A 449,343-nucleotide genomic window follows, 5' to 3' on the forward strand; every position below is an offset into this window, starting at 1 on the left:
GTCTGTTAATTGTGAGAGTCAATCATCGCATTACTCATCTATCACACTAGAAAGGAAAAAAACTTGTCCAAACATGAATTTACAGGTAAACATCTGATGTCTAAGTGAATTTTGCAGAGAAACTGGCTAGTTTCAGCACATTAAGGCACTGAATAACCATTTAAATGTGGCTTCTGGCTCAGCAGATAAATAGGGAAAAGAAGGAGAAAAAATGAAGGGAAGAAAAAGCTGCTGCCACCTCAAAGTACTCTGGGTTTAAATATCTCCTTGTGCATCCCCACATAGGCATTTTGATCCCTGACAAATAAAAGAACTCATACCCCTGGGAAAGAATGTAAGGAATTGTTTTCCAGGAAAACTCTTTTAGGGATGATTTGCATGCTGGAGAGAGCAAGTAATCTCAGTTGTGCAATTCCTAAGGTATTGCAAAAATGTCTTGAGAGGTACCTGTGCACTAATGACTCCCAGGACTACAAAGCAGAGTGAAAGAAATGAGGGATAAGCCTAAGAATGTTCCCCTGGGAAATTCATTGGCCTGTGATGAACAAGAGGCCTTCAACCCTTTGAAAATGCCTCTGTCATATTGGAGAAGTGAAAAATGCTCCCTGCACAGCAGTTCTCATGTGACAGCTAACAAAAAAATGGCTCACATTGCACCCACATTGTTACAGAGCACTGGTTTAATTGTTGCTGAATAGAATTTCCTTCTGGCCTGGAATTAACAATTACTTAACTAAGAGGATCCCTGGGGATCCCCCACTGTTGATACTGTTTTATATCCCTCTTCCTGCCTCCCATGTCCAAGGGAGAAAGAAGGAATAGGTTGCTGCCCTTCAGCTGCCCTGACATGGGATTTGGTCCTGCCAAGCTGTTGCAGGATGTCTTAGGGTGCAGCAGGCACCAACACAACCAGCCCTTCCTAATCTAATTCCCCTGCCAGAAGCAGCAAAATCAAGGATCTAAAATGACTGTTTCCAAACATTCAAAAAAAAAATCAAATGGTAATTAAAAAATTCATGAAGCAAGCTTTAAAAATTTGCTTGAAAAAGACTCAGTGGGATAGTTTCATTTTCTGCCTACAATTTGTCTACAGCTCCAGGGGCCAGAGACTTGGAAAGTGATGGATAAGCTGCCTATGCAGTCATGGATGGTAAGGAGGCAGAACTATTACAAATATGCCAAATCTTTCTGAATACCAAATGATTTACCAATTATTTACAGACAGCCCTCAGTTTTGTAGAGCTTTTGGTGAAAAATGGGGAGAAGTGTCTCTGGAGAGCCTTTCTCCATGGTGCTGTGTTCCTAGGGAACTCTGATAATTCATCCTTTTCTTCTCCATGGTGGTATCTGAACAGCTTCTTGTTGAGCCTGAAGCACATGAGTAATATCTGTCAACACTGATTACAGCTTTACTGCTGCTGAGACACTGTAATGTCAATTCTTCTTACATTTAGCTTCTCAATAGCCCCACTCTGAATTCAGATGTTTGCTGTAATTTAATAAAATACTCTAACAAATATATTTGTGTCAAACAGAAGTGTCCTCAGTGGTAAGTAATAAAACACTTAATCCAGCTGCAGAAGCATGAAGTGTAATATTTCCTGTAATCATTTCCTTTTCTGTCAAGCAAGATGACCTTAAAATCTCTCAGAATGTGTTGAGCTCCAGTGTTGAAGCAGTTCTGATTTGGTCTTCATCATCTAATGAGTATATTTTTTTTCCTTCTCTGGTCTCCAATCTGAAAGGAGGAGATATAAAAGAATAAGTACTGTGCCTACCACAGCACTGAGTGATCTCAGCCACAACTTGCTCAGTTTGTTTTAAGCAATTCAACACTTTCCTTTGTTTTTGATTTTTTTTTTAATGCACACAAATTTGAAAAGATAACTTTTAAAAATTGCTTTCATTTGAAGAGAATATATTCTGCTTTGATTTTTAATTCAGTTAAGAAACAAATATAATCTTACGGAATTCAAGCAAGAACCTCTTCCCTCCTCTTTCACTGCTTTTCTTCCTGATTATTTTTCTTTTATGACAAATTATTGCAGTCCCTGCCTGGACTCCAGATTAAGTGGAGGAACACCTAATGTTTCACCCTACAGCTCATAGGAAGGACTGGAAGGGTTTTGGGTGGCTCCCCCTGAACTTGGGATTGGTTGCAAGTTGGAGATTTTTTCCTTTTTTGATATTTCCTTCCTGGGGCTTTTAAGCAAGACAAAATTTTCAATTATGAGCTGTAAATAGCAAACATACGAGGGTGCACCACGGAAAGGTGTGAACATCCACTGCTGCAGCCTGGTATTGTTAAAGACTGCTACCAAGGGAAGGGGCTGTACCTCATCTTTTATTTCTCTCATCTTTTATTTCTTTGTCTGGTGCATAGAAACTTTCTTCCTTGCTGTGCTGTGGCAGATCCTCTCCCAGATCCTCATTTATTTACATGACCATTTAAAATACATATATTTAAAAGCAAAAAATGAGCGTAAGGAGAAAAAAGAAACCGGAAAAACCCCGAGGGATGCACTGAAGCTAAACTTCAAAGCCATTCCTTCCCTGCTGCCTCCTGTGACTCCACATCTCTCAGTTATGGAACACCAGTGCTCCATTTAACTTGCTGCCACCAGCACAGCAGGACCTCTCATCTTTATTTGGGATGAAAGAGGAATCTGCCTCTCAAGGGAGCGCAATGGAGAGCAGGTAAAGGAGACCCAGCCTGGCCATGGCTGGAGATCACAAAACCAGCTGAAGACACGTCTCTGTGTTCTTCTAAGTTCTTCTAAGCCTTCTGATGTTTACATTCTTGTAACAAACTTTCTCACGCGCTTTTCTGTAAATAATTATTGTTTTGCATTCTTTTCTGGAGGAGGCGAAATTTGATGGACTGTTGGTTTGTCCAGTGTCATTGGAGAGGTGGCACTGTGATTCTCCAATCCACTGTCACTGGAAAATCTATAAATGTTGGAGTCAGAAATTAAACTGCCCTTCTTTTACCTTGAAGGTTCCAGTGTCTGCATTGTTTTATTTCATGTCCTATAGCGACAAAGACAAGCTTGCCACACACCTTGGAGAACCAGCCCTTAAGCCATGACCTCTGGTTATGGTGAGCAAAAGGGTTTCCCCCAGAATGATTTGTTACTCTCTGTTGTTCTTTGTACCTCATTGGTCCTTCCCCTTTGTCCCACCCCTGTGCCCTCATCCTCATCCTCGCGCTCTGCCCCGCCCCTCACTATCCCTTATAAACTTATTGTAAATGCAGGTCCACCAATGAGGAGAGGGAATGATGCATCTGACTCCATCAGAGGGTTAGTTTATTACTTTATGATACTATATTATATTAAAGAATACTATACTAAATGATACTAAAGAATGCAGAAAAGATACTTACTGATAGTAAGGAAAACTCTCTCCAGAGTCTCCAGAGTCCTGATACAGCTTGGCCCTGATTGGCCAATGAGTCAAAACAGCTCACACCAGTGAATCCAATGAAACAATCACCTGTGGGTGAACAATCTCCAAACACATTCCATATGAGCACAACACAGGAGAAGCAAATGAGATAAGAATTGTTTTCCTTTCTCTGAGACCTCTCTGCCTTTCAGCTTCCCAGAAGAAAAACCCTGAGTGAAGGAATCATGTTCAGGGAGCGTGAATGCCACCTAAACCCCCGGTTTCCCTGCCTGTTTGGCTCTTCATCCCTGGACCCCCTTGGAAGAAGAGGCTCAATAAAGAGGGATCCTTTCCTTGGATCTCCACATGAAGACCCCGTCTCTTCTTCTGTGTCACGCGGATCCTAAAGGAGCTGAGATCACCTGGGGAGAGCGCAAGCGTGCCTGTGCCCCCAGGATGTCTTTCTAAGGGTGTGCCTGTGCCCCAAGGATGTCTTTCTAAGGGTGTGCCTGTGCCCCGAGGACTCTTCATAAGGACGTGCCTGTGCCCCCAGGAGTTTTCCTAAGGACATTGCTGTGCCCCTAGGATTCTTCCTAAGGACATTGCTGTGCCCCCAGGACTCTTATTCCTAAGGACACTTTTTCAGGAATGTTGTGGTGCTCTGACCAGCATCCTGCCACCACAGCCTTGGGACTGTGCCACAGGCTGCTGGCCCAGGCCAGGCTCAGCCCTTGGCTCTGCTCAGACACTGCTGCCCTTCCCCAGCACAGCTACCCCGTGCCCCCACCCAGATGGGACACACCAGGTGGCACTGGTGGCCTGGGAGGGCAGCCTTGGACACAGGGAGGGATCAGCTGTTTCTCAGCAGGCTCCTTCTGCTGCCACTGACAGGGTGGAGCTGTCAAGGTGTAGTGAAGCAGATCAGAGGATTTCAGACAAGCTGGAAAGATTAAAAAAAAAAAAAATCTACAGTGAGAAATCAACCTCTCTGACCTCTCTGCTGTTTTTTATGGCTATAGAACGTTGAGTTTTATTCAGCAAGAGTTGGTGGAGGTTGCAGGAGATGGCAAAGCCCTTAAGTTCTACAAAAGCTGTATGTTCTGTGGTTTTGATCTCTTTCATTTTGCCAAAGGTGGTTCCTAAGGGTCAGAATTTGTTTAGCGTCCACACTCAGACAAGTAAGATCAAGGGAACTGTTTGAGACTGGCTAAAAGAACAGGATGTGACCTGGGCATCTGGGGACATTTCTCAGATAAACATCATAGCCTTGGGAAGCAGAAATCTAATTCTGAAACTGATGTTTGCATTTCTGGAGTAACAGGGACTTCTGGATAACAGGTCTAATTGCAAAAGCAGAATCTGAGGTGCCTGAAAATTTGGGCCAAAAATCAAGAGGCTGTTGTGCCCAAACAAGCTTAAGCTGTGTCACTGTGCTTCCTGTAGACAACCAATCTACAAGATAAAGGACAGAGTGCCTTTTCTTCCCCTGACTTTGCCTACTGCCAGTTTTACAGCACCAAATAATTTCAGCATCTCATTCCAATTCCCAGTGATTTTGTCCTGGGTTAAGATTTAGCAAGAGGCACAGACAGGTTTTTGAGTCATATAGAGGACTAATAGCCAGCAATTAGACCATTCTCTGGAGTGTGAAAGAGCCAGGTGCTGGTCCCTCCTCTCCTTTGCCTGAAATTTGCATTGAACTCAGGCTCCTGCCCCACCAGGGACCTGCATTCCTCCTGGGCATTCAGAGATGTCTAAGCTGTGTCTGTCTTCACTGGCATTTATCCACTTTCTGTGGTAATTGAGATGATGGAAGAAGAGGAAATAAATGAGAAAGCTTGGGAGGGGCAAAACCCATAAAGCATTAAACAAATACTGTATTTGTTTTAAAAGGTGTAAAAAATTTAAAGGCTCAAAAAATTATGCCCTCATTTATGACCTCTGAGAATTCAGAGCTAAATTTTAAAATGGCATAGCCTGTCTTGTTGCCAATTCTTCAAAAACAATTATGCAGATCATCACTTTGTAATGAATGGGTTGGCAGCATGAAACCAGCTAGAGATTTAAGGCTGAGCTTATTATTCAGGCCACTGTCCTCTGACAGATACAGAGATCCAGGTTAAAAGCTGATTTTATGGCTTGCTCCATGGGTTCCTGGTGGCTAGGAAAGGTGTCACTGTCATATTTTCTGAAAAAACCCTTTGCCAGGATTCTTCTCTTGAGAAGCTGAGAAGCTTCAGGGAAAAATGAAAACAATACTTATCTGATTGCTTCTCCTGTGTTTTGCTGCTTTGGAATGTGGTATGGACTTTGCTTACCAACTGGTCATTGTTTGATTGGTTTCATGTGAATTGTTTTAATTTAATGACCAATCATGGTCCAGGTGTGTTGAGGTTCTGGAGAGTCATGAGTTTTTCATTAGTATCTTGTTAAGCTTTCTGTCTGTATCCTTTCTCTATTCTTTAGTATAGTTTATTATAGCATAATATAACATAACATAATATAATATAATAATTAATATAATATAATAATTGATATAATATCCTTCTAAGAACATGGACTCAGATTCATCTTTCCTCCCCACGACGGGGGACCCTGAAAACACCACAGCAGGGTGGTCAGCAAGAGCAGCAGCATATTTAACTTGATGTAGCTTTAAAGATTTTATCTTAACTATATGTTGTGTGTCAAAGGAAGACTTCAGGTGTGGTATTCAGTTTTCTTTTCTTCTTTTCATCTGCTCCTGTGAGATTTGGAGAGGTGTCAGTCCCCTGCAGGCAGGCCACTTTGACTTAAATTAGAGTAATTCCTCAATAGTCAGCAGAGTCTGGTGTAATTTCAGTCACAGCATCCGAGAGGGATTTGATCCATGCAGACTCTGTGGATCTGTTCATTACTGTGCCCTGATTGAGCAGACACATCAGTGCATCTCTGTTCTCACTCACAGACTCCTTGGAGTTCATTCTTCAGCAGCATTAATTACTCCAGTGCTTGATTCTGGGAAGCCCCTTTCCCATGTGCTCCAAATGGTGCTTCCTCTCCCCAGGGCCCTGGAATGGCTGGAAAACCATCCCAGCCCTGCTCAGAGCACAGCCTGGGCAGGGAGCTGTGCTCCTCTGCTGCACAGACAGGGAGACAGCCACATCAGGCCCCTCAGACACCTGCAATACATCATATGAAAATGAAATACACATTTAATTGGTGTTGAGGCTTGTGAAATCATTTGTCTTCTCTGAATCTGACCACATTTTATTATTTTTTTTAAACAGCAAGGCTGATGTATAACTACCCCCAGATGTCTGCTGCTGACAGCTACTCAGATAAACCTATTTGGTTGTGCAAAGATCAGTATTGTATGAAATACAACAGTACTTGATCACTGCGGTATTTTTTTCAGGTGAAAAACTGGTGAAGGATAAAGAGCATGTGCCTCATGTTCCTGCATGCACAGGCATGCACAGCCACCTACCCCATGTGTCCATTTTGGGAATAGCCTGGCTGGAAAATTCATGCAGATTATATATGTGTATATATATATATATATATGTATAAAAAATTATATATATATATATATATATATATATATATATATATATATATATATATATATATATATATATATATATAAAAATTTTAAATATATATAATATAAATTATATATTATATAATATATTTTATATATATATACACACAAAAAGCAATCTTTTATGTCTAATTGGTAACTCCACTGTGTATGGTTAAGAGAGGACAGCTTTAGCTGCAGTATCTGCAATCTGTAGTAATATAGATTCTCTGGAAAATCAGTATCCTTCCAATTGGAAGGCTGCTCCATTTCTGCAAACAGGTATGAAATGCAGAGTCTCCAGGATGGTCCTGGAGCAGCTGCTCTCTGGCTGCTCACATCTATCCTGAATCACAAAATATCAGGTACTTTCAACAGAATTCTGAACACTGGATCAAAAAGTACAAGGAGAGAGCAAGAGGAAAGAAGGGTTTTATCAGCTTTCTGCACCTGTATTTATAACAGGAATTTTTGCATACACTGATGTTCAAGTAACCCTTTTTGAATCTTGTTTTGCAGTTGCCAATAAAAACTAAAAATATTTCATTTTTTTCCACTTCACCTTTACAACAAAAATGGGGGGTAAAGTTGTCTTAAGCAATGTGAGATTCAAAGTATTTACAAAATTAATAGCTTTTGCCTCTTTTTCTTTGTGGGACAAAGTTATCTTCAAATCCACCTCATGGAAAAAATTCTCTGTGTTTTCCAGCTCGTGCAGACTGGTGACTGTGCTGGTGACAACAGGGTGAACGCTGGCACAGAGTCACTGCCCCAGCCTGACAGCCTAACTTCTCAGCCCTGCATTCCCCTTGGAAATGAGCTGCTGTTTGTGCTGGAAATAAAAGCCATGAGGTTTTGTCCTGCTCAACAACGAGATGATGAGCAGGACAAAATGAATGAGATGAATTCGTTATTTGGCAGAATTTAAAACTTAGCCCTCACTTTTTTCATCAAGTCCTGAGCTGTTGAGTTTGACATTTTCCCATCGGGAGACAGGCTGTCCAGGCTGGATAAAAGCAGAATTCCCTGGCTCTGGTCTGCTGCCTGCAGCCTCATGGCCCCAGTGTCAAGAGATGGGGCCAGGGTTTGAGAAAAGGTGCCAGGTCAAACGAGGAGGGTAAGGAGCCATCCCCTGCAGACACTGCTCTCCCTGAACAGATGCTGCCTCCTTTAAACCAGCCTCTGACCATTGGTGCAGGAGCAGTGGGCTTTGCTGTAGCTAAGACCAAGCCTTTGTAAATGCTCCACTGGAAGTAAACTTCATAGCTGGAAGTGGAAGAAGGGAAAAAAAAACCATTGCCTTATCTTTGTAGGACCCAGGCTGATCTGGAGATAAGAGGAAAGACCTGCGCTTCCTTGAGCCCAGAGGTATTTCATCTCTCTCTGGCAGAAACAGTCCTCCCTCTTGTGTCAAAGTAGCTGTAGGATTTTCCAGTGGGATGCTGTGATGCTGCACAAACCCACCCCTGTGCATCCCCCTGGTGCCAGTTACCGCAGGGCCACCCCTGTGATCGGCCATTCAGACACTCACACTGAGCAAGGAGACTCACCGGGCCAGGAGGAAGAGGAAAAAGGCCCTAATTGACAGGAGTAGAAAAAACCCAATTACAGAGATGAAAGAGGCAGCCCAGGCATATGTTTCTCGGCTTTGGATCATCAGACCTGCCAGTTCTCATTATTTTCCAGCAAGGCTCAGTCTCTCCCAGGAAGGGGCTGTGGCAGTGCTGGGCCCTTTGTGCCCGCCTGCCTCACCTGAGGCCCGGTGAGCAAAGCACCTGGCAAAAGCAGCACCATTCCTGTGGGGGAAAAAATAATGGAATGGAGGTGGATGGAAGAAAGGAGGAGAAAACAGGGAGATAAGGGAGGGGAGAAGGAAAAGCCCATCCCTGGAGAACAAACTAATCAAAAGCACGGCATTAAATAAAACAAAGCAGCTGCCATTAATAATTGAGGACGCGCGCTGCGTGCGCCGAGGGTCTCTCATCTGTCTGAAGAATGGAGGGAGCAAAAGGGAGCAGAGCAGGTATGAAAGGCATCATTTCCCCGTGCCTCTAATGAGCACTGCTGCTTGCTTTTTCCCCCCACACACCTCCTCCCCTCATTATGCTCCCTTCTTCCCTCACCTATTTGTCATCTGCAAATGTCTTGCTCTTAAGAGGACACCGGTGTGGTGTGGGGGCTGAAGGAGGCAGCAGAGCTGCTTTGTCCTTGGTGATTGTCAGCACTCCTCCCCTGATGAGGGCATTTCTCTAAAGGAGAGGGAGGGGTCAGTGTGTGGCATCTTTGTGACCCCAGACAGTGTCCAAATGTCTGACACACACAGAAACTTATTCCCTTGAGGTGGAGAGACACAAGGGTGGATGTGTGAATATCTGGCTCTCACACACTGCATATCAAATAAAGATTTGGAACATTAATTTGGGCACTTCAAACTAGAAGAGGGCAGGGTTGGTGGTACAACCCAATTTGATCTTTCCCACGTGTGCAGATGTAATTATTTCTTATGTGATTGGCTATCATTTCCATGCAGAGTGAGGAGTGAGGCTCATGGTACTCTGCCTTGCTGGCTGCAGCCATGGGTGATTGCAAAGGTAGCAAATGGGGTTTAATCCAGTGGCTAAAGGGGCCAAATACAGCTCTTCAGAGCTGTATCCCATGTGTCCCTAGTGTGAGGGGTTCAATGATAGGTGGTGGCACACATGTCCCTCTTCCCAGGATGCCCCCTGAGGAAACTGTGGCTCTGTTTAGTCTGTTATAAACATCCCCATCTGCAGGGACAAAAGAGATCTGAAAGAAGGCCTGCTTCCACTCATGTTCCTGTTTGGGTTTGCAGAGTCTGCTGCCCCAAGCCTCCTGCCTGGCCAAAAGAGCGGAATAGGAAACTCCTGACATCTGCCAGCCGTGAGGACTCATCCTGGCCATGGGCTGAGCCCACCTCTCCCTCCACAAGGGAGGCCAGGGCCACCCAGATGGCCACAGCTGCAGGAGCACAGGCCTTGGGGAAGAACAAAACTGGGCTTCTGACTCTTCCCAGTGCTGCTGTGCTGCAGGGCAGAGACAGGGCTGTGCCCTGGTGTCTCTCCAGCTTCCTTTCCAAAGCCATTTCTCCAGGGAGTCACCACTGCCTTTCCCAGCCAGCAAAGGAGCAGCCACACACCAGGAGCAGCTTCCAGACAGGGGGGACATGGGAGACACAGACACCCTGTGAGACACACTCACACTGCTCTGGGCAACATAAAGGAGATATTGTGCAATGGCTTGTTGGAAGGCAGAAGCTTTGGGAATGTTTCTACAAGCAGTTTAAGAAACCCCTTAAACCTCCAGCCACACGGATCCAGTAGCCCTTTTTGGAGAATGAAATTGAGTTATTCCTATTTTAGTTTACATCAATAGAATCAAAACTGGACATATGCATTGCTTCCAAAGGACACAGGGGCATTTTCAGTATTTTAAAGTGTACCAAAGCAGCATGGAGAGACCCCAGCAAGGGTCAGAGCTTTGCTTTGGTGAGTTAAAACTCTTCTTCCAAAAACATGTAGTCTAAAGCTTCAACTTCATTACCCATTTCTTCTCAAGCCTTGGTGAGATTTGGAAGTGAATCCCCCAGCAGCAGCCCCCATGCAGGATTTGCAGTGGTTTTCATATTGGATTTGGTGTGCAAAGTTTGGGTTCCTTTGGGAGGACACACAAGCTCTGCCACCACCACTGATTCTGTCTAGAAACAGAAAGGACCCTGTGATTTGCACAAGCTCACCTTCAGTGAGCCCCAAATTCCTGGTTTACAGCCCTTCTGAAGGGTATATGGATGGAAGAGAGCCAAAGGAAGATTTCAGTTTAAAGGAATTCCAATAGCAAATTGCTGAACTACCTGCAGGGGTGTGTAACCTATCACTGGTTACAGCAGGGATATCAGCAGAGAAATTCTGTTAAAAATCAGTTCTACATTAAAAAGGACTCAAGGGAGTCCAGAGAACTATTCCTTGGACTGAAATAGCTATTTGCTGTACCAGTGCAAATATCTTTGTTTGCTAGTGTACCTGATGAGTGTGTTTGACTTCCACACCAGGAAAATAATTTAAAGTTATAATATAAAATAATCAGTGGACACAAATATAGCTGTATCCAAGGGATAGGCATGACTTTTGTAGAGAGAAATCATTCCCCACAGGTGTGTCAGAGCTCTTTAGGTGTGCTCAGGGTACAGAATAACTGAGTGTTCTTAGCTGGAAGGGAGGAGTCTGTGGGGCCAGAGGGGTGAGCAAAGCTGTAGTGTCCCAGTGGAAAGAAGAAGGTGCCTGAGGCACAGCTGTTTTCTCTTTGGGTGGCAAGCATTGCACCAAAAGAGACCTGCAGGTTCCAGGCTTTTGAAAGCCAGCTGAAGGACACATGAAAAACCACTGCACTAAGAGTGAGCAGCAGCAAAATGCACTGGAGGGACTGAGCTGCTTTTCACACAGCATAGATCTAAATTGCCAGATTCCTTGCTACAGGATGATCTTGAAAATTTTCAGGGGCTCAAAGAGACAGTAGACAAGTTGATGGAAGAAAAATTCCTTAAAAAGCTTATAGCACAAAAACACTGAGTCAGAGTCAGGAAGCCTTTAAGTTTCATCTTTCTGGGTCTGGGAAAGTACTCAGGGGTGATTTATAACCCTCTCCATGTCCTACCCTTGTCCTCTTCCATGGAAAACTCATGGACTCTCCTTTGGCCTTGGCTCCTGCATCCACCTCATGCTTTTATTGCACAGTGCTCAGGGGTCAACTTCAAAGTGAATAAGAAGAATATCTTAAATGAGCAATGCAAAGAAATATTCTCAAAACACTGCTGAAAGTCTGGCAGTTGCACAAGTTGTTAAGGAATCCAAAGTTAAACTGGGTTTGAAAGTAAGCTGGTCAAATCCATGGCAAACACACCCATCCTGGGCTGTTAGACAAGATGCCCCAGAGGCATTGAGAGATTGGAAGTGGCTGTGCTGCTGGTGGTGTGGAGGTAAGGAACTCAGTTTCCTATCTCCTCTCTTAATATCCAGCATTATCTGTTGTAAAAATATACATTTTTGCATTTCACATTAAAGAATGTTATCTTTGCCCTCATTGCTGCAGGGGCCCATGGAGGCTTTTATCAGCTCCAAGGTTTTATGACTCAGAGGAAGGGCTCCAGCCCAAATATGAGGTGGGGAAATGATGCACTGGCACAGGTACAGCTCTCTGGGGATGACTGATTCCCTGAACAAGCTAAGCCTGGTGTTAATGGAAGCCTGAGCCTTCAGTTTAAGCTGAACTGCTGAGCTAAGTCATCTCTCCAGCTGACACAGGTCCAGCCTCCTCCATCCAGCTTGCCTTTGAAACACTCAGTGCACAGCCTTCTTCCTTCACAAAGGAAATTTTGTTCAAACTGAGCCTGAAACACCTTCAACAATTTTTCTCTGGGCAAGCCAAAGACATTTTTTCAAGCTGCACAAAAATCTGTAATCACTTGACAGCAAGATCTAAACCAGACCTTGTAGCAGAGGAAGCCTATCTTAAAAGTGCCTTGGATTTATGAAGATGCTACTGCATTATAAAGCCAGCATATTCAGCATTTCTATAAAGAGATTTTACCCAGGCAATCACATTTAACTCCAGCTTCCATCCCTGCTGCTCCCTAATCTGTGAGGGTGTGTTGATAATATACAGGTTTTTCAGTAGGAAATTCACTAAATTCTAAGTCATTTTATTTCCATGGAAAGCACAGAGCAAATTTGCTTAAAAACCTTTATTCCCCATAAAAACTGATAGGGGAAAAGTCCATGGTTTTTCTGGAGTTCATCTCTGTAGAAAGTGGTTATATGGAAATAAAACTGGATGCAAACAAGATTTTGTTGTGTTCATATTTGCAGCACTGCAAACCTCATTAATAAAGCAAAATAATACATTTTGCTAATTAAAAGAAGCATTATATGAGCTACTGGCACTGAGAGGAAATTAATTACATGTTTAAGTGCTATATTTGATATTTAAAAGGCTTGGTAGGGAAGGTAGAGGGTTCTCTTTTCTTATGAGTGACATTTCTCAAAAGGATGCTGGGATTCCTATGAGAGTAAAATACCTTCAGTTTATATGGCAAGTGTCAGAAGTGTATGTCTCATTCCTGATATATTTTTCATTCCACAATATATTCATAATACGTCAGACATGCTAAGTTGCTGAAAAAACGTGTTGATGGAAGAAATATGAGTTGAATTCCTGTAGATCCCCTCCAGAATACCAATGAGTAGACTGATCCATCAGAAATCTACACAAAGACCTGATGCATTAAAAAAACCCCTGTTGCTGCAAGTTGTATGATTAACATTGCTGTCAGATGCTTGTTCTCTCTCTCTCTCCCCTTTTAAAATCATAGTTTAAAACATAGATTTTCACAGTCATCTGCCCTCAAAAGTCAATGCAGTAATTTTATGCAGTAATTTTATGCACTCCAGAAGCATTTTCACTCAGAGGAGCTCAAAGCACTTTACAAATAATACCCAGGCCCTGCTGGAATGGACAGAGTGGCTCTGAGGTGGGTGGGGACAGCTTCCAACTGCATCCACAGACACCCAGCAGTTCCACGCAGAGCTGGGCTCCTGTTTCCTCCTGCCTTCCCTGGGCACTGGGAGCAAACTCTCACATCACCAAAGAGGACCAGACGTGGTGCAGTTGTCACCTCTGGCTCAGCAGTGACATTCTGTTGCAGTAAGGTAGAAAAATTATAAAGAAAAGCTTTATAAAATCAGTCCTGCTCTGGCTGTCCTGTCCTTTCTTCTAAGTCAAGCTAGCCCTTTGCAAGTTGCCATGTGAAAGCAATCCTATTGTGAGCAGTTAGTTAACATAACAATCTATTCCTAGGTTAAAAAAAAAAAAAAACCCCAAAAAAACCAACTTGCAACTGTATAAATGTTTTTTACACTGTTAGATAGAAAAATGAAAACAATCTCTCACCAACAACTTTCCTGCACATACACACCAGGGTTTGAGTGACCAACCAATACAGAGTAACAACTTGTTACTAACCAATAAAAGTAATTGGCATGAAAACTACTAAACAATTGAGTCACACACAAGGTCTGTAAAACTGTATAAAAAGGAGTTATGTGAATAAAGAATGGCCTTTTCCACCATGAAGGAAGTGGAGTCCTGTGTGATTTATTCCCCTAACATTCTGCAGCAGGTGAAGGTAATTCACAAAAGAAGAAAGTGACCAGGATTTCCCCATCCCTAGTTCACTTTTCTACATGCATATAGAGAAATCTTGAAGTGCTTTTGTAGTGCTTGTCATCAAAAAAGCCTTTTTTTTTTGCCTTTTCATGTATTAAGAAAGTACTTTGATTTTGGAGAGTGACTCAGCGTTTACTAAAAAAGCAGGGATATAATGTCATTCCATCAAAGGCTTTTCCTGAGTAATTTTCCCCTGAGGAGTAAAAAGATAATTAATGGAATCACACATTAAAACAAGGCAGAAATCCTGAGCCTGGTGGCAATATTTGTGCTCAGTATATTGGTAGTTTAAAAAAAACCCTTAAAGTCTTCTCTCCTCTTAGGCATTTAATTTACCCATTCTTTTATGCCAATTTTCCAGTATTTGAAAGACTTTTTAATAAAATGCAAGTTTTAAGAGGGTAATTTCTAGCTAGAAAAGACAAGACTTTATTCTAAACTCTTTAACTGTGGTTGGAAAAGGGGTCCTTGGCCTCCTTTTAATTAATTCTCCTGGGAATGTCTATGGACTTCCCCAGTTTCAGCACTGATCAAGAACATCCAATGGGCCATTGTTTCTGTGCAGTCTCCAACTCAGCACAAGTCATGGCAAATCCCAGTTTTTTTTAAGTCCTTTAGATTTCCAGACCAAGAATCTGAACTCTCATGCTGTGACATCTATGCCCTTACAGAAACATCAAAGAGGCCCAAGAGTTATGAGGATTAAAAAAACCAAAATCATAAATCTGAAGACAAGGAGTTTAAACTGCATCTCCTTGATTTGGCTTCTGTGCATAAACTCACTGCACTGAGCTTCCTCCTTTGATTTGGGGAACTGTGGAAACTCATTTTTCTTTAAGTGATCAGAAGTTCTCACTCAGTGCAGCATTTTAAACCTCACTGGAAGAATAACGCGAATTCCTGTAACTCCAAAATTTTAACTCAAAGCAAACTGTTGGTACAAAAAGCAGAGATTCTTATCAGCAGGTCTGGCCAATTTTATCTCACACCTCATTTTGGAGCAAACAGATTGTTGTCCAGGTGAAGCTGTGATGTTGGGATTGATGCCAGCCCTCACGAGCTGTGCCTGGGTGGATGCTCAGGGTCAGTCCAAATTTAGGATGACACTTGTGCCAGGGGGAATTCTCCCTCTGGTGAGCTGGCAATGAGGAGCTTCCCAAAGAGCTCTGCTTTAAGATAGGGTCTGAACTGTTGCTGATACAGATCTTGTACACAGACACTGAGAGGACATGCCATCCATCCATGGAATGAGGAATAAAATAGAGAAATGAGGGATTAAAGCAGAGTACAACAGACAATAGGAGAGGTTCTTATGCTGTGTATGTTTGACTACTTCTGTCTCACCTGTTATGAGGTCATTAACTCTTCAGTTTGGGATTGTATCTGTTGGCAACACAACAAATAGGTCCCATTTTTTTACACCAAAGCCTTAAGCTGCTGCAACTTCTGGAGATACTGCAATATAACCAAGAGTATTAAAGGAAAGATTAATGTAAGGGAATTTGAACAGTAATGGAAGTAAGAAAACGCCATGCAGAGTTTCAAAGGTGATGTCTGAAAGGAGTTAAGGAAATGAATCATTCTTACTGTTGTTATTATTCATTTATATTGAGCCATAAGTGCACGTGTCAAATCTGTGGAGCGGAAGTCAGAAGAATCAATGTTTTCTTATTGCATTTATGTTTTTTTGTCAAAGCTTCATAAATTGCTGCCATTTTTGGAATCAGGTTTTGAACTTCATGCCAAATCCAGCTGTTGTTCTATTCCTAATAGAAAGCATTGCTGCCATTTATTGTTAGGCATAAAATTGAGAAACTAACCATAAAAGGATGCTCAGTACTGTAACTCTGACAAATCCATCTCAATGAAGGCTGTTATCTAGGGATATATAAATATTGAATGGGGAGATGCTTGTTTCCTTTCAGCACATCCTCCTGGATAATCCATTTGGCATCACAATATCAAAAGCTTTATTTTATATATTAAAGAGATTTGTTTCTCTGGTCCCTCCTCATTCTGCCTGTGGTTTGCTTCCCCATTAAACTGGTTGAATTTCAGTGGCAGGTGCCACGGGTAGGAGAGAGGGTTATTAAAATACACCAGGCTGAGCAGGTTTCTCCCAACCTGCCACTTGTTTTTAAGAGCTGCCACTGTTTAAAGCTGATTTTCTAATTACTGCTGGGCTCCTGGTACAAGGAGACAGGACAATTCACCATGGAGGGGCAGCAGTAACTACAGTGAGTGGGACTTGTGTAAAAGGAGAATGAATGTCAGGATGCAGGGAAATTATTAACTCACACACTTGGAACACCAGCAGACCATGCACATCCGAGCAGCCATCTGCATTTGAACACTCCCCTGTATGGAAAAGCTGTATTTAGATTAAATATGTCAGACTTCCTCAGGGGATGAAGAGATTATGTGAAGAGGGGATGGGGGGACTACTGTGCTATAAATAGCAGGCTCCTTGAGTATGTCAAGGGACAAGTGACTGGTTTATCTTCCAGACAGGCACAGGAGAGAGCTGCACAGTCCTGCTACTGATACACAGTCATCCTGTGTGAGCCTCTGGCTTCTCCACTCTTCCTTCCTTCACCTAAGTTGGTTGCCAAATACAGGGGTAATAAAGGAAGAGAGTGAAAAATTTCAAACATTTGAATGAGATTATGGGTCACCATTTTCCATCAGAGCAAACTCTGCTTTCAGCTTGTGAGTCACGGGGTTCCTCTGCCCTGTGCTCCATCCACTTGATGGCTTTGGGTGCTGATACTTTCCTGCTGAATTCTGGAATCCCTTTCAGCCTTACAGTCTGCTGTGCCAATAGGAAAGTATCATTTTGAAGGTCAGAAATATTGCCTTTATTTATGCGTATAAAACTAATCCAGGAACGTGTTTTCCCCATTAAGTCCAAAATACAGGAGTTTGGGGTGGCATTATGGTGTTCAGCACTGGCCCTTGCACAGACACACCACTGGGAATCCACAGCAGAAACACACATGAGGGAGAGAATGAAAATGAGTAAATCAGAAATTGGCCACTTCATGTTTCATAATTCTTGCAAAAGCTGAAGACTTCAGAGGCCTTCTGTGAGTGTCATTCCAGATGACCCAATTAACTCCTGTAGATGGGCAAAAGTAAAAGGGCAGGCCTACAGAAGAGTGATCTGTGAGTCTTATTTCTGAGTCTTCAGCTGATGATTTCTGTGAACAACATATTCCATTTCCCTCTTCTGTGACTTCTCCAGCAATTTGTGCAGCCCAGTTTGCAAACTGTTTTGGCTGAGCTCTTTGAGATAGCTTAGTTTTCTCCTGCAGGGAAGTGCAGCACAAAGAAAGCAGCACCCCTGACTGTATGGAGCCTTTGGAAATTATTATACCTTTGGGATATTAGCAATTAACTGCACAGGCTATAAGTTTTAAGGAGATACCATTTTGCAAATGTTTAAACAGATGTACCAAGAATATTTTTATATTTTTACTGTCTGACCATCTGTAAAGCCAGGTGTCCAAATGACGTGCTTTAAGAAGATTAAAATAGACACATCTATAGCTAATACAGTCAGAAGCTGATGAAATAACTTAAATTACCTCTCAAGCACACAATTGCATGGCAGCTCTGGTGTGATGTCTGGGCTGGGTAGAGGAACCTTGCATTTCTGCACCAAGGAAAGCATTTATTGCTAAACTGGAGAGGGCCAAACAGAGGGACACTGGGATGGTTAGGATAATAGAGAGGCAAATATTGTATTTATGAAGTTCCCCCAATGCAGGGAAGAATGATTTGCAGAACTCCATGATATCAGAAGGCTAATTAATTACTTTATTGTACTATAACTATTTTACACTGTATTACACTAACAAGAACTGTACCAAACTGAAGAAACTCGTGTCTGTCTGCTGACCAGAGAGTGGACACAGCTTGGACCTGATAGGCTAATTAACATAAACAATGTCATCCAGAATCCAATCAAGCAATCACCTTGGGTAAACAATCTTCCAACGCATTCCACATGTTCAAAAACACAGGAGCAGCAAATGAGAGGAGAACTGTTTTGATCATTCTTTTCTATGATTCTCTCTGTTCAGAGGGCATGTGAACACCACATTTCCCCCTGTTTATTATAGTAAAAAGAAAAGGAGCTGTGTTTGCAATTCTTCTGCTGGGCCCTTGCAGAAGAGAGAACAAACACATCTTGAGAGGTTTATCTGTTGCCAATCAAAACCTCCATCAAGTGCTGACATAGAGTGATCAAGGAGATTCTTTAATTGTAGAATATCAACTTCTATCATATCACTAAAACAAGGCTTACAATATCAGAGACACTAACAACCATGCAAGAATGCTCATTGTTTCAAGTCCAAACAGCTGAGTTTCAGGAGAAGGTCCATTGGCTGGAGATGTTCCTCTTTGACATCTCTGAGGATTCTTCTTGGTCCTGAATCAGAGAACTGCCAAATCCTGAAACAGAGAACTTGCTAAAGAAAGTCACTAATAACTATTAAAAATCCATCAAATGTGCCATCATATATTATCAAGCATTATTGAGAAAATCTCTGGAATGCCCTGGCCACAGTCTTTAATTCAACCACTTGGGCCAAGGCCGGCTCGTGGCTTTCCAGTACTTTGAGCTGGCAGTGAAAAACTGCTGCCTTTTCCACCTTTTTATTTTAATTTATTTTTTTCAGAAAGGCCAACAGCAGGCAAAGGGAACTTGTAAGAGCTGAAATGAGGGATGTTGGAGTCCAGGCAGCTCTTCAAATGCAGTTTATTCCATCCAAGAGTTACAGCAGTCCAGGGTTGTGGGTGACAGAGCCTGTGCCTACAGCTGTCAGCTCCAGACCCTTTGGTTTTGGTTACAGTGCATTATATACTTTACTTTGCTGAGCATCTTAATACAGCAGAACCAATCTATACCTTAACTTTTATCTATAGCCTATCATAACTACTATAATTACCATATTCATGTTACTATTCTCCAATCACTAAAAGTTAGTACATTACAGTTTAAGCTAGAAGTTGTTTTTCAGTTTTCTTGCAGTGGAAATTCTGAGACCTTTTTTCTACTTGCACCATTTGCTGAGTTGTTTGCCTGTGCTCTCTTTCTGCTTGGTAAAAACATCTTCTTGTTTGAGGTGGGTTCATCCTTTGCTCTAAGCCATAAAAACCCCTTCTAACTAACACACCCTTTGCCTCCTCCTTGGTTATCCAGTAAGACTGGCTCAGCAATTCTTTTCTTCTATATCAAAACTTGCTTCCATCTCTATTCCTTTATCAGATTCTACATCCAAAAATCTTTCTGCTAAGCACACATATCTGTGAGACTTTCTTGTCAAACTTTCATCCTTCCCAACAGGAACTGGTCTTGGTTAACTTGGAAGAGGAAAGCAAGGGTGTGACAGCAGCTTTGTGACACTTGGATGGGCTGGTATGGAGAAGGCAAGGCCAGACCCTCCTCAGAGGTGCAGTGATCACAGGGTGGGTGGGGGAAAGTTCTTGGAGACTCCCAAAGCTCACTCCATGTGATGCTGGTTTCTCACATACAGATAGTTCTGGCTGCCAGAATAACTAAGTACCTTAAAATGCCTATTATGCCTCACAGCTCCTGGCGGCATGTGGCAGAGTTATTATTTCATTAGAAAAATGAGGAACTTGTGTCAACCTTTTCTCATAAAAGGGAAATTAGTTTCAACCCCCTTTAGCCTTTAGATAGGAGTCTGATTGATTTGCAACTGCAACAGTGGCTCCATGCAAGCCTTCCCTACACAGAATCACTCCTTCAACCAGAACAGAGAGGAGAAGCCCCTTTGGGGCAGAGAGAAGTACCTGAGCTATTTTTTCATCCTTTTGATGTTGGAAAATAAATTTAAAGTGGGAAATGATGGAGTTATTAATGGACTTGCCTCATTAACTGCTACCAATTATCAGAAGGCAGCTGTGGCTACTGGTTCTGTCCTGTGGCATTGGGGAGTGAATTCCAATTTATTTTATTGAGGAGTTTTTACAGGAGCGTCCAAATTTATACCAAATTCTGCACAGTCTTTGAAGAATTACTGCAATATTTAAAAAATAGTATTGGTATTAGTTTTGGGGGGATTATCCATCCTCCAGAGCTCCTATGTGCTCAACCTGGTGACCTAATTTATGAGTGAGGTGTTCGGACCAGTAGGGTTTGGTTGGGTCTTTTCTACTTGCCAGAAGCAACAAGAGATGATTTCTTCCAGGCAAATATTTTGAGAATTTCCTATTTAAATTTGGCAGACCTGAATCTCTGTAGCCCTAGATCTACCATGGTGTAATTAACTCTCGTTTTGCTCTCTTTTTCCCTCTTCATGATGGGAACCACCCATTTCCCTGTGAAAGTACCAAGGAAATTGTAATTGTATGAGACTGAGAAAATGGGTAGTCAATCTATGTGGGTGTCTTAGTAAAGCATTTTAGCCCATGTCATGTGAAAATATTAATGGATTTTCCTTTTTTTTCTTTTTTTTTTTTTTCCCTGATGGCATTAACAAAATCCCCACTGGAATCTCTCACTAGCAGGAGATGTAGACAGCACTGGTGTGGGTCACTCCTTGTATGTAACTCTAAGTCATATAGAGATGACCTTTTAAGGTATTTATTTATATTTGTATGAATCAGGAAGATTAATATATATTTGTATGAATTCTCAGGAAGTTCTGAGATGAGAAGAGCAAGGACAGACAGTGACTCAAATGAGTGGAGAGCCCAAATATTGTCATTCCACGGCAAGATCCTCACACCTTGCTGTCCCATCAGTCCAACCAGCACCCATAGAAACTGCACAGGCTACAGGATACTCTGTGATTTGTGCCCTATTTGTGCTCAGGATCAGGCAGGACAGGGCTTTGAGCAACCTGGTCTAGTGGAAGGTGTCCCTGCCCATGGCAGGGGTTTGGAACTACATGATTTTTAAGTTCTCTTCCAACTCAAACCATTCTGTGATTCTCTTTATGGCCCATCATTGTGAGGACAGTGCTTGGTAACCTGGTGTGAGAGCTCACCTCAGTCTCATGCATGCATTATGTGTATTTTCTTTTCATTCTCGTTATTTCAGCCTACACTTGCTGATAATAATGAGAATAGTAATTCCACCAGGGAAATTTACTGATCTGAGAGAAACACAACTAAATTAGGATGTAATTTTAGAAGACATCTAATAGAAAAAAAATAATGCAGAACGAAAATGACTGATAGAAAAATAACATTTTAATTTATGCTAGTGCCATTAAAATCCTAGCCAGCCTAATTTCCATCTCTCCTTGCATACCCTCAGTATGCCAGTGTGTGTATTTCTGTGATAATTATGTCCATGGGGTGACCCAGGGATAATAGATTCAAGTCACTTCAGAGCAAAACAGCTGAGCTCTTGGAAGTTACAGGAAGGTTTTGCAATGGGCAGGCCATCCATTTGGCCAAAATAATGAAGCTGCTGGGTGGTCCTAGACCTCTGCCCAGAGGAAGGTGGTTCATGAGCTCTCACAGAGTTTGGGGTCTGGGGAGTGGCCAGCAGTAAAATTCAGTCACCCGGTGGAGTGGTGGTGTTTGTGTTCAGCTGATGTTGCTCTCAAGAGCATTGAGAATTTCCCTTTCTTTGGAAAACTTGGAAAATTTAGCTTCTGTTGTCCAGCAATTTAGATAAATCTGGAGTGAATCCATCACCTGGGGCTGTTTTCCCTTTCTGCTGTGCCCTTGCCACTCTCCTCCGAGCCATGGGTGGCTGAGGGTGATTCAGCAGCTGCAGAGGAAGGAAGGAAGGACAGCCAGCTGGGCAGACACACATCATTCCTTCTCATCAGTTATCAGGTGGAATCCAGCTGCAAGGTTTCGCTACAGGAAGTAGTTTGGCTTTTGCTGGAGTAATTTCATGGGAGATTCCTGACTTCCTATGCATGATGTTGTCCAGGGAGGTAAGTTATTCTATGAGAATTGAGGCAATTTCCCAGTGTATGGGAAAGGGTCACTCTGGCCTCCATTGACATTTGAGATTTACACATTCCCTGGTGGTTCAGAGAGCTCAGCATGGTGAGACTTGTTTTACTCTCAGGCAAAATCCAGCTCTCAATTAACAGCTGTGCTGTGGAATTGGAGGAGACATATAGGATAAGTGCCTGGGGTAGGGATTTGGCCAAGTGACTTAATGACCCCATTGAAACTAGCCTATTCTTTTTCCTGAACAGTGGAACAGTTTGGCAGGGAGTCTTTGAATCCCAGAGTGAGCCTGGCTGTCAGCAGAGAGCCCTTTAGCTGGGGTAGCGTTTGTACATCACAACCCATTGGTGGTGCTGCCCACACAGCACCCCCAGAAACTGCATCCCTGCTGCCCCTTGCAGCTCCAGGATGCTTTACTGTCACACACAAGCAAAAGGACAAGCACAGAGTCAGCCTGAGTGCTCAGGCTCACCCAAACCTCCCAACAGTACCAAACATAACAAGGTAAAATCTAATCCCAAACCAGATTTTGAAGGATTCATCTCCAAGCCCAGACTTGTGGAGGTTCTGTCTGCTTTGGGATAAAACTTAACTCCCCCAATCTGCTGCTCCTCCCTGAAATTGTGTTGTAGCAGCCTGAATTGACATCTGCACAGCAATCCATAGATACTCTCAGAAAAGGAAGTGCAGTTCTGCTCTGCAGATATAGGGCATGACTCATCCACTAATTAGAAAGGACACCGAGAGTGTGTGAAATTTTATTGTGCTGCAGAGTTCCATTTGTGGGTCAGGCATGATCAGCAGACCATGAGACTGAACAGCTTGGGAACATGTAACAATTAATAATGAGATACAGCTGCATTCATTTGTAATTTGTAATCTGCTATTATCTAGCAGGGGCAGAAGTTTGTAAATATATGGTAGGAATTTTGTAAAAAAGGCATTTTCAGCAATGTGAACTTTCAGCTGCTGGCAGTATTTTGGTTATGAATGGTTATTATTTGGTTTTAAGGGCTGAACTCTTTCTGCAGGGAAGTATCATCCTGGAGATGTGAATCCTGTTCTTAATCCTAAAGGCCTTGTTCTATTTCTCCATCTTCTCTCGTAGGTGATTCCTATGAAATGAACATGAAACATCTTGGGCAAAAGATGTTTCATGTCTGTGCAGGAAGGGTACCAGGTGAAAGGCAAGGGAAGATCAGGGGTGCCAGGGTCTGTTTGAGCCAAGAGCTCAAGCCAAGAGCTGGAAATACAGTTCAGTTTTTATATTTCATGACTGAAAGTTAATATTTGAATACCGAAATTCCTTCCCCTTCTCTTCTTTCTTCTCTTGTCCTTGCCCTTTCCTCTTTATCTTCCTCTTCCTCATTCCCTTCCTGTATTTGTTTCATTGAGTCCAATTCATATTGGTAGAAGTTGCATGCAAATGAAGAGAAAAATAAATGGTGTTTCTTATTAACATTCCTGGCAAAGCTCTTCCACTTACCAGAGCAGGCAAGCTTAACCCCGAGCCCAGGATTTAATACATGGCAAAATGAGGATAACTTGGCTAATCCAAGCTCTGCCCCTTTTCACATATGCACTCTCACTATCTTTGAAAAAACCTGCTCTCAGTGTGCAGTGTAGCAGTTTTGAATTTCTTCACACCTTCTTCATTCATTGTATGAAATTCAGCATATTTATGCCTCAATTAAAAATTAAATCCACAATTCCCTTGCATTGGAAATAGGGAACTTTTCCATATAACCTTTGTGGAGTTTCTCAGAATGGTGCTTGAGCATCTCACAAATAGTGCTTCCTCTACCCAAAAACAATCCTCTGAGTTTGACAAATATAATTTCTACTACACTAGGAGGGGACTGGGATGAAGAAGGGATAAAAAAGACTTGCTGAAAGTCAAAAGTTTTGGATGAGAATCAAACCTGCTTTGCCTTCCTCTTGCATCTGGCTTTAGTCATTGGACATTGCACAGCAGAGCTCAGATCATCATCCCACAGCCTGATCCTGCTGCCCTAGGAATCCTAGGAGAGTCAAGAGACAGACATCAGAGACAAACATTTTTCTTGTATGATTCCAGAGGTTTTGGTTTCCCTTCATCAACAGTATATGGACACTCAACATAACAGCCTAACTGGTACTGAAAATCCAGGTGCAATGTAGATGCCTGCATTAGATAACATGGATTCCACCCTTTGCTGACAAGACTGAAAACTTCTGTTCTAGGTCATTATTTTTACCCCATGTTCCATGTTTGACTATGAGGAAAGTGGATCAGAATAATTGCACTTGGTTAATGACATTTACTGAATGCCATTGAGACCTGCTCCCTGCTGAGACAGTTCCAGGAGGAAATTAACCTTCCACTAGGCCTGGATTGCCCCCTGGATGCATTTCTCTTTCTGGTGCCTACAAAGTGAACAAAGTGGCTGATGTAGTGAGGCTCTCATCTCAGATAAGAAGAAAAACTCTAAAAACTACCAGGATGGAAGTAATGTACACAATGCCTACACATCAGGGGTTCAAACACCTTGCCAGCTTCCCACATTGCAATCCCACTGTGGCCAGAATGCTTTTGCTCCGTGAAACCCCTGTCAGACAGAAAGATTGCTTATGAGCTCTTTGTAAAAAGGGTCTGTGTAAGAGCCGAAATGAGGGATGTGGGACTCCAGGGGCTCTTCAAAATGCAGTTTATTCCATTCAAGAGTTACAGCAGTCCAGGGTTGTGGGTGACAGAGCTGTGCCTACAGCTGTCAGCTCCAGACCCTCTGGTTTTGGTTACAGTGCATTGTACCCTTTTCTTTGCTGAGCATCTTAATACAGCAGAACCAATCTATACCTTAAATTTTATCTATAGCCTATCATAACTACTATAATTACCATATTCATGTTACTGTTCTCCAATCACTCAAAGTTAGTACATTACAGTTTAAGCTAGAAGTTGTTTTTCACTTTTCTTGCAGTGAAAAATTCTGAGACCTTTTTTCTACTTGCACCATTTGCTGAGTTGTTTGCCTGTGCTCTCTTTCTGCTTGGTAAAAGCATCTTCTTGTTTGAGGTGGGTTCATCCTTTGCTCTAAGTCATAAGAACCCTTTCTAACTAACACACCCTTTGCCTCCTCCTTGGTTATCCAGTAAGACTGGCTCAGCAATTCTTTTCTTCTATATCAAAACTTGCTTCCATCTCTATTCCTTTATCAGATTCTACATCCAAAAATCTTTCTGCTAAGCACACATATCTGTGAGACTTTCTTGTCAAACTTTCATCATTCCCAACAGATCTGTCCACTATCCCAGAGGTTATGTGTGGGAATCACCTTTCATTACCCAGTGCATGGTTAATCAATGTACAGAGCAGCCTGCTGAGGAAATCAGGTTTGGTCACACCTTTGTACAGTGCCAAGGAAACTGTGTCTCTCCTTGGCCAGTTGGTGGAGTTGGCATCAATTTTCCAGCATTTCCTTGCTCCCATTTTAGCTGCAGTGACTTTGGTGGTGGTGGTGGTGGTGTAACAGTCTGAAACCTGGACAAAGTGAAGGGAAACAAAGGGCTGTGATTCCAAAGGGTGTCCACAAGCCAATTAATTAGGCATGTTAGAAAAGTTGTACTAAGGAAATAGGTCAGTTGCTTCCCTCATTTATGCCTTTGTAGGCTCTTGACTCCAATGGACCAGAATTGATTTTTCAGCAGCAAAGTCTCAGGACTGCTGTCTATCTGACATGCTGCTCCCACTATCGATGTGAAGTCTGCCTTTGCAATGGTTTACCTCCCTTGAAATGATTTCAAAAAGAATGTGTGAAGTCAATAAAGAACAGGCCATTTTTTCACTGCACATTTCCTGTTCTAGTACCAAAAAGGGAAAAAAAAATTATTCTGCAGACAATAGGAAACTCTATGGCCATTGAAAAGATAAAGTCTTTCCTTAAAGCAGGTAATATTGTTTTTTTTCAGGGTAATGAGACCTCTCTGTGAGCACTAATAAAAGCTGCAATATGTGAACCTAACTCTCTTTGTACATGTAAGAAAAACCATGTACATCTTAAAAGGTTATGTGGACATAAAAAAAATGTAGTATAGAAGCCACATGAAAGTCAAGAGAACCTCCTGAGAAATGTAACATGAAGTAGCAAACAGAGGGCAACATTTCATGATAGAATATATAGATCATACTGAGCACATAATGAAACACATAGATTTTATGGTGAAATTGCATTCTTTACTGATACATGTGTTATGTGGATGGGGTATTAAAGAAAATAGATGCACTTTTCCAGCAATCAAACCCAACACTCCACAGCACACACAGTAGAAAAACATGACATCAGTGAACTAAAACTGCAGGGTTGTGGAGCTGGGAGCAAAACCAATTTCAGCTCATAAGGGTGGATGCAGGGAAACTGCAGCCCCCCAAACCCACTCCCCTGCCTCTGCCTCAGGGTAGAAGCCTATCACATTTTTGTTGCAAAAGACAGAGCTGGGAAACCTGGGGGAAAATTACAGGTGGAAGCAGAGAGAATGGCTTGAGCTGGGATAATCAGAGGCGTGGGCAAGGCTTGGTAATTACAGCTCCTGCTCTGGATTCACTTTCCAGGAGCTGATCCCCGCTGCTGGGTTAACATATGTGCATTAGCATTGTTTAACATTAACATTAATATGTTTGTGCTTTTGTGTAAGAACCCCTGGTGAACTCAGGCCAGGATGTGGGCTTGATGTAGGACTTCTTTTCCAGCAGAAGGTGCGAGGCCAGGGCTCTCTTTTCAGGGTAATTTAGTCTGTCACATGATGCTGAAAAAGTGGGTCAATTAGTGCCTGCTGAGAAGTGTGCTGCCATTGAAACTGTGACAAACACCCACAGCCCTTCCATTTACTAATGTTTGCAGTGTTCCCACCTTTTCTCTTTTCTTGACAGGAAATGCAGTGCAGTTCCAGCTTTTGCTTGAGGGATAAGTCACATCCTCTAAAGTAAAGAGCAATCAAAGATTCAGTCTGGGAACTAAGCTGGGTTTTGCTGATTTGTGGGTGGAGTGGGAGCTTCAGACAAAGTTTATTAGAGAAGCCCTCCTGTTTTCTAAATGCCTCATGGAAATATCTCTGGGTGTGCCTGGATCCAATCTGAGTCCCAGATTTTGCCAGCGTTTTAAATCTAATGATTAAATCTAAGATTAAATTATCTTAATATTATCTTAATTAAATGTAAGATTAAAAAGGTGTGATCAAAGTTTTGTACAACTTTGTCCCTCAGGATTAAGGATGCCAAACCAGATAGATTTACAGAAAAATGATTTTTTATGATAAATTATTAGATAAAAATATCTTAGGTAGGATTATTTGCTACACAGTATAGAAACTAAAAACTACTAACGTTGTATAGTGTATGCATGAAAGCAATTATTTTAAAGCAAAAAAACCCCCAATTATTAAGTAGAGATTGATGTTACCCATATTAACAACTGTGGGCAAATCTTTTTTACTCAGCTTCAAGCAGTGACCTTGAGGTTTTGTCTCACAATCAGGTTGATGACTCACACTGGTTTTAACATAATTCAACACCAAGAGCAGCATGATTCCCCCTCAGTTCACCACTGGCAGCCTTGCAAAATAGGGCATTTTTCAAGTTTTTTTAACCCATTCCAGGCAGAGCATCCTGTCTCATCTGTATCTTTGCCAATAGAAACTGGAATTCATGTCCTCAACAACACCTTTCTTGAAACATCTATGGAAAAATGGAATAAAACCTCTCTTGCAGGTAGTTGGAGAGTTAGCAACAAAGGAGTCTGAGGCAGAAGGGAGTCTTCACTGGTCCAGTATTAGCCACTGTCCTAAGTCATCCTGCAGCAGCAAATGTGCTCTCTTGGAGCCCTGAATGGAGGTTTTGGCAGCTGGAACCTGGAAATATTTTTGTTCCTTAATGCCAGAAAATGTTGGTGTCTCTTCCTATGGAAGGATCTTAAAAAATACAGAAAATAGCCACAGACACAACAGTAGCTGGATATGATGTCAGTGAAAGATTTCCAGCTATTGGTGACCTGCAGGGAATAGGGAGCAAATTTTCAAGAGAGACTTGCTCAAGAGTCCAGTCCACTCTTTCTCTCTGTGGAATCTCTTTGTACAGCAGCCACCCAGAGTGCTTTTAAAAAAGATCTTTATCCTCTCATTGTGCCTCCTGTGACTGTGTGTCTGCTCCTGATGAGAAGCTGGACCTCACATTGCAGATGGCTTTTATATGGCTCTGGAGTGGTACTGAAGAAAATAAGAGAAATAAATACTGCATGGGTCTGGTCATGGAAAGATTTTATTTCTCCTCCCACATATCTCCACTAAAATCTTTGAAGGTCAAAGTCCTCTGCTTAGTTAAACTGTGGAAGGGAATTTGGTTCTTCATCTGAAGTCCTTCCTAAGGTCAGCATAATGACCCCTCTTGGCAGAGGGCCGTGGGCAGGGGGAGGGATGAGGCAGCCCTCCACTTTCTGGAGGGCAGTGATGAGAAGTGGAATTCGGTCTGTCCATAAGTCAGGCAATAAACCCCCATTAGTGAAATGATGACAACCTATTAGGGCTATTCAGATGTGTCCCTTTGGAGCCATAGAGAGCTGTTTAGAAAAGATTAAAGCTTGCTACAAAGGCTGTAAATGAGAATTATCGGCACATGATGACTCCAGCCCAACTCCCCTGTCTGCAGCACTTCATGAAGCTACAAGCAACACTGGGAACAGGTTCCCTGCTCCAAGAAAGGCAAATCCTGATGGTTTGTGTTTCCTATCTCTGACAAGTGCCTGGTCACCCAAGGGCAGGACAGGCTGTGGGACAAGCACACATCTGCAGGCATGACACTTGTCAGGGCTGTGAAGGCAGATAAAAGGGATCACAATTCCTGCCTCATGGCAGCAGGGAGATTGTAAAGAGCAGTAACTGTGTCCTTTATCACTACTGGCTTTGCTGATCCCATCTCCACTGCTGTAAGCATCAGCAAGAGAAGCACCAAGCACTGGTACAGCCACGGGCTGGTATTGATTTGGTCTGTATGTGCTGATTCTGTACATATTGTGTGATACCAGCCAAAAACTGCAAGCTACTAGACCAAAAGATTGGAAGAAGATTTTTTTTGGCCTAAATTACCTATCAAAAAAGTCCAGAATTCTATGCAGAGTTGAGATTTTTTCTGCTCAGTGGTTTTTCCAAAGTGTCTTCCTTCATTTGATGCACCAAAACTCATAGTAGTTTCTGGAGAGCTGGAGCCAGCAGAGTAGCAGCACTACATCCTCAGCAAGGCACTTGATTGTATTTACTGCTTCCATCCAACCATGCAACTCCATTTCTCACTGTGAGTCAAATATCATTCTGGCTAGGGCTGGAAAATTCATAATGCACTTGACTTCAGGGAGAGTTTCTTCCATTGGAAAACAAACTATTTCTACTTGATTAAGTTTTGTGGGTTTTTCCCTGACATGGCTAGAGATAGATTACTGGAGGAATCTACCAAAGTGTGAAAACAGCAAGGAAATTTATGATAATATCTGTAATATTTTTGATAAAAGAACCATGGCCAAAGTAAAGGAAAAGTCTCACTAACTTTATGCCCCCAGCAGACTTCGGTGTCTATAAATCTGCTTGTGAATAAAAACACTGATCTGTGTGAGACTTGGTAGGAGTGGGATACTGTTATGATTTATAAATCATGACCAGAATGAATATGAATTGATGAACTTAGGGTGCTCCATAGATATTTTGAAGCAGAGCTCAGATGGACAGCTGGACCTGGAGCCCTTCTAACTGTGCTTATTCCAACTCCAATTAATATGCCATGTTGAACAAAAAGGATCCTTCCTGTAAGTCACTTCCCAGCTGCCTCTCTCAACATTTTGATTATGACACTGAAATTTCATAAAGGTCACCACTGATTTTTATTATTTATTGAAATTTTGGATAACTGCCTCCCATCTAACTCAGACAAGGACAAACAGCTCGAGGCTGTCAGGTGATGATGTGCAGACATACCTATCATATTGCAAAAGCAAGCCATGTCTGCATTAATTTCCTTTTCCAGCATGATCAATAGCTATGAGGTTTATTGACTTCCCACAGCACCCAGCCTGACAATAAAGTATATATCACCCTACAGACCTGTCATCACATCTATCCTTATCTTTGTCATCAGACAACCCTTGTCTGAATCACCCCAGCAATAGGACTGGAAATAAAAGTGACAGGGTTCTAAGGTAAGAAACAATAACATTCTTTTTTAATTTCAGCTGAAAACAAGTCTTTGTACCAAGAAAAAAAAAAAGGGTTAAATAAAGTGTTGTGTAAGGGACTCATTTCCCTTCACCTGCACTTGAACTCCTGAAATTTTATCTTCTGGCTAGGTCCAGGAAATCATACTCAATATCAGCTCCACTGCAGCCTTGCTGCAGTTCATCAGCTGTGATCTGAATGAAAGCAATCCAGGGTCTCTGTTTGAAAAAGCAAAGGATCAGAGAGTGCTAACAAAAACTCAGCTTAGCAATTAGCACATCTGTCAGAAAAAGGGAAGTTCTGGGATGGTTGTCAGTGCTCAGCACCTTTTCTATGTTTCACATGAGACAAAACCCAGGAATGGCCCTGACTTGTCAGCCCCAGGCTGATGTCCTGCTGCTTGCTGAGTGTGGCTTGCTCCTGTGGCATTCACATTCTCTGAAAAAAATCCCTTTGCCCAGGATTTTTCTCCTGGGAAGCTGAGAAGCCTCAGAGAAAAGGAAAACAATTCTTATCTCATTTGCTTCTCCTGTGTTGTGCTCACATGTGGGATGTGTTTGGAGATTGTTTACCCACAGGTGATTGTTTGGTTGGATTCTGCTGTGAGTTGTTTTGACTCATTGGCCAATGAGGGCCAAGCTGTGTTGAGATTCTGGAAAGAGTCAGGAGTTTTCATTATTATCATTTTAACATTCAGTAAGTATCCTTTCTGTATTCTTTAGTATCATTTAGTATAGTATTCTTTAATATAATATAGTATTATAAAGTAATAAATCAGCCTTCTGAGGACATGGAGTCAGATGCATCATTCCTGCCTTTGTTGGGGCATTTCCCAGTAACTGCAACAAGCTCCTGGCTGCCCTTGAGTGCAGCTCTCTGCCCCAGAGACTGGCATCCTTTGCTGACTCTGCAGCAGGTGGAGCTCACATTGCTCTGACCCTGTCTTTGGGGCCGTTTCCTGGGTTTTCTCTGGCACACACAATTACTGGAAGCCTCCTACAGCCCAGGCTGGCCAAGGAGTGAAAGACAGGGGGATGGACATCACATGATGTGTTTCAAAAAGCAAAAATGGGGATGTGCTCAGTTCTTGTGAGAAATAGAGACCTGCTAGGCTCAAGAACCTGTACCAATCTGGATTCAAAGATGGAGCTTTCTGCTGGCAGGCCTGGAAGAACTTCTGTGCTCACTCTTTGCATTGTCCACCCACAGGGAGTTTTTTCTCCAATCCCTTCCTCTTTTTGAAACAGAATCCCAACCTACCAGACACATTGCAGAGAGAACTGCAGTGCCCCATACCTGCATCTGCAGTGCAGCCTCTGCAATGTCTGACAACTGAATTAGAAGCTGAAATGGCTCCAAAATAACACTCTCTTAACAAACACATTAGTTATATCTATTTGTTGCATGAATTTCTAGAGGATCACGACAGCAAAGGGCCATTTCTGAGACAATATAAATGAGAAGTAGGTCTGCATTTGGTTTCTAGAGGCCCACTGTGAGATAAGGCCAAGACAAGCATGCTGAAGGACAGCCAGACTCCAGTGAAGCTTTGGTAGAGCTCAGTTTTGTAGAGCATTGAGTCACCTGGCCTCTGTCCAGCCAAGCACTTCAGTGCATGTTTAATGTTAAGCTTGCAAGTAATTCTGCTGACTGCAATGGGCGTTTGGAAAAAGTATTCTCCTTTGATAAAGGTCCCTTTATTGCCTCCCTTCAGGTGTTTCCAGACCACATTTCCGTGGGTTTGCCAAATACTCAGTAGTTTTTATGAAGGATGTGTTTAAAGGTGACCACTGAATGCACCTTCTAAAATGCTCCCAATTCCTTTGCCACGCTCAAGGGACTAAGATACTGCCACGTGCAATAAAGCTTTTTCCTCTAATCACAGTCCCTAAAATATTCTTGTTTTCCTACTGTTTCCAAGGCAAGGTCTAAGTTCAGTGGATGTGCACAGAACATTATGAAATCCACAGGTGGCCCCTTTTCCATCAGATTTTCCATTCCACTCCATCAAATAAATTCTCTCTGTATGGGAGAAACTAAACAAGGAAACTGAATTTTATCATGGGTAATTTCAGAAAGACTTCTCTCTTCTCATTAGCAAAGTGCATGACAGAGATGCATCTTCTGGTGCAGACTGTAGTGGAGTTTAATCAGTCTCAGCTGAACCACATCAATGTTTATCCCAGCACAGAAAATCCAGAGTTAATTTAGTGGCTGCATATGTAAATGCATGCTTATAAAGATCATGTTTCTTGAGGGGCTCCTGTGCCCATTTTTTCATGTTTCCTTTATATCACTGGAGCAGAGATATGTGTTAAACTGATATAAAGAGGACAGTAGAAAAATCACCACTGATTTATAAGTATTGTGTTGGTGTTTTTTATTTTACAGATAAATTTTTTTGTGATATTTCATGGATCTTCCTCATCCACATTTCTCCCAGAACTGATAAGTCTTATAAACTTTGATTAAGTATTTCCATGTGAAGGTTAAACTTGGCAGTGTAGCTAAGGAGCTATACTTCATCTTAGTGTAGGAATAAGGTTGTCCTTCTGTCTGGTTCTATTCCAGAAATTTGCCACACCACGTTAAAAATGTAAACTTTAAAAAAGGTTTTATTTGATTAGTGCTGCAAAAATTTGTCTTCACAGAAGCTATGATTCCCCAAGAGTGTGCACACACCTGCATAAGCCCTGCCACTCCTGAACTGCTGGGATGCCTCTTTCCAAATCCCTCCATTCAGTGTTAGTTATTTCAGGGGAAAACAACCAAACAGAAGAATATGGGTGTGAATGGGTAATTCCTCCCATTGATTTCTGCAAATAATTACTGATTCAAATTGCCATGGAGAAGTGTATTTTCAGTTCCTCACCTCCTGCTTAGAAGAAAGGAAACCTAACTGCATTCAATTATTGTATAGCAGTTCTACATGTGACAAAGACTTGACTCTATTTTTGAGGCAGGAATAATTACATTAGCAATATTGTTACCATGGTGTCACCACTGCTTTGGAAATTTATTACACTGTAGTAAATAAAATTCAGGCTTCACAATAGCTTCTACAGACTAGTTTAATAAAAATTCCACCTCATTATGAATATATGTATAAAACATCTGTAACTCTCATGGCTTAGAGGGAAGTGTCATGTGATGTTAATATATGAGCAGCAGAAGTAGGTATGATTGAAAAAAGAGTAGGGAAAAACCAGTGATTTTCCATGGTCCAAATCTTCTGCTCTTCCTTTTGGGACTGAGACATGTTTATTCTTTCCCACTCATCTCCCTTCATCTGCTATGGATGTCCTTTCCTCAGCATCAGGAGACTTTCTCTGTGTCATTTTGTCACCCTTAACTGCAAGTCTCAGCCCTTGTCTCAAATCCTCAGCCCTGCCAGGAGCTCAGGCTGCAGGAGGTGAGGGATTGTAATGACCCAGGTGTGACCTCATTGATGAGGAAGGCTCCAGCCTTTTTCTGCAGAAAAGATTCCTGCAGTGGTTTCTTTGTGATGGAGAGTTGCACAACAGTTAATATTTCAGCAATTTATTCCCCATTAGAGCATTTGTTTCATATCAGTAAAGTACCACCTGTTACAAATTGCTTCATGCTTTTGAAATAATTTAGCTGGTTTTTTCTGCCCTTCAGTAAGCAAGGAAACTGTTGTGACAGAAAGGTTTTCTTTCTTACAAATATGCAAGCATAAATCAATGCCAAGGTGCAGCCACTGCAGGATTATTGCTGAAATGGGACCCTGCAGGCCATCTAGGTAATGGTATTGTGTTAAGCAACAAAGAAGAGCAATGCTTTAAAAAAAACACCAAACCAAAACCAGGCAATAAAACCTCATGAGAATGATGGTTTTAAGCATCATTCTTTTACAGCAGATCTGTAAGGAGATTCACTTTTTTACAGCAGATCTAAAAGAGATTCACTGCAATGCTGTGAGCTGCCAGGTGTGTTTGTTACGAATGAGTGATTCAGGGTCGCTCAAAGAATCACCACCAAAGGCATTGGCAAGATGTTTTTCATATAAATTTATCAAAGGGTGACTTCACAAAGTTTGATGGCAAGGTTCACAGTGTCAGTTATTATACAGATAGAACATACAAAGGAAAATTGAGTTGGAATCAATTTTGAGTGATTTATACGCAGACCAGAGGTACAAAAGGGTGAGTTAGACCTTCCTGTGGAGCCCTGAGGTTCACAGTGCCCCTCCTTCTTTCCAAAACTCCTGATGGAGCTTAGGTTCAATACCAGTCTCAGACTTGGACAATGGTTTATGTCCATTAAGGAATTAACTACACAGATTTTATCAGTCCTGATTTGGCATGCTACCAGCAGCTTTCTGAGAGTGTGTTGTGAATGAGAGGTGTCTTCACCTTGGGAAAGGAAGGATCTCTCAGGCTCAGGTAAAAAATATCAAACCTTGAGAGACATCCCAGCTCAAGAGTCACCAGTGTGCAGTCCAACTGAAACTGAGATAGAGCTTGAGCTGGACTTATCCAAAGATGTGTTGTTGAGAAAGGGTCTCTCTGCCTCAAGGAACAACTTTGGGGGCTGTCCCAGCTCAAGGGGAGATCACCAGCACACAGCCACATTGCCAGGAATGGAAATCTCAAAGAAGGCTCTCGCAGGCTCTCATATTTATAGGATAAAATGGTTGAATCAAAGTCATATTGCACACTCTGGGAAGGGTGTGAGACTCCTTGCACCCACAACCTGCTTTGTTCCCTGACAAATGAGTCTTGGAAAGATCACTGCTGTTCATGTGTCAAATGCATGCCCAGTGTTCCCAGCTCACGTGCAACCATGCTCACTGGGTCACTTTTCCCTTTTGTGGGTTTCCTGGAGGAGTTTTTGACCTGAATATTACTCCTGGAATCATGGAATCTTAGAACTTGCTGAGCTGGAAAGGATCCATTAGGATCATTGAGTCCAACTTCTGGCCCTGTGCCTGACACCCCAAAAATCACAACACATGCCTGAAAGAGCTGAGTCCTTTACCTCCTGTGGAGGCTGTCAAACTTGTGCTGCTTTGGTTACAGGGATCCAGTGCCTCCATCACAGGGTTAGCACTGTGAACAGATTTCTAAAGAAATGGGAATAGTTATATTTATCTAAATTATTTTGGTAGTGGAAGCGATTCATTTAGATGCAAAGTTAATTAGCATCCTTGGTACAAAGATTTCCTGAGAAAGAGTCAAGGGGGAAGAATTTCCCCCGTGTTTTTCTCATTTGATGCCTTAAGAGAAGCTTTAAAAAATGGAGGTCAGAGTTTTTGTGTACAGCATTTCTTTTACTCTTTTTGCATCTTTGTGGATGCATTTTCCACTCTGTAGCTTATAAACCTGTACTCTCGTAACTGGGAAAATAATTCAGAGAAAGTTAGGTCAGAGTAAGTTAATACTTCTAATAAGTAAGCAAACTTAAACAAAACAAGACCGAACTCCTCAATTCCCAAATGCCAAAGATCTTTAATTAATGTGAGCCTTGCTGGCGTGCTGATAACTCCTAATGAATATGAATGTCTCTGAGTAATCCAGGGAAGGATTGCTGAGAATTTTGTTTGCACCTGAGGCATTGTTGGAGGAGCCCGGCACGGCACCAGTGAGCTGAGATAAAACACACAGGGGCTGCTTGATTTTGATTATTTTGATTTCTCCCCTTCAGCCACAGAAGGTGAGGGTCCCTCTCAGGGAGTTCTTGCTCAGCCATGTCCCACCAGACACTCAAGCTGCCACTGGGTCCCTCTGGCTCAGCCCATGGGATGGAGCCTGTAGGACCAGACACCAGGGAGGCTCTGCCAGGAGTGGGAACCAGTTTAGGGAACATAAAGTGATGGTGCAGCTGTGAGAGGGGCAGTGCAGTGTCCCTGTTGGTTTCTGGAGTGAGAGGACTCTGTTTTCAGAAGGCTTTGGCAAAATGAGTGGAACCACTCACTGCTCTGTCTTAAACATTCACTGCCCTGGTAGTAGGACTTGGGGAATGACAAGAAAACAAGCCTCAAGCAGGGCTTGCTTAGTTTGGCATTTAAGCATGGATCAGAACCTTGTTTTTATTGCTTTTCCTCTTTCCACGTTCTATCATGTTTTCTTTTTTACAAGAAGTCTCAGGAGGACACTTCCAAACCCAGACTCTGGACCCTGATAACAATTAAAAAAAAATCCTCTCCTTCAATAGCTCCAAATAAATGTCTTTATTTCTTCTAGAAATATCTTCACTATCTTCTAGACGATATCTTCAATATCTTCTAGGGTATCTTCACACACCTGACATTATGTACAGGGTCTGACCCAAAAACCACTCATATATGTCTCTCTCCTACTTTCAGTGAGCATTTGGTCAAAGGAAACACCCCAATATCTCCCTGCAACCTCAGTGTAATGGGGGCTTTAATTGGGATTGCTTTCATTAAGATAATTCCTTTTATATTCCTCATTGAGCTGAAAGACTGTCCAATCAATAACAATTTTATTCTACAAATCTCCACCACTTAATAGAGAACACATTTTCAGTAAAAATTTTCAATATCCTCTCCCAGAGGGTAGATTTTCAATAGAATTTGTATAATCAGTTTGTAGCCTTTTAGCAATTGTGACTTTTTCTCAAAGGGCATGCAAGATTTGAAGCTATTATGGGAAGGTTTTAAACCAGCAGCAATTGCAAGAATGACTTGTTGGGGTTTATTTTCTTCTCCTCCTGGAACAGATGGGCACAGCACAGAGCCAACATTTAGCTGGGGCTGCTTGGATCCACTCTCACACCTGCCTGCAGGGGTGTGCTCTGCAAACCCTCAGTGCCCAGGCGATTCAGCACATCTCTATCCTGCCCTGGAAGGTATGGAAACACCTCTGTCAGCTGTCACAGCTGCCAGCCCCACTGTGCAAGCTGGTCCTTGCACGCTCCCAGCTCCGCCCTGCCTCTCAGCTTTTGGCAAACTTGAGCCTTCACCACAGCACATCTCCTCTTACCTCCCACTTTTCAGCTCATATCAAAGGCACCGAGCACTTCACATGTTCTTCACCCAGCATTTCCCTTCTGAGGTGTCTTCTCACTTAAAATCATAACTTATGTGGGGGATTCCTGTGGCCTAAGTTGAGATGTCTGCAAAAATGATGACTAACCCTGAGCAGGCTGGCTCGACTGTCAGCACTTTTTTCTGTTGCAGTCTTCCTTCCTACCACTGCTTGGCAACCTGGAAAAATCTGGAGTGAGTCAGCTTGTAGGACATATTTATTGGCTGGCTAATTAATTTTATTCAGAAAGACTGGGTGAATTCTTCTTTTTGAATTCCTCTAACTTCCCATTGACTCTCAAGGGGACCAACTCATATTTTTTTTAATTGAGAGGCCCAGAACCCACCCCAAAGTCCCAACAATGGGCTGGGTACATGCTCCAGCACCAGGAGAGAATAGAGGTGTGTATCTGTGTATGAAATTGCAGGGGGATGCTGCTGCAAGAGAAAGAGACACCCCCGATAGTGGAAGAAGGTGGCACAACTCAAGACTATCAAACCCAAAGTTTCTAAAGAAATTTCCTTCTCTCTCGAAGGAATCATTCCACTAACAAGGAAAAATGGTCTTTAATGTTATTCCTTCTCCTATGCTACCCTACCACATAAGTCTTATCAGGTCAGTGTTTTGCCTTGCTTGTCAGATGGCAGCAGAGCGGAAGGAGAGTTTTGCCAACAGACAGTGGGCTGCAAGGCAGAATGAGGGGGCTGAGGTTGAGCAGGGACAGCCTTGTCCAGAGTTTGCCCACCATCAGGAGCCCCTGGCAGTTTTTTTCGCTCAAACATTGTTACAATGGAAAATAAACAGTTGTGTTTGTCCAGGCTGATAGCAGGCATTTGCCCACAGCAAATGCATCTATATGCAAAAGGCCCTCTTGGTGGATGTGGCCAGAGAAAGTCTGGATAATGAGATGCTTATTGCTTCACTGTCAATTCTCCACCAGGCAGCAGTTTAAATCTTTGCCCCCCATTTGTGTGCTGTATTTGGTCCATAATGTACTTATTTTCAAGTGTCATTTTTAATTTAATGCATGAGAGAACTTATTACCCCTGGCAGAGTTAAACAGTTAAACCAGGTTCTGTCAATTCCTCCCGATCTGTTGACAAGTGGAATAATATTGCACTGTGATGAGTTTTTATGAAGACTTGGGGACAAGCTGAAGCCCTGGGACTCATGCAGGGATTTCTGCTCTGCATGCAGCAGGCAAAAGAGGCATCTTTTGGGTGTTTTTCTTGTAACCTCCCATGGCAGAAAGCAGCAACTTGAACTTAGACAGGTTTGGGTCCCTGAGCACCCCAAAGTTTGAGTTTGCCTAATTATTGAGTTTGCAATGCTTGGAAGATGTTCCCAGGTGCAAAACTTAACACCATCCTTATTGACAGAATTCAGCATCCCTGAAGGTGCAGGTATGGATCTAGGCATGATCTGTGGACAATGCCAATAAAAGACACTTCCATGGGGAGTGCTACAACTTTTATTTTCCTCATCTGTATCTTTCATGAGCTGAATGAGACTCTGTGAAATAATTTTTTGCTTTTGCTGGGAGGCAGACAGTGAGTTGGAGGCAGCTCCAGTTTTGCTGAGAGCTGTGACACACAATGTCCTGCCTGGTGGAGACTCCTTGCTGACTTTTATTTTGTTCCTCCTACTAAGAAATGAAAGGTCCCTATGACTGAAGTAGCTGGTAGCTCATTATTGTGTACAAGGAAATGTAACACTTAATGCTGCTGTGAAGAATCCTTAACCAGGAAATTATTAAGTAGGAAAACCACATCCCTCAAAAAGACCCCAATGCTTTGGATCACCCTGAAGAAAAACTGTCATGAAATGCTTTTACACAGACCTACACTCATGGAACAAGATGATATTTTATTTATTGCTAAGGATATTTGGAAAAAGCATCACAGCTTGTGTTTGGGTGGGGAAAAATAATGAGTACCAGTTCTTATGTCAGATTTTTCACCAGTAGATCTTATAAGAAATCTGTATCACTGGCTCCATTTCACAGGAGGAGAAATTGAGGCACAGAGCAGGAAATCAACCTGCTCCTCTCTCACACAGAGACCAGAAATGGAGCTCAGGTCTTCTGAAACCTAATGAGCTCAGCCTGACAGCTGAGAATCCTTATCTCCACACATACTCCAATTTAATGTTTTCATTGATTTTTTTTTGGTTGTTGTTGTTTGTTTGAAATGAGGAAATGTTTATTTCCCAAGAGTGAAGATTTTTGGCTTCCCACATAGCAATTGTGATGGCAGATGATGCTGCCATGCTGCTGCCTGAGAGCACAGCAAACTCTCAGGGTGATTTTTCTATCTTCTGGTTTGCCTCATCCTTGGCACATTCACTGGCCTTGCCACTACAGTTATTTGCAATGTTTTTTCCTGTAATGGAGATGTGGAGAAGGGAGAAATGACCAAGTCCCTCAGACACAGCCTGGGCAAAATCAGCCCTTCAATTGTCTCTTACCTTGGTGCAATGCTCATGGCAAAGGTTTTGTTCTCCTTCCTGGGAAGGTGACCCTTCCTGGTGGGTGTTTCTGCATGGGGAGGAGATGGAGCCCTGCCAGCCCTTCCCTCTGGAATGCAGGATGGAGCTGTAGCACTGTGTGCTCACTGACATCCTGCCTGGCAGCCTGTTCATACTGAGTCATCTCACAAAACCTCTGCCCTGGGACGAGCAGCACCAGGACCTGCTGTGGAGGCACCCAGGGAACAGGGGAACAATTCTCCACAGGCACCACCAGGCTGGGTATTTCTGCAGGCTTTGGTGGCCTCACCCTGCTCAGCAGTGAACCCAGAGCTATAAAGAACAAAGTGACATGGATAATGGCCTTGCATTCCCAAGAATAGCTCTGCAACAGGCAGCCTGCCAGCTTTGTGAAGAAGAATTCCCACATCAGGTGAGACTCTTGTTGGGTTCCTATTATTGAGGTGCAATATTTTTAGTAGGAGACTGATTTGAAAAGGGGAATTACTTTGAACTTTCCTGGTTTAGTTCTACCAATTTTAAATACAGTAGATTTCAAAGGTCTCTGTAATAAAAACTGTGGCACTGCAAGAGTCACTGCATAGTGAAAGCATAATTGATGATGGTTGAAGCTGTCAGATTTGCTGGAAGCACTGATCAGCCAGTCAAGGAAGGCAAGATAAATCTCACCAGACCATCATATTTCATTGGATGTGACTGGAGTGAGCAAGTTTGCAGCAGCACAGCCACTCTGGGCTGACACAGGGGCCCTGGGTTGCATTGCAGTGCTGCAGGGACTGATGGAGGCTCTTGCACCACTGCAGGCTGAGGCTGTGGGCATGCAGGGCACAGAGCAGTATTTATTGCTCCCCAGGAGGGTTTGCTGCCTGCTGTTTGTGCTCTTCTTGCAGCTGCAGGTGATCATCCTCCTCCAGGGTGAGGTCACAGCCTGCCACAGACACATTTTACGAAAAATCCTTCGTTAGGATTTTTTCTCCTGAGAAGCTGAAGCCTCAGAGGAAAAGAAAAACAATGATTGTCTGCAGCTGTGGAATGCAACAGGTGCATCTTTGGTTGGTCCATGTTGGTTGTTTCTAATTAATGGCCAATCACAGTCCAGCTGTCTGGACTGTCTGAGATTCACAAGCTTTTGTTATAATTCCATTCCTCTCCTTGCTGGCCTTCTGATAGAAGAAATATATATATTTCTTATAAGGACATAAGAATTATATAAGAAATATAAGGATAGAAGAAATCCTTTCTTCTATTATTTTAGTATAGTTTTAATATATCATTTTCTTTTAATATAATATATATCATAAAATAACAAATCAGTTTTCTGAAACATGGAGTCAACATTGTCATCTCTTCCCTCATCCTGGGACCCCTGTGAGCACCATTACATCAGCCCAGTGTTAATGCTGGAGACACAGCTTCTGTCAAACCCCACAGCCATTTGCTTGCCTTGCCAGGCTGAGTCAGAACCCTCCTCATTTCCACTGCCCATGCTTTGATGCAGGGATTATTGACCACTCCCACAGTCCTAAAAGAATATTTGTAGTCAGGCACCTTTGTCACTGCATTTAAGTGTTGACACTATGTTTGTTATTGTGCAGATGAATACAAAAATAAGGTTTGGAACATGGATACACTTCATACAGAGAGGAGGGAGGGGAAATTTTCCCTCCCAGAGCCCAGGACTGTCAAGGATGTGACATCTGCACTAGCAAGGCTGTGCTGGCATCTTCAAACAAGTGGAGCAATTTTTGTTGTTATTAAAGACACATCAGTCTTTTCCTTCTGAAGGCATTAGAAATAAATATTGTTGAACAGGAAGGAGTAAATCTGGCCAGATGCTCCTGAAGGCTTTAAAAATGAAATTATCTATAAAATCTAGTGTCATCTACCAGGAGCAGGATCTCTGAAGGATGAAGCTCTGACTGGAGCCCTGACAAATGGTTTATGCAGTTGGGATTCTGTAAGAGAGAGAGACAGAGAGACCAGGCAGAATTAACTTCCTTATGACCAGACTGTTCAAGTATGTTCTTTCATTTCTTAAATCTGTCTTTCTTGAGAATTGATAATTATAATTGGGTTTGTTGGTTTGTTTTAATTTTTTTGGTGTTTAAATAAATATATTTCTTTTCACTTTACCTGAATAAAAGTTAAAGGAGATTTCTGGTTGCAGGTGAAGTGACAAGACCTCCCTTGTACACAGCCCCTCTGTGGTCAGGAAGAAGAAGAAGTTTCTTCTGATAAACCAGCGTTGTCCAGAAGAGCTGGGGAAGGAGACTGGACCCAGAGTGTCCCCATGATGTCTCCTACAACAGGCTTCCCAAAATCCTGTGCAGATTTGTATTTTTACAGTCCTGCTGGGTAGCAGGACTTTGCAGGACTTCTAAGATGCTGCTCAAAGACTTCTAAGATGTTACTCAAAGACATTACTTCTGAGGATCCTGTTGGAAGTGTGTCTTGCTAAAGGTGTGACCCCAGGTCCCATCCCAGTTCAGACTGACGAGGAGCAGCACCAGGCACACACCTGGCTCTGAGATGTGTCACAACCCTGTGTTGCAGGTCACCAAACTCTGAGTCTGCGTCAGCTTTGCTGAATCCTCTACGTGCAGAGAAATGGGGAAATAATAAATAGCAATAAACAGCAGTCCCAGGTATCTTCCTGCTTTCCCCAGATCTCTGTGGGAGGTGCAGTGTTTTGGGGTGCCCTGAGCAGCAATCAGGCAGTTGAGCCTTTGCTGTCCCTCTGCAGGAGTTTCAAGCTTTGCAGGAGGGAAGGAAGGAAGGAAGGCAGTCCCTCCATGTCCTCTTCAGGAACTGCTTTTTTCTCCTTCTCTACTACATTTGCACATAACTGATGCTGCTGAGTGTCCTTGTGGAGCAAATAAGAGATTCAGCCCATAGATACCACACACTTGATTCACAAGGATGATTTATGGGATCAGGAATTAATTAGATTGCAATGATAGGGTGTAAGTGCTGTGTCACTCTTAATGATTGGGTGATTAAAGCCAGTTAAAAATACAGCTACTGTGATAAAACACAGTGGAGCTGAAGATGGTGGCTTCCCACAGCTATCAAGGACAGAGAACTTGATTTTGCAGAAGAGAATGTTTAGCCCCAAGTTAGAACACTGTGGAGATGACCCAGGGTAGGAGGCAAATCCTGGACAACATGCTCATCCCAGCTGGGGGTGTGGGGCTCTTGCCACATCATGGAGATGGGTGCAAATGGAAACAGCTGTGCCTTAGGCTCCTTTGGTGCAGGAGGTTGGTACAAGGTGTATTTACTCACAGAGGCCTTTGCACCAGCCTGAACTGTGCATTTCTCATGGCTCAGGGGTTGCAGGGCTGGTGCCTACAGCCAGACATTATGGAAGAGATCTGAACACCTGTGCTGAGGGTATCTACCTGCTTTTCACCCTTCATGTGCCCTAAAGCAATAAAGTATGAATGTTAGTAGTGTCTTTACCAAAATACTGATTCTGTATGGCTGTTTTGGTTGTGTGTCACTGTCATGTTTTCTGGAAAAATCCCTTCACCAGGATTTCTTCTCCTGGGAAGCTGAGAAGCCTCGGAGAGAAATGAAAACAATAATTATCTGTTTGCTTCTCCTGTGTTTGCTGCTTTGGGATGTGGTTTGGGCATTGTTTACCAACTGGTCATTGTTTGATTGGTTTCATGTGAATTGTTTTTACCTAATGACCAATCACCATCAACTGTGTTGGACTCTGAGGTGTCAGTCATGAGTTTTCATTATCATTCTTGTTAAACCTTCTGTCTATATACTTTCTCTTTCTTTAGTATAGATATAATATAATATATCAAATCAACCTTCTGAGAACATGGAGTCAGATTCTCATCTCTCACCTCATCCTGGGGAGCCCAACAAACTCAGCAGTTGTGGGATGAAGCTGCTGCACATTTCTGGTCCTTTTTCATCCCACATCCATAAGCACATGTGCTCCATCCACAATTTCAGATCTGTTCTTTACACATTTCCATTTCTGTTTGCTGGATGAGGAGCCCTGCCCTGGGTAAAGGCAGATTTGGCCTGTGCTGTTGTGTAAATGTCAGCCTGGCAGAGAGGAGCCAGAATGGCGTCAGGGACACGTAAGAAACAAGAGAAACTGGAGAAATGTGAACCTGTTGTTTTTGAAGCCTGTTGAGTAGGAGTCTGATCCTCCAGCTCCAATATTAGTTAATGGGATCTGAATGCCTGACTCCCACACGCAGCTCTGAAAATTTACTCCATCTGCTCCATTGCTTGTTATCTTGCCTTTTTTCTTTCTTCTTTTTTTTTTCTATAGCAGAAAAGACAGAGCCCTCTCTTTGCCTGAGATAAGATTTGAGAACTGTAACAGTTTGAGTAGAAATGTTCATCTTACCAAAGCCAGTTTTAATACCAATTTGGAATCTGGTTTCTTCTCTGGAGGCACTATATCTACCTTTAAAAATAGATCTGTGGGGCAAATTAATGCCCAAGTTCACAGATGTAAGATAGCAGTAATAGCCAGATTAAAACCTTATACTGTACTGATTTTATCACCCAACTAAAAAATGGATAGTGATCATCTACAGGGTCAAAGGGTTACATTTTATTGATCTCCTAGAGTTCATTTTATTTTTATTTGTGTTGCTGTTATTACTTCTCTGGCACACACAAACACCTAGATTGTTCTAACTCTTTCAGACCATGCTGGAGTCAACTGAGCTCAGAGTGACTTACTGGGGAAACTGATTTCAAAGGGAGCTTCTTGATAAAACAACAGTCAAAATCTATTTCGTCTTTTGGCTAAAATCTCTTTTCACCCTTTGTTCTTTCAATGGCTTTTTTCACTCTTTTGAGAAAGTGTTGTCAAATTCTCTTTTATTTATTTCTATCTGATTTTTCTTTGTCTTCTCCTTTTTGATTTTTCTGCTTTCTTTTGTCCTTGTGAGTTTTTTTGTTGGTCTTATTAAATGGCTCTAATAGCAATGGCAATTACGTGACCATCCCCCCCCATTTGACTTCTAGCATTTTACAGTCTCTGATAAAACAAAACAGAAAATTTTACCCAAGCTATTGATTTCCACAGAGTATATTTGAAAAGCTGTAGAAATTATATTCCTCTCTTTACAACTCAATAAGGGAAACTCAGGCATTCTTGTGCTAAAGAAAAACATGACATATTAAGCTAAGCTGAAGCCCTAAACTAAACTTTGTATTAATTAGGAAAGCAATAAAGACATTCTGGCTCATTATTTGTGAAAAGGCACACAGCACTTACCCTGATGCAGCAATCACTCAGCCATTGGTAATATTGAGGCTACAAATTGCTTCCTAGATGTACTCCCAGAACATGAAACAACTACATCACATCATTGTTTAACAAACATCACTGCCTAATCTGAGCTATACAGGCTTTTATTTATGCCATTTGCAGTAAACATAGCATTAAATATGATGTCTGGATAAAAACTTTCCTAAGAACACTTGAGTCATAAAGAAAGCTGGGAGCTCTAAATTGATTGTAAGTTAATCTGACATTTTAAAGGAAATTGTCATTATCTAATTCACCAGAAGCTGTTCTGAATGACTGTAAGAAAGCTGTTTTCATTTTGCTTAGATCCAGCACTGTAAAAGGTCACATACTTCTAAGCAGACCTCCTCAAATTACTCAAAACACTTGGAATGACTTGCATTAGCAGAATTGGTATATTTAAATGTATTTTAATGAAGACAGTCATGTTCTTTGTCTCTGAAGAAAGGGAGGAAGGAAAGGCAAACTGTGATGCTGAAGTTCATTCACCTGTTTCTGTATGTGTCAAAGCTCACAAGGCTTAGCATATAATTGGCTGTTTTGATTAAATTTAGAAGTAGAAAGAGCATTTAGGTCAACATTAGACAAAAGTAATATTTTCATATTTATAAATTTGTTTTTTCAAATAAAATGAAGCAATATCTTTTTTCCCCAAATAAAACACATGCATTTTGATTTACTCCATCAGGGTAGAGTGGGAATTCCCTTGTACTTTGCTTGAAACAATGTCCCTTTTTGGTCCAATTTGTTTGCTGATGCAAAGCAGAAAGCTTCCTGACTCTCTTCATTGACTTTATCTGTCCCTTGTTAAGCTCTGGTGCCCAAGGTCTTTGGACAGAGCTGCACCTGGGCTTGTCAAGGTGTGTCCCAGGTGAGACTGATCCACAGGAAGGTCCTTTGAAGATTCCAAATGAAGGAATAAGAGGGGTGGAGAGAGCTACTTGGGGTGGTTTCTGGGGAAGAAAGAAGAGTCATTATGAGAGATATCAGGGGAGTGGCAATCAATCATCTCATTGGCCTTGGAGAACAGCTTTGTTTTGGTATATGTTCCCAATATTATGTTTGTATGGAAAATCTAATACCCTGAAGGCAGTAGCAGAGTGGGTTACAGAGTGTGAGCATTTCCCTGGCTGTTGGACAGTTTAGCTGAGTTATCTGTTCCTGACACAGGAACACCTATTTGCAGGACAATACCCTTTTACCTGACCCAGAGATGGGGCATCTGAGACACATTTTAAAACTTTTATTCCATTTTCAGTCCCTTGAGAAGGGTGAGAAAATGTAGATGTTATAATTCATGCCATTACAATCAGAAGCCAACTATTTCCAAAATTACAATGCACTATAAGCATTTCTTGGCATAACTTTTTGCTACACCATGCTGTAGATCCCTTAAAGCCAATCACCTAAAGCTACCCTTCTTGGGTACTACTACAAAGCATCTTTTATAGCTCTATTTCTCCAAAGTATCCAGTCTTATTTGCAAGGCCATCCTCTGAAACTTGTTTCTAGCTCCATTTCTCTCTCAACAATATCTGTCTTCTTCTGTGGCATTTCTAAGTCAGCATTTCTTATCTCAATAAGAAGATATTCAGATAAGAATATCTCAATATTTTTATATTGAGATGCATACAGATGCACACTGTGTGGGCCTTCTCTCAGGCCCTGAGAACTCTCTACACATCCATTTCCTACACCTGCCCAGGAGAGAGGAGATATAGGCTTTGTGGATGAATTTCAGCTGCTTCATTTCTGGTTTCTGGATGCTGGATTTGGCTCTTCCTTCCAAGGACATCCAGTTTGTCATGGGCAGTCAATCCCGCTAGCCAAGCAAAGTGAAGTTAAGCCAACTGAACTTGTTGTGTGGGTTTTGGTTGTTTGTTTTTTTGGGTTTCAAACAGGTTATGAAAATATGTCTGTCACACTTAGATGGGACTCCCATGACATCTTGTCTCTTTGGTGGCTCCTGCATGGAGCCATGAGGAGCTCAAAGAGGGGAAGACCAATATGGGAATAAATCATACAGGACTCCATTTTCTTTAGGGTGGAAAAAGGCCATTCTTTATTCACATAACTCTTTTTTATACAGTTTTACAGACCTTGTGTGTGACTCAATTGGTTAGCAGTTTCTTGCCAATTACTTTTATTGGTTACTAACAAGTTGTTATTCTGTACTGACTGGTCACTCAAACCCTTGGTGCGTACATGCAGGGACAGTTGTTTGTAGAGATAGTTTTCATTTCTCCATCTAATGGTGCAAAAACAGTTTATGCGTGTGTAAGTTGTTTTTCACCCAGGAATACCTTGTTAGGTTAACGAATTGCTCACAACAGGATTGCCTTCACATTGAAACTTGCAAAATGCTAGCTTTGACAAGGCCAGCCACTGATTCCAGGAGAGCAGGCTTGGTTTTATGAAGCCTTTCTTTATGATTTTTCTACCTTATTTCAAGAGACCAAATGTAGCCATCCATGACTTGTGCCCCATCTGCTCAGATTAAAAGGCAGGACTGGCCAAGAGTGGCTCTGTCACCAAACCCAAGCAGGGTAATCAGGATGCCTCTGCCTTGAGGGGCTGGAGACATACTCTGGTCAGGGGGGGTTTGGTGGAATGGGATGTTCACCATGGCTCTGGATTTAGCCTGGATGGTCTCATGCATCCTGAGGACCAGGAGGGGAGTGGGGCCCTCAGGGATATGTTGAACACAAGAGCAGTGGTGTTGATCTCCACTGAAAAGGTGAGCAGGAGCACTTCTGACCTTGGAGTCCAGTTGGGAGTTCTGAGCCAGATATCCTTGGAGAGGCTGTGTTGAAGTACTATTCCTTAGGATCCCAAGGAAATGCAATAACTATTCCTGTTCTCTTCTAAAAAATTCCTGTATTAGTCATGCAAATGGAGCATCATTCCCTGGTGGCACAGCCCCAAGCTAACACTATTTTTTTTAAGCTTTGACTCTGTGTTTTGTTAACAACCACTCTAAAGGCACTGCTCTTCCACACTCCTACCTGTGCCACTCCACATTCTGCTGAGGATACTGGGGACATGAGAGCTGTCAAGTTATGATAATGGTGCAGAATTCATGGTCTGAATATTCCATCTCAGCATGGCCTTTGCATATCTGAGCACTCAGACGTTGTGGCCCTGGGACTGTGCAATGTCAGCATTGCCCTCAGCTCAAGGATGCACTTCACCCAGTGGCAGCATCTTGAGGAAATGAACAGGCATTTGCTTTATCCAAGGGAAGGCACTCAAAGCAAAATGCACATCTCTGAGCTACCAGCTATCTGTGTGTACCTAGAAGAGATGGAATTTATTTTCTCAGTGAGAATCTGATGTAAATCCTCAGTAGGCAAATGTATTGAGCTCAGCAGACTCTAATTTAGACACCCAGTGTAGCTGAAAATGCAGAGTAAAATATTATTTCACATGTATTTGCTTTGGAAGGAATGAAGTGTGTTTTTTCAGCTGCCTGTGTAAGTGAAATTGCATATTTAAACTGCTGGTGCAAGGCAGCCAGGATTTAAACATCTGTGTCTGAAGGGGGAGTGGGGAAGGGAGAAAGGGCATTAACACCACATTTAAATCTGGAAAATTAAGGAAACAAAAATGCAACAGAATGACACTATGAAACGTAAGGGTTATATTTGTGTGTGTGGAGCCAAGTGTGCCATCAGCATCTCTCAAGTTTTTGCTTTAGGTGTGTGCAGGGGAGTTCTCCCAACTCCACCCTATTGTTGGTGTTAAATGTTTTATCGAAACTCAGTGGGAGGTACCACCCAGAACACACTCCAATAATGTACAAGAAGATATCTTCTAAAGAAAACCCTCTGCAGTACCTCGCAGACAAAATATTTGGTTTGAGCAGCTTCTCTGGAACGATGAAGACTGGAGATATGATGACGATGATGAAGACTTGCTGTTCTGCAGGTCTTGAAATCCAGAAGGGTCCCCTGGAATTCCACCTGTGAGGCCATGCACACATGCTCTGCAGGGCAGAGGGAGGTGTCTGTGGGTGGCTTAGCAGTCAGCTGGGCTAACACAGAGTCATGAGTTTGAACTCAGTCCCTTGGCCCACTGTGGACAGCAGTCTGTGGTGTCCCACACTGTTTGGGGGTGTTCAGCCTCCTGATGCTTGAATGAGGCAATTGTCTTTTGTGTATTCCTCATCTGTACCTTCCTCCACTTTCTGGGCTCCTAAAAGAGCCTGGCCTGAGCCCAGCAGGGCCTTTTAGATTTCAGACTCCTTTTATCACATCAGGTTGGTTGGATGCCAAAATCTCTGAGAGGGAGATGGAGCTTTCCATCTCCTCACTGCTCAGGGCTGTGGAGAGTGCTGGCCCTTCATCTGGAAATCTCAGGGTCTTGGGAAAGAGCTCAAACACATCTTCTTGTCCCTTGTGCTTGTGTGATTTGAGCTGTGGAGCCCTCTGGGGTCATCATCACAGTGCTATGCTCACTCCTGGTAGCTGTCACCTCTGTGGCTGTGCCTGAGGTAGGGACAGTAATTAATAGTGAGAGAGAGTGAGGAACAGAGGCTTCATAAAGGGCTTCAATGGCAAAGCCCAACACAGAGGTGGGGAAAAGCCAATGTTTCTCTGAATAAGCTGAGGAGGGTTGGGAAGCCACCTCCCCAGCTGCAAACTGAGACAAGTAACAGCTTCTCCAATGGTTTAAAGTTGGTCTTCTAAAAAAGAGACTAATTTCTTCAGGTCTAGTACCACACTCACAAGCAACAGATGAGAAGTGGTGAGGAATAGTTTTGTACACAGACCTATGTCACTGCCTTCACACCCACAGATCTGAAGGGGTGGTCACTCTATGGACCCACCTGTTAATTGCCGTGGTCTAGAACAACAATTAAACACATTTGCTCTTCCTTTCCCCATAATATAAAAGCTACTGTGCATAATGTTCTCTATGGTGACCCCTGATTTCTAGGTGTAGAGCATCCCAGACAGAGCCTTATCTGTCTACATCATTAGCCAGAGACAACAGACATCCAAAAATCTCTGGCTGATGTGGCAACTTCTCAATATCCCATCAATTTTGGTTACTGGGGGGAGAAAAAGTAGGAAAATAGAATAAAACCCCCATCTGTGGAAAACTGGACATGTAATGTCCCTATATGGGCCTGGAGACCCAGGTCCTGGGTGCCCAGAGGTATTTTAAAGAGAATCTGATTAAATCAGGTGGAGAATAAAATTGTCTTTCAAAATTGAGTTAGATGGGCAACCATAAAAGACTGGACTTAGGATTCATAAAACCAATATTCATTATGAAGTTGCTTTACTGTGAAATCACTGTTGGCTCTTTAATACTGTTAAACATAAAATACAGTAACTGTTCTGCAAACTAATTGCCAAGAAAGAAGAGGCAATCCATCTTGGCATTTGTTTATATGCAATGAAGTTTTATAATCTAATTTGCAGATTACCAGCCATGATATTTAAGGCAATTAATGGGCTGAGCTGAATTGCTCACTCCCTTATGTGAGGTTTTCACAGAACATATTTCTGGACTAAGGAAGGCTACTTAAAATTCTGCACTCACTTCTGTTTATTAATGGCCGTGCTCCTCTGGAACTGTAGATGTTACCTTGTGAACACAGTTCTGGTTTTATTACTGCTCCTATAAATTAGTAACTTGTAACAGTAATTCAGAAATGAATAAAACTAATTTTCCTTTTTATTTCAAAATTTACTTCAGTTAAATATGTCATTGTTACCCTGAGTACATTATGAAACAGCAGCTGAATGATAAACCCTTAACACTCCGATAACTCCCTCTGGCAAACACCAATATCCTGACTCCTGTAAATATTCTACATGCAAAAAACCTCTGAGTGTAATTTTACATCTTACTGCTCTGAGTGTGATTTTTTTTTCCATCTTAAACCACTGTTTCTTCCATCTCATTGTGGATTGTCAGCTCCTCAGTGTGTGAGCAATGCATCTTACTTAGGTCATGCCACGGCAGTCACTGCTGAATAGCTGTGGTAGTTTGGGAGGTTACAGTGCAGGGCTGGAAGCCAGGTGAACAGGTTGGGAAAGTATTTATCACTTTCCTGTCCCCTGAGTCCACACTTTGCTCAGAAGTGAAGGGTCATCCCAGGTCTAGGAAGGTGTGTGCATGTTGTCTAACACCACAGGGTCAGAGATGTCTCTGATGGAAATCCAAGATGCAGCTGTGGTACAAACAAATATTTTTGACAGACCAAAAGTAGATGTTGTATTTTTAGCCTGTGCTATTTTTCTTCCTCAGCCCAAGGGGGATGACAAACCTCTCTGCATATCCCATCCTTGTCACTCTTGGTATGATTTTCTTGTTTTTCTAAGGGAACCTTCCCCATAATCATTTCTGTCTCCTTCTGGGTTTGTCTCAAGTGGTGGCTGAAGGAAATAGTGAACAAATGGCAGCACCCTGAGTAGTCAGCAGCCTCCAGGACCTGGGCCTGTGGTTTGCATGTACCCTCAAAGGCACAGGTATCTCTGCAGTGGTGCTTCTTGATCTCACAGCATGTACCACCAGCAATGCTGGCAATTGAGGGCAGCTCCCAGTGCTGGTGCTCAAGCTGAGATTTGCTGACAATGTTAAAATGGTCATTTAAGATTCTGCAGTAGCCAGTGGAGAGCACCCAGACTCTCCAGAGAACAGTCATCCCATTTGAAGATTAATGGGGTGTGTAACCTACCCTCTGGAGCTGCATGTGTTAGTCCATTGACTGATGAGGAAGCTCTAATGGGTTATCTTTGGCTGGATGTCTTTACTCATAAATTGTTTTTACTAGGTTAGGTGACTCCTGGTCTGAGCACAGAAGCTAAGAATAGACAGCTCTCAGTGACACTTGCATTCAGGTACATATTATTTGATTTTACTTGTCTGACTGTCTGCCCTAAAGCACTATTCAGCAGAAGTCACTTTACTTAACATCCAGCCAAACACCAGAATGAAGCCCACCCTGTGCAGAAGCTGTTCTGAGGCTGAGAGGCAGAGGCTCAGGGAGGAGAACAAAAAGGATTCACAGGAGGATATAGGTGGGCCTGAAGAAATGGACATGCAGCTCCTTGTTGCACCACAGACTGGCCCTGAGGATGGAGGCAACACTTACAGTGCTGGCCTGAAAGGACCCACAGGGCTTGAGCTCAAAGCCTTCAAACCTTTCCAAGCATTGAAAACTGGTCCACTTGATGTGCTGAGGTTTTTACTAAAGTCTCAAAAGGTCAACTACACCTTTCAGACCCAAGGACAGTGCATGGGGAAAAGATTGGAATTCCCAGACCCTCCATAATCCCTAACCACTTACTTATAGTCCTGTACAGAAGTACTTATCCATGTTCGTATCATGATTTTGTTCATTGGACTTGGGCAGCCATAAAGATGGCTGCAATACATTAGCCTGAAAACATATTTAAGAGCTGATTGAATGCATAATGAGGTGCACTGATTAAAAAAATAATTTGAATGCTCATGTCTTTCCTAGAGAAAGAGGAAATTGCATGATCTGTAGAAATATGAGGCAGAATGTAGCAAAGGTGTCAGATCTCATCTGAAACAATGTAGAGGCTGCTGGTCAGTGCTGTTCAGGGAAGATAAATCCTAGCTGATGTGGGTAGCAAAGGGTTTCTAATGGAAAGAGACAGTCTTTTTCTTTGGCAGGCTGCTGGAAAATTCACAGAGGGCAAAACAAAAGCTCAGAAGAAATTTGCTTATCTCAAATGCATCTGGAGGTAAGTGATTAGGAGCTAGAGCTACTTCATTGAAATATATTCTCTGCACAAAAATTAACCACTAGTTATCAATAAATGTAGATTGGAAGTTAAAAGTGCACAGTAAAACAAAATCTGAAAAGTTTTTTAACACAGCTACACAGAGCTTGACTATAGAACTAGCCTCAATGAAAGATAACTCCAGATACCCAAGGCTCTTTTAAATGAATACTATAACAAAAAGAAAAAAACTGAATTGGTTGAAAAGTGCTGCTTAATTTCACTAAATTCACCTGCACAGGTGCACATTAAGTCAAGCAGCACAAGTAAAGCCCAACAGATCATGCAGCAGCACTGAGGAATGCATTTCCAGAAAACAAATACAACTGCAGCAGGGATGCACATTTGCAGACTCCACATCCTCCATCGGGACTCTGTGTTCAGCTGGACTCATGATATCTGAGTCTGCTGAGGCCATAATCTTGTAAATGTCAAATTAATATTAAACAATCATAATATGAAGCCCAGACCCTTCAAATTGAGTAAGATGGTTATTGAATGTTAATTACTATGCCTCTATTAAGTCATACTTCGAGTTACGACATGTTTATTTTTCTAGTTATTAACCTTCAGGGTTTTTTAAATTAGGATTGTCCCAGTGCACCATTAGTGTTAAGTTCTTGCATGCTAAATTAAATAGAATATAAGCTGGAAGAACATAGGAGGTCAGCTTTCTGAAAACTTTAGTGTTAGGTTTTTCTTTAATCTACATCTTTTCTTGCCAGAGGTTTAAATGCCACAGGCTGTTTCATGAAGTAGAGGGAGTTTGGAGTTTCTCTGGGAACTGCACGTCTCTCCTGGTTTGCTTGGTGTGGGGTGAGATAACTGGGTGGGTGTGGGAACCCAGAACATCCCTCTGGCTGTCCAGGATGGCCAGGACCCCTGCCAGGGGGCTCAGAAGCCCTGGCACAGAGCCCAAAACACCTGTGGGTTTGATTATGACCCGTGGAGCAAAGTACCAACCTTAGATGAAGATCAGCAAGCCACGACAGTTTAGGTAGAATAATAGTGAAGTTATCACGGGGTGGAAAAGTCGATTTTGGGGATTTTGTTATGGAGGTTCAGGAGGCAAGATGGAGGGAACTGGGTGTGTCCAGCCTTTCTTCTTCTTCATGGCCTCCATCTTCTGCTGTGATGTTGGCACTTTTAGATTGGTTTAGAGCAGAAGCTCACTGTCTAACATAGGTGATAGGGGTTGGAAAGTAATTGTAAACATTGTACACGTAGTTTTTAGTATAAAGACATAACACTGCCCTGGGGGCAGGCAGAGTGCCTGGAACTGTCCTGCTGGACAGACCTCGGCAGGGCAGGAGAAAAAATTTTATAAATAAGGAACAATAAACAGCCTTGAGACTGAGAAATGAAGAGCTCTGACTCATTCTTCAAGCACCCGGGCTGGGAAAAGAGACTTTTAACAATCTCAGGGTTGCAGTGACCCGAAAGACCCCGAGAGGTGGGGATGTACTGGGGAATGGGAGATGACACATCTGGTTGAACCTTCCCTGTTTAGGGCAGAAGCAGCTCATGCCCAAGGCTGCCCGGTCCCTGCTGAGCTCAGAACACAAGTGTGGAACTGATGGATGGGAGATGCAGGAGGTGCTGCTGGGTGTCAGCTCCCACTGGCCAGGGCTCTGCAGGAAATTCCAGGAGTTCGGCTGCCAAATATCAGGTGCAAGCTACCAGGATTCCTGAAATCTTGCACAGGGGAACATGGAAGACAGGAGTCTTTCTCATGTTGAGAGGCAGAAGAAAGTAGGCCAACCTCATCTCAAAACTGAGAGAGCAGTAGCTGTGTGACAGATGCTCCTGTGCAAGGGCAGCTGGTCAGCTCAGAGTCCACTCACTGCTGCTGGTGGGAACCCACCCCACTTCCCACTCATATTTCTCATGTGTGAACATGGTCTGCTGATGTAAACCAGAATCCTTACTACTGGCTCACCTTTCTGGGCACTCCAGTTCCCATACTTACCTACAAAAGCTTTTTCTGGCCTTTTGAGGTTTCTTGAAAGTGGGCATTTTCTTGAAAGGCTGGACATTGCCTTGTGGTTGGCATAGAGGTGACAAGAAGCCTCAATTCTCTTCCCAGCCCAGGCAGCTTCTGCAAAGGGACTCTGGTCTGGTATTGTTTTGCCAGGTATCACCCTCACACTTGTACTGCAATTTTTTGCAAGAATTTTTGTACTCCAGTGATAGTCACCATCATGAGGAAGTGTCTTCAGAGGGTCCAAGAAATATCTCTGCCTCTGTGGTGGTATATCAGGAAAGTTTTGTGCAATCTTACTCTTGTCCATACAATAGATGATATTTCCAGGACTCTCCTTATTCCAAAGCAGTGTCTGTCAAAGCTAATTAGTGCTCAGACATAAGTCATCTGGAGAGTGAGACTGCTCAGCAATGAGCAGCCTGTGGGTTGCTTGCACAGCTCTACAGACAAATGATTCAGAGTTCAATCAGGGAAGCTTTCAGCACTTGGATGGAGCCAGAGCCTCTGGTTTGTATCACTCATGAGCAGCACTTTTTTTTTCTTAGTGAACAGTTGCCAAAAAAAGCAAGGCAAGGGAAGTGTGCCAATCAGCAAATTAGAGATGAGTTTGAAATCAATCCATCTCCTAGCCAGTGTCATATTCCAGGTGTCCACCTAACCTGGATAGACTTCTAACAATATTTTATGTAATACCTCCTCATTGAGGGAGAAAAGAAAGTATTTTCTCAAACACTTGATAGGGGAACCTTCATTAAGTTCACCCAAAAGAGTGGCAGTGGAGGAGGAGGCTGACCAGAGACCATCTCCCTCAGGTATCTGTGTGTGGTGGCTTCATCTGGCATTCTCTTGGCTCCAGGAATGACATTTCTCTTCCTATTTGGTATTTATTTGGCAGCCTGGAGAGTCATCCTTATCACTGCATTTATAGTTATCAAAAGCTTCTAAGAGAGTTTTCAGAAGAAACAGTCCCAGCCCTGCTGAGATCTGTTTGTGGGGCATGACAAGTGGCTTTTAGAGCAATTGGGTTGATGGAAGGGAGCATAGGAAGGTGAGGAGAAAAGCAAATTCAGTAAGTTCTTTCAGAATATTTTTTAAAGCTGAGTGAATTATTCACAATGAATAATTTACTTGTTAGCATCCGGCTTTTATCTTCTTTGGGGATATGCTACAAGCCGAATGTAGGTCCTCACGTTTGTCTGTTTGAATTATATGAGTATTTTTTTGTGCAATTTTCTACAGCTTGGTTGAGCATCTTAGACTTCCAGCTTTGTTACCTTCTTGTAGAACGTTGTATGAAGTGGTTCCTCCTTTGTGGATTGAAGAAGAAGCATTTCTGCCATGGCCATTCATCATGCAAATTTGATTTCTGTGACTAACACATACTTGACAATAATCATTGAAGTTCCAGTAAATAGTTTAGATGCATGAGGAACACATGAATGGGTACAGGAAATTAAATAGACTCAGACAGCTTTTCCTATTCTTACACCATATACTCTTTTCACACCACTGAAAGCTCATAGTTCTTTAAATTTAATATTAAACATTGAGAAGCATGGCATGAACTTTGATATATCTCAAGATCCAGTGCTTGTTGGGCTCTCCATTAATTTCTTGGATTTGTAATTGTCTTGTAAATGGGTGTGATTCTGCTCATGCCATTGCTTATGGTAGTATCCTCAACCCTAATGTATATTTTCATGTCAAAACAGTGGCAGGACTTGCTTCATTAACTCCCTATAAATTGAGGTAATGGCTTTTACTCCTCTTGATAGAATAATTTTTTCTTTATACGCCTTTGCTGAAACAAGTGGCCTCCTGGCACTTGTCATATAACTAGACAACATTTCACTCAAACACACATCTATGATGCAAGAAGGCAAATCAAAATTCATGACAGGATTATGTTCTCTCACAAATGTCACAGCTGACTGGAGGGACAACTTTGACTTTGAGTGGTTAAACATATATGGTAGCAGTGCTTGGGAAATTTACTTTCACTGAAAAACAGAGCTCCTATTTGCTCATTGAAGAAAAAAACCCCAGGAAATAATAAGAAATATAAGCTCTGTACCAGATGGAATCAAGTCTTGCAATTAACTCTGAATTCTGTCTTGCTTTAATTCATACCTTTAGTAACACCTTCTTCTCAGTCTCCTGTTGAGGACAGCAGGAGCCCAGCAGTGTCTGGATATCCATGAACAGGCAGCACAATGTGCTTCTAGCAGAGGGTTTTCCTACCACATTGCATTACCAGAACCTCAAATTATGTGCCCAGCAACCACTAGCTCTAACAAAGGCGATCCATTTTACCATGATATTGCATCTCTATTCTTATTTATCCCTGTCAAAGTTCTACCAGTGGTAGCACTGGAATTGGAGGATGTGTCTATATATGAACCAGTCTGCAAGTGCTTTGTGTCTTCTTACTGGTATCAATTTTCCTATTATTGGGAAAATTAATTAAAATATTTAATATAAATATTAAAATATATTTATATAATTATATATATATATAATATAAAATACATTAAATTAATCCACAGTTTGCCATAATATTTTTTCTTTGAGTGATTGTAAGCAGTTACTTTGTTTACCAATTGTAGGAGCCATTTATCTTAAAATACAGAAGGAGAAAAAGAAGACATCTAATCAATTCTTTTGCTAAGGTCTCAGAACCATGGAGCAGAGAAACTGTGAGTTTGGAAAAGACCTCCGAGATCATCAAGTCCAACCAGTGACCAAACACCACCTTGTCAACCAGCCCATGGCACTGAGTGCCACATCCAGGTTTCCTTAAACACTTCCAGGGATGGCGACTCCACCTGCTCCCTGGGGAGCCTCTTCCCAGGTCTAATCACCCTTTCTGTGAAGAAATTCTTCCTAGTGTTCAATATAAACTCTCCTGGTGCACCTTGAGGCCATGTCCTCTTACCCTGTTTCTGGTTTGCCAGGAGCAGAGCCCGACCTGCATCTGGCTACCTCCTCCTGTCAGGGATTTGTAGAGAGCGATAAGGTCTCTACCCGTGAGCCTCCTTTTCTGCAGGATAAACAAACCCAGCTCCCTCAGCTGCTCCTCACGGGACTCATGCTCCAAACCCTTCCCCAGCTCCACTGCCCTTCCCTGAACCCCCTCCAGCACCTCAGAGTCCCCCCTGAACAGAGGGACCCAGAACTGAGCACAGCACTCGAGGTGTGGCCTCAATGTCACAGCTTTAGGCCTTGAAACAAAACCACAAGTCTGTAGTTTTACCTGTCTATCCAACAAGTTCCTTTGAAAAATTTTTCTTCTTGTCTCCTGACAACCTGCAGTGAATAACGATCAATGGTTTTCCTCTTGTGCTACGAAATTTATTCTGGTAAATAGTAGAAAATTGCTAAGCTGTAGGTAAGTTTGCAAATATACCTTGAAGCCATAGATCATATACTTGTACACAGATGGCTCCTTACAGATGATCATTACTCTGAGACTTGCAGAGCTCAGGAAAAACCTAGAATTTTCTCAAGGACACCACAAATCATAACTAGCTCCTGGTGTTTGACAAGTTTTACCCTGCTCAACTGTGGAGTGAATTCAGGAGCTAGAGATGGAAGAGCCATCCACACTTCCAGATTCTTCATTTCAGTTGAGTCCAAAAATGTAGGAATAGGCTGTTTACTTAAAATCTCCTGGCAAAGGAGAAACCTCGAACTCCAGAGCTACTGAACACGTCATTTCCTCAGTCCCCTCCTTACAGAACTTCAGACTGGGTTAGTGTAGGGGGAAAAGGAAATAGCCTTGGGATATTTGTCATGGTGCTGTTGAAACAGATTTAGTTACATATTTTATAATCTGATGCTTTGAGACATATTTTAAAATTTACCTTTATCTTTTATTATGCATATTTTCCCCTTTCAAGAGACTTTTAAGTAGCCTGTTTCTCCACTCCTTGCAACAGACTTGTCTTCATCCCTGAAGACAAATCTCTTAGGAGGGCAGGAGCAGATCACATTGTGTGACAGCTCAGAGTTTCAGATGGTTGTGAGGAAAGGGTGACCCTCTGCAGACAGCCACAATGGGCCCCATGATTAAAAACCACCTTGAAACTGTCTCAGCTCTTTGGTGGGTTGAAGCAAATGGCTGTAGGACAGAGCTCCCTGATGCTGGGGTACCTTTGAGGATTCAAGGAAGCTGGGCTCCTGTTTTCTCTCAGTGGAGATACACACAGGGAGTGGTGACAAGCATAGCTGCTGGCACCTGTGTGATCACAGCAGCTGCATTCACTGCAGGGAAAAAGGTCAGGCCTCAGAAAGAAATCAGTAAATGCCACCTCCAGCTGTAGGACAAGCAACTTTCCTTGAGTGTTGTTGATGTCTGTGACCCAAAACCAAGGAGAGATCATCCCAGAAAATGCTGCCTTCTGTGTCCATGAGTGAGTTCACCTCTTGAGAGGTGACCCCTTTGTGCATGAGTGGCTTCCCCCTCCCACACCTCTTGGTGGAAAACATGCTGGCAGAGGGATCAGCATGTTTTCCCACCCTTGCCATCACCACCCAGGCTTGGTGACACAGATTGTGGGGAGGGGAGTGGATTTCACTCATCTGTGGATTTAAATGAAACAAACCAAGTTTCCCTATCTTAAAATACAGAGGGAGAAAAAGTCACATGCCCCATAGGAAAGGGGTGGTATGGCTGTGTCCCAGATGTCCTGCATGATGTTCCTAGCAATGTCTGCAATCCCCCAGGTCACTGTGTTCCCTTTGTTAAAGCACAGTGAAAGGTGATCAAGAGAGTTTGGGCAAACAAGAACTCCAGAGCTGTACATGCCAGAGCTGACCTGCCAGATGTAACTTCCAGAACACAAGGAAGGATTTCTGCTGCCTTCATGGAGACAGTAATTTGATTCTCTTTTCTATCCTGGTGCCAATTTCTATAAATTTGCAGGAATGACATGTGTCAGAGAATTCAACTCTGGCTGAATTTGTCTGAAACTTTTAATTGGGTTCCAAAATCATGGTGGGGGGAGGGAGGGGAGTGTGCACGTGGGAGTTGGAAGATGAACAGACATTGTCATTAGCTGGAGCCTAACATTTTAGGAAAGGAAGCCAAAATTCTGCTCTTTCAGAGGGGTGATATGAATGTTGACACACTGAAATCCAGGACGCTTCTGAGCCCCACAAAACAGGGCTCTGCCAGGTCTGTCAGGGCACACCTGCTTTAGAGGACCAGCCTTCCTACCAGGGATGCTCTGTTTATTTCTAAAGGCTTTCAAAAGCCACCTTCCATTTACACCTAGCATTTAAACAAGGGGCTTATTTTCAGGGCTAATTTGTCTCTGCACCTTAAGCGGGCACATTTTGATGATTAGCCGTGGGAGCTTGGCGGGGTTTGCAGCGCGTCTCTCCTTGGGAAGGGAAAGGATGGGAAGGGAAGGAAGGGAAGGAAGGGAAGGCATGAGAAGGGGGGGCTGCCTGGCTGCCGTTTCCATGCGGTACAGGCAGCGTGATCAGAGCGCTAACACAACAGCCTGTGTAATTACATGTTTCTGCAAAGTGTGTTAGCTCCATGGGGAGCTGAGTCCATTTGGAGGGGAGGAGGAGGAGGAGGAAGAGACTTTCTTTGAGGGTGGTGGTGGGGGGGATAAGGTGAAAAGGGTCAGTGTGTAACCCAGCTCTGGCTCGAATAGGATAAAGGTAATTGTTACTCTCAAGTGAGCACCGGGTGGCTCTGGCTGCTCTCATTGCTCATGTCTGTGCTGTGCAGGCGTCTGCTCTCCCGAGCAGGCGAGAAGAGAGGAGAGCGTTGACCCTGTTGGGAGCGGTACGTGGCGGTGTCTGACGTGCTTTCTGCGCTAGCATCACCAGGGCAGGCAGGAAGATGCAGAGTCAGGGGCACGGCACTTCTGTGCTAGCCAGGATTTATTTAGGTGGAGTAAGGACCAATTAAGAACAATTAATTGCAGTCTGCGAGCTGGGGCAGGGGGAGGATGGCTTGGACCTAACCTGTCATGTAGGTGTTTGATACATGTCCTGTGCTGCTGCTGCTGATTTCTGTGGTGGCGTGCGCCTGAGCTTTAAATATCCTGCAGTTCCTGATATCTTGTTTCTCCAGCCGGCTCTGTGTTTCATTTATTCTCTTCTCTCTAGTGTAAAATTTGGCCTAGCTTAAGCTTCTTTCCCTGGCTGTGAAGGTTATTTCTTTCCCTCCTCTCCTCCCCACCCCCTCATCCCTCCTCTCCTCCTCTTGCAAATGCTCTCCGACCCTGATTTGGGGTTTCTCTCCCTGCAGTGAGCTGTGGGCTCTGTGGATGCTCTGCTGTGACGGAGGGCCGAGGGCTGACCAAGTCGTGGGGAGGATTTGTATGTAGGAAGAGAGGAGATGGCTGTGCAGCGTGCTCCCGAATCTGCTCTGAGCTTGCTGATGGTAAGTGCTTGCTGAAATCCATTTGGAAAAGGGGGGGTGGGCAAGGGGAGCTGCACCACACGGGTTCAGGGCTCCAAATCCACGGGAGGATTTTTTGTGAGCCGGTGCTTGGCTTTTACAGGTCCCAGGGAACTTTGCAAAAGGCTCATCTGGGGCTTGCATGGAGACATTCTTCCCACAATGGGTTTTAGCACATCTGGACCAATGCTCAAGGCAGGATTTTGAAGTCACCTTTCCGGCACTTGTGTTCGGGGTTTATCCTGAGCAGCAGATTTCATTTTGCTCATTAAATCTGTGTCTTGAATTCTCACGTCCTCCTGCTTTTGCCCTTGCTTAACTGTGAGACAACTTAAATGATGAGAGGGAGAGCTTGATTTCTCTGTTGGTTGGGAGGCATGTTGTCAGCCGTGACCAGACTGAGCTGTGGTATCACCTGGGGAATGCTCCTCTAATGCAGTGAATCGCCATTCCCCTTCTGCAGAGTGTGTCAGATCTCCTACTGACTGCAGAGCACAGGGTAATGACTGGTGTTTATCTGAGCTATTTGCTACAACATGTTGAGCCACTGACCTACTTCTGAAAGTTCTGCATATTTATAATATTATAAAGAAGATTATTTAGAACACGTGGCTGACTCTAGAAACGTGCCAGTGTCCTGCTGCAATTAAAATAAGCCCTTTTGGTGGGGTATTAGAGAGTTGCTTAGCTTTACTGATTTTATTTTTTTTTTCCCCTCTCTGGTACTTCTGTTGCCATTTTCTGTGCAGCAGCATCAGAGATGATTTTAATGTAAGATCTCTGCTGGATGTTTTTCTATCTAAATGTCACTGTAACATTTCTGCTGGAGAGTTGTTGTAAGTAGCATGTGTGTGTGCACATGTGCGTAAGAATGCATAGATACATAGGCATTATATACATATTTATATAATTATTGTCATTACTACTGATCTCTCTTCTGATTGCATTAGGAAATGGTCTCTAGCACTCAGAGGCATGATGAGTTTAGTAAAGGGAATGCTGCAGGATAAGAGCCCTGCAGTGCCTAAGGTTGTTAACAAAGGTCAAGTTGAGAAAAGCAAATTTTATGTCCATTACTCGAAATGCTAAACATGCTATTAAACCTCTGCATGGTTTGTTTTATATTTGTCAGTGACTGACTTGCTGTGCAAGCTCATTTTATCTCCTCTTGCTTACCTCCGGCCTTCCTGGCTTTTTAAACGACCTCTTTCTAATTTCTCTTTCAAAAATGAATTGATGAGTGTCCATAACCCCTGTCTCACTGGGCTCTATATGCTTTTAGTTTCAGTACCCTTTGAATTCTGGAGTTAAACCTCTCTTTCCTCAATCTCTGTACTCCTTGAACAGACCTTGTCAAACTTCAGTGCAGTGCCAAGCTGTCAGCAAATTTTCCCTTCTAAAATGTGGCTTTCTGTGGTACACGGCCCTGGCCCGTTGTTATTTTTAGGGCATTTCTACAGCTCTGGCCTGTAACCAGGACTCCTTGTGTCTCTTCACCTTGGGTACAGACCCACGTGGATGGGCTGGGTTGGGTGGGGGGTCCACAGCCAGAGGGGTTCCTGCTTGGACCTGTGGATGGCTGGGGGGTGGAGATCTATTTCTGGGCTGAGAATGGATTCATGCCACAGTGGGCTCTGCTCTGGTACTAGAGGTTGGTTAGGGGTGTGGAAAAGGTGATTTGTTATGGAAAATGCTCCACTTTGCAAACTACTTCTTTTGCCTTGGGTTTTTCTTGGGTTATGAATCAGCTTAGTTACTTAATTATAGAAACCTCATCCTTTCCCCTCTGCTCTGCCTTGGCTTTGATTGCATGCCTGAGCAGGCTACCCTTGAATCAATAATAAATTCTTGCATAATTCATCCCACAATTAGCAGCTATAATGGCATCTCTTCTAAAACTGCCACCCTCCAGAGATTCAAAGATTAGATGACTTTGGGAAGTCCACAGAAGTAGATTTTAATACTTCAGAGAGAATTCTCCAGTGAGAGAGTATTCTTTTAGCAGTGAGAAGCATTTCAGTACTGCATTTCCCCTGCAATAGGATGCAGAATGTGCATCCAACCATCCACTTTTCATGAGACATAATCAGCAGCAGCATTTGCCAGTGCTGCATCATAGTCTGAAAATATCTCCTTCTCCATGGGGTACCTCAGAGCACTTTGTGCTTCAAATAAAAAACCAAGGTGTAGAGCCATTAATTGCCTTTCCTGGCATTTGATGCACTGAGTGATCCAAATCAGGCATTTTCTCATCCCAAAATTGTTTCTGGTCGATGAAGAAAGATGGACATCTCTGGGCTCTGGGGCTTCTTTCCTACAGAAGGACCATTCACAGGACATGGATATCTAGCACCAGTGTGCCCCAGCAGAGAGCTGCTCAGGGGACCAGGTGGCACTTCAGGGTGCCAGCTGTGCTGAGAGCTCATGACTTACCTGTGTTCAGTAAATGCTGCCCAGGACATGGTGTTGGAACGGCCCACAGCAGCTCCCAGTTGGACATTTCTTGTGCATCCATTATCTCATTACACTTGCAGTCTTAGGTGGACAGATCACACTTCTCTTTAGTGGAAAAAAATATTGGCTATAGAATTAATTAATCTGAATTGATTTTTAAAAAAAATTATATTGCTCTCTAGCCAGTTCAATACTCTGGTGTGTTTTTTTCCCCTTGTTTGTAGTGATTTTTTTTTTTTTCCCTCCCAGACCAGGGAAAAGGCTTAATAATGGAGATTTTCATTCTTAAACATATATTTTCTTAAAATAAAGGTATTGTTTTCATACAAAAACTGCAGTCTGCAAATATAACTGCAACTTGTCCACTCTGGTAAATGCCTACAAATGCCTCTGGAATGTGCCTGCTCTGCAGGACTTCTGCCTCTGCCTTGCTCGAGAAATCACAGGAGATGAGGGATGTTGCCTGGTACACCATGAAGGAAGTTGGGCAGAACTGTGCCCAAAGTGACTCTGCCTGTAGCATTATCAAATCATTAACACAGAGCTTCCTCAGCTTCTGTGAGTCAAGAAAGGGGAGCATCTAAGCATGAAATAGCAAATTCCATGTCTTGTTAGGACTGATAACACCTGCTGTGTTAGGATCATTAATACTGATGGGAGTGATACCAATAAGTTTTTATGTCTGTCTTATTAGTATATTGTAAAATTTTAAAGCTGCAGGCATGTTGACTGCACATATTTTAGCAGCACAATAAGTTACGATACCTGGTGTCTCCTGAGACAGCATTACTGCATCTCCTGAAAATACATCTCAGGGACTTGACTTCCAAACTGCTCTAGGTCATGACACTAACACTAATTAATCTGTGTTAAGTGACAACAGAGGTTCCAATGAGCAACATCTGTAGCTCAATGTTTACCAATTAATCTAATCCTAAAATGGTAGGGAAGAGAAGCGTGGTTCTCTGTTTGCAGTAAAGCTCCAGCTTCTATCTTCATCTAGCTGCTCTCACCCTCTCCATCAAGATGAAGTTTTTTCCCTATTTATAATCCAGCTTTACTCTTTCTCATCTGTATATACAAATACTCTCCTTGAAGACATAATATAACTTGAGAAAATTAATACACTTGTAAATTAATGGTAACTGCTTGTGTTTGTAGGAGCATCATTATTTTCAGGAGTCTGTGTGATGCTTTCATGTGGTGAATTTCATTACTTTGGGTCTGAGTTGCATCCAAACTGAGGCTGGAATAGAGGCGCATGTGAGATTTCCTAAGTGACCTTCATTACATGGGCCTTGCTTTTCTCTACAGTTCAAGGAGAAAAAGGCCAGCAGGGAATTTGGAGCATTAACTCAGTCTGTGGTGTTCACAATGCCCAGGGTGAAGAGGGAGAAATTGGGTGGCCAGTGCAGTATCGAGGGTGCTGACCTTGGTGTTTCCTTGTTCTGCTGGAAGGCAGACACCTGCCCCAGGAAAAAACTGCTCTGTGAAAACTGCTAAATGCATCAGAAATAATTGGCATCTGAGTCATTGTCCACTGAAAATCCCAGATTTCTGATGTGATTCCAACCCTTCTTTTTAAGAGGGCTCTCTTTAATCATCCTTCTATCCCTCAAGGAAAGCTACACTGGAGTCCTCAAAACAATGTGAATCTCCTTGATCTGATAATTTTTCTGGAGTGTAGCAATGAACTCTTCAGAATTGCTCTTAAAGGACGCTCCAAGATTTAACTGTATCCTTACTAAACCCTGTGAGGGCCATGCCCTGCTCAGTTGGACTTGACAACATTCCAGATATTCCATAAATTATTTCATATGTTTAACTGCTATGTTTTATGTCTGAAGTCTGCCCTTGAGAAGAAAAATTTGGTAACTAAAATAATAGAGAGCTTCCAAGCCCCATTTAGACCTAGGATTGCCCCCCCCCCCTCCAATAAAGCTGTGCTCTGTCCCCCTCAAACCTCCAGACAGATTGCAGCAGCACAGCTCAGCTTGGAGGATCATATTAAAACCTTTGGGAGCAGCAAGGTTACAGTGGAAGGATGAGGTCATTTTCTGCCTCTCTCATCTCAGGATTAAATTATTTCTGTGTTGACAGCGTGCAAAAGCCCTCGACATTCAAACCTCCTCGCTGCAACCTCCTCTCCAGACCGCACTGCCCAATGCTTGGCACGCTCATTCCACCAAAACAAAACCCACTCATTGCTTTCTGTGGCGTGGTGAGGAGGTTAATGCAGCTCCAGCTGATGCTGAGGCAGGGTGACAGGGTGACATGTCACAGTGTGTGACTGGCACACACTGCTCTGGGAGTGAGCAGCACTGCTCGGAATGGATAGCGCCTTCCCCCAGGATCCCGCTGCGCCGCTGACATCTGGCCCTCTTCAGCTTCATGCCCAAAATGAGGTCTGTGGGGACACTTGCACAGCGAGGGGAGGTGATTATGCAGCCCTCCCCATGCTGCTTTCACAGATATTTCCACCGTGCAGGTGTGTGGGCTCCACCCGCAGCCTTGCCAGAAGGTCCGGGCAGGAGATGATAATGTGCCACGGCACCCGGAGGTCCCTGGGGACGATCCATGCTGGCAGGAATCTCCCTTCCTCCCTGGCTCTGTCCTTGCTCCAGCCAGGCAATTTGTAATTTGTAATTTGCTAATGGGCTCCACGAGCAGCAGTAGCTGAGCTGTGCTGGTTGCTCTTTTAGAGGATGGGATGAGAGAAGCAAATTCCTGCTTGGTGCTGTGTGGCTCTTTGCTACCGTGGACTGGGAATTTAGCCATTTCTTGTTGATAATTTCCCCTGTAGCACTGAATTATTTCTGAACTTTACTATTTGCCTTTGTAAACTTGCAGTAAGTCTTCAAACACAGTGATTTAATTCAGCTAAATGAGATTAAACACTCCCTGGGATTACTCTTGGCTTCCCCGTGGTGGATGTCATCTTTTAGCCATCTGAGCTGCACGGTTGTAAAATTGTTATCCTTCCATTCTGCTCTAGTGCATGCCACCAATTTTCTTTTCCCTGTCCCTCTGCTCGAGCACACCATTGAAGAAGCCGACCATAATGTTTGCTCATCTGAACTCTAATATTTATAACTATGCCTTAAAAAAAGAGTAAGAGGGATTACTGGTTTATCTTTTTTTTTTTCCTTATGTATATGGCTTTTTCTTTGTGTTCTAGCTGAATTCTGAATGACTGATAAAATTATCTCATCAGAGATGTGGCCATTGATTTCATTTTTTTTCCAATGCTATAGAGCATTGCTATTTGTAGAAGAGAATTAGTGGGCACTTGAGTAAATGATCATTATGATTAATTGGAGCATTTCTACAATTAGAATAAAAGTAACATAACAATGAGTTGAAAAGATCTCTAAATAAGTCAACTCCTTTTGACAATATATAAAAGAATCATACCACTTTGGATTTTCATAAATAAAATGCATTGGAAAACTTGACTGATATCCCTAAACTAAAATAAAATGTTAAAAATCCTATAATTGCCCTAATAAAGATGCAAGGTTATGAATAGCTATTAATACATGAGAAGGACTTGTGACTTTGGACAATTGCAATTTTTCCCATTCTTCGCCTTCTGGTTACCAATGTCATACTTCTGTAATTACTGTACTCATAATTTCTCAGCACGGCAATGGTGCAGCCTGCTGACAGGCTATTGTGGTTAGCACATCAGGGCTCAGAGATGTACAGAAGTCCCATGTGGATCCTTCCTCAGTACATCCCATGGAAATGCAGATTTTGTGATGTGACACCTAAAGCTGCTGTGTTCAGGTGGCCGGTCCTGCCAACCCCAGTGACGGCTGTCTTGTGTCGTGTGTCTTGCTGAAAACAAAAGCCACCACAGTTTGGTGAGCCAAAATCTGGTTTGGAGGGGTCAGTCAGAGAGACTGGATAGAGGTTTGGGCTTTCACCAGCCAGAACACTGTTCCCAGTTCTCTGAATCCACCACAAAGGCTGCCAGGGAATGTGTGTTTCCACCATTGCCATCTCTGGCAAACCTTGGGTAAACACCTCCCTGTGCTCCTCCAGACAGACACATACATTTTGCCCCCATGTGTCTTGATTCTTTCTGCTTTTAGCTATCAGCAAGCACAGAAACTTGCAGAAGTGCATTTGAAATCAGCCATTTCACAAAGAGGTTTTAATGGCACTGAGGATCAAACTAAGCTGAACCCATCATCCATTTCAAGAGATATGAATTTTCTTGTTTAAATGAGTTCTTGTGCTGGGCTGAAACTGCAGCTCTCAAAGCATGTGATCAAGGCTCCTGCTTGCTTTTTTGAAGGGTCTTATCATATGAAGGAGTCCTGCTCAGAGCCCTGTTAGCTTGCACTTGTCCAGCAGCAGTGCCTGAGACCAAGTCTTGATGGAAATCATTGAGATACCAGTGTTCCTTCAGGTGCCTCCTGGCACAAAGACACCCAGAGAGTGTCTGTATTTCATGGAAACAAAAGCCACAGTGAATGCCAGAAACATATTAAGAGGAATAGATCTACAGGCACAATATAATCAGCTTTTTGCATCCTTCATGGGACTGAAGCTGGTAATTCCCAAATTAAAGCCAACAACTCTTAGAGCTAGCTCTAGTGCCCAACCTTAGCTTTTCAGGTCCCCAAAAACTTAGTGATAGTGCTGAAATACAAAAACTGACCAGTACCAATGGCACTTGAGCCCACAGTGCTTGGTTTTCAGGGCATTTTGCAAAAGCCTTGCTGAAACAATAAAATGTAATGAATGAACATAAACTGGGAGAGCACAAACCTGGGTGCAAAAATAACCTACCCCAATATCTTTGTAAATCTGTAGGAGGGATATTGGGGCACCACAGAACTTGCTTGAAAGCAGGATAGCCCTTCCTCTTCCTGTCCTTACTCCAGCACACACTCTTGGCAGTGAAGGGATGTTCTCTGCAGTGTGCCCCCCACTGTTCTCCCTCCTCTCAATCCACTTACAACCACCAGAGAGACAAAAATTATTTTTAGGGAGGCTTTTCCAGTGCAGAAGCAGAATTCAGGCAGATCCTTGCTCCACAGCATTTTTCTGTCTGTGGGCAGGCTGTGATAATCCTGGTATTGCGAGACACTCGTCTTTGGCTCCGCGTAATTTGAGCGAAGTTAATGGAGGAGTGTTGTAGAGCATATGTTTGGCTTAATATAGGTTCAAGGGGTTTTTTAGTCTAATATACAAAAATAAGATCCAGGACACCTTCACAGTAAATAAGATTGACAAGTTTTTCATTTTTCAATAATATGAGGCTAATTGAGCCATAGTGGCCAGAGCACATTGTATTTCCTGGTAATTAATTGCTGGCTGCAATAGTTGACTGCATAAAACGATGCCTCGGGCCATTAACCCCAGGTCGTTAGTACTCGAGGAAATGTCTAGTGAAGGTCATTATTACTGCTGCTATAGAAGCTATTGTAATAGAAAAGACTTGGCATGAGCTTTTCAAGAACCCATTTTCCCTGTTCTGGTCTCATTTCAGAGATCTGGGTGCAAAGGCTGTTCCCAATTAGTCTGCATTTACATTCATTTTCAGGGGATTGGAGTTTGTCCACTTTTGTAAAAACAGAAATCGTCTAATTGGAGTGTTTGTGAGGTTGCTCCTTTAGCTTTATGTGTCTTAAAATGTTGACCTTCCCAAAAGATTCACATGGGTTTGTGCTGTCAGTCCCAGGGGGATGGAAAACCAATCTCTTGTGTTAGCTTCTTCAGCAGCAAGGCACAGATTCTGGGTGGCTGGCTGTGGGGCAAATGGGGCAGTTGTTGCACCATGTGGAACCACGGGTGTTTGTGTCCTGAAATCTCTGCTTTGGATTGGGTTTACAAGGTTTTGGTGATGGACCAAAAGTCTTCTCATGTGAAACAGCCTTTCTTTGTCTTTTCTTTCTTTTTCTTATCTTATCATCTCTGGAAGGGTTTCCAAATCCCAGATAAAGTAGGGGCTATAAGGAAATTTGTGTTTGTGCCATCCCTCAAGCTGTTCTGTAGGTCAGAGTCCTCAAAGCAGCAGAATGATATTGTCACTGAAAACTGAAGTTAAAAAACCACAGTTGTGAGGGTTAATTTATTTCCTCCCCTGGTGTAGTTGACAATTCCTTTCTGTTGTTGCTGTTGCTCAAGACAAAGTGCTAACAGAACAAAAAAATAATGAGAAGCATTTTTTAGTACTTTGGTTTAACAAGATATTAGTAACAATAGCAATTATTTACTACCTCAAAAGCAGTTAAACATTTTTATGTTGAATGCCTTTTTCTCTAATCATGTGTTTAAAATGGAGTGAGTATTTTGCTGGAACCGAAGTCCTTGAATCAATATTATGAGGCTGCTGGCTCAAATGACATTGTGAGGAAGCACTTCAGCTCTAAATAGACAAAATTACAGACTGCAGAAGATACAGTGATGGCACAAGAAAAAGGATGGGGGGGGTTGTAATCTGCTGATGCTCCTAGCAGTGTTTCGCTTTTTACTTCCCCACTTTGAAATTTTGATTTGGAGTTAATTATATGAAGAGACCAATTTTGCCCTCTTGATCAATACAGAAACTTCTTTTGTCACCATCCTTTATATAAGCAAAGGTTTACTTGTTCAGAGTCCCCTGCTGATGGAATGCCTCTCTTCAACTCTCTTCCTCTGGATCTAATATCATCACTGTCTTGGAAGAAATAATAAACTAACCATGCTGCTTACATTGGTTCCAACACAAATGTTTTTGTATTGTGGGAATGTTTTAGCTATTCTTCCATCAAAGCTGTGCTACTAGACTTCTTTGGTCAGGCAGGGCTTAGGTCAGTTTAGGGAGTTTCTGATTTTTGGATGTACTACTTAAATCTGAAGATCTAAATAAAAAATCATCCATGTGAAGTTCCTGTAAAAGCTTTGATGCACCTGTAGAAATTAAACCTTAGCTGCAAAGCCCAGAGGTGCCTGGTTTCTTGGACAGGGATCCTGTTTTGAATGTTCCTGTTTGGTTCGTCCCTGTTTAGGGATTACCCCTTCCAAATACAGGTTTTAAGATTAACTTCTAAAACTTCTTCCAAGAAAATGCATATGTGCTCACATTGCAAATACAATGTGTCTGCTGTGGTTAACCATGAATATATTGGGGGAGAGAGGAGGAAATGAGTGCTATCCACTTGCATGATGAAATGTAAACTGATTGCAGAGTTACTGAATATTTTAAGACTGTATGACCACGTAGACAAATTGAAAAACCCAGAAGTTTTGTACATGATGGGAGTAAGGAACAAGTTCTATTTGAAATCTGACTATAATAAAGCAGGGGAGGCTTAATTGCCAAAGCATCTGCAAATTGAATAATATAGTAATCTCTTATGAGATTCAGTTTTAATTTTTAATAATCTTTAATTAAGTAAGCATTCACAACACATTTGGTATTTGGTCATTAGCGCAACAGTCTCTGGGTAGTCAGTGTCATTCTTTCGTATGCAGGCTGGTGTCAATTGATTTTCCATGGTCAGTAGCTGTAGTTGAATCTGTTTAAGTTCCATAAAACTTCCCTCATTGCACAAAACCATTCGTGTCTGAGGGAGAAGGATTTGAGCTTTCTTCTCTTAGGATCATGCTGGGAATAGAGTGTAAATCCATATTATTCTACTTATCTCCATGACATTTCCAATTTCTACAGATGCAATCAAAAAGAATTTGTCTCATTGATCTTCAAACTCCTTGACAATTTCACACTCTGAGCTGAGTGGTGTGAGCTGTTCAGTCGCCCCATTGCTTTTCATCAATAAAAGTTTGTACCTAGATCAAGACAGCACATTTGCTGCATAGGAGCTATGCATCTTGAAGATTGTTAGTGGTTTACTGCTGGAATATTTATCTTCAAAATGAAATGAGTTCTTAGATGAGTCATTGCACACATACCCTGTCTTGATATTTTTAGGTGCTAAAGCCACTATTTCAATGAGGTTGGGTTGGGGAAAATTGTCCATAATGTTTCGGATGTACAATTAAAGTGCCATCTGCCTCTGTGATGCAGCAGATGTATAATTGATATTCACTGCTGATTTGCCTCTTGATTTTCTGCAGACATTGAATGCAGTAATTGTTTATACAGTATGATCCTGAATACCCATGTGAGAATTTTCCTCCTCACGTGTTCCTGACAGAAATATCACTACCATCCTCAATACTCATGAGATGGATTCATTAAAAGATAATTTGCAGATAGCTACGCTAAAATCTTACAGAAATCTAGTGAGTAAGTAAAAAACAAGTTTTCAAAAGGAGTGAATTATTCCCATAGGATCATGTTTTAATATAGGAGAGCTTGTTGGGAAAATGTAAAATGCTGATGCAAAATCTGGTTACCTTTGTACACTGATTCCAATGCAAGTTGTAGCTAGAAATAAAAAAAAAAAGTAGGGAGAGTTGTTTTATTTCTCCCTCCTTCTTCAGGGGAAAAATTTTATGTAGAGTAAAACCAAAAGGTCAACTGTAACATCAAAAGAACTATTTTCTCTAGGGCAAAGACTACTTAATAAAAAACAGAGATAGAAACCACAGCAGTGAATTCTGAGCAGACAGGAAAACAGAGATATGCTGCTTTTTCTTTCTTTTTTTTTTTTTTTCTTTTATAGGCACTGTTTTTCCAGTTCAAAATTCAATCACTAAAATCTTGATCAATCAGCAGGTGTTAATTTTACCCTATGGCTGGTTTCTAAGGTTCTCCTGAGGATACTCTAGACCTGAATCTGTTCACACTGAAATAAAAGCAAAATGTGACCAGTCACCTCAGTGGCTGGAGGTTAGTGGCTCTATTTTATATTGCTGCCCTTCTTTTTGACAACAGAGCCTTTTAAGCACATTAGTTAAACTCACTATGAAGTGGCAATGATTGCCCAGGGCTTTGCATTCAGCTCCAAAAGAAACTAAAATTGGTGATATAGAACCTGAATCTGGCTTTGCTGCCAGTGACATTTTGAGTGATCTTTTCTTAAGCCTGTGCCTGTCTCCCAGGAAGAATCAGCTCTCTGGGCACCCAAAGAAACCAAGGCCCATTTTGGTGCAACCTGTTCCCTTTTTGTGAGGCATTGGCTGTTGGCTGATTGCTCAGTGTAACCCAAAAGGATCGCTTGTGTTTTCCCAAGGCTGAACATTTGCTCTCATATTTCAGTGTCTCCAGTGGTAGCTGTGCAGGTAAAGGACATCATGCTGATGGTTACAGTCACTCCTGGGGCAGCCTGAGCAAAGGACCCAACGAGGGGCTGAGGGTGCAGCAGGGGGAAAGCACAGGGGAGGCAGAGGATGGTTTGGGGAGGGCAGGTGGAGTCAAAACGAAGCAAATGAGGTGCAATGCACTGCAGATCAGTCTGGTTCTGTGCCACAGACACATTTTATGAAAAATCCTTTCCTTAGGATTTTTCCTCCTGAGAAGCTGAGAGGCCTTAGGAATAAAATGTAAACAATGGTTATCTGCTGCTGTGGAATGCAACAGGTGCATCTGGGATTGGGCTCATGTGGTTGTTTCTAATTAATGACCAATCACAGTCAGCTGGCTTGGACTCTCTGGCCAAGAGAGACAGCTGCCTTTGTTATTCATTCTTTCTTTTTCTATTCTTAGCTAGCCTTCTGATGAAATCCTTTCTTCTATTCTTTTAGTATAGTTCTAATATAATATAATAGATATCATAAAATAATAAATCAAGCCTTATGAAACATGGAGTCAGATTCTCATCTCTTCCCTCATCCTCAGACCCCTGTGAACACCGTCACACTTCTGTTCAAGTTTTCTTTCACATCTCTGTTGCTGTCTGCAGGAATCCCCCAAGTTAAAGAGAACCTAAGAGACAATGGGGAGAATCTGACTATGTTAATGCTGTTGAACATTTGAAGGAGGGAGAGGAACTTCTTTATCCCACAAGTCCTTTAGCCACAGCCTTGATGGGTGCTCTGGGAGAAACACAAACAGAAAACCAGCTACAGCACCAATGTATGGGTAATTTTACCCATGTTTCTTCTTGCTGAGGTCTAACTGCGCTCTTCATCATGGAGAGATGACAAGATGTGAAGGCAAGACATTTCAGAATGTTGCTCTTGTGTTCTTGAGGAATTTATTTTATTTTAAAATTTTATTTCCAGTATCTTTCTCTCATTCATGTAACAAGCTTTTGGCTATTTTTATTGCATAAAGATTCATCTTCAGGTTTGGTTTATAGCTACTGAGAAGGTCACTCCTGGAGGGGAGGTTGCAGACTCACAGATGTAGGGGTTGGGTTAAGCACACAAGAAATTAGGGGACATTGTAGTAAAGAAGGTAATGCAGAGTGGACTGGGCTGTGATTAAACAGAGCTGAAACTTGCAGAGATACAGAGGCAGCATGAAACTGGGATCCCAAATCTTGTAAAAAGTAGGTTGAGCACATCCCTGTGCTAGCTCAGCAATACCACTGTCTTGCTGCTACCCTCTTGGATGAAGTGTGGCTTATTTTCTTAATTGCACTGTACTACATATAAATAAATCAGCCATAGAGAAATTGGTTCTGCAAATTAGTCACTGGCTGGATGAAGTGCTCAGGTCCTGCTAACACAAACTGTCAACAAAATGAGTATTCTATCACTGTTTAATTCACATGCTTCAAAATGAAATTCCAAAGAAAAATATGAGCTTTTATTAAGATCAAAAGATCAAAATTAACCTTCACTGGTTACTTACCAGGTTTGCCATCCCTAAAAATTACTTGAATATACTTGAAAGAACTTGAATATACTTGAAAGAACTGCTTTCTTTTCAGTAGCATGAAAGACTAAGAGACTTTAGCAGTGGAGGAGAGAGCTGCAGTACCCATTTGGCAGTGGGAATTCAGGGGGGGTGCTGGCTGCAGCTCCTGCAGCACATTTGTGTTTGTATAGGACAGGTGGCAGGAAAAGTGGAGAACTCATCCTTGGAGCAGGGGTGTAGAGCACAGGACTCCTGTCACCCAGTTGGGTGCTTCCCAAACCAGGTGAAGGTTTAGGGAAAAGCAGAAAGATTTGCCTTTTGCATCCTTCCTTTCCTTGGGGTCCTGGCAGGAGAGGGGGATGTGCTCTGGGACACCTCAATATAGGGCCCTTCTGGGAGCTCACATCCCTACAGGCTTAGGAGAGCCAATGATGGTGATTTCTGTCTTTGGGGGCAAAATCTCACACAAAGAAGTGTGTGGGGAGATGTCTGGCAGGTTAATGGCACCCTACCAGCATCTCCAAAGAGCAGCTGCCCATCAGCAGCTCTGGGGACACCTCATTCCCTTGAAGACATCACATGCAAGTGACAGCACACATTCATCAGAAGCCTTTAAAGTTTTTTTGGCCCTCTACAGCACTGCTGAGTCTATTTTGTGTGCTAACCAACTGCAGCTTGTGATTCCCATTGGACCTGCAAAAATATGTGGGCCACCCTAGGGGGAATAGTGCCTGGTTCCGCCAGGCAGTGGGCTGGAAGGACCTCCTTGTGGGAAGAAATAAATTTTCTCTCCTCCAAACCTCTTCTTCTACAGTTCAACTCAATTCTGCTCCTGTCAGTCTAAACAAGAAGGCAGCTTCCCCTCAGAGAAGTGTTCAAAGCTTCACATAAAGTGTCTTAATTTTTGTCCTGTGGAGCTGCAGCGTGCACAGAGGCACCACACCGCGAGGAACCACAGCGAGGGCTCCCCGAGCACAGCATCTGCTGGGGGAGTCTGCAGTGATTAGAAAAAGGGCTGTCTTATTGCCAGAATCAAATTATCTGAAGGTGTCCTGCTGGTAAGCATCAAGTACAAGCTGTACTGAGATCTAAATTGGTGAGTACAAGAGAGGTACTATTAGATCTTTAAATCCCTCTTTGGGTTTTGTTGGGTTTTGTCAATATTCTCATCTAAACCTAATGCAACATGTCTCAAGGCACAGGCCGCAGCTGAAACAAATTTTATTTTCACTTCTACACATTAATATTCTGGTCCCAAGTTTTGGGGAAGGTTTCCCATCAGGGTTTTCCCTCAGGAGTTTGAAGGGCTTTGGTGAGAAGTAGAAATCGATGGCTCACTTGTCCTAGCTGGTTCCTGTCTTTCTTAAAAATAATCTCTTCTGGTTGTGGGGGAGAAAATCCTTCACAGGACAGTAGTCAAGATAACTGTAGCTGAAAATTAAGCTTGCAGGGAATTGGAATGGGATTCTGTGGGATGATCTTTGCCACTCAAGGGATCAGGCCAGTTAGGTGTTACCTTCATCCCAGCTGAGGTGAGGTCTCTGGCTGTGTGGATGCTCCCTTTCTGCTCTCAATGCTCTTCTTTGACAGTCTGTGTGAATTGATTTTCCTTTGCTTTGCAGCAGATGAAATTTAACTCCTGGGTGTCAGCTGAAGGACAGTAACCTCAGCTGCTTCAAATCCAACAGTGAAGGTGGTCCTATCATTCCCCATTGCACTATCTATGCAGCTATCAGAAAAACCCAGAAATGTCATATTTTGAAGGTATACCTAATTTTTTTTGGAAGAGGATGAGGCATCACTGACAGTGGTAGGTGAATTTACTTCTCCTGCCAGGAATCCACTGCTTTCACCCTTCTACATCCCAATAATCAGCTGGGATAATCTAAACCTTATTCCCTCACCCACAATTATGTACTTCTCTATTGCCCCCCTGCTGCTGTGTTTGCACACCTGTGGCACCTGGGCTCTTGTTAGAGGCAGGAACTTTATTCTGACAGAACTTTGCAAACCTAGTAAAACATTATCATTTCCTTTTCATCCTTGATTCCAAATCTTTTAGATCACTGTAAATTGGACATTTGTCTCCCTTGGCTGGTAAGGATAGATGCCCCATTGCAGGTTTTCCTCTGGGGAAATTTATGGGAAGATTTAAATATGAAATGAATGGTCCCCTTTAAAGTTGCATATGTTAAAGGAATGTGACTTATGAATCCTGTTAGCAGTAATGGCTGCATAAGGATATCAAACACTTAGTCAAATCAAGATTTTGCTGTGATGCATATCGCACTAGAAGGGTTGCTATAAATTTTTGAACTGTGCCAAACATTTTTATGTACCTTGGGTAGGCAGGCTGAGTTTGATGCTTATGGAAGTTGATCCTGTTTTGCTTTTGTTGCTGACTACTGGAGGAACATGTGCATGTGTTTGTGTAGCTGAACAGAGTTAAAACTCATCTTGTTTGCAGACTCAACAACAGAGAATGCTGCTGCCTGCAGTAAAGACAGGAGATAATATTAAACTGAAAATAAACCATCAACCTTGTGCTGGGAAGAGATCAGTGTTATTTTCATAATTTCTAGTGGCCAGCATAGATGACATCTTCTGGATAGAGCAGATTCAGTGAAGAGTAGTGACATACTTGAAAATTGCCTGTATGAAATATGTACATAAAACTTTGCTTCACGCAGTGAATATTTGAACAATTAAAAATCTGTTCACTGTTGCTTCCTGGCCTTGGGCTAAGCTGAGGGGCTGGCTTGAGGATGGTGGTGGTTGTAGGCTGCCAGCTGAACAATACCTGTGAGATCATGCTGGAACAGATGGGAAGACCAGCAAGCCTAGAGGTCTGCCATGGTTTAACCCCAGCCAACAACTCAACCCCACACAGCCACTCTCTCACTTCCTCCCAGTGGGACTGGGGGGAGAACTGGAAGGGTAAAAGTGAGAAAACCCATTCATTAAGAACAATTTACTGACTGAAATGAATCAAATCAAGTCATAAATTTTGGAGTCTACATGAGGTCTGGAGAGGAACTTCTTACAAGGACATGTAGTCATAGAATAAGACACAATTTTGCTTTAATATTTTGCCTGTGCAGATTCCTGTGACTCATGCTTATTTTGTGGGCTAATTGTCTTTGAAGAAAAGTCTTTGTTTTAATGTCATAATAATTTCTTGACTGCAGCAGAGATTTTAGGGCTTCTGCAAATTGTGGGAGCACCAGAATGCCCCAAGGGCTCAGCCTGTCCCTCAGCACCTTTCTGAGCTGGGGCACAAATCTGCAGGTTTGTTTGGTTGTTGACTCAAAATTCCTCTCTTAATGATGAGACCATTTCACAATGCACCAGTGATATGGATACACTTGTGGCTAGATCTGAAGGAGGTTTTAAAACAAATTCTCCAACACAACATTAAAAAAACACAGAGGGGATGCAGGGGGCTGTGATTACACCTTTTTGGTCGTTTTTTCTAGTAGGGCTAAAGAATTTAGTTTCTTTCAGCTTGCCCACTTGAATCCTGCTGAATCAGGAGAGAAAATGACTGAATGCATGAGAGGAGTGCAGTAATCATTTGGGGTCAGTGAGCTATAGATTGCAATATCTGGCAGAGTTATTGCCTGCCTGTGAGCCACAGCCATGTCCCCGCTGCACCTGCCGGGAGAGCAGGGAGAGGCTGCTCTGCTCTTCTCTGCCTTGGCCTTCTCCTCTGTGCTCTCTGGGTCACCAGCCCTTCCCACCTGCTGAAGCCTTTCACTGCTGCATTAATGGTTATTTTTAATCAAAGAGATCAGAGTTATTTTTCCCCGGGGTCAGTTTAGTTTGTATCAGGCTGCTCACTGAGATGATGAAAATAACCATCCAGATCATGAAGTTTAGAATAGGAAACTTGACTAGCCAAGGTAACCAGATTTATTTGATCTGATGCTTGATTTTTTTTGCCTCTGTCTCTGCAATCTTTGAGGTGTTTTAGTTTAGCTTCCCCAAGGCAATATACCAATGATTCAATGACAGCTCCCCAATCTCACTCCTTGTTTTTTAAGCTTCTGGATACTAGACTTGAATTTCGAGGACCTGTTTTCAAGTACTGGCATGTATTTTCTGTATGCCCCTGGGCAGTCTCGTTCACTTCTCAGAATATTCATAGTTTTGTAAAAGGGCTCAATGTCCTTTTTGCAGGACCACTTTGCCATCTCCAGTGTCCCAGATGTTTTGGCAGACCATTTATTCAAAAATGAGAAAGAGGAGAAATAAAGGTAACTGACCCATGCACAAAGATGAACATAAAGCCAAAAAAAAAAGGGAGATCTTGCTGGGCTGGATTCAAACTCTGCCTCCTTACCAAGGAAGACTTGTGTGAGCAGAGGTTCATTCCACAATGAGGGAGCGCCAGGCTGCCACTCACCATGGGAGATGGGACTCCTGTCTCCTTAAAACCATTAATTAGTTGGAATTGAGGCTCTCACTGTTGCTACCATGACTCAGTCTATAACAGCAGTGGGAACTTTCAAAGTCAACTTTATGACCATACACTGCCAGCCTGCTTATTAATGATATGCAAATTATAGAAGTTCAAACATTTGCATTTAATGCTCATAGCTGTTTCTTTGATTGCTAATGATGTTGATTCACGAAGAAAAGGCTTTCTAAAATAAAGAGACTATTTCATGTACCACACCAAAAGCAAATGAAAGGATGTTGCATACTGCATTTTTTGGTCACATTAAGCCCTGTCCAAACACCTCAGGACTCATAAATTAGGTGGAAATGAAATGTGATTTACCAGCTAATGAGATAGGCTTTAATTTTTAAACAGAATTATAATTTAGAGTAAACAATAAACATGCACATTTAGTCATGAACTCCTGTCCTGAATTTTACTGCATGGTTGCCACAGATTTTTATTATTTATTCATGTTACAAGATCAACCCAGCCATTGCCCACCTCTAAAAACTCATTCCTGGAGCAAATTTTCCACCTCCTGGAGCAAGTTTTCCACTATAAATTTATGGTGTGAATTACCTTTGCTACCCATCCTTGCAACCAGACACCCTATGAGCATGAAAGACAAGATGCCAAGCCCCTGACATAGGAAAAGGTCCTCAAAAGTTGTTACAAGGGGGAAAAAAACAAAAGGGATTTTTTTTCCTCTTCAATTGCTTTTTCAGACAATGGAACATCACTTGACTCTATGTAGGGAAGTTGCTCACAGGGCTGAATTAATCTGGTCTGGTCATCTGCTTTCCAACGAAAGCCATAAAAGGAAAATTTCTATGTCTGGGGTGCTGAACTGTTTTGGAGAAAGTAACTGAAACTGGACAGATTGTGGCTTTAAGTATCCACTTCCCATTCATTCACCATAAAGGGAATGTAGGGATCTGGGTTAAATCCAAAAGAGATGGGTCCAACCTTGGCAATGTCGAGGTTCAGTTCCTGATCTCTTCCTGGCAGGTTTTTGTAGAGGTATGGTCCTACAGAAACACAAACTGCACTTGCAGCACTGTCTCATTTCTAGCATTTCTTCCTGGAGTACCAGGCTCAGCATCAGTACAGCAATGCAGTTTGGCTTTATGGATAATTCAGGCAATTGAGTGTCTGATTGGTAACTCCATTATTTATTGGTCATAAAAATGTCATCTATCCAAAATGTGTCCTCAGACTTCATCATGTCTCTGGTTTACAAGGAACCTGGCCAGTCTGGTGTGTGGGTACTTGCATACAAAGATGATGGCTCAATGAATAATTAGAAAGAGAAGAAATTTCATTGAAATAAAAATGTGCATTTTAAAAAGTAGAGAAAAAGCTCAACAAGACTGATCAGCAGATCTTGATGATTCAGCTAGGTCCAGCCTATTTGAATTTTATTTAATCAGACAAACAGAGGAAAAGTTTATCCCCAGATAGTCTTCTTTAGAACCTCTACAAACAATATTCTACAGCTGATTTAAAAAGATGACACTTGGGACTTTAAGTACTGATGCTATTACTTGAGAAATGCAACTACATCAGTTTTGTGCTATGTACAAAACAGAATTCTGCTTGGAAATTTAGAGATGTTTTGCACTTCATAATGTTGCCTTTGTCTCCTATGACACTTTCAATCTCCTTGTAACGCTATATTTTGCTGTGAAAAGGCTAAAAAACTGCAACAATAAATATTAATAAATGGAAACTGGATTGTGAAAGTTGTCATGGCAGACAGCCAAGTTACAAAAGATTGTCTGCTTTGACTTTTACACAATGATACTGAGAAAGGTACTGTATAAACTATTTTCTGGCTAAAATTAAATAGTAATCAGAGTGTCTGCAGATAGAAAACACCATCAGGATTGACACGAATCTTGGGGGCTTTTTTTTTCTAATCTATCCTGGCAAATATGAATCAGAAATAATGCCAGCAGTGCAAACAAGGAATGCAGAATAACATTTCTTTGGTGATTTTAAGCAGGGTTTTTATACAGAAACTCTCAAAGGAGTTAGAATTCATAGGCAACCTCAGTAAGATGCATGTTCTAGTGACAGCCAGCAAGATGCACCACTTTGCCATAGGAAAGGTGCTGTTTTTCTTTAGTAGAGGAAAAAGTTTACTGTGTTTTGGAGGAATTGACATGCTGAGATATGAAGGACTTCAGCCTTCTGTTCCTCTTGAAGCATCCTTGGAAGAAGGGCCTGATTAGGATTTGTAGGTGGATGTGCCCCTGACTCTGTATGTGCATGGTCAAAGTCACAGGTGTCTTGGGCTCTGTGCCAGGGTCTCTGAGCCTCCTGGCAGGGGTTCAGCCAGAGGGATGTCCTGAATTCCAACAGTGACCCAGGACCAGAAGGGCACCTCTGCATCTCTGGAGGAGCAGCTGTAAAGTTCTAAAGGGCAGCTCAAATGGATCTACATCCTTGTGTGTGGGCACGTGGGCTAGATTCAGAGATTTATTTTCTGGTCAAAGGGAACTGAGGAACCTCAGACTTGCTCTTAACCATAAACCCACAATCTTTGAGGGCATCTTACAAGGTTTGAGTTAGCTGGCTCTAATTTGCAGTTGCCGGGGCACTGGTGGTTCTGTAGGTGCATTTCTGTGCCAGCCTTGCCTTGCAGTCTGGGCTGAGGCTTAAGTCTGCCTTCTTGGGGCCAGGGCAAGACACCAGAACCATTTTGACAGACCAATATTGATGCACATCTCTAAATCCTTGTAATAACTCAGGACAAGATTGTATCCTGTGCAACCACATAGGGAGGGGTCTGCTACAGGTTAGACTTAGGGAATAAAGACAACTTTTCCAGTGTTTTCTCATTCTACTCCGTGTAGGAGTGAGTGGGGTGGGAAATTATGGAATGAGGGGAAAAAGGAAGCAATTTACACCTAAGAGAAAAGGCAGTGAACGAAGTGATGTTTCTAAGGCTTAGTCCCCCACTAGAGCAGGGCAGCTGAATGCTAACCTGTCTCTGGGGAGAATGGATGGAGCTTGTATCCAAAGACACAACCCAGCCTTGGTGAACATGTAGGGGGATAGACTATAAGAAAATAAAGATAGTGTAGAAAGTAATCTTACCCCTAAGGAGTTGCAGCTGGGCCAATTATCAAAGATTAGGAACAGGCCACAGCTGTAACCAATGAGAAGAAGAGGGCTATAAAAAGTGGGTTGGCTAGTTGAAAAGGGAATTGGAGTCAGTTGGCTGCTTTGTGATGAAGAAAGAGGTAGTGCTCTGAGGAGCTGCCCATGAGAAACACCAAGAAGGTGTGAAACCTTTGTGATAAGGAGATAAGAGTATGGAACCCCTGCAATAAGATGACAACATGAACGTGTACAAGTTACCCTCACTGCTCTCTCCTGGCAATATTGACACTTTCAGATGTGTGTGTGTTTATTCACTTTGAAAGCAGAGACTATTAGTAACAAGAAAATGTAGCAGGAAAATATATAGCATGCCACATGCTTTAAAAATTGTGCTTGGCTGATCTAACTTCATTGTAGTTTTTAAACCATTTTTCCCTGCCACCTCTGCCAATGCTATAAGTAGGACAGAGCTGCACCTCCAAGACACAGAATTTGTGTTGCGTTGGTGTGAGCCTCTAATAGGATTCCAGGACAAAGCACTTTAATCCATTGCTAAGTGACAAGGTAGTAATATGGTTTGAGGACAGGACACAGCTAACATGCTACTTCTGCTCTTCAAAGACTTAGTTTTATAATCCTCTGCAAAAGTCTTTGTTCAGGTTTCTGGAAGTATTTTGTAACTGCCCACACCTACCTTGAGATACAGTCTCAAGCCAATGTAGCTGCTGCAGAATTCAGTCTATAATTAGTTATGCTTTCAGTCCCTGAATTACCATATTGTGCTGTGTTGTGTTGGAGCTGAAATTATTAGCTTTTATATTTCAGTAGGGTAATGGCTAATGCAATTTAAAGGACCAATAAAGTTGTCACCAGCAGATCTGTGGCTTTATCACCATCACTTGATAAAACCCCTGAGTGTGCATATGACATCTGGTCAGGTATAGTGTGTCAGCCTCCTGTCTGAGTCAGGGATAATGGATACTTCCAGCCTCATTTCAACCCCACAAGTTTGAGTGCTTGTGTGGGAATATATTGCTGTGCTGTCTGGTGCTCATGGTGTGGTGTTTGTGAGCTGGTGGATTTTCCTGGTGTTTAAGCCATTTGTGCTTACGTTACTGAGGTCTGCTGTGGTTGAGGACATCACATTTTCCTCACCTTGATAGTATACTGGGCTACTCTAGCTGGAAAAGTCTAATTCTTTTCTTTACAAAGTATTAAAGAAATCTTTAGCTGTTTGGAACACTTGGTTGTGAATTGTCTTAAATACTGCAGTGCTGATAGAATATAAATGTAAGCCTAGGATCCCTTTATAATGGAAATAGAGCGATTCAAATACAGATACTCATCAGTGCAGCCAAGGTTTGACTGGATGAGTTGCACCCTAAACTCTGTTGACCAGACTTCAAAGGCCATGATGGGAATCTCAGACAATTTGCTTAGATGCTCAGCCCTGTGCTGTGGATTGTAATCCTAGGTGACAGAGATCCTGCCATTGATAGGATTACCAGTCTGGAAGCTCCTTCTCCACCATTAACTCATTAAAATGGGACATTATTACTGCACTGCTTTATGTTGTGTTCTGTTGAAAGAGGTTCTGCATATTTCTGTTATTCCATAATAGCACCCATATGACCTGTCTGGATGCCAAAGCCTCAGCCTAAAGAAGGCTGAATTCTGCCCCAAAGCATATTCAGACCTGAGGTCTAACAGTGCTGCTGAGTGTGATTCTGAGTGGGGTGCTCAGCATCTTTACTGCAGCCCAGTGAGACTCACACAAGTGTCTCAAGCTGGGAAATGGAGATCTGGAGAATCCACTTAGCTGAGGTGTTGCCTTCACTTTCTGCTCAGTATGAGCAGCAGGGAAGGTGTGTGTGGTAAATGGGCAGAAAACTTGATATAGTATGAAAAAGCATGTTCTAGGGCAAGCTGGAATTGCACTTGTTTTATTACTCTGCCTCCAATACAATGGGAATTGGGGATATCCTGCACTGAGTAAAACACAGCTTTGTCTTGTCCCTTCTCAGGGACCCTGGCAGAGCCACAGGGTGGGTGACGATGAACATCACTCTTCATGCTCACAGCTGTGTCTTTGCAGGGCCAGATCATGGACCGCCAACTTGCTGCTTTTATGCAGCATAAATAATAAACTAAAAAGGCTGATGCTTTCACAAATGATTTAGAAACTTTATTCCCTTGTAGCTCAAAGAAAAACAGGCTGTTAAATCACTGCATAACTCATGGAAATATTGTCCCTTTGACATTAGCTGGCTGTATTAAGTAAATATCCTGGAGGTGTTAACCTTGCAGTCAATGGCACTTTGGCTTCTAAATGCCTTTGTGAGTCCATTGATACCAGCTTTGCAGGAAGAGTTAATGTCTTCCACTATAGCAAATGATATCTGAGGAAAGGAGAAGAGGCTTTGGGGCATAGAAGCCATTCTTCAGGTCATCTGTATTGTGATTCCAGACCTTAGTTTCAAAGTGATGTACGATCCCTTCAAAATGTCATTCAGGGAAAAGATTTATGATGTCTGACTTCCCTCTCCCCCTCCCTTTTTAGTGCTGGTGTAAATCAGAAGTGGTTCAGTGGAACTAGAGTGTGTCAAACTGTCCAAGAGACATGGGCAGTGCAGTATATTCTGGTACTGGCATGGAGAGAGACAGTAACTCTTACTTCCTTAGTACATCTTGGAAGGTGTTGGACAACCCTTAGCTCCCTGTCCTTTGCTTTTCTCTAGTGATCTCAAAATAGAGAAGAGCCTGTAACTCAGGGAGAAAAAATGGGAAAAGTGCCCTTTGGCTGGAAGATGGAAGATGAAGAATTTCTTTTAAAATACTGTATGCTGCTAAGTAAAGCCATGGCTATTTTTACCAAATACTGGCTTTTTAGAAGCTTAATTATCTTCATTCTGCTCACAGAAATCAAAATGATACTTGTTGGCAGGATGGACCTAAAATAAAATCTAGCTGCTGTACTGACAGCTGTGAAAGATTTAGATGAACCAACTTTTTTTTCCTTTTTTACTTTTTTTGCTTTTCCCTCGAAGCAATTATAGATATGTTCTGTGACCTGCCCTTATCTTTCTCTGGCTTGTCTGTGTACTGCAAGGCTTGTCACAGGCTGCGTGGGTCTCTCTAGCTATGCATGCACAGGTGCAGGGGGAAATGCAAGCTCTGGGTCCTATCTCATTGCCGGGGAACAGTGATGAAGAAATGCCTGAGCTAAACTCGAATTTTGGGTCTTTGCAATGAGCTGCTTGTGTGACCTTGGGCAAGCAGTTTGTGTGGGGTGAGATTCCTCTCTTCCAGCACCAGGCTCTCTGCAGTTAAAACTTCAGTTTGGTGGAGGGCTCTGCCTATGGGAGGGGGAGAGTGAGGGAGGGAAACTGATTCACTGTTTTAGACATTTGTCTAAAAATGGGACAAACTTCCCAATGGGGACATCTGATTCTCTCCAGCTCCACAGTGAGCCCAGCTGGCTACCTTGGACTGGCACCTTTGACACTTTTACTGAAGCTCAGGCTGACACCAAACATCTGGAATTTGTGGGACTGTGAGTGTGTCTGAGCTCTGTGTTAATCCCTGTCCGAGCAAGATTCAATCTCTGAAGTCTCCACAGTTGTCACCAAGATGTCTCTCTGTGTTTGGTGTTACATGACATGGAGTTGCAATGTCAAGGGATTTTGCACATCCTTGTATTTCTGAGGGTTGTTGGAGATGAGCTTTGAAGGTGTGAAGGATTCCTCCCTCTTCCTCCCTGTACTCCTGAAGACCATTCAAAGCACTTTGTGGCCATGGCCAGCCCTTGTCTCCAAGAATTTTTGAGCTGAGCCACTCTCTTTAAAAGTGCCATGAAAGGAACTTTTTCCAGCAACAGGGATGGGATGTTAGGGGATGACTCATGGCACCCATCACCCAACAGTGTCATGAGCCAAATAAATCAAGATGAGTAACACCAAACAGTCAGTCTGTGGTACAAAGATTATTTTGAAATAAACACAGTGAAAATCTGCTTTGAGGAGCTTGGAGGGTGGGTAAGAAGCGGGTAGAACAGCTTCTTACCACAATCATGTGATCCTGGTGGGATAATTCTGCTGTGAGTGCGTGTTCTGCATGGAAGTGGGTGCATCTTGGTTTAAAGAATATATTGAGGAAAGACTCAGACAGTTGGGGCTGTTCAGCCTACAAAAGAGAAATCTCTGGGGAGAACTTAGAGCATCTAAAGGGGGTCTACAGGAAAACTGGGCTGTTTACAAAGGTATGCAGTGATAGGACAAGGCAGAATGGCTTTAAGCTGAAAGAAAACAGGTTTAGATTGGATATTAGAAGAATTTCTTTACTGTGGTGAAACACTGGAAGAAGTTTCCCAGAGCAGTTGCAGATGTCCCATCCCTGAAAGTCTGAGGCCAAGTGGGATGGGATTTTAAACAAGCTGGTGTAGTGGAAGAGGGCTTGGAGGTGGATGGTCTTTAACGTCCCTTCCAACCCAAACCATTCCATGTTTCTGTGAGTTTGGGTGAGGAAGTGAATCATCAGTTTACAACTTTTGATTTCAGGTCAAGAGAGTTTTCCCCAGAAGGAGAACTCAAAGACTACTTTCCTTAGACACATTTCATTTCAGATTCTCTTCTATTTGATTTAAAGCCATTTCATTCCAAAGGGGAAATGCTTTTCCGGTCTCTTCTTATGAACTAAAGCTGAAAGATTTCTTCTGTCGATGACTTGACAGTTTTCTGAAGCATCTACCTTAGCTTTGATCTCCTTCTCTCCTCTCCTTATTAATTTTTAACACTTGTTAAAAGATTTGTTCTATTTGAGATTTGTGAGAAGGTGTCTTAATTTATAGACAGCTTGAGTATATCATTGCTGCAATTTCAAAGTGTAATTTTTCCCCCTTCAAGGATTTAATTCATGTCCTCAGCTACCATATTGCAGCATAAGTACTTTCCATCTTATGCAACTCTTGATATGCACCTGACAAGACTTCTGACCTTGTTTCTGCTGGAACTAAGTGCTGATTTCTCACCAAGAAAGAGAGGTCTCTGTCAACTACAGCAAAAAAAAATCTTAGATTTTAGTAGAGGAGGAAAAAAACCCAACAATTTTGATTGCAGGATTGCGGACAATACCAAATTTATCAATATTCATCTAGAAAAATTAGTCCTTTTTATTCAGAAAATAGTTGAAAATACAGCTTCCTTGTTTGCAAACAGCAAAGTCTCCTGGCAACCTCTCAAATGCTGTGCTTTCATTTAATAAGTGTTTATCCTCTACCTGTTTTCCAAGCCTGAAAGTGAATAAGCTTGCCTGGGATACTAGTAATAAACATGAAAAATATATAAATACACAGTCCAGACTTGGCTGTGACCTATGGGAGAGATGAACAGTATTAGTAGGAGCATTTCTTGGGAGAGTTCTGATTCTGTTATTTCTTTATGAATGTAAAGTGACCATATTCTGATCTCCTCTCTCTACAATTAAATGAAGAGATTAAATTTGGGTTTTTTTAGTATTTCATCTGAAAAATTCTGGAAATCACAGGACAACCTGCAGAATTTTGACCATCTTAACTGCAATAAATGCAGGACAGGGATGAGGGCATACTGGGGTACGGTTTCAGACTGTTGTTTGAAGGGTGAGGTGCTGCAGTTTTAGTGCTAAATCAATCTTTTTTTTTTACTGGAGAAAGTGTTTTCTGATCTGTGCAATGGACAAAATGTCTCTAAGGTTCATCAGCTCGATGAAGGGCCGTGCTGCTCCTGCAATACTTGTTCTAAAGCAGCAAGGATGAAATATGCAGGCCGTGGTCAAAGAGACAGGGCATCAGATCCCATGAGAGGAGGATTAGGGTCCCTCTGAGAGGGTCTGAACTGGCTCCATGCCGCTGATACTCTCCTGAAACCAAGTGGCCCCTCTTAGAGATGAATTTGGCATTTGCCAACAACCTTTGATATGAGGTGCATTCCCTGGGCAGTGGGTGCAGGTTAAAGCAGCAGGAGCAGGTTTTGTTGCCCTGCCTCATGCTGCCTAATAAATGGCAGGTCATGCAAGTCCCTTAAAGATGCTATTCAGTTGTAAAATTCACTTCACCTCTTCCCCTGCTTCCTTCTGCCCTCCCTGCTATGTCCTTTTCTCTCTTTTTCAAAATTTTTTATTTCCCCTGGCGTGTGATATTTGATATCAAAGAGTTTTTGTTGAAATGCAGCTCTCATTCATATCCTCAGCTTTTGCTTTTTTCCTCCCCCAGACTCAGAACATGGAATGCTCAAGCCCTGTGTTGGGGACAAGGCACTTGCTGGTTTTTTTTTGTTACTAGAGCATCACAAATGCACAATTCACCCATTTGGGGCTCTGCTTACTTTAGTCCACGCCCAGAGACAAACCTGTCTGGCAGCCTATTAACCCTCTCCATCTACTGCAAGGCTCTGATGGGTGCTGAATGGATGAAAAGAAGGAATTTTAAATACCCCAGTGTAGTGCATTATTTGACACATGGGAACATTCTGTTCTCAGGGGGTGTCTACCAGCATCTGTTCATAAAAGGTGGCATTGAGATCTGGTTGAGTAATCTCTCCTGATCTGGAGAGATAAAAAATTCTTGCAGAAAATGTGAGAGATGCTCATGCAAAAATTGATGCACTGTGCTTGCCATGGCTTCCAGGAGTCCACAACAACCACCCCTCTGTTGTACCCAGCAGACAGCGGCATAGGAGAGCCTGCATCTAGACTGAGAAACCTTTCACATGTTGCATTGACTTCCCTCCTTCCTTCATTGGGCAGTTTGTGGGATCCTCTTTGATGGCACAGGAGCTTTTTGCATGTGCATCTCTTAGTTTGAACCCCAAGTACAATCCTCTCCAATCTACCTTTAGCTGCAAAATAGCTTATTTCATCTCTCTTCTGCTCAGAGCTTTGTGTGTCTCTGCTTTTGCTTTCTTCTCTTGTAAGTCCTTCTGTTTTCTCTGTTATTTTGTTCTAAACAATAAATTTCTGTTGCTTCACAGGGTGGGGGAAACAACACAATAACTACTTCTCCCACATGATGGTCCCTCCAAAAATGCTTGTTGTTAGTCTGGTCTCAGCACAGACACAGAAGCTAAATGCTGTGCTAATTTGAGTGTAAAATTACACAAGATCTTTACAATAAAAGATATTAGGACTGAAGTAGACAAATTTCATAAAACTGTTTTCCTAGAAAGAAAATTTTCATGTATCCTTTAATTAATCCATTTTTAATGGATTCATTCCCAAAATCTTCACATTTAAGAGAATAAAACTTTTTATTCTTCTCATACCAAGCACAAAAATGCTCCAAGGAAATCACAATGATTATGCATTATTGCAGCGAACACATCTATACTTATTGACATTTGCTAATTAAATTTGTTCAAACAGGCATGTTGTACCCTGAAGAAGGTGCAGAATAAATGTGGGCTTTAGAGGGAGGAAGTGTTGGGAGGGAATAATAGTCAGGAAAATGATAATTATTTGTTTCTTGTGATCTATTTAAAAGGCAACAACAACAACAAAATTTGCAAAACGCTTTGAAATGCAAAATGTCCCCATATCAATGGGCCTAAGATCCACCCTGAACAAGCAGGAGAATCCCAGCTTTGTTTATCATGAAAAGTTGAAACCATGCGATGCCTGGATTTCAGCCTGGGTGCAGCTGTAAGATCTGTGTTGACAAAAAGCAAACTGAATGACTTTATACCATCTTCCACAACAAGCACCAGGAGGAAAGGTCTTGTTTCCTATGATGTTATTATTGATCAGCAATTTCACATCAAACAGTTCATAGGAAAGCTGTAAGAACCAAACCTTGCTGTTTGTTCCATGTTCAAGGAAGGGGCAGTTTTGATTGCATTTGTTCTTTTCCCTCTGTTCTCTTTCACTCTTTTCACTCATGCTGCACCAGAGCTGTTGTGTTTTGCAGTGCTTGGAGAAGTCTCAGCCTTTCTATTCTGCCCAGCCTCAGTTGTCTCCACCTGAACAAGCCTCTCTGGCTGCCCTTTACAAACAGACACAGAGCTTTGGAGCATGAGTCAGCCATTTTATGTGCTTTTTTTAGGGCAAAATGAATTTGAAGTTGCACTTCTAGTTAAAAGGGAAGATAAATAGCAGCCATTTCCATGTGTGAGTGGCCTGATGGATAGCATGCAAGTTGTCTTTGTCTCCCTACCATCTAGGACGTGTCCAATATCGTTCAATATGTAATTTCTCTTGAGCTAGGAGCTCCCAGTCAGTGCTTTTTCAAGTCTCTTGTTACCTCCTGTCAATATGGAGAGTCAATAGAATTTATGTCCCAGAGCAATATTTCCTGTGTGAAAAAATCTGTATCTGACGTAGCCTATGAGGACTGCTCTCTGTAAACCAGGACAAAAGACATGCCAGTTTTAGCAATAATATATTGTTGGAACACTCCCTACATCTCCAGTGTTGCCACATTTTACTGGCCTAATCTGGATATTTCGGGCTCATGGATTGAAGCAGAGGGGCAGGCACTGATCCCTTCTCCATGGTGATCTGGAATAGCAGGGAGTTGTGTCATAGGAGTTTTAGGCTGGATTTTAGGAAAAGTTTCTTCACCCACAGGCTGGTGGGGCACTGGAAGAGGCTCCCCAGGGAGGTGGTCACAGCACTGAGCCTGACAAAGTTTGAGAAGTGTTTGAACAACACTCTCAGGTGCAGGGTGTGATTTTTGGGATTGTCCCACCTTAAACATCCTGTTGTATGATGAGCTAAGGTGACAAGGCCAGCTTTGGCTGCCTATTGAGGGCTGTGCTGATGCTGTGGTTCCCTTTCTAGAGCATCTTTCTGGGTCTTGCTTGGGCAGTTCTACCCCTCTGAGATGTGGGGCCCAAAGTCAGGAGATCTGATTCCTTCTGAGCTTCCTATGGAAGCTGTGGGTGAAACTCTCCATGCATGTCAAATGCACCACAGAACAAACCTGAAAGCTTGCTCAAATCAAGCTTTGCAGTCTGCATGTGCCTTTGCTGTAGCAAAAGCCTGCATGAAATACACTTTTCATTGACTTAAAATGAATAGCTTTTGAGAATCCTTTTGAAAATGTGTTTAATACAACTATTTCCTAGAAAAAGCAGGATTTCACCCTGTGGCAGGGGTTGATTTATGTCACACAGCCCCGTGCTACCTGTAACTTTCCTTATTGTTTTAACTCCTCCACAATGTGCCTTCAGCTGGTCCTGCTGAGTGTGCCCTGCATAGCAAATCAGGCTGTGCAGAGCTTTACATTCCACAGGGACAGAGGCTGGAGACATTCCAATGCATGAAAGAATACAGAGTCAAACCTTTCTCTCCACATATTAGATACTCTCCATTTATTCACTGGAGCCCAGCGTGCAGCAGGTAGTACGGGGAGAACTCCAGCAATTTTCATTGCCAGATTTTTTGATGAAGATTAATGAACAGGGAAGTGAGCAGGAGAGCTCAGCAATCTGTTAAATCAGGGTGTTCAGGCCTGTTTGGAACAAGCAAATAGGTCTGGGGAGAAAGTGATACAGATGAGAGGTGTTAAGATACATTCACTGATTTCAGAGATTTGCAAACAAAATTCCTGCTGTGTGATCTGTCATTCATTTTGATTATGGATTACAACCAGCAGTGGAAGACATCTTTGGATGGTACTGTGAGGAAGTGTTTTCTTGTACTGACAGAGTGAAATGTAGATCCTGTAGGCAGAACAATGCTGTTTCATTTTAAACATGGACTAAGAAGTGGAGAGAAAGCTTTTGGAAAGTTAAGGTTCTGTTTGGTTTTCTTGTATCTTGGGGGTTTTTTGCTTTTTTTCTTGTTTTTTATTTTTTTTTATTTTTTTTGCAAGCATCTTTAATTTTAAAAGATTGAAACATGAGCTCCCTTACATGAAATATCAAAATAGTTTCTTCTTGCTGCAAACCAAACTACTTACTGTAGCATTTGAAAGAGCAGCGCCCAACATCTTTCGAGAGTACTAAAAATTGGAATTAAAATGACATATTTTGTGTCTCTGACACTAACTATTTCTTGCTTAGCTGTTTGTAAAATAATAGTTAGCAGCAGCAATTTATAGCTGTGTATGCTGGAATAATGCCATGCCTGCTTAAATATGAAGTCCCTGGGGTTTTGCAGATCAGTGATTACCAATGCAAGAGGCAGTGCTGGAGCTGAGCACACAAGCCTTCATCCTCCTCTTCATCTCACTGATGTCCATTCCTGATGGAAACCTGTGGTGACAACACCCATATATAAACCTCAGGTCCTCATTTTCAGGTACTGGGGCAGGGCATTCCCAGTAACTCAATATTCTTCATGCCTGATGGACTTCTCAGCAGGCAGAGTAGAATCACCCACAGGAGTGGTGTGGGCAGCAAGAATCCTGTTAGAGTCATGGAACCGTGGAATGTCCTGGCTTGGAAAAGGCCCACAAGGATCACCAAGCCCAGCTCCTGGCCCTGGAGTCAAAGGCCAGGCATGGGCAGTGAAGGCCATTCCTTAGTTGGGCCACGTAGGAAGGAAGGGGTTCCTTCACCCCAGGTGTTGGCAGGGAAGGGGTAGGACAGGTTCTTTTAAAGGCCATTCCATAGCAGGGTGAATCAGACCCCCACCAGGTGCATGTGCAAGGCAATTTCTTCCTTTCATTAGATAGTGATCTTGTTTTGTGTAGAAACAGGTTTTGAATTCTGAATTATTTAAGGGATTGGTTTGGAGGGGGAAGGTTCATGAGCTGGTACTTGGGAATGTGATGGTTTCTTGTCCACATCATCCTGTGAGCAATTTCAAAGGACATGTGACAGCATTTGTATTCTCTCAGTAGTGAATAGAGACCCCTTCATTGTGGATTTATCAGACTGGTTTTGTCCTCTATCTTTCAGATGAGCCCACGGTATTAGGGCTGCTGTGGGCCAGTGTTTGGTCATGTGCTGCTTTTCAATGGTGTGGTAAAGATATAACTGTTTTATTCTTCCCTTTTTCTGCACAATGAGCAAAGTTATTTTGAGAGCTACCTGATATTTTTTTACCGTTCAGTGTTTTTAAAGTTCATAGTAGAAATTGCAGACAAATTCAGGCACACATGGCTTATCACTGTTATTGATACTTGTTTTCAAAAAATACCTCTTGAAATAAAATCAGTTATGTGGTCAAAGAGATATTAATTTCATGAGCTGGATGATGGAATTCTTCCTTTATGGCACTTTAGTTCAATGGTGCAAATATATTGACTAATATATTTGTGTGTGTGTAGATGCTTATTTCAAAGTGAGGAATTTTTACTGCCAACTGTACCAAAGCAATATGTTAGGGCTGTAAAACAGGGAATTATTCGCATGTAATTAATTTTTCATTGCTGTACATGCATATATGTGCTTTATTGCCTCTTCACTAGGCAGAACAAAAAATATACACAGTTTTACCTATGGGCAATTCAACACAGTAATGAGACTCTTCAGGTATGAAAATTCATCTCTCTTCTTTCTCACTCCCTGTCACACAAATGGGAACTGACTTCTGCTGAGGTGTCAGCCCAAAATTGGTTCTTCACAAGGAAGAGAAGGAAACCCAGGGTATTTCTATGAAATTAGTTTTGTATTGTTACATATGCTGAATGATAAGGCTTTGGCAGACAAAAATCAAAGCACCCCTTTACACCTGCTTGAACACTGAGCTCCTCAACTCTCAAGGCCCTCCTTATGTTTGTTAATATATATGCTATATACATGAGGTATATATAAATATGATCATTTTTTATGTCTCTGAGTTCAGATCACATGATGTATTTATGGGTTTTTACCTGTAACAATTAATGAAAGGACAGAACTGTGGATATCTGAGTCACTTGCTGAAGAGAAGTGCTGTTGACCCATTTTATAAGAGAAGTATTGAAATAAGGTCACAGCAGGCTTGCATGACCTATGGGAGTCCCTGTAGGTTGGACTGTCTTTGTTGGCTGCTTTGAACTCATACTTTATTGATTTGAATGCCATCTTCAGATTTAACTTAATCTTCAAAAGACAATTTAACTTCTTCAATAATATTTTTGTGTTGAGAGCAATGTTTAATTTCACAGAGGAATCATTTTCCAGAGGAAGATGGCAAATGTTAACCTTTAAAATCATAATGATTTATTCCACTAATTTGTTGCAGACTTCTGCTTATCATCCTGAGCTGATGGAGCTGCTCTATTCATAGGTCATTGCTGCTACTGGATTCACTGATGTTCCTAGACACATCTCCTTGGAAATTGGGCTCAAAGATAAGGTTGGCAGAGCTGTATTATAGAATTGCCCATGAATGGGCATTCCTGCCTTTCTCTGATGTGTCTGGCACCCAGCACACTGAACACAATGGGTTTGGGGTATGATCGATGGCTGATCTTAACAATTCCCAGTTTCCTTTGTTATTCTCTACTTTTGCTGAAGTAAAGAAAACAGCACTCTATCTACCCAAAAAAAGAAGATAACAAGGTTTTCAGGTATATCCTCCCAAAGAAATTATATAAATTTCTCTATGTCTGTAGCACTAGCTTATGGGAAACCTTTGAAACATTTAACATTGCTGTAGCATCTGTCTCCCCCTGAAATTCTCTGTGCCTTGCTGCAGACCTCAGATGCAGCCTTGCCTGTTCCCCAGGTGAATGGGGCTGATTCCAAACCCTGATCATATTTCCATTTGCACTTGTAAGGGTTGGCAGTTCATCTATCAATCACCCCCTGCCACCTTGTCTCTCTTCAGAAGTCAAGCTTTTGATACCTTTTTCCAAGTAAGCCCATGGGACCTCTAAAAACCCTTCTATGAATATGCCCAAAGGATACTTGGGATTTTTTTATTGTGCTTCACCGCCAAAATAATTAAAAAAAAAACCTATCTAACAGATTATTATATATACACTTTAGACAGATTACTGACTCTGATCTCCCATTCCCCATTTCCATATGACCTTTTCAAGAAAAATCAGGATGTCAGGAACTCTAATGATAATAGCTTGAGACCTTCCAGAAAGTGGGCTATTAGGTAAAATAGTTAGTGCAATAACTTCTATCTGGTCAGTGATAAGGGTTTAAATGGTCTGTTCTCTCCTCATCATATTCCTCCCATTTGAATGTCCTGCATAAATAGAACAAGTTCAAGAGGGGAAAAAAAAAAAAGAGGCAGAAATTCAGGCTCCTTTAACTAGGAATGAAGTCTGCATAGTAAATTGGAGCAGCAGGGGGAAGAGAATTCCAATTTGATTTGCAAATTGACTCTCTTCCACTCCCATTTGCAGAAATAAGGCCCATATGCCCAGTAAGCAATTGCTGCTCAAGGTAAAGCTCTGCACCACAGAGGGTTTCTTGGCAGCAAATGAAAGGAACATTGCCACTCTGTTACGTATGCCAGCTCCAATAAATCTGTGGATTAGTTTCCTGGCTGCCACAATTGAGCCAACTGAAAACCATATGGTTCTCCTTTCTTAAACATTGCCATTCAAAAGGAGCACGGCTGCCTCCCTTCCAGAGCCTTTTTTGTTCTGAGGAGAGCTCCACAACAATAAGGAACCACAAATATGGGAGAAGTCTGTGACTTTATTTATCCCTCTTGCCTAGTCCAGCTGATGGCATGAGATCACAATTGCATTTTATTGGCCTTCTTGCAATTTCCTTCTATTTACAGTCTGCCCTCTGGTTCCCTTTATGAGTTGGAGTGTGGCACAGCATGTTCGTCTGGCTTATTTATTTGCAAGGAAGAGTCCCTGAGATGTATTCTGAATCATTCTTTCTTGTATAATCCTAGAGAGCCTTATGAAACAGTTTAGTAGTTCTTGGGATGAAAATGAGATTTTTGTTCAGGGAATGTGTTATTTATTTTATTTTTCCCAAGTCTCAATGATATGCTCTTTCTTGTTAAGCACTAACCTCCTTCTGTAAAGGTGCTGGAGCCTGGCCCAGTTGTTGTTCTCTTACAGATAGATTTGACTTTCACTAAGATGGGACAAACACCTTGTGTGAGTGAGAGATACAGGACAAAGTCAAAGGAAAAGACTGAGTCAAAATGGGGGGTGCTTCTGTTCATCTGGAAAGCAAGGAATACCTTCCTTCTTGAAATCAATCTTTAAAGTCTCTTCTAAACAGAAGGGTCCCATTGCCAGGTGTAAATGTAGGCAGCCAGCAGTTGGTGTGGCTGCTACATCAGCAGGGATTTTGGTCAGGAGTTGTGAGACTCCCACCAAGATGGAAGATAGAGACTGGGCCACCTAGATGGAAGATAGATTCCCTCTTGAATTAGCATAGTTTGAAAACTTCATCTTCATGCTTGTAGAATTGACAAGGCAAGATTTTTTTTTTAATTTAAAGTCTGTATTTGGTCCTAATTATGCAGTTTAAGTTTTTTTTTATAGTGCTTTAGCTACTTTTGGTTGGCTGCTTTTTCCTCTCTTTCTCTCTCACTCTCTTTTTTTTTGGATAAGAGAAGCTTAACCTAAATCTTGATACCAATATAATCTCCAGACCAAATATATCTATACAGGAAAGTTACTTACTCTCCTTTTCAAATTCCTGCTTTTGAAATAAAGCCTCTTAACAGCACCATAAGTGTCTCCACATTGGTGGGCTTGTGCACTTCTGCTGAAATCAATACTATTAAAGTAGTTCAATGTTTTTATGGAGACAAAGGTACTCTTCAGAGGGGCAGCAACAATTTAATTCAACTTGCTGTGTTATCACCAGGTAATCACTGTGCAAACCATTTTTTGTTTTGCCTGGGTAGGATTTCTGCTCTCACCTCTCATTTTGTTGTTGTTGATTCCACTCTTCAAACAGATTTAGATGCATCAATTTACACAACTCTTTCACTCCTTAATATAGTAGGGAAATAAGTGTAGATTTCTAATTCTTTTCCCTCTCTCACCTGTGGTTTTCATTATGAGCTAAGTAATGCCTTAACTCCTTCCAAGCAGTGAAATGGAGTCAGAGGAGTCTTAGAAGGTAAAATGGAAAAAGACACCCCAGCTTTAATTCTCCTGGAAGGCAATTTTACTTATTTAGAGCCTAAACCCAATACCCAAATCCCCCTTCTGCTATACAGCAGGTTTCTATTTTTCCAAAGCCCTCAGTCTAAAATACATTTTCCCCAGCAAGAATAAGCTTTTTCCTTCTGTTATCTGAAACCATCTGATGAACTTCAGACCTAGACTCACCAGAAGATTGCTTTTGGCAGTGTGGTTGTTTGCAGTTCTGTGGTTTGCCACTTAGACTTGCAATTCTGGACAGAGCTACAAGATCAGCAATGCTTTATCTGAGGATCCTGCTGGAAAAGGGATGATCTTGTGCTGAGGATGCAGGAATGGGGCTTGTATCCTGTTTCTGCCACTGGATGCCTGTATGGTCTTTGTCTGATTTACATCAGTTGTTTCTTTTTTCTCAGCATTTGTTAGTATTAATTGACCTTTCTCCACTTATTTTTCAAGCCTGTTGCAGAAACAGTTGCTCTCTCCTCTGCATGGATCCTGGACACAAATCCCAGCTGTAGCTTCTATGTGCTGCAAAATACACATTACACATTTGCCTTGACCATTTTCCCCAAAATGCCTTGGTCAACTACAACTAAAGCTCTCAGCAAATCCTTAAACATCAAGTACTGAAACTGAAAGCCAAAATTGCCTTCTGTGTCTTTGACACCCCCCCAATGGAAAAACCAAACCAAACAAGGGGAGCTTTGTTTAGTGAAATAGCTTACCAGCAGAAAAAGATGAGCATGTGAAAGGTGGGAGACAATACAGAGAAAGTGAATGAGCAGTCAAATTGCTCTGGAAAAACACTGGAAGTCTGGCCTTACTCAGTGCTTTCCCCAGCTCTGTGGTCCCAGTGGGGTCTCAGCCTCCCACCAGGAGCAGACCTGGAGCAGAAGTTGGAATCATTTGAGCCCTGGACTAGGTTTTGCAGACTGTTCAATTTGAGGTGTCCTTGTTTCATCTCCAGGTGCAGGAGGAGTAGGGAGGGGGGTAATGGGAGAAGCTCTCAGCTGATGTTCAATGCAAAGTGCTCCTATGAAATGGAGCACATCCCTCTGCAAACCTGCCTCTTGCAGAGGTCTCTCCTGCACCTTTAATACATCCTGTGACTTGGTTCATTCTCACAGAAGGTACCAATCCTTCCCAGTTGTGCACATAAGAGCTGTTATCACTTCCCCAAGGACAGCCTATTTCTTTGGGGCAAATACATGGGACCAAATCTATCCCTGGCGCAATTCCATTGAAGTCACTGGGGTTTTACACCTGAGACAGATGTGAAGCTATTGCATAAAGGCAGATTTTCTCCCTTTCATTTACTTCTCTATGCATTTGAAATAAGCTCTTTGCTTGTGACTAATTTATGTTTAAACTCTGGGGTTTATCTTTTTTAAGCATGGTGTCCTTTTACATTATTGTTCCTACTGGAAACACTCAAATGATTAAGCAGCAAAAGGAAAAACATGGGCCAGCATCAGCTGCCACTCTCTCCCACTGAAGCACCACAAGGCACTGCACAGTTTGGATTGCTTTTCATCCCTCAGCTCTCCAAGGAGGAAACTTTCATCAAAAATGGGCAGGCTGTTGTATTTTAAAGGGGAACAGCATCCTGCAAAGCTGTCCTCCAAACTCTAACCACAGATTTGCCTCAGCATCATTGAAATGCCCTCAGCTGATCTCAGTGTGTTTCTCTTACTGTAGGGGATTTTGCAGGGAAGGCAAACAGTTGTGGAGACAGAGATACAGTTTCAAAGCCACCTTTAGGCCTCCTGTTATCTATAAACTTGCAAAATGTGAGTCTTTCATCCCCTTTTCCTTCCATCTGAACTCACATAGATATTGGCTTTCAGAGGAATATTTCCCTTCAACAGACAGAAACTAACATTGAAGAGGAGTGAAGACTGGGGTGTATGCATGAATATAAAGAAAAGATTTTGGATACAAGTGCATGGCTCTGCAAGGATGTGATCTCCTTGATCAGCATTCAAAGTTCAAATTCAGCACCCTTCTCCAACCTGGAAGAATCCCACAGTCCTCTCACCAGTCCTTCCCTTTCAGGAGCCTGTTCATTTGGAAGGAGTTTTCTGTGGTCCATTTTTACAATTTAGGCAGAGCTATTTCAGGAGGTGAAACAAAATCCCAGCATTCAAGTAAGCTCCAGAAGTGGAAGAGATGTAGTATCTTTGTCTGGGAGTGCCCCAAATGTGCTATTTGACTCAATGCCTTCTTTTGAAGAAGCATCTCCCAAAAAGTGCTAGAGCAAAACTGCTGAAGCCAGGTGTCTGTACAACCTTCTGGAAACTGCTCTGGATTCAGCAGCATTACAGTAAGCCCTGGGCTGATAATTAACATATATTTTCTGTGTGTTATAAGGTTCTTGAAAGTCTTCCAGATGTCCCTTAAGTACTGTTTTGTGTCCTAGGAATCTCATACCACAGGACCACGAGTTGTCTGCTGCTTGGCAGTTGTCAGGAAAGAAAAACAACAACGAAGAGGATTTTTTTTCCTTGAAAAATCAACAAGTATTGCTATGGACAGCATGACAGGAATGAATTCTTGGGGATATGTGAGCCAGGATGAAGGCCTATGAAATACATTCAGGGGTTTAGTATGAGGGTGATATTCTTTTGCAGAAATGTGGGCTAGAAAAGAGCAGAAACTTGGACAACCAGGTGGGGTGAGAGTTGGAAGGCTTGGAAAATATGCTAAGAAGGAAGACAGATTTCTACAAAAGCTCAGTATTCTGAACAAAGCTGTCAACTTGGTAGGTTTTTGTTACCAGTGCTTAGGAAGGCTCATTTGGATGCTGAGCAGGGACAACATCTGACCTTGTGTAGTCTCTACAGTATATGTGCTTGCATGTGTGCTATTTGTCTCAACACCTTGTATTACCAGAGGAGAGAAACAGATGTTTGGAGGACCTGACTCATCTCCTCCCAATTTAGCTAAAATAGGACAGCGTGGTTCATGACCTCAGCACTCCCATTTCCATTAGGAGAACAGGGAGCTCAGGCAGCCAGTTTGGATGAGGAGTCCCAGCTGGGAACATCCTTTTCCAACCTTGTGCTACAAAATTGTCTTCTCTTCAATGAAATTTGTGGAGGAAATTGAGCTGTAAGTACCCTGGGTGATGCCATAGGCCACAGGGGCTGGTTTAAATGTGTGCAATGCACATTTGAAGTAATTACATTTGTGTTTACACATGACTCTGGGAAATAGCTTTGTCTCATCCTTCAAATGCCCCTCTCTATAAGAAGCTGTATCTTCGCTGACAAAGAGAAGATTTAGTGGGTGTTTAGTGTAACTGATTATCTGCTGATTCAATCAATTCTGTGAACCTGGAGCCAAAGAGAACATTATGTGGCTTTATGCTGGTGTGGCAGCTGCTCTGCTGCTCGACCCTGTGACATGTTTGCTGTCTGGTGTAAATATTTGCATCTGTCAGAGCAACCTGCCCTGTCCCCTACTGCCAAATTGTTCTGCTACAGAGACTGAAATCTTCCTTATTAGTTTGCATTAGAGCAAGCACAACCTGATCAGAATTCAGGTGGAATAAATTGGGTGGAAAAAAGGAATCTTTGAAAAAAATAAATGCAGCGATATTCCAGCAATACAGCCAGAAAGGTTTCTAAGGTGGAGCCTATTCAAAGCCTGCTCTTGCCTTTAGTAGCCTTTCTATTCTGTCTTTACACAGTTGCCTTTTGTACTGAAGCTGTTTTCCCAGATGTAAAAGCAGAGAAAATGAGGCTGGCAGTGATCCTGTGTGGAGTAAATTGCAAAGGCAGGTATTGACAAGGAAAATGATGAGCAGCTCAGCATTGGAAAGGCCTTGGCAAGTGCAATTCCTTCTTTGTGGCTGGAACTTCCCTCCACGCAGAGCAGCACAACCACACAGGGGATCCAGCCAGCTGCCTCAGTGACAGTGACCTTTCCCAAGCAGTGACTGTCACTTTACAGAGACTCTAACACAGCAATTCTCAGTGTGCTCCACTTCAGCTGCCTGGAGAGGGGGGGAGAAATATTCATATATGCACTATTGTATCCACCTGCTTTGTGCTCAGCATCCCCCACCAAACAAGAGAAACAAATGCACTTCCTACAGAGACTTGTTCATGTCTGGGTTTGGAAAGACCACAGCTTGGCTGCTCCTTCCAGCTCAGCCTGGGGGGTAGAGTTTAAGGATGAGCCTGGCCTCATCCTCCCTGCTTTTCCTCATCATTCTCCCTGCCTCACTCATCTTCCCTGCTGTCTGAAGAGCAGTGGAGATCCCAGATCTGTCCCAGGTGTCCTTCCCAGCATTCTGGGGTTCCCTGATTCTGCACAGCTCCTGGCAGCAGAGAGGTGGCATGGGCTGTGGCAGGAGGTGGCAGAGCAGCCCTCACATCACCTGGCTGCAGGAGGGACACCTCAGGTACCCAGGTGCACTGGGGGCTTAAGAAGCTTTGTCCTTGCTTTTCCTGATGAGAAGAAACAGCCTCCAGGTCTGAAAGCTCTCATTCCACTGGGAAAAAAGCCCTGGCAGTTCACCAAAGTGCTTTGGAGGCAGTGGCTGTGCCTGGTGGAGGTGGGGTGCTCAGACTCAGCGTGCCTTGGTGACCTGGCAGTGCCAGCTGAGCTGGGACTTGTGTTGTGGGCTGACACAGGACAGCTGGCAGCTCTGGCAGCTCACTGCTGGAAAGTGGCTTATCTGTCTCCTGCTTCCTCCACTCTGCCTGCCTGTCTGTCTGTCTGTCCCAGGCTGTAAATCCTTTAACACAAAAAAGGAGCCTTCCTGGTGCTGTAGCAGCATGGCAGCTGCTCCATGCCAGCTGCTCCTAAATACTGTGATAACACAGATAAATAATTGACGTGTGAGGTCACTCTGATATAAACAGGGTCCAAAATCAACATCCAGCTTAGCCCTGTGTCTTAATTGACTCCACTTCTCAATTACCCTGAGGAGACTGAGATAAAAAGACAAGCCCACAATCCAGCTGTTATAATACAGCTGTTTTACTGCAGGGATGTAATGCAGGAGTTGTCATAGGTTGTGAAGAACAGGTCATTCTGTGCTTAGAGCTGTTTTTAATGCTAACAACTGACAAGCAGAGGTAAAGACTGAAGGAAGTCAAATAGCAGCACAGCCTGAAAACAGGGACATGAGAAAGCATGAAAATAGGAACCTACCTTGACACTTTTTTTGAGTTTCTAAGCACTTGAAGGGATGAAATGGGAAAGTCTAGATTAAAAAACCACATTTTGGACTACAGTAATTTGAAAGGCCCTTGAAATACTTCTTTGTTTCTTTTGGGGTTTTGTTTTAGGGGATTTTGCTTTAAAAGCAAATGGGGCCAAATTATTGCTAAAAAATTATTGCTAGAAATTTTCATGGGGCCAAATTATTGCTAAAAAAAAGTTTCCCTAAGGATGATTAATGATTTCAATAGACTTTGAGCTCTTTGAGTAAACAGATGTGATGTTCTTGAAGGCTTTAAAAGCAAGAGAAGAATAAGAGAGAAAAGGGATCAGTGTGGGATGGGGCAAAAGTGTGAGACCCCTCTCACTGGAGCTGGGGCTGGGTACAGGGCTGAGCACAGACTACAGCCCCAGGCTAGGGAGGCACAATGTTCAAAGAACCAGAATCAACATAAATTCTGATATTTAAATATTTTTACAACTTCCATATCAGGGCAATGCAGCTTTTGCAGCTAAACCCATTGTAGTGAGGAAATAAATGGTGAGTTACAAGCTGTCCAGAGAGGAAGGAGTATGTGGCATTTACTTGGCTGTAATAAACTATCTGCCTAATTACTTTACATCCTAGGACATCCTCAGTGTTTTACAAGAGAAGCACAAAGAAATGAAGGTACAAAGCATGCTCCTACAGCTTATGTTTTCTTGCTGATAAACACCCAGTCATCTCTTTGAGTTGATTTATGCAGCCGTGAATATTTGTATGAAGTATCTATTGAAGTTTCCCTTTAATTTAAGACATGATAAATACAGCTTTGTTTGGAAAGTTAAAAGAATGCAATACAGGATTTGGTAAATGGAGCTATAAAAACTACAAAAAGTATGGGGAAAATCCTGTTTTCAGTGAAAAGACTCATAGGTCATGGGAAATTACTCCAGCATAGACCCATACACATTAGCATCCAGATCCTGTCTTCACTCTGAACATTGGACATTGAAGTGTCAAATCCTCCAGAAAAATCAAATGCTGTTTAAAGGCCATAGATATTGGATAAGCCACTTCATCCTTGGGCAAATGGCTCCAGCAGCTAATAATTCTTGTTAAAAATATTCATCTTGATTTGTGTTGCATGCCTCAGCTTTCAGCCACTGGATATTGTTACAGCAATTTCTGCTAAATCAAAAAACCCTTTAGTAAAATCATTTATGTTAAGTGAATTCTTCAAGATGATCAAAGAGATAAATCATGTTCTGCTGATGATTAAAAGGCTACAAAGAAAAAAATAGCATGAACATTTTTGATGTTCAGTTTAGCTGAAGTTTTCTGGCAACTGGACTTTACACAGGGCTGTGTTCTCCAAGAAGTTCCTATCAGATTTATTTTCATGACATTATATACTCTGAGCCTCAGCAACAGGCTCCTCTAAAAAGCCTGTGTTTCAGATGAAGTAAATTCAGGATTAATTTCAGCCCTGCCATGCAACTCCACTCATTCAGCAGAGATTGCTTATCACCTGAAATGGCTTTCACATGATTTGGCAAAGGACTCCTGTTTTCTCTGGTACATAACAAAATGGTTAAGCCACCAATATTTGCTAATGGCTAAAACAGTCTTGGAGAGAAGCAGCAGTTCCCTCCTCCTTGTAAAGGAAAGTACCTGTGGCACCTCCATCCTGCAGAGCAGTGATGGCAAATACTGACCATGCAAAGCAAATGTCATTCCCATCACAAGCCATCAGAGTCACAGTCCAAAGCCAGGAGATAAACCAACAGGATGTAAAAATGTCATACTGCAGTTCATTCTTTGGTTTATTTAATTTTTTTTCTTTTATGAGGTTAGCAGCCAGAATGAAATTGCTTTTTATAGCTGCAATTAATCACGTTTATTACTGTAATAGCTGGAGACCAACACGATCCCACAACCCAGCAGAGGATTCCTGTGACTGACGTTATGGATACAGGGAAGACACATTTGCTAAAGGTCATCTGCATTTCATGGCAGAATTTACAGCCTCAGCCAGGGAGACAGATGTGTGTGTGTTTGTTGGGAGCTCCTGGGATGGCAGGAGCTGCCTGGATTCCCATCCAGGCTGTGACCAACAGGATGAGACCCTTCAGCACAGCCCTGCTGCCTGGCCGTGCTGTTTCTGTGTGTCACAGAAAACAGGTTTTGCTTCTTTCCTTGGGGATGAAAGCTCCCAGTTTGGTGACCAGAACCCAAATTGGCAGCTGCCACCATCTTCAGGCTTCAGTGTCAGCTGTGCAAATGGATTTACTCAAAATATGGTGGCCAATAAAGGAGATCTGTATCTGCTTGCTCCTGTACCTGTTTGTTTATTTGGCTTGTGATTTTTATCTGCTTTAGTGCACCTTACCTACCCCATGGGTAAGAGGTAAAATCAGTTATTTTTCCTTTTCCTATAAGCCCAGGTGTTGCTGGTTGAAGGTTATGGCTGCTCTGCTGTGAAAGGTGTAATGCAGGTCAAGTTCAAAGCTTGACTGGCTGGTGCTGACCGGTTTTGTACTGTTAATAATGAGACTGTGGGATCTCCTGGGAGACATAAATCCCTCCCAGTTATAGACCTGATGGATATTTATGCAACTGGCCTTGCTGATATCATCTTCCATCTGTCCCTGGTTTAAAGTTTTCTCAGGTAATTCTGTAAGAGTAAATTATCCTGTTTGGGACTCAAATCTGACACTTCTGCACTCCCAGGGAAATCCACATGCCCTCAATACATCACTATTGATCATGGTTGGTGCCCAAAATCAGAAAGATGACAGAAGATATCTGCACACTGAGCACTTGCTCATACATGTATCAAGCCTGAGAGGATGCTGAGCTGACAGTGAACCTGCTCTGCAGTGTCCGTAATCCAAATATCCTGGAGCAGTCTGATGGACCTCAGTTCTTGTTTTATTTTACTTTACAAACTGCTTATTCAACTGTAGTTGCAAGTGGAGGAAAAAAACCCAACCAACAAGAAAAAAAAAGGTGGGTTTTATTTTTGATATTACAGTGTTCAGTGTCAGCTTCATCCTCACTGCAGTTTTTGTTGCTGCTGTGAGGACTTGATCAGCCTGTCATGTTCTGCTCTCACAGGATAAGGGCTCCTCCACTCTGCACCTTGGTAGTGAGACCTCAGGGGATAAGGGGAGTTGGGTTTCTGTGTTAGACTCCACTTGTGTTTTGTATTAATCTTTCCACGTGTTTCACAGTTAAAGAAACCCCTCATGTTTTGTGTTTTTGAGAAATCCAGACCCCTCACTTGGTGCTGCAGGGATGTGACTGCTGAGGACCTAATCTGGGATCCCTTTGGAGCAGCCCTTGTTACTGTGGCTGTCTCACCAAGCCAAGGAGCTTTGGGCTCAGTGAATATTGTGGAACATCCACACCATCAAATTCCTTCTCCAGTCTGCTGCTGCCATCTGTCCCAGCCACCAAATGTGAGCACAGGCACAGGGCAGCAAGTCCTCTGCACCAGGAGCCAGATTCACTGGTTCTTGCCCTGCTCTTGACTCTTTATCACACATCAGCAATCACAGTATTAAATACAGCTTCCCACAGCAAATCCTGGGAGATTTCTCTAAGAGATTTTCCTATTGCCTCAAGAAACTCCCCTGCTCTTTGACTTTTAATAAAGCAATTAGGAAAAAGGGAAAAAAATGGAATGAATATTATTAAGCAGCACAGTCACTCACTTGGAAGTTAGGAAATTCTTTGAGCTTCTTTGTGCAATTGAAGCAGCCAGCCTGCATGGTTGTGTCCTTCTGTCACACAGCCCTGGGGGGTTTGCCTCTATGCTGGGTCTGTGTGGCAAGGTTTTGGTAGCAGGGGGGACAGGGGTGGCTTCTGTGAAAAGCTTCTGGAAGCTTTCCCTGTGTCCAACAGAGCCAAAGTCAGCCAGCTCAAAGATGAACCCAACTTTGGCCAAAGTTCAGCCCATCAGCAACAGAAACAGTTCCTCTGGCATATCATGGTTAAGAAGGGAGAAAAGTAACTGCAGCTGGACTGGGGAGTGAGAATATCTGAAAGGAACAGCCCTGCAGACCCCCAGGTCAGAGCAGGAGGGGCAGGAGCTGTTTCAGGTGCCAGGGCAGAGATCCACCCACAGCCCTGGAGGAGCCACAGAGAGCAGGGCTGTGCCCAAAGCCAGCAGTCACCCACGGGGAGCCCATGCCAGGTAAATGTTATATTTATAAGCATTATATATATATATTATATATATTATATATGTATGTATATTGTATATATATATACATATATACATGTGTATACATATATATACGTACATATATATGTGTACATATGTGTGTGTATATATATACACATATATACATATATACGTATACATATACATATATATGTAACATATAGATGTTGTATATAATATATATAATATACATACATATACATATGTTATATATATAAGCATTCACAGTTTAACTGAGTGGGCAGTTCTCCATGGGAGAGCAAAGCTCTGCATGGGATTATGGTGCACAGATGATCCTTGATGACTCTCAAGTAGGTGACACATGGGCTGAGGTTTGTACAGCTCTGCAAGGGCTGAAAAATGCCTTCAGTCCACCTCCCCCACTGCCTAACCATCTTACTATAATGAACAACTCCAGCTTTTGACTGAATTTAGGAGGAGAAAGGAATAATCATCCAGAATGAAAATTTCAGCCTGAATTATAAATCCCAAGAAAATCATTAGCAAGGTGGAAAGGTTTTCCAGCTGAGAGGGAAACAACACTCTTAATAATGTATGTATCTAACCCTTAATAATGTATATTTCTATGGTGGTCCTAAGTAAAAACTATTCCTGACCTGCTAGTATCCCTTTATATCAAATGTTTGCTGCTGCTTCTTCATTCACCAAACAAAGCAGCAGCTTTGCATGTATTGTGTTTTGCAGATTAGCACAAATATAAGCAGTTTGAAAGTGATGCACTTTCTACTTCTGGGCTTTTCACACCAACAGCCACATGGCCCCACATCCAGAGGGAATCCCTTTGTGTCAGATATACTTTTTTTCCTGAGTACATTCAGTCTTCCTCTCTGTGTATTGCTCCATTTTTACATCTTTCCAGCACTGTGTTTATAAATAAATAAATAAATAAAATTGTGTAATTCCTTCACTATTCATTTTCATCTTTTTTTTTTATCCTCTTCTGGGTCATAAATTTTTTTTAGCATTGCCCTGATGATTTAGGACCTGTTAGTTTTTCCTCCTTCCAAACAGATTTGGCATCATAAAGCATGATTGCTTTAGAGCCTTTTTAAAATAAAATAAAATAAAATAAAATAAAATAAACTCCCCTAAAATAAAAACCAAATATCTCAATACTGCATTAGAAATGAGCAGAAAAAGAAGCACTAGGACTCACACACAAATACCATGCCTGAATGAAGTTCTCATTTGCAGATAGGAAGATGCTTTAATGCATCTTTGATCAGAGGCATAGAGTAAATAGGGCCAGCACCTTTGTAAAAGAGAAAAAAAAATCCATTTAAAAATAATTAGTCTCTAGTCCTGCCACTATGTTTTACACATTGGTAATCCAAGTGAGCGTGGAGAGCACTCGCTGCTGGAACCAGCACTGAATAATCAGATCAGTCTTCATAATGCAAATACCAGGGCAGACAGTAGAAGTGAGTGCTAGATTGATATGTTTGGAAGCTGTGTGATGCACTCCTGGTAGTCTGGAAGGCTTGGCTGTAATATGAAGGAAGCAAGATCAAAAGCATGACTACTGAGCATGATTCAGTGTTAGCAGAGCATGTCTCTGTCAGGCTGCACTATGCTCTGCTAACTCTCTGCTTATTTCTCTGTGAACCTGCATTGATTTTCTTGCAGATTGCATTAGTTCCAGTCACAAAAGAAATTGTAGCTGTTCTACAGCTAATGCAAACCTACAACTAGGATTTTCCTGAAGGCTGCTTCTTCGTGTCCAATGCAAGAATTCAAATACATCTGTGAGCGTGCATGGCCTTGCAAAATGAACATTCACATTAAAAAGATGTCAGAGGTGCTATCAGTTAGCACTGAGGGCATTTGTAAATCTAATATTTGCTCTATTAATTACTGTCTTCTCAAACATATGATACATCAGAGAAACCATCCTTAAAGTTTAATTCAATCTGTAGGTGTGCCTAATTGCCAAGAGCAATTAAAAGTAAATAAAATTGAAAGACCCTGAGGGTCCTGTTGACATCCAGAGAAAAGGTTTTGTGACCTGGATGCTGGGATGAAGCAGCCTCATCCAACTGAGACAGGGCACCACATTGCAAAGTTGGTTAAATGCCTCTTTCTGTGCTGAGCTCCTTTGCCATTTATTATCCTTTGCCATTTATTTATGTCACTGTGTTGATAAGAGATTTTTTTTTCATGAACTGTAGTCTTTCTTAGACCTACATTTGTTTTCCTTTTTCACTCTTCTCTCCCTTCTTGATTTTTTTTTCCTTTTTTCTACTGCATTTTTTCCACAGGACTTGAATTGCCTTGCAATTAAGGCTGAACAAATCTGTGATCACCCTATAAATAACCAGGTGTCAGATCTCTCTGAGGTGAAGACCATGCTTTTCCCTGCTCCTTTCACTTTCTCATGGTCTTCAGGAGAAAAAGGGTTAATTCACTGCTTCTGCTATTCCCATCACCTCAAAATTTGATGGTTTTTAGTGTCCTGCTGAAACAACATCTTTTTTCTTGGATAATTCCTCACCCTCCTTTGCACAGGGTCCTGCCTTACTGTATGGGGCTGAGCTCAGCCCAAGGGCCTGTGAGAGCATTATATGGAAAACCTTTCTAGGGGAGATCGGCCCAGGGATGGGATGTGCAGGGACATCCCAAAAGACTTGGGATTTTTAAGTGAAGCAAAGGACTGTAAGAAAAAAAGGACTTGCCTGTTGCAGACATCTTTTTGTGAAAATCTTTTCTTAGGATTTTCACTCTTCTGAGAAGCTGAGGCCTCAGAGACAAAATGTAAACAATGGTTATCTGCTGCTGTGGAATGCATCAGGTGTGTCTGTGATCGGGCCATTTTGAATGTTTACAATTAATGGCCAACCACAGACCAGATAGCTTGGACTCTGTCTGAGCCAGCTGCCTTTGGTATCATTCTTTGCTATTCTATTCTTAGCCAGCCTGCTGAGAGACGAAACCTTTCCTTCTATTTCTTTTTAGTATAGTTATAATGTAATATATATATCATAAAATAATAAATAAAGCCTTCTGAGCACGGAGTCAACATTCTCGTCTCTTGCTTCATCCAAGAACCCCTGTGAACACTGTCACACTTGCCCATTTTCCAGATGACTGTGTCTGATGTGAAATTGCTTGTATAATGTCACAGTACACCTGAGATGATCCTTCTTCTTCTTCTTCTTCTTCTTCTTCTTCTTCTTCTTCTTCTTCTTCTTCTTCTTCTTCTTCTCCTTCTCCTTCTCCTTCTCCTTCTCCTTCCTTTTCCTCTTAGCAGTAAAGGGGGAGAGTTTTATCTAAATTTTGACACCTGAATGTCAGAATGTCCCTTCAAATCCAACTCATCCCAAGGGTGAGTGGTGGCTCTCATTTGTTTCACTGGCTATGAGTAAGGGTCAAGGAACTGGCTCAGGGTTAGTCCATAGTGTCTGTGTTACAAGGCTCTAAAACTAGTTGAGAAATTTTCTTGCCAAAAAGTCTGAAAGCTGTGAAGAGGGGATTTTAGGCCCCTTGCTGTATCCTAAGGATCTGATCAGGACTGAAGGCTGAGAGATACAGAAGGATATTTAGTCAAACAAGGCTGAGCAAGTGATGCTTATTCCAAGCAGAGCAGAATAATTCCTTGTCTGGCAAATATAAGCTTGAAATTCCTGACCAGTTCTCATGGGAGGGAGCAACAAGACAATGATTCAACTGTAGGATAAACAAGGAAATTCAAATCTAAGTCTGACATAAGATCCATAAATCAACCAGTGGTGCCTAAGTATTATGGCAAATAATATTTCAATTGTTGTGCTGATCTGACAGCTGTGCAACTGCTTGCAATGAAGAGAATGTTGCCCACAGCTTTGACAGTCCTGGCTCTTTTGGTTTGAATCTAAATATTGTTCCAACAGGGAGTTTGGTTGAAACTTGCCAAATTTGCAAGTTTGAAAGAGAAAGGGAAGAAATTATTCCTGGAAGACAAATAAAACACAAGGAAAATGGAACAGCACCTAATGAAGTAATTTAAATGCAAATGAGGGAAAAGGTATATATGTGAAAATTGCTGGGAATTTTTTAAAAGAATAAAAGTTTTTCATTCATCAAAACATTATGATGTCATTTCAGGATAAGCCCTTCTGATGCCAAATTTCAGACCAGAGAGGGCTTTGTATATGTGGTTTTTAGATTTGCTTTAAGGCTGAGATGTCAACTGCCTCAGAACAGGAGGTTTAACGTGAGTTGGCTGACAGCCTTAAGGGGAGCAGTGGGAATAGAACTCAGTAATTGATTTGAGATGAAATATTCATATAATCCCCAGGGAAGAGGCAGCCCAATGCCCTTCTCAGCCCGTATCACAGATGTCATCATTAAAGCTGGCGGTGCTCAAAACACACTTTGGCTTGATTGGCATAAAACCCCCATCACTTTTTTGGTTAGACTTTACCCATTTTGGGTTTTTTCCTCCTTTAATCCAGAAGACCCTTCAGCATTCTGGCACCATCTGGAGAGTCCTGATTCAGAAGGACCGTCTGTGTTCCCACTGAAAATAAAAATGGCATCCTGAAAAAACAGATGAATTGTAGCAACTCCTCTTGTGGGGGATGCTCAGCAATTAGATGGCATTAGGCTACAGTCAGAATAAAATATTAAAGGAGCATTAAGATCATGGCTGCAACCTTATAGGCAGACACATGGCACATGGCTCTGGAAGTGCATCCCTGACACATCTCAACAGGGGACTAGTAAAGGGATTTCTTTGTAGCACATTTCAGAGATTCCCTAGCCTCATTTAAAGGCTCTGATGTGAATTTTAAGCAGGCTGGAGAGAGGACAAGGCTGTTGTGATCCTGGAGAACAAGCTAACAGCCTTGTAGTGCGAAAGGAGAAGAGACGCGCGTCATGTCCAGAACGGCCACTAGGATTTTGCTAAATTGATAATTTCTAATAATTGCTGAGCCTCACTCTGTGAAGTGAGTGTCTCTCAGTAGGATGGATTTGTGGGAGGGGGAAGGGAGGCTCAGTTTTCTCTGAGGTATAGCTGGAGCCTCCATCGTAAGCCGGTGAAAGCTTGGTTGCCGCTGAATTCCACGAAAAGATGCTGGATGCTGGCGTTGCCCCTAACAACGGTTGCTAAGAGACTTCTGCTGGCATACAGAGGGATGGAAATGGCCACAGATTATGGCCCTATTTATCATAGTTGTATGAATAGTCTTGTTAAGGGAATGCATGACATATAAATTTAGCGTGCACATGATAGAAATGTAACGCACACGTCACAAGATGAGACTGTTCTAGCAGGATATTTGCCGCTTTATAAATAGTTGTCTCAGTCCCCACTTCCCTCTTACCGCTTTTGTGGTTTCTCATTAAAACTTCCATGAGAGTCTATGAATTATAAAGCAGTGACTAACTGCTTAACAAATTGGCTATTTATATAAGAGTCTAGCAGGAGTGGGGAGATGAAAAATCCTGACAGCGTCGATGTAACATCATCATAATCATCGTCATTATTATTATTATTATTATTATTATTATTATTATTATTATTATTATTAGGTAGCAGAGAGTGACGTGGGCAGTTGGCCCAATTCTGCTTCCAATCACTGCAGCTTGGGAGTGGAGCAAGTCCCTCAGCATCACCATCTAATCCAGAAGATCCAGGCCCTGCCAGCCTGGATCTTAACTGGCCACAAAATGAATGGCTCCTTTTCATCATTAGATCACTTTATTAGTAAATTACTGTCGCTCTTCTGATATAATTCACTTCCTGGGGTGAAAAGGATTTATGCCAATACTTGTTTTGTGTTTAATGGATTCATTATGCTTTTCATCATAAAATTCATCAATGTTAATTGAACGGATTAGCTAAATGTAATTAGAAGAGGGATATGTAAGGGGGAGGGAGCGTGTCTCTATGTCTCTGCTTTCTCCTACATCTCTTTGCTTTAACTACTGCCCTGTTTCTCTTACCCTTTCCAATTTGGCTGATCAATATAATCTCTTCATTCATGTCAGGGCTTGTATAGTGTATTAGATTGCAAGTTAATTCAGGTCCAAAAGAAACATTGATTTTCTAGGGCCAGTGGTTTTGGTGGCAGTGGTAGTGTGGGTCTTTTCCCCAAATGTTTTACTTTGTAGCTGAGTTTTTGGTTAGAAAATGATACCAGTTTGTCAGAAATGACCATGTAACCTGATTATTCCCTTCTTAGTGGTGCAAAATCATTTCCAGCCCTTGGTGGGGAACTGTTCAGGGACAGGGTGCCAGGTACAGTTGCTGAGTGGTCTGGTTTTGGCTGGCTATAAGTAAATGAAGCAGTGATTAGGTTTCTGTAGCCACTTTTCCTGCAGATAAGATAATTGAAGCTGCAGTGTCTGCCTGGGGGAGAAATGTCATACCTGCCTCACCATTTTCTTCATGTCAAGGATGCATTTATGTCACATCTTTATAGGCCAATAAACACCTACAAGGGAATTTCAGCTGTGGGATGTTAAAGTAATGGAGCTTCCATCCTCACAGAACATTAATGCTTCTAAATAGGCTAAACCTGGTTGTTTCAAACCTCAATTACATTTACTAGAAGATAGGAAGGTAGATCTCAGATCAATCCTTGCAAGGCAGAGAATACAGACAAGAAGACCCTTGGGCTAGGCTCAGTAATGAAATAAAGTGCTTGAAATGGAAGTGTTGCCAGTGCCAGAGCAGCAAGACCTCCTTTGCATTTGGAATGTTAAGATACCTCTGAACTGAAAGTCTTTAAAGCTCAACTGTGCAGAGGTTTCATGATCACCTGTGGGCTGAGCTTTGGAGGGAGCCCTGTCAGGCCAATGTGTGTCAGAGCAGGAGAGGCTGAGCCAGAATCCAAGATCCAGGGTCCAGCATCCAGCATCCAGGATCCAGCACCCAGCATCCAGGATCCGGGATTCAACATCCAGCATCCATGTCCTCGGCAGACCCAGCACCCCCGCGTCGGGTGAGGCTGCCTGGGGCACGAGGCTGTTTGAGGCTGTCTGCACTGGATCCCTCCTTGTCTGCTGGGCTGGCTGGGGAGCTGGCATGTTTCACAGGCAGTGGCAGAGCTGTCACTGCTGTGGGAGGCCATGGAGTGTGTCTGCACAGAAAGTTTCTCACCACACTGGTGGGGGAGAGTTTGGTCTAAAGAGAATGGGACCACCTTGGATTTCTCTGATGCACACATCACACTGCAGCAGAAAGGTCATGTCCTGGCTCTGGTGGCTTTAGCTTGATAATGTGCCCTGTTTTTCTCCCATCCCTTCAAATGGATGTGCAGGGATGGCTGGAGAATGTGAGGTGGAGTTTGTCTGCAAGGAAGTGTTAACCTGCACCTGTATTTGATTTCAAATACACATTTATAGCATCCATCTTCCACCTTTACAATAGTTATGTTCTTTTCCATAGGAAGTATGAGCATGATATTTTGTGTGAGAACACCTCTGCTGTGGTCAATCAGGCATGTTTTTATTATCAGAGCTGAGCAATATCTCATGCGAAAAAACAAAAGTTCTGGTGTTGAAATCTTCCTTTTAACAACCAGCCAGTTCTGATGAGAAGCTCTGTTTGCAGCCATCCATGCTGCCTGGCCTCTGAAAACACCCCAAGGTGGTTTTGGGGAGACTTTCCCTCATGGGAACTGAAGCAGATATGCATTTGCAATACAGGTGAGAGCAGGAGATGGTTGTGGCACAGGGAAGGGCACAGTAAGGTGATAGAATGACTTGGTTTTGCTGGGGAGCCCCCAGATGTGCTGTGATTCCTGCATGTGCAGCATGGTGTGTGTTTGGAACAAGGGCTGGATTTGTCCCAAGTCCTCCAGGGCCAAGATGTGGCAGCTGCCTCCCCAGCAGGCCAGGAGGGATCAAACTGCTCCAGTGGGGAGGAAAACACTGAATAATCATTTGAGTAAGAAGTTAAGTGGAAGGGTTAAACATTTTCCCAAGCCGCCTTTCCCAGCTTGCTGTAATCTGGTTCCATCCTGAAAGTGAGCTGCTTATTCCTCACCAAGTGATAAATCCTAGAACCTCACAGCACCAAATGTTATTATCCTTCAAACTTACTTGTTTTCCCAGGGCACCTCACGGGGTCTGCAGGCATGTATGTGCCTATGAACCCCCTCAGCCAGCATTCTCTCCAGCCTTGCTCAGCCTCTCTGTTTCTGGGCATGCAGGCTGGGAAGGGAGGATGCTGTTGGCCATGGGAGGGCAGGGCCCGCAGAGGGAGCTGTGGCAGCGCTTTCTCCAGAGGGATGCTCGGCTCCCTGAGCCAGGAGCACCCCAGGTCCTCCTGCTGATGTCCCTGCAGGAGCTGTATGTGTCCTGCACCTGCAGCTCTGCCTTCCCAGGGCAGCAATCCCTCTGCAGTGCCCAGACTTGATGTTGTTGCTGTGAAGGTGGGACAGCCTGCCTGGAGAAGCCACAGGGACTGTCCCTTCTCAAAGGCAGGAGGAAGATTTGCCCTGGAGTGCCACCTCATCTGCAGGGCTTTCTGGGGCTCTGTTGCTCACCTGTGAAATGGGTGACATTGTAAGACCTTCAGAGGGAATCAAATTAAAACTTCTGCCTTGGAGAAGGTCTTGCAGGGTCTCCCAGCAGTGATGGGCACTTGTGTCCCTGTGTGGGGACACTGTGGGGTGACCCACAGTGGATTATGACCAACACATGCACACAAGTGTGCAGCAGTGAGGGAGCTCCCTGACCAGGCTCGGCCAAGTGGCTCCACCCCCAGGTATTTGTTTCATCAAATGTAAATTCAGGAGTAGGCTGTTTGCCTTCTTTGAAAAGGGAAGTGAGTTTCTTTCTTTGTCCTCTGTGCAAGAGGACATTATTTGCCTTTCAGAGCTGTTTATGGGAATGTTTAATTTATTATTTTGTTGCTGGTGTTCAGCAATGGACGTTTTTCAGCCTGTCTTGTAAGATCTGTTGTCAGTGTTCACTGGACCAGATCGAAGAGAGAAACTGATGTCTTTTATTGCTTGATCTATACATGGTTTGCTACTTGGGAGAATAAAATATTCTATGCTTATTGAGAATACGCATTATTGAGAATTGTATCAATGCTTGGTTTATGTTCATTGACATTGCATTTAGACTGGCTATTTGACTGCCATGTTGCATTTGATCAAGTTTAACTTTGTTTCTAGGTCACAGCAATCTCTTGCCCCGATAAAAGGTAAAGGGGGAATTCCTATTTTAAATGCAAAATAATTACAATTTAATTTTTTTTTGGAGATATGCACATTGATGCATACAAGCCTTGATATCTGCCCAGTCCACTGGGGAGTCATTTTGACTTTGAAGTGCAGAATTGTGTTCATATTTAATAACCATTTCTTTTTAAAGTGAGGCTTAATGGAGGTTTGTTGGTAATTATTCTGCCTCATTGATAAAGATCCCAAACACACAAGAGTTTCAAATTATTTCACAGCTGATTTATATGCACAAAGCATAATTAGAATCATGTAATTTCCTTGCTAGTTTGGTTCTCATTTGAATATAGAAAGATGTCACTAAGAAAAACTTTTATACTTTCTTGTTTGACTGACACCGAAAAATCAAATATGAATTGCAACCAAAAAACCCATGTATAAGGTGCTGCACACTATTACTGAGTACTATTGAAATACTGCTTTGAAGGCAGAATTATAAATTGCCTCACGGGTGCTTTTAATGTTCTCCCTACTATATATTATCAGGGCCCTTCACAAATGTCAGTTTTATAAACACATCTGTGAGGAGACAAGATGCTTTTACCACCATTTTACAGATGAGGAGCTGCAGTACAAGAGATTTTAAGGTCAAAAATGTCCACTCAATTTAGCTGCATTATTGGAAACACCTAGAACTTTATTTTTCAAAGCATTACAGAACACAGTATATAGTTGAAATGCTACCAAGACAGACTTCAGTATTCAGTATTATTTCAGACCTAATTCCAGGATTTTCTCTTGATTTTATCCTGGAGAAAGGTGAGAGCTGCAGATTAAGTGAAGTGCCTGGTGCCAAGCAATGGAAAGGCCAGAGCCCAGGTCTCTCCCAGGGTGTCCAACAATACCTGACCAAGAAAACTTAACTTCAGTGAGAATGTGTGTCATGGTCAGAAAAATTATGTTTAGAGAAAATTGGGGGGTTAGTGGGGAAAAAGACAATGCAGAGAAATTTCCACATTTGGAAGGGAGCTGAGGGAATATGTAAGTGGCTGAAATAGCCATTGGTGACATTTTCAGATTAATAGCTTCTGCACTGGGAGCTGATTTTCTTTTGCTTGGCAATTTTTCAGCATTACCAGCAAAGTTAAAGTCCAAGCTTATACTGAAATAGTGACTGCTGTGTTCAGGGGAAGGAAGGAGTGTTTGAATTACCAGACAGCAGAACTTCCCAGGGACTTGTCTTTCCATCCCAGTTTTGAGCCTGTGTGAGACAGGAGCCTTGTTCAGCTCTCTGTTTAACTATCTGCACTTGTGTTAAGCCTAAGCCACTTCTTTTTCTTCCTGTACCTTTCTGCCATGTTTTTTGCACACTTCCCAGACTCAGCAAGTCTGTGGGCATCACCCTGCTGGGTTACTCAGCCACAATACATTGCCAGCAATTGGCCGTCCTGCATCCCAAATGATGCAACAATCCTTCAGGGAGAACAAAAAGAAAATACATGATGGTATAATGAAAGGCTGTTTCATAATATAGAAGTACCAGGTGTGGGATTGAGCCTGCCTAATTTAGGGTCCCAATTTGTATCTATAATTTAAGTGCCTAGCAACTCAGTCCTGGGAGGTGGGGCTGAGAATCCCTGTGCTGACAAAGAGAGGAAGGTGCCTTTGGATGTCTCCAGAGGGGGGTGCAGGATGCCGCAATTGGGGGCCTGTGGTGCTGGAGCCAGCTCAGCCTCCCACCCCTGCATTTGATGTTTGATTTTTCTCTGGGTGGTTTGCTCTTTGGGCTTGGGCTCTGCTTTGGACATGGATACAGCACTCCTGAGCATACAGAGTTCCAGAGCTGGGCTGAGAATGCCTGGAGAAGAGAAGGTGTCAAGGAGACCTTGGAGCACCTTCCAGGACCTGAAGGGGATCTACAAGGGAGATAAGAGGGGCTTTTGGCAAGGGCATGAAGTGACAGGACAAGGGGGGATGGTTTTAAATTGAAAGAGGATAGGATGGCTTTAATCTGAAAGAGGGCAGGTTTAGATTAGATACTAGCAAGAAATTCATTACTGTGGGAGTGTTGAGGCCCTGGCACAGGGTGCCCAGAGAAGCTGTGGATGCCCCATCCCTGGAAGTGCTCCTGCCAGCTTGGACAGAGCTTTGAGCAACCTGGGAGAGTGGAGGGTGCCCCTGGCAGGGGGGTTGGAACCAAATGATTTTTAAAGGTGCCTTCTAACCCATTTCTATTCTGAGTCTGTTCCCTATTCTGTGATTCTCTGATGCACTGCTAGAAGGCACTCTGCAATCCCACGTGGATTATGCTGTCCCCACAGATGTACATCTTCTGTTTCCCAACTCTGGGGGCAGGGAGTCAGCCAACCTGCTACAGCTGCTCAGCCTGGGAGGGGGTGTCCAAGCAGTTTACAAAAGACGTCATTAAAAGCCACAAGAAAGGAGGGGTTTGTGATAAGAAAACTGACAGCATCTAAATTAAATAGCATATGCAAGGTGCTGTGCATTTGTTTACAAAACATGTTCTTACTCAGAGAGAAGGAAAGATCTTGATACATCTCTCTCTGTGTTTCTTGTCCTGATGTGCACAGGTCAGACTGTGTACAAAGAGTCCTCAGAAATGATCCCCCCTCTGTTTTTCCTAACTCAGTGACATTGGCCTCCTCTTACAGGTGGATGGAATTAATTTTTCAATCTCTCTCCATTGTGGACCTGTTCTGCCTATAGAGAGTCTGTTGAATTGTTGTGGATTCTGTTACACAGCCTGTTTGACACTCAGGTCAGATCTGAACCACAAAGTGAAATTGAATTCTTCCTCCTGAATTTTCCCTTTCTTATTTTTGTACAGGTCTCAATTGTGTTCAAGTTGTGCTTTTACCAAGTGCCACACAGAGTCCAACACCATGTATGTTAACTGCACTTCAACTCACACACAGATGAAGCAGTGTATGAGAAAAGACTCATTTAAATTCTGTGTTATAATGGAGTGACAGATCCATACAGTCAAAATCATGAGTAATTTTCCTTCCCTGATGGTATTGGCTTAAAAACCATATTAACAGAAAGGTTGTGTTTTGTTGATTTGGGTTTTTTTTTAATTTATATTTTTCATCTGCATTTTGGAAGTCCACATTTGAAAGTTTATTCCTCAAGAACAAGGGTTGGAAACTTTAATTCCATGCTGTCTGGTTTTCAAAAAGATGAGGCACAAAGCTGAAGGGCACGGATTATATGTTTAAAACACAGGAAATTCCACTCTGCTGTATATTTCACCAAAGAAAATATCTGATATAAGTTGTATATAGTCTGTTTATCCTATGCTGTTCCCTAATAGACTGCATGGAGCTGTCTCAGCTGTGTCAGAGGCAGGAGAGCTCTCAGCTCCATAATGAACTTTGGTCTATCACACATTTTTACCTCAAGCCTTACTTACCAGCCCATTCTTCTTCAGTTACTGAAATCAGCATTTTCTATCATGTTCATCACTCAAGAGCACTTCAACCAGACCTGATTTTCTTATGTGACCTCTGAAAACTTAGGAAGGTCCTTGACAACTTCAAATGCTGTACAAAAAAAAAAAAAAAAAAAACACCAAAAAAAAAAAAAAAAGAAAGAAAAAAAAAGAAAATAAAGAGGACAATTGTTCACTACTTCCATCACTTCCATGATAAGTGAGTTAAAAAAAGAGCAGAGAAGATGCAATAACAAATGGTTTAGCATTTTCCAGCACATGACTTAAAGGTCCCTCTCTTGCTAAGCTCATGAGCTTCTCTCATATCTCTCATGTGCCACTTAGGCTGCGTTAGTACAGAGGCTTTACTGATATTATTGCACCTGTGTTTTGACTTGACTTTCTTCCCTGTACAAGGGGAAAATTGGCTTGTAGTCAGACCATTTCCTAATGTCCCCCCATCATCCAATAGATGAGTTTTATGGTAGAGTCCCAGTGTTTGAAGCCTTTGGCCAGGATTCCTTAGGAAGCAGTGTGACCCAACAGCAGCAGGTCTGGGAAGTGAAACAGTTGGTGCCAATTTGCACCAATTTCCAGGCATTTACTCCAGGCAAGCTTCAACCACATCCCATAAACTGTCTGGTCCTTCACTGTTTGGAGCACATTGGCTGTGTTCCTGCAATGCTTCTGCATCATATTTCATTTGGGGTTTACCTGGAAGGAACTTAGCTCATGTGCTTCAAGACCACTTTGTGAGGTGAACCACACATCAACTGAGACAAACCAGAAGATTCAGTCCAAAAGAGCATTCCCCATGTGAAATAACACATGGCTTTACACACACTCCTTGGTCTGGGCAGAGAGGATTATCTCCATGCTTGTGCTGTCTGGCAGAGCTGCAAGGGTTGTGCTTGTGGTCCTCAGGTTGGTTGGGGAGGCTGCAGTCTCCTCCTCTGGATCTGTCGTGAGTTGGGCCTCATGAGGTGAGTTCATGGCCTCACAGGTGAGAGTTGATAGAGCAGAGCATCACTAACCAACAGTCCCACAAATCTCACTGAGAATAAAGTCACTCAGAGACTTAGAAAAAGCCCCAGTATGGGCTAGAAATGAACAGGGAGTCAAAACAAATGTAGGAGAAACAACCTTGGTCAGCTGTCCCAATTGATAAAGTCTAGGAACTTCACCCTCTGCTCTGGCTGTGACATTGGCCAATAGTCAGCCAAGGGGTGTAAGACATGAACTCATAAAGACCAGGGTCACTCTGGGTGACCTGGTTTGTTGGAAACACCTTCAGGCTGCTGTGAAGTTTCAGCTCATGTGGTACTGGATGAACATCTCTCTACATCCACTCCACTTGCTGATCTTAGCACTACCATACAGCTTTCAATAACCATTGTGGTCCTTCAAGTGGTGTGATTTCAAAAGGCTTCTTGGGCTTTTTGCATTCCTGAGTAAAATTTACTGGCTGGTGGAAGGAGGTGTGCTGTAATCTGGTTTGCAAATATGGTTTTTTCCCTGATCATACTGTAAATGAATGGACTTTTGTCAGGGTTTTATAGGAGTATGAGTCTTGAAGTTATGGACATTAAAGATTGTTAAGGACAGGGTTTGCAAGATGAACTCTACAAGATGCAGCACTGGGACAAACTAAGAGTCATATGACATGAACATTCTGAGTTTGGGAGTGATATTCTGGATCAGAGCTATGCACTGATTTTCCTGAAATAAAAGGAGAAGGCTGATTATTGCATGGCTGCTTTCCTATGTCCAAGGTGGATGCATTCTCACAGATGTAATCTGATCAATTTTAAGATGCCTTTTATGATGTTAGACCCTACCCCACAATCTCAGTTGCCTTAAGAGATCTTGTGGATGCCTCTGGATCATCTTGTTATGAACTCAGCCAGGTTTAATAACCTTTTGCCCCACAGCAATCCTGAGTGAGCCCAGAGTTATTTTTAATCACACGTGGTGCCTCTGACTGCAAGTGATCCATGCAGCCCCAAAGATCAGCAGGCATCAGTCATCCACAAACCACTCACACACCATATGAAACATGTAGCTCATGACCTCCTGCTCCCTGAAGAACAGTCAATATTAAAAGCAATCCCACAATATTCAATGGCTCAGGCAGAGGTCAGATCAGACTGGCCCTCGTTAATGCACTGTGTCAGTGTTTCTTTAGTGACCTCATCAGTCCTCTAAGAATCATCTTTCTTTAAAAGATGCCATGTCTGCCTCTTTATGAAGAAAACTGGATGAGATTTGATCTCACATGGTCCCACACCAAAGAGAGAGGCAGAATCATGGAAGAGGCAGTTTGACCCCTTTAACTCAGGGGGATTTTAACTCTGAAACTTAATGACACTTATATTTCTACCAGTCCTTTAAAAGAGAAATACAGCCATTCTGGGGCTGTGGGTTTCCAAGAGGTGTGTGAGGGAAGCACCAGTAAATGTACATGTTCAAAAATGCTAAAAATGTGTCTGCAAGTGTTTGAGATGAGATTCAGGAGCAGATGGTCCTTGAGAATGAGGGATTGGCAACTGCGTCACCAAGTCCTTGAGTTCAGGGTGTTGTAGCAAGAGTAAGTGATTTTCACTCAGCTCATATTATTCATCAGAGAGTGTGTATGTGTGTGCTTTTAAATAAAACATGATTATGTTTCTTTGGGTTAGTTTTTGCATACTGTAAAAGCTGAGTATCTTTCATCAGTTGGTTTGGCTTTCAGACTTTGGCATTTTAACCAAACAAAATAAATGTTCTCCAACTTTCTTAAATGTACATGCAAAAATGCTGAAAAAGTTAAGTTTGCCATAAATGCCATCTTTCTACAGAGAGCCAAGCTACCATTTTAATTGTGCTGTCATGTATTTCAAGCTGTCTATTCCACATGTACATTATAAGGGAAGATCATTGTAGATAGGAAATGAGTTGGGTGGGGGTTAGGTCTGTTTGTTTGCCATGTTCTATTTGTTTGGGGCTTATATTTTTGCTTATTTTCATTGTTTTCTTTGCAAAAGCAAGGCATTTATGTCTATAAAAGTGAGCCTTACACTCTCTGGGGCTTTTCAAAAAAAAAAAAAAACCCAAATGCTGTAAGATTTGCAGTACAATAATGGAAGCTGGCAGTTCCCAAATAGTTTGAAATTTGTTTAGTTTAGTCTCATTCTTCTGTAACTTGCACTCATCTACCACCCTCCCTGAGAATCAGGCATTTTCTGTGTTTTTTCCTAGTTTTCCTGTGACACTTTTGCTCTCCACTTGACAAATGCAATCAAAACATAGAGCAGAGCAGATCTAGTAAATTAAGGTACTAAAGATGAGAGTTGATTCCAGAAAACAGCCAGGATTCTGTGTGGTTTTCAGACAAAACCCACTGAAGGTCATGCATGCCTTTTCAGCCAGTATTGCCAGATTGTCAGAGACAAGCTGTGGTTGTGGGAGAGGAAGCAAATTGTCTCACTCACATTTCTGTCACTGTATGATTTGGATTTCCCCCCCAAGAAGCTGTCTGGAGTTTTTAATTACTGCTGATTACCTATTCACAAGAGAGGTTCTTCACATCTTCCTTCCCTCTCCTACAATACATCAATTGTGAAGAAATAATTGCACAAAACAGCTGCTTCCTGTTTCCTCCAGCCTGGCTGCTCCTGGGGAGCTGCACGGTGCAGCCCCCTCTGATCACATCACTCCAGTGGATCTGAGCCCAGTTCTGCCCCTCCCCTCCCTAGAGACCAGGACATTTTGCAATTCCTCATGTTCAAATCAACCTGTGCTCTGCCAGTGGTCAGCAATTTGCTCTTGCAAATCTCCCAAGGATACTCTGAGAGGTCCATGAGCCTGGGGTGGGATCAGCAGGGACCCAGTGCTTGGTTACTGACTTCTCCTTCAGATCCTGAAGGGGTGGTATTGCTCCTCTGATGGCTTGGAGGCAAAATTTAGAGTAGAGGGGACCCCAGGGAGATCCCAAGTTTTGTTTCATGTTGTTGGAAGTGACTCTGAGTTTTTTGCTCATACTACCCAAAGACTTCAATTGTAGTATCTCTATACAGAAGTAAGACAACAGCCTTGAGCAAGCTTTGAAGACCTCAGAAGGGAAAAATCCCCATGTGGGCAGCTTTAAGGGAAAGGCAGCTCGAGGAACCAGTAATGAGATGCTGTTTCAATTTGGGATAGAAACTGCTGGGTAAATAGAGCACTGTAAGCCACAGAGAGATCCAGTGTTGGACCCATCATGTCATGTATTTAATCAGGCTTGCTCATGGAAAATGGCTTGATGATTTGGAGGAATGTTTTGTATACTGCAAATGTTAAATGACCCTTGATAAATAAGGAAAACCTATTAACAGGCTGCTCTGAAAGCAATCAGCCTTAATTACCTCAAAATACAGGGTTTGCCAGACTATAAAAACCTGTTATTTATTTTAAAAGTTTTGAAAACATCTGTAAGCTAAATATATTTCAATGTGTATTTGTGTATTAACATGCCCATGTATATGGTGATTATTCAAGGAGAATGGACTTCTGCTACTCATTTCTGCTGTTTCCTACCCTTTTTTGGCTCTGGTTGCATTTTCTGACTGCAGCAGTTCAATGCTTGGTGTCAGCAAAATGCAGAATTTTTCTCTGCATTTTTGAGCTTTTGAAGGAAGATTTGTTCTCACCCTCTCAAAACAAAATCCTCACCCACAACCTGCTGGAGAACCCTTTGATGTCTGCTTACTCAGTATAAATTATACAGGATTCTAGATCTCTACCCTCCCCTGTTTGCCAGTCCAGGCACTAATTCTCCCATCTAATAAAACTTTGCAAGAGGTTAGAGTTGAATGCCATTTCTAATCATTGATCAGCCAATAATTAATCACATATATTATGTTAACACACTCAAGCTTTTATCTCACAGTGAGCATCCTTTTTTTTTCTTTCTTAGAAAGGGGAGAAAATTTAACAGACTTTTTGCTGTTGTTATCAAGGGTGAAGAGTGGAATTACTTCAGTCTTTTCAAAAGCCAACCCAAATGCTGCATTTTCCAGCTGCAGGGTTTGTGTACACAAAATGAAGATGCTTGTCTGATGGCTCATGCTGAGTGTAGCATTGCATGCAGTCATTAATGATCAAAATCTCTCTAATTCAGGTGTTAAATTTTAAGCAACTGGGCTGGTTAATATCAAATAACACAAGGCAGGAATGGCTGCATTTTGTTGACAAGAGACTGGCTGCTGTGCAGACCTAGTGCTGCCAGAGCACCCTCATTAAACACAGCTCAGCTGTGCTGCATCTCCCTCCAAAATCCAGTGGTGCCATTTCCAGCCTTATGTGCCATTTACCCAGGATTCAAAACACTGGAAATCTCACAGGAATATCTAAATGCACTGTCAGGCTTCATCTTTTTTCCTCTTTGTTGCTGTTGTCGCTCTTTTTGTGGATGACAAACCTTTTGTTCCCTCTTAAGGGTGCACAAGGCAAGAAAGAAACAGCCCCTGGTGCCATTTCCACCCTGTTTCTGATGGCAAACACTTTGCCTGCACTTGCAGAGCCCTTGTGTCACTTGCATGTGTTTGGTTAGCACTGTCAGTCCCAAGGAGCAGGTCAGGAAGGGCACTGAGAGCTTGACTGGCGGCTGCTCCGGGTCAGTGGAGGCCACACGACTGCTGCCCCTCTTATTTACCCACCCTCCTGAGCTCCTGTCTAACTGGATTAAGTGATCCAATCCATCATGTTTGTGATAATCTCACTGAAGCAATTGATTGGAAAGAGTAGATTCATGTAGTCCTGTGAGCCCTCTTCACTCTGCTCACGATACGGCCACTTGCTCCACGGCTGTGGCCAAGCCCTTTTTGAGACAGGGGGTGTTAAGGTTTGTTCCCTACTCTCTTCCCACTCTCTGGAGAGATTGCCAGGCTGACAGTGATCACTGCTCTTCCCACACCTACCACTGCTGGTCACCAAGGTGCTGAGGTTGTTAAATGTATGTATTTTATAAACAAGACACTATATACTAAAGACAAGGCTAATCATGCCTTAATCCTGACCTTGAATACCATTGTGTTACCTCAAAGTAATGAATTCCTGTATTTTTATCCATTTTCCCCAAAATGCCTTTAACACTATTTGTTTACCTGCAAATAGAGAATTTCTTTACAAAACCCATGGATGACAACATAGATGCAGAGCTGGTAAGAACAGGTGGAAAGAAATAAAAGACCATGACCCTGCACTTAGATTATCCCTAGTGGCTTCTCTTCTGCTTCATTATCCACTCTTGGTGCTCTGTGTCATCTTGTGGTTGCTTTTATTGGAAAGAACCTCGGACTAGTGCACCCCATTTGATTATATATCATATATAATATATTTGATTATACACTCTGACTCCATCACCAAGATTTATTTAGGTTTGATTCTCCTTCACCTCACTCAGGGCACTCTTGTCCTTCCCTTCATCCAGATACCACCTATTTTAGTTCTGCTCATGTCCCTGAGCATTGGCCCAAGCAGTTCAGCCCTGCCAATAAGGGCAGGAGGTGATCTTCCTGACCTAATTCAGGACACTTTAAAATTAGACATCTAATTCTGGGGTACTCACTCTCCCGTCTCCCTGTAGTTGATGAAAAGTAGTAGGTGTCTCCAACAGGTGGTTCATGTCATCCCAAAATTGGCATCTAAAATCAGATAAGTGGCCTCTGGACACCTGTGGCTAGAAGAAAACATAGTGTGAGGTGACTAACTTAAAATTAGACATCTGATTCTGACATGTCTGAGTTTGGATGAGAAAAACCCTTCCATTAATGATTATTTTAAGTCAGGTAAGCCTAGCTCACACCTTCAGGCTGGACTTGGGAGAGCTGCATCTTTGATGTTTGAAGTCTTTTCTGAGCATGTTAGGATTTGGGGTTTTTCAGAGCCAGGTGATGACAGTCCCTTTCTTTTGGATGCAGTTAGGGCAAGAGAAAGTTTGTGGATTTTCCCCACTGTCCCACTACAGTTGTGGGGCAGAGGCAAGGATCTGGAAGGTTGACAGGGTCCCATACAAAGGTAGCTCCTTCCCCCAATGAACTTTGGGGCCCCTGCGTGCTGTGAGGGGCTCCTTTCTGCCCCACTGCATCTGTAGATCCACATGGCTCACTGCCACTCTGTGCTGGCAGCAAAATCAACTCCACCAGCAAAAACAGTTTGCTGGGTGTCCCTGGGCCACCATCAGAGGCTGTGGATTTCCTACCAAGTCAGCAGAAATGACAACTCAGGTGAGGCAGCAGCTGTGCCTGGCTGCTGAGCCTGAGCTCCCGTGGCTGCAGGGAATGAGTCCCCGACAGCGAAAGCGCATCGCTGCCACTGATGGTGATTCCCTGTGTGGGGCAGAGCAGGTGGCCTGCTGTCAGGCAGAAGGACAAGAGGCTGGAATCCAAAAAAATGGCATTTTTTATCCTTTAGCTGCTCCCATAGTGCAGGATTTTCTGAGATCCCCTGGGTGGTTATCCTGGTTTAGGGCAAATTTGGGAGATAATCTCTAAAAGGGGGCCCCTCCAGAAAGCAAACCCACACGGTCCCTCCCCACAACCAGATTGGGAAGGATTCCTCGGAGAGAAGTGGAAAGAACCTGTTTATTTAACAGGCACAGCACCCCCAGCACACAAAATGAGCAATACCAGATGACACCACTCTTTCACTGCTCTGAAAAAGATGGCAAATTCAGAAAGTCTCTCTTGGGGGTGGTCACCCTGTTATCAGTCCCTCTGGCGCTGGGGCAGCTGCTTCCCAGAGTAGGCCCCGCTAGGCCACAAGGGGCAAACTCTCGGTGTTTGCCAGGCCCCAGCCCAGAGCAGGTTCGAGTAGGTCCAAAACAGGAAAGGAAAAACAGTCCAGGAAGAAATTTGGACTGTTTAGCTAAGCTAGCTAATGAGCAGAAGCAAAAAGCAAAAGCAAAGCAGGAGCAAGAGCAAGAGCAAAGCAGAAAGCCAAGCAAAAAGCAAAAGCAGCACCATGTACTGCCCTGTGTGTCCCACCAGCTGTGGGGGAGCAGCTGATAAGAAACCAAAATAAAACTTTCCCTCTTCAGAGCCAGTCTTGAAGGCACTGAACGTAATATCCAGCATAAACAGAACACACAAATGGGGATACAAGCATCATAACCTCACCCTAGGACAGTGGGTCAGGATTGGGGAATACAGAGATGCTTGGCGCCCCTGATGCTCCATCCACAGCTGAGGCTTGGCGCTGTCCCAGGGAAGCAGCAGCAGTGTCCAGGCAGGCAGCAGCACAGGAGGGAGAGGTCTCTGCTGCCTTTCCCACCTTCTCACCTCCTGTACAGCAAGCCCTGCACAGCATGCATGTAAATACATTTTAATCAATTGCAAGAGGTGAAAATGTTATGATTGAGGCCTGGTAGGCTTGCACAAAAGAAAGCCTGCCAGGATTTAAAAATGCAATGGATTTTAATGAATTTCTTGTCCCACTATTTAACTTTCATGTGTTGGTAGCAGCCAGGAGAAACTGTTAAAGGTGCAGTTAATGGCAATTGTCAAATCGTAACTCAAATGGGAAAAGCAGAGAGAGTCAATAAAAATAAATATGAAGGATGGCCCCCCAGGTGGGATGGAAAAGCCATTGCTTTAGTTGGTCTGAAAATAACCTATTTTTCACCCAATATACAAGGGTGTTTCATTCTGTAGAAAAACACAGGTAAAGTAGTAGTGAGGTGACTTGGCCTAAGACTGCTCACTGTGCTGTGCACCACAGGAACTGCCTAAACCCAAACTGCTGCAAACAAACAGCAAAGGAGGCTGTCCTGGCTGCTGCTCTGACTGCTGCTACCCACTGTCCCCTGCCTGAAACATGCCTCACACAGGAGCAGCTTTTCTCCACAAACCTCTGTGACTATGGATTAGTCCTCTATGACTTCTCCCAGAAATTTACATTTCCCAATAGTATTTACCTTCTTCCTGGTCAGGTGCTCTGGTGACACCACTGGAGTTTTCTCTAATTAGAGCTTCCATTAGAGTTTTGCTTGGTGCAAAACTTCACATGCACCCCAGGCTTTGCCTCTACCATCTCTGCCCCTATCCCCAGGAAAGATGCTGGTTCATCACTCCCTGGGTACCAGGGTGAACTCCCCAGGTTGTTTCAACTCCTCAGTGCAGACAGATTTGACCTCTGGCCTTTAAAGGTCAAAGGCTGCAGCATGATGCCATTGTGCTCTCTAACTTCCACTTCATTTGATCTGTTTATATGGCCACTATTTTCCACATCATTGACAAGGCACTGGGTGGGTGATTTGTCACAGGGCTGACAGTTATAGACTGTAATGTGTATAAATAGCCCCTGTTTTTTAAGGTAATCAATGGAAAAATGAGTCTCAAAGCCTGAAAGGTTACAAATAAATGTGTATGTTCCTGCTTTTTGCAGGGACAAGGGGTGGGGGTCTTCACTGGAAACAACCACAAAAAACATTTATTTTGTGGGCTGCCCATGAGCCAAGACCTCATCTTATACAGGGGATCAGCAGCTCTGCTTGTGACACAAGGGCTGCCTTTCTGTGCCAGACTTCATTTTACCATCACAGACAACCCTGCTGTGCAGTTGTGATGCTCTCACAGAACAGGGTCAGTAACACCTGTATGAGGCACCCCACAACTGTGGGGCAGAGGCAGAAAGCCCAAGGTCCACCATGAATTCTTATAGGGAGGAATAAGGACCTGGATCATCCAGCAGTGAGTAAATTTTCTTCCTAAGCTAAAAGTTGCAGGTGTGCCCTTGTGTTTATCAGCCATGGAAGGACTTAACAACTCTAAAATTGTTAAATTCTTTTTATCTATTTACTTTTGAATCACTTACAGAGTATCTTTTCGCAGTAGGTTTCAGTTTAATGACATAGCATAAGAAAAGTGTGGTGTGAGGTTCATTTGAAATGATCAGTGATATTGCTGCATGCCCAGTAGTCCCTATTTTATGAGAAACAAACCAGTACTATTTTTCTATTCCACTTTGTTGCACTTTGTTCGTGATTTTAAAAACCTTTTGCTTCTCTTCAGCACTCTTCCAAGCCCAAAAGTTCTCTATTTTATTTCCTCCATTTTGTGGAAGTTCTGCTAAACCTTTGATCATCTCTACCTCTTGTCTGTCTCTCTTCTCTATTTTTTCAAGACAAAGTCATCAGAACAACATAGAGTCTTCAAAATAAGGGTGCACAGAGTTTTCTACAGTGGAATAATAAATTCTGTATTTTATTCTCAACCCCTTCCCTTACTTTTTCTAACATTCATTTTGTCTTTCTCACCACCACTTAGTATGACCCAAAGCTTTCAGAAAATTCTCCAGTGTCTCCAGCATCTCTCTCATGACTGCCATCAGCACTGTAAAAGCAGCACTGCACACACATTGGTAGGTTTATTTTCTCCTCCACAAGTCTCTGTGCACTAATGGGCACTGAATACCATCTGCCCTTTTACTGCTGTATAATCCAGTGCCCTGAGATCCTCCCACGGCCCCTCTTGCTCTGGAATTGGCTTTCCTGAATGATTTGTGTCACCTGCCAAGTTGTGACACTTGAGTGCCCATCCTTTCTGGGGTTGGGTAGGGGGAGCTTAAGGGATACCAGAGATGCAAGAAAAGACACTGCTGTTGCTGTGAACTTGGCCTCCACGCTTCTCCAGCTCTCTGCATAGGAGGTAGAGATTCCACAGGGGTCAGTGGAGGATTTCTTAATCCGTGGAGCAAACGAAAGAAAAAACTACACTGACGGTGCGTGGCTGAAACAGGAGCTGCTCCATATTGCATGAACATCACAGGCTTTTTATGGCCTCATTAAAGTCAATGGGAGCTTGCCATCTGCTTCAGCAGGGGCAGCAGCAAGGTATAGAAACACTGCACACTGTTTGGATGATGGTTTTGCCTGAGAACTGGCTGATCCTTGCTGCGACCTGAGCTAGGTGTGAGGAATCACTTAGAATTGTGGAACCAAAGGATTGGAAGGGACTTTAAAGATCACCTTGGGCCAACACCCCTGCCATGAGCAGGGACACCTTCTACTACACCAGGTTGCTCAAAGCCCCACTCAAACTGGCCTTGAACACTTCAGGGATGGGGCATCCACAACTTCTCTGGTCTGTCCGTTTCAATGTCTCAGCCTCACCATAAAGAATTTTTTTCCTAATATCCAATCTAAACCTACCCTTTTTCAGTTTAAAGTCATTAATCCTTTTCCTATCACCACATGCCCTTGTCCAAAGTCCCTCTCCAGCAATCTTGTAGTCCCTTTTGGTACTGGAAGGTGCTCTTAAGGTATCCCAGGAGCCTTCTCTTCTCCGTGCTGAACACCACCCTCGCTCAGCCTGTCTTCACAGGGAAGGTGCTTCAGCCCTCTGATCATCTTTGTGGCCTTCTGTTTTTCAGGAGGCAAAGCAGAAACTGAGAGTAACACAGAGATTTCAAAGATCATGACTGTCTCTCACCTGGTCATGTGTGTCTGAGTGCAGGGAAGGAGAAACAGATGAAGGAATTCTTGGCAATCTGTCCTGTGTGACATCCCATGTCAGCAGGTCTCTGTGTCTGCCTGACTTTCTCTATTCTTCAATCTTGCAACTTCACAGCAAGCTGGGAGTCTGCCAGGAAGGTTGTGAGCTAAGTAGGTGACAGTGAGACACAATTGCAGAAGCTGTAATAAGCAGTATTGATTTTGAATAAACACGTGAGAAATATTGACTTGAAGGAGCTCTCTCTTACCAAGTGGAAGGACTGACTGAATCCAAAGGATACAAAAGTGTCAATCCCACTCTGAAGCTGGGGAAGGCAGATTTTAGTCATAGATATGAAATCAAGGTCTGTTTCCAGTATCCTTTTTCTCAGTCCTGTTGGCAAATAAAAATTACAGGCTTTGCAATTGAATGAAAAATTTAAAAAAAGTTTTAGATGGATTTGTAGAGGAAGGACAAGAATGAACAGAGCAATGTAAGCAAGTGGTGAACAAATCATGGTTCAGAAGAGGTGGCCATCTGAATGATACTGAAATGTTAAAGGGAATAATAAAGTTTAGATCAGGAAAAAAGAGCTCACAATGAGGCCATAATGGTTATAAGTGATTAAAAATAAACCCAAACCCAAACTCAAAACCGAACACCTGTTTCAGATCCACACCCTCAGGTCCCCTCAGGATAAATGGAGATATGCCATGGACTCAGTGGCTTTTGAATCAGGCTCACAATTTAGGAGTTGGGAGCACTGAAATCAGTCAAGTGAGACACAATGGAAAATTATCATGTTGCCATTACTGCTTGAACTAAGGCAAAAGTGCCCTAACACTTCCCATTTCTTGATGAGCAGATTCCAGTTCTTTGGGGTAAGGATCCAACTCTTACCTCTGAGACTTGCTTGGGGTACCTCTCTGTCCAGGGAGGCAGCCATAGAAAAGTTTCTGCCCTGGGTACTGCTGCAAAATTACTTTGGACTGTTCATGCAAGGTTCAAGATCACCCTGGACACGTGGACCTCAACCGTGGACCCCACAACCCTGATATCCCATGGATATATATGGATTATACTATCTGCAGTAATGCCACAGATGCCTGGGACAGAAGTAAAGAGCTCGAGCTCCTTTGCATAAAATCACATAGAAAGGAAAAGTAGGGCATCTGGGAGGAAAAACCCCATTTCTTACAACTCCCTGGTTGTTTTTTCTGTATGGCAGCAAGAAGGCTGCTGTATGCAACAGGGGTCTGCTGAAATGAGGGCATCCCTTCTGCACATGCATATTCAAAGGCTAAAGAGAAAGCTTTGAAATATTTTCAGAAAAGGGGTCAATTATGTAGATTTTACATGGCTTGTTATTAAGGCCAAAACTCACATGGTTTTCACAAGGGCTGGAGGATACCAAGGCAAAGATGTAAGGGCTGGAGTCCAGATTTGCCTGGAAGAAGGGAGGGAGAATGAAAACATTGTTAATTATATCCTCTCAAGAAAGGGCTTGTGGTGCTAGGAATTCATCCCAAGAGGGTAATTTCAAGGCTACAAGTTTTAATGTATATCACTGCTGGTCTAAGCAGGAGCAGGGAGGAACTCCAGCTCTGGCACCTTTGGTAGCTTTTTGCAGGGGACTCGAGTTGTAAGTTAAACAATCTATTTTGGGGAATATGATATCCTTCCCTCAGCCTGGCTGAAGTCTTCAGCACCAATACAATAATGACTTGAAAGAAAACTAGTCAACAATGATTCCTGTGGACTTTACAAATGCTTTGATGAATTTTATTACAAAGGCTCTCAAGGAAACCAGAGCATTTGGTGAAAGGTAAAGTATTGTGCCATTGATTAAAAAACAGAACTAAAAACCAGAGGAGGAATGACTAGTTAGTTATTACAATGCCAAACACATAACAGAAGGCTATCACAGGGTACATATTAACCATCTTTTCATGCGTAAATAAAAGGTTTCATTTAGAGGAATTAATACTATTGTATTTCTTTTATATCCAGTGAAAACTCCAGAAGTATTGCTTTCTCAATTAATATCGTATATATTCAAAAGTTATTAAAAGGTTACTGAAAATATGGTGCCTTGAAGGAAAGAAAGAGCTGGGTTTTATGATGTCCTGACCAGTGTTTGATGTATTTCTTGAGCCCGGGAAGGAGAGCTGGGTCTTGGTGTTGGAAAAACATTTTTGTGTTCAGTTTACACAGTGCAAAAAAGGAGAATGGAGAACAGGTGGGAAGAATCAACACTTTCTACCTGGAACAAAACCTCACAGTAGGTACAATGTTATATTTGGATAGCAATGAAAATTTAAAATCCCAACAGAGCAGCTTGCTGTTCCACACCTGATCAAAATTGATCACATAATACCATTTTTCAATGACAAGATTTCAGCTAAAGATTTAAAGATTATGAATAAGTATCACTTCCCATGAGAAAATACCCAGTTTTGTCAAAAAGCTAAAACATTTGGGCCCAGATAGTAATTTTCAGAGGAAATAGTGGAATCCTATGATGTACACAGCTTACATCAGAGGGAAAAACACTTTCTGATCAGCTTTGTAGGCCCTACTATTCCTGACTTCTTAGCATGAATCAGCTCTGAGTAAGGAAATTATAGGATAGTGGTATAACACTTTTCTTCTAGAGATGTCAAAACATTTCCCAAAGGCACTGATGTCTCCTCACCACAGGAAGACTGAGGAGAAGGAGAAGGAGAACTGAAGGAGGTTTTTAAAGCCAGTGTGAGGAATGAGACCTGCACATCCCAGTTCCCCATGCAGGTGCCCTTTCCAGTAAATTGTGGGGTTGCTATTATCAAATGAAAACCTCCAAGCTGATTTTTCAGAGTTGGCAAAAAGAGGCAATGAATAGTCACAATTGGAAAGCTAACCCTGACTTTTTCTAAAGAGGAAAAGTACAGGACTGCCCATTTACCTCCAAACTGAATCAAAGACTGCAGAACTCTGCGTGAGCTTTGTTATTTTCCTTTATCAGCAAGGCATTGTTTTGTTGCATGAAATCTGTGTGTTCAATAGATTTGATTTTCCAAGCAGCTGGGTTATCTTGCACTGTGAAGACTCTGTCTTAATCTCAATTGCTGTGCTTTTCTCAGTGCCGTTCCCAGCTGCTCAGAAATGAGCCCAGTGCTTTCATCTGTCTTTTCTTGCTCTTATTAGGTGTGACAGTCTCAACAATACCTATATGTAGGAAAATATGAAGGTTTTAATTTTTTTTTTAATGTGATTGTCAAAAATTATGGGCAAAAGGTGTTGCTTTTAAATAATAAAATTCTGCCACACTAATGATGTATTTCTTTAGAGGCATGGGCTTTTTTTGCTCTAATACATAATTGCAGCCAATCCTTATCTATCTACAGGAGACAAGGGAACAGAAAAGAGGTGAAATATGCAGAGTTGGGCCATAGGTGCTTTCCAAGCGAAGTTGATACACAATTAGGATTAATGTATGTATCTGATCATTTGGCTTCTAGCAAACATCTGTTGAGACACTAGACTGTGGATCAGCCACTTTTTTTCCTGTCCTCATAAGCCATTTTTGTGTAAAGAAACCCTCCTCATGACGTGAGGCAGCCATGATTTTAGAGAACACCTCTTGGCATGACTGAAGTACCAACATAACAGGAGAGGAAGGGGAGAGCAAAATCCTTGGTAAGATGGAATGTTTCAGTGAAAGATTCTTTGCTCTGAAACCAAACAGTGTTCAATGCCATAAGCAAGTACTTAGAAAACTAAGCTGGAAATTAAACTGATGGATGGAAATTGAATGTCAGCCTTGCGGCTATCCTGGAGGCAGAGCTACTGCAGTGGGAGGCAAAGATCCCCCTGAAAGGTTTCAATATGTGGTGTGTTGTCATTTCTGCTGGAGTTTGCACCTTTCAGTTCAAGGCACTGTTTCATAACCCAACCTCTGTACAGGCAGTACCAAGGGTTTTGCTGTCCAGAAAGAGCCAAGCAAGCTAAATCTTCAGATTTGATAAAGTGGTGGCCATGCTTGGCCAGACTTGGCCCAGACATTTTTCTCCTTGAAGCCCTGAGGAAGAGAGCAAAGGAAAGAAGGTTTGCCAGGAAGGAGGAAACAATGTGTTCAGGATGGAGGATTAGATTTGCAAAGGTGTCCACGTTTGCATTTCCTACCAATAGTTACAGCATGCAAAGCAAGTTCCCTTTTGGAGATTTTTCTGGGCTGCAGTGTTGCCAATGGCTCAACAGAACAGGCTGCCCTTAAAGCAGAGTGAAAAATCGCCACACACCCAGCTCAGCCAGCCCAGCTGCAGGAGTGCTGCCCTGAGGCCCAGAAGGTCTTTGTCCCACTGCCCTAAATCCAGCAGATCCCAGACAGAGCCCTAAGAAATGTAGAAAAAAAGAGGATGTTCTCTTCTCTGGACCACAGTCACACTTTGTCTGTCATTGTAACAAAATGTGTGAGACAAGGAAATAGTGACAGAAAGTACTTTTGCTCTAGAAATGTCACCATCAGGTCTTAAGTTAATGTCACTTGGATTAGAGGGGGCTGTTTACATCAGCTGGAAATGTGGCCAACAAACTAAGACAGACAAGTAGGTAGGAAGCCAGTCTGCATGCTATTCAGTTTGAAATATTCTCCTATTTTCCCACTGCAGCTGTATTTATGAAATATGTGCTCAGCACACAGCCACTGTGAGGTTTTTCAGTGTCAAGCCAATGCAATATCTGGCCCCTGTATTTTAGATGTAGTGATACTGAAACTTTACATACCTGAGGCTATAATAAAGACTGTTAAACATTTTTCTTTTCCATGTGAAACTCAAGAAAGCAGTTGATCTACACAATAGCCTATTCTGCATTCTTAAAGGTTTATTGGTAAAGGTTTGATCTACAGCCCAACCCTCCTGGGTTGGGCAGCCCAGGGCAAAAGAGGCCTTTGTGTAATGTACTTCACTGAAGTTTTTTAACAAAATAGATTACCAGCAAAGGGGTTATTTTGCTAGCCCAAGTGTGCCTAAGGACTTTGCCCGCATAAGAAAAGCTGACTTAAAAAAACAAAACACAACCAAGCAAAGAACAAAATACAATAAGTTACTTCTCACCAATGATCTGGAAAATGACACTGCAAGCAGAAGCAGGAGTCCTGTGTTAGACTTTCTCTAGAAGCAGATCAAAGTCTCCCCCTTCTCCTGGGTGTTTGCTCTTTCTGCTGTAACTTACTGCTCTTCACAGGGCAGATAATATAAACTTCATTAATTCACTTCTACTTTTTTTACCTTGCATGTTTTTTACTTTTACCTGGGGTTCTGTTTCTAATCCAACATCTCCCAGATGAATGGGCACACAAATTTTGGGAACTGGGGAATGTATTTGGGTTTGGACAGGATGAGGAAGGACAGGAGCCCCTCCACTTGCTACTGCTAGGTAAATTATCCCCTGATATCCTAAACTGCATGCCTGACACTGGTCCTTAGAGGCTGCAGTATGAGCTTTCCTTAGGTGAAACAGTTTTACCTCCCACATGGTTATCACCAGTGGGTAATAAATCCAGTGATGTTTCTAAGTGACCTTTTAAAGTGAAGACCACTTAATTATCTATAGGACACTGATTCAGAGAAAAAAAAATATATATTCTATACATTATTTCAAAGCACAAGATGTTAAGGATGTTTTTAAATTGCATTAAAATTAGAAAAGCATCCTTTAATAGATTTTCAAATCTATGTGAGACCCTGCAGGAATTAAAAAGTGCCTTGAAGTGAAACTATGGCAACTCAGTAGGGGTCAGCTCTGGCAGCCAAACACCCTAAAGACCAACAGGTTTAGGTCTATGTCTATGACACAGCCAAGGAGAGGCTGCTGCTCCCTTGGCCATGCAGCATTTGCGAGGCAAGGGCCAAGCAGTGGCCAAGGGCTGCCCAGGTAAGGGTGTTGAGCCCAGGTGGCCTCACTCCCCCCTTTCCCCTTTTCCTGTGCCTGGTACTGGTGGGGATGCCCCATTAACACATTAAGCAGGACTATAAGGAGCAGCTTGCTGGTGATTTTTAGTCAGGGGAAAAAGAAAGGATCTAAAAATGTATTTGTGCCTGGCAGGGTTGTTCTGCAAAACGAATCCTTTACATTTCTTTGCATCTTCCATCTGTGATTTCACAGTTAATTGACTTATCCATGCAATGTTCCTCTGAGGTATAGATTATTTTCACTTTCATAGAGATAAACCCAAGTGCATTGGGGTTTGAGATGGAACTTGCCCTAAACCCTCAAGGGATTACAAGACAGAGAATAGAGTAGACCTGGCTCCCTCCTTTGCACCCCCAGGGCAGTTCCTTTTACCCATGGAGACACACAGCAGTGCTCCACAAGCAACAAACCACCGCACTGCACCCAGTGCCCCTCACCATTGCCCAAAAACTTCAGCAGGGATTTGTGGGTGTGCCCAGAGCATGGAGTGTGGAGCTGCTCTTGTCCCACTCATGTGAGCCCTGAGGTACAAATCAGGCCACTGCTCCTGGACAGATGCCACAGCCCCCATCATGAGGCTGGGTTTATTTTTAGCTGTCCCAGCTCAATATCCACACAGCGGCCGCGGCCGCATCGATCGCGCTGATGCTTTGGAGATCAATGTTTGTAACAGCCCTGGCTACAGCTCTTGGGGGGATCAGAGCTCCATCCTCCACTCCCAGGGCTGAGCTTCATCCCTCTGGAAGCTGTGGGTGGCTTTCACCTGTTACATGCTTTGCATAACTCCTGTAAGGATTCACAAGCATCAGCTGCCTTTGGATCAATAGCACACAAGCCCCCCCATGCCAGGGATTCTTTCCTTGGCTAAATTGACTTCTCCCCCAGAACTTTAACTGTGTTTTTGCACAATGATGATGCCTTTTAGATTGGTTTTTAATAAGCAAAATAAGATAAAGAGGGGAGGAGAGCTAAGAAGTGGTCATATCATCACGAATGCAGGTGTGGAAACACTTCACAGGAAATTTGGAGGAAATTTGGGTGCCTAGCAGTCATTACATCCAGGTGATGCCGAGACTTCATTGTAATGTTAATTAGCTGTTTAATTTCTTAAACTTTGCAAAGTTAATGACCTTTGCAAATGTCCCAAAAAAAGAAAAAGGTTTTAAGCAGAATTCAGGTTTTTGACACATATTGTGGAACACCTACCATTATTTTTAAAAGTTCAGCTCCATCATCACAGTGATTGCTTTTCTTATTGCATGCAGGATATTTCAGATGGGCAATCAGAGTGTCAGGATAATGAGCAGAAACCTTAATGAGATGCTGTCATCCTTATTTCTGCCAGGATAGTGGCACAGGAAACACACAAAAAATTACATTTTTTCTTAGGCAGTAAGGGCACATGTCACCTTTTCCTAGCACTGGTCAAGGGAACTGAGCCTTAGAAGTGCCAGTTCATGCCACTTACTATGACAAAATAATGATGGACCAGCTAAGCTGGAGCCAGTCACACTGCAGATATTTGAAGTTGTCTGGGATGAATCCCACCTCTGACATGTCCTGATGAGTTTCCCTGTTGTTTCCAGATAAAGAAAGACTGGGTTCCCTGAATTTTAACAGCATCTAATAGTGCCATGAAATTCAGCATTGGATATTAATTCAAATGAGGCTTTTATGCAAGTGGGGATTGTTGTTTAAATCAGGCTGAAAACAGGCTGATGATATATATTCATTATATTTAGAAGCTCTCCTGTGCCTTGCTGCTGTGCTGACATCTTAATTTTATGTCTTTATTGACATCCTGGGAGATGCATAAATGTCCCATTAACCCCTGCCCCAAGGAACTGAATCTGGGAATTTTGTGAAAGGCTTTGAGAGGACCAAGAGTTTGAATTACCTGAATGATTCTAAACAAACCTCTGAATTTTTTAGCTCTTGTTTTATTTCCAGTGTCAGGGAAGCCTTGGTCAGAAACAATCCCAGCTGGGACATGCAGTGACCAATAGCTGGGTGGCCAAAGGCATCACCAGGGGGCCTTGGAGCACAAAGAGGACAGTGACCCAAGGAGGGGCTGAAGCAGCCATGGGCACAGCTAGAAATATCCACTACAGCATAAGGAACATGCTACCAACATCACCTTTATTTGGGGCAGTGGTGGGAGCCCCAGATGAGATGAAAGGGAAGGGATATCTGGCTCCTACCCCAGGAGGTAAATCTAAGGGATAGTGATGGCTCTGAGTTTCAAGCAGTTCTCTGGTTCCAAGGAATGGGGTTCATTAGGGATGGACAAACAAATATAAAAATACCAAAAATGAAAAAATGGAGGATTATCACAAAGAAAAATGGTTTCACATGTTTCCCTTGGTCCTGTGCTCTGGCATCTGACTATGTCCTGTGAAGCACTCTATCAAATAAGGGGAAGTGCAAGATCTACTTCAGACTCTGTCATCCAGGGGATCCTCCTGCCTGCAGGGTGTTTTCCATGCAGAAATACCTTCTGAGACTGCAAAATTCTGCCCCAGCCTTCACCCTCAGAGGCATCAAAACTGCACACACACTTTGGAGAAGACATGGTCTTTGGGGGCTCTTTTCATTTGGGGTTCTGATTTGCATCAAAACTAACCCAACCTTTAAAGATTAAAAAAAATTTTAAAATCTCTGTGCTAAATAATATTTTATAGGACTTCTTTTAGGCAACCCCAAATTATTATTATTTATTATAATTATTATTTTTTTTCTTTCTCAACCCCTTTCTTACCCTTGCTCCATCTTCAATTTTTGCCAAGCCTTCCTGTTCATTCCCTCCTTTTCTCCTCTTCCCCAGGCCAAAATACCACAGTCCAGGATTTGCAGACTTGTAACAATATTACACTTCAGAAAAATGGCTGTTTTTCTCTTAATGCCTTGCCTGTCTGCCCTGTGAGAGATGGTCTTCTCTTCCAGCACACACACAGAGATGTGTCTAGAGAGCACCAAGTGCATTTATGAGCTTTTGCAGAGTATCTGGGAGTCACTTTGCATCAGAGCTTGTGTTCTTACAGACATGAGGTGGCTCTAATCAAGTTTCTAACTGAGAGCATAATAGCTGTGCTTTAGCTGTAGCTGTAGCTTTGGGAAACGGTGTTTAATTTGACAGAGATATTGACAGGGATGGGATTGGAGCCCTTCACATTGGAAAAACAGCTTCTCTTACCCTGTTCTGTTGATTTCTTCCTTCAAACCAAACACAAACACTCAGTGTTTGTTGCTTTCTGCGTGTGCCCTGTTTGAATGGTTACTGAAGTGGATGAATAAATCATCTGACTGTTGAAACTGCATACACAGACCTAATGCTCCACTGAAAGCCTTTGTGTGTGTTTGGACTGTTAACGTCCAGAACAGCAAATACACCAAGCAGCAAAAGGAAAATATAGCTCAGTTGCTATTTAGGGAAGGGACCCCCTTCATATTTCTAGCACATGTTTTGTCAGAAGACTGAGGAGGATGCTCAGCCTCATGGTTGTACCTGCTGGGAGCCAGGACTGCCAGAGGCCATTTTCTCTGCTGGGGCAGAGATTTTGCATAGTAATTCTCAATTTGAGTCTGTGACCCCCATCTCTACAGCTCCCATTTTTCATCTGTAGATCTTCAAATCCTCTATAAATCCTCCCAGTGAGACAGGATGAAGGCAAGAAAAAAGAAGGCAGAGAGAGCCTTGCCCAAGCCACCGAGCCTGAGCCTGATCCTGGGAATCTGCTGGTTCAAACCCAGCAGTCCCCATCTCTGCTGAGGTGGTTCATTTATGTGAGAGAGGCAGCTTTACCTTCCCAAACTGCCTCACTGGCTTAGCAGGAATCATGATAACAATGGCTGAGATCACTGATGTGTCATAGAGATAATAAATGCCTTCCAGTTATTGGAGGAGGATGGACAGACCCTGATGGTCCTGCCAAGCAGGGCAGGATGCTGAACTGGCTTTGCTGTAACCCAGTCTTCTCACACTTGTACAATGACCTATGGTCCACAGATATGACTTTTTAAGTCTGCCATCAGATTTGGAAGGCAGCTAAGTCAGCCTTATTAATACCTTGAGATTTTAATATTCATCATGCTGCTTTTGCTTTTGTGGAAAAAAGCCTAACTGTTCTGGAAAAAAGCAGGTCACTAGAGCCTTAAAGACAAATTCCAATAAAACAGCTCGAGTTTCTGGCCCTTGCTGGAATTGGTGCCATGTAAGGGTAAGTGGCAAATCATTTTGAAAGCACTTACTCATGCAAATGCTGCATCATGGAACAGCTTGCAAAGAGCAGGGGTGTGTTCCCTCTTAACCTCCTCAGAGGCAAGTCCCTCTCCCTGAGAACACACAGAGCACATCTCAAAGGGCTGCACTGGCAATATTGGAGGGGAAAAACTTTCTCCATTTTGGAAATACGCCCTACAACCAGCAACAAATAAACTCAGCTCCAGTTTCTCAGTGCTGCCAAAGCAACACACCCAGTACAGCACTGCTCCTCCCTTTGCATCACTGACAAAGCTGCCAGCTGAATTCTGCCTCCATCCTTGGTGCCTTGGCCTGGTACCAAGCAGGAAGCACACAGATAAGCTCTTGGGATCCCAACAGCTTTTAGAGGGCTGCTAAGCTCAAAAAAGAGCCCAGTGCCTTGCTACTGGCTACTAAAAAGAGCACATTTCACTCTTTAAATCCTTGCAACTATTCTGGCCTTTCTGAGAACAAAGCTTTATATGTGCCAGGAGATTGCTTCAGAAAGAGATCTGATATATCACATTTTTTAACCTTGTTTATAACTTAATCTGTAGCTAAAGAGGAGACTGAAGAGGAAGTGCCATCCCAGAGAGGATGCACTCAGCCATCAGCATTGGCTGGCTGCATGGCCTTAAACTGGCCTTAAACGTGGCCTTAAAATGGCCTTAAACTGCAATATCTACCCACAGGCTGTGCCAGGCTGCATCCTCCTGGCACCTCTGGAGATGGGAGTCCCCAGGCTGGCAGTGCTGGGAGCTGCACCCACATGGGTGGGCACCTCTTCCCCCTGCCACCCCAGCCAGTGCTGTTCTCACTTCCCTTTGCCATCCTCAAAAAATAAATTAGCTTGTTCCTCACCAGGAGGTTCCAAATCTGCCTGCACAGCCTGGGCAGTAGCAGGTGGGATTCACCACCATGTCCAGCACATTTGCTTTTTAAAAAATGTGTCATAAAATAAAGCATAAAAAAGTTACATAAAATAAAGCACATTAAATTATTGACAGTTTGGGCTTTTTGGCAGTTAGACCCTTTTTTTTCACTCCTGACCATTTAGGAGAAAAGGACAGAAAAAAGGAATTTCAGGACATTTTCAGGTGTGTATTTTTCCTGAATGAATGAATGAAAGTTAGATTGACTGATTAATTAATTTATTTTCTGCAGCACAGGGAATTAATTGTTGAAAGCAGGTATTTTTAATGAGGGGGGAAAAAAGAAAGCCCTAACAGGAACAGGCTCTTGCAGAGCATGAGCAAATCTTTCCCTTTTTTAGGTAACACATGAAAAGTTTGCTTTCATGAAAAGCAAAGGAAACCTGGAGAAGCAGTGATGAGAGAAGCACAGTAGCAATAATATTCAAACCATTTGGAAGCAAATGTTGTGCTTATGAGAGTATGCAACAAAAATAAAAAAAAAAAAAAACCAAGCATGAAAGGCACTCCGGGTGTTAAATATTCATTAGTATTCCCCGCACCGCCTGTTCTAAATATAAGATCCGTTTCAGCACAGCCCTGGTGTGTGACTGGGATGTTTTCCCCTCCCTCCTAGGATGCTGCAGCCACTCAGCTGGCGGGGCGTTGCCATGGCAACACGGCGATGCCACCTTTTGTTGGATGAATGAAGTGACCGGTGCCGAGGTCGGCCGGGGGCACACGGGCAGGGCAGGCAGCGCTGCCATTGTCCCCGTCACAGGCAGGGCTGGGGACAGGAGGCAGGAGGAGATGGCATCATCTCTTTGCATCAATGGAGACAGGGTCCAAATCCAAATTCTCTCCCATTTTTCAGGGCTGGTACAGGCAGCACAATTTGGATCTGGGCTGGCTGCCCCACCCCGAAGGTTAAGAGTGTTCAGCTTGCAGAATTTTATCCCAGCCTGGATGCACCCACAAAGGGTGAACAAGAAGAAAACTGAGAGCTCAAATACATACTACAGAGTTCAGCTCTTTCAAGGACCCTCAGCCAGTGGTCTGACAGTGAACATAAGGATTTTTGGGGCCATTTTTCCTAGGGCAAGATTAAGCTCTGGATACAGGCATCTAACATTAGCCATTTACATCTACCTGGCTAAATATGAAGAGAATCTCTTCTCTCTTTCTGGTCCATGGAGGTTGGCCACGGTAGTCAGCAGAGCTTAGAAAGAGATGGAGCTCCAAGGCTGGAGCCAGGTGGGACATACCAGGTTCCACATCTGCCTTGGTCTGCTGTCTAGAGTCCAGCAGACATTTAAATTATGACAATATAGGAGGGGATTGCAAGGTGTCTCACTCCCATGACTAGTTAAGGGTGATTATATTCCCATATATTCCAGGATCTGATGGTTTGAATCCATGACAGGATGAACCTCTGCAGCACCTGTGCAAACCAGACAAGTTGGTCTCTTCTTCCAGAGTTTGAGAGCCTGAGATACTCTGGGTGTAGCTGCCCAGGATCTGAGTCAAATGCTGCTCCCCTCTCCAGAAATAGAATGAGGATACAAGTGTTCACATGCTCCTTTTGCCTGTGCAGTGCCTTTGATGTGAAATGGCAGGAGCAGAGGCTGCAGAACGAGTCTGCAGTAATTTGAGCGTTGCTGTGAGTGGCAGCCCAGCAGAGGAACGAGGTGTCAGACCATGGCACACGCTGCTGGGGCACTGCTCCCCCAGCTACAGCAACCAAAGCTCTCATTTTGAAGTGAAGATAAACTTCCTTGGCTCCCACAATTTCAGTTGAACTTCCTTGGCTCGCTCCTACAATTTTAGTTGTAAAATTGCTGCTCTGAACATGAAGGAGGGGTTGCAAGCAGTCTGGAGCACACCAAGTGTTCATCCTGCTCCTGTAGCACAAGGAGGGCAGGCTGGTGGCTGCACAGGCTAAAGCAGAGCAGGATGCTGGTACAGCAGGATCCTTGGCAGGATCTGCCAAGGTGCTGGTACAGCTCTAGTCACACCTGGTGCCTGGAGTTTGAGAGGAGGATGATGTGATGCACAATACCCATCCACCCAGTGATGCTCCAGATCTTACAGGGGATTGCCAGGCTCTCCAAGGAGCCAAGACAAAACTACACTCAGGCAGAACCCCTGGGGTCCCCTGGCCCCACTGGTGAAGGTGGATGTGAACAGACCTTGCTGTCACACACACCACTTCAGCTGTGGCTCATGGCAATGCCATGCAGGAGCTGGTAACTAATAACCAGGGACCCAGAGCATCCTTGGGATGCAGCTGGGGGATCACAGCTTGCACTCCCTGGATGAGGAGACACTGCTGGCCCACAGCCATTGGTGCTGCTCAAACAGCACCATACTCTTTCACTCTTTCCCATTCCTGCTCATCCTGCTGAGCTGGGCTCTGCTCTGACTCATGCAGTATCAGCACAATTCCCAATCCATTCAGATCAGAGAGGCTTTGAGTGCTGCTGAACCAGAAAGGCCCCAGCTTGCTTTTCTGGTCCCAGACTGAATTATTCTTTTGGACTTTAGGAGAAATGCCTTTTTTTTTTTTTTTTTTGCCTGTAAACAGAGATAACATAGGGAAGCTCGTGAGCTCATGAGGCACTGTGGTGTAGCTGAGTTCACAGCAGAGCTGAGCTTTAAGAGAACTGGGTGTTCATACACTGCCATGGGTGCATCATCCATATTATCCTATTGCATTTAACCTGGACCACCTGACCTGACATCTCCAAAACACCCAAAAGCTCCTCTCCCTTTTTGTTCCTCTTGAAGCTATGGGCAGTCAAATTCCCCTGACAATTTGGACAAGATGATGCTTCACAGATGCACAGACTTGTAAACCTTTCATCAGAGCCTGGCACGATGCTGTACAGCAGAAATATCACAACAGCCTTGTCTTATTGGAGCCTGGAATTCCTGCTGCCATTTATTCAAAGTCTTATTAAAGTCTTGGAAATACCAATAGCAAAACACATTTATATACAGCCAGCAAGAAATGGATGAGCCTGCCAGCATTCTACAGTCTCTTTAGCTCTGGAAAACTTATCTCTGCCTTCAGTATGATATGATCAGATTCATTCAGGTTTGATAAGAACCTGACTTTGGCTGAGAACACTTAATTCTGCTTGAAATTAATATTAATCACTGTAGGGGGCACCTCCCTCCCCTGTTTTTACCCCATAAAGAATAATAAGAAAAACGGTCTTAAACTGCTATATCTACATGGTCAAAAGGACTGGAAGAGATAGAGAAGAAAAGGGATGTGTGGGGTTGAACACCCTCATATGTGTCACTGTCTGAGAGCACTTCTGCTGGGGCTTGAAGGGCAGGAGTTTTGTCTGTCTCTGGGTTCATGCCAGGCTTTGCTCCCTGGGATACCATGAACCAACCATGAGCATTTTCCATTGCACCTTCTCCTTCTCAGTGTAGCCTCCAGGAGCCTGAGCTGAGCATGAAGGATACATGGGGTCAGAGATGGTCCCTGGTGTGAGCAGCCAATCTCTTTGAGAAAGAACTGGTTTTGGTTTTGCAGGAGCCTCAGTGGCTGGCTTGGACCAGAAAGCAGAGTTTTAGTCGGTGGAGTTAATTGAGGTGAATCCCCATCATCATCCAGAGAACATGTGGTATTTTCAGGAGTTAACCAGACCCAGGTCAGTTCATGAATCAGACAGCAACAGTCCCTGAGCATGTAGCTTGCAGCACATAGCAAGAGTTGGTGTTAAAGGGCATTAGAAATTTCCACCTGTAATGTGCTCCAGCCAGCCTGACAGTGATTTTTCTAACACTGAAAATCAAGTTCTGGTGGTGTAACAGGGTTTTTAATTTTGCTTTTGGACAGCAATTGGGTACTGGTATGTGGAAGGTTACCCCCTGGGATGAGGAAGGGAATCCTTTTTGTATTTGTGTTAGGAAGTGGGGTGGCCCCGGGGGGAGCTGACCTTCAGAGCAGTGATAGGCAGCTGTGCTCATTTGATGGCATTTCAAGAGGGTTTTACTTTGCACTGGTCTGGTCTGGTCCTGTGGACTCAACACTGGTGTGTTTCTAGGTGTGAACCTCATATTTCAGTTGTATTTTTCTGAAAGAGCTTCACTCCTAGCATCACCTCACGATGGAAAACAAAATGCATAAAGCAGGGGCAATCAGGGAATTCTCCACAAAGACACCCTCTGATCTGAATTAAAATGCTAATTGAAATGCGTTCAGGGAGTATCTTTTGCTGACCAACTTTGCAGGAGTATATTCCTTTTGTTTAGTGCGCTTTTCTTCCTTTCTCTCCCTGAATTCCCGGCTGACAATTGACAGGAACTCCCTTTCAGCGTGGGTTTGGTCATTCTGGCAGCAAACGCGCCCAGCAGAAAATGCTCCAACTGTTGGCGTTTCCCGAGCAGGGAAAACCTCCTGCAAGGCTGAGGCTTGCCATGAGGATTACACCCTTTTAAGTCAGTACCGGGGAATCCACGATCTGCCACGGTGACGAAGTTTTTCCTCGGTGCTTCCGTGGCTCGCAGGTAGAGCGGAGCAGCATCAGCGGCACAATAGGCAGGGCAGGGTCCCGCACCTCGCATCCCTGCGGGAAGGGTCCCGCACCTTCCATCCCTGCGGGAAGGGGCTGGGATCGCCCGTCCTGGGCTGGATGCATTACGTAAGGCAGGGATCGTTTGTCAGGCGCGATGGTACAAACATAGCTGCGGGCAGATTATGCACAGAGAGCCAGAGAGGAGGAGGGACAGGGAGGAAGGTGTCTCCGGGAGCGGGGCTCCCTCCCCGCGGCTGAGGATCACGGCTTGGCAGCGGGCTGAGCTGCCCTGGACGGTGTCCCTGACATGCTCTGCTTCGTGTGGGCTGCTTGAGACGGGCACGAGAGACTAAGTTGGAGGACCAGGATTGGCATGAGGATCGGAGCAACATGGAAGGGCTTCTGTCTCCGATGAGAACGAAGGTAGGGGAAAGATGTTCGTGTCTTTTGAAGCTCAATTTACCCGGCGAGGGGAAGGGGAGTTGCGGGGCGAGCTCTGTGAATAGGGGGCTTGCCGGGCTTTTGTCTCTTTTCTTTCCTGCCTCTTTTTTTTTTTCTTTCTTATTTTTCAAAACTATGCTGGTGAATGTAACTCGGCAGAGCAGCGACAGCAGTTGCCTCCAAGAGGGGAGTAACGCATCACTCTTCCTCGACAGAGATGACCTTTGTAAATGAGTTTGCCTTTTGGAGTAGACAGCCATATTTTTGTTTGAATTTCCAGTTGGAGGCTCTCATTGTGTCTGTGTGTCTGTGCGGGCTCCCCGGGGGACGCGGACCTTCCCTGCGGCACAGGGATGGATGGATGGATGGATGGGGACACCGGGATACCCCAGCCAGGTGTTGGCAGCAGCAAGGGGGGCACGGGCCAGCAAAGTGGGTGATTTTGTGCCCAAACACCCTGCCAGGATGCCAGACCTCTTGTTGTGGACCCAGAGCAGAAAGCTGTAACAGAGAGTGAGCGTGCAGAGCTAAGGGATTGCTGCACTTGTCTGCTGCCTTCTCACACTCTCAACTCTCTTTAAAGGTTTGACAGGAACCCTCAGTATTAGAGAAACTTGAATTCCAGCAGGGAAAAGACAGAGGAAAAACAGCGATGGTTTAGTTGGTAAAATTTCTCCCCATGCCATTATTCTTTGTGGTCCTTGGGGATAGACTGAATCCTGATTGCATTTTATTTAGTCACTGCCTCCATCCCATGTGGTAACTGCCTTGGGTAAATCCTTCTGATTTCAGCCCATCACCACATCCAATCCAACTCTGTTGTATTGTATCTCAAGACTGGAAGAATTGGAATTCAGTGGCAATTCTTGCTGGCAACAGGGTGTCTTTGTATGTCTTAGATGCAAACAGTTTTGAAGGGGCAGTCAGACAAGAGTTGCTTTCTGTAAATGCCAGACTTGAAAAAATTCTGAGAAATTGTCTGGTCCAGCCCCTGTGCTGAAGCAGATCAGCTAGTCTGGTTTCCTCAATTACATCCCTGCCATTCACTATCCTAAATTAAAGGCTCTTCAATGATTTAAAGTCTTTTCAATATTAAAACCAAGAAAAGTGATTTAAATAAAAATAATTTGCCAGCAAATGTCTGCACTGCAATTCTCCAGGGAAGTAATTTTTTTCCACTTTAATTCAGGTTTTTTGTCTTGAGCAGTAAGTTGATAATTTAAAAAAGAACCTGCCAACTTCATATAGCTCTCCATTACCAAGAACAATGCTATGGGCAGTTTTTAGAATGAAAGATTTATAAGGGATTATAGACCCAGCCATTCATATCTCTCATTACTGAGGAATACATACATTAATGTTAGGCTTTGCAAGGCATTTCCCAGTACTATTTTTTAAAAATCAGATAATAGAGGAAACCTCTAGCAGCTGTCCAACATTTCCATCTCATTTCCATTATTAGAAAACATAACTTTCATCGGTTTAGCTGATGTTTCCATTCTGCTGCTCTAACCAGGCTTGAAAGGACTGCTGAAGGCAGTCTTTCCCAGGACTGGTGAGCTCAGGCTGATGTGTGGATTACAGTCAGACCTGTGTAGTATCAGCACCTGCAGCATGTGGGAAGCTATAAAAATGACAGAGTAAGGGAAGTGGTCCAGGACTGGGTATTCTGTTTGTTCATCTGATCTGCTTCGTAGCTGGAGTGTAAATCCCACTAACACCATCCATAAAGTGTAATCTAAATTGCCACTGTCAATTTATTGATCCTATAGAAGAGCATGCTTGGGAGTATAGACATGATCCTTTGGATCACAATCTGCCTTAATATTAGAGAAAGAGAGAGATTCTGACCTCCTTTGTGTGTGGGAAAATCTTCTCAAGGCAAAGAAATGTGATTTTAAATCAGCTATTGCAATGGTGTAGGATCAGTGGGATTCTCTGGAAGATCCGGACCCTGACGTTGGTGTTACGTTGCTGTTAATCCAGAGTAGCTCCATGGCAGCTGATGGAGATTTCAAACAGACTCTGAAATAAAGGTCAGGATTTGGCCCTTACATCTTTACCTTTCAGAGAAACAACAATGCATGGGTCACTTGAATAGATTTGAAAACTTCTCTCATTTCCAAGATGTTTCATGACTGGCAGTGGCTCCCTGCTCCCTGCCAGATAATCAAGTGTAAAATCTATTAAATCTCCAAACACAACGTTAATATGTGATTACTACACAAAAAAAACTTGACAACAGTGAGGCTGCCAACGTGCTGAGACCCCTGCCTGTTCCACTCCCTGATGCTGCCTCATTTTCCTCCTCTATTCGCCCGTCTGTCTGATCCCATCTGTTGTCACTTGTTTTACACCAAGGCTGAAACTGTTGGGGACTAGTTAGAAGGTTTTTTGTCCTTTGGTTTGTAGAGTGACATGAAGGACAGTGGGCTTCTGGTCATTTCTGGCAGAGCTGCCTGGAAAGAGCCTGGAGCATCTGGGAGCTCCAAGAGTTGAACCTGTGTGAAAACATCTCCCTGCCACAGTGAAATGCAAATACAGACTCCATTTTATCCTTAGAGTCCCAAGGAGCTCTATCTAGCCTGCTCAAATCTAGACAGAAAACCAAAACCAAAGAATTTTCTTTGTTTCCATGGGTAAGTAGGGGCAGGAGCTGACTCTGCAGGCACTTCTCACAGTCTGTCACCAGCAGATGAGGGCAGCCTACATCTGCCTCTGATAGCCAAATGCAAAGGTCCCTGGAATTAAAACGAGCTCTAAATCCCTGCAGGTGGGCTTGGGTGAATCTCATGGTGGCATTTGAAAATGAGATTGCTGTCAGCTCTTTGGTCCCTGTTGTTCACAGAGGTTGTCATCCACTGACAGAGGGACAGGTGGGCACATCTTGGCTAAAGAAGTCCAGTTGATTGTGCAGGAGGGCTGGAGCTGAGGCACTGGACAGAGGCATGGACACCACGTCCTCACTTCTCCAACCAGCTCCATGGCAGCGCTTGCCAGCAGAGGGCTGGGAATGTACAACCAGGAGCCTATTTCATAGAGAACTTGTTTCTTATTTCTTATATCACAAGGTAACAACCCATTTGGTTGCTGGGCTGTGCTGGGTGATCATACAGTGGGTACTTTAGAAGCTCTTTAAAATATTTAGTAAATTGGGTATTGAACACTAAGCACATTACACTGTGTAATGGACTCCACTGCAGCAAGCCGTGGGTGGCTAAAACATTTCTGCTTTTGTATAATCAGGGTGCACAGATGCAGGAATTGTAGGATACCTGGTAAAATGGGCTGGCATATCAAAATTGAAGCAGATTAGTAGAATGCACTGAACAGCAAAGTTATTGCATTTTTTGTGTTGATGATTAAATTTCACTTGATTAGAAGTAATGGCTGGGTTGTAAATATTTGGTAGGTTAATAGAGGTACTTATAAATTATTACCAGAACCAGTTAAATTCTGTAGCCTAGGATGTCTGAGCCCCCGTTTTCAGAGCAAGTGAATGTACACAATAGCAATGTCCCCATGCCACCTTAAGAGACTGTGAAGTTGATTGAGTACCACAAAGTGAAAAGAATGAAGAAATGCATAAATATTGCAGTCCTTTTGTTAGCCTCCATTTTAATTTGTTTTATAATCCTCAACACATGCACAATTTGCCTTAACCCTCAGTGCATCGCCTTCAGCAAATTACCATGGCATAAGAATTTCAGTAATTTTAGTTTCTCTGCTGCTGACACTTGCCAGTGCATGCTACTGAATTTGCAATGAGCACCTGGCTCGAACCACGCAGAACTGGCTACTGCTCTATTTTCCTTTCAGAAGCCTGTGTTTGGTGCTTTTTTGTTTATCAAAGCACTGCTTCTCTTTCAGAGAGGCTGAAAGAACTTTTTCAATGAACTTTTCGTCTGTTCAGAAACACACGCGGAGGGTAAATGGAGATTAATTACTGTCAAATTTACTAAGCTTTGCATCCAAAGATAATGAATTTTGAGTGTTCCTGTGTACAGCAAATTCAGCAAGGGAACTCAGTAAATAAAGTGTGTAGTATTTAGATAGTGCTCTTTAAGCATTAATGGGGCTGTTCTCGTTTATTGAATCTTATTAACTTTATCTGTTTATTGTAGATTTTGAGGATTAGCAAACTCCCATGGTGTTACTGTTGGTGTGTTAAGCCTGTTGGCTCTGCTTTCAAAGCCACTTAGTTTTTGACCACTGGATCTCTCACAAAGAATGGTTGAGTTGTCCTTGTGCCTTACTTTGAGAAGTTCACAGTGGCTCAAAGCAGAGAAACTTTGGAAAGTACACTATACCCTGAGAATCCTAAATAGCAAAGGCTGTGACAGCTGGCCTTTGAGATTGTTGGGGAGGAAGTCAGGAGGGGAAATTAACCCTGGGAAAGTGAAGTCTGGAGTCTGGGTTACACCTGTAGTTTTTCACCCTTCCTGAATGGCACTGAAAAGAAGTTTATATAAGCAGTTTCTTTGTGCAGCTGCATGAAGCAAAACATTTGAACAGATTCAAAACTTTAATCTCACAAGTTATCCTGCACAATTTCAGGTTAGAATCCTGCACTGTCTGGACAGCTATGAATATTAAAATCACTTTAGAGCACTCTTGTAAAAGCCAAGAGGCAGAATAATTCCTTTGTGTATGTTGTGAAACCAGTCCTGGTGTTTTTAAGAATACCAAAACACAAAAGTTGCCCCCATCCCTCCAAAAGCCTTCATGTTACTCCTATGGAGTCCAAGATCCCTGCTTTGATACAACTGTGGTTTTCACTCTCATTTTGAGTATCCCACCATGATAGACACACACTGGTGCTAATGACACAGAGTGAGGTTTCCAAAGCCATTTATTTCTGGTTTTATTTATTTATTTTGGGGCTTCTGATCTCCCCAGTGGAGTGACCTCACATGGGCAGTGACACAAACACAAACACAATATTTCAGGTTCCCACAGACCCAGGGAGCTCTTAGATGAACTGGGGAGGGCTGGTGCTCCCCCAGCAGCCCTTCCACAGGGCCCCTGCTCAGGCAGCTGAAGGGGTACCTCCTTCCCTGCCTTATTATCAGTTTGACACAGAGGTTAATGAGGCCATATGTAATTCCCTGAGCTTGTAGATAGTTAAAAAGAAAGGCAATTCAACAAATAATGAAGCCCTATGTCGGCTGCTGTTAATCATAATTTAATAAATACCTGGGAGAGAGGATGTAGGGGCATAACTCAGAGCAGAGTTTGGCTTTGGAACAAGTGTACCATAACATTATGCCTCTGGAAAAGCAGAGCAGTTTCTGTCCTGTAACATTTCCTAAACCCATTCAGATTTAAAGGCAATATATCACTGAACATAAAACTGAAAGGTTATTTTTCCTCCCAGGCTGTGCTTTGCAGCACAGCAGTGAGCTCCATGCCTGACTGGGCCCTGCACTGGTGCCCAGTCACACCAGGGGTGGGTTATTCACTGGCCAGGGAGGGGAAACTCTGTGTACCCTGGGCTGGACACTGCACTGCTAATTGGAATTGCATTGCAGAACATCAAAATCCAGCACAGGGACTTGGATGCTTAGTGCTGGATCATGAGAACACAATCCCTGTCCCCAGATGCTCCCTACTAAAGGTTAGGAGGGAATAGGAGCCTTTTGCCTCAGTTTTTAAGGAGGAAGGACTGCAGTTCAGACTCTGGAATTTCATGCAGGATCCAAAGCCTGGGGGTGCTGCCCATTCTCAGCATCCTCAGGCGCACAAGTGAGTCCAGGCTACACTGACCTAGGATCTGCCCTTGGCTGCACACCAGTCTGAGTGGGTTCAGCTCTTGCTGAGTTCTCCCATGACTACCAGACAGCCCCTGAGATGAACCAGGATAATCACAATACTGGCATTGCTCTGTCTTTCACACAGTTTGATCCCCTCTCTGCCACCACCAGCTCAGCATCAGGAGCACATCACTGGGAGGTGCACCTAGGCTTGGCACACTCTTGTGTTGGAGCCTGGAATGATCACAGCATGCCCTGGTGACCAAAGCTGTCCCATGGTCTATCAAATACCACTGGATCATCTCAGGAGATGGAAATAGGAACTGCTCCCACGTGCCCTGCTCACCTCCCAGTGCCCAGACACCATGTCCCAGCTGAAGCCAACCTGCACCCTGGCCTCAATTGTCCATGTCTTGCTCAGCCTGTGCACAACCAGGCTGTAGCAGAGGTCCCCAGGAAGGTCTGACATTCCCTAAACCTTCATGTGGCTGAGGTTGCCTGAAAGTGCCAAAATATCTTCTCTTGGCTTCCATGGGACCTCACAGAAAAGCACTGGGGGGCTATGCAAAGACCACAGAGGTGCCTAAATGAAATTAATAATAGCAATAATATCAACAACAACAACAACAACAACAACAACATAATAATAATAATAATAATAATAATAATAATTTTTAAAATGCAGTATGGCAAGTCACAGACTGGAGGGAAGAAAGCTGATGATAGTGGCACTAAGAGCATAAAGCTTGCTAGCTCAGTGTGTGGGTCATAGGCATTTTTAGGAAGTGCAGAGAAAATACACTGGTGAACACTCATTTTCCCAGTCATTTCATTATTTTACTTAATGGCAGCTATTGTCGAGGCAATTTGCCACCCTTTTCAAAAGCAGAGCTCAGACAGAGACACCCACTCTTTAGCTGTGAATCACAGGTTGCATTCCCTGGGGAAGGTCACAAAGTCTTAACTGCTGCGAATATGGGAAAGCTGAAAAAATGAGAAAGATATTAGTGAGATGATTATGAAGCAAAAAATGATGGTTGCCCCAAAATGCCAGCCTGGTAGTTATCTGTGGAGGATAACAGCTCTCCTGCATGTTTGCCTGGTGTATTAGGTCATTCTGAAGGCAGTGATGGTAGGGAGTGCATGTGTTTAGTGTTTGGGACTCTATGGAAGGAAATGAAGCACTTGCATGATGCACAATTCATGTAAAAAATGTCTGATATGTAACCAGTGCATGCCAGCATAGCTCTTAGCACCCCAGCACAGACTTCAGTAATGGTCAGCTATTTCTTATAGTATTTTATTGGATTTAAATAAATGGAAAATATGTGTGCAGCTGGGCATGTGGGCTTTCCTCCTGAGAGCACACACCCAATGTACCTTAGCTTTCCCTGCCTGCCTCCTTTATCTACATTGCAGTATAAACCCCACCAAATCTGTGAGACCAAAACTCTGACCCTGTTTGGAATTCAACCAGCAAGACAAAAATCCCCAGCCCTTCAGGTTGCTCCAGTTCAGAGGAGAGCAGAGGACAGATGCAGGTGTCTTTTTGATGTGATTTATAAGCATATTACAATATCAATAAACAGACAAAGTCCTGTTTCCCTGACCACAGCAGATATTAACAAATGAGAGAGCAGTTTCCCTCTTCAGGGTGGCTTCTTTTATGCAACATTCATCCACACCTGTTTTTCCTTGGTGTCTTAGTCCTTGGCTTGATTATCCTATGAGGATACAGTCACAGGGTATCACAACACATGGCAGACCAGCTGAGTGTCTCAATCCCTTCTTCTCTTCAAGCTCCAAGTCCCCATCTTGGTGATTTGTTTGGGGTTTTCTAGGGAAAGCCCCTGTTCATTTTGTGCAGGAGCTCAGCTGTTGTGGCAGTGCTGTGCAGCACCCAACATCTCCTCATGTTCAGAACAGGAAAATCTCCCCAAATGCAGCTGTCCTGAGGCAGAACCATTGACTTGGGTCCCACACAACAGGCTGAACAGCTATTTAAGGCTGATTTAGTGGTAAATGCAGTATAAATATCAGCAGTAAAAATGCACCACTCCTTTTTTTTTTTTTCTTTTTTTTTTTTTCCCTACAAAATCTTGTTCATGGTTCTCTCATCAAAAAACACCAGTGGAAAGTGGTGGCTCTCAGGACATGACATGGGGTCCCCTGGGCCACAGCACTGATGAGGCACAGCCCAAAGCAGCAGCCAAACCCATCCAGTCCCTCTGAAAACAGGCAGATACCATCACTCCTCTGCTCTGGGTGGCACAAACACTTGCAAAGCTTGGCTATGCTGAAGGAACATTAAAGGTAGAAGACATCTCCTGGGTAGACAGCACTCAAACCACTTGGGCTTTGAAGGCAGGAGGTCAAAAACAATATATCAAGTGAGTTATCAGCCAGTCCTGTCTTCCCTTCCTCCCCTCCCTCTGGCTCAGAGCTGCAGGAGCTCAGGTCCTTTGATGTAAACCTGTCAGACACTTTGGTCTCTTCTCTGCCCTGACCTATTCTTGCACACACACATTTGTGTGAGATTTTAATTATAGGCATGAGCACATTGGTAAGAAAACCCTTCCTTAATTACATGCTCAATTAATTCTAGTAGCTTAGGAGTTGAAATACAAAGTTAGGTGAAATTATTACTGCTTCATCTAAAGTTGAATCTCTCCATGGCCAGGTTCCCAATAATACTGTGGAAGTAATTTTTCTTTAGAAAAATGGATTTCATTTAGAAGAGATTAAATTGTTGTGGATAGAGGGAGTTAGAGTATTATCTGGTACCACTGATATTCTTTTCCAGAAAGACTAATTACTTATAAGACTAATCTTTTCAGCAAATATTCCATGATCAGGCCAAAGAATTCTATGGCACAAATAAGGCAATATTTAGCCTCATTAGGGCTGGCAAAACCCCTCCCCTAATGTATTGTGGTCTTTAGAGAAAGATCAAGTGAGATGGGAGATTAAATGTGTCTTCATAACATCAGATACCCATCCATGGCACCAGGGCCTCAGTGCTCACACCCTCACTGGAATTTGGGTGTCACTTTCTGCTGCTGCTGATGGCACCCTGGTAGAGATGGCTGAGAAACACCTAGGCTGGGACCTGCTCATCTGAGCTTTAAGCCAGGATCTGCTCTTGTCTCTGTAAAACTGGAGACTCCCAATGTGTGGGACAGGAAGCCTGTGCTGCATCCCTGGGATCCCAGCTGACACCCACAGCAGCGCAGAAAACAAGGCTCAAGTGCAGGGGAAACACAATCTGAGCTGGAATAAGCAGTCTAGGAGGAGGGGAGCATGTGGACAGAGGATTAGGGCTGGAAAAAGGAGTTTGAGAAGAGGCAACCAGTACTAAAGAGATAAGTTCTGGAGGCAGGGGTAGAGGGGCAGAGATGAGGCAGAGCACTTGTGCCCATGGCATGGAAACCCCCTTCAGCCCAAACCCCTGTCCCAGCTGGATGTTCATGGTGAAATGACACCTGTAAAGCTGCTTTTTAAAGAGGGAACACCGTCAAGATGAAAAGTTGGGAAATACTGGAGCAAGGGACATCCCTGCAGCCCTATCCCATCTAAAAATGCAGTCCCACAAATGTTTTTTTCATGGGTTTCTTCTTGTCTCCTGCATAAGATGGACAGTGCTTAGATAATGAGCAGCTATTCCTTATTTTCCTCATTTCCTACCAAATAACCTAGGTCTTATTTACTCAATACTGTCCTGAAAACAGAATTTTTCTCTTTTTTTGTGTGTTATTTTTCTGAAACATTAATTACAACAGTATCAAAGTTCATCAAAACCTGTAATCATGCTCTGGTTTGTCTCTGTTTAACTGATGTAGAATTGAGCCACGAAGGAATCATTTAAGGTCTCTTTCAGTTTTGGGCCATTTCTGACTTCTCTGTATCCTCAACATCATACATCACTTTCTGTGTTCATACCCTCACCATTTGCTTCTGGTAGAGCCCAGGCTTTCTTCATGTGCTAGGAGTGTCTCTCAGAAACCCAAAAATAAAGCTTAGACGTCAAGGATCATTAGTAAAAGTTTGGGATATATGAGTCAATCACCACGTATCTTCACCCAAAGACTTCTCCAGCTTCTGCAGCACTCCCCTGCTTCATTCCTTGTGCACCTTCTGTCTGCCACAAATGCCAAGGAGCCCTTTACAGAGCAGACACCTCCCCTGATTCATCCTTAAGGCAGCTCTACCCCACACAAGGAAGAAGGAAAATATGGGTGCAGAGGTTAGGGTGAAGGGAGCATCTGATCATGCAATTAAAAATTGCATCATGAAACATCCACTCATGCCTGGTCTTTTCTAAATTTTCACCCTGATATCCACTCAATGAGGTGTATAATATCAGCAAGCACATGACTGCTGTCACCTGGCTATTTTCTTGCTTAAGCTAATGTTATTCATTCCCTCTAAGAATTCCACATAAATTGACTGCAGTTAATCATTTCTCCTTGCACCTTTTTGGAGTAAGCCAGGCTGACAAAACAGACATTGGTGGGAGTAGGTGTGAGCAGGGCTGAACTGACTGTATGGAAATGCTGGGCAGCTTTGAATGCACAAACCCAAACACAGCACTGAGGAAAACCATGTGCTGAGGGTGGGGAGGGAATTTGTGTCCTCCCATTTGCATCTCTCTGTATGCCATCTTTGCCTGGAATAAATGTCTTTGTCCACATGAAAGCTGGATCTGATTACTTTCCCCCATTTGATAGGGCAGTAAAGAAAGCTTTGTGAAATGGGTGTGACTTTTATGATGTTTTGCAACTCATTTTTAGAAATATGTGTCTGCATATGCCAGTAGTTACCCTATTTTAAATCACTCTTGTGCATTTACTAATGGTCTTTGCATTCTTGTTGAGTGCAAATTTTCTAGTTAGTAAGCACCACATTATTATGAATGTAGACTGTCAGGTAGATTGAGAAGAAAAAAATTAACAAAAAAGTAATTTTTTGGCATTTATTTAAACTCCAACCAGCTCTTTACAAGTTCTAAGTACTTTTCTTCTATTTTTGGCTTAGAGCACAGTTTTGTCATGTGTGTCTGGGTTTGAGGATTTTTTGAACATCATTTTAAATGGTGGTAACAGTGTCCTGGTGCCTCAGCAAGGGCAAGGGGAAACATCAGCCGCATATTTCAAACCTCTCCCACAGACATAACAAACCTCTTTTGCCAAGTGAGCTGGCTTTTCTCCTGGACAGACCAGGAAGAAAAGGGAAGGGTGGCAGAGCAAGCAGGTGAATGGGACTACAACAGTGTAGGGTCAAAATCTTTCCTGGCAAAACTCCTGAAACTCAGTAGAGATAAATTCTAGTTTCTCATGCATTCAGCCCAGTCCCAGGCTTATTGGTGGGAATGACTCACATTAATATGGGAACATCACAGATGTACAGAAAGATGGTAAAATAATTTAGGAGGCTATCAAAGACTGGAAAACAACACATACCAATGGAGAAACATCCCCCCAAAAAACTCAAGAGAAGATAACATTTTTCAATCTGGGCAGAAAAGAGAAGGGGCTTCTTTTTCTTTTCTTTTCCTTTTTTTTTTTTTTTTCCCTGTGGAAAGTATTCACACCATTAAATCAGCTTAAGTCATTAATCTTCCCTGGGAGATATCACCCACAGAACAAACAGGGAGATGAAATAAAGCTATCTTGACTATTACGTATGTTGTAAAAGAATTAATGTCAAAAAATGAAACCCAAAGGGAATGAAATGCAGGGCATGGAGTCAGTGATGCAAACTTGTGTTATACCACCACCCTTGAGGGAGCTGTTCCTTGAAGGAGCTGTGCCAGTTTGTATTCAGCCAAGAGTGTGGCCACTCCTTTGTCTCTATGATGCTCCAGAAAGTGTAAAATAAGGACCAAGAACAAGGAATTATTTAAAACTCTAATTTCCAGCAAATAACTGATAAATTCAACAAACAAAAACAATTTGAATATCAGGACCGAGGAGAGATTCATGCCTATTCACAAAATGAAAAACACAGAAATATTTCCAAACCCTAAAAAAGCACTTAAAGACTCTCAGAAGCAAAAAATTATTGCTGAGCATTTACATTAATTTGACAGAATTTATCTACTCCTCTGCTCCATAAAACCTAAGTGCAATACTTAACCTGCAACCCCCAGTGAGGTCTGGTGTGTGTTTTACTTCCAGATGTGCTCTGGAATTCTGAATGAAGGATACAGTGGGGTCTGTGGGCTGAAGGGAAATCATTATTGCACAGTAATCAATGCTGTGCATCTTGTGTGGCTTCTCAGCTTCTCTGGCATCCTACCACAGCTGTTAGAAGCTGGGATTGGGGTTTTTTTTAATTTGAATAAGGTCATAGTTTGTTTGTGGGGTTTTGATTTGAATCGATTTTCTTCCTTTTATGGTGATGACAGCACTCCTGAATTAGCCAGCAGTACTGAAGCCTCAGTGTACACATTTTAGCACTGGGGGATAAATGCACTAATGGTGGGAGAGAATGTAATTCTCCCAAAATCAGTGCAGCTGAAAGTGGAGCATTTTAAATTAATTTATTCTATATATTTTGTGGCTTTTTAAATGCATGAGTGAGGCAGGGAGGAGTGACACCAAGTGCTTTCCTCCCTATAATATGTTGACAAAGAGGATAGACACAGTCCTGTCCATGCCAGACTTGAAAAAGCAAAGATTTTTACCATTCCTAGGTAGTCCTAGAGATGGACCATGTGGACGCAGCTTGGGATGGATCATGGAGCCAAGATCCTTTTGCCAGACAGTAATGGGACTCACTGAGTCTCTAGGAGCAGCACAGGGTGGAAATTTGGCTTAAAATTTTCCTGTCAAAGCTTTTCCAGTTTGTAATCTTGCTTCCAAGATGTCTTGGTCAAAGCATGAGCATTTCTCTCAGTCTAAGTCAAGGCTGCAGCAGGAGCTCAGAACACTCAGCTGATGGATTCCCCAGGGCCAGGGGCTCTGGGATAGCCCAAAGAAACTCACCCACAGGGGCCCTGCACCCCACAAGTTCTCTGGTGGAAAGGAGATGGATCTTGCCATCTTTGTCATGGCAAGATCTTGGCTCTGGTCCTTTGGAACTTTTAGGTCCTTTGGTTTGATACCAAGGTTCTGAAGAACTCTGGCGTCCTTGCTGTTCAGTGTTTCAGTTCTTCCTCAGGAGGGATGAAGATTTTGATACCTTTTTTTGTTTTCAGGGCTTCACAAGGATCTAGCTGATGGGCCTTGTCCTGGGAGTAGGGGTTACAAACACTTACAAGCATTTTCCAGTCCAGCACCATCAGTTCCCCATGCTGCCTCATCACCATCTTCTTCAGCAAACAGGGACTTTCAGAGTTTTCCACATGGGCCTCAGAACCCTCTTTGTGTTTGCTTCCTGCCCTGAATCCTCCTCACTGTCAGACCCAGGACATTCCTCTGACTGCCCTGGATGAGTGGAGACCGTGGCAGGGGGCTCAGAGACCTTGGCATGGAGTAAAAAACACCTGTGCCTTTGGTTTTAACCCATGGGAACAATTACCAACTTTGTGTGAAGATTTAGAAGCCACAAGAGTTTGAGTAGAATGGTAGTGAATTTGTCACAGGGTGAAAAAGTAGAATTTTGGGGATTTAGAATGGGGGTTCAAGAGGCAAGATGGAGGAATCTGGGCATGTCCTGTCCTTCTTCTGCTTCTTCTTCTTCTCCTTCTTCTCCTTCTTCTTCTTCTTCTTCTTGTCTTCCATCTTCTGCTGTGATGGTGACACTTCTGGATTGGTTTAGAGTAGAGACAGACTGTCTAACATAGGTGATAGGTATTGGAAAATTGTTGTAAATAAAGTGCACGTAGTTCTTAGTATAAAAAACTAACACTGCCCCAAGGTGGTCACTGTGCCACAACCCGACCTGCTGGACAGATCTCAGCAGGTCAGAGAGAAAACGTCATAGATAAGAGAAAATAAACAACCTTGAAAACCAGAGTCCAGGAATATCGACTTCTTCCTCGGTCACAGGGCTGGGAAAAAAAGACTCTTAATACCTTGGGAGCCATTTCAACCACAGAAAACCCAAGACTCACAGATTTGTACAAATGATGTTGAAATAACACACTCCCATGGATAACACCCCATAAACTTCTGCTGCCTTCCCCCACCTCCCTCACTGTGAGATGAGGAATGTCAATGCCTCCAGGGCATCCTCTGAATTGCATGGCACCCATCCAACGGCAGCATATGCACAAATTAGCTGTGGCTGCTGGGGCTCACGGGGCTGGGGCTGCCCAGGAAGGGCTGTGCTGCTGCTGTGGCACACACAGGAGGTAATTCCACACAGGAGTCAGCCATGCTTTGGCATCAATCCTCCAAAACAAGACATAAAGATTTTCTGGCTTGACTCTAAAAGAACCTGTGGTGATAACAGGGTCCTCCAACCAGCTGATTGTGAGAGATTAATTAATATCTGGCATATTGTTAGGGATTCCATACCTTATGTAGAAAGGCAGAAGAAAGTGGAAGGATATGTTGGTGAACGAGCAAGTCTCAGTGAGAAAAAAATGAGAATTATTGAATTACATCTGTACTATTCTAAATGTGATTGTTCCTAGTCCCTCAAGGCCGTGGCTGCCTTCTAAGTGAATTGAAAAACAATGAAGGGAATAAAGAAAAAAAGCAATGGCTGTCAATCTGAAGTGATACCACTGTTGTATTTGTTGCTTTGGCAGACAGAGCTCTCATCCTTAAGTGAGTTTGTGGTGTGCTCAGAGAAAGCAACCTCCTTTGTCAAGAACTCACAGAACACCAGCCCTCACGTTGTCCCAATGCCAAATAAAAGCTGATCAAATCCCAAATATTTTTTCTTTCCTTCTGAAACTGACATTCTGAGCTGGCTAGGAGGTTTTTCCTGGGGATTTGTTTAAGGGAATAGGTTGGGCAATCAATGAGCACTGCTACCTGCACTCTTGCCATGTGCTGACCATCTTCCAGGCAAGAAGGAAAAATCCCCTCCCGTCTGATCCAGCCCTTGTTCCTGGAGGTTTGGTGGTGTCATTGGTGACAGACTTTTGCTCACTGGGACAAAATCTTGGGTCACTCCTATGCTTTAGGCAGCTCAGCAGAGCTTTGGTAGAAGAGTTTGGAGGCTGCTTAGGAGCTGTGTTCACCTGTCATAAGGCAGCCACAAACTCAAACTGCAATTATTGATGTGGGGACCAACAAAGTGCTCAGGAGGAAAAAACAAGGAAGCTGCCAGGCAACTGTATGAAAATAGAGGCAGATGAAAATTGAGCCCTGAAAGGTAGATGCTCTGAGATGGAAAGGGTGGGTGTGGGCTTCTGAGGATTGCTGGATGCAGAAATGCTTGTAGTTGAACCTTGTCTGACATGCTTGTTGCTTCCTTGGCCTTAGGGAAATTACTTAACCTACGTTTTTCTCTCCCCCAGTTTTCTACACTGAAGTTGTAATACCTGCCCACCTACACACCTTTCAAAAGAATATTCTGAAGCTCTGTCTGTTTATAAACTGCTCGGGAAACAGCATATGCCAAACTATCTCAGTATATAGTAAAATTTATTTAAAAATTAGGCTTGGAAGGCTCTCAGGCTTGGACAGAAAACAGGCACATTTGCACTGTTCACTGTAGGAGTATGCACAAACTATTCTCAATATTTCAAAGAGGACATTTGACTCCCAGGTAACCAGCTCCTCTCTCAGTGCTCATCTAGTCTTACCCTTAAAGAAGTTTTTCTAAGCCCACTTCATTTCTTCCTGCAGAGTAAACCAGATTGTCCTTCTCTTGTAATTAATCCCTGCCCTATCTTACACCTTTCCATCACAATCTGTTTCACAGCCCCTCAGGCTTCTCTTTCTTTTGTGGACCAAAGAATCCTGCATCACTTAACCTTTCTTCACTGGTCATGTTTTCTATATCCTAATCATTCCCACTGTTGTCTCCCAGAAATTGTCCAATACCTTATTACAAGGTGGTGTGCAAATGTGGACACAATCTGTGTGTCCTACATCTCCCTTCATATACATCCTGAACACATCTCTCAGATGAGATCTGCCTTAAATATATTTTTTTTATTATTATTATTGTAATATAGCATTTTGCTCTTAACTCATGTGCACTTTGGGATTCAAAACGCTATTTTTGAAATTATCTTTTACATGTCATGAAGATTTACCCAGCTGGTAAGCTAATGCCTGTTTTTGTTGTGAAACCTCTCACATTTTTTCTAATTTGTCAGCCTCTGCTATTTTTCTCTCTGCACATACCAAAATGCCAATTTTTATTGGCAAAGTGTTGCAAAATATAAGAGAAAATGTTATTATTGCTACAGTTTTACTTTAACCCCCCTATAAAGATTAATGTAAAATAAAATAAAACCCTTGACATAAAATGCTTTAAAAGCCCATGAGCAGGATATTCACCTCTGTTACATTTTATAGGGTTTAGAGAGACTATAATCCCTATGAATTTAGGGTTGGATCTTTATCATGTGTAAAGATATTTTCTTTGACTCCACATGTAGCAATGATTCACAGCAAGCAAGAAGCCAGCCTTTAACCTCCCCTGCAAGCCATGAAACTGAGACTCTGCACACTTTGGACCAGATCTTACCCTGAGCACCTCAGGAGGGAGCAGCACAAGTGGTGGGAGGAGATGACCTCTCTGCATCTCTGAAGTGTGACCTGATTTCTCTTTTCTGGGACAACTAATAAAACCTTGGCACAGAAGTGCAGCTAAAACTCCCCCTGTTTCAAGAATGAAATAGTGGAGGTATCTGCCAAGTCCTCAGTGTTGAAAGCAGTTTCATAGGGTGCTGATATTTTAGTCCTGGCCATCAGATCCAGGTCAAGTTTGTAGCCAAAGGCTACAATCCCAAATTCCAAGCTTCACTGCAGATCTTCCCATTATGCTTCCAGTGACTCCATCACACCCAGCAACAGCAGGAGCCAACATTTAGTCCTTGATCCAAGCCCAAAATTCTGCTTGGCTCACAGTCAGACGTTGCATGCTGGGACATACAGTCCTTGCTGGATAATTAAGGGAAAAGATGGACACAATCTGGTAAATAACCCATAAATTAAGCCCTATGCAGTAGCTCTTGGCAGCAGGCTGGTGAAACACTTAGCTGAGGAAAATTTGGCCCTTATAATTGCTCCATGTGAAGCTAGCAAACACCTTGCATATTGATTATTTACTAATCAGGAAATGTACTTTAACAAGTTTATTCCTGTATGAACTTCTCAGGCGTGCAGATGTTTAAAGCAGGCTACATTGCTACCAATTGTATTTTTAATTGCTGTGTTTAGAGAGTCTCATTGATCTAATCAGAGCTAAATAAGCCCCATGGTACTTCCCCTAGTAAAGTTTACTGAGGATGTGTTTCTTTCATTTGCTGAAAATGAAGCCTTCTGCTGTGCTCTGCCTGGTCAAACACAACCCCAGCGAGCAGAGGGTGATGCTCCATCCTTTAATAAATTTGTTTTTTCTGCAGTTCAGAATTCCTGTCGCCCAGGCAGCAGGAAAGCAGCTGGGTGACATTATCAGTAATTGCTTAATATTGTCATTGCATTTGCTTACAAGGAAAAAAAAGCCACAGACTATCAATCAGCCAACAGAATATTCATAGTCTATGATAACACTAAGTGCTTTTTGAATGTCATGGCAACAGTCACACAAGCAACGTGATCTTGTACTTGATTACTTCCTGCTGCATTCCTGATAATGTCCATAAAGCTCCATTAATTTTGCTCTCTTTTTTTTATTTTTAATATATTTGATTTGTGTTTGGCAAGTGTGCATAACAGACAGTACCTTTTCCCAAGCTCCCAGGGCTTCTCAGGGTATTTGCAGTTCTTGTGTAGCATAAATGTGTCCTGTACTGGACCCAGCATTCCTGAGTGCATTTTAGGAATTATGTCTGGATTATTGCAGCAGGTAATCTCTAAAATCAGATTTAAGGCTGACTTCTGTGAAAAAGATTTAGGATAATCTCATTAAATAATTTGTCAGAAGCGCCTTTCAGACAAGGGAAAAGAAATTGATTTGTCTAAGACACATCTGCACCTGACTCATTCTCTGTCCTAGTGGCCTTTGTTTTTCAATTGCTTTATCTTATTCAAATTTGTGAGTTAATGGGTTTCAAGGGCCAGAAAACATTAGCAGCCTTCTGCATCAGAAAATAATCCAGTGATTTCTGTATCAAGTCCATAAATTTTGAAAAGCAAGTGGCATATATTTTTGAAAGAGCTGCTTGAAAATCTGCAGCTGGTCAATATGCTGCTATATGCCCCTAATAGGTTGTTGTAGATATTAGCAAACATTCTTCTTAACAACATAAAAAATAACCAACAAAACAAAACAAGGAAAAAGGTGATATCCTTATTTGCAATCTGAATTTGCTCAGCCTCAACTGTTGTCCCTGAGAGCTCATTATGAACTTAACTTCAGCTTGAAGAACTGAGTCCTGTACAAAATCTCCTCATGGAAATGCTGATAGGGTGTAATTGAACACTCAGTAAACCTTCCAAGGGATAAACGACTTTAGATAAATTGGTTTAACAAAAGTGAAAGGTTCTGTTGGGCACTGGCGTCAGAACTCAAGTTAGACACCTAGAATATTGGTTTTCTCCTAAGAAAAATACTGTGTTTGTCCTAAGGACCATTTTTAATTCCATGAGGACCTGAACTGAATGGTCACAAATGAATATGCTCTGACAAGAAGGTGCAAAGGGGTGGAGGGACCACGACTTGAAATAATTTCCATACAGCTTTTGAAGAAATGGCCCAGTTCCACCATCACCCACCAGAAATGGTCCCTGCTTTCTAGATGCATTTTTAAAAATTAACTACATTGATAATTTTGTTGTAATACCTTGGCTGGTTTTTTTCTCTCTTTAAAAATCCAAAACAAAGCAAAACAAAACCCCAAGCTATCAAAAAGACAAAAACCAAACAGACAAATCAACAACAACCAAAAAAAAAAAAAGAACAACAACAACAACAAAAAACCAAAACAAAACAAAAACAAACAAAAAAAAACAACAGAAAAAAAAACAACAGAAGAAACAAGAAATACAGTGTTTGACCAGAAAAGTAAGAGAAACAAGTAGCTTGGTGTCCTCTTAAAAAACAAACTCTAACTTTAGTTTTACCTTTTCTATTAGATCCATTTGTCTGATCCTTGGGGGCTTGAATTTCTTGATTTCTACAGTGGAAATAATTGTGAGGTTGAGAGCATTTGGTCCATCCCTGCAGGCATGGTCACCTCTGGGGCAAGTGACCACTCACATGATGGTGCCCAAGGACTCAGCTGCTCCTGTGCCTACAGATTATTTGGTTGTATTATTCATAAAGTGCTTTGATAGGCTCGTTTACTGGGAGCTAAGTAATGGCAAGGCCTTTGAGGGCTGGATGCTTGTCAGACACTACTACATTAAGTCTACAAGTGAAAATCAAACCTCCTGGCTTCAAAGAGGTTGGGTTGGTGTAAATTAACCTGTATTTTAGAAGTTCTGGAGCAGATGTCATGCTTTGCCCTGGAGATCTCATTACTGCTCAAATGTATGCACAGATTTTGCCACGTTAATAAAGCAGCGGGGCCCCCTCCCCCAGAAAGCAGGATTAGTGCCTGGTGTCTGTAGTTATTTTTGTCAAAAACCTTTTGAAAGTCTGTGTGAGAAGAGGAGGAGGGAAAGTTCAGAAAAAGCCAGTATCTGTCTTTATTAATTACAGGATTATTAATTATTTAATCTGCCCAGATATCTGTATGCACAACTTGGCTGATTCTCATTTATCAGGTTTTCAGCACCATTAATCAAGGGAAGTTTTAAATGTGAGGGAAGACAGGTTGATTTAAGGTGTTGTGTGGTGATGACCCCTTCCAGAGCACACAATGCCTGGCCCCAGCACCAGGGCCATTGATCATGGCAAGGGATGCTCCTGCCTTCTGCTGAGGAGGGCCCGGAGTTTGGGACACTCCATGATTTGCCTTAGGCTCCTCCAGGGCTACTTCTCCAAATTTCTTCATGGAGTTTGAAACCCACCAAGTGAGAGCACAAGCTAAATAGCAAGGGAGCATCTGAACACAGAGAAGCCAAAGAGAAGTTGCCCCACTTCAGCTGAGACTGGTGTGGTTCCTTTTCTGGGAGCATCTTCTGGGAAGGAGTGCATTTCTTGGCAATACTGAATGGTTCCTTAGCTCAACCCTACTGCACCATGGAGTGTTCCCTCAAAAGTGCAGGCAAGTTTCCAACATGCACAGTCACTGACAAAGACCCAGGTAGTTTGCCATGCCACAAGGTTGATCATCCTGCTCAGCTCCTGAAGTACACATCCAAGCAGATATCACTTTCCTACCTCCTTTAAATGTCTAGGAAGAACCCACAGCTGTGTGGTATTTTCTTGGGATCCCCCGTGGCAGGAAGGAAATGATGAATGTGACTCCATGTTCTCAGAAGGCTAATTGATTATTGTATGATCTATATTACATTAAAGAATGCTATACTAAAACTATACTAAAGAATAGAGAAAGGATACAGACAGAAGGCTTAACAAGATACTAATGAAAAACCTGTGACACTCTAGAGTCCCAACACAGCCTGACTGTGATTGGTCATTAAGTAAAAACAATTCACATGTTGGGTAAACAATCTCCAACCACATTCCAAAGCAGTAAAACACAGGAGAAGCAATCAGATAATTATTGTTTTCATTTTTCTCTGAGGCCTCTCAGCTTCACAGGAGAAGAAATCCTGGTAAAGGGATTTTTCCAGAAAATATGACAGTGACACAGCTGGGATTCAGGAGGGAAAATTATAAATATGCATGGAAAATAAAGCATCTTGCATTGCTTGTATACTCTTCATAGAATACAGAATGGCCTGGGTTGGAAGGGACATTAAAGATTATCTCATTCCAGCCCCCCGGCATGGACAGGGACACCTTTCACTAGACCAGGGTGGTCAAGCTCCATCCAAACTGACCTTGTGCACTTCCAAGGATGGGGTGAGCACAGCTTCTCTGGGATGCCTGTTATAGTGCCTCACCACCCTCCCAGTAAAGAATTTCTCTCTAATATCCAATCTAAGCTTACCCTCTTCCAGTCTGAATCCATTCCCCTTGTCCTGTCACTCCAGGCTCTTGTAAAAGGCTTCTCTCAATCTTTCTTGTAGGCTCCCTTTACATACTGGAAGACCACAACTGATTCACTCCAAATCCTCCTCTTCCCTTGCCCAGTTGAACAAGGGTGTCAGGAAGATGTAGATGGATGTAAGCTCCAAGCTGGCTACAGACTGTTTCTTCCATTTTTTTTCCCCCACCTTCTGCTTAGGACTTGGAAAGCACGAGTTTATCAGACTGCAGGTGTCAACTCCAACTGTTTTAGAATAGTTTTACAATTAATCTGATGTTATCAGAAGGGCTTTTAGATCCCTAGCTCCTGAAATCAAGTTTTACTGGAAGTTGCCAGATTTCATTTTAAAGCACAACTTAGCTTTATGATTGCTACAAGCAGCTTAAGGGTAAAACCCAAAGGATTATTGAAAACCCAGAGGCTTAAAAGTCAGATAACATATACAAACATCATGTACTATTTTTTTCTGATTTATGGTGAATATTGATGACTTAGGATATTTAGAAATATTCATAAACAATTGAGCCAAGATATCTGGAACACTTGCACACTATTTTTTCATGGCAGAACCTTCTCATTGCTGAGATAGTATATCCTCATCCTGCTTAATTGCTTTGCTTGCCACTGTGTGGCCATACCAGGCAGGGACTCTGCCAAAATCTGCAAATCATTGTTCATCCATTTCAAGAGCTAGCTAAGAAAAAAACCACAAAATCAATGTCCAAATTTTCCTGTGCTGCACTGAAGGTAAATGTACACCTTGCCTTTATAAATAAATCTCAGTTGAAAAAATATAGCTGAATAGCAAGGAAGTCTTACAGATCAATTATTGTTTTAGGATGAGGAAATTGGTGACTAATTGGAGTTCCAATCCTTGTTCTGGCCCTGGGCAGCAGAACGGGGACAAGCCTAAAGTCTCAAATACAGCTCATTTCACTCACAGATTCCTGCTCCTGGAGAAAAGACAAGAGCCTCACCCTCCTTAGCCATGGCAGCATCCTGCACATTAAATTTACCCACTGGGCCAATCTCCAGGCATGACTTTAGCAGCAGAAGGAGGGGTGTCCTGTCTGCCAGGAAGAGCAAGGATTATTTTCCTTTCTAGACAGGTTAGAGGTCCCCTCTCATTAGTGTCCTGGCAGTGAGTAAGGTGTCCCTGTCCTCCCATTAGATGGTCAGGGAAGGGTGGATCAAGCCAGCCAAGGGCACTGCAGACCTCAGAACCCCACTGCAAACAGCTCCTGGAGCTTTACTACACCTTGATTTATTTTAGGCTTTTCCTTTCTAAGCAGAATCTCCCCCTTTCCCCTGCACACATCTCGTTTTTGGGAATGGCTGTGCATTAGTCATTATTGCTGTGTTATTTAACTGAAGTTACCAGAGCAGAGCCTCAGTACCCAAAAAAACATGCAGAACAATTCAGATGCCACTCAGGCAGCAGTGTGGCCAGTACAGGTGTGGGCAGGCAAGAGGTGGCCTCCAGCAGACACCTGGATATAGGCTCTCATCCACTCCTCCTCGAATTTCTTTATTTCTTGATCCCTCCACAGCAAGGGGCCATGGGCTATTTCTGTAGATTTAATCCCATCCTGTGAATTCAACCCCCATCCAGACTGCAATGATTCATGTGGCACCAGAGAAGAAAGAACATAAAATCAGAATTTACCTTTTAATGAGGCACCAAGCCAGAAGCCAAGGCATAGGTGTTCTCTGCCTATTTTGGCTGCAGTTTTTGGCAACTGCCCTAATCTCCCAGTGTGGTGGTGTTCACAGGGGTCCGAGGATGAGGGAAGAGATGAAGGATCTGACTCCATGTTTCAGAAGGCTTGATTTATTATTTTATGATATATATTACATTAAAACTATACTATAAGAATAGAAGAAAGGATTTCATCAGAAGGCTAGCTAAGCTAAGAATAGAAAGGAATGATAACAAAGGTTTGTGGCCTGACCCAGCTGACTGTGATTGGCCATTAATTAGAAACAACCACATGAGACCAATCACAGATCCACCTGTTGCATTCCACAGCAGCAGATAACCATTGTTTACATTTTGTTCCTGAGGCCTCTCAGCTTCTCAGGAGGAAAAATCCTAAGGAAAGGATTTTTCATCAAAGATGTCTGCGACCCTCCCAGTCTGCCATTCCTACAAAGAATAGAAAAACTCCTATTTCCTTTTCCTCCTAATCTCTATGTGGGTAAATTTTCATTTCGCTGTCCTCATTAATTCAATATAATTTGAGCTGGGAACTGCTGTCCAATGGAACAAGCATCTGAACATCTCTGTGGAATATTTTTTTGACCTCCCTTTCCTTTCTGCATCTCAGAGATGGACTTATGAGTCACAGAACACAGCAACAGAGCCTCTTCCCATCATAAAATTCTAATTGCAAATTAACCTTTGTTTGATTCCTTGTAAAAACATTATTCTCCCTGTAATTGAAAAAGAAGGGAGTGCAGTAACAAAGCACCTGTTTATTGCTGAGCTTTTCCTGAAATGTTAAGTGTTATGTTATCAACTGTTGCCTAACTTGTGAACTAATTAAAAATATAATGTAAGTACATAGGATTTCTCAGGATTCTATGAGTAATAATTGGACTGCCAGGATACTTTGACATCTTAAAAATGCTACTTCTGAATGGAGGTGCTACAATATGTTTTGGATTTTTAGCATGACTACATGTTCATATAATGAGGAATAAAATTTAACAGTGCTCGTAGCTAAATTATCTTTTGCTATTAATCATTTCTCTCCACTGACATCAATTCAGTTTTTCTAAAAGCATTTAAATGCTGAGGACAAATTTTGCAGTCTTTTTGCATGCAAACTCTCAGAGAAATCATTTGAGATTTTTATGTACCATCAGCTTGCAGTACATTAATAATCTGATTTAAAACATTGTGGAACAGTGGGGAGCCTCTGTTTGATATCAACTACTTTTTCATCCAGCCATAAGTGAAGAGCAGAGATATTTTTTTCTGCTGAAGTTCTTTCATATGAAAGTCCCAATAGATGACAATAAACTGAACATGTGAGTTGTTATGGAAAGATCAGAAAAAAGGCTTTTAGTTAGTGGGGAATGATATCCAGTATTTTCCTGATGCTTTTTGTTGGCTGCAGTCAACATTTTTGATGATTAAAAACATCTGTGGAAGCAAGTTCTGAGTGTAGTGAGGAGAAAAGAAATATTTCCACTCAAAATTCTCACTGCAATAAACAATTCTTTTCCTGAGCCTGTAATGGACTAGAGCAATAAAACAATTGATGGTAACCATGGGAGAAGGAGAAGTACAACCTCCTTTAACATTTACAGACTGATGCTGCTGAAAGACTTTCTAAATGCTTTAATTAAGCATCACAACAGCCCTATGATGTACCATACAGGAAGAGTTATAATCTGTATTTTACAGGTGGAGATCAGCACTAAGGGCCCCCTCTGCAGGGTGTTGCTAATTCACCCCCAGCTTTGGAGGATATACCCTCATCTCTATATAATGTTATTTATAGTTCAAGCTTCACAATAAATGGCCTTGTGACTAAGATTCAGATCTGAAATAGGTTGTTTTGAGAGGAAGGTGTTGCTGCTTTGGGTACTGAGAATCTGTTATTCTTTGTGTGGGGAGATTGGGAAAAATCAGAACAGAAATTATGAGGAGACAGAGTGGGGAAACTCCACAAAACTTTCAGAGCAATATTTGCACATTACATATCCCACCTATGTGTTCCTAATGTATTTTTTGGTATTTGGGTCCAGCTTATCAAAAATCCTGGTTCATAAGAGTTACTAGGGGCCCTGGGTGGTCCCCAATGTGGGATCACCTGCAGCTAGCCAAGAAACTATGAAGAAAATGGAGTTTACACCCTGACATTTGATATTTAAGTGTCTCCAAACTTCCCTTCAGAAAATTGACCAGGGAATATTTGAATAAAAATATTACAGAGGTGAAAGAATCTTCCTTCTTGTCTTACACTGTTCTCTCTGAAGACAGGAGGGAGCCAGGCTCAGTTTTCACCTCTGTCAGGTGTCACAGAGACATGATCCCAGGAGCATGTCCAGAGGTCTCCTTGGAATGGATACCCACTCTCCACCAACCCTAGTGAGGCCTTCCCACCACATTTTCCTGGAGAGAAAGGAAGCATTCCAGAGCAGGAGAGGTCTTCTCCCAGGACCTCCCCATTATTTTATCTGAAGTTCAGCAGAGTGCATCTGCCCTGGGGTTTCTGCAGTGAAACTGCAACATATACAGTCCTAGATGCTCAGCTGGTGCATGGCAAAACTGGCTCCATTCCCAACAGATTTTCTGTGTCTTTTGTTGTCTTTCTCTCTCATCCTTCCATACATATCCTTGATATGAAACATGACCAGTACTCTTTCCTCTGCTGCCCCTCTGTCTTCCTGAACTAAACAGTAGCTCCTGCCTTGCTTTACTCTTGGCACTTTCCTGTTGTGTTGGATAATGGGCAGCTCCAAGGGAGTGACATGTTATGAAAATAAACAAGACCAAAGCACTTGCAAATGCAACATAGCAGGTCTACCAAGAACTGGAGCCTGCTTCCTGCACTGCCTTTTCCCAGGCTGCTTTCACTGACAACTTCAAGCCCTTGACCTTAGCTGGCAGTGGCAATAGCAATGAATGTACTTCAGGGTATGCAAAGGTGTTCTTCCAGGCAGAGATCCTGAAATCCCCTCATTAGGTGCAGAATGAGCCATAAGACACTTATTTATTCAGGGATGATTATGTCATCTTCCAGTACAAGCACATGTGTGCCCAGGGAACTGAGCTGTGGCTGCTTTTCTACATCACAGACCCCTCCCTGGGACATCCAAAATGAGTTTCTCTTGGAAGCACTGAATAACTACATGTCAAAAACCATGGCTGTGCCTGTGCATCCCCTGCATGGTGGGAGACACACTGGGATGTTCTGGAGTTAAATTGGGCCTTTCAGACATAAAATATGAAAAGAAATGCTGTCCTTTTACCGTGGCTGAGCATGGGTCCTTCTCAGTGCTTCAGAGTGGTTTGTCTTGTCTTGAAAGTCTTTTTCTACTCAAGGCAATTGCTATGGGACCAGCCTCTGATTCAGGAAACTGTTTATTGAAATTAGGCTAAATTTCATTACTCAGTTTGGCAGACATCTCTCTTCTCTCATCTCAATTTAAAAAATTTTTAGACCCATCATGCATTCATTCTCTTCAATTATATTCTGCCTCTCATTGCAGCAAATGTCTCTCGAGAGCACATCCGACCCCTCCATTGTGGAATGGAGTCACCTCCTGGGCCCTGGGCCCCACAGCTCCCCATCCCTGGCTGCAGATAAGCTCACCTGGCAGCTCTGTCCAACAGCTGCTGTCCCATCCCTGCTGTTGACTCAGTGAGAGTTTCTGTCCTCCTGACCCTTTTCTCCTGTTAGGAGCCATGGCAGTGTGTGTTTGAGAGAGAGATGAGAAGCAGATGGCAGATTTCTGTTTCCCATGTATTTTTTTATCCAAGCAGTGTTTGGAGTAGGTTGCATTTACAGGCATCATAATTGCCTGGAGTGCTTTTACCAAAGAGTGCCTGGTAAAAATGGCCTTTTGCTTTCCCCTCCACAGTGCTTTCAAGTATCTCAGCAGAGTGCATCTTTTATCTTCAGCAAAACCAACCAAGAGATGGAATTTTAAGCAGGGACTTTTTTTCCTCGTTGCTTTTCTGTTGCTGCTGTTGTTTGCTTGATTATTTTTTTTTAGTTTATAAGCCAGTCTTTAGGGTGAAAGAAATGTTTGGACAGAAAGGAAAGTGATTATAATAGATAGCGTAGTAATCCGTTTGTTGTGGCTGCTGTACTACTGAAATTTGTATATATTGGAGACCACTAATAAAAATGGAGCCATCTACACATAATTTAGTTGATTGAGTTAGCTCTAACTCTTTTGCAGCTGCCTCTGAAGTGCATAGTTACTTAAGGTTATTATTTTGAGAAGATTTTTAATTTAGATGGATGCCAGAGATGTAGGCTACTCTTATTAGGAGACATTCTGTGCTGTCCTTGTACTGTGCTTTATATAATTAGTACATACTTAAAGAGTACAGCTATTTAATAACCCCTTTGTGTGTTCCACATAATGATTATAATTACACCAATGACTGAGCACAAAACAGGGGTATCCTACAGGATGTCTTTGTGGTGCAAAATGTAAATTTTAACCAATTCCTCACTCAGATTTGGCTGGGTAATTCCAGGTGCAGGCTACTGCAGTGCACACCACACTTTGTGGAAACAAAGTTCTTTGTGAGGCAATCCCAAGGACTGATCCATATCCCAGTCAACAAGTCACTCACATACTGGGAATATTTAGAGATGCAGAAATGCAGAAAGCCTTGGATCATGTACATGGACAGTAGGACCTGTAAGCAAAGTCATCCTCTGGCTGTGGTGGCTAAAATCTAATGCTTGCTCCCCAAAATAAATTTTTAGTATCATTTTTTTTCCTTTTAGTAGCTGCTCACGTACCACCAACACACTGTACATACTTCTTGGCAGAGAGAGCTCTGCACAGGATGACAGATAAGAATAAAAGCCTGGAGTGCAAGGGTAGTCATGTGCCCACAGGCATTAAAATCAGCCAGCAGTCCCCCAGTTCATTACACACTTCTCTGCAAGATACATTTCAGCAGCTGTGGCATTTGAGCCAAAGAGGTACAAGGCAGAAGTTGATAAAAAGCATAATTTCTTTTCAAGATTATTTTCCTAGTAGGAATACCCAGAAAACCAAGCTCACAGCCTTTAAAAGTAATAATGCTCTACAAGTCTTGTGTGAAAATTATGTTTTCTCCAAGTCCACCAGTTGTTCATAGGCCTATCTGCACATTCCTAGCGTAAGGTCTTGAAACATTCTCCTGGGAGGAATCATACTCTAACAGTAAAATGACCCAGCAGGCCCCCTGCCCTGCCTCTTTGAGTTTGTGCTTCCCTTGGCCAGCTAAAAACTCACATCAGGAGTAAGAGGAGTCCAAAATTCTCAGTGGTGCTCAGTGCCGTTCATTTGAAATCTTATTTAGGGATAAGCATTTATATTGAAAGAACAAATTAGATGGAGTCTCCTTCACAGCTTTGTCCATTAGCAGAGAAAGCAGCACCCCATAACTGGATCTCTACCTGAGCTTGGTGTGTGCAGGGCAGGCAGGGAGGCCCACATTGACCAGAACATTGACCAGATCTGAGCTCTATCCAGCACCTCCCACATGGTCCTGGTGCCAGACCTCACAGAGAGATTCCCATTCACCTTCTGCCAGGTGGGTGCTGCCCATGGCCAGGGCACCATGGAGCGCCCCCCTCTCTGCAGTCATTCATCACTTTCACCCAGTTATTCCCAAAATTTGTGCTGACAAACTTCAGCTGGTTGGTTGTTTCTAAGTTGCCTCACTCCCATCCCAGACCCCACTGCAGCCAGAGGAGACTCAGCTATTTCATACCAGGGGAAGACCTTCCCCCAAAATGCTGACATCCCTGATTTGCTGCAATGTTCTTCTCATTTTCCCCTTTTGAAAAGGAGAATAGCAAAAAGCAAGTGACTTGCAGAATTATTCATGCTAAACTTCTTCAAAGCTCTTAGACATTCAACACATTCACAAGCATTTGTTAGATCTTGGAAAAATTTAGCAGAAAGAGTAATCTGATAACAAATCCTTCAGTTTATTTACCTGCAATCCAGTCTGCTCCTTGAGTTATTCCCTTTGGCATCAAAATCCTTTCAGGCAAAATGTCTTTTATGTTCTTCATTGCCAACCCTTTGCTCATTACAGCTTGAGATGTCTAATTTCATTGCTGGTAAGAAGGAGGACATTGGCCCAATAATTTTAATTTCTTTGGAATGATAAAATAGACAGATTTCTAGTGGAAGTTGTTGAAATGAAACAAAATCATACCTGCAGTACAATAGGATGAACTGAATGTATTTTGATGTGGTACAGTGACAAAAGTTAGACCTTTTCCTGCCTCATACAAATGCAGAACTGGCTCTGCTGTAGCTGAGGGAGAGATACAACCCATGGCAGTGGTTTCTGCCCTGCTGTGTCTACATCTATGCCCTGGGATGTGGAGAGGGGGACAAATTTCTGTGCTCAGCTCGCAAAGAGCATCAGAAAGCTGCATTCTGGACTGATCACAGCTGCTACAGTCTGAAATACCTGCCTGAGAACTGCAGCCTGCCCCAGGCAGCTTGTATACTCCATGGAGAGACAGGCACACCAGGCAGGAGGGCAGAAGTTAGGCTGAATGTGACAAGTGCTCCTTTTTAAACATATTTCTGCTCAACTTGAGACTGAGATCTGGCATGAAACTCAGATTTAGGTCCTTGGTATCTTTCAAACCTACAACACTATCACTATCTATCAACTGAGAGCACCTTGAGACTCAGCTCTCCACACCTCATGCAAGGAAGAGGGTTTTTATTCCAGAAATGACAGTAATGCTGAGGGAATAACAGAAAGAAGATTTGCTAAAATGCACTGTGCCAGTGAACAGAGAAAATGTGTTTCATAGGTTAGCATGTTGCCTGTAAGCAGATCTGACAGCTTAATTTTCTAACATGGTGCCTGGAAAACTTGAAATGAGCTTTTCAGTTGAGTGCAGGACAGTGTCTCCACAGTGTGCCCAGTGAAGAGTTTCAGCCATATCTCCTCTCCCTGCTCCTCTCCTTCCTCATCCTGTCTCTTTCTTTCTATGAGATGCATTTCCAGATATAACTACCAAACCAAAAGACTCTGTGATTTTCTGCTGGCTTTACCATGGCATACTGTGGACAGGGATACCCTTATGCACTTTTTTACAACATAAACTTTCAAGACCTGAGCTCTGAGTATCATCATTGCACATAGGACTGTTTCCAGCTGGGAGAATGATGCAAAAGTGCTTCAGGACACATGCAAATAAGGCATTGTAATGGAGTTATCTTTGTGTTAAAAAACCCCACCCAATTTTCATATCCAGGATGTACAAGACACTAGTCAGCACTGGCATCCTTGTTCCTATAATGTGAGGAATAAATGGGACATCTCTTCCTGGCCCTGGGAGAGGGAGAGGTCTGAGGATCACATTGTCTAGCATAGGACACATATGGCTTAAGGTACAAGGTAGATACCAAACTGCTCTGTGTTTGTTCAGGACAGCAAAGCCTTGCACAATTCCTAGAGGAACAAAACTCAGAGACCTGGATGTGTTTAACCAAGCACTTAACTTACAGAGATGTACAGCAGTTGATGTTGCAGCACTGAAAGTTTCACCTGCCATAATAATGATGTAAACTCTACATCTCAGCTGAAGGTCCCAGAGAGCAAGCAGTGACACAGAGAGTGCTGCAGACAAATGTAGCTACTGTGATCCAAGGCATTCCAGGGAAAAGGAAAAGAGTCCAAGCAGAAGTCTCCAGATTCAGCAGAACAAGGGCAGGCATTGGCACAAACGTATTCCAGAGTGCTTGAGAGACATTAAAAGAAAGTCTTTTGCATAAGTCAGATGCTCAGAAATTCATTCTGATGGTGGGCATCGTTTTTTCCACCTAAACCACGTGTGCAAGCATTTGCCAGTTAAATGGCTTCTGATGCTGATGATAAGTTTCTGGCCTAAGACACCCATAGGATGCAAGTATGAACCTTCATTTCTGTGTGTGAGGGTGTGACAGAATGAGAGAGACTACAGCTCACTCCTTTCTTGCTCTGACTTGCTTTTGGTCACCTGCATGTGGTAATGCCCAGGACACCATGCCTGAGTGTCACTGTTGGTGTGAAACCCATCAAGCTGTCACAGGTGCAAGAGCAGATGTTTCAGCCAGCCTTTCCCTTTCCTTCTCCTTCCCACCATGGAGTCCCAGATCTTTAAGGCTGTGAGGCCTGTTTTGAATATCCAGCCGTGGCCCTGCAGTTTGCCAGCAGCAGGCAGCAGGCATTGCTCTGCTTGGGGTTAATGGGCAAAGAGGAGAGTGTATTTCCCCGGTGCTTTTTGCTCACCAAGGTCAGATTAAGGCCAGTGAAGACTTCGATCTACATCCCTGTGTAGCTCAGGAACAAGCATCCCCATCCTGAGATCAAGCTCTTTTCTCTAGGAGAAGTTTCAGCACTCTCTGTTAAAGGTTAAGATAAAATTCTTCAGCCTCAAGTACTGGCAAGCCCAAGCTATGACCATGGAGGATCCATTTCCACAGCCAGCACCCCTCCCAGTCAGAAATGAGTGCCGTGTTCCCAGTCCAATGAGTGCTACGTTCCCAGTCCAATGAGTGCCATGTTCCCAGTCTGATGAGTGCTGTGTTCCCAGTCCAATGAGTGCCATGTTCCCAGTCCAATGAGTGCCATGTTCCCAGTCCAGTGAGTGCTGTGTTCCCACACCAATGAGTGCCATGTTCCCAGTCCAATGAGTGCCATGTTCCTAGTCCAATGAGTGCCATGTTTCCCAGTTCAATGAGTGCCATGTTCCCAGTCAGAAATGAGTGCCATGTTTCCCAGTCCAATGAGTGCCATGTTCCCAGTCTGATGCTGTCTGAGTGCCATGTTTCCCAGCTGCTGGATCTGTTCTCCCAGCTCTCCCCCATTCTGAACCTTTCCTCCCTGCAGACACTGGTGGGTTGTGCTGGTGGCAGCTCCTGACACACACCTTTTGTTCCTCAACTCCTTGCAGCTCCTGCATGCTTTACAGAGATGCCACTGTGAAATGCTATGTGAGCAAAAACGTTATCCTTCCATGTTGGCGGCTTGAAAAAATTATAGCTGAGTTTCTGGTTTTTTAAAAGCTGGTAGCTCTATCTCACTGCCCAGAGTAATTTAACTTTGCAGACTATGAAGGGAGAATGCTAAAGTGGTTTTGACTGGGAGTTAATCCATTAATTCCACCGAAGTACCTAAATATGTCAATCTTTGGCTCCAGCTCTCAGCTTCGAATAATTGCCCAGGGACCCAATTTGGGTGCTACCTCAAATGTGAGATGACAAGGACAACAACCCAGGAGTTTATAGCAGAACATGCAGGGTTTAATCTTCATTATCAGCTTCCCCCCTGCAGAATTTGGGGTGCACCCAGCAGCCTCCCCAGCCTCATGGGTAAGCTTTGCAGTGTGCAGAGCAGAGCCAGCCTTCCCAGAATACAACACAGCTGGAAATCCCCTTTGGATAAGCTTCTCATTATCTCAAGAATTTTGTCAGTCAGAGCTGCAGTAACCAGAAAGAAAGCTACTTCAAACAGCTCTGGTTGTGTTAAGGTCCTTTAGGAGGAAGGGGAAATAATTTCAGGATGTTTTCATTTTGGCTTCTCCAGAATCACGGACTGCAGACCAGTACACAACACAAGAAGCACTTAGAAGCATCTCTACATGGAAATGAGTGAAGCAAGAATCAGGGCCTATTATGTAAATCAGCTCAGCCAAGAGAGCTCCCTGGTTTTATTGCTGGTTTTATTTTTGATCTTTCTGATCCAAGGAGCACTGAGGTGAACCCAGACTGGGATGGGGCCTTTTTTACAAATTGTAGTTTCAGGTATAGTTTTTGTAGAAATTATAGTTTCAGGTATATGATGGCTCTTGCCTGTCTGGAAGAAATGGATGTGATGCAGCCTGTGTGGAGGTGAATGTGTGCTTATAGCTCAAGATAGTAGGGTTTTTAATAGATGTCTCTTGCTCTTTAAGTAGACTGTGACTCCAAATGTCTTCATAGCTTCCATGGAGGGTGAATGACACAAAGTTATTGAAAACATTACTCTTCCAGACACAATGATTAACATAAAAATTAATTGGACAGCTAAAGAAACCCAAAGCTCAACTTTGCTCAAACAAATGTGCTGTGTATACAAACCATTGGTGTCTAGTTAGAAATGCACACCTCACAGAACACACACAAGCACTGTTTTTGCCCACAGCAGCATGGAGATGTAAAGCTTTTTATTTTCTTGCTGATATCTATCCCAAGGGATACCATTTCTTACAGGAATCCTTCCCAGCAGAGTTTAGCTCCTGCAAACATGTGTCTCACCTTTACATTAGAGTGACAGTGAGAATCTTAGCTCTGTTTTGTGCCTTTACTCCTGCTTTGGAGTACAACTGTACAGATTGCTGAGCTCCTTCACCTTCCACCAACATCACCAAAAGGCACAGAGGGGAACTCAGCACTGAGCAGGATCAGGCTATGATGCATCAATACTGAGGTCAGACTTGCAATGCATTAATATGGCTCAACAGAAATATTAGCTGTCAAGAAGCTTAGAATTATTCTTTTTATGGCTTAGGGAACAGTATTACAGCAGGAATGATGGGAATATAAATTCAGAGGGTGTTTACAAGGAGGGAAAACACGAGTCAACATAAAGGGGCTATTATCTGTGTTTGGGCTTGCCCGATTCTCAGTGAAATGAACGTGGACAAGTTGTGCTGAGTCGGCTTTTCCAAGGTTAGCAGGGACACAGATCCGCTCCCAGGGGAAGGAGAGGAGCAGAGGGTGATGGAGATCAGCTGCAACACAAGATGTCAGGTTCTGCACCCCACAGCAGTGTTTCCAGAAGCAAATGATGGAAGATGACTATGGCACTGATGAAGCCATTTGGCTCATCATGATCTATGAAACACTGACTTTCCCTCCTACCCTAAGCCCCCAGCAGACCTGCAAGGGTCAGTGGGGTCAGCTCCTTCTGTCAAAAACGCTGTGGCTTGCCAAAAAGAGGTTGAGACAAGGCAGAGAAATTTCTTTGGAGAATTAGAAATATAAAAAACCTTCAAGAATAGCTCCAAATAATATAAAATAAAGCTGTGAACTCATTATGTTTGTTGCTTTTAGAGCTTAACACCAACACAAAAATACCATCAGCACAAGAAATCCAGAGGTGAAACTGCAAGAGGAAAACAAGTAAAGTCAGCCACTATTTGTTAATAAATGTATTTCAGAAAAAATATTTTGCTCTTAGGCACAACTAAGTCCATTGATGACATTAACTCTCAAAATATATCACATAAAAGCCTGGTCAGGTCAAAAGAAACATTCTGGCCTGGACTTAAAAGGGAGTGTTTTGAAAACCTTTTGGCAGATTGGAAGATATAACAGACTTCAATTTATATAAAGATGGTGATTCCAAATATTATAATATCTTTCATGTAATGGAACACCATGAAGTTATTAAAATATCTGGTGGAGGAAGTAGTGAGACAAAAAGTAAATATTGCTTGTAAAGAAAACCTGAAGTAATTTTTGGCTTCAAGGGACATGTCAGGCACTCACATGGGTTGTGGTAAATCACAGTCAGATCTCAGCTTCTAGTTCAAAAATTGTTAATTTGATTGAAAACATTTCCGAAATATTTACCACAATTCAAAATAAAATGGAAAAACTTTCTATCATCTTTTTTCCCTTTTCTGGAGATAAATCTACTAATTCAACTGTATCCAAAGCTTCAAATAGTTTGGTTATTTTTCAGAGATGTTTAATCAATAACTGTTGTTATTTTACTTCCAGGATAGTTTTACAAAAAGATCATACACTGAGTGCTTCTGAAATATAAAATGTCTTGGAAAGCTTCTAGAAAATATTTCCTAAAAGAAGACTTCAAAATGTTTTCTTGTGAATAAGAAAATCTGTGGTTCTGCCACTGAATTAATGGAAAAAAAGAAATAGATTTGAAAGCGAGAATGATGAGGTGAAATTCTATGACCTGGTGTTTTCAGGTCAGGCTAAATAATGAAAATTGCCAAACTGTAGCCTTAATATTCTATGAAAAATATCCTCAAGGTATCCCAGTAATGCAGACATTCCTCCTGTCTCAAAAGCAATTTTACCACACTGGGGTTTTTTTTCTGTCTTCCTCATGGCAAAAGGTCCCACATCTCAAATACATCATGGTATTTCTACTGCCTCCAATTTAATTCACCAATAATCACATTATACTTCCCCTGTATATTGATCTTGATGAAGCACTGGCTCCTGCAGCTCCCTTTGGTGCTTTTAGGTGGAATATCTTCAACTACTGGAATAATGTCTGCTGTAATTAAAGACCTGGTGCTGGAGACTTCACTACACATACATGAATAGTGTTTGGTATGCAAACACTGAGTTAGTCTTCACACAAAATGGGACTGCAAATGTTTGGGATGCTACTAAAACAAAGCTCCAAGGCTGAAGAATTAATTTGCTTTTCCCAGAATCTGGTGGTACCCACACTATGGTAAATACTCAGATGTGAGAGATTCTGCAATGTGCAAATAAACCCCAGTCCCAGCATCCTAGAATGGGATTGGTTTGGGTTGGAAGTGACCTTAAACCTCCTCTAATTCCAAACCCCCTTCCATGGTCAGGGATACCTTCTGCTAGGTCAGGTCACTCAAAGACTGGGTTGTCTCAGCCATGGTGCAGGCACTGGGCTGTGGCTCAGCTTTGTGTGTGTTAGTGTAGAGTAAGCATGCAAAACCCTCCCACCATCTGATGATGGCTCTGATAGGTGTTAGATGTAGAAAAATATTATCCTTCCTTGCTTCATAAAAACTTGGCATTGAAAGTACTTGATTGTCACACACTCATCACATTCATCTCTGTGTTCATGTATGAAGACAGCCCACTTCTTAGCACTGTTGGCTTTGCTTAAAAAAAACAACCCAAAATTAGCAAATAAATCTTGAGAGACCTCCAGCCCAACATTCCTCAACTGGTAAGACATCCACAGCAAGTCTTTCAACCCCCACACCTCAACAGTCACTCCTTCTTTTGACCTGACTGGGTGAAAAGTTTGTCCTCCAAACCTTCAATACTAAGACCTTCAGACGTGGGCATGTCTTCCAACCTGAGAGCTGAGTGAAGGCTACATCCCCTCCCTGACCCCCCATGCAGTTTTACCTGACTCCTAGTCAGGTCTGACATGATCTAGCCATGTAAACATTTCCTGAAAGGTCCTCAGTGCCTTCAGCTCTATCTTGATATTTAAGGGGTAGGCTGCTCCTGTTTGGCTTCTTCATCTTTGTGAAGTCCATCTGTCCCACTGCTTTGGGATAATATACCACAAATAGCTGCAGTCAGGACTGTTGCACAACATGCAGGACACAAAACTGATTTATGTTTGTGGAGCATTGTTACTGTCTGCACATTTTTCAAACAGATTAACCCCTGGTTGTTTCCTTGCTGGAAGGCAGGGTGGCATCTGAGGTGCCCCAGGGCTCTTCATGAAACACACAGAATGAGGAGAATTGGCCACTTGTAGCTTAATTTTCAGGATGCAATAAATTCAGTGCAAGTGCTGGTTAGAAAGGCCATACTTCTTTAGCAATTAGCTCTTTCTCATTTGGCATGGGAAATGTCAAAGCTTTTTATATATCAGAAAGAAACACATTGGCTATGTTTAAAAGCAGCTCACTAAGCTCTTCTTTATGATAAAAACTTTCTGAATGGGAGTTCTGCATAGAAAACATCTCATTCTGTGTTTGAGAAGCTGAGGTTCTCCTGGTAAAGCCAGGAGACTTTTCCCTGCTCCCTTCCCTGGACTCTTGTTCCTAAAGTGCAATTCCATGTTTTGGGGCTGGCTGTTAGCTCAGCACAGCCTCGTGCTTCTACCTGCCCACAGCCCTCATCCACATCCCCACCTTCTGATCACACTGGCATGCATAATTGTATTCTAGAGATTAAGAACAGGAAAAGGAAGCCCAGCCCTTCTTACCAACCTGTTTTAAGGAAACAAACCACTTTGGAAGCTCCCCTTCACTGCTGTTCTCTCCTCTCCAGCTAAGGTAAAGGGTCCATGGTTTTGCCTCTTTCAGGGGGATCCACAGGGGTTATCACACGAGCAAAAGTCATGCAGGGCAGCTGGGAAAACCTCTCTTTGATCTAAAAATCTTCTCTGCAGAGTCAGTAAACCTTTCAGAAATGGGATCATCAAGTACAAAGTGTCGTCCTATCCTTCTGTCCCTCACCTGCTGCCCAGTGATGTGCCTGGAACAACTGCTGTCTCAAAGGATATCATCATCATTCTCATCCTCCTCATCCTCCTCATCATCATCGTCTTCCTCCTCCTCCTCCTCCTCCTCCTTCTCCTCCTCCTCCTTTTGATGGGTTTTGGGGGACAGGGAGGCCGGGGGGGTGGAAGGAGATGAATCGCCTTCCCAGCAAGTTTCACTAGATGGCAGTAAGCTGAGGGAAATGAGGGAGAAACCCCATTTTCGAAGGACTTGCTAAAACCTCAATGACAGCTGCTTACTCGGCATTTCACCCCAAAAACAAGAGACTGCTCCTTGGAAGTAGCACCTCTGTAAAAGACATCATGACTTATTTACAATTAACCTCTCTTCAGGCTCTGTGAAGGTTTCCATGGTCAGGAGACTGTGCTGGAAAACTCCTGCCTTCACCAGCTGCTCTGCAGGGATACTGAAATTTGCCTTTTGCTTCCCAGCTTCTCCCTCTGCCATGTCGGCTCATCACATCATTTCCTTTGGGGGTCCAGCTCCTCTGTGACCCCAAAACAACCTCAAAGGGTCAGTTCATGCCCAGGAGCCTGGAAGACTTCAGTGCCCACCCTCAGGACACTGAGCAGGACACTCAGTGCCAGCAGAGCAGTTTGGTTTCCCTGCTGAGCTTAGATGCTCAGCACCTGCCATTTGGTTCAGGTGGGAATTTTTCAGCTCATTTATTATTTTATCAACTCATATCTGGTGTAAGTAACCCTTTGATTTGAGGCTGGGCACCTGGCTTTGCCCCTTTCTCCTGTTCCCTGGTGGCAGTGGTGGCAGTGTCCTGCCCCACACACAGTCTGGGGCTGCAGGGCTGGGTCAGACTGTGCAGGGAGATCAGAGAGCAATGCCACTAGTGCCACTCGCTGACTTGCACTAGAAGGTGCCACCTGATGCCATAAGGCTTTTCCTTGCAGGTTCCCTGTGGATATTGTCAAAGCAGGCTGAGGACAGCCAGGGAAGAGCCACAGTGGGAAGTGCTGTCGGAAATGAGAGACTGACAAAAAATTGTGCAAATGGGTTTGTTTTAATAAAAGCTTTTGCAGGAGACTTCCCAGGGCAGCAGTGGGAAGGAATGTGTCAGAGTGACCAGTCACTGAGTGAGACACTGCCCCCAAGCCCCTGTCCCAGGCAGGAATTTCAGTGCTGGCACAGGGACACCTCCTTCTCCAAGCTCCTGTGAGAAGGTCCAGAAGTCTCTCAAGTTTTGTTTCCTGAAAAAATGCAACAACCCCCAAATTTAAATTTACATATTCCTACCCTAGAAAACTTTCTAGTGGAAGGTCTCTGTCCATGGCAGGGAGGTTGGAACCTAATTATTTTCAAGATCCCTTGCAACCCAAGCTATTCTGTGATGCTGTGCTCAGAAGGGAATTTGAGGATTTTTTTCCCTCAAGCTCTCATCTCAGTCTGCACAATGGAGCACAATGAACCAACTTCCCTGTGCATGAAGAGTAAAAGGACCCAACTCCCTGTCAGACCCAGGAGAACCACAGGGTGCCCCTGGTGCAAACACAAAGCATTTCACATTTTAGCACATTTAGAGGTGAAAAACGAGAGAAATGTTTGCAATGAGTGAGGACTGTGTCAAGACAAAGCTCACTGAGCAGAGGACAAGAAGGGGATCTGAGCTACCATGAGGGACACTCCTCATGGAATAGAATCAGCTGGACCATACCCCCAAGAAGCCCTAGAATCCCAGTCTCCCCGCCTCACAGATGTGTCTGTAATTGGTGGAAGGTGCATAAGTCAGAACATGGGAGTTTAGATGAAGAATGCTACCTGCAGTGGTCTTTGGAAGGCTTTCCCCCTTTCTGTTGGCTATTGGGGGAGCTTAGACTCATATTTCAGGAGATCTGGATGACCTGCTTATGGCTACTCATTTCACATTTCAGTAATGCAGTGCCTCAGTGAGACAGAAGGCCCCAAAGCCCAAGGCTGCACGTCTCACATCAATCTCTCTTACAAACAGAAATAACCTTCCAGGAGCCAATTCTCCCCAGTTTTGTTATAGCCCTAAATAATTATTTTGAATTGAAAATCCTTTCTAAAGTGTGGCTTTAAATGAAGTATTTGCTTCATTTAAAGGTTTACAAGTTGGGCAACACTCTGCAGAGATTTTCTCACCTTTTTTTAGCCTTTCTTCCCTACAGGACATTGAAGTATTCTACAGAACAATGCAATGCCATTTTCAGTCACATAAAATCAACCTTACTTTAATGGGTGATAAGAGCTCCCAAATGCATCTTGGCTATCCCTGAGGGTTGGCTGTGCAAGATCCATGCAGCCTCACTGGCATCAAGGATGGCACTGCCTTGACTTTCCAGGACTTTACTCCCTTTTGTTCCTCATGCCCACTGAGAATGGAGTTGCTATAATGAAATAAAGATATTAAACCTAGCTATTTCTTATGCATACTTGTCATGAACCTACGAGCTGTTGTCCCAGGAAGTCTCAGCAATCTTTCAATCTCATTGCTATTAAGCTTCTTAAAATTACTACAAGCATCAACACCAGTGCTTGGATTTGTTTAAAATCAGAGGCAAAAATGAAGCTTCAGTGATAACACTGATGTTGATAATATCAGTCTCTCCTACCCTGGGAATGAAGAGTCATCTTCTGCTCATAACCCATCAGGGATTCCAAATCTGTCTCAGTTACTCAGGATGTGAAGCTTGTGAAAGCATCAGCTGTGCTGTGTTAATTTGCTACTACAGAGCTCAGTGGGGCTGGGACACCAAATCAGCGCTCCTGGTATTGATGTGGCTGATCAGGAGCTTTCAAGGTTGGTTTGAGGTGATGTAACCTACACCTCCCTAAGAAGATTAAACACATTAAAGGGAGGTTACTGCAAGCACTGGACTGTTGCATGCTTGGCAAGGCTCTGCTGTTAATTATTGCAAAGTCTCTGCTGCAGGGAGTGTGTCAGCTTTGATTGCACTGGTTTAGGAAGCAAAGAGACAAGGGGTGAATTTTAGCATTCCAGTTAAAAAGGAGTCCATGGAAAACTAGCAGATAGCTGAGAATACAACCAAGAAATGGATAGTATTGCCATTTTCCTTGCATTCATAGGTGCTGTCCTTACAAGCTGCTGTTTTCTAAAAGCTTTCGGGTTGTCACACAGGAAGATGGAAATGCAGCCTGCTACTGCTAATGAGATTACAGACTCTAATGCCCTCCAGAGAGACCAAAAATCCCCATTCAGTCGAGGGCTGAGAAAACAGGGGAGGGGTGATTAAAGGTGAGCTCTTACACAGCTCATACTGTCATAACAGTGTCCATCCCCCTGCAGGAAAACCCACTGCACACACCAAGGATGACTCCAAACTGCTCATCCCACTGTGGTCAACCACAGCTATTTATTCATAAATATTCTTGAGAATGTATTAATTGCCACTTGTTTCATGGGATGACATCATCCAGTGGAGGAGGAGAGCACACAGGCCCTGGCACTAAGCCATATTTTAGGTAGGGCAAGTCTAAATTTTGGGTAAATCAAACCCAGAAGTCCCTGCAACAAATCCCTCTCAAAAAAAAAAAAAAAAAAACCAAACAAACAAAAAAAAACCACTAACAAACCACAACCAAACAAATCCACCAAGAAAACCTCTCTTAAAAAGACTTCAAATAATTAATTTTGTGACAAAAACAGCAGAGGTTCCTCAGCCCCAGGAATCCAAGGTGTTTTATCAGTTGGCTCAAAGTACTGTGACTGTTTCTATGCTTAGGGGGAGGGGTATCTTGTATACTGAGAGTCTCTGATGGTGTAAGGAAGAAAATAGGGCACAGTGTTATTAGAAAAAAACAGTCTCTGGTGAATTGAATTCCTTATGGCAGCTATAATGATGGGAAATCTGAGGAGAAGGCTGTCATCTCTCAGATCAGACTTCCTGGCATGAGACATGAAGAGTTAGACCTTCCAGCTTTAAGGAATAGGCAGCTGGAAATGTGGAGCTGGGTCTCCACATGGATTGGACCTAAAACAGTGAAGTCAGTGATTTGGGTAACTCAGTCCTACTTTTCACTGCTGTCAATGAGAGATTAGCCAGGGCCTTTGTGTGTGTGGTGGGTACAGTGGTCTAAATCCAGCATTGCTTGGACTCAGAGGAAAAGGGGGCTTTCCCATGAGAAAGAAGGGCTAAGGGTTTATAGATCCTATTCCTACTAACACCTCTGATCCCCTCAGGCACAGTCATCCCTATCTCTCATGATAATAAGATGGGGGCATCATCCTTCTTCTCCAAAGGAGAATGTCTGTATTGCTCAGAGTGCACATCCCTGCTCTGCTGTGCCCATTGACATCACAATGTGGAGGAATTCCACCCAAAGAGGAGAAGCAGATGGAGTGGTGATATTTAATATTCCAGTAGCATCAGAAGAAAGGATACTTTCAGCACTGAAGCCTTGGGATCTTGGCTCTTGGGAGCATTTCTCTAGTTCCAATAGCCTTTGACAGGAGAGGGCATTTGCAGCTGCATCAGTGCAGACCAAAACTTGGCTGCACACAGACATGTCTGAGCAGCATTTTCAAAGTGCTTGGTAAAACTTGCCCTGAGCCATAATTGTGCTCTTAATCTTCTCTCCATAATATTTTCCTCTTTCTCTCAGTATCACTTTATTTTGCCAAAGTCAATATTTCAGCTGTTGTTTGCTTTAAATTTGATGTTTATTCTCAGCGTTCAGCTTTTATTAATTCAACTCCTTTTTATTACTGTTTGTCAGCCTTAATTCAGGAGTGTTTATCATTTGTAGATGGAGTAATATGACTACTAAAAGGCTCCCTGACATAATTTGCTGCCCTGTTAACAGCAGCAATAATTTGAGCAATTAGCAAGGCCTTGACATGGGGCTTAGCTTCTCTGTCACATAGGAACACCTCCTTGGTGCAGCTGCCATGCTGTTCATCCTCCTCCAGCAGGTCCCAGACTGAAATAGTGCCCAGGAGAGCAGCCTATAATCAGTCCCCTTGCAATGGCTGTGACTGGATGAGCACTAAATAAGTCCTGGCCTTGATTATATTAACGAAGCTGTGTGGGGAATGCCCACTGGGAAATCCCCAGCCTGTGTGCTCACAGCATCCCTGACTGTGTCAGCCCCTTTGCCAGTGACCATGGCTTTCATAACAGAAGGGTCCTTTCAGCTCCTGGAGATCAAACCTGGGGGATCCTCCCCCAGGAGAAGCTGAACCAATGCCCCAAATGCTCATCTTCATCCTCTCCAGTAACTCTTGGCAGCAATGGTTTTTGCCCCTCACATTAAATACACCTCTCTGGCCCCTTGTATGAAGTGCAAGGTGGCAACATTAAGTCTCCTACACCAGTAAAAACTGGGAAAACTCCTGCAGACTGACAGAGCATCACTGGTTCAGCCAAGGGGCACAGCACAGTCTCAGAGGAGATCTCCAAGGCACCTGGGGATAAAAAATAAAACCTGTGTTTTGCCATCTCATAGTTTGGACAGGGAATTGTGATGGGGATGTCTCACACAGAATAAAAACTGATGGAGCTGGAATTGCCTCAGATCCTGAAGGTACCTCTGCACCCTGAGACAGTCCCTTTGCCTATCAAGGCAGGATTAGACCCTGAATTAGAGGAGCCATGGAAAGCAACCCAAGCCTCTGACTGGCCAGCCAGGTAGGACTCAGAGCCCATGGGTCCCTTCAGTGCACAAAACACAATCCTTTCACTCTAGGAAAACCCAGCTTCATTCAACACCCTGGAAAATTTCACATAAAAAAACCCTGTGCAATGTCAGAGCTTAAAGCCTCCACGTTAAAGCTCTATTTTTGGATCTTATTAAAATAGATACAATCTGTGCATAAAATAAATTACTTGCCTTACAATTTTCAGTTCAGTTAAGGATTTACAAGTGCAGCAATTAACAAACTTGTTCTGCTTTTTGCCATCAAGAGCCTGATTCAGCACAGGGTTTTGGTGAGGTCTGTGCTGGGCTGGCTCCCCCCAGGTGAATGAGGGCAGGTGACAAGGTCCTAGCCCAGAGGGGTGCTCCCCTCTGCCTCTGCTCTGTGGGCTGGGAGGACTCATTCACCCACACCTCAGCCTTTACTCTGCACAGCAAGACCCACACAGGAGGGTTGGAAGGCACCTCCTCACCTCAGCAGTGTCTGGGATGCAGGGAACAGGGGTGACAATATTTGCAGGTGTCCATCCCACAAGGATGTGATTAGAGGACAATGGCTGAGATCCATGCTGGTCAGCAGCTTGGGCTGCAGGCAAGTTTGAGCTGGCTTGTAAGTGTGTCTAACACACTGTGTTGATTTACTGTAAATCTATAGATTATCTGTTCAGGAGGGGTCATTAGGATCAGCTAATCTGCCCTACAACACAACAGAGCAGCCTCGCTCCTGCATGGGCTGTGTGAGGAAAGGTCTGTTCCAGGAACCTCTCCTGCAGGGCAGGTGCTTGGAGCCAAGCTTGAGCTGCATCCTAGACTTGCCCTTTCCTTTCACTGAAGTTCATCAGCAGGATCTCAGAATGAGCTTAAAGCTAAGCCTGATTAGCTCACACCTAAAACGAGTTAAAGTCTGTGTTTCACAGAAACAGACCTCAAGACTGACAGGTTAAAAGACTGCACAAAATAAGGTCAGAATATACAAAAGAGTGCAGTCTGCTTCAGCAAGCAACTAGCATCTGCAACCAGGAGCAATTTCATTCTTTTCCTGTGAGCTGCTGCATAACGTGATCAAACACGCATAAGTATCTGGAATTAAAGGCCAAAAAAATAGAGCAATTGAATTGCTGATTTCTCTGTAAGGCTCCCTGAGATAAAAGAGCTGTCCCCAGGGAAAAGAAAGACTTGGGGAAAGCATGAAAGGCATGGCTGATGTTTGTCTGCTTTGCATATAATCCCCTGAAAATTGGAATGTCCAAAAGCTTGTGACAACACAAGCGGGACTAATGCTGTGGGATCACATGAGCCATTATCTGATGCACAGGTGAAGATGGTAATAAAGTGGCTGAAAAGCAAAGTGCCAAGTGAGAGAGAGAGAGGAGCAGCAGGCTCACTCACTTATGGGTTGTGCCAGAAACACCTCTTGAGATCAAGCAGTAAAAATAATTAGGGTTGGGAAGGCGAGGAGTGAGGTTCCCAGATGGTGTGGGCGATAGATAAGGAGTCTCCTTTTTATCTGCTGCCAGGCCATCGGTTCAGCCAGTTCTGTGGCTGACTCACATCTCTGTCAACATGCAGGGCTCTGTGGCCCTGGAGCTGGCAGGGCAGTGCTGCCTCCAGCCTGCATGCAAGGCTAGGCAAGCCATGGCTTGTTTGGAGGTTTGGTTATTTGCTTTTGTGTTGATACAACAGAGAGGAAACTCTTGCCGAGGTGAAGATGGGCTGGCACCCCTCTCTGGAGGATCACAGCTGGCAGCCCAAGGCTGGATACCCTGGCTGCCCCACACAGGGTCCCACACCCTGCTGAGTAACTCTGGATGCAGCAGGGATGAGCTCTGCCAAACCTGTGCTCCTGCATGGAACTTGTGGAAGCCCTGGCCAAAGATCAGCTCCATCACTGCTTGTTCATCCAGCAAATATCAGACACAGGGGTCATCTGACCACAGCCATGACCAAACCAATCTGCCTTTCCTTTCCACGTCTGCCCGTGTCCACACACAAAGTTGTAATTTGCCCAGGGAAGCTGTAATTTGCCCCTTCTCTGACAGAGAAGGTCACAAATGGTCTTTCACAGCTCCTTGTGTGTGCAGTTTTGTGCAGGTTTCCCTTTGGTTAATGGTGCACCTGATCAAGACCTTTATTGAGCATGTGGAAGGAATGTCCTCTGTTGCTGCATTACCTGAATAGCACTAGCATTTGCAATTACACTACTGCAACAAAACTCTCTCAGGCATCCCCAGCCTCCAGGAGACAAGGCAATCAACCCTGAGGTCAGGAAAACACTCTGCTCCTCAGGGCAGCATTGCACAGGCCAGGGCTACTTTGCAATTCCAGGGGCTTTCTTTCCAAGCACACAGTCCTAAGCCTCCAACAGACAGTGGCAGGTTTTTACAGTGCAGAGATGTGTCTTAGAAGGACAGAAAGTGGATGAATAACAGGGCTGGTCAAAAGCTGATGTCTGTCAAAAGGTCTGTCTGAAACTCAGTAATCAGAAGCTGCTGACTGAGCTACCCAAAATTTTTCTGGCCATGTTGGTGATGGCAGAGCAGATCCAGACTCTTGAGTGTTCATGTTAGGGCACCTGTGGTGGAGCCTTTCTTTATGGGTCATGTCACAGACACATTTTATGAAAAATCCTTTCCTTAGGATCTTTCTCCTGAGAAGCTGAGAGGCCTCAGAAACAAAATGTAAACCATGGTTATCTGCTGCTGTGGAATGCAACAGGTGCAACTGGGATTGGTCTCATGTGGTTGTTTTTAATTAATGGCCAATCACAGTCCAGCTGTCTTGTACTCTCTGGTCAATCACAAGATTTTATTATGATTCCATTCCTTTCCTTGCTAGCCTTCTGATGAAATCCTTTCTTCTATACTTTTAGTATAGTTTTAATATAATAGATATCATAAAATAATAAATCAGCCTTCTGAAACATGGAGTCAAGATTCCCATCTCTTCCCTCATCCTGGGACCCCTGCAAACACCACCACAGGTCATGCAGAGAGGACACAGAGTGCCAACATTCCCTACACCTCCTGCATTTGGTGGTGTTCATGGAAACCTGAGAAGTGCCCAGAGTGGGAAATCTATCACAATCCTTTGCAGGGTGGCTGTGAAGCAGCCTCATTCCCAATCCCATGCTGCTTTTGAACAGCTTCTTGCTCCACAGGATTGGGTCAGATCCTCCTCCTTCACACAAAGATGTGCCAAAGGCAGGGACATAAACCTCTGGGGGGAGGAAAAACCTCACTGGGGAGAAGAAAAGAAACTGGAATGACAGAAGAAACCCTGTGTTCATTGGAGCTTTGTAGAGGTGGTACTTGCAAGGATATGACCAGGAGCCATCAGTGAGAAGCAGAGGGAACACTAGGTCGTGCTGTTTCCCTAAATTCCTGTGCAGCAGGGCTGTGCTGCTTGCACATTTCTCACAGGCATCGAGGGATCTTTTTGTGCTGTGGGTTAGCTTTTATCACACTGTTTGGGTGTTCTTGCAAGGAAATTAATTGCATTTTCTGCATGAAATGCTTTGAGCACACAGGCAAAGGAGTAGGGCAGTTTTTTACAGGGGACCAAAGCTCCTGTGCTAAAATGTGAGATAATGCCTCACTTCATAGGGAAGGAATGACGAGTACCAGCAACAGTTCAGAGTTTAATTAGCCTTGCTGCTATTCCTATCATGACAGGAAAAATAAAGCTGGAGTTGTCTGAGGATACAAACTCAACCATGTGCTGACATGAGGCATGAATTAATGCACCTGGGCATGGAGAGGAGGTGGCTCTCTGACTCTCTTGCTCTGCTCTAAGTGTGTGGAGCACTTGAATTCACTCTACCCAAGGGCTGAGCACTTAGCAAACTGCTGCAGAGTTATCCCATGTCTCAGTAGGGAAGGATCTTCAAGTGAGTGATTTATCAGCTTTGTTTCCTCTGCACAGTAAAGAGAACTCTGCTCCCAGAGAAGAGTTTCTTTGTGCTGCCACTGTAAAGTGTGGCTTGTGCCTCCCAAGGCTTTTCAGTGAACACATGGAATCAGTGGGGGCAGTTCCAGCTCTGTGATATTCATTGCTGTGTGTGCATTTGAGCAGCACACAGGAGCTTTAAGCATTTTTCTTTAATTTAGCAGGGAGCTGTTGCAGCTGCTGAGGCACTTCAAAGACCATTCTGTGTATTGCTCCTGCACCTGACAAACACAAGGCCATGGTGTTGTTAAGTTGCCAGTTTGGAGAGAAATGGCTTTTGCAAGTAGCAGCCAGTGCCAGCTCACACTCTGAGGTCTGGCTGTAGCCCCACCATGTCTGTGTGTGCTTCTCCATCACTACAAACCTCACATGGCTTCAGAGCCACAGGAGGAGAGTTGTGGATCTCAGACAGATGAGAAAATGTGAGCTCCATAAATAATTTGCAGGTTATAAATAGTGGTATCTCCCCCAAGACCCAGTATAGGCAGGGCTGGACCAGCTCTTGAGAGCCAAGGATTCAGAGGTCCAGCAGCCCTTTCCCCACCACAGCTAACCAAATCATTTATATGCAAATGTAATATTTAGAAAGCTCTGCTCTTGTGCCTGATATTTTAACCTGGTCCCTGAGCTGATGGCTGAAAAATGGCCCTGACATGGAGAAGACTGGTAATAAAAAAAGGGAAGTTTCTGTTGTTTAGCTCATAGAATCAGAGAGTGGTTTGAGTTGGAAGGGACCTGTAAACCCTCATCTACTTTAATCCCCCTGCAGTGAGCAGGGACATTTTCCATTGGATCAGATTGTTCAGAGCCCTGGCCAACCAGCCTGTGAATGTTTGCAGGGATGAGGCATCCACCACCGCTCTGGGAAACCTATGCCAGTTTTAACCCCACTCAATGTAAAAAAACTTCTTTTTTATGCCTAATCTGAATCAACCCTCTTTTACTTGAAAATCATCTCCTCTTGTCCTCTCTCAACAGGCCCTGCTAAAATGTTTGTCCCCCTGTTTCTTACAAACCCCTTTTTGGTACTGAGAAACCGCAGTAAGGTCTCCCTGGAGCCTTTTCTTCTCCAAGCTGAGCAGCCCCAACTCTCTGACAAAGGAGAGGTGCTCCAACCCTCTCTGTTGCTCTCCTCTGGACCCACTCTAACACATCCACATCCTTTTCATGTTCTGAACCCCAGAGATGAATGCAGGTCACCAGGCTTTGTCCTCTCTGAGTTAGTACCAGCCAGCAGATGCAGGTAAGAAGGCAAATTTTGGTCACCCAGGGGCACAAGGCAGCTGTGAACCTGGGTGAACCTGGATGAACCTGGGTGAACCTGGATAAACCTGGGTGAACCTGGGTGAACCTCTGCCTAGCAGTGACTCAGTGAAACCGGCCAGTGAATTTTTGCCTGCTTGGCATAATAAATATAAAATAAATCAATAGATTGAGCCTGTTGGCTGTTAAAGGAAAAGGTGCCGGCCCTGTGAGGTTAGGAGCAGCTCTGTGAGCAGGGATTTGTTACACAACCTGCACTGGAGGTAGCAGGGCCACAGAGCACAGTGCCAGAATTAGTCAGGACACGAGCTCACATCACAAAATCATTTGAGGCTGGAAAAGACCTTTGGAGATCATCCCATCCAACCACCTGATCAGTGCAGGGTCACCTCCATACAGCAGCTTGCCATGTCCAGGTGGGTTTTGAGTATCTCCAAGGATGGAGACTCCACAACTCCCCTGGGCAGCCTGCAGCAGTGCTCAGTGCCTGTCACAGTGAGAAGTGCCCCTCCAGCCCTGCTTCCACCAGCCTCAGTGCAAACATTGCACAGGCTTTTGCCTCCTGCAACAGAAGGCTGAGTCACCTTGGCAAGGCAGGTGGGACTCATTTTATCTGTGCTGTACCTATTTCACCAAAAGACAGAAAACATCAAATGCCAAAGCAAGCAATTGGACCCCTAGACAATCCTCAAAATAATGGAAAGTATCCACCCCTGTTCAAGGAACAATTTTATTTTTCTTTTATTTTACTGCCTGGCAGGTTTTTTTGCGGGGGGGGAGCTTTAGGTACAGGGGCTGGCAGAGACCTGCCTACATGATGCTCCATTGATCTTGGCTATTCCTGCCTTCCTAAGCAGTTTTGTGACCATTTCATACCTCAAAGCTACTGAGAACAGAATATTTGCTTACAAGGATTGCAGTCATATCTGTCAAATGCTGTAAGACTGTGGTTCCTTATAAGACAGAGCAACTGCACAAACAGGCACTGAGGCTGCAAAATGGAATAGCTTAATTGGTTTGCTTTCCCAAGGAGATACTGTGCCAGACAATGAACACAACAGCTTAAATCTACACTCAACAATAGCTTTGTCTAAAAATAGGGCATTTTTAAGCAATGGGAAGAACACTTGGGGTAGAACTAGATAACATTTTTCAGGTGGATAGTTTATTTGCTAATAAATGCTGTTCAGGCTGACTGAAACTATTCACAGACTTAGGCTGAATTCAGCTAATGCATTCTGCTATAAAAAGGGGAACCCCATTTTTCTTGACAAACCAGAGAAGGTTCATTTTAGTATTTCAACGTGAAAAATTTAAAACATAAAAAAACCACTCCATCTTAGACTTCAGCTTGATTTTATTTCTTTACTTTGAAATTAATTGTTTTATTTTATATCCACCCCAGATAAATCCTTTCTGTTTTATAGCAGGGAAAGCAAATAATTTAAAAGGGTTTGTTTTTTTTTTTTTTATTCTGTTCCCACAGGCCTGCTCTGGGGCTTTGCTTGCTTTCTCCAATGGCTTTGGAGTGTGAACATAATGTGCAGCTGGTGAGCTTGTCTTTACAGCTGATAAAGCCAGTTACACCAGGGTCATGCTGAAATGAACCCTGCACACAGGTCGAGTACATAAAATAAGAGTTCTCCTCCAGCAGCCTCATGTTACAGACCTGATTTATGTCCCCAGCACTTTGGTTCTGTTTGGAGCTTGGCATGGTTATGTGCAATCTACCCAGCCAAGCTTGAAAGCTTCCCTTTTCTCAACTTGCCTGTGCAAGGCAAGGCAGGTAAGAGGCATAAAAATCAGCCTGAGAGGTCAGAGATGGATGGAGGCAGCACCAGTGGCTCTTGCTGCACAAAATTCCCTGCCTGTAACATGTGGGAAGAAAACTTGCTGAAATACTTCTTGCAAACAGAGAAAGCATGTCTTTTCCAGGCAATCTAACACTTGAAAAGCCTCATTAATAAGGATTGCAAATTGTGGAGGAACTATAGCTTCTATCAATGGGTCACAAGGCATTTTCCAAGTATTACCTGAACCTCAGAAGATAAAAGGGAAGAAATCAATCTAGACCTGATTTTCACAGTTTCATGGTGATACCTGCAGAGATTATTAAAAACATCTAAGCAGATTAGGCACACCTAAGCCTTCTTAAAAGCAGTGGGGTTTAGACACCTCACTTGCTATTGGTTTTTGCAAATCATACCTAGAAATGGGGACGTTTTACCTAAACAACTTCAGGTGTTTAAGACACGTGATTAAACAGGCTGTGCTGTCCCTGAGCTGCTCTGCAGGCCAGGCAGGGTGTGGGAGGGAGGGGAGGCAAAGCTGCAGCACAATCCTGAGCTGAATCACACCTGGGAGGACCCCCTGTGAGATAACAGGACCTGCGAGATAACAGCACAGCTTTGCTAGCTCAAAGCAAGGTCCATCTGCCCCAAACAAACAGCAGCCAGCCACAAACTCCTGGGAGAAGTGTAAAACAAGGCAAGGCTGGAGAGATGCTTCCACTGAACATCCTCCCACTGCCCAGGAGTCACCAATCCAGCCACTGCCTGACTTCACCAGGTTTAACAATCCTTTATGGAATTTCCTGTGGGACACTGTCTCTACTTTTACCACAAGCTATTCAAATAAGAGAGTTCTCTTGTTCTGAATCTGCAGCCTCACCATGTCAGTGCACAGTTCTTTGGCCTGGTGTAATCGTATAGAATGACTAAAAAAATAAATTATCCTTCTCTACTCACCATCTCTTTCCCCTTCATGATTTTATCCACTTTGATCCTATCTCCCCTTTGTCATCCTTCCCAGCCTGAACACTCCTTACCCATTGAATCCCACTGTACAAGAAATTGCTCCCTACCTGTGCAGGGAGCCTGTGATTAAAGCTTAGTGTGGGTTGCTGCATCAGTCAGTGAGGAGACATTCCCCTTGCCCAAAACCAAAGTACAGACACCTTTGATATGGCACACAGCAGGCACTGGACCATGCCCAGTGCCAGGACTGACAGGGAATGGGATGGGCAGAGCTGTACTCAGCTGCCTCTGTGGAGGAAATGTATGAGGCAGGAGTAATGACAGACCTGTTCAAATATACTGTCTTTAGGACACACAAATGCTGCTTCTCTGGGATTCACAGACCAAAAAAAAGTCTGCAAATCTTTTAGGAGGAGCCCCAGATCTTGGGGTTTTTTTCTTAAAGGTTGTGTGGATCAGAAGCCACTGAAATGCATTCAGACCTCAGTCCATGATGTGCTTAGTCCCAGCTCCCAGAGAGGCCCTAGAGAAATGTAGATTCTCCACATTTATCATGATCAGTCCAAATGTAAATGAGAGAGTCAAAATAACCAAGGGTTGGCAACCACATCAAAGTCTGGGTGTGCTTCTCGTTCAGCTGTGCTCAGGTGTTCTCAGAAGGTGAATTTCAACCTTTCTTCAGCAATCCTGCATGCTGCCTTTCCCCATCCCTATTCATTTTTCACACTAGAAGGAAAACCAAAACCTTTTCCAGACTGGGGAGAAAACACATGGAAAAGGCAGAACAAGAAAAATTGATGAATTGCAATAGATGAGAAGCAAGTGGCAGACTGACCTGGGGAGGTGGGAGAGCCTAATTCAGGATTTCTGCTGCTGTCCTCCTCCATTTGCTGAGCACTGATTTCTCTCTTGTTTCAGGAAAAAAAATTCTGTCATTGGTCATAGAAACCACCCCACCACAAGTTTGTCAGAATTAGCCAGTCATCCTAAAATTATGAACCTTCTTTTTGTTCAATAGGTGTGTTTAAAAACATCATAAAAATCTTTTTCTAGGTGATCTACAAAGGGAAGTGTTCCTTGTATGTGAATGTCTCTCCATTCCCTCAACCCAGTGAGAGTAATCACAGAAACCAAGGCTATGCAGATGCTTGCAAGTGACTGAATTATCATAGATTAGCTACTTATTACTGCTGGTTCAAATTAATATGCTTTATATTATAATGTGCTGGAAGCATAAAAACATCTTCAAGCTGGTGACTAGCAATCTGTTAAGCCATGATAACTTCTGCTCTTACAGTGCATCTCCTTTCTTGAGGGAAAAGCAGAAATATCCAATGATGCTTTAACCAGTGACAGGTGACTGCTGCAGTGGCATAAATAAAATTTGCATGTCCTTGATGCTTGAGTCAGAGCACACCAAGATATCATTTTGAAATGAAGTGGAACATATATTTTAATGCCTGCAAACATCAGAAAGATGTTTCAAAGAACAAACAGACCTTCTTCCCTTGTGGTTAAATGCTCCTTGAGCTTTCCACCATCCAGGTCCAGGATCAGTTCAGATAATCTGGCGAAATCCAGAAGTTCAGATGTGCTGGTGAAATCCAGCCCAAATCCTACCCTTGGAGGGTCCCATGCACCTTCCAGAAAGGAGAAGCAGTTTTACCACAACCCCAACCATCCTGCACAGATGTCAAGTGGTGTTTTCACACACTTCAGCTGATTGCTCAAGTGGTGTGGCAGGCTTTTCCATACAATCCCAGAGCAGCAGGGATCCCCAGGCATGTGGTCCCAGCCATTAGGCTGCTTCTTTGAGTGTTTTCCTCTTGCTTTTTAGTGCATGTGGCATCTCTGTGCTGTGTGCTTTTTAATCTTTAGAGATCTCCAAGCACCCCATGCTGCCAATCTTCCCCTCTCCAAGATCAGAGCCCTTTCCCTGCCATGCCCATCAGTGACAGTGGCCACATGGCCCTCTGTAACTCTTGGGCACATCCCCCATAGACAGTGATGAACAGCTGATTTCCAGGCTGATTTTCCCTCCTGGATGATTTTTCCCCTTGCCTTCATGCCACTGCTGCTTGCTTCCTCCTAATGAAGGCTCACCAGAGCCAAGCTGCTCTCAAGGGAGCTGCTCTCAAGGTGTTTCACCCTTCCCTGGTTTGTCTTCCAGCCTGCTCCCTGGAACCAGCTGGGAAATCTTTTGGTTGTGTGGGAGCACTGGCAATGCATTGGTGCCTTCTGCCATGCTTTCCAGCCTTACTTGCAGTTGGATGTTGGTGGCTGTGAGTGACACTGTGCTCCTCAGGACACCCTCTGCCCCCTGACCTCCAGGCATGGACGCAGGGAATGACTGAAGTACATGGCCAGGATGGTGGAAAGGACGGGGATACTCCCTTTTTGTTTTGGTGGCTTTCCTTAAGGTGATGAATGAGCCCATCTGATACCTCTGCACCTGCCTGTTTTCCTCAGCAGTACAGGAGCAGTCTGCCAGAGCTGTCTGTCTGTCTGCTTGTTTGATATGGTTGCTGGGAGAGAAGGGATGCATCAGTGAGGAAGATGTTACAGCTCCAACATTGTCCCAGTGCCACCCAAACCTTCTCCATTTCTTCAGACTAGGCCAGAAGGACATTTGGGACTTATTTTATAGGATATAAAGTGTGCAAAGCTACAGAGACACCCAGAAAACCCTTCTGTGGGTGTTCATGTGGCACCTCACACCCAGGGAATGCACTTCTGGGGTCAATGGGGTCCCTAATGTGACTTCTTAGATACGGAAAAAGAAAAATAATGAATGCACATTCACATAGAGAGAAGCCTCAGGAGGGACTGTGCCTCAGCAAAGAACATAACCACCTTCACCTTAGTATTGATATTTTTTTAAAAGAGGAGGAGGGTCATCTTGAAGCCTGTCTGGTGTCTGGGCTTTGCTAGAGCACAGTGCTCTAAGGAAGGACAGGGTTAGAAGCATTTTGGGGCTGAAGGAATTAAGCAGCTGGCTTGTACCCAGAGTTGAAACAAAAATTGCTGTGGGGCTTAAACCTGTTTTTAACAAGAGTATGTAGCCTGCCAGATCTGGTGAGAGATTAGCAATTTAATTATACAGGCCCTGGCTTCCTGCTTCCCACTAAGTGCCTAAAACCCCTCTAAAGAGGCCCATTACCTTCCTTTTTTTTTTTTCTCTTGCATTAACTAGGCAATTCAGAGCAGCTTAAACACAGAGGAAGGACAGGGGTTCTCTCTCAGAGATCTCAGGGCTTTAAGTGCCTCCTGATGGCTCTGTCAGAGCATCCCACAAGAGCAAACCTGTCACTCCCCGCAGCGACCATTAGCTTCATCTCCAGCATCCCTGGGAGCATTTTCTGTGTGTCCCCTCTTGAACTCACTGAGGAGAGCACAGGCTTTTCTCAGGCTCTGGCTGACTTTGGGAGAGACAGAGGCAGAGTGAGCAGCTCTGGGCACAGGGCTCTGGGGCAGAAAGCCTCGGTGGGAGCCTTCGGGGATGGCTGAGCGCTGCTTCACGTGGGAAACAGGGGAAAGGCAGGCAGAAAGCTGCTGAGAAACATGTGACATGCAACCTGCTGAGCTCCAAAAGGCTGCTTGAAAGAGGCAGAAGGAGAAAGAAGTGGCAGACAGGAGGTTTTTGTCTTTTTCATTCACAGGAAGCAAGTTTGTTAAGGATTGTGAGGCTCCCGTACCATAAGCAATGAATTCTCTGCAACTGTTTTTCTTTCCAGCTCTGTCCGTGGGTGGTTTTCAGGCAGTCCTGCTTCACAGATGCTCTTCAGAGGTGGGAGTTGACTTGTGTTACTACTGCAAGTTCACCCATGCATGCAGCCATTGCAGTCCCCTTTGGTTTCCTAGGGCTGTTTTGGTATCTCTGGGTTCATCTCTGCTCTGCTCTCCCAGCACCACATCCCCAGCCAGGCACCCACTGATGCACAGGGTCTGGGTCCCACTGTTTTATGTACCAGAGCTTGTTTTGGCAGAAAGGATCCTGCTAAGGAGTGCAGGGAGCAGGTACCTGTAGCCCCACATTTCTCTTCACAGAGAAAAGCAAGGCACAATTCTTCCCAAGAATATTTCTGGGTTTCACATTCTCTGAACATCAGAGAAAGAAAAACAATTCTTATCATTTGCTGTGCCTGTGTTTGTGCCAAAGTAGGATGCAATATGGAGATTGTTTACCCAAAGTGATGGTGTTTTGTTTCCTTGGCCTATCAGGGCCAGGGGTGTGTGTGTGTGTGTGTGTTGGGACTGTTGGGTGACAGTCATGAGATGAGGGCAGTTGAGTGCTTGGTAGATTCAGTTTAGATGTAATATAGAATAATATAATATAATATAATATAATATAATATAATATAATATAATATAATATAATATAATATAAATAATTAGCCTTCTGATATCCATGGAGTCAGATGTATCATTCTCTCCCCTTGTTGGGGCCATCACAGAATTGCAATAAGTACCAGATACTTTTAACAGGTATTTTCCTGATAAATGCCCTCATGATGGAGAAAAGTAGTGATTTCTCCATCTCCTACACCTTTGTACATCCAAAGGGCAGAGCTAGGAATGGATCAGAGCACCAGGCTGCTGCTGGCAGAGCTGTTTGCTGTTTTACCTAAAATCCTTCAAAAACCAGAGCAAAGACTCTGCAGGCAACAGGAAATCTTGCAAGAATGTAAGGGAGTGTAATCAGTGACAGATTTGTCATCTCTGTTCCATGGCTGAGGAAAAGCATTGTGATAGATGAGACCATGGCCTCTTCAAGCTATTTTTATGTCATGCTAAGCCAGGCTTTAATTTCTGGGAGAGTGAGGGAGAACTCCATTCCTCTTTGGTCAGCCACTTGGCCCTGGGGGTCAGCCCACTTTGGGGTCGTGCTGGGGTAGGGACAGGATGTAAGACAGCAGTGGCACTGATTGAGGTGCTGCAGTGTCCCCAGTGCCCAGTTTGTGTGAGCTGATTGCACCTTCAGAGGTGAGCCACACTCCAGATTTGGGATTGGAAAGTCATTTCTCCCAGTCATATTGTCAGGTGTTTCACCCTTACCTGGTTTGTCTTCCAGCCTGCTCCCTGGAACCAGCTGGGAAATCTTTTGGTTGTGTGGGAGCACTGGCAATGCATTGGTGCTTTCTGCCATGCTTTCCAGCCTTACTTGCAGTTGAATGTTGGTGAGGTTTGGGCACACAAACCAAGACATCCCCTCTGCAGGGAGATCACTGAGGGTGAAATGAACCTGGGGGGAACTGGATGTCAGGTCACAGAGAATGGTATCCCTCTGAGATTCTCCCTGGACCCTTCCTAAAGCCTTGACTCCTTCAACCAAGAGATTATCTGGCCTCAACAGACTTAGTCATAAAAAAGATTTTTTACATTTCATTGTACTGGGGAGGAGCATTAAAGTACAATGAAGTACAAAAAACAAAACGAGGAGCCACTAAGAAACAGCCAAAACAGCATTTTATTCTTTGGGTTCCATAGTTGGAGGATTTTTTTTTTCTTCTGGCAAATAAAATCATGCTGAGGTTTAATTCATGTTTTTTTAATTCCTCAGAAGTCTGCAGTGTCATTCTCCTGGTTTGGCATCCTAATTCAAAGTGAAATACATAAAGCCAAAAGCAGTGTGTCAAGGAGTTTCTCTAGCTTTCATCATCTTTTTTTTCCATCAGCAAACGCCATCCTTTTTGAACTGACTGGCAGTGTGTAAAAAGGAATAGAGGGAAGGGCTTGGTAATAAAATGTTAATGAGATTTTTATTATTGTTTTCAGTGACATCAGCATAGAACCTTTATGCATATAGCAACAGCTAAATATTCAACTACAGAAACTTGTTCTTAGCAAGCTTCTAACAACTCACTGCAGCACACTCTCAGTGTCCAGCCTTTAGGACAAATTAACAGCTATCAGTACATGCTGCCTGAAGCTGGATAGACACCATAAGAGGAGCTTTATCTTTACCAAAAAAAAGGATATGAAAAAATACGCGCGGATGAGGCACAAGCTGCCGCGGCTCTGCAGAGCCCCACCGCGGGTGCCGGCCGAGCTCAGGGTCTGCACCCCCCTGCCAAAGGTGAGCTGCTGGAACCAGGGTGGTGCCAGGGGATGTGGAGGGCTGGGATGGTGGGCTAAAGCTTCATTATGGACTTCTGCAGGAGTTTTCTGAAGATGAAATTTCTGAAGATGGGGAAGGGAGGGGGATAGCATGAGATGGGGAGGTAGGGATTTCTGCTCTGTGGGATGAAGTGCTCTGGGACATCCTCTGTCCATGTGAAATGCTTCATTGCATTAAGTCTCTTAAAATTCAGTCTAGAAGGGCAAGAAGAGGCCCCAGGGCCTCTGAGAGTAGTCAGCTGAGAGCAGGTTGAAAAAACATCTTCCCTAATCCCCATCTGTGGTCAGCAGAGGCACAGGTTTCTGCTCCAGTCTGCCTCTAGAGAAACCTCTCTCTCTCACTGATTCTGCAGTGTCCTTTACAGGGGGGGTTAAAATCTCTGAAGATCTCCCTGCTCCCTCTGTCCTCCATCACCTCTACAGCATTATTGTATCCTGTGCATGTTTGGAGTTCCAGGACATTGCTTCTCCTTGAGTCATCTAACTGCTCTCCAAAAGCCCATGTGTCACACAGCAGGAAACACTGCAAGTGTTTCTAAGTGCTTGCCTGTACAAAGAGTGCCAGGGAAATACCCTGGAAGTGCCTGAGGATAATTTCTGTGAGCAGTGTGGATGTGAGCTTGAGGAGGAAGGAGGCAAGGTGATGGGAGTTCAGTGGTTTGAGCACAGATTATTATTTTGGTACTTCTGGATGCTGGGGTTGCTCTGTGCCTCTGTGCATCTCACTGTGAGTGGCACTTGTGACTGAGAGCAGGGTACCTGCCACAGGCAGGGGATTCACTGCTGCTTCCAGCTCACCCAGGAAGCTCAGCCTCAGGTGGAGGGGTGTCCCACGTTCACTGATGGCTGATAAAACCCATCAGCAAACACAGTGGGATGGAAATGCCTTGGCAGCCCGAAGCCCCTCTGTGAGGACTCCAGCCACAACAGGAGTGGCTGCTTGCATGGCCAGGGCCCCAGCTCTCTTGCTGTGCCAGACTTTGTAGAAATGCTAAAAGCAGAATTATGAGCGTGCATCTCCAGGGTACCATAAATATCATTTTTAATTAACTGGCAATTCTACAGAGGAGACTTTGTGCAGTTCTGTGAGACATGGGAACAAAGTTCAGCCTGTCCCTGTGACAGAGCTCCAAATTTCCCCTGCACTTTCCCAACCCAACGCCAGCAAACAGATGTGCTCTGTGCCTCCTATTTATGCGCTCCCAAGAAATTAGCACCCCGTTAAGCTACACAATGCAGTGCATTTATTTTTATTTCACTGTGCTGCAGCCTTTCAATGGGGACTCCACATTATTTCTTACTGGAATCAAACCCAGACTAGCATCAAGGGCTTCTTAAATCAACAGCCTATGAGGGTTTGAATTTTGTGCAGCAGAACTAGTGCCTATAGCTTTAGATAAAGTAAGATAAAGCAGCTGCCAAGATGCTAAGTGCAGTGTTTGACTCCAGTCCAGAAGGGAAGGGACAGAGAGGAAGTTTTAATTTCCAAATACCTGAAGCTGGGACTGTGATTTGTTTGCAGACCCAGTTTAAGGCAATAAACAGCTATATTTATATCCCCTGAATGTGCCTATTATTTCAAGATCTCACCCACCAAGCGAAAGCGACATGACAAAGCAGCACTGTAGGGAGCCAAAAAATGTATAAAAAGCAATTGATCCATTATAGATGCAGTCTCAGGCAAGCTCAGTCTATTTTTAATCATTTTAATAATGCAGCTGATTTGCTACATCAAGGAGGGAAGCTGAAGTGGGATCCCTCATGGTGAGCTAAACAATGGGCTCATGTGGCTCAGTGGCATCTGGACATCTCTGGGAGTATGCATGGCTCAGCCATCTCCCAGGGAAATGGTGTCACTGCAGCAGCCCTGCCCAGCAGGTCACCCTGAGACATGGCAGACCCTGGAGACCAATGGATGATGCTTTAGGAAAGCAAGGGAAGAAGTCAGTGCGCCATTGAACTGTGGGAAGTGAGATAGAAAAGGGCAGGGTTTATCAACAGCATTTAAAAGGTGCATTTCTATTGCTGAGAAATAGAATTTGGGCAGATGGATGTGATGCAGGTTGCTGCCATGCCAGGCCAGGCAGATTTGGGCGTGCACAGCCACGTCGTTAGAGAGCGCGACACGGCGCAAAGCTCCTAGACTCCATCAGAAAGGTGCATAAGAGCAGTTTATTATAGCAACATGTTGCTTTTATAGTTTTGCAAGGTATTTACATTTACTTAACAGACACGTTCACTGCCCATTGGTCATAAGAAAGAAACAAAGTTCTCAATAGGTGACCAAGGAGCCACGTCATTCTGTGAGCCAGCTAGAATCCGTATCTTTTAACTTTCTCTCCTTCATCACATCGCCATGGTGACAACCTTGGTGTCTTCCTCAAGAGAGATACGGGGCTTTCCTTATCTTTAGGAAGCCTTCACTGGCTCACAAGAACAGCACAGAATGTCTTTTCTACACAGCCAGACTAGGAGACTGATTCCTTCATGTTCTCCACATTCTCCATGACCACAGCCCCCTCTCTCCACTTGAAAGAGACAAAACCCCTCTAAGCAACACCCACTCAGCTTATTTGTGCCAAAATGGCTCCTTCATCCTCGGGTGGCTTTTTTGGCCTTGGGGGAAGTCTGGAAAAAAGAAAACTTGAGGTTTCCCTTCCCTTGCCCAGGGTGGCCTTTAAATGAAAGCACATGTGAGAGGGACAGTAGACAAATGCCTTTAGCCAAAGGGTAGCTCTTAGGACACTCAGTTAAACCATGAAAATATGGCAATTCCTTAGCTACAGAGAGCAGTGGGAGGCCATCAAGGAGAGAGGGACCACCCATGAGAAGCAATGCAATGGGGACAGTGAAAAAAGTCAGCCAGCAGCAGCTATGCCCAGGAAGAAGATGAGATGTTGGTTGAATATAGTGACAATAAAATAGAAATTATGGCCACATTTTTTAAACTTGAAAGCTGAGTGCTCTGCAGCACCTGGGACTCCTCAGAGGCAGGATGATCTGGGACTTTATTTTGCTGACTTCTAAGCTCACTTCATAAAGCAAACAGGAATGTCCCAGTTAGAGGCTGTAAAAGGGTTGGGACAAGCCTTGGTGCTAAACCTGCCAGGACTCTGGTCATTGCTTTTCTTCCCTGCAATACCTCAGAGCTGCTGGCATCTCCCATCTGGAGACTTCCTTATAAAAACGTTTGTGTTGTTGTCGTGTGGAAGCAGCACTTTTCCCTCCCTTATGGAGCCATGTCAGTCCCACTGCGGGCAGGAGGTCAGGAATAGGACTCCCACGCTCATTCTTCATCTGGGAGCATGGGCCAGCCCCAGCCTGGCAAACCCCTCGCATGGAAGAGTGGCTCCTCAGTCCCATTGCCAGTGAGAGGACTGACGGACACGTGGGATCTCAGCTGGCCCATGGAGCAGCCCCAGATGTGTTGTAGCCTTGCCTGGCAGTGCATTGTGTACCTGCAGGCTTGTCCCACACAGTTAGGATGGGGAGATGCTCTTGAAGGAAAGGAATGTTTTACCCTTTCCAAGTCACTACCATCATTCTGTAAGTCTCTTTCTCCTTATTTTTTCCCCCAAGACCAAAGAGTCCATTTTGCTTATTCAGTAATTTCTTTATAGAAGCCATTTTTCTTACATTTAATCATCTTCATTGCCCTTCCTTGAATCCTGCCCCCCATCTTTATGTCTTTTCTGGAGATAAAAGGATCAAAAGACAGTATTCAAGATGTAAGTGAACCCTGATTTGATTCAGTGGCATATTAATATTCTCTTTTATTTGCCCCTTGGTAAATGTTAATATTTTATTTGCTTATTCAACCACTACTGAGCAATGAACTGATGTTTCATAGAATTATTATAATCCAAATATCTTACTCCTGAGTGAGTCCAGAGCCCATAATCTTATATGTGAAGTTCAGAACATTTTTCCTGCCGTGAACATTACTTCACATTTGGCGACATTAAATTTAATTAGCTGTTTTATTGCTCATTTACTTAGTCTCATCATATCTTTCGGCAGGCCCTTGTTCTCACTAGCCTGAATCCCACAGTGTCACCTGGAAACTGCTCCCTCACTGCTCTCCCTCTTTCACAGACTGCCTGTTAGTAGGTAGAGCAGTGTGTGTCCTGACTCAGATCCCTGGAGAAAACTCAAAATCATCTCCCTGCTCGTTGCCTTGACTGCATGAACTCAAGCTTTGCAAGGTTCCTTCTCTGGAGATATATCACAGCTGGATGCCTTCATCAGATGAGGCTGTTGCATTTTATCCTGGATCAGAGATTTGAGGTGGAGCCATAGGCTGATGTCCACCCTTTGCTGCAGCACTAGTTTAATTAATTCACTGAAAAATTATCACCAAGGACTTCAGGTGACATTGAAAGCTACTGCAGGATGGGCTGAATTACAGCACCATGAACCAAGGTGAGGGCAGATGGCTGTGCCCTGGGCCAGCTGGAACCTGATAGGCTTCACACTCAGCTCCAGGTTCAGTGAATTACCACAGTCCAACCTGGAGGTGTCAGTTTGATCAGTTCCTATGTCCGGGTTTTTGTGTGGAAAGGGAAATTGGAGATGGAAGGAAGGTTTTGGAAGCTGGTTGTTCTCTATCATCCAAGTTTACCAAGAGTATGGGATGTCCCTCTTCACCTTCCCCAAAGAGAACAACTCTTTGTTGAGAGGAGAAAGCAAAGAAAAACCTGGGGAGGAGATCAAAAAGATTCTTCAAATCCTCACTTGGATTATCTCAAGTACAAAAGTTCCTAAAAGTTCTCTGCCAGTTGTGTAGAAGAACAGCCTGACTTGCCACAGCTGAATTGGAGCCCATCCTGCACCTGTGGGATGACAAAAGCACTGTCCCAAAGGCACTTTTACCCATATTTGTCACACAGATTCACAACTGAAGCCTTGGTCCCCTGGCTGGAGCAGAGGAGGAGAGCCAGGATGCCCTTCCAAGTGGGCTCCATGACCCAGGAATGTTTTTTGCCTCATGGACAAATAGCCTTCCCATCCTCTCTGGACTCCTCAGCTCCCAACTTTGTAAGCTGGGCTGGCCCAAACATAACATTCTGGGACTAATTAAACTCAGGTCAGCTCATTAACCCTTTCTTGTCAACTTTTGGCCTTACATAGTTAACTTTTTGTTCTGTATTTACACCCCTATCTTTGTAAGCCTGTGCTTGCAGGGCAGCTCTTTCCTACCACCACCAACCACCTTTTCCCCTGGAACTCTCCTAAAAAAAAACAATTCTGGGACCCAGCGTGTCCCCAGATAACACTTCAGCTTTTGAAAAACAGCATATTTTGCTGAAATCTCATTTTGGCAAAAATGCTACAGTAGTCTCCCCTTTTGAGCTCTTTTCTGGTATCTTATTCCCAAATGGTCGAAGAAAACTGGGAAGGAAGTGAGGAGAAAATGTGGGTGTAGAAGAACATCCTGTTCTGCACAAATACCCTGGTGTGTTGTCAGATGGATGCTCTGCTTTAAATAGAAGAGGTCTCATGCTTGCAAAGGCCAAAGTAATACATTCTCAGAAATTAGAAAAGATGGAAATAATGATTTAATAAAGAATCATGTTTGGACCTACTGTGTTAAAGAATTAACCGGGTTAGAGCTTCTCATTGTCACATGTGATCTCATTTCTGTGTGCACCTGTAATGCACAGGCATAGAGGTTTTGGGAAAAATCCCTGGGGAACTCAGAGAAATTCTTTCTTGTTTACTCTATTTGAGTGGCTATCTCCATAAAAAGAGGTCACTTGGGGTAAGCAATGTTGAAGCAAGAGCTTGAAGAGATCCAATGGGATAGATTCAGAGCTTTTGTTTGAAGAAATACTTCTGCTTTGATCTGATTTTGTGACTCTGATTTCTGCTATCTGCTTTTTCAAGGGGTTGAGTGAAACAACTTTCTACACTTTAGCTTAAGAAAAAGTAGAAATCTACACTTTGGTGCCCTTTTTTTTCACCATCAGTATAATTCTACGACAGCCACACTAACTGCTTCATTCATCAGTGGAACATCATGATTCTTTTTTCTCTTCTGCACATTTTCTATAATTTACATTTTTTTCCCATTGTGCTTTTCTTTGAATCTGAAATTTTATTGCAATTTGAACAAAAAAAGGAAAGAGATAAACCCTTGAGTACAAAATGCCCTGCACTCTGGGAGTCAGGAAAATTCCACAGGACTTTCAGCAAAGCAACTTTTCCCAGCAACAGCATTTTTACCCAAACTTCAGACCATCTCTACAGACAGTTAATATTGATCAGCAGGAGAACTTCTCAGCTGAATATTGCAACTGCAAGAGCCTAAGACCTGCTGTATCAGTATATATTGTTGTAATAAGGGAATCCCAGGCCATGCAGAGCTGAGCCTGGGTGAGAACCCAGGAATTCATCCATCCTCCTTGCCATTGCCAGTGGAGCACGTGGTGTTTTCAGTGCCAGGTGTTTCTTGAGTGGGCACCAGAAAAGGCATTATGTGTTCCCCTAAGCCATTTTCTTGTGCCTGATACTATTTTCTCCATCAGTTTTGAAATAATCTTGAAATACATCTTTGTGAAGACAAAAATGAGCCTGTGTTGGAGTCAAAGAGTCTGTCACATGGACACTGCGTTCTGACCCTGAAGATGTCTCCTGTTGTTTATCTCTGCAACCAACACAATGCAGCTACAGGGACAGTCAAGGGGCACAAGTGACATGCTTGCCCTGCTCTACTGCACAGAGGGAGCCTACAGAAAAGAATCTTTAATTTAGTGTTTCAGTATTTAACACTTAGCCTTTGTGCAATAAATGGGGTGGGGAGGACAGAAGGGATCACATGTTTGATTCCAGTGAATTTCTTGTTGTGGTCAGACTGGTTGGACAGCAGTTGGGTCAGTTAAAGGTGGACAAATGCATGATTCAGTCTGGCTGGAGCACTGCTGGCTCCTCTGACACAGCCCAAACACTGATCTCTGGGGCCAGGGACCTGCAGAAGGCCAGTCAGGTGTCCCTGCACCCTGCCTGGCTGTGTAGAAACCATAGATTCCTGGAATCTGAATTGCCACGCATGCTGGAGAGGATGAAGACCTTACCAGCAATCAGATCTTCTGCAAATACTTCCTAGAGAGCAGAACACGTGAAATCCTGTCTGTGATGGGCACTGCACACCAGCTCACTCATTGCCTTACTGCATCCTGATTCCCTGGATTTACACCACCTCCCCTCCAATGTATTCCTCTTTGTCTTGATCCACACTCATTAAAACACCCCTCCACTCACTCTGGTGAAGACAGACACTTTGTCAAAGCTTTAATGAAAGGGCAGCATGTGAATGATTAACAGGCTTTTTTGCAGTAGACAAGCTTCCCATGCTGGGTTTATTTCTGGAGCAGTCAACCCATTATCTGATGTAGGGCCATGTGTGAATGAGAGTTGGTCCAGCTGGAAAATGAATGACCATGTCCTTCTCTGCTGCTGAAACCATCCATCACAACATGTCCCAAATGGTCCATCATGTTGTTGTCTGGTAAAACTCGGCCATCAGAGGCAGCTCCTGTTCAGATGCTAATGGGTACATGTCTGAAAATGAGATTTCAGCTATAACTCTGAGAATATTTAGTTGGAATTTATGACTAGGGGTCTTTCTAAGCTCCATCAACTCTATCCATCTCACACCTTTATAAACAATGCTGGTCTTCAGTTTCTGAGGCCTTCAGAGCAGCCTCGTGGATATTTTTTGTCCAGTGTCTGGAATACATCACACACAAGATTTCACTCTCAGATTTCAAACTAAGCGGGTACATTTCAAATAAATAAAAAAATAATTTGGCTGGGCAATGTGAACATCATGAAAGTCACATTGATGAACCTGGCACTGTCTATGATGCAAGAAGACTTTGACACCTGTCCTGGCCATATCAAGACTTTCAGTATTTCTCCTTTTTGTGCCTCAGTTTCCTTTCTAGTTGGTTCTAGTTAACATTATGGAAAAATCCTTGAAGGGAACCTCCACTGGGTTTTTGCTTTGGTTGGGTCATGTCCATCAATACCTTCCCACTCCATGTGGAGCTGTGAGAGCTACAAAGTGCTGAGCAAGCAGAAACCTTTTCTCCATTAAGTGGGAGCAGATGTGTGGAGGAACATCAAGCACTTGGGCTCATGCTTTAAACTTTCCATAAACACAGCAAATGGAAGGGTCTAGTCCTGAGAAGTGCTCAGGGGTTGAGGATGCTGCAGAGCTGAAAGGGTTGAGTGGTGGGAGCATGTGCCAGAAGCAGTGTTTGCAGTGTCAAACCCTGCAGTGTTTTTTGGGGTTATTCCCCTCCATACATAACCTCAGCAGTCACCACTGCACGCCAGCGCCTTGGGGAGTGGGTAAGGGGATCTATTAATACTCTTAGGAAAGAATTAGTGCCCAAACAACTTTTGTTTCCTTGTTTTTTACACGTCTGTGCTCTCCTCTGTCACTGCTGGAGCGCAGAGCCTGGTATGCTGTGACAAAGAGCTATTGATGGAGTGCTTGTGTGAATTGGCCCAGCACTGGTCACAGCCAACTTCTGTGGGACCCGCTGCCCCTCCTGTACAATGTGCTCCAGTGTGCTGGGCCATTTGTGAAAGGTCAGAAATGAACAGAGAAATGGACTGGAGTCAAAAACAAGCAGTCCTATAAATATCAGTCATAGTCAAAGGCAGTTTATTCCATTCCTCCCCTCTCTCTCCTTCTGTGTGTGTCTCTCCCTCCCTCTGTTGTGGTTTCCCAGATATAACTCCATGCTTCTGGCTGGGGAGCTCTGAAAGGAAGGCAGCACATACACTGCAGCTTCTGCTCCCATCCTGCACACATGGAATGATCCTCAGCCCTGAAGCAGGGCCGGCAGCCGGCACCGAGTCCAGGCGTCATCTGGACTCTGATGTTAACTTTTGATTTCTTGGATTTTCCTTATCTGTGAGAAACTCATTTGTGACAGTCTGAGAACTAGAGTTGGCCACAGACACTTTGGATTGCGACTTCTGACAGCTTTGCTCTGTTTGACTTCACAATGACTTTAGCAGCTAAATTAGAGGATATTGAAGTGACGCTGGAGCACCTACTAATGGATGTGTTTGTAAGTAAGCCACAATTTCCCTTTTAAATTGAGTTGCCAATAATCCAGAAGACAGTATACAAATTTTATGGCATATCCAAAGTGTTACTTTGGATTAAGTGTTGACTTAATTTCTTTGCATTTCCTGATAAACTGTGTGTAATCCAACTCTACAATATGTTTTGGTTTAGGCATCTCCTGCAAGCAATAACATGCAAAACTGGAACAGTGTGGGATCCAAGACAGGACAGATTTGCACTGGTTTTGTGTATTATCTACAAATGTGATGTGAAAGGAGGAGAGATTTGGTCAGTTTGAGGAATATCTCCGTAAAACTATTGCATTGACAGAGATTTAAATTAACATCAAGTGTCCTTGACTTTAGGATTTTGACAGCTATTAGATTACAATTTTGACTCTTGGGTTATTTTGTAAGAGATGTAGGAACAAGCAAAACAGTTGTGTTTTCAAGAGAATCCAGTTTATGACTCCTGGATGTATCAAATACTTTAAACCCGTGTAAATCTGGGATTGCTTCCTTGGAATCATCAAAGCTCAGTGAAGCAATGTTTGATCTGCTTCTACACATCTGAGATAAGAATCTGTCTTTATCATCTCATGTTAGAGTTTCTTAAAAATATCAAAGCATTTCTTGCCTTTTCCAACACAGCTTGATGGATTTCACCTAAAGGTCAGAGATGGTCCTGTTTTGGAAGGTTTTGTGGTGGGAGGGGATGGAAAGTAATAGTGAGGGATTGCCAGTTCATTTGTCTTTGTGAAAAAAGTCATGCCAAGGTGATCTGTACTCTCTGAATTCAGGCTATAAGAAATAAGATGGTGAGTGACCTTCTGAATTTTCAGAAGAGTTTTTGGCATCCCTTAAATGGAATATTTCGAATTTCAGGGTCTAGTGATGAGGAATCTTAGGCATCAACCACAAAAGTGAAAAACAGGAGATCTTGCCAGATTTCTAGCCTGTGGTCCAGTTATTGAGGTGTCCATCTGTGCTGTGAAATGGATTCAAGTTTCTCTGTGCTGGCATCTTCCCTCAGTACTTTGCAAAGTGCCTTTACCCCTTTCCCAGGCTGCTGAGATTGGAGTAGATGAACATTATTGGAGGCTGTCCTGTGAAAGCCTCTACATAGGGCACAAGATACTGAAATACTCTTTGGGCTGTAATATCTGAATCAGCCCAATGATTATTTGCTGCTCTGTGTTCAAGTCCTTTTCCCAGCTCTCAGCACTGTGAATCCCAGAGAAAATCCCTGAGGATTTCAGTCCCCATGACAAGCAAAGATGTTAACATCCTCCTCTCACCACCACAGCACACTGTGAAAGTTATTCTGTGTGGGAAGGGGACAATGCTTTCTTTGGAGTATTTGCAAATGTTGTAGGATAAACTTGGCACCACAATTCCTCTTGGTCTATTTATAGCTCAGTGTTGCTTCACTGACTTGGGTGTTTGGCACCTGGGGGACTGAGATTCTCCTGGCACAGGTGTCGTTGAACAGTGGGTGCTTAAAGCCCTTTGTCACAGGGTAGCTCCAAGCAGAATCTCAGAGACTGGCAACATCTAGAAAGCCAGGGTTGACTGAAGCTGACCAATCCTCTGTGTTTCTGATTGTGTTTGAAGGGCATGAAAAGCCTCCTGTCTTGCTGGGAACCACACAGCCCAGTAAGACAGGGAAGTAAGGAATCATATCTTCTTGGCTCTTCATGTCCCATTGTCTGTTTATATGTCCATGCCTTGATTCCATCCAGATGCCTCTCCTCATGAGTTTGTGGGTTTGGTGTTTGGTGACTTTTGCAATGAGGGTGAGAGTTGGCCAAATAAAATGTGGGCCAAATTCTCCAGAGGTGCAGATGACCTCAGTTTGTGAAACCAATGGAGCTCTTCTCAGGTTGTGTTTTGAACCGTTTTGTTCTAGAACTACAAATTTGTAGTTCTAGAAACCCAGTGAACCACCCCCAGCTGGGACAGCGCAGTCACAGCTGAAATTGTGATGCAGGGACATGTCAGTGCAGTGCCATGCTGTGCCACCCCTGGGCACAGCTGGCTCTGGAGGAGCTGGGGTGTGTGAGCAGCATTGTGCAGGGCACACTGCAGCAGTGCCACAGCTCTGCACAGCCTGGGGCAGCATGTCCAGGCTTCACATCTCACCTCAGGGCTGGGAATCCAATCTAGCCTCTAAGGAAATCAAGGAAAAAGGTTTTCCCTTACGAGCAACTATGTTTGCAGCTAGCTGGGTTCTTCTAAAACTTACCTAGGAATTAAGTCAGGAAGAATTTTGGATAATCTAGATCAAATGCCACGTGCAGAATCACCACTATCAGGCACAGCTTTTCAGGCTTTACTCATACATCACCTTGCCTTGCTGCTGTGTTTGATCTTCAACCAACTATTCATTTAGCAATGCTAAAAATAACCTCTGGATATACTGGATACAGAAAAGTAAATATTAAAGAAGGGCAAAACATCAGGCTCTGCCTGTTACAGAGCATTCTAGCAGCCAGATTTGTGCAAGGTCATGGATCCACTACCAAGTGTTTTGCTGCAGCAAGATGGGTATTTTGGTGAGGAGCATGGGCCAGACTGGTCAGGCTGGATGGGCTGTGGGCAGACTGGGAAGTAACAGGACCCTCCTGGGAATGATCTTGAAGTCTCCTCCAAGCCATGCATCTTCATCTGTGTCAGGTTTATTGCTGAAAGAGCGAAGCCATCTGTCACCGTAATGCTCCTCTTCCAATTCTTCAGTGCCCTCCACTGCTCCAAACCAGGTGATTACTTAAAAAATTGGGAAATTGTGGCCTGTGGAGCCTTGAGTTATCTTTTTTTCCTTCCAAAGAAACTTAGTTTTAATGCTTCTTGGACCTTGGGGGCAGTAACCCATTCCTGGATCAGTGGATCCTGACAATGCTCACTTTAATAGCTTGTACCAAACTATAAAGCCCATTTTGTCACAGTGTAAAAGGTTACAGCAGACAACAAATGAGAAGCAACCACCAGTTTCTAACAAAAACTGAGACATAACTCAGCTCAGACTAACACACCTTGATGTAATTTGGCTTCTGCAGTAATGCAGACTGAAGAAAAACTATAGGATCAGGCCAGCTTTTCTCTGGACAAACTTTTTAGCTAAATTCTCCTGCAGGAACTCACCTGGAGTGAATTTAGCTGTTTTGCAGGGCTGATGGCAAGCCTCGCCAGCAGATGTGTTAAACACCTCTTCCTGAAAGCTTGTATTACATGAGAACACTTTTTAAAACATTTTTCTTTCTTTCTTTTTGTGAAGACCAGAGATTTGTATCTACATGGCACGAGCTGCCACTTCCTTCCAGGACAGGCTGTTCTGGCCACGTTGTCATCCTGCTATCAGAGAAGCAGCTGGTGCTGCTCTGACACTTCCTTCCCCTGTTTCCAAAGGGCACTGGAGAGCTTTGCTGGGCTGGATGAGATGAGATAAAAGGGAAGCCTCTGACATGACATTTCATAATTAGCTGTCATCACCGGCGGGCTGCTGCTCCATCAGCTGGGGCTTGGCTGCCTGGAGAGAGCTGGACAGACAGACAGACAGGGACCAAAGCAGGGGGGCAGTGCAGGGACAAGCTCAGCAGGTCCCTTGGGTGTGCTGCAGGGAAAAGGGAGTCTGGAAATGAAATGCAGGCTCTGAATCCTGGTTTCATAGCTTGCAAAAGGCATCCCTGAGCTAAACCCTCCTCGCATCTGGATACACTGAGCATCCTTGAGCAGTCTGAGACCTTTGAGACCTTTGAGAGAACCCTCAGTGTCAGAACTCAGTGCATCCCTCTGGGTGTCCAGAGTTGCCAGGACCCCTGCCAGGGGCTCAGAGACCCTGGCACACAGCCCAGAACACCTGTGGGTCTGATTATGACCCGTGGAGCAAATTACCAGCTTTGTATGAGGACCTAAAAGCCACAGAAGTTTAAGTAGTGTAATAATAAAATTATCACAGGGTGAAAATGTAGGTTTTAGGATTTTTGGAATGGGGGTTTTGGAGACAAGATGGAGGGACTTGGGCATGTCTAGCCTTTCTTCTTCTTCTTGGTCTCTATCTTCTGCTGTGATGCTGGCACATTGGGATTGGTTTAGAATAGAAGTTCACTGTCTAACATAGGTGATAGGCATTGGAAAGTAATTGTAAATATGTTATATGTAGTTTGTAGTATAAAAAGACAACACTGCCTCGGGGGTGGTCAGAGTGCTGCTGGCTGCCCTGCTGAGCAGACCTCGGCTGGGCAGAAAGAAAATTTTATAGGTAAGATTTAATAAACAACTTCAGGACCAAAAACTGAAGAGCTCTGACTCGTTCTTCAGACGCGTGGGCTGAAACAGAGACCTTTCCCACATCTTGGGGCTGCAATTGACAACTGAACTCCCAGACCTCAGGATTAACCTTGCTGCCTTCCAGGCCTTGCCTTAGGACAGGTAGAGCAAACCTCCAGGGTATACCATGCCCAGCATGCATGGGATGTCTGGAAGGGGTTGAAAGTGAGAAGGTTTCTGGAGCCTGCCCCACCAAGGGATGCTTTTCCTTGCATTATGGATGTGGCTTTAGACCTGCTGAAAACAGACTTTCAAGCAAACAGGATAAGGGATAATAATCCTGTTAGGAAAGTGAGCCTGAGGTAGTCAAACATCAAAAGGAGACTTTGGCATCAAAAGGAGACTTTGGATAGACATGGTGGAGCTGCAGTGGATATCCCAGGAGAGAAAAAAGCCCTTCAGATGAAGTCTTTAAACCATGAACCCTGTGTGCTGGCCCACTCCAGGTATCACCTAGAATACAGCAAGCAATTTATCTCCAGTGGTTCCTGGGGCCTTAGAGCCCATCCAAACACATCCTGTCATATCCACAGTACACTCTACAGCTCCTTCTACATTCCTGCAAACATCTATTTTCACAGCTGGCTCCTCAGGCTTCTTCTCACCACACTCCACAGAAAAATATATACTTGTGATATATATATATACATATATATATGTCTATATATGTACCTATAAAAATATTTAAAATATAGTTTTAAATATCTGTATCTACATAGATAGCCTACATGTGGATATATCTGAGAGTATCTTAAGAAATTGAATTTTTGAGGGCTTTCTGGCATGGGGAAGGGCTGTGATTACTTTGCCCTGGGTGGATGCAGCAATCCAGATTTTCTGTGCTCCAGCCTCCTCCATCACCCAGAGAAACAGCTGCTCTTCTCCCTCTCCATGTTGTCAGGTTCTGGCAGAGTTAACACCAAGGTACCAAGAGTATGAAACTCAGTCAGAAGAAATGACCGGGGATGAACTGGAATTAAGGTGGGAGTCAAATTCCTGTATCCAGGCAGATCTGCAGCTGGATATTTGAAAGAGAGGGACTCAAATGCTAAGACTGAAGGGTCTGAAATGACATCCAGGTCTCTTGGCCAGTGGCACCAAAGGAGACAGAGCTCCCAGGTGGACTTTGGCAATGGGGCTGGCACTATGAGGTGCACAAGGCCATCATGTTCCAGTAAAGATTTGGAGTGGTGGCTACCAATACCCACAGATTCCAGCTCTTAAAACTAAGCAGTGAAGGGAGGGGCATTTAGTTGACCTGGGTCTTTATTAATAATAGTGAAGCAACAATAAAATCAGCACTGATCATTTTTAATGTTACAGAGAGAGGAGCTGAGACAGAGGGACATGGAGCCATTTAAGCAGCATCCTCCTCCATCTTCCCACTTAGAAAAGAGGAGAAATTCAACTTCCAGAAGCTCAGTTTGGTGATTTGTTCCCTCCGGAGTATAAGACTCCACATTATTGCAGAATAATCCAACTATCAATGTCTCACAGATCTCTGATGCCAAGCATGAAGTGTGACTTTGAATCCAGTCCTAGCATGCTCTGGCAAAGATAGCTGTGAAAATTGTCCATTCTTTGGGCAATTATACCATTAACCTTCCCATTTTCTCTTGCCATCAACACTAGTAAACAGTGGCCATCCTCATGGCTGGGCTGAGGACACTCTGGAGGCAGGAGGGGTGCAGGAAGATGGTTGTGATGAACTCAACCACCATTTGCACCATGAGCCCTGCAAGCAGCAGTTCCCCTCCCTGCAGTAATCAAACAAACATTCTTGCAGCTGCTATCGACTCCTGGTGTCTGTCTCACATTTTTCTTAATAACCATTGTAATTATAAGACACTATCAACATGTAAAGTGATCCATTAACCTCTGCAGCAGCAATAAATACTGTGGCTTTGCCAGGCTGCCAGGGCTTGCTAATCGAAGAGCAAGAAGCAAGTTTGTACCCAGAGCAGTCACAAATCAAGCATAATGCACAAGTCTAGGTGCTAACTCACCCCCTGCAATATAATGGGTATTTCCATGTGTTTATTTATCTGAGAAATTGGTTCTTTGAAGCAACTCCTAATGACTTTCTGTCTGGCAACAGCAGCATCTCCCAGTTTTTCCTCAGTATCCAGTTTGCAGGAGATTTAAAGCTTCACCCTCCACCATAGGAGTCAGCATGAGTTATGGCAGTGCAGAGAAGAGAAGCAGAATCAGGCCTCTTGACCTGCAGTAAAAGCTGAGGTTGCTTAGCAGGATTGTGCCATTAAAGAGATCTAATTAGGCAGCTTGCCTCAGGTTTTGTTTAGATACTTCTGAAACTGAGAAATGAAAAATAATCACATCAGGTATTCACAGTGAATGATGTAGTCCAGCTCCATGTCTTGAGCAGCAGATAACATCAGGTCCCTAGAGACAGCTCTAAAAGAGGGTAAATCCACAATCCCCACAGTTAAATTTCAACAAACAGTTCCTTTCATGACCCACAACTAACACCTTCAGATTTAGCACCCACAGTAGATGTCCTTTCATGAGTTTGTTGAGTCATTTTTTGAGCCCAGCCCAGGGATCCAGCTGCCGTGGACAGTCCTGGAGCAGAAGAAAAGCCAATGTGCTGTGCTGCCACCCTCCACATGGTGCCATCAGCTGCAGAGAGCTCCCACCTCACTCCCAGCAGAGTCAGGTTGTGCTGCTGACCCTCAGAGAGCCTTTGTGGAACTGAAGAGCTCTGTGGAGCAGCCTAAGCTTGGCCAACCATGCTGAACAACACACAGACACGAGACAGTGAGAACGAAGAGCTGGGAGGGTGAATGCCAAAAGGGATGTTAGCAAACACAAGGTAATTAAATACAGCTACCAAGAGACAGAGGATAACCTCTGAGAGCTGGCAAGGCAGACAAAGAGTGGCCAGTTGTCGTGTTGTTTCCTAATTGGTGGGGAGACATGGACACTTTCCGGTTCCATTCAACCCACAGTAAAATAAGCAGCTAAAGCAGGGCTGGTGTCTCAAACCTTGCAAGTGCCCATTTCCTTCCAGCTATGACAAAAGGAGTCTAAGTGCCAACCTCACATAAAGGGACCAAAGTTAGGAGAGGTAAATGCCACTTCAGGTGTGTCCTACATCTGGGGTATGCTGTTGTATGAGCAGATAGGGATTACAGGGAGAGACTCCAGGATTCCAAGACTGAAGATCCAGAGAGTCAAAATTTTCACATTTTTTCATCTGTCCAGAAAATACACACAAAACACAACCAAGTTGGGTTTGTATTTTGCCAATGTTAGCAGCTCCTCTTTCAGCTTGATGCAGTTTTCTCCTCACTTGGAGAGAAGTCATCCTTATTCCATGCCTGCTAGACCTCAGCTACAAAACATAATTTGCCTGAGAAGCTGTTTACCAAGTCTGGCAAAGCTTAAAAAAAAAAAAAACCCTTGTAACATCTCTCAGGGGTCTTCTACTTCCCTCCTTTCTTTAGGGACATGTTGGTCTCTCTGCCATTCATGTGGCTTTCTCTTGGGGCAACATAGCTCACTCTCCTTCCCTTACACAGACACATATGCTTTCCCACAATATATTAAGATTAATCAAAGCAGTGCAACAAGGATGAAGTTTTAAAAGAGAGAAAATTGCACAGAACAAAGAAGCATTTATCTTCACAGTGTTTGACACAGTCCATATGTCACATATCCTGTTTAAGGCTTAAATCAAGCTCAAGGCTGAGTACCTTCCATGCCGTGCTGAGCACACCCGTATTTCTTCAGGAATTGAAGCAAATCAGCAGTGCTGAGCACTCCACAGGAACAGCCTGCTCACATTTTAAGATTTGATACTGAGATACACCAAGTATTCACCCGTTCATTGCAGTGAGCAGGATTTGCAAAGTCTTTAGACCAGACCCCCAGCAGAAATATTGTGCAGTCATCCCCCAGCTAAGAGCTGGTGTGTGCATCACACCCGCCTCTGCTGCACAGCCTCCATGTGGGAATGTGCTATCCTTGCCAAATATCTCCTCCTTTGTTTATGTTAGCCCTGGAAGTCAGAGGTGGCCCCTTCAATCCCTCCGTGATGTTTACAGGGGCGTGTCTCCAGGGCAGTGGGGTCGGGCGAGTTCCCTCCCTAATTAATTACTGTCTCTGTGAGTTATGTGGGAAAAGAACTGACCTGCCAGCACTCTAAAACCCAAGGGAAATGTCCTTCCATCTAGCAGAGGCCCTGCTTGCTATCTGCTGCTGTTCTGGACAGGGTTTTCCAGGAGCCCACCTGCCTTGGGTGCTCCAAGACTGGGATCACCTTCCCCAGCCAGGACCAGAGAGGTCAGAGGATGCAGAGGAGAGCTGGAGGTGGGATGGAGGCAGCTCTGGGACAGCCTGCCTGGTGGCAGGAGGGGAAGAAGAAAGGTGTAGGTTGCTCTGTCCTCTTTCCTGAAGATATTTCCTGGGGTGTCTACCCCTGTGTCATGATTTTCAGTAGGGGCTGAGCCAAGAACTTTCTGGCTTGGTGGACACAGCAGCTGATGGGTCTGAGTGCTTGGCTGGGTGTCACCTGGCTCAGCAGGTGACATCCTGGGCTTCACACTCTGCGCTGCCATGAACACCCAAGGCTGAGGTACACAGAGCAGCTCATGGGCAACCATGCAGATATTTGTGCTGGAATGCCAGTGAATGAGGACATTTAGGACCACCTGACATAACATTCTGTGTCAACCTACAACAACAGATATGAGTCCAGAAGGGCTTGGTTCTGGGTTTCTGATTATGCTTATGCTATTCAGACCCACTGATATGTCTGTGAACTGCAGGTGGGTAAACAACCATGCTGCAGCACGATGTAAATTTGTGACAGGAGCCCAAATTCCCCGTGGCCTTTGCTGGTACAAGTGATGGACATGCTGCAGTCCAACACCACCACCCTGACCACTGCATGACCCAGAGCACCAAAACAGAGAGAAACAAAGCACAAATCTCTGCTCCAGTGGGGGCTGACCTTCACATCCACCCTGCACACAGCAAAGGCACTCCCATGCACTGCTTGCCCAGGGGAGACAGGGACAGGATGGTGCAGGGGCCCCTGATGTGACACAGCCCTGCCACACACAGGGGAAGCCCCCAGGCTTTCTGTGGCTGGGGTTACCACCAAGAGCCTCTCTCTCTCTCTCTCTCACCCCTGGAAGCTGCTGGGTTATTGCCAGCTCTGATGGAAAGGACTCACGTGGGAATGGAGCTGCACCCAGTGTGTTTTCCCACATCCCTCCCCAGGCTAGAGTGATCATAGCATTTCTCTGTAAAACACCATGTAAGACTGGAAAATTGTTTAGTTTTTTTTTTAAATCAAAGGCAAGCTGGATTTGCAATGACAACCTCTGCACATCTTTCACTCCCAACAAGGCAATTTCCTTTGCAGGCTGATTCTGAGTGCAATAAAATGTAAGCTAAGTCACTGTAGGGTTTGCAGCCCCAAAGCTCTGGGGAAGCTCTGTTCTCCTCATCTTTCCAACAGAATAGCTAGGGAGGATTGCTTACAGTGGGAAGAAAGAAATCCCACAAAGATTAATAGGAGCTGCTGAAGAGCTCAAATAGAAGTGGTTTCCCTATCAGGGCTCCAGGGAAGAATTTGGCTTTGCTACTGACAAACCATAGATATTGTCCAGGGTGGAAAAGACTGCCAGGAGCTGCAAATTATCCTTATTTCCCCCTCAATCTGTTGCCATACTTGTGTCTTCATGGAATACCAAACTTAAGTGGATTTTTCTGCACTGAGTGACTCTTCAATTTTACAATACAATGTCTTATTGATAGATCTGATGGATACCACTCACTGCATTTCAGGCTGTTCCTCTGCTGTCACTGGTTTCCATTCATTGATCTCTGCTGGGAGTACCCTGACTTGAAACTTGACTCCTGTGCTGCAAATATAAGACACACTTTGCAGCAGTAAATGGTTCCTCTCTCCTTTTCATTAAAGACCAAAAAAGAAATCTAGTCCAAATAGCAATCCATTGGATATACTTTCCTCTGATGCATTGTTACCACAACCCACTGCTCCTGGCAGCCTGCAATTAGTACTGAAAAGCATCCACTGCTTTAAAGAGCCTTGTCTTTCAGCAGTTAGTAAATACAGTGTGTCCCTTCTGAGGGTCTGTGGAGGCAAGGTCAGGATGCTCCCTTTGAATATTTGGGGATTTATTTCCTACTGCTCTGTTCAGTTGGAGATGGTCTCTGCAGACAGTGCAGTTAAATGAAGACTCAGTGATGAGCTTGGTCATCTCAATCTGCATCTGCAGCCCCCTAAATGGGAAAGGGGGATCTCCAGAGGCAAATTAAGAATTTGATGGGCTGAAGTGCCCTTGGATGTGCTTGTGCTTGCCACAAACACCCAAACTCATCCTCTGGGAACAGCTAGAAAGACCCTCATGGGACCATGTTTTACATTATTACCTTTAGGCAACCTATCAAATGAATTCTAGCAGACTGCCCTGTGCACTTGCCTACCAACATGCTTTGAAGAAAAAATATAAAGCAAACATCTCATCCTCCTGGATGGTTTCCACAGTCCTGATGGTTAGGTTTTGGCTTCCTTTCTCCAGGTTCACACCACCTGGGAAATGAGGAATGAAACAGGAGAAAGTGTCATAGTGGGTCCAGGTCTCCAGTTTTACATGGAGGGTACCCACAGAGTTGTGCCTGGGGTGCAGCACAGTGAGGGAGCAGGGAGTCAGGCCCAGTGGGATATTACTGGAATTGGCACCAGTAACAAGAAAATGGATGGATTTCTTCTACTTTTCACGTGTTCAAGATGTTTCCTGTAAAGAAGAGCATTTTTATTATCATTCAGCTGCCTTGAGCAATACACAGATTTGCATTTTATTGGCAAGACCTAAAAAACCTAGGCAGGAACACTTGAGGATTGTGGAAATGACTGAATGAATGTTCCCCTTTCCCCTGTGGAGAATATCAGTGTGTGGTGTTTCATGCTGGTACCACTGGACTGTCTGTGCCTTGTCCCACAGCCTGATGGCTTACAGACACATCTCCATGTGTCTAGCGGCTCTTTGTCCCCTCTAGTGGATAAATTTCTATCTACAGAGCTGCTATTTCCATGAGCTGGACCCTCAGGAAGGAGAACAGGCTTGCAGGAATCTGAGAGCTCCTGGGGAAAGGGGCTGGCGTGGGCAGGAGCCCCATCCAGGGCTGGGTGGGGTGAGCAGGGACACCTTTGCTGCTCTGCTCTTGTCTGAAACACTCACCCCCGAGCTCCTGACTCAGGCATGACTCAGGTTTTATTCAGGAAAAGCTCCCAGCAGGGCTAATTGCTGCCACCTTTGCCCTGTTTCTCCAGCAGTCAGTCCCAGGGGCTCTGCTGGCGCAGGCAAAGGCTCCCCCTGGGAAACGCCAACCACTTCATGCTTGACAAGAGGTAGGCAGGCTGTGAGATAGCAGGGGGGGCACTAACAATCATTAAAAAACCTGCAAGACCCTAACTGTACACCTATTCCACATAAAGAACCCATATAAGTCAGTCATGCTTAAGATATTTCCATCTTTTCCTGTCTCTTTCACTCTCTTTGGCAAGACACATATGGAACTCATTATGAACAAAGGCCAATTGTTTTAATATTTAGAGTTTCCCACATCAAGCTGCAGGTTTTTTTTTTTCTTTGACTGGTTTTAATGCATGTACATATGCTCAGCAGATAGAGTTTCTCTTTTTTTTATTTGAAATGGTTGCTTTAATGTCATGTCCCTAACACCTTCATCCCAGCTTTTGGACTTGGATCAAAACAAAGTATTTTTAGTTTTGCATTAAAATGAGAACAATACATGGAGGAAGGGACTGGCTCTCCAACTCAGTAGATTTTTGCTCTCCCAGCTAGACTGCTTCAAGGAAAAGGACATGGGCCAACATCTTTTCCATTTTACTGGGCAAATTCAGAGTACCACTAGGGAATTGCTGGGTTGAGAAGCTCCCACTGTGCCCACATTAACTCTAAACTGCATGTGGACTAATATCTCTAACAGAGTATGGAAATGAACACAACACCCAAAACACTTTCCTATAAAAGCACAGATTTATACCTGGCTGCTTTAGGATAACTCGTGGTCTTATGGAAAGTCTGTGGGAAGGGGAAGTATTTTTCCCCTTTCCAAAGCATGTGTGTATGATTAAGAGTGTAAATAAAGTTTCAAACTTTTCTAGCCTCTAAAGTGGTTTTTATAAGAGGAAAAAAAAAGGTAGACATTGAGAGTGACTTTCTGAAAGTAACACTTCACAATCACAGACTGCAACATAATCATTTTTGTAAGTGAGTGAGTACACATAGAAGCTGCAGGCATCACCCATCAGGCTCTCAGTGATGTGGATGTGAGTGGTACTGCCTGTTCTCTGTCCCGATGCATGTGCTGCTCTGTGCCACACAGAGCCTGGATCTGTGAGCCCTGAGCTCAGCTGAGCAGCCCAGAGGAGCTGCCTGAGCCCTCTGCTCTGGCTCTGTGCTTCCCAGCACCCAGGAGGGAGGAATATCTGAACCAGGAATTAACACTAATCTCTGCACCAGATGGTGATACACCAGATATTCTTTTTAAGGTGGACATGTGATCTACTGTACAGCAAACCAGAGGGGTCTGCAGTCACATGGCAAAACGTACAGTAACTCAGATAGAGCTTTGATTAGACAACTGACCTGGTTACCATCTGTAGCAACAAGAAGCGGGCTTGACATTTTTGGAACATTCTCCCCAGAAGCTTAATTCTTCCACCTCTATGGCACAGCAATCCTGCTGAGCAAACCACACCAAGAAACAGAAGGAAGTTAAAGATATGCTGCTTGAAGCATGTTGTTAAGGTTACAAGGCTTGGGGTTTCCTTTTTTTAATTTTTTTTTTCCCGTTTCCTCCCTCCTTCTTTCAAACAAGCCACATCTTGACTCATATGGTCTGATGTGAAAACCCACTCAGCTATTTGATAGTTGAGAAATCTAGATGAGACTGTAAGTTATTTCAAGGGAAGCCTGTGTGTGCTGTGAGCTCTCTCTCACACACACACAGATGAGTTAGCTCTGCACTATGGTAGTACAGGCAGCTGTGACTCCGGGTAGGACCCGAAGACTTTTATTCAAAATTCCATATGGATCACTGAGGAGACGCAGTGTGGAGAGGGTAAGCCACGATTTCTTTGTCCTGAATGCATGCCCAGAGGATGAGGAGGGTACCATTTGATGGCAGTTGTCTGCCCTGTTAGTAGTCAGAGCTAACAGGGATTATGTCATGGTGTGAAGAAATTACTGCTGGTGTGTGCCATGGCAGGAATTACTGAATTACTGCTGGTGGGACCCGTGAGCTGATGAATGGGAATTAATACTTGTCAGGGGCTGTGTGGTAACTTAGGGTGGAAATTGGTGCCAGAAGGAACTGTAAGATAACCTACAACAAATGTGACTAGTTAAAGACTCTGTGGCAATAGTTGGGGTAATAATTTCTGAAAAAAAAAGAAAAAGTAGTTTCAAATATTCAATACTCACTGAGAGAGCATGATGGCATATGGCAGCACTGACCTCTAGCAATGGGGAGTAAATAATAATATTATAATTATAATAATGATGATGATAATGATAATAATAATAATAAATGTCAAATGATGAACACCAGAGGAAAGCTCAGGGTGTTGTGTGTGGAAGGGCTCTGTGTAAGTGAGCAGAGATGCAGATGCCCATCAGTGTCTGTCCCAGCTGAGATACTCAGTGAGCACTGGTGGCAGTGAGGGCTCTGCAGTGTACAGGGTCCCTCTAATTGGTGCCAGCTGAGGTGACACCTCAGGGGTGTCCCTGGACAGCCAAGGCAAGGCTGCTGCTTTCCTGCTGCAGCAGGAATAGCAGGGGATCCCAGGCAAGCTGCAATAGTGCCATTGATTAGCTGGAAGCACATCACCCAGCAGCAGTGCCCAGGGAAGCAGGGGGTGCTGGCACTTTGATGGGCTGGCAAAGGAGCAGCAGTGGGACAGAGCACCCACTGAGCACACATCTGGCACACACCAGGTGCTCTCAGGCTGCCTTTGCCTGCTGAGCTGCCTCTGACAGAGCTGGCAGGGGCAGCACAGCCCCCAGGGGACAGGGACACCTCGCGCACACACTCACAGCCCAGCCTGTCACTGCTGATGTCCCCAGAACAGTGGTCAGCTCGAAGGAACAGGCACCCTCTGCTCATTCCTGCCCACAGGGGTTTTGGGTTGAGTGCCCCACGGGTGGGCAAGGGGTGCTGCACTCACTGGTGGCAAGTGCAGAAGCTCTACAAGCCCAGAGTGGCTCAGAGTTGGTCCTCTGATCCAGGACAGAGGAAAGCCTTTGCTTCAGGCTTCTGTTTTGCTGGAAAGCAGTCTGGCTGCAGCTGCAGCCACCTGTGAGTTTACTTCAAGTCTGTTGCACTCAAAAAAAAATTAAATCTGCTTTGTACATTTCAACCCCTTTTTTTCCTGCATTTTTTTCTTTCAAAAAGAGTGTAATTTCATTGAGACAAATTCCTTCTCTTTTTTTAAGGAATATGAGAAAAATCTCAAAAATTAAAAGCTGTTCCAAAAATGTTTTGGTTAAACTCAAAGCCTCTTTGTTGTTTGTTTTTCTTTCCCCTCCATTTGGCAGAAGAGAAAGCAGAATAACTTTGTGTCAACCTGAAAAATATTTCCTTTGCCTTTCCAGTCCGTCAAGCAAACCAAAGATAATCAATTATTCACACAGCTCTGGCCTGCTATTGTTTGATTGTGGGCTGTTGCTTCGGAGAGCATTCAGAAAGGTCCCTCCCGGTAAATTTGGGCTTTGTGGTTCAAGATGCTCGTTCTGAGGGGCCCAGGGCAGGCAGCCCTGATGCCTTAACCTGCCTTGGGTCAGGTTTTATTGTGTTCCTGTTCCCTGCCTGGCACTGCTGCCGCTGGGTCAGGGCTGGCATCTGGTGGTTTGCAGCTGCTCGTGCCAGTGTGGGCAGGCAGAGCACGGTGTCCCCTCCCAAGGTGGCTTCCTGCAAGGTGGCAGATGATTTTCCATGCAGAGTGAGCTCTCAGCTGCTGCAGGGCCACCATCTCTGCTGCTGATGGCCACAGGGGGTCCCTCCCTGTCTGGAGTGGCTGATGGTTTCATGCAGACGGTGCCTGAGGCTGAGCAGAGACAAATCATAAAACTGTAGAATGTCTGGGTTGGAAGGGATCTCAAAGATCATCTCATTCTGACCCCCCCACTGGGGGTAGGATGCCCCCCTCAAGTTTCTCAGGAAACCTGGCCCTGAACACTTCCAGGGATGGGCCTCCACAACTTCTCTGAGCAGCCTGTGCCAGTGCCTCACCACCCTCACAGTAAAGGATTTTTTCCTAACATTTAATTTAAATCTCTTCTCTTTTAATTTAAAACCATTCCTCCTTTTTCTATCACTATTTGAGAGACACATAACAGTGCAGAAAATGTGAGACCACTCTCCTCCATGCATGCACATATCCCCTTTGGAACATTTTATCCATACTGCCCTGCCTGGCAGCAGCTGCCTGAGCCTTTGCTTTGCTCTGTGCCTTACCCATGTGATGGAGAGGTGTAAAAACCAGCAGCACTCTCCCAGGGTGCTTCCAGGACATAGCCCCTTGCCAGGGAGCAAGGCAGAGCATGGAAATACCTTCAGAAGAAGGTGTTGGAGAATGTTAGTTTATATAGGAAGCAAGAACTGCATAAGGGTGGCCAGCACTGCAGGAGACTTTAGCAGTGTGTACAGACTTAACAGCTCCACACACAGCCCAAGTGACACTGTCAGGGAGCTTGTGTTGTTTTATTTTCACTCACATCCACAGTTTATTTCTCTGCTTCCCACTTCTTGACCTAAGGTTGAGGTAGTTTAGACTTCTCAGGCAAATGCTGGAGCCGTGCTTTAAGGGTTGCCGGAGAATTTGATGGGATGATTTTTGCAATCACTTCTCTTTTGTCCAGAGCCTCTGTCCTTGCTGCTTTTCTCTCTGCCTCATCACAGAACTGCCTCATCAGGCATCTGGCCCATGAGGTTGTGGTCAGCCTGGCTGAAGGATGTTCATCATGTTTTCTTTCCCTGGAGCTCCCCCCCAACTTGAGCTGGCAGGGCAGATTCTCTGCACTTGGGGTCCTGAAGCCACCCAAAATCTGTTTCTAAGCTCAGAGTCTATAAAATTCCACAGCAGCAGTGAAAGAGCCTGAAATACAGTCCTGAGTGAGCAGGTTTCACATGCAAAGCCTGAGATGTGAGAAATCTGTGCAATGCATGGCAGAAGATAGGGTTTTACAAAGGCTTTTACAAGTGGAAAAGGGCATTGCTAAATCTTAGTAGGTATGACACAGAGACCACCAGGCATGTCAGCTGAGGCAGAGTGAAGCTTTGTGCCACAGGGCACACCAGCAGCTGCTGTCAGGACTGAGGTCTGAGTTGGGTCCATCTAATTCAATGCTGATGTCCATGAGATGTTTTCATCCTGACCAGCACTTGGGATTGCCTTTGGAACCACTGCAAAGGCAGTCAGAGTACCGTGGGGGGCTGCAAAGGAGGACCCCTGAACACATTTTTGACTGATTTAATAACTCCTTCAACTGCAGCCAGCTCTACTTTAACCAGCACATACACCTTGGTTAGAAGACAATCCCCCCAACCAAAAGGAAAAAAAAAAAACAAACACCAAAAAAACTCACAAAAAAACCCCCAAACCAAACAAACAGGAAACATGAATCCCATCCCTAACAGAGCATTTCTCAACACAGAGCCCTCCCCACCAGATCTTCCTTCTCTGGGTCTTCCTCCCCCAGCACGTTAAACATGCAGTCCCTTCTCCCTTTGCATTATTGATGTGAGGCAGTTTGTGCCTCCCAGCTATGTTTATTATATCCATGTGCTGCAGATGTGTGTGAGAGGAAGATGAATGGAGTCCTGCTAATGTCTAACAAATGCCTAGCACCATCCAGAGATCCCTTTCTGCTGCTTCAAGGCACTCAAGGAAGAGAACAATTTACTCCTCTCAAGAAGTCACTGGCTATTTTCCATCCAGGGGAATGTTCCTCACCACAAACACAAAGTATTGGTTTTTTTTTTTTGAGTTAGAAAGCCCAGAGAAAACATGCAGCTTTCTTGTATTATAAAGGAATAAGTCTGCCCTCTCCTCTGCCTTTGAGGCTCAAAGCCTGGCACTACACAGGCTGTGTAAAAAGGAAGGCCATCTCCAGGCAAAATGAAGTGCTGTAAGAAACTAATCAAGCTGGGAGAGGTCTGGCTGGAAAAGCCATTTAAAATTGGGTTTTGTGCCCCAGCTTTAGGTCACAGTTCTCAGCAATGGTAAATTAAAGGCCTCGTGCCCAGTTGTGTCAGTGGATGCTTGCAGCTCAGCAGGAATTTAGTCCAGATAGTCCAGATTGCTTTTTTATTTCTTGTGCTTCCAAAGAAGATAAGTTAAGATTAAAAATGCAGCCAAAGCCCCAAGCCACAGCTCCACTGTCCATTACCCAAATGTAAATCTATACCAGCACAGAGCTGGGACTGCTATTCACCTATGACACCTCCTCCCTGAATGGATATCCATGAACACTCACTCGTATCATGACTTTAAAACACACCAGGCAAAGATAAATCCCTAAATGGATATTTATTGCCATAGAAAACAGATGGCAGAAGACAAAGCTCCCATGTTCTTATCCCAAGCTGCAAGCACGTTAAGAATGCAGCAGGAAACGTCATTCCTCCTATAAATAAATTTCTCTTGAGAAGAGAGAACCCAGGGCTGAAAAAAAAGTCAGTCTTTCTGCTCTGCAGGCCAACTCCAAGGCAGGTTTTCCCACGCTACTCTGCTGCTTATGGCGACCTTTGCTTTTGGCAAGAGAGGAGATTGCCTTCAAGCAAACCCAGCAAAAGAGTTCCAGTGTGTCTTGCTGCTGTACAAATTTTTTTTATTATTATTCTTATTTTTTATTAATTTTATTATTCTGAGCTACTGATTTTTCTTTCTCTAGTAGACAAAGCATAATTCAGCATTCAGCTTGCTACTAAACCATTTTTCCAGCACAGATTCAAGAGCAGAGTGGTGAGAAAGCTCTCACAGTGAGGGCTGGAGGGCAGGGTCCAACGGGGTGGAACAGGCAGATCTTGCAGCATTCACAGAGGAGTGATCCTGGCCCCTGGGACCCTTTGTGCAAACCCTGTGAGTGATGCTGTGAGCACTTGCTCTGACACCACAGCTCAGTGAGTGCTCTGAGGGAAGCTGATCCTTCCAGTTCATGCCGTTTACTTGAAATCTCTTCCCCTGGCGTGCAGGTCCTGCAGACCTTTGCTTAGCACCTTCAATGACATTTTTTGGATGGGTGTCTTACCTTGACAGCATCACTACTGATCTGATAGACTGCCGAGGTGACAGCAGAGTTACTCAGATATCACAGATAACAAACAAACAGCAGATATTTGAGTGCAGAAAGAAGAAAGACCTTGAAGCAAGGAACTCCTGTTGTCTTAGCTGTTTTATGGAAGTTACTCAAGTCTCAAGGTGACAAAAAATTATTCACCGTCCCTATAGACAAATAATTGTATCGAAAAAATATAAATTAATAAAAGGTTAATCTTAAGTAGCAAAGCTGTCACCTATGTAATGTTCTGATATAATCACTTGTGACTGCCGAAACATCAATTTTATCTGCTTCATCTGAGCTTTATCTCTTCTGACCTGTTCACAAGTATTTTGGAGGAATTGGTTTAATTTGAACTCTACCTAGACAGATAAATGCTTAGTGCACCTCTCAGGTGTCTGGAAGTTATAATATTTTGTGACACTTCTAAAAGGTGTAACAAATCAAAACAGACTTCTCTGTGAAGCGGATCAGGAGCTGTGCCAGACTTCATCCCCCCAAAATGCATGCAGGTTAACAGTGCAAGAGGTAAGAGCATGGCAGAGGCTAATGGATAGTGACTGGTGAGCTCTGAAGAATTTGGAACCAGGATACTGCTCAAATTGGCTTTCAAATGGTTGGAGCTTAATTGAATTATCGAACGCTCTCAAGGCCTGGAGACCTCACGAGCAGAGGTTCTGCTTTGAAATTTCCAGTGCTTCAGATTCTTATTTTGATGAGAAAATGAAAAGCTTTTTTCATTACAAATTGGCATTTGTTGCCTTCACATTGGCCAAGCACTGGGAGAGAAAGGCCAGGGGACAGAGCAAGGGCAAGCCCAAGGACAGAGGTCAGGAGCCAGAAATGAGCCAAATGTTTTGGATTTGGGTGAAGGGAAGGGGGGAATTGTGTGAATTCAGTTATAGAACTTCAGATGGGGTGGAAAGGCTCCTCTGATTCATGGATCCTTTTGGCTAATAAGCCTGCTCAAATGGCTTTTTCAAGTAGCTGCTACCATGGTCACAGTCCCAGCAGCAGCCCCAAGCTCACACAAAGGAGCTGTGATGGTTCAGTACCAGGTTAATCTCTCTCAAGGTGGTGATCCACAGCCCAGGAGGCAAGAACTTGCCACCCCAAATTGAAGGTTCCTGGAAGGGCTTTTCAGTTCTGAGACTCAGTTTCTTGCGAAGTCAGCAGTGACAGATAATGCAAAGTGGCAGTTTGGGTGGTTGAAATACCTTCCAACCTGTCCCAACCTAAAGTCCTAGTCCTAACTCATCTTCTAGCCAGGACTTATCCCTGGATAAGACATACCTTCAGCTGGGTTTTAAAGCCCAGACACAGAAAGTCTTCAGACTTTATCAGTTCCTGATCTGTACAAGGGATTGCTTGAATGTTGGTTCAACAATTTCCAGAACTAACAACATTTTCAGGCATCAAGTAGAAAGTACAACACATGACTTTTTCCACTTATTAACTTCTTCAGTCTTTTCATCCAATTAACTCAGGATAATATACAGTGTTTGAGGGGGAAAAAATCCAAACAAAACAGTGGATGAGCAGCACATTTACTCCTCACAGACCTTTTCCATTTTCACTCTAAAGACTTCTTTGGTGCAGACTAGACACCAACACAAGCCTCTTAAACACCAGCAGTGACTTCAGTGAGCTCACAAGCACCAGGGCCCCCCCAGCCAGCCTGATGGAAATCATGGAAAAGGCTGTTCTGAGGGAATGTGTTGTGCAGGTAGTCACTCAGTTCCTATTTTGCTGAGATTTCCAACACATTTCCAAACTTGTGGCCAAACTTTCTGTCCGAGCTTAGCTTATTTCCTGGAGAAGTTTATATTATCCTCATTGTCTCAAAAACTTCTAATGGCTTCAAAGAAAGGGTGATTTTTCATTCCACAAGAAAATGGGTATGAATGATTCTAACACTTTAATTATTTTATTTTTTTTACCAAATTTTCACACTCTCCAAATTGCACAGACATGGAGTGCAATTTGTCTCCACTTGCCAAAGATACCACATGAGAAGCTTCTGGCAAGAAAATGGACAGCAAATGAGACCATTTAGTCACCCTCACACTCTTTACAATCCAGCTGTATTTCTGGAATATATTTAGAAGGTGCATTTAGGGTTGTGCATGCTTTGAAATAAGTGAGCAAGCTTCTTAACTGAGGTTGAAAATCATTTTAGTTTCCAGTACTCCTGCTATAAAAGCCACCAGTCTTGATGGGGTGGGACCATGGATATCTATTTTCTCTCCAAGTTTTGCATCAACACACATTAGGTTGACTCTAAGGACTGATAACCTGCAATTAATGTTGGTGCACTAAGCATCTACCCTTTGGGGATCTATGTGCAGAACTAGTACCATCTTACAGTTTTACTATTTTAGTTCAGTACAGAAATATCTGCAAGTGCAAATCAAATCAGCCTAAACTCAGAAGTTCCTGCCACGGGGAGTTTCCACCCTGCCAGCTCCCAACAGATGAGTTGGGAGGATGAGATGAGTTTTGGAGAAACTCAGCTAAGAGAGATTAAAGGTAGGGATTGGTGTTTTTACTAAGGTGTGTTCCTCATGTCAGCTTCCTTCCAACTGTACCTTCATTCAGCTTACATCTACAATTTCATCATGAAACTATAGTAATTTTTATTACTGTTTTAGGACTCTTCAGTAGTCAAAGAAAAGACAGTAATGTGTGTCTTCTGGTGACAACACACCCCATTTTATTCAGAGATTTTGCATGGGATGAGTTGTTCTTTCCAGGACATAAACACAGTGTCTGCTCTGCATGTTTAGTCCTGGGGAGCAGCTCCTGAGGAGGCATCTGAACTAACCCAGCTCAGATGGCCCTGTGAATCCTCAGTTACCAGCCCAGGGTTTGGCTGGGAAGCCTTGCACTGCCATGGCTGTGGGAGTCTTGTTTGTCCTTGGAGGAGAATGCTAGGGGGGCATGTGCACTGCAAAACATATGGGTTGCACCCCAGTCTAAAGAAAATATAAATCCATACTATATATTTCTGCTTCCTTATTGCTGTGGATCACTGGAAGGTCACCTGAGTCCCAGCAAAGCTAAAATTTGTGTCATAGTAGCAGCAACACATGCTCTTGACAACAGCATTGTCCACCAAGTTGAACCAGGGCAGGTTTAGACTAGGATACTTGGGAATTTTCCCTAGGATACTAGGGAAAATTTCTTCACTGAAAGGTTGGTCAGGCATTGGAACAGGCTGCTCAGGTAAATGGGGGAATCACAATCCCTGGAAGTGTTCAAAACACTTGTGGACGTGGCACTTGGGGACATGGTTTTGTGGTGAACACAATGGTTCTGGGTTAACAGTCAGGCCTGAAGATCTTGAGGTCTTTTCCAATCCCAGTGATTCCATGACTCTCCTGCATGACTCCAGCAGGCACAGGGAGGTGCCAAGCAGCAGAGCCCTGTGCTCCAGCCAGCTCTGTGTCCTTGAGGCTGTGTCTGCACAAACAGTCGTTCAATTTTAAGAGGTTCTGTTTGAGTCTTTTGGGTGCAAAGGAGAAGGGGAGTGAAGGGGGTGTCCTGGTGCTCACTGTTTCTTTTGGAGCCATCTGTCTTCAGAGACCCTGAAGAATGTCTGAAGCTGCTCTGCAGGACAGATCCATGACCATAGTCTGGAATAGTGTTCCATATTTATGTGTTTTCAGGCTGTGGGCACCAGGAGTAGATCATTGAGATTGCACCAGTGGCTTGATAAAGGGCCAGAAACCTCACCAGAGAACTGGGCAGCTGGGCAGGTACAAAAGGAACTGGATCCTGTACTTGCACCCTCTCCAAATGCCCCTCCTTCTTTGCAGGAGAGATTTAATCTGGCATTCAAAGAGATACATGTCTCACGTCAGTTTCTGTGCATAAATGCCTGTATTTAATGGATCTGTAAAAGATGCTGAGGTTTGCCTGGGTGAGAGTGCTGTGGGATGCTCAGGGAAGATCAGTGACCTCCCCTGACTGATGTGATCATGAGAAATTGCTGCTGTGCAGAAGGGAGAATGTCAATGTTCTTTTTGTCCTCCACAGTAATTCAAAAAAGCTCTCCAACATCTTGCTTTTATTAACCCATTTGCTATAGATTCCATAGGCACAGTACACCTCTTGCTACAAGACTTGTCCTGCATGGGTTGTAATATTATCCATGATGCTTTGGAGCATCTTAGGAAGTTGGATGGGGTTGGCATCAAATAACTTTTTGTCTTTCAGTCTTCTCTTAATGCACCTGCAGACAGGGGAAGGAGGATGATCAAGGCTAAAACCCTACAGGAAGTTTACCCTCATTAAAGGTCCAGATTTTCACAAAAAACCCAAGAAAAGTGAATTGCCAATATTTCACAGGCTCTCCTTTCCTCAGAGCTGACTTCAAAGCTGTTGCTGTTGCCTGAGGGCAGAGCCTGGAGTTCCCAATATTTGAAAGCATCATGCAAGAAAACCTGTCAAGGCCAATATGATAAACAGGCTATTGTAAGAGGGGAGTTTGGCAGCCCTACACCACAATTTAAAATTATTCCTTATAATACATTGGACTTTACTGCAAGGCTCTGCAGACACTGATCCTCTGCAGACCTCTGCACGACCCAGCCAGTGCTGTTGCTCCCACTTGGCAGCCAAGATGCTTTCAGGGTAAAAGCCAAGGTGAACTGCCAACACCCTGCAAATCTGGGAGTGTTGGATGCAGGATCAAACCTCAGGGCTCCCATTAGCTGGAAGTGCAGATCCACATCCCCTTCCTCCCTCTCCAGCATCTCTCCACCCAACTCATGCCTGCAAACCACACCAGAGACTGGGAGGAGGCTTTCTAATTTTCATAATTTCCACTCTGAAATGTTGGAAAGCTTCCTTTTTCCATCCTGGACTCTGTTGCAACGCAGGCATTGTGTATCATCCTGTAAACTTTCAAATGCACCAATAGTGGCAGTTTCCTGCAGGGGAAAAAGGGTTTGCTTCAGTTAAACCAAGTGGGAACCTGGCCAAGAAGAGTCATAAAACCAGAGGATGCTGATTTTTAAAAGCAGAGTTCTGTTAGTGCATTCCGATGTAGCCAATCAGTCACCAGAGAGTGGTTAAAGTGTCCTTGGGGCCAGCTTCTGGCTTCTGGAGAAAGATAATCAGGCTGATGCCAGTGGATGACCTGGCCCCTCTTCCTGACAATCAGTCACAGCAGACTTTGTGCTGCTGGCCAGGCTCTGGGTCACTGAAGTATTTTGGAATTTTTTTCATTCCTGAACTTTGTTTCATTTGAATCCATGGATGCTGTTATCCACCCTAGACTGGAAGGGAAACTGCTGAAAGATCCAGAGCAGAGCCAGGGTGTAGGCAGCATGAATGCTTTCCTGCAAAGGCCAAGAGATACCATGGAGTCTCTGAACATCCCTTACAGCACTCAGCACTGGTGTTTTTTTCTGAAATCAGCACCTTTTTCCCCAGGGTCCTCCAGGCGAAAGAACTCCATTTTAGAGGGAAGGGAGCAACGGATTTCTGAAATCACCATCTTTTAGAGAAATTGCAGATGGAAACTCACAAATCCAGACACCCTAAATCATGTGAAGATGAATCAGGCATCTTGTGCAGCCCTACCACCTCAGCCTTGCACTCAGCCCCTCTCCTGTGAGGTCAGGACTTTGCAAGGAGAGACTGCAGGCCTGACCTCAAATTCCCTGGGCAGCAGCCTCTGAGAAGCCTTCTGTTGTTTCTGTTTCATAACCACTGCCCACTGGGGAGGCAGTGACCAACACTCCCTCCCAGTTCCTAGCTTGCAAAGCCAAGAAATACCAACATGAAAAGGTCTACATTCTCTTATCCTGGAATGAACTGACCACGTCTGGTCACACAGGGACAGAGCCCAAAACACCATCTACATGAGCTTTTCTTTCCCATGACAAGTTTCCCAATCAGAGCTTGAATAAACATTAGGTCATCACCAATTTATAATGGCAGAAATTTATGTCTCTCTTGATCATATTTTCATAGAAGAAGAAATAAGCTTTCATTCTTGCTATTCTACCCATATCTTAATCACTCTCTGACAAAACCAAACACACCATTCTGAAATCAAACAGATTCACAGAGGGTGTTCCCTGCCCAGGCAGTGATTCTTGTCTGACTGGACCACTGCCGTGTTCAGTGTTGATTTTGGTTGGCTTCAGACATAAATCTTCCCAAAGACCATTTTCTTAGTGCACAGAATAAGACCCCCATTGTTACAGCAATGATGCATTTGGGACACATCTCCACTGCTCTTTAGACCAAGGCAGACACTCAATGGGGAAGTTCTCATAGCTGAGTAGCCTTTTTCATCTCCTTTTCATGATGGAGCAGAATAGTCCAAGGTACTGTACCTGGGGAAGGTTCTTGCTCTCTGTCCTGAGACAGAGTAGAAATTCTCCAGAGTAGAAATCCATTTTGATTTAGGTGAAATGTACGTCTATGAGTTACGACTGTAGTTTGAAAACATAGCTATTTAGTCTGACTGCAAAAAGCTTAGGCTCAGAGAAACTGCTTCAGTGAAAGACAGAGATAAAGAGGAGGAGAGACAGAGGGTGATAGAGACAGAGACTGCTGTGAGAGCAGGTCAACCTGACCTGAGAGTTCTTTCTGATAAAGAAGAACTAGCGGCAAATGTCAAGCGAAATTCGTAAAAATGAATATGTATGAACCTATTGTGAAATTGTATGCATATGTATCTGAGAGGGGGATTAAAAGGGACCTGAAGTTCCCAGAAGTACACATGTCATTTTAAGAGAACGATTCCCACATGTGTCCAGCGCTGTAATAAACATACCGGCTTTACAACTTCCACAAAAGTTGTAAAGTTTATTTATCTCCCAAAACAGTCCCCTCCACATTGGTGGAGCAATGGCTTGGAGCAGTGTTTATACTGAGGTCTAGGCAAAAGCACCACAACAGAAATGTGCAGTCATTGATGCTTCTCCTGAGTCCAGAAATAAACCAAATGAGGTGAATCAGGACCAACTTGGAGTGCCTGGTTCTCACAGACCAACACCTCGGCCTGTGCAGGAAGTTTTCCCCGGCTTTGCCAGGCTGTGACATGGCTCTGCCAATTGATTCCTGTCTGTGGTAAGGCTGAACCACGGCTCTCAGAGCCCTTCAGAGGTTGTTGCTCAACCCACACGTGCATGGCTTATCAATGGAGCGTGCACTGCTGGTGCTGCCTGTGGGTGCAGGCAGTGGTGCAGGGACCAGGGGCAGCTTGCTGTCCTGGACTGTGACTGTGTTCACAGGGGTCTGAGGATGAGGGGAGAGACGAGGATCTGACTCCATGTTTCAGATGGCTTGATTTATTATTTTATGATATATGTTATATTAAAACTATAAGAATAGTTTTAGTGTTAGTTAGTTAATGTTAGTTAATGTTATACTAAAACTAAAAGAATAGAAGAAAGGATTTCATCAGAAGGCTGGTGAAGAATAGAAAAAAAAGAAGAATGATAACAAAGGCTTGTGGCTCGGACAGAGAGTCTGAGCCAGCTCACTGTGATTGGCCATTAATTAGAAACAACTCTATGAGACCAAGCATAGATCCACCTGTTGCATTCCACAGCAGCAGATAACCATTGTTTACATTTTGTTCCTGAGGCCTCTCAGCTTCTCAGGAGGAAACAAATCTCAAAGAAAAGATTTTTCATAAAAGATGTCTGTGACACTGGACAGAGCTGGGGTGGGAGCCAAATCAGGGCAGCACAACAACACAAATCATCAGTGCAGATCAAGAGACCTTTGGCACCATGGGAGCTTCATGTCTGGGTAGAGATCCTGCTGGAGGTCTGAGCTGCATCTGGAGCTGGGGAGGGTGTGGGGGACCTACAGGAGAGGACATGGTGTGGCATTCCAGGCTGACACAGTGGAAACTGCCCAGAAGAAATGAGGGCAGTCTTGCATGTGGTTCAAAGTGGATTGCATGTGTAGAATATATGGCTCTAAGCAATGAAGTAGTGAATTTATTTCAACCACATAGAGCTATTCAACTTGTGAACAACATTAGCTGGGTTTTGATCGCTCCTTTTTTTCTGAGCTACTGTGGTGCTTGGGCAGAACTTCCAAGTTCATCATTCTCCTAAAAGTTCCTATATTTGTTTTCCTTAGACTCTAGACTTCTTTTTAAAAAGAAAATCTGCCATATCCTTCAGCTGCAAATGATTTAATAGCTCTTGGCTTTGTGTGATCTGAATATTTTCTTGTTCTCTTGCTTTGCAGCTGTGACCTACTTAATTACAAGCAGGAAACAAACCCCAGAATCATTAGACTTTCTGCCTGGCCTGAAGAAGGGGAAAAAAATAAAAATCCTATGTTGTTAAATACTAGGATGTCCTTCTTAATAACAGGAAGTCAAGCTCCAGATAGCAACAGTGAACATTTGAATTCTTTGTGAATCAAGATAAGAACAGCAAAGAGCTTATGGGTTTTAATTTTTATGGCATGGATGTTTTGGGGGCAGGGGAAATAACAGCCGCTTCTAACAGCCAAAATGGGAATGAGTCATAAATTTCTAAATCAAGAGCGTAAATCCTCTTTGTTTTAAGTTCTGAACAGCCTCAGTCTGCTCTGTCCACAGAGACAATGAAGTGACTGACTTGCTGCTTCGATCCACTTTATCCTCTTTTCAGGAAGTATGAGCAAACAAGGCAGGCAGTGAGTGAGGATCCCCCATGGCAAACCATCAGGCTGGAAGACAGAGCATGGGAAAGTTTGATTAACTTCTCTCCACCTCTGCAGGAGTGTGGGCTACTATTTATACCTCCTGAAACTCAGAACCCCATCTGGAAATGCTGGTGTGGTGGTAGCTGTAGAAAGCAGTCAGAGAAAAGGAAGGCCAGGACTGCCAGCCTCTGAGAGTGGCTGTCCCACAGTTCAGCCCTCTTGTCCCTGCTTATCACAGCCCTGGTGGCAGCTCAGCAGTGCAAACCTCCCAGTGCATCATGAGGCAATAGAAGCTGATGTTTGCTCAGGGTTTTAAACCAACCAGCAGCAGAAGTGCGAGTTATCCTCTTCTGTCAACTGTGCATGCATTATCAGTGCAGATGGCATGGATCCAGCACTGTCCTACAACAAATGGAGATTTTCCATTAGCAGGAGCCACAGGGGTCTGAGTTTCAGGAGCAAACAGGGTAGAGGTCAACTCCTAGGCTCTACTGAGAAGGTCTAACTGGTCCCAGCTGGGGAGATGTTCTCAGCAGGAAGATCTGCTCCAGTACACAAATCCCCCTCTGTCGACTCCTGCATTTCCCATCTGCAGATTAATTGTGCTGTAGACACAGCCAAGGAGCCCCCTGTGATCCAGCCCCAGTGCAGATGCCATGAGTGAGTGTGCAAGGGTGTGCACACTCAGGGTGCTGTGGTTTTAGCAGCCCAGTGGGGCTCAGGCTGGGACATCCCCTCCTCCCTGGCAGCCTCCCTGCGCACACTGAGCATCACCTGGATGTGTACAGACTGCTCCCACAGGCAGCATACATGTACATAAGCAGTCTGCACCTCAGGGAACATTTATTTATCCACAGTTATGCTCATTTTGATAACCAGTGTAGGCGCTTTCAACACAGAGGGTATATTATCAACCCAAGATATCTTAAGTATTTCTGATTTTTTGCTGCAGAACTCACATGGAACGTGACCAGCTGGCTTTCTAGAACACTTACTTACTATTTAATGTGAAACAGTTCCCCTGAGATTTCATATCACCTGACAAATGACAGTGAATTAATCTATTGAGGAAATGGAGACCCATAAAGCTATGTGACTCTTCTTATGTTGCTCAAGAAACTGATGACTTTTCTGGAATAGGATCAGCTTCCTCCTCATTTTCACTCTGAAGTTTATATTTAACCTGCTTATCTTCCTCTCTGTCCAATGACAATTACATCCTAACCAGCAATATCAGTATTTACCAGTAATGATTTTTTATAAGGAGCTTTAGAATAAATTAAATATGCATTCTTTATTTTAGGCAGGAACAGGCTTTCTAACCCATAAGCAAGATCAAACATGAGAAACCTGGACTACTGATTTTCTAAAATATGTTCCCTTTGCCCTCCTCTTTTCTCACCCTTGTCTGTGAACAGAAAGGACTTTGTATCAGTCATTGAAAGCAGTGAGTGTTACCAGTGGGTCTGAATGAGGCAGATACTTAAATATATCTGCAGGATAAGTTGCAAGAAAATGTTCTGCTGCAAGGGGCCATTTGTGCTGTGTGTAGGCTTGTTTTGCATGGACAGCAAGGCTGCCCTTCATTAAATTATCTACCATGCCATAGGGCAGAACTGTAGACTGGCTGTTTATGAGCCACCAGATTTGTCCTTTCTCACAGGCAAATAGTGCCAGTTAGGGGACACCTGCAATGTGAAAAAGTGTGTCTTCCAAACCACAGCCCTCAGCCAAGGCCATTGGAACAGCTTGATCATCACCTGATAAAGGGTGGGAAGCACAAGATAAACATATAATTCAAAATTAAATGAACTCAGATGTAACATAAAGAAATGTCATAAAGAATCATAGAAAGGTTTGGGTTGGAAAGGATCTTAGTGACCATGTAATTCCAGTCCCCAAAGGCAAACACCTGCTCCAGTCACCAAAGGAATAAGCAAAAGCTTGAAACAAGAAGGGTGTAACTGCACAAGTGTGTGACTTCTTCTGTGGGCAGTCAGGTGTGTTTGATCCTCAGTCTGAGATTCAGTGCCCACCTGATGGGCACAGACACAGGTTTGTCTCAGATTTGTATTGTTTCACCCCTGAACCTTGTCAGAGGCTGTTTTAGACATGGGTTTTAGACATGGAAGGAAAACAGCTCAGCTGCTGGATGAGCTCTAGGCTGTTCCCTGTTCATACATGCCTCACAAGCAGGGTGTGATTTTTTTTCTATTTTCTTCTGGTCAAAAATAATTCTCCTGAGAATTTCTGCACATGATAGCAGAGAGCAGAGGGTGAAGATGAACCTTGTGGTGTTGGGCAAGTGCAAGCACGTGCTGCTTTGACTGGAGAGCCTGGTCACAGTGCCCAGCAGGATCAGAGTTAATCATAAGCTTGGGTTTCCAAAGTGAATAATCGTATTTAGGATCTCATCATTCACTTTCTGTGGCTGTTCTGCACTATTTCCTTAATACATTGTCCTGACCTACATCCCCTCCTGCAGACTCATTCACCACAGCAGCCATGGAGAAAGAGGATTGAATAGCAAATCTCTGCACAATCTCTTTCACATCTCTGCATAGCAGAAGTGAAAATCACTTTAGCTGGTGGAATATTAGGGACAAGTACAAGCCCAGCTTTATAGGATTCACCTACTTTTAAACCTTGTTAAATCACTAACAGAACTTACTTTAGGCAATGAAATGTGTGTGATTTGAGGAGATGACATACTCTCCTGTGTCAGTCAATAAAAATCTCTCTGGAGTGAGGACACGAACAGCCTTACACAGGCAGAGCTGCTGTTGGCATAACAATAACACTTAGCACTACCAGAGCACTTCACTTTTTCAAAGAGCTTCAGAAGTGTTATGATCAAGGTGGATGACTGGAATAGTTAATTTTCATTCTGTTATTACTGTGAAGCAGCAGTTCATTTCATTATGGAACATTTTAGGCCATATGGACTCGTGAGAACATCTTGAGGAAATTGGCCAGGATTTCTGACTCACGATGTTCATCCTAAAATGCAACCAGCAGGGAAGTCTTCAGTTTCTTGAATTTTCTCTGCAGGAAAGTTTTAGGGCTGTCAGCAGTGGCAGACCAGGGGAGTCAGGGAGAGGCTGTTCATATCTGTGGTTTTGGAAGCACGTGGAAGGTGAGAGTTGGGAGATAACTGAAGCAGTGCAGGCACAGGCATCATATTTGCATGGGGCAGCAGATCTTTGGGCCAATACTTCCAAGAACAATTGCTTGTCTAGAAGCTCCAGAGAGGTGAGCTAGGGGTGTTTGTGCCTTCTCTACAAGCCTTTAAAGGTTCAGGCATGATCATTGTCCAGATGTTGTGACCCAGCCAGACTGAGGTCACAGTTTTTTAGCAATCCAAACTTAATGCAGGGCCAACTCTTAGCTGATCAAAGCTCTCAGCAGACCCAGTATGGATGACATTTATACTTTATTTTCACTCCTCTTAAATTTGGGAGAGTTTCCCCTGCCTAGAGCATATATGCTGCATTATAGCTGTCAAGGTCTCAGGATTTGCTTTTTCAAATGAAATGCCATTCCCAGATCCTTTTAAAACCCTTCTCTCAAAGCTTTCCTTATACAAAAAAAGTACAAAAGTAAAAGAAATGCAACTAATAATAGAAGTACAACTAATTGCAGTCCTTGCACTCCAGGAAGCTCCCAACTGGACACACAGAAACCCACCATGATCTCTCCTTGGATGGCAGCAAGGTCTCATGTCAGGGGAAAGACAAAGCCATGATCTCTCCTTGGGTGGCAGCAAGGTCTCATGTCAGGGGAAAGACAAAGAAGCCCAGATGAGTCAGCATGAGGGATGACAGCACCTTGACTTGGGGGGAAACAGGGCACTCAGAGACTCAGGCTCTCAAGTGGATTTGGTGCACAATGACCATTTGAAAATCTTGGGGGATTCTGTGGTTCAGAGCAGCTACAGGAGGGAGGTCACTGCTGTGAGTCCCCCCCATCCCCTGGCTCTGCCTGGGCACATGTGAAGGGACAAGGGTGGCTCCTCACCCATGTGTTTGATAACTTGGCAGCAGGACATCCCTGAACTGCTCCCATCCTATCAGACACTAAAATTATGTGCCATTAAGGCACAAGGAGAAACTTGTAACCAGTTAAATATCTCAAAACAGCATCTTCAACATAAGAAAGCATGAAGCTGTGACATGAAAGGGGGACTCTGGGCACAAAGATCTGACAACATTAATCCTCTTTACATTGTAGAGAAATAAAGATCAAAAAGGGCCCTGAATTTGAAATAGAACCTAAAAGACCACATTGGGCTGGATCTACAGGGACCACAGGGGCCATGTGTGGAGCAGAAACAGGATGTTTCTGGTGTGTCTATGGCAAACTCAAAGGAAACTGCCTCCCACCATGCAGGTCCTTCTTTCAACACACCCAAACACATCCACACCCATCAGAAAGTTGTGGGTAGAGGTTTGCTCTAGAGCATGATGGAGAGGGATGCTGAACTGCTCTTTCCAAGGCCAGAACACACAAAGGTGAAACTGGACCCACCTCTCAAGCTCCTGGTGCATGTAGCACCCACCTACACCTGTGCATGGCAGGGATTTGCAGGGTCTGCAGAGAGGAGGAGCTGCCTGCAGGGTTTGGGATGGGAAATCCACCCCCAGCCTTCAAGATCCAGGACAGTCCCATGAAACAACACAGCAGCTCAAGGTTTTTTGGTTTCGTTTTTTGCTTTTTGTCAAGGGAAGTAAGGAGCTATTTTTATACCCTAGTAACAGCCTCTGGACTGTCAGTAAAACGTGGGAGGTTTCATAGTAAATGTTTTGGCTGACATTTTCTCAGAAACAGCGGGAAATAATCAGCGCATAATTAGAGAGGAAAAGACGTGCAAATGTCTACAGACCTCTGTAGAGCTTAAAGGGCTTTTTTTTTTCCTAACTGACCTTAGTGAAGGTGAAGCTGAGCATGTTTTGTACAATGATAAGATGATTTTACAGAAATTCACCAAAGGGTACAGCAGTGGAAGAGCCAAGTTTATAATGCTCAGTAATTTTTTCTCCTCTCTTCTGCCATTCCCTGTAGCAATAACCTCTTCTGACCATTTTGGATAAGAAAGAGCACATTCTGTGGTGTCTTGCTTGAAAAGAGCTCTCTTGGTGGAGTATCCCTTGGCTCTAGAGGGGATGGGCTATCTTTGCCTGAGAAACCTCCATGGTTGCAATTCCCTTGTGTCCTGCAAGGTGGGTTGAGCATTCAGTACTCAGACAGCTTTTACCCTCTCAAAAAACACTTGTGTCGGGTCAGCAGGAAAACCTCCACAGGAAACCAGACAATCTGCTCTAATCAGGAAGGTAAATCTATCCACTGAAATGTTCACTGGGCCTTCTCCAGACTCAAGTGACTCCTAAGGAGACTGCTCCAGTCTATCAGTTAAATAAATACATAGGAGAACTGTTTTCAGAAAGTCTGATTATGTCATCAGCCAAGTGAAAGGGCTCCTTCAGAGCTGCCCTCATCTGTTGAGTAATTACTGAGTTGGGACAGGGGCTGAAAATCTCCTTTCAGCCATAAGGAAAGACTTGATGCACATATGGAGCAGCTAATTTTAAAACTGTGGTATATCCTCCATTTCCCCTCCTCTCCTCTTTCCAGAATACCAAAGGGGTTAGGTCACATCCCAGAGCAATCACTTGCTGTGGTTTCTTTTCCCCCCTCTGTTTTCCTTTATCAAACACATTTCTTTCTTTTCCTCTCTTGTGGTCCCAGGCAGAGATCTCATATATCAGGCTGTAGCCCGAAGCAAATATTGTCTGTATAATTTTATATATATATATATATATATATATATATATATATATATATATATATATATATATATGTGATATATATATATATATATATGTGATATATATATATGTGTATATATATGTATGTATATATGTGTATATATATGTATAAAAATAAATTTAAAATAATATATATAATACATAATATAATGCATATTATATATAATAATAAATTATATATATAATTAATTTCTTCCAAATGAGGCTTTATAATGGAGATGTTCCTTGTCTACATTCCTGCTAAGAGAACCAGTGTGTTACCAAGTTTAAAGGCAGGAAAATAACCAAGAGAGGATGAGCAGAGGGAAATTACAGCAAAGTCTGGACACCAAGAAAACAGGCAGGGACAGGGAGAGGAGGAAGGAAAACTGCATTTTGCAGAATGAATAGCTCCTAACAAGTTTAAAGGAAACATTATTAGAATTTTATTACCATATTTTATGAAGCTGCTCTAAAAACGAAGTCCTGAAGAAGCAATCAGGCTGAGAACATGAATTTTGCAGCTGTATTTTCCTGGCCCTCCACCTGCCCTGTCAATGAGCTGACGAGCATCCTTGTGCTGTTATCATGTGATGCACAGCTCACTTCGTGTCCTTCAGTCCTCAGAGGACAAAGCATGGATGGGGTCATGGTGGGACAGACTACAGAAAACCAAGCAGATATTAATATTCCTGCTTCTTCCCTATCCAAGGAGTTGAATCAGGGAAGATATTGAGGGTTTTTTTGGAAAAGATGCCTTCTCACCTCTGCTAAACCAGCTGTTTTAGGAGTTCAGTGCATGCAGGTCCATCATGATGTTAGCTCAAGCTGTGCTGCCCACCCCTCTAAAAAGTGCCTCCTAGGAAGTGCCTCCACGTAGGCATTCTCCAGCTGACTCCTGCCTGCTCCCTCCAAATCCTGTGGCCTTTTTGCCCACATTCCTCTGAAGGGAGAGTAAAATGAGTGGAAAATAGCACTGACAGGCAGCTGTCTCCAAGGGCACTGGCTTGCACTGTGCCTCTGATAAAAATATTTCCAACCTCAGTTTCCCCACCTGGTGATTAAATAGGAAGAAGGAGCACTGGTTGAATTTAGTTGGAAAATGTCTTGCAACTTAGCTCCATGATTTTGTGGTGATTTACCTGAACTGCAAAATCCTCACCTTGATAATGTATTTTTGCCCTCACTGGACCACTGCCCCCAGCTCAACTCATCATAGATGTTGACAGAATTGAAGTCTCCACCCAGACAAGCTGCTCCTGTGGGGAACCAGGCAGGGAACTGATCTCTTCTCAGCACTTATTTTAGGAAGGGATGCCAGGAGTGAATATTTGTATCCATAGACCAAAAAGGGTATTTTGGCATCCAGATCTTCTGGAACTTCCTCCTGAGCTTGTTCAGATGAGACCCACCCTTATGAAGGCAAGCTAACCAAAGGTTAAAAATATCTCCACATCAGCTGAATCAGACTGATATTAAAAGGCCATCAACTTTCAAAAATATCACCCCTTGGATAAATAAGGTGCTTTGCAGACTGTTGCATAACTCTCATGTAAATATTAAGTTCCCTTACGAGTTCAAAACATAAAAAGGCTCCAGAAAAGACAGCTGGGTGGGGAAAAAGAGTGGAGTGTAACTGTGCAGGGGTGAGTTAACACACAAAACAAAAAGATGAAATGTTGCATGTGGCAGAGCTGCCTTCTCACTTGCTCTTTGGGAGTGTTTGAAAGAGTTAAGCCCAACAGTGGAATGTCTTGGGAATGCTGGCAGATGGAGAGTGAGCAGCTTTTTTCTTCCCTCTGGATGGAGTCCCAGGACTGAGCATGCAAAGTGATGACTTTGGATCCCAGTTTGCTTCTTGGGTCTGCAGCAGAGAGCTGGGAAGTGATGCAGTGTTACCAAGAAGTCCCTTGCAAGGGATGTGCAAATGCCCTCCTAAGGCAGGAGAGGTATTTTTACCTCTTCCTTGCTCATCCTTGGGGGCAGCAGGACTGGCTCTGAGAAGATCCACAGAGGGAGAAACCACATCCTGAAGGGCGTGTGCAAAGGGAGAAAGACACATCCCCAAACAGTTTATTTTGGCTGCTGGTTTTTGTTGTCCGTTTTGGTTTGGTGGTTTGGTGGTTTGGTTTTTGGGTTTTTTTTGGTCCTTGCTTTTCGTTCTTCTTCTTTGATGGAAATTCCAGTGACTCTTTAACCCTGCAGCTCATAAGGCACCTTGGGATTAGCTGGTTGCCTCGGAGCAGGGAATCTGGGGTGATTCACACAGGGAGCTGGCATGGCTGCTGTGCTCTTTGGCTTTGAGGATCTGCTGTACAGCTGGGACAGCCTGGTGTGGAGCCTGACGTGCCGGGCTCTGAGGAGCTGCCGCGTGGGGAACCTGAGGCTCCTGCAGCTCATGCTGAAGCCATGGTGCATTTCCAGAGACCTTTATCAGGTAGGGTAAAAAACAACCAGGCCAGACCCCCAAACCCCAAGGCTGCAGGGGGGAGACCCCCTGGGAGTCTCACAGGGTCCTGTCCTGTTCCTGCCAACCACTCTGGGTCCTACACAAGTGGTGGGACAGAGGGGACGCTGTGGGCAGGGGAGGTGTGCCAGGAGAGACATTTTGGTTTGGAGGATGGTGATGGGGTCTCCTATGGTGGGACACAGGTCCAAACTCTCCTTCCCACAGAGCAGGGGGGGAATAAGTGAAAGCAAATTAATGTTCAATCTGCTATATCCCCTTTCCTTGAACTTTATATTCATAAGTGCAACCTTAGTTTTTCTTCATCCTAAGGCTGTCCCTGCAGCTGCACAGGAATAATTTAGAATTTACCCAGAGGAAAGGGTGCCTAAAGGCACCTAATCTGTGGAAAATGGGCATTTGCAGAGGGTTTTCAACTGTAGTATAACTAATTACCCCTAAGTGACTTGTGCAATGCCTTCTGACTGCTTCATCTTGCAAAGTCCCAGGCATCTGATTGCCTAAAATTTCTGGTTTGCTTGATGTATGGTTTATGTGGTACAGAGAGCTTTGGGGCTTGGACAACTGGCTTGTCTGCAGAGTTACATTCATTGCTTACAGCTTGAGCTATAGTGACACAGCTCTAATAAACTGTGTGTGTTTCTGAGACTGATTAAACTGGGTTAAACAAACTGAACAGCACAGAAGGAACTAGTCCTGAATGTCACTTTGAAAAGCAACTCATTCAGTCCATAGGTGAGTCCAGGCTGCAGTGCAAACCCACCAGCTTGTCTGCTTTTTAAATCAGCCTTAGACAACTGAGGCTAGAGGTTTATTCTGCTGTGGGGACAAGCCCATTATGATATTTATCATCTCCACAGATTTGTCTAATGCCGGACACAGGGGTGACTGATTGGTATTTGCATTTGGAAAATGGATTTTCTGCTACTCCCATTTACTTGGTATTTTGCTTTTCCTGTGCTTTGGAAGTCTCCATGTGTGAAGCCAAGTCATACAGAAGGCAACAGATTAAAAGCCTGTAGAAATTGTGTGTGTTGGTTAGAGGGATACCAGGGCAGGGCTCTTAGTAATTTCAGCAAACTTTGAACCAGCTTCAAATCATGCTCTGGTTTCATCGGACTTCAGGAATAGATTTTATGGTCTTTGGAATTCAGCAAGCATGGGCAGCATTTTTATGTTAAGTTTTTGTTTGTTCCAGAAGGTACCCACAGCCAGTAACACAAACCCATTGCCCAGGTTTGTGTTACCCACGGCTTTGAAACCCCCACTGGGATGGCTCCAAGTGAACCACGCTGCCCTCCCTGGGCTCTGCTGGCTCTTGGCTGAGCTGAGCCCAGGGGTCAGTGTGTGCAGTGGCTGCCTATGGTGTGGGGCTGCCCCACCCTCTCTCTGCAGCTGTTCTTAGGAACCTGAACCTGAAGCCAATCAGCTCACATGGGCCTGGGAAAGGGGAGGGGGAAGCAAAAGGGCTCAATGCTGAACCTCATTTTTATGCCCCATTACGTAAAACCATCTTTAAAAACTAAAGTGTTGATTTTCAGGTGTGTCCAGGTTCTGATTACTGACAATGCATCCCACCCTCTGCTCCATGCATCAGGGGGTGCCACTGCCTGTGAGGACTCCCAGCATTGGTGTTCTCCCAGCAGATTTATGTTGCTGTAAGCATTGACCAATCCAAAAATGCACTTTTTCCATTGCAAAATGCACATGCCTTGAGACATTCCCCAAGGCATTTTATCACAATCCTGGCATATTATCCCCCTTTGCCAGGGTCACCAAGGAAATGGGACCAGCAAAGGTGCCTCTCTTCCCACCCAAACAAGCATTAATGCAGCCTGAAAGACACTCTCAGGTCAGGCTGGACTTGAATAGTTGTTTGTTTCTCAGACAGAATCTGTGAACATCTGCAAAAGCTCAGTAAAACCACGTCACTTTATTTGTCAATGCCCATGAGCTTGCAATTCTTTGGAGAGGATCTGAAATGCTGGGTCAGGTACCAGGAGAATTGCTGCTGGGTGGAGGTTTGCTGGAAAAAGCATCTCATAGCTCATCACTGTGCAGTTCCAGCAGCAGCATTGTTATTAGGAGCCAGCATGAGCTGGTAGCTAACTCTACACTTATGGATATTAATCCTAAAAGCATTTCCCCCAGTAGCCAGCATCGTCCAATTTAAATGCTGGCAGGGTATTTTAGCAGAGTATTGCTTGGACAGAAAGCCTGACAGTTTAATCACTTCCCAGAGACAGAAACTTCTTCCACTGCTGATTATTTAGATGAGCAAATAAGCTCTTGACTGTGCTAGTTTTTGTTGTTACTATATGTTAATCCCTGTTGCTACTGCACCTTGAGAGCAAGGCAGACCAGTGTAGGACTCCTGCCTGCTACCAGGACCAGAAAAACCCTAAAAAGAAACAATAAAGAGAAACATGAGTCAACTTTGTAAAATTAAGCCATGCTTTTTCATACCCTGAAAGGTATGTTTTGTGTTTTTCTTTGAGTTAATCACATCTCAGTGCACCTCTGGTTCTGGTGCCTTTTGCTGAGACAGGGCTGGGGGCAGCAGAGCAGTGCAGCACACAGCCAGGTTCTGGGCACCCAAAACTGGGGGCAGCTCAGCTCCTCCACCAGCCAGGATCAAGGTTGTTCAGGTATGGCTCTGACTTGGGTAATTTTTTTGTGTCCTTGCTCTATTCTGTTGTCTCCATCATACAAACATCCCAAAGCTTGCCAATTGCCTTCTACTGTCCCACCTACAAAATGTATAAAAACTAAGGCAACATTGTACAGAGGGTAGATATTCACTATCAATACAAGAGGCAATGGGTTTTTGGAAACAAAACAAGCTCCAGGCATCAATATAATCAGTGTAATTCCCTTATTTATGATGAGAGACTTTACTTTGCTCTCAGAAAATCAGCACCGGTGTTTTAGATGAAATGTAGTTTTGGGGTGATGCTGGCTGCAGTGGTTAGAGTGGGATCTGAAACATTTCAGGGTTCAAATCCAGTCTGACACAGCAATTGGAAGTCTGGACTTGCTCAAGCTGCACTCTGAGCAGCAGTTGTTACAAAATAGGTTAAAACAATCAAAAAATGGCTCCTTCATGCTTGGTCTCCAGACTGTATTTGTCTGAGGGATGCTGAGTGACTCCATTTTTCACTGTCTGTGAGCAATGCTTTGGTACTCAGGCCATCTGAGCAGTACTGAGAGCCAGAGGCCTTTGGTACCCTGAAGAATACCATCATCTGTCTCAGACTGCTTTTCTTTCCTGGCAAATAAATCCTCCCCCAGGTCTGCTGTGATTCCCAGGGACACATTTATCTGCCCAGTCTGAAACAAACCTCTTGCCTTGATCTGTTTTCAGGGGGGCTAATATTCACCAGTTGCTACATTTTAATTGTAATGAACGCTTGCTATATTTTAATTGGGTTTTTTGTGATCCACTATGTGGTTGTCTGACTGCACGATTGGAATTCATTTGAAAAAGGAGATGAACAAATAATAAACTTCCAGGCAGGGCTCTCAGACAGTCAGTTGTGCAAGATGTCACCGAGCTGTCGGATGTATTTTTACCAATGCCCAGATGTCTGACTGCTCTGACCTACTAAACAAATGGCCCTGTGAACTAACACAGAGACTGCTTTTGCAGAAATACTCACATTTCAAGAAGTACTGGGGGAGGGCTGGCTATTATGGGATAAGCAGTCAGTGCTGCATTTTAACATCCTGAAGATAATTCACTATTTATTTAATCTCTAAATCCATCAACAAATGTTTTAGTTTCCCAGCTATGCCTGTGCAATGTCAAAGACCATTAGGCAGTGCAGGACCTACATCTACAGTAAAAATGTGTTTATGTGTCTCGACTGTTTACAATCCCACCAACTGCTCCTACCAAGTCAGAGGCAGACCACTGGATGCAGAGCCATCTCTCAAGGATACCACTCACAGACATTTAATTCCTCACTCTCTGTGGACAATGTGCACTTTTTACACACTGCTTCTTCTCCACCAAGTGCTTGGAAAGACAGTTAAGTAATTTTACTGCTATAGAAACCGAGGTAGAATCAGATTAAATTCCTTCAGGTTATGGGCACAAGTGCAGAATTGTCTGCAGTACCTCACTGCTCCCCAGATGTCCAGATACAGGCAGTGGAATTAAGGAAGGAGGTGGGATGTAGAATTTTGGATTGGAGATTTTTGGATTGTAAAATTTTGTAGATTAGCTGGGTGCTAATCTAACCTGAGGAAGAGGAAAGAGCTTTTGCTGTGCTGGCAGATATGGAAATTCATGGAATATCCTATACTTTAGCAAAAAGTTTAATTTTGGCTATTAGGAAGAAATTGTTGTATATTAGGAATTAATTCTTCACTAGGGCAGTGAGGCACTGGAACAGATTGCCCAGAGAAGTTGTGGATGCCCCATCCCTGGAAGTGTTTGAGGCCAGGCTGGATGGGACTCAGAGCAACCTGGGCTAGTGGGAGGTGTCCCTGCCCATGGCAGGGGGGTTGGAACTGGAGGATCTTTGAGCTTCCTTCCAACCCAAACCATTCTGTGATTTTAGATCCAGATCCTGTAATTTTCCCAGAGGAGAATGCACCTCAGGTACATTCACACTTCTGGCCATGGGGTGCAAATGGTTTTTCCCCCATCTGCCATGGGCACTGGGAAGTTGACCTGGAGGGTTTTGGGCTTTCTCCCCCATTCACCTGGTGTTTTGCTGGCACCCTGCTGGGTAGTGCATCAAAAAAGGAACAGAGGACAGACTGTTTCCACCTCATGGTGGGATCTGGGATATCCCCACAACCCCATGTACCCTATGAGGAATCATGGTCTTCCTCCTCAGAAAGGAACAGTTTGGAAATTCCAAATTCTTGTTGCACCATCATTCTTCACCTGGTTGCCTTGAAGACATCTTATATTTAAGCACAGTTAAAGATTCAGGAGGAAAAGCAGCATTGCTGCTGTAAAAGGCTGTGCAAAGCAATTTTGGGCAAGAGGGAGGAAGGAAAGGGCTGAAATGTTAAACACATCATTTCAGATTGGCAAAATTTCCAGGTTTTGATTTATAGCTTCATCACCAAGTAGATTAATGTGGAATTCAAACACAACCAGCTCTTTGCTTTCCTTCCAGGCCTGACATATTAACATTTCCCATTAATCTAGTCAGCTCCAGCAGGATGAAGGCTGAGGAAATGGGGGATTAGGCATGTGGGAGTGATGGGTGGGCAGGGGAAAAGAGCCAACAAAACTCACTTTAGCTAACTAACTAACTGAAGTAGAGAGCATAGGACTTTTTTCAGGTCTCAGGTTCTACCTGGAGCTGTTTCTGACTCCCTTAAAGACAGCAAACTCTGATTCTTTCTCTTCTGGTGCTGGGCAGAGGGGTTTCAGTGGGGCTGCTGACTTTCTGCTCGTAAGGACAGGAGTGGAGGTGGGCACTGGTGCCCCATGAGCTGAGCATGAAGGGCTCTTTGCTGGCCACTGTTCTCAGAACTTTGCCATGCCCCAGTGCAGCTGAGGTTCAGGAGGCTCCAGGCCTCCAGTCTGCCCAATTCCCACTTTTGTGGGGAGGCAATACGAGTTCTTTTCCCCAGCACTCTCTGCTGATCTAGCCCACAGTCTCTGGAGCTGCCCTGGAGACTTCTCAAACTTTATTGCTACATATTTAAGCATTTATGAGATTTGAACAGCTTCTCTTAGGAAAAAAAAAAAAAAAAAAAAAGAGCAATGAAAACACCCAAACCAACAACAACTAACAAAAATCCAAAAATCACACCAAAAAAAAAAGAGAGGGGAAAACAACCATCCACCCAGAGCTGCAGAAAGGCCTGATGAGCCTCATTGTGTTTCCAAAGGCAGCTCTGGAACTTGTGGCTTGCAGAGTTTCTCACCCCATCTTCATTACAGGCAGAGCAAAGAGGGTTAGACAGTGAGAGGAGGGGAAATGCAAATGCTAACAATTCATTTTTGCCAGAAATCATATCCAACAGACAGGGGGAAAAAATAAAAGAGCCTGTGGGGAAACCTCAAGGCATTTTCATTCAAGCTGTCTGTGGAGAAAGCACAAGAGTGCTCACTAAGTTCCCACCCCCAGATATTTTTATAGCACACTGTAAAGTTGCCTTCAGCATTTGATACAGACTTCCCCTGCCTTGGTGGGGCTGGGAAGGGCTGGGACAATCTGGTAGGATCTGTGCCACTGCCAGCAGCCCCACCACAGCCCCTCGGGGGCCAACGTGGAGCTGCACCAGGCTGGGGCTTGTGCTCACTCATTATTAGCAAACACAACCCTCTGGTGTTTTCCACAGGCTGCAGCTCATCCAGTGCTGCTAGAAAATGAGGGGGAGCTTAAACCAACATTGACCCTCCTATGTGCCTTTACATGAACTTTCAGGGATGGTAGGAGGACACTGAGTGGTCAATCCCATGACTGAGCTTTTCTTTTGTTCAATAAATACAGCAGCCTCAAAAGAGGAGGTGTACTTGGCCTTGCTTTGCTGCCCTGTGAATTCTTCCAACCTTCCTCCCTGTGGGAAACGCTCAACCCCAGTTCCAGGCTGTTCATGGGACAGGAGTCTGGCTGCCCCTGTTAGGGACATGGGAAAAGTCCTTCATGGTGTTAAATCCACCCCACTAATAAATGGGTTAGGATTGCCTGTGGTGGTGTTCACAGGGGTCTTAGGATGAGGGAAGAGATGAGAATCTGACTCTATGTTTCAGAAGGTTTGATTTATTATTTTATGATATATATTATATTAAAACTATACTAAAATAATAGAAGAAAGGATTTCATCAGAAGGTTAGCTAAGAATAGAAAAAGAATAGAATGATAACAAAGGCTTGTGGCTCGGACAGAGAGTCTGAGCCAGCTGAATGTGATTGGCCATTAATTAGAAACAACCACATGAGACCAATCACAGATCCACCTGTTGCATTCCACAGCAGCAGATAACCATTGTTTACATTTTGTTCTTGAGGCTTCTCAGCTTCTCACGAGGAAAAATCCTAAAGCAAGGATTTTTCAGAAAATATCATAGCTTCAATTGCCAGTGCAGCTTACAGAGGCCACCAGCTTGAGCAGACACAAGCAATGCTGAATTGTTGCTAGACAGGGTGGATCTGAGTCTGTCCCAAGGCCAAGCTCTCTTGAAGTCCACCACCAGTGACTTGGGTGTTCCTGCACCATCTTTGCTTTAGTCTGCAAGGGATGAAAACTGTGTTCTCCTCAGGGAATACAAACTGTCTCAGCTGTGAGACACTCTCCAGCGGTTCACACTGCTTATAACAAAAATGCATCTTGCAGCAAAGCAAGGGAAGTATTTTTTGATCCCCTGGGTTTGCAGAAGCCAGGTCTGAACTGCTTCTTCCTGGGCTTAGCTGTTTTCTGCTCAGTGTCTCAAATCAGGAGATGGGATGCATCTTCTGTTCCTTTATTTATCATAAATTAGGTAATTCATCCATGCTGATTCCTTCCAAGATATGCATCTTGTGCAAGTCATTCTCTAGAGGTGCCAAGCCCTTTGTGTGGAGACCAGAAAGAGCTGAGACTGCTAAACCAAACTGCATGCTCAAGTATTAAACACCCACAGTCCTGTGACCTGCAGCTCAGTCATGCTGTTCTGATTAAATATATGTCATCCAAGGCCTGGGTGGAAAGTTCTGGAAGCCTGCAGGAAGGTCAGCAACTGTCAGGACAGTGCCCAGCATTCCTGCTCAAGTCACCAAGCTTCAGCTGCTGGAGTTACCACAACATGCTCTGCTTTTGGTAAAGAGCTTGGCTTCCCCAGAGAGACATTTGTGAGCATTTCAAACCTCTAAAGTAACTGAAAACAGCAGGGAGTTCTGCCAGCAGCGTTTTTGTTTGGTTCCACCCCTTCTGCCTCAAAGAGAAATCCTTCTTGAACATACAGCTCAGAGTAGCTCCAGAACAGGGTCCAGCCCCATCAGGCTTCCACATTTGTCTGCTCTTGCATAAAAGAAGTTGATCATGGGGAAAAAAGGCTTTTTCCTTCACTGTTTGCAACATGCCTTTGAGGCCCCACCAGAGTCCTTGTGCAATGGAATCCATTTCTGTCAGATGTTCTCCTGGAGCAAAGGTGGAGCTGGCTGGGGCCACTGAGCCCATCCTGCCCTGCCTGTGTTTGCAGCTGCACCCAAGAGGCTGCCATGATTCATCTGTGCTCTTGCAGAAACTCTCTTCACACCCAGCCAACAGCACCCAATCGTTTAGAGATAAACAGGAGCTCTTGGCCATGGGAGTTTTGGGGAAAAAACAGGGTAAATTAGGCACTTCAAAGATGACTCTTTTGTGATAGCAAAAAAAGGAATAGAACAAAGGCTCTGAATGCCATGCAAGTGTAAGTACCAGAGGGCACTGAAGTTGAGGGATGGCTTGCCTCTCCTTTGTTCCCTCTGTCCCTCCCAGGTTGGATTGAGGAGGATAAACCTGTGCACCTTTGACACCCACAAGTGGCTACAGGAAACATTTGCACATTAATTACTTCTTAAGCTTAAATATAAATTTCAGATTTCTAGTGTCCACTCCTTTTGATTCATCTATAAGACTCTCCATTTAAATCTATGCACTGCATGTGTTCAAGTGAGATCACAGCAGAGGAGGGTTATTGTTTTCCTAAATTTGAATCTTATGAGCCCAAGCTGGAGGGAAACATGGGATTTCAAACCCTGCCTTTTTCCTTCCTCTCCTTTCAGTCCAGGAGATGCCTTTTTTTTAACCATGTGAGTCCACTGAGACTCCAAAACAGCTGACAAAGAGCAGTTTCAGGCCAGTCCTCTCCCCTGCTGCCTGGAGAAGAGATCGGCATGGCAGCCAGTGCTAAGTCCCAACCACAAAACGTTATCCAAGGTCAAATTCCTCCATGCTCTGAACTTCCATCTACCCCCCAATGGGGATTAAAGTCTGTCCAGCACCTGGCAGGAGTCACCCCATGCCTGCAGCATTGCATAACCTGCAGGCCCCATTGTGTGCGTTTACTCACCAACCTCACTGTCACTGTGCTGCTGGAGCTGCTGAACACTGGGGTTTGAGGGGCTCTCGTAAAGCTCCAGCAGGGCAGGAATGTGGGGTTTACAAGTCACTGCAAACCTGCTTTGCTCCACTTCCATGAGGCCTGATCTTAACCCCTCTGTGTTCAGGGGCTTAGCACATTTGTCCTGTCACTCCCATGTCCATAAAGAGGCAGATCACAATGAAGAGAGACCTGATTGAGGGCTGGGAATCTTTGTGTTATTGTACGTTGCTGTACTTGGGTTGACCTCTGCTTTTTCTTCTTTTTTTTTTAATGTTTTTTTTAAATATTCTTCAGAGCCCCACAGCCAGGGGAGCCTAGAGTCATGCAGGTCCTCATGTGCACAGACACGGCTGAGACAACAACCTTCAGTATCATCAGGGCTGCAGGCTGAGCTGGGCTTTGCAAAACCTCAGGTGATCAATCAGGGGATTTTCAAAACCAGACTGCAAATGAGGAACCGTTTGTGCCAGACAAATTATATCAGAGCAGCCACTGGGATGAAGAGGTAGTGAAGGAGGAAGGGGAATAAACAGCACAGGAGTTGGGTAATTTCTAATTAAAGTGAGAATAGAGCCAGTGTTCATCTCGGAAAAGAGAGGTTCTGGGAAGTTCAGTGCATCGCATATTCTCAGGCATTCGTCATCTGAAATGTCTTTTAATTGCCACTATTATATCATATCACAAACATTCTTGTAATTTATCAGTCATAACCTCCTACAAAGGGATTCTTTCATTCAAGCCATTTTCACAGAAATCTTTTCCCCTTGGATCCACACTCAGACCGGGAATCTGGAAGTGGAACTTTTTTCTTCTTTTTTATTCTAAACACAAGTTGTTGCTTTGCAGACAACGTTTCACTAACGGACTGTGTCCCAGTTTCAACTTCTTTCCTCTTCATCCCACGATAATCAGCTCTTAACAGCTCTCTTTCCTCTTATGGTAAAAGCTGAAATGTAAATAATCAGGATGTCCCAAGTGTCAGGAGCCAGCTGAGTCCTGCTAGCCCAGACCGTGGGTCTCCGACACCCGGCTGCCTTAAACATTTGGCTCAGCCAACAGACTGTATTTATAATGTAAACTCCCCTTGTCAGCTCCTAACTCCTGGCTCCAGTTTTAGAAAATTTAACATTTCTGGGGGTTGTATTTTCCCACCACTTAGTCAAGAGCTGAAATTTTTCCTCTCAGAAAATACACTTGTGTGTCAAAGGCCAACAATGAAAAAAATATCAGTAGTTTTGCAGCCTAAATATAGCACAGAGCTGAGATCCCAAATTCCTGTGAAAGAGCCAGTGTAAACAGCCATAGTCTGTGCAACATGGGAGGGGGCTGCACCCAGGGCTTTTTCCTTATGTTATTTTCCACCACGGTGCCTGGATGTCCTGGCATGGGTGAGGAGCCCTTTGTGCAGGGACAACCGGGCCAAAGCCCTTCCCATCTCTGGCCTTCATTATCCAGCCTCAGCAAAAGGCTTCAGAGGCACCCCAGCCTGGAGATGCTGTCCTTGCACTGGCTTACACCCATGGGTCATAAAAGGTTGGTTGGGTAGTATTGATGTGAAAGCCCCAGGTTTAAGTGCTACCCTTGGCTTTGCCAAAGAGTCACATTGCGAGGACAAGCCATGAGGATGATCCCCTTATGACCACAAAACCAGCCAGAAGAAATTAAGCCTTGTCCCTCTGTTGGGTGCTGGTGATCAACACTGGCTCCAAGGAATAATCCACTGCCATCATGAGTGGGAGAATGTACAATAGCAAAGCTGATCACATCCTTACCCACAGATGGTTTAACAAGCACACAAACTCATTCCTCTGATCCAGCTCATCTTACAGTTCATACATAAAGCAAAAAGTTCATACATAAACTCTTTCTTACCAGTAGCTGGGGGTCACCAGGAGAGATGAATCCATTTGCCCTCCAGAGGTCTAGGATTGCCCAGGACCATCTCCCACCCACTTCACCTTCAGCCTAGGCCAGTGTCTCTCATTTATTAATACAAATGGATAATGTCTTAACCATTAGCTGTAGATGGGAAAGACATAATAACCATTAGAGCTTCCCCTCCCTCTTGAATCAGGCTTGGGAGGGTTGCAATTAGATGAAACCTGGCCAAGGGAAGTGCAGCAGGGAATACAGTGTGCATGGTGCTGAAATGGTTTGTGAATGCTCCAGGGTGGGCAGAGCTAATTTCTGTCAAAGCTGATAACGCTGGTTTACCACATCCCTTTTCATTTCACCAACCCAACTCTCAGTGGATCTCATTATCCTGGAATTCATTCAAGAGTCCCCATCTCCTCTAACAGGGCTCCAGACACCTTGCAGGTCTCCAGGGATTAATTGATATTAATACAGAGTAGTCATAAGTTTTCTCAGTGGGGCATTTGCTCCTGTGTCTCACAAGTTTGTTGTGTTTTAGGGATGAGTATATTTGGATGGCCTCTTGGGATTTTCTCCAAAGGTTTTTTCAAAGGAAAGGTCTTCTCCAAATCTTTCTACTCGCGTGTATCTTTTTTGTGGGATGTGCTTTCCTCTTTCATTCTCAGCCACTATTTGCTTTGGTGCAGCCAGGCTGCTGTTTGAGTAGCAGGTATGAGACCAGAGCAGGGTGACAAACCCAAAGGGATGACAAACCTGCAGCCTTGGAGAGCTGCAGTGCCACTGAAATACCAAATATCTGCCCTCTTACAGATTCAGGCAGACCTGCTTACCTCCATCTGCTATTTGTCCTCTTGCTTTTCAGTATTTTTTGCTCTGCCTGTTCTTGCCAGGAGTTGCACCCTATCTCGTGTTCATAAGCAAATTAAAGTGCTTGCAGGTGACACTGCTCCTAACCTCCTCCGAGGCAAAACCCAAATGCAGCTCAGGGTGCCAGGTGCTGCTTCACAAGTCCATGGTGCACCCCAGGAGTGAGAGCAGCTGAGTGCTTGAGCATTGTAGTGCAGCAGCTGTGGAGCATGGGACCAGCTATTTGAAGAAGACTCCTATGTTAGTCATCACTGACCTCATTTTGATCACCCATCAATATGCTCATCCTTTTATTTCAAAATACCCAGAAAGTCTTCATGCAAAATGAAGCACACTCAAAAAAATACACCAAAAGGATATTGCTGGGCTGTTTGGCAGTTTGGGAAATCTGCAGAATCACTATCATTTGACAGGTTTTCATAGCTATTTTTAAAAAAATGTGTTTTAAATTAGTACTGTAAGAGCCATGTGGAATTTGGAGTCAGACTGGGACAAAGCTGGATCTCAAATCAGCAGTTGTTCTGTTCTGGACTGAAGAGGCTTTTGGGGCTTATTCAGCTTCGCAGCTGAATGCTGGGAAGTGGTGAATAAGCTGCTTCATATTTGAAGGAAAGACATGAATAGCAATATTAATTTAAAAGGAGAAATTTGCCTCGGATCCATTGTCCTGGCCTGAGACAAGGACACTGGGCTCTGCACCCAGCTTTGCCAAGGACTCTGTAGCACCTTGGGATCTTGCAAGACCTGTGATGCCTGTGTTTCCTCCTCTGTCGTCCAGAATTGCTTTGGGACAATCTGAGTTTATAAAAGTGCACTTGACAAGAGAGTTCAGCCCAGCTACAAGAGGTGCACTGTGCATAATGAACAGCTCTCTTCATGAGAGAGGCCACCATCCTTCAGAACCAAATTCATGCAGTCATTGCAGTCATGGGCCTTCATCTTGGAAATGCAAGGGACAGCTTCCTCACCATGGGCTGACAGGAGCAAAGATGCTGTGCAGAGCTGAGAACATAAGTCAGGAGGCAGAGCTGGATTAACTTGTATGTACAGCAGGACCTGGTGTGGAAGCAAGGGTAGGTGTTTTTTGTGGTCCTGGTGTGCTGGGCTGCTCAGACTTTCTTGCACAAGTAAGAAATATCCCTTTTCCAGGTTCCTTCAAATCCCTTGAACTTGGATTATTGCCAAGAAACAAAAGGAGCACAGTGGAAATCCAACAAATCTCTCTGTTGTCCTTTTCCAGGCAGTGATAGGACTGATAAGGGGTCTTGTTACCAAAAAAAAAAAAAAAAATTTAGAGATCCTATTTCTTTCCCTGTTTTCATAGAACCATTCCTGGTTTCTTTGTGTTTTCCTTCCCTTTCTTGAGCCTGAGCATCTGTACCTGAAAGATTTCACAACCCACCACTAAATGGCTTCACAAGGCAGCCTTAAACAGGCGCTGTTTGGCAGCAGGAACTCAAGCCAGGCACCAACTCCAAGTATTTGCTGAATCAGAGTCCTTAATTGTATTCAACAATAAAATCTGTAAAGTGAGGAGCAGTGAGAGGACTTGAACAACAAAACACAATATTTACCAGTGAAACATCTAACCCAGGGAATGGACAGAGGAGTGAGGAATTAGGAGAAGGCACGAAGCTGTGATGCACAGTACCACCTAGTGACAGAGCCTGGCTGCATGAGAAGGGCAACCCCATGTTTGCAAATTCAGAGTCCATTTCCCCATCCCATCCTTAATCCGATTTCCCAACTGCGCCACATCCGTGTCCATCTCCGGCAGTGGAGGGACAGCACCATTCCAATTTTTTCCTCTTTTTCATGGCTTCTTTTCTGCAAAGCAGGGGTTGGATGGACAGGGTTCCTGTGTCCCATCAGAGGCAGCAGTGGGTGCTGTTTTGTTGGCAGTGTGGGGCGTGCAGGTTGGGCTCAGCGTGCATCTCCCACTGAATCACCCACGAGGAATTCCTCAGTGCATTGTGCAAACAGGGAAGGGAAAAATGCAGGGTCCAGTGAGTAATGCAGCCTTTCAGGGCATCGGAAATGAAAAGAAATGCCACAAACTTGTTCCATTTGTAGAAACGATGTGAAAGAGCAGTGTGACAGGCTCTGCTCAAGAGCGGGCTTGTAACCTTTTCCATTAATTTCTTTTCAAAGAATTGCTTATTGAAGGCTAAGCTGCTTTTTATAAGCCTTAGAGGCTGAGTGTGTCTTTGCCCTTTTTTTATTATTATTGCTGCTCCTCTCCCTTGCTCTCTTTTTAGAGAAAGTAGTTACTGTAGAGTGGTGGTGTTTCTCTCTCTGAGACAAGCCCAGCATCGAGATGGGAATTCTGTCACCTTTTGGCAGAGGTGGGATTGCATACAGCAAAGTGAACTACAAGAAATCCAGTTCTGTTAAATTTCCCCATATTCCAGCCCACAGATTAACCCATGATCCAAGCAGATGTGCTTAGAAGAATTTGATTCCTTCTCCTCATTAAGGTCCCTTTCCACACGTTCTGGAGCGAGGGCTAAAAGGCTCCGCTCAGTCTCCATGTGTGGGTGAGGAGCACAAGAGCTGGTGGGAGGCAGCACAAGAGCTCTGCACCTCCCTGCAAGGCCCCATCCACATGCAAGCCTCCTGCACACATTCTGCCCTAAATGTTTGTGTGAATTACACTGGGGCTGGAAGAGCCTGGGGCCACCCTCTGTGCTCTGTGTTTTGTGTCAGCAGACAGGGTGGGTGTGTGTAAGGTTAGAGTTAGGGTCAGGGTTAGGGTTAAGGTTAGGGTAGCCTTTTTGTCCTCCTTCCCAGAGAAAGGCTCCCCAGGAAAAGGATATTCAGGGTCTCTCCTGGTCCTCAGCTAAATCTTCCCTAGTTGGTGGGCAGACTCTTGCTTGCACACCAAGCAAGCTGAGATGATTTTCTTAAACTAACATCCCTTCCCTGAGTTTCACTAAAGACTGGATGGGAACCCAAACACCAATGCTGCCTTTCTTTCACTTGCTAAAATCTCCTAAATCACTGGAGTGCAAAAAAATAGCACACTTGTTGGGGCCACCAACATGATTTTGTCCTGAAAAAGGTGATGTAAAGCCCCTGAGTGCAGTGATCCCAGCAAGAGCACCTGGCCCCTGCCACCCATGGAATGAGGCCTCTCATGCAGACAGCCATCCCACAGCAAATACAGCATTTCCAGCATGATTTCTTCTTAGCTTTCTTATTCTTCTTCAGCTCATTGCTTTTTTCTTTCCCACAATCCATGGTGCTATGTCCAGCTCTGGAGGAGCTCCTGCAGCTGGGTAAACACTCCTGAGTGAATGGGGCCCTTCACAATGGAGCCACCAGGAAATCCAAACACTGTAAAGGCCAACAATTCAGCGGGGACATAATCCTGTCATTACAACCCAAGCACCAGGAAAACACAGTCTGAACTGAGTTGCACCCCAAACAATAGGTTTTCCACTCCACAGGTCTCCAGGAGTGGCTCTTTCCCTTGACTTTGTTCAGCCATTCTGCAGATGGATTTTGGGATCTCCCTCCTCCCCACCCAGGATATTGGGATGTCTCCCAGTCAGATTTTGGGATCTCCCCCCTCCCCACCCAGGATATTGGGATGTCTCCCAGTCAGATATTGGGATCTCCTCCCTTCCCACCCAGGATGTTTCACCTACATCAGGCTGCACCAGCCTTATTCCCCTTACAGGCCCTGTGGAGATAGGATGGAGGGATGATAAATGCAGAAATATTAACAAGTTGAATTCTGTTCATGTTTCTGCAGGGGTAAATGTGAATTATGAGAGTGAGTTTAGTGCTGATTTATACCAGCCAGGCTGATGGAGGGCTGGGTCAGGTTGGCTGCTTCCACAGGCAGAGGGGTTTATGGGCTTTTAGGCAGCAGGGTGAGGAGCAGAAGTGGAGGAGTCTATTCCATAATGTCTTCCCCTGCCATGTGGGAAGAGGTGTTGGAAATCCAGTGTCATTTACTTCTGTCTGTGCATTTGTACAGTGCCTTTGTCCACTGTGGCCTCTTCTGGCTCTCAGATTCCTTGCTTGGACCCCTGCAAGCTGCCTTTCCCTAGGATGTACTAATCATATATATTTTTCTGGAATGCAATCACATGCAAAGCAACTCTCATTAATCTCTGTCCGTTGCTTCAAGGCAAACTTCCTTAGCTGTAAATTGGAGATTTTACCAGGATCTGACCTTGAACAGAGAAGCCAATATAATACATGCTGATATGGGCAAACTGGCTGTGAGTCTCAAGTGAGCAAACACCAAGCCAAATCCCCAAGTCCAGAATTAGGCAGCTTTATAGTAACTGAGGAGCTGGCTCACTGTGCTATTGGCATACAGGGAAATTAATCATATCCTGCAACAATGTTCACAGGATGTGTTTGATTTATTACTAAGCCTGTACACCCTTGCAGCTGCTGATGTGCTGCCAGAGGGTGCTGTAATGATGCAGCTGGCACCCCTGTCGTGACAGCCATCAACACAGCCAGTGCCTGCTCTGGATCCATCATCCTCAGCATCTCCTACCTGGGCTGAAAAATCAAGCCCTGGAGCACAGAGTTTAAGTTTGTTTCCTATATAAATAATATTTATATCTATTATTTTATTGATATTCTTATTTTATTAATATTATTAATATTTATTATTGTTATACGTTCTTATACAACAATAAGAATGTATAATGTGCCCAGAGCGAGGGAGCATGTGTAAAATAATAGATACTTGAAATAATAGATACTTAGATATAATAGATATTAAAATAATATATACTTCAAAATATTTGGATCTGCAGGACAAAACTGATCTTGGCTCAGCCTGTGTGAGTTTCTATCCCAGCTGCCCCGTGCTGGGCAGTCAGTGGGGAAGCTGTGCATCACCCTGAGGCCAGGATGGTTTGTAATTGAGAATGGAAAGACACAGCTAGAGCAGTGCTGTCTTCCCAAAACACATCTGACCCTCGTGAGATTAGGCCATGGAAAGAGGATATGGAAGAAATTAAATTCTCATTCTCTGAGGGGTTCTTGCCTTGTTTTAGTCCTGGGCCTTGCCTGATAAAAGGCATTTCAGATTTTAAAATTCACAACCCAGTGTTTGGAAAAATTGAAATATATTGACTATGGCAGCATTTCTATTACATGTTTTTCTTAAGCTTTAAAAAAAATTGCAAATTAATGCCCCTTTTTTTTCAGTAGGAAAAGTCAAAATAAATTGTTGTGAATTTTCCCACTTTTTCACAACCACATATGACTCTTAGCAAAACATAAATTTCCAGGGCACTTCTTCATGGGTACTTTCTCTGCCAAAACACTATTTTCATCAGCACCTTTCCAGTTTACCCAAGCAGTCCCTTTGCTCAGGGAGGGGCTGGTCATGCAGACAGCACTAAATGTGCCTGCTGACCAGGAAAGGGCTGTGTCCATTCTCACACCAATGGCACCACTGACTAAAGGAGATCAGACTTATTCAGTTCAGCTCACTTCCCATGGAAAAACCTGCCTTGTGCAGAGCACAAGAGTCTGATTCTCAGAGCAAGGGTGATGTGTTTCCAAGTGTAAAGATGAAATGCAAGGTAAGACAGCTTCTGAAGAGGGTCTCACTGAGCTCAAGGTTGCTTCAAAAGAACTTTCTTCTCTAGGATGTGCAGTCATGGCATGAGTTAAGCCTGGCTTTAAATCCCTCAAAATCAGAGATTGAGTGGCAGGGCTGGTTTAAATGCACATAACTCATAGCTGTGCACATCAAGATATAAGACTTCACCTGTTTTATTAACAGTGTTTTTGCCTGACATCCCTATCTCCTTCCACCCTGGCCAATAAAGCAGGGGGAAGTTGGTGCATGGCAGGAGACCCTTGCATCATCTGGAGACCCTTCCCCAGGGCAGGGTCCTCCTCCTCCAGCACAGGCAGGACATCTGTGCCCCACTCTGGGGCAGAGATCCTGGTCAGGCATGGCCCAGCCTGGCTGTTAATTATCCCACAAGGAAGAGGAACCTGCTGTGTAAATCATGAAACGAGGGCTGTCAGCATCTGAGGGGATTCTCACTGGGATGACAGGCATGACCTGCTTTTCATGGTTTCTCTTTTTATTTGGTGACATGCTGTCATTCAGTGAATAATCTGGAGTTTTTCTCTCGGGGGTTTCTCCCTTGTTCCTTCAGTACTGAGGATAACCAAGGAGGGGATGTGGGGCAGCAGTCACACAGCTTCAAATGCCCCAATACAATCTCCTGCAGCTGAGTAACTCTACTCATCCTGGATGCATAAAGTTACTAAATGACAATGGTGCATAATGCACAGCACCTTCAGGATTGCCTTCAAAATCCCTTCAGCATGGTCACCCACTAGCCCTAGTGCTCACTGAGATACATCCCACACCAGAGCAACAAATATCCATCAGTTTTGCACATAAACACATACACGTGTATGGGGAAGAGTCCTTAAAGCAAGCAAACTGCCAACCCTCCTGCAGCAGCTTTTGGTTTTATTCTGTGGGCTTGTTCAAAGAGGGAAAGGTGGGTTCTGATTTAGGACAGTCCTTGTTGTGCCAGGAATGGAGATACCAGCCCAAAAAGCCTATTCAAACACTTCCAAAAAGTGGGGTTGGTTTCTCAGCACCTGGGATTCAGCATGTCCTTGCACATCACCCCAAATGAGTTGCATCAAGTTAATGCAAGTCTCCATTTGAGCTGAACTAAGATCTCTGTTTGCCTAAATGTGACATTTGGCACAAGGTCTCTCAGCCCTGCACCAGGGCAGCATTAGGCACCAAACATGAGATGTGGCAGCATGTTTAGACAGGTGGACATTCAGGCCCCCTCTCCCAACCAAAATCTACCATGTTCAGCAGAAACTTGCTTTAATCCCTTTTAGCTCATCAAGCTGTTGATAATTATAAATCATAATTATATTATAATAGTAAGCCATCAATTACTAGAGACTACAGAGAGAGAAATGAAAACATTCTCTAAATTTATGCTGTTGCAAAGTGATTTTGACAGACTCTCTGCTGACAGCACCTTGCATCTGCCATACTGAGCACAACAGCAGGCTCAGTACAGGTCACTGCCTAAATGGGGGTTGAATTTTTGTTTTAATACATTGCAGATCTTCAGTCCTGTAGGAAAGGAGGCTCAGGGGTGATCTTATCTCTAGAACTACCTGAAAGGAGGCTGCAGCCAGGTTGGACTCCTCTCCCAGGTGATAAGTGACAGCAGGAGGGGAGATGGTCTTAAGGTGTGCCAGGGGAGGTTCAGGTTGGACAGTGGGAGGAATTTCTTCACAGAAAAGGTGATGAGACATTGGAATGGGCTGCCCAGGGAGGTGGTGGAGTCACCATGCTGAAGGTGTTCAAGGAAAGCTTGGATGTGGCACTCAGTGCCATGGTCTGGTTAACTGAGTGGAGCTTGCTCATGGGTTGGACTTGATCTCAGAGGCCTCTTCCAACCTCACTGAGTCTGTGATTACAGCAGGGTCCAGCAAAAGGTCTGGATGCTGCAGCATAGGGACAAATGTTCCCTTTCACAAGCATTTTCTGTGCCCACATAGCACCCAAAATGCAGGGCCAGCTCCTCCTGACTGGACAATCCTCAATGCAAAGCAGAAGCAGAAGCACTTTTTGCAGTGATTTTTTTTTTTTTGCAGCCATCCTCGGGGGAATCATTCCCCAGGAAGCCTCAGGTGGCTTTGGGTACCCAGTGCTTTCCACAGCTGCAAGCTAAAGAAAAAGCCAGAGCATCATGGTTGCTCAAAACAGGCAAAGCCCGTGGAAAGCTGGGTTATGTTTATGGCTTTAGAGTGGCTGGCATCCTCAAACACCCCTTAGCAATGCTGTAGCCACAATTATGGTCCTTCAGCTGCTGCCAGTGGTGCCAGGGCACTTGGGTGAAGAAGGAGCAGTGAGACACAATCCACTGCTCCCACTCCATTGCTCAAGCTGCCAGTGAGGCACAAGGAGCAGCATGGAGAAACAGCCCTGTGTGCATGGATACCCATCCACAGGGGCTGTGAGGGGGTGCTGGGTTTGTCATATTTATGTAAAAATAAATAAATATTTATGTAAAAATTAATTAAAAAAAAAAACTTTAGGCTCTGTTTCAGATGAAGACAGGGGTTTGGGCAGGCCAGCTCCCTGGGGCTGCTCTGTAATTCAGTCCCTCTTCCCTTGGAGGCAACCAGATTGCACTGAGGGTTAGCCACAACCTTCAGAAAACGATGGAAAAATGCACTGTGTCCACCATCCTCTGTCAAAACACTAAATAACAGCCTGCCAAAGTTGGTAAATATTCCATGAAAGGCACAGGAGGCCACAAAGTGCATGTTTTATCAGTGGCCAGTCCAACATTTGCATCTGGCAGAGTTCATGCTCTGCACCCAGAGCCACTGTGAGTTTTCAGCATTAGCATTGTGCCTTGAACGCATTTTTCACCCCATCTCCTCGTTTCTAGGGCTGCCATTATAAACAGAGGACCTGGTTTTATTATTCAGGAGCAAATCAATCCAGCTATGCTGAGCACAATCCAATTATTGCTTGTAGTTACAGTAGGCTGAAGAAGTCATAAATAAATGAGCATGGTATTTAACATTTCAGTGCCACCCTAAGCACCCAGACCCTTGCTGGCTCTGTGTGAAGGGCTTGGTTCAGGGAGGATTTTTGGCAGCCATGGCAGGGCAGCACTGTCAGGTAGTGGTGCTCCATGAGGGCCCAGACCATTGCAGGATAGATGAGGAGTAAATGCAGGTGCCTTTTTTTCTTTTGTTTCCCAGCATGAAGGCCAGCAGGAGCCTCTTCCTGCTCCTCTTGTGCTCACCCAGTGGGAGCAGAGTGAACTTGTGTCAGCCCATGGGTGAGGAAAAGCACGAAAAGGTGCTCTGTGAGACCCCAGACAGCTCCCAGGGGGACAGGGCTGAATGCTGGGCTCACTTTCCTCCACTTACCACCATTCCCAAAGCATCCCAGATGTTTGGTTTTGGGTTTCAAACCTTATTTTGAGAGGGTTGGGGTTGTTCAGTGGAAATAAAGCATCCTGCAGTACACTAGTTACTCATTACCTCATTAGCACAATGATGCATGAGCAGCCACACAAATACAACGATGCTCAGCTTCAATATAAACACACTCACTGCTAAACTGACTCATTCAAAAAAGTATTCCTTACATCTCCCTTTCTTTTGGATTGGTTTTTCCCCCTCTGTTCTATTCTTTTCCCCCAGACTCCTTTCCTATTTCTAACTTCACTTGTCCCAGTTTGTGCCAGCTGTCACAAGTGCTGCAAGGAGGGAAGGTGTCCCCAGGCAGGCAGGGACCTGCCACACAGAGCCTGTGTCCATGTCTGTGTCCCTCTCCATCCTCAGTCAAAGCAGCCCAGAACTCCACCCATGCTGTGATAGTGGTGAGGAGGATGCTGATGTTTAACTTGTGCACTCATTTATATTCAACTGCAGGGTCAAACAAATTATTTTTTCTAAGTTACTATTATTATTATTATTATTATTATTATTATTATTATTATTATTATTATTATTATTATTATTATTATTATTATTATTATTATTATTATTATTAGCTGTTTCTGCCAGGGAGTGTATAAAAATAAATGACATTTGCAATTCTGCACCATCCCTTTATGTGATTTTGTTCCTGGTCATTTGGTAGTGCTGAAATCAGTTTTCTTCACTAGTTTGGAAAAAAGCAAGTGAAGCATCAAAGCAGGTGGCAGCTTCTTGATTCTGTTTGTCAGAAGCAGCAAGCTGTCCTCAGCCATCCAGCAGTTTAAGGATTTTGTTTTGAGGGAATAAAAGGATGAGAGGGAAATGGGGCATTTCCTATGCATTGCCTTGTTTATTTGCTTGGGCTTGCTTGTTTCTCTGTGAGAGGAAACCAGCAGGAAAAATAATTTCTAGTGAAAGCCATGAAAAGGGAAGACTTCCAGATTTCCCTCCAGATATTTTGCACAGCTCTACATAAAGTATTTAGTAAGCTGCTACTGAAATCAGCTCCTCTCAAGGGTTGTTCTTCCCTTCCCTGACAGCAATAGAATGGCCTCTTATGGGGTCTCCACTCTCCAGGTCTGAGGTGTTGGCTGCATTTTAGCTGAAATAACCATCTGAAACATTGAGAAATCACATCCTTGTTCTTTGGGGGAGCCTTCTAACATTGGTCTCACTCCCAGGGCTATAGGGGCATGGAAAGCCACAAGGACCAGCCAGGTCCTGATCTCCAGAGTGATGGGGTTGAAAAGCAGTGGCTGCTGCACACTGTCCCAGTTGCTCTAGAAAATCAAAGGCTAGAGCACACTGCACACAGATCCACTGCATCATCCTTAAAAGTTAAAAATCTAGTGACAAGACTTGAAAAACCTTCCTATTTCTAGGTAGGCTGGAGCCCAGAGGCCTGAACTCAGAGCTGATGAGATCCCTCCCTTGACTCAGAAGTGGCAGCAGATTTCTGTGGACTGGCACATTCCTCAGACTTGATTGTAGGTCTGCTCAAAATCTGTGTATGTGTGCTCTTCCTAGAGGGTTTGTTTGTTTATTTTGTCCTTGGTGGAAGCACCCAGCCCAGCCCTGGCAGCTGCAGGAGCAGTGCTATAAAGGCTCTGGGAATAACCACAGAGACAACCTATGTGATCACCACTGGAAAAACCCACCATTCACCACCAATTACCACACTCTAGGTCTCAAGAGAGGCTACAATTATTCCCTGCTCCAAGTCTAGAGCAAATCAGCATTTTTCCAGTAATTGCAGTGTAGTAACTATTGTAGATGTTGACTTTTTAATAGCAAACACTGCTCAAGCATTAGATTTACAGCCATGTTAGTTAGCTTTAGTGACTTGGGAATCAATTACCTTGCTGTGGAACATGACCAAAGATTATAGGGTAGCCCATGTAATAATTTACACTGCCATCTAGGAGGGAAACTGTACCTTCAGTGTTTCACATAGACAGACACCCTGTTTGCACAGCAATAATTCCAGTAATAACAGCCATAAAAAGGGAAAAGGGGAAAAGCAGTGACTACAAAATAGGGGGACACGTGTGTAGGGAGCACTGGGAGGTGTTGGGAACTTTGCCATTCTCAATTATTTTTCAGAGTGATAATGGTGGCAGCATTTAGTTAGTGACTGTGTCTCCCCAGCTTAACTCACTCGGGTTGGTGCTGCCCAGGAGAAGGCTCATCCCAGCCCAGGCACTGGGACACAGCCGCTGTGTGTGCTGTGCCATCAGCAACACAAATCCCACTGCCAGCCCTCGCTCCCTCACTCACAGCTTGCCCTCCTGCTTGGTGCCAGCACTGCTGATTTCCAGGATCATTTTTCTAGGCAGCATTTTGCCCATTTTCTGCCCACCTCTCTGCTCCCCAGCACTTGTTCCCACACTTGACTCTTTTATCCCACACGGGGCAGGAAAAACTTGTGCCTATTTCTCCAGGTCCCTCTGCACAAAGAAAACATCTTTCCTTCAACTCCTTTGAAACAAGACCACCCAGGTCAGCTTTTCAGTCTGTGTTTCCAAGCAAGTTTTGGACAAAGAACATTTAATTAATGTTTTTCCTCCTGCAACCAAGTTGCTGCTGTGACCCTTTAACTATTGGCTTTGTTCATCTTTCTCTCATTTATTTCCCATTTATTTCAGTCCTCCCTTCACATGAAGCTGGCAGCTGAGCTTTTGGAAGCATCCAAGTACAGCAGTCCTCCTCACGAAACAGCAACCAGAGAAATTATATGAAAACTGGTTACTGTCATTATAAAATGAACTGGGACAGAGTTTTCCATATGCAAATATCCATCACCATACAATAAAAAGTGTATAGTAATAAATCAGATAATTCCCTTGACTCTAACCAGCAGAGCGCATTCCGTTTTCAAAATTACTAAGGTTCCAAAAAATTTAAAATAATGGAATTAATAAAATGCATAGAATTGGGCTCTATTCTCCTTCACCTTCTGGATTCAGCCCAGAAAAGCAGGTTTTCAGAAAAATGTCATCTACCATGAGATTTGGCAGCCTTGCACTGTCAGACCGTAAGGTCACTGTCACTGCAGCTGTCCCTGGGAGGAGGAGGAGGAGGAGGAGGAGGAGGAGGACAGGCACAAGTGTCTGACTGCAAGCCAGGGGACAGGAAAGTTAGCATGGCTCTAAAGGAGGAGCCTGAGCCACAGGGGGAGACCCTCTGAGATGGTCCAAATCCTACAGGGATGTGTGACCCTACTCCAGCCACCTGCCCATGAGGTGGGGACATCCCAGCCAGGGTCCCCAGAGAGCAGCACAGCCCTGCCACCATCCATGGTGGTGGATCCTCAGCAATTCTCTGCAGATAAGGCACAGGAGAACCTTTCATCATCCCTTGCTACAGCTTGAATATGCAAAGGATAATGTACAGATGCAGTGAACTCCCAGTGCAGGTGTTTGTCCCAGTTTTGGAGGTGCAGTTTATTTGTATTTAGTTGCAGTTAAGCAGTGATTGCAAACATCAGGGACTGTGGGGCATTTGGGTTTTATTTCTCTCCTACTCTCATACAGCTTTCCATGAGAATTGCTGCAGAAATTCTTGTTTTGCCTGAAAATATGTATTTCACTAACCATGACTGTGTTTATGCCTGTTCAGTTGCTTTAATACCAGCCCTTCCAACACACTTAATATGGAAGTGTTTTCAATGTACTCAAATTCTTATCAACAGAGTGCAGTCACCATCACTGTGTTCTGCAAAGCCAAACCACAAATATTAGTGAGTTTGTTGGATAGCTTAATTGCCAGGTATCCTTTCTGACCAATGGAATATGCTGCTATAGCTAATCTGAATAGAAATTCTTTCCATATTTTGAATGAAACAAGCCCAAAGAGTCACTGCAAAAGGTACCACTTTAACAACAGTTGATTTGTGTTTTATGTCTGAAATCTCTATTCACCTCTCATGGTTTAATGAGTTACACTTCACACTCTTAGGACAGAGAGAGAAGCGTGTTATGATTAAACTCAGGTTATAGGTGAAGATAGAGGGATAATACAAGATGAAATGTCACTGAGAAATAGGTGGGAGAGAACAAATTCAACCATAATCACAACCTTTTCCATCTGAAAAACGGGCACTTAGTTTTTCTTAGCCCAAAGACTGCAACAACACTACAGAACTGCAGAAACTACCATTATAGTAACCACCAAGCACAAGAAGTTCAGTGGAGCCCATCAGTGCTCAGAAACAAAACAACTCCTGTTTCTCACTGCCAGCAGCCAAGGTGGTCATGGGGAAATGGTGCTACTGCAATGCAAGTCCCACATCTCACCTCTGAGGCAGACAGGTTGAAGATGTTCTCAAAGTGGGGATTAGATGTATAATGATGAGTTTTGATGAATCAGCACTGATCCATCCTTTCCTGCAGAAATGGAGCAGGGGATGGCAGGCTGAGTGATGAGAGCATTTTTGAACCCGCAGCAACAAGGGTAAGATGTTCACCATTTTAATGCAGAGGCTCTGTGGTTTGAGACCTCCCCAGGACATATGAATTTCAGTTTCTCATCTTATTTTTTGGGGGAAATATCTATACCACTTATCCTACAGCCTCACAAATATCTGTAAGGCCAGTCATTAGGTGAAAGACATAAAGACTCCACTAAAAGGCATCAATACTCAACTCTTGTGTCCCAGACAGCAGCAAGGACTGCTGAGTCCTATCACTGGGACACTTCCAGGCTCTCCTGCCCTTCTCGGGGCTGGTGTCCAGCAGCTCTGGGTCTGTGTGTCCCATGCAAACAGAGTTAGACATCACAGGGACATCCCATGTTGGTGAAGACCCCAGGATGCTCAGAAGCCAGACCACCACTGTGTATGGAGAGGAAATGAGCAGCTTTTTGTGAACTAATCAAACCCTTCAGTCTCCTTAGCTGAGGGTTAACAGTCTTTGTGGTGACCACCCTGGACAGGGTGTCAGGAGAGCTGGGGTTTATCCTGGAGTGCCTCAGTAATGAAAAGGAAATAGTTTTCAGATGAGCAATAAAGACATACTCCCAAAGACATCAGAGAGGCAGCAATCAGACTCGAGTTAAACAATAAATCAAGTAACACTGAGCCTTTGCTCTAGCAGAGCACCATTATGGCTGGTTCTGTGTTTATTTAGAAGAGATTAGCCCATTTAAAATGTTTTCATATTAAATGTAATTTGGGTGTTTGTCATTGACTGGGTCTAAATACAAACATTATTGGTCAGATAAATATTTTCTGACATACAAGATCTGTTCACTGCACTTTTATGACATGAGGCCTTACTTGCTCCAAGATTTATTTTCTGTTCCCTTCCTCTCTTTGTGGGGATTGCTTCATAAAGATTAAAAAAAGTGCAAAGTAGAAATCACTGATAAAACTGTCAGAAATGGAGCAGCCTTTGTTAATCACCGATTCATTAGCTGGGGAAGAAGAGGGGTCTCGAGCCAGCACAAAGGGTTTGGTGTCGCAGGCCTGTGATTTATTCCCAAGTCTGTCTCTCCCCCTCTCTCTGTGCCCAATTGGGTACAGGATCTTACCCAGGTAAATTGATCTCTCCATGACTCCATTTTCCCATCTGTTCAGCCGAGGTAATGATCTTGCCTCACAGAGGCAGTGAAAACTTTCAATAAGAAAAGGTTACCTGCAAAACCACACCTGCATCTGAAATTAGGCTACCCCCTACTAACACCTACAGGAGCTTTCCCTGGGTTAGTCCGGTGGGCAAGAAATGGAGTGCAGAAAAACACTTAAAGAAATAAAATAGTATAACCAAAAAGGAACAGAAATTGGAAAGCAAGCTTGCAGTACTTTTTATTTCAATTGCTAAAATTGTCATTTTAGTGTGTCACTTTAGTATCTCCTGAGCCCTTCTTTAAGGTTGCAGTTATGTATTGAAACATTGTCTAAGTGGCTTTTTATTTTTGCCACATTTGTTTAGAAAAATATTTTCATAATTATTTCAATACCATTTTGAAATGTTCTCAGGATTTTCTGCAAAATGTGAAAGAGAAAGCTTTTCCAAGTGGTGTAAGTTTTGCAATCCTCAGTAGAAGGCAGTGTAAAACTACAAAAATATTCTTCAAATCTGAAGTCATGCAAAGTACAAAGTCTATTTCAGTACAAAAAGCCAAACAAATGAGAATGAGTTTGATTTATTCCTCTGTGCAAAAGAGAGTAGTACTTCATTATGTAGCTCAGTGCAAGAAGTGCATGTAGATTTTGCCTAACAGGAGGCACGTTTTTGGGCTTGGCACACTCAGCTGATTCATTTGATGTCCTTCACAATTACCTGAGCTGCCTTTTGGCATCAAAGAGGCTTCTGGCTGTCCTTCACCAGCACCACTCAACTGCAGCATCTGAGGAAAGCATGGGGGAGAATAATTTTGCCTTTTTCCAGCCTTGCTCTCAGGTCCTTGCCATTCACTGGCCATTTGCTCAGCAGTTCCCCTGCATGGATGAGGTTGTTCCCTTGCCTTTGCATTAAAGAGGTTTTCCCTTACTGGTAGCATTTTAATTCTGCCTGCACTGGAGCCATGCTGGTGGTCTGAGAGCATCTCTCCAGGTGCCCCCCAGCCAAAAGTGCTCTCTGCCAGCACCATGAGCATCTTCTGCAGCTCCTGCTCCTCCCCTGGGGAAAGCCCTCTCCATCTTCCACCACCACCAATTCCTTTTTACGGATGGAAGGGGCCCCTGCCATGTCTGCTTCTTCCTGCATTGGTTTGTTTTCAAGCCATTTCAGGTGAAAATGTCAATATTCTGTGAACAGGAAGAAGTTTCTGAGGCAGAGCTTAGCTCAGCTCTGAAGGAAAGGGAAGCACGTGTCCCCTCTACCCCAGGGGAGAAGGGATTTGTGAGGACTTGACCTCCATCAAGGAGGGGAATCCCTCATCCCTTCTATTCCTTCTGCAAGGACAGGCATGGCTCACAGCACGTTCCATCAGGAAGATTTCCTTCCTTCTTCTTCTCAGTCCCAGACCCAGGTGGGTGCAAAGAGGAAGGAACTGCAGGATTGTCTGCTGTCTCCAGCATCACTCCACTGAGTCATGGGTGACCCTGGGAGGGCTGGTGGCACACCAGGCTCCTCTTTGGTCCCTTATGCACACTTGAGCTGTTTGCTTTGTTTGGCCTCTCGGATGCCAGGATTACCCAGAGCTAACTGGGACACAGGCGACTTACACATGGCTCCTGTCCCTTTCCACAGCAGCACCAGGCTGGAGCTGGAGGCAGCAGGCAGGATTTGACAGCCCAGGGTCATGGCACCAACCAGCTGGAGTTGGCCTGTCCCCACCATCCCTTCCAGCTGCCTCGTGGGGACCCAGCTTTGCTTCCCTGTGTAATAATCCTGCCAGCATGCACTTCCCTTGCCTAATGAAGGGAGGATTTATTGCACCAGCTCTCTGGGAATGTCGAGGTCTGCTTCCTTCCCTCTTCAGCTCTCTGAGACCCTTTAAGTACAGTCTGTGTGAAAATTAATCAGACGCCCTGGAGGCTTATTTTGTCCAAAGCTAAAGTCCTGCTTCTCCCTCTCCCCCTGCCTTTTGTGCCCCAATTACTTAAGGGATTGTCCTGGAAATTAATGAAAGCATGACAAGGGAATAACACCCACAGTTCATCTCAGAAGGGAAGTGTTTCTATGAAAGGCTTAACTGGAAACATCTCGTGGTTCACCCAGCAAACCTGGAGACCTTCCCAGTCGGAAGCATGCTGTGCCATGACAGCTGGTGTTGCATGTGCCCTATCCCCATGATTTAGAGGTCCAGACTCGGTTATGAGTCAAGTCCTGCTCTGAGCAATTGCATTTTGCTTTTTTGAATGAGATCCCTGTGCCTTCCACCTGGTTTCCAAAGTCCTCAGCACTCATTGTCACAAGGTCACAAATCCTGTTACGGAGGAAAATGGAGTGATGGGGACAGGCTTGGTGGTGGTACACGTAACCTTCCATCCCTTTTTTGCTGGCCCTGGTCCATGGAAAAGGGTGAGGGCAGCCTGGTGGCTTGGGTGACCAACTGGGTCACATCAGTCTTTTCTACCTTCCAATACTGAGGCCAATTCAGTGTATGGAGGACACAGATTGTTTCAGATGAAAAGAGGTGATGCCATTGCTTCTTCTCCAGCCAAACTACATCAGAGCTCATGAGCAGTAAGACCATTTTATACCATTAATTTCAGAGGGACCATGTGAATTAACCCACAGGCTAACCTGACATTTCATTTTCTAGGTCTGGCTGACCCTTGTCATGGCTACAATAAGTCAGCTGCATTGATTTACAGTGAAATTCGTATGCCTAACAGCTTAAATCATCTCTGGAAATGGATTTCAGCTCCCAAGTTACTTAGACCCATGTTGCTTTTTAATTTTTGAGGCTTTTTAATCTTTTACTGCCACTCAAATACTATGAGTTAAGAGTTGTGCAGTCAATGAGAGTTAGGCCATTGAACACCTCCCACAGGGAGGCAGGCAGTTAGACACCTTCAGCAAATCCTGAATGTTCTTTGAAAGCATTTTCCTCACCTTCCATGGGTTTTCAGATGTGCCATATGGGGAAAATGGCATTGACTTCTGTAAAGCACTGCACCTCTTACAGATGCAAATCATGGAGTAAGTGTGAATATTACTTCATGACATGACATCTCCTCCAGCCCGTTTGTGCTAATTAATGCAGTTCTGGGGGTAGACAGTATTCATTAAGCTTTTCTGAAACTACTAGAAATGTTCATGTAACAGCTCACACATTCTGATGGCACCCACAGTCCTATCACCACATTCCCTGTAAAGTATTTTGGTTCTTTAATCTTTGCTAACGAGAGTGGGAATGAATTGTCAACAGTAATTCTCCAGCACAAGGCCATGGTGTTTCCTCCTAGCTTTATTATCAGCATGTTTTTATTGTGGCACAGAGGCATCTGCTTGCTGGAAGCTGGATTTTGTGGATGTCAAAGTTAAATATATGGGTTGCTGTTCAGTTTTCGGGACTTGCCACAATAGGAACCAGCTTGGGAGAAGCGTGGCCATTCCTTGCTTGTCATCATTGCAATGACAGCAGCTTTGCTGCCTCCAGACTGGATGTTTGCTGCCAGGGTGTATTGTTTGGGTAGTGCCAGCTCCAGAGACTTTGTGAGATTATGGAATTTCCTTGAAGAAAAGGACTTTTTCTGCTGCTGAATTATAACTGGGAAATTTGGAGAGGAATGTGTATGAGGTGATGGCTTTTTTACCAGGGAAGAAACCCAGATCTGGCCACTTTTTCTAGGAAAGAAGGGTGCAATGAATAAATGAGAGGAGCTGGGGCAAAACCCTTGTCCAGTTCTAGGGAATAACCACTCTTTGTGGTTGAGTAGTCTTTCCACATTAAAAGAAACAGTTCCCATCTCTAAGTTCTAAACTGTTAACTCCATCAGGTGCCTAGAGGATGTTATCTTCACTACCCATCCAAGGCCCCATGAGCAGCACTTACCCAAAAGGATGTGTTAACATTTCCTGCAATAGTGGGAGAAATTCCTGCTACATTTCCTTTATCCATCTTCACTTAGGCAAGACACTTATTTTTATTACAAACATTACTTCATATGGGAAGGTGATTTTTCCTTGCTAGTTCTAATCAGGGTCAGGCCTGAATTGCTGCTGGGGTTCATGCTCTTCTTCAGCACTGCAGACAGAACCTCCTTATGTTATGATATGTTAGATATGTTGTGTCCTCTGCTGAAGGAAAGAGCAGAAGAGCATTTGGGAGCCAACTTGAAGTTTTATTTTTTCTGAAATTAGTAGGTTTAAAATTCCAGGAGGTTTTGCAGTTTGTGTTCTGATGGTTTGCCCCTCAGTGTTGCTTCAGCAGCTGGATGTACACGTGGATGAGATGAACCCATAAATCCACAATCTTTACCCTTGCAATGGAGCCATGGACAGCCTGCATTCCCTGGAGCAGGGATGGATACCTTTGCTGCTTCTTGGTCCTGACCTTGGGATTGCCTCCAGAGCAGGGCTGGGCCACCTCAGCTACTTGGTCCTAACTCTCAGCAGCCAGGGGTCAGAACTGCCTCAATATTTATCCCCTTAATCAAAGCCATCCCCTCGGGTGGAGTGAGCTGGGTGGGTGAGCCTGCCTGGGCTGCATGCACAGCTCTGTGTTTATGCCTGTGCCCTTAAAATCAGGAGAGGGAATTGTGCTCGTGCTCTAGCATTGGTTGTTGTATCCAGAAGGACTTTGCAGCCCACTGGCCCCTTTATGTCTAGAGAGTACATAAAGACTCATGGTCTTGACTTTGAGTCTGACAGCAAATCAAACCCAGCAACACCCCCAGTTAAAATGAGACAATCTGCTCCTTCACCACCACCATGTCAGGAGAGTGACTTTGTCATCTTCCTGTGGGGCAAAGAGGGAAATTCCCTGTATCCCATGTAAGCTCCAGATCCACCCTCACCATGAGCATCTTCATGGTGGCATGAATGCCAGCTGAAAACAAATGAAGAAAAGTGCTCACCTCCACACCTCCCCTTCCAAAGCAAACCTCTCCCAGCCAGTCTGCTCCAGAGCATGGCACAGCTCTGGTTCTTACCCAGTGAGAATAACCCCAGTCCCAGAGAGAAAATACTGATGGAGGGGCAAAGCAGTGGAACAAGCCAGAGCTTTAACCACAGGCGTGGTTGCTTCATGGTGTGGGTGCTTCATGCTGTGCATGTTTAAATCAACAAATCAGCACTTTTTGCAGGCCCACACAATCTTTCTTGACTGATCTATTTATTTAATAGTGACACCCTTGCATGAGGGTTACTCTCCTGCAATCTGTAGAGATGTTCTATTGCTGGGCAGCATCCCCACTCTTTTACACCATCACAAGCTGCACCCTTCACCCAGCCAGGACCAGGGGGGAAAAATCATCAGAAGGGAGGCTGTCCTATTTTCCAGGGCTTCAGCCTGGCAGGAACTGCTGTTTCCAGCCCCACGGGTTCTCGGGGCCCGGGGCTCTGCTCGGAGCATCCCCGCTGCTCTCGCCTCTCTCCGTTATCATCTCAAGGCGTGCACGCGTGGCCAGGGGGGTGAACACCGCATCCCTTCATCCCTTCATCCTCCTCCCAGAGGCGAGGGGGAGCCCAGATGTTGGCAGGCCCGAGCCAGGTTCATCTGTTTCACATGACCCAGCGCCAACTGCTGCTCGCTGCCCTCCTCCCTCCTTCCTCCTCTTTCCTCCCCCTCCTCCTCCTCCTCCTCCTCCCTCCGCGGCTCCAGCCTCGCAGCCGCGCAGGAGCCGGGGGCCGGCAGGCGGGGAAAGGGAAGGAGCAGAAGGGGGAAAGGAGGGTTCCGGCATGCCGGCAGGGAGGATGGGCCGGCCGTAGGAGCGGCGGGGAGCGGAGGGCAGGGCCGCGCATCCCGCGCCCCCGGCAGCGGCGGAGCGGCGGCGGCGATGGATGCGGGGCGGTAGAGCCGCGGCCTGGAGACGCCGTGCGGAGGGGATGCGCTGGTGCCGGGCTCGGAGCTGAGGGGCCGCCGGGGCCGCCGAGGCAGCGGAGAAGGTAACGGGGTCTTTGTCTGCCGAGGGCAGGCGAGGCGAGGCGGGCCGGGGCTCTCCCCTCGCAGCCCCGGCCCCCGGGGAAAGCCCAGCCGCAGTGTGCGGGCTGCTCCACGCCCCCTCCCTCCATTTACCTCAAACGGAGAGAAATGTGGGCAGCAGCTGCTCTGCCTGTCCTTTCAAAAAAACCCATCCCCAGCCCCAAGCCCTTGGGTTCGGTGGGCGAGTAGCGGAGCCGAGCGCGGCGGCGGGGGAAGGAGACGGTGTGTGTGTGTGTGTGTATGTGTGTGGGGAGAGGAGCCGGAGATGTGATTCCTTCCCCCCTTCCCGAGCAGTCTGGCTGTCTGTCCCCACTGACTGCCAAGATGGACTGCTCCTTCCCTTCCCTTCCCTTCCCTTCCCTTCCCTTCCCTTCCCTTCCCTTCCCTTCCCTTCCCTTCCCTTCCCTTCCCTTCCCTTCCCTTCCCTTCCCTTCCCTTCCCTTCCCTTCCCTTCCCTTCCCTTCCCTTCCCTTCCCTTCCCTTCCCAAATGGCTGCAGCAAGTTTAATGCAGAGCCGGGGGCTTCGCTGAGGGGAAAGCCCCCGGCTTGTTTTTCCTTTCCCCATGCGCACCTTTTCGTGAGTCGGGAATAGAAAAGTTGCTCCAGATTCAGGGCTGGAAAAGACAAATGTGTGCAGCTCTGCTTCCAAAGTGTGCCCGTATGGGAGTGCATCTGCACGCCCTGCAGGCTGGCTCGGCGTAAGGAGGGTTCTTGGCCGCATTGTTACCCGCTGGCTGCTGCGGAGGGCGGCAGAAAAGTTGTTTCAAACCTCTCCATAAAATTTCCAGGAGAGACAATTGTTTCTAATAATAGCGCTGGCAGCGGTTTAGCAATACGGCACACACAGATGCGGAGCTATCTAGCAAATCTCTCGCAGGCAAGTGAGGTCGCAGGGAAAGCTGAACTCCCAGCTTGTTGGTTTGCTTTGGGGTTTTAAAACCTTGTCCTGAACAAAAACGCCGGCACCGCTCGCCCTTTCCAGCGGCGAAGGGGGTGTGGTGCCTGTGCCGGAGCGCTGCATCCATGCACTCAGCTGAACCGGGCTTTCCTCGTGCCCCGGGTACCGAGAGGGCTTGGATCCCGGCTCTGCCCAGCTCCAGCTGGATCTCGGGGTGTCTCGGACCCGCTCCCCTCCAGACTGGTGCCCGGGGGCTGATGCGCATCCCCCCCCGTGCATGGAGGGCTCTGTTACGGGCGTGGGTGTCTGTGCCATCTTCCCTGCCTGGAATTGCCTGCCAGGCACCAGAGAATTCCCGAGGGAGCCAAACGCCTCTGGCTGGTCCCTTTCTCCTTGTGGTGATGGCAGAGGCCGGCTGGGGGCTGCTGCCTGCACTCTCACTTGGACCGTGATGCCGACCCTGGCCGGGCTCAGCTTGGTGGCTCAGAGCTGCTGCTGGGCTCGACCCTCCTGGCACAAGGTACAGGTGGCCTGTTCTCCTCCAAATATTAATATTTGCAGGAGAAAGGTGGTTTTAAGCATCAGTGCCAGGCAGGTATGTGCCACGCTCTGCAGGAGGGGTGGTTTCTGCAGCCCAGCTGTGCTGCTGAGCAAGGAGCTGTGGCAGAAGCATGAGGAGGCAAGGATTTATTGCTTCTTGGTACAAGAGGGGATATTTTGAAGGGTCTTCAGCTCAGTACCACCTTGTGCCTCTGCTAAGGTCAGCTGTGTCCCTCAGAGGACCAAACAGGCTGAAGGAGTTGGCATTGCCCATCCATCATGCTGTGTGATCAGTTCCCACAGAAGGGAGAAGTGCACCAGTGGAGCAGAGCATGTGGATTTATGCATGTGAAAAATAAGCATTTTGTTCTTCAGTGAATTTTTGTTCTAAATGCCCAGGCTAAAAATATAGGATCTCTCATCTTGAGCATAGATGCACCAGTGAGCCACTCATAACCCTTTTGGGCAAGCTGCTCTTGTCTCCTTTAGACTGTTTCTGGCGGTCCTGTTGTTGCATGTCTGGAGTGGTTATTGCATTAAAAATGCAACTTGATATTTGATGATACCTCTGGTCACAGCACTGGGCTGCTCAGGGCCCTACAGCAATGCAGCATCACTTGGTGCAGAGAGATCCTGTCAAAGTGTTCAGCCAGGTCAAGAGCTTCAGCTAGTGCACTGGGTGTTGTTAAGAGGGACATAAGCCTGGGGAAGACTTCCCAAGTCATGGAATCTTGTCCCACACATCACAGGTAATTGCAGTGGTACATATCCCTTTGTTGCTACTGTTACTGGGTGAGCAATGGCATAAGCCTTGAATCAGTTTTGAGTAAAGCTTAAAGTAAAGCCAAAGTAAAATGCAGGTGTGGATGAAGCAGAAAATGCTTTATTAGGGAAAACTGGAAAAGGGCTGGGGAGTCACTGAAGTCTCAAGCTGCAATCTGTTAGCACTGTGAAGGAAGGGACGTGCATTGCAAGGGGGGTGACACGTGGGGAAGGTATTAAGGAGCGTGTTGATCCAGCATTAACCAAATTTGGGGTCAGGGCTTAGTGGTGTCCCCTGAAGATGCAGAAAGGCTCTGTATGATCCACTTCTTGTGAGCTGGATTGCTGGGACAAGCAAGGGCTGCTGTGATGCACACTTAGGCTCAGCTCTCAGGAAACTTGGGTGTCTTTTACTCAAAACTCTCTGTGTTTGAGGAAATCAAGGTTTCTGCTACTCTGAGCTGCACCCAGAATCTCCATCTAGCTGGGAGCCACCCCACAAATGCCCAGCTGGGGGAATGGGAAGCTGGGGGATGTGCCATGGGGTCAGCCACAAGAGCAGGTAGCTGTAGCTGCCTGGGATGATCCCCATGCCTCATCACAGGATGGGGTGCACAGCTGGCTCCCAAGGTCACTCAGCAATGCCAATCTCCAGTCATCCTTGCTGGCTTGCTCCTTCCAGCAGCTGGAGGAGAGAATTGCCCTGCAGCCCCAGGGCAAGCAGAGCACAGCAGCCCAGCAGGCAGCAAGGTCTGACAAGGTTAAGCTGTGATGGAATTGCTGACAAGCCTCCTCCAGCTCCAAATCCCAGGTTGTCCCAGCCTCTCTCAGGTTCCCTAAGCCAGCAGTGCATTGCCCAGCATGGCCTCAGGGACCACTGCAGCTGACAGCATCCACTGATATTTCTTCTGTTCCCTCCCAGACTTGTAAAAACTTAATCCCTAGCCCTCCTGTAAATCTCAGTATGTGCCATGTCCTAGAAAGCCACAATTTGGCGAGGCTGCACAACGAGCTGGAGCTGGAGCCCCTGTCTTCTTTTCTGGGGATGAACCTTGTCAAGGACCAAAAATGACTTTGATTGCTTTTCTCTCTGATCTGACACTGAGAAGGGACCCCAGACAGATATTTGATCAGTGCTGAGCTTCTGGGAGCACTTTCATGTTGATGAATTGCAAGCACACAAGTTTTGATCTTGTCTCCTCTGCTCCAAGTCACCTTTGCACCCCACCTACTCATGAGCTGATGTCAGCCTGAAGGTTTACTCCTTGCCTGTGTTTGCCTCTGGTAGGCTGCCTGCCAGAAAAAGTAGAAGACCCTGATGTACCTCCCCTTCCCAGTGCACCTCTGCTTCATGGCTGTGTGATACTCCTCTGATACTCCTCTGAGGCCCCAAGGCTGGTGCCAGATGCCCTGGGTGCCTCTCTGTGGGTAAGGTGGGACTTCAGCCCTTGCCCAGCCTTAAAGTGGGAGGAGGCCAGAGGAGCTGGGACCATCTGATTCCCAGTGCCACCAACAATGTTCTTGTTTACAACCCACTCTGCTCCTTTCCTAACAGATAGACAATACTTCTGGTTTTGTTCTGAGCTTCTCTGGGACATTTTCACACAGTGTGGAACAGTTGCTGTGTCCCCACACTCAAGAAAAGATCATTAGTGGGAAGCTAAATTATCTTTTCACCTCTGTCTGCACTGGTGGGGTGAGGTGTGATTTAGTGTAGTAATCTTTGGGAAAAGTCATCAAGGCAAAAAAAAGAGGTAGGCAAGTTGACTTCTTGTTACTTAAATTCACTGTAAAAAGGTCCAATGAAAATATCCTGGAAAGCTGCAAACCAAAAAGAGGTTGATATTCCCATTTTGGCTAGAGAAATCCTTTTGTATGTACACTTCCACACGTAATGCCTAACATTTTGACAGTGGCTGTTGGGCTTGCCAACCCACCAGGCTCAGCCTCTAGTGTTTGGATTATTTATTTATTTTTCTTCTTAGAAGTCTCCAGATCTCCCAATCAAAATAAACCCACCCTTGTTTGGGTTTGCTGGCCGTGTGGGATTGAACGTGGCTGCAGCTGTGCCACACACACTGTAAGCACTGCTGGCATCCCATCCTTCCCAGCTGAAACATTTCATGCAGGGAAGGGCTTTGCAGATGGTGGAACAGCCATGGCTTTATGCAGGACAAGCAGGGGATGGAAAGCTGCTGCATCAAGTGAGCAGCTTGGAAAGGCAGCACAAAATCTGAAACGTGGCTCCTGTCCTAGAGAGGGGAATGTGGATTGAGCTTTTTCCACATTTAAGCAAGGTTTTGTCCTCGCTGTGCATGGGGAATGTCTGTGCTGGCCGCCCCCAGCGAGGGTTTTGTGAAGACACTCATCATCCCAACACGTGGCTGCCACGTGTGTGCTCACACACTCATTTCCTGGTGAAATGGGGCACACAAGGGGACAGGGATGATTTAGGGGACGTGTAATCAAACACAGTGCTTCCTTTGTGCACACACACATCCTCCCCCAGCGTAAAAACGCGCTGGAAAATAAATCTGGAAGGTGACTTCCTCCGTCTTCTGCACTTCTGAACTGCAACATCCAAAAGAGAAGAAAGTTATATCTGAAGTGGGCTGGGCTCCCTGGGATGCCTTCAATCCCTGCTGGGGTGGTTGTGCAGCCAGTGAAGGTGTCACCTGGGCTTGTGCTGCAGGAAGTGGTGGGAAGTGGGAGAAGGGACTTGTTCCTCACCAAGACCAGGGAGAACTGCCAGGAAGCACCAAGTCTGCTTTGCCTCTGTGTTGCACCATGGAATGTGCCTTCTGAATTGCTCTGGTAGTGCTGATGGCAGTTCTGAGGGAAATCTGTACATCCAGCAGTGCTGGGCTGTGTCCTCACTTTCTCAGTCCCCTGTCACAGGCACTGCTGACTGTGTACACAGCAGAAGGCTGCTCCAAAATGGATATTGAATCTATTGAATCCTGGGAGCTTAGAGCTCAGAGGTATCAGATCCAGCTGCTGAGTTTGCAGACATTGCATCAAGGCTGTTCCCTCTTGCCTTCCCATCCTTAACTCTTCTGCATCGATTCTTCATAGCGCTAAAGAGCTGCTGTGTTTAGTTCCAGAAAGGAACATCCTTCCCTGGCTCTTAAAAAGCAGAGGCATGTGGTTAAAAAAAAGGTTTGTGTTGAAGGGTTTATTTCAGGTCTCTCCTCTGCAGAGGTTACAGACTGTCCATATTTAGTATGTCATGATGCAGAGATGACCTGGTCTTGCTGCACCAATAGCCAAAGAATTCTCAATACAGGTGGTGCAGTATCCTGGCATTAGTCAGGCTGTGACTGGGGGTATAAAAGCACAGGCTGTCTCCTGAAAGTAGTTTCCCCTGCTTGAGCCCTGAGTGGGGCTAGTCTGAGCTCTAGCCCTCCCCAGAAACACAAGTGTTTATACCCCCATTCACAGCCTGACTAATGCCAGGATATTGCCCCACCTGTATTGAGAACTCTTTGGCTATTGGTGCAGCAAGACCAGGTCATCTGTGCATCAGGGCATCTCATGACATGCTAAATATGGACAATCAGGAGCTGTCAGGGCTGGAGAAAGCAGGCTGGACCCCTTCAAACCCCTCGTCCAGGGTGTGCAGGCAGAGCCCTGGGAGATGTCTCAGCCCTGCACTCAGGAGCAAAGTGGGAGCAGAAAGCACCAAACCAGACTCCTGCAAGCAGGACTGGTCCTGCAAACACCTGCATCTCTGAGGATGAGTCAGCTGCTTGTCATCTGAATGTGCTCTGCATCTCACCCGTCCTGCCTGTGAAACCCAGCTCTGGGGGATGATGCCCACCCTGCACTGACCCTGTCAGCTGCTGCTGCTGCTCAGGCAGAGCTGCTGGCAGCTGCCCAGCCCGGGCACAGCCACAGCCCTGGCTCCCAAAATCAAGAGTGTGTCAGACCTGCTGGTTAGCAGTGGCTGGAAACAACCCGGTGACATATTTTCCCACTGGAAGCATATCAGTTCTTGGAGTGTTATTCAAAACAAGAAGGGGGGAAAAAAACCAACAAAACCAACAGTTCTGTACACAGATTAACATTTAGCCTTTTTTTTTTTTTAGTTCTTTCACATCTGGAATGGCTTTTTGTAAGTGTGTTTTCTATGATGTGCTGTATCTAACACTGCTCAGTGCTCTCCCTTGACCTGCTCTGTTACAGCACCTGAGTGATGCAGTGCCCAGAGCCTTGGCCCCATTGACCAGGCCAGCACCACTCACACCTCCCAAGGCTCAGTGATACACCAGGTACAAAACACCCAATGAGCACTAAAAGGACACTTCAAGCCATAAATCTTCATTTGTCCTTTAGAAATATTTCACACATACTATCACTTCCACTGCCTTGGGTCACTTTGGTCATCTTTCTATGAACCCACATTGATTTTTTTTCCTCTGGCAAATCACATTAGATTCAATAGCAAATAAATTGTCCTGTTTTCTTCTATAACTAAACAAAACCTCCTGTGAATGTGTTCCCAGAAGACTTCAATGCTCTCATGTAATTACACCCTGTCTGCATGCACAAACAAGTGATATCTGGAACATTTTGCTGAAAGTATGCCACATTTCAAGTGTGAAACTGTACAAAAAATTAAAATTTTATGTGTGTTTGAAAGGAATTTAACATGTCAAATGTAGGAGAGATTAACAGACATGATAATATCTTTGGGGAAAATAATAATAATAATAATAAAAATAACCTTTTGCCAGGTACTTTTTTGCCACATGGTCATTATCCTATGATGACTCACAGTGCTTGCTGCAGAATATGGAAAGGAATGAACCAGAAGATGACCAGGAGTCCCTGCAAAGAAGTTTTTGTGACTTATAAAGGCTTCAAATCCCTCATTGGTAAAGGATTTCCCTCGTAGATAATCTACATCATTTTCCCTTTGTGTCCTTTGTGCATAGCAAACAGAGTGAATACAGAGCTCGTCCAGGGGAAGCAAGACCCTTCCCAGGCATATCTTGGTTTTCTTGAAGCACAGCTATGCTCAAAAGTTGCTGAAGCACCTGTGCCAGGACCACTCTGCTTGTCCTTGTGCAAAGACACCAGGGATCCTTTATCCTCTTTCCCTCTGGGCCTCCCATTTTAGCTCTGCTGTTGACATTTATTTCTTTGGGCTGCATTAGGGACTGGCAACCCAAATGATGGATCACAGCTCTCCTATGCAAACATGGGATGAAACTGCAGAACTTGCCTTAGAGGGATTATTATCCAGAAAATAAGTTCACCCTGGGAGAAATACAAAACGAAAAGATCACCAAATAAAGATGTTCACAGAGTTTGGCTAAGCTGAGTTAGATCAGGAGAAGTTATGTAAAGGGCAAGTTATTTTGGGTGTTAACTGGGAAGTTGGCAGCAAGGAGGATTGTCTACCTGTTGTCTCATTACCAGAGGTATGAGGGGGACTATTTTTGCAGTGGTTTTTCTTGTGCTACTGGCAGTTTTTCAGTCTTTGTGCATTCCTTTGGCATGCAGAGGAATAGCATAGTCTGGAAAAGCAGTCCCAAGGTCTGTAAGGTGGAATGAGGCTGCCCTTGCCATTCCCATTCTACCTCCCCTAGGATGCAACCCTTTGGCTGTAGTGGTTTCATATGGATCCAGTGGTTTCACCAGACTCAAAGATGCCCCAAATGTGAACAGCTCATCATCTGCTCTGTAAGAAGTGATGGAGTTCTGAGCAGGACTGTAGCTCTTTCTCTCTCACCAGGGCTTGGTGCTGGCTCTAGGAAGGAGCTGATCTTCCAGGTCTGTGAGGCTGTGCAGGGAAGTCTGTTGGGAGAGGATGGAAGCCCCATCCCCTGACTCATTCAAAACTCATCTGCCTGACAGTGCTGCCAGCAGGGAAGAGCCCCAAGCTGGGGGGAGGAGGAGCAGCTGGGCTGCCTCTTTTGCACTATCATTTATTATTTATATCTTCCTCCATTGGTGGGTCCAGCCAGCTTGCTGCACATGCAGAAAGGCTGTAGGAACAACATGGACTTCCCAAGTAAAAGAGGAGGAGACAGCTACAATATCCCAATTTGAGGCAAAATTTTAACAGCTCTAGGTCATGTTCTTGACCTAAAAATGCTGGCCCCAAAGCAGGTGACCATGGTGAACCACCTGCACAACTGAGCAGCTGAGTCAAGGTTTATCAAAACACACTTCTGCTGTGTGCAGAAGGTGTTTCAAATCTGTAAGGTTTAAGACATCTGTGACCAGTGAATACTCTAGACTAAAAATAATAAATAATACTGTGTAACCTCCCTGTGGTCAGCCCCAGCTCCAGAGCTCAGAGGATGCTCTGACCAACCATATCAGAACTCCTACACTCTCCACTCCTGCCTTGTAAATAGTGGGGATAATTCTTGGAAGCTGGTATATTTTTATAGTGGCAAATGGTTTATTTCCTTGCCAAGAAAGGGAAGGGACAGAGCTACAGGGGCAAAGGAGTCATAGTAAAAAGTCTGCGTTGGGAATGCCCTCTCCTCCTGCCTCAACATCACAGGGCAGGGAGGGTGCAAGAATTTCTGCTTCCCTTTGTATTTGAACAGATTTAGATCTGTATTATTTTCAAGAAAGAAAACAATACGTGACCTGAGCCAGCCCAGCCTCCACTCTGGTGAGGAAGCTGGTCTGTCCAGGAAAGGGCTCTCTTATCTCAGGATATAACTGCAATCAGGCCATTGGGGCTGGCCACGCTCAGAGCAGTAATTCAGACATCTGCTGGGTAATGCCCTGCTCGGTTTAAAACGTGGTGCTGGAATTAGATTTCATTCTGACTACACGGCTCAAGCACCAAGTGTTTTGAGGTTAAGACGCGGCATTCCCGGCTTTAAAGTTCGCCTGAGAGTTATTGCTTGATGTTGTAAATGGACTTAAGGACCGTAGGAGAGGGTTTTTCATTTCAGCCCTGATACAGTAAGCCACTTAAACACTTGCTTATGTCACACTGAAATAAAGGGGATTTATGGACACAGCTATGGGCTTTGCTGAATCAGAGCATTTTTGCTGAGTGCTGTTTAGGGGAAGCCTGAAAAATAACCTGTGCAGATGTCCCTGGGTGATGCTGAGCCCGAGCAAGGCTGGAAAGAGCTGTGTGGAGGAAGCGAGGAGCCCCTGGGCAGGCCAGGAATTCTTTTGTCCGCTCCTAAGACAAAACAGGGAAGTCACCAGGTCACTCAGCCTGCAGTTTGCCTTAATTTTTGTCCCATCGCTCCGTGTCAGCATCCACACAATGGCTGGGTCGCGCCATCCGTCCAAGAGGTGCTTCCGACAGGGCGACACCCCAGCTGACACTGTCCCACCTCCCTTCTCCAGGAGGACTCTTGCTTTCTAATTACTGAAGCTGTTCTCCCCTCTCCTGACAAATGAGTGTTGGCAGAAATCATGGCATCACTTGGTGCCACCCCTCTGAAACACATCCCTGTGCAGTTCCCCCGTGCAATGGGTAATGCCAAGCACCACTCCCTTCATGTGGGATAGGAGAGGACTTTAGGAGCTGTATCTGTAACCATGGTTTTGACACTTTTGCCTCCGTTCACTATTTTATTGGAAAGGACATTTATTTTCAAGGAGTGGGATAAAGAAGCTCTCAGGGAAAGCCAAAGGCCTTGCACGCGATACGTTCCTCTGGTGCTACCAAACCTGTGGGAGGTGCTGCACCATTGTCAGCTCCTGTTTTCTGGACAGTCAATCCAGCTGTGGACTGTGAGTGCATTTCACAGAGCCACAAAGCACTTCCATAGCAGGGAAACCCACACTGCTTTAGAGAGTGAAGTCTGGTTATGCATCAGCCATTGGTTACCTCTCTTCGTATCGCCATCGTCCATTTCTACAGCATATTTCTGTGGCCTTTCTTCTCAGCTTCAAAGCTCCATTTGCCACCAAGTTCCCTTGAAATGGAATACTTAAAAGGTTGTTCTTGTTTATTTGAATATGCAACATCTTGGTTTTCTTACCAAAGTACTGCTAGAAGGTGACAAGTGCCTGAGAATACAGCTGGGGTACCCTTCCCAGGGGAAAAAACAACTGGCTTACAGCTAACCTCTCCAGAGTACCAAATAGCCTTTCCCATAAGAAATAATAGCATGAACAAATTTGAATTAAAAAGTGCCTAATGGGCACACACAAAAAGTGTCTAGTGGGTTCCTACTTCTTCATACCCAATTTGTGGAAGTGTTGAAGGCCAGGTTGGATGGGGCTCTGAGCGACCGGATCTAGTGGGTGGCATTCCTGCCTGTGGGACAAGGGTTAGAACTAGATGGTCTTTAAGGTCCCTTCCAACCCAAACCATTCCATGGTTCTGTACTGCTTATTTCAGAAAGCTCAGCTCGTGTTCTGAACTGCCTTGCTGATCTTGGCAGACAGGACAGGCTGCATGGACCTCTGCTCACAAGCCAGGAGTAATGGGCCAAGTTAAAATAATTTTTCTGCCTTTTTAAAAAAACAATAACACAAACTACTATTCATCATTTATCTAGGAAAGACTTGTGGAAATAAATAGTCGAAATGAGGACTGTATTGAGAAATAACAGTTTCTCCTGACTGTCTCACATCCTTAGAGCTTCAAGCCACTGAGGCACAGGTGCCTCAGATATTGCCCATTTTAGTGAAAAGGAAGAGCAGGGAAGTGAGTGTGAGGTCTTTGGGCTCGGACCAGGGGATGGCATGAGCAGTGCTGCAGACCATGGTGATGTACTCACCAGTGCAGGGCACTGGCCAAGTCCCATGGCTGGGACAGGTGAACCAGATTTGCACCAACAGTTGTCTTCCTCCTCTTCATTAGATATCTATCCCATAGAGTCACACTTAAAGGACCAGATTTAAGCATTGGAATAGGCTTTCCAGGGAAGTGGAGTCACCATCCCTGGAAATGTTTGAAAAAGGACTAGGTGTGTCACTTCACAATATGGTTTAGTGAGCATGATGGTGTTTGGTTGAAGGCTGGGCTTGGTGTTCTTGGAAATCTTTCCAACCTTAATGATTCTGTGATTCTATGACTGCAAAAACAAGCCAAGGGCAGAGCCCAGCCAGTGCTCCTCCTCCTCCCAGGTCCCCATCAAGGGTCAGCCCTGTGGCTCAGCTCTTTGCACACTCACAGCCATCCTCATCCCAGCCACCATCAGTAACATTTATTAGGTGCAGATGTAGACCAGCAACAGGGAGGATGCTCTGCAAACACATGGCATAAAAATAAAGATAGTCCATTCCTCCAGGGTCTTGAAGTGTGAGTGTAGGACAGGAGACAGCAGATGGATGCAGGCACATGAAGAGGCAGTGCTGGTCAGTGCTACAGGCAGCTGCTTGCCAGACTGGCCCCAGTTCAGCAAAGTGAAGTGCTGCCACATGTGCAAAGCTGTGCAGACATCAAAAACACACTGCTTTTCCTCCCTCTCTCTCTCAACAAGCTTAGGAGTTGCCAGGATGAGAAGGCGGTAAGAAGTGGTCAAGTGGGAGCAGGATGTTTAATCTAAGAGTTTACTGTAATCAGTGGGCTGTCATCTCTCTCTATCTCCTTTCAGCAGCTCTGTCCAAACAGTGGACAGAGTGACACAGATTTTTGTGGATTCAGCACAGCAATTGCCTCCAATTATAATTTCTGATGTGATTCAAGGAAGAAAATGCTGCATTCTTCTTTATTCCTGCAGTCACCGGCTAGTGAAACGTGCCACGGATATTTATAGAACTGACATTGTAAATAGCATTTGCATTTGGTGCCTTTGAGTTATTTAGTGTGACAGTGCTTTCACCAGGAGGGTTTTTTTCATTCTGAAAGGGAAAGTTTCTCTTTGGAGCTGTTTCCTCCCATCACCTTGGCTGTTCGTGTTGGATGGAGCAGCTCTGTGGGCAGTTGTGATAATTTAGTGACAAAGTGTTGGGTGTACAGGGATTAGCTGAGCGTTGTGGAGGTTTTGGGGCTGTGTCACAGACAGTTTACAGGATTCTCTGAGACAATGTTTGAGTTACAGTGAAGATGAATAGAGAGGAGGGCAATCATCAGAGCACTTCATGGCACAAAGCAAAATAACCGCCAGCCTGCCTTCCCTAGGAAACCCGTTGTGTAAATATTTGGGTAGAAGCCTCCAAAGGAGATTTAAAGTCTTGTGATAAAGGTAACTAAAACGTCCTTTCCTTGAGAAAAACAGCTGCAATTCAGAAGATCCCATGAGTAACCACAAGACAGATTTCCTTTCTGTAGCATCTCTGTATTAGAGTAAACAAACGTATATGTCAGGACTTGCTGTCACTGACGGACCTCAAAATGTTTTGCAAAGGTCAGGATCAGATTTTCTGTCCTCAAGGTGCAGAGGCCAAGGAACAGAGAAAGAATGCATGCCCTGTGTACAGTCAGCTCTCCTGCAGACTACTGCAGCTCCTCAGCCACACAAACACATTGCTTCAGGTCTTCACGTGCCTTAAAAGCAGTATCTGTGTTTGGGTATTGAAGATAAATTATCTCTACACACTCACATGTATAAATGACAGAGCTTTTTAAAAGCACTCATGCTCAGTTCTACAAGCTCTTAGGGGGTCATGTTGCATGTGCAGGCACTAAAAGAAGTGGCAGATTTTCAGAATAAAAATATGAGTTACCGAGCTGCTTTGGGTGGGGAAAAAATGTGTTCTGCATTTTGGCGCAAAACTTCCATCTGAGCTTGTGTTAAGTGTGGTCCATGAGATGCTCATGGCCCATATTCACACCCAGCCCGTGCAGCTTGCTGCCATATGGGTGAACTGTTAGCACTCAGGAGTGTGTAACACACTCCCACCTCTTCACATGTCTTGAGAAGCTTTGGAAATCTGAGGGATTGCTGTGGATACAGCATCCTGGCAGAGCTGCAGCTGAGTGAGCAGCAGGGATAGCCATGGAACCCCACTAGGAGCTGTCTCACCTCGCTTGAAATGTTTGTGTTCTCTCTGCTTTGAGCATCAAGGGCATCTCAACTGTTAGGCTGAACTTGGCTTTTTAATTTCTGGAGTTAGGGAAGAGGGATCTTGACCTCCAGAAGGAAAGTGGGGACTGTGTTGGTACAGGAAATCTCACTGAGCTCACTGTGAAAACCAGGACTTGGTCAGGACTCAACTCCCCTGTTTCCCTGCCACATCAAGTTCCACTTCTGTCAGGAAGCCTGCTCAACCTTGTTGTGCTTGTTTCTTGTCCCTTTGCTGGGATTTTGCTTTTTCAAGGTAAAGGAAAAGCTATGCCTCGGTGCCTCTTTAGTTCAAGTTCCTCTTAGCTTAGTTCTCCCCATCCTTCTCTGGGTAAGAGCCTTGGGAAGGGAGAACCTCAATCCAGTCCTGCGGTCTCCCTCCCTGCATCCAAACTCTCAGCTCATTCTGGTGACCTTCTGCTCCCATCCATAAGGCTTTGGTGTTGATTGTGATTCTCTGATTGCACAAGGAGGCAGAAAGCATTCCCTGACTGGTTTTGCAGGAGCCAGCCACAGCCCCATGCACAGCAGAGCAGCAGATAGTGCAGAGTAGCCAATTTGCACAGTGTCAGAGGCAGCATCTTTTACCCAGACAGGCTGTGCTAAATCAGGGCCTTCTCGCTGTGCTTTGAAATGCTCCTGTTCCTTGCTCTGACAAACCAGCAGAGTTTGTATTGATCCAACAATGCAAAAAAGCACATAATGTGGGCTTCAGACACCTGGTGGAATAATAAAGCAGAAAGGAGGGAGGGCAGGACCATCATATTTTAGCTTGTATCAAGTAGGAAGCCTGTCTCTACCTTCTTTTCTTTTCTCTTGGAAAGCGCTGCTCATTTCTAAGGCAAATGAAAAGCCCCGTGGCTGGAGGAAGGAAACGCTGCAGCAGATCTCCAACCTGTGGACCTGCTGAGCTTCAAGGGATGTTCATGAAAGGCCTTTCAATTAGTCAACCATCATGTGCTGCATTTCAGAGCTTTGCTTTATTCAGATATTTATTCATGTTCCCAGCTGTTTGCATTTGGGATTTCTTTTAGCAGTGAAAGCACTAAGGAGTTATGAAACTCTGGGCTGGAAAAGTACAGAGAGCTAAAGAAGCTCCATAGTGCTTTGCTGAAACACTAGAGCACAAAGTCAGACATCTCAGAAAATGTTCCCTCTTCCCCCTTTCACTTGCTTTTATTCATATTTCAACTTTGTTATAGCCTATGGAGCACAACACACGAAAGCAGGACTGTGTTCCATCCCTGCCATCGCCACAATGAACTCACTGCTTTATCTCTTGCCTTGGCTAAACTCATATCAGTGCATATTCCCCATCTTGGAGATGCAGTGGATATGTGACAGTAAGAGGATGAGGGAGATGTCAAAGCACAGCTCAGGCGCTCAGAGTTTTGTCTGCTGGGGAAGCCCAGTGAAGGAAGCTTGCAGTTCCCCGAGCCTGTGTGAACATGACCCACACAACTCTTCCAAGCAGGAGAAACCATTGCAAAGCCCTTCTGTGAGCCTCTGGCATATTTTTACAATTAAGCTGAAAGCTGTTTAATAGTGAAATATCTCGCTCACCAAGTAATGCACCTTAGGAGAAGCTATTTTTTGCATAAAATTTCTTACTGGAGGAAATTCTCGTAAGACAATTTATTGCCATGGCGGTAACTGGTTGACATTTATGAGAAGCCTTGTTTTACAAGGCTTTCCTCTGGCTGCAATGCCAGGGCTGCAGTTATGCTGATGGAAGAAGAGAAGGAAGGTGATGTTATTTGGCATGCAGGGTAGAGGCATGTTGATGTGAATAACAAAAAGGGGTAAATTCTGCATGAACCGCATGGGATTGTGCCTTCCAGAATTGTAAATTGTGGGTGAGTTGAAGGGAAGAGCTCATTTTGACAGAAGTTTTCTCATAATAAACTATGCCTCTTCAATGGCCAGCTTAAGGTTCAACAGAGTTGTTGGAATACTTGAATCTCTGTTTTGTGGAAGGGGCTGGATAAGACTGGCTTCAGTCTGGTACCAGGAAAGGGAGAGATGGATGTGGAACAGAGCTGTCAAGAGAGAGGACAGAAGCACCCAGAAGAGGCTGATGGGCTCCTGTACTGAGAGATAGCAGGATGAGGGTGATGCTGCTGGAGATCGCTGAGGTTGCAGATCCTGTGGCAATGGCCACACAATGCCTGGATTCTTGAATGGGCAAAGTTGTGATGGAGCATCCACCACTGCCTCCTGGATGCCAGCACACCCAGCCCCATCAGCCACAGGGGCAGCTGATTTTTAACCTGCAGAGCTGAAGCAGAAAGCTGAGCTGTCCTCAGTTTACCCCCCAAGCACACTTCCCACTCTCTGCTCAGCTTGGCACTGGTAGGAAGAGGTGATGGATGAGGGCAGGAATGCCCAGGATGCTGCAGCACTTGTGTCTCCAGCAGCCTGTGACCCCCTCCCACCGCAATCCTGTGGACTCCGTGCTCACTTCTGGTGGTACTTTAGGACTCACCATGGCAGGCAATATTAATAAATTGAGCTGGGGATCCATGCAAAGCACAGGAAGGTGCCTTGGTTGCAGGTGGTGGGTCCCTGGGGGGCTAAGCTGAGCTGTGGGGCTGCTCTGGGTCTGTGCCAACGTGGGTCCAGGTGTGCATGAGCATTGTAGGGTGAGCCCACCCTGGGGGGCTGCCTGTGTGCTGCCTAAGTCATGCTGAGAAAGGGATTTCCAAGAGCCAAGAGGCTTAAGGCTGACCATATCCCATTAACAGATAGTGGGATTGTGCCTGTCTCTGAAGGGCTTTGTGGGACTGAGCTGGGATCTGTAACTCTGCAGAGTGTAGTTGCTCCTCACTCACAGTGCTCTGTGCAAGAGAGGGCTTGGTGCACTGTAGAGGAGTTCCCTCAGACCACAGCTCATTTATTTCTTAGGACCCCAATCTGTGGACCTTGGAAATCTCACATAAGTCTTGTACACATAATAGTTGTATTGATATTATTTGTTAACTGTTGTAATAAACTGCTGGTGTGGAAGCACCTTTGGACCAGTACAGTGATGTCAGAAGTGGTACATCCTAAATAGGATACTCCAAGTAGGACAAGCCCATTTCAGGATTCAGGGCCAAACAAGCACCTGGTGCCGCTCCAGGGAGCAGCATCAGCACAGCCCAGGGAGGAGCCTGGCTCCCCAGTCCCTGTGGCATGGCTGGATCACTGCTGTTGAGGGGCTTGGGGAAGCTTGCCTGGATGTCTCCTCTGCCAGCCAAGCCAGCTGCAGAGCTGGAGGCCTCAGTATGAAACATCAGGGCCCCTGTGCTGCAAACCTGCCCCCACTGTGCACACTGGAGCACCCTCCTCCTGGCAGCTGCATCCCAGCAGGCACCAGACACTGCTCCATGACAGCTACCAGGGCGGCTTCTCTTTTTCTCCTTCCAGCCTTTTCTTTACCCTGGTGCCAAAAGAAGGGGAATTAATTTGAAAAGAAATAAGTAAACACAAACCAAAAGGACTGCACTGAATGAAAGGCTTCAAGTTGTGCTGGGGGAAGGCAGCAGCCACGTGCTAAGCTGTGACTCCAGACACCCTGACACATGTTCCTCTTCTCCCTTGCAGATGACAGAAGGTCGCAGATGCCAAGTGCACCTCCTTGATGACAGGAAGCTGGAGCTCCTTGTTCAGGTAGGAACTGCACATTTCATCTTTTGATGGTTTGCTATAGCCCTGGGTTTTCACCAGGGTGGGGAGAGTAAAGGGTTTTCAGCTGGTTTTCTCAGCAGCTTCACGCTGTGATTGCCTGCAGAGCTCAGGGAAGCTGCAGTAGAGCTGCCTGGGAAGGATCTGCAAAGGCCTATCTGTGGGAAGGACTAATTCAAGACATGTTTTTACTTTATTCTGTGCCAAAACTGTCCGAGTCCCTGCCAATGAGATAGAAAAGCACCTCTGGTCATTTTTGACACTGTTACTATTATATCTCTTAACTATGTTTTTGAGGCAGGGCTTAGCTATGAGAAATGCATTGCATCTGCTTAAAATATCTCCAGCTTCTCTGCTTGCCATCCTAAATTGCTGGGCTGCACAACAGAGGGGGTTATGCCCATGCTCCCACCTGCACTGGGAATGTGGTTGGCAGCAGAAGATGCTGTGGTGGTCATGCCACAGGCAGGGATTTCTTGTAGGTTCATGTGTCAAACACAAATATGTATTAAAATCAGTCCATGTTCCATCTGCCTTATTTTTTACTTTTAAAAAAAAAAGAAGGAAGACTGGAAACAATGAGAGTCTGGTGGTGGCTTTGTAAGGAATGGCTGGTGAAAGCTGTAGCATCCTATACTTTCCTGACAATTTTGGCTCCTGTCTCAGAGATCCCCAACGGGTTAACAGTAAGAATTAGAAGAATGTCTTTCCTTTTACAAAGGCTTCCAGAGGCAGCCAAAGCAGCAGGAAATGAAACTTCCCATAGCACCCAAATGCCCTGGCTACAGCTGATAAGATGGGAGGGGGGGCAGGATCCTGCCCAACACCTGAATGGGGATGGCTGGAGGGGACTTGAATCACAGGAAGCACGTTCAGCCTCACGTTCTGGAAAGTTGCTTAAAAATACCACTACAAAACTGTTAATGGGTAATGTTTTTACAGTCATCTAGGAGATGAAATCCCTCAGCTGCCCCTGACACACAGTATGTTCAGAGAGTGCCTGGATAACCATGAGTCAGGCCAGTGGTGGAACCAGAACAGCTAAATTAGGATGACTAATTAAAACAAAAGACCATACCAATGGTCTTTGCATAGGCGGTACCAGGTTCTCAGGTTCTCTGATGCTTTGCAGCTGGCTGGGGGGGAAAGTTTAGTCACCTTCATCACAAGGACACAGCACTTGGCTTCCTGTGTCATCTAAATGCCTTCTCTAATTTTTCTTAGTTCAATTAAAAATTAAAATGGACTATTGGAGAATAGCTCTGCTAAAGCACTGCTCAGTATATTAATAATCACAGCTTAAAATATACTGCAGGAAATCTATGAGAGCTGCCCTGGCCAACCTACTTATTTGGGGTTTGATCAATGACACTAAAAAACCACAGGAAGGAGGCCAAGGAGGCTGGTGTGGGAAAACGTGTCCACTTCCAAGGGAGCAGAAATGGTGCCACGTGATATCATGTTTTTCTAAGTGTTTGATCACACCTTCAGTGGAATTCCTTGTAATCAATAGAGGAAGCAAATTGCTCTGTAAATCACACTAACTAGTTTGCAAGTGACCCATGGTTGAATTTTATTAGTACAACAAATCGTTTTGCTGTTTTCAAGTAATGTGTGAATGGGGGAAGGCGGGAGGGTGATGATGAAAAATTCATGCCCAGAAAAAGCAGTAACCTCTGTTGCATGCAGTACTCAGATCTCTGAGTTCCCCCATGCCCCCACTTGTACAGGAGTATCCACTGAGGCACTTCAGATGCTTTTCTGGCCTAATGACAATGCTGTTAGGTAGCTCCTAGTCAGGGTGAAATCACTTTTGGGTGGAGCAGATGAAGAGGAAGGTGGATGTTTTGGACTTGAGTATGTCTCCAGTATTGATTCTCTTTGCAGACATGGGCTTTGGTTTGCCTGCCTGTAAGGCACAGGCAAAGCCACCAGTGTTGGGTGGTCCTGGAGCTGCTCCACTCAGCAGGAGTGGCTGAAGTTACCCAAAGAGATGAGCAGCTCTTTGTCCCCGTGGACTCAGCTCCCTCTGGGAGCAACATGCACTTTGCTAGGGGAAATCTCACCAGCTGACCCACATTGTTTGTATCTTATAGTGAGATTTCAGATAAAAATTGTTTTGTAAGTTCTGAGCATCGTTGTTTTTATTAGTGTTACCTTATCTTGTAAGCTGAATTGAACTAGAAGCTGTAAATAAAGTGTTCATCCAAGCCCAAGCTTCTGGCTGTCACTTCAAAGCTGTATTTTTCTGTGGGTGTCTTGCCATGGGCTGGAACAGAGGGGCTGGTTTGCTGGGTTTTATCATGAAAGAGGCTCCTCTACAGCTCTTTTGGGCCTCAAGATCCAGACCTGCATTGGCTTGAATTGCTCAGGAGTCAGTCTCTTAAATTCTCATGTGAAATTTCCTCCTTTACACCAACCTTTCTTGGAAGCTTTTCCATTCCTATGAGAGTTTAGGAAACAGCACTGGTAATCAGTAAATTTGATTTCTCTCCACAGGTGAGATCAAAATAACAGCCTAACCTGGATCTGGCTTTACAGGGCTTGTGTGTGTGATATCAGGTGCTCTGCCTGGAGGAGGGTTCAGGGATCCTGCTGCTGTATTTTCATAGAATCACAGAAAGGTTTGGGTTGGAGGAGATCTTAAAGACCATCTAGCTTCACTCCCCCTGCCATGGGCAGGGCCATCTTTCACTAGAACTGAGTAAAGAACTTCTTCCTAGCACTTAATCTAAATCCCTCCCTTTTTTAGTTTAAAACAATGCCCTCTTTTCCCATCTCTATATGCCCATGGAAAAAGTAACTCTCCCTCTTTTTAATAATCCTCCTTTAAGTACTGGAGGGTTGCAGTGGGGTCTCCCTGGAGCCTTCTCTTTTCCAGGCTGAAAAACCCCAGCTCTCTCCTCTTTTCTTCATGGGAGAGATGCTCCAGGCCTCTGCTCATCTTTGGGGTACTCCTCTTTGGTGTAGAAAAAAAACCAGCAGAACAAGCTGGGTCTGATTGAAGGAGAGAGCTGGGTGCAGCTCCCTCAAAGGGATGCAGGAGGGCTCATGGAGATCTTGAAACAGCTTTGGCCAGTGACTCTGGGGAGATGAAATTATTTCCTATCCTGCCTGAAGTGCTGCTGGGCAAAACCAGATGCATCTGGGAACAATTAGGGTGTTTGCAAAAAGCAGTGTATTAAGCAAATGTACTCCATTTTTGTCTGTGAATTAGCTGTGATCAGACATGGGGGTTCATGAATCTGTCATTTGAAACATATCAGTTGGTGGGTAATGAGGGCCAGGCTGCAGGAGGACAGGGAGTGGAATTGGTGCTTCTGCTCACAGGAGCCAGCAGTGGCTCAGTGAGACAGCTCTGCCAGGCCAGACTGAAATGTTTCAACACCACAAATTCCCTCCCAAAACTGCAAAAACCCCTCTGACAGGCCACACAGCTATTGCCAGTTGGACCCACCAGGCACATAGGTTTTATTTGCATTACTGTCCCCCAAAAGAGAGATTTTGGCTCAGAGACAACATTTATAACCCCTTCTGTGAATGTTGGCTTGCTTCAGTGTTGGCACATAATGCAAGGGCTTGGGGTTACCATCATCAGAAAAGAGATCCTGGCTTTACTCAAACAAAGGGTCCTGACTGAAGTCTTGTCCTCCCAAGTCAGGCAGCTGCAGAGTGGTGCAGCAGCAGCTAAGGAAAAGCAGAAACAGAGGATTTGTGGATAAAAGAAAACCCTCCCCAATGTGTTTTGTCAGATAAATGCTGAAATTTAGAAGGGCTAATCATAAACAGAGACAGAGGAGGATCATATGGAAATCTCTTCCTGAGGGTCTGAAACTCAAAGGCTGTTTGACTTGGGATTAGGCAGAAGAGTTGCATTTGGTGTGTGTTTCATTTGATAAATGCCTGTTGAAGATCTGGGGTGTGTGGCAAGTTTATACAGCATGTTTCTTGGACAGTTTTTTTCTTTCTGAGCAGCAGCAGAGTGTAGCTCCTTGGATCTTACAATATGGGGGTTTTTTTCCTGTTTCTGTTTGATGCATGTTTAGTTTCTAGCACAGTTCTTTTTTTTTTTTTTTTAAAGTGTTTGGCTTTATCCAGCTAATCTTTTTCAGTAAGCAAGTCCATTTTCATACTTCTGGGAAATGGATTTCCTCCATTCCCAACTCACAGCCTCCCTATCAGTTATATTATTTCCCAGTGACCATGTATCATTTGCCTGCTGCACATGAAAGGTTTGTGTTGCTTTATTTAAAGACTTTTGTGTAATTGGCAATTCCTTCCTTTTCATATGGGTTTTATAAACATGGCTTTTTTTTTTTTTCTGGGATGCCTGAATCAGGCAGCCTGGCTTGATCCTGGCTCCTGCACTGGCTATGCCTGTTATCTGACAGCAGCTCAGACAGCTGTCATCCAGAAGTGTTAAGCCTCCTAATTCTTTCTCTCTGGAGGAGCTGTTGCAGAAATGGAGCTCATCTGAGGCTCGTAGCAGAGCTGTCTGTGGGGTCTGAAATCTCTGCAATATGATTGTGGGAAATAACTGGGTAACTTGTTTCTGACCTCCTTCCCAGGAAGCACTAAGCCAGGGAGAGACAGGGCGGTCAGCACAACCTGTAGGTGTTTTGGTGATTAACCACCTCTATCTCCATGTGGACACTTTTGAGTAACTCTTCCTGCAGCATTTCCATCTCCCAGCTGCCATGCAGGTGCATGCAGAAGCACAGTGACACCTGTACATGCACAGCCAAAATTACCAGGATGCACTGACCATCCCTCTTTGCCTTACTCAAAACCAGCCCTGCTCTGAGTGAGTGAGGAGTCTGCAGGAGCCCAGGGTTTGTTTGCAGTGTGCCTGCCTGGTGCAGCATCTCATCCCCAGGAGCCTCCCCAAGCCAGACTGGGAGACATTGGAGCTGTGAGCTGGCAGAGTGCCCTGAGGGCTGCTGACTCACTGCCACATGGGTGGCTGTCACCATGTCACCAGCGTGGCTATCCCAGGGGGATGCTCAGTTTGGAGCTCAGTTTTGGTGTCCCTCACTCCTCTGGGATCAGCCTCACTGGCACCAGCCTGAGGCTCACTGTCCTGGGAAAGCAATGGCACCTTTTGAGAGCAATAGCTCCCTTAATTATGGCTGAAGGGAGAAATAAAACAGCCTGCTCTCCCTCCCAAGAATCTGTTAGAGTTTTTGCAGTATTTTCAGTACTGCTCATGATCAAGAAATTGCAATCCATGGGGCTTTTCTTACTTCCTCACTTCTGTATGCCAGTGAGCAGGTGGAAAACTGCCAAGGTTCCCCTTTAGGTGATGCTGAGTCTGGCACCTGCCTACATCAGGAGAAGCTGCCTAACTTTGGATACAGGTTTTGCATTAGGACCAGCAGTATATCCCATCCTCACTGTGGATAAACAAAGCCCAGGATGGCCTCAGTCTCCCCAGGGAAGGCACAATAATTGCAGAAGAATGGGGTCCAGCCCTCCTCCACTGCCAAAACTGGGGATCCTTTTGGAAACATCAGCTCCAGGGCTGATGCAGAAATGCAGCCCTGACCATAAATGGAGATGTTTGGGTGGCAGTAGCTGTCCTTGCCATGCAGGAGAGGCAGCTCCAGGCCCTGCAGAGCACCAGGCTCTGCTCCAGAGGCATTTGGAACCATCCCTGTGGAAGGCAGTGGCAGCCAGTGCTGGGCTGGGAGTGAGCACAGGGGTGAGTACTGCCCTGCCAGCCCACTGCCCTCCCTACACCCTGGCAGGAGCTGCCCAGTGAGTATATTCTTGGAGTTGTCTACAGGGCATGTCCTGCTGGGCATGGAGAGCTGGAATGGGCTCAGTGATGCCCTTGGTGAGTGCCCAAGGAGGGATCCCTGCATCCCCTCTTCCCACTCAGCCTCTCCATGCCTGCAGTGAAGCAGCTGGAAAATGTTCCTTCATACAAGGACTTGATAACTGTCCTCTGAGTGGCTCTGAAGGTTATGGGGTGTTGCTCCTCTCCAAAACAAAAAAAGCATGTTTTCTGTAGGGCAAACAACTGGAGACCAGGCTGAATTTGAGTGGAGTTTTACACTAGGACTCTGGCAGGATCCAGTCCTTCACAGTGAGAAAACGTGAAAACATTGAATTTGGATCATAATTTAAAATTAATTTGAGCTGAAGGGGGCTCAAATATTCCTTCTAGAAAGAAGACTTTATTTTCCCAAATTGCAGTGTTAGGACTGTGGTTTCTTTCAGAAATAAATTCTGATTTACTACACCAAGAGTGAGACTGTAGTCCAGCCCAGCAAGTATTTGCAAAATTGCAGATGGGATGTTTTAACATCTTTGGCATTAAAAATTATGGAAGTCCAAAGCTTTGGATCAACTCAGAAGGATCCTGCCAAGCAGTGTCTGAAGTGGGATTTATATCACTGGGAGAAAGCACAGAATTGCCCCTTCCCAGCCTGTGGCTCAGGGCAGATGAGGAGTGTGAAGCCACTCTCTTGACAGGAAAGACTTATCCTGGCCTTTTTGTGCCTCCCAGGCTCCTGTTTGAAACTTCTGATCATTCTGAGCACAGCTGCAAACTGCAACTACATGGCTGGGCTTGGTCACCATGGGATGGGGAGAGATGGAGGAGAGATTGCTGTACCAGAAGGGAGGTGGGACCCCAGAGTGGCAATCGTGTCTGTGCTCTCACTGACCAATCAGGGAACTATGAGCTAAGAGCTCTTCTGCTGAAAAGTTCTCTGTTTACCAAAAAAAAGATACATTTGGCATTGCTCCAAGGTGAATGTGGTGCTGGGAGCATTCCTAGCCAGCCCAGCTCCTGCAGACACGCTGTGCAGTACCTGCATGTTGTCTTACAACAGGTAAATGGATACATGAAAAATGGACCAGGAGAGCCAGGTGCGTTGCCAAATCCATCCTTCCAGCCTCCAAGGTGTGCCTCTGTTGAACTGCTCTGCAGAGCCTCTCTAATTCTCTCAAAAAGCATCCACCACTGCCATCCATGGCTCACAGAACTTCCGGTGTCAGACTGCAGGGCTGTATCTCGGGGGTTCAGTTCTCAGCTTAGGCTCCAGCAAACCCAGAAGTCCACAGAAGTCAAGCCTGGAGAGGAGAGTGTGTGCTGGGAAATGGAAATAGAAGAGAGAAGCGGCAGAAAATAAAAAAAAAAATGATGTGCAGAGCTGGGGAGTTCAGCTTAAGAGCCAGAGGGATCTCAGGCAGGGTGAAGGTGGCAAAGCAGATAATCTCAATCAAGGTTGCCCTTGATTATGAGGGCAGAACTGAAAAGATTTAGGAAAGGGGGCAGAATTAGCACCTCAGCGGGAAATCCTGAGCCAGGCTCAGATTTAGGGGTGAAGAGCCTGTGCTCTGCACCCTGGCTTGGCTCCATTAAGAACAAGAGCGGTGCTGGTCCAGGCTCAGCAGCTCCCAGGTGTGCTGCATGTTCCAGGCTCCCCAGAGCTCACCGTGGGTGAGAATGGACACAACCCCCGTGCTACAGATGGTGCTCAAGGGATGGAGCTGCCAGAGGAGAACATTCCAGCAAGGCAGGCTGTGCAGAGCAAGCTGGCAGGTCGTGCACATCAGTGAGGGTCACAGGGAGCAGGATTTGAAGAGGTCAAGTAGGGTGCACAGCTGCAGGCCCGGATCAAGAGCGAGCCCAAACAGGGAACATGGAGAGCCTCCAAGGGGATCTGCCGTGCGCCGAGGTCAATCTGGTCAAGCAGCTCTAGAGAAAGCAAAGCTGTGTCTGGGAAAAGCTGGACTGGAAATTAATGAAACCCAGCAGGGATGGTTCAGCCTGTCCGGATTTGTTCCTCAGCATAGGCATGGGAAGAGCATCAGCAGAAGCTGGGACAGGTGGAGGCAGGGGGCAATAGCTGCTGGGAGCAAAGTATCCCCGAGAATGTGCTGGGTCAGTGTCCTGGTTTAGAGCAAATTTGGGAGAAAACCTCCAAAGGGGGCCCCTCCAGAAAGCAAACCCACACGGCCTCTCCCCCCTGCCAGGACGAATTCCTCAGAGAGAAATAGAAAGAACCTGTTTATTTAACAGGTACAGCACCCCCAGCACACAAAATGAACAATACCAGATGACACCACTCTTTCACTGCTCTGAAAAAGATGGCAAATTCAGAAAGTCTCTCTTGGGGGTGGTCGCAATGTTTTCAGTCCCTCTGGTGCTGGGGCAGCTGCTGCCCAGAGTAGGCCCCGCTAGGCCACAAGGGGCAAACTCTCGGTGTTTGCCAGGCCCCAGCCCAGAGCAGGTTCAATTTGCTTTAAAAAAGGGGAATGGAAGAACAGTCCAGGAAAAATTTGGACTGCTTAGTTAAACTAGCTAATGAGCAGAAGCAAAAAGCAGGAGCAAAGCAGAAGCAAGAGCAGGAGCAAAGGGAAAAGCAAAGCAAAAAGCAAAAGCAGCACCATGTACTGCCCTGTCTGTGTGTCCCACCAGCCGTGGGGGGAGCAGGCTGATAAGAAACCAAAACAAAACTTTCACTCTTCAGAGCCAGTCTTGAAGGCACAGAACATAATACCCAGCATAAACAGAACACACAAATGGGGATACAAGCATCATAACATCACCCTTGGACAGTCAGGAGTGACCTTGCCAAGAACAGAGGTACTTGTGTGTCCTGAGGAGGTTAGCTGGAGGGGGGGATGCTGTCCTGGTACAGCAGTGCTGCACATTCCCCTCATTCTGAGCTGCCTGGTGGCTTCTGAGCACTGCTGAGAGATGGTTTTACCCCATGTGCTGAGAACTGGTTTTACCCTGTGTGCCTTTGGAGCCCTGTAACTGAGCCCTGCACGTCTGCCAGGTGCCATGTGAGGAGCCTCAGGAGAAGACTCCCACAGCAAAGTCCTTCCAGCCTCAGGAGAAAATGAACTGGGAATGGCAATCATTGCCCTCCACAGAGGGAAATGAGGGTGTGATTTCCAAAGGCCTGCGTAATCAATACCCCTATTATCAGTCTTCCAGAATAAATTGCATTTAAACTAATACAGGCTGGGGAGCTATCCGTGAGCTGTCAGGAGAGAGATAAGCTGAAGACACATGTTTATTCATATTGCATATGCTGAGAGCGGAATGTTCTTTACAGCTGGCTAAATGGGGGCGAAGATATTCAGTATTTTTTGCAGTTCTTCTGCTAAAATTTGTCAAAAACCCTTAATTTTGAGCACACCTGGAACTTTTCAAAATTACAGGGTGGGGAGGGGCGGGAAGGGGCTGATGAAAATCCCACTAAAACATCTGCTGAAGGAAGAAAGCTATTTCCTTTCCTGTGAGGTAACTCCTGAAGCTTTGCAGAGCATCAGCAATTTAGGTTGTCCTGCTGACCTCCCACCACATACACCAATACAGGAATGGGACATCCAACATCTAATGGGTCCATTACAGAGAAAACATCTCACTCACAGTTACTTGGGAGAAACTCAAAAAATTCACTACTGTTTCTGCCAGGCTCAGCTGCTCCATGTCTTCAGTGGAGCTTTTGTTCAGCCTGGACCAACCTGCCAGTGTCCAGCAGTGGCTGTGAAACATGTCATTGTATTCCATGAGATGCAGCCATGGACCAGCCAGTGTCACCCAGCCTTGCTTCCCCCACCCAGGAGCAACTGCAGGATCTGCTCAGCTGTGAGGCACCAGCAAGCTCAACAGTGGAAGTAAATTGGGTTTAGCAGCAGGACAGTGAGGCTGAAATTCACAGAGCTCCTCCTGCTCTCTGCTGCTGCTCCTTCATGGTGGAGTAGCCCTTGTGTTGGTGCCACATCCCATCCCTCACCTCCAGCCTGGGTTGTCTGATTTGTTCCACAGCAGGCAGTGGTGAGATTCACCTCTTTTCACTTAAGGCACAAACAGTGTGGGTGTCTGTGCCTGAGCCACACTTTTAGAGGTGGTGGAGGGAGGAGGGCACTTGTAGGGCACAGCTGAGCTCATCCTAAAAGGGATCATCTGGAATGAGTCGTCCCTTTCTCTCCTCAACTGCAAAAAGACTCTCTGCAATCAGCTCTCTCATAGGTGTTCCCACTGTGGGTGGTTGTACCAGTCCTGTTCTGGCTCCAGCTCCTCCTTTCATGTCCTCCTGGCTGGACAAGAAACCCAAGTAGTAAATTCAGGTGAGAAAGTGCTAAATGTGGCACAGGATAAAAGCTGCCTCCTGGAAGATAGTGGAAATAGAAAATTATTTTTTTTATAGCATGGTCTGAGCAAGCAATTTTTAAAAATAATAACAGATGTACTGGAGATGATTCCAGGAGATATTGAACCATCTAGAGGAGTGTAGCTCAGGAGAAATGATGAACGAGGCAGCAAAGCAGATTTGCTTTCCTGCAAAGGTAAAAAAGGTGCATTACCAATTGGAGCTAGCATTTCAGGATGGAACATTTCCCCTTATTGCTGCCATCAAGCTTTGCAGTACAAATACTAGGCTGATAGGGAATGGATGAGCAGCTTGATTGTCTAAGCTGTGTTACTCAGCTGATAGAAAATTGTTTTCTATTCCCTTTCCTTTTCAGCCTCAATGGATGCAACTTAGACAAAAGATCTCAACTTTCAACCAAAAGGCAATTCCTTCAGCATGACACAGTGAGAGCTTTGGCCATGAGTGAGGCTCCTGGGCTCAGGGGCATTGCACATAATGAGCAAAAAGGGTCTTAACTGTCTCACTAGGAAATTATTTCCTTTTCCTTTCCCTTGCTGCAGGTAACCCAAAGCAGCAGCTGGCCATGGCTGCATGGTGTCAGGTGGGAACAGTTTGCCTGCAGCAATGGATTCAAGCCAGGTGGTTTAGAGCAGCTCAGGTGTGCTTACACAGACACAGGTTTGAGCATCACACCTGGCAATGACACTGAGCAAAGCAAGAAGGAGCTAGGTCTGGCACCGTGGTGCTGCTGGGGCTGGTTCAGCCCACTGCCTGTGGCACAGGAGGGACAGGAGACTCCTGCAACCACGCTGAGGGGGCAGGAGGCTTGGGATGGGCAGCACAGGCATGCAAGGAGGCCATGCTGCCCTTCCTGAGGGACACCTGAGTGTTCCCCAGCCCTGATTACCCCACCTCTCCCCCTACAGTCCTGGTCCATTTCCTCTGTTTTTGTCCAGGAGTGTGTTTTTTAGGACCATTCTCTCTGGAAATGATGCAAAACACCTCAAGTGATAGCACAAATCTCCAACCCCCAACCCTTGCTGTATTCCCAGTGTGTGGCTCGTTGGTCCTTTCTGTCTTTATTTTGGAGAAGTGCCTACTTATGGGGAAGCTTTGGGCTCTGGGAAGTCGAAATGTATTTGTCTCAGTCTTTGGTGGATTATTTCCCCCAGTTCCCCTCCTTCCCCAGGGCTGCAGTAGCTGCTGACAGCAGCACAGCCTGAGTTGGGTGCCTGGAGGAGGAGTGAGGCAGTCACTGTGAGCACAGAAAGGCTGCCTGTGGCACTTGTGTCGGCCATAATACTGGATATCATCAGGAAAACCATCAGCTTTTCTAATTTTCAGGACAGAGGAGATGGCTCTTGGCTTATAATTGGGTCATGCTGTAAAAAAAACCTGCACTGGCTCATCATAAGCAACAAGATGTACCCATTCTCCCCTTTCATTCCTGCCCTGACCTCTCCCAAAGAGGCAATCCTTTTGGATGAGAGGTTGTTCATACAGATAGGATATCTTTTACTTTCCCATCTCTCTGCTCTCAGACATGGCTCATTACAATTATGTTTGAATGAAAACTCTCCTGTTATTACCTTTGCTGGGAAACTGCCCATATTTGGGGAGGAAGAAGCACAATTCTAAATCTGCCTTGGGAGGAAGCTTCAGTCTCTGTTCTGACTTTGAAGCTATCTTGGTAGCAGGTCAAACACAATGCTTGGAGGTAAAGCCAGCAAAACATGCCAACTTTTATCTTTGGGAAAACTGGTTAATAGTACAGATTTTGGTTCAGTGACTTAGTACAGATTTTGTTTCAGTGACTTATCTCCATCTCGGTGAGGAGTCTCCCCTCCTCTGTGCTGCCCGTGTTCAGCATCCCCATTAGCAGAACAAGTGCCTCCTGTGTTCCCCTGTACAGGCAGGCAGCAGGCTCTCACTGCAGCCTGGTCCCTGTCACATCTGCCTTTGGGAGCCACCATCCTCTTCATCCCCTGGAGTAACACTGACTGAGCACTATAGGCATCCCCTCACCCTCCCTCAGCCACAGGTACATTTTGGGCCTCTGGGATCACACTGCCAAGCTGCAGAGGTACCAGTGGCTCATTGCTGGTGTATAACCCTGTGGTTACAGTGCAGGATGGAGGAGTCAGGGGGGTTGGAGCAGGAGGTGCAGTGGTGACTAAATGCGACCTGACGAGATTGTGAACAGGCCAACAACTCCCAGCTCATCCTGGCCCTCCTGGTTTGGCAGCCCTGACAGTGTTAGAGGCTTCAGCTTGTCAGAGTGGATCTTGTAAGAGCTCTAAGTTATGCTTGTCTCCTGGAAAAGGAATGAACTAAAGGGATTTGCATCTGCCCTTTTTAAGAATAAAATAAACCACACCAGCCAAGCCATTTTCACTTAATTTCCCCTCCTCACTTTGAAGCCAGGATGACCATTTAATGTGTAGAGTTGTTCTGACCCACACAATGATGTGGGCAAGGCCATTGCTTGTGTTTCCCCAGTTCCTCTGATGTTTGTTGGTTTGTTGTGTTACTGTTTGTTGTTTTTATCCAGCATCCATGCATCAGCCCCACGTAGCAGCCAGACCATTGCATGAGATGTGCCTCTCAGCAGCTCAAAGGCAAAAAGGCTGTTTGGTTGTGGCATTGGCTTGTGGAATTTCCTGATTAACAGAAAGACTAGTTTTTGGATTAATTTTGTTCTGTCTGTTGAGGACATTCAGCATAGGTGCCTGATTAGAATAACCTTTCCACCTGGACTCTGCCTTTACTCCTTCTTCATCCTGTCTCTAGTGGGCAGAGGATGAACAAGCCTATTTCATGATGTTTGTTCTTCTAAACTTCATCTTCTCTTTTCATTTTTTATTGTCTTTTGAGCAACAAGAGAGTTTATATGTATTAATATGCTTTAAAGAGGAGGAAGCACCATCCATGCCCCTGACCTGGTTCATCTCATGGGCACTGGATTCCATTTCTGCCTGCTTCTCACTCTGCTGTTTCCCTCCACTCTTGTCTCAGGCAGATAAATTGGGAACACAGACAGCAGCTGGGATAAGCCCCAGTAACTCCATTGTCTTTCCTCCCTCATGTCCCTTTCAAAGGCCTTTTGATGCTCCTTCAGCAGCCAGAGCTGCATCTGTGTGCTCCACCATGGCTTTGGGTCCAGGCTTTGGGATAAGAGGCAAGATCTGTCCCTGGCAGCACCTCATATATTCCTGAGAACGGGTACCCCACAGCCAAATATCTCTAGAAAGCAGGATGGTGACTTTTTTATGTATCTGGGAATTTGTAAAATGATTCAGCAAATGTCACTGAGCTACAGAGACACTGATGGTCAGGCACATTTGCTGTGATTCAGAGCTTGTCACAAGCATTTTGCACAGCTCTAGCTCTTGGGCTCTAGTGGCTGGTTCTAAAGCAGTCCATTCCCTGAAAAACACTATGGAGGCAGAGAGCATGAATTATTATTTGTTTTCACTGTGTGGACAGTTGATCAGTGACAGATGTTTCTAATTGCATTAAGCAAGTGGAAATAATGAGAATTAGATAGCAGATTCTCCAGGAATTTACATTTAGATTGAGTTACAATTTGCTATTAAAGAAGCAAATTCAATGTAGATGCATTCGTTCCTCAGCAGAAATGGGAGACGATTATTTTTAATTATTATTTGATTACTTAAAAATGAGCTGTGTTACTGTACTTAAAAATATTTGACTCAAGGGGATGACTTAATATCTGCACTTTATGTGTCCCTTAAAAGATAGGGAACGATGAAATTGTTCATCAACAAACATCTCCACCTCGGCATTACAGTCCCACTGAGAGGCAAATGAAAACCAGAGGCTGCCAGAGCCCATCTCTGAGTGCCCAATTTGGGCAGTGCTGGGCTGGTGGTGATGGGATCAGGCTCACCCAAAGCGTCTGCGTCGCTGACAAACTGAATTAAGTTGCACTGATGGAAGACAAGCTGCATCCCCCTTTGGACACCACGCTTTGCTGGGCTTGGCAGGAATTCCAGGCTGATAATTCCTGTGCTGTGTGTTGTGTGGAGCTGAGGGGAGAGGCAGCAGGGCTGGGCAGAGGTCGGTGCTCAGGCTGGAGCAGGGCGGGGGACGGGCACGGCCTCGCACGCAGGGAGCAGCAGCATCTGCTGCCTCCAGATGACACAGATCTGACAGCTCTCTCCCCCTCCATGCCAAGAGGAAATGAGCTGTGGTTCAAACCACTGGAGGTTTTCCTTTTGGGACTCTCTCTCACAGCTTTTTTTTTATTTTATTTTATCTCCTAGATTTCAAGTTCAGCTTCAGACACAGAAATGTGTGAGTTCCCTGTCAGCAGAGAAGGGATTTATGTGCAGTGCAGATTATTGTATGTCTCTGTTTAGCACAGAATCCAAGCTATAAGATTTTTTTAACCAACTAGCTGGCTCAGCTTTTAATTTTTTTTTCCTTTTGCCTAATGAGAGCCTTATCCAGAACTCCTTGAAGTCAGAGTCTGTCTATCAGCTTCAGTAGGCTTTGGATCAGATTTCACATCACTGATTCATTATTAATTACACATCTGGGACTCCCTTTTCAAAGAGTTCATTGTTAAATAAACTCACTTTTAGACATTACAGACTTGGCATTCTTGTGCATTTAATAAAACTCTGGCAAACCAGCAAAGAGCCATGGGCCAGCTTCTCTTCTGGTATTGATGGATGAATCTCCACTGAGCAGCAGTGGTTTACACTATAAGGATATAACATATCTCTTTGCTCTCATATAACCACTTTCTGTGTGAGATTAAGTCTGTGTTTGAGAATTTTGCCTTTTCTGGGATTTCTCCTCTCTTTTTTATAACTTTTCCTACCAGCAAGAGCTCCTCTGTGGATTCAGACACTGCAGGGTGAAATATATTTGCCATGGAGTTTCTTTTCTCTTCAAAGAGATTCTGGCATCTTTTTCCTTGCACAAACTGCAATCACATCTTCAGAGCTTCCTGGGACAGCAGACAGGCAGGCAAATGTTTTCCTGATCCCTAGGACAAGTGGAATGGAACATTTGTCTTTCTGAATGTATAGGGTCTTTCCCATAGTCCTCAATAACCTAGATCAAGTCCAGACATTGAAGTGACCAAGAAGCTGCTCTTGAAACTCTTTTTACAGAGGAATAATTTTGGCAGAGGAATATGTAGAAATAAAGGTTTTCCTACTGAATTCCATTCAATAGGAGGCTATATCCTTGGTGAAAAAGGACATCTTATGTTGTGATTTAATGCAGGTGCAGGGTATTATTCCCACATAGCAGCTGATGGCACAGGGACCAGCAGCGTGTTTCCTGTGCTGCAAGGATCTCCTAAGCTGCATTCAGCCCATCCTGTGCTTTTGCAGGGCTGCCCAGGCACATGAGGAAAAAAAGGATGGGGTGAGACCTTCTTTTTCTCCTGATGCCAAATCACAGTTTGGCTGAATGGTCCTGGTTAATACCAAAGTCCAAATAAATTGTGGGGATATATTCAGATGATGGCTACTCAGTTTCCAAAGCTTTCACTTGGTCAACAACTGTTTAAGGCATATGGAAAGGAAAACTAGTAGAAATCCAGCTCCCATTGTTTAAATAATGAAGCTCTGAATGTTGATCAGAGGCAGACATCCTCTGAGTCCATGGCATGCTCCCAATGCAAGGGATAAAAACTGCTACACAGTTGTGGAAGGGTCTGGGAAGGAAGTGAGAATTTTGACACTGGGGCACTTGAGCCCCTCAAAAGTCAAAGCTAATTCCCTACTACAAGTGAAACATCTCTCCTGCTTTATCACAGAGAATGACAAAACCTTTTTCCTCCCCAAATTCACCTTCCTCAGTTTTTCAGAATTCACATTAAATGTGATTATTCTCATCACCCTCATGTATGAAGTGCAAATCTTGCCAAAACTGAAGCCCTTCAGCATTAGAAATTATAAAGTTGTTTACTCCTTGCCAAAGAGCAAGTTTTGGGGTCAGTCCACAGCCACCTGGTAGGATATGAGGAGGGAGAGAGGATGAGAGGGATCTGTCACACAGGCAGTGTGATGCTGGCCAGTCAGCAGAGATGCTTTCAGTTGCCAGAGGCCATCAAGACCTCCAGCATCATTTTCTGGAGGTGTTTGTGCCTCCAGCATCTGCCAGCAGCATGACTGATCTCCAGGCTAGCCCAGAGACTTTGTCTCTGTCACTCAATGAAATTTACTGGGAGCAGGGTCTCTGATATCCTTGCCCACGCTGCTGCTGTGGGATCTGCTCCTGCCCATCTTCCACATCTGGTTTAATGAAAGCAGGAACAGATACACTTGCCTAATCACTTCCATCTCACTCTGCAGTGAGCATATGGCTGGGTAAGAGCCAGAAAGACATTTTCTGGACATTGTCAGGGAAGCTCAGGTTGTGCCCAGCATCTCCCTGTGCCATGCCACTGTATGGCACACTTGGACATTTCCCCATCCACAGGCCAAGGATCATTCCTTTTCAGAAGCCAGGCTGCCTTTATTTGCTTTCTACCCCTCCTGCTTAGAAAAATTTCCTCAATTCTCCATAGTCTCCAAGCTTCTCCTTTCATGGTTCATTACATTCATTGGTAATTCTGCTATCACCCCAGTATGTGGGTCATCACCCACATTTGTATGCACTTACATTTTCCAATTATTTTCTTAGTAACTGTTTATCACTAACAGTTTCTACCCTGCCTGAATTCTCTCTTAACCATTCCGTCTCATTTCTTTGTTCTTTCTTTGCAGGAAAAAAGATTGGGTTTTTTTTGTTTGTTTGGTATGGGGTTTTTGGGGTTTTGTTTGGTTTGGTTAGTTGGTTTGGTTTGTTTTGTTTTGTTTTTCTAATAAAAACACTCACTATCTCATCATTTCACCCTCCTCCTTTATAATGGAACTAGTTTATTACCAGCACTTCTTTTTACAAATACCAGGGGAAATAAGCCTTTCTTATTCTCCCAGTAATTCCTATGGTGAGCAAGTATTATTTTGCTTTCTTTTCTTTTGATTTGTGGCCAATAATCATTTTTCTCCATTGCCTCCTCCTTTACTTATGGGGGTTGCACTGTGACATTGGTGAGCCTGGAGTCAGAAAATGAAGCCCAGCATCCTTGTCCCCTTCCCATTCACCTTCAGGGTTGCCTACAAGGCATTAGAACAGAGCTGTGAGGAGGGAGACTGCTAGGACACATTTAGGCTCCTGACTGCCCTGATGTGCACCAGAATGATCCATCTAGAAGTGGAGATGGACCTTGCTTGTGCCCAAGGTTTCCCCACTGAACCTTGATCTGCTCCTTGAAGTGTCCTTCTGCCACTGACATGGGCAAGTGCTGGATGTGGTGGCTGCTGTGACTGACAGAGGGGACCAGACCAGAGGATCCAGGCAGCTTCTTTGCTGTGTCCCAAGGCATGCTGGACATGGAAAACTTGCTTCTTAAGGACACACACTGAAGTTGGCTTCATATATAGGCTCTGAATGTACAGACTCAGTAGGGAAGACTGCAGAGGTGCTGGAGGCAGGGTGAGTTTGTGCTTCTGCAGATGAAAATTGTTGATTTTTTCCATTCCCTCTGAAATAACCACAGTTCTGTCACAAACCTAATCCTTGGTTATGTCTTGCATCTTCTGCTGACTCAAGAAGCAAACCCAAAGCTCATTCAGAGTGGAGGCACCCTTTGTCCTACAGGACAAGGTGTATCAGACCCTGCCCCATGGCCCAGCTGAGTCAGGGGCCAGCTCCAGCCACCACTCTGGTGAACCTGGGGGCCCCACTCAGGCACAGGAAGCCAGACTACCAGCAAGGAGTAAGTGGGGTAGCACTGATTTCCTGTGCCTTGGGAACTGCACCTACACAATGCAGCACACTCTTATTTGACTCCAAGGTTAAAGCAGCTTCCTTGGCTATCCCATTTCTCTCTTACCCTGACCACTTGACACCCCATAACATCTGAGCGTTGCCATCAGGCAATGAGCAATGTAGCCAACATCTGGCAAGTGAAGTTCAGCCTCTCTCTCCTGACCTTCCCAGGGGAAGAACTGTCTGTCTGATGTGCAGAATTTTCATAGAGTGATTTACATGTGAGTGTGTTAAGCCAGAAGCTTCAAAACATTGTGGTGTGTTCTTAATATAGCACAGATAATTAAACTGATGAGAACATCCAGGAAGACCAATATGCTTCAACTCCCAAGTTCCTTAGGGGAGGGAAATCCAACATTGCTGGATGCATGGAGAATCTGCTGGTGGGGCCAGCTCTTTTTACTGTATTCCTGAGTACAGATAAGAGAAGATGAATGCAGCCCATGTACCCACTATGCTTCTGCAGGCATTCACCTTCCCCAGTCTCAGCACATGAGGCCGTAGATCTTGTTAAGTTTAATTTATTTCCCTGCACTCACAATTGGGGTGTAAAATAAACCAGGATGACTTAATCCTATGCATCTGACCTAGCACTATTATTTCCTTTATTTACTTTTATTAACGTTGGGTTTGCTAACAGAGGAGTTTTTAAATAAATTATTTTAATGTGTTTAGAAAATGTTCTACAAAAATAAGCATTCACTTAGCTTACTAAATATTTTCAGCAATGAAGCAGTGGCTTTGAGTGAGGATGGAAATAAACATCCTCATTCAGGAGAGATTTTTCAAAAGCAAACAGAACATAAGAATGCAGCTAAGCTAGTATGTCTTGGGAAATTATTTTTCCTTTTCCACATCAGCAATAACAGATCAAGAGCATTTCCAAGCACCAATTTCTGTAGGCTGCATGAAGGGAGATGGACATTTCTATAGTTGATTTGAAACTGGATGAACTAGAGCGCTTCAGAGGTTTACAGTCGAAAAGATAAATGGATTGTGTGAGCTGTCCAATTTCATTATGTGCCCTAACCAAACTCTTTCTTTAATGTTTGATAGAATTATGATCAAATATTTCAAAATAAAAATGCTGACCTCTGTAGAAATTGTTGTTGACCTTGTCAAGGTAGGTTTAATGCTTTAAAAGAATACCAACAATCTCTCAGTGATATAAAACTTTAACAGACACCACCAAATCGAAATATATATATAGAAGGCACCTGGTTATTCACACTGGCTGAGTGCTTATCAAGCCCCATTGTCAGCTGAGTGTGAAATGGATTCCTGCCCAGAAAGCTGCCTCTGAAGCTTGCTTCATGTTCAAAGTTTGATTTGCCACATGTGATACAGTCAGATGATTTAAAACACAATTGACTTTCTTGCAGCAGTTGACTACCCTGTTTCAAAATATTGCCCTGATTTTTTGAGATTTTCTAAGCCTTCTGATGTTTACATTCTTGTAATGAACTTTCTCACACACTTTCTGTAAATAACTTATTGTTTTATATTCTTTTATGGAGGAGGAGAATTTTGATGGACTGTTGGTTTGCCCAGTGTCACTGGAGAGGTGGCACTTTCACCCTCCAATCCTTCAGTTTTGGAAATCTATAAATGTTGGAGTCAGAAAATAAACTTCCCTTTTTCTTCACCTCGAGAGCAGCGGTGTGTGCGCTCGTGTTGTTTTGTCAAAATTCTACACATCTCCAGAAACTGAAAGGCAAATACTCATGAAGACCCAAAATACTTTAAGCCAAATATTTACAATACTGATTATCTGAATAAATTTATCACATACTTTCTTAAAGTAGGCCACCTCACTTCCAACCCAGAGTGTTGCACAGAATGCCATATCTGTGTCTTTTTTTCTTTGCATTAAGGCAAGGGTTTGAACCAAAGCCCTGCACACAAACCCTCTTAACTCCCCAGCATGTGCAATTAGCATCTTGAGCTGCTTCAGTTTGTATTAATTTAGCATCAATCTCCAGTTGGAGAGCTTCATCTAATCTGGCCTCTGTATCCCTCACTGTTGCACTTTACGTGCAAAGGAACGTGAAAAATCTGAGCCCCCAGTTCTGTGACAAAACCATGAGATATGTTTAGCCTCAGTAATATCATTGCTTGCTTAAATTGATTGCAGATAATGACAATGAAATCCATCTCTGTTGCAGGGGCATCATCCACAGGTTAAATGCCTTTGTGTTGAAAAATGGGACTTTTCTGACTCTTTGCAAGGATGAGGGAAAGAAGAAAGGGTTGCCTGGTTACCCAGGCTGCTTTGAGGCTGTGGGAGCATGATTTGCTATGGCCTTCTTCAGGTAACTAGTGCTGCTATAGCCAGTGCTGCTAAACCATGGAGATCCCAGTGCCAAACACCCAGTCCCAGTGACCTGCAGATCAGGTGGAGTGGGAGAAACTGAAACCACCATGACCTTGAAAGTCATGGTTTGCTTTAAAGCACAAATGCTTCACTCCACTGCTTGTATGAAACTGATGGACCTAAGCCAGTGCAAAGTCCTCCTGTGGGGGGGTATTTTCCTTCTGCTCTGCTGATTTATCATCCATATTTTTCTCATTTATACATACAAATCTCATAGATGCTTCATGCATGAGGAGATGGGAAGCTACCAAATGGATCACTAATAGGTTCAAGACATTGAGGATGATTTAAAGGGCTAGTAAATCTGATCATCACAGATGGGAATGGCTTTTCTTCTGCTCTAAAGGAACTGAATTTGCTTGAAAGTTGCTTGTTTGGGTCCACATAAGTGAGTACCTTTTCTTTGCACCAGTCCTTCTGAGTTAGTGCCTCATAAGTTTGCCCTGAAAGTTTAAAAATAAAATCAATCAGACCTGTCAAATTTGGGATGTATTTTCATTAAAACTGTATTAACCCACAGCATGCAGCTCCTGATGTTACTATAAAACTTCTCATGGACTTAACAGCACCTCCTGCAAACACAGTATTTGCTGGAGTAAGCACATAATGAAGCAAGCAGCCAGCCAAGCTTGTCCTCAGGAGTGTCTTGTAAAGGTCAAACCAGATTTGATGTTGTGTTAGGATTTGGGAGAAACACAAAGAAAGATAATAGAGCAAGGATCTGTTTCTTCCAATAATCCAAAACCAAATCTAGAAAGTTTAAATAAAGAAAAATAAAAGTTGCATGTGCAAATTGACTTGGGGCAACTTTTTAACTTGCTTCAGTGATGTTTTCATGGCTGATTAGATGAGCTGGCAGTGACTTTGGCAGTGCTACAAAAGCCATTTTTACATCAGTCAGCATAAGGAATTCCACACTTGCCATCAAATCCCTCCAAAAAAGAATTCTGCTTTCCCTTCCAATCCAGTTTTGCTTCTGTGGTTGGCCAGATCTTCTCACTCAGTTCCTGCTTCTGGCCACAGTTCAGTTGGAAAGGACTCGAGGGTGGCTTGAGCCCTCACACAAGGTTACCCTGTGTGATCTTTCTCAACCTCAGAAAAATATCCCAGGGGGATATGTGAGGATTTTGACCACTTTCCTCTGGAAATGCTGTGCAAAGGGACTGCTTGTGCATGCACAGATCAGCACTCTGGCACACAGGAGGTGCACTGGGGGACACAGGATCTGGCACAGATACTCCATGAAGGGGATGTGCACCAAGCCTTCACATCCAGACTGCATAGCCCAGAGATGCAGACTCTTGGGGGGTCCCAGGAAGAAATCATAACAGTGTGCTGCTCCTGCTGGCACCCCATGTAGTCAAGGCAGACCAGGACATCAGTTTGAATGCCAGGCACAGCATCCTTCCCTCTCCCCAGCCCTGCTGGAGACAGAGAGCCAGATTCTCATGTGGGATGTAGTGCACTAAGGCACCAATTCCCTTTGTACTTCAGGTCTATGGACAAAAAATCAGATCAGAGCCAGAGGCAGCCCCAAACCTAGGGTTTTCCTTCTGCCATCCTCAGCATATCCAGGCCAGGCTCTTTCTTACATGTATGTGGGGAATTAGCTGTTCCCAGTGGAGACAGAGAAGGGATGGAGTGGGCAGAGGGCTGAGGGAGGGAAGAGGGAAGTGCTGAGGCTTTTGTTGTGGATGGGAGAAAGATCTGAGCATGGAGCAGATTTCCTGTCCAGTACCAGTTGCAGCTGGCTGGCCTCTTTGGATGCAGTCACCTGAAAACTCTGCAGGAGTTGTGGGATCATACAGATGGCAACAGAGAGGAATGGGGTCACTGGGCATTGACACAGATCCCTTCTGAATGGGGGAAGAGTGCAGCTGCCTCTGCATCAGACAGGAAAGGGAGGAGGGATGCTAGAGACCCAAAAGTGTCTTTTTCATCCCAACAACTGCTTCTCATTTTGGTTTTGACATGAATTTCACATGCAGAGTTGGCCAGCTCATGCTTTTTGCTTTTTGTGACTGCAAAGTTATTTAAGCAGATTCCCATTGCTAATATATAGGGGAATTAGAGAGTATCAGCAATGCCTTCTGACTTAAGAGATGAAGTGCCAGGTATCAACTGAACCCACAAATGCAGATATCTGTGAATGTTTCTGAGGCAACTTGTCAGGAGGGTGTTTCTAATCCTTTTACCAAACAGATTTTTTTAGAAAACCTGGGAATTTTTTTGTCTGTTTCTCTCTGACCCTAATAAATCTTAATTCCCACAACTTGCGGATGTTGACTTTCCAAGAAAAAATGTCAGTGGCACTCTGTCACCACCCTCCACATTGCCGAGGTGGCTGCTGGAGGCAAGTTGTCTCATTTGCTTATGTAATGAAGAAAAGAGATTTTTGGAGCCAACTCTAACTTTGGGAAGGAGGTTCTGCCCGTGCCAGCACGAGCAGTGCTCCTGCTGCCAGTCCCCAGTGCTGACGGAGTTCAGCTGTTCCATCATAAAAAATAAGGCTCTCCCTCTCCAGGCATTTTGCATTTCAATGAATAATTTTTCACCCAACTACATCCCAGCCTGCTTTGATTATGTGCACTCCATAAATTGACATAATAACGTGGAGTTGAGGAATAGAGGATCTATCCCAGAAGGGGAATTGCAGCCCCTAAAGCCCCAAGCCTTTAGCCTGAGCAGTTCTGTACAGTATTATTACCCTGTATTCAGATGACATAATTACCAAAAGGGCCCTTACTGGGTATTCACACAACATTATATGGAGTGACTTTGGGTTTTTCTTTTCTTGGAAATGCATGAAAGGGGTTAAACAAGAGGTTGATAGAGCTGTTGGCAGACCCAGTCTGACAAGAGGAGAATTGCAAGCGAGGGACAGTTCAGTGGCCCCTGGATGAAAGAATTATGTGTTCTGTGTATGAGGAAGCAGGGGAGGGAAGGAGTTCCAGTCCATAGCTGTCATGGGGCAATGCACTGCACACGGTGAGTATGGAGCATTTGCTGGCTTTCAGCAGATAAGGCTGCTGACAGTGAGCACCAATGCCCAGAGGAACAGAGTCAGAACGCACAGGGCCTGTATGGGCTTCTTTACTGCCCTTATCTCCATGGTGTTGGACCATAGGCTTGTGGCTGGTTTTAGCTGATGATCTAATTCATGGGGAGGACCTGGAGTTTGCTTCATTAGCAAATGCTAATAGTCGGTGGAGGGGAAGAATTGTGTGTGAGGCAGCATTTGGCACTTTCATTTCCTCCTGATTACACTGCCCAAGGCTCCAGCAGACCCAAGGAGCAGCCCTGTTCCCTGCCTGGTAGGACTGCCTGGGCACAGCCATGGGAGGAATTGCTCTGCATTCATGCAAACTGTTCCTTTTCCACCTCACCTCTCCTGCTGATGGACTGGCCACACTGCACGCATTCCCCAGCCTGCATTGCAACTCAAGCCACCAAAAATATATTTTTCAAACATTCAGCCTTTGAATGTTGAGCAAAATTTGACCAAATCAACAGGACTTGAGAGGCTGGTTTGAACTAAGCACACTTCACAGTCCATCCTGCAGAAACCAAACCTGCTCACAGCTAAATACCAGTGGTTTGTGTCCTGGAGCCTGTGCCTGGCCACAGCTGGGTTTTAGCACAAAATCAGTGCTGAGCATTGCAGCACTTGGCTTAGCAGTGTCTCATCTCTGCATTCTTGTGCTATTTTGCACTGTAAGTCCCTCCAGCAAGGAGACAGTGGATGGTAGCAGTGTTTTTAACCTCAATGAGTGAAGCATTGCTTGGGGTGAGTTAGGTACCTGGTTCCCACAGCTCAACGTGGGTCTGTGCTGGATGGATTTGGGTGGCACGTGTCTGTCCATATGTTGGAAATATACATTACCCAGGAACCTTCTGCTGCAGAGAATTAAGGAGAAGCTACGACATGGGGGAGGGGGAACAGACAGGCTTGTTTGACAGTTAATAAAACAATGAAATATACTTTGTGTGTGCCTGAGTTTCTAGGGACACACCAGCAGCTGCTAATACCATGTCATCTGTTTTTTATTCATGGCACTGCTGGACTGTGGATAGATAATCTCTCTCTATAACTCACTCATTTCTAAGCTTAATGGGAAGCTGTCATAGAGAAACATGCTTCTCTGCCAAAAGTGGGCAGTCTGTCTTTCCACTGGGGGAACACATGATTCCAGAGTTCTTTGCTCTGCCTCAAATCCCAGTAACATTGCCTTTTAATTATATTGAGTATTTAATACTGGAATGCTTGTGTTTCTGCTGTATTTTCCACAATGACTGGCAGAAACAGCTCATTCTGCCTCTGTCAGACAAAGAGGAGCTCCATCCCTCTGATGGGATCTTCTCCATCCCTCTGGTCATCTTTGTGACCCTCCTCTGGACCCACTCCAACAGGTCCACGTCTTTGCTGTACTAAGGGCTTCAGAACTGGATGCAGCACTCCAGGTGGGATCTCACCAGAGCAGAGCAGAGGGGAAGAATCACCTCCCTCAACGTGGTGGCCATGCTTCTTGTGCTGCAGCACAGGACACATTTGGCTTTCTGAGCTGCAAGTGCTGAATCATGCCCAGCTCTTCATCCACCAGTACCCCCATGTCCCTGTCCATAAAGCTTTCAATCTCTTCATTCCCCAGCCTGTCTCTGGGGAATACCAGATACCAGGGGTTTCCCTGACCCTGTGTGTTGCACTTGACCCTGTTGAACCTCGTGAGGTTCCCGTGGACCCACTCCTCAAGCTTATACAGGTCCCTTTGGATGGCATCCCTTCCCTACAGCTTGGTGCCAGGCTTCTCCCAGTCTGTAAGAGATCCATCTCCCCAGAAGCCCTCTTCCTCCTCCTCCTCCCATCCTGTGGCTAGCACATGCCTATAACAAGCCAGTATTATCACTAAACCTGTGTGACAGTGACTGTGGCTGGTGTTAGGAGGCACCAAAATGGGGTTTTCGTGTCACCTGGAGCAGCAAAGTCTTGCTCTGTATCACCTGTATCTCACATCCTCCTTTTCCTCTTTTCAGCACTGGGGAGGTGTCCCATGAGCAGACCCCAGCCTGCTCCCACAGTGGGTACAGCAGCCCATATGAATGAGCTCATGCTAATATGAACTCATCCAATAAATGCATCAAAGAGCCATGAAACTCTGGGATTTTGACATTGAATCAGTTTGAATCATCATTCCTCATGCAGCTTCCCTTTTCCAAGGAGCTCTCAGGCTTGTCCTTCCCCTCCCTACCTGCCTTCAGTGCTCTCTGTGCTCTGCTGTTGTTCAGGGAAGTTGCCATCGTGTCTAATTGGGAAGAAACACCTGTAGAGTGCCTCTGTGCAGAGATAACTGGAGTGCATGGAAGAGAGACTCATCCCCTGTGGTTAATTTGCCAGTGCTGAGTTCTCCTTTAAATAGAGGCAAGGAGATACAGACAGAGCTAGGACATGGCATGCATTGACATTTTCTTGGTGTAGTTTTTGCTAGCACAGGCTGTACCTGTAGTCTAGGGTGTGGAGTGGGCCCTTTAAGCAATGGGGAATTGCAGGGAGACATCTCTTGGAGTGTCAGCCAAGTGTGATCCTATATGGACCTTCCTGCATTGCCTTTGGTGCTTTTTCATCATCTTTCTTCATGGCAAGTTCAAGTCACAGAGCTGCTAGTAAGGCTCAGCCCCTTCCCTGCCACCTCCTGACACCACTAATAAAGCTCTCCCTTTCCTCTAAGTCATTATTTGAACAAACTTCAGCTGTTTTGGAGGGCAAGGAGGGAATGAGTTCACTGCTTCAAGCCTGCAGGGTTGCAAAGAGCCCCAGCCATGTGCTCACTGTGCTCCTCACTGCTGAGGCTTTGTGGATGCACAGCATTATCATTTCAGACAAGCCTCTCTGGCATGGCCCAGGGAGCAGGGAAGGATGTCTGGGTCATTCTACTAACAAGGAGGCAGCCCCTAATGAGTCCATCTCTGCTCCCCTGCCTCTCCAAGAGGGAAACCTCAGAGCGCTCTGAAGTCAGGCTTGACTTCACAGCAGAGTTGTCTGCTCTGCAGAGTATCAGGAGTCCCCTGGACAAGGTTTGGTGCCATCATATCTGGCAGGTGGATCCTGATGTGTTAGGTTGTATAGAAAATGTCATGTTTGCAAGTCCAGGAAGTCCAGGCTGCAAAATGTAACTTGTTCCAGGCTGAAGTAGGATTTGGGGAGTACAAATATGGATCCAGAGCCAAGAAAGCACTCAGGTTACTGCCATGCAGAGAAGCCTCAGGGACAGGGTTTGGATAATAAATGGCCAGTGTCTGTGCCAGAGACTCGGATACACAGGAGTGTGGGGCCCTCAGCCTTTCCTCCTGGCAGAAGTAAGAACTTAGCAGGAGCAGACTCTTCTTCCCCAGGGCCACAGCTCCAGTGTGCTGGGACTACAACTGGGTCCCTGCTGATTTCTCTAGTAGCAATAGCAATTGATTTACAGAACACTGTTCTTTACATGCCTTTCTGAAAAGAGGGTCCTGTAGCAGGAGGGAGCAGCAGGGGATTCCCTGGCTGTGTAATGCTGCTCTGACAGCCTACCCCACCAGCAAAGCATGTTCAGCCCTCACCAGCCCAGATGAAGGATTTCTCCTGGTGTTCCCCATCCCAAGTTCAGGCCAGCCAGCTGCAGCTGTGACAGCCCCACAGGCTGCTTTTTGTGATACAGGTTACATGGAGCACTCCAGGAAGGTGTAGGTAGGAAAGGGATGAGGAGCAGCAGATGCAGAGGGGTCTCCACAGCTGCTTGGGCAGCTCCCAGGGTGACACAGTCCAACTCTGTAGCTCTGCATCATTGAGGACATGGTTCAACTTCTACTTGGAATGCCACCTGTTACCCTGATTTATTTCTGTGGGATGCACAGGGTGCATCTTGCTGACCATCCAACTGTATTGAATCCAGAAGGTCCCAGGCCCACTTTCTATTGATTTCCCTGCTCTCACAGACCAGTCCCCATCTCCTTCAATGTATCTGTGATGGAAGTTTTATTAATGCAAAATTTTCCCTCTGGAAAATGAAGTCCAGAAATTAATAATGAATTAAAACAACTTGCCACAGGCATTGCTAATGAGCTCTTTGTCTGTGCAGCTCGCATGAAAGGAGGTCATTGCTCAGCCTTCCCATCGCGAATGGCAAGAAGATTAACCGCGAACATCCCGCGTGCGTGCGGGTCTCTCCTGAGACAGCAGGACAGGCTGCAGCTCAGCTTCTGCCTGGCTGCCTTGTCCTGCCTTATCCCTGCTGGGCAGGTTTGTCTGGAGGAGTCTTTGCCACTTGGAGAAGACACCTTCCTCCCCTGCAAACACTCAGGTTGCCTGTCTGTGTTGGGAGGACACCCGAGTCATTCCACTGGAAAGGACAATAACCTTGCAGAGCTTAAGGGGAGAGAGGAAAGTAATCTTGGAGGGGACTAGCAGGGCTTAACTTCACTGCCATAAGCCTCTTCAGGGACTCTGGCCCAGAAACTAACCTGGCACCACTCCAGTGCTGGGTCTGCATCTATTGTTCTTTTCCCTTATCTTGCAAGGCAAAGGGTTATCCTGCCTTATCTGCTACCACAGGCTTTGGAGGAGGCCTCACTGCAAGGGTGCTGGAAATCGTGCCCCTGCTGAGCCTCAGGGGCTGTGCTGGGAGAAGAACATCCACTTCTGGGCACTGGGCATGGGAAAGCTGTCACACCATGCTAACCACCTCTCCTTGGCTTTTTTAGCCTGGTCTCACTCAGCAGAATAAGGAAGCAGCATGTTGCATTTACCCATGCTGGGGTGGGTGGGTGGGTGAAAGCAGGTGGTTATGGGTGCTGCTCCTCTCTTGATACACCAGTACATGGGGCAAGGGACATTGAGCATCACTTCTCTATGATGTGACTGAAGAGCAGAAGGGGCTTTCTCCCTTGTCCAGTGTCCCTTGTGGCAGTGTTGTCTGACTGCACAGAGGGACCCACACCTTCCCCATCTCCATGGGCAGCCTCTTACACATCAACTCTTTATTGCAAAAGCTCCGTTCTTGCAAAAGCTCAACCTGTAACTTCCATGTGCTTAACCCAGGCTTGGGAAAACTCTGTTGTGTTTGAGACATGATGCTTCACCACTCTTTCCCACCCTGCTCTCTCAGGTGAGACACCCAGCCAGGCTGACTGATGGCTCACTCCCTTGCTTGGCAGCACAATTGCTCGTTTGTCAAATAACTGAGTCACACAGAAGCACTGGGCACCAGGCAGTGACAGCCACGCAGCTCCCAGCCTGCAAGACACTCCAGCATGGGGGTGCCTGGATTCACCTCCACCAACTGTCCCCACCACAGCCTTGGCCATGGAGGAGTCAGTCCTGCCATGCATTCCCACCCCTCCTCTTGTAGCTCTGGGCTGTGAAGACATCCCTTTCTGGTGCAGAGAGAATTTGGGCCACCCTGAAGAGAAAGGAGCAGGGACCCTTGGGCAAGGGGAAAAGCAAGGCTTCAAACTGTACATTTACAACAGGAAACAAACACTCTTCCTCCCTCTCCTTTGTCTGTTGTTAAGCTGAAAACTCACCCAGTGCCCCCAGTAACTACCTGCACTGACCCTGTGTATCTCTGAATTCACCTGGCAGTCTTGCCATCCTCTTCATCACAATATTTGTGTATATCATAAGTCAAACTGTTGCTTGTCCTTAGAATGCTCTGACAAAGAGAGGTTCATCTTGCAGGAGACAGGGATGCTGCAAATGTCCATCCCACTCAGCACAATGCCAGGAGGGAAGTACCTGAGAAGCCCCCAGTGAGACTGGTGTAGCTGGTGTGCTCTTTGCTTGGGTCTTTGATTGGACTCTAGGGGACAGGGGACCTGACCATGATCCCATGCCTGCTCCATTCATCTCTGAGCACCATTTGGGAGCTTGTTCAGGAGTGAAGGTCAATGCAGTCACCAGTCTTGTCATAACAGAGCCTCCAATAGTTGTGCCTGAGAAATTTGACTTGGAATTAAAACAAAGCTAGTTGCATCCTACCTATTTGTTATCTGCCAGGCTGTTCCTCCTACACAGCAGCTTCTCTCATATTCATTCAGAAGCTGCATCAAGCCAGGGCTGCATTTAGGCACAGCTATTGTTTCTTTCTTTGCTGGCATGACCTAGAAACCCCCCATGCATTGCATGTCCCCATAGGGTGGGTAGAAAATGCTGTGATGCTCATATGAATAACGGGGAAATATACAGAGAAGTTTGTCCCAGCTGTGTCAGATACTGTGATAGTGCTGGGTTTAGGGACATTTTCAGACAGTCTGAGTTTTATGAATCTGTTTGAAAGTTAGGTACAAATCAGAGAGTTTTTTCTACTACAGCTGTGTTTATAGGACAGAGCAGTTGATTAGGACAGCAGGGTTCTGATGTCCCTGCCACTCGTTTTCTGTACAGCATTATAATTTCACCTCCATTTAACAACAGGTTCATGTCTGGGGTAACTGACTCAGCTGCTTGGCAGACTCATTGGGGCAGTCAAGCCTGCAGACAGTTTTATTTCCACTGAGGTTTGCAGCACAGAGATTTGTAGACCAAATCCTTATAAGTGGTCACCAGGGAATATTGTTGGGATCTCTGACCCCAGCTGTGCCAGTGCTGCTGGAACAATTGCAGCTCTGGCATCTGGGTCTATTACAAGGCTGCAGTATCTGCATCCTTTGTACCCCTGTTTCCTACAAGAGACAGGATGAGCTGTGCTATTGCCAAGGCTTCAGAAATCTGGTTGGAAGAACCAGAGCCCAGCAGAGCAGATGAAAATTCATAGAGGCAGGAGAACACATTAGAGTTAAAAGACAATTAAGGTTTTGCAGAAAAGGCAGTAATGAACCATCCTCTGTTTCTCTGAGCTTGGCTTTTTTTGTCTTACAAAGAGTATTTTGAAAGTGTGTGCTGCTTTCCTGTCTTTCCATCCAAGTGCCTAAATTTGAGGATATATCCTTATCTCTATATGACAAGCAATAGTGAATGGGAAACTATTTTGTTCTGTCGTTTACTTCTCATTTGGTCCCGTCACATCCTATCTTTTGGCACTATGTATTTTCTTAGTGTTATGAGCATATATCTGTACTGTGTGTGAGAGAGTGGGTGTCTGAATTGTGTTTGCAAAGGCCCTTGATAAAAAGCTTTAACAAGTAAAATTATCAGAGAGGCAGGAGTGGGCTGGTCCTGGTAGATCCGAGCACTGGCAGGCAGCAAATCATCTGTCTGCAGAGACATTAAGTGCTGAATAGGTCAGAATTGCCAGGTTTTTAGTATTTACCTAGAAGGGAAACTACTGCTCATTTCAAGGAGCTAATGTTCCTTGCAGATTTAGCTTGAACACCAGAGGGAACATAAAAGCAGCAGCTGTGCAGTAGTTTCAAGGATAGTGTTTTCCTCCTCAAGCACAGTGCAGTTCTATCCAATTCTCCTCATTAATCACTTTATTTCATTTTTGTTTTTCAGCCAAAGCTTTTGGCCAAGGAGCTGCTTGACTTGGTGGCATCTCATTTCAACCTGAAGGAGAAGGAGTACTTTGGAATTGCATTCACAGATGAAACGTAAGTGTGAGAAATCAAAGACTTAAGAGGCAACTCTTGGTTACAGAAAATCTTGGTGTAGAAATACTGTGTACACCAAGGTCCTAGACCAAGGTCTAGGAAGGCATGGACTAAATTACCACTAAATTTAAGGGTTTGTCTCAGGACAGGCCATATGTACCCCCAGATTAAATTACAAGAATAAAATTTGCACCAGAGAAACATTAAAGGTCTGCCAAAGGCAATGATTAGTCCCAGACTGTGACCCCTCAGTGCTACTGCACCACCCTGTTACATTTTTCCAGCTGTTTTCTCTCAGGAGTTACACCATCCTTGGCATATGGACTGTGTCTTGTATGGACACCCACCTTGGTTGGCAATAGGTTTTTTCATTGTATGTTAATCAGGAAGAGGCTTCCCACAACTAAATAATTTTAAAAAAACCAAGATTTTCAAGCCAGCACTGTGTCCCCAGAACAGCTGAGTCAGCAGTATTGCTGTCACGAGCCAGTTCCTCTCTCCTGCTGAAGTGACAGGGAAATGTAAATTATCTGCTGGAATAATGATTCAGGATCGGGTAATCAGAGGCTGCGGGATAATTGCACAAACATATCCGCATTCATCTCGGCAGCAATCACCCCTCTAAAGTCAATCCTTTGGCAAGCACCTGCCTTGGACAGCCTGAGGCCATCTCAGGACACAGCTCCGAGGATGGAGGAATGCTCAGCAACAGGCACGTGCAGAAGCAGGACCCAGATCAGATGAGATCCCAGAATCCATCCCAGCTCACTGACATGAGTAGCTCAGCCCTGTAGATCTCCAACCCAACACAAATTAATGAGACTAATCCTCCAAGGGGAAACAGTAGGAGGCACTTGCCTTTTACAAAGCAGGAGTAAGAAATTGCTCCTATCACTGTGTTTATTCTTGGAGAGAACAAGTTACTCAGTGGGTGCTGCCTGAGAGGCACAGGAAAGCCATGCAGGGAAGCCACAGCACACTAGGAGACAAAAATGTTCCCTTAACAGTCCCAAGAGCACAGGTGAGAAACAAGGCACCTCTCAAACTGTAACCAGAGAGCAGCAAGTCCCAGCTCTCAGTTCAGTTCAGCTGGGTGGGCACAGGGCCCCTCTGGGAGAGCAAGGGAAGCTAATGAGGAGGTGTCAGCAATTAGAGAGACCCAGCCTCCCCTGGAACTTCCAGGTTTAACTGGGTGAGCAAAGTGAGGAAGTGTGAGAGCTGGCAGAGCTTGAAGCTACATAGCAGATGCAGATGGATCTGCACTGTCCAGGCAGGATTCAAAGGGTGAGGTGGTGGCATCCACTCACTTGGTCACCTTCAGCCCTGTAGATGTGCTTTCCAGGAGATGCTCAGCCAGCCCAGATGAAAGATCTGGGGACAACCTCACTAAATCAAGGAAGTACAGCCCAGAAACAAGCAATAAGTCCTAGCTGGTCTGAAGCCCTTCTGCTGTCCCATAGTGACACTGACATTTGCACTGAGGCTTCTTCAGTGCTGTGAAAATAACTCTGACAAAAGTATTACCTCTTCAGTTGTAAAATGCTTTGAAGAGAGTTGGCACAACCAGCAATTGTTTTAATTGACTGAACACAGCCAAAGAATATGGCTGGGGACTTGGGCAGAGTCTTGGAGATAGATGTCCCAAGCCAGCTTCAGAAAATAAACTGGATTGTCTATACCACAGATCTTAACCTGCAATATGAAATGGAAGTTTGAAAAATCCCTTTTTTTGAAAAAGTAGTAAAAACAGTCCCTTAACGTTTGTTTGCAGGGCACATAACCCAAACCTTTAGCTAATACAGACCAGGAATGTAAAAAGAAACCCTTTAATTCTGTGACACAAGCCCTCAGGGACTTCTTCACTCTCCACTGAGTTTCCATGTGCTTTACTTGAAGGGGACTCATAACCAGCTGAAACAGAACAAGCCTGGTTCATAAATGTAGTCGGCTAAATGGCAAGTTTAGAAAGAAGAAAAGCCACTAAAGTATTAAATCAATTCTTCTATTTAAGAGTAAAAGCTCTATGAGAGTAATTTATTTAGAAATTATTTAGACTGGGGATTTCCATTCATTAGTTGTGCTCTATCATGACAACCTTAGAAGAAAATCAATAGGAACAACCTTTGCGTTGGCAACTTAATAGTTTCTTGTGATAATACAGGGTCATTACTGCCTTCAGCGTGACTAAAATTAGATTGTCAGACTATTATGGAGGGGAGAATAACGCCTCCTATTTTAGTGATCATAGGAACCTTTTATAGTGTGAGCCATTAACTGCAGGGGAGCACAGGTCAAAAGGGTGTCCCTGTACAACACCAGGGGCCAAGCTTCACAGGAAGCCAGAGGAGCAATATCCTGCTTGATTAGAAGTGAAAAGGGATGGGGGAAGAGCTTGGGTTTTAGTTCAGCTGGTTATGAATGTCCACTAACCACCCCTTCCCTTCAGATCAGCTCCTCCAGCAGTCACTTAGAGCAAGCGGGCAGGATTCTGTTCACTGCAGACTGCCCATGTGGGCCATGGACAGGGTTTCCACATCCCTCGCTTGCCCTTAGATCTGAGTCACCTGCTCCATTAAGAGCTACCAAATTTGGCATCCCACAGAGCAGGGGAGCACCCTTTCCTGGAATACCCTCTCATCCCTGGGAGCTGGGGGGAAGCCTGTTTCCACTTTCCAGCCATGTGGCAGAGCCAGAGTGAGGGAGCAGGTGTCCCACATCCTGGTTGAACAGCTGGTCCAACAGAGGGCACAGCTCAGAGAATAACGTCCTGCTCTGGCACTAGACCAGTTCCTTTATCACCAAGTCCACTGTGTTGGAAAATTTGTATAGTTAAATTCTTATGGCCTCATGAGCTTCTCAGCCTCTTCAAAAGTAATTGAGAAAATCTGTGAGCTTAAAGGGTTTTTTGTTTCTGTTGCAATTGATGGAAATATAAATAGTTTATGTGGGTTATATTATGTGAATTGGTTTTTCTCAATGTCCATTTAATTCAGAATGAGTCTGACACTGAAAGAGTGTGAGTTGGTTCATTGGCCCAAATACCTTTTTAACACAAATCAATGTGGATCCACTTTTCAGAAAACTGGACACTAAGCAGTAAAACTGTATAAACAGAACCACCTGGAGGCAAAGTACTCATTGATGTGCCACTCTTTACTTATAAAAGAAAACAGAACTACAGCACACAATCAACAAAATGGACCCTGGGCACCAAAATCCATACTCACTCTGTATCCTAAATGGACCCAGGTTTTTTTCCTTAAAGTGATGATGGGGTTGTTATTGACACACCAGTTTAACTGCCAACATGAGTACAACCAGCAAGAGGAAAATTATCTGGCTTCCAGTACTTGACCTCCCTATAGGTCCCCCAAAACTGTTTGCACCATTATTTCTAAATACACTGATAAAAATATCTGAAAGAACAAATCGATGGCAATAGTCAAACAAAAGCTACTTTGTGTCTCTAAATTGAACTGTGAAGGAAATCCAGCTAGACATGGGCATGTATGAATGGGATCCCAGTGCAAGCTGCCTAAATTGGTCCCTGAAAACTGTCAGGATTACTACATGCCTAGGGTTATATTCCCATACTTTTCCCTGTCTTACATGGGATTGTGCTCTGTGAATAGTTCTGCTGACAACAGGAAGACAGATTCCAGAGCAAAGCGTTCTCTGGTGCAGTGGCATGGGAGTTTGGCTCCCTGATAGCCCACATTCACAGGCAGATACCAGGGACTGCTCACTGCTGCTGTTCTCTACATGCCATGCTTCAGAACAAGGAGTTAGCTGACAATCTGCAGTGCAGAAGCCCCCAGTGATGAAAGATTGTAAGTAGTAATTGAGTACAGTGAGCAGTTAGCTCCTGGCAGGGATTTAAGTGACCTTCCTCCTCTGAAGGAGCTTTGGATTAAGCTCCATGCAGATGAGACTAATGAAACTCTTCAACCTAAAAACTCGGTGGCAATTAAATGTGTTATCCAGTGTGGAAGATGAGACAATCCAGTACTCAGAACTGTGTATGTGATCAACATAAATGTGGAATTGGTATGCATATGTATATACCTACCAGTTGCTCCTGCTAAAATGCAATGGGAATGAAAAGAGCAAGTCTTTTCAAAATAAGAAATACCTTGAAGTGATTTTTTGTTCTGTGCACCATGGCTTCTCAACCCTTCCTTGTGCACGTTAGGCAAACCCAGACATTGCTGTTGAATAAACACAGAGGTAGACAGTAAGTCCATTGTCAACAGCTCGCCCTCAGTGGGATCTGGTCTGTAACACCATCAGCTGCTGGTGGCTGCTGCACTGGTGATACAAATGCAACTGGACAGTTTCAGCATAGGATGTCAGGTTTAGTGGGGCTTTTCCTTGCTCTGACAGCATTTTGTACTATGGCCTACATGGTAAATGCTCAGGTTGTACTTAGGCTAGGAATGGGTGAGCATGGCTAGTTTCAATCCCACGTGTAACTGGAGCCTTCACAGCTAATTTCAGCCTTCCTGAGGCCTGTTAAAGCAGCAGAGCAGCACTTCAGGACCAAAAAAAAAAAAAAAAAAAAAGGTAAAATTACAGATTTCAAGAAGGGGGATGCAACAGGAAGGCTAGATACCTCTACGTTTTTAGGCTGAGAATCTTTCCGTGGGGATTATTTTTGACAGCCTGGAGTATCTGCCTTCTAAAAGCCAAACCTTGTTAAAGTACACATCTGTGCTGAGCAAGAGGGAATGGTGCATGGATCTCACACTAGCATGGTGCATGGATCTCACACTAGCATGCCAGCAGCAGAAATGATGGAAGTGAAAACCCCTGCATCTTGCTGCATGCCCAGCTATGCATCCTCCCCAGAGCAAGACCAGTTAGTTCCTACATCAAGATGAGTTAATATGGCAATCCTCACCCTGATCCCAGGCTGGGCAGACTTGTCCTCAGCCCCTGTACTGCAGTGGCTACATATGGGGTGACCAGTTTGGCTTGAAAATCTGCATTATATCCCTCCTTTCCAGCAGACACACTGCCAGCACGTCTTTGCCCCTAATGCACAGTATAGGCTGCCTTTTACATAAAGTGAAAACAATAGAGAAAAAATTATTTTAAAATTTTATCTAGAGAAAAAGCTGTCTGAAAGTTACAATATCTTGGAAAGAAATACATGGGTGTCTAGAGCAGGGGATAAAACAAGCTTTGTTCCTTTTGTACACCAAAAGATGTCCAAGATGAGTCTGAAAAGTCCCTGACTCCACACATATCACTGGTACCTAGTTGAGTCTTGGTACTTTTGCAAAACAGATGCAAAAGCTGCTTAAACTGAATGCCTGACTCCTACACGGCAAAATTTGAGGAGAGCTTCTTTCTTGACATATTGATCCTGAGCCCACGAGAGTGATGGGTGGAGCTCAGCAGTAATTTAGAAGCCCTTGGTGGAGCTCAGCAGTAATTTAGAACCCCTTGGCTTGAGGCAGCATGCTGTGCTGAGGTGAGCACACACAATGTCCCAGCAGGGTTCCAGAGCTGCCCGGGCAGGAAGGTCCCTGAGCTGCCCATCCTTTCTGCACCTCCATAAACAGTACATAAACAGAAATTCCCATTGAAGCCAGGTGATTCAAAGCCTCCTGAAAGTGCTACTTTCCCCTTTATTTATTTTTCTGGGAAAGATGGAGTGGGGGGGCTGTAAATCCAGTTAAATTGCTACAGGGATGTCATTGCTTACTTTGTAAAAGGGTTTCTCAGTTGCCCAAAGCTCATGCACATGAAAACCCTTGTGAAAGCTGAGTGTTTTTGCTGTATGTGTCCTTTGCTGTATATATAAGCCTTAGCAATGTACCCTGTATATACAAGGTACATTGCTAAAGCTTGTGGCAATCCTAGAAGGTAATTTAAGAGTTGGGGTTTTTTTTCAAAGCAGGCAGTTTTTTTCTCTTTTTTCATTTTCAGTGGAATGGAGAATTATTCTTGAGGATTATCATGAGCTGGTGAATAGGCACTGGAATAAAGCTCAGGACATCTGAGTTCCATTTCCTGCTTTATTTGCTGCAAGATTCTCCCCCAAATCATTTCAGCTCTCTCTCCCTTTGCTCATCTAGACAGCAGAGTACTGAAGGCAAGGGCTGCCTCTCCCTCTGGGTGAAATCTGGTCTGACTGAAATCAACAGCCAAAAGCTCACAGGATGCAACCCTAGCATCACTGAAGGCAATGGAAAAAATCTGGCCAGCTTCAGTGGGGCCTGAATGTCACCCTAGGTATTTCCACAGTGCCTAATTTAACAGGGCCTTTATCTCAGCTGGGGAGCGAGATGCCCCCTGTAATACAAATGATGGTATTTATAAAGTACCTCTCATGCACACACAGCACTCTGCAATGTGGGGAACGTGTCAAAGAACAGAGCTCCTGCCCAGCAAAGCTTCCAGCAGCAAGGCAGGAATGGATAAATTATAGGAGAAAATAACAACAGGTACCATCTAGGCAAAAGAAAAGCAGCATGTGGTAATCGTACCTGGAACGCTTCACGGAACAGCTGTTTTTCAAGAGCTCTCTGAAGAAGGAAAAAGGAGGGCTGGGCAAACCTAGAGAGGCTATTGCAGGCATTTGGGTGGTAAATAAACTGTCTGAGACTGTAGAGTCAGGTTTAGCCTTGAGTGAAATACTGCAGGTGTCGTGGAAACTCTTAACCATACGGATTTCTAATGAAAATCTTGACAGACTTTTGATGATACAACTGCTCCAGGGGCCTGTAATAAAAAGGTGAAGCTTATAACATTTTGGGCTGTCCTGATTGCTCAGTGCTGCCAGCTTTCACCCTGACAGATTGAACTTTAGCAGTTCGATTCCCAGACTGAAACACTGCCAGGATGATATCGCCTCTGCTCCTCAAACATTTACTGTGTGTTTTTCAAATACCATGCAATAGTCCAGGGCAAATAGCACACCTTTTGGTTCACATTTTGTAACACCTCAGACCTCATTGCTGTGAGCAGTGAGAAAGCTCTTTGGTGCCAGGCTCAAAACTGTCTCTTCTCTTGCCAGGGGACACTTGAACTGGCTTCAGCTGGACCGCCGGGTGCTGGAACATGACTTCCCCAAAAAGTCAGGACCAGTTGTTTTGTACTTTTGTGTCAGGTAAGTGCCTGATGGCAAGCCCTTCCCATGGGATACAGCTACAGACAGCCTGTTTTCCTGGAGGCCAGGAGGAGAGGCTGTCAGTTTCTCAGAAACACCTGTGGGCAAACAAACAAACACTTCCACAGAGGTCTCTTTTGAGCTCTTTGGCTTTGCAAACTCTTCTCACACAATTGTAAACAAGTAGTAGCCACACTGACACCCATAGCTGTCCACAGGGAAATGTTGTATGAGGGCAAGGTCAGATGTTATGTATTTACACTTGTGGGCTTTGAGCTGCAAAGTCCAAGCTGAGTAGGGTGGCAGAACAAAGCCCTCTTTCTGCCAGGATAACCCACCTGAGCCAGCAACCTGCAGGGAAAACACTCATTTCCTCACTGGTGAGCCATCAGTCTCCTCTGTGGATTGCCCACAGAGTGCATTCTGTCAGAGACCAAATTAATCCCTGTACAGTGCTGTCATATTCACCTTCTGAACTCAGTGCTACAGTGAATTACCCACAAACAGCAAATGATGGCATTTTATGGCAGCAGTTGGTTTCTACATGGCTGGACCAGACTATAAAAGTTTTAATGAAGATTATGGCAGTTTGGGAGCTTCAAACTTCATCTGGGATTTTTACAAGGAACTGTTAGTGTTTGGAAGCTGCTGGAAGCTGGCAGTGCTTTTATGCACACAGTGCCTTTGCCTCCAAGGGAGATATTTTCTGAGAAGACAAATTTGCTCCTGCAGTTTTGAAACGCCCAGAGAGAGGCCAGGGGCTGGGATGGCATATGTACAAAATTAAGTTGAGGGTTTTGACTTACTTTTAATGGATAGCTCATGTCTAGAACAAGCCAGCGCAGCGTAACTGTGTCTTTCTCTGTTAGGCTTTCCACTCCAGTGTTATATTACATCTGACATCACTCTCATTCATTCCATAGTACCCACAAAAAAATGAAGACCTACTTTTGAATTTCTTCCCCTGAGTGAAGCTTTTTTTTTTCCCTCCACATAGTGATTGTCATTCATTTAACTTCCATTACAAGGCAGGCTTTTCAGGAGAAGAGACTCTTTGTTCCATTATGGCCCCATATTTAGTGGTGGATAGATCCTGGGACAAATCAAGACTGCACAAAGCCCTGTGAGTCCAGAATTAGCCTGATATCTCCCAAGAGAAGAATTTAGTCCATATTTTGGGTGCTTCAAACCGTAAGGGTAGATCTAGAGCTGAGCACCTTCAGAGATACAGATCCACCTGTGCTTAGAGCTACATGAAAATGTTGATGCTCATTGAGAACATAGCCAGTCAGTTAGCAGATATCTTGTCCAGGGGCCAAACTGGGAAGCCTGTGCTAAGACAGGGATCCCATGGAAAGCAGGGAAAGCCCTGAGTGAGCAAGAGCTAAGTGCTGGGCTTCAGAGTAGAACTGTAAAATGTGTGAAAGCCTGTGCTACTGAGCCACTCTCATATTCATTTCAAAGACCACTCAACAAGCATAAATATTGCCATCTGTATTGTTTTATGAAAGTTGGCAGCACAGTGGAGACCAGTCATTCTAGCGGGATCCCAGCCAAGAGGCATCCTAGGATACAGATCCATCTAACAGCTAGTGAATGAGTGACCCCTCCCGTTCTGGAATCTCAATCCACAGGGAAAAACTCACTGCCTGCATGTGTGAAAACCAGACTGACTCTGGGCTTATACTCTTGCTGATGGCAGTAATGAGTGGGTTGTCACACTGAGTTACAACTTGGATTGGACTAGGAGCCAGATGCCTCAAGAGTTAGAAATGGGCATTAACTTACTGTGCCTTTTCTGCTGCTTATTTCCCTTGTGGATGTCAATGCTGGCAGAAGTTGAAAAAGTTTCCCAGCACATAAGGAGTTCCCATGTCCATTCCTAAATGTGATCTGAGGAGAAGGCAATTGAAGACACCAACTCCAGCCAGATGGCTGAAGATGGAAAGGCCCCACAATATCTGTTACACAGTTCTGGCTTGGGAACCAAAGCAATGGCTAAAGGAAAGTTCTAAAGAGACCCACCAATAGACAGGAGTTTATTTTCACAATCTGGGGGTGTGCAGCAGCTTGCAGAGCCATTCATAAACATACCATAAACAGAAGGCTCCCTCTCCCCTGCTGCCATCAGGCAGAAAGCAGAGATAATTAGTGCTGTACTATACCTAATCACAAATGTGTTAATTTGTAAGGAACTTCATGCCCATGACACCTACTCTGTCACAGGTAAAGGCTTGCCTGTGCTTGCAGATGCCTTTTTGCATTACCCAAGCATTGCAGCTGACAAAGCTTAGGTTGATGCTGGGAGTCCTAAATGGAGAGATACAAGTAATACAAGCAACTGGATGTGCCAGATGCTCATGACACAGAATTCTGTTTATTGCATCGGGATCTAGTAATTGTGTGGGTTTTTCCCTCTAGTTGAAGTAAATGTACAGTTCAATCACACTGCATAACTACTGAAGAGATGAAGCCTCAGGCAAGAAAAGTAAAGGGTGATTTGTGAAGAGGAAAAGCTACAGTGAAAACATTTTCACTTTTAATGTGACCATCAAATGGTTTTTACCCTCAACATTCCTGCAGCAATGCTGAAGGGCAGCATGCCCACCAAAGATGCCACAGATTTTAGCCTGCTCTAAAAGTACATTTAAAGGGAAGCCTGCCTTCTTAAGAAAAGGCTTCTTGAAAGAACTGTGCCTAAAATAGGAAGTTTCACAAGCTTTGCAGTGTGAAATTCTCCTCCCTTTTTTTAAATCTCTGCAGCACTGTTGAAGCTTTGTCTTTTGACACACATTTCCTTGGGGTTTGACATTGTTGAACACTGATCTCCAGTGTCTTTCCTCTCTTCTGTTATCAAAGACCAAAAATTTCACAGCACTGTGTCAAAGGAGGGGGATTTTAGAAGGATGTTTTTAGCATTGGTTTGTAAGAATTTGCTTCTTCCATTGTTCATTTACACAGCTACTGAAGCCTCCCTGTCTTCAGGTTGTCATCTCATGCTTCAATGAAAGCTTTCTACTGAGAACAGCATAGGAATCTAGGAAGCAATCAGAACTCTTGGGCAGCTGTGAACTGCCCCGTGGCTATTGTGCAATATTATTTTATAAGACTCTTCTAATATCTGTTTACATGGCTCTAAAGACACACATGAAAGCAAGAGGGAGTGCCATGTAGACTTGCAGAGGAGGAGGGATGTTGGGCAACAGAATGGGAGTGATATTACTTCTCACCTTAGAATTAGCTTCCCTAGATGGCTTCCTATAGCCCTGGTGGCTTGGTTGTTGGAGAAGCTAATTCCCTGTCTTAGAGAGTTTACAAGTCAGATGAGAGTCACCACTGAAGTCCAGGAGAAGCAAAGGATGGGGATGAGGAAATTAGGGTTTGCCTGATTAGTTGATTTTACAAAGGTGTTTTGAGGCCAGAAGAGAACAGAGAAAATGTTCTCACCATGAGCCTTGGGGTAAAGTGCAGGAAACTGAGTACAGTGTGGAGACCTGGGCAGCAAAGAAGGTAAATAGAGATTGCAGGGTCCAGATACAGGTACATCCTGTTGGCTGGGAAGGAAGCATTTTGCTCAGACTCATACAGACAGAAAGAAGGCAGAGTTACTCCTTTTGTGTAAAGCTTTGATGTGAGAGAGAACCAGAGCACAGACACAGTGTTTGTTCATGGAGAGCAAAGCTGGCCAGGCTCTGCAGTGAGTTCTCATCCTCAAACAATGGCCATGTGAGATTAGCAATCCTTAGCAAAGGAACCACCAGCATGGGTCTGATCTCTTTATCTTCTGTATGTTTGTCATGCTGTTAATTTATATGAACAAGCTTAGCAAATAAAATTCACTCCACTGGTGGATCTTTTCCCAGGAATGAATATATTTGTTCTCAGGGCAACTCCACCAGCCAAACAGTGACAACTCACTGCAGCAGTCGTCACACTAAATCAAAATATGTCTCACATGGAAAGGCTTTTCTTTCAGAAAGGCATGGAACAAAATGTGAAATAAATCCTCAATACTCAAATACACTGTGGGGTAGAGTTTGTATCTATGGGCTGGCAGTATTCCCACAAAGGAATGCCTGTGTTCAGCAACATCTGGCATGTGTTCATATACGCTGGCTAGGCTGAAGTCAGCATGGGAGCTGTGGGGGCTCAGGACTCTCAATATTGAGGCCAGACATTTTGCCAGGTTGCCACAGTTACTACAGAACAAAGTGGCCCTAAATAAGAGACTGGCAGTGAAACACAGAGTGAAAGCTCCTGGGTGTCTGTGCCCCCTTAACCTGAAGGAAAATAGCTCTGTGTGCACTGGAGGAGGCCCAGGTCTGAGGCAGGTGGGCAGTCTGAGATGAGATTCACCACACCAGCTCTGAGATCTTTACCTGGCAGACAGCTCTATGTCTCAGCTAATTACTGCAACCTCCCTATATAACCACTAGAAAGAAATAGTCACCTTTCAGGAGCAATTAATCTGGCTTATTTCATCTGACTCATCCAAAGATGACTGCTTTGGAATTCAACAAGTTGCAAGCTTATAAAACCTGTGTCTCTTCTCTGACCTCAGAGCCCTGCTCAGATGTAGGCTTATTCACTTGATGCATCCCTCTGTCCTACCAAGTCTGTAAATTTAAAATTATTATTTCAAGCAGGTTGGCACCGTCAGGGTTGAGGAAGCATTTCCTATCTACATGGTTTCACCTGGCTATCTAAATGGAATTGGACCAGATTTCAGCTGTTAATGAGGCCTTAGGCTATTTTAGTCTTTCAGCTCTTCTTTGTAGGCATCTTTAAACCTGTATTCCATTAGAAAAGGACTAATGCTAACAGTGAAAGAAGCAAGAGGCCATTTGAAAACAGCTGACCTGGGAAGGAAGAGAGATAGTTGTTCTTCATAGGGCTAACTGGGCCTTAGAACTTGCCACTGAAATGCATTTCTGCCTCACTCATGGGCCAGAGACACTTATGGGGTGCAGATTCAGAGTATCCTGCTCCCAGCTTCCCCAGCTGACTAACGTGGGATCCCAGCACACCATGGCTGTGTATGCCACTCATATCCACTCAGCTTTGCTTCTCTCCAAGAAATGAGATTAGGGGTTGTGATGACAGCAGCCTGCCTTGGCAGGAAGAGCTGAATAGAACCACACAAAATTAACCTCAGCAATTTATTTCTCTCGCACGTAATGGGCTGTGTTTCTCCATCCAGAGTTTTCCACAGCAGAGAAGGGTATGTGGTGGTCCAACACTTTGCTCCAAACAGGGAGTGAGGGAATCACCAGCTCTTGTTTCTCCCCTCTGAGGACGGAGAAGGAGCAGACAGCCCTTTTTCTGCCCCATGGTGTGAAACTGGGGTTTACAGGGGCTGGGGAAATGCACAAACAGATTATCAAACACATTAAATTTGCAGCCAGGGGAGAGGAAGAGAAGTGGCAGAATTTGCTCTCACCCAAGCTTCATCACACCTGTTACCACCCAGGAGAAGTTGCTGGGGCAAAATTACACACACACACAAATCACTCTGCTCCTCTGTTCTTCCTTCATCCTGTGCAGAACCCTCTGCACTGCAAGGAGGGCAGTGCCAGACCCCAGTTTGCCACGGAGCTTGATCATCCCAGGAGAGCTCAGGGAACTGCCCTGAGATGTTTCAGCTCCTTGGGAGGCTCCATCCACATTCTCATGGCTAGCTGTCCATGGCACATGGACATTCTCATAGCTGTCTCTTCCCAGAGCTCCTTGCAGCTGTGCTGTCTCCCTCACCCAGTACCAGTACTGAGCCAGAAAATCCCTGAGTTTGTGCTACATATAAGGGGAAACAAAGAGCCATCTCCTGCTCACATTATAGCTCTACACCTCTGTGCACTGCTGTGGGATGCTGTAGAAACAATAGCAAAAAACAGAATATAGAGCCCACATAATCAAGCCAGTTCCACCAATCTGCTTTCAGGGGCTCCTGTGAGCTGCTCTGTCTCTAAAGTCCCTGCCATAGCCCAGATCTCATTGCACAGCATGTGTTTTGCTGTTTGGTGTGCACCAGCTGTGTGTATGCTAAGCAGGAAGATCCCAAAAGCCGGCAGCCCTGCAAACCCCCTCCTCCCAGGCAGCCGCAGTGTATAAATACAGCCACTCAGACCTTGTTTGTGCTGGAAGACAAGGCTCCCTGCAGACAATTTATTGCAGCCTTCCCAGGGTGGCCCCCTGCTCTGCTCACCCGGGGGAAGGTGTAATAAATTGCCTGCGGGGAGGCTGTGCTCCTCAGAGGCTCTTTAGAGATATGAGAAACTTCTGTCCAGTCAGAAGATTTACTTGTGTGAAAACCGACCTTTGCTTGAGGAAGAGAACTAATGGGGCTCTGCTACTTAGCACACAGCTCTGAGCTAAGCCATCCATTACACACACATCTTAATAGCAGTCTGGCTCTCGAGTCCCATAACATCATTTCTGTTTTCTGCTTAACTAGGAATATATTTGTATAAGTGAGCTGTGTTGAGAGAAGGGGATAAGTTGTTTCTCCTTTCCATTCAGCTACCTGAGGGGGCAGAAAAAGCAGCATTCTGAAAATTTGTTGTTTTGAGCCACATTTTGAATGTGTTGATGCTGGCAGCATTGTCTTGTCTAATTTTGGGAAGCATTTAGACTGCATGATAGGTACCATGCAGAAATGATGGATTCTGTCAGTGTAGGATTTGTAGCTAATTTGGATCAAGCTGCAGTAGCTGTGTCAGGGCCTACACACGAATTCTCTGACTGGGTCAAAATCATGCAGACATTGTTTCTGTTTTCACTGCAATTTGTGTGCTCATACCTTACACCAGTGGGTGTGATGGGCTGTCATCAGTGCACAACAGGAAGGTCTGCTATGAGGGGTCCCATCACCATGGCATTGACCAAGGGCTGAGTCAGTAAATAAATGACCCTCATGCCAGCTTTGACAGACAAATCCTTCCTTCATGTGCTGCTGACAACACATGGGACAGCTGGAGGGATTTCTATTCCTAAAATGGTCTTAAATCCTCAAATAAAAGATGCTCTCCAGCTACTGAGGGGTGGTGTTATGTGAGACAGTGCACCAAGCAAGTTACTTTTGATAACCAAGATGTGACTCTTGGTAATGACCTAAGAGCAGGAGAGGGCTGAGCTGATGCTCAGGAGATTGAGGGGCAATTCCCCTGGTAACTGAGGGAAAAGAGGAGGAAGGCAGTGTGCTGCTGTGATCCAGTCACTGCCCTCACCTCACATTTGGGACAGATAAGCACATCACTCCAAGCCAAGAGGAGCTGCCACAGCTTTTGTACAAAACCACATCTTTCTGTGCAAAGATGCACTCCTCTTGCAAGCCAAGCTAAGCTCTAGGGGACATTGCAGTGGTGGAGCAATTTACAGACTATGTTGAGCTGGGTTGCTGGTTTTATAGCATGGGCAGGCCAGGTTCCCCACGTGGGTAGGGGGCAGAGGACTTACTATACTCAGGTCAGTGCCTTTGCTTGATGCTGTAACCAAATATGAGGGAGGAATGTAGCTGCACTTCCACCTTGATTCCTTCCCTTCTCTATGTTCATACTGGAGCACTTGGTATTTTGCAGAGACTCCCAGGATATACAGACTAGAAGAGATGAAGAGAGTCAGTCTCTATATATTCCAAAGCAGAATCCTAAGTATTTTGTACATGGAGAAGATGAGGCATAGGAATGAGCAAATATCCCCAAAGCACATGGTTTTCCAGGGATTCAGTAGGCCAACATTTTAGAAGCACCAAGAAAAATTGATATACAGAAGGTAAAGATGCAGACAACTTCATACTATAGTGCAGCTGGTGAGAAAGAGAGAGGGGATAGGCTCAGGTTAATTTTGTTTATTTTGTTAGCTGTGATTCCCTGTATTTCTGGAATCAAATTCATTTCCAGTGTTATGGTTTCCCCTGCAATGAGGTAAAAGTTGACACAGGTTTCTCTTGCTGCCTCCTGTCCCCTGCATACCAATCCCAGGTGCTGGATGTGGTGGGGCTTGAGCAGAGGAGACATGGCATGGGATCCAAAGCAAAATCAATGCAGAAGGAGAAGTAAATGGAGCTTTTTAGCTGATTTTCATTCCTGACTGATTACTTAACAGGCCAACTATTTAGCATGAGCATTGTCTGCTTCTAAGTGGCAGCACATAAAAGTGTGTAGCCATGACTATTAGCAAACAGGGCTGGAACATAAAAGGAGCTGTGCAGCCTGTGCTGGCCAGAATTCTCATTTAGCATGCGACACTGGACATAATGACATCTGCATTTAAGTCCATTATACCAACACATACAATTTTTCTGGTTATCAAATGTTCTCATATTTTTCAAATTATCCTCTGAGGTTCTGAATGATGCGGTGAGGGATAATGAGCCAGACCTCAGGATGGATGAGGCAGAAAAGGGGTGTTCTCCTTTACCCATTCCTTTGTAATAATGAAATAAGGGGTAGTCCACTGAGAAGGTTACTGAGCTCTGCTGACACGTCTGTCCTGCATCCCAACCAGATCAGAGTCAGCCAGCTGGGAAAGATGTGAATAGAAGTTTTTGGATTAGCTGGCTCCCACCAGACTCAAACTTGACAAGAATGAGGGTGGTATCACTGCCTCAGGAAAGACAGACACCTGAAGTAGACAATGACATCCATTTGCTGTGGTCATGTTTTGAAATACCACTGTGGTGAAGATCACAGTGAAATATTTTTACCATTTGGCAGGTTTTGCTTGGCAGTAAACACATGGGCTTGTGCTCTCAAATGCTATGACAGTCTATCTGCCCAGTCAGCAACTCAGCTGCAGAGAGCCTGGTCCTGCTAGGTGATAGATGGCCAAGTTCAGGCTGACAGGATATGTCTAGAGCTGGGTGTTAGAGGCAATGCTAAATATTTTGTATTTGACAGTTTCTTTTAGTGTATGGAGATCAGGAGCGCTGCTCATTTTTTCTCTCACCGTGCACACAAGCACCCCACCAGCTCAGGTGCTTGGCAGTCCTGAATTCCTCTATTCCCACTGCAAGGACAGAGCACTGGTGTCCAAACGCCTTCCCAACACTGCTGAATTTGCCCACCTGCACACAGACATACCTGGGTTCACAGACAAGACTGGCAGCAGCACTAAGGGATTCTCCATCTCCTGAAGAACCACTTATGAAACTGCTGAGTCCAGGACCCAGTCAGGCATTTCTCTGAGCCATGAGTCAGAGGTGGATGAGCCTGTGTGTAATGCAAGGGAGAAATTGTGGTGGTACCAGTTTCCCCTCACCCAAGGATCAGGAGTTTCCACAAGCACCACTGTGAGGCTGTGCTTGGCTGGTTATGATGGGAATTGCCATTCATCACAGCTTGAGGGGGCTTAAGCTGTCTCAGAGAAAGTTGTCAGTTAACCAATGCTTAACAGAGAGCAATCTGATCACTATGAGACATGTCCTCACAGCTAAAAAGCCTTAAACATTTCAGATGCAGCAGCTTCTGAAGTCTTCCAAGACACCTTCTGCAGTGCTCATTATTATTTCCCTGCTGCTGAGAGGGAGCAGCTAAGATAGGCACTTTGTGTTCATTATCCAGCATAATATTCACTGGTCTATTTAATTAATGCTTAGAAAATGTACTTGATGAATTACAAGTTACTGGGGGTGGGGAGGGAGGGGGAATGCAGAAATAGATTAACATTGGGTGATCTTTTAAATTTTCTCCAAAATCATTCCTTTGGTTTTACACTCCCCAAGTCTCATGGGGTGTTCCCCCTTCCTGCAAGCAGCTAATTTCTCACAGGTACAGTTGCTGGCTATCAAGAAACCTCTAGTGGGAGCTGCTGGAGGCAAAACTATTTGCTGGGTGTGTATTGCAAGAGATGCAGGTAGTGGAGCAGAGAGGTCTTGGACACATTGTATTGCCTATTCCCCTGTTCAACCTATCCATTATATCCCAGGCACATCAGCTTCACATCACAGGAAGGAATGCTGCTCTCTGGGGAGTCCTCAACAGAAATCTGAGAGTTGCCTCTCAAAACTGATGATCTTGAAACACGCCTTCAAAGGCTCCTAAGCTTAGCAGGCAAAACAGACAGAGGGGGGCAGAGAAGGGAGGGGTGTTTCCTAAGCCCAGCTCAACAGCCCAAGCAGCTAAATGATTTTCTGAAGGTCATAAAGGAAACCTGTGTCCAAAGTTGGGAATTCAGCCCAGATTTTTGTTCTCTTGGTTCATTGCCTTAGCAGCTGGATGCTGCTGCCTGCCTCCTTAGTCATTGACATTGGTCATTGTAAAGTGTGGGTTCCTTCACTCTGTGCTCATAAAAGATGGAAACAGGAGGAGATGTGACAGAAACTAGTCATAAGTGCAAAAAAAAAGTCTTTCTCTGCACTTTTTGTTGTTACTGCACCAACTGTGAATTCAGGGTAATCTACTCCAGTTCAGGTTTTCTGAGCTTGCCACACAGAAAATCCCACAAGAGTTCCCTCTGCAAATCTGTTTTCCTTTAAGTAGCACCAGTTTCCTGATGCACACATTTCACATTTGTCTGGGTGCATGTGTGAGAGCCAGTCGCTTCCCAGCTCAGTCTCCCCTCTGGAGATCACTTGAGAATTGGGTTTTCTTTGTGCGATGAAGTATCATGTGCAGGCTCTGTGCTCCCAGAGACTTAATTTTGTACAGAAAACGATCTATGTCCATGTGGAAAGCCTTGGGAAAGCTCCCTGCAGCCTTAAGAAATGCAATATTGCCCTCTAGTGATGGTGAGAGCGGTCGCGTTTGAGCTGCTGAAACAAAAGGCTTTGGGGCTAACCTTCACTGGGATTCAAAATGGAAAAAATGTTTCTTGTTTTCTTCTGACCTTGGAATATGAAAACCTACCACCATAACCTGGAGAGCACTTGTAGCAGTGATAAGAAGAGAAGGTTGTTCAAGAACCACAGAATGTGTCAAATTAGCATTATTCTCCATTAATTCAGCAGATGGGAAGCTAGCTGCACTCAGAGAGTGGATCTAGTAAGAAGGTTCCTTTTTTAATGCATCAATTTTTGCATTTCTAAAGCCAATTATTTTCTTTATTTGCAAAGAGGCCACTTTAAGGACAGGAGGTGAAACAGTGAAAACCAAAAAAAAAAAATCTTTGTGCTTCATCATCACTACATTCAAAAATGTTTTTGGTGTTTTGCGGGTTTGATTGGTTGTTGGTGTCTTCTTGGGGTTTATTTTATTTTATCCAGGCTTTATTTTTATTTCTCTTCTGAAGAGGGAGAAGGAAGGGTAATACAGACAGGAGCCCTTCAGCAGATGAACAAAATGTTTCTCTCACTCTAATAAGCCAGGAGTTGGTTCTGCCTGTCAGGAAGTAAAGTGTTTTGAGGAGCCTTCAGAAGACACTTAGCAGCACTACAAAGCTTTGATCTCTCCCCCTAAGTAGGCTGCATGTAAGGCCCTGGACTCTGCAAATAGCTGGATGTGGACAATCCCTTCAGCACTTGTGTGAAGCCCCAGGAGTGTCTGCAGGTCTGTCTGCTCCCAGACAGCAGGGTCAGGGAGTGGGGTTTCTCTGTAACTAGACCCTGTATGTCAACCCAGATTTCTAAGGAATTTGGGTTTTTAAAAGTCCCTGGTGCAGACACCATTTCCCTGGCACCCTCCCTATTCTAATTGCCTCTGACAAGGCACGATAGCACTGGAATTTATGTAAGGAGCATTGCTGTCACTGCACTGCAACGCTACCAAACAGCATCACAATCTATTTAATTTTCCTTACCTAAAACACTGAGTAAATGCAAAATTCACCTTAACATTCACTGAACATAGCAATGCTTTCTCTGTTACTACAGGGACATGCAACATACCTCTATGGAATGATCAGTCATTAACATTGACAGTATCCAGAGCATTTTTTTCCCCAAAAAAAAGATCTCAAGGCAGAATTAAGGACAGGAGTCAATTCTCACAAAGCTCTCACAAAGTTTATTGCCAAAGCATCAGGCCTTCAGAGCAGGCGGGACATGGAGTACTGAATAAATTCACACATATCATGGGCTTTCAAAATAACTGCAAATATTTGAGGCAATTGGCCAATGCAAATGAGTGGGTTTTTCTGACACTGAGGGTTTGAGCTTTCTCCTGAGTTCTGAGAAATCACTTCAACTAAAAAAAAAAAATAGATTATGATCATTCCCTGTCATCCTTAACATTGTTATTCAAGGTACTGGTAAACTGTGCAAGGTTAGTAACTACTGTCTTACTGTGAGACCATAGATCTAATATGTAAAAAACCCTTTATAAAATTTGCTTTATGCAGAGCTGAAGAGGACAGGGAAGGAACCCAGAAGTGCATTTTTGTAGATGAATATTTTACAGGATCGTTGCGATGGGTAAAGGAGTGATGAAGAAATGATGATGGTGAAAATGTGATGGCAAATGAAGGTGAAGCTTACAAAAAAGAAACTGAATAAAGTGTTATTTTAAGTCTGAAAACAAAACAAAGGATTATTTAGAACCTAAGTCATCCAGATGGCATGGCTGAGGTGGTGCTGACTGATCGTGTCCTGGAGTGTGCACGAGCCTCCTTCACCAGCTCAGCCTGGTGTAAGAGAAGAAAGTTCCTTTTTAGCACATTCATCATGACTCCATTGACCACATTTTTCATTGAATAAGTGCATTTCCATGTTTTGCCCTAGTTCCCTCGTGTCTCACCCCTCTTGCTTTCCCTTTCAGGTTCTACATTGAAAGCATCTCCTATCTGAAGGACAATGCCACCATCGAGCTGTTCTTCCTGAACGCCAAGTCCTGCATCTACAAGGTGAGCACTTGGGGAGCTCAGAGTGGGCTGAGACACCTGGATCTGCATTCCCTGCCCCAAAATTTACACGGGTCACACCTGGACTTCCAGATACAACCTTCTTTTCTTCCTCCTCCTCCTCCTCACACATCCCTCGCTCCTCTCTCGCCAGCTGCCACCGCACTTGGCAGCAGCTTTCCTGTCAGAGAGTGGTTCTGAGGTAAAGCATTTCTGGAAGTAACTCTTGTGGCTGGCAGGAGGAAATCGGAACTGCCAAAATTATAAACTGGCTTGTATTTAGAAGGAAATGTCTGGGTTTGTGTTAAAAAGGCGCTCTGGGCCCAGCGGCTGCCGTGAGGGTTTCGGGCCCGCAGAGGGCGGCAGTGCGGCGTGGGCGCCATCTTCGGGCAGGGGGCGGCGTGTGTGAGGGGGAGAGCGGGAAAGATGGAGTGGCTTCAGTTGGAAGGGAACCCAGGGATCGTCCAGACCAGCTCTTGGCTCTGCACGCAGAAACCCCAAGAATCCCACCATGTTCCTGAAAGTGTTGTCCAAAGGCATCTTGAACTCTGTCAGGCTCACTGCTGTGACCCTGAGGACCCTGTTCCAGTGCCCAGCCACTCTTTGGGTGAAGAGGCTTTTCCTGGTATCCAACCATGTGTCAGTTTCGTGTCTTCCCTCGCCATGTCACTGTTCTCCACATAAGAGTTCAGTGCCTGTCCTTCCACTTCTCCTCGTGTGGATGTTGCAGATCACCATGAGGTCTCCCCTCAGCCTCTTCTCCAGGGTGAACAAGCAAAGTGACCTCAGATTTGTGGGACAAGACGAGTTTATATGTGAGTGGGGTAAAGGTGTCTGTGGATATGCACCAAAGATCACCTTGTAGAGGAACAAGCCATGCACTGAGAAATGTTTTTGTATGGGTATTTGCCCTCCCTGGTCCACTCCTGGAAGACCAGGCTGCTCTCCCTGGCACTGCCCCTCAGAGCAGCCCCTTGCCAGGTACTCTGTGCCAGACATAAGGCATCCTGGCACACCCTCAGCTTGGAGGGGTGCCCACAGCAGAGCCATGAAGCTGATCCCTCTCATGCCACAAACCAGCTGTTCATGGCAAGGTCTGGAAAATCAAACAGCCCCAGACCACACGGCAGTGGAGATTGGCAGTGTGCAGACTCAGCCAGGTGGGCTGGATGTCTGGGACTGGGAGAGGTTTGTCAGCAGCTGGGATTCCCTGGGAGGATCCCTCCTACCTCCCTCTGTGCTGGCAGAGGCCATTCCTGTGACTCACCTCCATCTGCCAGAGAGGAAGTGGTAGGAAAAGACAGATGTAGTCAGGGAGAGATTGTTCCGCCATCCCACAACCTTCAGCATGGTTTTCACCTGCTAAGACAAGTAGATTACACCAAGTCTGGAGCCTCACTTGACATTTATATGTCCTAAAATACATGGACAATAACTTTGTATTTTCTAAAATGCAGGGCAGAAGCCAGAAAATTCCTTTTTTTCAGTGCCCAGGAACTAGGCAGGGCTGCTGAGCTGAGCTGTGCAGTGCTTTGCTCTCCGGCAAGGCTGCAATTAGATGTGCTTAGTCAGCCCTCTCCAGCAACAAGCTCAGTGAGCATCATGTTTTGGTTCCTGGGGAAAGTTCCTTTTTGAAGTACTGCCAGGAAAAGCTTACACTGTTGTTCTTTTTTTGGAGGAAGCTTAATAAGAAAAAGAGGGGAACAAAATAAAGAAAACAAAGTGCCTACAGATCTAAGTTGGTCTATTTTAGTCTGACCTCTCCTGAAACCATTACTTTGCACATTCAAGCTGAGCATCTCTATCCAAAAAATAGCCCTGCTGAAGTCCTAATCTCCCATGCAGATCCTTCCCCATTTGACTTCCAGCCACAGTAAGCCATACTGTGTTATTGAAAAAGGCACTGAATTTGAAAGTTGGGTGCAAAGTGTCTGCTAAGGCTTAGGGTGAGCACCCAGCCTGGCAGATTCCTCTTAATGTGATGTTGTGGGGGATTTGGTGTCCAAGCACAGCCAGTGCTTGTCATTCCTGCAGCTAGCACATGATGTCGCATGCTGCCAAAGCTTGAGAGCTTCCTTGTTGCACCAAAAGTTTCCTTATTGGCCTTCCCATGGATACCTCCAGCCTTGGCTCCCCTGCAGCCTAGAAAGATAAATGTGTATGAAACAGGGAAAGAAGGTCTGAGGTGCTAGCACAGTGTTAGGAACAAACGCTGTGCTACCACCTCAGACCTTTCCCTGTTGATTCTCCAGACACAAATCCTCAAACATTCCCTTGCTCAGGGTTGGAAAGAATAAAACTGAGGCCTAATTTGGGGCCGCTGATCACTGGGTTGCCAGCTGGCCATGTGTTGGGTGCTGTGTTCCTCTGCCTGTGCCCATTGCCCCCACTCACCAACCCTGTTGAGTAGTGAGAGATTCATGAACCCACACACCCTTCCACAGGACCAGCAAGCCACTTTTGCCAGAAAGGCCAAGCCACATTTGTACTACCAAAACAGGCAGGGCTTGGCATCAGGCACTGTCCCTTGATCAGACAGGCTGTTTAATGACTCGCACGTTCTGGCGTGGGTTTTGGCCTGTGCCAACTGGCTCTGCCCCAGGCAGAGATCAAGGCACTGATCAAGGATGCACACCTGTTCCAAATAGGCAGCACAGTGGTGGAAACCCCATCTGGGACTGGGGGAGACAGGGTGAGTGTTTAGTCATGAGCTCTGCTGCTCCCCAGGTACCCTTGGGGCCAGAGAATGGGCTCTGGCACACTTCACCTGCCAGTACAGATTTGCCATAGCATCGACACATGGTTGCATGGGCTGGTTTGTCCGTGCCATGCCTGATGCTCCCAGACAGGAGGAGGAGCAGGTGCTCTGGTTCTACTCTGCATTGCCCTTTGCTATGGGATTGCCTGGTGGCCCCAGCCCAGCCCTGCCTGCAGCTGAATCAGCCTCTTGCACCAGCCGCTTCCCTTGGCACGGGCTCGTCAGTGGTGCAGTGCAGGTGCCTGCGTGACTCAGGCAGCTCAGCTGAGAGGGGAAAGGTGTGTTTATTGCCCCTGGCAGAGCTGCTCTTCACTCCCCAAGGAGCTGTTATGAAAGAGGTGAACTTATTTTAAAAAGCTGGCACTAGTGAAAGCCGAGGACACCTGGATCTTATCCTGCGTTTTTGTTCCCTTTGTTTTTGATTTTGCCAGAGACAAGCCAATGCAGCAATTGTGGCTTGTAAATGAGGTGTGGCCATGAGTTGGCTGGAGCAGGGATCACAGCAATGATCTATATTTAGATCACTCATTTCTTGCCAGATGAAGTAAAATATTAAAAACAGCAGCTTAAATAAATACAACAGAAAAACCACTACAGGAATGAGCTGAACAGTGACCCAGTTTATTGGGCCATGTCCATAGGAGACAATGTAGGAGTTCTAGTTGCAGAATAGAGACCTAAACATTATCTCAGTAAAAGCCCACTAGCTTCCCAAAGGCAGGGACCAGAGAGTCAGAAATAGCATGCTTGGCCTCCAGAGTAATGCTTGTGCCTCCCATCTCAAGCATCTTTGATGCTTGGACTGCATTCTGCACATTCAGTCAGACCAGTGCCTGGCTCAGCCGAGGAATCCTGAGAGGATCTGTTGGAACCATCAGTATTCTTCATGTGACCATAGTGTCCAAGTAAAACCCTCCAAGACTGCTTTCACCGGTGGCAGGATCCTATAAAATGGAGCAAGGAAGATCTACCAGAAGACTTGCTGTCACAGCTCATTCTCAAACCACCCCCAGCCTCAGTGCTCTTTGGGGGTGAAAAGGACAAAACCAGGGCTCAAATCCTGCAAGAGCAAATATGGTTCATTTTCCATTGAGTTTACTTTTTGCAAGGGCCAGAGGAGTCCAGTGGGGGCTTTGGTACCACCTCAGTGTGTCAAAGACAAATTCTCATTCCCTGCTTCTGTGAGCCAAGGACAAAGCTGTGTTCCCTTGAACCATGATCACATCTGAGGGCAAAAAAATCTATATGCTGGACTGCTTTTCACTAAATCACACAAGAGAATAAAATGTACCCTGATCCTACCCCTTCCAACTGCCTTCTCCTCTCTCCTCCCCCAGGAATCCCTTCATGCCACATCCAGTTATGCTTCATTAACCAGCACATTACACTGAATATTTGGCTTTTTCCATATCTGAGTGGGCAGGTTCTCCCTCCCTTTTGTCTCCAGGAGCACAGGGAATACTTTGAAGCCTAGCCAAGGGAGAAAACTGGCACTGCATGCTTCACCATGCAGTAGTCAGGAGGAGATGTATGTTCTTCTTACAGCAGCTCAATTCTCTTTTTCTTTCTTGTTTTCTTCACCTTTCAAGGAACTCATTGAGGTTGACAGTGAAGTGGTGTTTGAACTGGCTGCATACATCTTGCAGGTAAGCACCCACCTTCTCTCCCTTGGTGCTTCCTCATGCTGCATTAACTGTTTTGATTTACCAAATCCACAATGGCTGTGTGGAAGTGTAGGAGTTCCTCCCAGTTGCAGAAAAAAGATGTCTTTGCACAGTTTTCATTGTTTCTGTCAAAATGGGCGTAGAAGGCTCTCAAACTAGACCTCCCCACTCAGGGTGCAGGTACTACTGCTCAACATTTTGCATACAGAAATGGTGTTATGTTTGCACCAGCGCAGATATCCAAGGCTCTGGGGTATGATGTACAGCCAGAGAAAATCTAAGTGATGAATCCAAATTCCTAGGTAAAATCCATATGCAATTTTTTTTTTTTTTAACTTGCATTTGTTTTCCCAATGGAGCTCGGCCCTCTGATGAGCTGCATAAGCTTCTACTTATGAGTATGCAACTGTCTGTATTCTCCAACGTGGGCAGAATGGTTTAAAGACCTTTCTTAATATTGTCTTTCAAAGTTCTGCTCTTCAAGAAGAGGGAAAAGGGTCAGAGAGCAAATGACCAAGCAGTGTTTGGTAAATGTCTGGTTCCCAGAAGGGAACCTTTTCAGGGTAGTGAGGGTGGGTTTTGTGAAAATTCTCTTTTTAGAAGCATGACTGTGGGAGCAGATTAGACGTAATTGTCAGATGATCTTTGTTTCCCCTCTCTTACAGTCTGTAGTTTTAATTTTGTTCCCATCAGCCATGAAGCTATGAGGAGCCATGTGAGTGGACAAAGCAGCTCATCAGACAGCACTAACAAATGACAATGCACTGCACTTCTAGAGCACTTGCCACGTTAAAGAAGCAATTAATGTGTAGGGAGTTGAACCTTCATTAAAATCATTTTATGTAACAAGAATGGAGCGAGAGAGTCAGGATGGAGGACTCAATTAGCAGCACATTAAAGAAATCACATATTGGCTGTTGGGGGAATACACATCAAACAACAGGCTCATTGTGAGGAGCGGCAGTGGGGTTATGAATCTATTGTCTGCTCATCCTAGTGGATAACTTAGTGCTTAGTAATTGTACAGCCAGACCCGGAGCTGTAACTAACCCTTGTTGCTGGGATTGTTTCTTGCCACAAACACAGGATGTTACGCTTATTCCTGTAGTAGTTTGATGCGTAACTTAATGAAAACAGTCAAAACAAGCCACACCTTTGCTGCCTGTATCCAGAAACTACTACAACCTGTGTTTGTGACAGGATCCAAGCAAAACAAAAGGAATTTTTTAATGCAATACTGCATTTTGTTTTCTTTTTTTTCTACAGTATTGCATTAATGCAATACTGCATTTTGTTCTACTTCTTGCTGCAGCATTTAAGTCAAAGCACTGAATTATAAAGAATATACACTACAAAATTGTTTTTTAAATTCAGTATGCTCACACACATGCAGGCAAGAGCATATCCTTTGGGCTTTGTTCTGTGTTGAACTGTAATCATCACATGCTCAGACTCCTTCCTATGAACCAGAGAAGTGCTTGTCTGCCCTTCAGTTCACTCAGAGGGAAATGGAAAGATAGTAAAGGTCTGTCAGAACTCAAGTGATTTATTCTGCAGCCCTATTTCAAATTGTTTTATAACCAGAACAAATTAAAGTACCACCAGAGCTCTGAACTTTACCCCAGCCTCAGGACTGAAACACCACTGGTCGTGGGCTGGCAGGTTTTGCCGGTAGATGAATGGATGTAAAGACAAAAGACCTGAACACAAAGCCCAGTCCTTTTGGCAGTGGAAACTCCCTCACTGCACAAATTACATTCTTGCACTGTGCTTTCTGTGTAGCTGGTGGCAAATGAGGTGCTTCAGCATGAATCATATGAAAGGCATATTGTCTGTGGTAAATGGAAAATGCAAAATGTGTGCTAAATCTATTGCAGAGGGCACTCACCAGATTCTGAGCATTCTCCAGGTGTGCAGTAAGACTAACTACTGTAGTGGAACATTGTCCAACCCTTTAACATCAGGCTGTGGTGGTAATTAATAGAAGTATCTAGATGTACAAGTAAGGGAGCTAAATACTCCCCCAAACACCCAGCAAGGAATTAGAGAAATCTGTGTCTGGCATCCCCTTGAAAGCTGACAGTGAGCAAGCTTTTTAAAAGTCTAGGTACTAGAAAGTGGCCAGAATACTTGTTAAAAATTAGGGGAGTTGCAGTCTCAGAGGCTGCAAAGCCAGTAAGACTTCAGAGATTTTCTAGTAATGTAGCACCCAGAATTTCTTATTTACTGGCATTATTTCCTGTAGCATCTTAGGTATCCACAGCAGAACGAGGAATCATCTGGCCCTATATTAGATCTTTTGTTTGTTAATCTGCCCAACTCACTCTATCATGGCACTTGACATTAGATACTGGTTCCAAAACCTGCATGAGGAATCAATTACAACAGGAAATTGCTGCTAAATGAATTTTGCAAATGGAAAGTCTTGAACAGCCTTCTCTTCTCTTTTTTTTTTTCCTGTTTTTAATTATATTTTTTTTTCTCTCTTCCTTGTTTTACAGGAGGCAAAGGGAGATTTTTCAAGGTAGGTGAACTTAAAAAGTTTTTGCCATTGTGTGATGTGAGAATAAACCTGGTAAAATTCCTGTGTGAGACATGCAACTCAGTTGTAGCTGTGTAGCAACAGGATTGCCTCTGTTAGCAATGCAGCTTTGTGAGTATGGCTAACATAGACATCATGTTTCCTGACATAATTTCTTCACCAAACACAACCTTTGGCCAGAGCATGCCTTGCAAACAGCATTGTTTGTGATTTTGTTGTTGACAAATCTCATTATGTGGTCATGAAGTTCAGGAAATAGACTAGTCTTCGGAAGGAAATTGCTACGGAAATGACTCTAAAATCACTGCTATATCACAGATCCTGCCAGAGGCAGCATTAAAATTCCATCACTAATTGATATTTCAGTTTGGATTTGGACAGTTCTCAAAATCACTGATTCGATAATTGGTTTTGTTGAACATCTGCTATGCCTTGAGCCAAATCTTCAGACTTACTGTAAGAAACTCAATGAGGTCACTGTACTTGGTGTTTCAGAAGACTGTTAATGAAATGCCCAAGAATTTTCCTGTAAGTTGACCATGTCTGTGATTTACGCATTAGGAGCAGCCGAAGGTCAGATGGTTGTTTGGTATCTCATGGGAGAAACATGGAAGTTCTTAGTGTGAAGCTCAGGAGAATTGATGATGCTAAAAATTTCTTATAGTCTGGAGGACTTACAATATCCATTAAAGTTAGTTTCAGAGAAGAAAAGAAATCGGCAGTGGGGTTGAATTTTCAGGTGAGCCCAAAAATTGTCTTAATTTTGTCAGCATTGCGATACACTGAAACATGACTGTAACAATAGGAGGCTGTGAAGAACAGGCAGGTTCTACTTTCTGGTGGATTGGAACTTCCAGCCAGCTCAAATGGTGACAAATCAGTAAAAAGGAACTGCATTGTAGATATCTCCTGCCCGTCATGGAATCTGAGATGACATAAGGTAGCCCTTGATAAAAGGAAGTTTGAGCTCTGCCTTGTCATTTCTCAAAACTTTAATGAACTTGTGAAATCCTGACTTACATCTGACCACAGAGACACAAACCCAGTCTTGTTTCATTTTTCAGTTCTGCCCAATTTGGAATAACTTGGCTATCAGCACTGTTTATTTAGAGGGTACTGGAGTGTATGTGGCTCTGACTTTTCAGTCTGGCTTTCAATGCACTGCCAAGCACTCAGTCCAGAAGAGTTGTGCCAAGCAAAGTTTTGCCATTCCAACCTATGATAAACCACTGGTTTTGCTAAGAAGAGCAATATTTGTTTGCCAGAATGTCTTGGTTATGGTGAAAACACACTCAGAAAGTGTACATTCAGACTGTGAAACTCAGAACAGAAAGGAATCAGATAGCTCAGAGTAATAGGACTGAAAGCATTTTATCTTCAAGTGCCCATTTCCAGACCAGAAATGGAAACAGCTGGTGGAAAGTATCCACCTGCTAAAAGTTGTGTGATGTCCCTTGTAAAAAGAATGGTTTAAGTTTATCACAGTGTGTTTCTCTAGGCCACAGAGAAATGAGGAATCTTCTCTGAGGGCACAGAAGATACCTCAAGCCATGGTGTTAACTGCTCCCACCACATCAGTCTGGCTGTCATCACCAGGCCCATTAAAACAGCTCTGAGTTCTTTCCCCTGTGGGTCACAGTGGTTTGAAGTGGAAGCGGGATTCCTTACATCCAAGTCAGGCAGAGAAGGGGTGTCATAAAAACAATTTGAGGGCACTGCCAGGGATCTTAATTTATAACTGGACTTTGGGGATAAATCTATCTGCCAGTTTGGAGGCTGTTCTTGGAGGAAGGTATAACAATGCTTCCCTGATCCTCTATGGTCTAGAAGACTTCACATCTCCCAGGGATGTCTGTCCAGCAGCTCCCATCTAATGTGCACTGACACAGGTTTATGTGCTGGGTGAGATCCAGGTGCTACTGAAGTTAATATGAGGTTGTTGTGGTCAAGATTTTTGCCTGCTGAGATTTGTGGTTATTGTATCAGCAGTGTAAAATCTGGCAGGCAAACCAAGCCTCAGGCCAGCCAGAGGAACTGCAGGTGAAGGCAAATGTTCTGACTTTTCTTGGGGATCAAGTGAGCTTCAGTGTCTGAAATTAGTTGATGTTGAAATACTGTTTAAAGTAGAAGTGCCTACTCTTTGAGAAAGAGAAGCTTTGCAGTTGTGATTGTCTTGCTGCTGAGATTTAAAGATTATATGTTGTGCATGGCAACATATGTTGTGTGAAGGCTGAACTCTTGAACTCTTTGTTTTTGAAGAAATAATTTAATTCTAAAGGATTGCATGCTTGGAACGCAGACTGCAGCTTTCCCACACCTGTCCTGTCTACTGCCACCACCAGATTTATAGCCTGTGAGACTACTAGTTTCTCTCTGGCCCCCATCCAGAAAAGTGCATAAACTCTGGCTCATTGGTGGTGATGGGAGAATTGCTGCTCCCCGTGGGAGCCTTCCTGTGAGTCACTGCTGATCACCTCAGGTGCTGGGACAGTCAAAGCCAAAGTGTCACAGCTCCAGCTGCGTGTTGGCACCTGCCCATGGTGGCCAGAGTGGGATTACTCCAAACCCCACTGCAGCCACGTGGAGGATCTGCAGCTGGCTCAGGACTCTTGAATGCAGTCCCAAGTTTGCTCTTTGGGCCTTGTGGGAACTCAAAAAACAGAATCAGTCTTACAAACTCCAACACTCAGCTTTCTACCTCTGTGAACTGATACATGCTCAGTGACAGCAGCTCCCACTGCTGCTTTTGAGGAAATCATCCCATACCCCAGAATGATCACTGTGCTCCTTTTTCCTTTTCCAAAAAGCAGCTCAGGTCATTTCAAACACAATCCTTTGGTAGGGCATTACCATTCATGAGCCTGTTATCACTGCCTCTTGTCACCTTGGGCATCACAGTGACTCTCAGGTTTTGTTAAGCCTGGGGAGCACAGTCCAAGTCACCCTCACCTGTCTTGAAGTAAAATGCCACAACAGGCCTGACAGATGAGTTTAGCAGCTATAGTGACCAATTCTTTAAGTCCTTTTCCATTTCTAATGTGTGTTTCATTTCAAAAAGAAGCTCATCAGAAACCCTGACTTCCTGATCCTGTTTAGATCAATTAAGTATTTCTAAATGTTTGCTGTGAGTGGCCTCCATCTCTTAGTTGATAAAGATTCAGTCAGAATGAGGTTTAAAATAAAAAGCTTTTCCTCTTAAGTTCCTAGTCCTCTTCACTAAAGAGCATTTTCACATTACTGACAAGACTTAAACATGTTTACTTTTAGTCTGGAACATACCATTGAATTTTGGACAATCACGTTTCCTTGTTCAGCTGGTTTTCAGGTGGAACCGGACACTTAAGATTGGATCTGTGCTTTTCAGTATTAGCTGCAAATATTTTGACTTCAAAGGCACAGAATTGCATGTATAAAGGTCCTAAACAAGTACCCTGCAGACAGATCTAAAGGTTATTAGCTCAAACTAATCTTGTTTCTAGCTGGAAGCTGAGTCATGCTTGGTTGGCAGAGCATGGGCAGGACAAATTTCAGTTCCTTAGATGGACACAAATCCCACAGGTGTGACTCTCTTTAGGCCTACATAAAGGAATTACCAAGGCTGCCCTGGCTGATTTGTGGGGGAATACAGCATATTGTTAAAATAATTGGGATTTTTTCCTAATTTAATCCTAGATTGAGAGTCCAGTCCCAAAATCTCTGGGAAACTCACACCAGCTTTGTTTTTAAATATTCATAATCCAGTTCTTCAGCCTTAAAGAGCTTGTATGTCAAAGCAGCAAGAAATGGCATATACAGATCATTTGTCCCTTAGTTTGGGGATGGGAAAGAAAAACCTCTGAGTAAAACAAAATCCTGAACCACTGCAGCTAGTTCCTCATTGCTACATTTCTTCCAGTTAAAAAGTATGAGACATTTCAATTGAACTCCAAGTGTCTCCCAGCAATACATGAAAGAATAACAAGGGAGGAAAGCTAACAGCCAGTTTCCTGCTAGGCAGAATTTCACAATAATTTCAACATTTGGGCAGATGGTAATCTAACATAGTTTTAGGCTTACTTTTCTTTCTGTGTAACCAAGTGACATTTAACCAATTAGAATGCGTTAAAGGGTTAGAAAACCTGGGCTGCATTCTTGCAGCCTAATGGTAAAATCCTAAACACTGTATTTTGAAAAGTACCATCTAATCTGAGAATCTCAGAGTATGCATTTCCTCCCGCATTCTACAGAATGAATTACCATGCTGAGAAGAGTTGGTAACTTTAACCTGCAGTTTTGTTTTGTTCCTGATCATTGTTATTACACATGCTGGAAAATGTATGGATTTCCTGAGACAACTGCATATGTAATCTTGCTCAAAATTATTTGACAGTATGCAAAAATTTCTTTTTCACAATATGTTTATGAAGTTCTAGGCAGGCCTTTTGCCCCCATGTGTAGATAAAGATACTAAGAGGTGGTGACTAATTTATTTAGACAAGACTCATTAAACAGGCAGTACCAGAACAAACCCAAAAAAAAGGAGTTCTGTTTTCTAGGTCCACTGTTAGTCACCCTTACTACAGCTTTCTAACCAGCTTTCAGGAACCCATGCAGATGGCTTTTCCAGTTCAGGTTTCATATTGTTATTCAGTTCTTTAAATATTACCATTTCCACCATAGGAAAAAAAAAAAGAAATAAAGTGGTCTATGGGACACAGAGAAAGTGTGTTTGGAGCCTTTCCCTTGCATATTAATAAATCTGTGTCCTAAATATCCTTCTGTATATATCAGCCGTAGAGGCTGGACACTTCCGAATATGCAGCACAAGTGACCGGATTAAACAAACACTTTCTAAATACAGTAATAAAACAAACACACTGAGACATTTCACTAGAAAAAGCATGAAAGGCAATAAGTAAAAAACCACTTGAGATCCTGCTGGAAACATTTTAAAAATTGAGGGGTTCAGTGTTTTACAAGGAGCCGAGAGGAAAGTGACCTCATGACCACTAGTTCAAATGCAACCTGAGTCATTATTTTTTTTTCCTTTTATTGATTTGACATCTTTTTGGGAGTCTAAATTAATTTGTCTTGAGATGAGTCTTGCCAGAAGGCTTAGTGAATGCATGGACCACAGAATGAAATACCTTTTTGTTCCTGGAAGTGATTACCTGACTTTTGAGGTGCTTTGGGGCCGAGGCACTATCCTTACAATATTCTCTACATGCTGAGCAGAAATGTTAATCCTGCCCAACATCACTAATGTCTTTTTCTCTGATTCTTAAAAGACCTTGTCACAGAACAGGCAAACTTTGTGCCTCACTGACAGAAAAAACAGAGCTGACTGATGTTAGCCCTTTCTTTTATAGGAGCCATTACTGACTCAGAGTTTTTCCCAGACTCTGAGGGATTGTTAGTCACCACTAATCTTGCCCTATTTGATAGATTTCTGGGCTCAGAAAGTCCCTGTTTGGAACTCACTCTGTGCTTTCCCAGAAAAGTTTTGGAAATCTCTCAACTTCCTTCTCTGAGCAGCCAGCCTCAAAAAAATCTTCATTTGAGGGCAGTTACTTCTGCTTGTACTCTGATTGTCCCAAGTTCTATTCTTTTTTCCCAGTTTCTTTCAAAATGTCAAAAACCTCAGTAAGAGCTGAGTATGCACATGCTGTGGAGGAGACAGCTCTTGGCAATAAACTCTAAAAAGCAGCAACTTGTTTTCTAGGCTGTCAGTCACAGAACAGAGCTTCCAGATCAGCAGATAACACAGTGCAGAGCAGCTTCATGTTCAGACTTGTGCAGATATTTACCTGCCATGGAAGAATAAATCTGAATAGGTTTTGAGGCATTTGCACTTAGAAGAGAAGAGCTCTCTGATGGCCAAGTGACCATGGGATTTGGGCAGGAGTGGGTGTTCAAACACTGTTTGTCAAGAGCCTTTTGGCTTGGCATAGGAGGTGTTACAGAGTGGTTTTCCATGTGCTTGGCATGGCAGCAGTTGCCTCAGTTCTTGTGTGCTATTCAGCACATCTTCACTCTGCAAAATTTGAGCCTCATTGAGACTTGGCCATCTCTCACAGATTTGTCCTGACTAGAAGTTTGGTCCTGTTTTGAAACTACTTAATTGATTGTCAAGGAACTACCATAATAATAAATAACAAATGTCTGTAGACATGCCCAAAATGCCTCCTCGAGGATTTATGTCAGTGGTTTACCCTATGGCCCAACCTAGCAATTAACCTGCAGACTCCAATTAAGACAAACCCACCTAAGTCTCAGGCAGAGCCTGCTCCTGGGATGTGCAAATGGAGAAATGCTGTGGGAAGATTTTTACAACTGAAGCAGTGTCACTTCTCTACAAGTCAACACACAGACTGTCCAAGAGACAAGGATGAAACCCAGGGTGATCTGGGATGTCCAAGAGCTCCTCAAGTCTTTAGCAGATGTCAGGATCTCTGGTCTACAGCCAGGTCAAGACTACCTGTCTGCCTGTCTACCAGCCTCATGGGAGAAGCCAGTGGGCTGGGGGATCTGGAGCTCTGGAAGAGGTATCTCTCTCTGCAGCTCCAGGACAGCCACATGTTTGGGTAGGATAAAGGGATGGGTAAAAGAAGGCAGAAAAACTTCCTGGAACGAAGTAAGCCAATAAACATGAATTCTTTGGCACTCCTCCGTATCCTGTCTGGCCCTCTTGGCTGTGTATTTCTACAATTTTAAAAATTAATAGCAGCACTGCCTTCCTTCCCAAGCCTTTGAGGCTTTTTTTTTCCTATGTGCACAGAATTCCATGTGTGTTTAAAAGTGGGAAGGGAGGCATTTGGGGTTTGTAGGAGAAAATCCCATGGTTCCATCTGTGAGAATCTGCCTCCCATTTGATGAGCTCTCCCTGCTCTCTGCTGCACAGTGATGCTGTTCCAGCTGGGCCATTGTGGCCACTGGAGGTTGCAGGGAGAAGGATGTTAGTGAGGTGGTTGTGTAGGAAGGTTTTGTGTAGCAGGACCCAAATTCAAAGGGGAGTCTTATCAGTGAAGATGTTATGCAAAGGATAGGTCACTGGGCAACTGGTTAAGAACAACCTGTGATGTGAAGAAAGCAAATTATTACTTTTTGAAGAAGTTTGTAAAGCATTAAATAAAGGTGTATAATTGCAGCTGAAAGCATAGCTTTCTCTCCCCCTTGTGTTTCTTTCCCTATATGAACATGTCTCTGACACCCTGCTCTGGGACATGTGACATGGTGGCTTTTGTGTCCAGTCACTGGTAGGAAGTGGTTCAACATAACCATCTGGGAGAGCTTCTCTCCAATTTTGATAATAGAGGGAAAAGTTAACTGGGCTGCCATAAAACAAATAAAGAGAGGAGAAAAAGGAAACCCCAGTGCCTTTTGTTAAGAAGGAACAGATGTAGAGCCATAGCAGCCTGCCAGCTAGGTCAAGTCATATCAAATATTGTGGTTGTTTTCTTGTAGCCTGATCCTCCTTTTGAACTCTCTTTCAGCAATGAAGTTGTAAGGAATGAATTAAAGAAGCTGCCAGCCCTTCCAACGCCAGCGCTGAAGGAGCATCCTTCCCTCGCTTACTGGTAATGTGTCACTCTCCACAGTCCTTGTGCAGGACCTGGCTCTGGCAGTGGGGTCTGAGAGTGGAACTGGGATGCAGAGATTCCTGCCCTCTGCCTCTGGGTCTGTCACTGACTCATTGCATGACTTAACACAAGTAGAGCTACCATCCTGGGCCTCAGTTTCCCCATCCCAGGCCAAATGCCTGGCCAAAAATCTACTGTAAGTGTGCAAATGTCCCGATGAAATCCAGAGGCCTAATGTGCCATTTACTTTCACAGCACTTTGCACTTCTGAAAGAGTTTTCCCAGTTTATCAGACAACTCTGATAAATGTCAGTGTTTTGCACTGCCCTGTGTTGAGTAATTCAGTTTCATCTTGGAAATCCTCTCTGTATGGCACAGCTGAACTCATCTCCTTTTCTATGAACTCAGTGTTTGGAGGTGGATGCTTGTTTGCTCTGTCTTTATTGCACAGAAAAACAAGCTCAAGGTAGGAGCAGGGTCGCATTTAGATTTTGCATGCCACACACATAGATTCTTTGTGCCAACCTGCATATCCCTTTTATCCCTCTGTGCAAATAGGAAAGAATTTGGGGAAAGACTATTCATTAAAGGGGAGATACTTTCACTCCATTTTCTGCTTGTTGCTCTTTCATGTTTGCCTTTAAAGCATTAGGCTGTAAGCCTGGGGGTTGGATTGAGCTTCTTTATCTGCTACTCTTTTCATTTCTGCATTTTGGTAATCTGAGGATGGCAGGGGGAAACAAATCAGTTTGTAGGCTATGATGTCAGTCCTCCTCTTTGCCAAAAAAGTCATCCTCTTCTCCTAGCATGGCTACAACAGTGGAATTAACTGTACCTAATGTCAAGTCATAGGCAAGCTCATCGTGAGGTCTCCTAATCCCTTTCTGAGAATATAAGGAGAGATTCAGAGTCCCCAGCTGAAATTAGGATCACTGACACAATAACTGTGGATCATCACAATCTCCTGATATTTCTCTCTAAGAACCCAGAATCAAATCTTCATGAAAAATGATAAATGTAGGCTGCCATCTCATTGAAGAATGGTCTTCCTCTTAGGAGCATTGCTTTTTCCAAGGAGCGTCTCTTTTTCTTTTCTTACTCCACAACCTCAAAAGCAGTACATTTCCAGGTGGCCTGGAAGCTCAAGCAGAAAGCCATCTCAAAAGGAGTGGTGGGAACAAGTAGGCACTGACAGGGAAGGCAAATCTGACCCTTCAGCAACAACATGGCCTAAGGTCTCAATAAACTGCCACATAGTGAGGAGAGCCATGTAAAATCCTCGTGCTCAGAATATGAGTATTTGTATTTATACACAAGGTGCAGCACTTGCAGCTGTACTTAATTTTGTGGGGGGTCTCATGTGACTGAGAACAGGTCACAGGTTGGGAAGGTGGTGTTGCCAATGGAGTAATAAAATCAGAGGCTACAGTCCTGTGACTCCCTTGTGATTTCATGTCAGTAAGCAGGTCTAAAAGACCTCTTTAACATTAGTAGTTCATTATTTTTTAATGATGGCTTTTTTCTAAACACCCTCTGAAACACTTAACGCTCTCAGGAAGCATCTGTTGGTGAATCAGACAAAAAGCCTCAAAATTACAGATCAAACTTCAGTGATCTAAGGGAGCAGATTTTTAAAACTGTGTTCTCTGACACGTCTTCACATCATATGCAGATTATGTACCAGGTGCAGATTTTATCCAAACCTTTTCTGTGAGCAATCAGTTTTATTCTGCAATTCTTCAGCATGAGTGCAGGCAGTCACAAGTGAATATCCAACCCTGGAAAGAAACTTTTAAAACATTAAAGATGGGATGAGTAATGGCTCTAATTAGTTTAAAATGGACAAACAAAAAAACTTTGTACTATATTTTTGTCAGCTGAAGTGGATTAAGAGATAATAAAATAGATAATCAAGTAAATATTGTGACACCTTTGGCAAGATGCTGTAAAAGATCTTCAAAAAATAATACATTTCCATGACACACCATTAAAAAGCATCAGCTATTGCACCTACCAAATGTAGCAACACCTGTGGGATGAGTCCTGGATTCTTAGATCAGCACAGTTTGTGCCTCTGATTCCAGCTTCATGGAGTCTCCTGGTTCCATACCCTTGAAGCCTTTCCCTTCACTGTAATCTCTTGCAGTTTTCCCCAGGTTCAGAATAATCAGTTGCACATCTTGTTCTCAAGCATCTTTTGGCATCTCTGATTACTGGTATAGAAAGAAGGGACTTGTTGGTGCATTTGTTTCTATTTCTTTTTCTTTCAAATGAAAGCTGAGCTTCTGGTCCTCCCACACAATCCAGGAGTTGAGGGCCTGAGTTTTGATTTCTCTTGGCCATGCATGGAAACACAAAACCAATCACAGAGACTGGAGAGAATCTTTAGAAATGTGTTAACTCACAGTGCTCCTTTCCAGACACATGTCATTGCATTTTATGTCATTTCAGATCCTCCCTAACAAGCCAGCCCAGTACTCAGTTGTCAGTAATAAGGCTGATAGGAAGTGCAGCAACACAAAAGTGAATGTTAGTATGGGATTTTCAACAGACCAGGGGGAAGATAGACTTCTCACAGGTTCCCACAGTCTTTGAATGTGAGCTTAGTTTAGCATCAGTGTTGCCAGAAAACCCACCTCTGAAGATGTCAGCTGAAAATCACTATCTAGTGATTTTCTCTAGTTCAACACAGACCTGAGGCCCTGGTCCAGCTCTTGGTCCCTTGGCCTAAGAGGTGCTGGCGGCTTCAGAGGGACAGCATATGACTGCAAATAAAGACATTATTTGTTCAATAATGTAATCAAAATGGAAAAGTCAGGTTAGGAACAGAATAACACTAAGGAACAGCAATGAATATACAGCTATTTAAAACAGCTCAGCGTGCTGGGAAGAGAGGGAGGGAACAACTCACTTTGAAAATCTGGATCTGATGATGAGAAACTCAAGGCCTGCATTTGCTTGCAAGTTGTCTGCTGTCCAGTTCTATAAGCTGCTGGGACAGGAGGGATTTTACTTCTAAAGATCTTTATCAGAGTTGTCTGCTGCAGAATATCATCCATGTATTAATTTCTGCAGCTTTGGGGGGAATGTTTTATGAGCTGGCCAACAGACAGCAGTGCTTTGGCAGCCTCTGTGTCTCTGTCTCCACATTAGTTAAGCATCCTCTGCCAGACCTGCATTGTGAATGAGTTTCTGTGTCACCAACACAGCAACAAGGCAGAGCAGGGGGGAGAGGAGATGTCAGCTGGTGGTCCCAGCAGTGTCCCAGCACTCTCCCAGCTGTCAATAGCAGCATGGCAGCTGCCTGGAGATGAACAGCTGAAATGATAGGGGAGCATGTTTATAGGCTCTGCTAATGCTCCTTCTGACCCGTGAATGATTTTGCTTGTTTTCCCTGGCATGTGTTGGGCTTAACCCTCCAACCCAGAGGCAGAAGGGAACCTCTGTGCTGGATGATCCTTCTTGCACAGGGCAGTGGAAGGAAAAGGAAGTTCAGAGAATTGTTAGAGGAGGGACTGTCACACTGATTGTTCTGACTGTGAATGTTTTTCCAGTGTGAACATTGCTATCTGAGCTAGGTGCCCTCAGCTCCCTTTGCTGTCAGCAGAGAGAAGCAACAGTAACCTCCTCCCAAGGAATCTGTCCAAAACAGATTGAATGAATTGTACTCTGGAGTACATGTTTCTTTCCCCAGTGACAAGGCCAGTGCTGCAGGAAGGTGAAGGACCACAGATCCCACTCCTAAATATGGCTTGATTGATATTTCAGGCTTTTTATTTTTTGTTCAAAGGAAAGAAGAAACAAAGGTGATATTTGCCTGGCACTTAACATGTGTAGACCACAAAACATTTTACTTAGAAAAACCATCAGTACCCTAACAGCAATGGAGGTATAGCATTGCCTGCATTTGCTTAGAAGAACTGGGTAGAGCCTGGACTATCCCATATTTCTAGCATGGGTTAAAAACACAACTCTTTGTCCTGCTGTTCAGGAAGGCTCCCTGACATCTGATCTGTCCTTTTGAAGGAAATGGGCCATCAACTGGCTTCCCTACCCAAGGAGTATGGTCTAGGAACATATCAATTGTTTTATAATAAGAATTTGTAAGAACGCAGAGCACATCCGGAATCACATTAAGTAATCAGCATGTCCAGGTACATCTACCCTTTCCTTGAATGGCAGCAATATGAGAGCTTGATCTGTGCAATAAACTGCACAGAGTGGAAAATAAAACTAGGAGTGTTTTCCAATGGAGAACTCCATTATTTTCTGAGAAGTCACTCCTGGTTTGTTCCTGTCTGAGACAGAGGAATTGCATCCACATGTAATCATGGTTTTAAGAGGTAATTTCAAAGGGCTGTAAGCCCTCTCTGTCTATCTTTTTTATTAAGAATGATGTTTTTTGGAGGTCTTCCAATACTGAACACTCATGTAATTCAGTTATTGCTCCAAAAGTAATCCTGTTTATGATAATCATGGCAGGAGACCCGGGCTCTGCCTTCATGTGCACACCCATAACATCTGTGGTACTTGCTTGGATCAGTGTGCTGAATATGTTTCATAGCTGTAGAATTTAAAGATCATTTTCTAAGCATTAAAATGATTCTGAGGGATTTGATGGGAGAGCTGGACCATTCCTTTAGCCTGTAATATGTCACTGGCTCAGTCAGCACCCTGTTCCTGCTGTGGCCTGCTGATGGGACAGCTCTGAAAAGGGCTCTTTTATTTTTGTAGGATGAATGGGGTAAGCCACTTGGTGAGTGAGTAAGGAAAGCAGTTAAATAACCTCTCAGATAGACAACAGGCTTGTGAGGGAAAAGCTGGCCCTGCTGACAATCTGACACTTGTCTCTGAATTGCACTTTGCTGCCTTCACTGATGTTTCTGGTTCTCCTTTCTCTCTTCATTATTAGGGCTGCACAATCCTCAGCTTCCCTGTGGCTCTTCTTTCTAAAAGCTGTTGTGGCTCTGGAGATTCTGGCTCTCTTTCTAAAAGAGGTTCCATCCTCTCTGGCACAGGGGTACAAATGGGGGAGGCAGCAATGAGAGGAAGATGCAGTCATGTTAAGCTGGGCTGGTGAAATGCTTTGCAGTCGTCCACAAAAGCCCCCGTGGGCATCTCTGAGCAGCCGTGGTGAGGTCATCTACCATCATCCCACCCTGCTGTGCTCCTTCACACTGCCTAGCAATACAGCTGGCTTCAGTTCTGCCTGGGGAAGGATTACCACATGGTGGGCAGCTGAAAGGCCCTATTAGGGGATCCTGCTGGATCCAGGAAATGCAGGGAAGGAGGAATGCCAGTTCACATTGCCCTAAACCACATGCAGTGTGGTGGCATGGGATAGACACAGACATGGATGGAAGCCCATGCAGGGCCAGGTGGGGAGGGCACTAAGGTGGAATGAAACTAGTTTAGGTTCCCCTCCTCTTGGTCTGGCAAGTTCTGTACAGAATCTCCAGGGGATTCAACAGATTCCCTGTCCTTGAGAATCAAAATTAAAATACAAAATAAAGAGCAAGAAATTGGTTTTAAACCTGAAGACTTCAGTGTTCTGTCATGCTAGTGTAGCAGAGCAGGTCCTGTGTGCATTACATTGGATCCTTGACTTATATTTTGCCTTGCTGTGACCTTGCTGGCACTGCTGATTGTATGCATCAAATAGCTCTGCTGCCCATTCACTGGAGAAGAATGAGTGAAATTCTTTAAAAGTGAACTTATATTTGTCTCTCAACCTGTCATTTGGGTCATGCTGATCTCTCCTGGATGCTCCATCTCCACTGCTTATGGCACACACTCAGAATTGTTGTCTGACACAGAAGCCCACTGATGTGGAACAGCCTCCATGGTTCACCTTGGAACACATGATGACATGGTTCATGTCTTCCTAAAACATAAAATGATCTTAGTATCCAAGGAGCTGTTGGAAATGGGCCCCAGCTCATGCCAGCTCCCAGTGCTTAGCCAGGAGTTGCCTGGGGGAATGCAAGTTAGTATAACTCAAAAGTAAGCAAAGGCACATGAATACTTTAGGAGTAAAGAAACTCAAGTTTGAGTGCCCTGGAAAAATCCCTTGTCACTGCTGTTATTGTTGCCTGTGTGTACACTAGGAATTAGCTCCCTGTGAGAGAGATTGCTCCAGAGTACTTCCAATGGTGCACCTGCAGTTATGCAGTTGAGTGACCTGTAAGTCTTAGGGCTGTGACTGGCCACCAATTTCTCACAGTTCTGCCCATCTTTCAGAGGACATGATGGGCTTGAAAAGAAGTTACAGCAGTTAGGACAAAGCAGATCTTAAGCAGATCTCCAACACAAATCTGTTTGCCCTCAGTGTAGTATTGTGGGTATCATTTGTAGGTAAGGAAAGAAATGCAGAGAGGGAAAAGTCTGTACAAGTAGGTACCATGTTTGTGAGGAAAAAGGGTTCTTCCAGAGACCCAGCTCTTAGAAAACCATTTTTATGCTCAGTCTGTGACTTCCCCTTTTCTTACCATGCTCTGCACCAAATCCCCTCATCTAATGGTTTTGCTTGGCATCTTTTGGTTCCATCAGTCAGTAACTGTGTTAACAGAAGTATCTCTTCAGCTTTTGACAAGATTTTCAGTCATGATAATGCCATTATATAAAACATCCAATTTTTTTCCTTTCCAGTGAGGATCGAGTCATTGAACATTACAAGAAACTAAATGGTCAGACAAGAGGTCAAGCAATTGTGAAGTAAGTGAAACAAGAATGATTTCTTTGTGACCTTTGTCTTATTATGAAGTATTTCAACAGAACTGTAAAGCATAGTTACAATATGTAACTATGCTTCCCATCTCATACAATGCTTCATTTTAAAGTATTTCTTGGCGTAATTATTTACTTATCCGAGTTTTTTTTCAGATCATCCTCTCAGCTTCTCAGATGTATTATTCTCTTCTGTGTTGTTTTGCAGTTACATGAGCATTGTAGAGTCCCTCCCAACATACGGAGTGCATTATTACGCAGTAAAGGTACGTGCTACAAGAAGGTCCTTCCCTGAATTAAACTCTTGTTGGAGAGGGAGGGAGAGAGGTACAAACATCCATCCTGCTCTCAGAATACAATACACTGCTACTAAAGTCTCGTTTCACTTCCTGAGGTAGGATAAACTTATTTCAGCTGTGTGTGCATGTTTAGTAAATACAGTTCCAAAGAGGAAAATCCTGTTCTTGGAGATAAAACTCCTGCAGTCCTATTGTGCTGGAGTGTTCAGCTCAGTCAGCAGCATGGCAATGCCAGTGAACCACCACCAAAGGGACAAGCCAGACACATCTCTGGCAGACAATCCTTTTTGTAGCTCCAAGAGGTCAGATCTTTCCCAGATGGCAGATCCATGAACACCTATTTAGGGCCAGCCATGACCTGAATACTGTAGCTCCCTTGACATGAGATATGTAGATGGATATAGAGATTGTACATCTTTTTAGTGCCAGAAGAGTCTTGTACTCTAGAGATAGGTAGCACATTCTATCCCCCAAACAGCTCTCCACTTCTGTGTGGACTTCATGCAGCTATTCATGAAGTTCCTAATTTCTTTTGTCTAATGATTTATCACAAAAATTTCCAGCCTCATATTATTATCATTATTATTATTATTATTATTACTTCTCTGCCTGACCAGCTGTGTAGGTTTGGGGTTTTTTAAGTAGAGAAATCAATAAACATGGAAAGAAAGCTAGAGCCACATTCCCCAGAGCATATTCCCTCATTTATCACCCCTGAAGTTTTGATGTGTTTCATCATTATCTCTGTGCACAGATCATATGGTTTTTCATGCATCTGTAATGTCTTGTACACATGAGGTACTATAAAAACACAAATATCTGACTTTACCTGTCTCAGGAGATGTGTTTCTAGTCTATTCCTGCTAATAGGATGTAATAATAAAGTTGTTATTATTATTTGGAAAAAAGCAATAGCCTCATCTTTTCTCAGAGGACGGGATCTCTCCAGAACCCTTTGCATCCAGATCTCTTAGACAGCTCTAGAGCGAGAAAAATCTAGTGGATTGGGCTGGATGTTCAATACTGCAAAGACTTGAGAGCAATTCCAGTGAGCTCCCCATGGTCAATAAGCAGCACTGAGCAGCAATGAGGCAGCAAATATTGCACATAATAGGGTTTGCTTCTGCCTGATGTGGGGGTTTGGTTTTGCTGTGTTTTACCCTGCCATTCTCTATCACATTAACAGGACAGATGTAATTTCATTGAGAACTTCAGCGCAGTAAATTGCAGAGACTGGGATCAGATATCAGCCATTACTCCATAAGGACATTTTATTGCACACTCAGACACAAAGCAGTTGGGTCTGAGCCTGTCAGACCTTATCACTTGGTAGCTCTCAGATCCCATTACTGCTGCATTTTCAAGTCTAATGCTAAAATCCCTCCACATAATTCAAGTCATCTGGGTGACTTGCTTTCCTTCCTCTCCAATCTCTGAGTGTTCAGACTGAATAATTTACAGGGAAGAGAAAGAGGATGCACCACTGCACAAGGGACCCATGTCAAACCTCCTCAGCACCCCTGACAGCATTTTGAGTAACTTGATCACATGTGATGTATTTTAAATCGTTTTATATGTCATGGCCAAAAGTGAAACAGATCTCTTCTAAACACTGTGGAGCTTTGTGACTTGCAGGAACTCGGCAGGGGGAAATTTAACAACACCCATTCAAAGATACTAGTTAGAAACAAATCTTCATCTTGAGCAACAACACAGGAAAAGTCCAGCATTTCTCCATCATATTCAATATAACTCCCTCTGTTTTCTATTTCAGGACAAGCAGGGAATTCCATGGTGGTTAGGACTTAGCTACAAGGGGATTTTTCAATATGACTACCATGATAAAGTGAAACCAAGAAAGGTAAGTGTTTACTTTTCTACCAAGGTCTGGGCTTGCCACACATGTCATAGCTTGAGTCAAGGGTGTGATGTACACCAAATGCTGGCATTGATTCATGTGATTTTTGAAGGATGTTTGTTTTCTCCCAAACTTGTCTCAATGTCTGCAAAGAATTAATGGACAAAAGTAGCTCATAATTTATTAAAAGCTGTGGGGTTTGGAGGAAATAAGTGTCACTTAATCTTGCAATTTAAGTTTCTTTTTTGTGCATTTCATAAGACATAGATGGGAACTCAAGGGCTGATCCTCTTAGGTGCTGGAGGCCTTCCATTCACTGGCAATGGTGGACTGGGGGTGCTCAGCCAACCCTTGATATTGTACTGTCAAGCCATAAATGATCTGAGAGAGAAAGGGATGAAGAGACAGGAAAACTGCTTCCATATATTACAAAAAGAAAATTACATGATTTTCTCAGGACCAGCATTACATTTGAGAAGCAACAATTTTCCTAACTGAAGAGTTAATGTCAAGGTAGCAGGGAAAGTTGACTTTCAACACATGCCTAAAAAAAAGGCAAGGGAAGTTTTAGTTCTTGAGCTCAGACTACGAGGGGGACCTGTGTGTTCTGATTTTCCCAAATAAAATGCCATCTAATATAAAAAACCTCATCCCTGAGCACAAGCCCTGCAGGTGGGAATGTAGAGCCTGTTAGCAGCAGTGTTTGTTGCACTGCAGAGCTGTGGAGACATCAGGAGGCAAGGCTTCAGGCTGGCTTGCAGGCTGCAGAACTGGATGATTTCGAGCAACTAGGCAGCTCTTCTGTGGATGCAAAAGCTTCCACAGTGAATTGAGTTCTGTATTTGTCTTTGCATTGTTTCTGTACCAATTCTTCTTTCACCTCCTGTGGTCGCTTTCAAGTTGGACACTGCCTGGTGCTCACAGAGAGCATCTTCTATTAAAATGAATGAGAATCGAGGTTTTGGTAGAAAACTGAACTGCTAAGGAGGCAGCAAGAGACAAGAGGTGCATCAATTAGCCTTTTATTCACTGAAGGCTGTAAATGGGACTTTTATTCATTAAAAGAAAGGACAAGGAGAGTAAGGACGTCTTCACAAAGGCTAAAGGACACATCTATTTGGGATCAATCATTACCTGCAGGGCAAGCCGTCTTCACATATGGTAGTTTAGAACATGCCTAGGCTAGGTGTTTGCACCCACATATCTCAGTAGTGCCAACCCCCCAGGGAAGACATGTACTTAAAAGATGCCTTCAAAAGTCTTAGGAATACAAACATTTCTTTGGAAGAAATTAGTGCCCTGCCATGACAGGACTCAGCCTTTCACACATTATAGTAATTACTGTCATCCCTCTTGGGATGAGAGGGTTGGTGGAGAGCATCAGAAGGAAGGAGAGGAGAGGTCAGGTGCTCTGACTGCATGAGAGGAGACACATTTCCACCAGAAGGATCAAGCCTCCTTTCTCAGCTTTTCTACTATCTCTTCTCAGCTGTTCAAGGTGATCTACTCTGTAGCATTGGTTTTGGAACCTGATTAAATCTTCACCAGCCTCTCTGTGTTTCCACTAGGCTACCTCTAGCACTCACACTGCACCTCAAATCAGGGGCTTTAGGCACCTCTGATCCTTCTTCTCTGAGTGCAACCCTAAAAAAATAGGGTGCTGGTTTTCCTTTACTGGGAATTAGTTTTTTTGGTCTCAGCAAATCATGTATGAAATCCATCAGACTCAAAACAATGGTGCTGCCTTATGTATAAACCACTAAGAACTGTGGCAGAAGTGGTCATTTATCTGTGAGGATAGGTTGGGTGGGAAGGGAAAGCAGGAATTTCCAGGCTTGGATCTGTCCATTGCCACAATCCAGAGACCACAGCAGTGAAAAGACAGCCTAGATGAGCATTTCTCTGCTACATGATGCTTGCAAACCCCATCTGTTGGCAGAGCTATTCCAAAATGAACAGCCTAAATCAGGGATGGGACTTGGACAGAGTGGCTGAGGCTTCATTATTTCTCCATGGAGTGATTTTACCTTCTGTGGAGCAAGTAAAAAGACTTCTTACCCTACACAGGTGGTAAAACCCCTCTGGCAAGAGCAGATCAACTGCCTCAGTGAGGCATAGTGTTTAATCCTCTTGCTAATTAGATTGTAAAATTGCACTCGATAACCCTGGTATCTGGGAGCAGCCTGCCACAGTATCTGATTCATTTCACTGCACCAGCATGTGCTGCTTCAAGTCTTTGCTGTGCAGATGGGAGGGGTAAACTTCACTGAACTTTCTGCAAGGTAAAATTAGTGGGGGAGGGGGAAAGAGATTATGGCTTTTTCTGATCTTTAATATTTTGTTCCTGCACACTGCCGATGCCAGAAACAAATCGAAAACTTACAGAGAGAATTTTAGCAAGAAACCAGCTGAAATCAAGACATTTATATTAAGTGCATATAAAAACCTTGCTTGTCTTATGAGGGAGATTGTAATGTTTTCCTATATGTCATCCTAGATAGATTTCCATGTTTCTTGTGCTTTTGAGTAAAACTGTAACACACACTAAGCAGCTGAACCTATCTGGGGCTATCCCATTAGCAGTCACTCAAAATCATGATTTCATTAAATTGCTGGAGTAAATCAGCCATGTGTCTCTAGAAAACTAACCAGGTTTGTCAGCAAGTTAGATGAGACTGGAGAGGGGAATTGAGGCTAATGCAAGGCCAGAACCTCATCCTGCTTGCACTGTTCTCACTCAAGCACCAAGTTCTCCAGCATTACTGGGGATGCAGCTGAGATGGGTATCTGGCACCTAGTCCTGGGTGGTTCAGGTGGGAATGCAGGGCTATTAAACTGGAATGCAGTTGTACCTAGACTTCAGAGACTAATGTGTCTCTGTGTTTCTATTTTTATATTCCTTCCTGCCTATACTTGAATTTTGTGGAAGCCCTGAATCTACCCAAAGCCATCACTTTGAGGGTCATCCTTTTTCTTCTGTCTGTTGAGGACCAGCTCACAGACTCAGCAAGCCCTGTCAAAAGCTCCCCCTTGAATGTTGCCTGTTGTAGTGCAAATTTGGGCCCTATGAGTTACAATCTGCTGGCTATTCATTCTTGGGTACGAAACAATTGCAAAACTTTTGGTATACTACACAAAATCCAAGACTCCAGCTCAACAAGAAGGGAGTATCAAGTGTGGAAAGATGGCTGCTGTCCTGCCAACCATATATTTGAGGCATTCTGGATGCTGGGCTTGCAGAACCAGTGTCATTTGTGTAGAAGCAGCTCACAGCTTCCAAGGTGGACAGAATCAATTTCCCTCTATGTTAAACTTAGCTTCTACAAACCCCTTCTTGTGAAAAGACCAAACCCATCATTTTCAGTGAAGGGTCATTAGAGGGTTTTTTGCTTGAATTTCAGAGCAACTGTAAAGAAAGCCAAGGCACTGTAGCAGCCCAGTGTGAGCATTTGTCTGTGAGTGCTGTGTGTCCATTTTAACCAGCACACAGGGATGTGACTCCCCTCCATCCCCAGAGACCTGTACACAAAGAGCAGCAGTGTAGCCTGGAGCTGTGAGATCTGCACACCCAAGTAGTAGCACCAGGCATATCTCTGCTGTTCCAGTGAGATATTCCCACTGATTTAAGAGCCCAAAGGCATTTTTTAGTGCAAACAGCTTAACAGTTAGTAAACAATTAACTCCAAACTGAAGAGTGAATGATTAACAAAGTCAGCCAAAGGACTTCCATATGGCAGATAAAAAGACAGAGAAAATGTTTAACTTATCACCAAAAATAAAATTACCTTAAAGGAGAGTCTGGTAATGTTTAGTTGCTTTGTAAGAGATACGTCTATACAGTGTTATCTCATTTTCTTCTATAGAAAGCTAGTGGCAGTGAAACCTCAAGTGAGCCTTTTTTCTCAGACTCATAAACATTATCACTGCTTGCATTATCTGGTTACTGAAGAGAACCCAAAGGGAATAAAGGTTTTTAGAAATAAGATAAAATGTGAGGCATCACAAAATTCAGACATTAATTTAACTTGACAAAAAATTTCCTTATGACAGCTACCAGTTTCTGCCATTTCTTCTCAGCATTACCCTTTCTCTGAGATTAAATGAAGCATGCTGTGAGAATGCTCTGTCACTTTCCATAAGGTCTATAGAACAGTCTTTGGGTTCTCATGTCAAAGAATTTGATTTTTAGTTTGTAGTGTCATCATGAATCCAAAGCAAAAGTTGGGTTGACTTCCCATTTAAACATGCAAAAAAAAAGGCCAGTTGGGCCCATCCTACCAAGCAATGCAGAGCACAAGTAAATTCAGTAGGTTTTAGTGTCTGATCAGAGAAAAATCACCAGCTTGTGAGAAGCATGAGCAAAGTAATCAGCACATTAATTGTGTCCAGAAAGTGAAAGATTGCTGTCCAGTGCCACTTGGCCTTTTCCAAACAACAAGAGATAGAGTGAACTTTCCCAATTCCAGAGGCAAAATGAGATATTTACACAGGAGGAGCAATAGCCTAATTAAGAGCTGCTTTATTGCAAAACAAATAGATCCTGTCTGCTTTAGGGCATAATGAACCATTGTCAAGTCAGTAATTGCATTGATGGAGTGGTTAAACTTGTGCTTCCTGTGGTGAAGGAATGACAGACCAGTAACTTAAAAAAACGTAAAGTAAGGATTGATGTGAAATGTACAGAAAGTAGTGAATGATGGGGAGGAGGAAGCTGACAAATTGCTCTCTGCCTAACTGATCATAGAACACAGGGAGAGTCAAAAAGGCAAAAGAAACATGAAATTCAAATTAGTTACAGGGAGCCCAATTCACTTGCACACCTCCTTGCCACATGATACAATAGAGGCTGAGAGCTCAGAAGGATTGAAGATAGCACTAAAAGTGTGACCTTCCATCCAGGGTTTGAACATGGGGTTGGTTATTTTCAGAGAGGATTTTGGGAGGGGTTATAAATCCCCATGTTCAAGGAGGGTGTTTGATTTGACACCAAGTTGGTTCCTGTTGTCAGAGGTATGGAGCATGTGTCTCACTCCTCTCACTGGCATGCTGCTGATCCACAGGGTGTATTCAGAACAGGCTGGACTTTCTCTAGGGCATCCAGAATCAAGTGAGGTCAGAAAATGTATTGGACTCATGTTTCATTGGGCTCCTCGTCATTTCCTAGGACCTTTGCAAACACCTTTGCATTGCAGACAGGGATAAAAGATTTCAAATTTACAAATGATAAAAAATGAGCAGAAACCATTTCCAGGAAATACTGGTTTAAAAGCTCATGGAGTCTCAGTGGCACTGCTGTAATAAATTATTCAGTGTGATTAGCAGGCTGTTAAGGACTACCTGCTGACTCCTTCTGCTCTGTGCTTTCATTTCTCTTCCCCTTGCTGATCCCTTGTGCTTCTTGGGTTATGGACTTGGCTGTAAACTGAACCAGTCTTCGGGTCACGGTGGGTTCAACTCATTTTATAGTGCAGTAATTCAGTCTTGGTTTAGTATTTGGAAATGTGGAGCATGGAAGGAGGGAGATGTATACAAAGCGAGGTTCCTTACCATGCTGTTCCTTCTCCTAGAGAGAGGTTGCTCACCCAATTTCTTTCTTAAAACATAATACCCAGGCCTGCAAACACTGAAAAGCAGGCACAGTTTAAAGCCTTTCCCTGCAGAAATGCCCTATTCTATCCCCATAAGACAGGAGACCATGTTCTCACCAGCACCTTTTTTTCTGCTGTCTGCCCTCAGTTTGGGGTTTCTACCATCCAGCACCAGGCACTTCCCCTTTCAGCACCCACTACTCCATGCCTTACCACTGTGCCAAAGAGCTGCCAAACACACTGGGAGCTGAATAAATGACATCCAAGCGCACTGGGCTGGAAAGCAGGATTATGTCCCTGACACTGAGAACTTCCACAGGATTTGGCTGGACATGCCACTGGGCTGTGATTCAGTGAACATTTCTTTTGGCAGCAGTATTAGCTGAAGTGGCCTTCAGCACTCTCCTCCCCCATCACAATCCTGCCCCCACTGCTCACTTCCTCCCCTGGGCCCCCTCCTCAGCCATCCTGAGCTGGTATAGCTGTGCAGTTGGGAAGGAAACTGCTCCAGAGAACGGATCAGCTGGCTTAGCATCATGCAGCCATAAAAAATGGTCACTCTCAGCCTCGATCAGCTCCCAATCCCACTCACCATCTGACCCACAATCAGTATCCTACAGCAAAGCTGTAGGAGCTGGACATGGATACAGGCTGCATAAATCACTGCAGCCAGAGAAAGAAGCAGCATTAACCTACACAGTAACTTTGTGGAGTGAGACAAGAGCTTCACAGCTCAGAACAAGTTAGAAGGAGTTCAACTGCATGAAATTTGTCGTGGTTGAACCAGGATGAATTAACAGTTGGGTATAAGGTCATCATCCCCACTTTTTTCTCCTCATAAAAGTTGGTAAAAATTTGCTTTGGTGTGTCTCCCAAACAGGGCTGATTTCAGACAGGTGAGCAGATTGTCTAGGTAAATGAACTTTTTAGAATCATGCAATAGTCATGCTCAGTTTCCATTATGTAGGTAAATAAGTAGTTTTATCAACTACAATGCTTGCAAACATTAATACATAGTCTTAGGCACTGCTGCTTTATAAAGAAATCAGCACTATTCTGGTGGTTTAGTGTGCTGTGGTGATACCATTAGACATTTGGTTCCCAGGGTTTTCTGTGAGAATTCAAATTCAGAAAGGCTAGAGCATGACATCCCATCCCATGATCTAGCCAAGTCAAGCCCATGGTTACCATTAAATATAGGAGTAGTCCCATCAAAATAAAACTCCCTTCTCTAAGTCCTTTGTCGTATTCAGGTCTTAAAGAGTGATTCTGTGTAAAAGCAGCAGCCAAGTCTTAAATGATTCTGCAGCACACAGCAGGAACTTCAACAAGATGCAAAGACAAATCACTCCGACAGCACAAAGTGAAACAAATTGGACCTCAGAGCCCTGGAGTTAGGGTGGAGATCTGGAGAGAGATTGAAAACTCCTTGAGCACTTATGCTTGGCTCTGAAGTGGTAGCAGGCTCCTCCACACCCCACCCTGCTCAGATGCTGTCTCTTAGCTCACCAGGGCTGCTCCAAAGGCCTGGGCACTTTTACCATCAGATGAAGCCAGGCAGGGGTCCCATTACTCTGTGGTTGTGGCTATGAGGCACCTTTGGTCAGGGGCCTGGGCAGGAGGCTCAGAAGGTTCACTGCAGCCATCACCATGAGAGTGGGATTGCTGCTGCCATGGCACCCCCTGTGCAGACACCCAGCATCACGGGAGTATTTTCAGTCACACCAACTACTGTGCACTGCCACAGCAGCATGGGATGGGAATGGTGATTCCTGAATTTTGGTTCCAAGACAGAGGTACTTCAGCCAAGCCACTGGAGAAGACAGGAGGATCTTTAGACTAGAGAGTAGCAGTAATGGTTTGTGGGCAGCATAAATCCTTCTAGGGTGCCACAGCTGATTCATAGGCTACAGACTGGGCATCCTTTATCTAATACTTGGTGCCAGAAAGGAGAACTCTTCAATGCAGAAAGATCCAGTCACTTTGATGTCCTTTCAGAGAATAAAAGGGAGAAAATTTAACTTAAACCAATCAGGGAAAAAAGGTTCTTTGTAGATCTATTGATTTAGACACACAGAGCATGGTGACAGCAATGCACAATCTAACAGCAGCTACCAGATATATATGTGCAGTGAAAGTGGATTTGGTTGTATATAAAGTCAAAGTCTAATCTCCCAGTCTGTGTACAGTTACAGACACAAATATCAAGTTGCATTTATTTAGACAAATAATGCTTTGTCCAAATAGCAGCTCTTCCCTCTGTGATCTGATGCTCTGCTGTCTCTCTGAGCCAATAAGCCACTTTGAAATTTAATAGGGAATTGTGTTTCCATAATGGAAATAAATGCAGAGTGGTTTATTATATAGACCTAGATGCAATTTGTGTTTGTTCAAGCCAGAAATGTTTGCTGGGGTGGTGTAGTCCCACAAGAACAGCACACAGCAAAAGGGATCTCAAATTGGACCAGAAATTGTTTGTCTATTTGGCAAAACAAGAGGCCTGAAGCCTGAGGCGAAGAAGTAATTAGATAGTGAGCTGGGATTGCTGACAGACCACTGAAAGTCCCACTTAGCCAAGCCATTCTCTCATTCCATGAGGGAAGGGAGGACGGCAAGCCTCTGGGAAGATCATTGGTATGGCTTTTCCCACATCAAATCACTCAGGAAATCTTTTCTTTTATTTTTTTTTCCTTGTTTTGAGAAGCGAAAGAAAAAAAAAATACCCCAAACTAATAAAAATAAAGGAATGAATGGAAGTGTGGTAGGATGGAGGACTAAGTTATGGTGCCGTGGCATCCCCATCTCATGACCCAGGGGCACCCTCAGCAGTGGGTCACACTAATTCACAGGTGACAGCCCACGGAAATCTCTTGGTAAATCTGCCCCTGAAACAAGAGCCCATTTGTTTGAGCTAAGATGGTGCTGTTCTGCCTGGACCAAGTCCTTCCTCCTTCACTCTAACTAGTTTGACAGAGGTATGATTGATGGGAGCAGGGTTGGCTTGAGGCAGAACACAAATCCATGTCTGGAAACCATGGCCCCACTGAAATCACTGGGACAAAACTGCCATTGACTACTCTGGAGCTGTGATTTCCATAGAGTTTAAGGCCAAAAGGGACCTCTCACAACCTCCACTCTGACCTCCTGCATAACTCAGCTCCTAGAATTTAGCTTGCTGGTTTGTTCAGTGGAGGAAATTACATTTCCAAGGAGGAATTTTTTTCGTTATGTTTGTTTTGTCTTTAAGCTGCGGGACGAAAGACTTGGGAGTTTGTAGCTTCACTCATGCAAGCTGTGTGAAAATACTGTCATTGTTTTAGTTCCATTGTTTAATACCAGTTTTAGTATTGGGATGTCATCCAGTGCTGGCTCTTGCCCATAGTGTAGGCAAGGGAAGGGGTTGCATTGGAAGTGTTAGAAATGCTCCACATTATTTCTCTGCCTTTCCTAAAAGCCATTCAGAGTATCCAGTCTGGGTGGTAGTCCATGCATTTGGAGGGATGATTGTTCCTTCTGCATAGTGTGATTTAACAAGGCATTAATCATCTAGGACGTGGCAAGACTTGAAGGACTGGGAGATGCCTTATAGGACAGCAAGTCCAACAGCAATTACAGTTGGTCATTTATTAGATCTTTAGAATCAAAGAAAAATATGGGTCAGAAATGCCTCTGGAGGTCTCTAGTCCAACCTCCTGCTAAAAGTTGAGCCACCTTCAGAGTTTGATCTGGTTACTCATGACCCTAGTGTTTGACCACTTGCACTGATTGTTTTGGGACTTGGGGGTTTTAATTTATAGATCTTCTAATAATTTCCCTTGCTGCAACCCTGCAGCCTGTGTCTATTGCCTCTTATACTTTCACTGGGCACCTCTGAGCAAAGTCTGTCTCCATCTTCTTTGTAAATCCCCTTTGGGTTATAAAACAGAGCTAACAGCAGGTAGATCCTCTATAGATTTCTGCAGATGATTTGATTCTGAACAGCCACCAAGCATGCTGAAACCCTTGAGAGTGTGTGCATTCAGCCTGTGCGTCATCTCAGGTGATTCAGCACACAGAAAAAAGAAAGAAAATGAGACTCCTGGGCATTTATATTTGTTTGTTAAGAGACCAAATGCAAAATGGCTCACACTGTGTCCCCACAGCATGCCCAGCCATAGTGCACATTCCCCAGTTCAGTACCGAGTCTGGCTCTCCTGGGCACAGCAGGCAGAAAACAGTATCAGGAACCTCGTGCCCCAGCCTCAGGATTTGGAATTATTCCAAAAGGTACCATTTGGGCATGCTTCTCTAGGTACCATAGTCCAGAGAGCACTGTGCACCAACCTCCAGTGCTGGCCTTCAGCAACTCCCTCTGTCCTGTGCCTGAGCTGAAGGGCAACACAGAACAAGCAACAGCCTCATTAATGCCAGGGGCTCCCAAATAAATGGCACAGTACTTGCGCTGAATACTCCAGCAAGGCTCCCTGAGCACAAAGGGACAGAGCACAGCCCAGTGCCTTGCCTTGCATCAACTCAGGTCCCCACACCTCTCCAAAAGTCCAGGTCACCCAGGCCATGAGTGACCAAGCCAGAAGCAATCCTTGCTATTTCATTCACAGAAGACATTCCCTGCTTTATCACAAACCTCCAGCATTTTTCAAGTACTCTGACACTGACCCTACCACCTGGCATGGGCAAACTCCTCAGTACCAGCATGGTCAATAAAAATGGTAAAAAATCCTTCAGACCCACATGGCTGAAATGCATGCAGATCCCTGGGCCCCCTCTCCTCCAGGCTCAGCTTAATTACAGACCAGCCAGCAAACCACAAGTGTGCTCACAAAAGGAGATTGCGTCTGAAGGGTTTTGACTGCAGCTCTTTGTAACTAGTCGCAAACATCTGGTGCCTGGCAAGCTTGCCAGCCTCTTGGAAGGAGTTTCCAGTGAGAAAACTCCTGTAGCTTGCACCTGAATTCTCCACAGTGCACCATGCAGCACTCAGATCTCTCTCCTGGCTCCTCTTCTAAGGTGTCAGCTTTGTAGAAGCCATTTCTGGCACTGGTTTCCCCATCATGCCCTCCCCACCCACCCCAACACATTTTAAGCAGTGCATGTGGTCTGATGGGGAACAGTTATTCCCTTGAATGTTCACAAGTTGAAAAGCAGTTTTTCAAATTCAAGTGATAGTGTCAGTTCCAGTTTTATTGGCATGATGAAACAGAGATCATGGTGGGGACAGGCCCCTTGGAGGAGGAGGGAATAAGGGTAATTATTTTCTTAATATCTTAATTTCTCTTTTTCAAAGGGTAATTATTTTATTAATAAGGGTAATTATTTTCTCCTCTTTTACTAGCCCCTTTAACATGCATGTGTGAGTGTGCAGCTGTGCTCAAAAGCCAGTCACATGGATACTTCCTTAAGTATTTGTTGAAAATAAAATCATCTCATGTGCAGCCTGTAATGATGGCCGCTACCAAAAATTGTTCCCGTCTGAAAGCTGCCCAGTGCTGCATGATCCAAAAGGAGCTGCTGACCTCAGAAGAGAACCCAGCAGGCAAACCACCACATCACAGACTTGGCCCTCTGCACTGCTATTTGTCCCCTTGTCTGCAGGCACTGAGTGAAGGCAGCTACTCAAGGGCAGGGGAACTGTGCTCCAAGCTTGTGTTAATGATTGACTTTCTCCTAAGCTCCAGTTCCAGTGTGTTTGGGGAGATGCTGTCCCAGTCCCTGCTGAAGTACTCTTTGTCAAAGGGTCATTGCACCTCTGATGCAATCCCAGTAAAACCAATACAAGTTGTCCCACCCACACGTGCAGGCATTAGATTCAGCCCAGGAAATTAACTAAAGACAATCGTAAGCCAAATAACCCAAAACCAGACCCAGCCTCAGTGCAGGGAGAGGCAAACCTGCCATGAACATGGATGCTTTGACTCAAACCAGCCCCAAAACCAGCATGCATCTGTTGTCACTGCATTTCCACAAGATCCTGTTGAAATTACAACCAGCTCCCTGCTGGGGCTCAATTCCCCAGTGAAGGTTGCAAGCACCAGTGTGGTAAAAGGATCTTGATGGGTAAAAATTATGCTTCCATTTAGGAAGACCTACTAATGGCACCTTGTGCATCTGTCACTGCATTAACAACATCAATTTGAGACCATACATAACGCGGGCAACTGGTGAAGGGAACAGCTTGCTTACATTAGGAGGTCTGGCTGAAGGGGCACATTTGGCTTTGTTTCTCTGGAGGGATTGTGATCAGCTAACAGGAAAGTGGATACTTTCTTGTGGGTATTCACATTTTTGCAGATTGGTTTCCTTTTCTATAGGAAGGGGGAGACCTCTCAGATCAATGTGGGAAAAAGGAGTGGGACACTGTAGAATAATACTTGGGGAGCAAATGGAGCACAGTTACAGCAATGGTAAAAGACACATATGCGTTTGGGAGAGCAGAGCTATGGAATAAGAGACACAAACTTAGGTTGTGGGGTCACTTCCACCCCCTCCCTCCCAAGAGTCTGGATTTGCCTCCTTCTGCCAAGAAAAACAACAAAGCTAAATATAAAAATACAGCAATCTGGGGAGCTGCTCCAGTGCCCAAAACGTAGGTGTCTAATGCTGTTTTAGGCACCGCTGGTGATCCAAGACATCTGCGTGGGGCTGGCAGATACAGCACCGGACCTATGTCAGGCTGCCTCCCACCCGGGGCAGCAGCCAGGGGCCAGGCAGGGAACCCTGGGGCATGGAAAAGGGCACTCCATGCCTACATTTGGGCATCTGAACAGCTTCCCCAGAGCCCTGTGTGTTTGGACAGTTGGAGTTAATCATAGAAGAGAAACAAGAAACAGAGCTTCCCTTAGCAAACAGCACTGTGAGATTTGGTAGCAGAGAGGGTAAAATAGAAAAGGATCTGAGCACAGGGGACAGTCCAGCAGAGACAGAGGAGGAGGATGGGCAGGACAGCATCCAAACAGAGCAGCTGCCAGCAGCTCAGGAAAGCTTCAAATTCCTTCTGCGCCACGCCGAAATTTAGTCATAAATGACAACGGGGGACCTGGGGACAGAGGGGTATTTTCTGAAGGGTGTGATCTGCTGGCTTTTTAGACTCTTATGCGTTCCACATGTCTGAACGCCTCCCAAACACGTCCTCTGCACATGCCGTGCAGCACAGCCGCCTTGTCCTCCCCGCCTTGCAGATGGGCATCTGGAAGCATGGAGGGATGTTTTCAGCTTGACCCCAGTTGTTGTCTGTGGGAGTTAAGGCCCCAAACTTCCTTTTCATGCCTTTGAAGCCAGGCACTTAAAGAGGAGTCAGACTTCAGCTCCCGGCTTAACCCTTTCACCCTGTGTCTATCCTCCCTCTGTGGGTAAAATAATGGGTGTTTCTGTGCTTCGTTTGGTGTTTACAAGTTTTATGCAGCAATTAATATTTCCAGTGGAGGAATAAAATAATCCCCTAAGGACAATGTAACTCAGCCTTTCAGACTTCCCATCTCTCCTGGCTCCCTTCTTCCTCTACCCCCTCAGCAATGTGGACAACCCTAGAATATGGAGTAGCTCAGTGCCCTTCTTAATCCCTACCCTTCCTTCCATAAGCACCCTGTTATAGAAAGGAAAAAAAAAAAAAAAGAGAGGAAAAAAACCCCAACCTTGCTTGGAAACTAACAAATATTTTCAATTTTGCTGCCCCTGAAATACCAGCAAGGAGAAAATTTTGGGTCCTCTCTGAGGTTTGTTTTATTCTCGAGATTTCAGCTCCACCAGCAGCTATATCAGTGCAAATCAAATTACGCCTCCTGTTTACTTATCTCCAGAGCGCTGACACTGGCAGCCGAGGCTTATCTCGGCGTGTCAGGAGCCAGCGCCTTCCTCGGGGGTAGGACAGGAACTCCACAGAAGCTACTTGGAGTGGCAGAGGGAGTGTAAATCAGGGAAAGCGCTGCTGCCTGTGCTCCCCAGCAGCGGGGCTACGTTCCCCAGCCCTGCTGCTTGCTACGGGCAATGCAGGGAAGCCGAAATCCGAGATGCCAAGGGAGGTGGAGGATGCCTCCCCGCTGTGGATTGGCAGCCTGGAAGCCAGGGTTTGGATTCTAGCTTACTCATTTGTAAGGAAGAGGCAGTGGTGGAGCTGCCCGCAGTGGTGACGGTGTGATAGTTTGCGGAGCTGGCAGTATTTCGCTGTCACCGCGTCCTTCGCGCTGTCCTGAGGTCGGTCCGCCCTCCTGCCTGGGAGATGGGTGTTATTTCACTGAGAAGTGTGAGCACAGGGGCCGTGTGTAAGCGCGTCCCGGTGCCCAGGAACACGCAGAGTCCTCCAGGGCTGGCCCAGGCTGACTCAGGGGCGAGGGCACGCCGCATTTCACTCCCATGAAAAGCTTCGTGCCTCAGTTTCCCCTTGGTGGTAGTGTTGCCTTTGTCCCAATGCTGCTCTGAGATATCCCGGCAGGGCAGCCTGTAAAACAGAGGCTGAGATATGACCTGCTCATTGCCGTGTTTTGTACCGCTGGGAGCACCTGGAGCCTTGGGCATCGCCACCACGAGTCTGACAGCACCTGGGACAGATAAAACTCCACTCGGCTCATGCTCCTGCCAGTTTTACGTGGATAGAAGCAGAGCTGGGTATTAGCACTGGGGTGGAGCGGGGATCTCATCTCCTTCACGCCGGGGAGAGCCTGCTGTGCCAGAGGCCGATGCACCACGCCAGGTGCCAGCCCTCCAAGGAAAATGTAGTGGAATCCCGGTTTGCCCGGGGTTTGTATGTCTTCAACACATTTGGCCCCGCGAAGTGAAAGCGGCGCCCTTCCCCGCCCGCCCCAAGCACCGAGCCGGCCGCGGGCAGCGGGGCCCGGCGGGCGGGAGGGAGGGAAGGAGGGAAGCAGCGAGGGAGGGACGGAGGCCGCTGCCCGCCCCCGGGGCTGCCCCGCGGGTGCAGGCGGGCGGGACGCGGGGCCGGGGCGGAGCACAGCGGGGCATTCCCGCCGCAGCGCCGGCAGCGGGGCTGGGCTGGGCTGGGCCGGGCCAGGGAGCGCGCGGAGGCGCCTCATCCCCTTCTTCTCCTTGCAGATCTTCCAATGGAGGCAGCTGGAGAACCTCTATTTCCGCGAGAAGAAGTTCTCGGTGGAGGTGCACGATCCGCGCAGGTGAGCCACGAGACGGGCCGGGCTGAGCCGGGCTGTGCAGTGCCGAGCCGGGCTGTGCAGTGCCGAGCCGGGCTGAGCCGGGCTGAGCTGAGCTGTGCAGTGCCGAGCCGGGCTGTGCAGTGCCGAGCCGGGCTGTGCCGTGCCGAGCCGGGCTGTTCAGTGCCGAGCCGGGCTGTGCCGTGCCGAGCCGGGCTGTGCCGGGCCGAGCCGGGCTGTGCCGGGCCGAGCCGGGCTGTTCAGTGCCGAGCCGGGCTGTTCAGTGCCGAGCCGGGCTGTGCCGTGCCGAGCCGGGCTGTGCCGGGCCGAGCCGGGCTGAGCTGAGCTGTGCAGTGCCGAGCCGGGCTGTGCAGTGCCGAGCCGGGCTGTGCCGGGCTGAGCTGAGCTGTGCAGTGCCGAGCCGGGCTGTGCCGTGCCGAGCCGGGCCGAGCCGGGCTGTGCAGTGCCGAGCCGGGCTGAGCTGAGCTGTGCAGTGCCGAGCCGGGCTGTGCAGTGCCGAGCCGGGCTGAGCTGAGCTGTGCAATGCCGAGCCGGGTGAGCCGAGTGCTGCTCCCGCTGCTGTGCGCGGGTCGCTGTGCTTGGTGGCTGGGGAACTCACAAGGGAGGCAGCGGGTACCAAGCCGGGTTGCTGCTTCCTTTCAGCAGGACATTTCGGGTTCTGGTGTGCATTTTTGAGGATGTGTTTCCCCTCGGCTCCCAGCGGGTTTTTTTCCCCTTCCCTCTGTTCTGGCACCTTGTGACCCCTGGGACTGTGTGGCCCCGGTGCCTCAGCTGCAGTGCTGGCCGCCCTCGTGTATGAAAGGGGGATTTGCCTTGTTCCCGTGTTTCGCTCAGAGCCCTGAGATGAGCGCCAGATTTTGTACTCACACGCTTCTTTGTAAATAAATATTCAGTAGAGCAACTGAAAGCAATGGCACAGAACCAGAGGTTTACCACCGGCAGCCTGGATGAAAGCCCATCAGTCTTTTTGGCACAGGAGCCTTTTTTTTTTCTTACTTTGGAATCCTAATGTGAGAGTTCAAGGGACTGTGCCGCATCCCATCAGTGCATTCAGCACCCCTGGTGTGTTTGCATTACTGGATGGTTACTGCACACAGTGAGTGTATGGCTCTGAAAGTAGTTCTGACTAAAAGCAATATCTCGTTTGCACTGTAAGTATGATAGATGCCACTGATGGAAACCATCTCTCTGCCCAGATTGATTTGATGTGTTGCTGGTAGTAGTGTGATCAGTCAGCTGTGATCCAGTTTCACCTGTTTCCCATGCCTATCTGTGTATTAATATATGTACTTTTATTGGGGGAATTTTGCATGCAGTTTCTATCCTTATTTTCCCTGATATGAGCACAGCCACCCCAGTACAACGGTGCCTGTCTGCATAGGTGCATTTGTTAAAAAAAGCTCTGAGTAAAAAGCAGCTCATGTCATTGTGCAGCTCCAGGTCAGCAGAACCTCTAAGCATCTGCTTAATATTAAGCATGTAAACAGTCACATGGAATCTAGCAGAGTGAATTCCCAAAGTCGAGAATACACTGGGAGATATTCCAGCAGCAGGAGCTGGAATATCTCCCCCCACCGAGGCTCCGGCAGCTGGAGAGGCGTCAGAAACGTGTGCTGGGAGCAACCAGCAGCCAGGAGCCCCTGAGTGCCCTGAGTTCTGCCTGTTTCCTGAAGGAGCAGTTGCAAGAAAAATAAAGGAAATAGCCCTGGGACCTTAAAATCATGGTGACATTTGCAACTCGATGTCGTGCATGAAATGTGGCTGCACAGAGCAGCCTCTTCTCTCTCATTTGTATTTAGATTATAGGAATTAGTGACACGGAAGAGCTTCCGTTCTTTATTCCATTGCTCTGTTTCTCTGACTCAACACCAGGAGGACAAAGCCCTGTCCCCGGTTGTCAGCCTTGTACTTTCTTGCTACAAAGGAATTAGTTTGGTTGGATTTTGTCTAATTTTCATTGCTTTTTGTATCCAGAGTGGCACCACCCAGGTGGAGCTGCTGCTCAGGTTGTAATGCAGCGCAGCACATTGCAGTGGCATGGTGGGAAGACAGCTCTGGTTGTAGTCTCCCAGCCATGTGGGATGGACTCCTGCAAGGAGTTGTTCAGCGTGTGGAGGCGGAGGAGTAGCCAACGCAGTGCTCTCTCCACATTCCTCTCCTCCCAGCCAAACCAGAGCCTGAGTCAGCGAAGCCACAGTCAGGAGAGCGAGCACAGCTCTGTGGTTGTGGCCAGGGCTGGGCAGCACAATGTATGTTTTTAAGCCCTGCCTCTGCCCGTGGCTTCCTGTCCCCAACAAGCCATTTAACCTCCTTTCACTGCAGTTAGTTATCCCATGAAGGAGGAAAATGATACATTTTAGGGGCTATCAATAGGATTAGTTCCATAGCACATGTAGCATGCATGGAGGGAAGTAGTGGAAAAAACACCCATGATCCATATCTTTCAGGTCTTCAAACACAGCTGTGAAAAGCAAATCCACAGCTCTGACCAACAGTCTGCAGACATTCAAATGGAGTCTGCTGTTTCGATGGAAAAGATGTACAGATTCCAAAAAGGAAAAAAAATAGAAATCACTGCTTCTACAGTGAAAAGATGAATGAATTGCAGAATATGTTTCTAAGAATTCAGGAGTAACTGTGTTTGAACTGAATAGTATGACACCAGAATTAAGGCTTCAGCCCATTTTTGAGTGCCTTAATTTCCTTAGAGCTTTATGTGCCAGTGTGCTGTGGTGGTTTGTGTCCTTAGACCAATATAAAGCATCCAGAGCTGGATCCACTCTCCAGTCTCAACTTCAAGAACACCTCCCAGCACAGTCTTCATTCCTGTCCAGTGACAGAAATGAGGCAGCCCAGCACCATCAGTTGCATCCCTGGAGACTTTTCTGACAAGAACAATACTGGTAATAGGACAAGGTCTCTAGCACCATTCACAAGGAAAGGACTCAGCACAGGGTAACACTGAAACATGAGATCCCACTTGTCTCAGACCTTGTTTGCGTTGGCCACAGCTTCTTTCTCAGAAATTTCACTCTGATTTGTAGCTCCATAATTTGACTTTAACACATTTTGAAGCAGTGAAAAAGCCCTGATGCAATGGCTGTCAGCCCTCTCCCAGACTGAACACCGCCAGTAATTCTCATTTTGCTGCAGAGTTCTGGTTTTCTTTCATTCTTGGCTCTATCACAACTTTCTTCAACTGTTCACCGCTCCATGTTCAACTTTGGACAAGGCAGTGGCCCACAAGCCCCAGAAGAGAGGTGCCCAATGCAGGTACAGGTGCAGGAGGGGAACCTTAGCAGGCCTGAGGACTTGTGAGTGCTGGTGAAAGAGTTGACTCCCCCTTGCATGGCACAGTAGAGCTCCTGGGCTGTCCTGCAGTGTCACCTCCACACCTGTATGGCTCAGAGTCCCTGCTGACTGTGGATTCTGGCACCCCTCTGTAGCACACCCCGGGCTGTCTCTTGCACTGGTCCCTCTTCAACATCCATGTCCCTAAAAGTGTCACATTTCTGAGTGAGCCTCTGTACCCATGTCACATCATTTCATAATCCTACTCTACCACAAGACCCATCCAAACAGACTGGAGAGGAGGCCCTCATTTATTTGGGGCTCTGTAGGTCAGTGGTGTGGTTTATTCCAGCCAGAGCTCCATCCCTGCAGTGGGAGGAGTTCCAGAGATTCAGGCTGAGAGCCTGAATGTGCACTCTGCTGGTGTCAGGGGCTCTGCTGGTGGGGTTGCTTTTGAGGGATGGGGAGGAATAATCAAGCAGGTTTGTACAGCTGTAAAAGCATGGGGAAACCTAACCTGTGTTTTTTTGCTAATGTTTGAGAACAACTGGGAGTCCCAGAGAGGAAATATTTAGCTCTTATTTTTCCTGTTTTTAAATTCACTCAGCTAATCACTGAGTCCCATTCTTCTCTCCAGGGCACTAGGCAGCCCCCTCTGAGCCTCACAACTCCCTGCCCCCATGCCATGTGGCAAATCCTGCTACATCTGTTTACAAGTGGGGAAAGCAAGGTTCACGAAGAGTTTCTCTCACACTCCCTAAAACAGCCTTTGATCCTGTGGATCTTTAGTTGTTACCTGGATCCTAATATTTGGGAGGCAGTGGAGGGTGTGAGGACTTGGGCTCAGATGTCTCTGCATGTGATGAGACATAGAGGATTCATGCAGGCTTTGGCCTTGATGGCTCCCCTGGGATATGCAGCAAGTCAACATCAACCAAACCCAGGGATACAGTCTGAGCTGGACAAACTGGATGATCTTTACTGTTAGTCTTTTGGAGATTGCCGTCTTGAGGAGATATTTGAAGTAAATGCTCTCCTGGCTTGATTAGATATTTGTTGCTGGTTTCTAAGCGTTTTTTCCCATTAACACAAGGGTGTACACAGTAAAGACAGCAGCTTTACTATGAGATCTGTGACAGGTTCTGCTACAGAAAGCAATCTGGTGAAACTTTTGTGTAACCCCAGTTCATTCTTTTCTCCTCTCCAGGGCATCTGTGACCAGGAGGACTTTTGGGCATAGTGGCATTGCTGTGCATACGTGGTACGCCTGTCCAGCATTAATAAAGTCCATCTGGGCTATGGCCATTAGTCAACATCAGTTCTACCTGGACAGGAAGCAAAGCAAGGTAAGCATGGCAAGTGCCAGTTGTGGTGAGTGAGTCCTTCTCACTCCCCACAGTCCCAGCCACATCATGTCCAGATGGTGGCTTCTTTCCTGCCCTCCCTTTCTGCTTGAGATAAAAAAAAAGGTGAATTGACTGAAGATATTTTCTAGTCTTGACCAGATGGAGAAACTTTGTATTCAAATTCATGCCTATGGGAGTAAGGATTGAGGAAAAGGTTGTATTGAACTGTGGCCAAATGGAAGGAGCCAAAGTTAGCAAGCAGATGGGGTCAACATCCCTGTCTGGATGGTTTCCACATCTTCCACGTCTGTCATAAAGTTAGGGCAGCTTCCAATAACTGAGTTCAAAGTAGCTTCACAACCTACAACTGTCTCTGAATTCTTCTTGCTGTGCCTTGATTTTTACTATTGTATTTTCCTAGAAAGGAGGGGTAGGGATGTTATTTTAGCAGGGGGGCAGGAGGCCGGACAGCCTGGCTGTACAAGGAGCTGTCACAAACTGGTGCTGCACAAAAAGCCAGGCAACACACAAAAGAAACCACCTTGAAACCAGAGGAGTATGTGTTCTTCCTCTTAGTTCTTTTCATCAGTAATTTTAGGCATACCCAGAGCAGCAGGAGATTGCTTTGATCACTTTGAGATTACTTTGATACAGAGAAAAGACTTCTCAGGCAGACTTCCCTCTCCATATGAGCATGCTGGTGTAAAGCTTCACAGAGAAGACAGAGCCTGCACTGAGTGGGTACCTGCATTGGTCCTCATCTCTGGTGAAGTGGCAGAATGTGCAGGTGATGATCCTCCGAATGCCTGAAACAATCTTAACATCTTGCTATTGTTGAAAGCACTGCATGCATTTTCAGGCTGGGGGTGTGCCCTTCCTTGCTCAGGCCCTGGCTCTATCAGGTCCCTTCACAAGCCAGTTCAGCCCACTAAACTGGCAGAAAAATAATTCTTTTTCCTGCTTTTCTTTAGTGCATTATTTTTTCTGTCAGTTAAATGAATCGAGTTGGCTTTCTGGAATTATATGGAGGGCCATGAGTGTGCTCTTAGTCCCACTTGCTCTAAGCCCTTCTGACATTGCTTTCCCCATCATAAGCTCTGTGACTTTATTTAAGAGGGGGTAGGGCTTTTGGATGCCTTGGGCATGGTTGCACTCACTTTGGCCATGTCTCATCTAGTGCAAAAATCCAGGTTTCACCGTAGTTGTTGTAAGCTGTATTGAATTTAGGGATGTAGCCCTGCCTAAGTGCCAGCTGTAATATAGACAAAATTGAATACTCACTGATACCAAGGGAAGCTTTCCTGTCCCCCTTCTCTGCTCAGGACCATCAGGGCAGTGCATAGTCCTGTCTGTCAACTCAGGGATAAATTTCAAGCAAATAGAAGTTTATTTTTCTTTACTTTTAGCCAGATAGATTTGCTGATCTAGCTGCAAGGTATTTAGGTCACAAGCAACCAACAAACAAAAGGAGATTCCCTCCTCCTCCCATTTCTTTGGTAAGAAACTGGGTCTCTGAAACACCCAGGACTTCCCTTCAGTGACTCCTTTTGTTGTTGGCATATTGTGTTTCAATTTTATCTCCCCTCTCTCACACTCCTACAGGCAGAACCACCCACCAGCCCTCATTTGTCAACCTGTCACGTCTGTGACCATGTCAGCATGCTTTGTCACAATAATCCCAGTGGTCATGCTGAGGCTTTGAAGTTAAAGCATACAAATATTTTTGTCCCTTTCTCTTAAGAGAACTGATATTTTCATCTGTTGTCCTCATATTTGACATGACACTGTCAATATTGATAGATCCATCAATTTTAATTGATCTGTTCAGTTCATCCTGCTGGTCCTTTCAAGGACACACTGCTCATGTGAGCTTTGTGAAAATAGTAAACTTTGGGAAAATAGTAAATCATACCTCAGAGTGGGGTGATGTGAAAATGTGAAATGTCTTTGGTTCAGCTCTCAGGGGCCTAGACAAACATTTATTGAGTTTCAGGTCACATGGGTTTGCAGCCCCTTAAATCTCAGGCCCCACTTCAATTGAATCCTCAACTTCAAAGCAAAACTTAGATATTCCTTCCTTTCATGTCCAAACTTGGCATTTCGTATCATTTTGACAAAAGAAAGAAAAACAAAAACAAACTTAGAGGAAAAAGCCTGCTGGAGCTCACTGTACAGCTGAGCCTTTCTCCAGTGATACAGATTAGATGATGGGAGATGTGACATAGTGATAAAGAAAGCTTGAACTCTGCTCCTCACATAACTGGGCACCAGTTGGATCTGGACCAACAGCTCCACTGGAAAGAAAACCCTTCACTTGATTTTAAAAAGAAATAAAATCCTCTTAGCCTGGATTGTGACCTTTTTGCAAGTGAGGTCCCAGCCTCACTCCATGCTGAACTCCTGCCAGCTCCCTGGGAACCAGCGTCTGCTCCCTGCTGATCTGTCTCTCTCTCCCTGCAATCCAAGCGTAGCATGGAGACTGAAAAGATCCCCAGCTTCCCAAGTGAGCTTGTCAGCATGCAGAACTCCTGTCAGCTTCCCTTTTTTTCAGGAGACAGATGCAGCAGGACTTGAAGGCATGTCTTTGCTCTGTTGACTGCACTGAGTCAATCAAACAGTTGGCCTAGAAACCTTGAGAAGTCCCATTTTGTGGGAATTTTCAACACCACATTCCTCCAAGCTGCAAGGCTTTTTGGCTGAATGAACTGGTAGAAAATAGGCCAAGGGTTTCAAAAAATCACCTCCAGCAAAGTCCCATCACTGTAGCAAGAGGGATAAATTCATCCCTAGTGTCCATCTTCTTCCTCATTTCACTTATGGATTTTTCTTCACCCTCTGACCCTGTCAGAACAGCACTGGGGATCAGTTTGGCCCCATGCTTTGAAATGACTCATGAATGAGCCAGTCTCCCTCCATGTAAATGAGACTTGGCAGGTCTGTGCTAAGTGCTTTCAAATTTGTGAGCCTGGAGGGACTGTGGGGCTCGGGGGAGCACTAATGGGGTGTAACCCAGCGTTGCAGTGCTGTGCTGCAGCACACAGCCTGCACGGGCCAGAGCTGGCTGCTGCTCAGTGGCCTGTGTGAAATGAGCTGTTGCTCTGATTCCTGCTGCTGCTGCTGAGAGCCTGTCCAATGCACGAGACCACCCAATGCTGACTGGCATTGCTGTAGGCAGCAGAGGCAGCAGGGACTGAGCAGCAAGGAAAATTAACCCCATTCCTTTCAGGAGATGTTTCATCTGCAGTGTTCAGTGCAGGGCACCATTAGCACAACTGCAATATTGGATCTAAACCCTTCTCCTGTGGTTTCAGCAGGTTTGAATTGTACCCTCTGCAGAGGAAGCTCACTCTGCCCTGCTAATCCTGTCTGCTGGTTTGTTTTTCCTCTCTCCTGGCCCCAGGGATGCCAGGCTTTGGTCTTATATCACTTTTTCATTTGCCCTGTATAGGGTACACCTCCAGCCACTGCTCCTTGGCCAGGAACCACATCAGCACCCAGCAGCCACATTGCCCTCACTCAGCACTTTGGTTGGTGCCCAGTCAGACAGGTAGGGCCAGACTGTGCCCTAATTTGCATTCTGAAAATGAGTGGAAATAAACTACAGGGCTGCTTGCTGTAACTGTCCAAATAAAACAGGAAAACCACTGCTTCATGGAGCAGGAGAGATGGATCTGTCCATGCAGACCTGGGGTTTGTGCCTTTCTGAGGCATCCACTGCCAGGACTCAGTGTGTTGGGTCAGGCACACACTGGGTTTGATCACTGCATGTAGCTGATCCTGGGGTTATACAAAGTACACATAACCCTACAGATACACAGGGTTATACCTGCAGAAGATTTATCAGCAGGACAAAGGCAGTTGGAAGGCTTGTTACCTCCAAAGGATTGGCATTGCAGCAAGACAGCAGTTCATGCTTAGGCTCCTTATCAAGACTTCAGTAGAAGGAAATCTCATTAGATAAAAGCAGTGATTTTCCTCTTCACCTGGAGCTAACTTTCCAGAAATATTTGAAGATGTTTCACAGGCCTTCTTTCTGACCAGAAACATCTGATCCAAGAAGCTAAAGAGTGCTGTCCTTCTCCTGGGGCTGATTTTAGGGATGAACTGCTGAAAATGAGAAGTGTCTAACTGGTTACAACATCAGTTGAAGAGGGCCAGTACTGGTTAACTGATCTGCTCTGATATCTTATCAAGTAGTTGAGCCTCTGCACTCACAAAGACTGCACTGTTCACTCTTGCAAACAAGTGATAACACATGCCCTGATATTGGGGTTGTTGAGGAAATAAGCTGTGAGGCATTTCGGTTACTCAGAATGGCAGTGATGGAGCCTATAAATACCCAAGAATATTAAATTATGATAATACTTCTGAGGATGTTTTCAGTGTAAGGCTTTCCCAGTGCTGTCTTCATTTGCAGTTTTAAATTAATCTTAAAAATACAGTGTGCTACAGGGAGACATTTTCCTTCCCTTATTATTTCACTGATATGCAAACAGAGGTGGGGATCACTAAGAACTTAAGTGTCTTACCCAAAGCCCCACAACACATCAGTAACTGAACTAAGAAGCTCAGTAGTGACCACTCAGCCATCAGTTCAGGTTTAGTTCTTGTTGGAATAGTTTATTCTTCCTGAGGATGTGCAGTAACACTGAAGATCCCATCATGACCAGCATTCCTTGCTGTCCTGTTTCATGTTATTTCCAGTGGGAACAGATCACACCCCTCTATATGAACATCAGTCAGCTTCGATTTGTTAGCACAGTAATGATGTGCCCATCTCCTCAGCTATATGGCCAGGGCTGAGTCTCTTCTGGCCTTGAGAAGGTGCAGAGGTGAATGCTCAAGTGATCTTGAACTGGGGCTTCACCCCCTTTTGGATAAAACTCTTCTTGCAGTTGGAGAGTCTTGGCAAAATGTGCCAACAGATTTCTGTGTTCTGGGAAATTAAAATTGCAGGTCAGTGGCCCTGCAAGGACAGATTAATTGAAGCTCAGAAGCACAGGGCTTGTAAGATTTGAGCAGTGGGCTGAGATGACTGTTGGAGATCCATTCCAGCTGAAATATAATATAATATTCTATTCTATTCTATTCTATTCTATTCTATTCTATTCTATTCTATTCTATTCTCTAGGTTTATGTACTGTGCATTTTTTACTTTCTTGTAATTACAAATTTCAGCAATCTTGTTGACATTTGGTGGGGAACAATGGCCATGCCCTAATGTGGCCAGTTACTGAGCTGGGCTGGCTGTTGTTTCCTCTAGAGTGATGTTAATGCTTTGAAGAGGTCCCTCACAGTAGGGGCATTGCATGCAGTTTGTTAGTCTGGACAATAACCTAAATGTGTTTTCTTGTCAGTATTTTCTTCCAGCTTCTCACGACAGCCCATTTAAGGCATGTCCTCACTGTGTCTTGTTCCAAAGCTTATTGATGATTTGTGAAGGCCCCTTCTGGCTTCCCTTAGATGCTAGAGATGGTCCTTTGAGCTTTTCAGCTGGTTATTATGATGGCATTTCTGAAGGTTTCTTATTGTATGTGGTAAAACAGTCACCCCATACATCCTTTGTTTAAGAGAGAAAAATGTGCATGGCAAAGCAGAGAAAAACCCAAACAGGAAGCAATGCCAGAATTGTACCCACTTAAGAATGTAAAAAGTACAGCAGTGAATACTGTGCCAGATTGCTTCTATTCTTGTAAAATAATCCCAGTTTGCTGTGGAGGCCTGTTTCCTGCCACAGCAAAAGGTCTTTTTATTTCTGTGAGCTTTCAAAAGGCGTTAAATCATTACTAACGCCTGTGTCCACTTCCAGTCCAAGATTCATGCTGCAAGAAGCCTGAGTGAGATTGCAATTGACCTGACTGAAACTGGAACCCTCAAGACCTCAAAGCTGGCCAACATGGGGAGTAAAGGCAAAATTATCAGTGGAAGCAGTGGGAGTCTCCTGTCATCAGGTAGGTCCTTTGTCGTGTAACTGGAGGGAGTATGGTGGGAAGGGCCATGGCCATGGTAAATGGGGAGCAGCCAGAAGCTGCACTGCAGAAATGAAAGTCACTTCCCTTTAGCCTTTCTGTCTGTCCAGGTGGCAGTCCATCTCTCAGCACGTTGCTCCACAAACAGCACAGGCAGCAGCCTCCCCCTCTCTCTTCACCACCACTCGTTTCCTCCTGGACTCCAGGATGTCATCTCCAACCTCTCAATTTCCAGCTGAAACCTGGTCTCTCTTCACAATTTCTACCCTAACCATCCCTTGGTATCCAGCTTATCCTGAAGCAGATGGGTTTGTGAAGGAGTGCCCAGCCAGCAGTGGGGAAGCAGTCACCTAGAGCAGCTCACAAGGGAAACTGAGGCTGGGAACTGGTGATGTTCCTCAGCATTGTTGAGACAGAGTGTCTTCACTGAGTGCACATCTGCTTTGCCTCTCTGTTGCTGGGATTTGGCTGCTATCCCAGGCTCAACAGAACTGTTCCCTAGCACTCTGCCAAACTAGTGCCAGGGTCCTGAAGGTTTCTTGTTGTGGCTTAGAGCACTTTGCTGTGTGAGGAAGATGTCATGTGTGAGAGAACCCCAAGAGAAGGTGATGCAGAGGAGAGCTAGAGCAGGAGGAGAGAAGGACTGGAGAAGGTGGGTCAGGAGGCTGTGACTCTTTGATACTTTTCTGTCAGTCTGAACCAGGCAAGCTGTGTGTAAAACAGTGAGAAATGTCACTGCAGGCTTAAATCAGCAGGTGATATTTAGCAAAGAGCTTGAAGCTGCTTAGGTGAGCTTTCCAGGAGGGCAAGGTTTCTGGGATCACCATAATTAACAGTTTCAGACAATTAAATACCTTCTGTTAAGCATCACTTCAGTTTATCAAAACCAAATGTGCTGAGATGTGTAACAGCAGAGAATACCCTTCTCAGGCTTGGGCAAAGGAAGAGTCTATCTAAGAATGCAAATGCTTTAAAACTGAACCCACACTGATGTAGTAGATTAGCTTTGCATCACTGTATCCCTCATGTCTTTTAAAACCCTGCTTGGAAAGTGTTCAGGAAGGGGTTAAAATGTGCAGTGCTTCCAGAGCTGCTTGCTGTGCAATTCCTTGCCTTGCCTGCAAACAGAGTTGCCTTTCTGCTCCTGAGCTCTTCCTGACAAAGTGTACAATCCACTGTCTGTGCCTCCCATCGCTTGGGGAGTTGCAGTAGCTCAGCAGCTCCCAGATTGGTGTCAGGTTGTTGGAAGTCTTTGTTTGTTTGGCATTTTTTCCAGCTCTGCTGCTGGAAAGTAAATAACGTTAAGTACCCCAAGAAAGCTCTTAAGGTCTTTCCAAGATCTCAGCCTCCTGGGCACCATTCCTAAGTTTGTGAGAGCTACTTGGTAGTAATCCTGTTTCCATGTTAATACATGGACTTTCTATGTTCCTGGAAAAAAAAAACCAAAAAAAACCCCACTGGGGTCTGCTTCTGCTCTTGCACCTGGAGAGGGCAGTAGCCATGTGAAAGCCAGCAAAAAATCAGGCCCAGAAAAGCTGGTGTAGGCCCAGCATCTCTCAGGGTTAAGTGTATGGAAATTCCAAACTAGGAGCTGAACTTTTTGTGCTCCCTGCACCTTTGTAGCTGAGCACAGGGTTTGTAGACTCACCAGAATTGCACTAGTGACTAGACGCACCCAGAGTTCATGGACCAGGTGAGTCATTTCTTCAGTCCTGGAGTGGATCTGCCTGCCTGGGTGCCTTCACAGAATTGTGTGAACCTCTGTTTCTGTCAAGGTGCTGCTGGTGGGCCAGTGAGCACAGCTGCCTCTGTGTGCCTTTCTTCAGAGCTGCCAGCTCTGAGGACAGGGCTCTCCCCAAAATGTTGAGGAGAGCTTCAGAGTTTGCTGCTACAAGCAGCTACAAGAAAGTATTTGGAGAAAATGTCTGGCACAGGTTATGTATCAGGGAATTGGAAGCCTTGGATTGTTTCCACACTCAGACTCCTGTGCTCCAAGATCCCCCTCCCTCGAGCCTGGCTGGTGGAGGTGGCCCATCCCTGTCCCACTGGATGGGAGGGGGCATTCAATGTCTGTCCCACTGGGCACAGTCACTGGCTCTGTCCCAGGCTTTGTATTTCCTCCCATTGTGCCAAAGATTATCAGCACACAACCACAACAATGATGGGTTATCACAGTACAGCCTGCACGCTGGAGAGAATAAGTACAAATGATTAAGTGGCCACAGCAGACTTCCAGGCTATAAATACCTCAAGTGACTTGAAATCACAAGGTCAGGAATGAATCTCTGTTTGCCCCCACTTCCCTACTATTCTCAGTCCTTTTTTTTTCCTGAAAATTATTGTAGTCATTTCCTCCTTCCATCTCACTCCTCCTCACTGGGGGGGCTGTCAGAGCCATGAGGAGCGTGCCAAAACTGGCATGTCTCCCCTGGGCTTGCAGCACGTCTGCAAGGAAAAGTTTGTTGTTGTTTCCAGCTGTCACACTGTCTGGAGAAGATCCTGCTGTGCAGTACAAGGCAGTCACTGCTCCACATCACTTACAGTCTCAAGAGACAGCAGAGGGGAGATGGAGTCTTACCCTGGGAAGTGGCTTCCTCTTGATCACAGCACTTCAAGACCAAAGCCTCAGCTCCTCCATTTTTCCCACACTCTTGATCTCAGGCTGTCCAGTGCAGATTTGTAATTTTGATGCCAAAGTCCATTTCTGACAAGCTGACTCTAACTTTTGACCTCATTTTGGATCTGAAGGGGCCTCCCTAGGACAATGCACTGCTGTGATTTAGTTCAGGGATCTTCTGCTCAGGATCTGTGGGCCATCCCCAGACATCTGGGGAGAGATTTGCCTGTGAGTGAAATCTCTGCTTTTGCACAGGCAGGAACCAAATCAAAGCCAGCAGAACAAAACCAGGTTGGTTCTAAGGTGGATTTTTCCTTCGGAGTCTGTGCCATAAGAGCTCTGCAGGTCTCCAAGCTAGTGAGGAGCCCTGTGTTCTCTGGGTTATGGTTGTGTGAGAGACAACTGCTCACTTTGAAAATGTAAAAAGGTTTATTAAACCTTAACAAAAACACAACAAAGGAAAAAGCTGCAGTGCTGGGAACTGCCCCTCGTGCATAGCATGCAGCCAGTTCATCTTCAAGATGGATGCTCAGTCTTTTATACCCCTGGGGGGTTACATCAGCCAACCCTGGCCCCTCCCAAAGTCTGCCAGTCAGCTCTTCTGTGCCATTTATCAGTGGAGATTGCTTGATTGGAGGTCAGGTGTTGCCATGCTCCCTAAGCACCAAGCTTTGCCATTCCCAACTGCCCCAAGTAAGGGACACGTGTGCAGCCTTCTTTCCACCTGTCCTAGACAACCCTGGCTGTCTGATAGCAACAATACAGGAGGGGAAAAGGGAACTATGGGGAGGACAGAGGACATCTAAACTAGAATAACATAACTATACATCACTAACATAACTATACATCCCTTTTCTTAATATTCACACAATAGTTATCTTCTAATTGCGAGAGCCAATCATCTCATTATCCATCTACACCAGTTGGACTGAAGTCCAGACTACCTTCCATCTCTGTGGGCAGAGGAGACACCCAGAGGAGCATCTCTGCTTTTGCTCTGTGGGCACATTCAAGGAGCCTCCAGCCCAAGCCCCATTCCTTCTGCAGCAGTGGAGGTTTCCTGTGCAGGGGCTGTTTACATTTGCAAGCACCACAGCAGAGTCCAGGCAGGCAGTTCCCAGCGCTGCCGCAGCATCCGGCGGGGCTGTGTCCCAGCTGGAGCGCTCGGCGGCTGCTGGAGCGGATACAGCAGATACACAGCACCCACGAGGAGGGAGGGAGGGAGGGAGTGAGTGCAGGGCTGGTGAAGGAGAGAGCCCACAGGATAGCTGAGCTCATCCTGTGTGGAGCAGCTCCAGCTGAGCTCCCGCAGTGTCGCCATATTTCTCTTCACAGAGAAAAGCAAGGCACAATTCTTCCCAAGAACATTTCTGGGTTTCACATTCTCTGAATGTCAGAGAAAGAAAAACAATTCTTATCATTTGCTGTGCCTGTGTTTGTGCCAAAGTAGGATGCAATATGGAGATTGTTTACCCAGAGTGATGGTGTTTTGTTTCCTTGGCCTATCAGGGCCAACTGTGTGTGTGTATGTGTCGGGACTGTCGGCTGACAGTCACAAGAGGAGGGCATTTGAGTGCAGAGTTGAATGCTTGGCAGATTCAGTTTAGGTGTAATATAGTATAGAACAATATAGTATAATGAAGTAATTAATTAGCCTTCTGATAAGTTGGAGTCCTCCTCATCATTTCTCCCTGCCACAGGGGTCATCCTGTTTCAATACCACGCTGCAGAGGAAATCCATGTGTTGGGCAGAGAGCACAGATAGGGGCTGTCTGGGGCTGCTGCTGGTTGTGCACTGACATCCTGGGGCAGTGAGTCAGCCCAGGCTCTGGCACAGAGTGAGCGTGGGGGAAACTTCTCTCCCTGCTCAGGGGACCTTCCACAGGGACCTGAGCCAAATGCCAGCGAGCTGGAGCCAGCAGCCGGATGTAGTGTGAAGGGTTTGCCATATTTAGATGTGTTTTTCCTGGAGCAGAAGACTTGGAGAATGAGAAAGAGAAGAGATGCCTGGATGTTTTTGCCTTGCTGCTGCTCAGCCACCTTGTTGCATCTCCTCTCCTCTCCCCTCACAGCTGCTGTCACCAAGACTTGGCTCTCTCTGCCCTTCAGCATTCCATCTGTCCTCCCTGCTTGTTTTCATCCTTCTCATTCATCCCTTTTCCAAGTTGACTCCACTCTGCTACAATAGATGGAGGAAATACAACCAATGAGTCACTGGTAGGACTCTTCTCTCCAAAGTGGTGTTTGCTCTCCCCCCTTTGGCAGGCTTTAAAGCAAAGCTTGTCTTGGACCCCAGCAGACTTGTACCTGCCTAACACTGGACCAGATCCTTCAGGGGTGTGACCCATGTGCTGCATGTCCCCTTCAACATCACCAAGACTGTCCTGACCTCACCAGTATGGAAGTGAGCAGAACCCAGCCTGTTAGCACTGGTGAAGTTCAGCCATGAATTCTGCTGGAGAAGGAGTTGGACAGGGAGGACCATGTTCCCCCTACATTTCTCAGCCCATGTTCTCCTGAGTGTCAGTGGATGAAGAAATCACTCAGAGAGGCCATGTGATGAAGATGAGTGCTGAAGATGAGTGCTGCTTCCACAAATTAGTAGGGCATTAAGTGGACATTTAGGTCACCAAGGCCTGTGTCCCATCCTGTATGCTGAGACAGAAAGGGCACATACACATAAAACCAGCCCCCAGTTCAGCAGGTTCCTGGTGCCCACCAGAGAGAAGGCTCTGTGCCTGCTGCCTGGTGTATTTTCACAACCCTTTTTGTTTTAGGGACATCAGATGGTTCTGCAGAAGTGTGTGTTAAAATGCAGAGTTTGGTAAATCCTTGCACTGCGAATGGGAAGGAGGCTGAAAAATAATTTTCACAAAAAGGTTCAAATGCCATATAGGAAAATCATATATTTCAGCAACATTTCTCCCATTTACTGCATTAGGAATTAACCCTAATTGTGGGAGATAAAACACCTGAGAAAGCCTCCCAGGCAACCATTTCTTTTGCAGCAGGAGCCTCTTGTGTTAGGACTGATCTCTCAGGACTGATTTTTCTCTGTTGCTGATCCCCTTTGGAAGGCACTGGGCAGCCATGACTCAGTGACCATATCTAATAAGGCTGATTTAAGGTAGTAGCTGCTTGATTGGTTTGATTTGTGCTGGTCTTTGTTTATTTCTTGGTTGTTTTTACGGTATTTTGATTTGTCATGACATTTTTGGGTCAATTGCCACTGGGTTTAGAAGTGGATCTCTGATCACAGCCTTATTCAAGGTAGGATTGATACATATTTATAAATAAAATGCCTCTAATGGAAGCCATAGGAACCCAGCAATACAAAGCATTGTTCTCTGCTCATTTACAGTCATCTCATACAGTGGTGGTTCTCTTGACTAATCAAGTTACCAGTTCCTTTTCACCCATGAGAACAAGCAGAGAATCCAGCCAGTAAAAATCTAATAATACACTGCAAAATAATTCAGCTTTGAAATAAAAATTCAAAACCAAACATTAGTGCCAACAAGCAAATGACTTTGGTTTCAGCAGGAATCCCATTGCTTCACTCAGAATGTGACAGCATGCTTCCAGGTCCCCTCCAGTTCCTTTGTTTTGTGGGAGCAGTGAAAAAGATGGCAAAATGGGCACTCAGTGGACAAAATGTGCACCAGTTGTGTCAGGGTTGAGAGCAGCATGCTTCTCACACAGGGAAAGCACAGCTGGAGCAGATGCTGTGAACTGTCTGGGCTTGATTTGGGTCCCTACCAGCTCAGCCAGAAGCCTTTTGTTTCCTTCTTGTGGGCATACCCCAAATCAGCACAGGGGGCTGGCCAGATGCTTGTAAATGTTTCTGTGTAGCTGCTGTGGCAACCCACACAGCAAAAAGGAATAGCTTTTAAAAATAAATCTGAGGCTGCCGTGGAGGTATGGAGCAGACAGAGGAAGGAAAGGGGAAGAGCAGTTGAAAGGGAAACATAGGTCATTAAAGTTGTCAGAAAAGAAAAAAAGAAAAAGGTTCAAAACATCTGCTGGACTCATGAGCAACTTTTTACCAGGACTCTGCAGTTTGTTGACAAGTCCATGAAGAAAATCAGCAGTTCAATTTTTCTAGTAACTGCTCACCAGGGTTACTATTCAGAATTACTGAGTGCTGGAGAGGAGTTTCCCTGCCAGTGCAAATACAGGGCTCCTCTAGAAGGTCCCATCAAGTTCTTCCAGCACAGAGGTGTCTGCAGAGTTGAGTTTTGTTGCTTTATGAGGGCAAACAAATAAAATGAGGATGACTACAGCAATTACACAAACATCTTACTGTGAGGTTCTCCTCCTTTGTCTGATAATGCTCATCCTGGCTGACCTTTAGAGAGATCTTTTCCACCACCCCCACTTCAGGACAGCCCAGTAAAAGGTGTAAGTAAGGTGTTTCATTGAATAAATGCCAGCTATCTTCCTTCATGAAAACTGCAGAAAATAACTGGTGGAAAAGATCTGTGAGAGTCTCTGCTCCCCCTGAGCCAATGCAGAACTGCCCTGTGGCAATTTTTGCCTCAATCCCCTTTCAATTTAGCTTTAATGGTCTGCTGGAATAGTAGCAATGAAAGATGAAGCTGAAAGCACAAATTTCACTGTTTTGCTGCCAAAATAAAGAATTGTTCCCAGATTCCCTCCAAAGCTCTGTGAAATAACAGCTTTTTCAACCTCCTTGGTCTGAGTGCTTTCACTGAATGCTTGGAGGCCCCTCTAACCCCCATCTGATGACAGGTGCACAGAAAATTTCATGTAGCATCCTGTTGTATCTGACTGCTGCAGATAATAAAGGTCTGCTTGCTCTGTGCCATTGCTCAGGAGGGGCAGGGAACAGGTCACTGCTGAAAAAAAATATTTCTATTGGTACACCAGCAGCAAAAGGAGGTATAAGAGAATATCCATCCTTTATTGTGTGAGGGGGAAACATAGGGACAAAGGATGAGGTTACTTCATCAAAAAGTTCCCCTGAAGAGCTGAAATTACAAATGTTGTCATGACATCTGAGCAAGAGTCTGACTTAATGCACAGACCTACTTCAGTGGGAGTTGCTGGTAATTGCCACTTGAAAAGCCAAGCCATTTGGACATGCAGTTAAATATCTCGACCTACACCTTCACAAGAAACAGCTACTACCCCAGAAGGAGCTATAGTTGGGGTTTTTTGGTGTATTTTACTGGAATCTTCCTAGGTAATTTTGTTCCATTACAGTTTTTCATAGAACGGGCCTTGTAAGTGGATTGAATTACATGTTTGCTCTGGGATAATTGCAGTTCTTAAGAAGTAGGCTGTATTGTCAAATGGTTTCTCCCAGATTTAATTTCCAAAAAATGCCTCTCCAGGGTTTTGTAAACTGTACTTTACAATTGGGAAGTTTCCTGGGAATTGTATGTGGGTTTCCTCTAAGATCTTTAGATGAATAATTTTGCTGCTTTTATTTTTCCAGATAATGGTTACAAATGTCTTTATGTGCTCCACTGTTGAATCTCTGACTGTTAGCTTAAACATTTAGGATTTGCTGTAAACAAAAGTGCCTGGGTAACACCTGCTTCATGTCACAGTCCAATTTCTTTTTGGAAGGGCTGCGTCCAGGCTGTGGTAAAATTACAGGCACTCCAGATGTGTGTTCTGCTGTCAGCTGACCTAGTGAAATCATTGTTTATTGACAGGTTCCCAAGAGTCAGACAGTTCTCAGTCTGCCAAGAAAGACATGCTGGCTGCACTGAAGTCCAGGCAAGAAGCTTTGGAAGAGACGCTGCGCCAGCGCTTGGAGGAGCTGAAGAAACTCTGCCTGCGGGAAGCGGTGGGTGCTGGACACTTTATAGCCTGGAACACTTCTTGCTTTGTTACAGCTGCTTCTTTGGAGCTGGGGTGGGGCCAGGAGATGAGGTTCCTTCCACAGTCACCTCTTACAATTGTACAATGGCCTCAGGGAGATCCAGCTGTTTCAACCCCAGATTGCAAAGTCCAGGGCTTTTTTCCCCACATCAGCTGGGTGCCCTGTTGGCTTGGGGCAAGGAGGATGCTCAGCATCCATGTTTGCTCTTTGAAATTGTGAATAATTTGCATTCAGCCAGGCTTCTTACTAACTTTGATAAGAATGTCCTGCTATTTAAATGCCATAGAAGGCTGTTCTATGTGCTGGTCATCACTTCTCAGAGAATTTCTACTCCATTAGCAAAAATAGCCCCGAGGCTGGCACACTTTCTTCTTGGAGCAGGCCCAACTTTGCATGCTTTTTTTTCTTCTCCAAGCACGCTCTGCCATACAGCACACAAGGTCTTATCTGCTCCATGTAGATTGCCTTCATCCAGTCAGCTCTGGCACTGCTGGAAAGGAATGCCAGTGTGGAGACAGATCTTGCAAAGAGGAAGCACTGTGGTCATCCCAGGTCATGCAGGACAGCTCAGGAACTCATAACCTTCCCACTCACCTGCCAGCTCATTTTGGAGTACATAGGAGGCCATTTAGTGATCAGTTTAATGTTTGGGGAAATCACAAGTCTGTTGCAGCTGTGTGTGGAGATTAGCAGCAGTGTACTCAGGTCATTCAGCAATCCTCCCATGTTTACCGGGCCTGTGTATCTGATTTTAATAACAAATTGTGACATGTAGCACAACAGGAAGCTGGCTGCAGACAGTGGCACAGAGATCTTCCAGTTCTTGCTTAATGTTTGATGGGTATCTACCTTTTGACAAAAATGGGAGAAATGGGTCACTGATTCAGGTCTCATTGCACTTTGTTTCAATTAATGTATGGTTTTAATGCCAAAAAGAACAAGTTGGGGAAAATACCTCTCAACAAAGAACATCAGCAGAAATCTCTGCTGCCCCTGTTCCCATTCTTTACTCCATGGGAGCAATCCCTTCCCACCTGAGAAGTCCTGGTTGATTTCAGCCAACAACTTGTGCTGTGAGAAAGGTCACAGGATCAGATCCAATCTCTAAGTCCATTGAGCTGAGATCATCCACAGGAAAAAAATCACAGCTCTTCAGGGGCTGACTGTCAAGGTCTGGAGGCTCTACTTGGCCCAGAGGAATTTACTACCCTGAGCTAACCCTGCCTGACTGCTGATGACTAATCCCTGCAGCAGCACCGGATGCAGGGGAAGATGTGCCTGTGCCACAGCTGCAGGAGCTCACAGCCCAGTGCCTTCCCTTTAACACCAGCCCTGGTTCTGCTGCAGCCTCAGGCACTTCAGGAGCAAGCAGGATGCAGGCAAAAGCTCCCACTGGGGCAGGGAGCTGGGGATGAGGAGCAGTAACTCCTTAATGTGCTGTGGCAGGACTGGCCAGAGCCCATCTGTCAGCACATTAAGAGCTGGTAGAAAGTGTTAGTGCTTTCCAAAGGTGATTTGAGAGAGGCAGTTAATGGACACTTGGAATCTGACCCCATCTTGCAACCCTTCAGCTCATCCATCAGCAGCTGCTAGTTGAAAGCTTCCTCTCAGGCTGCCCTTCTTCCTTTCTGCTTTGGCATGGAAATGGTCAAAACAGAGGAAGAGGGTGGCAAACCAGGAGATAAAAAAGAGTTAAAAGTGGGGGCATAATTAAGAAAGCATGGCCAGAACCATTCATAACTCTGGCATCAGGTTACTTTGGGCCATCACTACTCCAGTTACTTATTAATTTAGATTACATTGCATGATCGTGCCTTTGAATACTTTCTAGCTTGTGGAGGCAGCATGGTAGCTCACATTCATTTTGTTCTGCTCTGATCTTTACAGATTTTACAGAAGATTAACTCTTTACCCACTGCCCTGCTTCATATCACATTAGGAGTTATAAAGAAAATATCCCTGTTGCCCTCAGGCTACAGGAATCTGTATCTTGGTGCAGTGCTTAGAGCCACAGTGCAAGGAACACATTTTGAAAGAAAAACTGAAATAACCCCACAGGGCTGGAGGGGCATTGCAGAGTGGGACTCTGATATTGCAGCCATGCCTCTTGCAATAGGGGGCTGTGCACATCATCACAGAGCTCTGTTGCAAAATCATTTTGCTGGGAATTGCTTAAAGGGAGGATTTGAAAATGCCAGGTCCTTGTTTCCAAGTGACCTGAAAAGAGTAGAAAGAAAAAACCCCATTAGGGAGTGGAGGAGAGGCCAGGGCAGGCAGGGACTGGGCTGTGCACCCACACTCACATTAAGGTCAGCTGCTGTTCTTTGGGATTCAGATGATTTAGGTTACTCTGCCAGCTGGATCCTCTCAACACTGATGCTAAGGAGCACAAAAGCCTTTTGTCCTTCATGGGGAGACTTTTGAGTACAAGGAGTCTGGGCTGTGCTGGTAGTCAGGCTTCTGCCTTTTTCTCTAGGCAGTTCAATGCCTTTAGTTCAGATGTGTGTGCCTGTATTGTGTAGCCTGGGACAAAAACCCCACAGCATTAACATCAGTAGAGGTGCTGCTTCCTGTTGTCCACTTATTCTGAAATTCTGTGAGGTTTGCTTCAGATCTTGAACATATCTTTGCAAATAACCCCATCAGTCTGACAGAGTATCAGCTAATAATTGCTCCAAAGCTGCCCATGACATCATTGAGGTTTGGAAAGCATTCTAATACATGAAGTGTTATCAGACAGGTAATGAGGTACCAGGCACTGCTTTTAGTGACCATTTCCATTGCATTCCTCTCAGACACGTCATGAATCAGGTGGGAATGTTTTTCTGTGCAGGTCATAACCTGTGTGGCTGTTACCATTGCAGCTTTCTGACTCAGCAGACCTGCATCCTGCACGAAGGCTCTGGGGTCTGCTCACCCCTCTCAGAAGCAGGGCAGAGCAGATAGGAGCTCTTGGTTCCTGCTCACCCTGCAGCAGAGATGAAAGTCTGTGTGCTGCAAGCCTGCTCAGCCTCAGGCCCTGACACCCTGGGGCTGGGCACCACTTACAGACCTGCCCAGGGCAGGCCACAGAGCTCTGTATTCATGCACAGGTTAGAGAGGAGGTCCCCACCCTCAGTGCTAGGTTCTGAGTTTACAGGGCTGAGTGCTCTCCTGTGTGTTTATCAGCTGGCTGAACTGGATATGTTGTTAATGAGCACCTGTCATTTTAGGGGCACACAGGAGTGGTGGTGTGCTTTGCTGTGCTGCAGGATTTCCCAGAGCACTAACAGCATTTTCTGCTTACAGGAGCTCACAGGGAAGCTGCCACGAGAATACCCCCTGGATCCTGGGGAGGAGCCACCTATTGTAAGGAGAAGAATAGGAACTGCCTTTAAACTGGATGAGCAGAAAATCCTGCCCAAAGGAGAGGTGAGGCTGTGCCCTTCCCTTCCAGACACGTGTCCCCACCTCAGGTCTCTAAGGTGTCCAGTGAGCATCACACAGGAGCCATCAGTCCCATGGTCGTTTTTATTTTAAATTACTGTAACTGGTCACAGTACCCATGTGAGTTTTTTTAATATCCATCACAATAGGGAAGGAGTGAGCGAGTTGGGTAATTTCCTTCAGACTAAAGGTGAAATGATTGAGGTTCAGCCATTGCTTTTCTAGAGGTAACAGAAATAGCCTGGGTGACCAACTGACCATGGCAGTGCAAGTGCTCTGGTGACAAAGTGCAGTGATTTGTGTGAGCAGGGAAAATATCAGGAGCCCCCCAGGTCATCTGAGCCCTGCTTCTGCCTGTCTTGTTTTTGCAAACAGCCTCTTGCTTTCCACTCCAGTAGCAATCCAAATTCAGGCCCCCTCTAACCAGGGAGAAAAGCATCACCATTATCCATCCTAGCCCTGCCACAGCGAGATAAAAGCATTTTGCTCCCCAGTCCTTAAACAAAAGAGCCTTCATCCCTACCTATGGGGAGCTGGAGTTACATTTTTCTAAGTTTGCCAGGGAGTGTTTGTTCCCTTCCTTGCTCCCACAATGTGCTGGGTCAGTGCCCTGAACTGTGGCTGTGAAAACAGGCCTGCAGCAGCTGTAGGGCAGGACCAGATTCACAGAACAACTATTGTCTGTGGAGGCACATTTGTCTCAAGACACTTGTGTATATTCCAGTCTTGAGTTTCCTTTTTATTTTTGTGGGAGGGGAGACTGAAGCTGGTTGTGACTGTGTGGTTTGAGGCTCAGTTCAGCCAGGGAATTAACTGTTTGTCGTTTTGTTGGCATTTTCCTTCTGCTGAAAAAATAAACAGCTGGAGCTCTTTAGTTTTGTTCTCAATGGAGCCTGGGAGAGGAATTCCACCGCAGTCAAATATTCATGAGCTAGCACCTTTAATTAAGCTTTTCAAAGGGAAGCATGTCTTAGCTGAATTACTCCTAAAACCCCTGCAGTCTGTTGGCTGCTCAGTTATAACCTGATCTCCTGCTTCCCCAGCTCCTGTTGCTACAGGGCAGCTTTTGGGGCCACAGGGTGAGGAATCTCCTTACTCCAGTGGCAGGATTAGGTGTGGAGAGCAGAAAGGTAAAGCAGCTCCTCCCCAGTGCAGGTGCTCAGAAATCCAAACATGCTGACTCCGCTTTTTCTCTGCCTCTCTCTTCGTCTGTCAAATTTTAAGGCTGTGTTGAAAACCATAAATTTCTGTTCTCGAAGAATGATGTTGAGCTGTGTTTGGCTGCCAGTTTGAAAGCATTTAGGGAGGGTACCAATGGTTTTCATGCACTTTTCAGCAAGTGCAAACACTGGAAAATCAATTTTTTTAAAATGGTGAAATATTCCCTCAACCACACAAATCCAGGACTGAAATTACTAGCTGTGACAATGACCTGAAGCAAGACACTTCCATCTGAAGGCAGATGATTGCTCTCATTTCCTAGAGCTTTATTTATAGGGGCCTCACTGGAGGAAAATAGACAATTATGGACAGGAGGAAAATTAATATATTTTTCCTAGGATATACTGAATGATTTAGAGCTGAATCTGTGAAGGTCTGAAATAACAGCTCTCACATCAAGCTCACCATACCTTTAGCAAGACCTTTGTCAGATCAAGACTTGCAGGGAAGGGTCCTGGTTTTTTTCTTGGTAATCACCTTTACCTGGTCTGTAATTCCTGACTCTGGGAAGGCTTTTACCAGGAGATGATGAATCAGATTCCAGGCCTTAAAACCCCATCATGTCAAGTTCACTTTTAATAAGTCTGGCACTAACAGAGTTTATAAAGTCTTCAAAGCAAAAAAGGATCTGTTAAAAAGATAGAAGGTGCGTTCACTCTTCAGTGAAGTGAGGGAAATGATAATTATAATTCTAAGGCAATGCTGACTCACCACTGATAGCAAAAGTATATTTTTTAAGCCAGAAACCCAGAATAAAAACTTCAGAGAATGCTTCAGTCTGATTAAATCACACAGCATCAGCTCTTACACTGCTGCTGAACAAAGAGAGGATTTGAACTTGGTAACAGGGATCTCCAGGAATATATGACTGTCTCACCATTCACTAAAAGTAGAAAAACTTGTCTTTTCTTTATTTTTTTTGTTAAATTGCAGTGTACTGGGTTCCTCTTTCTAGCAGACTAATTCCATTGAGCTGGGGGAGGTAGCCAGATCCGTTGCAGATTAGCCAGGCCCTTTGAAGCTCACAGCCTGGGGTCCCTGTGCAGACTGGGAAGCTCTATATCAGCTTATGCTTTGGCATAAGTTGTCCTAAGTCCCTTATCTTTGGAGGATAACCAAAAATGGCCAGGTAGCTTTCAGGGTACACCTGATTGCATTCAGAAACTCAGCTGAGGCCCTGCAAGGGCTAATGCTGAGGGCACTGGTTCTTTCTGGCATACAGAGAGCTTGCTGTTGCACACTGCAGGCTCTGAGATCACCCTCCTGGCTGGTAACCTGAGGAGACAATTTTCTGGTGCCATCAGTTGCAGCAGCCCATAATTACTTCAGCTTGTATTTACCCCAGAGTGTTTGGTGGGTGCCAAACAAACCTGTCAAGGAGGATAAAGCTGTGGCTTTGCATCAATACATAGCAGTGAAATCAAATGGGGCTCAAATGTGGGGATAGAAAACAGGGAGAAGGAGCAGGTGGGTGGCAGGTGTAACCCAGAGATGGGTGTAAAAGGATGAATGTGAATTTGGCCATATTGAACTGCTTGAAAAGCCAGACAGCACACCATGGTTAGGGCTGGAGCACACATGTCCTCCTTGTGTAGGTCATCCCTTCCACCAGCTGGGCTTCCAGGCACTTTTGAGAGCAGGTGAAGGCAAGATGGGTATGCTCAGAGAGGCCCTGAGGGCAGCAGCATGACTGTGGATGCTTTGCTGATGGAGAGCCTTTGTTGAAGGCCACTGGTCAGGTTCTGGAGATCTTCCACATAGGTGGGCTCAGAGAGTTTGGTGGTAACCAGAACCCACTGGCCTTTCACCAGGAGGCAGAGCTGGAGCGCCTGGAGAGGGAATTTGCCATTCAGTCCCAGATCACGGAGGCCGCGCGGCGCCTGGCCAGCGACCCCAATGTCAGCAAAAAGCTGAAGAAGCAGAGGAAGACATCCTACCTGAATGCCCTGAAGAAACTGCAGGAGATTGAGAATGCCATCAACGAGTACCGCATCAAATCTGGCAAGAAGCCAACCCAGAGAGCCTCCCTGATCATAGATGGTAAGTGGGACTTGGTGCCCACCAAGTGACACCACCTTGGTGCCCACAGCATCACTGTGGAGGGCAGGGAGCAAAATTCTTACCAAATTTCCCTTCCCTCCTCCTCCCTGTTCTGCCTGGAGGGCCCCAAGGGTGCTGTCAGAGGGTGCTGTGCGTTAGGGATGTGCTGGGTCACAGCAGCAAAGCTGTGGTGTGCTGTGGATGATCAGGGTGTCAGCAGAGCAGGCTGTGACTCCTTTGTTCACCTGTGAAATTGCTCTCCTGGTGTCTCCTCCAGAGCAGTGCAGTACAAATGTAATTAATGTTAGCAGATAGGGGTGAGCTCTCTAGCTCAAAGGCATCTGTAAAATCAAAGCGGGAGCAGTCTCATTGCTGTGTTCAAATATTTCTTTTCATTTTCTTTTTTTAACAGTGTGATTCTCAGGGCACTTTATGGTTTACTGGGTTGTTGATTGATTTTTCATGAAATCCATGACTTTCTGCCGTGGTTCTTTCTCCCTTGTGGATTTTCCCCTTTCCCTTTGACTTGCAGAGCTTTTCTCTGTGCTTTTGTGCAGGAACTGAGATTAGAGCTGCTGTATTTGTGACCTGGGTACCAAATTGCACCTCAGTCTGAGATAACAGACAGCCATGAGGACACAGGTTGGGGGAGGCAGCTCAAATATCTGCATGCCAAGGACCTGAGAGCTTTTACTGCTGCTGCTGAGGATGCTCCAAAAAGTTTCCTTGAATTCCACAGAACTTATACTTGGTGTGAGCCTTTAGTTAGCAGCAGGATGATCATTTTAAGATGGATCAAACCCAGAGTCCTTAAGGGCCAAGATGTAAATCCCACTAATGGCACTGTGCCAGTTTGCATCCTCTGGGGATCTCAGCTCTCTGTTGTTACTCAGTCTTAATCCCCAGTTATTGAAAAGACTTAGCAGCTCCTTGGAAGGCAGCCTGCTATTGAGAGACCTGACCTGCAGCTCTGCCCTCCCAGCCTGAGAGTGGGCTGAGTCAACCATTCATAGGAATTTTGCCTCTTGCTCTGGGGGGAGGAAGGCGTGGGTGACTGCTTAAGGCTAAGACTCAGTGGACAAAGACCATGGTGCAGTTGAGCACTCAGTCACTGCAAATCTTGGGACCATCTGACCATCTTTGTATTTTCTTCTCTTCAGAAGGAAACATTGCCAGTGAAGACAGCTCCCTCTCAGATGCCCTTGTTCTCGAGGATGGTATGTTGGTTGCTGTATGTTCTGGAGAGTGGGAGAGTGGGAAGGGATGTAGGAACTCCTGACTGACACTCAAAATAGAATTACTTTTCTGTGTAATAGTCCACAGATAGATCCCAGAAGAAAGAAAAGTTTGGTTTCCCCTAATGATTTGACTCTTTGACTACTTCAAGCCAACTAGGACTAATAATAGTTACAATCAGACTAAACCTCCCCAAACTGGACTTCCTCCACATCTCAGCCCACGCGTTCTTCAAAGCTGTGCTCTTCTTATCTTCTTATTCTCAGGCTCCATCATTCACAGCCTAAATGGCGAACAAGATATCCAAAAAATAGGAGGGCTCCAAAAAATACTGTCCACAACCACTGCATGCCTTACCATCAACAACCTCGCCCTAATAGGAACACCATTCTACTCAAAAGACCAAATCATCGAAAATCATCATTATGGTTTCCCCATAATGTCTGACTCTTTATCTTGTAGTCTGACATCAGGCCTGGAGCAGTTAATATTGCTATGGTTACTGCTCTGAATTATTTCAAAAGACAGTCCTAGAATGGCCCATCACACACTCTTGCTGGCCATTCTCTCCCAACATGAGAATGTCAGCCAGTGCCCTTCTGAAGGTCAGGTCTTCAGAATGTCCCTGAGCACAGCCAGGGGAAGCAGGGCAAGGAAGCAGGCTCTGGAGGTGCATGGCATCTCTCTAGGCTGTGCTGCCACTGGGGGTGTCACACAGCCATCACCTCTCTCCCTTCTCTCCACAGAGGACTCTCAGGTCACCAGCACAATCTCCCCCCTGCAGTCCCCACACAAAGGCCTCCCTCCGCGGCCGCCGCTGCACAGCCGGCCGCCGCCGCCGCAGTCACTGGAGGGGCTGCGCCAGATGCATTTCCACCGCAGCGACTACGACAAGTCCCCCATCAAACCCAAGATGTGGAGCGAGTCATCCCTGGATGAGCCCTATGAGAAGGTCAAGAAGCGCTCCTCGCACAGCCATTCCAGGTGAGCCAGGTCTCTTGAAGCTCCAATGTAGGAGCGTCGGGAAGTAGCATGGTCGGGATGGACGGAGACGAGAGATCTCTGCAGCCAGATCATCGAACTTGAGGTTTATTGCACAGGGCCTGGGTGCAGGGGCCTGCTGGGAGCTGCCAGCCACAGCTCAGAGCAGGCCCGAGAGCAGAGAGGGGCAGAGAGGATGAGAGGGTAAGAGAGTAAGAGGGTAAGGGAGTAAAAAAGGTAAGAGCATTGAAGGGTAAGAGAGTGAGGTTCCCGTTACAATAAATCTTCTTCTGTGTTGAATATTCTAATTCTCACTAACCAATCTACTACAATATGCAAATCCTATAGCATTTACATACAGCCTATAAGAATCATTACATTACCATACTGTGTTACATTTTAAACCCTCAAAACTCCTCTTTGGACCTCTTCTGCCAAGCTAGTAGAGTCTGCTCTGACCCTTGGGCCTGTCTGCAAGCAGAGGGTATTGTTTCATCAAAAGGGGATTACCTTCAGCCAGCCATACCATTGTTTTCCAGTTGTTCAGTAACTAAGGTATCTCAAAGCTTGCTTTCATTTCAATCTCGCTTATAGTTTCTATATTCTCAAAATCTTTTGCCAAGCAATCATATTTATAAGGCTTTCCTGTTTCATCTTCCCCAACACCCCAGCACAGAGATATTCCCTGCTGTCAGGAGGGACAGGTGGGAGCCCTTTCAGAATTTACAAAGTTGTCCCTTACTAAAAGGAGACTTTTGGCCAACAGGCAGGTCATCAAAACAGGCTACAGCCACATGATTGCTGTTTGGTATCTCAGTGTTATTCTACAAAACATTTAGAAGGGTTGGATGGTGGATCATCTGAGGGCTTTGACAGGGCTTGGCCTTGACCTCTGGCACCACAAGGGCTGGGACACAAGCTCAGAACAGTGGCTGACCCAACTCCCACTCACCCCTGCAAGATCCCAGGCACGTGCCTGAGATCTGGAAGGATGTGTGGGAGCCACTTCCCCAGATTCCTGTGGGAGAGCTGAAGCAGGGTGTTTCTCTGCAGCAGCCACAAGCGGTTCCCCAGCAGCGGGAGCTGTGCTGAGGCAGGAGGCAGCAGCTCACTGCAGAACAGCCCCATCCGGAGCCTTCCCCACTGGAATTCCCAGTCCAGCATGCCGTCGACGCCGGATCTGCGGGTACGCAGCCCGCACTACGTCCACTCCACGCGGTAAGTCATGCCAGCTCCAGCCTCACCTTGCTTACCCTGAAATAAATTGGCCTTGCTTTATCCTTCCCTCAGGGTATGGATTAATTCCCAGTTCAGGAAAGGACACAAACCAGTCCTGTTCGCATAAGAGGCTCATGTGCTTGTGCCAGTTGAGAATCTCTCCTGAACTGACATCCTGAAATCCCTTCAGATAAACACGATTCTGCCCCTCATCCCTTCCCTGAAGTGATCAAGCTTTTCTTTGCTGGGACCTTTCATCTCAGACTGTTTATCGGTTCTACAGGCCACTTTTAAAATGCATTTGGTGCTACTGCTTAAGTTCTGCAGTAAATTCCTCCATGGATCCAGTTGGAGAGAACATGTTTCTTCCTGTCTGATACAAAATGTTGAATAGTGTTAATTTTCCTTCATGGATAAAATGTTTGCAGGAGTGTAATGTTATGGGGAGATCACGAGCAATCCAGCCAGGAACCCAGGTGGCAGTGGAATTTAGCCCAGGGTTGACAGAGGAAAGAGCTGAAGTGTGTAAGGGAGATGATTGGATGTGTGGGGCCAAACTTCACTGTGATCTTCAGCAGGATTTTTACAAACTGTCAGCTTCATTGCTCTTTTGCTTTTGTGGCAAGCACTGTGGCCACTGCAGGGAGCAGAACTGATCCAGAGCTGTGTTCTGGTCTGTGTCCTGCCCTAAGGGGAAGTGCTACCATCATTTAGCTCAGAATAAATCAAGAGTTATGCCAACACATCAGCCTCGGGCAGAGACAATACAAGGCATTAAAGCTCTGGGTTAAATTTGTTACAAACTTTTGGCTGAGGGTACCTGTCAATGGTGCAATGTCTGTTAACCCTGGAGCCAAGCTGTATGAGAAATGAGCTTGGCACAGGGCTTGAAAAGTGGCCTTAACTGAGTAGGGGACATTTGGGTGTTTGAAACAACCATTGCTCAGTCTGTAGCTCATTCATGAGCTACATGCCCTGGCCTTAGCCATCCATCATGTAGATCTGTTTCTGCTCCTTGAATGGATGGGTGGAGCTCTTCAAACAGCTGGGGTGAATAGAGACCTCCCAGACTTGGCCATGAATCAAGCCTTGTAAACTGTGATTTGGGGTGGTTGCCTGAAGGGCTGTCACCAATGATGTGCATTACCCATGGTTAGGCCCCAGTAGCACCAAGCTGATTGGCAAGGGGTGACTTTTTCAATGGCCAGTGGAGAAATCACAACATTCAGGACTAAGTATGGGCAGTCTGTCTGTCTGTCTGTCTCTCATCAGGTGGATTGTGCCCATGCAGGACTTTCATGGGCCACTTGCAAGGGTATCTCACCACATTTGTGGTCTGTGAGGTGCCAAGGCTTGAGGTTCCCAAGCTTTACCCTTCAGACTGGGCTTTTCCCAGGGTGGCATGCTGCAGAGGAACTGGATTGGGCAGGGGTTTATGTCCCTCATGGTGCTGCAGACTCAATGTCACCACCAGGGAACTGGAGAGGAACAGGAACAGGACCCAATCACTCAAGCCCTGCAGCAGGGAAGCAGATTGCATTGCAGGCAGCAGCCCCAAGCAGTGCTGGAAGGGTTCAGGTTTTCAATGCCCTCGATTCCTTTGGTGTCTGTGTGTATGGACAGGGATGGGGAACTATTCAACCTGTTGACTTACAGCCTGCTTTTTTTCCTGGTGCCTGCAGGTCAGTAGATATCAGCCCAACCAGACTGCACAGCTTAGCTCAGCACTTTAGACACCGGAGCTCCAGTTTGGAGTCACAAGGAAAGCTCCTGGGCTCAGAAAATGAGACAGGGAGCCCTGATTTCTACACCCCAAGGACTCGTAGCAGTAATGGCTCTGACCCCATGGACGACTGCTCTTCCTGCACCAGCCATTCCAGCTCGGAGCACTACTACCCTGCTCAGATGAACCCCAACTACTCCACCCTGGCAGAGGATTCCCCGTCAAAAGCCAGAGAGCGGCAGAGGCAAAGGCACAAATCAGCAGGAAACCTGGTCTCTTCCAATTCAGGGAGCATGCCCAACCTGGCTGCGAGGAACGGGACGGGACACCACCGTGTCTACCTGCACAGCCAGAGCCAGCCCTCCTCCCAGTACAGGATCAAAGAGTATCCCCTGTACATCGAGGGCAGCTCCACGCCCGTGGTGGTGCGGAGCCTGGAGAACGACCAGGAGGGACACTACAGCGTGAAAGCACAATTCAAAACCTCCAACTCCTACACGGCAGGGGGAATGTTTAAGGAGAACTGGCACGGGGATGAAGTGGACTCTGTCAGGCTCACCCCATCCCGCTCCCAGATCATAAGGACTCCATCTCTGGGCAGGGAGGGCCACGAGAAGGGCTCGGGCAGGACTGCGGTGTCGGACGAGCTGCGGCTCTGGTACCAGCGCTCCACGGCCTCCCACAAGGAGCACAGCCGCCTCTCGCACACCAGCTCCACCTCTTCGGACAGCAGCTCCCAGTACAGCACATCTTCTCAAAGCACCTTTGTGGCACACAGCCGGGTCACGAGAATGCCTCAGATGTGTAAAGCAACATCAGGTGAGAGCCAGGCCCAGGCAGGGGCGGGAGGGATGGGAGCCTCATTCAGCCCGGGTCAATGCCAGGTGTTACACCCCAGCTGGAGAGCAGTACCAGGACACAGCACGTTATCACAGTCTCAAGCTGCACCAAGGGAGATACAGGCTAGAATTAGGGAGGAAGTTTTTCACAGAGAGTGGTCAAATACTGGAATCATCTACCCAGGGAGGTGGTGGAGTCACCATCCCTCTATGTGTTTAAAAAAAGACTGGATGTGGCACTTGGTGCCATGATCTAGTCGAGGTGTTAGAACATGGGTTGGACTCGATGATCTTAAAGGTCTCTTCCAACCTAGAAATTCTGTGATTTGGCCTGCACACACTGCTCACCAAGCCTGGAGGTGTAACACTGAGGGGCAAGCCTTGCCCAAGACATTCATCAATGGGAATGTTTGGAAACATCCATGGAAATCATCACTTTGCAATGATGGGCTCAAAAGACAGAGAGGGACCAAAGCCTGGTTATTGCCAGGTCTTTCCTCAGAGTGCAGTTGGGTTTTGGGTGATGGCACTAGAGGCTGAAGGTGACAAATCTATGGGAGCATCACTATTCATAATCCCAGCAAGGGGAGCAATGAAGCAAGCAGGGGCTCAGCACAGACTAGGAGAATATATGTACTCAGTGAAACACCAAAAGTATGAGAAAGGTTAAGTGGGGCATCCCAGCCCCTCCACCCACCATGAAAATGTTTGAGCAATGACATCTTTGTGTACTGCTGAGACTTAGTTTTCCCATGCAGCTCCAATAACTCTGCTGATAATACCCTGAAACTCAGAGTGCTGCAGTTTATGCAGTATTTTGCCTCTGTATTATGTACAGAGCGTTGCTGTTAATATTAAACATATATGTTACGTACACCTCTGTGCTGTTAATATTAAATGGTAAGAAAACAGTCAAATTCATTACACTGGGAAGGAAGGCTGCCATGTGTGTGAAACAGTCCAGGGTTAAATATTTACTAGCCATCAGTCACTCCTTGTCCAGCCAGTGTGGACAGATCAAGGACTTGCTAAAAACCTGAGCCACATGCCTCAGCCTCAGCATGGGCGACACCATTGCCCCAGCTGCACTTGCCACTGCCTCCCAGGCAGAGCAGTGCATTGTCCACCCATGCTGGCTGCTGGCCTTCTGCCATCCCAGCGTGGTGTCCAGTCCATGGTGAGCCCCACCCTGGCACCAGGGGGGCCCTGCACTCGCTGCCAACTCCAGTGTGGAGTCAGAGGCTCCTTGTGGGCCACCAGCAGCTCCCCAAGAAGGAGCTGGTTGATGTGTGATGCCAACACTCTTAGGAGTACCAGGGGAGCACCAAGACACAACTGAGTAGCTGCTAGAACCATCCTGTGTCTCACTATGAAAATCTCTCTTCCTCCCTTTGGTTGATGGGCATTTCAGTTCCATGCAGCAACAGAAAATTCTTGAACACTGGAAAGCTTTTGGTTAGCCTTGGAAATGGTACCAGTTCAGGAAAATGGTGGGTTGGGGTGAGACCACATAAAGATCACTGTCAGGCAGTCCATTCCCTAACTCATCTGGGTTTTAAACCTGAATGTGATACCTGTGCAGCCCAGGAATGTTCAGTAATCACAGCATGGCTTGACCACTTGGCAGCATAGATTGGTTTTGTGTTCAGAGTCTGTTCCCAATCACAGCTATGGGAGGATACTGACCTCAGGAGCTGTCAGCTCCAGAAGCAGATTAAAATTTGCTTTGCCCTTTAGGTGTCATTTGGCAGCAGCTAAAGAATTTAACAGCAGAGAGAGGGGTGCCAGACAGAAGCCTCCATCATTTCAGCAGATAGGTCAGTTGGGCTGCACACTGTCCTTCAAAGAGGATGAGACTTCTAGTCATGTATTACATTCTAGGCATGTGTTAAATTCAGAGGTCACTGTATAGACTTGAGGAGGAAGAAAGATTAGTGAGGTGGTTTTATTTGCTGGACCCTCACCAGGGAAATTTCCCCAAGAGCCACTGCCCATTTATAGTCCAGCTTGCTTCTGTCTTTGTTCAATCATGCTGAGCCTTCCTTTGGTCCCTAATAGGACTGTCAACAAAGGCAGGCATTTTTTACAAACCCACAGTGAAAGGGAGTTGTAGCTTTTGAAATCTTCGCAGCAGTGTACTTGTCCAGGCTCTCACCACTGCCAGTCCTGGCTCCTGGGGATACAGAGCATCTCCCCCCACCCCTGGAAACAGGAGGCTGAGCCGGGCAGGCTGAGCTCCTCCACTTCAGGATTATGGAGTCCAAGCCGCAGTAACCGAGTTTCTGTTCTGGGAGAAGGTGGTGTGTGCCAGGCCAGGATCAGGAGAGCCTGGGTGGCTGTGCTGAGCTGGAGACTGAGTGTTCCTGCAGAGCTGAGGGCAGATCCAGCCCGTGACGTGCAGCGGTGTCAGCACACACAGGCTGTGCTCCCGTGCCGTGTTCGGGCACAGTCACCCAGGAACGGGGCGAGGCCTGTCCCAGGCTGTGTTTGCTCACAGACAGACATGTTCCTGCTGGTCTGACCAGCTGATGCTTCTGAAGCACCCTGACCTTTGTGTTCTCCCCTCACCAGTCGTTTTTCTCCACCCTTGGTTGTTTTCCAGCTGCCTTACCTCACAGCCAGAGGAGTTCCACGCCGTCGAGCGAGCTCGCAGCCACGCCGCCGGGCAGCCCCCACCACATCCTCACCTGGCAGACTGGGTGAGTGTCTGTGGGGGCAGCTCAGAGAATCCACCTACCTCAGTGCCAGTGGGAAAAAGCTCCCCACACACTGTTGGGAATGTTTCCCATGTGCTCCATAGCCTACATCCACATGGAGCATTTCCAGTCCCCCACTTGTGCTCTCGTGGTGATGGAGCTCTGGTTTAGGCTGAGCAAGACATGGCTGAGTCATCCACACCCAGCACTGCTCCAAGCAGTGTCAGATCCACAAGGAAAGGAGCCCTGCAGGTTCCTCCTGCTTGGACTGTCTCCTTCCTCCAGTCTTCTTCCTATGTTGAAATAGCTGATGTTTCTTTTTTAGCAGCCATCACACTGGCTGTCCACACCAAGACCTTGTTCAAAAGGCAAGGTTGGTGTCTGCCATACCTGTGTGTGCAAAAACCTCATTTTTCTGCTCAGTTTTCCCCAGCAATGTGTCTGCATGACTTTTAAGGGCATCTTGTTTCAGCTACCACTGACATGAAGGTGCTTCACCAGAGTGTGAGGAAAGCATTACACACCCATAGCCATTACAATTGTAAATACAGTAATTGTGTTCTTTGGCACCTCTTTACCAGGCAGGGAGTTCCAGGAGTAAATAAACAGCCTTTTGCAAGCTCCCATGGGTATTCTCTAGCACTCTCTGTCCAGCAATTCTGTCCTGCCATGTGAAATAAAGGTCATTTCCAGATCCCATCTAACTCAGCACATCCAGTGGGATGAGATTTTGGCGAGATCAGCTAGATCTGACACTACAGTCCTCAAAATACCCCAGTGCTTTGAATAGGAAAACAGAGCTGATACCCTGACTCATGAATTGGAACTAACTTTGAAAACATTTCACTGTGCAGCCACTGGAAAATCCCCTGCTCTTTAGTTACCCATGTCACCTATGACCAGGTTTGACCTCTGGTTTTACTCCAGCACTGTTTGTGACTGCACTTTAAATTGGAGCTGAGGAGAACCATAGCCACAACCCCTTAGGCTTACCTGGATTTTAAATTCACACATTTGACATCCAGTCTCATATGGTCTTTGAATGTGCTTTCAGCTTTAGAACAGAAAAATGTTCTTGGTCCCATTTCACTAAAAGTCATGGGATAGCAAGATAGGCAAAATGGTACCTGCCTTTACCATACACTGTAATTTCCACCATTTAGGTTTTGAGACTAAATTCAAATCTTAGTCTCAGTCTCCATCCCAATTCTAATTCTTCTAAATAACTCAGTGATCATCAGAATTAAAACTGGTGAGCAGCCAGCTGAGACATCTGTTTGGATAATCCCAGCTTTTCTTGTTTTTCCATTCAAGCTGTCCTGCACCTTGCATCTCACAGCAAAAATACTTTTAAGCTAAATTCTCAGCTGGTGAAAGCAAAGCTATCTGGATTTATAGCTTAGGCCCTGCACCAACAACCAGTGCAAAAAGAACTGGAGACAAATCAACACTTGTTTTGTACCTGAGCATAGCACCCAAGTGTATGTGTATAAATACAGGAGTGGATCCAGTCTGCCATTAGATGCACAACAGATTCCTCCACTGCAGGAGTGGCTGTGCCCTCCCAGATTGACAGTTCTCCCCAACCTGTTTTTGTGTCACTAACTCTTCCTAAAGATGATTCACCAACTTGTTTCCCCACTGGATTAATAAGCTCATAACAATGTCTGTGTCACTTCTTTTCTTTAACATTTCCTCTCTCCTCTTTCCTCCTTTTTTGCTCTCCTTTGTTCAGAGAAGCAACAGACAACTCACCCACTATGGATGAGTCTCAGTCTCCAACCCACCAAAGTACTGATGAATAGAGGTATAGTAAGGGAACGTTTTGTTCTTTCCTCCTCCTGCCCCACAGTCGGTGAGCACAGTGCAGTGTCCGGCCTCCTGCTGGAGCTGCCCTTCAGCTCTGTGCCCCTTTGTGTGCCAGCCAGGCTCCCTGCAGGGCTGGGGAGCATTCCAACCCTCTGTGCCTCTCCAGAGAGCCTCTGCCTGTGGCACTGTCCCCTGTGAGAGGGACATGGGGCCAGCCTGCTCTGTGTCCCTGCCCTCCCCTGTGAGAGGGACATGGGGCCAGCCTGCTCTGTGTCCCTGCCTTTCCCTGTGAAAGGGACTCAGGGCCAGCCTGCTCTGTGTCCCTGCCTTTCCCTGTGAGAGGGACTCAGGGCCAGCCTGCTCTGTGTCCCTGCCTTTCCCTGTGAAAGGGACTCAGGGCCAGCCTGCTCTGTGTCCCTGCCCTCCCCTGTGAGAGGGACATGGGGCCAGCCTGCTCTGTGTCCCTGCCTTTCCCTGTGAGAGGGACATGGGGCCAGCCTGCTCTGTGTCCCTGCCCTCCCCTGTGAGAGGGACTCAGGGCCAGCCTGCTCTGTGTCCCTGCCCTCCCCTGTGAGAGGGACATGGGGCCAGCCTGCTCTGTGTCCCTGCCTTTCCCTGTGAGAGGGACTCAGGGCCAGCCTGCTCTGTGTCCCTGCCCTCCCCTGTTAAAGGGACTTGGGGCCAGCCTGCTCTGTGTCCCTGCCCTCCCCTGTTAAAGGGACTTGGGGCCAGCCTGCTCTGTGTCCCTGCCCTCCCCTGTTAAAGGGACTTGGGGCCAGCCTGCTCTGTGTCCTTGCCCTCCCCTCAGGGCCAGCCTGCTCTGTGTCCCTGCTGAGGCTGAATGAGCACAGAAAGTGGGGAGGGAACAAATCTGTGGCTGAGGAGAGCTGAAAGCAGCCTGGGCAGAGCTGTGGGGACAGTCTGGGAGCAGCCTGCTGGGGACACCAGGGTGAGCTCAGCAGCCCTGGTCAGAGCTCCCAGGCACGCTCCAGCCACAACTCCATCACACCTTCCTCCTCCCTCCCTGCCACAGAGCTGAGGCTGTGTGCAGCACCAGCAGAGAGGTTTTATGGAACAAGGAGCAGCCCTGGCCCCATTCCTGTGGGAAGACAGAGGGGGAAGGGTGGAGGGAACAAAAAAACCCTCAGAGTATTTCTGTTTTAATTAAACTGCCATCGCTGTCTGACACTCTCATTTGAATCTACATCCATTCACAGCTGGCATCTGTCAAGTACTTCAAGCCCAGCTTTCTAGAGTTATCCCATAAACCTCTGTACTCCAGCACTGAGCTGGGAAACAAAAGGCTCTTTAACATGCAAATGTCGATGCCCTTGCTCAGGTTCCTCTCAGACACCAATCCCAGGGAAACCAGGTGGAAAACAGGGCAGAGGAAGCAGGAACTGCACCAGATGTGAGATCAGTGCTGTGAGGTGGGGAGGGAATGCAGGAAGGAGTGAGAATCCCTCAGTAAACAGAAAAAATATGCATCTCCTGCCTTTGGCCTCAAAACAGTCTCTGGTTTGGAAGTTGGTTCAAATCTAAATGTGAGGGAGAGACATCAATTCTGGCTATGACTGCACAGATAATAGCAGTCACTTTTCAAAAGATCCAGATTTTGCCCTGTTTTCCTCTGGGAAAGAGCTCCACAGCCTAAGCCAGGAGCTGATGCTGGGTAGAGCTCTTAACATAAATAGCAGAGAAAATTCTTATTAATTGTCTCACCTATTCAGTACAGGCAAAGAAAAAGCCAGGCAGCAAAAGAAGCAGTACTTTGTCAGGAAACAGCCCCAGATGAGGACTAGGCCCCTGCAGCAGAACATGGTCCTTTCCACATCAGACCTGGCATGCTCTGACTAGTCCCCTCCTGGTTCATGCCTGGAAAGCCACATCACTCTGGGACTGCTCAGTGATGCACAAGGCTCTGCCCAGAGCAGAAGTGCTACAGAAAGTGCCACCACCCTCCTCCTTCAGTGTTCCCACTGGGTGGTACAGCCCATGTCCGAGTGAGCTGCTCTAAGGAGTTGCTCCCTGGAGAGCATCCTATAGAAAAATCTCTATCCCAGCTTCCTGCTGAGCAGGACAGCAGGCAGAGCCTCAGGCAGGGCAGAGGCACAGCACTGCTGCTGTACCCAGGGCAGGGGGGAAGAGGACACAGGCAGAGTGCAGTGGGGTCTGTGAGTGCCCTGTGTTCCTCTCCACCCATAACACAATGTTTTGTGCTCATGGTTGAACTGCCCAGGAGCACTCACTGTCCTAACAAAGTTTCCTTTCTCCTGCAGGAACTACAATGATAGCTGTTTCCTGGATTCTCCCCTCTATCCAGAATTAGCAGATGTCCAGTGGTATGGGCAGGAAAAAGCCAAGCCTGGAACTCTAGTGTGAACCCCTGACCTCAAGTTAATCATATCAATGCCATTCTGAGATCACCTCACTGCCTCTCATTTGCCTTACCCAGATGCACTGTCACCCAGCACCAGCTTCAACTCTAAGCACTTTTCTCACGATGCAATTCCAGACAACATTTGTGGGACACCAGCCCTGAGCCATACACCCTGGCAGAGCAGCACATCCCACTGCCACAGGGTGCCCATCCCTCCCATGGCCACGGGGCAGCAGGCAGAGAGGAGCAGCCATCTGCAGAGTCAGTTTCAAAACTGGGTTTCCTTTCCTTCCAAGGCTTGTATCAAAGATTAATGTTCCACAGCACGTAACAGCAGCAAGAGTTCCATGACCTCCAAGCTGAAGCCAACAGTATTAGTTTGAAGGGGGTGGGAATAGGACAGAGGCTGAGAAATGGAGACCATATTCCTGAAAGTGCATCTGTTCTGAAACAGTAAATCCCATCACTTCAGAGACGTGTCGGTCTCACAATCAGGTCAGCACTGCCAAAGATCTCCACACCACTGTTGGCAGGATGAGTTGCTCAGCAAGTTCTAGCTACAAGAACATCTCCCTTCTTTAACTCGATGGCAGACACGACCACCCCTGCAAAATGGCATTTCCTTCTTCATTTGGAGTCCACCTACACACAAGCAAAAGAAGCCCCTGTGCTGCAGACACACCCGAGGTCTGGGCTGGTATCACAGCATCGCTGTCTGCGAGCCACTCCTGAACTGGACAGACAAGGTTTACAAAGGCATCACCTGAAGCAGAGGCGAGTACTGCACTCACAGCATCTCTGTGCCTGGCACAGAGTGCCCACCAATACATGGAGAGGTTGGGATTGTATTGGTTGATTTGATACAGATAAAAATTGCCAAAAAAACCTTTCCACAAGCAGACACAGCCGATAAATTGGGATCTATCTCTGCACAAGGGAAAGCACATCACGATCGAGCTGACGTGGCCAAGCTGCGTTCACGTATTGGTTCCACTCCTCTTCCCTTCGTTAGCACCAGTGTAGCAAAGGGCTCATCACCCGTGTGCTGCCGTGTGGGAGAACTGCTCTGGCCCCTGGAAGGCTCCTGGAGCACGGTTGGACAGCCAGCAGACAGGGAGATCTTCCCCTTGAGAGAGAGAGAAAGGGAAGCGACCGAGAGAGGCGCCGGACGAGCGGGAGCAGCACGAGCGCGGCCTGGAAGGAGCTGCGAGTTTACACATACTTTAGAGCAATGCTTTATACATGTCAAGCCATGGAACTTTCAAAGGCCTCAAAGACACTTTTGTAAGTAAGGAACAAGTGCACAATCTAGGTGGATGTTGAAGCTGGCACGTCTTTGTCTTCACCGCGGTGCTATGCTGTTTTTATTGCCACTCGATGGGGGCGGCGCCCGGCCTTCCCCCGTTGGTGCGTGCAAACGATGATTTCCTATGGGAAAGGCATTAACAGAAACGGCTGGAGGGGGTTACTTTGTGAAAAGCAGAAACTGAAGTTAGCTTTAGCTTAAGGAAAAAGGAAAAAAAAAGTGTGAGAGTGTGTATGTGTGTGTGTGTGTGTGTGTGTGTGTGTGTGTGTTCCAAGAATAACAACAGCGTCTACCAGACAAAGTAGAGCAAAACGTTTCAAATTAAACACCGCGACTTGGGGGGCTGCCACACCTTTTGGTATTAAGATTGCTGGAAAACTGCATTCCAGGCTTTAAAAGAGAATGGGTTCTGTGTAATTAGGCTTTGAAAAACGATGGGGTTTCTAAGCATTAATGCAAGCAGCTCATGCCAATTCCTTTCTGCAACTCACACCAGAAGTGTTGGCTTTGGTTCCCTGCACTGCTGCTTTGCATCCCTGGTGAGGTGGGGAGGAGGCTTTGCAGAGATGAGGCAGTGACAGGCAGAAAGGCTGTTAATTGTCCAGGGAAACCTGTGGCAGAGCCAGGATTGCATGGGGCAAGAGGCCAGGCTGGATGGGGCTCTGAGCAACCTGGTCCAGGGGAAGGCGTCCCTGCACCATGGCAGGGGTTGGAACTGGATGATGTCACTTCCAACACAAACCCTTCCATAACGCTATGATAAGGAAACTCTTTTATGTTCACACATGAAGCGTAAATTAATTACCCCTCTGAGAAAAACCCACAAAAACACTGGCAAAGGGTTTACAAAGGTGACCACACAAACCTTGTGCTTCTGGGCCTCCCTGAAGCATCACCCGGTGATGATGCAGTGCACCGTGACAGTAATTGAAGCCTTGCTTTCAGTTCTGGAAGAACAGCCAGTGGTGAGATTGCAGCCTTTATCTGGACAAGCAAAATGCTGTTTTCACCATCTCTTTGTGCTTTGGGGTCTTTAACGTGGGAATTATTTCAAGCTCCTAATTGGATTTTTAGCTGGATAAGAGATAGTACTGATTAATGACGTTTACTGATAAAATTTGGTAGCTGAAGTAAAAGGATTAAATAAGGACCAAATTAAGCTACAGCAAATAATTTAGCCCAAGGATTTTTAGGGGCTCTGAGCAACTGTCTGTTTTCTTTTTAATTTCCCTGGTAAGTGGTTTGGGTTTGTTTTTTTTTTTTTCTGTGTACCTTCTTTTAATTAAAAAGAATTCAACAACAGCGGCACTATGAGGCCTCTGGGCACTACAGGAAGAAACATTAATTCCTCCAAGACCAGCTCTGCAGTTTTGCAGCAAAGGTTAAAAGGTGGCAGCCCTGAAATTAAGGGGGAGAAATAAAAATATTTAGCCTGAAATGCAAACAGGCTGGAGTGGAAGAAGAAGCTTTCTAGAAACGGATTGAGTTTTGCTTTGTGTTCTGCTTTTCTGGTTTGCAATCAAGGCACATGTGAGCAGCCAGTCTGGTAGTAAAGACAGATTAAGTAAAACAGGTTTTACTGTTTAGCTCAATTCAATTAAACACAAATGTACATAAAATGTTAATCATATGAGATTAACATATTAAGTATAACACAGAGGGGCATATACATAGCTATTATAGACAAGCACTTGACTACCAACTTAACCCCTCCTTTACTTTTTTATTTTTCAAGGCTCCATCTGCCATAAAGCCACAACCACGTTCAGTCTCTGTGTCTGACACTCCCTCTGTGTGGGCAGGAGCCAGGGGACAGCCCCTGCAGGGGCTGTGCTGGGAGGCAGGGTTTATTTTTAAATGATATTATATGCAGTCGAGTGTTGAAAATGTTGAATCAGTCCAATTTGTTTTCACTCTGTATTAGTTTTAGTTTCAGGCATAGCCAATCCCCATTCAGGTGCTATCAGATGACCAGTTACTGCTTAGTTAACTAGATGTAAAGTTTTACATATATATTAATGTCAATAGTTTTATTACAAGTTGTGTAAAATGGACTCTCTAGTTTAAAAAAAAGAAAAAAAAAAAGAAAAAAATTAGGTCTCTCCTGAAATTGACTTTAGAGCATGGAAAATGATTTTACTGGATTCTGTTCAACTGTAATCAAGGAAAAAAATATGTATGTTGTAGAAAAAGTTGCAGAATTAAAAAAAATCTGCTTTTAATTTATTCTTTTTGTATTAAGAATTTGTATAGTTACCTTTACATTTTGCAAAACGGTGTTGTCAACACTTCCTTATTAAAGCATTTTCAAAATGAAACCTTGCCATGGTCTCTTTGGGAGGGCAGAGCCCAGGCAATCCTTACCCCTGCTAGAGATGCTGCTCCAGATGTGTGCACAGCTGGCCAGGGTGTCCATGAGGGACCTGCTCCTTGGCTGACTGCAGGACACACTGGCATTGCCCCAGACAAGCCCATCCTGCAGAGATGCCTCGGGATTCAGCACCCAGCTGATCCATGCTGCCTCCTTGCCATGTTCTCCCAAGCACTGGGCCAGGGGCTCAGGAGGAGCAGGACTGTGACTGATGTCCCACCAGTGTGGGAAGCCAAGTCACAAATAATATTTACTTCCAAAACACAACTGGAAATAACTAAAATTAATGCTCACCTACGTGCATTGGATGCCAAGTGGCTGCAAGGCTGTTCCAGCAATGCCAGCAGCTGTGGGACAGGCTGCAGCACCAGCACATTCCCCATGCTCCAAGGAAGTGACTTCCCCAGGGAGCCCACTCCAAGAGGCTGCTCTGGCTCAGTAGGGCAGCAGTGCCCCCTGCACAGGGTTGGGGACATCACTGGTGTCCCCTCTTTGGCCACCCAGCACCCCTCAAAACCACAGGCAGCTTCCAACAGCCACGGAGTCTCACATGGGGCCTCCCACACTTGCCAGTGCTTCCTGCTCCTTCCATTTATTCCCACTGTCCAGGGAGCCTCTTCCCCTCCCAGCACCTCCTGTATCATGCACCCAATGCCCCCCACATCCCACTGGGAGCAGCAGCCCAGAGCCAGGCAAGCCCCTGTGACCATCACCCAGGAACAAGGTGTGTTCATCACCAAGTGATGTTATTGATGATGATGATGAAGTTCATCACCTTTGCCTGCAGTAAATCCCCAGGAGGGTCTGGGATGGACCAAACAGCCACAGCAAAGGATTTCAGACACCCCCTGCACTCTGGGATCTTGGCTCAGATTTCTTGACAGTGACTCCAGCAGTGCTGCACTCACTCTTCAGCACCTCAGCTTCCAGGGCAGGCTGCTCCAGGTCTGACACCAGCACTGCCCACCCTGCACCAGCCCTCTGGGAAGGCACCACGCTGTGTTCTCATCCCTGGGTGCAGGAGTCAGAGCACTCTCCTCCCCCTGAGAAGTGAAGCCACTTACACCCCAATCAGGTGCATTCTTTGGGCAAGACTGGAGTGATGGTGGTGATGTTATGGCAGCCAGCTGAAGAACCCAGTTCCTCCATTAAACTCATCTCACACACACCTACCCTAAGAACCTTCCCAGCAGCACAAATAGCAAATAGGGAATTGAAGGCATTGCTCAGCTTCAAGCAACAACAACAACAAAAAAAAAAGTGTTAAAAAAATATAATGGAATAACAAATGAGTTCAAGTGCTTGAATTTTGTAACTGTTAAAAAATTATAATAATGTGATTGCATCCCTGTGGAGGACAAAAAGAAGTTACAAGAAAAAAGGTCATTTATTCAATAAAAATAAAAATTCCACAGCAAAATCATCATAAGGTGCTTCATAGAGAAAATAAATACCCATGCAAATGCTTTGGCCATTTGATATCACAGCAGTTTCTGTTCTGCTCTGTCAGAAACAAACCACCCACCACTCCACAATCTAAGGAAATTCCCTGGGTGAATGGTCTCACAGCTTGGGAGAACTCAGCTTTGGGCTTTTTGTCTCCTTTCCCACCTAAATGCCATAATAAAATCCAAGTAATGTGGTGTTCTGCAGCATCCTGGGTCTAAGGGGCTCCAGGTAAGGGGCCATGTCATTCTCTGATGACCCATTCTGTCTTCATTTGGCACAATAACACCAGTATCAGGCAGGTACCAATAGTTTTAGAGTTCACCTTGCACAGGCCCTTCCCCAGCCAGGCCTGGGGAAGGGTCAGGGACTGTAACAAATGACCAGGGGCACTGAAGTCCCAAAACCACTCCAGACACCACCATGGTGAACTCATGACTTCATCCTAAGGCTGCAAGTCCTAGGATTCAGCAGAGTTATTTCCGCCTAATGCAGGAATTATCAGAAATAAACATCTGGAAAAGCCTAGAGGGAAAAGTAAATTGCTAAACTGAAACATACCCTCCCCACAAAAAAAACCCCAAACTGTCAAGCAGTGTGACAGCTGCACCACACCCACTCCTCCCTGCAGTGACTGAGGGTTGGGATTTTTTTGGCTAAGAGGCATTATTAGCTATTTGATCACGGTCTGGTAGCTGCAATTTGGGGCCATCCAGCTGCAAAGAGCCTCCAAGCCATGATGAAAAGCAGCTGCTGGAACAGTGTCCCCCTGGCCCCTGTCCCCTGAGGACCAGAGCTGGCTCTCACGTGCTGGACAGCTGGAAATTCTTAGCCTGATGTGCCGTGAGAAAGTAGTTCCCAGCTCCTCAGTTCCCCACACAGCACCATTCCAGGGATTGCAAGGGGATAAAGTTCTTCCATCATGGGATTCACTCAAGCTGTATTTCAGGGACTGTCAGCAAGGAGCAACATTGCTTCAACTGCATTCCTTAAAACCTGATCAGACTAAGACATTCCAACCTCAAATTCACATCCCTACAGGAGGTACATCCCCACTCAAACCTGCACTCAGGGTACCATTAAAATTCTCCTCAATAATTAGCTCCAAGGCAGGAAGGAAAAATCCTTCTAGCACTATTACAGATCCCCTAAGGAATCTGCTTCCCACTAAAGCAGATGATACAACGCTCCTTAAACCATCTCCTGGCCACTCACTTGCTGCAGTTTCCAGGGAAATTACAGCTCTTCTGAACAAGGGACAATATTGTCCCTCAATTATTTACAGAGTTCAAAACTAAGGTCGAGATAAAGATTTAGAAACAGTTCAGGAAACCGCCTGGGTGGGGAGAGGGATAAAGTTGCAGTGTTACAAATGTTTCCGCTGCAATAACGCCCCCAAAGAGTATCTGGACAGAGCACTTCAAAGAAAATCACCAGAAAGCACTGTCAGTGAAACTCTTCCATGCTCCTGACACCTGCCCAGCTGCTCCCCACAAATCCCCATCTCCTCCCCAAAGGCCCTTCCCCCAAGAGACAGCCAGGTCTCATCAGCCTCATTTTATTACTTCCAAACTCTTGACATTTTCTCTGGGGTCAAACACTCCAGACTGAAACTCTCCTGCGTCCAAAGAAGCACTTGAGAATCTAAGAGAGTCTCCAGAAGAACCTGAATTTGTCCAAGATACTCTTCCCAGCTGACATCCCCCAGTATCCCTCCCTGTGCCACAGGACACTGGGAGCACCCAAGGGACACAGGTCTTGAGAACAGGGCTCCAGCTCCTGCTCCAAGCTGAGGTGAGGACCCAGACAAACCCATTCAATGGAACAGGGACACATTTCTTCTGCTCAAAACTAACAAAGTTTCAATGTTTCACTGTTTATGCAGAATTAGACATCATCGTTCCCATGAGTTTCCTCCCCATCCCCAGTCAGGATACACAATGGTAAAAGATTTGTGGCTGCTAGAAATACTGTTCATGGTCATGGGAGGTCCTGATTATTTTCTCTGCAATGCCCAGCAGATTGAAAATTTTCTCCAGATGTATGAAAATGGAATTTGAAAGCCTCAAGAAGCCATAAGATTACTCCCCTCCAAGCCCAGAAGGTTCATATTAAAAATGTCATTACCAAAAAAAAAAAAAAAAGCCAAATCAGATGCATTCAAGATCAAAAACTCTTTGCACTGAGGCTGAGAAATACATAAACCTTTTTTTTTTATTCCTGATAAATACCACATGAAAGATTAACCAATAAAGTCTTTATATTTACAGAAATAACCAAGATTCAGATTCAACTGCTTCCCTCTAATCATCTCCCCACGTCAGTCTCCAATGCAAAAGCAGCCAAAAAAAGCTCCACATATGCTCCTTGCAGGGCTGAGACTCATCTAAAGCTCTAAAATATGGGAAACAGTTCAATTTGCACAGTTCCCTGAATAACAAACTGAAATAAAAGCAGTTGTCATGTGCATTGTCCCTTGGTCATTGTCTTGGTCTTACACTCTTCAAAACCCATCCCTCTGCTGTACATTGGATGTGTTCAGCAAAAAGCACAGATTCCAAAATAAACCTAAATAAATGGGGCTTGGGAAAAGGAAGCTGTAAAAAAACAAAAAAAATCCTCCTTTCTGCTTTTTTTGCAAAGCCCACCCCAAGTTCTTGTTGGTGTTCAGGCTCAGAGTTTGCCTCTTGCATCCTCTGGGTGCTGGAGGCCAAAATGTGAGTCCCAGCAGAGCCTCACAGAGCATTGTACTCCACACATTTGGATGGATCTGTTGGGAAGTGCTTCTGGCAAATGGTCATGAGCCTCTTCAGCCCCTAGGAAGTAACAAAACAAAGACAATTCTGTCATAAGGCTGCAGCTGTTGAACAAATTTAATAGTCTACAGTATTCTTAAGCTTAACAAGAAGAATTAAAAAGAAAAGGCTGGGATTTTTATTTTGGAAGTTATTCTGTTTAAAGTTGAGGTTCTCTTCAATATTAGAGGAGTTTGTGGCAGAATCAAAAAGGCTTCAATCCCACCTGGTAAGATTCACAGTGAAGAGTCACAGCAATTCTTTAATGCCTCTTTATCACCAAGGGAATAAATGATATCATAATTAAAGATATTTACAAGAAAGATGAATATTAAAATTAATTCTAAAGAGCAAAAAGCAATTTCAAAACAAGCTGCAGAGCTAAGGCAAGAACCAAACACTTCTCAGGAGGAGAACTGTGGACACAGGACATCACAGAGGCAAACTGAAGCAATCAAGGAGAAAGGCAGAATGTGGACTTTTCAGTTCTTTCAAGGCATCAATTGCCAAAAACCTGACAGGAACCCTGTGATTATTTTCTTTCAAGTCACACAGAAAAGTCTAACAAAGAAGAAAGGCAATGCTGTGGTGGAAGTGCAATTCAGCAGTGACACTGCACTCCACCATGGCAGAGTCATGGCCCTGTCATGAGACTCTCCTCATGGAAGGCAGCTCCTCACTCAGGGAAAAATGATTGACCAGGATGATGCTCTGGCCCTTCTCATGCAGGCAAGCATGGACAGTCTGTCCCAGCACCACAGTGACTCCTTGTTTGGGATGCTCTCACTCCAGAGTGCTGCAATCAGGAACAAGTTTGCTTGATGCAGCTGCTGCGAGCACGGGTAACAAATTCCCTGTGCTCCAGGTTGAACCAAACTTGTCAAACAAGACCCAAGTATCTAAAACCAACATGAAGAACATACATGTTTAAAACCAACTCTCTCTTGGTGCTGCACTGAGTTGAGTAATCTAGAAGCAGAGGTATGAAATCCCCAGTGCGAAGATGAACTCAAGGATTTCCTTGGCCAAAAGAGGAAGGCCCAAAAGCAGAGAAGGGACAAACTGGGGAATTCACACACATCTTCCACAAGGTCATGTTATGTTAAAAGAGACCAAGCAACACTCCAGAGAAGAGATCCTTCAGCTCCAGGAGTGGCAAATGGACAGAGAAAGCCAATTATTGAGCAGCCTGCTCTGGAAGGTTCCCCTGCCAGGGGAGTTGGAATTTGACAGTCTCTTAAAGCCTCTTTCAATCCAAATCATTCTGTCATTCTATGAATTATTCACCCTTATGACATGGGGATTAACACAGACCACAACAACATTATTTAGTTTAATTTCATCCATTAAATACTTCCAAGCATAATTGGAACCTGACTCTGAAGATGCATAATCCATATGCCAATTTTCACCTTACAAAATAATTGGTCAAATTTAATTTGTTGTCTCTGTAAGTGTCTGGAGGCCCCTGTGACTTCACAATGATATTTTATCAGGTTATGCTATTAAAAACTAGAGTTGAAGAGAAACCAAAGGTTCTACCAACAGCCCAAATACAGAGAGACTCAGAGCAGAGGGGGAAGTTGTATTTTGCAAGCAATTTCCTTGCAGACACCTGCAGGAGCTGAAAAGCAACAGGAGTCCTGCTGCTGAAGAAGGAAGACATTTATAAACCTCCCCTACCAGCTCCATGATGCTGCTCTGGAGGCTTCAGATTTAACCCAGAAGGTTTTTTTATCTCAATGAAACTGCAACTGGCAACAGCCAAACACATTTAACAATACCAAGAGAGAAGGCTTGTTTCCCACCCACTGTGTGGAAAGGGCAGAGTAGAAAAACAGCACTGCTACTATTTCCACAGTCAGAAGCCCACATGAGTATGAAGATGCCCAGAAGGAGCTAAACCTGGAATTTTGAGCCCAGATTCCTGAACTTATTAATGAATGCATTTATTACACATAAGTATATAGTATATATTAGTATATAGTATATTATTTATTATAGCATATTTCTAGTATAGTATATTTATTAGTATATTATATATTAGTTGCAGAAGTAGTCAGTAGGACTGAATTTTACAGTATTAAATTTTGTGCATGTTTAAAGCACAAGTTAAGCAGTGGGAGGCCTCAGGAGAATCAAGCCTGTCCTCACAGCTGCTTTGGTGCTCATGCAGGATCACAGCAGTTCAGAAAACCCATCAGACTGTTCCTGGCCCAGCACTGAAGAGCCTCCAGGTCCAGCTACTGTCCATTGGATGTTCTGCTTGACACAAACTAAACCTGCCCATTTCTGGGATCCTTTGACCACATCACCTGATGTTACCATGACACTGATGTTTCTCACAGACTCCCCCCCCCAGACAAGCAGAGCTGTTGGATTCCCAAAGCTGCCATTACCTGGATGTATTTCCTCTGAGTTTCATCGTTGAGCACGTGGGCCACGTGCTTGGAGAAAATCTTCTCGCGGCCCGTGCGCGCGTGGATGCCGACCATGGTGACGCCGATGGGCCAGGGGGCGTTCCCAATGGCCATCTGCAGGTAGGCATCGTTGGCCTGGAGAGGGAAGGGCACCACTCAGCACCACACCAAGCACCTGTGCACTGCCAGCTACAGTGAAAGCCCCATTCCAGTGTCCCTGATCTGGTGCCACTGCATGGCATTCACCAAGTGCACAATGCACCTTCCCACGTGGAACTCCGAGGGGAGCAAGGACTGTGCACTGTCCCTCATGAAAAAAAAGAACTGGATAAGGCACTCTGGTTATCTTGACCAAAACTAGGTTTACTGGGATTATTTTCAACTCAACCATCTCTGGTTAAATGAGGTTGCATTTGTAACCATGCTTAAGGCCAGAGCAGTAGCAGCAGTAAATCGATCAGGAATTTTCCATCAAGAGCACAGATCCTGTTTTAAAGCTGTAACAGACAACATTCCTGGGGAAAAACAGGGATAAAACTCAAAGGGAAAATTAACAGAAAGAAAGGCAGAAAGGAAGAGAAGTATAGAGCTTAAAAAAACCCAACATAACAACTGAGAACCAGCAAGTGAGATACAATTGCAGAAAAAACCTGAAGGACGTGGAACAGGACATTCCTTCTCTATTAGAGAGCAGCTAGAAAATTCACTGATAAAGAGTTCATTTATCACCTCCTATTCAGAAACTGGACAATAAGAAGCAGCAATCATGACCAGTGGGTGCAGATTCTTTCCAGCTAGCACTGAACAAACTGGGAGGTGAATAATGAACAAGGCAGGGGTGCCAGACAGACCAAAAGCAAATCTGAGGAGAGGACAGAGCTACCTGAGGCAGAATCTGAACAGTCTTAGTCAAATACCTACTTGCTGACTTAAATATACTTTTGTGATGAAACAGTGTGTGAACAAGCAATTAAAGACCCTTGCAGGACTGTCACAACAGGGTTAATTAAGGCTGAGTGGACAACTTGTATTCTGGCATTTGCCTGCTGTCAACACATTGGTTTCAAAATTAAAATCTTCCAAGCTTTTCAACTAACAAAGCAGCAAGAATTTGTGGCTGACAGTATTCACTAGGGTGCACAAAGCAAGCAGCAGGCAAAAAGAGACACACAAGACAAGAGTAGGCAAAAAGAGGCAAGTCTCTTAGGAAGTAAAATTGAAAAGGATGTATCTGTAAAAGCATTAGCCTAATGTAAAAAACAAAATAATAAAACATCCAAATGTGTACTCAAGTCATCCAAAATCTCTGTGAAGTTTACTTAAAGGTAAGCACCTCCAGGAGAGAGAAGCACTGCTGATTAACCCAGAGATACACCACATTCCTGCATGCTCATTAGTTTGAGATGGTATTGGAAAGGAATTTCCACATAATGATGACAACCAAGAGAAAAAAGAATGCTTCAAAATAAGATCTCACTATCATACATCCCACATGTTCAGTTCTGCTTCCAAATGATTCAGATTAAATTTGCCTCAGGCCATACCAAGTTTTTTTCAGCATCAAAAGAAGGTTTGCTTGCTTACTTGACAAATTATGTCAAATCCTCACAAGAATAGTAAGAAATACTAGAAATTTAAAGGCAAAAGACAGCTCAGTTTCCTCTGCATATACAAGCTGCTTCAGCAAATGCTATTGGTATTTCAGTTTCACTTCTGAAGGCAACTACAAATAAAACCTAATACTGCCTTTGATCTTGTGTCCCAAAGTACTTCTGCCTCCTGCAGTGAGCAGACTTCTTCCAAAAAACTTCTCATTAACTCACCTCAGCCTTACCAGGCCACTTAATGTGAGTTTAGACAAAGAAAGGGACAGTGCCTCATATTCAATAACTCAGTTTGCCTCAATTATTTCCTAATTAATTAATCATCAACGCCCTATTACTATTAAATCCCTTCATTTAACCTTAGAACATCAGGTTTCCCCTTGAGGAATGCCTCTGCAGCTTAATATACCCATCTCTGAGAAAAATTTTCTTCATGTTTACAAAGCTGTGCAGTTTCATGAACCTCAAAAGCTCTTCTGTCAGGCTGTGGATCAAACACTACTTAGAGCCTAATATTTCACAGCCATTTTTCATTTTGTTGGGATAGATGTTGTATTTCCAGCTATGCATCTTCAAAATTTAAAAAAAAAAAATACGGGAACGCTGAAGCAATAAACTCAATCTTTTAAAACCAGACAGCGTGAACATGACAGAAAAGTACAAACAAACATACCTTCACGTATTCTCTTTGCAACATAAATTTAATAATATCTGTTATTGATTCTTTGATGTCTGCAGGAAGTGTCTACAGGAGAGAGGGGAAAGAAAAAAAAGACATTTACTTCAGAACAGCAGCTCAGGAAAATCATCTTACTCAGCATTTATGCAAAGTTTAGCAACTACCCTTGCTTGAGGAGTTTCACAAAGGAAAACATGTTCATTATTCAGATGCAGGATCTGAAGAGGAGAGGTTAAGTGGTTACACCTGGTAGCTGATGGCAAAGTGCAAAATGCAACCCCAATTTTCTGTCATGTTTGCAACCCAGGGAGCAGGTGCTGCTTTAAACAGCTGGAAAAGCAGTGAGTGGGCAGATTTCACTGACTGAGATAAGATCAAAACTGGGTGTCAGGAGCTGTAGATACAGAAACTGTCACCAATTCACTTATCCCCTCTCCTGGCAAGGGCCCTGATGTGGGTGCTTGGCAATCAAAGCAGAGGCATTTCGAGGTGAGTTACCCTTTTGCGGAGCTTCCTGAAGAGCGGCCGCAGGTAGGACTCGGTCTGCTTCTGGGTGGCGCTGTTCAGCTTCCCCTGCACGCCCCGTTTCACGTAATCCTCCCTGGCATTCAACTCCTTGGCCCAGACTCCCAGGAGGAACTGCAGGGAGCAAGCACATCTGTGTCATGGTGCCATCTACTGACAGAACGCAGGGCCAAGCCAGCAAGGCAAAGTGAGGCTTTTTTGGAGAAATCCGAGTTAAGAAGGTAAAACCTTTTTCAGAGGGATAGGAACAACTCTCTTATCTTAAATGTACACACACAAATTAAAGCTTCAGCTCTTGCTGTGACTTTGATTACCACAAGAGTTACACAGGCACTGGCTGAACCAGCTGAGAGGCAACACAGGTTTCTTGCCAGGAAACAATTTCCTGCCATCCACTTGAACCTGTGGACTTCCTTTAAAACTCTCTAATCTCACTACCAGTATTAGGTGACATTCCAATTCAGCTTGCACTGTTCCAAGGAAACTCCTCCAAAGGTTTTGATGCCACACAGAGGCAGCTACAGACAACTGCCTCAAATATCACACAAAAATCAAAACCGTGTTGATTCTGTCTGGAAAAGCAGGAGCAGATTTTGAAGAATGCTGCTCTCCCAAGAGCTCTTTCCCAGATTTGGCACAAGTCACTGTTGTGACTAACAAAGGCTGTGGAGTGCCAACAATTTCAAAGAACCCACATCTTACATAACCTGTGAGATTTTCCTCTCAAGCAGCTGAAACCCATCCTTCTATCCTTGAAATGTAGCTGCATGGAAGAAACAATATGACACAAGTACAGAATAATTAGAGTTTGTTACCTTCAAGAACTTGGTTATGATGTCCATATCATAGTGATCATCACCCCGTCCTAAGGATTCTCCCAAAGCCTGGAACAAGGGGAAAAAAGGGCCATTATTTCTACTTTGTCTAGTCTGCCACCACCACCACAGCAGAGCATGGTTCACTGCACCACCAACTGCAATAAATCCCACAAAAAGTCCCAAACACTGGTCATGGAACAGCTACAAATGCTACTGAAATTTGTTAATCTATTAAAAACATTTACATCACAATGGCAATATGATTATTTCTGCAAAGTCAATGCAACAGTAATTCTTCAGTCATTACTACTAAATTATTGGCATAATTAGCAGCTGACAGCACTGTATTAAGGGGAACTGTGGGTGCACTGCATTTTTTGAGATCCCCAAAGCCATCAATTAACCTAATTATTTTGTTATGCTATTTCAATTCTCTGATGTACTGGGGCTTTTCATAATTTAATTGCAACTGTGAATCTGAGGGAACAATTTTCTTTAAAAAACCCCAAAACCTAGCAACAAACCACTAAAAAAGCCCAGCTGAATGCTCCAATTCTCCACCGTCCTGCCAAAACCTCAAAACTGTAAATACTAACAGTAAGCTTTATAAACATTTTCCAGTAGGTACAGTTGGATTTATTATCAATTTCCATTGCCCTCATGTTTCCAAAGTGAGTTTTATTTTTAAAAATCTCCTAGATTTGAAGTCAAATTCAATGTAAGCCTTCATGCTCAAGGCAATACAGCTGTAGAAACATAAAATTAAGACGCAGTGTTTTCAAACTTTTTAGAAAAAGATTGCTTGCATAGCTCAAACCAAGCTTGCCCTACTACCACAAAAAGGGGTTATTTTAAGAGCTAATAGATCAATAAAATTCAGGTGTAATACAACTGCTGCTATCCACTCTGGTACTGCAGTTATTTTAAACCAGAACCTCTGGCACCATAACAAAAAACCCAGACTATTTCTTAATAATAATGTGTGCACTTCAGCTTTCAGTTATAAATCATATTATTTCTTAAACACACTTTTGGAACGATGTTATGAAGATTAACAAAAGAGTTTTGAAGATTAAGGGTATAAGTCTTCAGCTCAAGTTAATGTCCTTTTCAAAACATTATCCTGAAACACCAGGTGCTGAATGCATTTCCTGGCACTCACTCACACAAACACCACAGGATTCTTTCAGAACAGAGCAGCCACTTGCACTCAAGTTTTTGGGACACATTATGTCTGCACTTATATTTCCTGTGGTCTGCCTCCTTCTGATGCTCTTTTTTTTTTTTTTTTGTCCTCGATGTTTTTATATCAGATATTCTTTCTGTGTGTGTATTTTTCAGAGTCCTTTTTCCTTGTATAGGGAAAATTAATTGGTAATGACCTTTTTACCCTCTCAAATATTTATTGGAAAGGCTTTGGCATCTATGCCTAGGTAATGTACTGGAATTAAATTCTCTACTTCTGAAATCCTGGAGAATTAATCTTTACTGTATCACTGTCTTTGCAGGCAACACCTGTCCCCTTTGGGATGAAGTGTTCTAAACAAAGACCACTTGAGTTTGCATTTGTCTCTTGTAGGCACCTGCAGTACAATTCCAAGCTTGGAAACCTAAATTTTCTCCTCAAGAATACTTCAAAATGCCCAAGTAAGCTGTTGAAAAGAAGACAATTTTGTCTAAACAATCCTGAAGCTTTCTCACAGCAACATACTACATCTAACATCCATTAATTGTGACCTATCCCATACCTCTAGCTCTTCAATAGTAGTATTCTCCTCATGGACTTTCAGGTCATTCTGGGAGTCATCATCTCCTGCTTCTTGGCCACCCACAATTTCATTCAGATACTGCTGATCAATCTTATCCAAAGCAGCCTTCAGGTCATTTCTCAAGCCCTAGGAAACAGAAAAAAAGAAAAAAAAAGAAAGAGACTGGTTTATAAAAAAACCCTCAAGTAAATAAAAGCAGTTCAGCACTGTCAATGTGAGCATCTAACTTCTGTTTAAGGTGCAAATTCTGTAAAAACACACATAAGGGTTTAGTGTTGTTTGAATTTAACTGAACTCCAACAACAGTTTCTGCTTCAACGCTTAACAAAAAGCAGGTGCATGAACTTCTCAAGTGCTCATACCTATGAAAATACTTTTAACAGTATTTTCACCAAAAAACAGAAAAAAGCCTGGAGGATGGAATCAACCTCTAGGACTTTCTTCAAGTCATTTTCTCCAAGCAATGCATTGAACCACCCCAAAACAAATGAAAACCAGACCATAATCATCATCAGCTCTACAAGTCTTCACATCTGCCCTGAAAAAAAGTTGTAAATAAGTCTCACTCCTTCAGTGCCAGACATAAAACAATAATGTTGTTTCCTTTTATTACAAATTACTTAAACATAGTAGAATGTTTTATATAGATTCACTGCTTAAAACCCTCAACTTTAGAAGAGGTGACTAAAAAATCCAGAATCAGTTTAAAACCATGTATAAAGTTAAAAGGTTCTTTCAAATAGAACCTTTCAAATAGAACAGAATTCACCTTAACCACAGTTGAAGGATTTGCCTTCTCATCTTGAGACATAAAATATACAGCTCTATAAAGGAGTATGACATTTCTTACCCTCAGATAAATCCAGCTACTCCACAGGGAATGGATATGCACAGTTACTTCCCCTCTTCCATCATCATACTTAGCTGTCTGGAGCATTTCTATTAATCATTTAGTTACTCTAAAAATGTCTGAACCACAAGGCTGACTGAATAAGCAACGTCCAGAATCCCCCTAGACAGCAACAGGAGTGACTGAAACATGTAACAAAAAGCCAGCACAACCCTGTTTATGGGCTCTCTATTTCCTAATCCTGCTCCTGTGATCAATGTCACTGGAGGGGAAGCTTTCATTAGCAGAGCTTTTATTTCTAGATCTGTTTATCTATATTTTAAAGACTTGGAGAGGAAAAGGCTTCCCTTTTATGGGCAGCCCCAAGAAAGACACTTAAAACAATTCAGTTTGCCACAAATTAGGGAAGAAAATGCAAATTGTCACTCTGTCAGTAAGGCTGTAAACTTGGTTAACAGTGAATGCAAAACAAACCTCAATTGTATCTCCTCACTTAACTGATCATTCCTTAAGACAAAATGAATAAATTAATTAGATCTTCAAGTCAGTTTTTGAGTTGATGGCTACTTTAAAGGGAAAGGGGAAAAATGACACTTCCATAACAAGTTATAGCTCTGGAATCAAAGGATTTGAAAAATCATTTCTATTCCAGAGAGACAGTATGCAGTCCTGCTCTTACTTACCCGTGCCTTCTCAGGGTGCACATAATCACAAACACAGGATTATTTAACAGTAAATGAGTTCTCTGCTCATTAAAAAGCAGGGGCAGAACAAGCTGGGGTATTAGTGCCACCTGAAAGCCCCTTTTCCAAGTGACAAGGGCCTGGTAGGTTTCTAGGGCTGAACTCTGTAACTTAATTGGAATTCTGCACAAAAATTTGATATTTAACATAGTTTCTCAGGGAAAAAAAAAAAGAAAAAAAAGAGACAAGAGCATGTATTCTCTTTGATGTTTATTACCCCCTCCTCTTGAAAATTAACAGCTACTGAAAATGATTTTCAGTAACTTTTCTAAAGTTACTTATTCATTACCCCACCACAAATAAATAACTAAGAGCCAGGCTTACCTTGTTCACTTCAGGTGCAAGAATTTCTATCTTCCTCAGACGTTGAAATGCATCATAATCTGTTTCTCCAAAGAGCCTGATGGGCTCACCCCTCTCTCGTAACCTCCTGATAACCTGAAAAGAATCAAAGCACTCCCTGATGCATAAAGGAAGCAAAATAAAATCCAGAATGACAGATTTATTTACTTTGCTTAGAATAACAAGCTGAGCTAGACTGGAGAGGAAATGGCAATATTTTAAGCAGTCAAAAAATGTTCCAGACACTTTACAATCTAAATATAAAATTCCCACGGTATTTCAGTGAAAGGTCATTCCAAATATTACTGATCCAAATTCTGCATAAAATCCCAGGCTGTCTGATACAGCCAAACTTCTTCCTGCTCTGACTTGTTTAAACAAATGCACAAAAATCATCCCTCTGGCAGAGCTTAAAAACCATTTTCAAAATCACAAAGGAACTTGACAATAATCTCACTCACCTATTTGTCTTGGCAATAAAAACCTGAACTGGGCTGCAGGTTGTCCCAGCACAGCTATGAGATGATCTGCTGAAAACCCCCATCATTAAGCATTTGGGAAATATGAATCCCAAAATCTAATGGGATAGTTACTTTAAAAGTAGATATAACAGAAGGGGAAAAGCCTCCCTCAACTTTAAAAGTAGATATAACAGAAGGGGAAAAGCCTCCCTCAAACCTCAAACCAAACACAAAACCAACAGCCCCCATTACAAGTCCTATAAAAACCTGAATATCCTGACAAATTAAGGGGAGGTGTGGCATGCTTGGATGACCTCAGCTGTGAATTTCAGTATTTCCAAGATTAGAGTGTATTCTGTACTTCTGAACTTCCTGCTTCTGCTTTGGGGTGTGGATCTGTTTGTGAACTTAAATCCACATAGGCATTTTTACCCTTAGAAAAGGCAAAGAACACCCCAGCTGCCCTGCCTTTAGGACTGTTTCTTCTAGAGGCTAAGGTGAACTTCCAAAACTTGATTTCTAAATTTGTGCTCAGACCAACAAGTTACAAAGAAAAGAAGCTCAGGGAAAAATAAATATTGGAAAAAGTCAGCATGCCATCTTCAGTGCTATCCAAGAATAATGCTGATATTTAGGGCATCTCTCTGAAAGAGCTGTAAAATGTTATAAAATATCTGTGTAAATCCCTGTAACAGAGTCTCTACACATCTGCACCTCCCTATGCATTCAACTGGACAGCAGAGCCCTGATAAGCAAAGATAATCGTTAATTGCTAACTGCAAAAATGGAAGCTTATTATTAAATAAAACTGCCATAAAAAGTACAGTTCACTGGATCAAACAGGCCTAACAAGAAATTTCAGGTGCATTTGCTGTAAACTCAAGGAGTCACTTGATGGATTTTGACTTTACCTCCTGTCTGGAAAGAGTCATTGGTAACTTTTCCTCTGCCAGTTCGAGTTCCAGCACTGGATTTGATGTAGCCAGTGGTTTCTCCTCCTCTTCCTGCTGCTGTACCTACATTTAACAGACAAAGTTACTCATGTGCAATGGAAACAAACCCACATACGGATGGGAAATGATGGCAAGGTACAGAACTCTGGAACACAGACTTTAGTATGACTAAATTAACCTTTAGTTTCATAGTTTAATGGCTTCATGTTCCATAATTGCATCTCAGGAAACAATAAAAGTTCTTGATGGTATCAAGAACTAACACTTCTGCAGGTTGCAGGAAGCACTCTCTCCAGCAAACAGAAAGGACAATTGCTGAAGTTTGGCTGTCACTTCAGCAGGCAGATGCCAGCACTGGTGCCAAAAATAACAAATCCACCCTCTGCCTGTTGATTCCTGCCCCTGTTCCATCCTTCCTACCCATGCAAGACCATTTGCATCAATGTGTGATGAACCAGAAGGGGAAATTATTCAAACAGAAAATACTCTGACAAACACAAATACTGGTACTGCTCCCAGCCTGCTTCACTTCCTCATGCAGCTCCCAGCACATGCACAGACAGAAGGACAGGAAGGAAAACCCCAGAGCAGGGTGAGAGTGGAGCTGCCTCTCCCAGGGTCAGTTATAGTGTTTATTATCTGCAGTTTCAGCAAGCTGAGCACAGTTAGCAGTGATCCAGAGTTTCTGTTGGGTTTTGAGAGGTAATGAACCTCTCCAACCTTGTTTTAGGTAATGCACCTCTCTAACAACCTTGCCAGATTCTTACAGGTAAAAAAAAAAAAAAAAAAACAAAACAAGACAAAAAAGACACAACTCCTCATAGGAACAGGATTCCTCTTAGTCTAAAAGAAGGTCCCTGAATCAAAGAGAGCATCTCTTCTTCATTATTCAGTATTTTAATAATGCAAAACAACTCTTTGATCAAAGTAACTTTGAGGCAGCAGCCATGTACCTACAGCTCCCTGTATAAGCTCAAATTCAACACTTCTGACAGCAGGAGCAGATGGCTGGTGGTAATATTCCTATAATCAGGAAACCTCTTCAGTGCTCACTCATATCTTGTTTATTCCTAATGTACTTCCTTTCTGTACTTGCTAAAAGGGAAACAATCCAAAGAGTGCTAGAGCAGCCTGCAGCATTCCCTGTGCATGGGCAGCCTGTATTTCTGTATTTGGGTTGATCAATATGAGGAAGGTACTGGACAGAAATTATTTTTTTTTATTTTTAATAGGCTTTTTATTCTTTCAGGGGACAGTGCCAGCCTTGCTCAGGTGTCAGTGTGACTCTGTGGGGATGGATCCACCCCTGAGGCTTCAGCTACAAGATTCAGCAATTTCAGATGTACAAATCTACATTCAATACTGTACTAGCAAACACAGAAAAAAATCAATCCTACAAGTACAGATGTTTGGAATGAACAAGGGAAAGAGAAATCAATGTTTAACACATAAAGGGAGGGGGAAAATAAAATTTCCATCAATGCAGGGAAGGAGGAATTGACAGGGGACAGAAAATATGGAAGAAGGTGTAATTTTTTATTTTTTTTTAATATAGTCCCAGAGCAGAAGGATACATACAAATTTTAACCTACAAACATTCTTGAAAATATAAAGAGATAGCAGCACTGGAAGAAAAGATTTGATCCATTCTGTCAGCTGGACTCCAAGTTATAAGCAGTATCTTTACCACTGTTATTTTGTTTCAGTGCTTTCTTCAAGCAAGTGAAATTATTCCAATTTATTAAGTCTAAGCAAAGTAAAAAAAGCACCTGCATTTAAAAGGAAATCAGTCTGTGTTCCATGTCTCATTAACAGAGTAAAGAACCAATGCAAAAATCTGGGAGGCTCTAAAAAGATACTAAATTTAACAAAGTAACTTATTTTAAAACCATTGTCAGGGTTGCATTTCACACCCAAAATGGTGCTGCAGCAGCACAGGTAACCCCACTTGAACCACATCAGGTTCTGAAGAATTCCAGCTAATGCTCAGAAGGCAGCAGGCAGCCATGTGCCCTTGGAAGAGCAGCTGGATTCCCAGAGCTTTCCCATGACTTTATGCTGCGCGTTCCCAGAATCGTTTTGGCACTGATGTTCAAATGTGCACAAACAGATCAAGGTTTCAGAATAAGTCACTAACTGGGTAAAGGTCACTGGAAAACAAAGCTCCTATTTGTGCCCTCTAACAGCAAACAAGATTATGAAACTGTCTTCCCCAGGGAATGCATCCCCCTCCCAGACACCCCATCAGGCAGGCAGGCAGGCACACACACTTGGAAAAGACAACAACATTCTTTCCATTTCAGGAGATTCTTGCCCTGACACCATTACAAGGCAGATAAAGCCTTCCAGATCACCCATTTGTTGCAAAATGCACCCGAGGTTACCAATTGTTTCTAATATTTTGCCAGCAAGAACATAAATGCTGTTGTTGCACAGCGTCAGTGCTGGGTGGTTAATGGCCAAAACCCAAATACAAATTTAGGAGAGTTGGCAAATCTTTTTTGATGCACACCCACACTATACTGATTTCTTTTGGACATTTTGACAATGAAGATGGGATAAAATTATCCAAATGTATCCATTTTTCTCAGTAAGGGGAGGAAGGTGGCTATATCAGATCCAGTGTTCATGCCTAACAGCACAATTTCATAAGAAAGGAAGACAAGCTTTGATCCCGAGCCACTTCATGCTTTCCACAAATAAAAACAAACGAACAAAAAAAGGAACAAAAGGCAAACCAGAACACAAATTTAAGTAGCTGTATGTCATGCATATCTTTTCCTGCATTGAAAATGGTTTTGGAAAGTCATACCTCTCCAGGTGGCTTCTCATTTACAGGCTAATGTATAACATTAACAGATTGAACAAAGAACAACAATTATCATTAACAACATTGATATTGTTGGTAAAAAAAAAAATGCAGACTTCAAAATAAACACACCAAGTCCTGGAAGAACAATTTCCATACCTTGTAGCCACATCTCTGGAAATAGGCCTCCTCTTCCTTTTTAGCTAACTCACTGCGTTTGAAATACTTCTTATTGCTCTAAAAGAGAGGAGAGTTGTTACCAGTTCACAGTTTTGCATGGCTGAGCAAAAATGGCTCAAACTTTCTTACTTGGCTTGGTGAATTCAGCTACATCCTTTCCCAGAGATGCCTAGCTGGAAGCACCTCTGAAATCAGCAACATATAGAGTTATTTTGCAGGATATATGTAGAAGCAGAATTCAAAGTACAATGGGCTTGCCAGCACTTTAGAAAACCCAAGTTTTTTGTCATGTAAGGCCAAGGTGGTCTCTGCTGTAAAGCCTCACTTCAGACATGCACAACCAGGCCCAGGCTGTTTAGATAAATCATACTAAACACATCACTTGCCATTAAATCAAGGAGATGGGAGAGATCACCTTTACACACAGTATTTTATAAGCTTGCCTGGAGGAGCTTTGTAGAAATGTGCCTGAAAAGACATTCCAGACACAGAACAGCTGGAAAATGTGGTCCCCCCAAAGCATTTTCCTCGATTAGTACAAACTACAACTTCTTCCTTCATGCTTTGCCTAACTTACAACAGCCTCTGACCACAGCTCCCTACTTCAGCATCTGATGCCAAAACTCAAAATTAGACACCCCTGAAAGGGGCTCTGCTGTACTGTGGGGTTTTTAGGTACACACCCTGCTCAGACCCTGACTGGATATGGGGTTTTTAGGCACAGAGCTCACACTCTGCCTGGATATGGGGTTTTTAGGGGTACACACATTGTCACACCCTACCCAGGTACGGGTAGGGTGTGACAATGTGTGGCTCACACACTCCACTCATACCCTGCCCAGATATGGGGTTTTTAGACAAACACATAAAGCTCACTCTTTGCAGGGATATGGGGTTTTTAGGCACACACACCACTCACACCCTGCCTGGATATGGTGTTTTTAGGCACAGAAACACTGCTCACACCCTGCCCAGGTATGGTGTTTTTAGGAACACACACAGAACTCACACCCTGCCTCCATATGGGGTTTTTAGGGACGCACCCTGCCCGGGTATGGGGTTTTTAGGCACGCACCCTGCCCGGGTATGGGGCTTTTAGGCACATACAGAGCTCACACCCTGCCCGGGTATGGGGTTTTTAGGCACACACACACTGTCACACCCTGCCCGGGTATGGGGTTTTTAGGCACACACACACACACTGTCACACCCTGACTGCATATGGGGTTTTTAGGCTCACATCCTGCCCGGGTATGGGGTTTTTAGGCACACACACACACTGTCACACCCTGCCCGGGTATGTAAAGAACGCAGCTGTGGGGAGGAAAGAAACCACACTGTTCACCAAAGTTCGCACTGACTTTTCTCATCTCCCGGTGCCCGAAATAAACTAAACCAGCCCCAAAAGCCCATGGAACACAGGGAGGCTAAAGCCAGGCTGCACCCCCGCCCCCAAACCCCTCCTGACTCCTGCCCGATCCCATCCTGGCTCATCCCGGCTTTGGGAAACCCGGCCTGGGCCGCTCCGCGCCCCCTTCTCCGGCCCATCCCGGGCCGCTCCCGCCCCACCCCCACACCCACACCCCGGGCGGCTCCTGCTGTCCACGCCGGCCGCCCTCACCCCCAGGAGCTCCTTCTCCTCCAGCTGCTGGCGCTTCCTGCTGATCTCCCGCTTCAGGATGTCCATGGCGGCCTCGGGAAGCAGCGCAGGAAAACAACAGCGTCACTTCCGGGGAGGCCGCGCCGCCGCGTGGCGCCCCCTGGTGGCCGGGAGGAGCGGCGGGATGGCGGCGCGTCAGGCCCTTCTCCCGGGTGACAATGACAGACGAGAGGAGATGGCAGGAGATGGCCTGAATTGTGCCAGGAGACGTTTAGACTGGATATTAGGAAAGGTTTGTTCAGTATTTATGTAATAGCACGCTGTTGTTGGAAGCAGATCATTTAAAGTGATACACAGGCGGTATGAGGCACACTGCCCGTCCTTGGGGTGGTGTTATCTTTTATACTAAAAACTACGTGTACATTATTTACCATAACTTCCCAATACCTATCACCTATGTTAGACAGTGAGCTTCTATTCTAAACTAATCTAAAAGTGCCAACATCACAGCAGAAGATGGAGGCCAAGAAGAAGAGGGAGAAAGGCTGGACATGCCCAGATTCCTCCATCTTGCCTCCTGAACCCTCATTCTAAAAACTCCAAAAATCTATTTTTCACCTCGTGACAAACTAACTATTATTCTACTTAAATTCTTTTGACTTGTAATTCTTCATAAAAAAGGGCTAAATCAAAGGCACAGGGGTTTTGGGCTCTGTGCCAAAGTCTCTGAGCCCCCTGGGCAGGGGCTCCGGCACTCCAGGGCAGCCAGAGAAATTTCCTGGGTTCTGACAACGGTATAATGACAGTAATTATGAGACAGAGCCAAAATATAGCTGCTTTGTATCAAGGAATGTAGCAAAAGAGGTGGAATATGATTTTTACTGGGGTCTTTCCCTGTTTTAGTACAGCTGGTTTTACAAAAGGGTGCTTGACAGGTTCTTTAAAGAGAGTCTGCGTGCAATTTATTCAGCTGTCTTCTCTGTTTAGCTTGAAAAATCTTTGGGGAAAAGTCTCTCTGACTGTGTTTGTGCAGTGCCTCATGCAATGGGCCTTGGTTGCAGATGACAGCTAATACCAGATAAATCATGGCCTCAGGAAAAATTTCTTCTCCAAAAGTGTTGCCAAGCACTGGGACAGGCTGCTCAGGGAATTGGTGGAGTCACAGTCCTGGGAGGTGTTTAAAAATATGTAGATATGGGACATGGAGATGTGGTTATTGGTGGACTTGGCAGGGTTAATGATTGGATTTGAT

At 44.6% G+C, this 449,343-nt stretch overlaps 2 protein-coding genes across 3 annotated transcripts; one reads left to right on the forward strand and one right to left on the reverse strand.

Annotated features, from left to right (window-relative positions):
• The first annotated feature begins 60,812 nt into the window (after nucleotides 1–60,812).
• Nucleotides 60,813–428,044, forward strand: FRMD4A (FERM domain containing 4A). Its single transcript, XM_066550978.1, has 24 exons — nucleotides 60,813–60,896; nucleotides 61,176–61,310; nucleotides 296,790–296,855; nucleotides 327,685–327,779; nucleotides 334,804–334,896; nucleotides 347,583–347,667; nucleotides 352,012–352,068; nucleotides 354,588–354,610; nucleotides 362,101–362,184; nucleotides 368,836–368,901; nucleotides 369,122–369,179; nucleotides 370,987–371,073; nucleotides 385,701–385,777; nucleotides 390,273–390,411; nucleotides 396,221–396,362; nucleotides 404,682–404,815; nucleotides 408,140–408,262; nucleotides 411,310–411,538; nucleotides 412,699–412,755; nucleotides 413,521–413,758; nucleotides 414,809–414,973; nucleotides 416,656–417,515; nucleotides 420,138–420,234; nucleotides 424,320–428,044. The coding sequence occupies exons 2-24, from the start codon at nucleotides 61,266–61,268 to the stop codon at nucleotides 424,420–424,422; spliced, it is 3,123 nt and encodes a 1,040-aa protein (XP_066407075.1). The 5' UTR covers nucleotides 60,813–60,896; nucleotides 61,176–61,265; the 3' UTR covers nucleotides 424,423–428,044.
• Nucleotides 428,045–431,732: 3,688 nt separating this feature from the next.
• PRPF18 (pre-mRNA processing factor 18) lies at nucleotides 431,733–448,205 on the reverse strand. 2 transcript variants are annotated; one of them, XM_066550979.1, is made up of 11 exons: nucleotides 448,113–448,205; nucleotides 446,471–446,548; nucleotides 446,315–446,341; nucleotides 443,461–443,565; nucleotides 442,071–442,184; nucleotides 440,133–440,279; nucleotides 438,382–438,450; nucleotides 437,540–437,680; nucleotides 437,036–437,107; nucleotides 434,738–434,893; nucleotides 431,733–432,359 (listed from the first exon to the last, which is right to left on the reverse strand). In XM_066550979.1, the coding sequence occupies exons 1-11, from the start codon at nucleotides 448,176–448,178 to the stop codon at nucleotides 432,279–432,281; spliced, it is 1,056 nt and encodes a 351-aa protein (XP_066407076.1). In that variant the 5' UTR covers nucleotides 448,179–448,205; the 3' UTR covers nucleotides 431,733–432,278. The 2 variants fall into 2 exon arrangements, with proteins under 2 accessions (XP_066407076.1, XP_066407077.1); XM_066550980.1 differs by lacking the exon at nucleotides 446,315–446,341.
• Nucleotides 448,206–449,343: the final 1,138 nt, after the last annotated feature.

The sequence above is a fragment of the Molothrus aeneus genome, chromosome 5 (genome assembly GCF_037042795.1).
Source record: "Molothrus aeneus isolate 106 chromosome 5, BPBGC_Maene_1.0, whole genome shotgun sequence".
NCBI classification, from domain to species: Eukaryota; Metazoa; Chordata; class Aves; order Passeriformes; family Icteridae; genus Molothrus; species Molothrus aeneus.

What these genes read in the sequence shown, in the direction of transcription:
- FRMD4A (XM_066550978.1), top strand. Translation starts at nt 61,266, where the DNA reads ATGGCTGTGCAGCGTGCTCCCGAATCTGCTCTGAGCTTGCTGATG. An exon ending in AGCCTCCCTGATCATAGATG is followed by an intron (nt 411,539 to 412,698) that starts GTAAGTGGGACT and finishes TCTTCTCTTCAG; the next exon opens with AAGGAAACATTGCCAGTGAA. An exon ending in CACTACGTCCACTCCACGCG is followed by an intron (nt 414,974 to 416,655) that starts GTAAGTCATGCC and finishes TGGTGCCTGCAG; the next exon opens with GTCAGTAGATATCAGCCCAA.
- PRPF18 (XM_066550979.1), bottom strand. Translation starts at nt 448,178, where the DNA reads ATGGACATCCTGAAGCGGGAGATCAGCAGGAAGCGCCAGCAGCTGGAG. An exon ending in AGGAGAAGGAGCTCCTGGGG is followed by an intron (nt 446,549 to 448,112) that starts GTGAGGGCGGCC and finishes CCTCTCTTTTAG; the next exon opens with AGCAATAAGAAGTATTTCAA. An exon ending in TGCAAAGAGAATACGTGAAG is followed by an intron (nt 434,894 to 437,035) that starts GTATGTTTGTTT and finishes TTCCCTCTCCAG; the next exon opens with GCCAACGATGCCTACCTGCA.